This window comes from Protopterus annectens, chromosome 3.part1, assembly GCF_019279795.1.
Source record: "Protopterus annectens isolate FY-2018-M chromosome 3.part1, PAN1.0, whole genome shotgun sequence".
Lineage (NCBI taxonomy): Eukaryota > Metazoa > Chordata > Ceratodontiformes > Protopteridae > Protopterus > Protopterus annectens.
This window is the reverse complement of record NC_056732.1, coordinates 1,847,247,687-1,847,805,186: the sequence shown is the minus strand read 5'-3', so window position 1 is coordinate 1,847,805,186 and position 557,500 is coordinate 1,847,247,687. Positions and strand designations below refer to the sequence as shown.

Below are 557,500 nucleotides of genomic sequence, written 5' to 3'. Positions count from 1 at the left end.
AGAATTTTCTAGGAAAACTGGGAAAAAAAAAAGAGGCAGTGATTATGAATTCACACATACAAAAAAAGAACAGTGTGTTAACTGAGTGGGTTGTAGAGTAAGCTTGTGTTAAAATCCCTCTGTCAATGGAATAAAGAAGCCCAGAAATGATGTAAATAAATGCACCAGACAGCCACTAACCTTGTAGAGAGGAGGTTCATCCCTCTGTCAGTGGAATAAAGAAGCCCAGAAATGAGTAAATAAATGCACCAGACAGCCACTAACCTTGTAGAGAGGAGGTTCATCCCTCTGTCAGTGGAATAAAGAAGCCCAGAAATGAGTAAATAAATGCACCAGACAGCCACTAACCTTGTAGAGAGGAGGTTCATCTTGCAGAAGCAGCAGGAGACAAATTCCATTTAATCAAAGTTTTCCAGGTAAGCCGCAACATGAAATATTGTATTTGTTCATTAGGGCATCAGGAAGTTGGCCGTGTTTATTTGCAGTAATTAAACCAGTTTGTTTATTTTGTGTTTAAAAACACAGACATGAGTACCATACATGTGGCTTGATGTTGACTGTAGTATGTTGGAAGCATTAGTTAGCCAGTTAATTAGTTTCAGATTAGGGGAAGAGTAAGGTACATTTGTGTAAATATTAATAATTAAAACTTGAAAAAATCAAACAGCTTGTAGTTGATTGGAAAGCACATTATTTGTTTTGTTTTTGAGGGAGAAGCCATGTTACTAATATACTCCTGAGTAGAGAAGGGGGTTTTATGCAGACAGATATTGAGTAGAGAAGGGGGTTTTATGCAGACAGATATTACAAGCTATGATGAAGTTCCATGATCTTCATCCATTCTGTACAGCTACAACTGTACAAAACTGCACTAATATTTTGCAAAGACAAGGTACATAATGCAATGTATTCCTTTAACTTGACATGTTTAGTACAGTTTTAACTTGTGGTTAGAGGTAACAATACTTGGTGCAATACTGTATTGCAGTTAGATGTTTTAACATAGTTGTGCTGTGAAAGTCTGTTTGTCAGTTCTGGCATAGAATCATGCCTGACTTAAGGTACAATCACTCTGAATGATTTAGGACTTCACCGGGATGCATAACCAGTCAAACTTTAACAGACTGGGACTTGCAGATTTGCACAGTCCCTGGGAGATTTACAAGGATGGCAAGACTTTAATAAAGCTTCATAGCATATTAAAATAATGACCTTGCTAAAGCATTTGACACCATTCCCTATTCAGGTATTATTGATTAGCTCACCAGCCTGGGCATAAACCCTTACGTCACAAGATGGATCGCAAACTGGCTCTCAGACAGATCCCATAAAGTAAGAGTAGTGGGATCTATGTCCGAATCCAGACCAGTAACGAGTGGTGTGCCTCAGGGCTCTGTCCTGGGGCCCCTCCTGTTTGGCATATACTTCTCAGAAGTACAGGCAAGCACGGAACGGCTGTGGCTGACTAAGTTTGCGGACGACTGAAACTGGGTGCTATAATAGAGTCTCCGGCCGACATGGAGATCCTCCAGAAGGGCCTAAATGAGACTGATGCATGGTGTCAAAGCCATGATCTCAAGCTAAATGCAAAAAAATGCGTAGTAATCCCCTTTGGAAAAAACAGAGTACCCGTAAACTACAACATAGGAGGTAATCCCCTGAAATCTGAAGAAGAAATAAGGGATCTAGGGACCCAAGTAGATAGTCAGCTTTCCTTTGATAACCATGTTGCCAAAGTGGTTCGAAATTCCTTCTATGTGACCCATCTGATCACGAACAGGTAAGATCTAAGGATGTAATGGTGCCCCTCTACTCTTCCCTAATCAGACCCATTATTCAGTACAATGCACCAATTGGAATGTACCTGGCTAGACATCTCCAGCAGCTGGAGAGACCACAGAGGTACCTAACCAAGAGGATTACTGGCCTCAAGCAGTTGCCCTATGCAGCACGATTGAAAAAGCTAAGACTGTTCTCTGTTGCATACCGCTTTCTCAGAGGCGATCTCTGTCTAACGTACAGAGCCATGTCCAAACCAGAATTGTTGAACATGCTCCATCTTAGCAAAACCAAATCTACTCGCGCTACACGCTCTAGGGATATAAACCTCAACACAACAATGAGTAGAACATGCTGGAGGGATAGATTCCCTTTGCAGAGAATTCCCTTACTATGGAACAGGGTCCCGATCTACATAAGACAGAGCCCCTCACTATCGCTCTTCAAGAGGAACCTTGATGAGTGGATGGGTAACAGAAAGTTCACACCGGGGATCACACCAACAGCACTACTAGATAGGGGCCAAGGGTACTAGCTGCTAGTACAAGGGTCTAGGGAACTACTAAAGCCCCTTTGAATACCGCACAACGTGACTCGGCTAATATATGCCTTCGGGCAGATAGCCCAGTACCAACCTATGAACCTATATCTTGTTGGTATAGAGTTAATAGTAAAGGTCTGTTATAATTTCTAGTGAAACACTTTTTTCACAATATTCACAGAGGAATAGGAAAGTTAGGAACTACAGTAAGGGTGATAGAAAGAATATGTTTAGTATAAGCTACATTAATTCTGCAGTGATAAACTGCATTTTGTAAGACAGTGACACTGTTTTATAAGCAAAACACATTTTCCTTCACCCTTACCAGTAGTTCAAAGGTGCATTTTAACTTAATGCTTACAGTCTCAGTCACTCTGTTCGTAATCATGTTTGCAGTACTAATTATGTAGGCTGGTGTGAGCTGTCTTGTCACATTCAAACTAACAGTGCTTAAAAAGCAGACCACACATAATGCTTTTGCTACACTTCAGTTTAGTTGTGGTACCAAGTGTGTGTTATTCAGTTCAGTGATTAAACATATTAGATGTGAGAAACTCTTCTAATTTAATCAGTTGAAAATGCTTTTTCACATTTCATTTTTCTTTTTAGTTTCAGTTTTAAGTTGATCTCCAGCTTGTTGGCAACCAGGGATGTAAAATGTAATTGACTGCTGGTAGGCATTAATGAGTTAACAGGGTGGCCTAATGGTTAAGGTGTTTGCCTTACAAACACAAGGTACAGGGTTTGAATCTCACAGGGGAAAATTGGCTAGGCTTAAAATGTCTCGCAAGGGCAGTTAGTCTAGTACTAATCTATGAACCTATGAACAGAACTAGTGAAATATGATTGTGTGAAATTTGCTTTAAATTCCTGCCTCACATTTGGACTTTACAAATTCCATTCTTTTACTTCTTGCTGGCAGTAGCTGATAAGGGGTCTTGGAGTCAACATGTCATTTTTCCGTGTCACTCTTTCATGTTCAGTGGGTGAGAAGAACGTATGATAGGAATTATAGCAACGCACCACCAGAGTCCTTTCTGTAGCTCTAAACCATTTTTCTGTAACTGACAGGAGTCAGCATTTTCCAGGGTAAGGAGAGCTTTTAGGGAGTGCAGTTTCTTGTTAAGGCTCCTGGAATTGAGCAGTAACACCTTTAACTTGTGCTGGATAATTTTTCTTATGTTGGAAGGTTTATCTGTTGTGTAGTGCCTAAAATAGGCAAAATAGGGATGGATAATGTTTTGACCAATACCTCAAAGCTTAGAGGTGGCAATTGGAGAACATCCCTGGCAAAGCAGTGTGGTCTGTTGACTGTGTCCTCCCAGGCTGACAGATATTGGACCCCTTTGGAATGACACCAGTTGCTAAGCCAATTGTTGATCATTTTCTGTCTGTATTGTGGAATCATCTTTGGATATGGTAGATTACTGCTCAGTGTTGGCTCATACCTGCCTGTGACAAATATTCTGAGAGTTCAATCATGTCTCTCTTCATATACATGCAGAGATGGTGCAGCAGTAGCGTTGTCACCTCACAGGAAGAGATTCTCTGGTTCGGTTCTCGGCTGGGATGCCTTCTATGCGGATTCTACATGTCCTGCCTGAGTTTGTGTGGGTTTCCTCCGGGTGCTCGGTTTCCTCTCACGGTACAAAACATACATCTGAAGCCTTTCTTCCCTGGCCTCTGCTGAAAATTGGCTTTGTTCCAAGTTGACTTTCCCAGTTAACAAATGTTAAATAAAATAAATAAATAAATAAAAATAAATTTAGTCCAGGAGGTACATCTCCGGTCATGTATTCCCATATGGACTGTGACTAAGTCATACTGGTACTTAGGGTTGAGGGACTCAAGTGCTTGCGTGATCTGACTGATCCTGGCCCCTGACAGGCAACTAACTGTAACCTTCTCTTTATTCAGCTTATAAGGGGGACATCAGTGTGTCTCACAGTAGAATCACCTTTGACAAGAATGTTGGGTTGTGAAATGTTTTACCTTATGGGTTTGGTAGCTGAGACACATTGAGATGCGACTTTATTTTTCGTGCTAGTAAGTGTCTTGTTTGTGTGCATGCAGATGTTCTCAGGATTTAGCTTTGAGGCTTGAGAAGGTTACATGTTAGCACCGTACTATGTGTTTGTGGGTTGCAGGCAACATGTTGGTTACATTTTGTGCCTGTATGTCAGAGTTTGGCCTCCAGTTACAATGTATAAGTACATCCCTCACATGCTGTATTTTTCTGTTTGAAAATTAAGTGGTTGGCAGTGTACATGAGGCAACTGCCCTCACATTCTGTATTTGTCTGAGAATTAAGTGGTTATCAGTGTACATGAGGCAACTGCTACATTGCCTCAGGATGCCCATGTCCCCCAAGTTGGAAACAAGACATGGTAGGAAAGTGCCCTTTCATGATTACCAGTCTTAATGTACTTGCAAGGGATAGAAGTGGTGGGTGTTTATAACTGGAAAAGGTGTGTGCTTACTTGATGAATCTGCAGCTAACCTAGCCTATGATGCTGCCCAGTGTACTAACCAACTGCTGACTGAGCAATGATAGTCCTGGGTCCTAAGATAAGGTAATATAAACTAAAATATTCTTAACTGGTTGCAAACGTGCTACTCAACATGCTGACTTACTGCCTGCTGGGTTCCGCGGGACTGGGGTAAAATTCTGAGGTAGTTGTACAGGTAAATTTCAACTTTTGGTGTTTGTGTATGTACAAGGCACTGTAGGTCACCACTGCAGGAAGAGCGACTTTGTGCGAATGCGAGGCTTAAATATGCTTATAAAAAAACAAGTTTAACACTACCCAAGCTCACAGGCCAGACAGATAAGCACACAGTGAGCTTTGTACCAGTAACTCCCATCTCAGATGAGCGAAATCTCCTGCCACAAGAGTGCAGACTTAGACTGTCATAATGTAAACTAACTGGGTTGGAGCCCGATTGTTGGGAACAATAAAACAGATGCCAGGAACTAACTTAGCAATTTAACTACATACACTGTAATTACTTAGAACAGCAGGCCTCCAGCAATTAGAGAAACAGTTTGAATATTTCAAATAATGCTGAAAAACAGTTAAATAACACAGTAGACATTCACAGTGGATGAGAATCCACAGTGCAAGTGCAAAAACTATACGTAGATTCATTTTCTGAGCCTTGGATGGCTTCTGATGCTTGCAAAATCACTCAAGGTCTCTGGCATCATCAGCAAACAATGGGCAGCTGTGAATAAATGAGCTGGTTAAATTTGGCATTTGAAGAAGTCTGTGGTTTCAATCCTGGATTTATTTAGGTGATTAAAAGCTGCTTTTGAAGATTATGAGGTCTTTGTGGAGTTCCAAACAGCATTGCTTTATAGGTTCATAGGTTCATAGGTTCATACTAGGCTATCTGCCCTAGGGCATTTATAAGCCTAGCCAGAATGTGTTTGGCTTTCGCCACCCATTTTAAATTTATTTTGCTATGCCCTTTTTCGAGGTTAGTATACTGTGCCTCTGTCTAACAGTGACACAGAAGTGATACCCGAGGTAAACCTATGATCTCCCATCCACTCATCAAGATTCCTCTTGAAGAGAGTCAATGAGGGACTCTGCCTAACCTGGACTGGGATTTTATTCCAGAGTGAAGGGAGCCTCTGGGTTATGAATCTGTCCCTCCAGCATGTCCTATTTATTTCATTGCTGAGGTTCAAGTCTCTCGAGCACGTAGCTCGATGGGATTTGGATTTTCTGAGGTGCAGCATGTCCATTAATTCCGGGTTGGACATGGCTTTATACGTCAGGCACAGATCGCCTCTGAGCAGGCGGTATGCCACTGAGTAGAGCTGGAGTTTCTTTAACCGGGCAGTTTGAGCCCTTTGATCCTCTTGGTGAGGTACTTTTGGGGTCTTTCCAGTTGCTGCAGGTGTCTGGTAAGGTACATCCCAAAAGGGGCATTGTACTCAATTATGGGCCTGATGAGGGATGAGTAAAGAGGCACGATGGCGCCCCTGATCTAGATGTGAATCCCTTCATGATTAGGTGGGCTATATAAAATGTTTTTCTAACCACTTTGGCCACGTGGTTGTCAAATGAGAGATTGCTATCAACTTGGGTCCCCAGGTCCCTAATTACTTCTTCTGTACTTAATGGATTACCACCTATGTGGTAATTTGTGGGCACTTTGTTTTTGCCAAAGTGGATGACTATACACTTTTTGGCATTTAGCTTGAGGCCATGGCTCTGGCACCAGTTGTCTGTTTCTATGAGGCTCTTTTGGAGGATGCTTGTGTTGGCTGGAGAGTCGATTATGGCGCCCAGTTTGCAGTCATCTGCAAACTTGGTCAGCCACAGTCCTTCCGTGTTGGCCTGTACCTCCGAGAAATATATACCGAACAAGAGAGGTCCCAGGACTGAGCCTTGTGGGACACCACTTGTAACTGGTTTGGAGTCTGACATGGCTCCAGCAATTCTAACCATGTGGGTTCTGTCCTTGAGCCAGTTTGCAATCCATCTAGTGACATAGGGGTTTATATTTAAGCTGGTGAGCTTATCTATAATGCCAGTGGGGTATTGTATCGAAGGCTTTTGCGAGGTCCAGGTAGGCTGTGTGGACCACCTTCCCTTCGTCAATTGCCTTGGTGACTGTTTCAAAGAAATCAACCAGGTTTAAGAGGCAGGATCTGCCCTTAACAAAGCCGAACTGGGTAGGATCCAGTGTTTGTACGTCCCCAATATCTTTATTTATGAGGTCCATGATGATCCTTTCCATAGCTTTGCAGACCAAGCTAGTCAGGCTTATGGGGCGATAGTTTCCAGGATCCGTTGAGGCACCACCTTTATGGAGAGGGACCACTGTTACTGTACGCCACTCTTTGGGCACATATCCTGTAGTAAGGCTGAGATTGAACAGTACTTTTATGTTTGGGTTTAGCTCTTCTTGGAGTTCATGTAGGACGCAGCCAGGGACACCGTCTGGTCCCATTGATGCTGTGTTTTTTGCTTTGGAGAGGGCAGCTCTTACCTGAGCATCTGAGATGTCAGGGGGCAGCACTCTGCTGGGATAGATATTTGCCCTTTTGGTGGGGAGGGGAGAAGTTTGCGCTGAACCTGTCAGCTAGGATGTTGACAATGTCTGTGGGTTCGGTGTATTTTTTGTCATTTTGGACTAATTCTGAGCATATCTGGGAATTACCACCCAGGTTCCTAACATAACTAAAGAAAGCCTTGTGATTATCCTTAGTGTCCTGTGCAATTTTTCTCTCGAAGCTGGCCTTAGACAATTTTATGTGTGCCCGTAGTTTTTTGCTAATACTGATCAGTGATGCCTTCCCTTTTTGGGATTTTGCTCTGTCATTTAGTAGCTTCCTTCTTCTATATTGCATTTAGGGGGAATTTAGTTTTCATTGGGTTTAAAAGGAGGTTATGCAGGGTTATCCATTGTTAAAGTTGGTATAGATCTCCTTGAAACTGGGATTGAATTATACTGTAGGAGGGATTAGATCTGTATATGACCATGTCATTGGCATAGAGGAGAAGTGGGTGTTGGGGATGTCAGTGGGTAGTTTGTTTATGAAAATAGAGAACGGTAGAAGTGAGGGAATGGAGTCTTGCAGGACCCATTTAATTTTAAGGGATTAAAATTTGTTCCATCAGGGAGGTTAAACATTTGTGATACCCTCATAGAACTAAAATTATTCATTAGGAAAACGAGTTTAGCACTCATTTTTAATAAATCAGAAGACACACATGAACATAAAAATAAAGGAGGTCACAAGAAAATTCTTTTTAATCCCCCACTTCATCCTGTCTTGCAGGTATTTGTGTCTGAATGTATGACAGAATTATACAAGCTGTCTTTGAATAAAAAATCTTCATAAATCTTATCACTTAAATCTTGCTGAGGAAACCACCTTTGACGAATTGATTCATAATTCGAATATAAGAATTATGAAACCTGACAAGGGAGGAGGGGGTACAGTTAGATTACTTGACTGCTATGTTTCAAATATTACATGACACTAGTAAATATACATTGATCCGTAGGAATGAAATTAATATTGCCCATCTCAAAATTGACTTAATCTTGGAAGATTTGCATATAGGGGGAAGAATTACCACAAAGACCTATGATTTTCTAAAGGATGATAAGCCCAGGGTCCCTGCGATATTTGGGATCCCTAAGATCCATAAAAATATCTTAAGTCTACCATAGAGGTAAACTGTGGTAGCCAGTGGATCAAAAATACATTCCATAGTGGTATTTTTGGATCAATCTTTGAAATTTACTATGAACATTAAAACACACATGGTTTGGGACTCCTGTGACTTTTTGGGAAGATTGACCAATGATCTAATCACCGGGTTCTAACTACAGATATTGTTGACCTCTTTTCTTCCGTCCCTTTGAAAGAAGGTTTAGATTATTTTAGTGACAGTCTTGCTAGTTTTGATTTTATGAAAGGTCAAGATATGAACATTTACATGGAGCTCATGAGTGTCGTTTTAGAGAACAACTTTATATTTTTTGAGGGGGAAACATTTCGGCAGAAACAGAGCATTGCTATTGGGGCTGCCTGTGCCTCCTTGTACGTGAACTTGGTGTTGTTAAGTTGGAAAAGAAAACACATTTTTTCTTCGCGTTTTGGGCATATATATTCAGTTATATGTCAGATTCTTGGATGACATCTTTATTTTATGGGCTGGGCCAGAGGTGATGATTGGAGAATTTTTGAATTATCTCCATGACACCACCACATTTTTGAAATGTAAACAAAATTACAACAAGTTTAAAATTAATTATTTGGTTACTAACATAGAACTTTTTGACAAGTTTAGGCAAGTGTAGGACTAGAGTTGATAAAAAAACAACTTTCAGTAACTCATCCTTGACCTTTACAGTGCACATTCTTTCAAATAGAAACAAAGTTTAGTAAAGTGACAATGTGTAAGGGTAGCAAGAATGACTTCGCATCATGATGATTTTATGGAAGAGATCAGATTTATTTCAGTTTGTTTACTGAAAGAAGAAGCTACCTAAAGGAACTTGTGGCCAACATATGTCAAGAGGTTATTGCAGGATGGGGGAATAAATACAAGCCATTGGTCGGAGTGGTAGTCGATACTTTTAAATCTGAACCTACTCACTCAACAAAGCTGTAGTTGTTGAATTCAACCACATTGTGCCAAGTGTTAAGAACATTATTAGAAGAAACTGGAACATGCTAAGATTCAGCTCTGACCTAGTTGGATTTGTAGGAATGCAACCCAAATTTGTGTTTAAGACGGTTACAACTTAAAAAGTATATGTGAAGGAATCCCTTACAATAGGATTACCAAAAAGGTGGTGGCACTAAAAAGTGTAGGAATTGCAGTCTTTATCGTTTTATGTATGACAAAGATTATCTTGTATTAGAAACTGTAGCCCAAAGCAAAGTTTGGTTAAAGAAAGGAAACTGTTGCAGCAAAGGAATTATTTACTTAGCAACCTGTAAAACTTGTGAATGTTTTTACATTGGAAAGACTGAAAGAGCTTTGCAAAACTGAATTCATGAGCACAAATCTAGTATAAAAATGAAGAACCCTAATAATGCTTCATTTAAACATTCACTGTTATATAAGTTTTCCATGATGAGTTTTTTTATTTTGTATTTTGGAGCAGGCGGACAAGGATCCCAGGGGTGGAGACTAGTAGAACCATTTATATTATAAAGAATTGGTGTGGCAATTTAGGCTGAATGCCATTACTTCTCCAAGACTTAACAATTACATTTCTGTAAAGCCTGTTTAAAAAAAAAAAAGAACATCAAAATTATAGGGCTAACCTAAATAACTTTTTTCCAACTCCATATTTACTTTTATTTTTATTAAACAAATATATATTTTTGGTGGACTAGTGGAATCCCTCAAGTTTTTAAGGCTCTATTTCTTTTGAACAACATTTTAATTATGTTGATAACATTGCAGTTTTAAAGCTTGAACAAAAATGTTTTTCAGCGCTGGACTTTTAAACTTTTTGACATTGGTATATATTATAATTGTTTTTATTGTGATCATCTTTACTTTTATTTTTGATGTTTATGGTTTATTTGTTATGTAACGTACTGTCTTTTAAAAGGTTCTAATGAGATAAGTAGAGAGCAAGAATTGATGTTAATTGTAGGTTAGTATTTAAGTTTGTGATGAAAGAAATCTGACGAAGTCCTAGGAAAAAAGTATGAAAGCACTTAATGGGTCAATAAAATTGGATTATACTCTGTCTGCATTAATTCATTTTAGCACAACACTCTGCCTTGCCACCGTTTGTCTTGGTATACTGTAGAAGGGATTAGATCTGTATATGACCATGTCATTGGCATAGAGGAGAAGTGGGTGTTGGTGAGGTCAGTGGGTAATTTGTTTATAAAAATAGAGAAGAGTAGAAGTGAGAGAATGGAGCCTTTCACGACTCATTTAACCAGTTGGGCTGTATTCAAGAGATTCCTATTTATTTTGATTGCAATGTGCATATTTTATAGGTTCATAGGTGTGTACTAGGCTAACGGCCCTGGAGCCGAAGGTTTTTGTACCAGGGTAAAGAGTCTTTGCTGATTCCAGTTTCTATCAGAGAGTTAAGTAGAAGAGAATGATCTATTAGGTCAAAGCCTTTGGTTAGGTGTCTGAAAAGAGCCTCTGTGCTATTGCCCTTGTCAGTGTTGATTAGAATGTTCTCTGTGAATGACCAGATAGCAATCATGGTGCTTTTGTCAAGCCTGAAGCCATGTTGTTTGTAGGAAAGGAAGAGATACTGCTTGATATATTGGACAAGTTGATTGTAGATAATTTGTGGAGCATTTTACCTAAAATTGGGAGGATGGATATTGATCAGAAATGGGAACAGTAGGATAAGTTACTTTGTTTTGAGAGGGGGTTGGTGGATGTTTATGTTATAGAGGGTATTATTTTTGTGGTGATACAAAGGTTATAGGTGTGGGTCAGAGGCTGGGTGAAGTGTTCTCTGCAGCAGTATATGAACTACAGAAGATATTGTCTGAGCAAAGAGGGGTTTCTGTGTGCTCTTGAGGTGCTCTGTGTCATTTTGTTTGGTTTGAAGTTACAATGCAGTGGGAGGTGAAGGGTGGAAGAATGGGGTAAGGAGGTTGCAGGGTTGATAGGCTACTGAATTCTAGTAGGAAGTCTTTAGGGGAGAGATTGGCATTGCCACAGTGTGTGGTGGAAAACAACATGTTTGTGGGAGTAACATCCGATAATTAGGCTGACGTCCCTCCTGAATTGTTTTGGGGATCTAATGAGATGTGATTATTTTTTTTCCTGTTATGTGATATTATGGATATTATGGATTTTTTGGGTAGGTTTCTGAAGCTGGTGAATTTATTTTGATTGGTGGAAGGGTTATTTTTCCAGTTGCTCTAGGATTTATCTTATTTGTAGAAGATGTCTGAGCTCCTTGGATAGCCAGTGGTGTTTTCTTGAATTTAAAGATAATTTTTATTATGATGAAAAAGTGGTCTCGTAGATAGTGAGGGATTGTGGTTAATGTGTTTCCTTTTGAGATTGGGTCGTCTAGAGCTAGGTTGTTGGACTAGCAGAAAGGGGAGAGATGTGCTTTTAGTTTGATTATGTTGGCAATAGATTGAGCTTCAAACAGTTTAAGTACTGGGGGAGTTAATGGCTTTGTTTGTGTTGGAGCAACTAATTGGGCAATGGTCACTAAGAGACGGTGGAAGAATGAAGAAGCTGGTGATAGAGGAGAACATATTGGTGATTATGAGGTCAAGTGTTGGGCGACTTGAGGATTTCAGAATTGGTCTAGTGGATTGGGTGATGAGCCGAATAAGGCTTTATTTTGCTAAAGAGTGGGAGATGTCTGGTGCTAGGGTCCTAGGAAGTTAAGATTGACAGATAGCACAGACAAATAAAGCTCCGATTTGTTATTGAGCTGCTTCCTTTGGCAAGGGTGCAAGGTTTGAATCCTTCCACTTTGAACTAGACTGAATGACATAATGCTTAAGGTGGTTATCTTATAGATACAAGGCACAGGGTTTGATTCTTACCTTTGTGAAGGATGGCTATGTTTAAAGAGCCCCTCTGAGGTAGTTACCCAAGTAATCTATCCCCAGTATTGATGATAATCAGATTTTAGGAATGTGGGACAATATAGTTAAAACCAAGCTTGAGTATTTTATGAGTCAGGATGTGATGATAGGTAGGCAGAAGCACTGCAGAGGTATTTTTATGTTTTAATGGAAATTGTAGAAGGGTCCAATTAGGACTGGTGTGTGATGTGGAGTTTGCCTGGAAAATTAGCATGGAGTGAAGATTGCTTTTGTAAAGGATAAGAGTTCTCTCTCCATGGGTTGTGTTGGGAGTCCTGTATGAGATTGTAGGATGGTAGAAGGTGCTGAAAGTTTTAATTGGTGGACTTCAGCAAGGATATTGTTACCTGCTAGGATCTCTAGGTTGTGGGGATTGATAAAAGCATGGATTTGTTTGAGTTTTAGTGCTGTGTGTATTCAGAAGAGCACACAGCAGAGTGAACACGGTGCATGGATGAGGTGTTTGCAGACTGGAAGAGGACCTAGTCTGGGCTCAGTGTTTCTTATCTGAACTGGAAATGCTAAGAATGTGGATATTCTGAAGAGTGGCCTTTTGGTTTTGTGAGCTGTGGCAGGGGAATGTTTTTTTTTATATAAGATGAGTAAGAATGGAATGCAGTAGGGTGGATTGAAGAAGTCGCCAGGGTATCAGTGGGGAGATTTGGGTGTGAGTGTCGGAGAGTGTGGGGAGTGGTGGGTTTGGGAATAGCGGAGAGAAGAATGTGCGGCGTGAGTTTATATTGGGGAGGAGCTCGCAGTTCTGGTGCTTGGATATGGCAGAATTTTGTGCATCCGAATTTGGGGTTATAATAAAGATAATTGATCGGTAAGTGTGTTGCATCAAATAAGAAATGAATTGCTTGAATGCTGCACTGTCAGGTTATACTTGTTGCTAAAGCACAGATATATGCTTTGTTAGTGAGCGTATATTTTTTTAAGGGTTAGGGCTGGTTACTAATAGAGGAAATACATGTGAATAAATCTGGGGGTGGCTGGGAAATTTGGGATTGCAGGGGAATGAATCTCCTATGCATTATCTGTATTGTAGAAACTGTTGATCATCTCTCAGAGAACAGTTCCTCATCATATATGTGTTGTAGAGTTAGTTTCTACTTGAGATGTGCTGTATCCTCAAAGTGTCCCACCTCTTTCAGAACTATTTATCTTAGTCCTGTATGATTTTCTCCTCAATGAGGTAGCAGCTGTGGCTTCATTGTTTGGTGACTTTAAAAGGAAAAGAATACACTCAAACCCAGGTACAAAACTCCAGTGTTCTTAGTTATATAAAAGGTCCAGAAGATTCAAACCTAGGTACAAAAGTCCAGTGTTCTTAGTTATATAAATGGTCCTGAAGATTCAAACCCATGTACAAAACTCCAGTGTTCTTAGTTATATAAAAGTTCCTGAAGATTCAAACCCAGGTACAAAACTCCGGTGTTCTTAGTTATATAAAAGGTCCTGAAGATTCAAACCCAGGTACAAAACTCTGGTGTTCTTAGTTATATAAAAGGCCCTGAAGATTCAAACCCAGGTACAAAATTCCGGTGTTTTTAGTTATATAAAAGGTCCTGAAGATTCAAACCCAGGTACAAAATTCCAGTGTTCTTAGTTATATAAAAGGTCTTGAAGATTCAAACCCAGGTACAAAATTCCAGTGTTCTTAGTTATAAACAATAATGCTACAGGAGGAGCTCCAATGTAAAACACAAATGAGGTGTTTAATAAATAAACAGCACACACGACAATGCAGCACGACCGCTGTGAATCACAACAAATAAATAAAACAATAAATCCGGTGCAGTATTAAGTGCTTTTTGTCTGCAAAATGAACAGACTTCTTCAGATACTAACACACCATTCGCGCATAACTTTAAATGGATACTGAGGTCACATGTTTAAAGTTCCGCTTAAATTTAACACTTTGTAGGCTTAAATAAACCATCACTTTGTGTCAATGTTACATGTATGTCTGATAAATATTAAAAACATTCAACCACATTATGTAACATTGTAAAACCTTGTAAACATTAAAAGTTATCAATTGAAAGTTAAAAATTCTTACTAAATTGTGTGAACACTGTATAACATCGGTTTGCATAACCCATTCGGGTTGTACATAGTTTTCAATGGTAAACTCACAATATGTGTGTTTATACATGTATGTTACATCCAAACTGTCGATGTCTGTGCCACACTACTTTGACTTGCCGCACTACTTTGACGTGCTACTTATTACTGTGTACCTTTATGTAAAGAATACAAAAAGTAAAAGAATAAATTAAATTATAGGTACTCTTATTTTATAAATTCTTGTATAGTGTGTAATTATTAATAAAGACTATGTTGTACTCAGGATAACGCCAGCATGTACTGTAGTGCATAAGGTTAAAGACAGGGGGATGTATTTTGTTCTGTATTTCTACCTTATACTTGCTTCTGCCAATTATCTTAACCAGTTTTTTTAGCTTTAATATACAAGTTATTGAATATAATTCATTTAAACCTGGTGACCTACATGCATCAAGTCTCAATTGCCACAATAATTCTGTTTTCTCTAAGAGTAAAAGATTTTGGGCCTCCTCTTATAGTTTGGACCTTATTTTCCTGGTCCAATGTTTGTTCGATTACTTTGAACTTATAGAAAAGGTCCTGAAGATTCAAACCCAGGTACAAAACTCCAGTGTTCTTAGTTATATAAAAGGTCCTGAAAAGGTCCCTTTAACCTGTCTAGTCTTTATGACCCAGCCTTCAGACCCAAGAACTGTCCTCACTTGTTACGCAACATTAACATCTTTTGGCAAGCTTTTGCAGTTGTAATAGAAAACCAAATGCTAACGTATGAAGAGCCCTTTGCTGTATTCATATTTGTTAACTAGATAAATAAGGTCTTTCTTTGACCCTTTTCAAACAGAACTATGCCACAGGAGCAGGTGCAACATATATAAACATCTATTTCAGAGTCCATGATAGGATATTTAGTATTATAGTGTTAGAGTTTTAAACTCTAGCTACAGTCCCTTGACCCAGCGGTGGACAGAGCACTGGGACAACCTGGAAGAATGAAATAAGAGAGTAAAAAAGCTTGTGTGTGTTAGATGGGAAGAATGTACTTAAAGGATTAGGCCTGCTGCACATAGTGCTTGTAGGTCTTTATGGTAACAGTTAGTGGTATAGTCTAAGACAACAAAAACTATCCAAATAGAAGATTAAGAAGGCAAAGTGAATGGGGGGGGGGCTTTAGATATGGCAGTGAAAAGGAGGAGAACAAAAGCAAATGGAGATGGGGAAGTAGATCAAAGAGGAGAAAATTAGATGTATTCAAACAATTATTAAAAATGATTTAGAGAAGATAATGCAGTAAGAAAAATATGTGATCTCTTCAAGTAAACTGGTGAAAGACATGGCGTCTAGTAAGTGAACTGGTTATTTTAAGGGAAATGTCAATGTGAACATAAACTTGATAAAAGACAAAGATGAGGAAAGAAGCTTGCAGAGGCTATTGAGACAACAGGAATATATAGAAGTGTGCATACGAAGGACTCTAACATGACTGGTATTTATCAGTGATTTGTTTTATGACCTGGACCAAACATCTCCGAAATGGAAACTAGACTGACCTTGAAAAGCCTTGTTAGAAACAACACTGCAGGAAGTGATGGGTTTCCAGCAAAATTGTTTAAAATGTTGCACAATGGCACTGTTAGGGTATTGCTCGGCATTTACTAGAATTCTTGGAAAGTGCAGCAGTGGCCATTGGATTACAAAATGTCATTTTATTCCAGTCCCCCTAAAATGGCATTCAAAATCTGGATAATAAGAGAATTCAAAAGAATTCCAGGAAAAATCCTCCCAAAGCCTTTGACTATGTGGACCACAAAAAATGTTGTAAGTGCTAAGACATAAGGATACCAGGTCACCTTATTTGCCTCCTGAGGAATCTATACACAGTCCAGGAAGCAAGCAGTAGAACTAAACATGGAATAACTGATTGGTTTACATTTTTTTTGTTTGGGAAAAGAGTATGAATATGCTGTATTTTGTCACTTATGTTCAGCATACAGATTAAATACACTATATCATGTGAAATGTGAGGCTAGAAGAATCAAATGGTGCAATCAAAATTGTGAGAAATCCCAACAAACCTAGATAAGCAGATGATACTACCAACCAACTTAATGAATGAATACATGAAATGACTTAAAGCAGCTGGACAGTATGCAATAAAATGGGTAACCATTTGAAAGGTCGGAACCTGCTAAGATAACTCCTGAAAGTCAGAGAATAATGCCTGAATGAATGGACTTAATTTACTTAAGTCCAAGATGCATTTCTTAAAATATTCCCTTTTCTCCAAAGTATGGCGATATGGATATATACGTTTGGGGGTGCAGGATTTTTTGGGGTTTTTTTGGCTTTTCAGCACTTGGCATTTGAAGTGCCAACATTTCAATAGGGAGCCATTGAAATGTCATAGTTTTCCTCTGACACTTAGGGAAGAAGATTTTCATGAATTAATAAAAGCAGAGTAAAAGTCACAAAAATTTAAACAGTACTGGCAACACAATTAAACAACCCAGGAACAGGGCATCAGTTAAGCAGGCTTCTCCAGCTTGTATCAGGAATTATGGCCCAGGTTTTAACAACCAAATTTTAATATTAGTAAACTACTTTTTTCATTAATTTCTTCTGCATAGTAATTATACCCCTTGTAACTGCGGTGGTGGTGCTGTGGTAGCGTTGTCGCCTCACAGTAAGACGTTGTCCTGTTCGATTCTCTGCTAGATCGTCTTCAGTGTGGAGACATGCGTGAATGGGCATACCTTCATTGAAGGTTGTGCATCAGGGCCGGCAACTCGGCATGTAAAAATCTACTGCCAATCATTAGCGGACCGGAGTTCCGCTGTGGCGACCCCTAACCGGGAAAAGCCGAAAGACACAACATATCCAACTTTGGAAATTCCAAAATTGTTGCTATTAATGAATCGGTATTTGTTCTAAATGAACCTAACCAAAGGGTTCTCTCACATTTTGTATTCTTTATAGCACTGGCTTGATCATAGTATTATATTTTCTTGTTGTTTATCCAGTTTAATGAAGTCCGTAAGAGCCTGCCAGGTCATGTGTTATACCTGTAGAAATGCAGTTATGCATTCAGTCTGCAGACTAGCAGATTGAGTTTATCTTCTCAAATATTCTTTCTCCCATATTATAGATGGACCGACCACCAGATGGGTGTGTACCTTTCTGATGTTCTCCCACTTCCAAAATTGTATATGTAGGGCTATAAAATAACTGCTTATTGCATATCTTTTAAGCTATGATCTGTACTAAAAGAAATCAGAGAAATCATAATCAGTTTTCATTGCTTACAGTCTTGCCTGACACGATGTTACACTTTTTGATAAATTCATTGCAGTTCTATTATCCCTACTTTGAGTCCCTGGGATTAATGCACTTTATTACTATGCCATCCTCCGTTCTGTTGTAGTAAGCCCAGTCTGCATACAGTGGGTACTCACAGTGTCCTTCCATCCCGTTCCAGTCTTTAAAGGCATCTGAATACTCCTTTCAGCTTCAGGTAGTTAAATTCACTACTTCTTACTTGCCCACAGAAACCCAGCATTGGGCAGTTAGTTTAAATGGTGTAAGGGATTACTACCATTTGCTTTTATATAGTCCATATTACCTGATAGTTCCTGCATGATTTAGTACACACAGTTCTCTCTTTGGCTGCCAGCATATCCAAATAGTTAGGGGCTATGTACACCAGCCGGACATTAACTGTTAAACCAAATATGTTATTATTAAGATAGCTTAAAAAAAGTTTAGTTTATGCATCCCTTCCTTGCGAAAAAAAATAAAATTATATAAAATAAAAATAGTAATAAAATGATGACTATGCACATATTCTTACTTAAATAAGACCAATAAACATTGTGCTTAAGCCAGAGCAAAGGGATAAAAAAATTTGGAGATAAAATTTACTGCTTGTAGTAAGTACTCCTTCTTAAGGTCTGCTTCCAAAAAATAAAAGTTCAGATCCATACCACATGCTAATTGGATGTTAGTATATACAGGCTGTTCATGACAATTAGAAAGAGGTTTTCCACCTCACTGTGTGTATGCATGTTTTTAAATAAAAAGTCCCACACTGTTAATCCCTAATGCCTCCAGGCATTCCCACCTCACTGTGTGTATACAAGTTTTTAAATTAAAAGTCCCACACTGTTAAACGCTGATGCCTCCAGTTATTCCCACCTCACTGTGTGTATACATGTTTTTAAATAAAAAATCCCACACTGTTAAACCCTGATGCCTCCAGGCATTCACACCTCACTGTGTGTATACATGTTTTTAAATTAAAAGTCCCACACTGTTAATCCCTAATGCCTCCAGGCATTCCCACCTCACCGTGTGTATACGTTTTTAAATAAAAAGTACCACACTATTAAACCCTGATGCCTCCAGGCATTCCCACCTCACTGTGTGTATACATTTTTTTTAAATAAAAATTCCCACACTGTTAAACCCTGATGCCTCCAGGCATTCCCACCTCACTGTGTGTATACATGTTTTTAAATTAAAAGTCCCACACTGTTAAACCCTGATGCCTCCAGGCATTCCCACCTCACTGTGTGTATACATGTTTTTAAATTAAAAGTCCCACACTGTTAATCCCTAAAGCCTCCAGGCATTCCCACCTCACTGTGTGTATATGTTTTTAAATAAAAAGTCCCACACTGTTAATCCCTGATGCCTACAGGCATTCTCACCTCACTGTGTGTATACGTTTTTAAATAAAACGTCCCACACTATTAAACCCTGATGCCTCCAGGCATTCCCACCTCACTGTGTGTATACGTTTTTAAAGAAAAAGTCCCACACTGTTAATCCCTGATGCCTCCAGGCATTCCCACCTCACTGTGTGTATACATTTTTTTACAATAAAAAGTCCCACACTGTTAATCCCTGATGCCTCAAGGCATTCCCACCTCACTGTGTGTATACATTTTTTAAATAAAAAGTCTCACACTGTTAATCCCTGATGCCTCCAGGCATTCCCACCTCACTGTGTGTATACATTTTTTTACAATAAAAAGTCACACACTGTTAATCCCTGATGCCTCCAGGCATTCCCACCTCACTGCGTGTATACATGTTTTTAAATAAAAAGTCCCACACTGTTAATCCCTGATGCCTCCAGGCATTCCCACCTCACTGTGTGTATACATGTTTTTAAATAAAAAGTCCCACACTGTTAATCCCTGATGCCTCCAAGCATTCCCACCTCACTGTGTGTATACATTTTTTTAAATAAAAAGTCCCACACTGTTAATCCCTGATGCCTCCAGGCATTCCCACCTCACTGTGTGTATACATTTTTTTTAAATAAAAAATCCCACACTGTTAATCCCTGATGCCTACAGGCATTCCCACCTCACTGTGTGTATACCTTTTTAAATAAAAAGTTCCACACTATTAAACCCTGATGCCTCCAGGCATTCCCACCTCACTGTGTGTATACGTTTTTAAATAAAAAGTCCCACACTGTTAATTCCTGATGCCTACAGGCATTCCCACCTCACTGTGTGTATACATGTTTTTAAATAAAAAGTCCCACACTATTATTCCCTAATGCCTCCGGGCATTCCCACCTCACTGTGTGTATATATACATGTTTTTTAAATAAAAAGTCCCACACTGTTAATCCCTAATGCCTCCGGGCATTCCCACCTCACTGTGTGTATACATGTTTTTAAATAAAAAGTCCCACACTATTAAACCCTGATGCCTCCAGGCATTCCCACCTCACTGTGTGTATACATGTTTTTAAATAAAAACTCCCACACTGTTAATCCCTGATGCCTCCAGGCATTTTTGCAGGATCAGCATAGTGATGCCTCTAGGTGTCTGCTCATATTTACAGACTCTTGAAAGATCTAATCTTAAAATAAAGAAAGCGATATTAAATGTTCGTATAATCTTTATTTACATTGTCATAATTATTCACTTTTATGTGAATATCTCAACAACCAAGTGACACAGCCAAGTCTGTTTAGGCTGTTTAGGATTGCATGAAGTCTCACAGCTGGATGGATAAAATGCTGACAGCATTTGTAGCTTGATTGGTTACTGATATATTGTATATTTGGAAAATTTAAAAAAATGTTTACTGTATTTATTGCTGACTTATAAAATCCAGTTTAAGATCTATAATCTAATGTGACCACTGTAAAGAGCAATTGATGCTGGATAATTTTCCATTTGCATCCAATAACACTTACGGTTATAAAGATATGAACATTTATTTGAACTGTGAGGATGTAACTTGTGTCAGACAGATTCATCCATTGGAGGATGACTACAGTTTTCCTGGGCACCGTTACAGAGAGTGAGTTGGAGAGTGGGACCTAAGATGTAAACCAGTTGTATCAGTTATTTAAGGGCAACCATCCCAAGGCCTTCCGAATAATCACTTCTGGATATTACTGGTTTCCCAGAGGAGTTAATTAGATTATTTAGATATTTATGCACCTTTGGCAAACAATAAAAGTACAGTATCCTAGGATATTCTTGATATAATTTTCTCTGTATGTCATAGTCCTAAAAAGTAATGCACCATTTTCTAATGAATTATGTGACTCTTTAAAAATTAATTTTTCATAGTTATTGCTCTGAAAAATGGTCAAAACCCATCACAGTGCAGGCTTCAAAGTCATAGAATAGATATTTAAACCAAACAAGCGTCTAAGTACTTCTTGAAAGACTCTGAGTTCCATTTCCTTGCTTGTAATGGCAAGCTGTCCCATGATCTCATAATGCGGCAAGCTGTCCCATGATCTCATAATGCATAGCATGATAAACCCTGATCAAAAACTGGGTTTGTGTTCTATATTTGAAAGGTGCAATTTGCCCCATGAGAAGTTCGCCCTGATTACAACTTAGTATTTAGCAAGTGTTGTGTTTTTTTCATGAAGTGCATGGCATGCTAGACACAATTTGCCATGTAATCAATAACTGACAGAAAACAAGTTTAGTTAAGTGTACCTGATGTGTGATTGTCCTTCACTCTGTAATTCTTTCATACAATTTTGTTTGAACACTCTCCAGTATGGTGAAGTCACATTTTGTATATGTGCAAAATGTAATGAGTTGTATTCAGTTGTAGGTCTAATAGGCAATAGAATCAACCCCCTTTTTCCATCTTATACATGAGATTGGGGTGTCACAACAGTGACTAACCCATGTAGATCCAATGTTCGAGTTTCATTCAGTTATAGGTCAAACGTACATTGTACGTGGTTTCAGTAAGACTGCAACAGATCTGGTCGAAAAATTTCTCAGGAGGCGGCCAATAACATGCATAACTTTTGCATTAACAGTACATGCATTATTTTTAATTTTAAGTTAGAATGTATATATTCACCAAGGTCCCTGTGTTAAGTCACTTCCTGTATAATATGATTTCCCAAAACAAAAGGTTGTAAAGGTGTAAGATAACCAAAATAAATAACAACACTCTTAAACAAATTGATATTAAGACCCGTTGTATTTAGCCATTCAAATAGTTTAGATACATATGAATTGAAAACGAAACAATCTGATAATGATACACAAATCAACACTCCCCAAAGCAAATGTCACGCTGCTAATAAATGTAAATATAATAGCAACTAAGTATGAAGCAGCGAAGACAACCATGCAGCTCAGTTCAAATCTAATAAAACTCAATTGTAATGTCCAAAACAGCAGCTTTATTTCGTGCACACAGATGGTAGTGCTTTCACAGGTCAGCTTCCTCAGACCATTAAACATTGTGCTAATAGTTAATGGATCCTTAAATACTTTTACTAAAACAATTATGACATCATGCCACACTTTTAATTAATGACTCCCTATTAAAGGAACCAAGATAAAAACAGTCATACATACTACTTCCTATACAAAACAGAATGCAGACCGTCTAGGCATCAGTGTGTACTTGCATACAAACACCCATAGGGCAGAGAATATGCAATTAATGCAACAATAACTGTTATCAACACTAAAAAACTGTCAACAACACCAAATGACTATGCTGAGACTCATAAAATATATATAAAAGAAAATACAAACTTTAAAATAAACTACCTAACATGTGGTGTGAGGGTGCGATCGATTAGTCGAGGGAGGCAGAAGCCAAAAATCTCCTCCGAGAGACAGTCCAATCGCACCCTCAAGAAAATGTGGAACCAGGTCGGGACTGCCTGATTTGGAACATTTCCCAAAGAGTTTTGGATTCCTTTGAATGCTCAGTCCTTAATAAAGGGCTAAGTTTTATGCCTACTAGTTCTAGTGAACTCACTGATGTATTAATTGATTTAAAGACGTTCACTAGGAATTTTCTGCTAAAATTAGAATTTGGAGGGGATGCTTGCTCGGGTGAGATTAATTTTAAAAGATCGAGTACTTATGTACCTAATTGTCATCCATTGGTGTTAGCCTTTGACAAATTAGTTGAAGATGACTTACATAAAAGTTTCAGTAGTGTGCATCATGGTACACCTCAGAAAATATGGTCTAATTTAAATTTTAAAGAACGTGAAGCTCTGAAAAGGTTGCAATCTGACTTAGATATAGTCATCAGACCAGCTGACAAGGGCGGGCCTGTTGTAATAATGGATATATATATATATATAGATATCAGTCATCTATGAGGGAAATGCTTAATGATGATAGATTTTATAGCAATATTAATAACAGTGAGGTTACCATTAGATTAAATAGAATTAAAGCTATGTTGGATGACTTGGCAAAGAGTGAACTGATCACAGTAGATTTGTATAAATATCTAAATGTTAGTGACCCTTTAATACCTGTAATACAAGTCCTCCGCAAAATTCATAAGGATGGAGAAAATCCCCCATGAGACCTATAGTGTCTGGTAGGGGGTGGTGTACAGAACCTTTTTCGGTTTATGTAGAGAAATATCTTCGTCCTGTTGTTGATAAGAATCCTTTGATTCTGAGTGACACTAAGCATTTTTTAAAGGACTTGTATGCCTTTACCAGTAGCTTGAATTCAGACACTAACTTAATTCCTGTGACCCTGGATGTACAATCCGTTTTCACAGTTATACCTAATGTGGAAGTGGTTGATTATGTGAGACGTTATCTGCTTAAACATGGCACCTATGATGAGAGATTGGTTGATTTGACAGGTCTCTTTTTAGAGACCATTCTTGAAAATAATATATTTTTGTTTGAGGAAGTATCCTATTTACAGTGTGATGGCATGGCTAGGGGCACACCCTGTGCCAATAGCTACGCCAACATCTTTTTAGCATCTTGGGAAGAAGCGATACTGTTCCCCATGGAGTACTTTCATAGATTTGTTCCTTTTTATCGGCGTTTTGTGGATGACGTCTTTTTTATTTGGACAGGTAACATAGATCAGTTGCATACATGTGTAGAACAGATGAATGCTGCCACTACTTATTTGAAGTTTACTATGTTTTCCTCTCCTGTAAAGGTGGTATTCTTGGATATTTTTGTGGAAAGGTTGAATGATTGTTCCTTTAACACAGGAGTGTTTAGGAAAGAGTGTCATAGGAATACACTCTTACACAGGCAGAGCATGCATCCTAATTACGTTTTCCGTAATGTGGTGAAAGGACAAGGAATGCGTATTTCTATATTGAACAACACTGATATAGGCTACTCGTCAGAGTTGCTCAACATGAAGAATAGATTTTTACAATGAGGATATGGTCAACATGACTTGAATATAGGGTTGCATGATATCGATTCCCTTAGAGTAGATAGAGCTAAGCCCTATTTCTCTAATAATAGAGATGTTGAGAGGATTGTATACCCAACTCAAAACCCAGAGATTAGGATACCTATGTTCTATACCACAGAAAATAAAAAAAAATATGAGATTTTTAACAAACACTGGGATGTCCTTATGCCAGATCCAGATATTAGTAGTATTATTGATGAGAAACCTAAGTTTAGATACAAGAATAAACGTAATTTAAAAAGGATGCTCTGCTACCCATATGTTGATAATAGGCCACATCTAGATCAGTGACCAATCCATGTGGTGAATGTAATTTTTGCTGTTACATAGATAAGACTGGGAAATTTGTACACCCTGATACAGGGATAGAATATAGCTTTAATTGTTCAGCGAATTGTAATACCCAGCATGTGGTCTATCTTGCTGTCTGCATAACCTGTCAATCGTTTTAGATAGGGAAGACAGATAGATATTTCAAGAATAGAATTAGAGAGCATGTTTATAATATCAGAATAGGTTTGGCTACTAATGCTCTAGCTAAGCATGTTATTTTGACAGGACAGGAACATACTTTTAAATTTATGGTAGTTGAGGTCATTCAACCGAATTCCCGGTGGGGGGGGGCAATGTAAGGAATATTACTGAAGAAAAGGAAGTCAAGTGGATTATGCGCCTAAGAGCTGATATGGGCAAGGGACTAAATGAGAGGGCTTCTATTAGACCCTTTCTTAAGTCCAAGAGTATGCATGTTAGGTAGTTTATTTTAAAGTTTGTGTTTCCTTTTATGTATATTTTTATGAATCTCAGCATAATCATTTGGTGTTGATGACAGTTTTTTAGTGTTGATAGCAGTTATTGTTGCATTAATTGCATATTCTATGCCCTAGGGGTGTTTGTATGCAAGTACACACTGATGCCTAGACGGTCTGCATTCTGCTTTGTATAGGAAGTAGTATGTATGACTGTTTTTATCTTGGTTCCTTTAATAGGGAGTCATTAATTAAAAGTGTGGCATGATGTCATAATTGTTTTAGTAAAAGTATTTAAGGATCCATTAACTATTAGCACAATGTTTAATGGTCTGAGGAAGCTGATCTGTGAAAGCACTTACCATCTGTGTGCACGAAATAAAACTGCTGTTTTGGACATTACAACTGCGTTTTATTCGATTTGAACTGAGCTGCATGGTTGTCTTTGCTGCTTCATACATAGTTGCTATTATATTTAATTTGGTAATGATGTTAAATATTCTCTAGTCTTAATGTCCATATATTTAGATAGTCAACAAGTGTTAATATGCAAAAAATGAAACTCCACCATTGAAAGTATAGGGCCTAAAACAGACCCCTATGGAACCCCACCAATCTCAGACAATTTTTAAACCTGGCCCTGAAGTTTAATATGTTGACATCTGTATCTAAGCCAACACTGAACCCGTTCAATAATGTAAGGGTTTAACATGTGCTTTACCAATTAATTATTATTAATTATGATTGAGCGATACTGTCTAAAGTGTTTCATAGATTTCATTATGCAGCCCCACAGGAAGACCATTATCTATGGCTTCACTAACAGTTTCACAGAATTAGATTGGTAAAATTAGATCTTTTCCTCATGAAACCATACTGTTGAAGACCAATAAGTGCTTGTACATTCTCAGAGATGTTCAGAAGTGATTATAAACACTTGTCAAAGCACTTCCCAGGAGTGATGTCAGACTTAGATGACAGCTAGTGGTATCATCAAAAGCTCCACTGTTACATAATCAGTACAATATTGGTCAGCCTCTAGAGTCATGAACGGTGCTGGTCACTAATAATACATTAAGTGATGAGATTAAAGGCTTTATCAGTTGGCCAGAAAGGTTTTGAATTAAACAATCTTACTACTGCTCTTTTTAGCCGTTGTAATGGTGATTTCACCACAAAACAAAATGTCAGTGCTCCAATGTAGGTCATTAATTTCTTCAAAAAGTAACTGATCACTAATCCTTGATCATGCATAACTTGTTATAACTACTTTAGAAGTATTAAAATATGAATCTACAGTAAATTCTGAAGGACTGAAATTGTGTTTTGTGGTGAAATCTTCATTACATATGGCTAAAAAGAGTAGTAGTACTGACAGACTATATAAGATCATGCCTATTAAACTTGGTGAACTTCTTCGAAGCAGCCACTAAAGCCATGGACTAGGGGAAGACAGTGCACACCGCCTACCTTGACCTAGCCAAGGCTTTCGACACTATTCCCTACTCGGACATAATAGATAAACACTCCCAGCAAGGCATCAACCCATATGTAACCAGATGGGTAGCTAACTTTCTCACCGGTAGAACCCACTCAGTCAAAATAGGGGAAGCCACCTCTAGTAGTAGACCCGTAAAGATCAGTCTTGTGGCATCTACTCTTTGGGATATATTTTTCTGAGGTGCAATCCAAAACCACTGGTCTGTGGCTGACCCACGTTTGCAGATGACTGCAAGCTGGGTGCTGTCTTAAATTCTCCTAGTGATGTGAACATCCTCCAAGAGGTCCTTTACCCAAACTAATGACTTGATGCCAGAAGCATGGCCTCAAACTGAATGCCAAGAAATGCATCACCTTACAAGACACCTGCAACAGCTGGAAAGAATACAAAAGTACCTCACCAGGAGGATTACTGGCCTCAAATAGATGCCCTATGCAGCCTGACTCAAGAAACTCCAGCTGTACTCTGTTGCATACCACTTACTCAAAGGTGATCTCTGCCTGACATACAAGGTCATGTCCAACTCTGAATTGATGGACATGATCCACCTAAAAAAAAAAAAAAACAAATCCCGGAGAGCTACATGCTCTGGAGATATAAACCTCACCACAATGATAAATAGGACGTGCTAGAGGGATAGATTCCTGTCCCAGAAACTCCCCATGCTTTGGAACAGGATTCCAATATACATCAGGCAGAGCCCCTCACTAAAACTCTTCAAGAGAAACCTTGATGGGTAAATGGGAGACAGAAAATTTACCCCAGGGATCACTGCAGTGGCTCTGCTGGACAGAGGTGCAGGGAACTAATGGCTTTGCTGGACAGAGGCACAGGGAATTAATCTAAGGGGGTGGCGAAAGCCAACACATTCTGGCTAGGCTTATAAATGCCCTTGGGCAAATAGTCCAGTACTTACTGATGAACTATCCCCTTTGAAGAAAAAGGCATCCCCGCTAATTACTACATTAATAACAATGTACTAAGCATGCAATCACTTGGGCACCCAGATTGATAGCAACCTGACTTTTGGCCACCCCATTGCCTCCATTGTATGGAAGGCTCTCTATATGGCCCACCTCATAAGTGAAGGTATTTCATCCAGGAACAAAGAGGTCATAACATCCCTGTACTCTTCCCTTATCAGACCCATTATTGAGTACAGTGGACCCTTTGACATGTACCTTGCTAAGCACATGCAGCAGCTAGAGAGACCACAGGGGTTCCTGACCAGGAAAATCCAGGGTCACAAACACCTATCCTATAAAAGCCCTGTCCCTCTACTCAGTCTCTTACAGACTGCTCAGAGGTGACCTGTGTTTTGCATATAAGGCCATCTCAGACCCAGCTTTGATGGAATTGCTGCATCCTGATAGAGGTATCAGTACAGGAATTCATAAAAGAGAAACCTGGAGAAATCATTATCTGCATAGGGGGAGTATGCACCTGGGACATATTTTTGATAACATCTTTGGGAATCAGATCTTAAGAACCTCAAGATTATGTACTGAGAATGAAGACTTTGTAGCAGAACAGAGAAATATTGAGACACATTTAAGTAAAAGATCCTATAAAAGAAAGAATCTAAGCTTGAAGCATGATCCACAGGAATTAAGGAGAGGAAAGGGACGTCCCTACTTCTCTGAACCCACATCGAGTCATCATGAGAGCCTGGATCTTAAAACTCAATCACAGCAACTTAAATGTTTATTAACATACACTGCTGACAATAAGCAAGTATGTGAAGTTATTAGGAAGTTTTGGCCAGTATTGACAACTGATGACAAAATAAGAGACATTGTAGGTGAACAGCCTAGATTCCTATACAAGAATAAGAAGAATTTGAAACGTCTCATTTGCAACAAAGATGGATTTGAAAGAAATAGGCCCAATTCTAATAGAAAGAGCACTTTCAAGTACTTAAGATGCAAAGCTTGCAACTCCATTGACAGCTCCAATGTTTTTGTACATCCATACTCCAGGCAACAGTACAATTTTAATGTCTATGCTGATTGTACTAGTTCCCACATCATATACTTAGCGACTTGCTGCCAGTGTAGTGCTTTCTATGTTGGCAAAACAGATCAACGTCTTAAGGAACGTATCCTCAGACATTTGAGGGACATCAAACAGAAAGATCCCAATAATGCCTTAGCAGCCCACGTAGCACAGTATCCTTCTCATTACTTTGTATTTAAGGCCATAGAGGCAGTCTGTCAGACCACAAGAGGAGGTGATGTTCAAAATCGCACAGAGCTAAGGGAAACATGTTGGATAATTAACTTAAGAGCAAACAGATCACCAGGCTTGAATACTATTGTGCCATTAAATCCTGCACTTAAGAATAGAAGGAATATAATTAGCAAGTTTACTTGAATGTTGCTTCATTCATATAATGTATTCACATCCATATCTATTAGTTTTCTCATATACAATCCTATAGTAAAGAGGAGCACTGCCCCTTTAATTACAATGAAGGAAATTATAACTCTCTGCTAGCTGGCCTCCTTTTGGTTTGCAACAAGGGCATGTCGGAGAACTAAATGAGGAATGGCTGTGATGCCTTATAAATACAAAAGCTGAACAGTCCTTTTTATACGATCTGAGGAAGGCTTATTTGCCGAAAGCGCTTATCGGAAGACTGAGGACTGCTTATTTTATGTTATATTCTTTTTATTAAAGTTTTGATTTTACTATTAAGTTTTACTGCCGTGGTGGACATCAGGAGTTTTTAGTAGTGTTTGCCTTTTCTCTTCCTCATTGGTGTCCTTCACAGTGTAAGAAAGTTTTTTACCTAAAAAGGTTAATATGGTTGGTAGAGTGGCTATTGCTACAACACTTCCAATCAATGTTAAAATCACCTAGGATTATGGTTTCTTGAGGTAAATTTTGGGATAACCAACAAAGGATATTTTCTATGATGGCAATGTTATTACCAGGAGGAAGATAGATACAGATAATATAGATGGATTTGAATGTATTAAGTTGAAGATTTCACCGTTGGCGTCTTCAGGTGGTTTATAGTCATATGTAGTAATCTGTAACCCAGATTTAAATAGAATAGCTACACCACCACCCTTTTTGGTTGCATGGTCAAGTCGCAAAATATTATAACAGGGTGGGATGACTTCATTGTCTTTAGTTACAGGTTTTAACCAAGTTTCTGTTAAACAAAGAATGTCAAAGGAGTAAACATCCAAGAGAGCATGGAGTTGTGCAACTTTGTTATTAATGCTACGTATGTTGAGGTGAGCTAATAAGAGTGAGTTAGGTGGTTTGGTAAGGGAATGGATAGTAGAGGGGGTGGGGTTGAGGAGGTGACTGGTAGTAGCAGTTGCTGGGCCTGGGTTTGGGTGAATGTCTCCATCTTTTAAAGAGAAGAGTAGTGTTTGAAGTCTAGGATTTGGGAATTTACTACATAGAGGTAGAGATTTTCTGGGATTGGGAGAGTCATATCTAATGTGGGTTATCCTATGGTATTTTGCTAGTAGATAGCTGGGTGTAGAAGTTATGTTAACATGGTTAGTGAAAATAGGTAGAGAAGGAGAGGTGGATAGCTTATTGAGGTAGAGAAGGTGTGGATATAATGGGTGTTCATAGGAGGTTAGTAGGTAAGCTAAAGTTAGAGGTGGTAGAAGTGTAAGTATGAGTAACCTCTGTAAGAGGGCTGGACAACTGGACGGAAAACAGAAGATGCAACCCTGTTTAGTGCATATGCTCCAGAAGTTGGGTGTGCGATGGATGAGAAAGAAAAATTTTGGAGTGAGTTGGATGAAGTGGTGATGATTGTACCCAAGGGTGAGAGAGTGGTGATTGGAGCAGATTTCAGTAGGCATGTTGGTGAAGGGAACAGGGGGGATGAGGACGTGATGGGTAGGTATGGTGTTAAGCAAAGGAATGCAGAAGGTCAGATGGTAGTGGATCTTGCAAAAAAGATGGACATGGCTGTGGTGAATACGTATTTTAACAAGAGGGAGGAGCATAGGGTGACATACAAGAGTGGAGGAAGATGCACACAGGTGGATTATATCTTATGTAGAAGGGCCAGTCTGAAGGAGATTGGAGACTGTAAAGTGGTGGCAGGGGAAAGTGTAGTTAGGCAACATAGGATGTTGGTTTGTAGGATGACGTTGGTAATCAAGAAGAGGAGGAGGAGTGTGAGCACAGCACCAAGGATCAAATGGTGGAAATTGAAAAAGGGTAATTGTGAGGTGGAGTTCAGGGAAGAGTTAAAACAGGCACAGGGTGGCAGTGAAGAGTTACCAAATAGCTGGGTAACTACAGCAGAGCTAGTAAGGGAGATGGCTAGAAAGGTGCTTGGTGTGACATCTGGAAAGAGGAAAGAGTACAAGGAGACATGGTGGTGGAATGAGGAAGTACAGGAGAGTATACAGAGAAAGAGGTTGGCGAAGGAGAAGTGGGATTGTCAGAGACATGAAGAAAGTAGACAGGAGTATAAGGAGTTGTGGTGCATGGCAAAGAGAGAGGTGGCAAAGGCTAAGGATAAGGCGTATGAAGAGTTGTATGAAAGGCTGGACACTAAGGAGGGAGAATAGGACCTGTACCGATTGGCTAGACAGAGGGACCGAGCTAGTAACGATGTGCAGCAGGTAAGGGTGATAAAGGATAATGAGGGAAACGTACTCACAAGCGAGGAGAGTGTGTTGAGCAGATGGAAAGAGTACTTTGAGGGGCTGATGAATGAAGAGAATGAGAGGGAGAGAAGGTTGGATGAGCTGCAGATAGTGAATCATGCAGTGCAGTGGATAGCTATGAAGAGGATAAAGAATGGAAAGGCTGTTGGTCCAGATGACATACCTGTGGAAGCATGGAGATGTTTAGGTGAAATGGCAGTGGAGTTTTTAACTAGATTGTTTAATGAAATCTTGGAAAGTGAGAGGATGCCTGAGGAATGGAGAAAGTGTTTTGGTACCGATTTTAAGAATAAGGGTGATGTGCAGAGCTGTAGTAACTACAGAGGGATTAAATTGATCAGTCACAGCATGAAGTTATGGGAAAGAGTAGTGGAAGCTAGGTTAAGAAGGGAGGTGATGATTAGTGATCAGCAGTATGGTTTCATGCCAGGAAAGAGCACTACAGATGCGATGTTTGCTCTGAGAGTGTTGATGGAGAAGTACAGAGAAGGTCAGAAGGAGTTGCGTTGTGTCTTTGTGGACTTAGAGAAAGCATATGACAGGGTGCCTAGAGAGGAGTTGTGGTATTGTATGAGGAAGTCGGGAGTGTCAGAGAAGTATGTAAGAGTGGTACAGGATATGTACGAGGGTAGTTGACAGCGGTGAGGTCTGGGGTGGGAGTGACGGATGCGTTTAAGGTGGAGGTGGGATTACATCAAGGATCAGCTCTGAGCCCTTTCTTATTTGCAATGGTGATGGACAGGTTGACAGGCGAGATCAGACAGGAGTCCCCATGGACTATGATGTTTGCAGATGACATTGTGATCTGTAGTGAGAGTAGGGAACAGGTGGAGGAGACCCTGGAGAGATGGAGATATGCTCTATAGAGGAGAGGAATGAAGGTCAGCAGGACTAAGACAGAATATATGTGTGTGAATGAGAGGGAGGATAGAGGAATGGTGAGGATGCAGAGAGTAGAACTGGTGAAGGTGGATGAGTTTAATTACTTGGGATTAACAGTTCAGAGTAATGGTGAGTGTGGAAGAGAGGTGAAGAAGAGAGTACAGGCAGGATGGAGTGGGTGGAGAGGAGTGTCAGGAGTGATTTGTGACAGATGAGTACCAGTAAAAGTGAAAGGGAAGGTCTACAAGAGGGTAGTAAGACCAGCTATGTTATATGGGTTGGAGACAGTGGCATTGACAAAAAGGCAGGAGTCAGAGCGGGACGTGGCAGAGTTAAAGATGTTAAGATTTTCAGTAGGTGTGACGAGGAAGGACAGGATTAGGAATAAGTATATTAGAGGGTCAGCCCAGGTTGGGAGGTTAGGAGACAAAGCCAACGAGGCAAGATTACGTTGGTTTGGACATGTGCTGGAGAGGGATACAGAGAATATTGGGAAAAAGATGCTAAGGATGAAGCTGCCAGGTAACAGGAAAAGAGGAAGGCCGAAGAGAAGGTTTATGGATGTGGTGAGAGAGGGCATGCAGGTGGATGGTGTGACAGATCAAGATGCAGAGGACAGGAAGAAATGGAAACAGATGATCCACTGTGGCGACCCCTAACAGGAGCAGCCGAAAGAAGAAGAAGAATGCATGCAATATATTGTTGACTACTAAGAATAAATGCTTTACCTTTGTCTGGGGGCTTAATTATTAAGTCTGTATTCTGTCTCAAATTATGTAGAGTCTGCCACTGAATCTTATACTAAGTACTGTTGTCATTCATTTAATCTTTTTAACACTTCGGTTTCATAAGTAATTGTGAATAATTTATTCCATTTTTAAAAATGGGTATAAAGTGACTGTTATGAAAACGGTTTTATCAAACAGTAGTTCACTGTCAGGTACATATTCTTATTAATGAAAAAACATCATATTCTAAATTCAGTTCACAAAAGAAGTTGCATCTGTTCCAGTACTTCAAATATTAAAGTTTCTGATTAATTGAAAATATTTTATTTTCGTTTTGTGCGCATGATAAATTAGTTTGTATAACTTTTAAAGAAATTCTCAACACATCTAATTCTTTGTACATTAGCTGTATACCAGACATTTTAATAACCTTGTTTAATCAAAGTCTGTTTATAGTCGCTGCCCAAGAATAAAAAGTCCTTTAAAACAGGTATTTATCTCCTATGAGTTATTATATCTGTATAATCTATTGGAAATGCAACTCTTTAGGCAGTCTTCTTACAGAATGTAAATATCATGTTCAGAAAGTCCGTTACCATGATTTATGTCATGTACACAGTCACATTCTAAACTGAAGTTAGTGAGATTAGATAAAACATTATATCTCATTCATTACCATGATTTATGTCATGTAAGCAGTCGCATTCTAAACTGAAGTTAGTGAGATTAGATAAAACATTATATCTCGTTATGTCTTTTTCTTGGCCTTGTAACCATGACAATGGTGCAAGTATTAATAAAGGGTCTCTGTTTGCCCTGTCCCCCCAAAAAATTCCACTGTTCAGGGTCTTCATCCCTTTCTATTAAGTCACTTTGCCTCATCTCTGTTTTTCTGTGCGCCACTTTCCATCAGAAGATACCGATCATCCAGTATACTGAACCCTGAAGAAAATGGCGTCAGCATGTATGATCTCATATTACTTCTGTACACCATCTTGAGGTATCAGAGTTCTAGCATCATAGAGAAATCCTCCCTATATAAAATTGAAACATCATACTTTTCCATAGCCTCAGCAAGAAGAAGCTTCATAGGGATTAAGAGGATCAGAATAAAAGCCATACAAAGATTAAGTGCATTGCATTATATACAATGCACACTAGTACCACTTATAACAATCAGAATACTTTATGATTCAGCATTGTATGCATGGCTTTTCTGAAGCAGATTATTAGAACTTTGTAATAGTTGGAGATTATCACGCCTTCCCTCCACTGGAAGTGAGCCACAACCCAGTTGAACAACCTGGTAATCAAAAGATAAATAACTTCATCAGACACAGAACTATCAATTACAAAGATTTAAGTACTATTTCAAAAATTGCATGGTAGAAGGTCACTCAAGATTGGATCAAACCTGTTCATACTAAAGCTTTCAACTTCTTTGCTCAAGAATCAGGTCAAAGCTAAAAATAGCAGGAAGACAAGAGCAAGAATCCGGGATAATTTTTAAATTCTGCTGTACTTCACTGACAAAGTTAACAGAACGATAGGTTTTACATCAACGTGCATTTTCTAAAGAGTAAACAGTATAAAACTGTAATGTCTGGCATGATTTGCTGCAATCCTTAATGATTTACCAGAAAATTAAAGATTTGACAAGAGGCAAGACAAAAATCTGAGGCATAATTAAGTGTGCTCTGCAAAATCAGGGATAGATGAGTGCTGTAGTTTATACACATTGTACCATTAACTATGTTAAACTGTCTTAAAAAAACTTGAGAGAATAAAATGCTCATTTCAGTCTAAAATGTTACTGTTGTGAAAAGGTTTACATGTAGAAGTAATGTAACAAATTTTAGAATAATACAACTATCTGATGTTCGTGACTTTTAATATAACATTGATCTGGATTTTAAAATGATTTTCATATTTTAAGTATCATTCATTCCTGGATTTACACAGGCATTAAATGTCTTCTACCAGTATTAATTAAAAATGTAGCTTTATACCCTCCCAGACATTTCAAACATGAAATTTAGACTTTTTTAGCACATCTATTAAATTATCACGTAAGACATAGGCAAATGTATGTTTATATAACAGGAAACAAACTATACAACAAATATGTTCTTTTGTATTATATTCATCAGTCCAACATTACATAAATTGCTCAATTCCTGCTTTCCCCTAAACCTCACTCCTTCTCCAGAACATTATTCTGCATATATTGTTTCCACAATTTAATTTCCATTTATTTCTATGAAATTTGCTCCTTCTTTTCTCTAGAAATCCCTCTTCCAGTTCTTTTATCTCTATTACATTATTCAGTACTTCAGATACAGTTGGTTTAAACTTTGAATTCCATTTTTTAGTGATTTGCTTTTTTGGCAGCTACCAGAATGAAACTTAACAAGGACGTACTATGTCTAGACAATTCAGATCATGTGTCCCAGCTCAAAAGAATTCTTAGCTACACTGATTTGCTCACCCAGTATTTCTGACAGACTACTCTAAAATCTGCCAACTCATTATACTCCCAAACATTCGTTCCCCGTTATCTCTTGTTTTCCCCATCACACCTCTAACATTTGCCATCTAACTGAGAAAAGATTCTTTGGAGTCTGCTTGGGGTATAAAATAACTATGCAGACACTTCCCAGCAAAAATCCTAAACCTTCTAGACTTTGCTGCATACTTGGGAGCCATACGTTTGTCCTCCCAATGTTTCCTTGTGAATTGCTTATCCAATCTCTCTTCCCAAACTTTTTCTAACCTCCTCTGATTGATTCTTATAGTTATTTTGCAGTATTTTATATTCCCTAATAATTGTCCTTTTTTCAACAACATCTTCTGTTCTATATTCAGCTAAAATCTCTATTAGAGCAGGTTTTTAACTTAGGATTCCCTTATCCCTTTCTCTTTGCCTATACAGTGATATCAGTCCATGGTAGGGCAGTCCAAATGTCTTCTTGGCCTCATCTTATTCTATTATCTTTCCCTAGCTAGTTATTTGCTTCCAATACCTTGGTTCCTTTGCCAGTTTTGTCCAGTAAATTCCATCCCTCTCTTACCTATTCTCTGTACCCTGCTTGTAGTCATCCCTATCAGCAAAATCTCCTTTCTCCAGTCTCATGTTGGCTTAGTTCTCAGAATACATTGTGCTACTTTATGAATATAATATTCTATATGGCTATTGTTATTCTCCTTAAGAATCTGTATCAAAATTCCCACTGTATCCTTTTTTCTTCACTTCCCCTCCCAGTTTTATCATCATCCCTTTCTATGTTGAATGATAACTTTCTTCTTGTGTTATGTATATGAGCCTTAATGGTGTAGCTGTAAAATATCCCTTCAAATCAGGTAATCCTAAAACACCTTGTTCTATTGGAAGGATTCATTTTTGTACTTCACCCAAGCCCTCATCCATCACAGACAAATTCCTTCAATTCTTTATTACTGTCCACAGCTTCTCTTGCTGCTTTTAAAAATATGTGTGACCCCTATATAAAACTAAAGGAACTGAAAAAATGTTCACTGCTTGTATCTCACTAGCCATATCCATAATTTACAGGTACCAGTTTCTCAGTCTTTGCATTGTCTTTTTAGCCTCTTCCCACATATTCTTAGCTGTCATGACAGAATCCTTTTTAATCCATACTAATAAATACTTCATATTATTGTGTCACCATAAGTATTGGTATTGCTAAACCAATTCATGTGTGGGTACAACATTTATGACTATAGCCTTTGATCTGATGTTGTTAATCTTCATTCATTCCTTACTAATGGGTTATCGGTTCCATCCTCGGAACTGAGCCAACCAATATCTAGCTCGTGTCAACCAAAAGCTCTCAAGCCAAGGTCCTACCCAGAATGCTCTGCTCTCTGTTACTGCGGATCTCGTTTGCCACGTTGCTGTACAGCCGTGTCAAGCCACTCTCTCAGCTAAATGTCTAATTTTTTTGAAAGTTTTATACATTGCTCATACTTTAAATATTCTCAATAGTTTATACTAATATTTTCTTACCCAATCGTATACTTTAGACTCTCTCCCTTTAGTCTTTTCCCTTTATTACCCTCTTTTCTTACCTCGTGGTAATTCTTCATTACCATCATTGGTAAGCCTTCCTTTCTCTTCTTACCCTTTTTGGGTAGCCTTTCTTCTTCTTTTGGTACTGTTCTTCTCCACATCATTATGTCAGATAAGAAAAGTAGCATTGATTTCAAGCAGTGTAAGGATTGCGGCCATAAATTACAGCTTTCCGATGGCCATGACTTATGTGTCTACTGTCTGAATGTCTTCCACCTTACTGTGGATCCCACATGCAAAAATTTCTCTACCAGGACTCTCAACAAGAGGAAGAATAAGTTAATTTTGAAAGGTCTTCTCTGAGGCTATTTCTGGTCAGAGAGCTCACCTCCTCCTGTTAAAATCCCTAAGAGGTGCTCTTCCTCTTCTTCATCGAAGTCGCTCCCCTCTTCTCCCTCTGGAGATCGTAGGGAGTCGACTCATAAGAAAGTGAAATTGATTACTACTTCGCTGCCACCTGTGACCCTGTCGGCGCCAGACTGTGCACCATCCCAAATGATTCTGGCTCCAGCCATGTCTTCCTTATCGATACTGGCACCGGAGTTCCCGGTGCAGACAACTATGGTTCTGACAGTTCTGTCGCAACACTTATTGGCACCGTCCTTACAGGTTCAGTTCCCTTCGGCAACATTGGTACAATCACCTTCGGCTCTGAGTATGACTCTTCTGTACTCCACGGTGCAGACATTTTTGGCACCATGTGTTCGGTGCAGTCCTTCTTGGCACCATCCTTATTACCGGTGCAGACACTTTCCACGAAGGTACTGTACCCTTCAGGGCAGACTTTTGCCTTTACTGTGCAGACACCTTCAGCTACTATGGTGCTGATGTCGGTGCAGACTACTTCCACACCATTTTCTTCAGTGCAGACATCCTTGGTTCTGGGCTCTACACGTATTGAATTAGCAAGGATCAAATATTCTCCTTCACTGGATCCATTTGCTGGCAGTCAATGTAGTCCTTTTCTAGAAAGGCCAGAATCACCATCAGCTTTCTCCATGATGAGGTCAACCAAGAGTCTTTCTGAACAAGATGTGTTGTGGCTTGTTCATCAGTTGCTTGTGGCCAGAGGTCTCTCTCAACCGTCAAAGTCCACGTTCCCTCATTCAGGTGAATGTATATCTCCTCAAACCCCAACGTACACTCCTCTTTTGACTTCTACTCAAGTTTCGAAGCTTATTACTCTGACAGCAGCTTCCCTTCCTCCAACTCCAATAGTGGATCTCACTTTGGAACCAGTCATCCTTGTGGCCCTCAGTGCACTGGGCATCAGGCTCTTCCCAGGCCAGTGGCTGTGCCATGGGGGAAGGCATTCCTTGCTCCACACCGATTTTTTTCTATGGCACCCTCCAGGGATCTTCTCTCTCTCACGGTCCTCTTGAGACTCCTTGTCTGGGGGTGGGCTCCTCGGGGCAGGGTGTGACCCCAGTTCTGAGGTTGTCGGTTCTGGGCTCCCATCCCTCCTTGGGTGGCCCAGGCTTCCAAGCCATGGAGAGGGTGCTTGCCTCCACTGGCAAGTCCCACCTGTCAGAGTCCTCTTCACCCTCTGTGTCGCAACTGTCACAAGCCTCAACACCAAACACCGGGCACAAGAGCCTCAGGTTTCTCCTCCTCAGGAGAACCCTTCTTTGCAGTCTTCCCCAGAACCTCTCACTGAGGAAGTACCCTGCAAAGCATCGTGCAAGAGGAAGCACATGGACTCCACTGAGGAGTCATTGACTGAAGATACGGATTTTGATGATAGGGAAGGGTCCCCACAGTCACCCTCTGATGAGATGTCCTTTGGTGACATCCTCGAGATCCTTAGACAGAGGGGTGACCAGAAGTCCTCTAATCCTTCCTCCGAGGAATCCATATTCCTGCAGGCTTTTCGTGCCCATCTCCCTACCTCCTGGGTTACCCCGCCGGCCGATGAGCTCGTCCAGCTCATCATCCAGCGTGCATGGAAGGCTCCTGACACCCTGGAAGCGATACCAAGGAGACCGGATAAAATATTATCACCCCCAGCTGAGCACCCACATTGGTCACGAGGCCTTCCAGTAGATGCCATGGTGCTGGCAGCTACAACTAAGAAGGATTTGGCAGAAGAGAGCCAAACTGTTCATCCACCCAACAAGGAGTCCCGGGCAATTGACAGATTAGGGAAGTATGTGTTTGCTTCATCGACCTTCACCGTAAGTTCTTTGAACTATTTGGTCATTTTACCAGGCTTCAGGGGGATCTTATCAACCAGCTCTCTGAAACCTTGGCAGGAGCTGTTTCTGACGAGGTCCGTGACAACGTGGCTTCTCAGTTAGCCACCCTAGAGTCCATTTCCAACTCTTCCATGCATTTTATTTCTCACGCAAAGGAAGGGGTGGCTCGAGCAGCAGGCGTGGGTATAGTCACCAGACGACATGCCTGAATCCACCTTTGTAGCTTCCTTTAAGGCTTCCTTCATGAATGCCCCCATAGAGGCCACTTCTTTATTTGGCCCTAAAGTGAAAGATATGCTGGCAAGGTGTGAACAAGATGGCAAGACCCTGTCTGCCATTGGTGTCAGACACTCCACTCCTCAGCGATTCTACTCCAGAAATCAGAGGAGCAGGAAGATGTGGCACAGGAAATCACAGGGCTCTTTCCAGGACACACGTGCCGAGTTCTCCCCTAGGGGCAGAGGGGGAGACTCCAATGGAAGACTCCCCTTTCGGGGCAGAGGAGGTTCTTGAAACTGGGGTTCCAGAGATTCCTTCTCTGGCCAACCCTATCAGCACTCGTGAAGCATTGCCCGACTGTTCACCTCTGGAAGCAGTTAGGGGTCATTTTTCCTTGTACCCCACTGCCTGGCAAAATATAGCCACTGACTCTAGGGTACAGTGGATAATATCTAGAGGCTATCGCATCCCCTTCCATCTTTGTCCAGTCTCATCCAGAGTATTACCCGATGTTCCACCCAGTCAAAAGGAAGCAGCAGCACACGAAATCCAAAATTGGCTACAAAACAGAGTCATCCAGACAGACCCCCAGACCAGATACGATCCATTTTTTACTCAAGGTTCTTTTTAGTGCCAAAAAAGACAGGGGACTGGAGACCAATTCTGGATCTCAGTACACTGAACAAATTTGTAAAAACAGAAATTCCGGATGGTCACAGCTCAGTCTCTCCTTCCACTTCTGGAAGAAGATGATTGGATGTGCTCTGTAGATCTTCAGGATGCGTATTACCACATAAAAATGGACAAATGCTCAAGAAGATACCTCCGCTTCTGCATAGGAGCCTGTCACTACCAATTTCGAGCTCTACCCTTCGGTCTCTCTACAGCCCCCAGAGTGTTCACAAGATGCATGGCAGTGGTTATCGCTCACTTGCGACTTCAAGGATTCCAGGCGTTTTCATACCTAGTCGACTGGCTTCTCACCACCTCCACCAAGCGTCTACTGGAAGAAGCCCTGCAAGTGTACTCTCTTAACAGCTCAAAGCCTGGAAATCATTATAAACTGGGAGAAATCCAACACAACCCTAACTCAGTCTTTGGAATTTATAGGGTTACTGTTGGACATGAGAAATTGCACAGCATCCCTTCCAGAACACAGACTTCAGAGAATAAGGCAACAAGTTCAACCACTGCTCTGTCACCACAAATCTCCCGCTCGATGTATACTCCAGCTTTTGGGGTCAAGGGCAGTCTCGATTACCATTCTTCCTCTAGCCAGATCCCACTAGATGCTCTTCAATGGCTACTTCTCACTCAGTGGCACCCTCTACAACATCTTTTGTCCTTTCATATAAGTGTAACTCAAGCAAACTTTACTCTGGTGGACGTCTCAAAATCACCAACAATTGTCTCGCACCATCAGCCCTCATCAACCGATAGCCACGGTGACCACGAACACCTCCCTGATGGGGTTGGGGATGCTATGTCACGGAAACTCAGTTCAAGGCACCTGGTCGGAGACAGAGGCCCTTTTGCATATCAATGTCCTGGAACTGATGGAGGTGCTTCTAGCTTTGCAAGCATTTAATTCCATCCTTCCATCAGGCACTATTGCAGTCCAGTCAGACAACATGTCAGTGGTCTAGTACATCAACAAACAAGGGGCACCAGATCTTACCCATTATGCCGAGAGGCCTTGAGAATATGGCAATGGGCGATAGCTTACAACTGCTTTATAATTGCAACTCACATTCCCAGGAGCTCCAACATGATAGCAGACAAATTGAGCAGGTGCATTCTGCAACCTCACGAGTGGTCCCTCAATCCTTTTATAGCGGAAAAAATCTTCAACTGCTGGGACCAGCCTTGCTGCAACATATTTGCCCCCCCCCAACCAACTACAAGTGCAGCAACTATTTTGCCCTAATTCCCCCTCGCAGAAGGTCACTGAGTGATGCTCTAGTCCATGCTTGGCCCTCAGATCTACTTTATGCTTATCCTCCTCTTCCCCTTCAGCTCCCAATTTCTGAAGAAAGCACGACAGTTGAAGAGCAAAGTGACCCTCATTGCTCCATATTGGCCTCGACAGGTCTGATTTCCCTTCCTCTGGCCTCACCTGCTAGATCAACCGTGAATCCTCAATCCATCCCCACATTGATCTCCCATCCACAGAGTCTGATTTGCCCCAATCTAACAACCCTGAAACTGACAGTTTGATTTCTCCACTTCCAGTGATTGCCAGGCATGAAAACCTCTCGTCCCCTGCGCACGATATTCTTACTGCATCTCATAAATTGTCCACAAGACTAATGTATCTTAACAAATGGAAAAGGTTCTCTCTATGGGCAGCAAATAAAGAATTAGACACCTTGTTAGCCCCAGTTTCGGTGGTACTGGATTACTTATCACATATTTTCCACTTTGGGGTGTCTGCCTCTACTATTCATGTGCATTTAGCTGCCATCTCAAATTTCCATATTGGTTTTCAAGATTCTTCACTTATGTCACACAGACTCTGTAAGACTTTCTTGAAAGGGGTTATCCACCTAAAACCTCCTTTTAGAGAACCGGTACAACCTTGGGATTTGGCATTTTTTTCTGCAAGCTCTTAACAGCTCCCCCTTTGAACCTGCGTCTTCATGTGATGTAAAATATCTCTCTCTTGGAAAGCTTTGTTTTTGATTGCAATCACATCGGCCAAATGCTTGTCAGAACGTCAGGCCTTATGCATCAAGCCTCCCTGTCTTATCTTCCAAAAGGATAGGGCATCACTGAGAACTAATTCTACCTTTTTACCAAAAGTGGTGTCAGAGCAGTCTATCAACCAATCTGTTGACCTTCCAGTGTTCTTTCCTAGCCATTCTAACAAGAGAGAGTATTGCCTGCACTCCTTGGATGTTCATAGGCAAATACGATTTTATCTGGACAGAACAAAATCGACCCTTAAATCAGACCAACTGTTTCTGGCTTTTTCTGGACCTAGACAGGGTCATCCTGTATCAAAAGTTACATTGGCTTCATGGTTGAGAAATTGTATTACCTTTATCTACAACAAAAACGATCTCATCTTGCCTCATAGAGTGAAAGCACATTCTACAAGGTCTATGGAAACTTCAGCAGCTTTCCATGCTAGGCTTCACTCAATGATATTTGCTCAGCTGCAACTTGGGCCAAACCTCGTACCTTTATTCTTCATTACAAATTGGACTTGGTCTCCAGACGTAGAGCTTCCTTTGGCTCCATGGTGGTCAGGAATGTCGTTCTATGAGGGCCACCCAGGGAAACAGATAGCTGGGGACTCTGTCCCATCAGTAAGAAATGAACGAAGATTAACAACATCAGATAAAGAAGTTATGTCTTACCATAATGTTTCATCTGTGTTGTTGATCTTTGTTCATTCTTTACTTCCCACCCTCCATCCCCCATCCTGAGGTTCTTGGTTGATCTCATGTTCTCCTTTATTGTAGGTCTGTTATGACCAGAGGTAGCCTCTACTTTTATCTATCAACTTGCAAACTCGATCTGAGGTAACAGGGAGCAGAGCATTCTGGGTAGGATCTTGGCTTGAGAGTTTTTGGCTGACGCGAGCTTGATATTGGCCGACTCGGTTCCGAGGACAGAACCAATAACCCATCAGTAGTGAATGAACGAAGATCAACAACACAGATGGAACGTTATGGTAAGACATAACTTCTTTTTTTATCTTCATTAACTTTATAGCCCAAAAAGACTTGAAACTGTCTCCAAACATTACAAAATTCTGAGATGTCCTTTTATGGATTTATCAGGTACAAAATAATATCATCTGCAAATAAACCCAACTTTTTTTGATTCTTTACCAATTATATCCTTGGATTTCTGAGTCCCTTTTTTGCCAGTGGCTCTAAATATAAAGCAAGTAACTAACGGGAAACAGGATACTCCTCTCTGATTCCTCTGTCCATAAATATCTTATCAGAGAGGAGCCCTCCCACTTTAATTCTTGCCTCTGATCCCTCATATAATCTCTTAATTAACATTATTATTGTATCAGGGAATGCAAATGCTTCCATTGCCCTACCTCATAAGATCCCAACTTACCCTGTCAAATGCTTTCTCTGCATCAAGACCCACCAAAAACAGTGGCATTTTCTTACATTCTGCTTCCTTCTGGATCATCATTGTTGTCAAATGTTTGCCTGCCCTTCACAAAACCACAGTGATCCTTATCTATCAATTTGGCAACACATTTGCCATTATTTTATCTAGTATAGACATACACACGTTATAATCAGAGTTTAAAATTGAAATTGGTGTTTATGAAGTAGGGTCTGATGGGTCTTTACTGACTTTAGGTATTATATCTGCCATAGCTTTCTTCCAAGATATTGATGCTTCCCCTCCTTTTAAAATATGGTTAAAACCATCCAGATCTTTATCACTTTCTTCCCTCCTAACTTCCAAACTTCTACAGAAATTGCCATCTGTTCCTGGAAACTTTCTTGCAGATTAATTATACGTTACAATTTTTATCTTAACTGTTAATTGTTGAGCTTCGTGTACCTCTAACCTTGGCATACTAAAGTTTTCCATAAATATTTCCGTGTGTGCACCTTCTTGATTCCATATTTCTCTGCTTTATATAAATTTTCACAAAATTTCAGAAATATCACAGATACTGCTACAAGATCTCTGGTTATTTCTTCTTGTTATAGGCTCCAACATTTGGTAATAACTCTTTCTACTTTCTGTTGTATGAGTTATGCTAAAGGTCTTTGTGTCCTGGAGTTATCAAAAATTATTTCAAAGCTTATGCATATTATCCAGATAGTCCCTAATTTCTCTTTAGTACTCTGCAGTTGTGCCTCTTCTTGGTCTGTGAGATTTCCCTTATTCTGCAATACTTCAGCTTTTGTCAGTCCCTTTAAATAATTTCTATTAATTCATAACCATATCTCTTTTTATTTTATTTCTAGCCTATTTTTAAACTGTGTTTTCATTTTATCCAACTCACTAGCTTTAACTTCTGAAGAAATTTCTGTCTTTCCTAATAACTCTCAAATATTTTCCATTACCATTCATTACATTCCTCTCTTTTTAACAGGTAGGTGGGAAAACACCAGTGTCTCATTTTTACTTCATTACCCTGCATTTTTGTCTTAGTTTTTATTGGTGCATAATGCAAAAATATTTACTGGATGTATGTGTCGAAGCTTTCATTAAATGCACATGTGCACTTAATGAAAGCACATGTTCCCGTGAAATATAATTTCGATCTTGTCTAGCCCGATTATTTTACCTTGGGGAACAATATGTAAATGTTCTCTTAAGTTCCTTTTACTGAATTCTTGTCTTCCAAGCCAACTAATTTCATAACTGTCTTAAAAATCTACCCTCTTTTGTTATATTTTCCCTTCTGGGTTCCTCAGATAAATCCTCAATGTTGCACATCAAGTTCTAGTCCCCACCTGTAAGTAAGATAAAAGCTGAGTATTTCTCCCCAGATTTTCTTAATCTCCATAATAGCAGTTTTTGTGGAATATAAATAAATGGCAGTGTAATCTTCCTCCTTTCCCAGTAGCCTTGCACTGCCACAAATCTACCATTATTACCTTTTTTCCCTCTTCTATGATTATTGGAGCTTCTCTAGCAATTAGTAGAATGACTCCCCTTTTCCTTTGTTCCCGATATTCTGCTGAATATCCATCTTAAAAAAAGTCATTGTTCCACTGTATTTGGCATTCATCAGACCTATCATTAAGTACAATGCCCCCTATGGTATGTACCTAACCAGGCATATCTAACAACTGGATTGTCCACGGAGGTTCCTCAGTAAAAGAATACAGGGCGTAAGTAACATGTCATTACATACCACCTCAAAGCCCTATCCCTGTATTTTGTCTCCTACAGGCTGCTGAATGGAGATCTATGCCTGCCATATAAGGCATGTCAGACCCCATTCTGATGGACCTCCTGCATATCCACAAAACAAACAGCACCAAAATTACCCGCTGGAGATGCAGGTATGTATCCTGTAGACTACCCCATGTCTGGAACAGGCTCCCCATCCATGTGAAGCAGAGAGTTCCTCCCTAATCCAATTCAAGTGTAACTTGGAAAATTAGATGGGAAACAGGAAATTCATCCCTGGTTTGGCACCTATGTCTCTAATGGACACAGGCAGCCTGAAAATGGTTCATCTTTGAGGCCCCTGTTTGTAAGTGTTTCATCTCCCAAACCCCTGCTTATACTTGTTATGGTATCAGAACTTGTCAGAGATTTGGGTTGCATGGCAACGCTTAAAAGGTTCCTTGTGGCCATTAGTCTAGTAGATAGCTGTGAACCTATGAACCCGTGGAATCATTTCTTTATCAGATTCACATGCTCAATTCTTTTCAAATTTGTCTCCTGCAGCATTACTACTTGCACTGTACATTTTTTAATATAATTTAATACTTGCATGTTTTTGTCTATACCTGTAAGGCAGTTTACATTCCACAATAATATATATAAAGTAGCCATTATGATAAGAATTTATTGTTCCCACCAATTATCCATCCAAGCTTTTTTGAATGTATATTTCCAACTTCTGTGTTAGATGTACACTAATGTTTGGCAGGTTGATCTTTAATATAGCTGATTCTTGTTGTCTCCATTTAAACCTATGTCACATGTTCAAGACCTTTTTCTTTTTATGAAAACCCTCAAACAAAAATAATTAACATCTTCAAAAAATTAATTTAACCTGCTAATAGGAGCTATTGCCCCAAATCAACAGCTGCACCCACAGGCATTGCATAACTTAAAATTAAAGTTTATCCATACTAAAGTGCATGTTACAGCATGTGCTCCCACCTGTACTTATTGATGTCTGTTCTTTTCTTATCCCTAATATCCTCCCAGATGTGATAAACAATTTGAATGATTGAAGAAAACATTAACTTTTAGCGTCAAGAAAAACTGCACCTTAAATACCCTGACTACATACTACTCAAATCCACTTTTACTATACAACATGTAGTTTATATCATGAAATGTTTTATACAAATCCTATTAAGAACAAAAATTGTTTAACTTACAGTTACGTTTTTCCTTTTAGTGTACTTATAAACACTAATGGCATAAAGTGGAGTATATGCTTTACGACATTTGTCAAATACTTTTTCTTGCAAAGCCGTATTTCACAAATGTCATTGATGCTTTATAATCTCCCATTTATTTGCTAATTTCATTGTTGCTGGTCTTCCTGCTAATTTCCATCTCCCAACACCAGACTCTGGTTCAAGTCTAAGGTACTCCCAATTCATTTAGTCAGCTCCTATGGTCTTTCTGTATTTCAAGCATTTTCCTTTGAAACATTGGAAAAGGTTTCATTTGCAAAGTTACTCGATGTGCTTTATTACCAGAAGAAGAAGAAGAAGCAGAATATCTTTGTTTCATAGCTCACTTTTTTGTTGAACAAACTTTTGTATTTATTCCTTAACATGTTCTGCATCAAAAATAATTTTGACCCTCAAGGAAAGAGTATTCTGAAAATAGCTGGATACAGGAACTTGAATCTCATGCCTGCCTCTCAACATTTCCTGATTAGTGGAATAAATTTACTCCTATTTTGCCTGGTATACTGTGAATAATCATTTTCCACAAGCATTGTACTGTCTCCCACTTTTAGTACTTTGACCTTCTGCCACAGTTTTGTTACAATCAACTCTTTCTGCTGGTAGGATTACATCTTTACTGTTAAAGGTCTAGGTTGCTTTCTCATGGCCAGGTTTGGAGCATACACTAGATGTACCCTTTCAGTTAACAATTCCTGCTGTGGAATATCAGTCCAGTTCTTCTTCTTCTTCTTTCAGCTTTTCCAGGTTAGGGGGTCACCACAACGGATCATCTGTCCGCTCATGATTGGCAGTGGAGTTTTACGGTGTTGAGTTGCCAGCCCGGTGCCCAACCTTCCACAGAAGGTACACACATGCACACAATCACACCTAGGGCCAATATAGAGTGTCCAATCCACCTACTGCATGTCTTTGGGATATGGGAGGAAAACGGAGCACCCGGAGGAAACCCACGCGACCACAGGGAGGATATGCAGACTCTGCACAGGAGGCACCCCAGCCAAGAATTGAACCAGAGAACCTCTTGCTGTGAGGCGGCAACACTTAACCACTGCACCACCGTGGCCGCCACAGAATATCAGTCCAGTTGTGCTTTCATAAAATGAATGCAATCTGTTCCTTCCAGCTTCTTTGGTACAGCAGAAAATGTCAGGTGTTCCCTAGATACTCTGTCCTCTAATTATATTATTCTTTGAAAAATTTCTTTTGAGCATTTTCATAATCAGCAGCCTTTTCATTTTGACCTCTGATTTTTGCAGTTTTATTACCCCATCTGAATATCTGTTTAAAGCTTTTTTTAATAAACATATTTATTAAATTATCACATATGACATTGGCACTCTTATATTTATCTAAATGAAAAACAAAATGACACAACTTTAGTTGCAAACATTATACATCACAGATAGCATTGAAACAATTGTAGTTGCAAACATTATGGATAATTTATAATTATCCAGTCATTGTCAGTTAAGCATTATGTGCCTCATTCAAATCCTGCCTGTTAAACCTCATTCCTTCTCTGCATGTACCGTTCCCACAATTCCCATTTTTTCCTATGTGGTTTGCTCCTTCCCTTTTGTAAAGATCCCAATTCTAGTTGTTTTATCTTTATTATATTTACTACTTCTAGTAATTTTTTTTTGGCAGCTACTAGAATTAGACTCAGCAAGGTCTTTAATATGTCTAGGCCATTCCAAATCCATATCATAGCTCAAAAAATCATCTCCCCAGTCAATCCACTCACCCAGCATCTCTGACAGAGTCATAAAGTCTGCCAGCTCATTACACTCCCAAAAAATATGTTCCCAGCCACCTCTTTTTGCCCGTCACATCTCCAACATGTGCTATCCACCTGAGGAAAAATTCTTTGGAGTCTACTAGGGGTATAAAAATATCTATGTAAACACTTTCGAGAAAGATCTTAAATCTTCTAGACTTGTTGCATATTTGGGAGATATACACATACCACCCATTGTCTCTTTGTGAATTGCTTATCCAGTATCTCTTCCAAATCCTATCTAAGCTCCTCTGATTGATTCTTATAATTATCATACATCTGGAGCATTCCCTGGGCCTTCACTGAAAATTGGCTTAGTTCCAAGTCAGACTTTCCCCGTAAACAAATGTTAAATAAATAAAAAAAATGCAATATTTTATATGCTTTACTAATTATTGCCTTTTTAATGACAGCTTTTGTTCTAGATTCTATTAAAAACTCTACCAGTGCTGGTGTTTCATTTGGGACCCCCCCACACTATTTCTTTCTCTTTGCCTATACTCTGATATCAATCCATGATAGGAAAGGCAATCTCTAACCTGTAGTCTAAATAAATTCTTGGCTTCTTCCAATTCTATTACCTTGCCCTTTCTAGTTATTTTCTCCCAGTATGTTTGTTCCTTTGCCACTTTTCTCCAAAAAATTCAAGCCCCCTTTTGTCTATTATTTGTATCCCTAACTACAGTCATCGCTATTGGCAGATTTTCTCCATTCTCGTGCTGGTTTAGTTCTTAGAATACTCCCTGCTATTTTATTAATATAATAGTCTGTATGATTTTTGTTGTTCCCCTTAAGAGTCTGCATCCAAAATCCCAATGTCTCCTTATTTCTTGAGCTTCCTCCCTGCATCATCATTCGTTTGCACTTTGAATTATAGTTTTTTGCTTGTGCTATGTATAAGAGCCTTAATTGTGTTGCTTTAATATAACCCCTGAAATTGGGTAATCCTAGTCTGCCTTGTTCTGTTAGAAGTCTCAGCTTATCCCCCTTGACCCTTGCTGTCTTCCCTTCCCAGATAAAATCATTCAACTCTTTAATTGCTATCCACAGCTTCTCCTCTGGTTGATAAAAATATGCCTGACCTGTGTATAAGGCTAAAGGGATAAAAACATTTTAATTGCTTGTATCTTAGTATCCATATCCATATTACAAAGTTTCCAGTTTCTCAATTTTTGTATTATGTTCTGTTTAGTCTCTTCCCACATATCCTTAGCTGCCACAACAGAGTCATTTCTAATCCATACTCCTAAATAGTTCATTTTATCATATCCCCATAAATGTGGACATTGTTGGACCAATTTGTGTGTGGGTACATAATTTACTGCTATTGCCTTTGTTTTTGCTTCATTAATTTTGTGTCCCAAGAATATATGAAACTGTCTTAAAATGCTCCACAACACTGTATGTCCCTTTCTGGTATTGTCATGTATAAAATACTATCATCTGCAAATAGAGCCAGCTTTTCCTGACTACCATACCAATTATATCCTTAAATTTCTGAGTCCCTTATTTTCTTTGCCAATGGTTCTAAGTATAATGCAAACAACAAAGGGGAAAGTGGGCAACCCTGCCTGGTTCCTCTACTCAAGCAGAAATTATCAGAGAAGACTCCATCCACTTTAATTTTTGCCTCTGATACCTCATATATACTCCTAATCAACCTTATAATTGTATCTGGGAGAGCAAATGCTTCCATTGCCCTGCTCATGAAGCCCCAGTCTACTCTGTCAAATGCTTTCTCTACATCGAGACCCATCAATAAAAGTGGTATTTTCTTACACTCTGCTTCCGTCTGGATCATCAATGTTCTGTCAATATTGTCAAATGTTTGTCTCCCCTCCACAGAACCACACTGATACATATCTATTAATTTTGCTATCACTTTTGCCATTCTTTTAGCCATTATAGACATAAACATTTTATAATTATGGTTTAGTATTGAAATGGGTGCGTATGAAGCTGGATCAGATGGAGCTTTACCCTCTTTAGGTATTACCTTTATCACCGTCTTCTTTCAGGATGCTGGTACTTTCCTCCTCTTAAAATACTGTTAAACTAAACCTTATAGATCTTGCTCCATTTTTTCCTTCCTAACTTTCAAACTTCCACAGGAATACCATATATTCGTGGGGACCTTCCTGTAGATTGGCTATACATAGCCATTTTTATCTCATCTCTTCCTATCCTGTTAGTAATTGAGCCTCATCTACCTCTAACCTTGGCATTTTCAATTCTTCCAGAAACATTTCCATTTGTAACTTTTCTTGATTTCCATATTTCTCTGCTTTACACAAACTTTCATAAAATGTCCTACATATTTCTAATACTTCTACATGATCTCTTGTTATCTTCCTTGTTATAGGTTCCCTAAGCTTTGGTAACAGCCCCTTCCACTTTCTGTAGGCTGAGTCATTGTGCTAAACATTTTTGTGCTCTAGAATTATCCAAAAAAAACAGTTGCTTAACAGCAATCTTTCTAAACTTGTGCATATTATCAAGATAATCCCTTATTTTCTGTTTAGCTTTCTGCAGTTGCTCTGTATCCTGTTCTGAGAGATTTCCCCTATTTTGCAATACTTTATTTTTCATTCCCTCTAAATAATTCACGTTACTTCTTAACCGTATCTCCCTTTCCTTTATTTCAATCCTAGTTTTAAACTCCACTTTAATTTTATCCTACTCCCTATCTATATTTTCAGAAGAAAATTCTATTTTCTCTAATAACTCCTGAATTAATTCAAAACCCATTCCTTAAATTCCTCTCTTTTCAACTGATAGGTGGGAAAGCACCAGCGTCTCATTTTTATTTCATTACCTTGCGTTTTTATTTTAGTTATTATTGGCGCATGGTATGAAATAGTTATTGGGTGTGTTTCAAAACCTTCAATTAAATGCATATCTTTCTGTGAGATATAAAATCTGTCTAGCCTAGCCCAGTTTTTTGTATCTTGGCGAATAATATGTAACTTCACAACGAACTCCTAGTACTGAATTCACATCTTCCATGCCAGACATTTTCATAAATTTCTTCAAAAATCTACCCTCCTTTGTTATATTTTCCCTTATAGGCCCCGCAGACACATCTTCACTGTTGTAAACCAAATTCCAGTTGTGACAAAAGGGGGATACTGCCAGCCCAGCTGTCTGGAATTTTGTAAATAATCATATGTCATTTGTGAATATTAACATGATCTGTATAAGATGCTTGTGTTATAAATGCATTAGAACTGTATGCCAAGTGTATATCAAACTGGTGTGTACAGGCATTTGTGTTAAGTAAGGTATTTTGTAAAGTACTGAGGTTAAAAATGGAACCACAGTGTACCCTACTGGAAAAGAACAGATATGTACATACACTATTGTAGCTGTTGAAATGTATATATTTTAACAGTGGAAACTGGAACACAGGAGTTTAACTTCAGTTCAGCAAAATTTCAGAAAAATAGCTGAAATTAAATTACTTTATGGCTACGCAATAAAATATTATATTGTTCAGTTTCAATGCAGCAAGGAGACACAGTGTCTAAAACTAGGGAGCTTTCTGCATTGTCTTTAAAGTGAAATAATTACTAGTTTTGAAATGTCAAGGAAGGTAATTATGACTTCTTGCATTTGCCAAAGATCTGAGGTCTGTGTATTTTCACAGGTAGATGCTGAATACTGCTAGCATCCAGCAGTGGGGGTTTCACTTGAGATAGTCAGATGACAAGAAATGATGTAATTCTGCAAGCTATCCCAGCAGTAATATTTGAGATATTCATTTAAGAAGTCTTTTGGAGGGACACAGCATTCTGTATTCTGTTTTGGACCTGGAAAGAACAACTAGAAGATCCATTCACCACATTTGCCTTGCTTTTAAGTAAGTTAACTAGGGTATAGTAATTCTCTTAGATACAGTCAGGAGTATAGCAAAGCTTAGTTTAGATACATTTCTTTATTTATTTGAGACTGTCCTGCAATGTTGTTTTAAATATTTCCTGTGATTTTGAATTCTGATGTCACTGTAAATATGTATTTATTATTGTTTTTGATCTTTTATTATTTAATATATTTAAATATTTAATTGTGGCTGATCTGTGTATAGATATTTAAGTTCTTAGAGTACTTTCATATTTATTTGGTGACACTGTGTAGGCCACTCCTAATAGTCTTGCTGTTGTTCAAACTACCATTTGTATTAATAGTAACATTACACAGTAAGATTGGACACCCTTTGTTAAGGGCCTTAAAGTAGCTGATAAGGAGTTGGCTAGTGGCAGTGATAACTACCTTATAGTCTGGGAAAAAGGGGGCATAGCTAGTAAACCTGTGCCAGCCTTCCTGTGTGTGTGTGTGTGTGTGTGTGTGTGTGTGTGTGTGTGTGTGTGTGTGTGTGTGTGTGTGTGTGTGTGTGTATCAAACCTCAAAAAGTGTGTGTTTCAGCTACTTGCACAGGGACATGAAGCACTGGTTGGACAGAGAGGCTGCCGGAGGTCTTGGCTTGGGCTGTCAACTGAGATCTCAACTCTGTAGCTGTGCCGTTAGGGAGTCTTATTGGGGATCTAGAGAAAGAGGGAGAAACCAGCCCTGGACTGAATGTGGTCTCTGTGTGCTCTTAAGGGAAATTGCACTTGATGCAGAGAGCTGCATATGGAAATACGGTGTGTGTACTTGTCATTCTCCCAGTGTGTGTCCCCCACTGTTGCCAGTGGTGAGGATTGAGGCTCCTTGATTACTGGTCCAGTGGTGGGACATCACATTTATTGGTGGCAGTGGTGGCATATCCCCATATTGAGATTCAGTGGTGTGGATATTGAACTCCAGTAGCCTGTAAACAGTGGTTACCAAAGAAAGTGTTTGTACTCTGAAGCAGCCACACAGTGTCATATCACAATAGTTTTATTTATTTATTTTAGCTTAGTCAGGGAGAGCGGGCAAGGATGTCAGCACAGGATTATGGCAAGCTGACAAGGAGCCAGTTGGCTGGGATGTGCCATGCTAAAGGACTGGTGCATGCCAATCTGACTGGAGCAGAAATTATTGCAGCCTTAGTCATAGCTGAATCACAGAAGAACAGCCAGGAGGACAACTGGACTGGCCTTGGGGATGTACAACTCTCAGAAAATGAACAGTTCAACCTTGCCTTAGAGGACTTCAACATCCATCTGGAGTTAAAGAGACTTGAACTGGAGGCAAAACATTTGGAAATAGAATCAGCAGAGAAACTGGCATTTTGAGGCTGAAGAAAATGCGAAACAGAAAGAAATGTAATTAGAATCAGCTGAGAGACTGAGACGTCTGGAGGCCAAAGAAACTGGGAGGCACAGTCTACACGAAAAGGAGATGCTGACTCTTCGCCAGGGTCATGGATGTAACAGGGAGGGAAATAACTGAACCCCAGAAGCAACAAAGGTCAGTACATTTCTTCCACAATTTACAGAGGAGGATAATTTTGATAGTTTTATTCATACGTTTGAAAGGGTATGTCCCCATATTGAGATTCAGTTCACTGATTATACTGTAAACAGTATAATGCTGACCAAGGGCTCTGGGCACAGTTCCTGACCTCCTTACTCCATGGTAAAGCTGTAACTGCTATTTCTAAATTTTCTAATACTGATTGCTGAAATTATAATACTGTTAAAAATTGTTTATTAGAGTGTTTTAAGTTAACACCTGAAATTTATAGAAAAAAGTTTTGTGATCATAGACACAAGGCAGATGAAAGTGTGTGTGAATATACTGCTGAATTAAGCACTTATTTTCATAGCTGGGTGAGTAAGTGTCAGGTCACCACTTTTAAAGGGCTGGTAGACCTTTTGGTGATGGAACAAGCCCTTAGCATTTTGCCTGAGGACATGAGAATATGGTTAGCTGATAGAGAATGCAATACCGCCGATGATTTGGGGAAAAAGGATAACCTATACCTAGCAAGCAGGGCATCACTGCACAGGAAAGGGATACCCAGTGCTGCACATGGGTCTAAGGGAACCCATGTGCAGCCTAAACCACCCTAACAGAGATTGCCAGTAACATGGGAAGCCACTATTTGAGGTACACAACCAGGATCAAGGGTTAAATGTTTTAAATGTAACCAGTGGGGCCATGTAGCATATAGATATCCATAGAGGAAGGTGGGGAAGAAAAGGTGGGAGAGCCAATAAGTAGGAATGACAGAATGCCAGCAGTAAGTTGTCTGGAGACAGCAAGGGTACCAAACTACCACAAGAGGTTATATCCTATCGTAATAGATGGGAAATGGGCCACTGCTAAGAGAGACATAGCCTCTGACCTAACCCTTGTGAAGCCTGCAACATTAAAAGAGGAGCACTACATGCTTGGGCAGTCTACTTCATTCAGAGCTGTAGAAGGGACCCCATTCCATATATCTTTGGCGTGGGTTCACCTTGATTGGGGGTGGTGGAAAAGGAAATAAGCAAGTAGGTGAGTTTGAGGATATCCCTGCAGGTGTCCTCATAGGGAATGATTTTGATACTGCAGTACCTTGTGTGTATGCAGTTACATGCAGTCAGGCTTGGAGACAAGCATGTGGGTCTGGTAGCCTGGGGCAGAACCAGACAGACCACACACTTGAAGCCAGGACTGGTTTGGTGTCTACTTCATAGGTTCATAGGTTCATACTAGGCTATCTGCCCTAGGGCATTTATAAGCCTAGCCAGAATGTGTTTGGCTTTCGCCACCCATTTTAAATTAATTTTGCTATGCCCTTTTTTCGAGGTTAGTATACTGTGCCTCTGTCTAACAGTGACACAGAAGTGATACCCGGGTTAAACCTGCGATCTCCCATCCACTCATCAAGATTCCTCTTGAAGAGAGTCAATGAGGGACTCTGCCTAACCTGGACTGGGATTTTATTCCAGAGTGAAGGGAGCCTCTGGGTTATGAATCTGTCCCTCCAGCATGTCCTATTTATTTCAGTGCTGAGGTTCAAGTCTCTCAAGCCCGTAGCTCGATGGGATTTGGATTTTCTGAGGTGCAGCATGTACATTAATTCCGGGTTGGACATGGCTTTATACGTCAGGCACACATCGCCCCTGAACAGGCGGTATGCCACTGAGTAGAGCTGGAGTTTCTTTAACCGAGCAGCATATGGCATCTGTTTGAGCCCTTTGATCCTCTTGGTGAGGTACTTTTGGGGCCTTTCCAGTTGCTGCAGGTGTCTGGTAAGGTACATCCCAAAAGGGGCATTGTACTCAATTATGGGCCTGATGAGGGATGAGTAAAGAGGCACGATGACCTCCCGTGATCTAGATGTGAATCCCTTCATGATTAGGTGGGCTATATAAAATGTTTTTCTAACCACTTTGGCCACGTGGTTGTCAAATGAGAGACTGCTATCAACTTGGGTTCCCCAGGTCCCTAATTACTTCTTCTGTACTTAATGGATTACCACCTATGTGGTAATTTGTGGGCACTTTGTTTTTGCCAAAAGGGATGACTACACTTTTTGGCATTTAGCTTGAGGCCATGGCTCTGGCACCAGTTGTCTGTTTCTATGAGGCCCTTTTGGAGGATGCTTGTGTCGGCTGGAGAGTCGATTATGGTGCCCAGTTTGCAGTCATCTGCGAACTTGGTCTGCCACAGTCCTTCCATGTTGGCCTGTACCTCTGAGAAATATATACCGAACAAGAGAGGTCCCAGGACTGAGCCTTGTGGGACGCCACTTGTAAATGGTTTGGAGTCTGACATGGCTCCAGCAATTCTAACCATGTGGGTTCTGTCCTTGTGCCAGTTTGAAACCCATCTAGTGACATAGGGGTTTATATTTAAGCTGGTGAGCTTATCTATAATGCCCGAGTGGGGTATTGTATCGAAGGTTTTTGCGAGGTCCCGGTAGGCTGTGTGGACCACCTTCCCCTCATCAATGGCCTTGGTGACTGTTTCAAAGAAATCAACCAGGTTTAAGAGGCAGGATCTGCCCTTAACAAAGCCGAACTGGGTAGGATCCAGTGTCTGTAGGTCCCCAATATCTTTATTTATGAGGTCCATGATGATCCTTTCCATAGCTTTGCAGACCAAGCTAGTCAGGCTTATGGGGCGATAGTTTCCAGGATCCGTTGAAGCACCACCTTTGTGGAGAGGGACCACTGTTGCTGTACACCACTCCTTGGGTACATATCCTGTAGTAAGGCTGAGATTGAACAGTAGTTTTATGTTTGGGTTTAGCTCTTCTTGGAATTCATGTAGGACAGCCGGGACACCGTCTGGTCCCATTGATGCTGTATTTTTTGCTTTGGAGAGGGCGGCTCTTACCTGAGCATCTGAGATGTCGGGGGGGGCAGCACTCTGCTGGGATAGATATTTGCCCTTTTGGTGGGGGGGGGTTTGCACTGAACCTGTCAGCTAGGATGTTGGCAATGTCTGTGGGTTCGGTGTATTTTTTGTCATTTTGGACTAATTCTGAGCATATCTCGGAATTCCCACCCAGGTTCCTAACATAACTAAAGAAAGCCTTGTGATTATCCTTAGTGTCCTGTGCAATTGTTCTCTTGAAGCTGGCCTTAGACAATTTTATGAGTGCCCGTAGTTTTTTGCTAATACTGATCAGAGATGCCTTCCCTTTTTGGGATTTTGCTCTATCATTTAGTAGCTTCCTCCTTCTATTGTATAATTTGTTTATGGATTGGGGTCCACCAGACAGGACGTCTGCCTTTGGAGGATTGGGTCTTGGTTTTATTTGGGATTGCATGATCCATGCATTCCTGAAGGTGTTCATAGAATGCATTTATAAAGGATTCTGCGGTCTGGGACGTATTTTCCACAGGCCCGGGGGCTTTGAAGGATTCCACCTCGGTTTTGAGGATTGTGAAGTTTGCTTTAGAGAAGTTTTTCACTGTGGTTTTCTGGGCAGGAGGTGGGGTCGGGATGTGAATATCCAGTGAGGTTAGTTTATGGTCTGATCTTACCAGTGAGGGATACACTTCTGGATTGGAGCATAGAGTCCCCATGTTGGTGATGATCAGGTCCATTATGTTTTCCCCTCTTGTGGGAGTGGTAACAAGTTGTTCCATAGCATTTGAGTTTATAAATTCTAGGAACCTTTGGGCTAGGGTGTTGGAGCTAGAGTAATGCTCCCAGTCTATGTTTGGGTAGTTGAAGTCGCCCAATATAATGGTGTTTGGAGAGACCTTCATATTTTCCAGTGTTCTCAGGAAGGCCGAGTGGGGTTCCTGGGTTTAGGAGGGTGGTCTGTAGCAGGCTATAAACTGGAAGGCAGTTTTACCCACTGTTAGTTGCACATGGATAGTCTCTGATGCTTCGTGCAGTGCCACCAACCTGGAGGTGTGGGTATGTTTGACGACTATTGATACTCCCCCTCCTTTTGTGGTTTGGTCCAAGTTTTGGGGCCGAAAAGCATGGTATGAGGTATAACCTGGTAGTGCTGGGGTGCTGTTGGGAGCCTTGAACCAGGTTTCTGTTACTGCACAGATATCAATGTTCTCCATGCTAAGGAGAGTTTCGAGTGCATGCATCTTGAGGTTTAGACTTGTGGCATTGAGTAGCATTACTCTTAGTTTCTTATCCCTTGTGATAGCTATGGAGGTGGGTTTGTCTTTTGAGCCTTGCCTAAAAAAGGCACTATGGGGGTAGCAAGAGCCTTTGCCAATATCCGGAAGCCCAGGGTGACAGGTGCAAGCCATCCCTAGCGAAGCATCGTGGCTTGTTGAGCATGTCATCCCAGGCTGACAGGCATTGGATCCCCTTTGAATGACACCATTACTTAAGCCAATTGTTGAAATTGATCATCTTGTCTTCATATTGTGGCATCATTCTTGGTGAAGGTAAGATGCTACTCAAGGTCAGGGTCATACCGGCCTGGGCCACATGCTCAGAGAGCTCCTCTATGTCTCTTTTCATTTAGTCCAGGGAGGTACGTCTCAGGTCATTCACACCAGCATGGACAATGACTGAGTCATATTTGTACTTGCCTTGGAGTGACCTGAGTGCTTGTGTTATGTGGCGGATCCTAGCGCCCGACAGGCAGCTTACCATGACTTTGTTCAGCTTGGTGAGCGGAATGTCAGTGTGCCTGACGACAGAGTCACCTATTGCAAGTGTATCAGGTGTGTTGTTTAGCCTTAAGGACTGTGACTGTTCGGCACACTGGCTTTGTGAGCTATGTGTTGCACGTGTTTTGTTTTGGGGTAGCGGTTGCTTGAGTGTCTGCTTTGGAGGTCTCTGCTGCTTAGGCAGATTTTTATTTAGAGCCTCCGAGTATGCTTTTGTGTGTTTGTGTTTGGTTTGCTGTCGTGGTAGGTCTATGTGAGACTGGAATTGTAGTGAGTGTCAGGGAGGGAGCTACCCTGTAGCAGTGAGACTAAGGGCAAGGCACAGCTGCTTCTAGGTACTGATGTTCCCTTGGACAGAGTGACTGCAAGGGCAGAGGTGAGTAGTAGTACCCAGGCTTGACAGTGAGGCATCGATGTCAGAGGATACCAGACTTCCTGTGGAAGTGAGCTGGGAAGGGTTACAAAGAGACGGTTGAGACAGGCTCAGCTGTCAGACCCTACATTATAAAGCTTGATGGATGTAGCCAATGAGGCACCTAATTGTCAAGGAAAAGGGGAATCTGTATACTGGGACAGAGGGTTACTGTATAGAGAATGGACCCCTGAGGGAGGGCTAGAGTGTCAGAGAATGCAGCAGTTTGTAGTGCCCAGAGCCTACCGTCTGGCACTTCTAGCCATAGACCATGACATTCCCTTTACAGGTCATATGTGCATAAAGTGTACAAAGAGACATATTATGCAGAACTTTTATTGACATGGGATTTCCAGGGATGTAACAGGGTACTGCAGGACCTGTGAGCAGTGCCAAAAGGTAGGCAAGGCAGGAGACAAGGTGAAAGCTGCTCTGATGCCTTTGCCTGTGATTGAGGAGCTGTTTCAGAGGGTAGCTATGAGTATTGTGTGGCCTCTGAGTACCCCAGGTTCCACAGGAAAGACATATATCCTAGTGGTATGATGCTACCAGGTACCTTGAGGCGGTGGCTGAGTCCTCCATTGAGGTGGAAAAGGTGGCAAATGCTTTGTTAGAGATTTTCAGCAGGGCAGGTTTCCCAAAAGAAATACTGACTGACAGAGGTGCCAGTTTCACATCAGACCTGCTGGCTTGTCTGTGCAAGCACTGTGTTGTGAAGCAACTAAAGACCACCCCCTACCATCCCCAGACTAATGGTATTGTGGAGAGGTTAAACTCCTAATGACCAGGCTACTGGCATTTGCAGACCAGTTTGAGGGAATTGGACAAATAGTTTCCCCATCTGTTTGCCAGGTGCCCCAGGAATCAACAAGCATTTCACCCTTTGAGTTGCTGTATGGGCATAGGGTGAGGGGACCTCTAGATTTGATTTGTGATGAGTGGGAGGGTGAGTGTATCCCACAAGGAGTCTGTTGTGGCATATGTCCTAAACCTCAGGACAAGGTTACGGAGCTCATGGGCTTGGGCCAGGAGAACCTGGCAGAAGCCTAACAGCAGAAAAAGGTCTGGTATGACAGGAATGGTCAAGCTAGAGAGTAGGCTGTGGGGCAGCAAGTTATGCTTCTCATTCCTGTCGGACACAACAAGCTGCAGGAAACTTTTGGAGGGACCCTTCAAAGTGGTAAGGAAGGTCAGTGATGATAACCACATGGCAGAAATGCTCGTCAGTTAGCAGGGGCACAGAATGTACCATGTTAACATGATGAAACTTTACCATGATAGAGAGGCCCTTGTTCTGAGTATTTGCAGTGGATGACAGGAGGAGTTTGAGGGGGATCTGGTGACTGATATTGTCAGTGAGGCTCGGACTGACACCTCCGTGGAAGAGGTAGTTATCCCCTACCCAGGTTAGAGAAATGTGAGCAGTGTTGCAGGAGTTTGGGGATATGTTCACTGGGAAACCAAGGTGTAGCCACCTGGTGGACGACCATGTCGATATAGAACCCCAAAGGCCTATTAAGCAGGGCCCTTATAGGGTGCATGAGAGAGTCAGACTGAGGGAGGAGATACAGGAAATGTTGGAACTAGGGATAATCCAGGAGTCCAGCAGTCCCTGTACCTACCCAGTGGTGTTGGTACCAAAGAAGGATGGCAGCACCAGGTTTTGTGTGCACTACAGGAAATTAAATAGTCACACAGAGTCAGATGCTTACCCCATGCCTAGGACAGATGAAGCCCTATAGCAGCTGGGTGGGGCTAATTATCTTGCCACTATTGATCTTACCAAGGGCTACTGTCATGTGCCCTTGACTCCCAACACTAGAGGGAGAGGTCAGCCTTTGTGACTCTTTTCAGCTTGTATGCGTTCACAAAGATGCCCTTTGGGGTGAAAAATGTCCCATTGACTTTCCAGAGGCTGGTAGATTGTGTGAGCAGGTGATTTTTGCCCTTGCTTACCTGGATGAGATTGCCATCTACAGCCATTTCTGGCAAGAGCACCTTCAGCATGTCAGGAAGGTGCTGGGCAGACTACAGAGGGCAGGGTTGACCATTAAGCCCAGTAAGTGTCAGGTGGGTATGGCAGAGGTCTCCTACATGGGACATGGAGTGGGGAGTGGTAAAACCAGGCCAGAACATGCCAAAGTGTTAGCAATTGAGACATGGCCTTCCTCTATTACCAAAAACAGGTGAGGACATTCTTAGGGACAGCAGGGTACTATTAAATGTTTGTCCCCAATTATAGTACCGTAGCTACTCCCCTGACAGACCTGACAAGGTAGTGTGGACCCCAGCATGTGAGCAAGTATTCCAGAAGCTTAAAGGAGCTTTGGGAGGACCCCCCTGTGTTAGCCAGTCCAGATTACAACAAATAATTTTATTGTGCAGGTAGATGCTTCAAACTATGGGGTGGGGGCTGTACTCAGCCAGCTAGATTTCTCCAGAGGGAGAAGAGCACCCAGTGGTATATCTTAACTATAGGCTCCAACCCATGGAGGAATGCTATGCAGCTGTAGAAAAGGGATGTCTAGTCATAGTGTAAGCACTGCAGAAACTTTAGCCTTATCTGTATGGAAGGATTTCACTGTAGTTACAGACCACAATCCCTTAGCATGGCTACAGCGAGCCAGCTAGCAAAATGTCAAGTTACTAACCAGCAGTGCCAATGCAAATGGGCTCTCAAGACAAGGGTGTAGGGTAGTGTATTCCCAGATAGACGCATCCCTCTCAAGCAATGTTTCTAAAGGGTCACTTGAAAAACTAGCTTGAGTCTTCGAGGGGTGAAGAATTGTGATGAAAGGGAGATACTGCCAGCCCAGTTATCTGAAATTTTGTAAATAATTATATATCATTTGTGAATATCAACATGAGCTATATAAGATGCTTGTGTTACAAATGTATTAGAACAGTATGTCATGTGTATAACAAACTGGACTGTACAGACATGTGTTAAAAAGGTATTTTGTGAAGTACTAAGCTTAAAAATGTAACCACAGTGTGTCCCACTGGAAAAGAACGGAAATATGCATGCACTGTTGTAGCTCTTTAAATGTATATATTTTAACAGTGGAAACTGGAGCACAGGGGGTTAACTTCACTCCAGCAAAACTTCAGAAAAATAGCTGAAATGAAATTACTTTATTGCTACACAATAAAAAAGTGATATATTTCAGTTTCACTGCAGCAAGGAGACACAATGTCTTAAACTAGGGAGCTTTCTGCATTGTCCCTAGGGTGAAATAATTACTAGTTTTGAAATGTGAAGGAAGGTAATTGTTTTATGCTTTCCAACATTTGCCAAAGATCTGAGGTCTATGTATTTTCACAGATAGATGCTAAATACTGCTAGCTTCCAGCAAGAAATGATGTCATTCTGCAAGCTATCCTAACAGTAATATTTCAGATATTCATTTAAGAAGTCTCTTAGAGAGACACAGCATTCTGTATTCTGTCCTGGACCTGACAACAACAACTAGAAGATCCATTCCCCACAACTGCCTTGCTCTTAAATAAGTTAACTAAGGTATAGCAATTCTGTTAGATGTAGTCAGGAATATAGCAAAGCCTAGTATAGATATTTTTATTTTTTTATTTGAGACTGTCCTGCAATGTTGTTTTAAATATTTCCTGTGATTTTGAACTGTGATGTCACTGTAAATATATATTTAGTATTATCTTGTTATTTTATTAATTATTATTAAATATGTTTAATCCTTTCATTGTGTATGATCTGTGTGTAGAGATATTTAAGTTCCAACAGTACTTACATATTTATTTGGTGACACTATGTAGGCTGGTCCTAATAGCCTTGCTCTTGGTCCAACTACCATTTGTATTAATAGTAATATTACACAGTAAGATTGGATACCCTTTGTTAAGGGCTGTCAAGTAGCTAATAATGAGTTGGCTGGTGGCAGTGATAACTACCTTATAGTCTGGGAAAAAAGGGGGCGTAGATAGTAAACCTGTGCCAGCCTTTCTCAGGTGTGTGTGTGTGTGTGTGTGTGTGTGTGTGTATAAATCAAACCTCAAAAAGTGTGTCAGCTACTTGGGCAGGGACATGAAGCACTGGTTGGGCAGAGGGAGTGCTGGGAGTCTTGGCTTGGCCACTCGGCTGAGATCTCAACTCTGTAGCTGTCTTATTGGGGATCTGGAGAAAGAGGGAGAAACCAGCCCTGGACTGACTGTCTCTGTGTGCACTTTTGAGAAATAGCACTTGATACAGAGAGCAGCATCTGGAAATACTGTGCATGTGCACTTGTCATCCTCCCAGTGTACTTCCACCACTGTTGCCAGTGGTGAGGATTGAGGCTCCTTGATTACTGGTCCAGTGGTGGGTTGTCACAACAGTCTCCACTATAAGTGATATTCCTTGCTGAAAACTGATCATTTCTCCCAGATTTTTCTTAAGCTCCATTACAGCAGTTTTAGATAGAATGTAAATGCATGCCTGTGTAATCGTCCTCCCTAGCCAGTAGCCCCTTAGTTCTATGCATCTTCCATTAGTATATTTTTCCATATTCTATCACTGTTGGATCTACTCTTGCAATTAATACAAGTATCCTCTTTTCCTTTCCCCTGATATTCCGCTGAAAATACATCCTGTAAACCTTTCTTTATCAAATTCACATGTTCATTTTTTCCAGCTGTGTTCCTGTAGCATAACTATTTGCACTCTACATTTTTAATATAGTTCACTACTCTTTCTTTTTTATATTTATCTATAAGATCATTCAAATTGAAAGACATTACAGACCCGTTTAAAACTTCTTCCATTTTTCAGCCAATTATTATTTGAGTCAGTATATTCCTTCAGTATTTCATTTATTTTAATCAATATAAAAATGCTCAATAAAAATATTTCGAAAAGATGAACAGCTGCAGATTTCTTCCCAGTCAGTGTTTTGTCATGTTTTGTGATTGATTCTTTTTTTGGGTTCTCTGAATTTCTTTTTTGCTGGCATCCAGGCAGTGCAGTTACTAGCCCTTTACTTAAATTTACCCAAAATGACAAATGCATTGGCTGTCTTTTCTGAGTTTTGTTTTCACACAGGGAGAGCTGAAATTAAGCTGTTACTTAGTGTGCAGCCATTTTGGAAATGCTCAGCATCTTTGGCTTCGGTGCAAAAGGCCAAGTGTTCTGTTATCACAGCAGATGGCTGGATTGCTGATGCTGCACTTCAGCGCACACACAAGCACCTCCCAGCATTGCCTGTCTGCGTAACACCGTTAATGTTTGCATGTAACACGGTCTCACCCATTAAAAGTAATGGGTTAAAATGAACTTTTCACAGAATTAATTAATGTGGCTGGCTGTATTGCTTTTATGCGTTTAAGGAATTTTATGAATTGATTGGATGTGTAAAGCACTTACCCACATGTTGCCATGGAAGAAACATGTGACTAGTTATTATTTTCCTCTGCCCAGAATGCTTTATTTACATCTGTAGTAGGTGAGAGAAACAACACACATTTAAAGGCATACAGTATATATATATATATATATATATATATATATATATATATATATATATATATATATATATACTTAAAATGCACTTCTCATCCATCTTTATAAAAAATAATTTATCTATTAGGCGCATATAACTTAAGCCTAAGTTTATATTCAGTTCCTGCCACTTTTTAAGAAGTTTAGGATAGGTATTGCCATCAGACCTCCCAACCGTTCTGAATTATTCAGTTTTTACCGAGTTTTGGGGTCCAAATGAAGGGATTTCCGATTTTTAAAAAATTTTCACGCTATCGGAGTTGACGTCATCATGTGCGCAATGATGTCAGCTCCGTCAGGCTACCAGCCAGTCGGAATTGAGCTCAAGGAGCTCACATCATCGTTTCCAGCTGGCTGAATTAAATTGCAAGCTGGCGGGAATAGCAGAGGAACTTGTATGTGGCCAGGAAGCCGAAACAGCAGGAATGCGGGAATGGCAGAGGAAACGGCAGGAATGAGGAACACGGGAATGGCAGAGGAAATGGCAGTAATGAGAAACACGGGAATGGTAGAGGAACGGCAGGAATGAGGAACACGGGAATGACAGAGGAACTTGTGTGTGGCCAGGAAGCTGAAACGGCAGAGCAGGGAATGTGAACTACTCAGGGTAAGCTGAACTCGTTATTCAGTTAAGATACTCAGGGTAAGCTGAACTTGTTATTCAAGCTTAAGCTGAACTTCGTAATTCAGTCAAGATACTCACTCTCGCTATTCAGTTAAGCAAGCTGAACTCAGTACTACTAAGATACTCAGTTAACTCACTCAGTAGTTCAAGAACTCAGTTAAGCTCGAACCAGTTAAGATAAAGAGTACTCGGGCAAGCTGAAAGATTTAAGATACTAAAGGTAAACAGGCTAAGAACCGTTATTCATTCAAGATTGCTGAAAAGCTGAAAAGCTGGAAAGTTAAGATACTCTTAAGACTCAGGTAAGCTGATTCAGTTATTCATATAAGATACTTTGACTTGGTACTTTTAAGATACTTGGGGTAATTGGGAAGCTGAACTTATTATGTTCTTAAGATACTCAGGGTAAGCTGAACTCGTTATGAACTTATTATAGGGGCTGAACTCACTGAACTCATTGTGTGTGTGTGTGTGTGTGTTCAGTGTGTGTGTGTGTGTGTGTGTGTGTGTGTGTGTGTGTGTGTGTGTGTGTGTGTGTGTGTGTGTGTGTGTGTGTGTGTGAAAATGTTGAATATAGACTTAAAAAGGTTTAAAAAAAAACTTTCCCCAGATATTGAAGGGTTAAAAATAAACAAAACACTGGTTAAAACAACTTAATAATTATGTAAAACAAATTGATATAAACTGATATAAACTGTTCTATAACAGCACAGATAACAAGAACTCGAAACATTTAAAATAAGTAAAGATTTTTAAATGAACTGAAAAACATATAGGAAAGGAATTAAACATGTTCAGACACAGCTCTCTTGTTGAGAGGTCTGGGATTATTTCAAACCAGCAGAAGTTTAAAAGCAGAGCAAAAGTTTTATAAAAGCCCTCAGAACTCAAGTCAGCAGCCAGATATACTTCTAACCTTCCTTAAAGCAATAAGAACTCATGAACTAGTCTGCCTTTCATTCCTCTAACATTAAAGAAACCAGGGTTTAATTTCAACAGGTAAAAAGGAAAACAAAGCTACTATTTACTGAGGTGGCTGAATATAGGCTTAAAGAGCTTTAAAGCTTTATAATTATGTCGTAGGGTCAAAATCAACAAAATGCCAATTAAAATGGCTTAATAATTTAAAACACAGTTAAAACCGAAAAAAACACTGTTAAAACCCACTTAAAACAGATAAGAAAGGAAACAGACTAAACATATACGGATTATTAAAAAAATTTAAAACATCACAAAGAATTGAAAATTCTTCAGTCACTTAGCTCTTTTGTTGATTGAGCTGGAATCAACTCAAATCAGTAGCAGTTTAACAGTAAAGTCAGACTTTAAGAAAGCACTTAGAACTCACCAGCCAATAGTAAAATCACTTCTAATCTGCCTCAAAACAATTTCAATGTCTGAACTAGTCTGCCTCTCACCCTCTCTTAATAATGAAATCAGGGTTTAATACCAACAATTAGAACAAAAACATAGGAAAAATGCAGCTATTTACAAGAGTTACTAAATATAAAGTTTTAAACACTTTTGCAGATGTTGTGGTGTCAGAATTAGCACAATGATTACAGCATCTAAGTAAATATATAAAATAATGATATAAAACAACTAAACATATACTGACTGCCAACAATTAATTTAAACAGATAAAAGAAAACAACTAAAGCATATACAGGCTTCCCTAAAGCATATACAGGCTTCCCCATATAATACACTTGGTGGCTAGAGGTATTTAGGCTCAAACCCTGTACCTTTGGTACAGGGTAAAAAGAGCCTACTATCCCAAGCCACCACCATTTCTGAGTAAGTTGAGAGCTATGATGAGAAGTGAGAACATTTTTTTCTGCTAACAGTTGAAAGTTATGCTCTGAGCTTTGTCCAGATTTTTTTTTTGTACTAAGAGTTGAGAGAGCTATCATGAGAAGTAAGAACATTTTTTTTGTGCTAAGAGTTTAGAGCTATGATAAGAGGTGAGCACACAATTTGTATTCCCCATATTGTTTGTGTGCTAACAGTTCAGAGATATGGTGAGTGAGAGGTGAGAACTGAATTTGTATTCCCCCATTATTGGCTTTGTTGTTTGTCCATGTTTTTTGTGTTGAGGTTAAGAGCTCTGTTGAGAAGTGAGAAATTAATTCACTAAATGATGGCTATTAAGTTTCAGTCTTCCTATTTTTCAGGCAGCTGCTGATTTGGCATAGTGGTATGTTGTTCTAACTGTAGTGCATAGAGTCCTGGGTTCAAAACCTGCCAGTGAAATGCATGATGGTAACACAACATTGTATTCTAGCAACTTTACAAAATTATACAAGCAATGTTTAAAATGTGTCCCTGGTTTTTGACCTTTTGTCCCCCCCCCAAAAAATGAAATTGAAAATAAGTGCGAGACGCTGTGCAAGATGCCTGTGGCTTACACTACTGTCATTCTATTTATAGTGTGGGTGTGGAAGCAGACTTTTATGATGGAAATGTTCTGAATTGGGCAGTTTTGTCATTATTGGTTCATGTGTTTTGTTTCATTGCTTACAGTACAGATTACTGGTAAAATGTTCAAACAATAAATTTAAAATGTGCTCTAACATGTGTGTTGTATTATACAAGGAATATAATTTAATAACGTCAGGAAGGTGTATCAAAGAACACATGTATGTTTCTTGTTTTGTGTGCAAGGGGCCAGTGATTTGAAAACAGCCCAAAGGTAATCTTTATCCACCACTGGCCAGATGCATTTTCTTTTTATGTGGTGTGGGTTTCAATGCTGTTTCAATGAATGTGAGTTTCAAGGGCAAAGAAGTTTTAATGTCAAGCCTATTTTCATTGTGAGACAGTATTGCTTTGTTTAGCAGTTGATGCCTTTTAGTGTTTCTGCATTGTTGTGCTGTAAAATGTAAAAATAAAATCCAAATCATTGCAGAAGTAAAGCAGTATGCATACATTAGTGTTTATGGTAAATGGGGCGAAATAGCCAGGTAACGGGACATTGGAATGGCTGCAGGTGGTGCCATGTTTTGGTTGTCTGTTCTTCAGTTTGCATTCCAAAGTTGGTATCCCACAATTCCATTGAAGTGGGTGGGGTTACATAATTATGTATGCAAATTAGATGTTAATCAGCATACAGATTTGTACCTATTTTTCATGGGCCTTGTCCAGATTTTTGATGTTTCCAGATTGAGAGGTATGATTGCCATACGAGGGTATATTTAAAACACGTAACCCCTGTGGTACAATAGCCAAGTCCAGATACGCATGAAAACTAAAACGTTGCCACTGCACCCTCTTATAGTTCTTTACTTTGTGTTCTAGTACTTGAATCATAGCACAAAAGTCGCTTGAATACAATGACTACTACAGGAGTGAGTAATACGACCATAATGCACCTAATGAATGAGTTCTTCACTTCTAAAGAAAGTGAATTGTGTGTAGAAATTAATGCTCTGGAGAAGCAGGTTGCAAGTTCAGTAGCATTTAATGAGAATGCTTCCCTATTTGATGCTATGTTGGGGAGGCTAAATGACTATGACAAGCAACTGGAAAATACTAAAAGGAAAAAACTGCAACGAGATATAAATGATTTCAGTAGTAGTCATATTTTCTCCTGGCTGAAACATTCTGAAAATAGTGCTTCTTTTCCTACTAATTCACGAAACAAACGAGGCTCAATGTATGATTTGGACACATTTCAGCCGTTAACCAACCAACAACAGCCATTAGTAGGAAGTGAATCCTCAGTGGACCGTACATCATCCGCCAACCAACTGGATGGAGACAGAGATGATATGGAGATGCCCTCTACGTCAGCTCAACCTGGAGAGCTTTCAGAGAAGATAGCGACTGTATTGGACTCATGAGTATGTCCAATGAAAGAGAACACACAGAATAAAGGCGCAGTGAATAACTTGTGCTCTTCCTCTTCTTTTTTTAGAAGGGAATCAGTATGTGTCGATAAATCTACCCGAGCAGATAACAGCACAGGGTCGCAACTTGTCGAGGAAGCACTCCAAATCTCGAGGCAGGGCAAGGAATGGAATAATGAGGAGCAGAGTTACAAAACAGTAGTAAGTTCCATTAATACTAACTACCGCAGTAACTGTAATATGCCGGCGGAATAGTCTTTGGTTGTTAATTTATCGAAATATATACTTTCAAATGCCAAAATATCTTTATTATCTCATGGAATTAAGTTTGTACCAGCTGATACTGATGATATAGTGAATGCTGTAACAGACTTGGACTTGTTTTCACGTAACTTGAATCAAAAAAATATTTTTAAAGATATTAATGTTCCTTTGAGTAGTCAGCACAAAAGTACTAGTATGTTTATTCCTATAAGTGATCCTGTTGTTAGTGTATTTAATAACATTTGTGAAAAACAGATTTGTGAATTTTATGATGAGAGCATTTAGGAAATTCTATAATTTAACTGTTGATGAATTTGATGCACTTAAATCTTTGCAGAAGAATGAGACTATAATAATTAAAGAAGCAGATAAAGGGGGTGCCATTGTGTTGATGAACACGTGATTACCTGGAAACAATGAATGATTTGCTTTTAGATGTGCAAACTTTTAAGTTGATTAGTAGTAAGGAAGTAAATGAAATGATTAACAAAATGAATATATCTATCTGTGATCTACAGATAATGAATGACATAGATATTGGTACTTTTCATTTTTTGAGTGTACCATATGCCTGACTATCCCTGCTCTATATGGCCTCCCAAAAATACACAAATCTGTCCATAGACCACCAATGAGACCTATAGTCTCTGGGAGGGGGTGGGTAACAGAGACTTTATCGGTTTACTTACAGGACATATTAAAAGTTTTTTTAAGACATGTACCCAGTTATATTAAGGATACCTGTGACTTTCTAACCGAGCTACACAACTGATATACTAGCAGTACTCATACCTGTTTTCTATTAGTAACCCTGGACATAAAATCACTTTTCACAGTCATTCCAAATAGATATGGGATTGAAAGTGTAAGAGACATTTTGCAGGAATATGGTCAATACTCTGCCAGACAAACTGAAACTATTGTGAACTTTTGGAACTGGTATTGGAGAATAATATTTTTACTTTTAATAAACAGGTATACCATCAAGTATCAGGAACGGCTATGGGTACTAACACATATGCTAATTTGACTTTGAGTAAATGGGAAGAAATTAATGTACATGGTGAAATAAATGCGCCACTAGTATTTTATTCTATAAGCATTTTGTGGACAATATTTTTTAGTTTGGTGAAGAGTTGAATAACTTCTTTATCTATTTGAATAATACGGTTGAATTTTTGAAATTTGAAATGAATTTCTCTGATACTAAATAAAATTTCTTGGATGTTGGCTTACAGATGACAGCTTCTGGGTTAGAAACTTGTATATATAGAAAGGATGTACAAGTGAATAAATATTTACATAAGAACAGCATGCATGCAAAAAGAACTTTTAAAGGCATTGTTAAAAGTCAATACCCGAGAGCCAGTAGGTTAAATACTAGACTGGATACTTGTGAGTTACAAATGCAGGAAATGACAAATGACTTTTTTGGCAAGGGGCTATAATGCTAATGATTTGGAAGCAGTAAAAAATGAGACAATGCAAATGAGAGACTCAAATTCAATTCAACCTTTGAGGTATCTGATGACTTATAGTAGGGTTAGTAAACCAACTGAACAAATCATTAGAAATAATTGGGACATTCTGAAAGAAATACCTGGCCATGAAAAATGGCTCCCAAATAAGCCACTGTTCACATATCGAAAGTGTAATAATTTAAAGAAACGTCTATGCAATAATAAGGACTTTGCCTTTAATAATGGGCATGTTCCTGTTTATAACAAAAAGGGAACTTTCCCATGTTACAATTGCTCATGTTGTTCTAGTATCACTCAATTTACTGAGTTTGTACACCCTATTAGTGGTAAAATATTTATTCCATTGTACTGCCACTTGTAATACCCCTTTGATTATATATTTGGCTACTTGTCAACAATGTACAGGCTTTTATGTTGGGAAATCTAGGAGAAGTTTACGTGATAGAATGTTATAACACAAGTCAGATATACGTAGGGGAGTTCTTAGTAACTCTTTGGCCCAGCATCTCCAAGAAAATGATGATGGACATCAATTTTATTTTAGAGTTATACATGTAGTATATCCAAATGTTAGACGTCATGATCTAATAAATAGAGTGGACACGAAGGAGTATGAATGGATTGTCTTCTTACAAGCAGGTAAATATCCAGGCTTGAATAAACAAATTACATTAAAGCCGATTTTGAAAGCCAAACGACAGATAAAATAAGCCCAAAGGAGGTTAAAATATGTATATTATGCATGTATAATTTTCATTACACTTTTTAGATATCTGTGCTTTTAAAATGTGATTGTGGTTTAAATTGATTCTTTTTGATAGGCTGACTGTGTCATGTGATAATTTTTTTCCTATTTAAGATTGATGGTTTTAGTAATTTTCTTGTAAAACACTGAAGGATATTTTATCCGAAAGCTTTGTTCTTATTAAAGTGACTTAACGTTGTGGAGTTTTGCTTGTTTTCTTAGTAAGAACACAATACACAAACTACATACTTAAATCAGAAATAAATCACATATAAACCAATAAACATTCAGTGAATAAATATACGTAACAATGTAACATTACATCTTTTCCTGTAGTGAATAAAGTAAATATCCATGTATCAAAAAACAATAAAAAATAATAATAAAATAATGTTTTCATTTCCTTAAACTATGTCCTTATAAAACAAGTTTTAAAGAGGCTTTTTCATTCAAACTTTAACCATAATCTGCCCTCAGCCTGATAATCCATCTAACCTCCCTATTCTCTGTCATATTCCTTATGTCTCCCTGACGCATGACTGGTTTAACCATATCAATAACTAGGAACTTGAACACGTTGCTATTGATCAGTATTCAAAATGTGTTTAGAAAGAGCATTGTTGGTAGAACATGTACAAATGTTATATAAATGTTCCCTTATGCGGTCTTTTAGCATTCGATCGGTTTTACCAATGTAGATGGAATGACATTTCAAACAGTGTGTAAACATCCTTTTTACACTCTCTATGTAAAAGCCTAAGAAGTGCCTAAAGAGGATGTTGTGTTATCCAAAAGACTCCATTGATGAAAGACAACATGTGACAAAAAATGTTACGAAAGCATGTTCGAAATGTAATTTTTGTTGCCATATAGATAGCAGTGGCTCTTTTGAACATCCAGAGACTGGATACAAGTATACTTTTAACACTGATGCAAATTCTCTTTCACAATGTTATTTTATAATATTCCCATCAAATGAATTATTTTATTGTAATCAATCAAAGGTATTGTACTGCAGAAACCTCTGATTTCTACTATTACAACTCCCTAATTTCCTTTGGATAAAGTTCATGAAGTTTCACACCCACACACACATACATACACACTGATAAGAATGAAATCTCAATTACTTAGTTCAGTCCACCTAACTAATACATCCACCCCAGTGGAATCTTGTTTACTGAAAATAAATGGAAGTATTACTCATGCGTTCTAAATGAACCCCACTTTATTACTTAAAATATTGAGTTCACACGGTTATATAATTATCTGTAGGTATTCTTCCCTTGAAACCAACTGAAAAATATGTAAAACGATGCCTGAAGAAAGTAGACTACTGGAACGCAAACAATAAATAATACACCAAAATCACTTCCAAGTAGTCCACAGCAGATGAATAAAACAGTAATTTAATAACAAAATAAAATACAGATAAGCACTTTCACAGTAAGCTTCATCAGATCTAATGCTAAATTCATCATTATAAAGCACAAAGGCTATTCAAGATAGCCAATCAAAGTGCATCTAGGAACATTAATCACCATAGCAACTTAATAAAACAGTCTTAAAGTTACAAATAAAATATAAAAAACAATATAAAAGCACATCCTGTATATTAGATGTGAATGCCAAAAAATATACACTGTAACTTTTATAAATTTTATTTCTTTTTCAAGTGTCTGGCTTTCAAAGCCAGCTGTAATGATATGCGGTCATTCAGCTCAGGGTAGCAATGTGCTCTTAATAAAAAAAATCCATTTGAGCTCTGCCTGATATGTTCTGTTTGTAAGATCCCCCTTATTGATGTTCTCATAAATCGATTCCAACATCGGAAATCTAAAAGTATGTTCCATGTCTGTGTTAATCATATGTTTTGCTACTGCACTATAACTCATACCCCTACGTGCACAGTAGAGATGGTCACAGATGCGCTCATGTAGGCACCTGTTCGTCTTGTCTACATAAAATGAGCAGCATCCATTGCACAGTGCTAAGTATACTAAATCTTTTGAGTTACAATCAGCTCGTGGTAAGTGTGAAAACTTTCTATGTACAAGATGTGTAAAACATCCAGATGTATCAATATGGGTACAAAAGGAAAAACTATTGCATCTTTTCATCCCATAGTCAGATGTAGTTTTTCCTAGTTGATTAGCAGTCTTCGGATAACATAACTTTTGTTTCAGTGACTTTTTATTTTTGTAACCAAACAGTGGTCTATCACTAACAAGCCTATATACATCCTGGTCTGTACACAATATTGACCAGTGTTTGTAGGTAATATCTCTAATTTTTCTGTCATCACTGTTATTCACTTCCATATGGTTACCCATTACCATAGAAGAAAAATATGGTTTCCCAATAGTTGTCCTTCAAAGTTTGACACTATCATGGAAATTATCAGTCTCACTTGCTCTATAGCCCCTGGAGATAAAGTTGGACTTCATTGTCTGAATTCCTTTCTCAAAATCTTCATTCCTGCTATGTAAGCGACTAGTTCGCAAACCTTGACACTTTAGCGTATTTCTAAATACCTGGAGTGGGTGCATACTCAGTTGTCTGTGATAGTCATGGTATTACTGGCATAAACTCTTAAAAATAAGAGCAAATAGCACAGAGGACTAAATCTCTGAGCTGTTAATGAGCTGCTTCGTATAACCAGGGTACAGGGTTCGATTCCTTCCACCTTCATTTATGTACTGTATGACTCTGAACAATTCAGTTAACCAGACATAGCTCTGGGTACTCCTGAAAATCAACAGTTGTGTGCACTGGGCTTGTGTATTCAACAAATAGAAGAAAAGAAAATACAGAACTGAAAAATGGTAGTGGAAATATCCAGGTGTAACCTGATGGGCCTTGGTCTCCAGCAGTCTTTCTGAAAATGAAACTAGAAACAAGAGGGTAAGCATTCATATTCTAGTAAAGATTTCCTACTCAAACATTTGAACTATCACAAGTTACTTGCATGGCTGTAGTTTGTTCATCACAGAGATTGATACTCCAGTAGTATTCCTTATACATGGGGAATACATTTGGGGGAGAGGATAGAGCAAGCAATGCAAGATGATATTGGCAAAACTCGCAATACGTTTATACTGGATATTCAACTTGTAAGGTTTAGAAAAATGTGAACTGAGAAACCACATAGCTGCCGCACAAATTTATTGAGCTGACACATTCTTGATAAGTATAGCAGTCAGGATTGCTTTCGGTGTTTTGTTATTGAACTCAGAGCAATAATACAGATGGAAACCATTAAAGGATCTGCTTAGAGACTGGTGCACTGATTTTGCCTTATATAAAGCAGACGAAGAGTTGGTCTAACTGCCTGATGTCCTGTCTTCTAATAGTGCAACATACATGCTGCAGGTGGGCATCCAGAAATTGCTGGGTTCTTCCTTGCTTATTCTAGTGGCTAGAGAAGCTGGTCAGTCTCTGAATAGCCTTGCCCGGTGCCATCTCAGAAACTGCATTGAGTATGAAAGATGAATTGTTGTCATAATGCTGATCTTATCCTTATAGAGGAACATATAGAGCTATTTGTGTATGAGGGCCTGGCACTGTTTTGACACAAATCTTGTAAAAAAATATTTTTTTTCAGGATAAGATATTTAGTAGCACAGAACCAACTGGTCTCAAAAAGAATCTGTTGCTAGTCTTTGCATCACAAAATGCAAGTCCCAGGATGATGAGGTTGTTTTTTTTTTTCTTCCGTTTCAAATAAAGTTTTCCCTTTAAATCTGCTTCTCCAAACATTCAGCTTATAAGAGTGGTTCCAGAGAGAGAGACACATTGTAGTGAGAGGAATATGCACCTTGCTTAATGGGTAAGATAGACCCACTGAAAACAATTGCTAGATGTTAGATGGCTTGATGCTCAGAGCACTGTTTTGGGCATGTATCTCTCTACAAGTAAACTGGAAGAAAAACAACTTATATTTCCTCCAAGGTAGCACACTCAGCTTTGGTGCAGAAGGCTCTGGGTTCTATTCCCAGAGCAGTTGGATGCATTGCTGACAATGCAGTGAGCATAAAGGGGGTGCTACACTTCCTTGTGTGACCTCCTTTGTTTGGCAGCTATGTAAGGCTTTTATCACCTTAAGAATCCCCTCTACTCTTATGAAGTATCTGTATTTACCATGCTTAGACCAACATGCCTTAGACTTTTCTCTGGCCATCTAGAGTAATATAAGACCTCATAATGATTTCTGAAGTCCAGATTTAGTTCTTTCCAAACTGTGAGGAGAGCATCATCATTTGAGTATCTAAAAAATATTTTCAACCCATTGCTCCTTCAGCTTATAAATTAGGACTGTGTCTTACATTTCTCCCGTTGTCCAGTAAGGCTAGTCTGTACTACAATAATGCACTAATATATTTAGAAATTTTTAATTGAACCTTTGTAAAATGTGTCACATTATAGTGCCATATGCAAGTGAAATACTCTTTCTGAAGCACACATTCCTAAATTGTAGTTCCTTTGTTTTGCTCCACTCATATTTTTTTTTACCAAAAGCATTCTTCTAATATATATATCCCCTTGCATCCGACAGTGATAGCATATGAAAAATATATGCAGAAAGGGCATTAGATTGTCAGCAAAATACTACACTTTGTCAGTGGAAGATAAGTCAGTGTTAGTTAAAGTATCAGAAGATAGGAATATACACAGGATGACAGCTGACAAAGGGGGAAATATTGTCATTATGGACACAGCTGATTATATCAGAATTTTTAATATGCTTAATGATGATTTCTGTAAAAGGGGCATGAACAGGATGTTATATATAAATGGGAATAAGGAATATGTTTAGAATACTAAACATGCATAAGAGTTCTGATAATTCCCTTTGAGGTTGAGTGGTTTCAGGAAAAGGATCAGAATTGTGTGCCATTTCTAGGTTTGTTGATAGAGTGCTGTTAAATTTACTTCAGAGGAGAGCATTCAGTGTGAGAGATACTATTGATTTTTTTAGATAAAATTATAGATATGGAAATAAAGCAAACAGATTTGTTAGTGATGGTTAATGTAACATATTTAGACATGGTTATATCCCAATAATATTGGGTTAGAGTGGATGACAAGTTTAATATCTGAAGCATTATGTAGTAGAAGTTGCTTTCCTAAATTACTCTATGAACTATAGTTTGCCGATATTATTTTTACTTTTAATAAGGAATTTTTCAGCAATTGAAAAGAGCTGCTGTTGTGTCATTATGTCACTGAATTATGCACTTGGGATCATAGTCAAAATTCAAGGTGGTTGGAGTAATCCAGCTCACTTCAGAAGTTAGTGAGGTAGATGAGGTCTTGATCTTTTTGTCATAGTTTTGGGGTTACAGATTTTTCACTTACAATAGTAGCGCAAGCCACAAATTAAATAATATATAGTAGGGAGGGCACATATAAGTATATGCCCTGCATCTGTTTTCGGTATATACAACTATCCCGGCTCAAACTACCAAATCTACTTGCTTATAATCAACTCATCTTCACCGATCAAATACTAAATAAACCAGAAAAAATACCAGTACTTCAAAATCTACTAATACACTACTCCAATAACAGGATACTGTGTTCCAGTAACAAATCCTTCCTAAATATATCCAAACCTAACAATGCAGCTGGAGTTTCCATTTACTCCAACTGCATAGCCAAAACTTGGAATTTCCACCATTAAATATCAGAACAACTACTAACACTTCCAAATTTAAAAAAAAAAAAAAAAACTCATCAAATCACACCTATCAGAATCGTGGACCTACTCTTGCACTAACCCTGGTTAGGAAACAGATGTCTTAAGGCAGCTAAGTGAACACAACCTGTTATTTCTGTATTTGAATAGTATACCCCTAGTAAGGATATATGTACTTAACTTGATTATTTTCTACCTACAATCACGGTACTGCTATTCTTTGTATCCTCTCTAGACTATGTGATTGCATCAGTGAAATGTATAACATGTATTTTCATTTTGTACTTGTATCCGACCGCGGTGGTGCAGCAGTAGTGTTGTTGCCTCACAGCAAGAGGTTATCCCGTTCAATTCTCAGCTAGTGTGCGGGGAGTGCCTTCTGTGTGGAGTCTGCATGTCCTCCCCGCGGGTCGAGTGGTGTTACAAAAGACATGCGTGAATGGGCGTGCCTTCGTTGAAGGTTGGGCATCGAGCTGGCAGCTTGGCACCATGAAAATCTACTGCCAATCATTAGTGGACTGGAGTTCCGCTGTGGTGACCCCTAACTAGGAAAAGCCAACAACAACTTGTATCTGAACGTTGTGTATGTATATTATGGTTGTTTATAAATGTGGAGCTATTCTCCCCAGGCCTCCGTTGAAAAAGGACATTTTGTTCAGTTGGACTTTCCCAGTAAACAAATGTAAAATAAATAAATCTAGCAGAGGGTCCCTGTTTTCAATTATTTTTCTACACAGATAGCATGAAGAGCCTGGGATTATTTTAATTATATTTTGTCTATCCAGTAGTTTGCACAGCGTGTTAAAGTTTTTATATTGGTAAAACTAGTATGAGACTTGGATAGATTATATAATCTTTATTAGTCCATGAAAAATAAGACTGAAGTTTATGCATTATAGAAGTATGTTTTAGTGTGTGCATACTACAAGACGTTTGTTGTTTCTGCTTTGGAAACAGCAATGGTTTTATAGGGATGATGTAGAAAGAAAAGGATGCAATGGCAAATTAAGTACATTTCCTGGTTTAAATGGAATTGCTACATATAAGGCTGCTTTGTAAAAAGAAGGAAATTTAAGGAGTTAATATGCTGTGTAGCATGTTTAATTTATTGTGTTTTATGTTACTTATTTAATTCTGTTTTGAGAAAGTGTTATCTGTGTGACTGCATTTGAATATTAGGGAAAAGGTGTTAGTCTGATGTGTAAGACGAAAGTGCTCACCCTGATTTTATGTAAGTGTATTGTTTCTAATTTGCATTTTGAGCTGTGGTTCTATATTTTCCTCTACTTTATATCAAATTTTTATCAGTTTTGAAGAATATATTTCCAAACCATTTATTGTTTCGCTTGGATTTCCTATTTGCATTTAAATTACTTTGTCAGAGAAGTCTTTTTAATGACATCCAGAGACGTGTGGAATATGGTCATTAGCAGACAATTAGACTGAGCAATGAACCCTTTTCATGTTGCATCTCAGCAGAAATACATAAATCTGAAAAATTCTTAGCATTTTTTATAAAGTAAAACAATGGCTCTGTCCTCCAATTGCACTTTTTTTCAATGCACACTTGATGTTGTAGACATGAATAAAAAGTGAGACTAAGTAGAATTATACAGCACAGATTGTAAGAAACTTTTAGTTATGTACTTACCATAACTTTAGATGTATGGGATCCATCTCGCCTACATTCTCTACAGATGGGTTCGGAGCCGATCCTCGGCTCCGACTCGGCCGCTATACAATAGAACGCAGTCTCTTATTGGCTGAGTTACCTCATATCCCAGGATGCACCACTACCACTTCCCCAGATCTTGTTTGTCCGCACTCATGCTCACAGAAACATACTATTGTTATAACATTCTCAGGTCTTTCAAGAGAGGAAAGAAGTTCAATTTCGGATCGTCTGGTCTCTCCTGGTCTACAAGGCAGGGGGAAGGAGGGTGGGTTATTAGGAATGTAGGCGAGATGGATCCCATACATCTAAAGTTATGGTAAGTACATAACTAAAAGATGTAATGATCTATCTCGCCTACATTCTCTACAGATGGGACAGCGTCCCTAGCACCTAATTCCTGGGTGGCTCACTGGAAAACACTCCTGAGAACTGTGGAACCGAAGGAAGCTCGACCCCTGGATGCCACATCTAATTTGTAGTGAGAAATAAAGGTGTGCGAAGATGACCACGTAGCAGCCGCACAAATGTCACTAATAGAGAGCTTGGAATGAAAGGCTGCCGAAGTGGCCATAGCCCTAGTAGAATGAGCTTTCACTGGAACTATAAGTTCCTTATTTGAGATGAGATAAATATGATTGATACAGTCCCTGATCCACTTGGCAATAGTGACTTTTGTGACCGCTTTGCCTAATCTACTATCTGAAAAGAACACAAACAGTTGATCTGATTTTCGTGCTTTGTGTGTCCTATCCAAATAATAACGCAATTGTCTGTGTACATCCATAGGTTCATAGGTTCATAGGTTCATACTAGGCTATCTGCCCTGGGGCAATTATAAGCCTAGCCCGATTCTGTATGGCTTACGCCACCCCTTGATTTGACTATACTGTGCCCTTTTTAAGGTTTAGTTTACTGTGCCTCTGTCTAATAGTGACACAGGAGTAATCCCTGGGACAAACCTACGATCCCCCATCCACTTATCGAGATTCTTCTTGAAGAGATTCAGTGAGGTGCTCTGCCTCACATGAACTGGAATTCTATTCCAGAGCGAAGGGAGCCTCTGGGTTATGAACCTGTCCCTCCAGCAAGTTCTATTTATTTCTGTGCTGAGGTTCAAGTCCCTCGAGCGTGTGGCTCTAAGGGATTTAGATTTACTGAGGTGGAGCATGTCCATTAATTCTGGATTTGACATAGCTTTGTATGTCAGGCATAGATCGCCTCGAAGTAGGCGGTATGCAACTGAGTAGAGCTGGAGTTTTTTTAACCGAGCAGTATATGGCATCTGTTTGAGACCCTTGATCCTCTTGGTGAGATACTTTTGGGGTCTTTCTAATTGCTGCAGGTGTCGGATAAGGTACATCCCAAAAGGGGCATTGTATTCTATGATGGGCCTGATGAGGGATGAATAAGCAGGCACGATTACCTCTCTTGATCTAGATGTGAAACCCTTCGTGATGAGGTGGGCTATGTAGAAGGTCTTTCTAACCACTTTGGCAATGTGGTTTTCAAAGGAGAGATTGCTATCAACTTGGGTCCCCAGGTCTCTAATAACTTTCTCTGTACTTAATGGGTTTCCGCCTATGTGGTAATTTGTGGGCACATTGTTTTTGCCAAAGGGTATGACTATACATTTTTTGGCATTTAGCTTTAAACCATGGCGCTGGCACCAGTTATCTGTCTCTGTGAGACCTTTTGAAGGATGTTTGTGTCAGCTGGAGAGTTGATTATGGCACCCAGTTTGCAATCGTCTGCGAACTTGGTGAGCCATAGTCCTCCCACGTTTGCCTGTACCTCGGAAAAGTATATACCGAACAAGAGTGGTCCCAGGACAGAACCCTGTGGGACGCCACTTGTGACCGGTTTTGAGTCTGACATGGCTCCAGCAACTCTCACTCTGTGGGTTCTGTCTTTGAGCCAGTTTGCGACCCATCTTGTGACATAGGGGTTTATATTTAAGCTGGATAGCTTATCTATGATGCCCGAGTGGGGTATTGTGTCAAATGCCTTGCAAGGTCCAGATAGGCTGTGTGGACTACCTTTCCTTCATCTATGGCTTTGGTGACTGTTTCAAAGAAGTCAACCAGGTTCAAAAGGCAGGATCTGCCCTTGACAAAGCCGAACTGGGTAGGATCTAGTGTCTGTAGGTCCCCAATGTCTTTGTTTATGAGCTCCATGATGATCCTCTCCATAGCCTTGCAAACTAAGCTAGTCAGGCTTATGGGGCGATAGTTTCCAGGGTCCGTAGATGCTCCACCTTTGTGGAGTGGGACCACTGTTGCTGTACGCCATTCTGTGGGCACATATCCTGTAGTGAGGCTGAGATTGTATAGCTGTTTTATTTGGGGGATTAGTTCCTCTTGTAGTTCATGTAGGACGCAACCTGGGACGCCATCTGGTCCCATGGAAGCAGTGTTTTTTGCTTTGGAGAGGGCAGCCTTCACCTGAGCATCTGAGATGTTGAAAAGTATATTCAGCTCTATTCGAATATTTAGGGAAGAAGACCGGTAGTTCTAGTGATTGTTGTAAACAAAAGTTAGAACAAACCTTTGGTATAAAAGATGGGTTTGGTCTAAGAGATACTCTATCCTTGTGAAATACCAAGTATGGTGGTTTGACACATAGGGCTTGAAGTTCTGAAACTCGTCTGGCTGAAGTAATAGCAACTAGAAGGGCAGTCTTCCAAGAAAGGAATTTTAGATCACAGGTTGCTGCCGGCTCAAAGGGAGATGAGGTTAATGCACCTAATACCACGTTAAGGTCCCACGGAGGTGCAGGTTGAGATATAGGGGTCGAGAAGCCAAGCTCCTTTAATAAAGGCTTTGCACAACTTGTTGCTCATTAAAGGAGGTTCTACACTCTCATGAAAATTGGAAATAGCCGCCAATTGCACTTTGATGGTAGACACTGAGCAACCTTGGTTGAATAGGGAAGCTAAAAACTTCAGTACTTCTGACACCGAGGCTGTCATCGGGTCTAATCCTCGGAGTTGGGCCCAAATAGCAAACCTCTTCCATTTATTGCTATATATCTTTTTAGTAGAAGTCTTGTGGGCCGAAGACAAAATGTGCATGACTTCAGGGGCGAAAAAATGGCTCCTAACTATGGTTGGAAGAGGAGTAGCCAAGCTGCTAACTTCAATGAATGGAGGGACTGATGGAGCTGTCCTGACTGATGCGTCAAAAGGTCCAGAACTTGGTCCAGGAACCAAGGACCCTCCAATGCATATTTGTGAAGAAAGGGGAACCAGACTTGTCGAGGCCAGTTTGGGGCGATTAGTATCATTTTGCTTCCCAAGCGAATCGCCTTCTGAATCACCTTGGGGAGAAGGGGAACCGGTGGAAAGGCATATAGCAGACCGGGGGGCCAAACGTGGACTAGAGCGTCCTTGGGGATCTCCCCCGGAACTGGGGTGAGAGTGAAGAAGTGCTGGCATTTCGCGTTGAGGGGACTTGCGAAGAGATCGCAACAAGGAACTCCCCATCTCGTGAAAGTCGTTTAAGGACCACTCGTGAGGGGAGAGAATAGTTCTGCTCAGTCTGTCGGCTATCACGTTGGATTTCTCCGGAATGTGCGTTGCCACTAGGAAATGCTTGGTAGCAATCGCCCAATCCCATACTTTCATGGCTTCTCTGCAAAGGGGGTAGGACCTGGTCCCTCCTTGCTTGTTTAAGTACCAGACTACCGACATGTTGTCGGACTGAATGGCAATCGTACCCTGGGGGAGGTGATCGTGCAGTGCTTGCAACGCTAAAAGCACCGCCCTCATCTCCAGGATATTGATGTGGAGAAGACTCTCGGAGTGCCACGTGCCTTGGACCGACCTGTCCAGATAATGTCCCCCCCCACCCTGTCTGAGAGGCCCGTAGTCAACGTGGCAGAGGTGAGTGGGGGAACGAAGGGTCGCCCTAGATTCAGGTTGGAGGAGAGAAGCCACCAACGAAGATCCTGTTTGCACGTGTCTGTGATCAATATGTGGTGACTGAGGGGAAGGTCTTGATAAGACCACTGGACTGATAGGAGCCACTGGAGTATCCTCATGTGCAACCTTGCCAAGGGGACCAGAAGAATGGTGGCTGCCATGGAGCCCAACAGCTGTAGGACCATTCTCGCTGGAGCACGACGTCTGAGGAGCAATGCCTGAACCTGAAGCTGGAGCGTCGCTATCCTTTCCGCAGGGAGATAGACTCGCATCTGCCTTGAGTCTATTTCTGCACCAATAAACAGAATACGCTGAGATGGCAGCAACACAGATTTTGACCAATTGAAGGTGATTCCTAAGGAGTTGCCTAGTGTGATAGTGGCTGCTAGGTTTTCCAAGAGTAGATGCCTGGAGGTGGCAGTTAGGAGCCAGTCGTCTAGGTATGGAAACACCTGGAATCCTAGACTTCTCAGGTGAGCAGTCACCACCGCCAAACATTTGGTGAACACCCTGGGGGCTGTGGTGAGACCAAAGGGCAGTGCTCGGAACTGGAAATGACTGTCTCCTAGGCTGACGCGTAAGTGTCTCCTCGACGCCTGATCTATCAGAATGTGATAGTAGGCGTCTTTGAGATCTATGGAGCACATCCAAACACCTTTCTCCAAAAGCGGAAGAATGGATTGCAAAGTGACCATCCGGAATTTGGACTTTTTCACAAATCGGTTTAGTTTGCTGAGATCCAAAATGGGTCTCAAGTCCCCCGGTCTTCTTTGGTACCAAAAAGAATCTTGAGCAAGTTCCTGATCCGGCCTGGTCTGCGGGGACAGGTTGGATGACCCCTTTTTGAAGCAGCTTTGATATTTCGTTGGCTGCAAGATCCCGTTGACTGGGTGGCGGGTCCGGGATTCTTTGGACTGGTGGAGGGGGTTGAGAAAAGGGAATGGTGTAACCTCCGGCGATGATTCGAAGCACCCATTGGTCCCGAGTAATATTTTTCCAGGCCTTTAGGTGTCTCGAAACGACCCCGACTGGCTCGGAGCTGCACAGTCGGGTACTCCTTCAGGGATGCTGGAAGGAGGAGGAGCCACGAAAGGACTCGCGGTCTCCAGTGTTGCGGGGGCCTCCGCCGCCTCTGGGACGGCGTCTCCCTGAAAAATTTCCCCCTCCTCTGCCTCTAGAAGGGGAATCGCTCTGCTGCGGCGAGTAAGGCTTTTGAGACTTACGGAACCACATTTTCCCTCCTCTTGAGCCTTGGGATAAGGTCTGAAGGAGTGGAAAACCGGCTCCACGGCAGTTAAAGTCTTACCCTCCTGTTCGCGAGTCAATGTGTCCTTTACCTTGGGTCCAAACAGTGAGGACCCATCAAAGGGGGCGTCGGCAAAGGAAGACTTAAAGGCCTCTGCAAAGTGACACAGGCGTAGACAGGCTTGTCTCCGTAGAGCAACACCTGCTCCAGCCGCTCTGCTCGCTCCTTCGGCCGCATAAGAAATGAGCCTCATGGACGAGTTAGATAATGAAGACAGGGTAGCCAACTGGGAGTTAACCGTCTGGGCCAACTGCTCAGGTAAGTTACCAGAGAGGGTATCCGAAAGCTCCTTGATCAGATCCCTCTGTAGTCTGGTGAAATGTGTCAAGTAATTCAGAGACCTTAAAGTAAAGGCCGCTGAAGAAAGGGTACGCTTGCCGTACCGATCCATGCTCCTAGACTCTTTATTAGGAGGATGGACGGACGTCGAAGCCTCTGCCACATCTTGTTGGGTGGCAGATGCCACCACCATAGCATCTACAGCCACGCCTTTCGATAGAAAGTCCTTATCCGGGGGGGCCGAAAGGAATTTATTGGGACGAGCTGGCACCGGTTCAACAGAATCCGGGTGTTCCCACGCCCTTCGAGAGATCAAATCCAGAAGCTCATCGAAGGGCGGAGACACCCAGGAGGCGGAGGGCTGAGCCCCGAAGGCCTTGAGGAAAACCGACTCCTCAGCAGAAGGGGGTTTGGACTGCCAGTCGCCTCGTTGCTTGAGGATCTCCAAGATGTCCGCAAAGGAGACATCTTCCGAGGAAGACTTTGGGGACCCCTCCGCATCATCGAGGTCGGTATCCGAGGTGAGAGACTCATCAGGGGAGTCGATGTGTTTCCTCTTACACTGTTTCTTCCTGGGAGGTTCCTCCGAAAGCGTGTCGGAGGGACCTCCAGGAAGAAGGGAACCCCCAGTGGGGGTAACCTCAGGCCCAGGGGCCCTGCTGTCGTGAGACAGGGGGATTGCAAAGGCACCAGTCTCCATGCCCAAGGAAGGTGGTGGTGAAATGGTAGAAGTGGCCACAGAGGATTTGGCCAAGGCACTCCTCATGGCCTCGAAGGCTGGACCCCCAGAGTCCTGGGATGGTTCAACCCGAGGCCATTAACGGCAGTCGGATCCCCTGCAGCCGACGCCGAGAAGGAGGCTCGGAACCGAAGGATCGGGTCAAGCGCCCCGGGCCGACAGAGGAGGTCCGCGTGCGAACCCCGACCCAAGGGACGGGGTTGAGTTAGAGTCGGAACCGACCCGATAACCTCCACCGGTTCCACTAACACCGACTCCAACGGCGCCGGCTGTTGCAGGAGGAATCGATGTAGCAGGATGGGAGATCGGCTCCAGAGCCAACTGGGCTGGAGCCGAGATCAACTTGCAAAGACTGGAGACTGAAAAAGCCTTTGAAGCACCCTGTCTAAGTCCGAATCGGACATCCTCGACGATCGAGAAGAGACCGACTGGTCCGAGTCGACTTCTCCGCCGGCTCCGAAAGACTGGGGGACCGGCTGCGTAATGGTTCGAGAAGTATCAGCGCCGAGGGAGACTCCACTACAACTGCAATTTCCCTCGGAGCCGATGTGGGCTTCGGCACCGAAGGGGAAGAGTCTGAAAGGGCAACCCCATCGGTTCCGAAGGCAGTGGAGCCGATGGAGATGACTCGCCTCGACGCCCGAGCTCGACTCGAAACCAGAGGAGTCGGCTGGAGACATCGAGGCAGACCGTTCCGCCCTCGGCTCCGAAGTCCGTGGAGCCGACGGAGAAGCCTGCCGAGACTTTTTTGCTGCCGGATCCGACGGGCTGGTCGGAGCCAAAGACTTTTTCTTCCTCGAAGGTGAAGAAGAAGAAGATAGGGCTTCCTCAAAGGAAGGGGTAATAAGCCCTTTCAAGATCAACTTATTTTTCCTCTCTTGGAGGACGCGAGAGGAAAAGGCATGGCAAACGCTACAGGATTCCTGTAGATGCTTCGGGCCCAAACAGTAAACACATAAAGAATGGTCGTCCGTAATGGACATTTTATAGCTACATTTAGAACATTTTTTAAAACCTGAAGGTCTATGTTCTTTAGACATGGCTATATAAACAATAAACACTGATTACCAAAAACAAAGTTAGCACAAAGACAACCTAGACTCTAATTAAAACGCCTAGGATAGGGCTAGGCCCCTCTAACTCAAACGGGACCGTTAATTACCACAAAAAAACACAATTTACCACAAGAAAATATCAAAAACCAATCACACAACAACAAGTAGCTGTTAAAACAGCTTGAAAGTAAGTTTGACCAAAAATTCAGACAGAAAAATTTCTGACTAAAAGATACTTAGCTCAGCCAAGTCCGAGACCACGTCTATGCTTGAAAAGCGGCAAACGAGATCTGGGGAAGTGGTAGTGGTGCATCCTGGGATATGAGGTAACTCAGCCAATAAGAGACTGCGTTCTATTGTATAGAAGCCGGAGTCGGAGCCGAGGATCGGCTCCGAACCCATCTGTAGAGAATGTAGGCAAGATAGGATCACATTACATCTGTGATTCTCATCATAAAGTCCATTTTCTCATTTTTACATGGGGTGGGGATGTCAGAAAAGCATTACTCAAAGTCACCAAATCACCTTGAGCCGATGTTTACACTGGCAGGTGGCTAGGTATTTGAATAGTATACCCCTAGTAAGGATATATGTACTTAACTTGATTATTTTCTACCTACAGTCATGGTACTGCTATTCTTTGTATCCTGTCTAGACTATGTGATTGCATCAGTGAAATGTATAACGTGTATTTTCATTTTGTACTTGTATCCGACCGCGGTGGTGCAGCAGTAGCGTTGTTGCCTCACAGCAAGAGGTTCTCCCGTTCAATGCTCAGCTAGTGTGCGGGGAGTGCCTTCTGTGTGGAGTCTGCATGTCCTTCCCGCGGGTCGAGTGGTGTTCCAAAAGACATGCGTGAATGGGCGTGCCTTCGTTGAAGGTTGGGCATCGAGCTGGCAGCTTGGCACCATGAAAATCTAATGCCAGTCATTAGTGGATTGGAGTTCCGCTGTGGCGACCCCTAACTAGGAAAAGCCAACAACAACTTGTATCTGAACGTTGTGTATGTATATTATGGTTGTTTATAAATGTGGAGCTATTCTCCCCAGGCCTCCGTTGAAAAAGGACATTTTGTTCAGTTGGACTTTCCCAGTAAACAAATGTAAAATAAATAAATCTAGCAGAGGGTCCCTGTTTTCAATTATTTTTCTACACAGATAGCATGAAGAGCCTGGGATTATTTTAATTATATTTTGTCTATCCAGTAGTTTGCACAGCGTGTTAAAGTTTTTATATTGGTAAAACTTGTATGAGACTTGGATAGTCCATAAAAAATAAGACTGAAGTTTATGCATTATAGAAGTATGTTTTAGTGTGTGCATACTGCAAGACGTTTGTTGTTTCTGCTTTGGAAACAGCAATGGTTTTATAGGGATGATGTAGAAAAAAAAGGATGCAATGGCAAATTAAGTACATTTCCTGGTTTAAATGGAATTGCTACATATAAGGCTGCTTTGTAAAAAGAAGGAAATTTAAGGAGTTAATATGCTGTGTAGCATGTTTAATTTATTGTGTTTTATGTTACTTATTTAATTCTGTTTTGAGAAAGTGTTATCTATGTGACTGCATTTGAATATTAGGGAAAAGGTGTTAGTCTGATGTGTAAGACGAAAGTGCTCACCCTGATTTTATGTAAGTGTATTGTTTCTAATTTGCATTTTGAGCTGTGGTTCTATATTTTCCTCTACTTTATATCAAATTTTTATCAGTTTTGAAGAATATATTTCCAAACCATTTATTGTTTCGCTTGGATTTCCTATTTGCATTTAAATTACTTTGTCAGAGAAGTCTTCTTAATGACATCCAGAGACGTGTGGAATCTGGTCATTAGCAGACAATTAGACTGAGCAATGAACCCTTTTCATGTTGCATCTCAGCAGAAATGCATAAATCTGAAAAATTCTTAGCATTTTTTATAAAGTAAAATAATGGCTCTGTCCTCCAATTGCACTTTTTTTCAATGCACACTTGATGTTGTAGACATGGATAAAAAGTGAGACTAAGTAGAATTATACAGCACAGATTGTAAGAAACTGTGATTCTCATCATAAAGTCCATTTTCTCATTTTTACATGGGGGTGGGGATGTCAGAAAAGCATTACTGAAAGTCACCAAATCACCTTGAGCCGATGTTTACACTGGCAGGTGGCTAGCACTGACGCAGAATATTTCAAGAAGATGTTTACAAATTTGTTTGTTTCTTCCTCCTGCTCTCATTTCCCTCACTATGCTATATTTTTATTCCCTACTTGTCCAGCATAATAGTTTTAGCAAACATGCTAGTTACCGATAACAAAATTTGTGTGCATAGTGTTTGTATTTTGGCTCATCAGTTGCATTTAACACATTATTTACTGTTTTTGCAAGACTACTGAGGGCCTAATTATTAACTTTTCAAGAGAGGGTATACATTCTTACTTATTTATTTATTATTTACATTTGTTTATCGTGTAAATGTCCGACTGGGCAAAAGTGCCTGTTTTCAGTGGAGACCTGGGGAGAAAAGCTCCAACTTCACCCCCCTCTCACCCCCTAAATGGCCCATCTCAATACCAGAAGATTGACAAATTCTGGTAATAACGGCCACACTGGTAAAAAACGCACACTCCAAAGCTAAGAATACAGCATTCATGGGACCAGATGACATCCCTGGCTGTGTACTACATGAACTACAAAATGAACTGGCACCTCACCTAAGTGTCATGTTTAATCATACCCTCACCTCAGGCTTCATGCCCACTGAGTGGCGCACAGCTACAGTTATCTCACTCCACAAGGGGGGATCCACCTTGGATCCCGGGAACTACCGCCCCCATCAGTCTGACGAGCCTGATCTGTAAGGCCATGGAACAAATTATCATGAAACTTATAAACAAAGACATTGGCAACCTTCAAACACTGGACCCCACCCAATTTGGGTTCATGAAGGGCTGATCTTGTCTCCTGAACCTGATTGACTTCTTCAAATCAGTCTCCAGAGCCATGGGCGAGAGTAAGGCAGTCCACACAGCCTATATGGACCTTGCCAAGGCCTTTGACACCATCCCCCACTCTGGAATCATAGATAAACTTACTAAGCTGGGCATTAATCCCTACGTCACTCAATGCGTTGCCAACTGGCTTACTGACAGAACCCACACTGTAACAGTAGCTGACTCCAAATCCAGCTCCAGACAAGTGGAGTACCTCAGGGTTCAGTCCTGGGACCTCTCTTGTTTGGCATCTACTTCTCTGAAGTACAGGCCAACACTAAGGGATTCTGGCTAACAAAGTTCACAGATGACTGCAAACTGGGAGCCATTATTGAATCCCCACATTATGTGGATACTCTACAAAAGGGCCTTACAGAAACAGATGCTTGGTGCCAGAGCCATGGGCTCAAGCTCAATGCCAATAAATGTATAGTTATCCCCTTTGGGAGAAAACAAGTACCCGTGAATTACCACATAGGTGGCAGTACACTAAACACCGAAAGTGTGATAAGAGACTTAAGGACACAGGTGGACAGTGGTCTCAACTTCAATAACCACATCACCACAACAGTTAGGAAATCCTTCTGTGTGGCACACCTCATCACTAAGGGCTTTTCATCCAGAAAAAAGGAGGTCATTGTCCCACTGTACTCATCCCTCATTAGACCCATTATAGAATACAACACCCCATTTGGTATGTATCTCTCAAGACATCTGCAACAACTGGAAAGGCCGCAGAAATACCTCTCTAAAAGAATCACAGGCCTAAAGCAGATGCCGAATGCTGACCGCCTTAAAAAGCTCCAGCTATACTCTGTCGCATAATGTCTACTCCAAGGCAATCTATGCTTAACATACAAGGCCATGTTAAACCCAGAGCTGTTGGACATGCTACACTTAAAGAAATCCCAATTCCTCAGAGCCACACACTCCAGGGATCTAAACCTTGTCATCACAATAAACAAAACATGCTGGAGGGATAGGTTCCTGACCCAGAAACTCCCCAGACTCTGGAATAGACTGCCCATACATGTCAAGCAGAGCACCTCATTGACCCTCTTCAAAAGGAACCTTGATGATTGGATGGGAGAAAGGAAATTCACCCCGGGGATCACGTCAGTCGCCCTGCTAGACAGGGGTCCAGGGAATAAATAGCCAGGGAATAGTTATAGCTAGGCTTGTATAGGCCCTAAGGCTGATAGCCTAGTACAAACCTATGGACCTATATACAACATAGTTATACAGCATGAAAAGATGATATTAGTACAAAAACATCTTACTGTAGGTTCTAAGGAATAAATGTATCATAAAGTATTTCGGCTTTTCCCGGTTAGGGGTTTCCACAGCGGAACTCTGGTCTGCTCATGATTGGCAGTGGATTTTTACGGTGCTGAGTTGCCAGCCCGACGCCCAACCTTCAATGAAGGCACACCCATTCACACTCGCACCGACCTGCATGTCTTTAGCATTATTCGACCGTGGGGAGGACATGTAGACTCCACACAGAAGACGCTCCAGTCGAGAATTGAATGGGAGAACCTCTTGCTATGAGGCGACAATGCTAACCCCTGCACCACAGCAGCCCTGAATAAATGCATCATATGCACGCATCATACTTCAAATACAAAGCACTTTTGATCAATTAAATACACACTTTTTTTAGGATCAAATGACTAAGGAGGTATCAAATGAATATCAAATGAATAAAGAGGTATCAAATGACTAAGGAGGTATAAAGCAGACAAGCAGGAATATAGTGTAGAAAAAACAGGTTAGTCTGGGGGTGAACAGGAGCAAGTCCAGTGGGTTAAGAAATAGTGTTTTAGCGTATGCTTGAAATCATGTGTGTTATTAATGGCTAATATATGTTGGGGGAGAAAGTTCCAGTATTTAGAGATTATGCAACTGTATAAAGAGTCACCGTATGAGTTATGGGATTTGTTAACTTTGAGTAGTGCCTAGTCAGCTGACCTGAGAGATTTAAGGTTTGTATATGGTTGGACAAGAACTGGACAGTTATCTGGTTTATACATAACTGAGTGGGTGATTAATAGTTTATTAAGTATAAGTAAGTTTGGGAGTTCTACCCAGTTAACCTGATGGAGGGCAATACAGTGATGTGTTTTATGAGGGTGGTTAGATGTAAACCTGGCAATCTTATTGTAGCAGGATTCAAGGGTATTAATTTCTGTTTTGCGAAGGTTGGTAAATATCTGTGAAAGGTGGCATCATCTGCATATTGTATGACATTGGCTGAGCGGAGGTCATTAGTAAAAATAGTAAAGAGCAGAGGCCCAAGTATTAAGCCCGGGGGGGGACTCCTACTAATACAGGAAGTTGGGGAGAGAGTTTGTTATCCCAAAAGGTAGCCTGCTTATGATTTGAGAGGTAGCTATGAAACCAGCTTAGTGCTTCATGGCAGAGATTGTAAGAGGCCAGTTTATTTAATAAGATCTGATGAGATACGGTGTCAAAGGCTTTTGACATATCAAGGAAGGGTGCAGAAACAAGTTGGCTATTGTTTTTCAGTTGATGGATAGAGTTGGTAAAAGTTATGAGGGCTGTATTAGTACTGTGCTTGGGCCGAAAGCCATGTTGTGTACAGGACAAGAGGTCGTGCTTCAGGAAGTGGCCTTATATTTGTTTGTGGATACACTTCTCTAGTATCTTAGCTAGGGGTGAGAGAATGGCTCTTGGTCTGAAGTTAGAAATATCTTTGGAAGGTCCTCCTTTATGAAGTGGGATGATATAGGATATTTTCCAGAGGTGGGGTACAAATTGTTCGGATATAGAACGGTTGATTAAAATGGATATAGGGTAGGCAATGGAAAGGGCAGCTAGTTTCAAAAAGTCTTCAGGTAGCTGATCAGCGGTAAGAGTGCACGGGTTTAACCTTTGTAAGTAGGTTTTGTATGAAACTTGTTTGGATGGGCTCAAATACAAGATGGGGGGGGGTTGCTGGTTAGGTGAGGTGGGTATAGAAGGAGGAGAGCTAGTAGCATTGTTTAGAAGAGAGGTTACTGAGGTAATGAAGTGGTTATTGAACTGAGTGGTGATGCATTTTGTGTTACTAGTTGTTGAGACTGGGGTAGTGGGCTTTCCTGGTTTAAGAAGGTGGTTCACCGATTGCCAAAATTTAGTTGACAAGATTGAAAGTATTTTCTTTTATCTAGTTTGATTTGTCTCTTGGCCTGATTTCGGAGTTTTCGGAAAAATCTTAGAAATGCATTGCTTCTATTAGAGCGATAACATGACCATGCTCTGTCTCTTTCCTTGAGTAATTAAAGTGTTCCTTTTGCTAACCAGGGGAATAATTTGTTTTTTGTATGAATTTTCCTAAGTTCCTTACTTACTGGAATGGATGGAGCAAAGGGTGGGACTTTGGTCATTTTTTCTTTGCCTTTCACAGTAATGGCAGTCATAGATTCGAATACTGCGAAATCTAGGGCTCCAATATCACATTGGGGACATGCCAGATAACCAAAAATTTTATATATAAAAGACTTGTAATGACCTACACAGGGAAGACTGCATTTTGACTATTGTCAGTGGCAGACATGAGCCAGGATGCCCAACATTGCAAGAACTAAGGTAATATGGCACATGGTATTGTTTTATGACACTGTATCCCTATGTCCCTTCATCTGTGCCATTTATGAATTTTTATTTTTTTGCAGAGATTCACAGTGGTATGCTGCACTTTATTATATTATTGGTCACTTCACAATATCTAGGGCATTCCCATGTATACAAAGGCCCACGGTAGTAATCATGTTTTGCATTTTTTCCCTCGGTAGTATCTACGGACACTCTTGCATTTCAGCACTGGTAAAAATTTACATAGTTCTTAAGATGTTGATTTTACTTTTTGTCCATGTTCGCAAACTGACTCTGAGCAAGTCACTTCATTAGATACAACTCTTGTTTGGAGCCACTAAGCTTAACTACTTAATAGATGAATAAAAATAAGAAATATGACAGGCCTTCATCTTTTATTTGTACATAGTAGCACTATATTATGTAAACTGCCTTTACTACTCCCATCATGAACAATCTGTTGCATTTGTGCTGCAGCTAAATTAAAACATACAGTCTAATTTTGTAATGTCAAACCGCTCCAAAATGTGCCATCTGGAATGAGAAACTTTTTTCTTAGTGTGTTTGTTTTAGCTGCAGCCTGACAGAAGTTAAATATTTAAAGCCACAATGCTGGAAATCAGTGAAGCTAAAGCATGATAACTGTTGAAACGTAGGAAATACTATTTTCTCTTATTGTAATAGTAATAAACCTAGCAAGTTATTGCCTGGAAAAAAGTAATATATTTTACATTTCTAGGAACACCTAGATGAAACGGCTAGGCTTGAAATGACCTCTGGGTCGATAGCCTACTAATCTCCTATGATCCTATGAACACGAGTGATGCTATTACAAGAAACTTGGAGGTAGATATGAAGAATTCCTACATTGTATAAACAATATAGTGATGGCAAGTATATCATATATATTTTGCATATACAAAAAAATAAACAGCAGACCAATTAGCATTGTTAAGTGTAGTTAGAAGGAACAGTAATTGATGACAAGAAGGTAGGATAGGTTTTTTTTGTGCACTCACTAGTGAAATTTTACACACGTGTTCAGTGATTGCTGCAGTTATATTCTGCTCATTGTATTCTGACACTTTATTTTTTCTTTTAAGTCAACAGTAATACAGATTTCCTTGAGATCCAGAGTCTGCAGTCTACAAACAGGAAACACCATGAATCTGAAAATGGCAAAGATCTCAGAGATATGCCGTCCATCAGATGGCAACACCTGGTACAGACTAAAACCAGACACCTGAACTGTTTGAAAAGTAATGAGGACTTAATCAAGAAAATTAAACCAGGAGTGCGTGCAGAAGAACGGAAGTGCAAGCCATTTAATGACAGCAACGTGCCATTTCCTGATAGCAGCGATTTAACTGCTGATGTAAGTCATGGTGGAAAAAGAGAAAAGGATACCTTAGCAACACATAAGCACACACCTGGCAGAGATAAACTATATAAGTGTACTACATGTGACAAGAGTTTTACAAGTGAAAAAGGTTTAGCAGTACATAAAAATATTCACACTCGTGACAGATGTTCTGTACAAAAGTCAAGCATGAATCACCATAAACTAGCCCACAGTGGAAAATCATATAAATGTGACACCTGTGATGCAGAATTTGGAGATAAGAGAAGTCTGGTGGAGCATCAGAGTGTTCACACGGGACAAAAACCCTATAAATGCACCATGTGTGATAAGAGATTTATACAGAAGGGTAACATGATGACCCATATGAGTATCCACACTGGGCAGAAACCTTTTAAATGCAATATGTGTGATAAAAGTTTTAGACTGAAGGGAAATATGTTAAGTCATCAGAAGACTCACAGTGGGCAGAAGCCCTATAAATGTACCGCATGTGACAAAGGTTTTGCTGATAAGAGAAAATTGGCGGTGCATGAGAGTGTTCACACTGGGCAAAAACCCTATAAATGTAACCTGTGTGATAAGACGTTTAGACTGAAGGGTAATATGGCACGTCATCAGAAGGTCCACATTGGGCAAGAACCCTATAAATGTACCATATGTAATAAGACTTTTAGACACAAAAATTCAATGATTAGACATCAGAGTGTCCACACCGGGCAGAAACCGTATATGTGTAGCACATGTAATAAGGGTTTTGTTGATAAGTCAAGTCTAGTGGTTCATCAGAGTGTGCACACGGGGCAGAAACCATATAAATGCACCATCTGTGATAAAACTTTTAGACTGAAAGGTAGCTTGGTAAACCATCAGAGTGTACACACTGGGCACAAACCCTATAAATGTACTGTATGTGACAAGACTTTTGTAGATAAGAGATGTCTGACAGCACACCAGAGTGTCCACACGGGGCATAAACTCTATAAATGTGTCACATGCGAAAAAGGTTTTACAAGTAAGAGAAGTCTAGCAGTTCACCAGATTGTTCACACAGGGCAAAAGCCGTATAAATGCACAATGTGTGATAAGAGCTTCATCCAGAAGGTTAACATGCTGAGCCATCAAAGGATTCACAGTGCGCATAAACCTTTTAAATGCATGATGTGTGATAAGAGCTTTAGGTACAAAAGCAATATGGTAACACATCAGTATATTCACACTGAGCATAAACCTTACAAATGCACAATGTGCGATAAAAGTTTTAAATTCAAAAGCAGTATAGTAACACATCAGTATATTCACACTGGGCAAAAACCGTATAAATGCACGATGTGTGATAAGAGTTTCAGACTGAAGAGTAATATGAAAAGTCACCAAAGAGTTCATACTGGGCAGAAGCCGTATAAATGTACCACATGTGATAAGCGTTTTAGATATAGGAGTGGTTTAAATAGGCATCAGAGAATCCACACCGTGCAGAAAGCTGATGTTTGGCAAACATCAGTGATTAAAGCAAAACTGATTTCATGAACTTTAATTACAACTTGACTTATAAATGAACTCTGTTACTGTCACATTATTAAGAAGAGCAATTAAAGGCAATGCACAGACCTTGTAAGTGTAGAAAGCTCCTAAATGGAAAACTCCAAGCCCAGATGCAGTACCTAACTTCTGTGTAAAAGTATTAACATTGTTGCATGAAGGCTTAACCATAAGAACTACTTATCTTCGCATGCCTAACAGCAGGAAAAACAATATTCATCCTTAAGAGTGAACCTGCAAGCAGTCTAAAAACTATATACCAATAACTCACCTTCCAATCATGTATAAACCATTTACTGGAATTGATGCTGACAGAGTTAATAGGCATTTAGAAGAGAGCTCAGTCATGGCAACAGAACAAAAGATAAAAGAAAGTCATATGGAACAAAGGATAATTTGTTGTTAAATAAAGTCATAATGGTGAATTGCAAAAAGGGAAGAATCTAAGTATGGCGTGGATAGATTGCAAAAAAGTATTTGACAGCATTCCATATTCATGGATAAAAGAGTGCTTACAAATGTATAAGATGCACCCTACACTGATTGATTGCATTACAGTGACCATGAAACAGCGGCAAAATACTTTGCAGCTAAGCCATGATAAAGGACAAAGTATTATCCCAGGGATAAAAATGCAAAGGGGAATATTCCAGGGTGATTGTTTGTTACAGCTGCTCTTTCATCTTGCCCGTAACCCATTAAGCTGTCTACTTAACAGATTAGATCATGGTTACAATTTGACTCACAGACAACAACAAAATGCAAGGATTTCTCATTTTCTTGTGGATGATTTAAAACACTATAGCTCATCAGATAGCTGAAAGCACAACTGGAAGTCATCAAAACTCTCTCAGGTGAAACTAGAATGTCATTTGGTCTTGATAAATGTGCAAAAACAACATTTAAAGCAGGAAAGCTGCAGCACCAAGAACATATCAGTCCGGGACAGGAATGTGATGTCAAGGAAATTGAGCAGGAGGGAGTGTTTAAATATTTAGGAATTGATTAAGCATCAACAGTAAAACAAGAGTAAGTGAGAACAAACTCAGTAAGGAATATTTTAAAAGGCATAAATTAATACTAAAACAGCCCTGACTGCTATAAATAAAGTCCAGGCTATAAACCAATTTGCACTTCCTGTTCTAAATTACAGTTTTGGAGTGATTAGTCCCAAAAGGTATTGGATTAGTTGGACAGGAAAACAAGAAAAATGCTTCATGCTTCTCAAATGATGTATAAAAATCAGAATTTACCAAGATTGTATATTCCTTGTTCTGTTAGCCGCGGTGGTGCAGTGGTAGCATTGTTGCCTCACAGCAAAAGGTTTTCCCATTTGATTCTCAGCTGGAGCGCCTTCTGTGTGGAGTCTGCATGTCCTCCTCGCAGTCGAGTGGCATTTGAAAGACATGCGTAAAATGGGCATGACACCTCGGCACCCGTAAAAAAAAATCTACTGCCAATCATTAGCGGACTGGAGTTTTGCTGTGGCGACCCCTAACCGGGAAAAGGCGAAAGAACAACAACGTATATTTCTTGTTCTGAAGGTGGTATGGGCCTCCTTGAAATTGATTACGTGTAGATGTTTGCAGTCGTAGGACTGCATACATATCTGCTGGCCTCACCAGATCCAAACATACTGAAAGTTTTGAAACATGAAGAAAACAAATTTAAGATGACTTCCTTGCTTAGTTTAGCAAAGGCATATTGATGTCAAGCAGGAATGGTAACCAAAACAGAAGTAGACAAAAGTCAGGCAGAGGCCGAATGTGCCAAAAAATGAAAGAATATAAATAGGTTCCATGATTAATACTAGGCTAGCTGCTGTTGTGGGCCATTTTAAGCCTAGCAAATTAACGCATATAAGAATCAAACCCTACACATTGTTTCTGTAGGGCAAATATCTTAACCATCATGCCAACCTCCCTCTGGAAGGAAACGGATCTGATGGGAAAGGAAGAAATGTGGAAAAGGCATAAATATAACTGCAAGTACGGAAAACTCTGGGAACAACCTCATGTTGATCAGGATCTGATGCAGGAATGGTTAAGGAGAGGTGAATTTAAACCAAAAGATGAAAGGTTAATATTAGCAGCCCAGGATAGTGGACAATGTACATGTTGGGTTAGAAAAGGCTTTGAACATGTGGGAGAAATGAATAAATGCAGGTTCTATAAAAAAGAACTGGAAACAGTCGCATATTTTCTTGCTAAACATCATACACTAATGGCAAAGGGCGTGTACACTAAAAGGCTTAATAATGTGGCAAGACTGTTGCATTGGGGATTGTGCAAACTTCATAATACTGAAGTAGCTGAAAAACACTGGAAGCATGAGCCACAAAGCATTATAGAGAATGAAGTTTGTATCTCATGGGGTCACCCTTAAGCAACAGTTAAAAAAATGCATGTGAGAAAAACAGATATAGTAGTTCATGAAAAGAAGACAAAAGTAGCATTGATCATTGAAATTGTTACACCCAGTGATTACACTGTCTTACGTACAATGAGGCACAAAGCCATAATAAAATACGAGGATCTTCAGGCAGAATTAAGGGCAATGTAGAAGAAAGATACCCAGACAGTTCCAACAGTAGTAGGAGCAATAGGTCTCATAAAAAAGAATTTACAGTCTTATTTAGATATGCTACCAATACATTGAACTCCATATGAATTGCAGAAGGAGTCACTTCTGGGCACACTGCAGGTGTTGCAAAGAGCACTTTTGGCTAACATCAAAGACTGAAACAATACTAATTTCACAAACATTATTCATACTTTGACTTAGGAATGGGGTCCATTCCCATCCTGCTGTTAGAAACCAAAAAGACTTGGAGAAATTCAACCCTACAGAAAGAAGACATCTGGGAAACATCAGTGAATTAAAGCAGTGCGGATATTGTGAACTTTAATTATGGCTTGACTTATGAATGGAGTCCATTCCTGTCATGGTATTAAGAAATGATAACTGCAAGACATTAAAGAAAGTGGCCTTGTAAACGTACTGCATGTGACAAATGTTTTATAGACAAGAGAAGTCTTAAGTGTCCATAGTGGGCTGATTTCCTGAACCTTAATTGTAACCTGACATTTCTAACAAATTAAATGTCTTATAGAGCAATGCTTGTGAGACTGAACACATAATTCTGACATAACTATAAAAACATCATGACTGTTCTAAGCCATAAACAAAACAAGACCAGGATGACATATTTATTCAGGTTAGCAGAAGTTTTTAGGAAGCATGTATGCATGTCCAGTAATAGACCAAAAATAAGTAAAAAATAACAGAAAGTGTAAGAAATCAAGAAGAATGAGAGCAAAAAGAAAAAAGAAAGTCCGCAGTTTCAGGGAAAGTAGAAATAACTGCTGAAACAATCGTATCATGATCAGTAGATATGCAGTGTCTTAGGCAGGGCTATGTTAAATATTCAAACACTTAAATGTCCAAATCACTAAAGATCGACCTTTAGTGATCAAACATTTAAATGTTCGAATATTTAAAAAAAATAAAAAAAAAAATAAAGGGTGTAAGCAGGGGGGCTACCCCCACACCCCCCGCTACTGAAATATGCCAACTCCAAGATCGCGCTACAGTGTAGGAAATGAGAAATTTTCCATTTCCGCACTGTAGTACACTGAAGTGCGATCTCAGAGTTAGTATATTTAAGTAGCGGGGGGTGTGAGGGGCACAGCCCCCCCCCCACGTGGGAGGTGCAGGGGGTTGCCCTCCTGCTTACACCCTCTACATTTTCTTTTTTTTTTTTTTGTAAATATTATTTTTTTATATGTTTGAACATGTAATTGTTCGATCACTAATGGTCGATCATTAGTGGTTCGAACAATTAAGCGTTCGAACATATAACATAGACCCTGTTAGGCAAGGTGAATCTACATCACAAGAAAAAGTAATGGCAGCTCAAGACAGTGGATTATATATGCTGTGGTTGGCAAAATATATAGAAAAGGTAGGAAATACAGGAAAATGCAGTTTTTGCAGGAAGGTACCAGTAACACCTGTGCACAGCTTGTTGCAGGCTGTAATACAATTTTATTTATTTAGTTAATTATTTAACATTTCTTTACCAGGAAAGTCTGACTTGGACTGAGACAATTTTCAGAGGAGGCCCGTGGAGAAATGCTCCAGAAGCATGTCTTTGTAACATGGGATGAAACCAGAGAACCCACAGGAAACCCACATAAACACAGGGAGGACAAGCAGACTCCACACAAAAGGCACCCCAACAGAAAATCGAACAGGAGAACTGTGAGGTGACAATGCAAACTGCTGCACCACTGTGATGTCCTACTGCTGGGAGTTTGCATACTGAAAGGCACAAAACTGTGGCAATGTTATACTGGAGACTGTGTAAATACTATAACATACAGGTAGGTGAGAGTCATTGGAAATAAGCACCATAAAGGATTACCAAAACTAAAGGAGTAATGATCACTTTTGATCATCCGGTATCAATAGATATGAAGGTAGAAACAAGAAAGCCAGATACTGTATTCAAAGAGAAATGGGTAAGAATAGTATTGATTGTTGAAATTGCTACAGCCAGTAGCTGTAATGTCTTACATACTGAAACAAAAAAGTTATAAATATCAAGATAAGCAAGCAGAAACTAGAGCAATGTAGAATAAGGCACTCGGATGGCGCCAATGTTCCTAGGAGTAATGGAACTAATAAATATTTCCAAACATATTCAGAAATGCTAAAAACACAGATGCCTTCATATGAACTATAGAAAAAGGCAGTTCTGGGTGCACTGCAGGTGTTAAGAAGAGCACTCTTGGCAAACACCAAAGGTGATTTTTGTAAACTTTAAGTATGGGGTGATCTAATAAGGTTGGTACTTGCCCCATTTTGAATGGGGCAGTCATGGAAGGACTTATTCCACTCCGCTGCTAGCATTAACTATAAGCACAGAAGGAAACGTCCCAGTTTGTCCCAGTTTACCAGTAAACGTTTCCTTTCCTGCTCACAGTTTGTGCAGGAAAAAAAAATAAGGTTTACTTTACTTTCCCTTTTTTTTTTTTTTTTTTTTTTTTTTTTTTTTTTTAAAAGAGACAGCCTCCTAACTCTTGATGATGGATATGGTGGGGACCTAATACAGTTTCAGCGAACAGGTATTGGTCTGTTATTTGCTTCACTGCTCTCCATTAGGTCCATTTATGAAATTCACTGTAGTGATTGACTGAATTTCATTTAGAGAAGGACAAGAATTGGGAGAATCATTATATAAGTTGCTGGTGTGGCAACTTAGTTTAAGTCCTTCTGAATGTTTCTGTTATCTCTTTGTGAGAAATATTTTTAGAAACACTTTTTAACTGACATGCTCTTCTGAATGTGTTATTGTCTGAATTGGTTGACTGGGTCTGCTGCTACAGTGCATTCAACTTCACAAAAGATCTGAGATGTTTCCAGCTCTTCTTGATGGTTGCTATGCTGTGGGGGCTGGAATAGAGTGACTGAGTGCCTGACTGTAGAGGGCCGACAGCCCAGTGACAATCCAGGTATCTGAGAGGGTCAGGAAATGTAGGAGGATGTAGGAATACTGGGCAATTTATGTATTTGTATTAACTTCTAAAAAATGCACATGCATATTGCTGCATCATAATAATTGGATTTGCAATTTGGAAATGAAAGAAAGGGACAGAGAGTGACACAAGGATAGAAAGAGAAAGACTAAAAGAGTTATTACAACAAATGGTTTTGCATCAACATTCAATATCCATTTTCTGAACAATAACAAGATAACAAGTATGAAACTCTCTAACGTCTGGCATTATAGACTGGTTGTAATCCTCAGTAATTTATCAGAAAATCAAAAAAAAAAAAATAGGAGGTAAAATCATGGGTGGTCTGCAAAGTGAAGGATTGGATGTGTGAGAAATAACAATAGAATGACACAAGTTTGGTGATGTAATAGTCTGCTGGAGAGAAAAGTTAGAATGAATTTTGCTTCAGAGTTATTAAACTTGGCATTATTGATTGACTGTCATCCTCAGTGAAAAAAAAATCAAAATTCAGGTGAGATGTTATGCAAAATCAGTCAGAGGCAGTTGATAGCAGTGATTACAGAAGCAGACCAAGAAGCTTCCTAATCCCTTAGCAGTTGTAATGTTCTGCTACAGAGGACTAGAGCTCAGTAGCAAGATGCTAGGCAACGTAACCTAATGATCCACAGGAAAATACTATGAGTAAGTGTTTGATTTTATGGTATCTTGAAACATAGATGTCAAGAAATTAATCTTTTAGATGAAGTGAAACTCAGTGCCATTCCTTTGTGAATCAAAAAGTGCTTGTGGTCAGATTGCAACTCTTGTGGCTACTGAATGTCATACTGAGCAGAGTAATGGGAAACTTTGTTGGGCGTCCTAAGACTGTCAGGCAGAATGTGTCACATACTCCATCTGAAGGTCATATTATGTAATCTAATCTAACATTCTGCTCTGTATAGAGGATTATTATTAGGTGTATGTCTGACCATAAGCAGTGCAGTTCATGTTTCTGATTTGGCTGTCAAGACCTTCAGCTTACAGAGAAAGTTTGAGAAGTGAATCTTCCTTTCAACACCTGGACAAAATTTTTGCAGTACTAGAAATGTTTTGTATATGTAAGACATTGTGTTGGTGATGGTTGGGGTTTGAATGATTTCTGTATACAGGTGAACTGTTATAGTCAGGGGGAGTTTAGTTAGCTGTATAATTTCATATAATGTAAGTAAATACGATTTGTTAATATATTTATATATCCCTTTGTGTGTTTTCTGTTCATTGTTGATATGCTTGGTTTACTCATTGCTGTTCATTAAGGGTTTACATCTTTAGGGATGACCTGCATTTCTCAGACATGTACTAACGTTCTACTGCTGGGAATGCTATAAGATAAAAGGAAGTTACTAGGCTGTTGGCCCTGATGCCCTTACAGCCTAGCCAATAATTTATCCCATGTTCCAACAAGTCAGCACCCTATGCCACTGTCCAGCAGTGACACAGGTGGAAGCCTAGGGGTATATTTTCTGTTCCCCATCCAGTTATCCAGGTTGCACTTAAAAAGGGTTAGTGCGTCACTCTGTTTGATGTGGAGAGGGAGTCTACTCCACAAAAGGGGGAGTCTCTGGGAAACAAATCTGTCCCATCAACAAGTCCTATTGATGTCACAGACCAGGTTAAGGACACATATGTGGTTTACTCGAGTGGAGCTTGACTTGCAGTCTCATCAGGGCGGGGTCTGAGATTACTTTATATAACAGAGGTCACCTCTGAGGAGTCTGTAGGAGACTGAGTAGAGGGACAGGGCATTTAGCCTATCTGTGTATGGTAGATGTATCAGGCCCTGGATTCTCCTGGTGAGGAACCTCTATGGTCTCTCCAGTTGCTGCATGTGCTTTGTGAGATACATGCCAAAAGGGGTACTGTACTCAATAATGGGTCTTATAAGGGGAGAATGCAGGGATGTTATGACCACCTTGTCCCTGGACGAGATACCCTTAATAATGAGGTGGACCAAGTAGAAAGCTTTCTGTACAACGGAGGCAATATGGTGGTCAAAAGTCAGTTTGCTGTGAACCTGGGTGCCCAAGTCCCTCACGATTTATTGCTTGGTTAGGACCATATTATTAATGTGATAATTTGTGAGGATGCCACTCTCCCCAAAGAGGATGATGATGCATTCAGTTTGAGGCCATGTTTCTGGCACCAGTCATTTGTTTGGGTGAGACCCTCTTGGAGGATTCCCACATCACTAGGGGAATTGATGATGGCACCCAGCTTGTAGTCATCTGCACACTTGGTCAGCCATATCCCACTGGTTTTGGCCTGCACCTCAGAAAAGTGTATCACAAATAGCAGAGGTCACAAGACCAATCCCTGAGGTACATCACTTGTTACAGATCTACTGCTTGAGGTGGCTTCCCCTATTTTGATAAGGTGGTTTCTGTCAGTAAGCCGGTTTGCTACCCATCTGGTAATCTGGTAACATATGGATTGATGTCTAGTTGAGAGAGTTTATCTATTATACCTGAGTGGGGAATAATATGGAAGGCTTTGGCTAGGTAAAGGCAGGCGGTGTGCACATTCTTCCCCTCGTCCATGGCCTTGGTGACTGTCTCAAAGTCGTCGATCAAATTTAACAGGCATGACCTCCCCTTGACGAAACCAAATTGTGTGGGATCGAGTGTCTGGAGGTTGCCGATGTCCATAATAATCTGCTCCATGGCCTTGTAGATCAGGCTAGTTAGGCTGATAGGTCTATAATTTCCTGATCAGTGGACATGCCATCTTTGTGCAAAGGGATGACAGTGGGTGTCCTCCACTCAGCTGGGATGAAGATGGTACTCAGGCTTTGGTTGAATAGGGTGCCTAACGGTGCTGCAAGTTCCTGTTTAAGTTCATGTAGGATGCAGCCTGAGATGTTATTGGGTCCCGTGGAGGCTGTATTTTTTGCCTTTGAAAGGGCAGTTATAACTTGCTCTCTAGAGATAAGGGGAGTGGAGGCATGTACTGGAGATGTCTTGTTTTACTGATGAGGACAGAGGGGTGATGTTTTCACTGAACCTGTTTGCCAGTAGGTTGGCTATATCTACAGCATTTGTGTATGTGGTGTCCTTGACCACCATTTCTGAGCAGATCTGGGTGCTTCCCTTGAAGTTATAGACATATGTGAAGAAGGCCTTATGATTGTCTTTAGTACATGTGCCCAGTTTGGACTCGAAGTTTGCTTTGGAGGGTTTCACTAGAGCTCTTATTTGCTTGGCTAATGAGAGATAGCGTCCAGTTAGGCACCAGCTCCATGCTCTTGGACACCAATTATTCCTTTTATTATGGAGTTTATTTATTGCAGATGTCCACCAGACAGATTTACTCTTCCTTGAGGAGAATGATTTTGTCCTGTCAGGTATTTCTGATTCCATGCAGCTATATAAATGCTGATATAGTACTTTGGTGTTGGTTTGGACATATGTGCCAGTTCCTGTGTTGAGAGAGGGGGCTGTGAAGCTGTTTATACCTTCCCTCAGGAGGTTGTAATCAGTTTTGGAGAAGTTTTTTTTGTTTGACCCTCACTTGTGGGGGGGGGGGTCAGGGAAGATGTTGACTTCACAAGTGACCGCTTTGTGGATGGATCATAATGGGAATGATGACACTGTAGGGATGCTGCACTGGTTACTCATGTTGGTTAATACCAAGTCCAGGATATTTTCACCTCTTGTGGAGGTGTCGACCAACTAGTCCAAGGCATGTGTACTGACAAAATCAAGGGCATTTGTGTTTTGGCATAAGTATTTCTTCCATTCTATGGTTGGATAGTTAAAGTCACCCAGGATCAGGGTAAAGGGTTAAATCTTGATGGATCCGAAGAGGTCCAGATAGGTGGAGTGGGCATCTTGAGTCAAAGCTGGCAGCCTATAGCTGTGATTTGAATAGGGGTCTTGTCAATTAACTGCACTTGGGAGTGTTTCCTGTGCATCATACTGTTTGACCAGCCAGGAGGTGTGTATGTCTTTTATATATACTGCAGTTCCACCTCGTTTTGCTTTGCTGCCCATGGTTTGGGGTCTGAACGTATGATAGGATGAGTAACCTGTTATGGCTGTGGTGCTCTCCACAGCTTTGAACCAGGTTTCTGTGACTACACAAATGTCATCATCTTCCAGGGTTAAAAATGCTTGCAATTAGTGCAGTTTCATGTTTAGACTCCTAGCGTTTAACAGCATGACCTTTAATTTATGTTTTGATGAAATTTTCATGGTGGTAGTTTTGACCTCATGGCATTGCCTAAAAAAGGCACAATAGGGGAGGCAAGAGCCTTTTCCAGGAGCCTGAAGCCCAAGGGAAACAGATTTAGGCCATCTCTTGCAAAGCATTGTGGTTTGTCATTCATGCCATCCCAGGCTGTCAGGTACTGGATCCCCATAGAATGACACCAGAAACTAAGCCAGTTGTTAAAGTTAATCATTTTCTGTGTGTATTGAGGCATCATTCTAGGTGAGGATAGAATGCTGCTTAAGGCTAGGAACATACCTGCCTGTGGCACATATTCATTGAGCTCGATCATGTCTCTCTTCATATAGTCCAGGGAGGTGCATCTCAAGTCATTCACGCCATCATGGACTATGACAGTGTCCTAACAGTACCTGCTGAGAGACTTGAGTGCATGAGTGATATGGTGGATTCTGGCACCGGGCAAACAACTAACTGTGACTTTCTCTTTTTCCAGCCTGGTGAGGGTCACATCTGTGTGTCTCACAATGGAGTCACCAATGACTAATATGTTGGGTTTATATTTAGGCCTTAGTGGCTGTGAGACACAGTTATATGGTGTGGTGGGTAGTGGAGTTTGTGTTTTTGCCTTGGAGGTCTTTTTTGTTTAGGTATATTTGTGTTGAGGACCTCTGCATATGTTTGGGTGTGTTGTGTAGGTGTGGGTAGTGTTTGAGGTGGGGTGTTTGTGTTGACAACCTTCTCACTGCCAGATGTGCTGGCTTGTGGGGGTGAGAGCAGTGACACTAGGTGCTTGATGTAATTGCAGCTGTCACAAATTGTGTTCCTAGGTGGTAGGAGTAGAGGGTTGTCCTTCTACATGAGGCAGTTGCTACAGTGTCTCAGGGTGCCCATATCAACCAGACTGGCAGGAGAAAATATAGGAAATTGTCCATCCATATTTGTCAGAAACTGAGGAGAGAACCAGAGAGAGCTAAGAGGGTAAAGGGAAGAAGGTATAAGAGTAGTACTATTAGGTGATCACACAAGTGCTACTAAGGAAAAATTTGTAGCTGGAATACCTCAAAACGAGTTAAAACCCATGCAGCTGATGCTCTGGATGCAACAAACCTGTATCTAGACTATGCTACCAATTTAAGGCTACGAACACAGTAAAAAAACTCACAAAGAAGCACAAATTAACCACTTACAGTCAGAAGAACAGAATTCACAGTGTAAAAAGATACAGTTAAACAGTAATGAATTGCAGTAGATAGCAATGAAATATAGTTAATCGGTAGATTGCTTTAAAACAGTAGCTCACAGTCACAACAGTAAAAGCTCAAATAAAACAGCAATTCAGTAGAATACTGTCATCAATTTTAATAAGGCTGCTGACTAGCAGTAATAAATATGGCAAAATAAATGCAGTTGAACTCCTAAGCACAAGCAGTAAAATGAAGTTGAAGTAGGAAGAGGCACAATTTTTTTTGAGAAAGTGAGGAGACAGAAGATAATTTAAGGTTGATCAGCGCTAAAGGGGTGGGCGTTAACTTATCTCACTGTACACAGTAGAATGAGGTGATGTAATGGGACTGGGGGAGTGTCCAATATCAAATTTATGGTAGAAGTGGGCAACTCAAAGCCACCAACCTTTAATACCACAATAACAACTGGCCAGGTGGGTGGGATACACAAGTTCAGAACACAGGTAAGGACTGAATTCACTAAGTCTAAAAAGTTGCACAGTTTAAGCAGATATACAGCAAGTGATTTTAGTAAAACAGAAGTGCAGAAAACAGTTGAAAATAAGCACTTATCTTTTTTTCCAAACACAGCAATGGCAGAAGGCCTATCTCACTGCAGCTTTTAGCAAACAAATACAAACTGGGTTAAACACTGGCTATTTAAGGCAGAGAAACAGAAAGTGGCCAAATTATCCAATCAAAAAACACAGACTTGCAGTAATGTTGCTAGCCAGATCAGACTAGTCTGAGCAGCTAGGCCTCTCTAGACAAAAGATTTCACTACAAGCTCCAAAGGTTACAAACAGTAATAGATATTCAGTTCTATGCTAGTGCTTTTCAAGTACTGCAACAAGTAAAAAGAACAAACAAAAAAGGAGAAAGTTCAGAACACAGGTAAGGATTGAATTTACTAAGTCTAAAAAACAGTTGCACAGTTTAAGCATATATCCAGCAAGTGATTTTAGTAAAACAAGTACAGAAAACAGTTGAAAATAAGCACTTATCTTTTTCCAAACTCACAGCAGAGCAATGGCAGAAGGCCTATTTCACTGCAGCTTTTAGCAAACAAGTCAGCTCTTCCGTTGTATTGTTATGGTATACATTGCAGATGGCACAACTCTGTACTAACATGTTCTGTTTGTGGTGACAATGACATCACTGGCCCCCACATAGCTATTGCACTTTGCACTCTATCGATCCAGCTATATCATCCTGTAAGTATTTATCATCTCATTTTGCTGAGAATTATTGCTGTCTTGAATATTAAACCATGTCGCATTTTATTTCTTCATTGATATATATTTTTTCCTTAATCAGGATTTTTGTTAAGGTAATTGTAAAATGAAAATTTCAGGGAAAGAAAGGTCTAAAATGCAGTACAGAGCATCTAGAATCCAATGCTTTGTGGGACCTAGTAGCACCAGCCCCTTGCTAAATGCATTTGTTTTTTTTCTGACAATTATTTATAGTACAGTTTGCCACACCCACTGTGACGTTTTATGTTTGACCACACTACTTGTGTTCCACTTTGTAGATGTGAAAAGATGCCAACCTGTTTAGGAATGGTGTCCGTCCTGCCACTATATTAAAATAACAAATCACTTAGAAAACTAAAGAAAAGCAGAAACTATATAAGTGGGATAAGAATTTTGAACATAAAAGTTCCGTAAATAGATATAAAAGTATCCACACTGGAAAGATTGAAGCAAAACTGTTTTTGTAGTCTTTAATTATGTCTTGACTTAGGAATGGAGTCCATTCCTGTCAGTGTGCTAAAAAATAAACAGAGAAATTAAATGATAAATACAGTAATTAGGACTTTTAAGAGAAATTAATGTGATATAACAGAAGTAAACAGGATATGCTATTGTGCGGCTAAACTAATAATGAATAAAGTGTTACTACAAAAATGTAGTGTAATTAAGGAAAAGATAAGAAGAATGTGTCCATGAAAACATCGAATAGAGAAAAATGTAAAGCAACTTAAAATGAGAAGTATAGCTGTTGTATAGCTCATCGGATATAACTGCAAGTGGTTAAAACTTTCTCAGGTGTTACAAGAATGAGATTTGGTTTTGATAAATGAGCAAAAGCAACATTTAAAGCAGGAAAGTTGCAGCACCAATAAAATATAAATCGAGGACAGGAATATGATATAGGGAAACGTGAGCAGGAAGAGCTGTATAAATATTTGGAATTGATTACGTGTAAATCTGTGATAGTGGGACTGCATACATATCTGCTGATCTCATCAGATCCAAACGTAGTGAAAGTTTTACAACACGAGGAGAGGAAGTCTAAGATGACCTCTCTGCTTAGTTTAGCAGAAGCATTCAGGTGGCAAGTGGTAATGGAACCCAAACTAGAAGCAGACAAAAATCAGACAGCAATTGAATGTGCCAAAAAACAAAAGAAAGAATATAAGGTGAAGGATCAGATGAGAAGGAGAGAAATATAGAAAAGTAATAAATACAGTGGCAAACCCGCGGTGGTGGTGCTGCGGTAGCGTTGTCGCCTCACAGTAAGATGCTGTCCGGTTCAATTCTCAGCTAGAGCGTCATCTGCGTGGAGACATGCGTGAATGGGCGTACCTTTGTTGAAGGTTGTGCATCAGGGCTGGTAACTCTGCACGTAAAAATCAACTACCAATCATTAGCGGACCGGAGTTCCGCTGTGGCGACCCCTAACTGGGAAAAGCCATAAGACACAAACAAATAAATACAGTGGCAAGTACAGAGATCTCCTGGAACTGCCTCATGTTGTTAAGGATTTGATGCAGGAATGGTTAAGGAGAAACGGGGTGAAACCAAGGAATGAAAGGTTAATAATGACAGCAAAGGATAGTGGACTACACACATGTTGCTTTATAAATTCCATTGAACATGGAGAAACAGATGCATCTTGTTGCTTGGCGTGATATACTCATGGCAGCAGGCCTTTATATAATGTAGCAAGACTGTTGCATTGGGGATTATGCAATAATATAAAAGTAGCTGAGAAGCATTGGAAACATGAACCACAAAGCACTCTATAGAATGATGATGTTTACATCACATGAGACCACCCATTACCAACAATTCAAAAAAAAAAAAAAATAGATGTGAGAATACCGGATACAGTAGTCCATGAAAAAAAAGACAAAAGTAGCATTGATCATTATAATTTCTACACCTTGCTTGTACATTGTCTCACGTATAGAGAGAGAGAGACACACAAAGTGATAAAGCATCAAGATTTTCAGGCAGATACAAGAACAATGTGGAAGAAAGATACCCAGGCAGTTCCAATAGCAGTAGGAGCAATAGGTCTCATAAAAAAATAATTCACAGTCGTATATAGATATGCTACCACTACAAGTAAATCCATATGAAATACAGAAGGAGTCAATTCTGGGCACATTGTAAGTGCTACGAAGAGCACTTTTGGCTAACATCAATGTTTGAAACAATACTAATTTCATGAATTTTAATCATACTCTGACTTCAGAATGGGGTCCATTCCTGCCATGGTATTATGAACACATAACACTCGGAGTAATTAAATTGAAAGCCTGAAGCAAAACTATTTTTGTAATCTTTAATTATGCCTTCAGTTAGGAATGGAATCAATTCCTGTCAGTGTGTTAAAAATTAAACACAAATCAGAACTTTAAAGAGAAATTTCATGTGCTATAACAGAAATAAATAAGACATATTATTGTGCAGCTAAGCTAGTAATGGATACAGTGTTACCACAAAAATGTAGTATAATAAGGAAAAGTCATGAAACAAGCAGCATGTAACCATGGAAGCACTGAATGGAGAAAACTATAAAGCAACTAAAAAAGAAGTATTACTGTTGGAAAATACAGTAACTGAAACAAATCATCAAGAATCTAGAAAAATAGTCATGTTTAAACAGCTTCCAACATCAACACAAACCAGAAGGTATGCAGATAAATAGAAATGTACAAACTACACAATTCATTGATGACACAAAAAAGTTTTATAGAGAACTGGGATATTAAGCAAAAAGAATAGAAACACCACAGAAAAAAGAAATATTTTGTTGAAGTATTTATGAAGACTCTGTTGAACGTAATATAGATGCTAAATGGATATAAGAAAAAATAAACAGTAAGAAGCTCCATGTTGATGTGAAATTAAATGAAATGAAATTTATAAAATAAGGTGAAACAGACAAATGTAGGTGCTGTTAAAAACTGTAAATGGTTGCACATCTCATTGGCAGGTGTGATGCACTCCAGGCTCAGGCTCTATACACTGAAAGACACAATAATGTGGCAAGGCTGTTTCACTGGGAATTGTACAAAACACTTAAAGTAGCTGAAAAGCATTGGAATCATGAAGCACAAAGTGTTATAAAGAATGATGAAGTTTGCTTCACTTGAGATCACCTATTACAAACAGTTCAAAAAAGATGCAAGTAAACCAGATATAGTAGTTCAAAGAAAAACAAAAGTAACATTGATCATTGAAATTGTTTTACCCAGCAATTACAGTGAGACACAATGTCATAAAATAGCAGGATTTATAAACAGAAATAGTTGTGGAGAAAAGATAAGCGAACAGCTCAAGTTGTAGCGAGGGGTGACAGGAGTGATAAAGATAACAGAATCGACTATATTATCAATACGTTACCCCAAATGAAATGCAGAAGGGGGCAATTCGAGGTTCATTGTGAGTGCTGACAACACTTTCTTGGCTAACATCAAAGACTGAAACAGTACTGATTTCATAAACGTTAATAATGCCCTGACTTAGGAATGGGGTCTATTCCTATCAAAGTATGTAAAAATAAGAATTTGGAGAAATTAAACCAAGAAAAATTGTACCAGAACTTTTTCTGTGATCTTTAATTAGGCATTGGCTTAGGAATGGAGTTCATTCCTGTCAAGCTGTTTAAAAAATCTAAACACTTAGAGAAATGAGACAAGACCAAAACCTTATAAAGACACCATGTCTGGGAAGACCTTTTAGGCACAAAAGCAAAGCATCTGGCAATCCACCCTGGGTAGAATCCCTTTAAGTACACCATGTATGATATGAGTTTTAGACAGAAAAGTATTATGAATAGGTACTTTTTAAACAATGAATATTGAAGCAGAATTGATTTCATCATCATTAACTATGCCCTGACATAGGAGTGGAGTCCATTTAAGTCACAATATTAAAAAAAATAATAATAACTAAACACTTGGAAAATTAAAAAGGTAGAAACCATATACATGCATCAGTTGGCAATGGTTTGACAGATAAAATGTGAAAGCTTCTGATGCTTTAATCCAAACTACTGCATCAGATGGATTCAGCAGCTTCTGCGTTTCCAGTGTTTTCCAAGGTTTATTCTGCATTTCATGTTGCTCATAAAGTCTCCCCTATACAATTGTGCTGAGGCTCTTTGGAAATGACTGGACTACTCCCTTGTCATTCCTTTTTCACTGAATTCTGTTTCAGTTCTAGCTACGCTATCTGTCACTCTTTGTGAGCTAGCCTTCATTTTCTTTTCTCTCTGCAATGGTTTGTCAACTGTTCTGTCTGCTTGAGGTTTGGCTCCTCTCTCCATCTCTGTGTCTGAGTTAGCCAGCCAGCCCCTTATCCCTGACATCTTTGATGTGGTAGTCTTTTGTTTCCATTCTATTCACTGTGATCTAATGTAATGAGTTACTCTTTTAGTGCTCTTCTACACTGCTCCTTCTTACTCATCTTCATGTTCTTCTGATAGGATTATAGGATCATAGGAGTTACAAGGCAACTGAACAGCGAGGCCATTTCCACATTGCCAATATCTCCATCAAGTCTTGCCTTCCTTTTAAATGAGGTACAGGCCAGTCATACCAGGGCTGTTATATTTTACTCATGTACAATAGCCTATCAGCTATGTCTCACATTGACTTCCAGTTCTAATTTCCATCACTGAGGTAGCCTGTTAGCTGCTATTCTTACCTCACTTTGTGTTTTTGAAATAACCTGTCAGCTACTGTCTTTCATCAGTGCCAGAGTCACTGTCCTTCAGTAGCATGTCAGAGGTAGCCTGTTAGTTACCTTCTGGTCACTTCTTTCATATTCTCTTTTAATTCCCGTCTGCACATCAGTTCTGGTTCCAGTTTCCATTATCTCAGAGACAGTCTGTTTATATGAGTTCCAATTTCCATCAGTGTGTCAGAGAATGCTATTTAACTTAACACTCACACATGCGTGCTCTCTTTCTATTTATCCACCTACCACTGGCTTAATTCACTGCCTTGGCAGGATTTTTAAATGGGACACTGGTCCAGCCTTTGTCTCCCAGTCACTTTGCCACATACCATCCACTATTTCATGAGCTCCTATGAATTACAAGGCAAAGGGAGTCCAGAGGTAATTTCCACCTTACCAATACCCTTTCACATGTGGTACCTTATGCTTCCAGGAGGGCAAAACAGGTTAGTCCAGGAGTGAATTTGAGTGCTCATCCAATTGTCAAGGTTCATATTAAGGGAGGCAAGGGTGTCATTCTGTTTTGTATACAAACAGTTTATTCAACAGATGAGGTAAATATTGGATAATAGATCTATCTATTTAAAGAGGTAAATTGAAATCCTTGAGTATATGTGGAACTTTTTTGTCTCTGTGGAGGTGTAAGATTTCAACAATCACTGGATCCTTAATAGTATGAAATTTTAGAAATAGAGCACAAAGAAAATATAGAGATAAAGCTTCAAGTAGCTAAGTGACTCTAGACTTGTAGTCTTTTTAGTTAAGAACCTCTGGGATCTTTCTAACTATGCTGAGACTGGATAGATGCATACCAAAAGAGGCATTGTACTCTATAGTTGGTCCAATCAGAACAGCGTATTGAGGGGTTAATTTACTTTGACCTATGTGAGATAACTTTAGGTATTAGTTTGGCTAAATGGAGGAGTTCACTGACCACATTTGCTATGTGGTGGTCAGAGAAGAGGTGATTATCAATGAAGATGCTAGCATCCCTGGAGTGGAGTACTGTCTGTTCTGTAAGTTATAGATGAGAGTTGTTCTCCAAATGTAACTACTATATTTGTTTGCATTTGGTTTTAGCCCTTTCACAATACACTAATGGTTTGAAATGTTTAGTCTTTATAGTGATTTAATGTCATGGCAGATTGGATGACAACACCCAGCTTACAGTCATCAACAAATTTCATCATCTGTGGGTCCAGGTTTGTGGTCATAGAAGTGCAATGATAAAAAAGTGGAAGTCTAATCATAAACCATGAGGTTCCCAAGCTATCCCACTAATCACCTTTTTGTATTCTGATGTGGCATTGGCAACTTTAACTAGGTGGTAGTTCTAGTCTTCATCTATGTTGATATCCACCTTACAACATAAGGGTCTACATTTTTACATCTTTTGGGATATTTACAATACCTGCATGGAGATAGTAGTGAAGGCCTTGGACAAATTTAGGTAGGTTGCTTGAACAGAATGGCCATTATCCGCAGCTTCAGTTACATTTTCAAAGAAGTTTACTAAATAAAGTTAACATGGGCTATCTTTATCAAAACCTGATTAGTCACAGTCTAGAATAAGATGTCTTTATGTCAAAGTTTATTAGGTCAGGTATAATATGTTCTGTGACCTTGCAAATTAGGCTTGTTAGGCTGATGGGGCTGTATTTGCTTAGGTCTGAATTTTGAGACATGGTACTGCAATGCAGCTTCTCAAAGGTGTTCTACCCTAATTCAGACTTTGCAGTTAAAGCCCCATCAGCCTAACAAGCTTTATTTGCAGCATTTTTTTTTAAATCTTTGAATCTTATGTGTTCACTGTTGGGGTGTTAGATGTTTTAAAAGAGAAAATATCTGATTTGTAATCAGATTTAACCAGAAACTATACTATACTGGTGGTACAGATGGGGATCAGTGTTGGTCAGGACAAAGTTATAACCTTAGTAGGCGAGTTTATATATTTTTGAAGGTAATTGTTAATGTCAAGGAATCTTAAGGTATACCAAGCTTTTGGGGCATCCAGTTAATGGATATATAATAGAAATTCTGTAGCAGAATGATTTTAATGGATATACAATTGAAGTCATCCAATATAAAAGAATTTTTTTAGGGGAAATTCAGTCAATGCAGTTAGACATTTTTTCATAGTCATCTGAGGACATGAAGGACATCATATAACAAACTATAAATTAATAAGTTGCTTTGTTTAGGCTAATTTGGAGATTTGGTTTGTTGTCATAGTGAGTTTCTCAAGAGATGATAGTGTCTCTGCCAAATGTTGATATTCCCCTGCAGGGAGTGTTGTCTTTACAATGAAACAAAGCTTCTGTTGCAACACAAATATGAATGTGTTCAAGTTGCAGAAGAACCTCAGGGTCCAGCAATTTAAGACACGAGCCATTCATCTGAGGTCTAAATTGAAAATTTCTGTAGCTATGTCTGTCCAGTTTTGCCTGAAAATTCTGTATAGAAGTAGCAAAGTTTTTCACCAGTATGCACAACTTATGGAGCAAAAGATTTAGGCATCATTTGCAAATCAAGTTTGGCTGTTGACCATCTTGTCCCAAGCTGATATATAGGTTCATAGATTCTTACTAAGCTTATGGTCATCTAGGACATTGAGAAATTCTGCCACATCACTGAATACTAGTGGAAGACTAACTATGTCTCCCATTAAAGTAGAATTTCTCCACATATCCCAGTGAAAATCTGTGATCACCCATCCAGTTATCAGGACTGGTTTCAAATGTTGCTGAGAAAGTACTGTGCTTTATAGGTAAGGTCAGCATGTCACAGGAAGGGGGAATACGTTGGGTTAGGTGTTTGCTTTCTACTGGCTATATACAAGTGAAGAAGTTAAAAAAGTGCTAGGTCATTAATTATACAGAAGGCTAAGCAGAGATTACCTCCCAGAAATCTGTGTGATACTGAATAGAGGAACAGGATTTTTAGTCTGAATTTATCTAAGGGTATAGAGGACAGAGATATTTTTGGTGAGGAAACACTGAAGCCACTCAAACTATTTTTTGGAGCTTAGTGAGGTGCATTATATTCTGTGATGAGCCTAATAAGGGCTGAGTAACGTGACATTCTAGCATCGAGAAGGACTTTCTAACACCACCAAGATGCAGTGATCAAAGGACAGTCTGTTACCAACATTTGTATCCAAATTCCTGACTGTATCAAATTTAAGTAGAATGTTATCTAGGTGGTAAGCAGTAGACTACACCCCACTCCTCCTCAGACTAACACCACTTAGATGTCAGTTCTTTTTTTTCTGTATTTGGGCATCATTCTTTGTGAAGGTAAGACTCCATTCAGGACCAAAATCTTGCCTTCATTTAACACACGTATAGCAAGATCCAATGTGTCCCTTTGAGTTGAGTGCCTCAGATCATTCACACCTTCATGAGGCACTGCTAGGTCATATTCATGTTTATGTGGTGCAAGAGACTCAAGAAATCTTGTAACGTAGCAGATCCTGGCGCTAAAGATAGAGCTCTTAACCTATCGTTGTCTGGCCTGATGAGTATGTATGATGGTGGAGTCCTGTATTACTAGAATAGTTCTGTTAGTACACAAAAACTATCTTAAGCTTTACAGTCTGTTACTGAGTGACTCCTTAATATATGTGAGAGCCTTAATGGTTTACTGCTGAGGCCTTTTCGTTCTGATTAGAGATGGTTTGGTAATGATTTCTTAACAGCATCAGCATATTTTTAGGCAGAGGCGTGGATTTATATTTTGGTGCCTACCACCTTTTAGGTGAGAGTGTACCCTCAAGGTGTGATAGATACTTGCACTTCTTACAAGTCATATTATGTGGGTCTACTAGTACCACATTGTCGGTAAGCATTAGGCAGTTCCCACACTGCCTAGGAATACTGAGTGCTGTGAGGCTGCCAGCAAAAGGTATAAAGGTACACTGAGCTTCTGTGTTGGCTATTAAATACACCAGGACTGATAATTTAATGCAGATTAATGCATTGTTAATGAATATGGCTAGCACAAGCAGAACAGTACACAATTTCAGCATAGATCAGACATATAGTTAGCAAGATGCTCAGTAGCTAGAGAAAGTGTGACAAAAGGTTGGCTCAATGCCCCCGAGCTACTTAGTAAAACTAGGTCAAATGACAGGTAGTGCTATCTAACACTGGAACATGTAAGAAGGCTTAGAGTTCAGCCCTGTGCAGGCAAGCACAAGGGGTATTAACTATTTCAAGGTCTGGAAGTTAGCTAAGAGGATTAAGGAGCTATTTCCTGTGGTCCAGTTGTGCAAGGTTTGATTCCATCAGCCTCTATTGCTTGTGTCACTCTGACCAAATCATTTAACCAGACATTACTTCTTGGCTGGGTCTGAAAATGGTACATGGACATCAGTGCTCTACCCTAGAAAACAAAAATAAGTAAAGAATAACTATGACTACTGATATTTAAATCACTTGTTTCTGCAGGGTACTCTTCTCCAAAATCTGATGCACTATGTAAATGTTCTTGAGGCCTGTTTAGGCATTTAGGCCCCATAATGGAGTCATATGTACAGTAGTTGCAGTGGTATGCAAGTTATAGTAGCCCAGCAGAGTAGGAAACCAACCTGTACAATGTTTCACATTTTAAAACAAGTGCCAGCCTCTGGTTATTAAAAACACATTATTACAATACACAGAACCGAAAAAAGAGCAATAAGCTGTATTCTCTCTTTTCACAAGAGAAATTATTTGCAAATTCAAAAAAATGAAAGACACACATGAACTTAACACAGCACAGCAATAATTTTAACGAGACAACCATGACATTAATGCAGCACAGTAATAATTTTAATGAAAGACACCCATGACATTAGTACAGCACAGTTTGTCTTTCGGCTTTTCCCGGTTAGGGGTCGCCACAGCAGAACTCCGGTCCGCTAATGATTGGCGGTAGATTTTCACGAACACCAAGGTGCCAGCTCAACGTCCATCCTTCAACGAAGGCAAGCCCATTTATGCATGTCTTTTGAACGCCACCAAACCGCGGGGAGGACATGCAGACTCCACACAGAAGGCACTCCCCGCACTCCAGCCGAGAATCAAATGGGAGAACCTCTTGCTGTGAGGTAACAACGCTACCGCTGCACCACCGTGGCATCTAGTACAGCACAGTAATAATTGTAATGAAGGACACCAATGACATTAATGCAGCACAGTAATAGTTTTAATGAAAGACACCTATGACATTAGTACAACACAGTAATAATTTTAATGAAAGCCACCCATGACATTAATACAGCACAGTAATAATTATAATGAAAGACACCCATGACATTAATGCAGCACAGTAATAATTTTACTGAGATACCCATGACATTAATGCAGCACAGTAATAATTTTACTGAGACACCCATGACATTAATACAGCACAGTAATAATTTTAATGACAGACGCCCATGACATTAATACAGCACAGTAATAATTGTAATGAAAGACACCTATGACATTAATACAGCACAGTAATAATTTTAAGACCAACAAAGAAATGCAAAAATCACTTGCTTTGATATCCTTTATGAGTATCAACACTCCTCCTCCTTTAGTGTTTCGGTCGAGGTTAGGTGGCTGAAAGGTGCGGTAAGAATTGTAGCCTGGTAATGCAGGGGTGCTCTCTGGAGCCTTAAACCAGGTCTCTGTCACTGCACAGATGTCGATGTTCTCCATCTTAAGGAGTGCCTCGAGTAAGTGCATTTTGAGGTTTAGACTTCTAGCATTGAGTAGCATTACCCTTCGATTTCGCTTGTTTGTATCTACTATGGTGGTGTGTTTGATGTTTGAGCCTTTCCTAAAAAAAGCACTATAGGGGTGGCAAGAGCCTTAGCCAGTATCCAGAATCTCAGAGGCACCAGGTGCAGGTCATCTCTGGCAAAGCATCGTGGCCTGTCGATCATGTTGTCCCAGGCAGACAGATACTGGATCTCCTTAGAATGACACCAGAAGCTTAGCCAATTGTTGAAGTCAGTCATTTTGTCTTTGTACTGTGGTATCATTCTGGGTGATGGCAGGATGCTACTCAGGGCTAGTGTCATACTTGCCTGGGCCACATGGTCAGAGAGCTCCTCCATGTCTCTTTTCATGTAGTCCAGGGAGGTACATCTCAGGTCATTCACTCCTACATGGATAATGATGGAGTCATATTTGTATTTGTTGTGGAGTGACCTGAGTGTGTGCGTTATATGGCAGATCCAGGCAGCTGACAGTAACTTTCTCCTTGTTTAGCCTGGTGAGAGGGACATCAGTGTGCCTGACTATAGCGTCGCCTATGACTAGTGGGTACGTTGTTTTGCCTTATAGGCTGAGGTTGAGTGGCACACTGATTTTGTGGGCTATGTGTCATTCAGGTAGTGTTGGGGGTGGTGGTTGCTTATGTTTCTGCTTTGGAGGTCTCTGTTGTTTGGGCAGGTTTTTGACAGCCTTCGCAAATGTAGGTGTGTATTTTGTGTTACTATGTGTGGGTTTGGGTGGTGAAGGTTTTGATGGACTATGTGTTGAATGTGGTATGCTGTTTACCTTCTCCTCTTAACTGTGTAGTTCAGTCTTGGCTGGAGAGAGCTTGGCTTCCATTTTGGCTATATAAGTGCATCTCTCACAGGTTGTTGGGTGGTAGGAGGAGAGGGTTGTCAGTGTACATGAGGCAATTGCTACATTGCCCCAAGATGCCCAGATTCATCAGGTGGACAGGAGAAAACACCAGAAGCTGACCCTTAGACATGCCTGGTTAGTGCTTATTAATTTAAGTACTAAAAACTGTTTTCCTCTTGATAAGTGAGGAAAGTTGAGTGCTGCAGTAATTTGTAGATTATTTAGTGCTTGCAATGAGTTTTGGACAAGTGCTGAGCACAAAGAAACAGTTTTGAGTGCTAAAACTGGACAGCTGGCTAGTTCTAAGGGAAAATCTGAAGAGCAGACTTTCTGGCACTGGGAATAGTTTAACCATAGTTAAATGGCACTGCACGGTGCTCAAAACTGCACAAACAAAGATGAAAGGGGTAGAAATAGCCCCAAATGGCCAATAAAACTACAGATTCTGAACTGGAACCACTCCTCCAGTGACAGATAGGCTGCTCAAAGCTCACCACTTTCACTGATGAACAGAGAAGCTTCCCTCTATCTTAGTAAAGTCTGGGCAGCACAGAAACTACAAAACAGCCCAGAATTCAGCAAAATCTGAAAACCGGACTCGATTGGTTAAAGAAAGGTGGGAAACGAGTAGAGAGATAGGATTTTTCTGATAGCCTTCAGGACGAGGTAGTTTTTGCTCCTGCAAGTCCTTTCTTATTATCTTTAAAGGAAACAAAAAGCTGGTCAGACTTTCTGTATTCTTTTTTTCTGTGCAAGTAGAAGCGCAGCTGTCTATGGACATCAAGCTCATGGAGCATGTATTCTGCCTTATTGCCATATTTGGGAAAAAAACACTGGCAGATCTATAGACTGGTTTAGATTGAACTCTGAACATACTTTTGGGAGAAAGGAAGGATTTGTGCACAGAGAAACTCTGTTATCATAAAATATCATGTATGCGTGTTTGAATGACAAAGCCTGCAACTCTGAAACTCTTCTGGCTGATGTAATTGCTACTAGAATGCAGTTTTCTACGATAGAAATTTTAGGTCACAAGATACTGATGGTTCGAATGGAGGAAGAATTATACGTGACAAAACAAAATTGATTCCATGGTGGAAGGGGTAATTTTATGGGTGGTCTTAAGTTCATGCCTCTCAAAAAGGCCTTTGATAGTTTATGAGACATATTTAGGCCCTCATCGCCAATGTGGAAATTAGAGTGTTCTGCTAATTGGACTCTAATAGTCGCTGCAGCTGTCCCTTATAAGTTAAATAGCTTAGCCAAGAACTCTAAAATAGATGAAAGTGGTGCTGGGTAAGGGTCAATTTGATTCTGTGAAACCCAAATTGAGAACTTTTCCATTTACTAATATACAGTTTTCTCGTAGACATCTTATGGGAATAAATCAGGATATTTCAGACTTCTGGGGTAAAACTGTGTAGTCTGGCTATATTTGGAACTGGAACAGCAATGCTGTCAATTTCAGGGAGTAGAGAGATGGATGGAGAGCCCCCGACAAATGGGTCAGAAGGTCTGGCATGATGTCCAGAATCCAAGGCTCTTCCTGGAGATGAGGCTTCAAAAAGGGGAACCAGATTTAACAAGGCCAGTAAGGGGCTATCAGAATTAGGTTCCTTCCCAGAGCATTGGCTTTCTGAAGAATCTTGGGTATTAGGAGAAAGGGAGGACAGGTGTAGGAGTTCTGGAGGCCAATAATGTACGAGTGCATCCCTTGGGGACTCCCCCACTGGGAGAATTAGGGCAAAATAGCTGCTGCATTTTGTGTTCATGGCCATGGTGAAGAGGTCGCAGCAGGGCTGGCACCATTTGTGAAAAATAATTTCTGCTACTTCTTTCTTTAGGGACCACTCATGTGGCATCAGTATTGATCTGCTTAGCTTGTCCGTTATAATGTTGGATTTCCCCAGGATATGTGTTGCTACTAGAAAGTGCTGGGAGGATGTCGCCCACTGTCACACTCTTTGGGCCTCTTGACAAAGGGGGTAAGATCTGATTCCTCCTTATTTGTTTATGTACCACACGACAATTGTTCCTATTGGGAGAGAGTACTGGAGTGCTTGCAATGCCATTAACACCACTCTCATCTTTAGTACATTGATATGGAAATGAGCCTCATAGTCCTGCCAAGTGCCTTGGACTGTTCTTTCCTGATAATGCCCCTCTACCCTTTCTGGGAAGTGTCCATGGTCACTGCGGCTACCGGCTTGGGGGGAAAAAGATTAAGCTTCCATTACCTGGTCAGAGTGAGTCCACCAGTGGAGCTCTTTTCTGCAGTATTCCGTCAGTGTTATGTAGTGGGACATGGTGAGTTCCTCTATGAACCATTGTGTGAATAGGAGCTAATGGAAGATTCTCAAGTGTAGTCTTGCCAGAGGAATTACATTTATTGCTTCTGCCATTGTCCTCAATACCTTTAGAACTATCTTCACTTGAACTTTGGTTTTGAAGAGAAAAACTGAAACTTGAAGTCGAAGAGTTTGCATCCTGTCTGACAGAAGTCTGACTATCATTGTTCTGGTATCTAATTCTGCACCTATAAAAGTGATATGTTGAGATGACAATAAGGCAGACTTTTTGTAATTTACTTAAGTCCCTAGCAGAGCACAGAGTTCTGGAGTAGTGTCTCTTGCCTGAATGAGTAGATGCTTGGTGGTGTTGGTGGTGGTTAGGAGCCAGTCGTCCAGATATAGAAACACCCAGAATCCTAAACGCCTCAGGTGAGCCATGACTACTGCCATGCATTTGGTGAACAATCTGGGGGCTGTACTGAGACCAAAGGGCAGAGCCTGAAACTGGAAGTGACTGGCTCCCAGCTGAAAGCACAGGTGACTCTCCTGGATGGCCTGTCCATTTTTTATGTTGTAGTATGCATCCTGGAGGTCTATAGAGTATATCCAATTGTCTTTCCCTAAAAAGGGAAGTATTGACTGTAATGTGACAATCTGGAATTTTCTCTTTTTTACTGATTTGTTTAGTTGGCTGAGATCCAGAATGGGTCTCCAGTCCCCTATTTTCTTTGGAATTTAAAAGAGCCTTGAGTAAGTTCCGGATCCTTTCTGGTCTGTGGGGACTGGTTGGATGATTCTTTTTTGTAGCAACTTTTGAATTTCTAAGGTTGCTTGTTCCCTGTGACTGGGTGGAATGTCTGGGATTCTTTTCAATATTAGTGGTGGTACTAAAAAGTGGAGCGAACAGCCTCTGGATATTATGCTTTGTACCCACTTGGCTTTTGTTATTTTTAGCTAGGTTTGAGGGTGCAAAGATAAGCGACCCCCCGGACTGCCTTTAGAGGGGGACATTCAGGTCTCCTTTCAGGAGTGCTGAAAGGGTTTACCAAGCAAAGATTCATAGTCACCCTGATGGGACCCCCTCTGCCCCGTTGTTGGTGTCTTCCATCAGTACCTCCTCCTCTGCTCCTGGAGAAAGGTTCACCCTGTGTGTCTTGAAAGGCCCTCTAGGATTTTCAGAACCACATTTTTCCTCCCTTTTGACCCTTGGGATAGGGTCTAGAAGGTGTGGAAAATGAACTCTGGTGGCAGAAAGAGTCTTTCCTTGTTCACACCTGGTTAGAGTTTCTTTAACTTTAGGCTCAAACAAGGATGAGCCATGAAAGGGGGTATTGATAAAGGATGACTTGAAATGTTCCACAAAACTATATAAGCACATCCAGGAATGTTGCCTAAGGGCAGTTCTGGAACCCACTGACCTGCTCACTCCATCAGCTGCATAGAAAACTAGCCTCATGGATGAGTTAACTACTGAATTGAGGCTGGCAAGCTGTGAAGATACCTTATCTGCTAACCCAGCAGCTGCAGTACCCTGTAGAGTATCTCAAAGCTCTTTTAGATCTCTCTGTAACCTCATAAAATGTGTAAGGTAATTCAGCGACCTAAGAGTGAAGGCCACTGAAGAGAACATGTGCTTTCCATACCAGTCCATTGTATGTGACTCTTTGTTCGGGGGGATGGACTGATGTGGAAGTCTGTGATAGTTCCTTTTTGGTGGCTGCCACCACCACCACCATAGCATCCACAGGAACTCCCTGTGTTACGAAGGTTTTGTCATCTGGTGAGGTAATGAATTTGTTAGGCCTCCTCAGGACAGGTCAGGTTCCACTGTGTCTGGAGACTCCCATGGCTTTCAATAAACTAACTGCATAAGTTCGTTGAAAGGTAGAGACACCCAGGTGGATGAAGGTCGAGACCCAAAAGCCTTCAGGTACACAGACTCCTCATCAGAAGGGGTGATGGTCTTCAAGCTGCCTCTCTGTTTAAGGATTTCCAAGATGTCTGCAAAAGACATCCTCAGAGGGTGAAGGTGGGGAACCTTCTGATTCCTTGAGGTCCGTATCTGAAGTGAATGACTCCTCTGGGGAGTCTAGATGTTTCCTCTTACACAGTCCCTTTTGAGGGACCTCTTCAGAAGGGTACTCCTGTGAGGTTTTGGAATAGTGGGGCTTGCCCAATGGGGCATCCTGAGATTTAGGGTCTCTACGCTTTTGTGGAATCATCTGTTCAGAGATGGATACCGGTACTTTGGGGGAAGGAATGGTTGGATCCAACAGTGGGGACAGAGCCCTCCTCATAGCTGTGAAAGCCCCATACCCATGGCCTGAAGAGGATCCCTGTTCCAAGGAATTGGCAGGTCTCCCCGGTGCCATAAGAGATGGCTCCAAAGCCGAGGTAGGGGTCGAGCTCACCTGAGCCGAAGCTCTGAGAGCAAGTTCAGAACCGAAAGGGTTTCAGCCCAACTGTCCTTCCTGGACCAGACCAGTGAATGTCGGCTCCTAGATACCCCAGATGGCACCGAGATAGTCAGAGCAGTCAGAACCGATAAGCCTGATACAGGTCTCTGCTCCGATGGTTCCACCACTATGATTTCTATGCATTCTGCTCCAAAACCACCAGTGGGGTCGGAGGAGGAATTGAAGACAAGAGAATGTGCCCTTCTGGGTCAGTTCCAACAGAAGTTTGGGCAGCGCCGGTGTTTTAAGCAGTCTCTACACCACACAATCCGCATCATAATTGGAAAAACTTCTGGAGGATGGAGCAGATGCTACGGATTGTAATAGAGGTGACTTAAGGTTCAGAGAGACAGGTTCCAAAATTGAATTGCCATCGGATCAAACACAGATGGAGCCGAGGCAGATCATCTGTCATAATCAGATTCTTTTGTCACTGTCGGGGACATCCTAGGAACTTTGGAGGATGGCTCCGACTTCTCAGAAGAGGTTGATGAGGTTCTTTTGGAGGTTTTGTTATAGGCTGGTGATCTAGAGGAACTTTGATCCTTTTCTAGTGCCTATGAAAAGGAAGATGTTATCAAGCCTTTCAATATTAGTTTATTTTTCCTCTCATGGAGGACCCTGGAACTAAATCATATGGCACAGGATTCTTGTAAGTGAACTGCCCCCAGACAGTATGCGCGCTCTGTATGTCCATCAGTAAAGGACATTTTTTGAAACCAGAAGGTTTTACATCTTTTTGTTGCTTAGACATCTTCAGACAACACTCACACAACACTTACCCTCTAACTTAAATGTGTGTGGCTCTCTAACTTAAATGAGCCCTATATTTACTTTAATTAGAGAAAAAGGGATAGCGCAAGCGAGCGTGCACACACACACACACACACACTTTAGAATGTTAAGTTGAGGTGAAGGATACTGCTACGGTAATTCCACAACACAGAAAAATGTTTTTCTTAAAAAATAAGAAATGAACACAGCAATTCTTTATAAATAGAAAATGAAAACAGTGAACCAGTAAATCCACAGAAAAGCTCACACCAGGTGTAATGCAGCAGATGAAAATATAATCCAAATACAAACGTAATGCAGCAAACAGCAGTAATGCAACAAGGAGATATAAATCCAACTTTGAACTCAAAGTTTAATCTAAATTCAAAATGTAAGCACTTTTGTCCCTTAACACATTAATACAGGAACTTCATCAGACAAAGTACTTTACATTCAGCCTCCTTTTAAAAGATAAAACTAGTGACCTCACTTCCTATCTTCCATTCACATACAAAAATGTTTTTTGTTCTTAAAGGGCCCACTGTTTTTTAAAAATGCAAGTACACTACAGTAAAAGACTATGGCAAGGATTCAGGAAGCCTCCGTGTAAGAGTTATAACTCTTACACGGAGGCTGCAGTTAAACGGAGTGATGTCAGCATGCTTTGCATATTCATGAGAGCATGCTGAATCACACCTAAGTCTAACACGGTCCGTGTAAGACAGTAGGGGGCGTGTCCGTAGGCCGAGCCCTGCAAGCGGACACGCCCCCAGAAGTGTAAAAGTGCCCAAAGTAAACACCCACAACAGAGTCCACGGAAATGTGAATAAACACAACACAACACATGCCCCACAGACTATGAACATAAAATATATAAATGAACATGTTATATTTTTTTTTTTAAATTGTAAAGATGTTTAACCATGAGTGCTGTCGTTTGCTGGCGTGCCGTAAGCGCAGCTACAGTTAGCAGTCAGTGGGAAAGCATATAAGAACTAAATATGCAAAATAAGCCAGGAAGCAATAGCGTAGCGGTAGAGATGTTGGCTGAAGAGCAGGCAGTCATGGTTCGAGCCCCACAACACCAATTTTTTTTTTTGCAAAATAAGCAGGAAACAAGTCCCTGACAAATATGTACACATAAAACCACAATTTATGTAAAATGTAATGAAATAGCCCATTTATATTGAAGAAATGTGAGGTAACAAAAGAATAAAAAATGCCAGATGTGCTCATAGCTGAGCTACAGTTTAACAGAGTGCATCTGCCCGTAGATGAGCAGTGTTTTAACTGGTGCAAAATGACTGCCCATAGCTGAGCAGTGGTCTAACCCGCTAAATCTATGTGCCCCTAACTGAGCTTAGCGTAATATGCATGCCGATAGCCAAATGAGGCTTAAACCAGCATACCCCATTTGCGCGGAGCTGCGCACCGCGCAAACAAGCTAACCGACGGGCAACGTTGAGCAAGCCGTATCAAAACTGCCTTTACACAGACACACCCATCAGCATGTCTAGACAGTCATGAAAAATAAAAAGCAGTGGCCAGGTTCGAACCCAGGATGCTATACACCATAGTCAAGGTACAGAACCACTAAGCCATGACAGCAGTACCTTTAAATGCAATAATAGCTAATATATAGGAATGAATACAAACTAGAGCATGACAATGCAGGTTTACTGAAGTTGATACAATTCCAAAATGGCCAATCACAGATATGTGCGGGAAAAACGGACTATATAAACCCCATAGGCGGGAATACACAACATAAACGATTGTAGAACTGACCTGCAGGCAGAATGACAGGAGTAGGAGAGGGTAGTTGCTTTCAAGCACAGAGGTGGGGTGTTGAGGAGTCCAGGTACATGGTCTGGCTCCTAGTCCATAATCATGAGGCCCAACTCATGCAGGGCCAGGTCCTCTGGGGAGCATACAGGGCCGAGGCGTGGGACTGGTTGGCTCATGATCTCACCAGTGCCACAGGGATTCCAAGGACTGGTGAGCAGGTCCGTCACCACCATGCGGATCTGAAGAGACACAAGCAGGACCAACTGAACCTTTGGCTCCAGGAGGCCCGGCAAACACCCAACGCCCCACTACTGAGTAAGTAACATTTAATTATGTATGTAAGAAATTAAACTAGCTGATATTATGGAGATGTGCATTCCAATATTACTTCATTTATATTACAGCTGCAGGTGTCCGTTCTGCGAACCGCAGAGCCTATGGCGATAGGCTGGTGCGGTTGCGCCACCAGGCAGGTCAGTAATCCACTACCAGTAACTGTAAAGAAATATAAAAGTATGACAGTCAGCAAGAGTGCAGTGTAGTCAGTAAGGAATAAAATGTGCAAGTAACAGTGTGAAAGTGTCTGCAAGTATTGCTTGATTACAAAAGTGTGTTTCAGCCTGTAAGTTAAACCGAAAAATGAAACTGTCTGACATATATTCTGAAATAAAAATGCCCTACCTGTAAGAAAATAGTACACAACCTGCAGCAGGCTGAAAAGTATAGTTGCAGAAGATGATGAAATCACATGTGTGAAATATATCCCTGTGGAAATACTGAAACATGACAGAAGTGAGACTGCTGGAAAGGATTGTAATAACTACAGGTAAAACATGTCAATAAAGCCTAGAAGTAAGTACCATCCTGAATAGTAAAATGAAAGCAAGTGAGAGAGTGTGAGAAAGTGTCATGAATCCAGCAATACAGTAGTAATAACCCCTGAATAAAGTATACTGCAGTCAAGACAGAATGAAATGCATGTGAGATTCAAAACCAAACAGCGAAATCTGTTCAAAGTGTTGCTGCATCTGGAATGTGTATCCCAAAATCTGGATATGTTGCTCTCAGTCTGCAATATGCAGATAGGATGATTGTCTGATATACCAAACATCCACACTTGTCTACTGCTATATAAAGCAAATGTAGCAGGATGATGTAGCTGAACAAAGCTAGATATGAATGTGTATGAAGAAGAATAAAATGTATATTGATGTTGCAGTAACAGTCCTATCACCAAGTTGAAATAGTTATCATATAGGAAACTGTAGTTAGAACAGTAGTGTGTATATAACTGTAGCTATTAGAAATGTACAGCATATGTATTGTTATTCGAAGGTGTTAATATTGCTTTCTTTACCCCACCCTATAACCACATATAACCCATTCCACGTGAAAATGGTATGTGCAATCACAATTAACACCCCTGGACGTTTGTCCTGTTGGGTCATATATATTTGCATGTCCGTTGATGCATCTGCCCTGTTCATACATCCACACCTGATGGCCTGTTGCCATCAATTAACCCTGCATGTTGTTGGACTGTGTATTTCTGTTCAAATTATGCATGTGTTATGCACGCTGTTCAATGGTGTGAATATCTGGGTGTTTGGTTAATGGGAATACTAATGCATGCTGTTACAACTAATTGTGAATGGTATTATATGTCACTAACCCAAACTGTCATGACATAATGCAAAACGTAGGATGACAGGGAAGGCGGGTTCCAGCGGACCCACCTCTCCCACCTCAGCTGGCGAGTGCACCTGGCACTAGTGCCGAGTCCGGACCCTCCTCCGGTGGCCCTGTGCCACCTGCAGGTGGAAGTACTGCAGGGGATGGGGCTCGCCCCCCCTCTGCAAGTGTGGCTGGAGGAGAACCACCACTCACCCTCCGTAGCATCCGGACTGTGGTGCGTAGGGAGATTCAGGACTCTGTTCTCGAGCCCCTCGCCAGCTCGAGGCACGGTGGCGCAACTAACGGGCATGCCTGTTGCCCGCCTACACAGCCCCAGCAGCACAGCCCGTCCTGGGCAGTGAAGGAACAGTGACAACTGCCTATGGGTGGGGATATCAGTTCCACTGTTGCCATCTGTGGGCTCATGGGCTCTGAATATCCAAACCTCCGTCCCGTCAATTGTGTAACCCCCACACGTGTCATACACCGCCCTGTATGCGTCTTGTTTGTCTTGTCTGTTTACCTACCCAACCTACCTCCCCAGCTGTACTGACTTCCTTCACCTGACATACCACTCTCACCTGAAAAAAAAAAAGGGCACTCTGTACCCACAAAAAAATTACGCCCCATACATAGCTTCCCATTCCGCACACATGTCCGCTGGACATGGAACCTATCAATTACAATTGGCTGTACAACAAGTATTATTGTTGTCCTGACACCTCTCTCAGGGGTGGAAGGTTTCAAATGTCACACCAAATTACATACATATGCACAGCTGTTGCTGATGAAGAAATGGGCAGCTATGGGCCTTACCTACATCCCTCCTGCACATCCCAAGCTTGTTTCCCTACTGTCTTACCCTCTTTGTGACCCCTTTTTCACCACTTTCCTGTCTCCCCATTTTCATTTCTTTCAAAGAAAATAGCGCGGGTGTGCGCAAGAGTAAGCACGTTTAAGCGGTTGTAAGCGGGTGTGCGCTTGTGTGCGCGGAGCTAAACGCCAGTGCGCATGCGTGAGCTCCGCGCAAACCAGCGCTAACCCGGTTACAACTGCTTAAAAGTGCCTTAGTCACTTTGATTGACAGGTCTTGTAGTCAGTTCAGAAGCAAAATAAAATCCCACTGGCAGTCCCGAACCCAGGACCTTGGAAACAGTAGTCTGCATGACTTACCACTAAGCCATGACTCTTATACAAGAACATTGTGCTAAAATAAATATATCATGTAATAGTAGGAATGAATGTAAAGGGAATATAGATGTGTAGTACACAAAGCATGCCATTTAGAATTACTATCAAAACTAGTGGATTTCCATAATAGTAGTGTGTGAACAGAAACAGCCATGCTAGTTGGTAGCTAGTAGGTAATAATGTCACTATAGCACCTTACAAGCCACACACATACTCACAGCAGGATAATCACTGCCCATACCCCACAACCTCTTACAGGAACACATCTGGACCGAGTAATAAAATATGTGGAGCAAAGGCCCAAAACCAGTTACAACAAACGCAGACAGTTCAGAGAGTAACAGGGTCTGCATTCTGTGGGATGTTTGGAAGGGTATGAAGTCTGAAACTTGAATGTGTGTCACCATATTCTGACTTGAGCCCAGAGTGATTTGCCAGAAAAAGGTGTGCATGAGATATTGACCAAAATATGAGGCAGCAATGTGGACAACCTGCAAATATCTGTACACATGATGGGTCTGACACCACCATATTTGAATAGTTAAGAGCCTAGACATAGCAACAGTGAATGACTTACAGGGATTCCCCACAGACTCCATGTGAAATGTACAAACAGTAGGCAGAAAGGTGTAACACATGCAATGGTAACTATGGAGTCCTGAAAGTATTCACCACTTGCATGGCAGAAAAAGTGTAGTAATACATATGCTCATGCTAACCCACAGTCACAACTGCAGCATACCAGACATTTTAATGGGTGTACCCCACTGATATGTACCATTCCATGAGGCAGATAACAGATGAACCTGAAAGTCTCTGGGGCCTGCTCAGAAGCATACTCAAATACCCTAATAGATGTCAAGGCCCACACCATGGCCAGACCACACTGCATGCTGTAACACCCTAGCAGATATAGCAAGCATTCCAAGGTGTGAATGTACATGGAAAATAGGAAAGGTACAGCAGCACACTACAGGCAGGACACCTAGCAGGCATACAAATAGTGACTGTAAAGGGCAAATATTGAAGCCTTAGCAACAAAGTGCAAGCAAAAGTGAAAGGAAAGCACACACACACACACACACACACACACACACACACACACACACACATTAACAGTAGTAGTAGTTGTAGGTGTCCGTGTACATACACAGTTAGTACAGGAAACTGGAGAAATGAATGGAGGAATGTTAATCTACAACACAGCTGGAAATATGAGAGAGATACCAACCTTTACACTCACAGAACATTGTCCACAGCATAACAGCATGATCCCTGCCCTTAAAATCTGAAAGGGCTACACCTATCTCACATACCTTTTTATAGCACTGTTCTGAAATCACAGTGAGAACTGCAATCAGTACACAACTGGCTGCATGCAATTAGCAAATGCTGGCTAACAATTGGTGCAGAGGCCATCACATGGGCATATGCAGATACCTACAAAAGTATGCTGTACTCCCAGTCCACACATGCAATACTTTCATTGCACCCTGAGAAGGACGTGAGAGACAGACAGACAGACAGAGAGAGAGACAGAGAAAATTGCAATTAAGCAGACACAAACAAATTGTTCAGCAACAGCCACCTGAAAGCTGACAACTGGGAAGTGGAGCAGCAGGACAGAGAACCAGATGGCAACACAAGCAGCTGTGACAAACACAGGTAATGTAAAGTAATACTATAAACGTCTACATACTGTGAACCCTCCATATGTGTCATTGGTCTGTATCCATATGTATATGAAGATGTGTAAAGGGCAGGGGACATACAGCAACTATCAGTGAAGGCTGTACATATATTTGTATGTGAGAGCATCTATGTGCACATATCAATGTTGGTTGATTGTAGGTTGTAGTGCCATGTACAAAGTAGGTTTCACAGTTATGTATGTTTAGCAGTATGTTAGTGTGTGTATACAGTATGGTAGACAAACATGTTGATATACCTTCTATCATATGGATACGTATGTATGTCAACATATGTATGTGTATATATATATATATATATATATATATATATATATATATATATATATATATATGATATGCATATATGTATACATACATAGAGAGAGAGATGTAGGAATACATAGACAGATGTAGATAGAATATTGTACAAACATATATATGTAATGCACACATACAGATATAGATATATGTAGATACATATACATAGACAGACTGATCTGACTATCTACAGGTATGACTGTATATGACGACCTTCAACACACCCTGTCCCACCCCCTCTGTCACTCTCACCCCCTCTGTGTCCACCTCTCCACATCTATAGCAATATATGTACATCAATATATATATGTGTATATGTATACAGACATATATATATATATATATATATATATATATATATACATATAGATATATCTATATACATATATATATATATATATATATATATATAGAGAGAGAGAGAGATGTATATAAATTCTGAGTGAGGCACATGTGTACAGATGTATTGCGACAGGTGCCTGGTGACAAAGGCATGGAGTGAACACCAGTGTCAAAACCAGAGTACCATACCACATTTCAAATCACCTACACCAGTAACCACCAGATATGTGATTGGCTACCCACCACTGCATGTGTCAGGGGTGAACAGGGTCATAAATGTGTACAATAGTGGCCCCAATGATATTCACAGTGGCACACTATCCCTGGAATACCTGCACATGGTATTTGTCAGCGAACATGGTGTGTCAGCTATGGACATGTAGGTCGGTGTACCCCTCCACACCACATAATGGATGCCATGGTATGGACCTCACATGACAGCTACAGATATGGAGAAGGACACAGTGACATGTACAACACTGTGACAATGCACTCAAACACATTACCAATGCACAGTGACTGACAACACCACAGAGTACACATATACTACCCACATAGAGGTTACCACTCCCGGATTTACATATGTAAGTCACACCCATGACAGATGTCCAACAACCATAGTAACACCTCACACCATCCACAACCTAAATGACTGCTGTGTGTCGTCCGTGCCACTGCAATAGAGTGCACATGTGGAGGTACAAGTTCCTACCTACAGATAAGACATACCCTGCAATAAACCACACAGTGTTAAGAAGCAAGACTCCCCATGAGTACATGTCACACATACCCCTGCTGAATGTTAGTCAGATAGGTAATATGCCATATGAGTCACCCTGTGTAACTGTGTGACAGCAGCAGGTACCATCACACCACATGTGTCACAATGATCAGGGTAGCAGAACAGTACGCTGCTGTAGTCCCAGGGGCAATAGCATATTGTATAGTATTGTATTGTAATGTAATGTATTGTGTTATATTGTATTGGTATGTTGAGGTGCCTCCTTCGTGGAGTGGAACCACTGCTGCTGTGCCAGTGTACAGGTACATATCCTGTAGTCAGGCTAGTGTTACATAGCACTTCTATATGTGTGTTTAGCTCCTGTCAGAGTTTATGTAGCATGCAACTGGGGATACCATCAGGTCCCATTCATGTTGTGTATTCTGCTGTCCTGAGGGTGGCTCTCACCTGGACATCTGTGATGACAGGGAGGTTACAGTCAGCTGGGATAACTATGTCTTATTTTGGGGAGAAGGCGGGGTGACACCTGCACTGAACCTGTCTGCCACAATGTTGTCAATATCTGTGGTGTCAGTGAAATATTTGTTGTTGTGTACTAACTATGGGCATAGAGGATGGATCCTGACCAGGTTGCTAACATAACTGAAGAAGGCCTTCTGGTTATCTGTAGTGTCCCTCTTGATTTCCCTCTCAAAGTTGCCCATGGATGTTTGTATGATGGAAAATAGATCCTTACTAGTGCTGCTCAGACATGCCCTCCCTTTATGGAATTATGCTCTGTCTTGCAGTAGCTTCCATCTTCTGTAATACAATCTGTCTATGGCTGGGGTCCACCAGACAGGATGTCCCTTTGTGGAGAGTGTCTTGGTCATATATGGGATTGCATGATCCATGCATTCTCGGAGATGTCTGTAGAAAGCAATTGTGTAGGGGTCAGCATTGTGGGTTGTATCTGCCACTGGCCCAGTGGGCTGAAAGGATACCATGTCACTGTTACAAAGTGTAAAGTTTGCATCTGTAATGTTATTCACTATAGTCGTTTGTGCTGGTGGTGGAGGTGGGATATGTATATCCAGGGCAATCAGTGTGTGGTCAGCTCACAGTAGTTGATGATGTAGGCCATACAGTACCTAGATACAAACCCCAGAGTGAGGAGGTGCTCTTGACCTGAATCAGTGTTCTGACTGCTGGGGTTTGGTAGTATGTCATATGGAGTGTGCCAGGTACTGTTGCACAGTTGCTGGCTGAGCACTGATACCTGGCCATTTACATGTGTATCCACCAATAGACAGACAGATGCTATATATGTGAGATATGTTGTATCATAACAGTCGAATAGCATGTGTAGTATGTGTGCCAAATTCTGCTGACATATATTGCTGATATCAGGTTATTTTCTTTCTCAGGTACATGGCCCACCAGCGGAATCCCACTTACTCCACAGCTGAGGATGAGGAGATACACCAGAGCCTGGTGCGGGATTATGCAATACTCTTTTCCCGCACCAGCCAGAATCAGCAGGAGAGGGCTGCACTGTGGCAAGACCTTGTCCGTCGGGTAAATGACATAGGCACGCATAATAGGACATATGAGCAGGTATGACATCACTGCAGTGATTTAATCAGACATGTCCGTCAGCGTCGTCGGATATCCACAGGCAACAGGTCGCCACAGGTGGTGGGGTGGCTACACATCCCCACTCACCAGACTGGAGGGACTACTCATGAGTGTAGTGGCTCCAGTCCGCCAGCAACAACAACAGCAGCAGACATGCATTATGATGGAGGCTGGAGCCACGCAGCAGCAAGACAGTGAACGTGCAGGTAATATGCCATATCTATAGTTGACTGTTGTGTACACTGGTAGTTAATGCATGTGTGAGGTGTGTCCTTGGTTTGTAGCTGTCACCATAGTATTTAATGTGCAAGTGTGATATCCTCAATATTAGCAGCTGACCTGTGAAAGGCGACTGTTGTACTACTGACCTGTATCATACTCAGTAACAATGGCACAGTTGTGCCCACTGACATTAGTTTCTTCACGTCTGCAGGTCCCTCTGGTATAACAGCAATGCAGCCTAGCCATGCTGGTGAGTGTGTATTAACAATTCCTGTAATAGTGTTGATAGTAATAGTACTATTTGGCTCACTTAGTAGTGCTCTTTGTATGCATGTAGGTGTGTCTGTGTCTGTGTGTTGATATCATGCATACTGAGTACTGTACAATTGTGTGAAACTGTGTGCATGTGTGCACCTGTGCATGTGTGCACGTGTGCATGTGTGCATGTGTGCACCTGTGCATGTGTGCATGTGTGCACCTGTGCATGTGTGCATGTGCGCACCTGTGCATGTGTACATGTGTGCACCTGTGCATGTGTGCATGTGTGCACCTGTGCATGTGTGCATGTGTGCATGTGTGCATCACTGGTAATGTGTAGACATTGTAAACTGTGTTTCCTGTTTCCCTCCCACAGGTTCTGGTGCTGCTCTGGTGTCATGTAGCAGGGAACCTGAATCAGGTGCGGTGGGTACTGATAATGATGACATCTGTGTAATGGCACAGGAAGGTATGCCAGGGTCCGCCATTGGTCAGCCGATTGACAGTACACAGCTGTCGACCCCATCAATGTGCACAGTTATCCTGCCAATACACCCTTTGTCACCAATGTCCCTAGGTGATGGACAGCATACAGTGGGCATTGACCAGGGTAATGTGGTATCTGTGGCACATGCCTCCCCACACAGCAGCCATGGGCATGGCCCAGAGATGGTACCACACAGACAGATGTCCAGGGGTTCTCGTGGGAGCATCCGTGGGCGTACTGCCCCTGTCAGGCGTGCCCACAGAGGTCTTACAACCTCAGCTATGTTTCAGGCTGTCATGCAGGCACAGTCACGTATGGAGCGGTACACCAGACAGGGTCTGAGGGAGCTGACAGCATGTCGCACAGCCATGACTGACAGTATGCGTGACATTGCGGCTGCCATCCGTGATTTCACCGATGTCATAGACAGACGTTGTGGGGACATATTAGACCGGTTCCACAACTACATGTCCATGAGCCAGGGCGATGGTGGGCGGTTGAGGCATCGTCGTGGCCGTATGCCAGCAACAGCAGCAGCTGGCAGTCGTCGCGGACGACAACAGGGCCGCGGCCGCTCCCGTAGTGCCAGCAGCAGCCCCAGCAATGCTGGGTCTGTGCTGTCATCAGACCGCCCCAGGAGACCACGTGCACGTGGCTCTGGCCAGGCCCGACAGGGATCTGTGTCCAGTCAGCGAACACCTGCTTCTGATGACAGTACCCAGTCTGGGTTTGTACGGATACGGTCCGTAGCACCCTGCAAGGCACAGGTACCGTGTCCGTGGCCAGAGACACTGATCTGTATGACCTGGCAGGTACAGTCTGTGGCTGTCCACAAACACCAGTATATGGCAGCCATGAGGTGGAACTGTGTGCATCCATACACACATGCAAATTGACAACACCTAGGGCTACATACACGCACACACTGCATCAACATTGCCCCACCTTCTACTGCTGTCCCTCACCAACACACATACACATACATGTCAATCGGTGGTATCGGTGGCTGACTCAGGCATACCAAGTTCACACCCTGTGCATATGATGAAACTGTGCCACCTCCTGCAATCTGTAACAACTGTGCAGGTACAGGTTAACATGTTGCTGATACACAGGGTGACCACATAGATGTGTAGTAATAGTATCATGTTGTTAACAGTACTGTGTGCTGAATTAATTGTGGGTATATCACAGCATGCCTGATGCAGTAAGTGTGTGATTGTCATGTACTGTTGTCTACACCCATGGTAAGTACCATAGTGTATCATCTGCACATGTTGGCATACTGGTGGTAATGATGTCAACAGAAGGCTACATACATAGGTAGCACAGGGGATAAGGTAATGAATGTAGTAATACCAGATGATGGACATGTAAATTGCAAGTGGCATGTTGCCCACACTGGACTCTGCAATGCAGATGTTTGAGGATGTTGATATGTGTGCAGTACTACACGACTGGTACAGGACACACAGGAGCACCCTAGCACTGCATGCTCACATCTCATACCATGCTAGACAGCCCCAACACACAAAACTAACTGTCACAGGAGGGAGAGTCCCCATATATGTCAGGGATACTGTGGTGGCAGGCCAGGTAGCATACATCCTACTAAGTATGGAATCACTGAGTGAAGGCTCAGTGTCTGTTATTGACATGTGTATTACTGCAGGTATGAGCACATGGGTTTCCATCCAGTTATTGTACATCCTGACAGTACATGGTCTGTACACTTGTGTGCGCTGAGACTGGACCCTAGCCATCTGACCCGTGTATTTCCATGTACATGTGCATAGTGCCTGCATATTTGCAGTGTTACCTACTGGAAGTGGTACAGCTTGTTTGTTGTACAATGGACTACATGCAGCCCTGTTTACTGTAGCTTTGTTTGCATGCATGTTTGCTTGCAATTACCCTGGAATACTGATCACACCTGCAATGCATAGTTATAGAGCTTCTGTGGACTCCTAGTGCCATCTGCATAGCTTACTATATGTATGTCCATGTCCCACTTGACAGGATGTCACTGTTTGTCCTGTTCACATGTACATTGCCTGTGACACAGTGCATATGACTTACCTGGCATGTGTCCATGTGAGCAGTCATATATGCTACTGCTAACTAATCACAGGCACTACACCTTCACATATTCATCTTCTGTTGAACTACCTGCTTCGCTAGGGACGGCCTGCACCTGTCCCCCTGGGCTTTCAGATATTGGCAAAGGCTCTTGCTACCCCCATAGTGCCTATGTTAGGCAAGGCTCAAATGACAAACCCACCTTCATAGGTATCACAAGGGATAAGAAACTAAGAGTAATGCTACCCAACGCCAGAAGTCTAAACCTCCAGATGCATGCACCCGAAACTCTCCTTGGCATGAAGAACATCGATATCTGTGCAGTAACAGATGCCTGGTTCAGGGCTACTGAGAGCACACCAGCACTACCAGGTTTAACCTGGTTGATTTCTTTGAAACAGTCACCAAGGCCATTGACAAGGGGAAGGTGGTTCACACAGCCTACCTGGACCTCGCAAATGCCTTCACAACAATACCCCACTTGGGCATTCTAGAGAAGCACACCAGCTTAAATATAAGCCCCTATGTCACTAGATGGATTGCACACTGGCTCAAGGACAGAACCCACATGGTTAGAATTGCTGGAGCCATGCCAGACTCCAAACCAGTTACGAGTTGTGTCCCACAAGGCTCAGTCCTGGGACCTCTCTTGTTTGGTATATATTTATTGGAGGTACAGGCCAACACGGACGGACTGTGGCTGACCAAATATGCAGATGACTGCGAACTGGCCACCATAATCGACTCTCCAGCCGACACAAGCATCTTCCAAAGGGGCATCATAGAAACAGACAACTTGTGCCAGAGCCATGGCCTTCAGCTGAACAGTGTTTAGAAAGGGAAATGTGCATCCTGTAGTCTGTTCACCTAGTTGCCAAAGGGACATTTCCTCACACACACTAACCCCCCTCAGCCAAAAACACACACTTGCCATTTGCAGGATTCAAACCCCTATCTGACTATGTTATGACACCAGAGACGGACGCATTAGCAGAGTGTGCTATTCGCATTACTGGGAGGTTTCCCTTCTCTTGCTTTACTTATAGGGTGCTGACATCATCAGTGTTTAGAAAGGGAAATGTGCATCCTGTAGTCTGTTCTCCTAGTTGCCAAAAGGGACATTTCCTTCACACACAATTGCACACACACACTTGCCATTTGCAGGATTCAAACCCCTACCTAACTATGTTATGACACTTGAGATGGACACATTAGCAGAGTGCGCTATTCACATTACTGGGAGGTTTCTCTTCTCCTGCTATACTTATAGAGTGCTGACATCATCAGTGTTTAGAAAGGGGAATGTGCATCCTGTAGTCTGTTCACCTAGTTGCCAAAAGGGACATTTTCCTCACACACACTAACCCCCCTCAGCCAAAAACACACATTTGCAGGATTCAAACCCTATCTGACTATGTTATGACACTCGAGATGGACGCATTAGCAGAGTGTGCTATTCGCATTACTGGGAGGTTTCCCTTCTCTTGCTGTACTTATAGGGTGCTGACATCATCAGTGTTTAGAAAGGGAAATGTGCATCCTGTAGTCTGTTCTCCTAGTTGCCAAAAGGGACATTTTCCTCACACACACTAACCCCCCTCAGCCAAAAACACACACTTGCCATTTGCAGGATTCAAACCCCTATCTGACTATGTTATGACACTTGAGACGGACGCATTAGCAGAGTGTGCTATTCGCATTACTGGGAGGTTTCCCTTCTTTTGCTGTACTTATAGGGTGCTGACATCATCAGTGTTTAGAAAGGGAAATGTGCATCCTGTAGTCTGTTCTCCTAGTTGCCAAAAGGGACATTTCCTTCACACACAATTGCACACACACTAACCCCCTTCAGCCAAACACACACACTTGCCATTTGCAGGATTCAAACCCCTACCTAACTATGTTATGACACTTGAGACGGACGCATTAGCAGAGTGCACTATTCGCATTACTGGGAGGTTTCCCTTCTCTTGCTATACTTATAGAGTGCTGACATCATCTGTGTTTAGAAAGGGGAATGTGCATCCTGTAGTGTGTTTTCCCAGTTGCCAAAAGGGACATTTTTCTCCCACAGACTTACACACACACCAACCCCACTCACACACACACACACTGAGCATTTGCAGGATTCAAACCCCTACCTAACTATGTTATGACACTTGAGACGGACGCATTAGCAGAACGCGCTATTCGCATTACTGGGAGGTTTCTTTTCTCCTGCTGTACTTATAGGGTGCTGACATCATCGGTGTTTAGAAAGGGAATGTGCATCCTGTGGGGAGGCAGACACCAAGCACACTCTGGCTAAGCTGTCATTCCCTAGGGCAAACAGCCTAGTGTTGACCTCTACACCCATATGTTTAATTGTCAAATGCACATTATTTGTTGCTGATAGACTGTTTGCACATCTTTATTGCCATAGCATTCCCTGTTTGTATGACCAACTTGTGCATCTGTGGAAGATGTTTGCATATGGGAGGGATCCACTATATCATATGTCTCTGTAGTCATTTAACTGTGTGCACTGGGCAGACTGCTGTAATGTGGTTGGTTCCTGGAATAACACGTAAAAATACCAGATATGTGTGTCCAACTGCTAAACTGAGATTTGGCCTAAGTGTGTGAGCATGCCCAGTTCAGCCTTCCCATGGCATGTTGTCTGACATATGTCTCATTTATCAAAGTGTGTGAGCATGCCTAGTGTGAGCATTCCATATGTTGAACTCTGCAGCCCACCACATTTGTGGATGAGTGTGAACTTCAACAAATATCACCCGTTTATGGTTGTGTGTCATGTTGTGTAGTTACTGTACAACTGCTTTGTGTGTGAACACAATAGGATTATACTGTGCCTGCAGTGTTTGCATGGGATAATTTGCATACAGTTGTCAACATCCTTTCACACTGACCTAACACTGTAGTACTGTATAGTGTACTGGTAGTACTTTGACTGTGGTGGACAGTATCCTGGGCTTTAGTGCTATCACTGCTTTACATTTCGATAGTGAGCACAACAGCCTGGTTAGGGGCCAGTTGTGTACATCTGACCATGTTGCATTCTGTTCAGATATGAACTACTTAAACCAGGCTTGTCCAACATTGGTAGTGTATTCCACAACATAGGTGTACATTTGCAAACACTAGCGATGTGCCCTAGTCCATGTCTAATGCTAGTTGGAGAGTGTGTTTGTCCTTCAACACACATTGTAAGTGGAGTTTGCCATGACATATGTCATGGTTAGTATACTGTGCCTCTGTCTACCTGTGACATGACAGTGATACCCAGGATAAAGCTACCATCTCCCATCCACTCATCAAGATTCCTATTGAGGAAAATTGATAAGTGACTCTATGGGTAGCCTGTACTGGGAGTTCACTCATGGGTGGGGGTGGCTTCTGTGTTATGGATCATGCAGTACAGCTTGTCCTATGTAAGTCAGTGCTGGGGTTTAGGTCTCTCATGTGCATAGCTCACTGCCATTCAGATTGTACAAGGTGCAGCATGTTTATTGATACCAGCAACACAGGCAACACATGGCATCTGTGCAAGCTCTTTGATACTCCTGGTGAGGTACTGTTGGGGACTTTACGGTTGATGGAGGTGTCTGCTCAGGTACATCCCACAGGGGCTATTGTAGTCAATTGTACCGCTGATGAAGGATGACTGCAGAGCCACAATGACCTCCCCTTATCTAGATCTGACAACCTTCATGATTAGGTGGGTATATGGTATGTTTCTGTAAACACTATAGCACATGTTTGTCCAATGCAGGATATCTATCACCTTGTGTCCCCAGGTCTCTCATTACATGTTAACTACGTAATGGGTTAACACCTATGTGGTAATTGGTGGGCACTTACTGTATATCCACGGGGGTTGACTATACACTTTTCTTCAATTAGCTTGCTGACATGGCTATGGCACCAGTTGTCTGTTTCTATGTGGCCCTTTTGTGGGATGCTTGTGTCAGCTGGTGGGTCATATATGGTGAGCAGTTTGTAGTCCTCTGCAAACATGTTCAGACACAGTCCTTCCATGTTTGCCTGTACCTATGGGACATATATACCAGACGAGGGAATGATCCCAGGACCAAGCCTTGTGGGATGCCAGTTATATCTGGTTTGTAGTCTGACATGGCTGCAGCATGTCTGACCATGTCTGTTCTGTCCTTGGTCTGGTTTGCAACCCCTCTACTGACATAAGGGTTTATATTTAAGCTGGTGAGCTTATCTATAATGAACACGTAGGGTATTGTATAGAAGCCTTTGCAAGGTCCAGCTACGCTGTGTGGACCACATTGCCCTCATCAATGACCTTAGTGACTGTTTCAATTGAGTCAAACATGTTTAGGGGCAGGATCTGCACTTAAGAAAGCCACACTGGGTAGGGTCCGGTGTCAGTAGGTCCCCAATATCTTTATGTCTGTGGTACATGCTGATCCTTTCCATAGCTGTGCAGACCGAGCTTCTCAGGATTCTGGGGTAGTAGTTTTCAGTATCCATTCAGGCAACACCTTTGTTGAGAAGGACCACTGTTGTTGTACACTGCTCTTTGGGTACATATTCTGTGGTAAGGCTGACATTGAGCAGTAGTGTGATTTGGCATTCCATTCATCTTGGAGTCCATGTTGCACTCAGCCCAGGACACCATCTCATACCATTGCTGCTGTGTGTTTTGCTTTGTAGATGCTGGCTGTTACCTCAGCATCTGCAATGTCAGGGGCCAGCAGTCTGCTGGGATAGTTATTCTGCATTCTGGGGGTTGCACTGCACCTGTCAGGATGTATGTTGGCAATATGTGTGTGTGTTTGTGATATTTGTGTGATTCAGAGCATATCTGTGAATTCCCAACACGGTTCCTACCATCAGTTGTGAAAGCCTTGGGATTATCCTTAGTGTCCTGTACAATTTGTATCTTCATAGGTTCATAGGTTCATACTAGGCTATCCACCCTAGGGCATTTGTTAGCCTAGCAAGAGTGTGTGTGGCTTTTGCCACGCCTTGCTATGTGAATATTATGGCCATTTATGATTTGCTTTGCTGTGCCTCTGTCTGGACATGACACAGTGAAGACCCCCAGTGTAACTCTACAATCATCCATCCACTTGGCAAGATTCCTGTTGAAGAGTGTCAGTGAGGGGCTCTGCCTAACATGGAGTGGGATTCTGGTCCAGGGTGTGGGGAGCCTCTGGATTATGTATCTGTCCCACCAGCACATCCTATTTCATTATTTCTTGAGGCTGACATCTCTCACTCTCACATCTCCAATGGCTTTGAGTTTTCTGGGGTGGAGCATGTCCATTACTCCTGTGTTGGGCATGGCCTTCTACAACAGGCATGCAATGCCTCTGTGTAGGCAGTATGTGACTGCATTCAGCTGGGGTGTCTACAGCCAGGCAGCATATGACATATATTTGAGACCCTTTATCCTCTTGGTGAGGTACCATTGAGGTCTTTCTAACTGCTGCAGGTGTCAGGTAAGGTACATCCCATATGAGGCATTGTACTAGATTATGGGTGTGATAAGAGAACAGTATAGGGGCACAATGACCTCTGTTGATGTAGATGTGAATCCTTTCCTGATACGGTGTCAAATGTAGACAGTCTTCCTAGCCACATTGGCAATGTGAGTGTCACATAACAGGTTACTGTCCACTTGTGTCCCTAGGTCCCTGATTACTCCTTCCATACATAATGGTTTACCACCTATGTGGTAATTTGTGGTACCTTGTTTGGTATTTGGTGGGACATTCATACTGTCCAGTGTCTTCAGGACGGCTGGGTGGGGTTCCTGTGTGTGAGAGTGTGGTCTGTAGCATGCTACAGGCTGTACAGCAGTCTTGCCTACAGTTAGTTGCACATGGGTGGACTCCAATGCCTTGTGCATTGTCAGTTACCTGGACGTATGGGTGTCTGTGCTGAATATGGATACTCACCCTCCTTTTATGTTTTGTTCCAGGTTTTGGGGCCATGACACATGATATGTGGTATAACCTGGTAGTGCTGGTGTGCTGTCAGGAGGCTTGCAGCAGGTTTCTGTCACTGCACAGACATCGATGTTCTCCATACTGGGGATGGCCTTGGGAGCATGCATATTGGGGTTTACACATCTGGCATTGGTCAGCATTACCCTTATGTTTCTTTCCACTTATGTTTTCTAGGGTGGTGGGTTAGTCTTTTCAGCCTTGCCTACAAAAGGCTCTATGGAGGTGGCAAAGGCCTTATCCAATATCCAGATGCCCAGGGTGCAAGCCATCCCAAGAACAGCTGCGTGGCTTTTCAAGCATGACATCCCAAGCAGACAGACATTGGATCCCCTTGGAATGACACCAGTAAGTGTGCCACTTGCTATGACTGATCATTCCGTGTTTGTACTGTGGCATTATTCTTGGTAAGGGTAGGATGCTGCAAACGGTGAGTGTCATACCGGCCTGGACTACATAATCAGAGAGCTCATCTATGTCTCTTTTCATGTAGTCTAGGGAGGTACATCTCAGGTCATTCACACCAGCATGGACTATAACTGCATCATATTTCTACTTGCTTTGGAGTGACCTGCATACTTCTGTTATGTGGTATTGTGGCAGCCTACAGGCAGCTTACTGTACCCTTTCCCTTGTTCAGTCTGGTGTGTGGGACAGCAGTGTATCTGACTATGGAGTCACCTATTACAACTGTATCAGGCATGTTGTTTCTCCTTCTGGCCTGTGACTGTTTGGCACACCAGCTTTGTGTACTATGTGTTGCATGTGCTATGTTTGGAGGTTGTTTGATTGGGTGTCTGCTTTAGAGGCCTCTGTTGGTGTGCTGTGTTTGTAATTTGTGCCTCCGGGAATGTTTTTCTGTGTTTATGTGTTTGGTTTGCAGTTGTGATAGGTCTATGTGGGACTGTGTTTGTGGTGTGTGTGGTTACCTTCTCCTCCTGACTAGTTTTGGGAGTACTGAGTTGAGGGAGCTCAGCCTCCAGTTTGGATAGATGGTTGCATCTCTCACATATATTTGTATTTCTTGGGTGGAGTTGGGGTTGTCTGTGTACTTGGGGCAGGTGTAACATTGCCTCAGGATTCACAGATTCAACTTGTTGTGGCTGGCCTTAGTGGATTGTATGTGTGGACAGATTTTATTGCCATACTACTGATCAGTGCTTACTTCATTGTTTATGTTTGCTCTATCATGTAGTAGCTTCCTCATTCTCTTGCATGGTTTGGTTATGGCTGGTGTCCACCATGCCAGATGCCTGCGTGTATGGCATTGTGTCTTGTTTTAATTTAGGATTGCATAATCCAAGCATTCCTGGCAGTGTTCATGGAATGGCTGTATTACAGGTTCTGAGGTGTGGCCCATATTTTGCACCTGCACAGGACCTTTAATGGATTCCACATCAGTTTGGAGGAGTGCAAATATTGCTTTACACATGTTTTCCACTGTGGTTTTCTGGCCAGGGACTGTGGTCAGGATTTGTATATCCAGTGTGATTACTCTATGGTCTGGTTTTACCAGTGAGCAATATACTTCTCGTCTTGCCATCCAGTACCCATGTTGCTGATTATCACATCCAGTATGCTTACCCCTCTTGTGGGAGTGGTACGTTGTTCCTGGGCCTTTTGGTTTATGGATTCTATGAACTTTTGTCCTACACTGTTGGAGCTAGTATAATGCTCCCAGTCTATGTCTGGGTATTTTCAGTCACCCAATATAATGTGGTTTGGAAGACTTGATATATTCATGTATTCCAGCATAGGCCAGGTGCAGTTCCTGGTGTTGGGACAGTAGTCTGTAGCAGGCTATAAACTGGGGGGCAGTTTTAGCCACTGTTATTTGACCATGGCTAGTCCATGCTGCTTCTTGTTGTGGTACCAACATGGGGGTGTGGTTATCCTTGACAATTCTTGCTAGTCACCCTCCTTTTGTAGCTTGTTCCATGTTTTGAGGCTGTACAGCACAGTATGAGGTGTAACCTGGTAGTGTTAGGGTGCTGTTGTGAGCCTTGACTCAGTTTTCTGTTACAGCACAGATATCAACATTCTCCATACTGGGTGAGTTTAGACTGCATGCATCTTGCTGTTTCGACTTACCCCTTATCTTATTCTTATACCTTCTGATACCTATGGAGATAGGTTTGTGTTTCGAGCCTTACCTATTCAGGGCACACTGTGGGTAACAACAGCCTTTGCTAGTATCCATACGGCCTGCACTGATAGGTGCACGCCAGTCCTAGCAGGTGGAGCATCATGTCATGCTCAGCATGTCATCCCAGACTGGCACATATTGGATCCCCTTTGACTAACTGCGATACTTCAGTCAATTATTGCACTTGATCATCTCATTGTCATATTGTGGCATGATGCTTGGTGAGGGTAGGATGTTAGTCAGGGTCCTCAGGTGTGCATATAGTACATGGTGTTACATTACTTAACACATGGCATTCATGCCTCAGATGGTGCTGCAGGGCTGCCTCTGTCGGATGCGCATATTACACTTCCCTGTACATGTTTGTGAGCAGGTCATGTCATTGTAGGCATCCATGTTATTATTTGAGTGAGTCAGAGGGGTATCATTCCCAGGGTTCCTACTGAGCCAGTGTATGTGCTATGCGTTGCCTCTTTGCCAAGGCCAGGGCATACTGGGCACGCCTCCTTCTGCCTACTGGGGCAGGCTCAGGTTGTTCCTCCTCCGAGTCACGCTCTGCCTGTGATGGCCTTGGCAATGGTGGGGGGCTGTTTGGCCCGGCCCTATGCTGGTCCTGCTGCAGCTGTTTTCGCAAGATCATATTATGTAGCATAGCACATACCATGACAATTTGGGTACATGTAGTTGGGGTGTACTGCAAGGCTCCACCAGATGTGTCCAGACACCGGAACCGTGACTTGAGCAGCCCAAACACATGCTCTATTACATTACGTGTTTGTGCGTGTGCCTCATTATGGCGTTCCTGTTCAGGTGTGTGTGCATTTCTGATGGGTGTCATCAGCCACGGCTCCAGTGCATAACCTGCATCCCCCACTAGGTGTCCTTGCGGGATGTCCCCATTGGCAAATGTCTGGTACAGCTGGTCAAATGCCAGATGTGGGAATCATGGTAGCTCCCAGGACAGCCAGCACACACATTCATTATTATGCCCTGGGCATCACACACGACCTGGCAGTTGATGGAGGGGAAGCCCTTGCGGTTGATGTATGCCCTACCCGCTCACTGGCTGGTGCTTTGATGCGTATGTGCGTGCAGTCTATTGCACCCACTACCTCAGGGTATTCCGCTATTTGCTGGAAGAGACGCATATTGCTGGCCAATACCTCACGGGCATTGGGGAAATATACATGATCACCGACATGTGCTGACATGGCATCCAGGAACTGGTGCAGTACCCTGGAGGCTGATGCCTGTGATATCCCCATCATATCACCAGTTGGTCTCTGGAAGGTACCTGTTGCTAGTATTCTTAGGCCAACGCATACCTTGGTTTCCACTGGGATGGGTTCCCCTCTGTTGGTTCTGTGTGTGAGGCGTGGCCTGCACAGCTCCACTATTTGCTGCAGGAGGCCTCTGTCCACTCTATAGCGCTCTACTATCTCCAGCTCATGTAACCTGTGGTAGGTGACCCTGGGCCTGTACACTCTTCTCCGTCTCCTCACTGTGGGTTGTCTGGCACCATCTGCATTGTCACCACCCTCAGCAAGTCGCCTATGTCTCATTATGACAGCTATGGCAGCCCCTAACATTTCTGCTCTGAGTTCAGCTTTTTCAGTTTTCACTTCTAATAACTTACTCCTGTCTTGCAATGTCTCTTGAGAGAAACATCCTGCACTGCTGTTTGCAGAGTTTTAAGTGCTGGGCTGGGCTACTATTCTGCCTGTGTAATTGCCTGCTTCTAATTGTTTTCACCTGCTAGCTCCAGCAGTATTCCCTGCTAGCTTCCTACTAAATCTGTTGCTTCCTTTTTCCTCTCTGTTTCCTCAGGGAGGAGCCGTGTGCAAACCAGCAGAAACACGCTCACAGTGGCTTACATGCGCGCACACATGCTTACATGGTTTAGAATCTGCTTATTTGGATTAAAACGCGTGCACACCCGCGCAAACAGTGTTAAACATCTCCCAACATGCTCCCCCATGCTCAATCTGCCTTACACGTGCACACACTGCCTTACTCGCGCTTCATGGCGCGCACACGTGCGCATGCACGCCCATCAAGAAACTTTGGTGTAGGCAACAGTGTACACCTTCCATTTCTTGACTTTCTCATGCTTATCTAGTGGCACACCTGTTTCCATGATATCTGTCTGACATCTGTCATGTAACTCTGACCTCCAATGAACTGCATTTCTTTCTACCATTCCCCCCTGTGATGTCACCTATCTCCTACTCTGTTCCTCCCCTTCTGTAACTCTTACACTACTCAGACTGTGCTCATTTGCTATGTGACAGTGGAATTCAGTATCCTAACACTCATTTGCATCAGATTGCCTACTAATGCTTAGTTACATCTCTTAGACTCAGCTTCCCCCCTTAGCAACCACTACACGGTGGCCATGTTGGTTTTGGTCTGCTGGTCCCTGCATTGACATTCCATGTATTGCATAAAACCCACATTTGTGGGTTTATAACCTTCGTTTTTATGTTTTATACAGCGCAGCCCGTTTGCGCGGGGCTGCGCTGGGTTTAAACATCGCCGAAAAAAAAAATTATATTTTTAATATATTTGCATCAAGTTACCTTGCCAATGGCCACATATTTGGCCATTGGCATGCTGCCTGACACATATGCACCCTTTATTTGGAGCTGACATGGCTCCGTTGTGGTTTTTGCAGAAACGTACTCAGTTGTCAACTGAGTACATTTCTGCAGCTAAAACGGCTCTTACACAGGCTGTTTTGGGCTTCTTGGATCGCTAATCATCCTCATTTGCATGCTATTCGGCTGCAAGTGAGGTGATTAGCTTATCCACGCCCACTCCGTGTAAGAGACGTTTTAGCTGGTTTCTTACACGGACTTTGGGCTGTTCCTGGATCGCGAAGGCTGCATGGAGTCTTACACTACTCTTAGACTCCATGCAAGCCTTCGTGAATCCTGCCCTACATGTATAAAGTCACGTAAATAATGCCATGCAATGCAGGTACAACACAGTAAAAGACTACATATGTAAAATCACATAAATTATACCATAGTTTGCCATGTAAACATAAAAAAACAGTTATTCTAAAATCTTAAAGTGCACGAAGAGTATGAAAACAATCAAACTCTAACCTGCTGAACACGTTAATAAATAATTTGGATGTTAAATACAGAACATTTAATATTTACTCTATCTTTTCAAAGCTTTAATAAACTGGAAATTGACTGGCTATCATTCAAGCCTGGCCAATGAATGCAGTCTAGTCTGATTTTCCAACTTCGGCTTTCTCCAGTAAATAAGGCCATGCTCCACCTCTGGCTGAGGGAGATATTGATTCTAATATAACAAACTTAAATTTGTGTTCATTGTATTGCCCTGTATGTTTAGCAAGTGTGTTGAGTGGACATTGATCCCTGATATTCCTAAGGTGTTCACTTATTCTATTTTTGAGTTTGCGCTCTGTTTTTCCAATGTAAAAGCACAGACATAGTTCACAAAAGGCACAATAAACCACTCTTTCAGTGCTACAAGAAAATCTGTTCCTAATTTTTCTTTTTATTCCATTAATGTTTACTTCATTAACCTCTAAGATATAGGAACAACATTTACAGGACCTCTTTATCAATGGTCTCATCACTTTAGAAGAACATTGATTTTTAACCACGGACTTTCCAATTACACCTACTATTTTTGGGGTTCCAAAGATACATAAGGACATACACCAACCCCCTTTCTGCCCTATTGTCGATGCTAGAGGTTCTATAACACATTCACTGCCAAAATTCTTAGATTTGCAGTTATTGTATTTACATAATTTTATACATGTAGTCTTTAACTGTACTTGCATTTTTAAAAAAACAGTGGTCCCTTTAAGAGCAAAAAACTTTTTTGTATGTGAATGGAAGAGAGGAAGTTAGGTCACTAGTGAATGGAAGAGAGGAAGTGTGGTCACTAGTTTTATCTTTTACAAGGAGGCTGAATGTAAAGTACTTTGATGAAGTTCCTGTATTAATGTGTTAAGGGACTAAAGCACTTACGTTTTGAATTTGGATTAAACTTGGAGTTCAAAGTTGGATTTATCTCTGCTTGCTGTATTACTGCTGTTTGCTGCATTATATTTGTATTTGGATTATATTTTCGGCTGCTGCCTTACACCTGGTGTGAGCTTTTCTGTGAATTCTTTATAAATGTACAACTACTAGTAAGCACACAATAAATGTAACAATATCTAAATTCTACAATACTATAGAAAAACACACTGCAAACAGGATAGGGACTTGGTTTAAATTCTATAATACTATAATGAAAAAAGCCTAACAAACAATGGCAAAAACAAGTATGGTCTCACAAAAAAAAAAAAAAAGAAAGAGTGAACTAGAGGAATATACATCTACCTATCTAAATATCCTAAACTAAGAATAAGAGTTAACTTCAAAATTTAACTATCAAAACTGTAATAAAATGTAAAGAAGAGATTAACACTTAGCCAGAGTTGTGGTATGACCTGATCTGTTTCAGCGGCAAACAAGATCTGAGGAAAGCACTAGAGCATCATGGGATAGGGTTGGAGCAACGAGCTGGTCAGAGACCTCAAGCTTTAGTAAGAGTACAAGTTGGAACCGAGGATCGGTTCTGAACCCATCAGTATAGAATGAAGACAAGATAGGAGAACTTCACATCATGCATTTAAACTTACTGGAAACACTCACCATCCAGTGCAATGCCAGATTTATGGGCAACTTTAATTACTCCATTATTAACTGGGAATTGTATACAACACCAAATGTACAGGCACAGAGATTTCTGGATTTTGTAAACACAAACTCCCTGGACCAGACTGTCAATATACCACCAAAGGGTGCAACCATACTGGTCTGGTCCTCACTAATATGAGAGAGTGCTGCCACCCCCCCCCCCTCTGTGTAATGACTTCCCTGGTAAGGTCAGACCACAAAATGGTATTCTTTGAAGTAAAAATAAAACCTGGAACCCCAGCTAACCCTGGAACATTCAGGAACTACTATAAAGCTAACTTCCTACTAAGTGATAACGTGGCAAAATTTCAAGCTCCCATAAACCTTGAGAAAGTTAGTTGTGTAAAATCTTACCATACCAGTAGATGTCCTTTCCTTCACTGTTGCAGTATTCTTTACACCTGGGATTCCCCGCCTTGGGTAGCCCAACATTTGGCCAGTATACCAAAGCCTACTGTTGCTTTAAGGTACATCAAACATCACACATGTTCTTTGCATACTGCAGGGCATAAACGTGACATCTGATGTACCATCCTCAGAACTGATTGCCTCAGTAGGAACACCAGTCCAAGGAAACCCAAGAGGTTTATAGTACATCCAGGAAGAAAATGGACTGGGGGAAAGGAGGGAAGGAAGTGAATACTGCAACAGTGGAGGAAAGGATATCTACTGTTATGCTAAGATTTTCACAACTGTACTATATCCCTCCATTCACTGGTTGCAGTATTCTTTATACTTCGGAGAGTGCCAAACCTCAAGAAGAAACTTGGAAGGAAGAAGGACCAGTAGAGCCCTCTAGGAAGCTATGAAGAATGGCCATAGCAAATCCAGCTCTACCTCTAGAGACTCCATCCAACTTGAAGTGCTTGGTGAAAGTATGCACTATGAAAAAAGCACCAGAAGAAGCTGCAGTTCTAGTAGAATAAGCCTTTACAGAACAAAGAAGGCTCTTAGCATGAAAGGTACAACAAAAAGAAATAGTCTGGCTACACCAAATCCTAGGGACCTAGGATGAAAAGAAACAAACATCTGATCAGATTTTCTAATAGATTTAGTCTTATCCAACTAAAATCTGAGTTGTTTATGCACATCCAAAGTATGCAGAACCCTCTCACTGGCAGATTGCGGACAGGGGAAAAAGTAGGCAAATGAATAGACTGATTAAGTGACAACTCATTAACCACCTTAGGTATAAAAGAAGGATTAGTACTCAAGGACACGAAATAGTAAAAAATAAATAAATAAAAAAGAGGAAAAGTCATAAGGAACTGAAGCTCAGACATCCATCTGGCAGATGTAAGGGCTAACAAAGGAACAGTCCACCAAGAACAATATTGTAAGGAAACTTCTCCAAAACAAAATTAAGATCCCAGGGAGGAGGAACAGATTTCTTTGGAGGTCTAATATGAAGGATTCCTTTATGGAATTGTTTAGTCTCAAATCTAGAAGCTAAAAGAGGAGTTAAAGGCAGACTAAAAGAGATAGCTGATGAGTAGGCCTTAACAGAAGAATAGGCCAACCCAGCATTGAGAAACTCACACAAATAAGACAGAACCAAAGGAACATCCACAGTAAGTCGGTCCAGGTTACAAGAGACACCAAACAGAAAACCTCTTCCATCTGGATAAGTAGGATTTCCTATCCTCCTGCAGGACCCTTAGCACGTCCTCAGAAAAAAGGTGTCTATGTGGAATCAAAATCCTATCACCCATAGTGCAAGTTGAAGAGTGGACAGGTAGGGATAGATGAGAGATCCCTTGTCTTGTGTGAGTAGATCCACCCTGTGAGGTAACGTATGATTGCCCTTGGTTAAATGTAGAAGAAGAGGGAACCAATGCTGTCACAACCAAAAGAGAGTCACCAATATTTTGGGAGCATCCTGCTGAAGATTGAACAGGACTTTTGGAATGAGAAGAAGGGGAGGAAATGTATAAATAAACATACTCTTCCAAGAAAAAGAGAGGGCATCCACCTTCCACACCAGAGGACCTGGGACTCTGGCACAAAATAGAGGATGTTATCTGGTCAGTGGGGAGGCAAATAGATGGATAATGTCCAGAAACACATATCTGTGAAGCATCCATTCATGAGATTGAGTGAAGGACCTGCTCAGAGTATCTACCAGAATGTTTTAAGCTATAGGGATGTAAAATTCCTGGAGTCACTTGATATTGGACAGTAAGATCCCATACCAGGAATGGCAATTGGCAAAGAAGACACTGTGGTATTGTTTGTGAATACCATGACAGGCCATGGAGCAAAAGGAATATGAAAAGCCTGAACAGCCAGCATAAGAGCTCTCAGTCTCTCTGACACTGATGTGCTCCTTCTGCTGAAGAGGTGAACACACACCCCTGTACCTTTAGGGAACCAAAAGCAGCTCCCCATCCCATGTCTGAAGCATCTGTGAACAGTTCCTGAGGGGGTAGAGGTTGGTGAAAAGGGAACCCTGGATTTAGGGACTACTGGATCCACTAGTGAAGTTCCTTCTTGAGACAAGGAATAAGATGATGTGTATGTAGAAGCCACTGAAACTTTCTCATGTGGTGGTTGGCCAAAGGAAGCATAGGAGTGGTGGATTCTGTGAAATCCAGGGCTCTCAGAAACTGCCTGGCTGTAGTGGAAGCTAGAGGAAAAAGAGTTTAAAAGAAGGAAATGAGATTTAAGGCCTTTGGAGAAGGCAAGGATGGCAGCATAGGCACTGTCTGAATCTTGCAACCCATTAAGACCTGATCCTTAGAAGGAGAGAGAAGACTTTTTGAAGTTTATTGTGAAACTCAGGCTCTAAAGAAGTAAAATAGCACATGAAAATTTTACAAAAGAATCTCTGCAGTGGATGTCTGAATCAGCAGGTCATCTAAGTAAGAAAATATTTAGATTCCCTGAAGCCTGCAAATGGCAATTGTAGGAGTGAGGTATTTGGTGAATACCCTTGGGGCAATAGAAAAGCCAAAGGGCAAAGCAGAAAACTGAAAATGCCAGGAATCAACAGAGAAAAGCAAAAGTTTCCTGAAAAGGGGATGGATCAGAATATGGAGATAAGCATCCTTGAGATCCAGAGACACCACATAGGCCTGAGGGAGTAAAAGAAGGAACAGCATCTGAAGGGACAACATTCAAAAGGTGGGCACATTCAGAAAAGTGTTTAGATGAGACAGATCTAGAATTGGTCTTCAAGTACCCTCTTTTCTGAGCACTAGAAGCATTCTGGAATACCCCCCCTTCCTTGGGACAAAAGTATCTCTTGAATAGTACCCTGAGTCAAAAGTTCTCAAAGAACCTCTGGGGAAAAAAGGGAGTTGTTCCCAAAGATGTTAAAGAATGCCCATAAAAGGGGGGATTGGATTTCCACACCATGAAATACACATACACCTGGCAAATAATGGCTAGAACCCAAGAATAATGAGTAATCTGAAGCCAAACAGGAAGACAAATATGAATATGGCTGGGAAGAGATGGGCAGTTGCACTGGTGCTTTTCTGCTGTGAGAAACATTTCTGCAGTTTGTTTCCCACCCTTCCTCCCTATTGGTATGCTGTTCTTATAGTTGGTGGCTCTGCAGTTGCCCACCCCTACTGTAAATTTGATCTGGGACACTCCTCCCAGTCTAGTGTCATTACCTCATTCTACCTAATACAGGGAAAACATTTGAAAAGGCCAATCAGCTTAGTTTCTGCTCCTCCTTTCTCTCTTTCCACTTAAAAAAAAAATAAAAAAATCTAAGCTTGTTTCCTGCCTTTCTTGTGGGTAGTCTAGTCTGGATACAGATTTGCTGTGTCCAGGACTATTTGTGGGCTTCTAAGCCCCCAAGCCTTTCTGTGTTGGAGGGAAGGCTTCTAGCTTAATTTTGTTTCTTAGAACTAGCCAGTTTTTTTGTTTCAGCACTCGTCTGTTTCTTTGAGCTCAGCACTTGTTCAGAACTTATTGTAAGTACTAAATAAGCTACAAATTACTACAGCACTCAACTTTCCTCACTGTCTAGAGGAAAACAGTTTCTAGTACTTAACAAATAAGCACCTATCCAGGCATGTCTAAGGGTCAGCTCCCAGTGTTTTCTCCTGTTTACCTGATGAATCTGGGCATTTTGAGGCAATGCAGCATTTGCCTCATGTACACAGACAACCCTCTCCTCCTACCACCCAACACTACAACCTGTGAGAGATGCACTTATATAGCCAAACTGGAAGCAAAGCTCTCTTAACCCAAGACTGGACTAGACAGTCAAGAGGAGAAGGTAAACACTTGCACCATACCACACTCAGCACATAGTCCCACAAAACCTACACCACTAAAACACACACACAGAAACACAAAACACACATCTACATTCGCAGAGGCTCTCAGTAAAAACCTGTCCAAGTAACAGGGACCTCCAAAGCAGAAACACAAGCAACCTCCACCCCCAATACAACCCAAATGACACATAGCCCACAAACTCAGTGTGCCACTCAACCACAGCCCATAAGGCATAACAACGTACCCAACACTTTAGTCATAGGTGACTCTATAGTCAGGCACACTGATGTTCCACTCACCAGGCTAAACAAGGTGAAAGTTACTGTCAGCTGCCTTTCGGGTGCCAGGATCCGCCACATAACGCATACACTCAGGTCACTCCACAAGTAGTACAAATATGACTCAGGTCATTCACACCAACATGGACAATGACAGAGACATTCCTCCCTGGACTACATAAAAAGGGACATGGAGGAGATATCCGATCTTGTAGCTCAGGCAGGTATGACCCTAGTCCTGAGTAGCATCCTGCCATCACCCAGAATTATACCACAGTACAAGGACAAAATGATTGACTTCAACAATTGGCTAAGCTTCTGGTGTCATTCTAAGGGGATACAGTATCTGTCTGCCTGGGATGACATGATCGACAAACCAAGATGCTTTGCCAGAGACAGCCTGCACCTGTCGCCCCTGAGATTCTGGATACTGGTTAAGGCTCTAGCCACCACTATAGTGCCTTTTTTAGGCAGGGTTCAAATGACAAATTCACCACCATAACAGGTACAGGCAAGAAGAATCTGAGGGTATTGCTACTCAATGCTAGAAGTCTAAACCTCAAAATTCACTCACTCGAGGCACTCCTTAAAATGGAGAACATAGACATCGGTGCAGTGACAGAGACCTGGTCAAGGCTCCAGAGAGTACCCCTGCATTACCAGGCTATAATTCATACCACACCTTTCGGCCACCTAACCTGGACCGAAACACTAAAGACGGAGGCGTGTCCATATTCATTAAGGATATCCACACCTCCAGGCGAGTTGCTCAGCATAATGCATCCGAGATTATCCAAGTGCAACTAACTCTAGGCAAGACCACAATCCAAATTGTAGCTTGCTACAGATCCCCCACCATGCCCCAGGATTCCTACTCCTCATTTCTTGATACACTGGAAAATATTAGGGTACAACCTAACACCCTAATAATGGGTGATTTCAACTACCCTACCATTAACTGGGAAAACTACTCATGTACCAACTCCTGTGGCTCATTGTTTTCTGGAATTCATAAATACCAATGCCTTGGATCAACTTATCCACACCCCCACCAGGGGCAGCAATATCCTAGACCTGGTTATTACCAACATGGGTGACCGGTGCTCCACACCAGAGGTCAATTCCTTGTTGGTCAGATCCGACTACAAGCTAGTCACCCTAGACATCCACATCCCTCCCCCAACCCCCATTAGGGAAACCACAGTAAAAAATTTCTCCAAAGCCAACTTCATGTTTCTTAAGACAGAAGTGGCAAACTTCACGAAACCCATGTTGACGGACAATAGAGGTATGACTGCTGAATCCTACACAAATGCACTTTATAAGCACTTACATGAGTGCATGGATCGTGCAATCCCTAACAGAACCAAGATGCTATCCTCCAAAAAAAGGAAGCCAATCTGGTGGCCCCTGCCATAAACAAACTCTACAACAGAAGAAAGAAACTGTTGCAAAAAAAGAATAAAATCCCATGATTGGAGAAACTCCCTGGTCAGCCTCAGTAAGAACTGAGATCCCACATAAAATCCTCCAAAGCTAGTTATGAAAAAAAATCGCCACTGACTCTAAAGACAACCACAAAACATTCTATAGCTATGTCAAGAATCTCAATGGCAACACTCAGATCTGCTCTGAGTTACAGCCCAATGGCACTAAATATACAGAACCAACTGATATTACCAACATCCTAGCAGATAGGTTCAGTGCTAACTTTACCCCCCTGTCATCCCCTAAAGGGCCCATCTCTATACCAGAAGAATGCAAAGTTCCTGTAATCATGGCTGCACAGGTAAAAAAAAAAAAAACTCGCTATCCAAAGCAAAGAACACAGCATCCATGGGACCTGGCAACATCCCAGGCTGTGTTCTACATGAACTACAGAATGAACTGGCACCTCACCTAAGTACCATGTTCACTCATAGCCTCACCTCAGGCTATGTACCCACTGAATGGTGCACAGTGACGGTTATCCCACTCCACAAAGGGGGAGCCACTACAGACCCTGGAAACTACCACCACATTAGCCTAACGAGCCTGGTCTGCAAGGCTATGGAACTTATAAACAACGACATTGGTAATCTCCAAACTCAGGACCCCACCCAGTTCGGGTTTGTAAAAGGCAGATCATGTCTTTTAAACCTGATAGACTTCTTTGAAGCAGTCACCAAAGCTGTAGATGAGGGTAAGTTGGTTCACACAGCCTATCTAGATCTCGCCACAGCTTTCAACACCATCCCCCAATCTGGAATTATAGTTAAACTCACTAAACTAGGTATAAATCCCTATGTCACAAGATGGGTTGCCAACTGGCTCACTGACAGAACTCACACTGTGAAAGTAGCAGACTCCAAATCCAACTTCAGACCAGTGACAAGTGGAGTACCACAGGGTTCAGTCCTGGATCCTTTCCTGTTTGGTATCTACTTCTCTGATGTACAGGCTAACACAGAAGGTCTTTGGTTAACGAAGTTCACAGATGACTGCAAACTAGGAGCCATAATCAAAACTCCAAAAGATTTAGACATCCTACAAAATGGCCTTGCTGAGACAGATGCCTGGTGCCAAAGCCATGGCCTCAAGCTCAGTGTCAAAAAGTGCATTGTCATCCCTTTTGGTAAAAACTCTGTACCCATGAATTACCACATAGGCAGTATTCTACTTAACACCAAAAGTGTGATAAGAGACCTTGAGACACAGGTGGACAGTAGTCTCTCCTTTGATAATCACATTGCCACAGTAGTCAGGAAATCCTTCTATGTGGCACACCTCACCACAAAAGGTTTCTCATCCAGGAAAAAAAAGAGGTCATTGTTCCCCTCTACCCATCACTCATTAGACCCATTATAGAGTACAATGCCCCATTTGGTATGTGCCTCACAAGACATATACAACAACTGGAAAGGCCACAGAAAATACCTCACAAAGAGGATTACCGGCCTCAAACAGATGCCCTACGCAGACTGTCTCAAAAAACTGCAGCTTTACTCTGTCGCATATCGCCTACTCAGAGGCGATCTCTGCCTGACACACAAAGCTATGTCAAACCCAAAGCTTTTAGACATGCTCCACTTAAAGAAATCCCAATCCCTACAATAAACATAACATGCTGGAGGGATAGATTCTTGTCCCAGAGACTTCCCATACTCTGGAACAAACTACCTATCTATATCAAACAAAGCTCCTCATTAGCACTCTTCAAAAAAAATCTTGATGATTGGATGGGAGATAGGAAATTCACCCCGGGGATCACTTCTGTGGCTCGGCTTGACAGTGGCACAAGAAAATAATTTCCTTGGGTGGCGAAAGCCAGGGTACCTTTTGGCTAGGCTCATGTAGGCCCTAGGGCCAATAGCCTAGTACCTACCTATCAACCCGGTTTATCAGGAAATGTAGCCTTAGCAGGAGGAGCCCACTTGCCACTCTTTTTGCCCTTAGTAGGAGGACAAGATTACCTGTCTTATTACGGTAGTTTCGCTGAAATTTAGAAACAGGAGAGACAAACGCATCTGAGTTCCTGTAAGACCTTATCCTGAAGGGACTTAAATAACCCAGCAGCTGCTTCCCCAAACAAATTTTATTATCAGGAGGAGCACCTGTCAACTTAGCCTTGATATCATCAGGTAAAGGTTAAAACCTAAGCTAAGACAATCTCCTCATCACTGAACAAAAAACAGCAGCTCTAGAAGAGGCATCCACTGCATAACTACATTTGACAGAATGACAAACTACTTGAGAGGAAATCCCTAACAAGGTTTACCCTCAGAGTCTGGAAGATCAGAAATAAGCTGACAATCCTGAGAAAGTAGAGCCAACACATACCTGGATATATGGGTTTGACATTTAATAGCTCTTAAAAGCCAAGGTAGCTGAGGTGTAAACCTTCTTAACTAGCCTTTCCATGGTTCTGCTGTCTTTATCAGAAGGCAGTAACTTAGGTGAAGGAAGCAGTTGATAGGGCTTGTCAGTGGATACAGACACCACTGAGGGGTCAGCAGCAGGGCATTTGTATAAAAAGTTACAATCCTCAGGCACCCTATAAAACCTATCAATCTTCTTGGGAGCAGGTGGCAGAAAATCTTTATAGGCACTGGGAAAAGCATCCTACAAACAAGCCAAACCAGGAGGAAAAGCAGAAGTTTTTGGAGATTACACCTGCAGCAAATCATAGAACCTCATGAATTTCAGAGACCTGAGCACAATCCCATTTAAAAAAATCCTTCATCTGGCAAATTTTGTCCTCAAAGGAATTTTTTTCAGGGGGAGTATCGGGATTATTAGATTCTTCTTCCTCTGACCCATAGTCCAAAGGAGAAGGAATTTGGGGAGAGTAAGCTCATCAGAATATGACTCCTCCACCATGGGTCTTTTAAGTGGAGTAGAAGACCAAAGATGAGCTAGAACAAACCCCCCCTGAGAAGGTTTTAATACTATTAAGGAATGTTTAGTTGTTGGTTCTTCTTTAATATTCACCCTGTAAAACTTGGAAGGGTCTGACCCAGGGCAGCATTCAGTAACTGTAATAGGAACTACTTCCCTAACTAAAATCTGCGGAACACTCCTAGGCCCCTCAGAAATAATCAACCATGGTTCCCCTTGAATGTCTAAAACAGACACGTGCAAACCCTCATTGGACATCCTGCAAACCAGATCTTTGGAGGCCTCCAACTTGGTCACAACAGAGGAATCTGACAACAAAGCTGGGCAAGCCTCCAGGTTCTCACTGACCTCAGGAGAAATATCTGGCTGAGGCTGGACAGCAGAAGATTCTGGTTTTAATTTTTTAACCACTTTCTTCCCTAATGACTGACCCTTGGGGTGGGAAGTTCCTTCCATGGTATTCTTAACGAGAAGCTTAAGAAGATGATTCCTAAGATACAAAGCAAGTGAAAAAGGTTTACTACCCAGGGTCTTGGGTATAAAAGCCTGACAAACAGAACAGGTCATATGGTCATGAGAGACTCCTAGGCAAAATAAATGCTTGTGGCAGTCTTTATGTTAAATTTGTCTCCCACACTGGCATTTTCCATTCCTGGATGACATTAACCCCCCAGAAGCAACAAAAAAGCCAAGAAAAAACAAAACTCCAACTAGGTACATATCTGCAATGGCTCTGAAGCAGCAAAGAAGACACAGGCATTCAAACCAGAGAATGAAAAAGCATTCAAACTGGCGGTAATGGATTAAGGCATTCAGATCAACGATCGAAGGATGCATTCAGAATGGCAGCAAAGAAGTTCAGATGATGGTAAGCCGAATGACACATTTATGCCCTACGCTATGTGAGAAGCATACATGTAACATTTGGTGAACCTTAATGGACAGTAGGCTTTGGTATACTGGCCAGACATTGGGCTACCCAAGGCAGGGAATCCCAATTGTAAAGAATACTGCAACAAGAGAATGGAAGGACATCACTTCTGCCTACACAGAACTGTTCACACAAACTCTACACACGCATGCTAACACCTGCATAGAGGCAGCTGTACCCACCAGAAAGAAGTACAGAACTAGCTCAAAAAACAAGCTACAATGGTGGAATCAAAACATCAGTAAGCTGTAACAGAAGGAAGAAAATCATGGCAAAAATTAGGAGGTGCAGCACCCACTAGGATAAAAGCACTCTCATCAAACTAAATAAACAACTCAAAGCATAAATAGTCTACCAAAGCCAACGTTTAGGTAAATTTGGCCTCCCAGGACACAGGCAGCCACAAGGAATTCTTTAGTTATATAAAGAACAAAAATGGCTTCAAGGATAAGGCTGAGTACTATAAAAGAAAATCTGGTATATACAAAGAGAACTCAGCTTCCACAACCAGATAACTCTTTGATAAAGTAGATTAAAAATGGTAAGCGCTTTCGCGACCTCAAGCTGTCGCTTCATCAGACAAAGAACATTGAGCAAAGACCATATTTTATACAAGTCACTAATTAAACAATCATCTGATGTCATCAATTAAGCATTGTTTAAACATTTTTTTAAAGAAACAGAGAGTAAAAACCAATGTAAAAATTAGTCCCTCTTAACTGTTAAATATAAATATATAAATATAAAGTAAAAAACATATTATGACTCACATTAAAAATGTATGGATAAAAACATGTTAGTAAAACATTTAAAAAGCAAGTAACTAATGTTTAAGGCGTCTCAGTTTTAAACAGGGTTTAACAGAAAAGGTGCCATTTAGACCTGGTGGTTTTTCAGCATTTAATAAAATAATCCAGTTTTGTTCTGCTGCTTCTGTAATGCTGTCAATGTCTCCTCCTCATAAATTGGCCTCTATGACCTGTATAACAAAGAACTTAAAAGTATGTGTAGGGTCTGTTGAAATGACATGACTAGCCAATGCATTATTGGCCTTCTGGTTTCTGATGTCCCTAATGTGTTCCAGAATCCGGTCTTTTAGTAGCCTATTGGTTTTGCCTATATAATATGCATGTTATTTCGTACAAAATGCAAAATACACTAAATTAGTAGTACGACAGTTAGCATAATACTTAATCTTGATTGTAAATTTATTAGTAGGATGTGTATAGACTGTATTTGAACAAATATATTGACAAGCAGAACAATGTCTGCAGGTAAAAGTGCCTATTCTCTTTGATTCACAATGTCTAATGACGGTATTCTTATAGCAAAGATGGTGCCTCAGGGACTTATTATTTCTAAAAGAAAAGGCTGGTGTATCCTGAATAATATCTTTAAGTTCTGGAATCTCTTTCAAAATGTTCCAATTCTTTTTTTACTATCTCACAATAGTTATTGATATCACTAGAGTACTGAAAGATAATTCTAAACCTATCAATAGTGGTGTTTGGTATTCTATTCTCCAATTCTTCATCACTGATGTCTCTCAAATAAGGTCTGCATTTGTCTCTTCTGTGTGTCCATGCTTGTTCTATCACCTTATCTATTTCTTGTACAGAATATCCTCTTTCTAAGAATTCCTGTTTGCATGTCAGAAGTACTTTATGTGCTTCAGTGTCATTATTGTGTAACCTAAGGATTCTGTATACTTGTCCTTTCAGCATATTCCGAGGAATATGTCTAGGGTGCATACTGTTTTTGTGAAGTAATGCATTCTTCCTAGTTGGTTTCTTGTATATACTACTGCATATTTCATCAAGTTCTGATATTTTCAAAGTTACATCCAAGAACTCTATTTCATCAACAGAAAATTTGTAACTGAACTTCAAAAAATCAGTAGTACTATGCATAAATTCCACAAATTGATGGAGTTCTTGGGTGTTACCTCCCCATAACAAAAAGATGTCATCCACAAAATGGACATACCAAAGCACTTTTTCACACAAAGCATTAGTAGTAGATAGGAAAGTAGATTGTTCCCAGTGTGATAGTGTTAAATTGGCGTAGCTGTTGGCACAAGCTGTGCCCATTGCTACGCCAGTTTTCTGAAGATAAAAGTCATTTTCAAAAATAAAGACATTGTTTTCCAATATTATTTCTAGTAAAGCACAAATAAGCATGACTTGGTCATTTTCAAAACATCTATTCATAGTGAGAAATGATCTAATTATTTCAATACCCCAATCATTAGAAATAGAAGTGAAGAGAGATTCTATGTCTAAAGTGACAAACATGAATTTACTATTCAAGGTAAGAGGTCTGTTGTGCAACCTTTGTAAAAAAGTTTGTGTATCTTTCAAAATAGTATGACAATTGTCTAAGAGTATATGCAAAGTATTTTCAACATAAATGGACTGTGCCTCAGTGCACCATCCTCCATCCGATACAATAGGTCTCATGGGTGGAACAGACCTATTTTTATGTATTTTGTGTAGGCCATATACTTTAGGAATCATAGGATTATTTATATTAAAAAATTAAACAGATTTTCATCAATTAGGCCAGTCATAAGTAGGTCAAAGACTAAAAAGGAAACTCAATTATGCCATTGACAGTTGTTCTAGAAATACACTGATAAGTATTAACATCTTGTAAAAGCACTTGCATTTGTGATAAGTATAGTTCCTTATCAAGAACAACAATCCCACCACCCTTGTCTGCAGGTTTGATATCTATAGAATGCATATTCTTAAGTTCTTGTAGGGCATCAGAATCTTGTGTCATGTTACAAAAATTAACTCGAGTGCCACCAACAAATAGAGTTCTAAAATCTGACTCACAGACATTAATAAAGGTTTGAACAATGGGATGTATAATTGGAACAAAGGTACTGGGTTTCTTAAAAACAGATGCTTCATTATTGTTGTTATTAAACAAACACTTTAATGTCAAGTTCCTGCCTAATAGCCTTAGGTCTTTCAACATCTCGGTGTGGTCTGCTCATTTAGCAGGTATAAACGAGAGACCCTTATTAAGTAGTTCAGTTTGTTATTTTGTTAATTTAAAGGAAGATATATTAAAGACCAAACCTGATGTTAAAAACGGTGCCTTTTCATGTTCTTGAAGTTCCGTTCGGTGCTGTTGTCTCGTAGCTTGCCTTTCCTTATTAAGCTCCGAGATCTGCTCCTTATTGGGAAAGGATTGTTCAAAGTAAATCCGGTTTCTAAAAAAACACTGCCAACTTTATTATTTGTACCTGCATGTATTATACCAGCCACTGAGGTTGTTTTAGGGCGAACAGACATACTAGAACTATCAGTGAGAGTGGCTGATCAGGCTAAAAGGGCGATAGTTCCTGGGATCAGTGGTGGCTCCCCCTTTGTGGAGTGGGATAACTGTTGCTGTGCGCCATTCAGTGGGCACAAAGCCTGATGTAAGGCTATGATTGAACATGGTGGTTAGGTGGGGAGCCAGTTCATTCTGAAGTTCATGTAATACACAGCCTGGGATGTTGTCCAGTCCCATGGATGCTGTGTTTTTGGCTTTAGAGTGTGCAGCTTTTACCTGCATAGCTGTGATTACAGGGACTCTGCATTCTTCCTGTATAGATATTGGCCCCTTAGTGGGTGAGAGGGGAGTAAAGTTAGCACTGAATCTATCTGCCAGGATGTTGGCAATATCAGTTGGTTCTGTAATTTTTGTGCTGTAACTCAGAACAGATCTGGGTGTTGCCATTGAGATTCTTGATATAGCTATAGAATGCTTTGTGGTTGACCCTAGAATCAGTGGCGATTTTGTTTTGGTAGCTAGCTTTGGAGGATCTTATAAGGGATCTCAGCTTCTTACTGAGGCTGACCTGGGAGCTCCTCCACTCATGGGATTTTACTCTTTTCCAGCAGTTTCTTCCTTCTGTTGTAGAGTTTGTTTATGGCAGGGGACCACCAGATTGGCTTCCTTTTTTTGGAGGATAGCAGCTTGGTTCTGTTTGGGATAGTATGATCCATGCACTCGTGTAAGTGCTTATAGAGTGCATTTATGTAGAATTCAGCAGTCGTAATTGTATTGTCCATCTGCATGGGTGTCATGAAGTTCGCCACTTCTGTCTTAAGAAACATTTAGTTGGCTTTGGAGAAACGTTTTACCCTGGTTTCCTTAATGGGGGGTGGGTGCAGGATATGGATATCTAGGGTGATTAGCTTATGGTCGGGTCTGACCGAGGAGTTGACTTCAGGTGTCGAACACCAGTCACTCATGTTGGTAATGACTAGGTCTAGGATATTGTTGCCACTGGTGGGAGTGTGGATAAGTTGATCCAGGGCATTGGAATTCATGAATTCCAGAAAGCTTTGAGTGAAGAAGTTGGTACATGAGTAGTTTTCCCAGTTAATGGCGGGGTAGTTGAAATTGCCCATTATTAGGGTGTTTGGTTGAACCCTAATATTTTCCAGTATATCACGAAAAGAGGAGTGGGAATCATGGGGCATGGTGGGGGACCTGTAGCAAGCTACAATTTGGATTGCAGTTTAGTCAGAGTTAGTTGCACTTGGATAACCTCGGATACAGTATGCTGAGAAACTAGCCTGGAGGTGTGGATATCCTTAATGAATATGGAAACACCTCTGTCTTTGGTGTTCAGGTCCAGGTAAGATGGGTGAAAAGTGTGGTATGAGTTATAGCTTGGTAATGCAGGGGTGCACTCTGGAGCCTTGAACCAGGTCTCAGTCACTGCACAGATATCGATGTTCTCCATTTTAAGGAGTGCCTCGAGGGAGTGCATTTTGAGATTTAGCATTCTAGCACTGAGTAGCATTACCCTCAGTTTTTGTTTCCCTGTTCCTATTATTGTGGTGAATTTGTCATTTGAACCCTGCCTAAAAAAGGCACTATAGGGGCCGCAAGAGCCTTAGCCAGTATCCGGAATCCCATGGGTGACAAGTGCAGGCCATCTCTTACAAAGCATCATGGTCTGTTGACCATGTTGTCCTAGGCAGACAGACTGGATCCCCTTATGATGACACCAGAAGCTTAGCCAATTGTTGAAGTCAATCATTTTATCCTTGTACTGCGGTATCATTCTGGGCGATGGCAGGATGCTACTCAGGGCTAGGGTCATACCTGCCTAGGCTACAAGATCAGAGAGCTCTTCCATGTCTCTTTTCATGTAGTCCAGTGAGGTATGTCTCAGGTCATTTGCTCCAACATGGACAATGACAGAGTCATATTTGTACTTGTTGTGGCATGACCTAAGTGCATGGGTTATGTGGTAGATCCTGGCACCCTAGTGTGTTGGGTACATTGTTTTGCCTTATGGGCTGTGGTTGAGTGGCACACTGAGTCTGTGGGCTATGTGTCATTTGGGTTGTGTTGGGGGACCCAGGAAGTTTGAATTGGGGTGTCTACCTCTATAAAGAGGCCAGTCACAAGTGGAGTCCCTCATGGATTGATCCTGGGACCATTCCTTTTTGGCATTTACTTCTTTGAAGTCAAGGCCAATGTCAATGGCCTCTGGCTGACTAAATTTGCAGATGATTGCAAATTTGAAGCTGTCATTGTATTGCCCACTGATACAAATGTTCTCCAGAAAGACCCATCACAAACAGCTGGTGCCAGAGCCATGGACTAAAACTAAATGCCAAGAAATGCATACTAGTGTCCTTTAGGACGCTAGAAGCCATCCACCCCTGGAAACTATCATATTGACAACACACCACTATGAGTTCATCCAGTAGTCAGGAACTTGGGAACACACAGTAATCTAGCCTTTGACCATCACATGTCTACAGTAGTGAGGAAATCATTCTATGTTGTGCAACTTATAAACAAAGGTATGGCATCCTAGGTCCATAGAAAGTATTGTTCCACTGTATTCAGTATTCATCAGACCTATCATAGAGTGCAATGCCCTATTTGGTATGTACCTAACCAGGCATATCCAACAACTGGAATGTCCACAGATGTTGCTCACTAAAAGAACACAGGACATAAGTAACATGTCCTGTACAGACCGCCTCAAGCCCCTATCCCTGTATTCTGTTTTCTACAGACTGTTGAGGGGAGATCTATGCCTGGCACACAAGGCATCATCAGACCCCACTCTGATGGACCTCCTGCATATCCACAAAACAAACAGCACCAGAATTACCCATTATAAAGACTTAAACCTTGTTGTGATATAAATAGGACTTGCTAGACAAACAGCTATCTGTCCCAGAGACTACCCCTTTTTTGGAACAGACTCCTCATCCATGTGAAGCTGAGCTCTTCCCTAACTCAATTCAAGTGTAACTTGGACAATTGGATGGGGAAAAGGAAATCCATCCCTAGTTTGGCACTTATGTCTCTAATGGACACAGTCAGACTGTAAATGGTTCATCTCTCAGGCTCCCTGCTTGTAAATGTTTCACTTCCCAAGCCTCTGCTTACACTTATGAAGGGTACCAGAACTTGTCAGAGATTTGGGATGCATGGCTAGGCTTAAAAAGGCCCTTGTGACTGTTAGCCTAGTACACACCTATGAAACTATCAGCTGATATTGTCATTGGAAATAAAAAAATTTCACATTTTCTCAATTACATTTTCCTTATTAAAGAGAATGAAGTTTAATATTTGTTTAAATTCTGCCTATTACCAAATATTAAGATGATCCATACAGTGTGTTTGAATTAGAAGTGTTATTTCACAGACTGCATCTTGTTCCTTGAGATGATGATGGTCTGACCTCCAATAACAATTAACACTGTTATGAGAGCAAAATCTATTTTGAGTTTAGTCCTGAACATTATTAATGACTGAATTTGGGAACAGACTCAGAAACAAGAAAGAAATCTATACTTGAATATAATCTTTGTGATGCTGAAAAGAAGGTAAATGCAGCTGCATGACTCAATACAGGCTAAAAAACATAAGCACTCAAACATGACATGCTGTAGTAGGGTATCATTTTTGTTGTGTACTGCTGGTACCATTTTTATCCAGGGATAAACCCAGAGTCTACAGTAACAAATAAGTTCTCCATGGCTTGCCTTGCCTACATCACTTGAAGAAAATTCCTTTTTTATTAGTACTGTCACCTGAATTAAATGAGACAAAAATGTGTGGAACCCATTTTTCCTGATAAAATCAAATTGTAAAGTATACATGTAGGCAGGTCACCTTGACAAAACAAACATTAGTGTTCATATTGTAAAACAGGTGTCAGCATAGTTTTCTCTTGGTAGTTATCTGTAGATTATGCACATTCCAAAAGGAAATTGTTAATTATGTTTTCTTGTTTGGGTGATACAGGCAAATTATACTTAGTTTTGTTCTTCTTTCGGCTTTTCCCGATTAGGGGTTGCCACAACAGAACACCGGTCCGCTAATGATTGGCAGTAGATTTTTATGGTACCAGCTCGATGCCCAACCTTCAACGAAGGCATGCCCATTTACGCATGTCTTTTGAATGCCACTTGACCACGGGGAGGACATGCAAACTCCACACAGAAGGCGCTCCAGCCGAGAATCGAACGGGAGAACCTCTTGCTGTGAGGTGACAATGCTACTGCTGCACAACAACCACCTGACACCTGAATAAAGAGCACAGATTTTTATTTTTCAAATGTAACTCAACAACCCAATTCTGCTTGCATTTTTTTTACCAACATAAGTTAATCCAATACCCACAAAAGCTTTCAAATTGTTTCCAGCAGAACAATGAAACTGAGAAACCCACAAACTTGTAGCCTCCCACCCCCTATGACTTAATCTTACATCTGCTTAATGCAGTTAGCTGATAACTACCTAATTTAAAGGAACCGTTATATAACCCTGGTAAAAACACAAAATAGTTACAGCAGTACAAGTACTGTTAGGATTCGTAAAAAAATTACAATTACTGCTATGCACTACTGAACTGGCTTGCAACAAACATGTGACATACACAGAAACCATCACAATTTCAGAACTGTCATACAGATTTGTGGTTCGAGTGTTATAACAGATGCAACATAAAAGATAGTGGCCATCATAGACAATAATGACATTAACACACTAGTGATATTCATGTCCAATCTGTTGTTAATGCAATCATACTGAAAAGTCATTAATAGTCGCCATGGGTGAGACTACCAGGTATGCTAGTTCAGCAGAAAGAGCCATGATCAGCATCCATATCCAGGTGAAGTACGCTACAATAAACTTCCAGAGTTTTGTAAATGAATGAAATATTGTAGCCCACGCCTGAAAAGAGGCATGACAGTATTTACAGGAAGACTCCACATAAATTTTGAACTGATTGCAAATAACTGACTCAACAATATAATGACAAACTAAGCTTGCTAAAGCTTCAGTTGTTATTGTATTAGGTACATACATCTTTATGGAGGATCACACACAAATGAGAAATGTATTCAAATGCACCAATGGTGACACACACACAAAGAACAGCCAACTATAAGAACTGCTCCCTTGTTAAAAATGTTGCACTCCAATATTAAATTCAGTGCCATGTGAAAGTGTAATGATATCATGAAGAGAGGAAGAAAAAGATAAAACCATGAATATTATAAATGGACAGGAACAGCAACAACATGATTACTAAAAACATCAATCATGTTTATCCTTCAATCGAAGATTGTTAATGAGCTCTCCCAGAGAATGGGCACAGCAAGGTAACATGTAAATGCTGGATACTCAGACTAATGTGTATAGTACTGCCTTTGTCACAGTGGTTAAGATAGCCAGTCAACTAAAGCTGCATTTGTAACTAAATTTAATCAGAACTAAATACATATGGCTGCATTGTTGACTGAATAATGACAACTGCTATACATTGAAAAGTCTTGCCTACTATGTAAGCACATTTATTTTCCCCTTCTCTCAGTCCAACCTATTAATTATAATTCTCTCCAACACTACTCTCGATTATTCCATACATTAATAATACTTTACTTGTGGATGATCGACATCCAAATTACTTAAGAGTATTATGTACTGGTAAGGAGTGAGTAACTTAATGATGCTAACACTTACTACTCAGTTAAGCATTAATCTGAATTAGGAATTTTAAAATTTTACAACACAATTTGAAAGTACACTAATAGTGGCACTGATGCCATTGTATTAAGATATTTTATGACTGGCCTTATGTACTGTATTACTAATTTAGTTGCCAACGTCTTGTTAAACTGTATCAGCAATGACATTCAGTCATTGTAGCACAACCGAATCAACACAGGCTACACAGTGTACAACTAATCCTTTTACATTAATCCTCCTGAAGTGGACATTAAAGCTTAAAACAGATGAAGATAACCAGCAAAGTGACACACATCGCCAAAATCACCCTCTTACAAGCTCATTTTTTAAACAAACCTTTGTAAATTTCACTAACTTCAAAACTGGCCTATCAAGAGACAGCTTGCAGATAAAAGTAAATTTCAAATGCAACACTCTGCCAGTCTGTTTTTAAAGAGCTGCTTCCCTACACTTTGCTAACACGTAAGACATCTGTGAGCATCTAACACTGAAATCTAGCATATGCATTTTAATAGGGGACACCACAACGGTACTTGTGTAACAAAGGGCTTCTAAAGAAACACATCTGCATAGTTAGTTCCTATGCCAAAGGTATCTTAAAGCAGCAAAGTACAATTAGAAAGACAATGCCATACTGAAAACGTAGCATTTTATTAAAAATATATATATACTTTTTCAATAATTTGTGAAAGTTGCTCATTGGGATTAGCTTTATAGTCAAAACCATTCTAAGAGAAGGATACTCTTGCTAGCTAGGACATCTTAAATCTGATGCCTTGTTGTATACAGAGTTAAATGCCTGATACCATACGGAATCTTTTCATTCTCACTTCTTTAGCTAGGTCAATAGTTATTTTAATAGTAAAACACTTCTAGGACATTACAAAAGATAAACACACTTTAACCAGACACCAGTGTTAAAGCTTTGATATTTTGTTCAAACAAAAAATACTGAACGTCATCAGAATACAGACTCCAACTATAAGCATACATAAATATAAATCAAGTGCTTATGTGACAAAATTGTCCACTACCAAAGCAGCACAAATAATTCTTCTCAGGTACTGCAAAGTTTTCAACTTTGAAACACAAGGCAAGTATATGCCATCATTCAAACCTGGACAAGGCAACACATTAAAAAGTTGTCACAAAAGTTCATGTCTTTCCAGCACTGTATCCATATCAGACGCAATGACTCCTTAGCATTTTGTAAACAAAATGGTAAAATCCTCTTAAAAGTAATACATTGCAGATCATAAAATATCCACTTATGCTGTGCTGATAACCACCCATAACATGGGTGAAACATGATTGTCTACAATTAGTGGGGTTTGGCTTCACTGACCTAAATGTAACCATAAAGAAAGAAAAAGTAAAAAAAGTCATGGACTTTGAGTTGCCATGTAGATGAAACACTTGATGTCCTTAAGGGGTCATTTGCACATATCCCATGGGCCTCCATTACAGGAAGTTTAATGTAACACGCAGTAAAATCTCTAACTTGGCTAGGTTTTTCTTGCAGTTTTACTGAATGGTTTGTGGACATTTTTACCCTTTTGTTTGGATGTTGAGATATGTTTCAGGCACCTTTATCTTAATGGGCATCAGCTGGGTTTAAAGACCCTGTGTCTGTGTTTTTTAACTATAGACAAACTATTCACTTATGCTGTGTTTATGAGGCCAATAAAAATGCCAAAACATGCATGTCCACAGCTAGTCAGGTTTGGCTTTATTTTCCTGAATGTAACCGTAAAGAAGATTCTAATTTTACTGAGTTTTTCTTGTTGACTTATTGAATAGTTTTGTCTGTGTGACCTTTTTACCCTTAGGTTTAACCAAAAGTTGGTAAAACTTCTGGGATTTTCCAGTTAAATGCCTTGCTTAACTTTATCTGTATTTCAGTCACAGTTACTTCATATAAATCCACTCCTCTGCATTAGAATTTGTATGTTTTATCCTCTGAACTTTAATTGGGTACTCGTAGATATTTCTTCAGAATTTATCGATTTTCCTCTATTCTTGGTGGTGTCTTGATTGTTGCTGTTTCCTTCCTAGCTTCTAGTAGAACTTCTGTTGGTCATCCATAAAGTACTTATGTTGTATTTGTTCTATGTCAGTGTATCTCATAAGTTTTTCTGCATGTGTAACAAGCTTTTCTTAGAAATGGTATCATTTAAATCTTGACCTCTTTTGATCTGCTTTTATTGTAACACATGCACTTTTCTAATAGTTTTAGATCTATTTTTCTTTACCTTTATTCTTTTAATAATGATGCTTTTTTCTTAACTGTTTCACATTTGTTTTTATTCAGCCTTTCCATAGTGGTCATCTATATGATCTTTATTTTTCTTTACTAATTTATGCTTTCTTGGTAAAACTTTATAAGTTTTGCTGCAGAATAATGTATTGATTACTCTACGTTAATTTTATTTAATTTTTTTAGCAGTCCATGTCTTGTTCACTTTTAGTAGCCATTCCTCTCATGTGTTGTTCTATTTATCCACATCTACCAAATCCAGCAAGCCCTCCCTTAATGCGTCTATGTTTAGACAGAACAAACCATTAATCAAACAACGAACACTTAACATCAAATGTATGTTTTGTTGCATTGGCATATCATTGTACATACTGAATTTTAACAGCTGGCCAACAGCAAGGAAATAACACATATGTGTATATGTCTTAGCAAACGTGCTATTATTATTAATATACATTTGCCAAGATAGCTTAATTATAAATAGTGTATTAAAATATTATGTTAAACCAGTAGATGTAATGTTTTTTCTTGAAGACAAGGTATAGTATACATTTTGAACTTATATAAATAATGTATAGTCTTAGTTTGATTCTCCCATATAGAAACATGGTACATAACTATTCTAAGTGTAACTTTAGATTGTACTTAAGGCAGTCCATAATCTACTGATACTCAGTATTTCATAATCAAACATCTGAGAAAACTCCTGGTGTATTAGGGATGTTGTACAGTACTGTAAAATCTCAGAGAAAGGATATGTTACAGATGGTTACTTGTACAATCTTGAAAGAATAATCAAACTAAGAAAGTATTGGTGCTGACATCAAACGTTTATTGAAAAGTGTAAGGGAAGAGCTGTAACAAAAAGTGTTTGGGACAAAGTCAGTTATGCATCACCATGCATCTGATTTAACTGAAGTAGAAAAGTATGTAACGTAGAAATTTAAAGGAAAAAGCTGTATCATTTAGAGATACACCTTAATTACTTGTAGATTATGTAATTGCTAGTGCATTGTTAGAGACCCCCTAGAAGGTGTATGCTTCAGCAAGTTAATCATCTTCGATGAAAAAAGATGATTTCAGACAGTAAAACCTTGGAAGAAAAGTAGTACTTTTACTCAGAAACATGTGACAGATATTCATAGCAATTTGCATGTGTTAGTCTTTTCTACAAAGGAGAATTTAACTGACCTATGCAGTTCAGCAATACTGTATATGAACTGAAGTTTTTTAACTAAGGGAGGTTTTTGGATTTATTATAGCATGCATGCATTACTGACATATGGAGGTATAATAAGAAGTTATGTACTCACCATAACGTTCCATGTTGGTAGTCCACATCACCGGTTCGGAGCCAATCCTTGGCTCCGACTCGGCCGATTTACAAGCTGGAAGACTTCTGGTTGGCTCGTGGCTAAGCAGGTATCCCATGGTGCACCAGTACAATCCCCAGATCTTGTTTGCTGCTCACTAGAATAACAACCATAAAAACAACCAATACTAAAGGGTCTCCAAATAAGGGCAACCAAATTATTACTTCCAGATCTTCCAGGATGGGGGCAGGAGGGCGGGTTGGTAAAAATGAAGGGTGAGATGGACTACCAACATGGAACATTATGGTGAGTACATAACTTCTTAATGTTAGGTAGTCCGATCTCACTTTCATTTTTACATATGGGACAGCATCCCTAGTGCCTTATTCTTGGGTGGCTCATTGGAAAATACTCTTGAGCACCGTGGAGCCAAAGGATGCTCTACCCCTGGATGCCAAATCCAATTTGTAATGTGTAATAAAAGTGTGAGGGGTAGCCCACATAACTGCTGCACAAATATTATCAAGTGGTACCCTGGCTTGAAAGGCTGCAGAGGAAGACAGCGACCTGGCAGAATGAACCGTGATCCTGTAGGGTAAAGGTTTGCCCTCCGAGCTATAGATAAAGGCTATACAACTGGAAATCCAATTAGATAGTGTCACTTTAGAAACTGGTAAGCCCAATCTAGAGTCAGAAAAGGAAATTAATTATTGATCTGATTTCCTGAAAACCTTAGTCCGCTGTAGATAAAAACGTAGTTGTCTATGAACGTCTAGCTGATGAAAATAGTACTCAGCTGCATTACAGTGGTTAGGGAAGAAAACTGGGAGTTCTATTGATTGGTTTCTGGTAGCATTAGAACAATCTTTGGGGACAAAGGAGGGATTAGTACGTAATGACACCCTGTCTTTGTGAAAAATCAAATACGGTGGCTTAATAGACAAGGCCTGTAGTTCCGATACCTGTCTAGCTGATGTGATAATGTGATAGCTACCAAAAACAAGGTCTTCCAAGACAAAAATTTTAGAGAAGATGAGTGGGAAGGTTCAAAGGGGGGAGAAGTCAATTTGGACAACACAAAATTTAAATCCCAAGAAGCCACTGGTTCTTGCAGAGGTGGTCTCAATAGAGTGGCCCCTTTCAAAAAGGTCTTGCATAGCTTATGAGACATTAAATTGGTATCTGGAAAACCTAAGTGAAAATGAGAAATCACCGCCAATTGGACTCTGATAGTGGCAGCAGCAGATCCTTGCTGAAAAAGCTCAGAAAGAAAATCCAGAATCACAAGGATAGAAGCAGTGTATGGATCTACATTCATTCTTGTGTCCAAATAGAAAATCTTTTCCATTTACTGCCATACAGCCTCCTAGTTGAAGGTTTATGGGAGGACATAAGAATATGTGACACTGAGGATGATACATCATGAGGGATGGAACTGAAGCAGCCATGCTGTCAATTTGAGGGTGTGGATGGATGGGTGTAGCGAACCTGACATGTGAGTCAAGAGATCTGGAGCTGGGTCCAGAATCCAAGGATTATCCAGGAGGAGAGGCTCGAGGAAGAGGAACCAGACCTGACGAGGTTAGTAAGGAGCAATGAGGATCAACTTGCTTCCCAGCCAACTGGCTTTCTGAATCACTTTGGATATGAGAGGGATTGGAGGAAAGGTATACAGAAGTCCCATGGGCCAGTCGTGAGCCAGAGCATCTCTGGGAGTCTCCCCCGGAAGGGGAAATGAACGAAAAATAGCTGCTGCATTTGGTATTGACTGGGCTGACAAAAAGGTCGCAGCAAGGCTGTCCCCATTTCCAGAAAATCTGATCCACTGTTTCCCGTTTCAGAGACCACTCATGAGGCATTAGGATTGCCCGGCTGAGCTTGTCGGCTATCACGTTGGTCATCCCTGGAATGTGCATTGCAACCAGAAAGCACTGGGAAGAAATCGCCCATTCCCAAACTCGCATGGCCTCTCGACAGAATGGGTAAGATCTGGTACCGCCCTGTTTGTTGATATACCAAACCACCGACGTTGTCTGATTGTATCACAATTGTCCCTAGAGGAAGAAGGTCTTGAAGTGCATGCAACGCCAGAAGCACCACCCTCATCGCCAGAACATTGATATGCAGATGAGCCTCATGTTCTTGCCATGTGCCTAGGACAGTCCTGCCAAGATAATGCCCCCCCACCCGATCTGAGAGGCATCCGTGGTCACAGTGGCAATGGGTTGGGCCGGAACAAAGGGGGCACCCATAATCAGTTGATTGGGAGCTATCCACCAAAGAAGGTCCTTCTTGCATGATTCTGTCAGCAGGATAGGATGACTCAGTGGGAGATATTGGATGGACCATTGGGAAGCCACTGGAGAATTCTCATGTGCAACCTGGCTAATGGTACCAATAGAATTGTGGAAGCCATAGTCCTGAGGAGCTGAAGAACCCACTTCACTTTGACTTTTTGCAATAGGAGAAAACATTGAACTTGGGAGATTAAGTTCTGTGCCCTTTCGGTGGGGAGACGAGCTGTCATGTTCACTGTGTATATAAAAATCACAGATTGAGAGGGCAATAATGCAGATGTTTTCCAATTTATGGAGATCCCTAACTGAGCACAAAGCTGAATCATGGCTTCCCTGTTTTGGAGGAGTAGATGCCTGGTGGGGGTGGTCAGGAGCCAGTTGTCCAAATACGGAAACACCTGGAATCCCTGACATCTCAGGTGAGCTGTCACTACTGCCATGCATTTGGTGAACACCCTGGGGGGCTGTGGTGAGACCAAAGGGCAGAGCGCAAAACTGATAGTGACTGGCTCCCAGCTGAAAGTGTAGATGGCTTCTGGACGCCTTGTCCATTTTTATGTGGTAGTAGGCGTCCTGAAGATCCAGAGAGCACATCCAAAAGTCTTTCCCTAACAATGGGAGTATAGACTGCAGTGTTACCATCCAAAACCTGTCCTTCTTCACTGATTCGTTCAATCTGCTGAGGTCCACTATTGGCCTCCAGTCTCCGGTTAGTTTTGGAACTAAAAAGAACCTGGAGTAAGTTCCAGATCCTATCTGGTCTGCTGGGACGGGCTGGATGACTCTTTTTAGGAGCAACTTGTTGATCTCCACAGTTGCCTGATCCTTGAGATTGGGTGGTACATCTGGGATCCTTTTGGGAACAAATGGGGATAGGGAAAAGGGTATGATATAGCCTCTGGTAATAACTCTTTGTACCCACTTGTCTTGGGTGATATTTAGCCAGGCTTCTTGGTACAAAGAAATGCGACCCCCGACTGGCCCCAGAGAAGCGTAGTCAGGCTCCACATCAGGAGCGCTGATAAGGCCATCCTCAAAAGAAATCACGGCCTTATTGGTATTGCGGACCACCCCTGCCTCTAGGGCGAAGTCTGCCATTTCCTCCTCCTCTGCCTCTGAAGGAGGATTCACCCTGTGTGTCAGGAAAGACCCTCTGGGACTTCTTGAACCACATTTTACTGCCCCTTTGACCCTTGGGGTATGGTCTGGAAGGGACAGTAAAACACACTCCCACGGCAGAAAGTGTCTTTCCTTCTTGCTCACACCGAGTGAGTGTATCCTTCACCTTGGAACCAAACAATGAGGAAGCATCAAACGGGGCGTTGGTGAAATTAGACTTGAATGGTTCTGCAAAACTACATAAGTGCATCCAGGAGTGGCACCTCAAGGCAACTCCGGAACCTGCTACTCTACTCACTCCATCCACAGCATAAGAGATAAGTCGCATGGAGGAGTTAACCACAGAATTTAAGGTGGACAACTGAGTAGAAATCTTGTCAGGAACTCCCTCAGTACATGCACCTTGTATGGAATCTCCTAACTCCTTGAGGAGATCCCTCTACAACCTCTTGAAGTGCGTGAGATAGTTCAGCGATCGAAGAGTAAAGGCCGCTGAACTAAAAATACGCTTCCCAAATCTGTCAAGACTCCTTGTTTGGCAGATAAACAGATGAAGAAGCCTCCGCCAACACCACCGGCATCTACGGGAATGCCCTTGGACAAGAACTCTTTACCAGGAGGGGCAGAAAAGAACTTATTTGGTCTCCTGGGGACTGGCTCCACGGTATCAGGAGTATCCCACACCTTACAACTAACTAGATTCATCAGTTCGCCAAAAGGTGGAGACACCCAAGAGGCAGAAGGTTGAGACCCGAAAGCCTTCAGGTACACACGACTCCTCATCAGAAAGGTTAACAGTGGGCCAGTCACACCTCTGCATAAGGATCTCTAAAATGTCCACAAAGGAGACATCATCAGAGGGTGACTTGGGAGAACCTTCTGACTCCTCAAGGACAGTGTCCGATGTCAAAGACTCATCCTGGGAGTCAAAATGTTTCCTCTTACATAACCTCTTCCGGAGTAGCTCCTCAGAAGGATATTCCAGGGAAGCCCTGGAAGAGTGGGGGCCACCAGCCAATGTCTCCTAAGGCTGCGGGTCTCTGCTGTCTCCAGAGAGAGTAGGGGCTGAGACTGGTGCTCTTGGGGGAAGAGTACTGGTGCCACTGGTAGGGGCTGGAGAATGAGACAGCACGCTCCTCATAATCTCAAACACCGACCTCTCCAGCTCCGAAGACCTCCCCCACTCCGAAGAGACGGGGGTCAGTGCCGGAGCCAGAGCTGTTAGCTCCGAGATAGATGCAGTGTCCGAGCTCACCCTGGCCAAAGCACCAAGAGGAAGGCTTGGAACCGAAGATCGATTCTAGCCCTCCCTGTCAGTGCCAACAGGAGAGCTTCGGTCCCTGGACACGACGGATGGCACTGAGCGTGTCAGAGCCGAACCCGGCTCCAAGGCAGCAACAAAGTGAGTTGGAGCCGGCATTTCCTCCATTGGCACCAAGCACTCCGGCTCCAAAAGGCCAGTATGGCTCGGAGGAGGAATAGCAGACAAGGGCAAAGCTGGGCCAAGTGGCTCCAGAGCTGACTGGGTCAGATCCAACAATAATTTTGGTAAGGCAGACAACTTCAGGAGTCTCAGCCCTACCCTCTCTACATCTTCTTCTGAAAGGCTCCTGGAAGACATAGTAGGGGATCTTGACCTGGGGGGCACTGGAGACTTAATTGTTATGGAAACCAGTAGGGAGCTTACAGACCAGATCCGAGTAGCAGAATCAACTGCTGTATCAATAGTTTCAGAGATCGGTTCCGAAACACCTGCAACCGACTCTGACACCACCATGATGCTCTTCTTCGCCTCCAAAGGCTGAGGAGTCGAGGAGGCAGATTTGGATTGTTTCGACTGTTTAGGAGGTGGCTCCGAGACACCAGCCAGTGCCGGAGAAGGCCTTTTTGAGGATTTTGATTTCCCAGACTTAGAGGAAGCCAAAGAACTGGATAGTGCTTCCTCAAAGCATGGTTTCAATAGACCCTTGAGTATGAGTTTGTTCTTTCTCTCCTGTAACACTCTAAGAGAGAAAGCATGGCAGAATAAGCACTATTCCTGTAAGTGGATGGCCCCTAGGCAGTAGACAGAGCTACTGTGGCCATCCATTAAAGACATCTTTTGGGAGCATTTCATGCACTTTTTGAACCCCGAGGGTTTATGCTCCTTACTTTCCTTAGACATATTACACACACAAAACCCAGAGAGATTGAAAGAGAGAAAAAGAAGGAGGACTAGGTCCTCTAACTAAAACAGGCCTAGCTCTAAGGAGGAGTTACACGAGGACTAGGTCCTCTAACTTAAACGGGCCTAGTTCAGTGTAGAGAAAACTAGGTCTTCTAATTTAAACAGACCAGAAAGGAAAGCCCATTCACACAAGAGAAACCGTAAATGACACAATAAATTTCTATATTCCTAATAACAGATAGTATACTAGGGGAGGCTGCAATCCTAGTAAATTCACAAATGGATCCGCACCAAAACAAACAATGTCAATATAGCAGAAACTAACTGCCAATGGAGGCCAAAAAAAAAGGTCAGAATAACAGCAGACAAGACAACAGGAGCCCCTGTTGACTAAAAGTGGAAAACCGCCAAAAACTCCACCTAATAATCAAAAAATGCGCCTAAAACTAACTGGCACACAGGATACCAATAACCACTAGTAAACTAAGTTGCACTCAAAAAGGGCAAGCAATACAACTGCCTGATATATTAGCAACACTAAATATATAATAAAGGTTCTAGTAAAGCATTGAAATACGATAGAGTATAAAAAATTTGAAAAACTTAGCCAGAGCCAAGAGAAGCACAACCGAACTCGTCAACGCGGCAGACAAGATCTGGGGATTGTACTGGTGCACCATGGGATATCTGTTTAGCCACGAGCCAACCAGAAGTCTTCCAGCTTGTAAATCGGCTGAGTGCTCCAAACCCATATGTAAAAATGAAGGTGAGATCGGACTACCTAACATCAAAGTGTTTACCTTTTGTCTACAGTTTGATGAGTAAAACATCGTACAAAGCTTACAACCTACGTGGGAGTGCATTTTGCATTTAATTTCAGAATGCGAGTCAAATGCAAGTGTAAAGCATGTATTGTGCGACTTTGAAATGGCTGCTATTAAAAGTATTAAACATAACATTAATGACGCAGACTGCAAATGTTGTTTGTTTCACTTTGCTCAGAACATATGGCGAAAAGTGCAAGTACTAGGATTATCAGCTCTGCATGGTTGCTATTAAAACTGTTGTAGCTCTATTATTTTAAAGGAAGATGAGGAAGATTCCTGCATTTCCTGATCTATGCAAGGTGTTTCCAATTGAAAGTAAAAACATCCTCACATACTTTACAGACATGTATTTGCTAAGTCATCCACGTAGAGTAAATACTCATAGTTCTATTTGTGCTTGATTTCCTCCTATGTTTCCCGTTAAGTTTTGTAATATTTCCTGCTTAAATGAGTTGTGCTTGCCTCGGACTCAAAACTATGTTGAAGGATGGCACAGTCTGTTGCTTACTAGGTAGGAGAATTTCTAACATCCCTGCTGTTATATCTGTATTAGTGAGGGAGCAAAACAGAGTTGAGTTATGCCTGCAGTTGTTGGCTGGTTGCCCCCTTCTCCAAAGAAACAGAAAACTATTGAAATGCTTCAATGTTTACAAATAGTCACTGAAAACAGAGACAATTACGATGTCCAATTAATTATTACAGCTGTAGCTCTTTTGTTAAACATGTAGCCTTGTTCACAGATATCGCCTTCTGCACCTGGTACATTATTTTTCTTTCTGCAGAGGAATGCATTGGGATACATGGAAATGTACAAATTGACATCACTGTTTATAAGGGGATAATATTATTTATTCACATATCAAAGGTGTTGTTTAATTTCTGTTATACGGTGTGCACTTCAGAAGGTGTAATTATGAACGTTATTTTTGTTTAGTTTTGCTTCACAGCATCATCAGATGTTCATGATGTTGGGAAATTATGAATATTTGATGATTTTATTTAAGAAGACGATTGTTAGATAAAATGGACTTTTGATGTTTAGTGTGCATTTAGTAGCCATTCAATGAACATAGACTCCCCTTAACTCACTCAAGCCTAAAACACCTTTCATATGTACTTCCAGTTCACACCCATGCTACCTTATGGCATTCAGAACACCTTTGGGTCTGGTTTCTATAACTAAGTGACTTACCAGCTAATAATAATGTATTGCCTTTTCTAATACCACTTATTAACAAAATGACACTAAGACTGGTAGTCTAGGATGTCCTGCAGTGGAGAAATTGATCTTTATTTGCCACTTACTATTCCTATTTTCAAATTTATGTTCACATTTTCATAAATGAGAAACCTATATGTTATTGAGGTATATGGTGTGAAACGCCAATGTGGGAGACAGGACAATTCACTGTCAATGCTGGCTTACTGTATATCACACTATACTAGAAATATTGTGAGTTGTTCGCTAGTAATTATGAAAATGAGCAATACTCTCACATGTACTTAATACTTCAAAAACTGACTTGATTTACAAACTGCTGCATGACATTAAATGAAACCTTAGATGTTGAAGAAAACTGTAAGTTGCATATCTTGAGAGATAACCAGTATTACTTGTTTTACTAATTATACAATTAAGCAGGTTTTCAAATTTTTGCAAATATCTCAACAAACATGCACTTATAGAGGGATTGTATGTTATGTAAAAGCTTATGTTTGGTTAACAAAAATGTTCTAACAATACATGTCTAGCCTGTAGAGTTTTCGAGATATGAAAATTTCTTTGTTAAAGTTTACAAAAATATAATTTGAGGTTTGTAAGCATTACAATATATTACAGTATTTAAAGACAGACTATGAATGCAATGACTATCATCACTGTAAGGAATACTTCTGATAACACTGCTGTTTGTACAGTTTTAATATCTTGTATTGTTCACAAAATATCTACATTTATCTTATTCTTTTTACGTTTATTTTTCAGAAAATGCTCTGAAATGCAAGATGTATATAGGTTGCTGGAGGTGTGACATTCCACACATCATAGGTGTTGAGTTAAAATATTCTTTGTGGTTGAGTTTCTTCTAAGGTTCATTTTCCCTACCTCTCAATAGTCACATATTGCTTTTTTGAATGACTTTTCAAGCAAATTTCATTTCATGAAACATCCTCATTACTTTCAACAGTTAGTTAAATTACTGAATCTTTTTTTTTTTTGATCAATACACTGTTCTATTTCCTGTCACTTCTTCAGTCTGTACTTGCTTTAGTGAACAATTATATACTTTTTCAAATTCACTCAATTATTTACATACAGTTTTGTTTATATTCTCAATTAGCAATTTTAAGTTAGAGTCTGTAGTGTTTGACTTTTTTCCATTTCATTGACTTTTCTATTTTCTTCCTTAGTGTTGAAGGGTAGCACCTTTGGGAAATAAACTCTGGTTTACAGCACATAAAAAATAAAATATTATTTTTTGAACTCGTGTACATCACACCGTTCCAGAGCCTTTTGCCTGGTTTACCATTTTTTTTTACTTTTTGTAGACTATCATGTTTTTATTTTCACTGTGCAGTCTCTTAGATCAGGACTTAACATTGTCAAGATTTATTCCATTCTTACAGGACTTTACACTAGTTTTGTTGTCTTGTTTAATTTCTCCAAATCCGAAGGTTTCTTACATACCTTGATGGGAATGGACCTCATTCCTAAATCAGGGCATAACTGAAGTTCATTAAAACAGTTTTACTTCAACTTTGACATTTTTTACGAGTGCTCTTTTCAGCAAACACAATGTACCTTGTCTTTTCACAGTTCATAAGAAGTTCATTTTATCAGTATCATATCTAAATATGTATGAATGTCAATTTTATTAGCCCAATTGTGCCTACTACAGCTGGAGCAACCTGCATTTCCTTATTCCACATTTCTCTAGTTCTGCTCTCAAGTATTGACATTTTAGAAATGTATGTCTTTCAGTTTGTAAGGCAACATAGTCAATGGGGGTAGCAATTTCAAGAACCAATGCTGTTTCTTTTTTTCTTGACATACAATATCTGGTCTGTTTGCTTTTACCTTCTGTGGTGCTGGTATGGGATGATCCCACATGATCAGTACTTTGTTATTTTTGATAATTCTTTCTGGTTCATGTTTCCAAGGTCTCTTAGCCACCTCTGCATTATAATGCTTATACAGTCTCCAGTGTAACAACATTACCATTGTGTCTTTCAGCATACAAACCTGCAAAAACATGTATAAATGTTTCTTATTCTGTACTGCAAAATCTACACTCACCTATATATTCTACCTTTGCTACAGATTTTGTAAACTATCTAGCATGTAGTCCACTATCTTGGACTGTCAATACTAACCTTTCATCTTCTGGTTTAAATTCACTTTGTCTGAGGCACTTGTGAGTCAACTCTTTAGCAACATGCGGTTGTTCCAGTAGATCTTTCTGTACTTCTTGCTAAAAATTGTGGGCTTTCCATTTATTTTATTTTTTGCACTTTCTGTTGCCACCTTTTTTTCTATTCACTTCTGGTTGGAGTTCCATGCTTTCTTGCTTCTGAATAGCTTCTGCTAAATGAAATAAAGAGGTAATCTTGGGTTTATGTTCAGGTTTTAAAACTTTCGTTATGTTTAGATCTTATGTCAATAAATGTGTGTTCAATCCCACATTGTTGGACCTGTGTGTGTAGTCATTTTCAAGAAGACCCATTCCTCCTTCCCAAGGGACATACAATCCTGGCAAACACTAGTTCTTTTATATCATTTGATTAGCACAAACCAATTTTCTTTTGTTTTCCTATCAAACTTATCCAGCTTTTGTGTGGTGCAGTCTGTGATGATAGGTGAAGGCTAGTGGAGATAGGTGAAGGCTGCCAGCCTAGCCAGATAAAATTTTATAGATAATTCTGTCATTTGTAAATATTAATGTAAACAACAGGCTTGTGTCTTAAATGGTAAAAATAGTGTTACATGTGGAACTGAAAAAAATGTAACAACAGTGCACTCTGCTGTAAGGAAGCCAAGTCAAGCATTTTATGACTGTCTTTGATCTTTAAAGTTGGCTCCGGCCAGTCTAGATGACGGAATTCTTGCTATTGTTTTAAGGCCAGAGTTTACATGCATAAATGCCCTTTATTGCTCTGTTTTCTGCCCAGAGGTGATGAATGTAAATGTAGTTTCTGATAGCCTGGGAACCAAGGGAAGTGTGTAGAATGATGTAATGTGAACCCATGGAAGTGTGAAGAATGATGTAATGGGAACTTGGAATGTGATTTTAAAAACAGAGAGAATCAGAGAGCATTAAGCATTTTTGTTTTTACCATCCATCTCAGCACTGTCTTTGCTCTATAAGTAAGTTTATCTTAGACTTGTGTTTTCTCTTAGAAATAGCTAGAAACTAGAAAGATTAGACTGTGTGTTTGTGTGATGTCAGAACAGTACTACTGAATTATTTTAAGTATTTCTCTGTGATCTCTGAACTCTTGACTAGCACTGTGTAGTAAGAAGTACTGTCTTGTGTTTTTATTTATTATTAAATATTTTAAAACCTTTCAACTGTGGCTGCTTTGTGTAGAGATAAGTTAAGCTCTAAGAGTACATTGCATGTATATAGTGATCCTGTACCAAGTCATTCTAAGAAGCCTTGACTGTTTAGTTATACAACCAATTGGGTAATAATATTGCACAGTAATAACTGGACACCCTTTTAAGGGCCTTTGAGTAGCTGATAAATATTAGTGGGTGGTGGCAGCTGATACTACCGTATAGTCTGGGAAAAAGGGGCACAGCTGGAGAACTTGTGCCAGCCTTCCCCAGGAGTGTCTGTGTGGTTGTATAAACTCTTCTCAAAGTGTGTGTGTGTCAGCTACTTAGGTTCATAGGTTCACAGGTTAGTACTAAGTAAATCCAAGAAAAACGTAAATGACTTGTAAAACATACAAGATGAACCAAATACACTTGTAGAACTCAGGTTTATTGCTTGAAAATCGACCAAGTACTAAGCGCTTTCTCCCAAACAGTGGGCATCATCAGAGTACAATGTCACTCATAAAATTCTCAGTTTAAATAGGTGCATCAATAAATAATTATTCAATTAGTTAATTAATTAAGCACTTCTATTTGATGCTGAGACACCTAATATGTAAAATCATGATAAAAATACTAACTAAAAATTACAAAATACTACATACAAGTATACAATTAAAAATACAACCTGATTTAAATACTTTAGTTAGTTCAATAATTTGTTAATACTTAATATAATAATTAATAATTTACACAAAATAAAATAAAATGAAATAAAATGAAATGAAATGAAATAAAACACACAATGCATAAATAATAAAAACCTGAAAAGGTGTAAAATGAAAAATGTGTATAATAAGCTGTATAACTCTAAAACCTATAAGAATAGCGATTTGTATTTAAGTACACTGGCTATGGAAATACAGTCATTAATACCAGGGTATGTGTTAGCATTAAATCTAAGCTGCCACAAACATTCCTTAACCTCTAATAGTGTTTTTTCATCACCACCCTTATTGTTGTTAAAAGGTATTCTATCAATAACAAAAAATAGAAACCTTTTAAAATTATCGCATCTTGTGCTGTGTAAATACAATGCACTGGTATCCTTCTTATTTTTAATGTCCCTAACATGTTCACCTATTCGGTCTTTTAGCATCCTAATGGTTTTCCCAACATAATATGCCGGACATGTAGAGCAGGTAGCAAGGTATATTACCATTTTTGTTTTGCAATTACAATGTCCCGGACATCTAATGGTTTTACCATAGTTAGGAACTACTACATATGGACCATCATTAATGAATCTACAGAAATGACAAAACCCACATTTACCCATCTTAGACCTAACATATGTATTCATACTCTGTGTTGATTCAAAATACTCTTTCAGATTCAGATTCATGCCTCTACTGTATGTAATTTTTGGCAAAAAACCCAGAATATCAGTGTATTCACCCTGGTTCATGAATACACTAGACCAACAATCCCTTACAGCATTTTCTATCTTCATGGATGTATCATTAGAAGGGATGACTAGAATGTCATTACCAAATGGGTGGTCTGTTTGTACTAGTGGTATTAGGAAGACCAAATTTAATAATAGGTTGGTAAACATGATTTCTTTTGATCCGTATCTCGTTACTGATATTGTTAATCAGTTCACTAGGATATCCCCTATCAGAAAACATGCTGGACAAGAATTTCATTTCATCAAGGAAAACTTTATCGTCACTGATAATTCTAGATAATCTTACCATCTGTCCTTTGACCAAATTCTTCCTTTGATGGTAAGGGTGACAACTATATACATGTAAATAAGAATTGGAGTGTGTTTTTCCCTATAAATATTAGTATCTAGCGTGTCATTGTTTTTATACAATAAAATATCAAGATATTCACAATAATTGTCAACCATCTTACTGGTAAAACTCAGGAAGGTTGTTGTAGTATTCAGGAATGATTCAAACTCAGTAAATCTTTCTTTAGTACCCTTCCAAAAAATCAAAATGTCGTCCAAAAACCTCAAGTATAAAGCCACATCATCCCAGAAACATGAGGAAAAAATCGTTTGTGTCTCCCAAAATGCTAACACCATATTGGCATATATCGGGGCACACCATGCCCCCATTGCTACAGCCGTTTTTTGTCTGAAATATTCCCCGTTCAGGAACATGAAATTATTTTCAAGGACTAGTTCCATTAGTTCCTTAATGAATCTACATTTATCACTACTAAATGTACCAAACTTGAGTAGGCTCGCTTCAAACATCTCCAAACCTTGCTTGTGTGGTATAGCAGTGAAAAGACTCACAATATCAATAGTCACCATAAAAAAACCCTGGTTTATTCCACCAAGCCTAGTTCTAATTTTGTCCAGACAGTGCCATGAATCCTTAACAATATGATCCAGATTACGTAAAACATCCTTACAGTGAAAATCAATAAATGAAGCCATAACCTCAGTTTTGGATCCTCTGGCTGAAACAATGGGTCTAAATGGTGGGTCAAGAATGCTTTTATGTATTTTTGGAATACCAAAGATGGATGGAGTAATAGGATGTTCCACATTGAGAAAATTGTATTCATCCCTAGTAATAACTCCATCCATTAAGTATTCATACATGATCCAGTCCAATTTGGTGTATGCTCTATTCATTTCATGTCTTGACACCTTTTCATATGTATTATTGTCGTTTAACATAGTTGTAATTTTGTTAAAATAGTCCTCCTTGTTCATTACAACTACACCCCCACCCTTGTCGGGTTTCATAACCCTATATTTGTCTGTTGTTGTAAGTTCTTTTAAACAAAATTTCTCAGCCATAGTAAGGTTATATGCTGTAATTCTTTCTTTTTGAACAATTCTCTGAATTTGAGTGTCACATAACCTCTCAAATACATGGATAATAGGATTCTGTGGGGGTATAAATGTACTCTGCCTCTTTAGTGTTAAATACTCATTAACAATCTGCATGTTCCTATTCTTAAAAAACATCCTTAGATTCAATTTCCTTGTGAAAAGTTTTAAATTAATCAAAATTTTACCAATGTCTGATCTAAACTTTGGAACAAATTTAAAACCCTTTTTAAAAAGGTTTACATAGCTTACATCAACCATCAACTCAGTAAAATTGTATACACAGAAACCTCCATCAACAATAATGGAACATACACTCTCATTGACATAGTTCTGTGTCACACTAACATCATCATCACAACCAGAAAATTCATCAAAAATCTGTATATAATCATGATTGTTAATGACATGATTGTTTTGAACATCATCACTATCTATTGGTAAACAACCATGTATATCATTGTTAACATCCTGTGTGTGGTCAAAAACCTCATCTACTAGCGGTGCCATGAACTGGTCCTGCGATTTTTGTTCAAATAATATGACTTCTGGTTTTGCCCCCCATACCTGTCCCTTAACCGTTCCGACCTCCTCAGAGTTGGTTCTTCTAAAAAAACATCCTCACCAATATCATAAATAGCCTGATTATGTACATCAATGTGTGGTGTGTTAGAACCATTGTTAAAACTTCGCTCATTCCAACCAACACCATCCACTTTCTCTAGTTCATCAATATTACATGCACGCTTCATATTTTTGAACTCCTTAAAATGAGAATAAACCCTCTTATACCTATAATCATTGGAGTCTCTGACAAGTTTATGATTTTTAATTTCTAACCCATTCGAAATAAACTTATCATTATCTTTTAATATTTTATCAAACTTAAATTTGTTGAACTCAAACAAAAGGTCATTACGAATACTGTTGTCAAGTTTAGTTAATTGATCATTTAAAACAGATAATCTAATATTGTTATTACGAATAATAAGATGCATAAGTTCAATACCTGTTCTGTCGAACAGATGGGTAAGTTCAGTAAAAAGTTCTGTGCCTTCAGAGAACCCAAAAGGCAGTTTGAACATCCGCAGACCTTTTGGAACTTGTCCCAGTTCAATTGACCTTTCCATAAAAACGTTATCCATTTGTATGGATTTAAATTTTCTAAGTGCCTTCTCGAATGACAAGAACTGCACATTCAAACTGCCAAAGTCATTGCTGATAGTGTTCGAAGTAGAACAAAATGAAGGTGCCACCAAAATGTCTTTAAGTTGCTTAATCGATCCATTTCCTTGTGCAGCCCCTCTGCTGGTCGCGTCTCTAGCGTTCGGTAATGGATTGAAAGTTGTTGCTCCACGCTGAGCTACTCCTGTAAGTCCTCCTCCTGTAACATGTACTGAACCATTACTAGCCGACGGCCTGACTGGACTGCTTCCTGGTGTCGAGTGCAACGTATAAAGCATTTCCTGTGTTTCGGTAACCATAACCTGAGAAGCAGCTGGGCTGATATGACCTCTATCATGTAGAGCTTGTAATAATCTTTGCGAAATGTCTAGGTGCTGTTTTAATAATTCCTCCATGGAACCAAAGACCCAGTAGACACAAAATGAAAAGCAATGTAGTAAAAGTTCCAGAACAGTTTTCACAACCCACGATCCTTGTAGTGAACTGAAATAACCACCAGAATATAAGTACAGCACAAACCCGATATTCTGCTAGCGACTTGGAATGCCTCAAAAACAATACACAAGTAAATCCAAGAAAAACGTAAATGACTTGTAAAACATACAAGACAAACCAAATACACTTGTAGAACTCAGGTTTATTGCTTGAAAATCGACCAAGTACTAAGCGCTTTCTCCCAAACAGTGGGCATCATCAGAGTACAATGTCACTCATAAAATTCTCAGTTTAAACAGGTGCATCAATAAATAATTATTCAATTAGTTAATTAATTAAGCACTTCTATTTGATGCTGAGACACCTAATATGTAAAATCATGATAAAAATACTAACTAAAAATTACAAAATACTACATACTAGTATACAATTAAAAATACAACCTGAAAGATTAGACTGTGTGTTTGTGTGATATCAGAACAGTACTACTGAATTATTTTAAGTATTTCTCTGTGATCTCTGAACTCTTGACTAGCACTGTGTAGTAAGAAGTACTGTCTTGTGTTTTTATTTATTATTAAATATTTTAAAACCTTTCAACTGTGGCTGTTTTGTGTAGAGATAAGTTAAGCACTAAGAGTACATTGCATGTATATAGTGATCCTGTACCAAGTCACTCTAAGAAGCCTTGACTGTTTAGTTATACTACCAATTGGGTAATAATATTGCACAGTAATAACTGGACACCCTTTTAAGGGCCTTTGAGTAGCTGATAAATATTAGTGGGTGGTGGCAGCTGATACTACCGTATAGTCTGGGAAAAAGGGGCACAGCTGGAGAACTTGTGCCAGCCTTTCCCAGGAGTGTCTGTGTGGTTGTATAAACTCTTCTCAAAGTGTGTGTGTGTCAGCTACTTAGGTTCATAGATTCACAGGTTAGTACTAGGCTAACTGCCCTTTTGAGCCATTTTAAGCCTGGCCAATTACCCCCATGTGAGAATCAAACCCTGACCCTTGTGTTTGTAAGGTAAACACCTTAACCATTATGCCCCCCTCCCACCCTACTGGGCAGGGACATGAAGCACTGGTTGGACAGAGAGGGTGCTAGAGTATTTAGTTTGCCCATTAGGCTGAGATCTGGACCCTATAGCTGTGCCAGTGGACAGTCTTATTGGGGACCTGGAGAGCAAGGGAGCGACCAGCCCCGGACTGACTGTGATCTCTGTGTGCTCTTAAGGGAAATTGCACTTTACTGTGTGTAATTGTTATCCTTTACTCCTATATGAGACGCCCCTCACTGGTATTAGTGGTGAGGATTGAGGCTCCTTGATTGCTGGCCCAGGGCACGGGTGTCACGCAGTCACCCACCCCAAAGCTAGAAGTTAAAACAAGAAGTGCAAGTTGATTTATAACTTGAACATTATTCATAGATGTCAATGCAGTTTTCAGTATTAGTTTTAGTCTTCTAAAATATTCCTTAATGAGCTCTGTTTTCATTTGCTCATGCTGCAATGTGTCCCTTCATCTATTCCAGGATATTTGCATATTCCCTCTTGTTCCAAATATTTTATTTCACATTACTCTCCAAGTTTTTCTGCCCGGTGTGGATCCACAGATGCCTATTCAAACCATTTACTTGTTTGAAAGCCTTGTCACACATAGTACATTTATAGGGTTTCTGGCCAGTATGGGTTCTCTGGTGAGTTACCAGACTGCATTTCCATTTAAAACTCTTGTCACATATGGAGCATGTGTAGGACTTTTCCTCAGAGTGGATACGCTGATGAGAAGTCATACTATATTTGTGGCTAAAACTTTTATCACACATGCTACATTTATAGGGTTTCTCCCCACTGTGGATAAGTTGGTGGCTAACCATGTTAGATTTCTTTGTAAAACTCTTGTCACACATGCTGCATTTGTAGGGTTTCTGCCCAGTATGTATACGTTGATGAAGTACCAAGGTATTCTTCCGAGTAAACCTCTTGTCACAAACACTGCAGGTGAAGGGCTTTTGCCCACTGTGGATCCTCTGATGATATACCATATAACCTTTCCGTGTAAAACTCTTGTCACACATGGGACATTTATAGGGCTTCTGTCCCGTGTGAATATACTCATGAAGTACCATGGCACCCTTCTGCCTAAACCTCTTGTCACACACACTGCATTTGTAGGGCCTCTGACCACTGTGGATCCTCTGATGAGCTATGATGTAACTCTGTGTAAAACTCTTGTTACAGATGGTACATTTATAGAGATTTTGTCCAGTATGAATATTCATATGTACTGCTAAAGTCTTTCCAGTAGTAAAACTCTTGCCACATGTGACGCATTTATAAAGCTTTTCTCGCCTAAATATTTGCTCGTGTGTTGTTGAGGTGCCATTTCGTTTTCTCCTATTGTGATTTAATTGATCAGTTGTGTCGGTATTATGAAATGGTACACTGTCGCTGTGATTAAGACAGATACATGGCCTTTCACCTGTCTGAGTTTGCAGAAGCATTTCGAGTTCATTTTTTCTGATGAAATCCACATTACTTTCATTGCAGTTATCATGTTTGGTTTTAGACTGCACTGTGGCTTGCATTGTGACTGCCATCTTATCTGGGAGAACTTTGTTAGATTCAGCATTGCAGGGTTTCTCATGAAATGACTGCAGACCCTGGATCACAGTGAAATCTGCATTCCTGTTGACTTAAAAGAAAAATAGGAGTATGTCAGAACATAAGCTACAGAACACTTGTTTTCATTGTAACTGTACATATATTGTGCCTTTGCACAAAGTCTTTTTTTTAATTTCTGGTTGTAGTAAACAATGACCATTACAAATAATTTCAGTAATAAACATGCACAAAAAACTGCCCTATTGTTATGCCTTAATGTTCTTTCTAACAACATTTACAAAAGCTATTTGCCGAAATGTATACTTTATTTCTGTAAGGTATTTACCTTGCAGACACAAGGTACAGGATTTGATTCTTACATGGGGTTACTGGCTAGGCTTAAAATGGCCCACAAGGGCAGATAGTTTATTACTACACTATGAAACTATGAACTAGGATACATACTGACACAGAAACTGGTTATAAGAGACTGGTAGAAAGTATCTGAAGAATGATAAAGTGGGGAGGTCAAAAAGAAACTGAAATATAAAGTATGGATTAAAATAGGAAAGTAAATTAGGAAGATTGGTTGAATGGTTTGCTGTGTATAAGGAGACAGAGGCAAACCATTCAAACTTTTTTAGGTAAGGTTCAAATGACAAATTCAGCACCGTAACAGGTACAGGCAAGCAAAATTTGAGGGTAATGCTACTCAATGCTAGAAGTCTAAACCTCAAAATGCACTCATTTGAGGCACTCCTTAAAATGGAGAACATTGACATCTGTGCAGTGACAGAGACCTGGTTCAAGGCTCCAGAGAGCACCCCTGCATTACCAGGCTATAATTCATACCACACCTTTCGGCCACACAGCCTGGACTGAAACACTAAAGGCAGAGGCATCTCCATATTCATTAAGGATATCCACACCTCCAGGCTAGTTGCTCAGCATGAGAAAAAAATATGCCAAAACTACCAAACAAAAATACACGGAACCCAGACTCTCCACAAGTTGCTTAATTCACGACTCGTGGAAACGTATAAAAACATAAAAAAATTCAAAAACTTTTAATTTAAGTGCATTAAAATAGCGATACACTTTTCGTCAAGACCAATGTCTTAACTTCTTCAGAAACTTTGACAATACCAAAGGACTGTTATTTAAAGCATAGCATTGACAAGCACATATTAATCCAATAAGTCCTTAAAGTTGTATGCTAAAATTTTGACATAAACAAATGATTTTGCGCCACTACTATTATATATATGTTTTCATTATGCCCTACTTTAGTGCTTTGCCCACCAAGGCTGGCATAATTTTTAAACCTTTATTCACGTCTAAGAAACTTATATAACACTTATAAAATGATGCGAGCCTTAAACATCACTTTACAGTTAGCAATACATTAAACTAAGTTTAATAAAGAAAACAAACATAAAATATATAAATATGAATAGAATCAAATAAAATGAAATAAAATAAATCAATTAAATAGAATGAAACATTAACCTATAATGTATAAATGTACCATGAATGCACCTCTCAAAAATTCCATAGAACCCAGATTTAATTATCCAAGCTTCCACTAGAGGAATATTTATTTCATAACCTCAAATAACTTGATCTATTAAACCACCTAATTTTCCATAAACCTTAATTAATTAGGGGATATCATACAAGTTTGATATTAATATGATGGTTTATTAAAACACTATTTTAGCATTATCTAGCTAAATTTTTCAACCTTAAAATACACATGATAGAGCTCATTTCGTTAATGCCTGGATATTGGCAGGCATTCACCCCGAGTTGCCATAAAAGTTCTTTCATTTCCAATTTTAGGGACTCTGGACCACCCCTTCCATCATTCCTCAATTGGTCGATAACCCTAAATTTAAATTCATGACCCTCAAATTCACTGGTATGCCTAGCTAGTGCATTTTCCAATTTATTTCTACCGATACAATAAATATGTTCGTAAATTCTTTCGCTAAGCTTTCTATCGGTTTTCCCGATATAGAAAGCTGGGCAAAGTATGCATTTAGCTAGGTAAACCACCTGTTTGCTGCTACAATTAAATCTCCCATCAGATGTGTATTTCTCATTTCCTATTTTAAAGTTACATCCTACATCGATGTATTTACAGAACCTGCACATGTTACACTTGTACATGTCCTCTTTGTTAGTGTATGGTCGGCAATGGGCTTCCAAAATTTCTTTTAAGTTGTTACCACACCTATATATAATTTTAGGCCTTTCTGGAAATATTTCTCTAAAATGTTTATCACCCATCAAGAAGTCCCAGTTCTTCATAATAATGTTTGTTATTTTATGAGAGTCCATGTTAAATGTGCAAATAAAGCCACATATATTTAACAATTCCTTATTAGTCCTTAACACTACACTCTCTCCATTAACCTTACCAAGTATTGGGACAAAAACTCCTGCTGTCCTTTTGTACTGGACTTCTTTGGTGATCTCATGGAGAAAGTGCAACGGGTAACCTCTCTATGTAAAAAAGGTTAACATTAAGTTACACTCTTCCTCAAACTCCTCATCCCTTGTGGTCATCCTGGAAGCCCTGACCAGCTGTCCCTTAACCACATATCTCTTCTGGTATAAAGGATGACAGCTAGTAAAATGTAAATACATATTGAAAAAAGTGTCTTTCCGAAAGATTTTAGAAACGTACATTTCTTCATCATAATCCTTCCTTAGGTCCACGTCTAAATATACTATTCTATCCTTACTATAACTAGACGTGAATCTCAAGAAATCAGTACTGTTGTTAAACATTTCCAACAATCGCTTTAATTCGACATCTGTTCCTTGAAATAAAATAAATATGTCGTCTAAAAAGTGGGTGTAAAACAAAATTTGGTCCCCAAACTCTGAGTTTTTTAACACAAAATTTCTTTCCCAGTATGCCATAACCAGGTTCACCAGGCCTGCACCACAAGGGAGCCCATTGCCACTCCAACTTTTTGATGGAAAATTTCATTATTGAATAATACATAATTATACGAAAGGACTGTGTCTATTAGTTCTTCTACTAGTTTGGTCTCACTAGTTGGTGCATCCAAAATTCTTAACATGTGTGAAACCCATTCAATCCCAACTCCATGTGGGATGGATGAGTATAGGTCCTTTACATCTACTGTTACAAAAAAGCAGCTAGCACTAAACTCTAGATTGTTAATAGCTTGTAAAAACGACCATGAATCTTTTGAAATTTGTTCCTCACATTTAATGTATTTCTGTAAAATTTTATCTAAAACTTTAGCACACATATATGTAATACTATCTCTTCCATCCACCAATGGTCTCATAGGTGGATTGTTCACACATTTATGTACCTTTGGAATCCCAAAAAGAAGGGGAATCCTAGGTGCCGGTTGAACCAAATAATTATATAAGCTTTTATTTATTCTGGCTTCAACATAAAGTTCTTCTATGAAAGCTGATACCTTTCTGTATGCCCCATACATTTCATTCCTAGAGGCTCTTGCATAAGTATGACTATCTAAAATAGCTAACATTCTTGTATTATAATCATTAATAGTCATTATAGCAAGGCCCCCACCTTTATCCGGTTTCATAATACAGATCGGGGCCTGACGTAAAAATTTTAAGATTTCTCTCTCCTCTTTATTAATATTTTGTTTATAACCATTCAAATAACTTGGAAATGACCCGAGCTTCCTTAAATTCCGTAAATCTACTTCATTCACCTTTTTGAAAAGTGCTAGAAGTGGGTGCAAAGGGGGATTGTAAACACTAGAAACATAGTAGTCAGAATTGTTATTCAAATTCTCCCCCATTAAAGCTAATAAGTTAAGTTTTCTAGTGAATAACTTCAAATCAACCAAAGTACTTGCCACATCAAACTGAACGGTAGGAACAAATGTACAACCCTTTGCAAACATATCAATTGTTTCCGGACAAATAAAAATGTCTGTGTAGTTAAAAATCTTGAAATCAAAACTAGAATTGTGCAACACATTACATTTAACTTCATTAGTTAAAAAATCACCATAGTCCATATTAACTACCATTTTTTCTTTTTGTTCTTCATTGATCTGGTATTCTGAGCCCCTGGTCTCGAGGCCCGTGCACGAAAATTTCTTTCGTTATAGTTGCCTGTGGATTTATTCTGCCCCAAAGTGCTTGAATTAGCAGAATTATTGTTATTTTTTGCTAATCTTTCACTTTGACTGGTAATTCCTGAATCAGCCTGGTAGTTGTTCTCTATTTGTGGGCTATTAATATTAGAAGACGTTGTTCATGTCTCAGTCTCTACATTTTGAATATTATCCCTGGTATTTGAAGTATTATTAACACCAGTAAGTGTTCCCCTTTGGACAGTAGGTGGTTTCGGATAAGCAACACCTGCTTCGTAGTCCTTATGATCTCGTTTAATTTTCTTTATTTTAGTCAAATTCAATTTTGTTAGATGCTGATCGATACTAACAAAAATCTGGTCATACTCGAACCGGTATCTAAAAAAACTCGTGTCATTCTTTATTGAGGAATCCAACTCCTCTATTTCAGCCAAAAGGCCGTCAATTAATAATTGATAATGTGTACAAAACAAATCCAACAACTCTGAACCCTGTTTATCAAACAAAGAGATTAAGGGTTTATGGAATGCAGATCCTTCAACAAGCCCCGTGGGGAACTGCCACTGTCTAAGCCCTTTAGGAATGATCTTTAACTTAATGCATTCACGGAAGTACGCTATTTCTAATTGGACCTTCCGTACCTTACACAACTTCTCATCAAATAGGTTCAGTATTGTAGATAAATCCATGCTTACCTCCTGGTTGGTTTCAGGCGCATTAATCATACAAGTGTTGTTAAATAGAAACGCTCTGTGTACCCAAGAGTTCAAGTTCTGTTCTGTACGTGGTGTATTGTTATCCATCTGGAAACCTCCTCTATACATGTGTCCCGGGCTAGTTGCGTCAGCAATTATGCTTCTACGAACTCCCGTCCCAGTCGACGTTGTAGGTTCTTCACCAAAAAGGAGCGTCCATATTGAGGCACTAAGTTTGTGTTTAAAGGTACAGGAACTGTATTGCTAGCTGTATTAGGACCCTTAAAGTCCTGTTGTAAGTTATTGGTCCTGTCAAGTCTCTGTGTCAAACTGTCCACTTTTTGGGACAACAATTCTATAAGAGCTGTCAAGTTTCCGTCTCCTCCGCTGTAACTTGGAGTAGGAGTCGAGCTAGGCGGTATGTCCGGATCCATGATGCAAAAACGATAACAAACTGAGAAAAAAATATGCCAAAACTACCAAACAAAAATACACAGAACCTGGACTCTCAGCAAGTTGATTAAATCATGACTCGTGGAAACGTATAAAAACGTAAAAAAATTCAAAAACTTTTAATTTAAGTGTGTTAAAATAGCGATACACTTTTCGCCAAGACCAATGTCTTAACTTCTTCAGAAACTTTAACAATACCAAAGGACTGTTATTTAAAGCATAGTATTAACAAGCACATATTAATCCAATAAGTCCTTAAAGTTGTATGCTAAAATTTTGACATAAACAAATGATTTTGCGCCACTACTATTATATATATGTTTTCATTATGCCCTACTTTAGTGCTTTGCCCACCAAGGCTGACATAATTTTTAAACCTTTATTCACGTCTAAGAAACTTATATAACACTTATAAAATGATGCAAGCCTTAAACGTCACTTTACAGTTAGCAATACATTAAACTAAGTTTAATAAAGAAAACATAAACATAAAATATATAAATATGAATAGAATCAAATAAAATGAAATAAAATAAAATAAATCAATTAAATAGAATGAAACATTAACCTATAATGTATAAATGTACCATGAATGCACCTCTCAAAAATTCCATAGAACCCAGATTTAATTATCCAAGCTTCCACTAGAGGAATATTTATTTCATATTTTAAGGCTCGCATGTCCAGGCTGTGCTTGAATAGGGTTAGGGAGGAATTCTGCTTCACATGGATGGGGAGCCTGTTTTAGAGACAAAGTAATCTCTGGGATACATACCTGTCTCTCCAGCAGGTCCTATTTATATTACAGGCAAGGTTTAAGTCTTCAGAACAGGTAATTCAGGTGCTTTTTATTTTGCGGATATGCAGGAGGTCCATCAGAGTGGGGTCTGACAATGCCCTGGATGTCAGGCATAGATCTCTCCTCAAAAGCCTGTAGGACACAGAATACAGGGATAGAGTCTTACGGCAGTCTGCATAGAATGCTTTACTTAAGCCCTGTATTTTTTTAGCATTGAACCTCTGTGGACATTCCAATTATTGGATATGCCTGGTTAGATACACACCGAAGGGGACATTGTACTCAATGATGGGTTTGATGAATGACGAGTACAGTGGAACAATTACTTCCTTGGACTTAGATGCCATACCTTTGTTCATAAGTTGTGCAACATAGAATTATTTCCTTGTTACTGTAGACACATGATGGTCAAAGACTAGATTACTATCTAAGCCTTAAGTCCTTGACTACTGGGTTAGCTCAAAGGGGTGTGTTGTCAATATGATAGTTACCAGGGGTGGATGACTTCCTGAAGGATACTATTATGCATTTCTTGGCATTTACTTTTAGTCTATGGCTCTGACACTAGCTGTTTGTCTGTGTCAGACTTCCTGGTGAACACTTTTGTCAGTGTGGGATTCAATGACAGGTCCTAATTTGCAATCATCTACAAATGACAGCCAGAGACCACTGACATTGGTCTTGACTTCAGAGAAGTAAATGCCAAAAAGGAACGGTCCAAAGACTGATCCCTGAGGGACTCCACTTGTGACTGGCCTCTTTGTAGATGTGGACTTCCCAAGTCTAACTTCCTGGGTCTTGTCTGTGAGCCAGCTGGCTATCCACCGGGTGACATATGAGTTTGTACCAAACTTTTTGAGTTTGTCAACAATCCCCAAGTGGGGTATTGTGTCAAATGCCTTTGTCAGGTCAAGGTAGGTAGTGTGAATCATTTTGTCCTTATCCATTGCTTTGGTGACCTTCTCAAAAAAGTCCACCAAGTTGAGTAGGCACGATCTGCCCTTGACGAAACCAAACCGGGTTGGGTCCAGTGTCTGCAGGTTTACGATATCACTATTGATTATTTCCATGATAATTAATTCCATGGTGTTACATATAAGACTAGTGAGACTTATGGGTCTGTAGTTTCCAGAGTCTGTAGATGGCCCACCTTTGTGCAGAGGGGTGACCGTTGCTGTTCTTCATTCATGCGACATGAACCCTGTTTGGAGGCTATAGTTAAATAGCAATTCAAGAGGCCCTGATAGGTCATATTTCATGCTATTTAGAAGGCATCCTGGAATACTGTTTGGGAGCAGTGCAGTGTTGGATGCAGTGTTCTTGGTCTTAGAGACAGCATTAAGGACCTGTTCTCTAGTGATAGCAGGGGGAGTTATATTACATGGTATTTCCTGTGGGAAGCTTGAGGGGGAGAGAGGGGTAAAGTTGGAGCTGAATTTATTGGCCAGTAGGTTTTCTATATCTTCTGGCTCAGTATAGGTGGCTCCATTTACAATGAGCTCTGCACACAACTGTGTATTGCCTTTGAGGTTGTGGACACAGCTAAAGAATGCCTTGTGGTTGTAACTTTGGTAGACCTTATTTGTCCTCTGAGATGTTTGTTTAGTTTGATGAGAGGCAAAAACGGAGTAGGAGAATCAACTAATATATGTCCAAATACTAATAATTTCTCAATAAAGATGTTGCAAAGGATATTTATTACAAAAAATGGTCGGATCCACACAAATTAAACCAACCTTTTGTCCCTGCTCAATCAAGGACTTCTTCAGAATAAATTAATTACATAAACCATCAGGTTTAAATAGCAAGCAGTCATATAAAACATGCCCCCCTCCCCTTACATATCCAATTAAAACATCATTTAACATACAATACCAAAAAACTTAATAAAATAATGAATAGAACAAGAAGTAAATAAGAAGAAAAATACATAAAATTAAAACCTCATGTATAAAAATACTTTATAATTCATCTGTCTAATGCTTTTAATTTTAAAAAGCATGCAAGTGAAAAACAATCATTTAGCCCTGGCCATTGTAGGGCATTCATTTTCAGTTGTCATAAGGCTTCATGCGTTTCTAAAATGAGTGCCCATGGACCACCCCTTGCATCCAACATAATTACTTCCAATATTATAAATTTAAACATATGATCAGAATATTCCATGTTGTGTCTGGCTAAAGCATTGTTCTATTTTATGTCCCTTATATGTTCATAAATGCTGCTCTTCAATTTTCTCTCGATTTTACCTACGTAAAAACAGGGACATTTCATGCAGACTGCACATTACGCAACTTTCTCTGTGTTACATGAACATTTATTGTTCATTTTCACTGTAATATTATTGATGTTAAAGGAACAACCTTCCTGAATATAAGCACAATAATTGCATTAACCGCATTTTTTCATATACCCATTTTGTGGGCCAGGATATGTATGTTCCAGAATATTTTTTATAGTTCTACCTTTTTATACACGATAACAGGGGATTCTCCTACTATTTGTCTAATATCTTTATTCTTAGCTAGTACAGCCCAGTTCTTGAATAAAATATCAGCAATATTTTTACTACTGTAATTAAATGTTGTGACAAATGCACTACAAAAATTCTTCTCATTAGATACCTGTGTACTCAAATCATTTTCATTAGCATGAGAGTATGAATGATGTTCAGTGGGATTAACAGTAACCCTATCATTTAGATTTATATACTCTTGTTGCCCTTGATACAGCAGAGGTTTAAAGTGACTCCTCTCCCATTTATTCACTACTTCTACCATTACCTCATTAATCAAAGAACTAGGGTACTCCCTCTTTTGAAACAAATCTTTGAGGTTATCACACTCATCTAAAAATCTTTTGAAAATCGAAACCATCGTGTGGCCCTAACAAATTGGCCCTTAACCACAGCTTTCTTTTGTTTAAAAGGATGGGAGCTACTAAAATGTAAAAAACTGTTTGAATGTGTTGGTTTCCAAAAGATCTCTGATTTAAACACCCTAGATACTTTATCTTTGATGAGTCTTACATCAAGGTATGAAATCTCATCAGCATCAACACTACGTGTACATTTTAAAAAAGGAGTAGAGTCATTTAAATATTCAATAAATTCAGGTATAATATCACCAGGACCCTCCCAAAAATAAAAATATCGTCCAAAAATCTCATATAGCATGTACAATGGGAAAAGTATGGTGATTAAATAAAAATGTTTTCTTTTACTGTAACATGACTATATTAGCGTATCTTCCCCCACAAGCTGAACCCATTGAGAATCCTTCAGTTTGCAAAAAATATTATTTATCAAACAGAATAAAATTATTATGTAATACAATACGTAGTATGTGTTCAAAAGTGTTTATAGTCACCTGCGGCATACCCTTTTCTAAGAGATATTCACAAAAGCATTCCAAACCTGTATTATGTGGTATGACAGTATAAAGATCTTTTACATCAATGGTAATAAAATAGCCACTTTCACTATAATTTAATACATTTATTCTCATTAGAAAATCCCACGAGTCCTTGCACAAACAATTTTCTTCTGAAACAAACCTCTTAAGTTTGATATCTAAGAACTTTGCTATAGGTTGTATAACTGAACCATGGGCATCTACAATGGGTCTCATGGAGGGGTTTTGTAAATCTTTATATAATTTAGGTAACCCAAACACTACAAGCAAACTTAGGGTGGGATACTGTCATATAGTTTAGTTCTTCTATAGAAGTACTACCTTCTATGAAAAGGTCATTTATTTCATTTTTTATTTTCCTCAGTGCACCATTAAATTCGTTTTTTTATATGAATTACTTTCCAGTATGTTTTTCATTTTCATATTGTAAAGTTCCAGACTCATAATGGCGATCCCTCCCCCCTTCTCTGGTTTCATAATCCTAATTGCCCTATTACATTGAACTGTTCTAAGCACCTCATTTTCTTCACTAGATAAATTATAGGATTTATGCGTAGAAATATTCTTTTCTAAATTTCAAAAATCAATCTTACAGAGATTTTCAAGCAACTGTAAGGAGAGGTATGTAGGTGGATTATAGGTACTAGACACAAATAAAGTTTTTTTTGTGCATTCCACATTATGAAACAAGATATTTATGTTCAACTTTCTGACATATAATTTCAGGTCCACTATTGTCTTGCTCACATTCAATTTTTGTTCAGGTACAAACAAAAGACCCTTAGAAAAAATGTCACATAAATGCTGACCAACAAATACATCAGAATAGTTGAACACTTTAAAGTCTTTAGTGGAATTTTCATGAATCAGGGTAAGGCCTAGAATTTATTTCCAGGCCTAACTCTTCCCTCTGTAATTCCCTCTCATATTCCCTTTCTGGTAGTTGTAGTTGCCTCTCCCTCCCCAATTCGATTGAGGGACTTCCTGTTGGATTGAGTCCTGGTTGTTCCTGGCTCTTAGGCAGTCTGAATGCCTCAAGGGTGGAAACTCTTCCTGTTGGTCTACAAAATCATTCTCACAGTCATTTTATATAGGTGCAGGATTATTCCTATACCTACTGCCACATACTTACGATCTTGGGGGTTCTGGATAAGAAAAATTATTAGCATAATCCACTCTGTCTCTATCAATCTTTTTTATTTTTTGGTTTTTAATACTTTCCAGCTGGTTTTCAATACTCCTAAAAATGCGATTATATTCATATAAATTGTCTGTATGTAATCCATCACTAGAAAAAATCTTATCGAGATCTTCTGCTTCTGACTTAAAGTTGTTATATCAGCTTGATTACGCTTAATCACCAGCTCCATGTACTCGAAGCCTTGGCAATCAAACATAGTTAACAGTTCTCTATGGAAAGAAGAGTTACAGACTAGGCCTGTAGGGAACCAACACATGCGAAGCCCCTTGAGCACTATTTTTAATCGCAAGCATTCCCTGAAATACATATTGCACATTTGGAGCTTCTTAACTTTCAAAAGCAAGTTGTCTAGCTTTTGTAAATGATTAAAGTAGTCGTCACTTACAGTTCTGTTTTCATTGTAGCATGAGAGACTGGGAATCACATCCAGCCATTCATTAATGTTAACAGCTTCACGTCTTAATCCAAAACCACTTGCTCTCTCAGAATTACGGTCACTAGTGTTGTTACTAATGTCCCAATGTTCAGATATAGCTGGTGGGCTAGAATTCTCATTGTTTAAACAGTTTTGATGCCCACAAATGAGCCGTTGTGTTCTGCTACATACCTGGACTCCGGGGGTGTGTACTTCCTGTTCAGCCGACGAAGTAGAGTAAATGTTGTACAAGCCAAGAATAAAGATATTACACAAATAGTAAGATAATCCCCTATTATTATGTATAAAAAGGTAGAACTATATAGCAATAACCCACGCCTGGGTGTGGGTAATGCTGGATTTACCCACGGTTGGCGTGGTTTGGTCCCGAGGGACCAAACAAAGACAACCGTGGGTAAATACAGCATTACCCTCACCCAGAAGTGGTTATTGTTATTATAATGCCATTATTTAAGAAAAGAAATAATCACTTTTCTTAAATAATGGCATTGTATGATGCCTCTTAGCTGCCCTTCCGCACCTGTCTGGTGTTCCATGTAGTTCTGATGTACTGCATGCCCACGCAGTACATCAGAGTTGTAAAAGCAACGGAGAACGCAAGTTCTCCGTTGCTTTTAATCTCGCTATGTTAAATGGGTTTAACATGGCGAGACCTTTAAAATAAGCAACGGAGATCTCCGCTGCTTATTTTAAAGCTGTCTCGCCATGTTAAACTCATTTAACACAGCGAGACAAGTTTAAAGCAACGGAGATCGCAAGATCTCGTTGCTTTACATTGTGTCGCTATGTTAAAGGAGTTTAACATAGCGAGACATTAAAAAGCAACGGAGATCTCCTGCTTTTTATCTGTGTCGCTATGTTAAACTCTTTTAACATAGCGAGATAGTTTATATTAACGAAAAAGGTCCGGCGACGGACCTTTTTCCGTTAGTATATTGAGGGATTTACAACGGGCACGCTGGTTGGGCTGGCCAATCAGCGTGCACGTTTTTAGGGTAGGCATTGTATAATAAAAAATATTCTGGAACATACATATCCTGGCCCACAAAATGGGTATATGAAGAAATGCGGTTCATGCAATTATTGTGCTTATATTCAGGAAGGTTGTTCCTTTAACATCAATAATATTACAGTGAAAATGAACAATAAATGTTCTTGAGAATAACTTCATCTATTTTAATGGAGAAGTATTCCGGCAAAAGAAAGGTGTAGCGATGGGTGCTCCATGTGCCTCAACATACGCAAACATAGTATTATACTATTGGGTAAATAAATACATCTTTTCATCTGGTTGGGCTGAGCATATTACTTACTACAAACGTTACCTGGATGACATCTGCATATTATGGGATGGTGACATGGATAGTTTTTCAAATTTCATCACGTACATTAATTCCACTACAGATTTTTTGGCTTTCACACATAATGTGAGCAAAAATTCTTTACATTATTTGGATGTTTTTTTATTCAAAGATTATGTCAACAACTTTTTCCAATCCCAAATATATAGAAAGACGACTTTTTCCAACACATTCTTACATTTTGATAGTGGGCACCGTTTTTATCAGAAAAAGGGTATAATAAAAGGTCAACTCATTCGTGCATCCAGGATGTCAAGTACTCAAGATTTATTTCTTAAAGAAGTTGACTTTTAAAAAACTCTTTTGAGAGAGGCTATCCAGTCCATCTTGTGGATAATTTAGCTAAAGAGGTTCTTGATAACAGGGAATCTAAGTATCCACCATTACTTGGGAAAGGTAAGCTTTTAGAGCACACTCAAGAGGCTGACCGACAATTGTCATATAATAACTTTGTGTATACATACACTAGGGACTCCCAACAGGTAGAAAAGACTATTTTGACATATTGGCCAGTTTTGACATTACAGGAGGACATTAACAAAATTGTACCCGCCAAGCCTGGATTCACAAGAAAGAGAGATATTAATCTAAAGGGCCTATTTGAGAATAAAAATAACAGAAAAACACATTCACATTTTTCTAACAAGGTAGGTACCTACAAATGTGGTGCATGCAAACACATATACAATAATAATAGTTTACACATTCCCTCTAGGAACTTTAAGATTAGTACAACAAAATATTTTAGCTGCGCATCAAAAGGGGTGGTTTACCTCGGTGTTTGTATGGAGTGTCACAGTTTTTATGTTGGCAAGACCGAGCGGCCACTAAGAAAAAGGATTTATGAGCATCTATACGAAATTAGTAAGAAGAAAGATACTAATGCTTTTTTTAAACATTCAATGCAATGTATTAACATGCATCTAAAATTCCTTGTCCTAGACCAGGTCACCCAGGATCATAGAGGAGGGGACTGGGAGACTCGTCTAGAGCATAAAGAACTTTTGTGGCAATTGAAATTAAATGCAACAAGACCCCCAGGTCTAAATGATAGCATCAGTATAGCAAGTGCACTAAAGCTTAGCAGGGAGAAATTATGAGTAAACAAAAAACTGTTTTGAAAATGCCAGGTAATCAACAGGCAGTTAATGATGAATTTTTATTTTATGTTATTAACTTTCAACCAGAAGTACATGTTTTTACTATAAGGATTTATATTTAGAACATTTTAAGTGCATATTTGTATATATATATATATATATATATATATATATATTTTAATATTTGTTCTTAGTATTTGCACTTTAAAAAAATTGTTATTTAACATACTGCATGAATTATTAGTGGTTTGCATTAACTACTTATATGTATTTATTTCTACAAGATTTTTTGACACACAAGGTCTCTAGATAGTTTTTAAAACAACGTGTTATTGCAGTATTATTGACTTGCAGGGAGTACAAATATTTTAACACCTTAAAAAATACTTCAAAGACACCTTAAAAAATGTTTAAACTTTTAACTAATTATCATAATTAACACCAGGAGTGGTCGATTAAGTGATCACCTGATGTATGTATAATGATATAAAATGGTTTTACTTTTCACTGAGCAGTATCTTGATAAAGCCTGGTAGGAACCAGGCGAAAGCGCTTGATTAATTCTTCTGTTTTTATTCATTAAAGTTATTTAACTTCAGTTTATTTCTGGTTGTATCACATTTGTGATTCCTGGACTGAGTGTTTCTACCCGTGGAGCTGCTTTTTACTTGGTTTTTGTACTCGTTTTTACGTCAGTTGGCTTAATCACCAGCTCCATGTACTCGAAGCCATGGCAATCAAACATAGTTAACAGTTCTCTATGGAAAGAAGAGTTACAGACTAGGCCTGTAGGGAACCAACACATGCGAAGCCCCTTGAGCACTATTTTTAATCGCAAGCATTCCCTGAAATACATATTGCACATTTGGAGCTTCTTAACTTTCAAAAGCAAGTTGTCTAGCTTTTGTAAATTATTAAAGTAGTCGTCACTTACAGTTCTGTTACAGTTCTGTTTTCATTGTAGCATGAGAGACTGGGAATCACATCCAGCCATTCATTAATGTTAACAGCTTCACGTCTTAATCCAAAACCACTTGCTCTCTCAGAATTACGGTCACTAGTGTTGTTACTAATGTCCCAATGTTCAGATATAGCTGGTAGGCTAGAATTCTCATTGTTTAAACAGTTTTGATGCCCACAAATGAGCCGTTGTGTTCTGCTACATACCTGGACTCCGGGGGTGTGTACTTCCTGTTCAGCCGACGAAGTAGAGTAAATGTTGTACAAGCCAAGAATAAAGATATTACACAAATAGTAAGATAATCCCCTATTATTATGTATAAAAAAGGTAGAACTATAAAAAATATTCTGGAACATACATATCCTGGCCCACAAAATGGGTATATGAAGAAATGCGGTTCATGCAATTACTGTGCTTATATTCAGGAAGGTTGTTCCTTTAACATCAATAATATTACAGTGAAAATGAACAATAAATGTTCATGTAACACAGAGAAAGTTGTGTATTGTGCAGTCTGCACAAAATGTCCCTGTTTTGTCGTAGGTAAAACCGAGAGAAAATTGAAGAGCAGAATTTATGAACATGTAAGGGACATAAAAAATAGAAAACAGACCAATGCTTTAGCCAGACACAACATGGAATATTCTGATCATATGTTTAAATTTATAATATTGGAAGTAATTATGTTAGATGCAAGGGGTGGTCCATGGGCACTCATTTTAGAAAAGCATGAAGCCTTATAGCAACTGAAAATGAATGCCCTACAATGGCCAGGGCTAAATGATTTGTTTTTCACTTACATGCTTTTTAAAATTAAAAGCATTAGATAGATGAATTATAAAGTATTTTTATACATGAGGTTTTAATTTTATGTATTTTTCTTCTTATTTACTTCTTGTTCTATTCATTATTTTATTAAGTTTTTTGGTATTGTATGTTAAATGATGTTTTAATTGGATATGTAAGGGGAGGGGGGTGTTTTATATGACTGCTTGCTATTTAAACCTGATGGTTTATGTAATGAATTTATTCTGAAGAAGTCCTTGATTGAGCAGGGACGAAAGCTTGGTTTAATTTGTGTGGATCCGACCATTTTCCGTAATAAATATCCTTTGCAACATCTTTATTGTGGAGTTATGAGTATTTGGACATATATCAGTTGATTCTCCTGCTCCGTTCATGATGTTCATTTTTTTGTTTACTGGTGTCTATTTCCTTAGTTTGATGAGAAGGCTATTATCCTGCTGGGTTCTGCACCTCCTAATTTTTGCCATGATTTTCTTTATTCTGTTATACAGCCTAGTGATTTTGTGATACCACCAGGGTGGCTTTTTAGAGTTAGTACAGTTCTTAGTCCTGGTGGGTACAGCTGCCTATATGCAGCTATTAACATGCTTGTACAGGGTTTCTGTAAAAAGTTCTGCATAGGCAGCAGTGTTCTCAGGGTTTATGAGGGCTTTACATTTTACCAGGTTATCACTTAATAGAAGGAGGTTAGCCTTAGATTAGTTCCTGAATATTCCAGGTTTAGCTGGGGTCCAGGTTTTAATTTTACTTCAAAGGAGACCATTTTGTGGTCTGACTTTACCAGGGAAGACATTACATTAGGGGTGTGTGCAGCACTCTCCCATATTAGTGAAGACCAGATCCAGTACAGCTGCACCCCTGATTGAGGTATTGACTATCTGGTTCAAGGAGTTTGTGTTTACAAAATCCAGGAATCTCTGTGCTGTATATTTGGTGTCATATAGGATTCCCAGTTAATAGTGGGGGTAATTAAAGTTGACCATGAGTATGGTATTCGGTTGGATGGTTAGTGTTTCTAATGAGTTTAAATACACGGTATGGGTTTTCTTGGTCATAAAAGGGGGACCTATAGCTTGCAAGGAAGTGATATTGGATTTTGCCTATGGTGATTTGAACATGGAGCACCTCAAGTGCATTGTCCTGTTTGACTAGTCTTGGGGTATATTTATTTTTGATGTAAAGACAACTCCACCTTTAGTCCCTGTATGTGTAGTAGCTGGTCTAAATACGTGGAAGGCATTATAATGTTGCACTGTTGGTGTGCTCTCTTTTAAACCATGCCTCAGTGACCGCACAGAGATCAGACTTCTTTATGAGGAGGAGAGTATCTAGGGAGTAGAATTTTTTTTGTTTAGACTACTAGCATTGAGCAGTAATACGTTTAGATTTTCTTGGTTTTGATTTGCTGTGTCAGAAGTACTTTCAGTTTGACATTGCCTAAAATAGGCACTATGGGGAAAGAGAATGTTTTAGTTAATATTCAGGGGAGAGGTGCAGACCATCCCTGACAAAGCAGCATGGTCTGTTGGCCATCTCCTTCTAAGATGACAAATATTGCACCCCCTTAGAATGACATCAGAAACTAAGCTAATTATTAAAGTCAATCTTTTGTTCGTATTGTGGCATCATCCTTGGAGAAGGTAAAAATGCTGCTCAGTGCTAGACTCATACCAGCCTGACACATATATTCTGAAAGCTCTATGATGTCCCTCTTCATATAGTCTAGGGAGGTATGCTTCAGGTCATTTACTCCCACATGGGCTATGACTGAGTCATACTGGTACTTGTGGTCCAATTACCTGAGTGCGTGCATAATATGCTGGATCCTAGCCCCTAATAAGCAACTGACCGTGACTTTCTCCTTACTCAGCCTTATGAGAGGGACATCAGTGTGTCTCATGATGGAGTCACTAATGGCAAGAATGTTGGATTGTGTGCTGGCTTGCCTTAGGAGCTTAGAGATGGAGGCTCCATGAGTTGTGGCTCTAAGTGTTGATGTGGGTGTTGCTTTGACAGAGTGCTTTTGGGGCTGCTGAGGGTATTTGTTACTTGTACTTTGACTAGGAGGTCTTTGTGGTTTAGGAAGGTTACATTTAGGTGCCTTAGTAAATGTGGTTCTGTATGTCTGCTTTGAATTGTGTGATGGGTTCAGCATGTGTACTACTGACAACTTTACTGACATTAAGAGAACTCTCATGTGAGAGCTTTGCCTCCAGTGACATTGTGTAAATACATCTCTCACATACCATACCAGTTTGTTTGAGAATTAACTGGTTGTCAGTAAACATGAGGCAATTTCTACATTGCCTTAGGATACCTATATCCACCAAGCTGGTAACAGAGATAGTGGAAAAGTTCATATCCATGGCAACAGGCCCTTTTTATTGATTATTGCAGTGAGAATATAAAGCAATGTCAAGATATTCAGTTTACAACTCTAGGGACAGTGCTTGTCACTGCAAACTAGTTGTCCTATGTGGAACTCGGCATTGAAGAAATGTCAATAGTGCTTTTGCAGGAAAAATGTCACTCAAGGTGTCGGAGTCTGTACAGGGCATGGCCAAACACTTGAGGGAAAGCTAATAATATAGACTTACTGAAAACAAAGAGTTAGCTTGTCAAGAATGATGAAAAAGGGGGAGTTGCATGAATGGCTACTGCTTGGCTACTACTAGTGCTGGTCTCACCACAGCTTCACTTTGCTGAAATACAATGCTTCTTTCCTTCTTCTCTAACCAGAAGTAAAACATTGCACAAATCCAAGAAGAGAAGCAGGCCACAGCTTGTTCGGTGATCCACTGCATTGCCCCAGATGATGCAAGTGTCTGTAGGCAAGTTGTAGCCTTTTCCTGGTAGATGCCTTTAATAGCAACCAGACCAATCAGGACCATTAAGTACAGGACACTCACTGTCCAACCAAAAACAGTCAGCAATCAATGCACTCTGCTCCTTCTCTCACCAGGAGCAGAATATAAGCATAAATTCCACGCTGTTATCTATGAAGCAACTATTAGGCTTTCTGGCTATCAGCAGTCTCCAGGAAATAATGTCCCTGTACTCTGTCTCTCACCAGGAGAAAACAGAATCACTAATTCCAAGATGACCACTGAGAGGTAGAATGTGGGGTCTCCAGTAACTGATGGTCTTGCAGTAGATGTTTAAAGGTAAGGTGAAAAAATTGGTTAATATTATAAACACTGCAGTGTGCACTAAGCAGTTGGATATGAAAAAGGGGTAGCTAAAGTTTCAGCTGCCTAAATGGAGAGCCACTAATTTTAAAAGAGCAAAATAGATTGAAAAGAGGTGAGCACTTTTGCTTTCTGGCTCTATGGAATACAGTGGAATGGCCAATAAATTTAAACAGTTGAAGGGGAGTGTTCTCTCAAAATGATAATTTTGTGCTTACTCAACAGCCAGTGAAAGGCGACAGGGAAGGAGATATGTGGTAAAATTAACATTTGGGGCAGGCACTGAGAAAGACAGTGGTGTTTAAGAACACAACAACAACAGGGTAGGAGGGTGGGAAAAATTGTGTGTGACTCACAAGAGACACATATGTGGTCTCTTTATACATTTTAATATGCAATTGAAAGCAGAATACAAGTAAAACACAATGTAAGGAAAACAAACCACAGTATAAAAAATAGAAGAAGGCAATAAAGTAATACAAAATACAAGAAATCAAAAGCAAACTAGCCTTTCCCTCACAGCAAGTTGTGGCAGAGTCTGCGTGAGCTTTTCCAGTATAGCTTTAAAATGTTTTATTTTACCCCCTTAAATAGAAAGTTTAGTTCCTAGCTGCACCTCCTCAGTTCACAGATGATTAACCTTAACTGACCTGTTCTGACCTATGTGTGACTCCTTAATCAACTTGTTCTAATTTCTTTCTGACTCACAAGAGATGTAGCTGTGGTCTATTTCCAAGTTTCAATATACAATTAAAAGCAGAATCCAAGTAAAACACAGTGTAAAGAAAATAAATTACACTATACAAAATAGAAATAGGCAATAAAGTAATATAAAGTACAAGAAATCAAAAGTAAACTAACCTTTCCCTCACATTATTTCCTGGAGACTGCTGTGGCAGAGTATTGGTGAGCTTTTCTAGTAAAGGTTACTGTGAACTGGAATGCCCAAAAGGTTTGATTATGGTTTCAATTAAGTTGCTGGATGACATTTCAAAATATTATGTTTCATTTGGTATTACTTGTGAAGAAGATAAGTTTTGTTTTTGAGAAATTTAAAAATAGATTTGCATCTTTTAGTCAAATTTGAACACAGTAAAGGAATTTATGGGGCTACACATATAAGGGCCGAGTTATCAGCATATTGAACTATACTAACAAGATGGGTGGCAGTATGTTGTTTGTTTATAAAAATGGCACCTAATATTGATAAGTGTAGGACGCAGACATTGACTGGTAGGAAGGAGGAGGATTTAGCTTCCATTTGACTGTGTGCTGCCTGTCAGTCAGATAACTATGGAACCATGACAGAGAGGGCTGAGTAAGGCTGAGGTAAGAAAGTTCAGTAATAAGATATTGATGGGATATGGTGCTAAACGCTTTAGATAAATCTAAGAATCATGAAGATACTAGGTTGTCATCATTCCTATGTTCATTTATCACACTGGTGAAGTTGAGGACAGCAGTGGTAGTACAATGGTGAGGTCTAAAACCATGTTGGGTTTTGGAGAAAAAGGTTATTCGAGTTAATGTACTGCACACGTTGACTGGATGCATTTTCTAGTACTTTTGATCAAGGGAATAGGATGGCAATAGGTCTATACTTAAAACCTTGATAATATGCCACTTTTGTGGAGTGGTAGTATTTTTTTTTTTACAGCTGGATGGAACATTTTGTTTGTTTGTGTCTTTCGGCTTTTCCCGGTTAGGGGTCGCCACAGCGGAACTCCAGTCCGCTAATGATTGGCAGTTGATTTTTACGTACCGGCTTGCCAGGCCTGACGCACAACCTTCAACGAAGGTACGCCCATTCACGCATGTCTCCACGCAAAAGACGCTCTAGCAGAGAATCGAACCGGACAGCATCTTACTGTGAGGCGACAACAGCTGGATGGAACATATCTTTCTGATATGGCTCAGTTTATCAGCATGGATAAAGGGAAAGCCAAAGAGTCAACTGCTATTGGTCAGCATCCAAAGATGCTAGCTTTACTTTCAGTAGAAGTTGTGTTATAGTAGATATGGAGACTGGGAGAAAACAGAATGGACATGACTGGTTAGAACAGCCTTGTGGGGGAGAGAGAAAGAGGTGAACTTATTATTAATCAGAGATTGCACTGCTTGTATAAACCAAGATTTGAACTGAGATGGTATTAAATCTGTGGTGTTAGATGTAGAAGGTGGGGGTGTAAGGGTTTGTCCTGGATATATTCAGTTTACTGAGGTCGGTACCATTGGTTAGTTTATCCATTTTAATGCAGTCCTTAGTGAGATTTCTGAGTTCCCTAAACATATGAGATACATTTTTGTTCTGCTTTTATGTCAGTCTTACCATGCTTTGTTTCCTTGAAGCAGGAGTTATATTTTTTAGTTTCTTCAGTTGGAGAAGATGCAGGGCTTGACTTGACAATTTTTACTTGTACAAGGTCGAAGCTGTTAAGAATGTTTATAAATGTTTCATTCAAGTCTGAGACAGTGGCATCAAGTGGCATGGATATTAATATGTTCAAGGTATATTAAGTGGGAGCATTGTTAAAGCTGTCTTTGTTACTTTATGAACAAATATGTAATACAATAAAATTTACGTTTATAGATTGGGTACTGTAGTTTCTGACTGCATAGGTGGGAAGGTGGTCACTTACTGCATCTGGCAGAGAGGAAAATGTTTAACATTTTTTTTAAGGATCCAATCTAAAGACTGCCAGACTTTTTATTGATTCTAGTAGTGGAGGTGAGTACCTGTGTCAGACCATATAAGTTAGTTTATTCTGAGTGAGTGTCACTGTTGATCAGTTGCTAGTCAATGCCAAGGTTACCTAAATTTAGTAAGAGCTTGAAGGAGGAAAAGGGTTACTGGACAGACTATATATTGCTGAGATACATAAAGACTTTCTGTTGTTACTTTTGGCACATGAAACAAGGGGTTCCACACAGTAAAATCTTGGAATCTGTTGAGAACAGGTTATTTCACAAATTTTGTGGGTAATGGAAACACCACCAGCAGATTTGTTTTTCCTGTTGAGCCTGAATTTAAGTGCAAGGAAGATTGCTTCATTATCTACTATATCTTTCTTTAGCCAGATTTCAGTAGTAACTAGTGTATCAGTGGAGTGAATAGCTAGATATACAGGAGTGTCTTGGATTTTGTTACATATACTTCTAAAATTCATGCATAGGAACAGAAGCTGCCATCTCATTCTTCTTACAAAATAAATTCTTCATATATCGCCCAGCTTTATGTAGGGGTTTGTAATAAAAGAAGAAATACAATGAATCACACAGCAGAAATTGTATAAAACACCAAATACCAACGGGTAATAATAAGCAAATGACAATTTAATGAAGGTAAGTGCTTTTGCATTAAACACAACAATGCTTCATCAGACCAAATAACAATACAACAAAAAACTTCAATATAAAGCCATAAGACCCCACCCATCAATAAAGTAATAATCTTCACAATAATCTAAAGAAATTAATTAAAATCAATTACCTGTGTATGTAACACACAAACATCCCTCTCTGCTGAATCTCTCAGCCAGCTTGTCACACTTTGATGACATCATCACCATGAGACCACACACACACACACACACACACACACACACACACACACACATATATATATATATATATATATATATATATATATATATATATATATATATCATAATCCGCATTGTTGCCTCACAGCAAGAGGTTCTCCCGTTCGATTCTCGGCTGGAGTGCGGGGAGTGCCTTCTATGTGGAGTCTGCATGTTCTCCCCGCAGTTGTGTGAGCGTTCGAAAGACATGCATAAATGGGCGTGCCTTCGTTGAAGGCTGAACGTCGAGCTGGCACCTCGGCGTTCGTAAAAATCTACTGCCAATCATTAGTGGACCGGAGTTCCGCTTTGGCGACCCCTAACCGGGAAAAGCCGAAAAGACCAACAACATATATAAATTTATATATATATGAGGGTATACAAATCACAAAATCACATGCCTATAAAAATATATCATTTAGCCCTCTTGTATAAATAAAAACAAAACAAAATTAAAAAATAATTAAAGAAAATAAACGAATGAAATAAAGATCATGCTTTTAGAGCTGGTTTAAGGGAAAGAATTTCATTTAGCCCAGGAGATCTATAAGACTGTAACTCTAAGATCCAGCTTTGTTCTCTAGCCTCAGTTTTGTTTCTCAAATCTCCGCCTCTCATACATAACTGAATAACCTCTAAAAGAAAAAACTTAAAACTATGTTCTTGTCCCAAGGTGGAGACATGGGTAGCTAGATCATTGTTGGTCTTATTATGTCTGATGTCTGAGATGCTCTGAAATCCTAGCCTTCAAGCAACGGTTCATTATGTCAATGTAAAAGGCATGACAGCATTCACAGAAAGTGTAATATATCACATTCGCAGTCTTACAGTCTGCGGAAAAAGAGAATTCAATCTCATGGTGTAGAGTAAGATGTCTAAAGGCATATTTAGAATAAATAAATTGCTGTATGAAATACAGTGACTCGCACAGCAGAAATTGTATAAAACACCAAATACCAACGGGTAATAAGCAGACAATTTAATGAAGGAAAGCACTTTCACATTAAAAACAACAATGCTTCATCAGACCAAATAACAATACTACAAAAACTTCAATATAAAGCCATAAGGTTCCTCCCATCAATAAAGTAATAATCGCCTTCATACAGAAGAAGATTCCTTAGAACAGGCTCTGAAGGAATTAAAGGATGAATTCCTGAAACAAGGTTACACAGTCAGAGAGATTGACTCCTGCATATCTAAGGTGAGGTTTGAAAGAGCTAGTAAAGCTAGACCCTTTTTCTCTGGTGAGTTAGATCTTGTGACCAGAGAACATGCAGAAGGTAGCTCAGTTAAGTGTGTTTTTAATCTGGTTTGTGACATAATGAGGAGAAACTGGGGTATTCTCCGAAGTGGTCCTGAACTGATTAATTTGATAGATAATAAACCTGAGTTTTGTTTCAGGAATAATCTGTCTCTTAAGAGGCATGTTGTAAATGTAACGCACTACCTATCCTCTGTATGTTGTGGTACATTTCCATGCTAAGAGCCGTAAGGCTTGCAGACTTATTTATTCTAAATATGCCTTTAGGCATCCCACTCTACAACACGAGATTGAATTCACTTTTTACGCAGACTGTAAGACTGCAAATGTGATATATTATGCTTTCTGTGAATGCTGTCATGCCTTTTACATCGACAACATGAACCATTGTTTGAAGGATAGGATTTTAGAACATGTCAAAGACAATAAGACCAGCAATGCTCTAGCTACACGTCTCTGTAAGACTAGCAATGCTCTAGCTACACGTCTCTGCCTTGGGACAACAACATACTTTTTAAGTTTTTTGTTTTAGAGGTTATTCAGAAGTATAAGACGTGAAAATTTGCAAAATAAAACTGAGGCTAGAGAAAAAAGCTGGATCTTAGAGTTAGAGTCTTATAGATCTCCTGGGCTAAATTAAATGCTTTCCCTTAAACCAGCTCTAAAGGTGCAATATTTAATTCATTATTTTATTTTTATTTTGTTTTTAATTATATAAGAGCGATAAATTATATGTTTTTATAGGCATGTGATTTTGTGTTTTGTATACCCTTATTTATACATACACGTGGTCTCATGATGATAATGTCATCAGCATGTGACAAGCTGGCTGAGAGATTCAGCAGAGAGGGATGTTTGTGAGTTACATACACAGGTAATTGATTTTAATTAATTTCTTTAGAGTATTGTGAAGATTATTACTTTATTGATGGGAGGGGTCTTATGGCTTTATATTGATGTTTTTGTAGTATTGTTATTTGGTCTGATGAAGCATTGTTGTTTTTAATGCAAAATCACTTACCTTCATTAAATTGGTGTCTGGTTATTACTACCCGTTGGTATTTGGTGTTTTATACAATTTCTTAGGTTCATAGGTAGGTTCATATGTAGGTACTAGGCTAGTGGCCCTAGGCCTATATAAGCCTAGTCAAAAAGGTACCCTGGCTTTCACCACCCAAGAAAATTATTTTCCTGTGCCCCTGTCGAGCAGAGCCACAAACGTGATCCCCAGGGTGAATTTCCTATTTCCCATCTAATCATCAAGATTTTTCTTGAAGAGTGCTAATGAGGAGCTTTGATATAGATAGGTAGTTTGTTCCAGAGTATAGGAAGTCTCTGGGACAGGAATCTATCCCTCCAGCACGTTCTGTTTATTGTGGTGACAAGGTTTAGGTCCCTAGAGCGTGTAGCTCAGAGGAACTGGGATTTCTTTAAGTGGAGCAGATCCAACAGCTCTGGGTTTGACATAGTTTTGTATGTTAAGCAGAGATTGTCTCTGTGCGAGTCACTGTATTTCTTTTTTTATTACAAGTATATTCTGGTTTATGAATTCCGATGACACCACCTGACACTTTGCTTGGTTTTGTGCTTACGTAGGGGTTTCACTGGTGTGAAGCTCTACCCAGGGTCAGGCTAAGTATACCTACAACAACAGAAAATAATTTTACATTTCAAAAGTAATTGTATTTAGTTCTATTGTTTTTGAATAGGGTGGCTTTAAACATTAAAAGCTCTCCATAATACTGGTGTCAAAACTCAACTATGACTAAAATCTCATTCCACTGCATATTCTGTCACTAGTAGGTATTAATTAACTGGACTGCATGCCTTAATTTAGCTGCAGCACAGAGTGTTTACTTAATTATGATGCCACTAAGAACAGCCAAAGAAGAAAAGATTAAACTCAAGAATTTTATTTTCATTAATCTGCAACAAAGTAAGCTCATTAGTATAACTTGATATTTTGAAAGAAACCACTGATAAATACCTAGCTAAGGTACTTAAAGTTTCACAGTCTGAAAATGGACACAGAGAGAACTAAACCCAGGACTAAAGGTTAAAAATGTGTTAGTATCTCATAGCTTTAGTCCTTTCTGCCAGCCCGCGAGACAGACAGAAAGGCTAACATGTTTCTACCACTGCATCTGTAGGTACAAAGTAGAAGCCATAAAATGTGGTGAGAGACATGGAACTCAGTAAACATAAAATGCCCGGAATATTGGAAGTGATCCTTGACATGATTATGTGCAATGTACATGCGTGACTTTATATGACTACGTGCAATGTATATCCCTGACTGTATGATATGATTACATGCAATGAATATTCTCGATTGTATATGATTATGTGCATTGTTTATCCACGACTGTATGATATGATTATGTGCCATGTACATCTATGACTGTATGATATGATTATGTGCAATGTATATCCCTGACTGTATGATATGATTATGTGCAATGTATATCCACGACTGTATGATATGATTACATGCAATGAATATCCTCGATTGTATATGATTATGTGCACTGTATATCCACGACTGTATGATATGATTATGTGCAATGTATATCCATGACTGTATGTGACATGATTCCAACAGATCCCTAAAAATAATACATCATGATGCACTTTTAAAAAAACAATACTGTGGACATCCTGTCCTTATCTTCTTGCAGCTTGGTATATCTCTTGCCTGGACAGCTCTGATGGGACAAATGAATACAATTATCCAGGCCAGTCACTGAAATCCACTTTCAACACCACAGTTGTCAGTTTAGGCTGCTCCTTCTATTAGAATATTACAGCTCTAGATTTAGGCATGTAACAAATTTCATTTTCTAACAAGGTGGTCACCCCTGTAGCTTGTGTGGTATGAAAAAGTAATCACTGCTCCTTTTCTTCCTGATCACCATTTCTGTATTTGCTAGCTGAAACAGTTTACTGTGCAAAACAGGTTCATAGACTAGTATTAGGCTAACTACCCTTATTGGCCATTTTAAGCCAAGCCAATTACCCCATGTGAGAATCAATCTCTGCACCTTGAGTCTTTACGGTAAACACCTTAACCATTAGGCCAACCTCCTACCTTAAATAAATGAAAACTAGTGATTTTCTGACATTCTCCTCCTGATCATAAAATTTCTATTTTTATAGAAGAAAAGTAAAACATTTGTGATCTACTGTTCCTTACCCTCCTGATAAGCCCACTTGCCTTTACTCTATAAAAAAAGTTGTGGTGACTTAGTGTGTGTTCTCCCTCCTAAACAAGAAGTGTTAGTGTTAGAATTAAATCCCTAGTGATCTGTTCCACCCTTCCTGATTGCTTTCATTGTTTTTATTGCAAGAAATGTAATCCCTGGTGATCTGCTACCCTGTACCTAAAGCTTTTGTTGCACGAAATACTGTTTCTTGATGACCCCTCACTTTCTTTACTATACAAGACATGGTGAACTACTGCATCACCTTCTCCCGATTACCCGTCTGTTTCTCTTAGGTTGAGAGACCATCACTTCTGTAGATTATGGAAAAACTCTGTTCATGGACCAAGCACCCATTCCTGCTAAGCATGTCATACTGACCAACAAGATATGGAATATGCTGAAGTTCTTCATAAGCTCCCCAAAGTCATACAGTTTGTGGATAAATATGAATGTTAGCCAACATCTACACCTGCACAAAACAGCTATAATTATCATTTGCATTTTTTTGTTTGTTTTCAGACAGGTTATTCCAGGAAAATGAAATGTACTGAGGGTTTGTCATAATCTGCAGGGGTAATTTATTGGTAACCATAGCCAGATTATTTGACACAGAAGGATAGAATCCTGTCTACAACCCAGGTGACCCAAGCCCAACTACTGACTTGGATGCCTGCTGTAGCTGGCAAGGGATAGGACAGAGGATAGATGAGGGTTAAACCTGTTCACCTCTCCATTGGGGAGGGGAGGGGGCATATTCTGTGTGGTAGAATTCTCTGGTGAAGACTGGGAATCACATGAAGGTGATGTCTGCAAGGGTATAGCGCCACAATCACACTGCACATGTAAGAACAACAATTAATTACAAGGTCCACTGTACACCACCTCTTGGACACTACATGCATGCACAGGAGATTACAAAAACACTAATGAATTCCTGAATAATGATTCAAACAACTCAGTGGGTGGTAGGGGACCTATGAACATATCAAGTTGCTCCTTAAGTTTAATACCAGAGACTATTAACATAGGTGTGAAACTAACAATGTTCTCCATTAAGTAGACTGGTCAGCAGACAGCAGGTGGAAAAAAAGTACTGACAAAGGAAAAAAAAGATAAATGGATATGAATGGTGTATTAGACTTAAATGGATAACTTTACAGAGTCCCATATTGAGATTTTAAAAATCAGAAGAAAAGAAATGAACTGCCACAGAAAAAGTGGTATTATTTTCTTTGGCGGGTAAGTGAATTGAGCCACAGGGGACTCCTTCCAGGCATGACTAGTTAAACAGTACATAACATAAAATATATTGAAAAGAAAAATTAATATGATAACAAGTAAAAATGATATAATGTACAATCTACAGGAGAGCCAGTAATAAGACAAAACATGACCTGAATATGTACAGAGGAAATATTACAAAATCCACAACCAATGCATTTATTTATAAATGAAAGAGTAAGATTTAAGATAACTAAGATACAAATACCACGTACCAATGTTCAACATTGTTCTACAGATACAATTTCGGTTGTTTGGTGAAAGAGGAAAATGTATAAAACTGATGAAGGGTGTTTATTTTTAACATATGTATTAATTGGTAAACCCACTGGACAGAAAAAAGAAGTTATGTACTCACCATAACTTTCCATCTGTGTTGTCTATCTTCATTCTTTCCTCACAAAGGGGTTCGGATCTGATCTGTCAGATCCAACTTGGCCGATGCTACAGCTTGCAGCCACCAGATCTCTCGAGCTTCTCCCTTACCCATAATGCACCATGCCAACTACCTCAGGTCTTGTTTGCTGCTATATGGCGTAGAAGGATAGGGACAAATACTGGAAGCCATATCCAGAGTTATATTAACATGTAAATGTAGCTATTCAGAGATCATCTAACTGCTCGTTCATCCAGAAGTCATGGACAGGGTAGGTGGGAGAGGAGGTGAGGAAAGAATGAAGATAGACAGCACAGACAGAATGTTATGCTGAATATATAACTTCTTTATCTGATGTTGTCAGTCTTCATTCTATCCCCCCAAATAGGACAGTGTCCCTAGCTACTTGAATCCAGGGTGGACTCAAGGAAGGATATTCCTGATCACCATAGAACCAAATGATGCTTTACCTCTGGAGACCAGATCCAATTTGTAATGAGTAATAAAGGTATGAGGAGTAGCCCAAGTTGCTGCTACACAAATATCATCCATAGACATCCTAGACTGGAAAACTGTGGAAGTAGCCACAAATCTAGTAGAGTGTGCTTTCAAAGGATCTGTAAAGTGAAATGCCCAATTTAGCAAAGACAAAGGAGATGCAATTTAACTACTTTGATAGAGAAATTTTAGAAACAGATTTTCCCAATTTTGGTGTTGAGAAGGAAACAATAGTTGGTCTGCTTTACTGATTTTTTCTGTTCTATGCAGTTAAAAACACAACTGTCTATGAACATCCAATACATATAAGATATAGTCTCCTTTGTTGGCAAATTTAGGAAAAAATACTGGAAAATTGATAGTACTATTTATGTTGAATTCTAGCACAACCTTCATAAGAAAGGACAGGTTGGTACATAAGGCCACTCTATCTTTGTCAAAAACCAAGTAAGGAGGTTTAAAAGATAGTGCCTGGATCTCAGAAATTCTTCTTGAAGAAGTGATGGTAACCAAGAAGATGGTCTTCCATGAGAAAAATTTAAGGTCACGTGCAGCTGCTGGTTCAAAGGGAGGTTGTGTGTGAGACTGCAGCATTAAATTTAGGTCCATGGAGGTGTAGGTTCTTTAAAAGGAGGCTTTAAAATGAGTGTCCCTTTTAAGCAGGCCTTGTTCAACTTATGAGAAGCTATGGGTGCTCCATTCAATCCTGTATGGTAATTTGAAATTGCTGCTAACTGTATCCTAATGGCTGAGGTAGTAACAGTTCTGAAAAAGGTGATCAAGGAAATCTAAGATGTGACAAATAGAGGCTGAAAAGGGGTCAAGTTTATGCTGTTGAGCCCAAAAGACAAACCTTTTCCATTTACTAGAATACGTTTTCCTTGTAGAGGGTTTACGGGAAGACAGAATTATATGTCTGACAGGTGATGACAGCACAGACTGTCTGGCTACTTAGGAGACTGGAAAAACCTAATGCTGAGAATCTCCTAATGCTGACTGAATTTGTATACTTATTCTGTTATTAACCATGTGTAACTATTTTATCCTGTACATATAGGTCTTGTTATGTCTTCTGCTGTATACTGTATTTTAACATATTGTTTGAAAATTCTCTGTATACTGTATTTTAACATATTGTGTAAAATTTTACTTACTGTGGAGCTTTTCTCCCCGGGCCTCCTCTGAAAATGGACATGTGTCCATTCGGACCATCCCAGTTAACAAATGTAAAATAAAATAAAATAATAAATAAAATAAACCAAGCAGTCAGCTTGAGGTTTGTTATATCCGGGAGTGACATGTCCGTCAGGTGAGAAAGGAGGTCTGGAATCAGATCCAGGTTCCATGGTGGTTGAACCAGGTGAAGCCATAGGAAGGGAAACCAAATTTGTTGAAGAAAATAGGAGGCAATGAGGATCACTGTACTCTTCAACCGGGCAGAGTTCTGCAGAAATTTTAGAATCGACGGGGTTGGTGGGAATGCATAAAGGAGGCCAACTGTGAAGTACAACATCCCTCAGTTACTGTCCTCGTGGGGGAATCACGGCAACGTAGTTGCACCTGTGGTTTAGGGGAGAGGCAAAAAGATTGCAGCATACCTTGCTCCAGCGATGGAAAATCTCATCCACCAGCTTCTCATTGAGGGACCACTCATGTGGACATAGTATGCACCTGCTCAGATTGTCCGCAATCACACTGGATATCCCTAGAATATGCATCGCTAAAAGAAAGCAGACTGAAGAGATTGCCCACTGCCAGACCCTGAGCGCTTCTTGACACAATGGGTAAGATCTGGTTCCCCCCTATTTGTTGATGCACCAGAAGACTGATATGTTGTCAGTTTGAATCACAATTGTCCCAAAGGGAAGAACATCTTGAAATGCTCACAACACCAAGAGCACTGCTTTCATCTCTAGAAAATGTATATGCAAATTGGCCTCTTCGGGGGACCAAGTACCTTGGACTGTCTTCCCGAGATAATGTCCCCCCCACCCTATCTGAGAAGCATCCGTGGTCACTATGGCCTTGAGCTGTTAGGGAATGAATGGAATTCCATTGAGCAGTTGATTGGAATGTATTTACTAATAAAGATCTCTTCTGCAAGTGTTGGTAATTTTTATCTGAAACAACAGTGACTGATGGAAGACTGACCACTGGGTAGCCAGTATCTACTGTAGGATGCAGATGTAAAATCTAGCCAATGAAACTAAGGTTATCAAAGCAGCCATGAGGCCCAGAGTTTGGAGGACTGTGCAGGCTGAGACTGATGTAGCATCTATAACCTTTTTGACCTGTGACCTTATAATTAGAACTCAGTGAGGTGGAAGGAAAGCAATGACCGTGTTTGCATTCAGCAGTGCTCCAATAAATTCCAATGTCTGAGTTGGTTGCAGTTGTGATTTGTTGTAGTTTATGGTTATTCCTATGAGAACACAGGTGTGGAGAACCTGATCTCTTGACTGTATGAGCTGATGCCTAGTCAAGCCATAATCAGCCAGTCGTCCAGGTAGGGAAACACCCAGAATCCCTGCAGTCTGAGAAATACTGCTACTATTGCCATGCATTTGGTAAACACCCTGAGGGCTGTGGTGAGTCCAAAGGGCAATACTCTGAATTTATAATGACTAGATACCAGCAGGAAGTGTAGGTACTTCCTGGACCACCTTCATCTTTATGTGATAGTAGGCATCTTGGAGATCTATCAAGTATATACAGTCATCCTTGCTCAGAAAATGGAGAATGGAGTGAACCGTGACCATCTGGAACTTGGATCGTTGAACAGATTTGTTTAGATTTGTGAGAGCCAAAATTCGTCTCCAATCCCCTGTCGTTTTTGGCACTAAAAAGAACCTTGAGTCAGTTCCAGATCTTATCTGGTTTGGTGGGACACCTCTTGGATGACTCTTTTTTTCTAGCAGCTTTAGAATTTGAATTGCTGCTTAATCCCCCAGAGTGGGTAGAGCATCGGGGATTTTCCTGGGAATTGGGGGTGGAAGGGAAAATGGTACTATATAACCTCTGGATATAATCCTGTGCACCCAAGTGTCTGTTAATTCTAGCCAGGCTCTCTGGTGCAGCGACAATCTTCCCCAGACTGTCTCCAGATGTGGACAGTTGGGCCTCCATTCAGGAGTGCTGATAGGGTTTATCAAAGAAAGATTCTTGTGAACCTTGGTTTTGTGGGCCACCTCTGCCATGAGGGTGACAACATCCATTGCAGCTCCTCCCTCTTGTCTCTCACATGTCATGGAATGGACCTTGGGATTTTTTGAACCACATTTTCAAGCCACTCCATTGATTCCTGGAGAAGGATCTCTGGGTGGGGGGGACATATGCCCACTGCAGACAACGTCTTACCATCTTTCTCACACCTGGAAAGCATTTCTTTCACTTTAAGACTTAAAAGGGTTGCTCTGTCAAAAGAAGCATTGATGAAATTGGACTCAAATGGTACCAGAAAGTTGTAAGTTGCTGGAGGGATCGATTTCTGTCCCAGAGACTTCCCATACTCTGGAACAGGCTACCCATCTATGTCAAGCAAAGTTCTTCATTAGCACTCTTCAAGAAAAATCTTGATGAGTGGATGGGAAATATGAAATACACCCCGAGGATCACTTCTGTGTCTCTGCTCGACAGTGGCATAGGAAAATAACTTTCTTGGGTGGCATAAGCCAGGGAACCTTGTTGGCTAGGCTTACATAGACCCTTGGGCCGTTAGCCTAGTACCTACCTATGAACCTATAAATGTCGCTAAAGCAAAGACACGCTTCACCATTATGTCCATCACCCATGACTCCCTGTTAGGGGTATGGACAGTGAAACTCTTGCCAGCTAATTCCTTCTTTGTGGCCACTACAACAACCATGGCATCAACTGTAACCCCTTTCCCCCAAAATTATCTGTTTGTACGTGGAGCCATTATCCTGTCTGGTCTTCAAGGTATTGGCTCTATGGAGTCAGGCTCCTTCCATGCCTGCCTAGAGATCGTGTCCACAAGCTCATTGGTGGGCAAAGTCATTCAGGAAGTAGAGGGTCCTGTACTGAAAGCCTCTAGCAAAATGGATTCCTCCAGTGTAAGGTTGTAGGACATCCAGCCACCTGTCTACTTCAGGATTTCTGTATGTCTCCAAAGGGAAAATCCTCAGGAGATGACCAAGGAGATCCTTCACCTTTTTTGAAATCCATGTCTTCAGTGATGAACTCCTATATGAAGTCTAGGTGCTTCCACTTGCACGTCCTTTTCCTGGGTACTTCCTCAGTGGGATGTTCTGGGGGAAGTCTCGGAAGAGGAAATCACAATTCTTTGAGAAGAAACCTGAGGTTTTGGTAAAGGATGTCCCTGTGAATAAAGCAGTTGAGGTTCCAGACTTTGGGGCATGATGGTGAAATAGGAAGGATCCAAGGGGGAAGGCTCCATCAGGGCTGCTGAGTCAGTGAACACTCTCTCTGATGCCTCAAAGGCAGAGCGTGAAGGAGTCAGAGAGAGAGACTCTGATCTGAGAAACTGGGTTTCTGAATTGTCCCCTCTCTCTGATCCATTGGCACAACCCCAAGGAGGAAGCCAGAGCCAAACTGTCCAGTGCAGAGGTGTTGAGGAACAGGAATGGCTCTGAAAACTTCAGAGTTGAATACTGCATCCCGAACCTGGTAGACAGAGATTGGCTCCAAGAGCTGTTCTGATCCAAAAAGACAGGAGGTCTCAGAGAAGATGTTTGATCTGAAGATATGGAGATCCTCAGATCCAGGATTGATGGATCCGGATGACTGGGATCCTGAAAATCTAAGACAGCAGATGGTGTCAGAAAAGGAACTTTCAGGGGTGACCCAAAGGGGTATGTGCCAAAGGAAGGCAAATCTGTCCCTGAGCAGAGAGAATCTTCATCATCACTGTCTCCACATCTTCTTCTGTGAGACTCCTAGAAGAATAAGCAGAGTAAATAGAGAGGGATTCTGGTCTCTGCAAAAAAAGGTTTTGGAAGCTTGTATGGTGCTGGGTCAACCAATGGAGAATATCTAGTACGAGGACAATACAGAATCTCAGAAGGCTGTGTCTGATCTGACTTGGATTGTGCTGGAACCATAATATTCATTTTAGAAGTTGTAGGATCCAAAGGAGCAGTCAAATCTAAAAGTTTCATCTTTTTCTGATCCAGGGTTAAGACCAGATATTTAGCACTCCATTTCCATTTTGACAAGGTGGAAGGATTCGACTTTAGAGAATGGGATATGGCTTCTCCAAAAGAGGAGGTAAGGAGACCTTTTTATATCAATTTATTTTTACATTTAGTTAAGGCTCACAAATTAAATCCATGATAAATTGAGCAATCTTCCTGTAAGTGTAATGGACCCAGGCAGTACACATAAAGAGAGTGTGCATCCAAGACAGGCAACTTATTCACATTTGGAACATTTCTTAAAAGCTGCAGGTTTGTCACTCATCGTGTAAAACATATTTCCACAATAACTCTACTTATCCTTCAACGTTCAATAGATAAGAAAGTGAAAATAGTCACTTTGTTTGAGCAGGCTGAGGGACTTATCCTTCAACGTTCAATAGATAAGAAAGTGAAAATAGTCACTTTGTTTGAGCAGGCTGAGGGACTTATCCTTCAACATTCGATAGATAAGAAAGTGAAAATAGTCACTTTGTTTGAGCAGGCTGAGGGACTTATCCTTCAACGTTCAATAGATAAGAAAGTGAAAATAGTCACTTTGTTTGAGCAGGCTGAGGGACTTATCCTTCAACGTTCAGTAGATAAGAAAATGAAAATAGTCACTTTGTTTGAGCAGGCTGAGGGACTTATCCTTCAACGTTCAATAGATAAGAAAGTGAAAATAGTCACTTTGTTTGAGCAGGCTGAGGGACTTATCCTTCAACGTTCAATAGATAAGAAAGTGAAAATAGTCACTTTGTTTGAGCAGGCTGAGGGACTTATCCTTCAACGTTCAATAGATAAGAAAGTGAAAATAGTCACTTTGTTTGAGCAGGCTGAGGGACTTATCCTTCAACATTCAATAGATAAGAAAGTGAAAATAGTCACTTTGTTTGAACAGGCTGAGGGGAGGAAGAGAAAGTTCACCTCCAATGGTAAGAAGAATGACAACAGAGTCATACGTAGCAGGGAGATCCTATTGATAGCATCTAACAGTACCAAGTACGAAAGGAGACTGAAGAACAGCAGACAAAAAGCTTACAACCCTCAAGTACAGTAGAGGGGAAGAGGAGGCAAGGAAATACCAACAATGGTATGTCAGAAATGGGATGAAGTCGTAAGGGCATGGGAGAACACAGAGATGAAAAAAGATTGTGAACCACAAACAGCAATGGCTAAAATGTTACAAGGTAATATAAGGAGAAAAATGTTTAATAAGCGAAAACACAAAGAAAAAACGTTACTTACCTAATACAGCTCGATAGAGAGTGGTAGACCACGTCTGTTAGCTAGAAATGACAAACGAGATCTGAAGTAGTTGGCAAGGTGCATTGTGGATAAGGGAGAAGCTCAAGAGATCTGGTGGCTGCAAGCTGTAGCATTGGCCAAGTCAACTACAAAGGATCAGATCCGAAACCATTTGTGAGGATAGAATGAAGATTGACAACATCAGATTTTTCATTTCCAGGTGTGACCCAGGAGCAATGTCTGGTCAATTGATCTACTAAGAGTCACACAGTATGCAGAGGCAAAAGGAATCCAATCATGTGCCTGTGAGTACAGGATGCAGCTCATTAACAGCTCAGAGCTTTTACCCTTTGTGCTAGCTCCCAAACAAATGGACATCCTGTCACTATAACATTTCATACATGAGGAAGTTCCTTGTAGGGGCACAAAGGTCATAGGAAGCTCTGTCAATAGAGACAAACGTGAAAAGTGGTGTTTTAAGAATGAAAGAGGAAGTAGAAAGATTCATGCAAACTAGAATACGGTTTCACAGTAAATAAGGCCACGAAGAGATGCTTATAAAATGAATGGCAACAAGATAAGCAAATCAAAGGTGAATTGGTAGCCAGCATGCCATTTGACCGAAAGACAATGCTGGTGGTTCCTGCTGGCTTTAGCAGCAGAGAGGCATATGCAGTTTTTAAGTCCTTAGTGATTTTGTAGGTTTTTCAAAAAACTGCAGCTGATAAGTAAGGCAAACAAAGGTGTGTGCAGCAGTACATCCCTGCCACGTGTCAGCCTGTACTGCTTAGTTAGACAATTACACACACAAAATATAAATGTAACTTGACTTACAACTTTCTGATTGTGCATGGAGAAGGAAAGAGATGTATTAAGCCAGAACACATATATTTTATACATTATACCAGTTTCAGAGAGCCACAATTAGGGCCACTAAGCTCCCAGTTGTCACTCCGCATGCTGTGACACTTCCTATTTCAAAGGCCATTTAATAATTTCTTTCAGAAATTGACTTCAAACCTCCTGACGGCACACTCAGGACACAGCTGGGCTAGAGCAGAACCAACAGAGATGAAGATAATCCTGGAGAGATGAAAGACTTCTAGATGACAATGTCATCTGTACAAAGGTGGATATTGATACTACCAGTATTTTGGAACAGAAGGGAAGTTGATATAGAACATATAAAAAGTAAGTCTGAGGAGGAAAGCATTAAGACACAACTGACCAAAGAGAGTAGACAGCATTGGGTCAACCAGTTCTGAAAAAAAATGACCATGCTGAAAGGTAGAGAACCACTTTGATGAAGTGGAGCTAATGTCATACAATAACAGTTCTTTCCAATTAAATGTGAGCTGTTGGATTTCCACACTAAGACCACTGACCCATGTTTTAGTAATATCATATCACCTGATGGCTTGATGGCTGCCTGAGGTACAGGGATGTAGCATGTTAGGATTAAGGGTAGAATGATGCTGATTCATAGTAGAAGGTATGGATTCCATCCACAGATGCATTTATATTTATGACCGCAGATCCACTTACAGACTGCATGCCTCACAAAACAAACATTTTACAGAATGGTTATGCAAATTTCAACAAGTCTGACTTGCTTCACAATTTTTAAAATACCATTCACTGAATCAAGAAAATCCACAGTCATTCCCTCTGATTTGTACCAGTCCTTGCACTTGTTTCACAGTAAATGGAGCCTGCAGCTTTTCTTTGTTTCAGAGGTTTGCTTAGGTAACCTAATTTGCACAAAAAAATCTAACTTTACTATATGTTAGTCTGGTAGTTAGTGCACAGGACTAAAGCTGTGACTTGCAATGAAGTGTTTCACATGCCGAGGGTACAGGGTTTGAATCTCTCCATCTTCATTTGCCTACTGTAGGATCATGAACAACTCACTTAACCACACAGTATTTTGGGGCAATTGGGAACTTGGGTTGCACTCCTTCACGGTCTCCTGGAATGCATACCTAGTAAATTCCTATGAACCTTTTTGGCTTTGCATCACATCTGTAGTTTTTAAGGTCTGAAATACCTCACATCTCTTTAATGTTCCTTGTCAACTTCCTATGCCTATATACCACTCATTCTGCCTGTTAGCATCCTAACCATGAAACTACAGCATATACTAATCTAGATGTATTACTGAAGTATGAATCCATAAGTACTATCTTTTGGTCCCAAATCCCACAATAACTCAGCCCTAACTTGGTCTAGCACTCTCTCTCTTTCTCTCCTCAGTCAATGTTTCTCCTCGCAATTTGTTCACACCTTTCCTTCACTCCCCCATAACATCATCTTGTACCTGACAATCTCCTCAATTCTCTCTCTCCATCTTGTCCCACTTGTCTACTGAATCTCTCTCCTGACAACCTCCCAAGTCTTTCCAGTTGCACAGTAACACCATCCATTAAATTGTCCTTTCTTAGAGTAACTTGTTGGAAATCAAAGTTTCTCCAGAAGGCCACTTAAATGAAATATCACAGCTAGACAAGATCACAATATGATCTGATCAAGTCAGTGGTCCAGTCTGATAGTTATTCTCCATGTCTGCACACTCATCATTAATAAAGATGTTGCCAATAATGGACCTGACCTGATGCTTATGTGAAAAAAGAAATCCACAAAAATTGCCAAAAGGGCCAAACAGTCAGCAGTAAACGAAAAAATGGACCCCAGAAGGTGCACAATAAAGCTTTCAGACAGTCCGGTTTTACACAATTTATTCCGAGTATTCATTGCACAATAACATAGATAACGCTCAATCTAACAGATATGTTTTCATTTTAAAACTTCATCAGATGTGGGCTGGTCTTAATACAATTACCCCAGGATAGCCATCTTACGAGATTTTGGCTGCGGCATCATTCACCACTACATCAAACTCTAGTCCACAATTGTATTAAGACCAGCCCACATCTGATGACGTTTTAAAATGAAAACGTATCTGTTAGATTGAGTGTCATCTGTGTTACTGTGGAGTGAATACCCTGAATAAATTGTGTAAAACCGGACTGTCTGAAAGCTTTATTGTGCACCTTCTGGGGTCCATGTTTTCATTTATTTTTTCGTTTACTATGTGAAAAAAGCACATAAGAATGCCCTTATCTCTGATTATCTCCAACCCAATATACATCAATCAATACAATGATTCTACACTTCTTCTTTCGGCTTTTTCCCAGTTAGGGGTCGCCACAGTGGATCACCTGTCCGCTCATGATTAGCAGTGGAGTTTTATGGTGTCGAGTTGCCAGCACGGCGCCAACCTTCCATGGAAAACAGTGATTCTACACTATTTAAAACAATTTCCCATACCTGGCAACAGCTGAAGCTTTTTAGGTCCTCTGTCCACATCCACTGCTCTAACACCACATTAAAATTTCTTTTCATAAGTGTTAAACCCTCTGTAAGCTCAATTAATTGGGCCAGTGTGTTCCTTAACTCAGCACATTCTACCTATGGTGGGGCGCATATTAACTCACCACAGTAACCTGTTGATCTTCCCGTATACTTTTAACATAGCAAAAACCTATTTTGGTCACTCAAGGTTTCCATTATCCATATATGACATTTTTGAGATACCAAAAGTACTACATTTCACCTACCACCCCTGATAAGATGCACTTACCTTCTCTCAACTGATATTCTCTATTTGCTAGTTTTTTTTTCATGTTTTTATGTTCCTGCTTTGTCACAAATGTTTTCTGGAGGCTAACTATATGGGATGTTCATTTTTAATATGCAAAATAAATCTGTCTTTAAAGGATCAAATAAACTACTTAAAGTCCAGTAATTCTGATACTAAGAGTGCTATCAGGATGCCTGTGGGAATGAGTCTTAAATACAGTTATTACAAAAACAACAGAGGACTTAGGATGCATATCGTTCCATACACAGCAACCACTGCTAATGCCTTCCCTTATTTTTGACAGTTCATTCATTCTTCTAGAAGATAACAACATATCAGGAAGAATTAGTTTTCTGGTTCAAACATTGGAATGTTTTTGTTATGACTGCCAGACAAGTCTGAAATCCAACACTGAAAATGAACTCACCTGAAACAAATACTCAAAAAACAGGATAAAATGTCACACTGTCCCAAAATGCTCTGAATGTCAAAGTGAAGAAATTCAACGAAGAGCGATTAAACGATGGGAGTAACTATGACTCTCTTAAGGTAGCCAAATGCCTTGTCATCTAATTAGTGACGTGCATGAATGGATGTAATGAGATTCCCACTGTCCCTACCTACTATCTAGCAAAACCACAGCCAAGGGTACGGGCTTTGCAGAATCAGCAGGAAAAGAAAACCCTGTTGAGATTGACTGTAGTCTGGCACTGTGAAGAGACATGAGAGGTGTAGAATAAGTGGGAGGCCTCAGCCTCCAGTGAAATATGACTACTCATCATTTTTTCACATACCCAGTGAGGCAGGGGGATGAGCCCCTCCAGAGCTCTCACTTCTGCTCCAAGTGCCCGGGCATCCGGGTGTGACCCGCTCTGAGGACAGTGTCAAGTGGGGAGTTTGACTGGGGCAGTACACCTGTCAAAGAGTAATGCAGATGTTCTAAGGTGAGCTCAAGGAGGGCAGAAACCTCCTGTGGAGCAAAAGTGTGGCTGATCACATGAGCTCTTAGGCTCTTTTTTATTAGTTTGTTTACCAGGGTTTATACACTGATAACATACCATTTGCAGACAAAGCCTAGGTTATATTTCCATGGGAGAGTTTTCTGCAGCCTTTCTCAAGTTGAAGCATAGCTGAATTTCAACTAACAATAATACACAGTTGGTCAGTTCCATAGCCTTAATATCTTATAATAAAATAAAATAAATGACTAACATTGAATGCACTACAGTTCCACAGTGAAGCCACAACCACTGCTTCAATATTTCTTTAAACTAAACTCCCAAATCCAATCTCATAGCCACCATGATTAGTTCAGCTTGCCCTCATAATACAGTGAAACAGCTTAATAATGGAAATGGCTCAAGTTGCAGATGCCATTTTAGAGTTGACACTTACTATATAACAGCTGAAGAAGGTTTCTGACACCCCGATCACTCCAATTGAGTCACAGTACCCTCCAAATTTCCACAATCTTCCCTGGACCACCAGTAGGGGCTTCCTCAACATCAGTATAGATGTGCATTCCTGTTGAGAAAATCACTTTCATGACTGATGGGTACTGTAGTTTGAAGTTAACAGCCTTCTTCCTACAGATGCTCATTGCCTGAAGAAACTGTGCATACATCGTTCTCACTGCACTGTGTACTCATGGTCCAAAAGTTGTGTACAACATTAGACCTGCAGTTACCAGTTGGAAGCCTTTCTAATCTTTATTTAGATCTCATTAGTAATTACTTCATTCCAATCAATATCAACTATTTTAGAATTTCTTATGGTTTCTTTTACATCTTTTATCCATTCAGCTTCCCTGTTGTTCAATTTGGTCCCCACAGACACGTCTCAAGAATGTACTAATTTCCAGTATTCTTGGTGGCGTATTGGTTATTGCTGTTTCCCTTCCTAGCTTGGTGTACAACTTTTGAGGTCATCTCAAAACTGCTTGTTCTATGTTATATCATCTCCCATGTTTTTCTGCCTGTGGAAAGAGCTTTAATTTACTGTGTGAAATTGTAGATCTGAAATTTTGATCTGTTCTGATGTTGCTCTTTTATTTTAGCAAATTCACTTTTATAACAGTTCTGTATTCTTCCAGTAATGATATTTCATTTCTTAACTGCTAACATCTGTTTCTAATAATGGTTTCCAGGGTAGTGAACTGTTTATTACTTTATTTTCCGTTTCAAGTTTACGCTTCCCTGGTACTACCTAGTCTGTTATTAGTTCGCTGCAGTAATGTATTCTGCTAATTTCTGTTACATGACATGGTGCTCTTTTTAAGGTTTCAATTACTCATTAATTTGGTTAATTAACAGTCTGTGTCTTATTCACTTCTGGTAGCCTGTCTTTCTAGTTATATTTATAAATTTCTATCAAACCAGCAGGTCTTCTCTTATTCTGTTCATGGTTGAGTTTCTTCTAGTTTGTGTTTCCTGTTCTTTCAGCTTCTACACAGTCATATCCTGTTTTTGAATGATTCTCAAAGCAGACTTCCCGTGTTTGTTTTGTGAAACATCTTCATTAGTTTCAGCTTTTAAGTAAATTAACAGATCATTGTCATTACTAATACACTGCTGTACTTCCTGTGTCGTATCTTTAGCCTCATTGTCATTACTAATACACTGCTGTACTTCCTGTGTCGTATCTTTAGCCTCATTGTCATTACTAATACACTGCTGTACTTCCTGTGTCATATCTTTAGCCTCATTGTCATTACTAATACACTGCTGTACTTCCTGTGTCATATCTTTAGCCTGCAGCTGTTTAACTGTATTATCATTCTGAAGCTGCGTTTGCGTTTGAGTTTCCCAATCCGATCGTTTAATTCTCACCCACCTATCATTTAATTTTCAATTTGCTCCTTTTTTATTAAACAGCAGGTTATTTTTCAGTACATATGAATTCTCCATTGCTGTTCCCTTTTTTTTTTTGTAATATTTGCTATGCCAAAGTGTCTTTGCCTAATGTATTTTCAAACATTTTCCCTCTCCTTTAGGAATATTAATGAAATCCACCCCCTCCCTCTCTCTCTCTTTTTTTCAGGTTGCAAATACCTGTGGTCTTTTTTGTCTCTTAATACTTACTTTCTTTATAACGATTTTTAATTCACTCAGTTCTTATAATGTTTTGCTTTTACTTGCAGTTGTTTGTAGGTTGGTGTCTCTTATTCTTGCAGTGTAACCGTTTTTGGGAAACTCTGGGTCTATTGTATATAGACAGTAAAAGATGATTTCTTTTTTATCTTGCTTCTAAGCTTCTTGCATGGCTCACCTTTTTTCTTTTACTTTTTTTTTTGAAGTTACCATTTTCTGTTGTCACAGTTGGCTCTCTTAGATCAGTGCCTAACACTGTGTTAAGATTTCTCTCATCCTTAGAGGACTTTACACTAATTTTTCTGCCTTTGTTTAACTTCTCCAAATGCTTAGGTCTTTAACATATATTGACGGGAATGGACCCCGTTCCTAAAACAATCAGTTTTGCTAGTCTTGAATGCTATTTTCGCCAATGGCGATGTACCTAGAATTGCCTGTTTTTGCAGTTCATAAAGGTTTACATACAACGGTAGGATATCTAAATACGTTTGAAGATTATTTTATATTAGACCAGTTTTTCCCACAACTGGAACTATCTTTATTCCACATTGTCCAAGTTTTTGATTGCATGTCTTGATATTTTACATAGTTATGTCTTAATTGATAAGACTCTGTAGTCAGTGGATACAGCAATATCAATAATCAATACTATTTCTGTATTTTTGTCTTACACTACAACATCTGTTTGCTTTTCCGTTATTGCTATTGGTACGGTCATCCAGCACTGCTTATTAAAAGCACTTGCCTGTGTGAAGGCCTTGTCACACATGGCACATTTATAGCATGCCTAGCGTGGTTTAATTTCTCCAAAGGCTTAAGTTTTTACATGCTTTGATGGGAATGGTCCACATTCCTAAGTCATGGCAGAATTAAAATTCATGAAATCAGTTTGGTTCATTCTTTTGACATTTGATATGAGTGCTCTTCTCAGCATCTGCATTGTCTCCAGAACTGCCTCTTTTTGCAATACATAGAGAGTTACTTTTATCGGTTGCATATTTCGATACATTTGAATATTCATTTTTATTAGTTCAGTTGCTCCTACTACAACTGGAGTCATATGTGTATCTTTATTCCACATTGCTCTAGTTTCTGCTTGCAAGTTCTGATATTTTACAAATTTATGTCTTTCAGTTTGTAAGACACTATACGTATTTGGTGTAGCAATTTCAATAATCAAAGCTATCAAAGCTACTTCTGCGTTTTTCTACTGAACTACAATATCTGGTCTGTTTGCTTCTACCTTCTCAGCTGCTCGTATGTGATCCATGCAATCAATACTTCATCGTTTTCAGTAATCCTTTGTCGTTCATGCTTCCGGTGTCTCTCAGTTGCCTTTATATTATAATTTTTACAAACTCTGCAGTGTGACAGCCTGCCACATTGTTATACAAATTTTCAGCCATCAGTGTACAGCAGCCTGCAACAAGCTGTGTAACTCTCTCTAGTTAAACACCGCAGAACCTACATTTGCCTGCATCTCCTACCATTTCTGTGGATTTTCTGAACCAACTAGTACATAAACCACAACCTTGGGCTGCCAATATAAACCTTTTACCTTTTGCTGTAAATTCACCTTGCTTGAACCATTTGCAGAACAGTTCCTTGTCCACATGTGGCTGTTCCAGCAGACCTCAATATTGAACCATTTGCACAGCAGCTCCTTGTCCACATGTGGCTGTTCCAGCAGACCTCAATATTGAACCATTTGCACAGCAGCTCCTTGTCCACATGTGGCTGTTCCAGCAGACCTCAATATTGAACCATTTGCACAGCAGCTCCTTGTCCACATGTAGCTGTTCCAGCAGACCTCAATATTGAACCATTTGCACAGCAACTCCTTGTCCACATGTGGCTGCTCCCAGTAGACCTCAATATTGAACCATTTGAACAGCAGCTCCTTGTCCACATGTGGCTGTTCCAGCAGACCTCAATATTGAACCATTTGCACAGCAGCTCCTTGTCCACATGTGGCTGTTCCAGCAGACCTCAATATTAAACCATTTGCACAGCAGCTTCTTGTCCACATGTAGCTGTTCCAGCAGACCTCAATATTGAACCATTTGCACAGCAGCTCCTTGTCCACATGTGGCTGTTCCAGTAGACCTTAATATTGAACCATTTGCACAGCAGCTCCTTGTCCACATGTGGCTGCTCCCAGCAGACCTCAATATTGAACCATTTGCACAGCAGCTCCTTGTCCACACGTGGCTGTTCCAACATACCTCAATATTGAACCATTTGCACAGCAGCTCCTTGTCCACATGTGGCTGCTCCCAGTAGACCTCAATATTGAACCATTTGCACAGCAGCTCCTTGTCCACATGTGGCTGTTCCAGCAGACCTCAGTATTGAACCATTTGCACAGCAGCTCCTTGTCCACATGTGGCTGTTCCAGCAGACCTCAATATTGAACCATTTGCACAGCAGCTCCTTGTCCACATGTAGCTGTTCCAGCAGACCTCAATATTGAACCATTTGCACAGCAGCTCCTTGTCCACATGTGGCTGTTCCAGTAGACCTCAATATTGAACCATTTGCACAGCAGCTCCTTGTCCACATGTGGCTGCTCCCAGCAGACCTCAATATTGAACCATTTGCACAGCAGCTCCTTGTCCACATGTGGCTGTTCCAACAGACCTCAATATTGAACCATTTGCACGGCAGCTCCTTGTCCACATGTGGCTGCTCCCAGTAGACCTCAATATTGAACCATTTGCACAGCAGCTCCTTGTCCACATGTGGCTGTTCCAGCAGACCTCAATATTGAACCATTTGCACAGCAGCTCCTTGTCCACATGTGGCTGCTCCCAGTAGACCTCAATATTGAACCATTTGCACAGCAGCTCCTTGTCCACATGTGGCTGTTCCCAGCGGACCTCAGTACTTCTAACTATAATTGTCATCTTTCCATTGATCTTTTCTTTTTCTGATCCTCTTCTTTATATTGTTTTTTGCTTTTTTTGCACTTTCTGTTGCCACCTGTTTTTAATCCAAGTTTGGTTGGAGTTCCATGCCCACTTTTCTCCTAAAGGCTTCAACTAAACTAAGCAAAGATGTCATCTTAGACTTATTCTGTTTCTGTTTTAAAACATTCAATATTTTTGGATCTGATAATGTCAATAAATATGTATGCAATCCAACAATCACTGACTTATATGCATAGTCGATCTTAAGGAGACCCATGCCTCCCTCAGACTGAGGGATAAAAATCTTGGCAAATCAATTGTTGGGCATGGAGAAATTTTCTTGTTTTCCTGTCAAGCATATCCAACTCTTTTTGTGGCCACTCAATCACCTCAAAGATACAAGTTAAAACAGGAAGTGCATGTTGACTGATAGCTTGAATTTTATTCCTAGATGCTAAAGCAGTTTTTAGTATTAATTTTAGTCTTCTAAAACAATCCTCACTGAGCGATGTTCTTATTTTTTCAAGCTGTATTTCTGCCTCTTCATCTATTCCAATGTATTTGTACACAGCGTGTTCCAAATCTTTTATACCACATTCCTCCACAAGTTTTATATTTTCTCATATCATCAGTTTAAGGTCTCCATTATGACTTTGTTTAACAAAAGATGATCCTTTGTTGCACATGAATCTCTTTTATTCTCCTTCTTCTCTATGGCCACCATTGAATTTCTCTCTAAATATCAGTACACTCTATCTGCATCAATGCCTGTATATAACTTGCATGTTTTGCGAGACAGGTTATTAGTTGATACTTCTTAGGGCGATCTGTGGGTTCACTTTTAAGTATGAGTATTTTTCCCATTGTTAGCCAGTCCAGTGTCATTTCAGGGTGTACACATAGAACTCAGTGCAAAAGTGACAATGACTTTTAACCAAAAGTTAGGTACAGCATCTGAAGCTGGCTTTTTCCAGTTGGGAGCCTTTCATAACTTTCTCTCTATCTCAGTAGGAGTTACTTTATTCCAGTCCATATCTTTTATGTCATACTCTCATAACTGTTTTTTTTTATCCACTCATCCTCTTTATTCCACTCAGGTGGGCCTCATGGCTATTCCTCCAGAATACATTCATTTCTGCTATTCTTGGTATTATCTCAACGACCGAGGTTCTCTTTCTGAGTTCTCTGTAGAATTTCTTTTGTTTATCATTAAGCTATATGTTTCGTAGCCTTTTTTATATTTCTCAGTGTATCTCCTTAGTTTTTCAGTTTGTGCAGAGATTAATTTACTGTTAAGAGATAGTACCACTCAAACCCTGATCTGTTTTGATGTTATATTTTTCTTTTAGCTCATTCACTTTTCTACATTTTTAGACTGATTTCCTTTTTTGTATTCTTAACTGTTTCACATATGAGATCTATTCACCCCTTTATTTTCCTTTACTAATTTATGCTTTTTGGTAATACCTTGTCTCTTATTACTTTTGCAGCACAATAATGTATTCTGTTAATTTCTGTTATATTGTATGGATGTCTTCATTTCCACTTACTTTATTAATTTGGCTTATTAAGTTTTTGACAATCCATGTTTTATTTACTTTTGTGAGCCTCTGTTTCATACATTTTATTACATTTATCTATTTCTATCAAATCCTTCAGGTATTCTCAAATTATTTTCTTTCTGATTAACAGTTTCTTCTATGGTTTATACTTCCTGCTCTTTCTGCCATTGTGTGTATATATCTTGGCTTTGATACGACTGTGACATTTCATTTTGTGAAATGCCTACTGTTAACATTTACCTGAATTAACAAGTGATTTTCTCTACTGCTGCACTGCTCTGAGTCCTCTGTCACTTCTTTAAGCTGTAGTGTAGGAGGGTGGTGTAATGGTTAAGGTGCTTACCTTAGAAACACAAGGTGCAGGGTTTGATTCTCACAGGGGGTAATTGGCTAGGCTCAAAATGGTCCATGAGAGCAGTTATAGTAATAATCTATGACTCTGTTTTAACAAACCACTATTCTGAAGTGGTCTTTATATCTGGGATTCCCATTCAAATCCTTTAATTTATAGCTGATCTATCACTTCATTTTCAGTTTCCTCTATTTCTGTATCAAACTGCTTACTTACCACTACATTAGACTTCTGTTATACTATTCCTGTTATACTGTTCCCTTTTTTGTAACAGTTACCGTATGTGGATGCCTTTGCCTATGTGTATTTTGAAATATTTTTGACTTTACTTTATGATTATTAGTCAGCATTCATTTTTTCTGTGTGTAAACTGCACCACATTATGTCTTGCTGCTTTTTCTGATCCATTTCTCTCTCTTTTTAATGTTGCAAATACCTGTGGACTTTTTCTTTCAATCAATACTTCAATTTTTGCTACCTTTTCCAAATCACTCAATGTTTTCTTGTCTATATATATTGCTTTGTTTATATATGGTCAATAAATGATCTTAAATTGTCATCTGTAATGTTTGCCATTTTTTCTACTTCAATTATTTTTCCTCTCTTGTGTATTTTTCCCTTGCTCTTGCAGTACAAACCATTTCTGAGAACTGTGGGTTAGTGGCACAGAAGAAACAAAACACATTATTTTTGTCTGCAAGTGTCCATGCATCTGTTTCCAGGCATCCTGGCTGTCTGGACATGGATTTTTTTTTTGTTTTGCCTCAGGGGCGGGGGCTCTTAGATCTTAGATTATCTGTTGAATTATGGCCTAACACAGCAGCAAGATCTATTTGATTCTTGGAAGAATTTGTCTTTCTACCAGCCTAGGCCCTTGTGCCTTTGCCAGACCTCTTTTATCCTGGGATGAGTGCATCCAACTATACCTTTTTTCCTTATTTTTTCCATGATATACATATATATATCAGTTTCACTTGGTGGGGTTTAATAAACAACGGGCCACCATGTGAAGGTACCCACCAAGGCTTGAGGATGATTTCAGTTCAAACTACAACTTCCCTTTTCCTTTTCTTTTCTGCTTTTATTTCATCTCTGGTGTGGGTTCTCTGATGATTCACCACACTGCTTTTCCATTTAAAACTCTTGTCACACATGGAGCACTTGTAGGACTTTTCCTCAGAGTGGATACGCTGATGAGACTTCATACTATATTTGTGGTTAAAACTTTTATCACACATGCTACATTTATAGGGTTTCTCCCCAGTGTGGATAAGTTGGTGGTTTACCATGTTAGCTTTCTGTGTAAAACTTTTCTCACACATTGTGCACTTGTACGGTTTCTGCCCAGTGTGGATTTGGTGATGAAGTACCAAGGTATTCTTCCGAGTAAACCTCTTGTCACAAACACTGCAGGTGTAGGGCTTTTGCCCACTGTGGATCCTTTGATGATATACCATGAAACTCTTCTGTGTAAAACTCTTGTCACACATGTTGCATTTATAGGGTTTCTGTCCCGTGTGAATATACTCATGAAGTACCATGGCACCCTTCTGCCTAAACCTCTTGTCACACACACTGCATTTGTACGGCCTCTGACCACTGTGGATCCTTTGATGAGCTATGATGTAACTCCTTTGTGTAAAACTCTTGTCACACATGGGACATCTATAGAGTTTTTGTCTGGTATGAATATTCATATGTACTGCTAAAGTCTTTCTTGTTGTAAAGCCTTTGCCACATGTGACACATTTATAAAGCTTTTCTCTGCTGAATATTTGTTCATGTCTTTGAAAGGTGTCCTTTTTTTGCCCACTGCAATGTAACTGATCAGATAAGTTGTTGCTATGAAATGTTACACTGCTACTGTGATCAGGCCAGCTGCATGGCATTTCACCTGTTTGAGTTTGCAGATTCATTTCTAGCTCAGGTTTTTTGATAAACCTGTCAGTACTTTCCTTACAGTTATGTCTGGTTTCAGACTGTACTGAATCTTGCCTTGTAACTGACATCTTATCTGGGAGAACGATAGTAGATTCAACTTCAAGGGGTTTCTTGTGGGGTAACTGCAGATTTTGGATCACAGTGAAATCTGCATTCCTGTTGGCTTAAAAAACATAGAGTGTCAGAATATAATGTACAAGTGATTTATTTTTTTTCCAAGAGGTTTACATTGTACACTGGATATTGTGTCCTTTTATAAAGACACAGTACACAGTATCTTTGTATAAAGCTTTTTTTTAATTTCAAACTGCAGCACACAATGAATTGTTGTGACAACGAATTATAATGACAAATGTCACAAAAATGCTATGGGGTCTGCTACATATTTACTTATTTCTGTAAAAGAGTTTCCAACAGTACATGTCGATTTCAAATTGTAGCACACAATGAACTGTTGTGACAATGAATTTCAATAATACAGAGCTAATCGAAAGAAGGGCACTGAGCAAAACTCTCATCTGTGATATATAAGTATCCTAAAACAGAGGTGGCTAACTTCACGGCACCCATGCAAATGGAGATCAGTTGCATGACTGCTGAATCATACACCAATGCACTGTATGAACATGTACACAAATGCATGGATCTTGCCATACCCAACAGAACCAACACGCTCTCCTTCAAAAAAGGAAGCCAATCTGGTGGTCCCCTGTCATAAACAAACTCTACAACAGAAGGAGGAAACTGATGCGGAATAAGGTGAAGTCCCAAGACTGGAAAAACTCCCTTATCAGCCCCAACAAAAAGTTGAGATCCCTCATCAAATCCTCTAAAGCTAGCTATGAAAACAGAATTGCAGCAGATAGTAAAGAAAACCACAAGGCCTTCTATAGCTATGTAAAGAATCTCCACGGCAATACCCAGATATTCTCTGAGCTACTGCACGATGGTTCCTCCTATACCGAGCCAACATATATTGCCAATATCCTGACTGGCAGATTCAGTAACAACTTTACCCCCCCCCCCCCAAGGGACCAGTCACACTAGCAGTAGATTGCCAGGCACCCAGTAGTACTGCTGCACAGGTAAAAACAGCACTGTCCAAGGCCAAGAATACAGCTTCTATGGGACCTGACAATATCCCTGGCTGTGTTCTACATGAACTACAGAGTGAACTGGCACCTCACCTGTGTGCCCTGTTCAATCACAGCCTCACCTTAGGCTTTGTCCCTACCAAATGGGGCACTGCCACAGTCATCCCTCTCCACAAAGGAGGGGCGACTACAGACTCTGGGAACTATCGCCCCATTAGCCTGACGAGTCTGATATGTAAAGCTATGGAATGCATCATCATGGACCTAATAAACAAGGATATATTTTATTTTATTTTATTGTCATTTGTTAACCGGGCTGGTCCAGCTGAGCCAAAGGCCCGTTTTCAGTGGAGACCCGAGGAGAAAAGCTCCAGTTACAATTGCAGTCATTCAATAAAAACATTTTTATCAGATATGGCATATAGCAAGAGAATTATACAGTATATAGTAAAATAATCAAATTAACGGTTTTGTACAGGATTCAGTCTGCAATATACAGTACCAGTGAGTCAGTATGGATGTAAGGTTGTATTTAGAGGAAGTGGGGTGCTGGTGAGTTGTAGTATGAGCAATATGGAGGGGAGCTGGAAATGAGGAAAGAGATTGGTATGTGAGAAGAGAGTAGAGTTTGTATGAAATTGAGGATAGAGAAAGATGTGAGAGAAGAGAGTAGACTTAGGAAGGGGGTAGCTAGAATCAAGATTTAGGGAATGTCTAAACTCTGGATCCCACACAGTTTGGTTTTGTGACGTGTAGATCATGCCTGCTCAACTTGGTCAACTTCTTTGAGTCAGTCACCAGAGCTGTGGATGAAGGCAAGGTGGTTCATACAGCCTACCTTGATCTGGCCAATGCCTTAGATACCATTCCCCACTCAGGAATCAGAAAAAACTCACTAAGCTAGGCATCAACCCCTATATCACTAGATGGGCTGCAAACTGGCTCACAGCTAGAAAACACAGTGCTGACTCCAAGTCAGACTGCTGACCAGTCACAAGTGGAGTCCCACAGGGTTCAGTCCTTGGTCCTCTCCTGTTTGATATCTACTTCTCTGAAGTCCAGGCCAACACGAAAGTACTCTGTCTGACAAAGTTCGCAGACAATTGCAAGTTGGGAGCTATTATTAACTCCCCGAGTGATGCTGACATCCTACAGAAAGGCCTCACTGAGACCAACGACTGGTGTCAGAACCATGGCCTTAAAGCTTAATGCCAAAAAATGTGTCGTCATCCTCTTTGGGAAAATCCCAGTTCCCATGAATTACCACATCGATGGTAGTCCACTGAACACAGAAGGCATTATAAAAGATCTGGGAACACAGGTTGACAGCAACCTCTCTTTTGACCACCACATTGCCACTGTGGTCAGAAAGTCCTTCTTTGTGGCACACCTCATTACTAAGGATTTTCCATCCAGGAAGAAAGAGGTCATTGTCTCCCTCTACTCTTCCCTCATTAGGCCAGTCATTGAGTACAATGCCCCATTTGGCATGTACCTCACTAAACACCTGCAACAACTGCAGAGGCCGCAAAAGTACCTCACAAAGAAGATCCTAGGCCTTAAACAATTGTCCTATATGGACAGACTAAAAAAACTCCAACTATTCTTGGTCTCATATCACCTACTTAGAGGCAATCTCTGCTTGACTTACAAAGCCATGTCTGACCCAGCTCTGTTAGAAATACTACATCTAAAGAAATCCCAATCCCTCTGTATGACATGCTCCAGAAACCTCACCCTCATTACCACAATCAACAGAACATGCTGGAGGGACAGGTTCATAACCCAGAGACTGTCCATGCTATGGAATAGACTTCCCATACATGTCAAGCAAAGCACCCACTGGCCCTCTTCAAGACAAATCTTGATGAGTGGATGGGAAATACAAGATTCACCCTAGGGATCACTCCAGTGGCTTTACTCGACAGAGGCACTGGAAACTAAGGTCGGGTGGGATGATGCCAGGGTAATTCCATGGGCTAGGCTTGTAAAAGCCCCAGGGCCATTAGCCTAGTACACACCTACGAAAATGTTATGGGTTTGCTACATATTTTCTTATTTTTGTAAAAGAGTTTCCAACAGTCTATGTCTGATGTACTTGTAACAGCATTCTTTCTTACAAAACAAATTCCCCAAAGCATGCTTCAGCTTCATGTAGGAGCTTTAAAGGTATGCTTAGACATTCAACACACTACTGGAACCAAGGGATAAATTAAACTGAACAAAACGAAACCCTTAGGGTGCAACAGCTGTGTGGCTACACACTCACTTTCTGTGAGTACCTGATGGAGTGCAACTCATTTGAGTGCCCCTATCTTTAAAAGATAGTGAAATCTTCGGCAGGTGGTAACTGTAATACTGAAAAAGTTGTATACAGAGCCATGTTTAATGACGGTCTTGCATTTTATGTGGGTAAGACTATGAATAAACGGAAAAGGAGGATTTCAGACCATCTTTCTGATATCAGACATAAATGCCAGATGAATGCCTTATCCAAACACTTATTAGAACACCCTAGACCTTCTGGCTTTAAATTTATCATTCTGGACTGTGTGGAGATGGATGAACTTGAAGGGGAAGTCAGTGGTTGTTGTTCTTCTTTCGGCTTTTCCCGGTTAGGCGTCGCCACAGTGGAACTCTGGTTCGCTAATGATTGTCAGTCAATTTTTAGGGTGCCGAATGCCATCCCGATGCCCAACCTTCAACGAAGGCACGCCCATTCATGCATGTCTTTTGAACGCCACTTGACCACTGGGAGGACATGCAGACTCCACACAGAAGGTGCTCCAGCCGAGAACTGAAAGGGAGAGCCTTTGCTGTGAGGCGACAACGGTACCGCTGCACCATTGCAGCTTAACAGTGTTTTAGAAAAAAAGCCCTATGTTGGCAGTTAAAATTAAATGTATTCAGAAAACCAGGACCTAACTACTATTACCCTAATAAGAATGTGTTTTACTTACATATGCTGCCACACAATCTTTAAAGTTTTTTAGGAAATATTTTTATGTACTAAAGGTACCAAACATACTAAATATATTATATTATATGCTTGTCTTTTCGGCTTTTCCCGGTTAGGGGTCGCCACAGCGGAACGGAGTCTGCTAATGATTGGCAGTCGATTTTTATGGTGCCGAGTTGCCAGCCCGATGCCCAACCTTCAGCGAAGGCACGCCCATTCACGCATGTCTTTCAGAGGCCACTCGACCGCGGGGAGGACATGCAAACTCCACACAGAAGGTACTCCAGCCGAGAATCGAACAGGAGAACCTCTTGCTGTGAGGCAACAACACTACCGCTGTACCACCGCGGCTTGTAAATATATTATATTATATATATATATATATATATACTAAATATATACACATATCTATATATACACACTAGTAATAGGTGACTCTATAGTCAGGCACACTGACGTCCCACTCACTAGGCAGGACAAGCAGAAGGTTACTGTTAGCTGTCTGTCAGGAGCCAGAATCCGCCACATAACACAAGCACTCAGGTCACTCCAAAACAAGTACAAATATGACTCTGTCATTGTTCATGTTGGTGTGAATGACCTGAGATGTACCTCCCTGGACTACATGAAAAGAGACATGGAAGAGATCTCTGATCATGTAGCCCAGGCTGGTGTGACCCTGATCCTGAGTAGCATCTTGCCCTCACCAAGAATGATACCTCAGTGTAAAGACAAAATGATCAATTTCAACAATTGGCTAAGCTTCTGGTGTCATTCAAAGGGGCTCCAGTGTCTGTCAGCCTGGGACGACATGCTCGACAAGCCGCGTTGCTTCGCAAGAGACGGCTGGAACCTGTCACCGTTAGGCTTTTAAATACTGGCCAAGGCTCTTGCTGCCCCCATAGTGCCTTTTCTAGGCAAGGCTCAAAAGTCAAACCCACCTCCGTAAACAGCAAAATTAACAAAAAACTGAGGATTATGCTACTTCAATGCCAGGAGTTTAAATCTCAAAATGCACGCGCTCAAAGCCCTCCTCAGTATGGAGAACGTCAACATCTGTGCAATAACTGAAACCTGGTTCAAGGCTCCAGAGAGCACCCCAGCCCTACTGGGCTACAACTCTTACCACATGTTTCGGTCACAGAACACGGACCGAAACACAAAAGGAGGAGGTGTATCCTTATTCATCAAGGATATCTACACCTCCAGGTTAGTGGCGCAGCATGATACCTCTGAGATCATCCATGTGCAACTAACATCGGGCAACTCTGCAATGCAAATTGTGGCCTGCTACAGATCACCCTCCATGACCCAGGACCACCACTCCACCTTTCTGGAGACACTGGAAAACATGAAGGTCCTACTGAACACCCTGATATTGGGCGATTTCAATTGCCCTATCATTAACTGGGAAAACTACTCGAGTACAAACTCCCAGGCCCAGCGCTTCCTGGAAGTCATCAACTCAAACTCCCTGGATCAGCTGGTAAACTCCCCTACCAGAGGTGAAAACATATTGGACCTGATCATGACAAAACATGGGCAACAGGTGTTCCACAACAGAGGTCAACCCGTCACTGGTTAGATCAGACCATAAACTAATCACTCTGGATGTCCACACCCCACCACCACCCCCAACTAAGGAAACCACAGTAAAAAACTTTTTTAAAGCAAACTTCACCTTACTTAAGACAGAGGTGGTAAGTTTCACAGCCCCCACGCTAAAGGATAATGCTGCCCAAGATGCAGAAACCTTTACAAATGCACTCTATGAGCACCTACAAGGATGCATGGATCATGCCATCCCTAACAAAACCAAGACTCACTTTTCTAAGAGAAGGATACCAGCCTAGTGGACTCCTGCCATAAACAGGCTATACAACAGAAGGAGGAAACTAGTTCAGAAAAAAAGCAAATCCCAAGTAGGAAAGACATCCTTGATCAGTATCAGTAAGAAACTAAGGTCCCTCATAAAATCATCCAAGGCTAACTTCGAAAGAAAAATAGCCAAGGATTCAAAAGATAACCACAAAGACTTCTTTAGCTATGTTAAGAATCTAAGTGGCAACTCGCAGATATGCACTGAACTAGTGCAAAATAGCACAAAATATACTGAACCTACTGATATTGCCAACATCCTGGCAGATAGATTCAGTGCAAACTTCACCCCCCTCTCACCCCCAAAAGGGCCCACAACAACTCCGGAAAAGTGTAGTGTCCCGGAAATCACACGCAGGTGAAAATAGCCCTTTCAAAAGCCAAAAACACAGCGTCAATGGGGCCATATGGTGTCCCAGGCTGTGTCTTGCACGAACTACAGAATGAACTAACCCCCCACCTAAAGACGCTGTTCAACCTCTGCCTCTCCACAGGCTACATGTCCACAGAATGGCGCACAGCAATGGTTATTCCACTCCACAAAGGAGGGCCACAACTGACCCTGGTAACTATCACCCCATAAGCTTGACTAGCCTGGTCTGCAAGGCTATGGAGCGCATCATCATGGAACTCATTAACAAAGACATTGGGAACCTCCAAACACTTGACCCGACCCAGTTCAGCTTTGTTAAGGGCAGATCATGCCTACTAAACCTGGTTGACTTCGAGACAGTCACCAAGGCCATAGACGAGGGAAAGGTTGTTCACACAGCCTACCTTGACCTCACCAAGGCTTTCGACACCATTCCCACTCAGGTATTACAGAAAACTCACCAGCCTGAACATAAACCCCTACATCATGAGATGGGTTACCAACTGGCTTACAGATAGAACTCACATGGTAAGAATAGCGGGCTCCAGGTCCGACTCTAAACCAGTCACAAGTGGTGTCCCGCAAGGCTTGGTCCTGGGACCCCTACTGTTCGGCATATGCTTCTCAAAAGTACAGGCAAACACAGGAGGACTATGGCTAACCAAGTTTGCCGATGACTGCAAACTGGGAGCCATAATTGACTCTCCGGCTGACACGGACATCCTCCAAAATGGCCTTACTGAGATACACCTGGTGTCAAAGTCATGGCCTCAAGCTAAATGCCAAAAAATGCATAGTCATCCAGTTTGGGAAAAACAAAACACCCACGAATTACCACATAGGTGGCAGCCCCCTTAATACAAAAGAGGTAATAAGAGATCTGGGGACCCAGGTAGATAGTAATCTCTCCTTCGATAATCATATTGCCAAAGTAATTAGGAAATCCTTCTATGTGGCCCATCTAATTACTAAAGGGTTCACATCTAGATATAAAGAGGTTACAGTGCCCCTCTACTCGTCACTCATCAGACCCATCATAGAGTACAATGCCCCATTTGGGATGTACCTCACAAGACACTTCCAACACCTGGAGAGACCTCAAAAGTACCTCACCAAGAGGATTACTGGCCTCAAACATATGTCCTACGCAGCCTGACTGAAAAAACTGCAGCTGTACTCAGTGGCATATTGTTTACTCAGCGGTGGTCTCTGCCTGACTTACAAAGCCATGTCCAACTCAAAATTGATGGACATGCTCCACCTACAGAAATCCAAGGCACTGCGAGCCACGCGCTCTAGTGAGCTAAACCTTGCCAGAAAAATAAATAGAACATGCTAGAGGGATAGATTCCTGTCACAGAGACTCCCCATGCTTTGGAAATAAATTCCAAACTACATTAGGCAGAGCCCCTCACTAACACTCTTCAAGAGAAACCTTGACAAGTGGATGGGTAACAGAAAATACACTCCTGGGATCACTTCATTGGCTCTGCTTGACAGAAGAACAGTTAATTAATCAATGGGGTGGCGAAAGCCGACACACTCTGGCTCGGCTTATAAAGGCCCTCGGGCAGATAGTCTAGTACCTACCTATGAACCTATATAAATAAACTAAATATAATACAAAAATGATGTGTACAATGTGTATGCATGTATGTATGTATTTACACACACACACTTATATATATATATATATATATATATATATATATATATATATAGATATATAGATATATAGATGTGTGTGTGTGTGTATGTATGTATGTATGTGTATATAGATATATATATATATATATATATATATATATATATATATATATATATATATATATATATATATATATATATATATATATATGTGCATGGGTCTATTACACATGATCTAAATTTCATATGACTGAAATTCATTTGACTGAGAACAGAACATCAAAAGTTCAAAACACTGAAAACTCATTTGACTACTCTCATAACACTGACACATTAAATTAAAAGGTATATGCCCTTTCCTCACTGTAGTGCAGTCCTGGAGTTAGTATATATAGTTGGGGGGGGCACAGCCCCCAATTGTGGGGTATGGGGGTCATGCCCCCCACATAAGTTATACATTTTAAAACATACAGATGGATACTTATAACTGCAATGAATAACTCTTTGCAGAAGACAATATACACCTAAACTATGAGGGGGGCTACGCCCACCACACCACCATACCCTCCCTAACTATATATACTAACTCCAGGATCGCACTACAGTGGGGAAAAGGCCATATACCTTTTACTTTAATGTGTCAGTGTTATAAGTTTCAGTCAAATGAGTTTTCAGTGTTTTTAACTTTTTATGTTCTGGTCTCAGTCAAATGAATTTCAGTCATACGAAATTTCGATCATGTGTAGTAGATCCCCCCCCCACACACACACACACATATAATATATATATATATATATATATATATATATATATATATATATATATATATATATATATATATATATGTTTAGTTACTTTAACCTCAATTCTGATTTGATTAGATTTAATACACTCTTGCATAACACCAGAGGTTTAAATGGTAGATTCAAAGCACACATTTTTTCATGCCGCTATTACCATAAAGTTTTAGTATAATTCCCCCATTTAGCATACTGCTCATGCACAAACCTGCACACTTTTCTACAACACTTGACATTAGTTTACTTCATCCACTGTTTTCTGTACTTTTTGTGGGTTTTCTACTGGTTTTCATTGTACAAACATTTTTTTTTGGGGGGGGGGCTGTAAGCATGAAAACTGTTATGAAGGATGTTTTTTTTCTCTCAGCTGCAAAGCACTGACATTTTTTCTGAGCTGTACATATGGCTGGATGCTTATTAGATATTATTACACAGATATATATTTATATTTACAGTGTTCTAAAGATCACCTGTTAGTCCCTCTAACCTCTTGAATACTTATTCTTACCTATCATATAACCTGTCCTATTGGGTTCACAAAAAAAACAATGCTGAAATGGATTCTTATGTGTATGCAGAAATGTAAAATATATTCTTATATGGCTATTTGTATGTCTATTTGTATGTCTTAATGGTATGCTTCTGTATTTCATGATATGTATTTATACACTCATTCAACTCTTCTGTACCCGTCGCTACTACCAATTGGATGGTTTAGTGAGGTCCTTGGATTGGCCCCGCTGGAGTCGGTCACGTCCCCGGCGGTGCGCCGAGAAGACAAGCAAACTTGACTATCTAGAGGAAGTAAAAGTCGTAACAAGGTTTCTGTAGGTGAACCTGCGGAAGGATCATTAACGCAGATGGTCCCGGGATGGCGTCATCCCTGGTACCAGGGCCTCTCATGCTCCGCCGCCCGACCCTCCGCGCCTCTCTCTCTGCGCCTCTCTCGGACTCTCGTCTCTCCGCGCTCCCTGAGCCCGTGGCTCCCTTGGGGGGATGGAGGCAGAGGGGAGGGAGCACGAGAGCAAGGGGTGGCGTCTGTCCCCCCCTTGCTTCCCGGCGGTGGGAGGGAGGGGGAGTCCATCCACGCAGCGGGAGGCACGGGCGCCCCTCCGCCGCCATGAGAGGATGGCTGCGGGGGGTGCGCCCGGCCCAGTGGTGCAGTCCGCCACACGCCCCGGAGGTGGTTGGCTACCCGCGTTGCAGGGGGGAGGGAGAGGGCGCCATCCCTGCAGAGGGGGCAGCGGCCTATCCTCCAGCCAGATGGGGCCACCCCAGGGGGTGGCACAACAGAGTCCTCTCCCCTCGATGTCGGTCGCGGGTACCTGCAGAGGACACCCCGCGCGGGGCGTCGGTTCAAAGACCCGGAAGGTCAGCAGTGTGGCCCTATGTCGGCCGTTGCGGGACTCCCAGCTGTCCCACGGCACGGGGCCAGTAACCCCGGTCCGGGCACTCGTGACGACGCCCGTGAAACCTGGGTTGGGAGGGTGGCTTAATGGTTAAGGTGTTTGCCTTACAAACACAAGGTGCAGGGTTTGAGTCTCACAAGGGATAATTGGCTAGGCTTAAAATGGCTTGCAAGGGCAGTTAGCTTAGTACTAACCTATGCACCTATTGTGTTAAATTGGAGCTTTTCTCCCCGAGCCTCCGCTGAAAATGGACATGTGTCCAGTCGGACTTTCTTGGTTATGAAATGTAAAATAAAAATATTAGATAATGTTTATGGTTAGATACATATTTTTTATTTTATCTATCTAGTTAGCTCTTTTTACCTATTTACCTATGTATATGATTTTAGTTCTTGTCACAGACCCGACGAAGGCTTTATTCCATTGGTTAGCCGAAAGAAATTTTAATTAAAAATCAGTCTTTTTATAGGTATGTTATGCTTTTCTTAATATCTGATTTTGGAATGTGGGTTGCAGATAGATAGGTAGTGTTTTCCTTAACTAGGATTTAGTTTGATCTAATCAGTAGTAGTGTGTGGGGGTGGGTACTTGCTGTTTTAAAATGCACTTTTACAGCCCTGTTTACATGGTTTGCCTGGAACAGGCTGGTTTAAAATTAAACAATACATATATTTTCCATACCTACTTCTAAGTGTATAAAGGCTGATATGTTTAACATTGTAAACTATTTCTGATTTTTTTTTTTTTTTTTTTGTTACTGAGGATCACTTGTCTGTGGTGAATAAAGGCTTTTTGCTTAGGAACACTACCTGGGTTTCATGACTTTTGGAAATTATTGTGACTGAGCTCATTAATGAAGTTTGAAGACTACTAGTTTTTCTGTTTCTATTTTGTTAGTTTTTTTATTTTGATTATATACAATGTATTGCCATAACTGTGGTGTAATATACAGATCCCTAAAGATGATGCATTGTGATACACTGTTATAAAACAGTACTGTCCGCTCCTGTCCATATATTTTTGCAACCTGGTGTATCTTTGCAAGGACAGACCACTCACAGGGCACAAAAATACAAGCAATTACCCATATCAATCACATAAATTCACTTTTAGACTAGTGTGCCACTCCTATTAGGATATTACAGCTGCAGATATTTTCTTGAAACATATTTCATTTTCTAACACTATAGTCATTCATGCAGCTTCTGTTGTATGAAAAAGTAATTACTGCTGATGTACTACCCCTTCTTTTTCTGATTACTATTCTTGCAGCTACTGTCTTAAAAAGTAATCCCTGGTAATCTATTACCATTTCTTTGTATTGTCTCCATAGCTTTACTATGCAAAATAAATTCCACTGAGCCCCATTCCTGAGCATCCCATTTCTGATTGTACGGAAAATAAGTAAATCATTAGTAATCTACTGTCACCCATCCTCCTGAAACCCCCCACCACTGGTAATCTACTGTCCCCCATCCTCCTGAAACCCCCCACCACTGGTAATCTACTGTGCCCCATCCTCCTGAAAACCCCCACCACTGGTATTCTACTGTGCCCCATCCTCCTGAAAACCCCAACATATTTAATTGTATGAAACAAGTTGGGGTGACATAATGTCCTTCTCCCTCTTGAGCAAGCCAGCTTGCAGTGTTAGGAATGAATCCCTGGAGATCTGATGTCCCACATTTCCCAGATTACTTTCACCAGTTCTACTGCATGAAGCAAGTAATCCCTGGTGATCTGCTACTCTCTGCCTAATGCTTCTGTTGCAAGACAAAGAGAGCTACCGCTTTACCTTCCCTTGATTACCTATCTGTTTCTCTTAGGTTCATGGACCATCATAGGTTCATAGGAGATTGCTAAGCTAATGACTCTGGGGGGACTTTTTCAGCTTAGCCATGTGTCCCAAATGCATCTGGCAAGTTTTGAGACTCTCGGCTTAATTTTAAGGGGTAAATGTAGGCTTGGCCATGGGTGATCAAGCATTAACAAGCTTACCTCTGTCTTATAAAGATACAGGAGACAGAATGGAAAATTTCCAATTCCCCCATCCACTGGTTCAAGTTATGCTTGAAGTGGGTTAGGGAATAACTCTGCTTCACAAGGATGGAAGGCCTGTTCCAAAGAAGGGGTAGTTTCCATACCTCTCAACCTCTTAATGCTAGCAATCTCGACAAAGCCGGACATAATGGGGTGACAAAGGCCCAAAAATAGAGACAGATTTTAAATATTGCTCTTATAAACTTAGAAAGTTGCTAAGAATAACAGGGTTTGTGTTTACATGCATTTTTTTCATTTGAAGTCAGAAACTCAAACATATGTCATTATTTAGTGACTTCAATTTTCAGATCATCCCAGTCATTTCCCAGAAAATCACAAATTTTTATGAGGAACAGACCAAAAATATGAGGCAAAAAGCTGTACAGTTATAGGTATGGACTACTTACTGAGACACGCACATGTCCTTCCAACATGGCCTATTTATACTGCAGATGAGGTTTAGGTGCCTAGATGCTATTTGTTTTGCAGATAACCAACAGGTCCATAAGAGTGGGATTGGACAATGCTTTGTAGGCCAGGCACAGAACACCTGTCCGCAGTCTGTAGGAGATTGATTAAAGGGATAGGGCTTTGAAGTGGTCAGAGTAGGAGATGTCATTTACTCCCTGTCCACAGGCATGGATGCTGAGGTGTCTGACAATCATGCTGTCATGAAGGCACAAGCCAATCTCATGTCAAACCCAAATAAGTATTATAAAATGACCGATACTCCTGCCAAGCTGGAGTCTTTATGCCTCCTTTGAAAACGTAGGGAACATATTTTCAATTTAGCTATGCAAAACCTCATAGAAGTAAACATCCTACTTTTCCTTGTGATTTTAAACATATCCTAAGAGAAAAGATACACAAAGGATAACAAAATCATATCATCCATTCAGCCAATCTAAGTGTTTTCAAGCTTGCAATATACACCAAGAGAGAATGTTGTCTTAGCCAAACAAAATGTGCAGTCACTGGTATTTCTGGCCTCTCATCCTTTACTTTTTAGCTTTGGAAGAAGAGGACCAAAGGGTTAAACATAAGGAAACACACTTGACCCACTGAAGGAGAAGGCATCCACTGCCCAAGCCTTCTTAGCCTGTGTTCTGAGCTGTATTTATTCAGTTATCAGTTCCTCTAAGAAGCAAAAAGGCCTTTTTTAGTGCTCGAGCATGTGCGTGCAGTTTATCATTAAAATTATGAGTGAAGGTTTGGCGACCCCGGGATGTTGAATTCCAGTTGGCGGAATTCCATGTTGTCGAACCTTTAAGTGTGCAAGTCCCAGTCAGCGAATGCACTGTGCATTCACACACATATGTGGTCGACGTAATTAATAGAGATTGTGGTACAGTGCGGATCAGGAACTTTACCCTTTTCTTCAATGTAGTGCAATCTTGGAGTTGGAATATATAATTTGCAGGGGGTGAGGGATGCAAGGGGGCTTGTCCCCCTGCAAAAAGGTAAAGTTTAATGTTATGCACTACGTTCGTACTGCTGACAACCAGAACTGAAGTTCCTGTTCTGACAGCTGCAGGAGAAATGGTATATTGAATAATGCTGAATCGAATAATCAGCATGTGATACGAATGTAGTGAGTTGTTCAGTATTCCATGTTGTTTTTCATTGTATTGAACAGTTTTGGTTTTGTGGGTTGCAATTTTGATAGTAAATGGTGTGCATGCGCAGACACACACACACACACACACACACATCTGTTGGCCAAATCCATCTTCTCATGAACCTATGGTTCTGCCTAGTAAAGCCACTGAGTTCTGTTAACATGGTCTACAAAAGACCCTTGTATGCATGCCTGATTTAAGGACTACAGCAACACATTTCCCTTTCTGGATACTGGCAAATCTCCCTCACGTTTGATCTCTCTAGCTAATCAGGTTAAGTTCCTGAAAAAATTAATGCTGTGGATCTGATAATTCAAAGCCCTGAAGGCTAGAGTTGTTGCAATGTAGCCTTCTTCCCAAATAAGCCCAACAGCCTAATTTTTCAGGTATTGGGAAGTATGCTGGAGCACGGAACTAACCTAAACCTTTCTGGATCATCCAGGGACACAGTCACTGGATCAGTTCTGCACTTTCTGTATGAGTGTTTGACAGGTGCCTGAATACTCTAGAACCAGCTTGGCTTCTTACGAGCAGGGGCTTGACAGTCAGGTTCCATGGATGCCACCTAGACTACACTGGAGGTGTAATTGATGGCTTATGGAAGTCCGAGCCCAGAAGGTCTATGTATCTTTTCTGGGCAAAGGCGTTATTCTTGGATCTAAATTTGAAGTTGCACTTCATAAAGAATAAGGTATCTCCAAATGAAATGCTGTCTTGGAGGGAATCACAAAAATGGTGTCCTTCTCAGTGCTGTATCCCAAGAATGCCATCTTCTTTTGACTCTGTGGAGTTAGATTCCTCAGTGGACTCTTATCTTTATCTTCTGCAAGGGATGCCTGACGTTGATGGCTGGCTGAGTCTGTCTTGCAGGCTTTGCTTAATGTTAAGGAAATCCTGGGAAGATTAATTCAATTGTGGGGAGAAAGGAAAGAGGAGGGCTTGTGCTTACATGAGTAACGCATAATAATGAATCTGAAACTGTGTCTGTCAGTAATCTGTATATCTGAGTCCTTGCTTTGCAGTAGCTGACCACCTTTGAAGTCAGTCTGTGTGGGTGTAAATCTCAAGACCTCCACCTGATGATTATGGGCATCCTCATACACCAAAAACATTAGGGCACGACTGGTCCCTAAGTCTGGGTGTGGCATCTGACCAGTAATTGAAAACATAGACTCTTGGGTCCTAGAATACATGCCAGGGTCTGAAGGCATGGTAGCCTCCACAGAGGCATCACTAGAGTACTTGATAATCTTGATAATCAAAATAAAATAAAAAGTAAATAAATCAGTAATAATAGATGTCGAAATTGGGGGGGGGGGTGCATGATTTAGGAGACCCACCAGACTCAACCTCAGACCTAAGGGGATCTGCTGGGACAAAGGAAATGTCTCTGTCTTTCCTTCTCTTGAGGACATTTATCAAGTCTCTTCTTTGGGATGGATACCCAATATAGGTGACTGACTGCAGGATGTAATGATCAGCCAAGAGAGGGTCGCCATTCTTTTCTTATGTATGTAGACCTGGAGTATTAATTCTCTTCACTTCAAAGTTCTCAATAAAACTGGAACAAATGCAACAGGAGGAAAAATCATGACAGACTCCCAAACAGAAGGCATAATGTGTATGAAAGTTTCTATTGAAAATTTGCCTGTCACATGTGAACTTTGAGATAGTTTTCTAGGATGGACAAAAACCAATAATGTAAATCCTGACTGACCCTAACTCGCACAATACGATGCAATGCAATGCAAAACCAAGTACAGAAAGGCAAGAAAAAGGTACCCAATGAGATACTTACCTTCCACTTCTGCAGAATATAGGTTGAACCACCAGACTGACAATGCTAGTACAGTTTTATGTAACCTGCACTATGGCAAGAAAAAAACTAAAGATGGCAGAGGTGGATGACATCTTTATACTAGAAGCATGTTAGCATCCCTGGGAAGTTAGTGTTGGCCTAGCCAGGGGAAGTGTTCAAAGTTCTAGTGGAAGTTAGGTTGGATAAAGACTTATACTCTTCCAAAGGTAGCACTCCTGAATGTGACCACAAAGACTTTAATAGTAATATAAAATAAAAAACATACATAAGCACTTAACTAGCTCACCGTGTTTTTCATCTCGAGATGACCCCACATTACAGTTAGTATTTCTATAAGGGAGTACTAGTGGGCACTGCAATAGCAATCTTACCAACACGCGTACTGTTACGTTAACTTCTTGTATAGCTGTCCTATGTTCTTCATACGGATCACTGCACTGGAATCCCTGACTTGTGGAAAAGCCTCCCATAGTTCTATCACAAATATTTATTTTTTATTTTTATTTTACTTACCCTTAATTGATTGGGTTAGTCCCATTAGGCTAGCAGCCTCTTGTCAGAGGACACCCGAGGTGGTATTTTGTTCTACTAGGGAAAGTTTGGCTAGGGCACTGGGGAACTTTTCTTACTACTTTTGAGAGGTGCCATGAGATCTCTTACATCCACTTGAACTACCAGCACCTCAGGCAGATTGGGCCTTGGCTTAATGTCTCATCCAAAGGACACTCAAGAGTGCATCCCCCTCCTTAAGCTGCAATGCAGTGTCAGTAAACCATCTTCCTGGTGAGGGAACAGAACCCACAACCTTCCACACCAAAGGCGAGTGTGTAATCTTTTGTGCCACTGACAAATAATGAGAAAGATCAAAGAGGTCAAATGACTTGGAGAGTTTATATATAGGAGATCCTACAATTTAGCCACTACAAATCCAGCTATGTCTGTGAATAGCCCTTGCACACTTGTAAAGTATCTAAAGTTATGGACTAATGACCAGATGGCCACTTCAGAAATGTTCTGGGCAGAAAAATGCTTAAAGAAGGCCACTGAAGTGGAAGCTGCTGTAGCAGAGTGTGCCGTAACATGCAACTGCAGAAAATGTCCTTATAGCAAGACACGATACAGCCAGCCAACACTTGCAGGAATGACATGATTAGATATCACACAAAGGTCATGAATAAGTGGTCAGTCCACCTTATGCAGGATTGGTTCCGAAACCATCCCTGTGAAAGACTAACTGGCTATTTACATATTATGGCTATAATTCCAAAATACTTATGGTTGGTATTACCACAAAAGTGGTTTTCTGTGCTAGAGATCAGAGTGGCACAATGAAGTTGCTAGCTTGAACAGTTTCTATGTCAACTGCTAAAGAATGAAACAGAGGTCCTCCCAAGTTGAAGTGACCTGAACCTTGCCACCACAATAAACTGAACATGCTGGAGGGATAGATTACCCATTCTCGTCAAGCAGAGCCCCTCATTAGCCCTCTTTAAGAGGAATCTGGACAATTGGAGGGGAAATAGAAAATTCACCCCGGGGATCAACTCTGTGGATGGAAAATAGGAAATTCACCCCAGAGATCACCTCTGTGGCTCTGCTTGACAGAGGCACAGGAAAATAACTTTCTTGGGTGGCGAAAGCCAGGGAACTTTTTGGCTAGGCTTATATAGGTTCTAGGGCCAATAGCCTAGTACCTACCTATGAACCTATGAACCATCCTCCTTGCCAGCTGCAGGTGAAGGACTCCCCTGAAGAACTGCATGACCATTATGCTGCCCACTTGCAGTACTTATATTTATTTATTTATTTATTGACATTTGTTAACCGGGTTTGTCCAACTGGGCTTGTGGCCCATTTTCAGTGGAGACCTGAGGAGAAAAGCTCCAGTAATACATTTTAAAACAAGTACAATTTTAAACAATATTGATATAATAGCAGTTATAACAAAACGATTCACATATGTTGGGATACATGCATAAAGTTAAAGTTGCATTAAAAAGAAGATAAGTAACAATTTTACATTGATATAGTTCAATAGGTCAACAATTAACATTTTTTGTTTGTATAAAATTGTGCAAATCATAGTAGACACATTGGAGAGAGAGGTGTAATGAGGTACTAAGTATGGTCCTTTTGAGGGTACATAAAGGGAAGGAAGACTAGGTAGGGTCATGGCAAGGGCAGGTCCTGGAATTGAGAAAATAAGCTTTTAGTTCATTTTTAAAGTGGGAGGTGTGGGAGATTGAACGTAAGTCAAGGGGAAGTTTGTTCCAAGCATGGGCAAGGGAGTGTTTGTAGAGTAGTTTGCCTACTGACCTTTTTGGGTGGTAGATATCAAGTAATTGTTGGTTAGAAGTACGGAGGGTCCGGGATGGGATGTAGATGGAGACTAAGGAAGATAGAGATGGACAGAAGGAGGGTTTATAAAGAACAGAGTATAGCATAAGAAATTGATAAGGTAGCAGAAAATGGGGAAGTTCAAGCCATTGAAGAGAGTTTAAAGAAATGCAGTGGTGTGAGTCGTATGGGGAGTTATTAATGAATCTGGCTATTTTATGGTAAGTCAGTTGCAGTTTGTTTAGAGTGGAGGCCTGGATATTGGTAAGAAATGGGGCAGCGTATAAGAGGGAGGGGAGGAGGAGTGCCTGGCCCAGGGTAAGTCTAGATTCAGGGGTTAGGAATTTTTTGTTCCGATATAGCAGACCTAGTTTCTGATTTGTTTTTTTATACATTGGAGTATGTGTAGGTTGAACTTGAGTTCGTCATCGATAATGACCCCCTAGGAGTTTTGTGTGGCTGTCAGGTTGGATAGTTGTATTGTTAGAAGATGTAATAAAAAAGGAGGTTTTGTAATGAGAAAGAGAACGGGGAAGGAAAAGTAGGAGTTTGGTCTTTTTGGGATTTAGGATCAATAGGTTGTGAGAGAGCCATTGTTCAGTGGATAGTAGGGCCTGTTGGGTTAGGGAGTGTAGTTCAGGAATGTTATTTGAGATGGATATAAGTGTGGAGTCGTCAGCATATTGAATAAGGGAGGATTCTTTGCATGAGGTGTAAAGATCATTGGTGAAGATGTTAAACAAAGGGGGTCCCAAGATGGAGCCTTGGGGAACACCAGTGGAGATGGGAAGGAAAGGTGAGGAGGATGAGAGCCATTTGACAGATTGTTCCCTGCCAGATAGGTAACTATTAAACCAGGCAAGTGCGGAGGGGGATAGGTGGAGATTTGCGAGTTTGGATAGTAGTAGAGGATGAGAGACAGTATCAAAGGCTTTGGAGAGATCTAGGAAGAGACAGGCAATGAGTTTATTGTTGTCTAGGGCCTCTGCAATGATATGAGTGAAGGAGAGGAGGGCAGTGGTGGTGCTGTGGTGAGGATGAAATCCATGTTGGGTAGGGGTAAGTAAGTGGTGTGTGAGGAGGTGATTGAGAAGCTGTGAGTGAATACATTTTTCTAATATCTTGGAGAGGGGGGACAGAATGGCAATGGATCGGTAGTTTGAGGGATCAGTGGAGTTTCCCCTTTTATGAAGAGGGATAGTGAAGAAAGATTTCCAAAGGGTGGGGACAGTTGATTCCAGAATAGATCGATTAATTAGTATAGATACAGGATGGGCAATTGAGTCAGCAGCAAGTTTGAGGAATGTAGGAGATAGATTGTCAGTGGAAGGAGAGCAAGGTTTTAGCTTGAGTACTAGAGATTTGATGTACGTAATGGGAACTGGCTCAAAAGAAAACAAAGTTGTGTTAGTGGGACTTGGAGAGCTGGGTGTCAAAGTAGAGTTTGGCTTAGAGGTTACCAGATTTTGGATGGAAGAGATAAAGTGTTTATTTAGGAGGGTAGCTGTTTCCTGAGAGGAAGAGTTAGGGTATGGGGAGGGATTAGAGGGCTTTCCAGGACAGAGGATGTTGTTGAGAGTTGACCAAAATTTTTGAGGATTGGATTTGTTGTTAAGCTGAGCAGAGCTATAGTATAACTTTTTGTCATTAGTTGTATGTTTTTTTGCAAGGTTCCTCAGTTGCCTGTATTTTTGAAGAAAAGGTGGTTGTTTAGTTTTAGTCCAGGTTTTCCAAGCATGATCTCTTTGTTTCATAAGGGACCTAGTCTCTTTGAAGAGCCAGGGAGCATGGTTTGATTTTACTCTGATCTTCCTAGAGGGAGCTAAGGAGTTTAGAGTATTCATGAAGATGCTACTGAAAGTGCTTACAGCATCGTTTAGGGGGAGGTGTTTTAGAATGGACCAATCTATGTTGTGGATAATGGAGTTAAAGTGGGATGAATTGAAAGTCGATCGTTTTCGACAGTCTTTGATAAGGTGGGATTTAGGAATTGCTGAAGAATAAAAATAAAGTGCAACAACATTCATGAGAGGACTAGTAAAGTCTTGTTCATAAGATATCTAAAAAGTATCAAAGAGCGAGAGGTACCCCTGCTTCTAATGGGTCCTGTTCCTTATTTTGCAAAAAATGGGAAAAAAAATCTTGCATTTTGCCAGGTATGACTTCCTTCATTTGGGTTTGTTGGCCTCACATAACTACCACTTCCTGAGGAAGAGAGGCACCAGACAGGAATAAAAGTCAGATCTTCCAAACTAACCTGGAGTGGACCAGGTTTCTGGACTTTTACGTGTGTAGGTCTAGCATTAAGGGTGGAAGAAAAGGTAGGTCCTTGGCCACTTGTACCATCATGGTAAACTAGTCCAGGTAAGTGCAGCATTAAGAGTATCATACTATGTGCTTCCATGTAGACCTTGTTCACCATCCTTGGACTCAGTGGTGTTGGGGGGAGGGCAGACATAAAGAAATCAGTTCTAACACTGAAATGAAAAGGTATCCACTCCCAAAGTCCTTTTGTACTGCCTTGTGCAATAACTGCACAGTTGGTGGTTATCTGGGGAAGCAGATTTAACAATGTTCAGAAATCCCCTGGCACTAGGTTGTCCACTGTTGGAATGTTTCCATGTTTAATTTCCACGTGTGGCCTCCCATAAGTGTTTTACTCAGATTGTCCATTACACAGTTACACTGTGAAGTTATACACACTGCTTTTGGGTTCCAGGTTGGCTTGAACTGCTAGCTCTCACCCTGCATCTGTAGTTTGCTCAGAAGGTGTTTATGCATCACATCACTGGGGCATTAGCCAGGATGAACAAGTAGCCACCATTCCCACCGGGTTATGAATTTCTCAGGAACCATAAGGATTGCTAGCATCTCCTTCCAATTAACATTATCAGTTCTACTAGCCACACCTGCAAAGTCATACAGTATATTACAATGGACCTCAAACTGATATCAAGGATCTTTTTAGACTTGACTCCACAACAGTTTGTAAGGTATATGGCCACATATGTGACGAATAATCTAAACTACAGCACAGATACAAGCAGACAGCTGTTCCCAGCGTTAAAGTACAGGATTGACTTCACCTCCTTATTATTTGTTAAAAATGAAAAGTAAAACCATTTAAACTTTGCAATATTAAGTAACCGTAATGAACAGTCCAACACCTCAGATGTTAATTCCTCTTCCATGGAGGTAATGTAGATACCGGCCCTTCTTTTGTTTTCAAAAAGGTATGAACATTAGGCCATATTTAGAAGGGGCGTTTAAAATAAGGGCAGTACGGACAGGCTTGGTACCTTTAAATGTGGGTGTTCCTGAGCTGCAGAGATTTTTTTACCTGCCCCAGTACGGGTAAGAAATACATCAGTAAGGTGGCTGGGAACTGTAACAGTGAAAAGACGTTTTACAGAGCTTAGTGTTCCAAGTGTCAAGGTTTTCATGCAGGGAAGATTATTTCTAAGTTTAAAAGGACAACAGCCCAACATGTGTCTGAAATTAGAAACGGACTAAGAAATAATCCTCTTGCAAAGCACAGCACTGAATCACCAGGTCATTCCTTTTTCACTTTTCACATTTTGGACATGAACAGGATAGGTTCACTCAAGGGGAACTGTAATGCCACTCTTGAAAAGAAAGACCAGGAATGGCACATTCACCTTAACACCTACAACCCACCTGCACTTAATTTTACTTGTTCAACTAAATTGCTTTCTTCAGCTTAGGAAACTGGGCCATAAATTATTTTATTAATGGTTCTGACATGACATGTTTGCTTTTTTCTTTACTTTTCGTGGAGATTTTTTATGCCTGTACTTTTGATAGTTTCTGCTTGTTTATTGTTCTGCTACAATATGTACATGTACATATACATATAAATATACATAGTAATTCGCATTTTTCCACACATTTTATCGATTGTTTTTTTCCTTATTTTTAGTGTATAACTGAGTGATATGATGAAGCCTTATGGATGGAAGGATTTTTTTTTTGTTTGTCTTTAATACACTTACGATTATTTTTTTTTTTATTTTGACTGCATTATCTGTGACATTTCTTTATATCTTAAATACATCAGAAAAAAAAAAAAAAAAACAACAGCCCGAGCAACAGGAATTGCACTTTATCCCAACAATACACAAAAAGAATAATCTGGTACCTGAGCCATTCACCTTCAATGGCTACAACCAATCAGAAATGTACTAATTTTAAACAAAATGAACCCTCATCAATTGATCCATAAGTAACATAAATTAGAATCCTTAAAGTCCACAGTGCCATAGTGAAAAATATTTCAACATATTAAATACATTTCAAAAACTTTGTAGATGCAACTAAACAATTGAAAATAAATTATTTATTCATTAATTAGAATTAATAATTCAATATACTTAAACTTCCAAATTGAGACCCCTGGGGTACAGTGTCCCAAAATCCCAAATAATTTTACTTTCCAGCTCATTCAACTTTAAGTCACCACCCCTATACATAGTTGGCTGTGCTAAAACACTAAAAAATAAACTGTCGTCTGAGCCAGCATGTACCGCGTGAAAACGATCAGCCACAGGACTCCTCATATTATTATTATTCCATATGTCCCTCAAATGCTCAAAAATCTGCAACTTCACCAGCCTTTTTGTTTGCCCCAAATACCACTTGATGTTGCTGCAACCACAAGCTATGATATAAACTACACCACAAGAGCTGCAAGAGAACCAACCCCTAGAAATGAACTTTCTCCTATTAATAAATGTCCCAGACAAACGTCTGATCCTACAGCAGATCTTGCAGTGACCACAAGTAAAAGATCCTACAGGGTCCTGTAACATAACTGTTCTAGAAAATGATGCATTGAACAACTCCTTAAGATTCAAAAACCTAACAAAAAAAAACGTAACATGCCTAGAGAATAAGTGCTCCACAATCTCATCCAGATAAACTGAATGCCATAAACCCAAAACTGCATACTTTAATGTACTGGGAAAAAGGGGAATATTTGTTCACAAAATATATTTCCTTACCATCACCAAACTGTTGAAATATTTTTCACTATGGTACTGTACACTTTATAGGTTCATAGGTAGATACTAGCCTATCTGCCCTAGGGATTTATAAGCCTAGCCAGAGTGTAGTTGGCTTCCGCCTCCCTATTAGATTAGCCTACTGTGCCTCTGTAAAGTAGATCACAGAAGGTACCCTTTTAAGATTAGTTTACTGTGCCTCTGTCTAGCAGGGACACAGAAGAGATCCCAGGGGTGAATTTGCGATTTCCCATCCACGCGTCCAGATTTCGCTTGAAGAGGGTTAGCGAGGGGCTATGTCTAACATGATTTGGGATTCTATTCCAGACTGAGGGGAGCCTCTGGGAAATGAATCTGTCCCTCCAGCATGTCCTATTTATTTTTGTGTTGAGGTTTAGGTCCCTGGAGCGTGTAGCTCTAAGGGACTTGGATTTTTTCAGGTGGAGCATGTCCATTAATTCTGGGTTTGACATGGCTTTGTACGTCAGGCATAGATCGCCTCTGAGTAGGTGGTAAGCAACTGAGTAGAGCTGGAGTTTCTTTAGTTGAGCTGCATAGGACATCTGTTTGTAGCCCATGATCCTCTTGGTGAGGTACTTTTGGGGTCTCTCCAGTTGCTTCAGGTGTCGGGTAAGGTACATCCCAAAAGGGGCATTGTATTCAATTATGGGCCTGATGAGTGACGAGTAGAGGGGCACAATGACCTCTCTTGATCTAGATGCGAACCCTTTCGTGATAAGGTGGGCTATACAGAAGGTCTTTCTAACCACTTTGGCAACGTGATTATCAAAGGAGAGATTACTATCTACGTTGGTCCCCAAATCTCTAATTACTTCTTCCGTACTTAATGGATTACCACCTATGTGGTAATTTGTGGGCACCTTGTTTTTCCCAAAGGGGATGACCATGCACTTTTTAGCATTTAGCTTGAGGCCGTGGCTCTGGCACCAAGCACCCGTCTCTGTGAGACCCATTTGGAGGATGCTTGTGTCAGCTAGAGATTCGATTATGGCCCCCAGTTTGCAGTCATCTGCGAACTTTGTCAGCCATAATCCCCCCGTGTTAGCCTGAACCTCAGAGAAGTATATACTGAACAAGAGAGGTCCCAGAACTGAGCCCTGTGGGACGCCACTTGTAACTGGTTTGGAATCGGACATGGCACCTGCGATTCTGACCATGTGGGTTCTATCTCTGAGCCAGTTTTCAACCCATCTTGTGATATAGGGGTTGATATTTAAGCTGGTAAGCTTATTTATGATGCCCGAGTGGGGTATTGTGTCGAAGGCTTTTGCAAGGTCCAGGTAGGCTGTGTGGACTACCTTGCCCTCATCTATGGCTAGTAACTGTTTCAAAGAAATCAACTAGGTTTAAGAGGCAAGATCTGCCCTTAACAAAGCCGAATTGGGTAGGGTCCAGTGTCTGGAAGCTCCCAATGTCTTTGTTTATGAGTTCCATGATAATACGCTCCATACCTTTACAGACCAGACTAGTCAGGCTTATGGGGCGATAGTTTCCGGGGTCCGTTGTGGCACCACCTTTGTGGAGTGGGGCCACTGTAGCTGTACGCCATTCTTTGGGTACATATCCTGTAGTAAGGCTAAGTTTGAACAGTGACTTAATGTGAGGGTTCAGTTCTTCTTGGAGCTCGTGTAAGACACAGCCTGGGACACCGTCCGGTCCTATAGATGCTGTGTTTTTTGATTTGGAGAGGGCAGCTTTCACCTGTGCATCTGTGATGTCAGGGAGGTTACATTCAGCTGGGATAGGCATTTGCTCCTTTGGGGGGGAAGGGGGGAGAAGTTTGCACTGAATCTGTCTGCCAGGATGTTGGCTATGTCTGTAGGTTCGGTATATTTTGTACCGTTATGCAACAATTCAGAGCATATCTGGGAGTTTCCGCCCATGTTCCTGACATAACTAAAGAAGGCCTTGTGATTATCTTTAGTGTCTAGGGCAATTTTTCTTTCGAAACTGGCCTTTGATGATTTTATGAGGGATCGAAGTTTCTTGCTAATACTGATCAGAGATGCCTTCCCTTTTTGGGATTTTGCTCTGTCATGTAGTAGCTTCCTCCTTCTAAGGATTCTAATTGATGTTAATTATGGATCAATTGATGCTGGGTTGTTTTGTATAAAATGAGTAAATTTCTGATTGGTTGTATCCACTGAAGGTGAATGGCCGAGTTATCATAACGTGCTTTTTGTGCATCATTGGAATAAAGTGTGAATTCTGCATCCCAGGTTGGTTATACTTCTTTAAATCTCACCTTTTCGTTACTATAGTGGGCACTATTTTTCTGACTGGTGTGCGTGTGCGCACACACACACTTCTTTATTTAAGCTCTTTTTTTTTTTATTTTATCTTTCATTTTGGAAGGATCTTGTTGTTACCTTGGTGATAAATAGCCTTTAGCGAAGGGAGTTTTATGATACCTTGTCCCTGTCTGGAGACAGACTAGGAGTTAATTACAAGTTCTGCCCTTCACTTTATTTGGACTATGTTTTATTAGTTCTCTTTCCGTTTCTTATTTTAGTTTGAAATGTAAAAAAAAAGACTTGTCTTGCATCAGGCTAGCTTTAGTTGTAGGTTTCGGCCATTACTATGTAAGAGGTTGTCATCCATGATTTATGGTCCTTTGTGCTTTTTATGGATATATTAGTTTTCCACTGGTTAAAGCTTTTATTGAAAAGTTGATCTGATGAAGTCCAGTTGGTGGATGAAAAACACATCGTAAATTAAAGCTGAGTAAATCCAGAGACTAACTCTGTTTTGAGTTTGTTTCTTCCGTCCCTTCACAGGAGACGAATTAACATGTGAAGTTTTGGACTGTTTATTCCTGTTGCTTAATACTATAACTTTTAAGTGTTTTTACTTTTCATTTTTCACGAATAACAAGGAAGTGAAGTCGGTCCTCTACCTTACTGCTGGAGACAACTAACTCCTCCCATCTCTGCTGTGGTTTTTGTATTTATTAATCCTGTGACTCACTTTTTGTGATACACAGGTTTCCTGCATGTGAGGCGAATTTACCAGAGCCATTGGTGATCTTTGTCATTTGATATATATATAACCCAAGCAACATATACTGTAAACTATTCAATTCCTGCCTTCTCTTAAAACTTCATTCCTCCAGCGAAACATTTTTCTGCATGCGCTGTTGCAAGAATTTCCATTTTTTTTCTATGTAATTTACTCCTGCCTTTTTCTACAGATACCACCTCCCGTTTTTTAACTGTGATACTATATTCACCACTTCAGGTATAGCTGATTTTTTGGCAATCACCAGAATTAAACTTAACAAGGCCTTACTATGTCTAGGTAATTCAGATCCTGTATCCCAACTAAAAAAAATAATAATTTTCTTAGTTATACTCATTTGCTCACCCAGTATTCCTGAGAGATTACTCTGTAGAGAATTTTTAAAGTCTACCAACACATTAAACTCCCAAAACATATGTTCCAGTTACCTCTTTCTTCACCATCATACCTCCAACATTTGACATTTGTCTGAGGAAAAATCATTTGGAGTCTGCATGGGGTATAAAAGTATCTATTGCAAAAACTTCTAGGCAAAAATCTTAAATCGTCTAGACTTTGTTGCATATTTGGGAGCCATACATATGTCCTCCCCAATGATGTGAGTAATATTTTACAATATGTAACATATTACTTTAATTGATTAAAATTTCGAGTAACTAGTAATATAACCCAACCAGTGCATGTCTTTCATTTGGGAATCCCCCATCCCTTTCTCTTTGTCTATATTTATCACTCCCTGACAGGGAAGAAATCACTGTAGTCCAAATGTCTTACTGGCCTCTTCCCATTCTATCACCTTTCTTTCTCTAATTATTTGTTCCCAATACCTTTGTTTCCTTGCTAGTTTCCTCCAGTAAATTCCTGGCCCCTCTTTTCTACACTCGGTACCCATAATTGCAGTCATCCCTGTCAGCAGAATCTCTTTTCTCCATTTTTGTGTTGGCTTAGTTCTTAGTATACTTTATGTATATAATATTCTGTATGACTGTTATTTTCCTTAAGGATCTGCATCCAAAATCCCATTCTTTCCTTATTTCTTGAATTACCTCCATGCTTCACCATCATATCTTTCTACTCTGAATTGTAGCTTTCTGCTTGTGTTATATATAAGAGCATCAACTGTGTAGCTCTGAAATATCTTTTCAAATCAGGTAATCCTAAACATTCTTGTTCTGTTCAGAGGATCAACTTTTCCCACTTGACTCTTGCCTTCTTCCCCTCACAAAAAAAATCCTTCAACTCTTTATTAGTTACTGTCCACACAATTTCCCAGACTGTAGAAGTAGCCGACTCCATATCCAGCTCCAGACAAGTGACAGGTGGAGTACCTCAGGGTTCAGTCCTGGGACCGCTCTTGTTTGGCATCTACTTCTCTGAAGTACAGGCCGACACTAAGGGACTGTGGCTAACAAAGTTCGCAGATGACTGCAAACTGCGAGCCATTATGGAATCCCCAAATGATGTGGATATTCTACAAAAGGGCCTTACAGAAACAGATGCTTGGTTCCAGAGCCATGGGCTCAACCTTAAAGCCAAGAAATGTATAGTTATCCCCTTTGGGGGAAAAACATGTACCCATGAATTACCACACAGATGGCAGTACACTAAACACCGAAAGTGTAATGAGAGACTTAGGGACACAGGTGGACAGTGGTCTCACCTTCGATAATCACATTGCCACAACAGTCATGAAATCCTTCTATGCGGCACACCTCATCACTAAGGGCTTTTCATCCAGAAAAAAGGAGGTCATTGTCCCACTGTACTCATCTCTCATTAGACCCATTATAGAGTACAACACCCCGTTTGGTATGTACCTCACAAGACATCTGCAACAGCTGGAAAGGCCGCAGAAAAATCACAGGCCTAAAGCAGATGCCCTATGCTGACCATCTAAAAAAACCTCCAGCTATACTCTGTGACATATCGTCTACTCAGAGGCGATCTCTGCCTAACATACAAGGCCATGTCAAACCCTAAGCTGTTGGACATGCTACACTTAACAAAATCCCAATCCCTAAGAGCCACACGCTCCAGGGATCTAAACTTTGTCATTACAATGAACAAAACATGCTGGAGGGATAGGTTCCTGACCAAGAGACTCCCCATACTCTGGAATACACTGCCCATACATGTCAAACAGAGCGCCTCCTTGGCCCTCTTCAAAAGGAACCTTGACGATTGGATGGGAGATAGGAAATTCACCCCAGGGATCATGTCAGTTGCCCTGCTAAACAGGGCTCCAGGGAAGTAAATATTATGGGAAGAATTACCCGGGGAATTGTTTGGCTAGGCTTGTATAGGCCCTAGGGCTGACAAGCTATTACCAAGCTATGAACCTATATGCCTGACCAACTCTTTATTAATTACTGCCCACAACTTCTCCACTGGTTAATAAAAAATATGCCTGATCTGTGTACACAACTGAAGCAACTAAAACATTTTTTAATGATTGCCTCTTGCTATCCATATCCACAGGCAAGAACTACCAGTTGCTCAGTTTTTGTATTATCTTTTTAGTCTCTTCCCACATATCCTAGGCTGCCATAACCAAATCCTTTTTTAATCAATACTCATAAATATTTCATGTTATCATGTTCACATAAATTTGGGTATTGCTGGAACAGTTCATGTTTGGGTACGTAGTTTACAGCTGTAGCCTTTGTTTTATCTTCATTAAGTTTATATCCCCAAAAAACACAGAACTGTCTCAGAATATTCCACAACACTGAGATGTCCTTTTCTGGTTCCATCAGATACAATATAATATCATCTGCAAATAGTGCCAACTTTTCTTGAATTCTGTACCAATTATATCCTTGGGTTCCTTATTCTTAGTCCATTTGTAGAATTAGTGCAGGTAAAAGGACCCAATGACTCAAGTACGAACAGTGTTCGGCCTCACAGAGGGGTTCCCAGTGGGAGTGAGTGTACACCAGGGTTCAGCTCTGAGCCCACTGCTGTTCATACTGGTGATGGACTCCATTAGCAAACTGGTTGGAGGGGACAGATCAACAAAGCTGCTGTATGCAGATGATGTGGCAGTACAGGCAGACTCTGAGCTAGAACTTCAGCAAATGATAGGAGAATGGAATGCAAATCTGAAGGCACATGGGATGAAATTAAGCACATGTGAGATGGTGGTAATGGCAGTAAATTGGGGAAATCAGAAGATGAGAACAGAGACAGAAGAGAAGATAGTGGGATAGGTAAACAGCTTCAAGTATCTGGGAGGGGTAGTTGAGGAGAAGGGTAGTCTGACTGAAGTGGTCAAAGCTAAAATCAGAGGGGCTGCAGCCAACTGGCATAGAGTCTCAGGTGTAGTTTATGACAGGAGAATGCCAAAGAAATTGAAAAGTAAGGTGTACAAGACAGTGGTGTGACCAGTACTACTGCATGGTACAGAAACCTGGGCAGTAAAGGCAGAACAGATGAAGAAGCTAGAGGTGATGGAAATGAAGTCCCTGAGTAGGGTTGTAGGATGCACACTGTAGGACAGATGGAGAAATGAGGACATAAGAGCAGAAGCTAAAGTAGCTCCAATTGCAGAAAAGATCAAAGTGAACAGAATATGATGGTTTGGGCACATGTGTAGAAAAACAGAAGACAATCCGGTGAGGAGGATTTGGGACAGACAGGATGAAGGTAAGAGGAAGTGAGGACGTCCAGCAAAGAGGCCGATGGACTGTGTGAAAGATCTGTGACAGTCAGGCATGAGTGTTGAAGAAGGCAGGAGTGTGGCACTGAAGAGAGTTGGTGACAGTTAAGACGACACCCCGACCCCATGTAGAAAAATGGGAAAAAGGGGGCTGATGATGATGAGTCCTTATTCCTTAGTCCCTTATTTTCTTTGCTAGTGGTTCTAAATATAACGCAAATAACAAAGGGGAAAGAGGGCACGCCTGCCTGATTCCTCTGTTAAGACAAAATGTATCAGAGAAAAACCCTCCCACTGATTTTTGCCTTTGATCCCTCATATATCCTTCTAACTAACTTTATTATTGCATTAGGAAACACAAATGCTTACATTGCCCTACTCATAAAATTCCAGCTTACTCTGTAGAACACCATGTCAACTTAATCTTGTAAATTTATTTGAAAGGGATATGAAGGCTATAAACACTGGCCATGCAGTGCATATGGCATATCTTGACCTGGCTGAGGCCTCTGAAATGCTTTAAAAAAAAAACTGACCTACATGTGATAAGATGGATACTAAACTGACTGAAAGAACTCATACTGTGTCAGCTGCACGTGCCTCATCAGAAATTATGAGAGTGAACTGTGGTGTCCCTCAGGGCATGGTCCTAGGTTCTCTCCATTTTAGCATTTACTTCTCAGATCTCTAAACAGACAGCCAAGAGCTCTTGCTAACAAAGTCTGCAGATGACTGCTCACTGGGCTGTTGTTAAGTCACCCTATGATACCCAAACCCTCCTGAATGAACTCTCCTCAGTAAATTCTTGGTGCACTAAAAATGAGCTCAAACTAAATGCTAAAATGTGCATCATCATCACTTTTAGTACGCAATCCCACCCCTCGTTACTCTGTACAGACATAACATCTCTAAAAACTGAAAACGTAGTTAGGGAGCCAGATACTTGGGTTTAGATCCCTCTTTTTTACCCATCATGTAACAATGATTGTTAGGAAATCCTTTAACTTAACACAGCTAATTGCCAAATGACTATCATCAATATCTAAGAAGGTAATTACTCACTTATACTCCATATGGATCAGCCCATTTACAAAGTACAGTGTCCCCTTTGGGATGCATCAAACTAAACATATCAAACAATTTGAAAGAGCCTAAAGATTCACAGCCTAAAATATCACAAACATCAATGGACTACCAAGAGAGGCTGGAAGCTCTGTCTCTTTCTTCAACATCTTATAGATTTTTGAGGGAAGCCGTTTGTCTCTCATACCACATCATTAGAGGCCCAATTGCCCTGGACCTCCTGCTTTACCCAAAGCCAAATGTCTTCACCAAAACAACAACCAGGGAACTAAATCTTCACCAACAGATTAATAAAACATGGTGGAGGGACAGGTTCATAACCCAGCCTCTCCCAAACCACTGAAACAAACTTCCCCTACATGTTAAGCAGTGTGGCTCACTATCTTCCTTTAAACACAAACTACATGACCAGATGGGTACTCACAAATTTATGGCCCTCCTGTTGAAAGAAGGTGCTGCCTGAGGGAGGTCTTGACAAGCCAAAAATGGTCATTAGGCTCAAATGGCTTTGGAATAAGTTCATAGGTCAATTCTAGGCTCTTGATCCAATGGACCATTAGTAGTCTGGCCACAATAACCCAAATCATGAGTACCCATTGACATGACTAATTTATAGCTAGTTTTGACCCCTTTCAATGAGGGCCCAAGATGCCAGACCCAGGGTGTATTGATGATTACCCATCCATTCATTCATGCTACGCTTAAAAAGGGTCAGGGGCCCACTCTGCTTTACATCCAAAGGAAGTCTAGTCCACAGAAGTCTGGTCCACTGGGATATATATATATATATATAGGTATATATATATATATATATATATATATATATATATATATATATATATATATATATATTTATATTTATATGGCCCTAGGATGTTTGATCGAAAAATCAAACATCCGAATCCATTAAGGGCGAGCATACTTATGCGAAAGTGCTTTTCACCAAAGAAGCACTTTCGTGCAAGTATGCCTGTTGCCGAGGCCGTACTATGGTCCGGATAAGGGAAAATTCCCTTTTCCCCACTGTAGTGTGGTCTCGGAGGGAGAATATTAAAGTGGGGAGGTGTGGGAGTACGTTAATGTGGTGTTTTTTTTTTTTTTTTTTTTTTTTTATTAACACGCTTTAACGAAAGTGCTTTTTTGGTAAAAGCCGTTTCGTTAAAGTGTGTTCGGTGGATATGGATTCGGTCGTTTGATCTCTCGATCAAACGTCCTAGATCCATATATATATATATATATATATATATATATATATATATATATATATATATATTGAATGTACCGCGGTGGTGGTGCTGTGGTAGTGTTGTCGCCTCACAGTAAGACGCTGTCCGGTTCGATTTTCAGCTAGAGCGTCTTCTGCGTGGAGACATGCGTGAATGGGCGTACCTTCATTGAAGGTTGTGCGTCAGGCCTGGCAAGCCGGTACGTAAATATCAACTGCCAATCATTAGCAAACGGGAGTTCCGCTGTGGCGACCCCTAACCGGGAAAAAGCCGAAAGACATATTGAATGTATCCAAATCATGGATATATATTACGGAATGACATAAGAAAACATGCCTCCCATAAAGGAGTAATGCTTATATAAAAAAATCCTATTCAAAAATGTTGATGGCATAACATCAAGAAACCTCCAACTATTAACGGGAAGAAGAATGTGATGCAAACATAAAGTACTTTAAAACCAAGAATAAGCAAGTTTAAACAGACTACGGATAAAAATGAAGTAGCCAATCAAGCAGCGATAAATAGCGTCTCCCAGGACAGAAACTGCACAACTGATACAATGTATATATATATATATATATATATATATATATATGTGTGTGTGTGTGTGTGTGTGTGTGTGTGTGTGTGTGTGGGTGGGTTCATTTCGCCAAATGTTATTTCAGCAAGACCAAATCACTGAAAACTCATTTCGCCGAAAATAGTAGTGGCAGTGTATATGCCCTTTTCCCCACTGTAGTGCGATCCTGGAGTTAGAATATATAGTTGGGGGGTGTGGCATTAGGGTGTGTGTGGGGTATAGCCCCGCACCTAGCTTGTTTTATACCATGCAGTTTTTGTTAAGAGGTAAGTACTTTTTAATCAGACTAGGTGGGGGTCTACACCCCCCCACACCCCCAACTATATTGTCTAACTCCAGGATCACACTACAGTGGGAAAAAGGCCATATACACTGCCACTACTATTTTCGGTGAAATGAAATTCGGCAAAATGTGCTTTTGGCGAAATGAACCAGACCTGTAGATATATATATATATATATATATATATATATATATATATATATATATATATATATATATATATATATAATATGTGGTGTGTGTGTGTGTAAATATTATATATATATATATATATATATATATATATATATATATATATTTTTTTTTTTTTTTATGTGCATCTCCCAACCGCTAAAGAGTGTATGTGTGTAATTTATATAAATATATAACCTAAATATTACATGTAAAATTATCAGATGTAACGTAACTAGAGCATCAGTTTATTAGTTGAAGAACTAATAATCATGTCCAGAATGAGGGTATAATGTCCAAATGTGGCATATAGTATGATGAACCAAATGTCAAAGACTCAGCATGATGGGACTATATAAATGTGAAACAAAACAAATCAAATTAATTCAGATAGGGACACTGTTTGTTACCATCTCTTAAAAGGAACATTATTATTTAATACTATATTTTTTGATGGCTCTTTTGGTTTTTAAATAGAGTAGACTTTATCTTTGAGATGAGATCTGAAGAAGGACATGGACTTCGCTGGAAAGCATTTATCTTTTATCAGCATTTATCAGGGTTGGGAGGGTGGCCTAATGGTTAAGGTGTTTGCCTTACAAACACAAGGTGCAGGGTTTGAGTCTCACAAAGGATAATTGGCTAGGCTTAAAATGGCTCACAAGGGCAGGTAGCTTAGTACTAATCTATGAATCTTGCATGTATTTTTATGCCTTTTATCAAAAACCAACTTTTATGATGCGCTCTGTGGTGGTTTTCATACTGGTCATTTTTTGTTGGATTTATACGCTTTGGTACTTGCCTTTGGTGACCTACCTCCCAGTCTGTGCCTATATATATATATATATATATATATATACATATACATGTGGCCTTATTTAGGTTTTTGTGGAAGTTAAGATCTCTTGAGCAGGTGTTGAGGGTGTAATTGGTTTTTCAGATGGGATGGGCCGGAAGTCATATAGGACTGGATCCTTCGAAGTTTGGTAAGCTAGACAGAGGTCAACACTCAAGTCTGTAAAAACCCAGACGAGAGGGAAGGCACATTAAAGCTGTTTGGATAGCTGAAGGAAAGCCTGCCTTTGATCACCTTAGTGAGGACATGTTGCAGTCCCCCAGGCTGGGCCATATGCTTAGACAAAAACATACCAAAAGAGACATACTTTACTATGGGCCTGATGAGGAAGGCATAGTGAGGGAAGTTAACCATCTACTGCTGCGATTGGTATGACAAGATAAAAGGACTTCTAACAATACTGGATACATGGTGATCAAGTTGTCTGTCAAATTGCCAAATTGCTTAGGTCCCTAATGGCTGAGTCACCTATGTAGTAGGTCCATTGGTGCCCAGTTTTGCTTAAGGACATAATATGTTGCATTTCTTGGCATTTAGTTTTAGGCCATGGTCCAGGCACCACTTATTGCTAAGTTCCTCTAGAGCTATTTAGAGATCAGATGGTGAGTTACTGACATCTTCAAGTCTGCAGACATCTTCAAATTTGGTTAACCACAGGCCCTTGATGTCAACCTTGACATCAAATAAGTACATACTAAACAGATGTGGTCTTAGGACTGATTCCTGGGGTGGGGTGAGGTCACACTGGTAATTACTCTTTTTCAAGACAGCGTGCCTCCCACACTAATAGACTGGATTTTGTTAGATAGCCAATTTACTATCCAGCAGATAACACAGGAGTTTACATTTAGTTTGATTAGCTTGTTGATAATATCAGAACATGAAATATATCAAAGGCCGTAGCCAGGTCCAGACAGGCGGTGTGAACCAATTTGCCAGAGTATGATGAACAAGTGACTTATTTAAGGAAAAACAGAAAAATACAAAAAAAAAAAGCAATGGAAAAAAAACACAACAGGAAGCACAAAACTTAAAACTCAGCAGAATTTTATTCATTTACAACACCAAAGGAAAAAAACAAACACCAGGAAGCAAGTAAATAAAATATTCAAAGAAGCCCACCAGGTTCATGAGGCGGATCTGCTCTTAATAGACCCAAATTGCTTGGGTCCAGGGCCTGCACATGGCTTATGTTCTTTTTAATAAGTTCCATAATGATGTATTCCATTGCTTTGTGGGCAAGGCAGTGAGGCTTATAGGTCTGTAGTTTACTGGCTCAGTAATGGATCACCCCCTTTTGCAGTAGAATGACTAACACAGTTCTCCACTCTGGAACAAATCCAAAGGAGAGACTGGGGATGAAGAGATTTAGTAGTAAGTCTCACAGATTGTGTTTAGGGCTGACATGAAGAGAGCATGGTATGTGGGAGGCTGATATAATGTTTAAGGTGTTTAACTTACAGATACAAGGTGCAGGGTTTGATTCTCACATGGGGTATTTGGCTAGGCTTAAAATGGCCCCCAAGGTCAATTGCCTAGTACTAACCTATGAACCTATTATCAGGACACACAGTGGAAGTGTTTTGGCTCTGGTAAGAGCATTCTGGACCTGCTCTGACGTGATTAGAGGGGTGGTGTAGGTGTACTAATAAAGTTGGGTGAAGTTAGGGGGAGATACTGGAGTAAAGTGAGAGTGGAATTTTTCTGCTAATATGTTAGCTTGGTCCTCATTAGCTCTGAGCATTGTTGGGCATTACTTCTAAAGTTTCTGACACACCTGAAGAAAGCTTTGTGGTTGTCTTTAACAAAGGTAGCAATTCTTGTTTTGTACTTACTTTTGGAAGATTTGATTTTGTTTCTGAGTTATTTGATGATGCTTCTGAAGATGGGGTATTAAGTTTACTTTTACAGTCCATGAAAATTTCTTCCTCTAACTGTATAGTTTAATACCAGGGTACCACTACAGGATTTTATTCCTGAATTTGGCACTACACTTGTGCCTTATGGGGACAGATGTCACGATGCATACTTTGAGGTGGGCATAGAAATTATCCACAAATGTGGCAGCATGCAAGACAGGATCATTGAAGTGAGAAGGGCAATTAAATTTCACCACGTCAATGGTTAGCTAAATTTGGTTTGACTTAACATAGTCTCTAAAGATAGACGAGTTTTGTGGTATGTCAGGTTTTATCCTCAAAGTGAGTGTTACTGAATGGTGTTCAGATTTGAACAGTGACATGGTATCTGCAGGTGTTGAGCGTAGGGTGTTAATATTAGTGAGAACCAGGTCCAATATTTTTGAACCTTTTGTTGGGACTTGAACGAGATGGTTTGGGGAGCTAGCATTAATGAAGCCCGGGAATTTTAAGCATATTTATCTGAAGTGGTGTAGGTTTCCTAGTTAATGGAGGGACAGTTGAAGTCTCCCAAGAAAAAAATTAGGCTTGCATATGGAGGAATGACAGCTAGTTCAGATTTATTGCATGGACACAAGTAACAGGGAGGAATTATGGCAGCTGGTTATGATACGGTATGGAGTTCTATTTATTGTGAAAAGAATATGGAGAAGTTCAAAGCCATTGTCCTGGCTTAAGAATCTGGAGGTGAGATGATTTCTCAGGAACATCTATGAATCTATGAAAGTGCAAGTTTCTTTGAGAATGACACCATGCTTCCTGAAGCAAGCATGACTCTGGATGAGTACCCTAGGCAAAATCAGAGGCATCAGTCATTAGGGACTGAATTTGTTAAGATTGGGAAAAAGCTCTGCCCTTTTCCCTGCAAAAATATTGCACTCACTGTGAAAACTCCTTCTAAACATATTACAATGAAGGGAGAACTTTGTCCAAGTGTTATGAATGCTGGTTCCAAAACATCAGGAGCCGCTGGATTTCTTTCATATAAAATCTGGCTGGGAGAACCAGGAAAATCACCACAGCATGACTTTCATAGAGGTCCTGTCAGCCTTGTTTCCAGAAACAAGGACTTATCTTTCAGGAGGTAAACCCAGGACTCTCCTGTGTTCAGAGCTGAACCCAGGAATACCTCAGTCCTGTCTATGTTAAGGCTCAATGATGATAGGCTGAGTGAGATCATGTGATACCTAAAGCAATTAAAGATGCTTCTAAGTATGCTTTAACCTTACAACTGTGGCATGGCCTGAAGAAGGCAATCATCCAAATATGAGTAAATGTATGTACATTTCATTCACAGAAATGCTGCAACTGGTACTAAGAACTTTGAAAACACTCTGGGTGGAGTAGAGAGATGAGACTAAAGGACAAGAAGTAAAATTATATTGAAGAAGCTCAAGTCTCAATCTCAGAAATTTTTGAACTTTGTGAACACACATGCAAATGTAATGCATCATTCAGCCCAAGGCAAAAATAAATGTCAGCAATGACGGGAGGGCAAGCATGTTCAATTTGGTACTTTTGTATGATGATCATATCCCTTCCTACCTGCTAGGTCAGCACAGCAGGTTTTGTGATTTGTAACTTCAGGACCCATGCTGACATTCCATGTAGAAATGCCCTCTTTGGTTTAGGACTTCTCTGTATGATGATCATATCCCTTCCTAACTCATAGGTCAGCAGAGCAGGTTTGGTGATTTGTAACTTTAGGACCCATGCTGATATTCGCACGTACAAATGCTCTCATCGGTTTAGGACTTCTCTATGATGGTCATATCCCGTCCTACCTTCTAGGTCAGCAGAGCAGGTTTTGTGATTTGCAACTTCAGGACTCCTGCTGATATTCCACGTGCAAATGCTCTCCTTGGTTTAGGAATTCTCAAGGATGATCATATCCCTTCCTAACTTCTGGGCCAGCAGAGCAGGTTTTGTGATTTGTAACTTCATAATCCTTACTGATATTCCACGTACAAATGCTATCTTTGGTTACGGACTTCTCTATGATGATCATATCCCTGCCTAACTTCTAGGTCAGCAGAGCAGGTTTTGTGCATTGTCACTTCAGGACCCATGCTGATATTCCATCTACAAATGCTCTCTTTGGTTTAGGACTTCTCTATGATGATCATATCCCTTCCAACCTTCTGGGTAAGCAGAGCAGGTTTTGTGATTTGTAACTCCAGGACCCATGCCAATATTCCACGTACAAATGCTATCTTGGTTTAGGACTTCTCTGTGATGATCATATCCTTTCCTAACTTCTAGGTCAGCAGAGCAGGATTTGTGATTTGTAATGTCAGGACCCATGCTGATATTCCATGTACAAATGCTGTCTTTGGTTTAGGACTTCTCTGTGATGATCAAATCCCTTCCTACCTTCAAGGTCAGCAGAGCAGGTTTTGTGATTTGTCACTTCAGGACCCATGCTGATATTCCACATACAAATGCTCTCTGGTTTACGACTTCTCTATGATGATCATATCCCTTCCTACCTTCTAGGTCAGCAAAACTGGTTTTGCAATAACGTCAGGACCCATGGTGATATTCCACATAGAAATGTTCTCTTTGGTTTAGGACGTCCATGATGATCATATCCCTTCCTACCTTCTAGGTCAGCAGAGCATGTTTTGTGATTTGTAACTTCAGGACCCATACTGATATTCCACATACAAATTCTCTCTTTGTTTTAGGACTTCGCTGTGATCATCATATCCCTTCCTAACTGCGGGTCAGCACAGCTGGTTTTGTGATTTGTAACGTCAGGACCCATGATGCTATTCCATGTACAAATGCTCTCTGGTTTAAGACTTCTCTATGATGATCATATCCCCTCCTACCTTCTGTGTCAGCAGAGCAGGTTTTGTGATTTGTAACATCAGGACCCATGCTGATATTCCATGTACAAATGCTCTCTTTAGTTTAGGGCTTCTCTGTGATGATCATATTCCTTCCTACCTTCTAGGTCAGCAGAGCAGGTTTTGTGATGTGTAACGTCAGGTCCCATGCTGATATTCCACATACAAATGTTCTCTTTAGTTTAGGGCTTCTCTATGATGATCATATTCCCTCCTACCTTCTGTGTCAGCAGAGCAGGTTTTGTGATTTGTATTGTCAGGACCCATGCTGATATTCCACGTACAAATGTTCTCTTTAGTTTAGGGCTTCTCTGTGATGATCATATTCCTTCCTACCTTCTAGGTCAGCAGAGCAGGTTTTGTGATGTGTAACGTCAGGTCCCATGCTGATATTCCACATACAAATGTTCTCTTTAGTTTAGGGCTTCTCTATGATGATCATATCCCTTTCTACCTTCTGGGTCAGCAGAGCAGGTTTTGTGATTTGTAACTTCAGGACCAATGCTGATATTCCATGTACAAATGCTCTCTTTGGTTTAGGACTTCTCTATGATGATCATATCCCTTCCTAACTGCTGGGTCAGCAGAGCAGATTTTGAGATTTGTAATGTCAGGACCCATGCTAACATTCTTCGTACAAATGTTCTCTTTGGTTCAGGACTTCTTTAGGATAAACATATCCCTTCCTACCTTCTGGGTCAGCAGAGCAGGTTTTGTGATTTGTAACTTCATAACCCTTACTGATATTAAACGTACACATGCTGTCTTTGATTATGGACTTCTCTATGATGATCAGATCCCTAAATAACTTCTAGATCAGCAGAGCAGGTTTTGTGCATTGTCACTTCAGGACCCATGTTGATATTCCATCTACAAATGCTCTCTTTAGTTTAGGACTTCTCTATGATGATCATATCCCTTCCTACCTTCTAGGTAAGCAGAGCAGGTTTTGTGATTTGTAACTCCAGGACCCATGCCAATATTCCACATATAAATGCTGTCTTGGTTTAGGACTTCTCTGTGATGATCATATCCCTTCCTAACTTCTAGGTCAGCAGAGCAGGATTTGTGATTTGTAATGTCAGGACCTATGCTGATATTCCATGTACAAATGTTGTCTTTGGTTTAGGACTTCTCTGTGATGATCAAATCCCTTCCTACCTTCTAGGTCAGCAGAGCAGGTTTTGTGATTTGTCACTTCAGGACCCATGCTGATAGTCCACGTACAAATGCTCTCTGGTTTATGACTTCTCTATGATGATCATATCCGTTTCTACCTCCTAGGTCAGCAGAGCAGGTTTTGTGATAACGTCAGGACCCATGGTGATATTCCACATAGAAATGTTCTCTTTGGTTTAGGACTTGTCCATGATGATCATATCCCTTCCTACCTTCTAGGTCAGCAGAGCATGTTTTGTGATTTGTAACTTCAGGACCCATGCTGATATTCAACATACAAATGCTCTCTTTGGTTTAGGACTTCTCTATGATGATCATATCCCCTCCTACCTTCTGTGTTAGCAGAGCAGGTTTTGTGATTTGTAGCATCAGGACCCATGCTGATATTCCATGTACAAATGTTCTCTTTAGTTTAGAGCTTCTCTATGATGATCATATCCCTTTCACCGTATGGGTCAACAAAGCAGGTTTTGTGATTTGTAACTTCAGGACCCATGCTGATATTCCATGTAGAAATGCTCTCTTTGGTTTAGGACTTCTCTATTATGATCATATCCTTCCTACCTTCTAGGTCAGCAGAGCAGGTTTTGTGATGTGTAGCGTCAGGACCCATTGCTGACATTCCACGTACAAATTCTCTCTTTGGTTTAGGACTTCTCTATGATGATCATATCCCTTCCTACCTTCTAGGTCAGCAGAGCAGGTTTTGTGATGTGTAACGTCAGGACCCATGCTGATATTCCACATACAAATGTTCTCTTTAGTTTAGGGCTTCTCTATGATGATCATATCCCTTTCTACCTTCTGGGTCAACAGAGCAGGTTTTGTGATTTGTAACTTCAGGACCCATGCTGATATTCCATGTACAAATGCTCTCTTTGGTTTAGGACTTCACTATGATGGTCATATCCCTTCCTAACTGCTGAATCAGCAGACCTGGTTTTGTGATTTGTAACTTCAGGACCAATGCTGATATTCCATGTACAAATGCTGTCTTTGGTTTAGGACTTCTCTATGATGATCATATCCCTTCCTACCTTCTAGGTCAGCAGAGCAGGTTTTGTGATTTGTCACTTCAGGACCCATGCTGATAGTCCACGTACAAATGCTCTCTGGTTTATGACTTCTCTATGATGATCATATCCGTTTCTACCTCCTAGGTCAGCAGAGCAGGTTTTGTGATAACGTCAGGACCCATGGTGATATTCCACATAGAAATGTTCTCTTTGGTTTAGGACTTGTCCATGATGATCATATCCCTTCCTACCTTCTAGGTCAGCAGAGCATGTTTTGTGATTTGTAACTTCAGGACCCATGCTGATATTCAACATACAAATGCTCTCTTTGGTTTAGGACTTCTCTATGATGATCATATCCCCTCCTACCTTCTGTGTTAGCAGAGCAGGTTTTGTGATTTGTAGCATCAGGACCCATGCTGATATTCCATGTACAAATGTTCTCTTTAGTTTAGAGCTTCTCTATGATGATCATATCCCTTTCTACCGTATGGGTCAACAAAGCAGGTTTTGTGATTTGTAACTTCAGGACCCATGCTGATATTCCATGTAGAAATGCTCTCTTTGGTTTAGGACTTCTCTATTATGATCATATCCCTTCCTACCTTCTAGGTCAGCAGAGCAGGTTTTGTGATGTGTAACGTCAGGACCCATTGCTGACATTCCACGTACAAATTCTCTCTTTGGTTTAGGACTTCTCTATGATGATCATATCCCTTCCTACCTTCTAGGTCAGCAGAGCAGGTTTTGTGATGTGTAACGTCAGGACCCATGCTGATATTCCACATACAAATGTTCTCTTTAGTTTAGGGCTTCTCTATGATGATCATATCCCTTTCTACCTTCTGGGTCAACAGAGCAGGTTTTGTGATTTGTAACTTCAGGACCCATGCTGATATTCCATGTACAAATGCTCTCTTTGGTTTAGGACTTCACTATGATGGTCATATCCCTTCCTAACTGCTGAATCAGCAGACCTGGTTTTGTGATTTGTAACTTCAGGACCCATGCTGATATTCCATGTACAAATGCTCTCTTTAGTTTAGGACTTCTCTATGATGATCATATCCCTTCCTACCTGCTGGGTCATCAGAGCAGATTTTGAGATTTGTAATGTCAGGACCCATGCTGACATTCTTCGTACAAATGTTCTCTTTGTTTTAAGACTTCTCTATGATGATCATATCCCTTCCTACCTTCTAGGTCAGCAGAGCAGGTTTTGTGATTTGTCACTTAAGGACCCTAACTGACATTCCATGTACAAATGCTCTCTTTGGTTTAGGGCTTCTCTATGATGGTCATATCCCCTCCTACCTTCTGGGTCAGCAGAGCAGGTTTTGTGATTTGTAATGTCAGGACCCATGCTGATATTCCATGTATAAATGCTCTCTTTGGTTTAGGACCTCACTACGATGATCATATCCCTTCCTAACTTCTAGGACAGCAGGTTTTTTGATTTGTAGCATCAGGATCCATGCTGATATTCCATGTACAAATGCTCTCTTTGGTTTAGGACTTCTCTATGATGATCATATCCCTTCCTACCTTCTGGGTCAGCAGAGCAGGTTTTGTGATTTGTAGCATCAAGAGCCGTTGTGACATTCCATGTACAAATGTTCTCTTTAGTTTAGGACATCTCTGTGATGATCATATCGCTTCCTACATTCTAGGACAGCAGAACAGGTTTTATGATTTGTAACTTCAGGACCCATGCTGCTATTCCATGTACAAATGCTCTCTTTGGTTTAGGCCTTTTCTATGATACTTGATTGTGTACATCCTGCAGTTAACAGCCTTGAGTGTCAAGGTGGTGACATACACTTTCTTTTCAAATCTTTTCAGAACTCTACTCTCATAGGTTCATAGGTAGGTACTAGGCTATCGGCCCAAGGGCCTACGCAAGCCTAGCCAACAAGGTTCCCTGGCTTACGCCACCCAAGAAAGTTATTTTCCTGTGCCACTGTTGAGCAGAGACACAGAAGTGATCCCCGGGGTGTATTTCCTATTTCCCATCCACTCATCAATATTTTTCTTGAAGAGTGCTAATGAAGAACTTTGCTTGACATAGATGGGTAGCCTGTTCAGAGTATGGGAAGTCTCTGGGACAGGAACCTATCCCTCCAGCATGTCCCGTTTATTGTGGTGACAATGTTTAGGTCTGTACAGCATGTAGCTTGGGGGGATTGGGATTTCTTTAGGTGTAGCATGTCCAACAGCTCTGGGTTTGACATAGCTTTATATGTTAGGCAGAGATCACCTCTGAGTAGGCGATATGCTTTGGAGTAAAGCTGGAGTTTTTTGAGGCGGTCAGTGTAGGGCATTTGTTTGAGTCCAGTAATCCTCCTTGTGAGGTACCTCTGTGGCCCCTCCAGCTGCTGCAGATGTCTTGTGAGGTACATTCCAAAAGGGGCGTTGTACTCTATAGTGGGTCTAATGAGAGTCGAGTAGAGGGGAACAATGACCTCTTTTTTCCTGGATGAGAACCCTTTTATGATAAGGTGTGCCACGTAGAAGGACTTCCTGACTACTGTGGCGATGTGACTATCAAAGGAGAGACTACTGTCCACCTGGGTCCCAAGGTCTCTTATCACGCATTCGGTGTTAATTAGATTGCTGCCTATGTGGTAGTTCATGGGTACAGAGCTTTTACCAAAGGGGATGACACTGCACTTTTTGGCATTGAGCTTGAGGCCATGGCTCTGACACCAGGCATCTGTCTCAGAGAGGCCCTTCTGTAGGATGTTCACATAATTTGGGGACTTGACTATGGCTCCTAGTTTGCAGTCATTTGCGAACTTCATCAGCCAGAGGCCTTCCGTGTTAGCCTGTACTTCAGAGAAGTACATACCAAACAGGAGCGGTCCAAGGACGGAACCCTGTGGTACTCCACTTGTCACTGGTTTGAGGTCAGATTTGGAGTCTGCAACTTTTACAGTGTGGGTTCTGTCAGTGAGCCAGTTGGCAACCCATCTTGTGATGTAGGGATTTATGCCTAGTTTATTGAGTTTAGCTATAATTCCATAATGGGGGATGGTGTCGAATGCCTTGGCGAGGTCAAGATAGGCTGTGTGAACCACCTTACCCTCATCTACGGCTTTGGTGACTGCCTCAAAGAAGTCGATCAGGTTCAGGAGGCATGATCTGCCTTTCACAAACCCGAACTGGGTGGGATCCAGAGTTTGGAGGTTACCAATGTCTTTGTTTATGAGTTCTATGATGATACGTTCCATGGCTTTGCAGACCAGGCTCGTCAGGCTAATAGGTCTATAGTTCCCGGGATCAGTGGTGGCTCCCCCTTTGTGGAGTGGGATAACTGTTGCTGTGCGCAAAGCCTGATGCAAGGCTATTATTGAACATGGTGCTTAAGTGGGGAGCCAGTTCATTCTGAAGTTCGTGTAAAACGCAGCCTGGGATGTTGTCCAGTCCCATGGATGCTGTGTTTTTGGCTTTAGAGAGTGCAGCTTTCACCTGCGTAGTTGTGATTACAGGAACTCTGCATTCTTCCTGTATAGATATGGGCCCTCTAGGGGGGTGAGGGGGGGTAAAGTTAGCACTGAACCTATCTGCCAGGATGTTGGCAATATCAGTTGGTTCTGTAATTTTCGTGCCTTTGTGCTGTAACTCAGAGCAGATCTGGGTGTTGCCATTGAGATTCTTGACATAGCTATAGAATGCTTTGTGGTTGTCCTTGGAATTAGTGGCGATTTTATTTTCGTAGCTAGCTATGGAGGATCTTATAAGGGATCTCAGCTTCTTACTGAGGCTGACCAGGGAGCTTCTCCACTCATGGGATTTTACTCTCTTTTGCAACAGTTTCTTCCTTCTGTTGTACAGTTTGTTTATGGCAGGGGACCACCAGATTGGCTTCTTTTTTTGGAGGATAGCGTCTTGGTTCTGTTTGGGATAGCACGATCCATGCACTCATGCAAGTGCTTATAGAGTGCATTTGTGTAGGATTCAACAGTTGTAACTGTATTGTCCATCTGCATGGGTGTCATGAAGTTCACCACTTCTGTCTTAAGAAGCATGAAGTTGGCTTTGGAGAAATTTTTTATTGTGGTTTCCTTAATGGGGGGTGGGGGTGGGATGTGGATATCAAGGGTGATTAGCTTACGGTCGGATTGGACCAACGAGGAGTTGACTTCAGGTGTGGAACACCGGTCACTCATGTTGGTAATGACTAGGTCTAGGATATTGTTGCCCCTGGTGGGGGTGTGGATAAGCTGATCTAGGGTACTGAAGTTTATGAATTCCAGAAAGCGTTGCGTAAAGGAGTTGGTACATGAGTAGTTTTCCCAGTTAATGGTGGGGTAGTTGAAGTCGCCCATTATTAGTGTGTTTGGTTGACTCCTAATATTTTCCAGTACATCAAGAAAAGAGGAGTGGGAATCCTGGGCATGGTGGGGGATCTGTAGCAAGCTACAATTTGGATTGCAGTTTTGCCAAGAGTTAGTTGCACTTGGATAACCTCGGATGCCATTATGCTGAGCAACTAGCCTGGAGGTGTGGATATCCTTAATGAATATGGACACACCCCCACCTTTGGTGTTCCGGTTCAAGTTACATGGCCGAAAAGTGTGGTATGAGTTATAGCCTGGTAGTGCAGGGGTGCTCTCTGGAGCCTTGAACCAGGTCTCAGTCACTGCACAGATATCGATGTTCTCCATTTTAAGGAGTGCCTCGAGTGCGTGCATTTTGAAATTTAGACTTCTAGCATTGAATAGCATTACCCTCAGTTTTTGCTTGCCTGTTCCTGTTATGGTGGTGAATTTGTTACTTGAACCCTGCCTAAAAAAGGCACTATAGGGGCAGCAAGAGCCTTAGCCAGTATCCGGAATCCCAGGGGCGACAGGTGCAGGCCATCTGTGGCAAAGCATCGTGGTCTGTCGACCATGTCATCCCAAGCAGACAGATACTGGATCCCATTAGAAAGACACCAGAAGCTTAGCCAATTGTTGAAGTCAATCATTTTGTCCTTGTACTGCGGTATCATTCTGGGCGATGCCAGAATGCTACTCAGGGCTAGGGTCATACCTGACTGGGCTACAAGATCGCAGAGCTCTTCCATGTCTCTTTTCATGTAGTCCAGGGAGGTACATCTCAGGTCATTCACACCAACATGGACAATGACAGAGTCATATTTGTACTTGTTGTGGAGTGACCTGAGTGCGTGGGTTATGTGGCGGATCCTGGCACCCGACAGGCAGCTGACAGTAACCTTCCCCTTGTTTAGCCTGGTGAGTGGGACATCAGTGTGCCTGACTATAGAGTCACCTATGACTAGTGTGTTAGGTATGTTGTTTTGCCTTATATGCTGTGTTTGAGTGGCACACTGAGTCTGTGGGCTATGTGTTATTTGGGTTGTGTTGGGGAATGGAGGTTGCTTGTGTTTCTGCTTTGGAGGTCTCTGTTGCTTAGGCAGATTATTATTGAGAGTCTCCGCAAATGTTTTTGAGTTTCTATGTGTGGATTTTGGTGGTGTAGACGTAGTGAGACTATGTGATGAGTGTGGTGTGGTGTAAATGTTTACCTTCTCCTCATGACTGTCAGGTTCAGTCTTGGTTGGAGAGAGCTTTACCTCCAGTTTGGCTAGATAAGTGCATCTCTCACAGGTTGTAGTGTTGGGTGGTAGGAGGAGAGGGCTGTCTGTGTACGAGGCAATTTCTACATTGCCTCAAGATGCCCAGATTCATCAGATAGACAGGGGAGTACACTGGGAGCTGACCCTTGGACATGCCTGAATAAAAAAATATTTTCCTCTAGATAAGTGAGAAAAGTAAGTACAAAAACTGTTTTCCTCTAGGTAATGAGGAAGACTGAGTGCTATAGTAATTAGTAGCTTATTTAGTGCCTACAAGTTCTGAACAAGTGCTGAGTATGAATAAGCAAATTTAAGTGCTAAAACTAAGAATCTGTTTCTGCACTAGACGAGTTACAGAAACAAGTGCAAATGCAGGCTTTCAAATCAGAAAGTTGAGAGAGATGGAAGATTGCCTAAATGGCCAATAACTACAAATTCTGGGCCAGAACCACTCCTTATGTGGTAGACAGGTTACCTAATGCTTACCACTCCCACTGATAAGCTAGAAGGCTTCCCTCCAACACAGAAAGGCTTGGGGGGCTCAGAAGCTTACAAACAGTGCTGGATACAGCAAATCTGTATCTGGAACACTACTTACAGGAAAGATAGGAAACAGGCTTACAGTTTTTTTTTTTTTTTTTTACAGAAAAGTAGCAAAAACAGTAGTAAAAACAATTCACATGCAGTGCAAGCTAGCACACGAGTATGTAGCAATATTAGACCACACACAGTTTGAAAAATGCAATTAAATTAAAAAGGACTAAAAGCAAGTGCAGAAAGGGTTTATTACGTAGAATCCGGTAAAGAGATGAGACTGGGGTGCATGTTGGGTCCTAGGACCTATTTAAATCCTTTAGAGTCATCTAGGGAGATCACTGCCATAAAGTTTACTAAAGCTACTGGTAAATCTCCTGAATCCAGTAGAAATGGTTGGTTTCTTATGAGCAGGAAGCACAAAGTCTGGTTCCACAGATATTACTAAAAAGTTGTCCTTGAACACTTAAAAGCACTGGGAAGACCACTGTTGGGGTTTGGGATTAGGTTTTGGCTCCTCCAGACCCATGAGATACAAATGTCTTTTCCTAGTATCAAATGTCTTTCTCATCTCAAACTTAGAATATTTTCTCAGCCTTTTTTGGGTTTTGCCAAGTAATCATCAAGCAGCAAGCCTAGGAATGCCACCTCATCACTGGAACTGTACCCATGTGGGGATGCTACCCAAAGTGTGTAATTTAAGTCCTCCTCGTACTCTTCATCCCCCAAGGAAGAATCCAACCCTGTGGCCCAAGCAGAGCCCATCTTACACTTCACCTGTTTTAAAGTGTCAGCAGTGGAAGTCACTGCAGGAAAATCTCTGCTGCAAACCTTTTACACATTTAAATGAACTGGACTGTGTGCCCGATTCCTTGGATAAAACTACAACACGAGGTGTGGACTGATTCATAGACAGATGCCTATGTGGGGTAGAAAACTCCCCTAACTAAACTTTGCCTAGGGGAGTCCATAAACTCCATTGATCTACGTGGCCTAGGGTCATGTGATCCTAAAAATAGAAGGCTAATTTCATGAGGTGCACCTTCCTTAAAGTACTCATCCTGGGAAGACAAACCAGAATCTGCCTGTGTGTCCACCTCCAAAGGGGTTGGACAACTGCTGGCAGAGATATCGTATGACACCTGGATAACTGCTTCACCAGCTACAGAATTCTTACGGCCCTTGGGATACTACAAAGGGGTTGGACACCTGCTGGCAGAGGTATCGTATGACACCTGGATAACTGCTTCACCAGCTACAGAATTCTTACGGCCCTTGCGATACTACAACGGGGTTGGACACCTGCTGGCAGAGGTATCGTATGACACCTGGATAACTGCTTCACCAGCTACGGAATTCTTACGGCCCTTGCGATACTACAAAGGGGTTGGACACCTGCTGGCAGAGGTATCGTATGACACCTGGATAACTGCTTCACCAGCTACAGAATTCTTACGGCCCTTGCGATACTACAAAGGGGTTGGACACCTGCTGGCAGAGGTATCGTATGACACCTGGATAACTGCTTCACCAGCTACGGAATTCTTACGGCCCTTGCGATACTACAAAGGGGTTGGACAACTGCTGGCAGAGGTATCGTATGACACCTGGATAACTGCTTCACCAGCTACGGAATTCTTACGGCCCTTGCGATACTACAAAGGGGTTGGACACCTGCTGGCAGAGGTATCGTATGACACCTGGATAACTGCTTCACCAGCTACAGAATTCTTACGGCCCTTGCGATACTACAAAGGGGTTGGACACCTGCTGGCAGAGGTATCGTATGACACCTGGATAACTGCTTCACCAGCTACGAATTCTTACGGCCCTTGCGATACTACAAAGGGGTTGGACACCTGCTGGCAGAGGTATCGTATGACACCTGGATAACTGCTTCACCAGCTATGGAATTCTTACGGCCCTTGCGATACTACAAAGGGGTTGGACAACTGCTGGCAGAGGTATCGTATGACACCTGGATAACTGCTTCACCAGCTACAGAATTCTTACGGCCCTTGCGATACTACAAAGGGGTTGGACAACTGCTGGCAGAGGTATCGTATGACACCTGGATAACTGCTTCACCAGCTACAAAATTCTTACGGCCCTTGCGATACTACAAAGGGGTTGGACACCTGCTGGCAGAGGTATCGTATGACACCTGGATAACTGCTTCACCAGCTACAGAATTCTTACGGCCCTTGCGATACTACAAAGGGGTTGGACAACTGCTGGCAGAGGTATCGTATGACACCTGGATAACTGCTTCACCAGCTACAGAATTCTTACGGCCCTTGCGATACTACAAAGGGGTTGGACAACTGCTGGCAGAGGTATCGTATGACACCTGGATAACTGCTTCACCAGCTACAGAATTCTTGGTTTGCGATACTACAAAGGGGTTGGACACCTGCTGGCAGAGGTATCGTATGACACCTGGATAACTGCTTCACCAGCTACAGAATTCTTACGGCCCTTGCGATACTACTACTGCTGTTCTCTTTTTCTCCCTTCTTCCCGTTTTGTGGGCTCGGTCTCCCTTAATTTTTTTTACAACAGTGCTTCTTTTTGTGCACTTTCTTATAAAGGAGGCCTTCCCCCTGACGGTTAAAGAACCGCTCACACAAGCAAGACAATTGTTAACTTTTTCTGACATCGGTTAGAGCAAGAAAAAAGGATCCCCAATGGGGTACTTAGCTTTAGAAGACTTCAGGATAATTCATTTCGGAAATGAAAACTCAGGTAGAGGCCGACCGGCACTCGTGTGAACTGCTTCTGCTTCGGGCTCCGCTCCTCGGCAAGAAAGACTGATGTAATGGCGTCGGCTGCCTGTTTTTATATCCCTGATGACCTGAAGTCAGTCCTGGAGCAACAGCAACTGATGCAGAAATACTAAGTGTCTGGTATTCGGACCGACTGAGGGTTACCTGCAGGCAGATAACCCAAGTGTGATGACTGCAACATTGAAACACGAAGAACATCTGCTCATACTCGTGTATAATGTACTTCTAATTTCCTGTACATCCACCATTGTGAAGGCATGACCTCCCTGCCTCTTCAGTAAACCAAAAGATGTGATTCACCTAAACTAGAAAGGTACTTAATCTTTGTATGGGATTAGTAGACTACACTCACACAGGCTCTTCAGGCCCACATGAGGCATGCTTAGAGAACCAGAAATGGTTTTCCAATCAAAATTGCACATGCAAAGTCACAAATCTGAACAACCCAAACCCAAAAGATCACTTAACATTTCAAAGAACCCGTGTAACAGGAGCTCTGGGCCAAAGGCTGAAAATGGGCAACCACTTACTTCTTCACTTAACAGAATACTCTCCTGCAGCAAAAAACTGAAAATGGAGCAGGCTTACAAACTCTTATTGTAAATGCGCTTTGCAGCTTCACCTGCGGAAGAGCATGGCCCATGACCCTGTATGTGAAGACTTCAACAGTCAGGCTCAATGGGCAGAATGTCAGCCTGTGGCCGAGTCTCATATTTAGGAATTCTATTGCAACAGCAGTCTATATGAAAAACATCTTACAAGTCTAATGTTTACCATTAGAGAAGAGAGCACCATAAAATGCTAGGTCAAAAGACTTAAGAAAAGTCAACCACCACACTGTTAGAAGGCAGAGGTTGAGTTGTGCAAATTCAGATTTTACATGGGAATTATTTTATTTATATATTTTTACAGTTTTAAAGGTTAACAATATGTTGAAACAAACGGAACAGAATCTGAATAAGAAACAGTCATCTACCATGTGATTTACTCACAAAACTAAACTATAACTATTACAGCAAATGTAACTATTTCTTAGGGATATTAACACATGACCACACAGCTTGCTACTAAACAAATTATCTGTCAACTACTTATATGTTTTTGTTTCTGTATGCATAATTGGACTATTCTTTTTTATGAAACATTTCTCCACGAAACTGCTGAAATTGGGCTCCAAACAGTCAAAGCTTCCCAGTTATTAAACATAAGTGAATAAACTATCAAAGCATTTATCAGTTTCACAAATAAGACTGATGCAGAGTTTACAAAGGTGATGAGCGAGTCAGAAAATAATTGCCCATTCAAAAAGTGGGGTCTATATTATATGTTCAAAATGTCAGTTCAGTGAAAGGCATTTTACATCAAAATGCCATTCAGCGAACTGTTTATAGTGAGATTGTGATACAGTGAAGATCAGAAAATTTGCCCTTTCCTCACTGTAGTGTGATTTCGGAGTTGGTATAAATGCCGTTCACTAAATTGACTTTTCGAGGATATGATATAGACCCCAAAGAGTGGCCTGCAGAGCAGAACAAGTGGCATCTGTCCCAAGGTAAACTAGCCAGTAAGGAGCTCCAAAGGACTGCTGTGCTAAACTCCTTTTAAGGTCTAAGTATCAGAGGGACTGAAAGAAAAAGGTTAATCTGGAGGCAGCAGAAAGACTTTCAGCCACGATGATACATGCCTTGCAGTGGAAAAGGCATCAACTGATAGGTTAAATAAACAGTTAAATTTCCAGCAGCTTAGATAACATTAAAAAAGGTAGCAAAATGCAACCTGAAGGAAAAAAAAACTTCAAGTAATAGAAAATAGAAAGTACAGTTGTGTACACTTACCATAAATGTAGATGTCCGAGTGTATTCACTGTTGCAGTCATTACATTTGGGTAATCTGCTGGCGGGTTGCCCTCAGTTGGCCTGATTAACAAAGTCTTGGGTCCAGCGTCGGTTGCTGTCCCTTCTTCCATGACGTCAGGTCGTCAGGGGTATAAAATATGTAGCCGATGCCATTACATCAGTTTTTCTTGCCCCAGATGTCAGGTGCCCCCCTAATGAGGAGCAAATAAACATAAAAAACACAAAGGTATACCCCCAACAAAAAGCAAATACACCAAAAAGGCTTTTAAGCATAGTAAAAGAAGGTAGAGGTATAGCCAGAAGAAGTTAGGGGGCTGGAGGGAGGGTTACCAGGACTGCAACAGTGAATACACTCGAACATCTACATTTATGGTAAGTGTACACAACTGTACTATGTTCTTTGTGTTTCACTGTTGCAGTCCTTACATTTGGGTAGATTCCCAAAGCTATGGTTGGGAGGAGGAGTTTATACAGCATTAGGGCCAGCTATAAGGCCCTGCAGGACAGCAGTGGCAAAGCCAGCTCTGGATTTAGAGAAAATTGGTAAATAATAATGCTTGGTGAAAGTATGTACAGAGCTCCAGGTAGCAGCTTCTAGGATGTCCCTGGCAGGAACACCTCTGAGAAAGGCTGCAGAGGTAGATGCAGCCCCGGTGGAATGAGATCTGATCCCCTGGGGGATAGGTTTTCCATGGTGCTTATAGCAGAAATGAATGCAATGGCTTATCCATTTAGAAATGGTTTGCTTAGAAATAGCCTTCCCCTCTGCCCCTGCAGCAAATGCTACCAGCAGTTGTTCAGATTTTCTTCGAGATTTAGTCCTGTCCAAGTAGAATCGAAGTTGTCTGTGCACATCCAAGGAATGCAGAATCTGTTCCCCTTTGTTCTGCGGATTGGAAAGAAGGTTGGCAAATGAATGGACTGATTAAGAGCCACACTGGAAACCACCTTGGGCATGAAGGATGGATTGGTCCTGAGAGATACCCTGTCCGCATGAAAGATGATGAAAGGCTCCACTGCCATAAGGGCCTGTAATTCAGAAATCCTTCTAGCTGAAGTGAATGCTAAACGGAAGGCTGTTTTCCAAGAAATAAATTTTAAGTCTGCAGTAGCAGCTGGCTCGAAAGGAGGTAGAGTGAGTTTCTCCAAAATAAAGTTAAGGTCCCAGGCAGGGGTTGGAGCTCTCCTGGGTGGTCTCAAGTTTTTTTACCCTCTGAGATACTGCTTGAGCAGAGGATGAGAGAAGAGGGGAGGTTCTGTGTTATAATGGGCTGAAATAGCTGAGGCGTGGATTTTAATGGAGGAAAAAGACAGGCCCTTGTGAAGCATCTCAGTTAAGTATTGCAAAATCTGAGGTAAATTGGGCGCTTCTGTGCTCATCCCTAGAGATTGGTTCCAGGCACAGAATCTTTTCCATTTGTCAGCATAAGATTTCTAGTACTAAGTCTCCTTGCCTCCAAGATGACATCCATCACAGGTTTGCTGAGGGATGATAAGGGTGAATTTAAGTGATTAGCGAGGCTGCAAGGTTCAATGTTGGAAGCTGAGGGTGCAGAATTTGGTTCTCCTGCTGAGACAGCAGGGAAGGGGTCTGAGGCAGGTGCCATGGAGATAACTGCGACACACTGCGCAGGAGGGGGTACCAGTGCTAGCGCGGCTAGTCTGGAGCAATCAAGATCATCCTTGGTTTGTCCTGTTTGACTTATAGTAGAACTTTGGAGAGCAGAGGCAGTGGGGGAAAGGCATAGACTGATAGGTTTTTCCAGCTGAAGGACAGAGCATCCACTTTCCAGGCTTGTTGGTGGGGAGTCCTTGTGCAAAACTTGTCCAACTGGTAGTTCTGGGGGTAGGCAAATAGATCTATGTCTGGGCTCCCCCATTCACTTGCCAACATGTTGAAAATCCTTGGTTCCAGTTTCCACTCGTGTGGGTCCGTGAGGTTTCTGCTTAGTCCGTCTGCCAGTGTATTCAATTTTCCTGGCAGGAATTGAGTTTGTAGGTGCACTTGGTAGCTCAAGGCTGTGTTCCACAATGCCATGGCTATTCTGCAGAGGGGGTAGGAATGTGTACCCCCCTGCTTGTTTATGTACCACATAACCATGGTGTTGTCCGTCTTTATCAGTAGTTGTCCTGGAAGAATGTACTCCTTGAAGGCTGTCAGAGCATTCTGTACATCTAACATTTCTTTTTGATTGATATGTAGCTGCATTTGGTTTGGGTTCCATTTGCCCTGAATGCACTTCCCTGCCAGGTGAGCCCCCCATGTATAGTCTGATGCATCTGTAGTCAGGGTTTGGGTGGCAGGGGGTAGTGTGAATGGTAGTCCCTTGTTTTGGTGGCAGGCCTCTGCCCACCATAGGAACTCCAGGCATAGGCAAGGTATGATAGGAATCATTGTTTCCAGGCTGTGAGTTTGTTGACTCCGTAGACCTTTTAGATACCACTGTAGTTTCCTCATATGCAGTTTTGCATATGGAATTAGAAGAATGCAGGAGGCCATGAACCCCAAGGCTTGCAGTATTTGTCTTGCAGATATAGCAGGGTTTTTGTGGCCACTTGTCTGAAGCAAGTTACCAAATGAATTTGCTTTTCTGGCGTGAGGAAAGCCATCTGGGCAGTTGTATTCAAGCTTGCACCCAGGAATGTAATTTGTTGACAGGGTACCAGTTGTGATTTCTTTTCGTTTATGGTGTACCCCAGACAAGTTAGAATCCTTTTTTACAAATTCCAGATGATTTAAAAGTATGCCCTGGTTTTCTGCCTGAATTAGACAATTGTCCAGGTATGGATATATTTGAATATTTCTTTGCCTGCAAAATGCAATAACTGGAGCCAGGCACTTTGTGAATACCCTGGGCACAGTAGACAAGCCAAAGGGCAGTGCAGAGAATTGATAATGTGAGTAGCCTGCTTTGAAGTGTAGGTATCTTCTGCAAGATTCCCTGATTGGGATGTGCAGGTATGCTTCTTTTAAATCTAGAGTTGCCAACCAGGCATCTTTGCCTAGCATAGGAAGTAAATGGTGAAGAGTCAGCATCTTGAATTTTGGAATCTCCAGAAAGGTGTTTAGAGTAGACAGGTCCAGGATTGGACACCATGATTTGTCTTTTCTGGGTACCAGAAAAAGCCTGGAGTAGAATCCTTGTCCCTTTTCCTCTTCTGGTACCAGTTGAATAGCCCCCATGCTTAAGAGGGAAAGTACTTGTTTTTGAGCCTCTGCCCACTGATTTGGGGGCAGGTCTGGCCACCCATTTGGTGTTGGCAACGTGTGGAAATTAAATCTGTATCCCTGGGACACTATATTTAAAACCCATTTGTCCTGGGTTATGAGTTCCAAGTTCTTTGCATGAAGTGCAGTCTTTCCCCCCAAAGGGGCAGTCAAAAGATAAGTGCTTGGTAATTTTAAAAGTAAGTCACTGAGACTGTTTCCCATAAGGGGGTGTCTTGTTACTTCCAGATTTGGAAGTGGAGGCCCCCACTGCTTAGTTCTGAGAGTCCCCTGGGAATGAAACCTGGGGTTTTTGCTGTGTCTGGGTTTGGCTTGAGAGGACCTGGAAGGGACTGGAAAGCGCCAATTCTTAGTAGGCCAGTGCCTACTAAACCTTGGAGGTGGCACTTGTAAAAAATCTTTAACAGTTTGCATAGATTTAGCTTTATCTTCCATCTTTTTAAGAACTTCTTCAGCCTTGTTGCCAAACAGGCAGTCCTGATTTAAAGGAGCATCCAACAATTTAGCTTTAACATGATCAGGCAAAAATTTCTCCTTAAGCCAAGCATGCCCTCTAAGCACTGACCCAGTAACAGCAGCCCTGCAAGAGGCCTCTAAAGAATCAAAACCACATTGCAAAGTATGTTTTCCAACTTGTTCAACAGAATGCATTAAATCCTGTAAATCTTTATTTTCCACACAGGCAGGAATCAACATCATTTTCTGTTTAAGCAGTCCAATAATATGCTGTTGATATTTTAACATATGAAATTGGCAGTTTAAAGCTCTGATTTCCAAGGTTGCAGAAGTATAAGCCTTTTTACCCCATCTATCCAGCGCCCTGGAGTCTCTATCGGAAGGGGTAGGATTTTTTGCAGTAGAAACCTTAATGCCCTTGGGTCCCTGAGAAATAATCTCGGGATCTACAACAGGATTTTTGAAAAGGAACTTGTGGGACTCACAACTCTGTAGTATCTGTCAGGTTTACTAGGAGCCGGAGGCAGGGAATCAGGAGCCATACTGGATTCTGAAAACACATCATCAACAATGTCTAGTACATGAGGTATAGCCAAAGGCCTATGCTGAGGTAGAAGAAGGAAATCCCTAAGCCTCTTTTTTGAATCACAAAATTCCTGGCTTTCCCAGTGGAAAATCTCCCTTAAAGTATGTAAAGTTTCCCCAAAAGAAAAATCCTCAGGAGGGGAAGCAGAGGGAATGGAATCCTCTGCATCAGAATCCTCATAAGTAGGCATGGACAAATCCAGGTCATAGGAAGAATTAGAAGAAACAGAGTCCTGATCAGAAGATTCATAATCAAGCTCAGCCCTAGGCCTCTTAGAGGGGGGGGGGGGTTTGACTACCCCTGATTAGAGTAATTAGATCTTCAGCCATTTTTATCATTTGTTTTTTGGGCATAGGGGCCTGAGCATGTGGCCTGGGCGTTGGTTTTTTAGACATGGATCGCAATTTAGGCCTTAATAATGAAGGCACGGTCGATGTAATATGCAAGTCTGTAGGCCGGAATACACCCTCAGAAGCCACTGCCTGCACAGCGGCTCTGGACCCATCCAAGGTAGAGACATCCGTGGGTTCCATAGTTGAAGTATCTCGCGGCATACTGGACTCCGAATGAGTCTCAGTAGAGGCCTGCGAATCAGAAGTAGTGGGTATCAGGGGCTGCAAAAGCGCCTCACTGAGTACCGGTGAACTAGCGACTGGCTTAGGAGAAGTGTCGTCGGCAGTTTTGGACCTCGGCAGCCTGTCTCTGTCTTTATCTTTACTTTTTTTGGAATCCCGGTAATCGGATGGCTAACCGACGACATTTCTGGATAATTAAACTGAGAACCAAAAAATTTAGAGGCAAAAATATACCGACGACGGATAGTGCGCTGATTAAATAAAGCACAAAACTGACAGCAAGGTACATCGTGGTCAGGGCCTAGGCAAGGAATACAGTATGAATGAAAATCTTTATGAGGTATTTGCTTTCCACAAGTAATGCGATTATTAACTTTTACTGACATCGGTAAGGAGCAAGAAAAAGTTTCCCCAACGGGGTACTTAGCTTTAAGTTGAAGACTTCAAGTTCTGAAACTCGAAAACGAAAATTTCAGGAGTTGGCCGACCAGCACTTGCGAACTGCTTCTGCTTCGGGCACTGCACGGCAAGAAAGACTGATGTAATGATGTTGGCTGCATGTTTTATACCCCTGATGACCTGATGTCATGGAAGAAGGGACAGCAAGCGATGCAGGACCCAAGACTTTGTTAATCAGGCCGACTGAGGGCAACCTGCCAGCAGATTACCCAAATGTAATGACTGCAACAGTGAAACACGAAGAACATCTGTGTCATGTACTTAAAAATGTGGTACTTGACAGACAGCAGAGTAATGTCAATGCAAGAAAGCAAGGAAGTATTCGAAAGGATATTTTGGAATATACAGAGAGAATTTTTACTAACAGAAAGTAGGAAATAGTGCAAAACTATTTTGGTTACAGTACACAGTTCTTTATGGCCAAGCTCTACAAAGGCACACAAGATTGAGGATGAGGCTGCTCAAAAGGCACTCAAGATAATGCACAGACAGTTAAGGTCACAGACAGAAATGAAAGAACGTGAATTTGCTACCTTTAGTGAAAGCGCAATAACTCAATAGTTAAATATTTTTCCACCTCATTCCAAGGTTTAAGGTTTATTCCTGATCTTCAGTTACTATTTTGTGGAAAAGTTTTCATTGTGTCTGGGTAGGTTTTGTTGGGTATTCTGACTGCCTCTCCCCCACTCCCAAAACTATGCTGGTTGATGGGCTAAACCATACACATCCCACATTCTGCCTTGCTCATGTGGCTAACATCATGGTTGTAAAGATTGTGTGGAGGGCCAATTTATTTCACATGTTAATAAATCAACAGGGCTAATAACAAAAAAAACCCCACCAAGCTTTAGAGTACCCAAAGTCATATAAAATGTTACAAAAATTAAAAACCTGACAGACTATGCACGGCTGAAAGTTGCAATTGTGTTAATGTACCAAAACTGCACAATTTCCAGTAGGTTTCACTGTCGCAGTTTTCATATTTTGGTACAAACTGTAATGCAGGTAGCCTGCAGCCAGACAGTTTTCTAAACCTCTTTGCTTCCCTACAGCTTTGGCCAACACTCACCTTCCAGCACCAGGGTATCTGTAGTATAAATGGTGATCAGCCATCCCAATCTATCCATCCAGCCGCAATCCTTTTTTCCCATTTTTGTACATGGGGTAGGGATGTCACTTCAACAGTGACAATCATCTTCAGCCAAGGTTTACACTGCCAGGTGGATAGCCCTGCCAGTCTTTGGATCTTTTCTATTTTGTCCCAAGGTGTCTAAATTGGGCACTCCAGAGAGGGAGGCTCAGAAAAAAGGGGTGCCCACTTGGCTCCAAGAGGAAAATAAAGGAGGAAAAATATAAACCAACTGTATTACTCGAATATCTACAGTTATGGTACGTGCCCAACACAACTGTACTACTCGAACATCTACAGTTATGGTACGTGCCCAACACAACTGTACTACTCGAACATCTATAGTTATGGTACGCGCCCAACACGACTGTATTACTCGAACATCAACAGTTATAGTACGTAACCGACATGACTGTATTACTCGAACATCTACAGTTATGGTACGTGCCCAACACAACTGTACTACTCGAACATCTACAGTTATGGTACATGCCCAACACAACTGTACTACTCGAACATCTACAGTTATGGTACGTGCCCAACACAACTGTACTACTTGAACATCTACAGTTATGTTACATGCCCAACACAACTGTATTACTCGAATATCTACAGTTATGGTACATGCCCAACACAACTGTACTACTCGAACATCTACAGTTATGGTACATGCCCAACACAGCTATACTACTCGAACATCTACAGTTATGGTACATGCCCAACACAACTGTATTACTCGAACATCTACAGTTATGGTACATGCCCAACAAAACTGTATTACTCGAACATCTACAGTTATGGTACATGCCCAACAAAACTGTATTACTCGAACATCTACAGTTATGATACATGCCCAACACAACTGTACTACTCGAACATCTATAGTTATGGTATGCACCCAACACGATTGTACTAATGACCAATCTGTACTACTCGAACATCTACAGTTATGCTATGCGCCAAACACAAGTATACTACTCGAACATCTACAGTTATGGTATATGCCCAACACGACTGTACTACTTGAACATCTACAGTTATGGTACGTGCCCAACACAAGTATACTACTCGAACATCTACACTTATGGTATATGCCCAACACAACTGTATTACACGAACATCAACAGTTATAGTACGTAACCAACATGACTGTATTACTCGAACATCTACAGTTATGGTACGTGTCCCCAACACGACTGTACTACTCGAGAATCTACAGTTATGGTATGTGCCCAACACGACTGTACTACTCGAACATCTACAGTTATGGTACGTGCCCAACACAAGTATACTACTTGAACATCTACAGTTACCCTTAGAAACAAAGCATGGGCTTTATGGCATTCTTCTAAAGACCCTCAAGATCACATTAATTACAGGCAATCCAGGAACGAAACCAAAAAATCAATTTTACAAGACAAAAAACAATACTACTGTAATTTACAGACAGTAAATCAAAATAACCCTCAGAAGTTTTGGGCAGGTTTAAATAATCTACTACATCCTGGACAAACTTCAACCCCAATCCCTGCTACTACTATTGATAAAACCCCTGAAGATGTTTCTGATAGTTTTAACCAATTCTTTACTGAGACAATTCAAGCACTAGCTAGCCAACTACCTCCTAGCTCCCCTGGTCCTGAAAGTAGCACCCCTAGAAACCTACTTGCGTTCAGCTTCCAACTAGTCGCCACTTCACTTATCCATACCTTGATCAAAAAATTAAAACCCACTACACTTTCTGCAGATCAACTCCCTGCCGAGTACCTACAAAAATCAGCTGATGCTATTGCTTACCCCATCTCAATACTAATCAATCGAACCATAGTAGAAGCTAAAATTCCCACCATCTGGAAAATATCCTATGTAATCCCGCTTCACAGGAGGCAGCTCTACTGAATTCTCCAATTATAGGCCAATAGCTATACTCTCTCCACTTGCAAAGATTATGGAAAAATGTATTCATAGACAACTCATAGGTTCATAGGTTCATACTAGGCTATCTGCCCTAGGGCATTTATAAGCCTAGCCAGAGTGTGTTTGGCTTTCGCCACCCATTTTAAATTAATTTTGCTATGCCCTTTTTCGAGGTTAGTATACTGTGCCTCTGTCTAACAGTGACACAGAAGTGATACCCAGGGTAAACCTATGATCCCCCATCCACTCATCAAGATTCCTCTTGAAGAGAGTCAATGAGGGACTCTGCCTAACCTGGACTGGGATTTTATTCCAGAGTGAAGGGAGCCTCTGGGTTATGAATCTGTCCCTCCAGCATGTCCTATTTATTTCAGTGCTGAGGTTCAAGTCTCTTGAGCGTAGCTCGATGGGATTTGGATTTTCGGAGGTGCAGCATGTCCATTAATTCCGGGTTGGACATGGCTTTATACGTCAGGCACAGATCGCCTCTGAGCAGGCGGTATGCCACTGAGTAGAGCTGGAGTTTCTTTAACCGGGCAGCATATGGCATCTGTTTGAGCCCTTTGATCCTCTTGGTGAGGTACTTTTGGGGTCTTTCCAGTTGCTGCAGGTGTCTGGTAAGGTACATCCCAAAGGGGCATTGTACTCAATTATGGGCCTGATGAGGGATGAGTAAAGAGGCACGATGACCTCCCCTGATCTAGATGTGAATCCCTTCATGATTAGGTGGGTTATACAAAATGTTTTTCTAACCACTTTGGCCATGTGGTTGTCAAATGAGAGATTGCTATCAACTTGGGTCCCTAGGTCCCTAATTACTTCTTCTGTACTTAATGGATTACCACCTATGTGGTAATTTGTGGGCACTTTGTTTTTGTCAAAGGGGATGACTATACACTTTTTGGCGTTTAGCTTGAGGCCATGGCTCTGGCACCAGTTGTCTGTTTCTATGAGGCCCTTTTGGAGGATGCTTGTGTCGGCTGGAGAGTCAATTATAGCACCCAGTTTGCAATCATCTGCGAACTTGGTCAGCCACAGTCCTTCCGTGTTGGCCTGTACCTCCGAGAAATATATACTGAACAGGAGAGGTCCCAGGACTGAGCCTTGCGGGATGCCACTTGTAACTGGTTTGGAGTCTGACATGGCTCCAGCAATTCTAACCATGTGGGTTCTGCCCTTGAGCCAGTTTGCAACCCATCTAGTGACATAGGGGTTTATATTTAAGCTGGTGAGCTTATCTATAATGCCCGAGTGGGGTATTGTATCGAAGGCTTTTGCGAGGTCCAGGTAGGCTGTATGGACCACCTTCCCCTCGTCAATGGCCTTGGTGACCGTTTCAAAGAAATCAACCAGGTTTAAGAGGCAGGATCTGCCCTTAACAAAGCCGAACTGGGTAGGATCCAGTGTCTGTAGGTCCCCAATATCTTTTTTTATGAGGTCCATGATGATCCTTTCCATAGCTTTGGAGACCAAGTTAGTCAGGCTTATGGGGCGATAGTTTCCAGGATCCGTTGAGGCACCACCTTTGTGGAGAGGGACCACTGTTGCTGTACGCCACTCTTTGGGTACATATCCTGTGGTAAGGCTGAGATTGAACAGTAGTTTTATGTTTGGGTTTAGCTCTTCTTGGAGTTCATGTAGGACGCAGCCGGGACACTGTCTGGTCCCATTGATGCTGTGTTTTTGCTTTGGAGAGGCGGCTCTTTCCTGAGCATCTGAGATGTCAGGGGGACAGCACTCTGCTGGGATAGATATTTGCCCTTTTGGTGGGGGGGAGAAGTTTGCGCTGAACCTGTCAGCTAGGATGTTGGCAATGTCTGTGGGTTTGGTGTATTTTTTGTCATTTTGGACTAATTCTGAGCATATCTGGGAATTCCCACCCAGGTTCCTAACATAACTAAAGAAAGCCTTGTGATTATCCTTAGTGTCCTGTGCAATTTTTCTCTCGAAGCTGGCCTTAGACGATTTTATGAGTGCCCATAGTTTTTTGCTAACACTGATCAGAGATGCCTTCCCGTTTTGGGATTTTGCTCCATCATGTAGTAGCTTCCTCCTTCTATTGTATAGTTTGTTTATGGCTGGGGTCCACCAGACAGGACGTCTGCCTTTGGAGGATTGGGTCTTGGTTTTATTTGGGATTGCATGATCCATGCATTCCTGAAGGTGTTCATAAAATGCGTTTATAAAGGATTCTGCGGTCTGGGCCGTATTTTCCACAGGCCCGGGGGCTTTGAAGGATTCCACCTCGGTTTTGAGGAGTGTGAAATTTGCTTTAGAAGTTTTTCACTGTGGTTTTCTGGGCAGGGGGTGGGGTCGGGATGTGAATATCCAGTGAGATTAGTTTATGGTCTGATATTACCAGTGAGGGATACACTTCTGGTCTGGAGCATAGAGTCCCCATGTTGGTGATGATCAGGTCCAGTATGTTTTCCCTTCTTGTGGGAGTGGTAACAAGTTGTTCCATAGCATTTGAGTTTATAAATTCTAGGAACCTTTGAGCTAGGGTGTTGGAGCTAGAGTAATGCTCCCAGTCTATGTTTGGGTAGTTGAAGTCGCCCAATATAATGGTGTTTGGAGAGACCTGCACCACCTAATCCAAAATCGCCTTATGATGGACACTCAGCATGGCTTCCGTCCTCATCACAGCACTACTTCAGCCCTCCTAGCCTTTACTAACACCATAAACCATAATCGCAACAATAATTATATATCCTCAGCCCTCTTTTTGGATCTTTCCAAGGCATTCGATATGGTTGATCACCAACTTTTAATCCACACCCTGCAAACATTCTGTCTAGATACTGGAGCCCTCCAATGGTTTCAATCCTACCTGAATGGTCGACAGCAGGCTGTCCTCTGGCAGAACAAACTCTCTAACCTTCTACCTAACACCCTCGGAGTACCACAAGGCTCTATACTAGGGCCCTTGCTGTTCCCCATCTTCATTAATGACCTTTATACTGTCATCCCAAAAGTCAGCTGTATCCAATATGCTGATGACTCTACTCTGATTTGCTCAGCCACATCTCCAGTAGAGTTATGGTCAGCTACCCAGACCACCTTTAATACAATAGAAAACTGGCTTTCTGAACATCGTCTGATCCTAAATCCCAAAAACTAAAATGCTGTTATTTTCACCAACACGTGGGTCTACCACTTTCACCTTTACCATAAAATCAAATGATGGCACAATAATCTCCCTGACCCATCTACAAAACTATTAGGTGTCATCATAGACAATAATCTAAAATTTGACCTACATGTTAACCAAGCTATCAAAACCAACAATAAAAACTAGGGTCACTTTACAGAATATAAGCCTTCCTAACCCCTCCAGCTAAAATTGCCATAGCTCGCTCTCACCTTCTTTCAACCCTTCTGTATGCATCCCTCTACTCTCGAATTTGAACAAGACTGTCCTTAACAAACTCTCAATTTGCTACAACCACATTGCCAGGTTTGCCACTGGGCTGCCTTTTAGGACACATCATTGCATCAATCTAAATCAGCTTGGTTGGCTTGAACTACCCAGCCTAATCCAGTATAACCAACTGATTATGGCCTATAAAATCCTCTATAATCCGGACAATACTCCTGCACTTAAAAATATTATCACCCCTATAACAATCCTAGACCGCTTGATCCTCTAACAAACTACTAATTCAGACTAGCAAAATTAATAACACAGCCAGTGATTCTCTCTTTGCAAACTCTGTAAGTAGATCCTGGAACTCTCTTCCAGCTGATATTACCTTACTTCCACCTTAGGTCAATTTAAAACTAGACTCAAACAACATTTGTCACTTAACTGGCTATGTCAATGTATCAAGCCTGGCTAACTCTCTCTAGAATGTGTAAAAATCTGTTAACCAGTTTACTGTGTAATTTAATTTAATCCTGACTTGTGCTCAGGATTAACTGTAACCTGTGGAACTTGTTTAACTTGCTTACTTATGTAATCTCTGTAAAGAGTCTGTTTGTAATATGTAATGCTGGTATTATGTAATGCTGTATCTGCTTACCCTTGGAGCTTTTCTCCCCGGGCCTCCACTGAAAATGGACATGCATCCAGTCGGACTATCCTGATCAACAAATGTAAAATAAATAAATAAATAAATAAAATAAATAAATTATGGTATATGCCCAACACAACTGTATTCCTCGAACATCTACAGTTATGGTATGCGCCCAAAATGACTGTAGTACTCAACCATCTATAGTTATGGTAAGTGCTCAACACAGCTGTACTACTCGAATATCTACAGTTATGGTACATGCCCGACACAGCTGTACTACTCGAACATCTACAGTTATGGTACATGCCCAACAAAACTGTACTATATTCACGGTAGTATTCAATGTTGCAGTCTTCACTTTGTGGGAAAAGTACAGTTTTGTACCTACCATAAATGTAGATGTTCGAGTGCTAATACAGCTGCAGTCATAACAGATGGGTTCTCCTGCCGTCAGGCAGGTCCTCGGTCAGCCGAATTCCAAAGTCTAGGTCCGGCGTCGGTTGTCGTCGCTTCTTCCCTGACGTCAGTGCGACAGGGGTATAAAAGAACCAGCCGACGCCATTTTCTTCAGTTTTTCTTGCCCCAGATGTCAGGTGCCCCCAAAAGGAAGGCAATACATAAATTTGTGTAATAATGCAGTGCAATATAATCAAAATACAGTAGTTGCAAGCAAATACACCATAAATGAATACCCCAATCAGGATGTATGAGGAGGTGTTTGCCAATAGGCCTGTCCCAAGAGGGGAAGGAGGGAGGGAAACCTGGACTGCAGCTGTATTAGCACTCGAACATCTACATTTATGGTAGGTACAAAACTGTACTATGTTCATCATGCATACAGCTGCAGTCATAACAGATGGGTAGAATCCCAAAGCTAAGAAAGGGGTGGTAGGCACTAGGTGGAACTAGGAGGAGCCAGGATGCCCTGCAAGACTGCAGTGGCAAAGCCTGCTCTAGTTTTGGAGTATAATGGTAGGTGGTAGTGCTTGGAGAAGGTATGCACAGAACTCCAAGTGGCTGCTTCCAAAATATCTTTGGTAGGAACTCCTCTGAGGAAAGCTGCAGAGGTAGCTGTGGCCCTTGTGGAGTGAGATCTGATGCCTGTAGGTACAGTTTTGCCATGAAAAGAATAGCAAAAGCGTATGCAGTGGGCTATCCATTTTGAGATTGTCTGTTTGGAAATTGGCTTTCCTTGAGCTCCTACAGCATAGGACACAGAGCTGTTCTGATTTTCTGAAAGGCTTTGTTCTGTCCAAATAATAATGCAGTTGTCTGTGTATGTCCAAGGAATGTAGTAATCTCTCCCCTTTGTTTTGAGGATTAGGATAAAAGGTAGGTAAGTGTATGGCCTGATTCAAAGCTACCCTGGATACCACTTTAGGCATAAAGGACGGGTTGGTTCGTAAGGAAACTCTGTCCTGATGGAAGATGATAAAAGGCTGCACAGCCATGAGAGCTTGTAGTTCTGAAACTCTACGAGCTGAGGTAATAGCCAGAAGGAAAGCTGTTTTCCAGGATAAATATTGCAAATCTGATGAGGCAGCTGGCTCAAAGGGAGGCAAGGTCAGTTTTTCCAGAATGAAATTGAGATCCCAAGCAGGTATTGGTTGTTTCCTTGGGGGTCTTAGATTCTTAGCCCCTCTGAGGAACGGTCTTAAGAGGGGGTGAGAGAATAAAGGTGGATCAGTGTTGTATTCTGCAGAAATGGCTGAGGCATGGATTTTGATGGAAGAGAATGAAAGTCCACTGCTTAGCAGCTCAGCTAAATACTGTAATATTTGAGGTAAATTCAGTATTCCAGGGTTCTGGCCCTTTTTCTCATTCCAGACACAAAACCGTTTCCATTTTGTGGAGTAAGCTTTTCTAGTTGATGGCCTTCTAGCCTCCAAAATGACATCCTGCACCTCCTTGGAGAGTAGAGTCTGTTGTGATGCTAAGGAATCTTCCATGCGGCTAGATTGAGTGTTTTTAGCTGGCTGTGAAGAGTTTTGAAGCTGTGCTGAGTCAGGAGAAGAGGCATTAGAGGCAGGGTCCATGGTGGGGAATGCGTCAGGCTCCTCAGGAGTGGGTACCAGTGTTGTTTTGGCCAGTCTGGAGCAATGAGAATCATCTTTGGTCTGTCTGCTCTGGTTTTCAATAGAACTTTGGGCAGCAGAGGAAGAGGTGGGAAGGCATAAACTGTCATTGATGTCCAACTGAAAGAGCGTCCACTCTCCAGGCCTTTGGATGGAAAATCCTTGAGCAGAATTTTGTCAATTGGTGATTTTTGTGGGAGGCAAAGAGATCTATGTCTGGCCTTCCCCATGCTTGGATTATTTCTGTAAAACTTTTGGATGCAACTTCCATTCGTGTGGGTCTGTCATATTTCTGCTTAGGTTGTCTGCCAGCGTGTTTTCCTTGCCTGGCAAGTACTGTGCTTGTAGTTCGATTTGTAAGTCCATGGCCATGTTCCAAAGGGACATGGCCAGTCTATAGGGGGTAAGAATGTGTTCCTCCCTGTTTGTTTATGTACCACATAACTGTGGTGTTGTCCGTTCTTATCAATAGTTGACCTGGTTGCAGAAGGTCTTTGAAAGCTATAATAGCATTTATTACTGCTAGCATTTCCTTTTGATTGATGTGAAGGTGCTTTTCTTTTTGGGACCATTTGCCCTGAATGCACCGATCTGCCATGTGCGCCCCCCAGGCGTAGTCCGAGGCGTCTCTTGTGATGACTTGATTTGCTTGAGGCTTGCTGAATGGAAGACCTGTGTTTGTTTGGCATGCTTCAGCCCACCACAGAAATTCCTTTTGTAGACATGGAATTAGTGGTATTATTGTTTTCAAACTGTGGCTGTGTTGAGACCATAGGTTTTTCAGGTACCATTGACATTTCTTCATATGCAGCTTTGCACATGGGATTAGTAAGATGCAAGATGCCATGAATCCCAGAGCCTGCAGGATTTTCCTTGCAGTCAGCCTGGTGCAATTTGCTAGTGTTCTGAAGTATTGAGTTAGTTCCCCTGCTTCTCTGGTGTGAGGTAGGCCATCTGGGTGTTTGTGTCCAAGTTGGCACCCAGGAAAATTATCTTTTGAGAGGGTATTAGCCTTGATTTCTTTTTGTTGACTGTGTATCCCAGAGAGTTCAACAACATTATTACATAAGCCAGATGTTTCAGAAGAATGTGCTTGCTGTCCGCTTGGATCAGGCAGTCGTCCAAATAGGGGTATATTTGTAACCCTTGAAGTCTGCAGTAGGCAATTACTGATGCCAGGCATTTCGTGAATACCCTGGGCGCAGTAGATAAGCCAAAGGGCAATGCAGAGAATTGATAATGGGTTGAACCTGCAAGAAATCTGAGGTATCTTCTGCAATTTTGTCTGATTGGGACATGCAGGTATGCCTCCTTGAGGTCCAATGTTACCAGCCAAGACTCCTTGCCCAGCATGGGAAGAAGCTGCTGTAGAGTGAGCATCTTGAATTTTTGTACAAGTAGAAATGTGTTTAGGATGGATAGGTCCAAAATAGGTCTCCAATCTTTTCCCTTCCTTGGTACCAGGAATAGTCTGGAATAAAAACCTTGACCTTGACGTACCTCTTGAATAGCTTTCATGTCTATGAGATCTGTAATTTGCCTTTGTGCCTCTGCCCTTTGATTGTGTGGCAGGTTTGGCATGCCTCTCATTTTTGGAAGGGTGTGAAAATGGAATCTGTAGCCTCTGTTTATAATGTCCAGGATCCATTCGTCTTTGGTGACAATATGCCAATTTTTTGAAAATAATGCCAGTTTTCCTCCTAAGGGTGCTGCCATTTGAGTCTTGCTTGGCATGCAAAGGGGAAAGTCATTGGGCTTGCTTTCTGAATGTTTGCAAGTTATCGTCACCACCTCTTTGTGTAGGAGCTTGCCACTGTCTGCCTCTAAACGATCCTTGGGATTGTCCTCTGCCCTTCGGGCACCTGTATCTACCTCTTTGGGGTCTGTCCGTGGCTGGAAAGGACCAATTTTTGGAAGGCCAATTACTACTGAAACGTGGGGGTTGTACCTGTAGAAAATCTTTCACAGTTTGCATTGATTTAGCCTTTTCCTCCATTTTCTTTAATACCTCCTCAGCATTAGCACCAAATAATACATCCTTTTGTAGAGGGGCATCTAGTAATTTAGCTTTGACATGATCAGGCAAGGTTTGTTCCTTGAGCCAGGCATGTCTACGTATGACTGATCCTGTAACAGCAGCTCTACATGAGGCCTCTAGAGCATCAAAACCACATTGTAAGGTATGCTTACCCACTTGTTCTGCACTATGCATCAAATCCTGCAACTCTTTCAAGTCTGGTTGTTCAGGTTGTGACATTTTACTTTTCAATTGTGATAACAAAAACTGTTGGTATTTTAGCATATGGAACTGACAGTTTAAGGCCCTCATGGTTAAGGTAGCCGAGGTATATACCTTTTTCCCCACCTTTCTAAGGATCTGGAATCTCTCGGAAGGTAATGGATTTTTAGCAGTGGAGGCCTTAATTCCCTTGGGGCCCTGTGAGATGGTTTCTAGGTCAGCAGCATGGCTTTTGTATAGAAATTGGTGTGAGTCAGGAACCCTGTAGTACCTGTCAGGCTTGACTGGGGCTGGAGGCAGAGAATCCGGGTTAAGGCAGGCCTCCGAGTAAACATCATCTAGGATGTCCAAGACAGGAGGTATAGCCAGAGGCCTGTGCTGAGGTAGCAAGAGAAATTCCCTAAGCCTTTTCTTGGAATCTGAATAATCTTGGCCTTCCCAGTGGAAATGTTCCCTTAAGGTATGCAAAGTTTCCCCAAATGAATAATCCTCTGGGGGGGGGGGGATACAGAAGGAATGGACTCCTCTGCATCAGAGTCTTCAAAAGGGGAGTAAGAATGTTCCTGATCATCAGAGTGCTCTGAAATAATGGAGCCCTGATCAGAGGAGGGGGATTCTTCCTCCACTCTGGGCCTTTTGTCCAGTGGGGGTTGAGAAACCTGATAAGAATAATTAAATCCTCAGCCATTTTAAGCATCTGTTTTTTAGGCATGGGGCCTGGAGATGGGCCCTGTGTAGCTTGTCTCTTAGAATGCATGGCTGCTTTAGACTTAGTGAAAGCCTTAATGGAAAAAGATGAGGAAGGTCTGAAGACACCTTGAGTGGAGGTAGACCTGTCCACATTTAGAGGTTCAACGCCAGGAGTGACTTCGGTATCTGTAGTCGGGGTGTGGGCCGAGGATCCTGCAACCTCGGGCACAGGAGACACCGCCAATGAAGTGTCGTCGGTAGTCAGGGGCTGCGTAGGCGCCTCGCTGAGACGTGTAGTCGGCTTTGGCGTGGTGTCAGTAGAGGCCGCGGACCTCATGTGTGGTCCTTATCTTTGCGTTTTTTAGACAAAACTGGAGTCGGAGTATCCGACGACATAATATAGTTAAATGTTTTTCCAAAATAATGCTGGGCGAACTCCGCCCGACGCTTAATGGTGCGTTTGTTGAATGTAGCACAAAAGCGACAGACCGAGACGTCGTGATCTGGGCCTAAACAAGGTATACAGAGGGAATGGAAATCCTTATGCGGTATTTGCTTCCCACATGAAATACAATTATTAACTTTGTCTGACATCGGTCTGAGGCAAGAAAAGTTTCCCCAACGGGGTACTTAGCTTTCAAGAACACTTCGGTTTCCAAATTTTCGTAATTTCAGGAGTTGGCCGACCGGCACTTGCGAAATGCTTCTGCTTCGGGCACTGCGCGGCAAGAAAGACTGAAGAAAATGGCGTCGGCTGGTTCTTTTATACCCCTGTCGCACTGACGTCAGGGAAGAAGCGACGACAACCGACGCCGGACCTAGACTTTGGAATTCGGCAGACCGAGGACCCGCCTGACGGCAGGAGAACCCATCTGTTATGACTGCAGCTGTATGCACGATGAACATCATGACTGTACTACTCAACCACCTAAAGTTATGGTAAGTGCCCAACACAGCTGTACTACTCGAACATCTACAGTTATGGTACATGCCCAACACAGCTGTACTACTCGACCATCTACAGTTATGGTACATGCCCAACAAAACTGTACTATATTCACGGTAGTATTCAATGTTGCCGTCTTCACTTTGTGGGAAAATTCACAAAGCAGTGAATGAAAAAAGGGGCAAAGGCAAGTTTATTCCAAGATTAAACCTTGCAGGATAACAGATGCAAATGCTGTTCTGGCTCTGGATGTTACCTCTAAGTTATATTTCTTTGAGAGGGTGTGGACAGAAGATCAAGTAACTGCTTCCAAAATCTTTCTGTTTTTTTTGACAGGTGATGTGGGATCTTTTACATCCACCTGAGCTATCACCAACTCAGGCAGATGGGAGCTCGGTTTAATGTCTCATTTGACGGATGGCACACTTAGGAGAGCAGCACTGCTTAATGCTGCACTGCAGTGTCAGTAATCCACTCACCTAAAGTGAGAATAGAATCCACAGTGTAATGGTTTTCCAACACCAATTAAAAAAGTGTGCTATCTGTTGCTCCACTGAGACTGTTTTGTCTGTGGTGTAACAGGCAGCGCTACATATTAATGCCCGTAGTTCTGAAACCAGCCTAGAAGAAGTGATTGCCATCAGAATCAGTGCTTTCCATGAAAGGTACTTAATGGGGCATGAAGATGCTATCTTAAAAGAAGACCAAGTGAGTTTCTATAGTATATAATTGAAATCTCATGACACAGCTATTTGATTCTCAGGGGTCAGAGGTAAATAATACCCCTCAAGAACTTTTTAACAGAAGGTCTAGAACAAAAAGGGGGATCTACTAGTAAGCAAGCTGAAACTGCTGATATATGAACTTTTGTGGAAGTGTAAGCTAAGCCTAATATGTAGAGATCTGATAGATATTCCATGACCAATGTCACTTCAGTCCTTCTGGGGTCAAGGCTCATTAATTGTTAGCAGAAGGAGACTCTCTTTCCTTTCACTAGGTATGATTTTCTTTTTCTTGTTTTTATTTATTTATGGTCCCCCTGGGGCTCATTTGTACCAGCCTGGACACCAGTACCCCATGTCCATGCTGGGTCTACCAACCATCCTCCTACCCCATCAGACTTGCTCTGGTGTGGGTGGAGAACTGTCATGAATCTTAAGGGTACTCTGGGAGCTCATCTGTCAGTTTCCATCTTGTTTTTTTTAATGCCCTACCCACTTTACCTTTTGCCACTCCCACACTCAGTTATGTTCAAGGGCAGCTCTCCTCTTTGGACCCCTCCTCCCCTTAGGGAGCATCACCAATGAGCAACCACCCCCCACGACTGGCTCACCCATCCCTCCCTGCTGCTCCATCAGTCTCCTGACCCACTAATCGAACCTGATTTGGTTGGGCTGTAGTCAGGGCTTTATCCCTCTATGCCACACGAGCGGCCTAGCTATGAATTTCTTGTATTATATTTTCTAGCCTCCTTCATGATGTTTATGACATCCTCAAACAATTTGTGTCCACCTGGAATTATGGGGTGATCATCCAGGCTGCCAGCTTCAGTGAGTCCAGACAGGGGTGAAGCAAGGAACTCTTGTCTGTATTAGGTCCACTCTCTGTGGCAGTTCACAGGTTCATATATTAGTACTAGAAAGTCTATGGAATATGCTGTATTTGAACCCTGGACCATGAGTATAGCAGTCTTACATTTACAGCGTTGCCACAAGAACCCCCCCCAGACATCTCAAAAAGGAGAGGCAACCAGTGCTCCCTTGGCCAGAAAGGGAATATGGGGATTATTCTGCATCTCGTGTTTCAAGTTTTTTGACTACCTTGTGGATCAAGAATACTACAGGGAAAGTGCAAAGAAACAGCCCTGTCAAATCAAGGGAGAAGGCCTCTTATTATCCAGGCTTTTGGAGTTACTATCCTTAAAGAGAACTGTCAGTTGCATGATCAGAAAAGCAAACACAAATACCCTTGGCAAGCCTTACTAGTTTGTAAGACCCCATTTCCCTGGCTTTCACTGCTGGTTTGAGCAGCCCTCCCTACTCATTTATGTACTAAATCACTGTGTTGTTGTCTGCTTGAATTTGGAGTACTCGCATTGGCACGGTAGGAACAAATGCATTCACATCTAGGATAATGGACATCATCTCCTAGATGTTGATGTATTTTCCCCTCATATTCAGTGAACCCAGAGACCTTCCATACTGCCTCCCCAGGCTACATCTGATGATCTGTCATTAGAGGCACTGCATGCCTCCTTTCCCTAAAGGGCATACTCTTGTTCAAGAAGCACATTAGCTCCATCATGAGATGATTTATTTTCTAATATGCATGGCAATATGGGTTAAAGTAGCCATCATCTCCAGACTCTGGAAACTTTTAGTTATGTACTTACCATAACGATAGATGTATGTGATCCATCTTGCCTACATTCATAACTGATGGGCTCGGAGCCGAGAATCGGCTCCAACTTGGCCGATACACTAGCACAAAGTCTCTCATTGGCTGGGCCAACCCCCTTATCCCAGGATGCACCACGCCCAAACCCCCAGATCTTGTTTGCCCCACAACAACTCACTCACATGAGCCACTCCAACTTTACAATAGTGTTTCCTCCAGATCCAACAGGTAGGGGGAAGGAGGGTATGTATAGAATGTGGCGAGATGGATCACATACATCTATCGTTATGGTAAGTACATAACTAAAAGATGTAATGCGATCCTATCTCGCCTACATTCATAACTGATGGGACAGCGTCCCTAGCACCTAGATCCTGAGAGGCTCAGTGGAAGACACACCTGAGCACTGTGGAACCAAAGGACGCCCGACCTCTAGAGCCCACGTCCAGTTTGTAATGAGAAATAAAAGTATGTGGAGAAGCCCAAGTAGCCACTGCACATATCTCATCCACCGACAGTCTGGCGTGGAAAGCCACTGAAGTAGCCATAGCCCTAGTAGAATGCACTCTAACTGGAAATGGAAGGTCCCTTCCTGTTGATGCATAAATAAATGAAACACAATCCCTAATCCACCTAGCAATAGTGGTCTTAGTTACTGCTTTGCCAATCCTGTTATCTGCAAAGGCCACAAACAACTGGTCTGATTTCCTCTGCTGCTGTGTTCTATCCAAGTAAAACCTCAGTTGTCTATGCACATCCAACTGATGAAGTCTGTATTCTGCCTTGTTGGAAAATTTTGGAAAGAAAACTGGTAGCTCTATAGATTGCTGCAGACAAAGAGCAGAAGAAACTTTCGGAATAAATGATGGGTTTAGTCTTAGAGATACTCTATCCTTGTGAAAGATCAGATAAGGGGGCTTAACAGAGAGGGCTTGAAGCTCCGAAACTCTTCTGGCTGAAGTAATAGCTACCAAGAAGCCAGTCTTCCAAGATAAGAACTTTTGCTCACAAGTGGCCGCTCAAGGGATGAGACGTCAAGGCTCCTAAAACTACATTCAAATCCCATGGCAAAACAGGTTGCGACACCAGGGGGCAAAGCAACCAAGCTCCCTTAAGAAAGGCCTTACACAACTTATGACTCATGAGTGAAGGCTCAAAGGCAACATGACAATTAGAAATCGCTGCCAATTGGACTTTAAGCGTGGAGACAGCGGAACCCTGTCTAAAAAGAGTTGCCAAAACATCTAATACTGCGAACACCGGGGCTGTCAGAGGGTCAAGGTTGTGCTGCTGGGCCCAAATGGCAAACTTTTTCCATTTATTAGAATATATCTCCTTAGTGGAAGCTCTGTGAGAAGAAGACAGAATCCGGACCACCTCAGGAGAAAGGATATGCTGTCTGACTAAGCTCGGAAGTGGGGCAGCCAAGCCGTTAGCTTGAGAGTTCGCAGTGATGGATGGGCCTGACCTGACTGAAGAGTCAGGAGGTCTGGAACTGGGTCCAGAATCCAAGGATCCTTCACTGCATACTTCCGAAGGAAGGGAAACCAAACTTGGCGGGGCCAGTGTGGTGCGATCAAAAGCATGTTGCTTCCCAAGCAGATCACCTTCTGAATCACCTTTGGCAGTAGTGGGGCCAGAGGGAAGGCGTAGAGCAGACCGGAGGGCCAATTGTGGACTAGAGCGTCCCTGGGAGACTCCCCCCCCCGGGGGGGAATCAGGGAGAAGAAATTGCTGCACTTCGCGTTCCAGAGGCTGGCGAAAAGGTCGCAACAGGGAAACCCCCACTTGGAGAAGATCCGAGCCGCTACTCAGTCGTTCAGGGACCACTCGTGAGGCATCAGAATAACTCTGCTCAGCCTGTCTGCTATCACGTTGGACTTCCCCGGAATGTGCGTTGCCACTAGAAATCTCTGGGAAGCGATCGCCCAGTTCCAAACTCTCATGGCTTCTCTGCAAAGGGGATAAGACCTGGTTCATCCCTGCTTGTTCAGGTACCATACTACCACCATATTGTCTGAGAAGATTGCGATGGTACCCTTGGGAAGAGAGCTGTGAAGTGCCTGCAACGCTAGAAGCACTGCCCTCATCTCCAGGACATTGATGTGTAAGTGGGTTTCGTGATCCTGCCACGTGCCTTGAACCGTCCTGTCCAGATAATGCCCCCCCACCCTATCTGGGAGGCGTCCATGGTCACTGTGGCAATGGGGGAGGGGGGGCAGAAGAGTCGCCCCTGGTTCAGGTTGGAGGACAGGAGCCACCAACGAAGATCTCGCCGGCAGGTATCCGTAATGAGAATCGGGTAGGACAAGGGCAGATCTTGGTACGACCACTGGGTCGACAGGAGCCATTGGAGAATTTGCATGTGCAATCTTGCCAGAGGGACCAGAAGAATGGCGGCTGCCATCGACCCCAAAAGCTGAAGGACCATCCTGGCTGGGGCTTTGCTTCAGGGTATTAAGGCTAGGACTTGGTTCTGTAGTATCTTTATCCTCTCTGTTGGAAGGAATGCTCACATCTCGACAGAGTCTAGCTCTGCGCCTATAAAGGCAACACGCTGTGATGGCAGCAATACAGACTTTTCCCAGTTGAATGTATATAGATGTCCCAGTTCGATGGTAGCACTCATGGCTTGAATAAGAAGATGCCTGGTGGGGGCGGTGAGGAGCCAGTCGTCTAGATACGGAAACACCTGGAATCCCAGATGTCTCAGATGAGCCGTCACCACTGCCAGACATTTGGTAAACACCCTGGGGTCTGTGGTGAGACCAAAGGGCAGGGCTCGGAACTGGAAGTGACTGGCTCTTAGGCGGAAGCGTAAATGTATCCTGGACGCCCTGTTTATCTTGATGTGATAATAGGCATCCTTGAGATCGATGGAGCACATCCATACTCCTTTTTCCAGCAATGGGAAAATGGATTGCAACGTGACCATCCGGAACTTGGACTTCTTTACAAAGCGGTTTAGGTGGCTGAGGTCCAGAATGGGTCTCAAGTCCCCTGTTCTTTTCGGCACCAAAAATAACTTTGAGTAAGTTCCTAATCCGGTCTGGTCTGCGGGGATTGGCTGGATGACTCCCTTTCCGAGCAGATTTGCGACCTCTATGGCTGCTTGATCCCGTTGACTGGGTGGCACGTCCGGGATTTTCCTTGATGGTGGAGAGGGATGGATAAAGGGAATGAAGTAACCTCCGTCGATGATACGAAGCACCCACTGATCCTGAGTGATGGAACCCCAGGCCCTTGGATGCTCCGAAAATCGACCCCCGACTGGCTCCGGAGACGCACAGTCGGGCAGTCCCTCAGGGATGCTGGAGGGAGGAACCACGAAAGGATTCGCGGTCTCCTGTGTTGCAGGGGCCTCCGCCGCCTCTAGGGCGACGTCTTACAGAATAATTCCCCCCTCCTCTGCCTCTGGAAGGGGGGTCACTCTGATGGGCAGGGAAAGACTTTTGGGACTTTCTGAACCACATCTTTCCTCCCCTCTGCGCCTTGGGATAAGGTCTCAAAGGGAGCGAAAAACAAGCCCCAACGGCAGAAAAAGTCTTACCCTCCTGCGCGCATCTAGTGAGTGTGTCTTTCACCTTGGGTCCAAAGAGAGAGGACTCGTCGAATGGAGCGTCTGTGAAAGAAGACTTGAAAGCCTCCGCAAAGTGACACAAGCGCATCCAGGCTTGCCTCCTAAGGGCTACGCCCGAACTCGCTGCCCTACTCGCCCCTTCGGCTGCATACGATATGAGCCTCATGGACGAGTTAACAATCGATGAAAGGGTAGACAGCTGGTCGTTGACAGACTGCGTCAACGCCTCGGGCACATTACCCGACAGGGTATCTCCCAACTCCTTTATGAGATCCCTTTGGAGCCTCGTAAAATGACACAAATAATTCAGCGACCGCAGGGTAAAGGTCGCTGAAGTCAGGGTACGCTTCCCATACCTATCCATGCTCCTGGACTCCTTGTTAGGAGGATGGATAGATGTACATGCCTCTGCCACATCCTTCTGGGTGGCAGACGCCACCACCATAGCATCCACTGGGACTCCACTGGGACTCCCTTGGTTAGAAACTCCTTGCCAGGGGGTGCGGATAAAAAATTGTTGGGGCGAGAAGGAACTGGCTCCACAGAATCAGGGTGCTCCCACACCCTTCGACAAATAAGGTCCAGTAATTCATCGAAGGGTGGAGACACCCAGGAGGTGGAGGGTTGGGCTCCGAAGGCCTTGAGGAAGACCGACTCCTCCACAGAAGGGGTTTTGGACGGCCAGTCACCCCTCTGTCTCAAGATCTCCAGGACATCGGAGAACGATACATCATCAGAGGACGACTTCTGGGAGCCTTCCGCATCATCAAGGTCAGTGTCCGAGGTGACAGACTCATCTGGGGAGTCTATGTGCTTCCTCTTGCACAACTTTTTCCTGGGGGGCTCTTCAGGCAAAGACTCTGAAGGCTCCTCGGAAAAAGGGGGACCACACATGGAGGAATCCTCAGGCCTCGGAGCCGTGCTGTCCAAAGACAGGGGGGCACCAGAAGCTCTAGTCGCCGTGTCTAGGGAAGGAGTTGCAGATTCCGGTGAAGTCACTAGAGATTTGTCTACCGCACTCCTCATAGCCTCGAAGGCGGGTCCACCAGAATCTGAAGAAAGGCCCGCCTGCGAGACCATGACCGGTGTCGGGGTCCCCCTAGCCGAGGTGCCAAGGGGGAGACTCGGGGCCGAAACCAGAAGCCCCGACAAATCCCCCTCGGGCTCGGCCGAGGACACCCGAGAACCGAAACCCCTGGAAGGAAAAGAAAAGGTTGGAGCTGAAGACGGTGCCGACAGACTAGCAGTAGGTCTCGGAACCGACTCAGGAACCTCACCTGACTCTGCGAACCCTGTCTCCGACGACACCAGGGTTGTTGGAGGAGGAAGAAACGGAATCAAAATGGTTGGCTCCGGCCACTGGGCTGGAGCTGAAAATAATTTAGATAAGACAGGTGACTGGAGGAGCCTCTGGACCACCCTATCTAAATCCGAATCTGAAAGCCTGGAGGACCTGGAGGAAACAGACGAGGGCGAGAAACTCTTTCTACCGTCTCCGAGGCAATGCTGGAATGTCGACTCCTAATCGGCTCCAGAAGGATCGGAGCCAAGGAAGACTCGATTAGAACCGAGACCCTCTTCGGCACCGACGGTTCAGGAGCTGACGAAACCGACCCTGGAGCTGAAACACTCACCTGTGGCTCCGAGACCAATGGAGCCGAGGAAAACCCAGATTGGAATTCTCTATCCTGCGGCTCCGAGACCAATGGAGCCGAGGAAGGAGATCGAGACTTAGATCTTCTCTCCTGCGGCTCCCAGACCAATGGAGCCGAGGAAGAAGACCCAGACATAGATCCTCTATCCTGCGGCTCCAAGATCAGTGGAGCCAAGGAAGAGGACAAAGATTTAGTTCTTTTTTCAGGTGGCTCCGACGGACTTGTCGGAGCCAAAGACTTCTTTTTCTTTGATTTCGAAGAGGGAGAAGAAGATATAGCTTCCTCAAAGGCTGGTTTTATTAAACCTTTCAAGATCAACTTATTTTTTCTCTCCTGTAGTACACGAGAGGAGAAGGCATGGCAAACACTGCAAGATTCTTGCAAGTGTTTAGCCCCTAAGCAATAAACACAGATGGCATGGCCATCTGTTAACGACATTTTATAGCCACATTTCGAACATTTTTTAAAGCCCGACGACTTATGCTCTTTTTCTTTGCAAGACATGACCCACAAAGCACTCGAAACACAAGGAGGGAAGGGAGGGAAGAGCTCTAACTGAAACGCTCGACAAGAAATAGGGCAAAGGCCCTCTAACTCAAACAGGCCTATCCCGCCAAACAGAAGGAATTACACAACAACCAAAAACAAACACAGCCAATCACAGGGTAGTACAGATGAAGATAGCTATTAAAATAGCTGTTTGGTTATAAAATGCTTAAGCTAAGAGCAAAAACAACCCAAAAAGGCCAAAAAAGGAAGGGTACTTAGCCACAGCCAAGTCGAGACCACGTCGTTACTTCAGAAGCGGCAAACGAGATCTGGGGGTTTGGGCGTGGTGCATCCTGGGATAAGGGGGTTGGCCCAGCCAATGAGAGACTTCGTGCTAGTGTATCGGCCGAGTCGGAGCCGATTCTCGGCTCCGAGCCCATCAATTATGAATGTAGGTGAGATAGGATCGCATTACATCAGTCTATTCCAGAGATACCTCTGAAGTTCTTTTAAAGGCAGACATACACAGGGCCACCATCAGTATGCACACTGACATGTTTCCAAACATTCAAAGGAATTCCCTTGCAGTTATCATTTCTTTTTCTGAAGTTAGGCTGAGCAATTCTGACCGCTCAAGTTTTGTTTTTGTCCAAGGGGAGTATGAACCTGCATTAAACTGCATCCAGGGCTGCTCTCAAAAGGTCACCACCTGGAAAGGAATGAATGGGATTTTTTCCTGTTCATTGCAAGTTCTGGCTGAGAAAAACCTTTTTAGAGTGAAGCTCAAGCCCTTCAAAGCACCCTGGTATGATTTTGCTAAGATCAGATAATCATCTAGGTAGAGAGGAATCTGAAAAACCATTTGTCCTGCAAAAGGCTATCACTGAAGCCAGACATTTTGTGAATATTCTGATGCACTGGACAAGCCAAATGGTCAAGCCACTGTACTGACAGTGTTGCCTCCTGATGTGAATCTTAGAATTTTTCTGTGGTTTTCACTTATTGATATGTGCTGCACGTATGCATGCTCAAGGTCTAGGGCTGCCAGAAATAGCTCTGGAGGTACAGGGGTGACCATCAATAGAAGGTGTGCATTTTGAACTTTACCACCTTCAGAAATTGCTATAGATGGAAGAGCTGGGTTTCAAAGCACCCTTTTTCTTGGTACCAAGAATAGGATGGCATAGAATCCTGCGCCTTCCTGCCCTTTCTATGACCCCCAAGTCTAGCATGTCTAAGTACTGCAGGAATGAACTGACTTTGATCCATTTCATCAAGGGGAATACCTCTTAAATGTGGTTCCTCCCAGCTGATTACATAAGTGGACAGACTTCCTTCAAGTCTTGGGAAAGTGAAGGGGAAGGGGTGTCTTAAGGTTGGGGGTGGGGGCAACCAAAGTGAGTCATGGTTGATCCCCATGTGGTTTCATCCCTGGGGGCTTCCTGGCTTCTCCTCCTTAGGTTCTCAGAGGTGAACATTAGGCTAACTGTACTGAAGGGCCATTTAAGCCTATCCAATAAACAAAGATTAAAATCAAACCTTGAACCTTGTGCCTATGAAGTGAAGACGTTAACCATTATGCCAAACTCGCCTCCTTCTCTCTGCTAACCACTCCTTCTTGAACTTGCCTTTCTCCCCTTTTCCAAGGCTGGTGGGCTCTTGCCTAGGTTGGAGGGCCATGAATAGGTATGCAAGTTCCTGCTGTACCTAAGCACAAAGGTTTGAAAAATCTGCATTACACACTGGGCAGTCCCACCCTTCTCCAGTTTTTTGTACACATTCTGTGCAGGGGGTCCGAAGAGGAAATCCATACATAAGAAGGCATTAACAATCCTCGACTTTACATTGTCTGAAGGAGGGGAAGTCCTTGACTAGGTATGTCTTCTGATAGCTGACCCTGTAGCCACTGCCTAGCATAATGCATCAACAGCCTCATAGCTGCACTTTCTTGAATGCCTAGCCACTTGAAGTGAAAGGTCACAAAGGTCAGGAATTCTTGTTTTAAGTCTTTAAAGAGAGGAGCTCTCTGACCATGTAGCCCAGGCTGGTATGTCCCTGACCTTGAGTAGCATCTTGCCCTCACTAAGAATGATGCCACAGTATAAAGACAAAATGATCAGTTTCAACAATTGGCTAAAGTATTGGTGTCATTCAAAGGGGATCCAGTGTCTGTCAGCCTGGGATGACATGCTCGACAAGCCACGTTGCTTCGCTAGGGACGGCTTGCACCTGTCACCCTTAGGCTTTCGTATACTGGCCAAGGTTCTTGCCACCCCCATAGTGCCTTTTTTAGGCAAGGCTCAAAGGACAAACCCACCTCCACAGACAACCCAAAGATAAAAACTAAAGGTAATGCTACTCAATGCCAGAAGTCTAAACCTCAAGATGCACGCACTCGAGACTCTCCTCAGTATGGAGAAAATCGATGTCTGTGCAGTAACAGAAACTTGGTTCAAGGCTCCTGAGAGCACCCCAGCACTACCAGGTTATAACTCATACCATGCGTTGCCCCAAAACTCGGATCAAGCACAAAAGGAGGGGAGTATCTATATTCATCAAAGATACCTACACCTCCAGGTTAGTGGCACTGCACAAAGCATCGGAAACCATCCATGTGCAACTAACAGCGGGCAAAACTGCCTTTCAGTTTGTAGTCTGCTACAGAACACCCTCCCTATTACAGGAACCCCACTTGGCATTCCTGAGAACACCGGAGAATATGAAGGTCTCTCCAAACACTATGTTATTGGGTGACTTCAACTACCCAAACATTGACTGGAAAAACTACTCAAGCCCAAACACCCTCGCCCAACGGTTCCTTGAATTTATAAACTCTAACGCAATGGAACAACTGGTCACCACTCCCACAAGAGGGAACAACATATTGGAACTGGTCATCACCAACATGGGGACTCTATGTTCCACACCAGAGGTAAACCCCTCATTGGTAAGATCAGACCATAAACAAATTTCCCTGGCCATCTATATCCCGTCCCCACCCCCAGCCAAGGAAATCGCTGTAAAGAATTTCTCCAAAGCCAACTTTGCACTTCTCAAGACTGAGGTGGAATCCTTCAAAGCCCCTGGGCCAGAGGATAATACAGCCCAATCCCAGAATCCTTTACAAATGCATTCTATGAGCACCTGCAGGAATGCATGGATCGTGCTATCCCAAATAAAACCAAGACTCACTCCTCCAAAAACAGGAGACCGGTCTGGTGGACCCCGGCCATAAATAAGCTATACAACAGAAGGAGGAAGCTACTACATGACAGAGCAAAATCCCAAAAAGGGAAGGCATCTCTGATCAGTATTAGCAAGAAACTTTGATCCCTCATAAAATCATCAAAGGCCAGTTTCGAAAGAAAAATTGCCCTAGACACTAAAGATAATCACAAGGCCTTCTTTAGTTATGCAGAAACATGGGCGGAAACTCCCAGATATGCTCTGAATTGTTGCATAACGGTACAAAATATACCGAACCTACAGACATAGCCAACATCCTGGCAGACAGTTTCAGCGCAAACTTCTCCCCCCCTTCCCCCCCAAAGGAGCAAATGCCTATCCCAACTGAATGTAACCTCCCTGACATCACAGATGCACAGGTGAAAGCTGCCCTCTCCAAAGCAAAAAACACAGCATCTATGGGACCGACGGTGTCCCAGGCTGTGTCTTACACGAGCTCCAAGAAGAACTGAACCCTCACATTAAGTCACTGTTCAAACTTAGCCTTACTACAGGATATGTACCCAAAGAATAGCGTACTGCTACAGTAGTCCCACTCCACAAAGGTGGTGCCACAACGGACCCCGGAAACTATCGCCCATAAGCCTGACTAGTCTGGTCTGTAAAGCTATGGAGCATATTATCATGGAACTCATAAACAAAGACATTGGGAGCCTCCAGACACTGGACCCTACCCAATTCGGCTTTGTTAAGGGCAGATCTTGCCTCTTAAACCTAGTTGATTTCTTTGAAACAGTTACCAAAGCCATAGATGAGGGCAAGGTAGTCCACACAGCCTACCTGGACCTCGCAAAAGCCTTCGACACAATACCCCACTGGCATCATAAATAAGCTTACCAGCTTAAATATCAACCCCTATATCACAAGATGGGTTGCAAACTGGCTCAGAGATAGAACCCACATGGTCAGAATCGCAGGTGCCATGTCCGAATTCAAACCAGTTACAAGTGGCATCCCACAGGGCTCAGTTCTGGGACCTCTCTTGTTCAGTATATACTTCTCTGAGGTTCAGGCTAATACGGGGGGATTATGGCTGACAAAGTTCGCAGATGACTGCAAACTGGGGGTCATAATCGAATCTCCAGCTGACACAAGTATCCTCCAAAAGGGTCTCACAGAGACGGATGCTTGGTGCTAGAGCCACGGCCTCAAGCTAAATGCTAAAAAGTGCATAGTCATCCCCTTTGGGAAAAACAAGGTGCCCACAAATTACCACATAGGTGGTAATCCATTAAGTACGGAAGAAGTAATTAGAGATTTGGGGACCAACGTAGATAGTAATCTCTCCTTTGATAATCACGTTCCCAAAGTGGTTAGAAAGACCTTCTATATAGCCCACCTCATCACGAAAGGGTTCGCATCTAGATCAAGAGAGGTCATTGTGCCCCTCTACTCGTCACTCATCAGGCCCATAATTGAATACAATGCCCCTTTTGGGATGTACCTTACCCGACACCTGCAGCAACTGGAGAGACCCCAAAAGTACCTCACCAAGAGTGTCATGGGCTACAAACAGATGTCCTATGCAGCTCGACTAAAGAAACTCCAGCTCTACTCAGTTGCTTACCGCCTACTCAGAGGCGATCTATGCCTGACGTACAAAACCATGTCAAACCCAGAATTAATGGACATGCTCCACCTCAAAAAATCCAAGTCCCTTAGAGCTACACGCTCCAGGGACCTAAACCTCAGCACAAAAATAAATAGGACATGCTGGAGGGACAGATTCATTTCCCAGAGGCTCCCCTCACTCTGGAATAGAATCCCAATTCATGTTAGACATAGCCCCTCGCTGACCCTCTTCAAGCGAAATTTGGACGCGTGGATGGGAAATCGCAAATTCACCCCTGGGATCTCTCCTGTGTCCCTGCTAGACAGAGGCACAGTAAACTAATCTTAAAAGGGTACCCTCTGTGACCTACTTTACAGAAGCACAGTAGGCTAATCTAATAGAGAGGCGGAAGCCAAATACACTCTGGCTAGGCTTATAAATGCCCTAGGGCAGATAGCCTAGTATCTACCTATGAACCCTAGATCCTCTCCATTACAGTCATCTTTTATCACCAGACTTTGCAAGAGCATAGCATGTGGGGCTAGCTATCCAGCACTCTTAATAAATTGGGATGTGATTCCTGATTGGAGAAGACACAATCCCCTTGCAGGGATCCAGACACATCACATCTGGATCCAACAAAGTGTTTTGATATAGATTTCTGTGGGAATCCTTGGCCTGTAAAAAGGGCCCAGTATCCCAAAAGCAAGGAGTAGTAAAGCCAGGCTCTAAAGAAACACTTTCAGATACCTCCTTACAGGACCTCTAGCACTAGAGGAAGACCCAAGGGCCTAGGTTCAGGGAGCCCCTTGAATGCCCTACATCTTTGCTGTCTCTCAGAGTACTGAGTACTCCTTGGCATCCCACTGAAAAGTTTCTTTCATTGGCAAATAATGAGAAAAAGGACTAACTGTTTTCATTTCTCACAAGTAGTGGGTGGGGTGGAATGGCTGCTAGTGTGTTTAACAGCCAAAGCTATCAAAGAATCTTGATGCATTCCAGTAACCATTTACTTATCTACAAAAAAGTTTAACTTACCATACATACCTTTCAACCTCTTAGAGCAAGAAATCTCGACAAAGCCACAAATAAAAGTGGGACAAAGGCCCAAAAATAGGGACAGTTTTTAAATATTGCTCTTAAAAACTTAGAATGTTGATAGAATAACAAGGTTTTGCATTAACATGAATTTTCTGAAGGGTATGAAGTCTGAAACTCAAATGTCTGTCATTATTTTCTAACTTCAGTCTTTAATGATTTGCCACTAATTTGCCAGAAAAACACAATTTTATGAAAAACAGACCAAAATATGAGGCAAAAATCTGGACATTGTGTGAAAATCTGTCCAGTTAAGGGGTGTGTCATCATATACATGCAGCTGCTCCCTTCCCTTTAACCACCTGCATTTTCCAGCGTCTGGTAGCCCCCTTAATTACTACTGTACAGCCGGATTTTATTTTTTTTAAATAACAACTTACAGGAGCCTGTAATATAATTTAATTTACCATACAGGTGTGTGTGTTGAGGGGTTACTATACAGCCATAAAATTTATTATTTTTTTAATAACAGCTTACAAGAACTGTAATTTAATTTAGCATATAGGGGGACTGCATCTCCCCTGTCAATCCTTCGTCTTTTCCATTACTTAAATATTCTGAAATATGTACGTGTCCCCTCACTTACATAACACTGTACTATACTGTATACAACACTGTCATTGTGTAAACAAGAGTGATATTAATCAAGGAGAACGGACAGAGGCTGACACGATGCATCCTGTTTGTTGAGGTGCACTGCCTTTCTTTACAGGATCACAGGATTATAGGGATTATAAGGCAGCTGAGGCCCAAGGCCACGTCCACCTTCCCAGTACCTTCCTTAGGCTGGCCTCTCTTTTCAAGAATAGCCAGGCCAATCATACTGGGGTGAATGTATGAACACACATCCAGCTGTACTAGTTGCCTGCCTCTTATGTTAATTTGACCATACATCTCATTTCCTCTCTGTTTTTACTGGCTTGTGTGAGTAAGCACAAAATTATCATTTTGTGAAATCACTCCCCTTCAACCATTTAAATTTATTGGCCATCCTACTGTATTCCATAGTACCATAATACAAAAGTGACCACCCCCTTTCAATCTATCTTGCTGTTTTAAAAATAGTGACTCTCCACTAAAGCTTAACTTTTTAGACAGGTAAAACTTAAGTTACCTACTTTCATATCTAACTCCTCTAGTGCACACTGCAGTGTTTAGGATAAACCATTTTTTTCATCTTACCTTTAAGCATCCCTGTGACCAGCACTTGCTTTAAAACCTGCTGGAAAGCACTAGGAAGTCTTAAACTGATACAAGCACTCAACTCTCCTTGTTAATAAGGAGAAATTAATTGTAGGCACTAAACAGCCTATAACTGCAAAGTACCTTGCTAAGGTATGGGAAAACAGCTCTTGTACTTTACAAAAAAAAAAGCACCAAACCAGTCATGTCCAAGGGACAGCTTCTGGTGATGTCTCCTGTCCACCAGGTGAATCTGGGCATACTGGGGCAATGCAGCAATTGCCTCATGTACACAGACAACCCTCTCCTCCTACCACCCAACACTACAACCTGTGAGAGATGCACTTACATAGCCAAACTGGAAGCAAAGCTCTCTCCACCCAAGATTGTGCTAGACAGTCAAAAGGAGAAGGTTAACACCCGCACTACACCTCAAGCAACACATAGCCCTTCTAAACCCACACATAGCAACACTAAACCCACATATGTGGAGGCCCTTAACATTAACCTGCCCATGCAAGAAGGACCTCCAAAGCTGAAAAGCAAACAAACACCAATCACAACTGAAGTGTCACATAGCTCACAACACCAGTGTGCCACCCAACAACAGCCCCTAAGGCAAGACAACGTACCCAACACTTTAGTCATAGGTGACTCTATAGTCAGACACACTGATGTCCCACTCACCAGGCTGAACAAGAAGAAAATTACAGTCAGCTGCCTGTCGGGTGCCAGGATCTGCCACATAATGCATGCACTTCAACAATTGGCTAAGCTTCTGGTATCATTCAAAGGGGATCCAGTATCTGTCTGCCTGGGACGACATGATCGACATACCATGATGCTTTGCCAGAGATGGTCTGCACCTGTCGCCCCTGGGATTCTGGTTACTGGCTAAGGCTCTTGCCACCCCTATAGTGCCTTTTTTAGGCAAAGTTCAAAGGACAAAACCACCAACATAACAGGTACAAGCATGCAAAATCTGAAGGTAATGCTACTCAAGGCTAGAAGTCTAAACCTTAAAATGCACTTTCTCGAGGCACTCCTAAAAATGGAGAACATCGATATCTGTGCAGTAACTAAGACCTGGTTCAAGGCTCCAAAGAGCACCCCTGCAATTCCAGGCTACAACTCTTACCACACTTTTTGGCCACCAAACCAGGACAGAAACACTAAAGATGGAGGAGTGTCCATATTCACTAAAGATATTCACAATGCCAGGCTAGCTGCCCAACACAATGCATCTGAAATTCTCCAGGTGCAACTAACACTAGGTAAGACTGCAATCCAAATTGTAGCTTGCTACAGATCCTCCACCATGTCCCAAGACTCTCACTACACCTTTCTAAACATACTGGAAAATATTAAGATACAACCAAACACCCTAATACTAGGTGATTTCAACTACCCTGCCATTAACTGGGAAAACTACTCGTGTACCAACACCTTTGCCCAGTGGTTCTTGGAATTCATACATTCCAACGCCCTGGATCAACTAATCCTTAGTCCCATCAGGGGCTCCAATATCCTAGACTTGGTCATTACCAACATCAGAAATCAATGCTCCACACTTATGGTCACCCCCTCATTGGTCAGGTCTGACCATAAGCTAATCACCCTTGATATCCACATCCCACCCCCACCCCCCAGTAAGGAAACCTCTGTAAAAAACTTCTCCAAAGCCAACTTTATGCTACTCAAGTCAGAAGTGACAAACTTCATGACACCCATGCAGATGGAAACTGAAAGTTCGACCGCTGAATCCTACACTAAGGCACTGTACGAGCACATCCACTTGTGCATGAATCATGCCATCCCCAATAGAACCAAGACGCTCTCCTCCAAAAAAAGGAAGCCAATCTGGTGGTCCCTTGCCATAAACAAACTTTACAATAAAAGGAAGAAATTGTTGCAGAAAAGAGGAAGATCCCAGGATGCAAAAACCCCCTTACCAGCCTCAGTAAGAAGCTGAGATCCCGCATAAAATCCTCCAAAGCTAGTTATGAAAATAAAATTGCCAAAGATTCCAAAGACAACCACAAGGCATTCTATAGCTATGTCAAGAATCTAAATGGCAATGCTCAGATCTGCTCTGAGCTACAACAGAATGGCATTAAATATACTGATCCCAAGGATATTGCCAATATTGTGCAAACTGGATCCAAACAAAGCGCAGGGAGGAGAGGAATAAGTAACAATGACCTGGGAACACTTAAGCAAGAACTTACACTGCCATTATATCTATTATTCACTAGGTCATATAAATATGGGGAGATTCCTCAATATTGGATAATGACTGCAAACTGGGAGCCATTATTGAATCCCCAAATTATGTGGCTATTTTACAAAAGGGCCTTACAGAAACAGATGCTTGGTTCCAGAGCCATGGGCTCAAGCTCAATGCCAAGAAATGTACAGTTATCCCCGGAAAAAACATGTACCCATGAATTATCACATAGGTAGCAGTACACTAAACACCAAAAGTGTGATAAGAGACTTAGGGACACAGGTGGACAGTGTTCTCACCTTCGATAACCACATCACCACAACAGTCAGGAAATCCTATATGACACACCTCATCACTAAGGGCTTTTTATCCAGAAAAAAGGAGGTCATTGTCCCACTGTACTCATCCCTCATTAGACCCATTACAGAATACAAAGGTTGGTATGTACCTCTCAAGACATCTGCAACAACTGGAAAGGCCGCAGAAACACCTCACTAAAAGAATCAGAGGCCTAAAGAAGATGCCTTATGCTGACTGTATAAAAAAACTCCACCTATACTCTGTCGCATATTGTCTACTCAGAAGCGATCTCTGTTTAACATACAAGGCTGTGTCAAACCCAGAGCTGTTGGACATGCTACACTTAAAGAAATCCCAATCCCTCAGTGACACACCCTCCAGGGATCTAAACCTTGCCATCACAATGAACAAAACATGCTGGAGGGATAGGTTCCTGACCCAGAGACTCCTCAGACTCTGGAATAAACTGCCCATACATGTCAAGCAGAGCGCCTCTTTGGCCCTCTTCAAAAGGAACCTTGATGATTGGATGGGAGATAGGAAATTCACCCCGGGGATCATGTCAGTTGCCCTGCTAGACAGGGGTCCAGGAAAGTAAATATTGTGGGAAGAAATCGCCAGGGAATTATGGATAGGCTTGTATAGGCCCTAGGGCCGCTAGCCTAGTACCAACCTATGTACAGGTCCTTTTTAAAGGCAGACAGTGTGTTGCACTGCTTAACTTGTACAGAAAGTTGTTTCAAGGAATGTGTAGCATTGTGTGACAAATTTATCCCTCCTCTTTGTCTAATATGTTGGAGTAGATTCAGATCTCTTTCCATAGTGTTAGTTGCACTGTTTAATTTATTACAGTATAAGAGTTGTTGTACTACTGGATCCCTTATAACCACTTTAGCAACATATAGGCCCACTCCTAAGGAGTCTATATGAAACTGAGTCTAGGAATAAAGCCTCCAAGTCATTCCTTGTAGTTCGGATCTTCTAGGCCCCTAAACTTTTCAGTTACAAATCTCTGGGGTCTTTCTAATTGCCTGACATATTCCTAACATTCACCCTTTCATTTTTTGAAGGTTTATCACCAAAACTGAAGTCTTCTGGTGGAGACGTGGTAACAGGGTGTCTGCAATGTCTGCTTCAAGAACTTCAGTTGATGGGAATCTGCTTACATATGCCAGCTCATCAGCAGGGCCATGGGAAAATTGCACTGGCAACCTTTCTTCAGTTTCCACAATTTTTATGTTGCTCTCCGCACACAAAATTGCAATATTTAACATAATTTATGACTGTAATTTGACTAGAAATGCTGCAATTATTTGTACATTCACATAAATCTAAGAAAGGACAACAAAAGTTCAGCAAATGTTGCAGTATATGGTAAGGAAAGTCAGGGTCAATAATTTTCCAGCAATTTATTTGTTGCCTGGATTCATCATTCAGGTTATGTGTTAGAACTTGATCACATCACCCCAGAGTTAAAACAAGAAGGTAGAATTTTTTTCAGTAACAAAGAACATTAACCAGTAGGTGTGAAGAGAAGTTAATATGTACCACACTCACAAGGATAAGGCAGTGACTACAATGTTTTTGTCTGCATCCTTGTGTTTCCTGCTATCTTAAATATTAAGTTAAATATATAACAGCTTTAAATGACTTTTTTTAATGCTGAACAAACTACTGGTTTAAATCACATAAAGAATAGTTGTGTAAAATCTTACCATAACCATAGATGTCCTTCTATTCTATATGTTGCGGTATTCATAACATGGGGGAGTCCGCCACCGACTGACTCGTATGTCCAGCCAGCATAAAAGTCTAATGCTACTGCAGGGTATGTGCGATCGCACATAGAACGGGTCCTACATCAGTCATAAAATGACAGGTATAATTCGGACATCAGCACATACCAATCCTCAAAACTGAATGTTGCAAGCAGAGCACCTGCCTGAACCAAGGTGAGGAAACACACCATCAGCATACAGGCAAGCATCAGGGGAAAGGTGTGTGTGTGTGTGGGGGGGTACTGCAACATATAAAAGAGAAGGACATCTACGGTTAAGATTTTACATAACTATTCTATGTCCTTCTATTCACATGTTGCAGTATTCATAACATGAGGGAGAACACCAAAGCTCATGAAGAAGAAGAGTTGAGTGGAGGACAAGTAGCACTCCCTACTAACCCCATGCAGAATAGCCCTTGCAAAACCAGCTCTGGACCTGGAAATGCCATCTAACTTATAGTATTTTGTGAAGCTGTGTGCAGAAAACCAGGCAGTTACTTCTAAAACAGAGCAGGTGTCTAGACCCTTGAAAAAGACACCAGAGAAAGACACAGCTCTGGTGAAATGTGCCCTAACAGGTGAAGCAAGAGTCTTCCCATGGGACACAACAAAAAGAAATGGTTTTGGAAGTCCAAGTGGAGATAGTCTGTTTGGAAACAGGCCTGCCTGGGACCCTCGGGAGATAGGAGACAAAAAGGTGGTCAGATTTCCTAACTGGTTTGGTTTTATCCAAACAAAATCTGAGTTGCCTATGCACATCTAAGGTGTGTACGATCCTCTCACTAGAGAACTGTAGACAAGGGAAGAAGGTGGAAAGATTAATAGACTGATTGAGTGACAACTCATTTACCACCTTGGGCATAAAGATACCCTATCCTTGTGGAAAACAGTGAAGAGAGAAGATGACATCAGTACCTGAAGTTCAGAAACCCTGTTAGCAGAGGTAATGGTCACAAGAAGAACTGTTTTCCAGGTGCAGTGCTGCAGAGAAGAACTCGCTGGCTCAAAAGGAGCCAGGGTAAGTTTTTCTAGGACAAAATTATGATCCCAAGGAGGAGGAGGTGGTTTTCTTGGTGGTCTAATATGAAAGAAAGATGCCTTTCAAGAAAAGTTAAACCTTTAGCCTGGAGACCAAGGAGGGGGTCATATGCAGACATGCTGAGATAGAAAGATGAGCTTTTACTGAAGAGTATGACAGTCTACTCTTCAATAATTCACACAGATAGGACAGAACCACTGGAACATCCACCAGCAGTGGTTGCAGATCTTTTGAAAGACACCAGATGGAAAACCTTTTCCATTTGGAAATATAGGATTTCCTAGTATTGGATTTTCTGGCCCCCTGCAGCACTTGTATTACATCCTCAAAGTAAAGGTGTCTGAAAGGAATCAAAACTGTATCACCCACAGGGTCACAGTTATAGGACTGACATCTGTGGGTGCATTAGAGATCGATTGTCCTGTGTGACTAGGTTCACATTGTGGGGTAACTTGTGAAGATTGCCCTTGGCTAAATGCAGAAGAAGGGGGAAACAGTGCTGTCTTGGCCAAAGCAGAGTCACCAACAAGATTTCTGGTTGCTTCTGTTGAATCTTCAAACAGGACCATTTGCAAAAGTGGGAAGGGGAAATGCATATACAAACATCCCCTTCCAAGAGAGGGACAGGGCATTCACCTTCCATGCCAGAGGATTGGGGACTCTGGCACAAAACTTGGGAAGTTGTCTGTTCATGGGGGAGGTGAAAAGATCAACCTGAGGTTACCCCACTGATGCACCATGTCCAGAAACACATCCCTGTGTAACATCCATTCGTGGGACTGAGTCATAGACCTGCTCAATGTGTCTGCCACAACATTTAAAGTGGAAGGAATTTGAACCACCTGGGGGGTGAGTTTACTCTGGGAAGCTAACTCCCAGGCTTGGAGAGCCAGTCTGCATAGGAGATAAGACTTGGTCCCTCCCTCCTTGTTGACATACCAGAGGACTGTAGTATTGTCTGTAAACCACTTTAGGGCACCTGGAAGGAAAAGGGCTTGAAAATTTGTAGAGCAAAAATCAGAGCTCTCATCTCCTTTCTATTTATGTGTTCCCTCTTCTGAGAGGGGGACCACACATCGCTTACCTTCCATGAGGCCAGGGCTGCTCCTCATCTCAGGTCTGAAGTGTCTGTGTACAGCTCCTGAGTGGGAAGAGGTGGCTGTAAGGCTAAGCCTGGATTCCTGGTAACCTGTTGAATCCACCACTGGCAGGGGAGGAGGGGTATCACAAACTCCAGTGGATGGGAGTGCTGTTCCCAAAATGACCTGAGGTACCACTGGAATTTCCTCATATGCAACTTGGCTAGTAGTAGCATGGGAATGGTGGATGCCCATGAAGCCCAACAGATGAAGTAACTCCCTGGCAGTCAGGGATTGAAGAGGCAAGAAGGTCTACAAGTGGGTGGTGAGAGACGGGGCCTTTTCTTGTGGTAAGGAAGCCAACATCCTGTCAGTCTGGATCCTGCATCCTAGAACAACGTGGTCTTGAGAAGGAAACAGGGTAGATTTTTGGTAGATGACAGAGAATCCTAGACCCCCTCCAGCAGTGACACCATGAAGAGAAGTTTCTCCTGAAGGGTGTCTGGAGCTTAAGCCTGGAGGAGAAGATTGTCTGGGTATGGGAAAATTTGAATGCCCTGTAGCCTGTAAAAGCCTATGACAGGAGCTAAGCATTTTGTGAAGACCCTTGGGGCAGTAGATAATCCAAAAGGCAAGGCAAGGAATTGAAAATGTGAGTTAGCAATAGCAAAGTGAAGATACTTCTTGAACCGAGGATGAATGGGCATATGAAGATAGGCGTCCTTGATGTCCAGGGACACCATATAAGGCTGAGGAAGGATGAGGGGAAGAAGAGTAGGCAAGGTTAACATAACCTTCAGGACAGAGTTTAAGTGGGATAAAGCGAGGGTGGGTCTCCAAGGACCATCCTTCCTGGGGACCAGGAATATCCTGGAGTAGAACCCTTTCCCTACTTGAGAGGGTGGCACCTCCTGAATGGTGCCCTGAGAGAGAATATTGGAAATGACTTGGGGGAAAGAGTTCCAGCGGTTTCTTTGGGGGTTATGGAATACCTCAGAAGGAAGGCAGAGCTTTCCACACTATAAAGTATCCTTGAAGGATAATGGAGAGGACCCAAGAATCCTGGGTGATCTGTTTCCTAGCAAAGAGAGAAAGTGAAAGGCGAAGGGAAAGAGGAATCTGTCTGCAAAGGGGCAGGTAGTCACAAACTACCTGGCTTTGCCTGAAAGGGCTGCTTCTGAGCAGCAGGAGTTGATGTGGAAGATTTGAAAGAGAATTGCTTCTTAGCATCCCTTTTACCCTTTGAAGACTGGGGTTTGGAAGGCTTCCTAACAAAGGGGTCTTAGAAGGGTAGTTCCTCTGAAATCTTGGGATTAGGGATACAAAAATGTGCTTAAGATCTTGCAGCTCTTTGCCTTTTTTCTCTAATGACTTGAAGAGTTCTGCAGCAGAGGTACCAAATAATGCCATGTTGTCTGTGGGGGTGGGGGCATCCATGAATTTTGCCTTAATGTCATCAGGCAAAGGTTGAAGTCTGAGCAAGAAGTATCTCCTGAAAACTGACCTAAATGCAGCCGACTCTGACTGATGCCTCCACAGCATCGTAGCTACACTTAATGGAATGACGTGCAACTTGAGCAGAGGAGTTCAGAATGGAAGATAACTTAGCCTTAGCAGGAGAGTCTGAAAGCTCTGAAAGTAACTTATCAGCATCCAAGAGGAGGGCCAAAGAGTATTTAGCCACATGGGTCACATAATTTATGGCTCTAAATGCCAGAGTTGCTAAGGTATAAACTTTTTCCTCAATCTCTCCATAACTTTACTCTCCTTGTCTGAAGGGAGAAGGGAAGTAGAGAGCAGCATCTTGGAGGCCTTGTCAACAGGCACTGAAATTAGTGCAGGGTCTGCAGAGGGACATTTAAACCAGAATCTGGAATCCTCTGGCACCTTATAGAACCTGTCTAGCCTTTTAGAGGCCAGAGGTTGAGAGTCAGGGCACCTGGAAGCTAGGTGCAGAGAATGCATCTAAGAAGGCTGGCAAAACAGAGGTTATGGCAGAAGGGGAGTAAATCTGCAGAAGGTCATAATACCTTTTTTGGATGTCTGACATCGGAGAACAATCCCATTTGAAGAACTCCCTCTTTTTAAGAATAGTTTCCCAAAAGAAATATCCTCTCCATGGGAATCTGTCCTATTTGAGTCCTCTTTTGGGGAAGCATATCCTAAAGGAGATGAAATTTGGACAGAATAAGCCAAAGGCTCATCCCCAAAAGAATCCTCTTCATCTGATGAAAGTTCCACAGAAATCCTGTTTTGTAGAGCAGAGGGGGAAAAGGGAAGGAGAAAGGAGGGAGAGACCTGAAGATTGTCTCTGGGCCACAAAGACATTGAAAAGCCCTTGGGGAAAAAGCTTGCCAATCGGCAGGCTGTTCCTTGGGGGCAGGGGAAGCATGTTTAGTTTTCAGTTTTTTCTTTTGAGGAACTTCCATGCAGTGGAAGGATGAGGGCCCAATGTCAGCCTACACTCAACAACATTAGAAGGAACATCTTCTCGGACAATGATCTGTGGAATACCACGTGGGCCTTCAATTACCGTGAGCCTGGGTTCCACCCTATGTCTGGAATGGATGCTTGCTTATCCCCAGAGGATGTGCTAATAGGATCCTTCATGGCCTCCAGACCAGTACCTGTGGAAGGAGCGCCTACAGGTTACGCCAACATCAGCCTCAGGAGAGACGTCTAGAATTGGAGGAACAGCGGGTAAGTCAGGCCTAGATTTCTTGGCCTTCTTAGATAGCAGCTCACCTGAAGGGTCTGACATACCTTCCATAACACGTGCTAGGCACTTAAAGCACTGGTTTTCTAGATACAAATTAAGAGAAGCTAAACGGCTACGCAGGGTTTTGGGGACAAAGGCCTTGCAAATAGAATAAAAATTATGGTCGCGGTCAGGGCCTAGGCAAAAGAGACAAAGGTCATGGGAGTCTTTATATGGAATTTGTCTTCCACACTGAGCCTTCCCTTCCTAGCTGACAGTAAAGCAATAAGAAGAAACCCCAACGGGGCACTTATCTGATCGGAATCCGCAACTTCTCTGATGAGCAATGACTGGAGAAGATGATCCAACTGATGGCAGAAAAGTTTTGAGGATTGATACGTGCTTTCATCTGATGTCATTTTATGACCAACATAGGACCCATTTTAAATGTGTTACATTGCACGTACCCTACAGTAGCATTAGACTTTTGTATACTGAGAATGAAAATGTATCCAGGAATAGTCAACCACATAAAAAGTACCAAGCCAGTCAATTCCTGCTACACCATGAACCTGTAGAATAGAACTGAAGAACAGTATTTTGATGAATTCTGGAAATTACACTGTATCTTCCCTCAATGAGGTAAATATAGGGTATCACAAGATAGATTTGTACCTTGAAGACCTACTATTGGAAGATAGAATAGATAGGGATTTATATAACTTCTTAAGAGTGGAACACCCTATAATCAGCACTATAGTGGGGATCCCTAAGGTCCATAAGGACTCTTTTGATCCCCCTTTCAGGCCAATAATATCTGGCAGTGCATCCAAGACGTTTCCCTTTGGTAAAGTAATAGACAAGTGGATAAAACCTATTTACAAGAAAATAGGGCATATAGCTAAAGACTCTTGGGATTTCTTGGGGAGACTGCAGTCAGAACTAGCTTTAGAAGGGGAGTGGTTAGTAACAATTGATGTGGTTGACCTATTTTCAAGTATACCCCAAGAGGAAGGTAGAACTAGATTTTACCAAAGTATTAAGAAATTTGGTAATTTATCATGGGATAGAATTACCCTGGTGCTCGATTTTATGGATATGGTCTTATCACACAATTACATTATGTACGAAGGTGAATATTATAAACAAAAGAAAGGGGTAGCTATGGGGGCAGCTTGTGCCCCCATATATGCTAATATGGTCTTATTGGACTGGGAAAATGAATTTATATTCAATACAGACTGGGTTAGCAATATTATTTGCTATCTCCGATTTTTGGATGATATATTTGTAATTTGGAAGGGTGACTTATGCAAGTTAGAAGATTTAAAAAAATATTTAAATCTGTGTAGTCAGAGTTTAAAATTTACATTTAATGTTGGGAAGGAATCTATTTCCTATTTGGATACCAAAATAACAATGAGGAATGGGAAATTTAAATCCAATATTTTTAGGAAGGACACTTTCAGCAATTCTTATTTGGAATACACAAGTTGTCACCCGTTAGGACAGAAAAGAAACATCATTAAAGGGCAATGTATTCGAGCAGCCCGAATGACCTCAGACTATTTAGAGTTAAAAGGTGAATTAGACACAATTGGGGGGTTTTTCAGGAGTAGGGGGTACCCCGACTCAATGGTGACTGATGTCACCAACTACGTTTTAAGTGAGTGGGGGAAAAAATATAAACCCCTTTTAGGGGTGTGCCCATCCAGTGGTGAGGGAACAACGATGAACAACAACAATTCGGAAGATTCATGTTTTAAAAGGGCATGTGTTATACAATATGCACCATACAGTATGGAAATCAAGAATATAATATATAAAAATTGGAACATTATGAAATTTGATAGCAATGTATATAGGGTAGTGGGGGACAAGCCCCATTTCGTCTTTAGGAATGGTATAAACTTGAAAAAAGAACTAGAAAAGAAAAATAGTTACAAGAACAATGAGGTAGGACGGAATGGTACACATAAATGTGGCACTTGCAATCAGTGTAGGTACATAATCAATTCCCCCTCCTTTATATTAGAGAATATTAATAAGATGACTGTTAAATTTCAGAAGGGCAACTGTAGGTCTAAGCATCTGGTTTATCTAGCAAAGTGTACTGAGTGTCCCAGTTTTTATGTAGGGAAAACCGACAGATGCTTGAGGAATAGAATTTATGACCACATTTATAGTATTAGGAAACAGGATGGGAATAATGCTTTGTGGAAACATCTGAATGGTAGTGCCACATGCTCAATGTTTCAATTTGGAATATTAGAGTTAGTAAAACACAACCCTAGGGGTGGTAACATAAAGAAAGTTCTGGGTGAAAAAGAGACAAGGTGGCAGATTCGCTTGAATGCTTCTGTATCCCCAGGAATTAACGAGTATATATCCATCAAACCTATACTGGAGAATTGTAGTTAGTAGTTTGGTACAGATTCATACAATTATATACAACAAAAAGTACTTTTCATTTGTATATAAATAAATGTTCATATTTCATCAAATATATTTTTTAATATATAATGGTAATTTTTTATATACATTTTTTTATATATTTTTTATATACATTGATTATTTTTTAACAATTATAATATTGTATATTTTTAACTTTAGATGAATTATATGATATGTAATAGCATTTAAGGTAGTAGGGAGTATGAGATGTTATAATTAACACTAGCATTTTATAATTAACACTAGCACTTTAAAGACAAATTTTTGGAGCCAAAAGTATGAATTGTGATTGGTTAGCAGTGGTATTTAAGGACAATGTTGTTTTATGGGAAGTGTTCTGATGAAGTCTCTGTTAGTAGATGAAAGCGCTCAACTTGTTTGTTTTTAATAATAAAAAAGATTATAGTGACTTTGCGTTCCAATCATTTGTACTTTTGTATACTGGTCGGACGTATGAGTCGGCTAGCAGCAGACTCCCCATGTTATGAATACTGCAACATATGAATAAAAGGACATCTGCATTTATTAGACAAGGGGGAACAGACATCAGCACTTTTACTAGCTACCATTTTGATGAAGGTGACGTTCTTCTTAGAGTTTCAATTTATGTTACTTCCATTTAATGAATTTTAGAATTAAATATTACTGCTTAATTACTGTGGGGGAAGGGGCATCATTTCACTACCTGATCTGTAAGTTAATTTTAAGCAAAATAGGCACAGGTAGTTAGGTTGCTTCTGAAGATGAAGTGCTAAAATGAATGCCTAAATGTATCGCCTGCACTGCATGTGATGCTTAGAGACCTTGAAGAAATAAAGTCTGCAGTGTTTTAAGAAAAACAAAGAATGCAAGTACCTGCACATGGAAGCTCAGCTGTCTATTAACCTATGTGTTTAATACAAGCTGCAGCATGTAACCAAACTATTAGAGGGTAGTGGGATTGGGTACAAAGGCATGTGATTTCTCCAAAATAATTAGATACCGTTTGATGAATTTTCACAATTTTTTAGTGACCCTACTCATCAGCCTCTGAATCTGAGGTGTTATTATCCATTTCAAGGGGATCTACCCTTCTCTGTTTGGAAAGGGTTCCCAACAACAATGGCACTTCTGGTTCTGGCTTGAAAGCAAGACATTAAGGTTCCATCCAAATGAACCATGGTGTCTGAGGTAGAAGCCCAGGTAAAGAACTGGAACAAGAACTACCCAGACTTTGCCTGGGCAAGCTGGGCAGCACATGTTTATAAACTTCGGTCACTTGTGACTACTGTACTCTTGCGGTGCAGCCTTTGACATTTAAGGTCTTAGGTGGGAGACCAAAACTTCATCCCCAAAAGCTCCTTGCTAACAAATATTCTAGGGATCCCATCTTTCCCTTCGGTGATCAAATAGAGGGCATCAGTGGCTGCAGAATCCACAGATGCCAAAGGAATGTCCAAGGATTCAGTCCAGGAGGACATGCCAAGATACCGATGGGTTTGGTACCTGTTGAGTGGTTATGGCAGAGGCCATGGACGTAACACTCTGTATTCAAGTGAGGGCTGTGGCAGCAGCTCAGTGGTCACACCAGAGATCTCAGACATAAGATTCTGTAGGCGAGCAAGGGTTGTGGCAGCAGCTCAGTGATCACACCACAGGCCTCGGACATAAGACTGTAGTCATGTGAGGGCTGTGACAGCAGCTCAGTGGTCACACCAAGGCCTCGGACATAAGACTCTGTAGTCATGTAAGGGCTGTGGCAGCAGCTCAGTGGTCACACCACAGGCCTCAGACATAAGACTCTGTAGTCATGTGAGGGTTGTGGCAGCAGCTCAGTGGTCACACCAGACTTTGGACACAAGACTCTATAGTTGGTGAGGGCTGTGGCAGCAGCTCAGTGGTCACAGCAGAGGCCTCTGACATAAGACTCTGTAGTTGTGTGAGGGGTGTGGTGTCAGGTCAGTGATCACACCACAGGCTTCGGACATAAGACTCTGTAGTCGGATGAGGGCTGAGGCAGCAGCCATTCTAGTATAGAATTTCTGGGCCTTGGAAACCCTGAGAAGTCTGTGACATCCTCCATTTTATCTCCTTCTCCCTTGTCCTGGCGTGCTTCTTCCTAGCAGAGAGGCTTCTTGAGGCCTTAACGGGTGCCATTGTTCCTGTAATTCATTATCTTAAAATGGTCAGCCTAATACCAGAACAACTGGACACACAGCTCTGTCAGTAATTTTCTCTACAGAAAATGGTGGCAAACAACACAAGCAAGAAAAAAACAATCAGTTACTCCTTTATTCAGTATCACCTTTTCTTATTTTAGCATTTTCATTAAGAGCATAATATGCCTTTTTGTTATGACGCAGATGCTAAACATATTATGAAGAACTATGTACTAAATAGTAAGTGCTTGAAGATGTTTTATGATCTGAAAAGAAAAAGCAATAATTATGTCACAATTAAGAAAAGTGCACTCATTCATAACCTCAACTACCTCATTCTCTGTTTCTCTTCATGTTTGTCTAATTCAACATGCTTGACTGGAGGCATACTTATAATAAACTAACGATTTAACAAAATAAACATAAATGCAGGAGACACAGTGGTATTCAATGGTGATGATCAGGGAAACGCAATACAGAGAAACATATAGGATGCCCACTCTAGTGGACAAATAGCACAGTATGCATTGCAAGTCTGTCCGTCCATCCATCCAAAACCTCTTTTTTCCCATTTTTGCACATGGGGTCTGGGTGTCACTTCAACAGTGACAATCACCTGCAGCCAAGGTTTACTCTGCTGGGTGGCTAGCCCTGCAATGGTAGTTCTTCCACAGCACACACACACACACACACACACACACACACACACACACACACACACACACACACACACACACACACACACACATGGACACTCACACCTATGGCCAATTTAGAGCATCCAATCAACTTACTGCATGTCTTGGAATGTGGGAGGAAACTGGATCACCCAGAAAAAACCCATGCAAACACAGGAAGGACATACAAACTACATACAGAAGGCATCCCAACAAAGAATCAATCCAGGGAACCTCTTGCTGTGTGGTGACAACACTATCTGCTGTGCCACTGTGCTGTCCATGCAATGTAAGTATTAAAGCCAAATTTAATTAAATCTTGAGTTAGCTGTCAGGTGGAGACTGGCCTGTATTCTAATACACATCCATTATTATGCTGCTCACATAATGATCATCCTGTTGTCTCTGTTGCACGCACTGACCTCAAGCCTCAAGATCTACCTTAAATGTGAAATGTGATATTAACAGACAGCCCGTGGACTATTTTGCCTGTGATGATCACACCTGATCAAATATACTCAGATCCGGTCAGGTGCAATGAAAGTCAGCAGAAGTTGACGTCTAACTGCTACAATATCCCAAAGGAATCAAAGGTCACGCTCTGATGCACATGACATTACTGCTTGATCGTCTGCATCAATACACTAGCAAACAGTATTCCTGTTCCAAGATTAAGAATTTCCAGTAACCCAGTCCCCTCTACTTTGGTCATCTGTGATACTGTATGTCCATACCGCTCAACTTCTTAGAGCAGGAAATCTGGACAAAGTTTTAACATAATGGGGATACAGACCCAAAGATAGGGACAGGTTTTAAATATTGTTCTTATAAACGTAGAAAGCTGCTAGAATAATAGGATTTAACAGGATTTGTGTTACCATGCATTTTCTGAGGGATATAGTCTGAAATTCAAATCTATGTGGTGACAACACTATCCGCTGTGTCACTGTGCTGTCCATGCAATAAGTATTAAACCCAAATTTAATTAAATCTTGAGTTAACTGTCAGGTGGAGACTGGCCTGTATTCTAATACACATAAATTATTATGATGCTCACATAATGATCATCCTGTTGTCTATGAACCTATGTCATTATTTTGTGACTTCAAACCTCAATGATTTGCCAGAAAACTAAAACTTTTATGAGGAACAGACTAAAAACTTCAGGCAAAAATCTGGACATTCTGTGAAAATCTGGACAGTTAAGAGGTATGTGTAAGTCACGCTAGCATTAACAGAAATCAGTTGCAGCTGATGAACTTGTATTCTAAAACCATTTGTCCAAAAATCAGGATCATAGAGTTCCCTACTACCAATCATCTAAACAAAAAATTAGCCCACATCTCCTGCTTCCTAAAATCCTTTAGAGTAATTGTACTTTTTTTTCTCAAATTTTTTTTTAATTTTTCAAATACATTTGAATGAATTCTATAATATTTATACATAACATCTTAAATAACTATGTACACTATTTACATTAGCCTGGCACTATAACAGATCTTAATGTATACAGTTACTTTATAAGTATGTCCAATCCATTATCAGAGTGTCTGATCAATTATTGTATAGTGTCAATCAACAACAAGACTTTCCCCCAAGAGTTGTGATAAATTTTCATTTATTTTTTAATTTAATTTTTAAAATTAAGTTAGAAACTAATTTTACCTCTTTTTCACCCGGCAAATGACTTGGGGGTAATTTTAAAAGGGGGGCCCCCCAATTTTAAATTTTAAATTTTTGGGGGGAATTTTTTAAAAGTTTTAAATTTTTTTTTATTTTTTTTTACATCCCAAATTTTTTCCCAAAATTTATTTGGCCAAAAAAAATTTTTAAGAACCCTTTTCTAAAATTTTTTTGGGGGGGTTTTTTTTCCCCAAAAATTTGGGGGGGTTTTTTGGTGATTTTTTTAAAAATTTTTTTTAAATTTTTGGGAAAAAAAAAAAAATTTTTTTTCCATTTTTTTTTTTGTTTTTTTTTAAACGTTTTTTCCCCAAATTTTTTTTTAAAAATTTTTTTGGTTTTTAAAAAAAATTGGAAATTTTTCCCTTTTTTCGAAAAGAAAAAGAAAACAATTTTTATTTTTTTTTTATTTTGCTTTTTTGTTTTTTTTTTGGGGGAAAAAAAAAGGGAAAACTAAAAAAGGAAATTTTTTGGGCTTTAAAAAACTTTTAAAAAGAAAATTTTTAAAACCCTTTTTTTTTTCCTAAAATTTTTTTTTATTTATTTTAAAAAATTTTAGTTTTAAAAAAAATTTTTCCCCCTAAATTTTTAAAAAAACCCCAAAAAATTTTTTTTTTGGTTTTTCCCCTTTGGGGAAAATTTTTTTTTAAATTTGAAAATTTTTTTTTTTATTAAAAAAAAAAACCCCCCTTTTTTTTAAAAATTTTTTTTTTTTTTTGAAACCCTAAAAATTTTGGGGTTTTTTTAAAAAAATTCTTTTAACACAAAAAAAACCCCCCCAAAAATTTTAAATTAAACTTTTTAAATTAAAAAATTTTTAATTCCAAAATTTAATTTTTGGGGGTTTTTTTGGGGGGGGCCCTTTTAAAACCCCCCAAAAAAGAAAACCCAAAATTTTTGGGCCCTTTTTCAATTTTTTCATTATTTTTAAAAATTTTTTTTTTAATTTTTTTTTTTGGTTTTTTTAAAATTTTTTTTTATCCCTTTTTCTTTTTTTTTTTCCCCCACTTCCTTTAAAACCCAAAAAAAATTTTTTTTCAAATTTTTTTAAAAAATTTTTTTTCTTTTGGGGAAAAAAAAATCGGGTTTCTGAAAAAAGGAAAAAAAAGCCCTTTCCCCGTTATCTTGACCTTTTTTTCCAAAAATTTTTTTTTCCCAAAAAAAAATTTAAACCCTTTTTTTTGGTTTGGGGGGTTTTGTTTTAAACTTTTTTTAAAGGGAAAAGGGAAAAACCAAAAAAACCCCCAAAAGGGGGTTTTTTGTTTTTTTAAATTTTGAAATTTTTAATTTTCAAATTTTTTTTCCCCATTTTTAAAATTTTTTCAAATTAAATTTTTAATTTTGTTTGGGGATTTTATTTTTTTAAAAAAATTTTTTTTTTTGGAACATTTGCTTTTTTTTTAAATTTTAAAATTATTTTTTTAAAAAAAAAAAATTTTTTTCCCCTTTTTAATTTTTTTAAAAAGTTTGGAAAAATTTTAGGGGACCCTTTTTTTGGGGAAATTTTGTTTAAAATGGGTTTTTTTTGGAACCCCTTTTTCATTGACTTAATTTATTAAATTTTCCCAAAACCCAAAATTTATTTTCCCCAACCTTCCCAAAATTTTTCCCCCCCCCCCTTTAAAACCCCAGGAAATTTTTTTTAAAAATTTTTAAAAATTTTTTTTTTTTTAATAAATTTTTAAACCCTGACCTCAAGCCTCAAGATCTACCTTAAATGTGAAATGTGATATTAACAGACAGCCCGTGGACTATTTTGCCTGTGATGATCACACCTGATCAAATATACTCAGATCCAGTCAGGTGCAATGAAAGTCAGCAGAAGTTGACGTCTGACTGCTACAATATCCCAAAGGAATCAAAGGTCACGCTCTGATGCACATGACATTACTGCTTGATCGTCTGCATCAATACACTAGCAAACAGTATTCCTGTTCCAAGATTAAGAGTTTCCAGTAACCCGGTCCGCTCTACTTTGGTCATCTGTGATACTGTATGTCCATACCGCTCAACTTCTTAGAGCAGGAAATCTGGACAAAGTCTTAACATAATGGGGATACAGACCCAAAGATAGGGACAGGTTTTAAATATTGTTCTTATAAACTTAGAAAGCTGCTAGAATAATAGGATTTAACAGGATTTGTGTTACCATGCATTTTCTGAGGGATATAGTCTGAAATTCAAATCTATGTGGTGACAACACTATCCGCTGTGCCACTGTGCTGTCCATGCAATAAGTATTAAACCCAAATTTAATTAAATCTTGAGTTAGCTGTCAGGTGGAGACTGGCCTGTATTCTAATACACATAAATTATTGATGCTCACATAATGATCATCCTGTTGTCTATGAACCTATGTCATTATTTTGTGACTTCAAACCTCAATGATTTGCCAGAAAACCAAAACTTTTATGAGGAACAGACTAAAAACTTCAGGCAAAAATCTGGACATTTTGTGAAAATCTGGACAGTTAAGAGGTATGTGTAAGTCACGCTAGCATTAACAGAAATCAGTTGCAGCTGATGAACTTGTATTCTAAAACCATTTGTCCAAAAATCAGGATCATAGAGTTCCCTACTTCCAATCATCTAAACAAAAAATTAGCCCACATCTCCTGCTTCCTAAAATCCTTTAGAGTAATTGTACTTTTTTTTCTCAAATTTTTTTTTAATTTTTCAAATACATTTGAATGAATTCTATAATATTTATACATAACATCTTAAATAACTATGTACACTATTTACATTAGCCTGGCACTATAACAGATCTTAATGTATACAGTTACTTTATAAGTATGTCCAATCCATTATCAGAGTGTCTGATCAATTATTGTATAGTGTCAATCAACAACAAGACTTTCCCCCAAGAGTTGTTGATAAATGGCTTTGGATAAATTCTTAGTTCTTTCACTTTAATTTCCAATAATGTTGTGGTCATCAGTAGGTTGTAGAAGTCTTTCAAAGTTGGTATTGTGTTTGTATTCCATCTTCTTTTTATACACTTCCTTGAAACTGCAAGCATAGTCCATACTGGAAACATGTCTGACCTATTCAAATGAGGACCTTCGTTCACATTTAATAATACAAGAGCTTTAGTTAAATAAAATTATTCATTAAATAAAGCTTGTAGAAAGTTATCAATACCATTCCAAAATGGCTTAATTTTAACACAATCAAAGAAAATGTGGTTCCAATCTGCACTGTGTATTTGCTCACATCTCCAACATATATATTCCTTTTATGGAAGAACTAATTTTACTAATTCTATCTGAGGTTAAGAATGCTCTGTGCAAGCATTTCCAATTAAAAACTTTCCAGTATTGTGTAAAGGATGTATATTTTATCGATAAGATATTTGTTTTAATATCTTCAGTTAACTGTATTGAGTGTCCTTTTGTTATGTATTTCCAATATGAGATTTTGGGTGTTGTTTTATAGTTTATCAATATTTTGTAAACTTCTGAAATACTGTTTCCCATATCAAAGTCATTATATCTGATTTCATGTATGTATTTTGTAAATTTAGATATTTCTTTAAATGAAGAATTGTTAATTATTCTACTTAAATCTTGAAAATATGACAGACTACTCTGTAAAGTTAGCCAGTCCTGTTGTGGAATTTTGTATGTTGTTTTTATTACTTGCATATCTAAAACTTTTAGTTCTTTGATACATTGGAGCCAACAAACAAATCCTTTCTTTTCCCAGGAATTAATACTTTCTCTATATATTTTATGTGAAAAGTTCTTTGTGACTATAAATGGCATTAAAAGATGAAACCAGATTTTTAAATCTATATTTGCATTAATAATTTTCCTAAAAGAGTCAATGTAATAATTAATCATATGAGTTTTAGTGGGTTTAGTTATGTTATATTGCATACTAATACATATGTGCCACTGCAAATCATCTGTTATTTGAAATTTTTTTGGTAAATCAAATTCTTTTATTGATATTACAGTTAGTAATTACTTCCAATTTGCAGAGTAATTTGGACTTCTCCAATCTGAAATTGTTTTAGATATTGATGTTTTTATATCAGGAAAGTTTAATCCTCCCTGTTTCCATGGTCTGATGTGATATATTAAAGCTATTATGTTTCTTTTGGGAAACCATAAAAATGTTATTAGGCATGGATTTATTTCTTTAAGTATATTCCTTTCTGGTAACAGTTGTATTGCCAAGGCTATATATAGGATCTTGGGCAGTAAAACCATTTTTATTAACTGTAATCTATCTTCAAATGTTAATATTATTTTGTTCCATTTTTTCCACAGAGATTTTAATTGTATTGATGATATTATTGTAGTTTTTAGAGACTAATTCATTATTATCCTTGCAGAACTCAATTCCTAGATATTTTAAGGCAGATTCTTGTTTCCCTATGATGTGATTCCCCCTTAGTCTGCATTTCTTTTTTTTATTTAAAAATAAAAATGTTGATTTTGATTTATTGAAATGGAGTCCTGAAATCATGAAATTTATGACTATATCTAATTCTTCTGTCTCTTTTGTATTAGATAATGTTAGTAATATATCATCAGAAAATAGCATTACTTTAGAATTGTATTGTTCATAAACATCTATTCTTTTGACTTTTATATTGTTATGAACTGAATCTGCCAATATTTCAATAGCCAGAGCAAATAGAATCGGTGACATGAGACATACTTGTTTAGTGCATTTTGTTATATGTATAGATTCAGAGGTAAAATGACCTAACTTGACATACGCTAAATTATTTGTATACATATATATATATATATATATATATATTCTTTAGGAGATGAACAAAGGATGCAGGAAATTGAAATAGCATTAGGATTTTGAATAAATAATCCAAATTTAGGGAATAAAAGGCTTTCTCTATATCTAAGCCAGTTATGAGTGTTTCTTTATTTTCTTTATTAACATAATCTATAAGAGAAATTATCCTTTTAATATTGTCATGTGTGTGTCTATGATATAGAAATCCACTTTGATCATTATTTATTGTTTTGGATAGTGGTATTTTCATTCTGTTAGTTAATATTGTCATAAATATCTTATAGTCATTATTTAATAATGTTATAGGTCTATATGACGTACAGAGGTTTGGGGATTTGTTTTCCTTTAGGATTGGTGTGATGAAGGAATATCTCTAAGAGGGAGGTATTAAAGTATGCGACTGAATTTCTAATGGAGTTTTATGGAAGAGGGATAGTATCTTTGAAGGAAAATGTTTATATATTTCCATAATTATGCCATCTATACCCAGAGCTTTAATATTTTTACCCTCTTTTATTGTATCTGTAGTTTCTTTGTAGGGTATGGGTGCTTGCAGATCTAGTTTCAATTTTTCTGGTATTTTTTTATATTAGAACATTTTTCATCTAGATTTAATTGATCAATATGTATATTTTCTTTTTGGAAATGTTCCCTATAGTGATTTCTATAGACATCAAGAATGTCACCTATATCCGAGACATTTTTTCCCTTTCTTTTCATGGAAGATACTTTTAATGTTATTCGCTTTTGATTGTGTTTTGATTCTTGTGGATAAATGATGTAGATATTTGGGAGAAGTGGCCAAGGTATTCATTTATAGTTTTTCTAACGCTAAACTAATTTTGTGTGTTTGTTGTTTAATACTTCTACGTTCCTTTTCATCTCCAAATGATTTTGATTTTTCAGCTTCTACTGACAAAATTTGGATTGTAGATCTAATGATTCAGAATCACATTCTCTGAATTTTTATACCAATTTAAGCTTTTAATGAGTCCCATATCATTATTTTATTTATTTCTGTGGTGTAATTAATATCCAAGAACTGTAATTCAGATAATAACCAGGCTTTGAACTCTTTAATTTTAGTTATATATGCTGTAATTCTGGGGTTAAAGATTAATGGTTTGTACCCATTTTGAAGTTTTAGTATCAATGAATTGGGGTCTGAAAAGGGGCAGGCAGTGATTGAGAAGTTAATAATTTTAGAGTGGAAGTCTTGGGCAGCAAATATTTTATCTATTCTAGTTTGGGTACCAAATCTGTGATCTTGATGGGAAAACAACAAAGATTTATCTTCTTTAAATTTGAAAGTATCTACAAGATGAAATGATTCTACCCACTTGTTTAAGGCTTTTGATACAGCAGATATATGCAGCCATCTTTTATTTGTAGTTTCAGAAATATCAAATATTCACTTAAAATCTTCTCCTAATATTAAATTGCCTTTATAATTATTGGAAATGAAATCCAAGTTTTTTTTAACAGTTCCTGTTCCAATGCCTGGGAACCAGTAAAGATTGGCTAGGGTCCATATGTGTCCATATTCTGTTATTATACTTAACTATTACTAATGCCATATGTCCTTCTTTATTTTCATACTTATAAATGATTTCTGGGTTAATCACATTTGTTTTCCATAAAATTGGTATCCATTTTGTCTTTGTCTTATAAGTGGATTGCGCCAATATAATACATTCATTAGGATTCCATTTGTAATTGTCATTTGTTTTGAAATTAGTTTCTTGAAGGATGACAATTGTGCTTTGCTCAGTTTTAAATATTTCAGTAGATTTGATCTTTGCTAGGATTGATTAAGCCATTGGCATTTAAAGATAATAACGTTAAATCAATCTTAGGTTATTTAGACTATGTATTTTTTGTTTTATTGTGACTATTACGCATTTTCCTCTGATAACTATAAAGTATATGTTTGAGCTTTTAAAGGAAATTATCAGTTTTATACTTTGAATGTTTAACAATAAAGTAATGAGTAATTGTACTTTTTGCTAATCATGCACTCAGTAGTGCAGGAAACAATAAGCACTGTGTTATAAGGATTCATGTTTTCATTGAAACAGCCTGCCACTACCTCCTCCACTTCTTAGCTCTTTAATCCATGGTATTTGTTTTTAAACAAGAAACATTTTTATTGAATTATCAAATATGACACAGGCAAACATAGATTTTATATAACTGAAAACAAACAATACTGACATTTTCAGCTGCAAACATTATACATTACATGTAATCTTGTACGCTCATTGTCAGTTAAATATTACAAAGCTCATTCAATTCATGCCTTCTTTTAAACATCATTCCTCCTCCAAAACATTACTCAGTTGCATGCATTGTTCCCACAATTCCCATTTTTTCATATGTGATTTTTTTCTACCGTTTCTAAAGATTCCACTTCTAGTTCTTTTATCTCAGTTACTATATTCACTACTTCTAGTATGGCTGTTTAGTCTTAGATTTCCATTTTCCAGTGATTGCTTTTTGGGCAGCCAACTGAATTATACTTAGCAAGGCATTACTATAGCTAGGCAATTCCAATTCTGTAACACAACCCAAAAAAAAAATTTCTTTAGTTACACCAATTTGCTTACCCAGTATTTCTGACAGAGCAGTCTGCAGGGAATTTTTAAAGTCTGCCAACTCATTACACTCCCACAAAATGTGTTTCCAATTACATCTTTCTTCCCCTACATCCAGTATTTGCAATCTACCTGAGGAAAGTTATTTGAAGTCTGCCTGGAGTACATAAATACCTATATATAAATATCTATTCAAATACTTCCAAGCAAAGATCCTAAACTTTGTTGCATACTTGGGAGCCATGCACTTATCCTCCCATTGTTTCTTTGTGACTTGATTATTCAGTCTCTCTTCCCAGTCCTTTCTAATCTCCTCTGATTGATTCCTATAGTTATCATGCAATATTTTACATGCCACACTATCTTCTCTTTTTTAACAGCAGTTTCCATTTTACATTCTATGAAAAACTCTATCAGTCTACCCAGGCAACCCAAGATACCTTCAGAAATTTCCTTTTTACCCACTGCAAAGTAATACACTAGCAAAACTCAAATCCCCAGAAAACCCAGTTAACTCCACAGACTATGCAGAAAGCTACACCACTAGAATTTTTCAGCATGTAAAGAGCTGCACAGATGAATCTGTACCCTGTACTAATAAGTGCAGGGCAAACCCCAAAAACATACATACGTGGTGGAATAATATCAACAAGCTTTATAATAAAAGGAAAAGTTTGACCAAAAAGTAATTCCAAGAATGTTAGTGACTGCAATACTGTGTCCCACCACCACATATCCTGTTGTCACTTTCCCTATATGTCCGTATACTCTAGCATCACTTTTCCTCAGATTCTTTGCTTCCTGTAATGCAGTCTCCCACAAAATTATGCCTTTTTTTAAATCAGGCTAAAATGGGGCTTGTAGCTCATATGTTATGCTGATGAGGTGATTTAGTGGAGTTGTCTCTGAAGTGCTTCAAGAAGGCAATGTAATATCTATCATCCCTATACCACAATACAGGGCCAGATCTGGGTCTTGCACAAGTAATGAGATCACATATAGATACATACAGTATGTGCAACTGTGGAGCCCAGTCTCACTACTGCAGAAGTGCATTACTCTAATGACCATGGTCATTATACAACCCAGCTGTCCATCGTGGCTGTGCCCTAAAATGGAGGTCGCATAGGGTTGGCACAGCTTTGGAGCCTGGTCCCACTAATACTGCCTGTCCCTGTGCTACTAACCACATGTTACTCTACAACAGACAATAGATGGGTGTCACTATTGTGCTGCTTCTAATGTGCATCATATGTTCTCTACAATATGTGGCCAAGCACCCTGGCTCATTCCTGAGCTTGACGTGGCCCCAGCAGGATCAGACTCTGGCAGAGTTCTCACATGGTGTAGCAGGGAGTGCAACACCATGTTATACCCACTGACATGGCCTCAGCAGAATCAGACTCTGGTAGAGCTCTCATGTGGTGTACCAGGTAGTGCAAGATCATGTTATACCTGCTGCATCAGGAACACCTGCTAGATGATTATAAAGGTCCAGTATACAAAGTAGATGTCTAGCATATGCCTGCCAGGGCACTGGCATCCCCCCGGCAGGTAGTGAACTGTACCTTCCCTGCCAGAGATAAGAAAGTGTGACATTATAGTAGACAATCTTACTTTGCCCGGTTACTATACAGTAGGACTGTAAAGTATAGGTATACAGGTGTTCTACTGCCACAGGTATTGTTGGGCTCATTAAATGTTTTTTTCTGTTTCACAGTGGAGCAAGAAGCTTCAGACAAAACTATTGCCTGCCAATGACGGCAGGCCAGTCTCTCATGGTGGTGGGTTAAGTGTACTGTACTGTTGGCATTATATTTCATTGTTACCAGTTTACTGGATTTCTACATTCAGTTTTTCCTCCATTTACTGTGTTACTATCCTAAACTGATGCAGTTATTGCTGCACTTACTTGTACTGTATAACACTTACTAGTACTGTATAACACTTACTAGTACTTATAACTGCTTAACCAGTTAAACACAGCACGGAGACTTTGTTAGGGTTTCACCACTGTTTAGCTGTTCCTTGACTTTGTAGATTGGCTTTTAGCCTGTTACTGTGCTATTGGCCCAGGCTCTCCCAGTTATACTTGCCTGGTTCCCCCATGTTAACATGTATTGCATATCAGGTTGTGCCCCGACATTCTTTTACATTGAAATACTGACCGTTATTTCTCCTCCCAGATCCTGCATCAATAAACTGCACATCACATTGATGATTGTATCAGTGTTCTCATTTTTTCTCTTTCTTTTTCAGTTATGTTGCTTTGCTTTTCTCAGTTTATTTTCTTTTTTTCCTGCAGAATCAGCCAAGGAGCAGGTTGAGGTCAGGTAGCAGCCATCATGGTCTGCATCAGACACCATACAAAGCACACTTGGTTCCCAGCAGTCCTCAGGTCTGCCTCTGGAGAAAGTGATGAAGGACATCATGGGGAAGGTTATCTGGAGGGCTTGTTTTTGGTCTCTGTTGCTGTCTCTGATGGATGACACAGAATCCACCTGGATCTAAATACATGAGGTTTGGTGATTGAGGAGTACTAAGACTGACTGTACTGGTATCCTGGAGTACCTCTTCATGCAACTGATAAAGCCAGCCCTCAGGCTGCCAGAGGTGGAGCCCATCCATAATATCACCCATGGAGGTGACAGTTTAGTTTGTAGGGTGGGGGGACCCTCTGAGCCACCTTAGCAGACTATCCACATCTCACCCTATGGCCTGATATGGTGTTCCCTTCCTTGTGCGACACTCCCTAACCCATTTGTGGTCCAGTCTTTTCCATCAGCAGTTGTCCACCTTCTGCCAGTCTATGTATCTTCATTGTTGGTCCCCCCTTTTGTCTCACTATCTCATCATCGTGCTTTGCCTTTTATATTTGTGTGCCTACCCCCTGCTGCTATCCCTGGATCCTCTTTCCTATCCATACTATCCTCATGGTACCTTCTCTTCTACTCTTTTTATAGAAAGAAAGAAAAAGGGAACCTGCTTCAGATACACACAAGAAACACTCCTCATTCCCCCAGCCAATACCACTCTTCCCTTTCCACTACCCTTTTGTGTGTCCCTCTGTTTTTGCTTCCTGTTTTTGTCAAATAATTCCCTTTTCTTTACATCTATAAAATAAAAACAGTTATCACTTTGCTGAAGAGCCCTTGGATGGGCTAGCAGAGTGCCCCTGCATCAGTTATATGGTGCTTCAATACACATCTGAAATTGTACACTATCAGGCATGCTGCTGGCATACTGTTGTCTCCAGATCACGTACAGCACACTTAACTCAGTTGTGTGGCATTTGTCATTTTTCCAACTACATGGCTTAATTATGAGGCACTCTCCTCGTCATACCTAACCCCCCTGGACTACTCTGTTCTGTCTTGGCCGTACTGTTTAGTGTAGTGTGGATGCATTATGTTTCTTTCTGATTACTCCTACCATCAACCAGATTTTACATTTAAGATCACATTGTTAGAGGAATTTTCACACAAAACGTAAAATGTACTTTCTATAAAAATAAATAAATAAATCCACTCATATCTCATCTCAGTAACTCTCTCCTTCCTTTACTCAGTTTACTACTTAGGTTCATAGGTAGGTACTAGGCTATCTGCCTGAGGGCATTTATAAGCCTAGCCAGAGTGTCAGCTTTCGCTGCCCCATTGATTAATTAACTGAGCCTCTGTCAAGAAGAGCCAATAAAGTGATCCCAGGGGTGTATTTTCTGTTACCCATCCACTCGTCAAGGTTTCTCTTGAAGAGTGTTAGTGAGGGGCTCTGCCTAATGTATTCAGGAATTTTGTTCCAAAGCATAGGGAGTCTCTGTGACAGGAACGTATCCCTCCAGCATGTTCTATTTATTGTTGTGGCGAGGTTTAGCTCACTAGAGCGAGTGGCTCGCAGTGACTTGGATTTCTTTAGGTGGAGCATGTCCATCAATTCTGAGTTGGACATGGCTTTGTAAGTCAGGCAGAGATCACCTCTGAGTAAGCGATATGCGACTGAGTACAGCTGGAGTTTTTCCAATTGGGCTGCATAGGACATATGTTTGAGGCCAATAATCCTCTTGGTGAGGTACTTTTGTGGTCTTTCCAGCTGTTGGAAGTGTCTTGTGAGGTACATCCCAAATGGGGCATTGTACTCTATGATAGGTCTGATGAGTGACGAGTAGAGGGGCACTATAACCTCTTAATTTCTAGATGCGAACCCTTTAGTAATTAGATGGGCTACATAAAAGGATTTCCTAACTACTTTGGCAATATGATTGTCAAAGGAGAGATTACTATCTACCTGGGTCTCCAGATCTCTTATTACCTCTTCTGTATTAAGGGGGCTGCCAACTATGTGGTAATTCATGGGTGTTTTGTATTTCCCAAACGAGATGACTTATGCATTTTTTGGCATTTAGCCTGAGACCATGACTTTGACACCAGGTGTCCATCTCAGTAAGGCCCTTTTGGAGAATGTCCGTGTCAGCCAGAGAGTCAATTATGGCTCCCAGTTTGCAGTCATTGGCGAACTTGGTTAGCCATAGTCCTCCTGTGTTTGCCTGTGCTTCTGAGAAGTAGGGGTCCCAGGACCGAGCCTTGTGGGACACCACTTGTGACTGGTTTAGAGTTGAACCTGGAGCCTGCTATTCTTACTGCGTGAGTTCTGTCTGTAAGCCAGTTGGCAACCCATCTCATGATGTAGGGGTTTATGTTCAGGCTGGTTAGTTTTTCTATAATTCATGAGTGGGGAATGGTGTCAAAAGCCTTGGCGAGGTCAAGGTAGGCTGTGTGGACTACCTTCCCCTCATCTATGGCCTTGGTGAGTGTCTTGAAGAAGTCAACCAGGTTTAGTAGGCATGATCTGCCCTTAGCAAAGCCGAACTGGGTTGGGTCAAGTGTTTGGAGGTTCCCAATGTCTTTGTTAATGAGTTCCATGATGATGCGCTCCATAGCCTTGCAGACCAGGCTAGTCAGGCTTATGGGGCGATAGTTACCAGGGTCAGTTGTGGCCCCTCCTTTGTGGAGTGGACTAACCATTGCTGTGCGCCATTCTACGGGCACGTAGCCTGTGAAGAGGCTGAGGTTGAACAGTGTGTTTAGGTGGGGGGTTAGTTTGTTCTGTAGTTCGTGCAAGACGCAGCCTGGGACACCATCTGGCCCCATTCACGCTGTGCTTTTGGCTTTTGAAAGGGCTGTTTTCACCTGTGCGTCTGTGATTTCTGGGACACTACACTTTTCCGGTATTGTTGTGGGCCCTTTTGGGAGTGAGAGGGGGGTGAAGTTTGCACTGAATCTATCTGCCAAGATGTTGGCAATATCAGTGGGTTCAGTATATCTTGTGCTATTTTGCACTAGCTCAGTGCATATCTGCGAGTTGCCACTTAGACTCTTGACATAGCTAAAGAAGGCTTTGTGGTTATCTTTTGAATCCTTGGCTATTTTTATTCTGAAGTTAGCCTTGGAGGATTTTATGAGGGACCTTAGTTTCTTACCGATACTGATCAGGGATGTCTTTCCTTGTTGGGATTTGCTTTTTTTTCTGAACTAGTTTCCTCCTTCTATTGTATAGCCTGTTTATGGCAGTGGTCCACCAGACTGGTTTCCTTCTCTTAGGGGAGTGAGTCTTGGTTTTGCTAGGGATGGCACAATGCAAGCATCCTTGTAGGTGCTCATAGAGTGCATTTGTAAAGGTTCCTGCATCTTGGACACTGTTATCATTTAGCGTGGGGACTGTGAAACTTACCACCTCTGTCTTAAGTAAAGTGAAGTTTGCTATAGAAAAGTTTTTCACTGTGGTTTCCTTGGTTGGAGGTGGTGGTGTGGAGTGGACATCCAGAGTGATTACTTTATGGTCTGATCTAACCAGTGACGGGTTGACCTCCGGTGTGGAATACCTGTTGCCCATGTTGGTGATGACCAGGTTCAATATGTTTTCACCTCTGGTAGGGGAGTTCACCAACTGATCCAGGGCATTTGAGTGGATAAATTCCAGGAAGCGCTGGATCTGGGAGTTTGTACTTGAATAGTTTTCCCAGTTAACAGTAAGGTAATTGAAATCCCCCAATATTACGGTGTTCGGTGGGACCGTCATGTTTTCCAGAGTCTCCAGAAAGGTGGAGTGGTGGTCCTGGGTCATGGAGGGCAATCTGTAGCAGGCCACAATTTGCATTGCAGTTGTCTTATGTTAGCTGCACATGGATGATCTCAGAGGTATCATGCTGCACCACTAACCTGGAGGTGTAGGTATCCTTGATGAATATGGATACACCACCTCCTTTTGCGTTTCGGTCCATGTTCTGTGGCCGAAATGTGTGGTATGAGTTGTAGCCTGGTAGTGCTGGGGTGCTCTGTGGAGCCTTGAACCAGGTTTCAGTTACTGCACAGATGTCGACGTTCTCCATACTGAGGAGTGCTTTGAGCACGTGCATTTTGAGATTTAAACTCCTGTCATTCACAGGTTCATACTAAGCTATCTGCCCTGGGGCATTTATAAGCCTAGCCAGAGTGTGTTTGGCTTTCGCCACCCATTTTAAATGAATTTTGCTATGTCCTTTTTCGAGGTTAGTTTTTCTATTAGGGCAACAATACAGTTTACAAAATAAAGAATAAATGCATAGCAGATAATCCATTTACAAATTAGTTATTTTTTTTAATTTTGTAAATTGAAAAATGAATAATCAACATGAAACAGAGTCACAACTGTATCTGCCTTATTTTCTGAAAAAAAACATAAAAACAAACAAAAAAAATACTTATCATCTCGGCTTTCTAAGCTAGTATATTCCAGTTTTCAGGTTAGTGCTGAATTCAGGGCTGTGTTACAAGTTTCTGTGTTTGCCCATACCTTACTTGGATAGAAGGAAGTTTCTCTGTTCACTGTGAGAGAGGGAGCTTTGAGCAGCCTATCTGTCCCTGGAGGAGTGGTTTCAGCCCAGAAATTAGTAGTTTATTGGCCATTTTGGGCTAATTTCTATCTCTTTCATTTCCCTGCTATAAAACCTGCATTTGCAAGGTTTTTGCGCTAGTATACAGCTCAGCAAGCTCCTGCCTGGTGCTCTACAGAGTTCTACAGCAGCAGAGAGACAAAAGAGAGACTTTGGAGTGATTAAGTATCATTTTTCTGCATTTTCTTGCTGCCTTTAGCTAATTCCACCTAAACGCCAATTTTCTAGAGTTTCTGTGATTTAAAACCAGTTTTCAGGTTAGTGCTGAATTCAGGGCTGTTACAAGTTTCTGTGTTTGCCCATACCTTACTTGGATAGAAGGAAGTTTCTCTGTTCACTGTGAGAGAAGGAGCTCTGAGCAACCTATCTGTCCCTGGAGGAGTGGTTTCAGCCGAGAAATTAGTAGTTTATTGGCCGTTTTGGGCTAATTTCTATTTCTTTCATTTTAAAACCCACATTTGCGCGGTTTTGCGCACCAGGCATCATTGGTTAGCTAGGGTATAGCTATTCCCGGTTCCACAAAGTCTACTCTTCAATTTTTCCCTTGGAACTAGACAAACTTTCAACTTAAGCACTCAAGCCATTTACTTCTCATCCCGGCACTTGCTCAAAATTCATAGCAAGCACTAATAAACCTTAGCACTAGACCCCCCCTATACTGTAGAGAATGACAAGGCTCTCTATTCGACCTTACCAGCCAATCAGTAAAACAGCTCACTGTACCTAACCAGGCATGTCGAAAGGGCAGTTTCAGGTGTACTCTCTGGTCCAACTGGTGAATCTGGGCATTTTTAGGCAATGTTACAATTGCCTCATGTACACAGGCAACCCTCTCCTCCTTCCACAAAACACTAATACATGTGAGAGATGCAATTATACAGCCAAACTGGAGGCTAAGCTCTCTCAACCCAAGACAGGACCAAGCAGTCAAGAGGAGAAGGGAATTACTTGCATCACACCACCAGTCTCACATAAACCTATGAAACCAGCACCAGCAAAAAACACACAAAAATACACAAAAACATACTCGGAGGCTCTAAATAAAAATCTGCAAAAGCAACAGAGACCTCCAAAGCAGACATCCAAGCAACCTCCACCCCCCCAACACAAACCATGAAACACATACTTCACAAAACCAGTATGCCATGCAATCACAGCCCTTAAGGCAAAATAACATACCCAACTCACTAGTAATAGATGACTCTATAGTCAGGCACACTGACGTCCCACTCACTAGGCTGAACAAGGAGAAGGTTACTGCTAGCTGCCTGTCGGGTGCCATGATCTGCCACATAACACAAGCACTCCAGAACAAGTACAAATATGACTCTGTCATTGTCCATGTTGGTGTGAATGACCTGAGCCATACCTCCCTGGACTACATGAAAAGAGACATGGAGGATCTCTCTGATCACGCAGCCCAGGCCGGTATGACCCTGACCCTGAGCAGCATCCTGCCCTCACCATGAATTATACCACGGTATAGAGAAAAAATGATCAATTTCAACAACAGACTAAGCTTCTGGTGTCATTCAATGGGGATCCAGTATCTGTCAGCCTGGGATGACATGCTCGACAAGCCACGCTGCTTCGCTAGAGACGGCTTGCACTGTCACCCTTAGGCTTTCAAATACTGGCCAAGCCTCTTGCCACCCCCATAGTGCCTTTTTTAGGCAAGGCTAGTCAGGCACACTGACGTCCCACTCACTAGGCTAAACAAGGAGAAGGTTACTGTCAGCTGCCTGTCGGGTGCCAGGATCCACCACATAACCCATGCACTCAGGTCACACTACAAGTAGAAATATGACTCTGTCATTGTCTATGTTGGTGTGAAAGACCTGAGATGTACCTCCCTGGACTACATGAAAAGAGACATGGAAGAGCTCTCTGATCTTGTAACTCAGGCAGGGATGACCCCAGCCCTGAGGAGCATCCTGCCATCACCCAGAATGATATCGCAGTACAAGGACAAAATGACTAACTTCAACTATTGGCTAAGCTTCTGAAGTCATTCTAAGGGAATCCAGTATCTGTCTGCCAGGGACGACATGGTCGACAGACCATGATGCTTTGCCAGAGATGGCCTGCACATGTCACCCCTGGGATTCCAGATACTGGCTAAGGCTGCCCCTATAGTGCCTTTTTTAGGCAAGGTTCAAATGACAAATTCACCACTGTAACAGGAACAGGCAAGCAAAAACTGAGGGTAATGCTACTCAATGCTAGAAGTCAAAATCTCAAAATGCACTCCCTCGATGCACTCCTTAAAATGGAGAACATCGATATCTGTGCAGTGACTGAGACCTGGTTCAAGGCTGCAGAGGGCACCCCTGCATTACCAGGCTATAACTCATACCACACTTTTTGGCCATCTAACCGGGACCAGAACACCAAAGGCGGAGGTGTGTCCATATTGATTAAGAATATCCACAAGTCCAGGCTAGTTGCTCAGCATAATGCATCCGAGGTTATCCATAGGTTCATAGATTCACAGGTTCATAGTCCAAGTGCAACTAACTCTGGGCAAAACTGCAATCCAAATTGTAGCTTGCTACAGATCCCCCACCATGCCCCAGGATTCCCACTTCTCTTTTCTTGATATGCTGGAAAATATTATGGTTCAACCAAACACCCTAATAATGGGCGATTTTAACTACCCCATCATTAACTGGGAAAACTACTCATACCAACTCCTTCGCTCAACGCTTTCTGGAATTCATAAATTCCAATGCCCTGGATCAGCTTATCCACACCTCCACCAGGGGCAACAATATCCTAGACCTAGTCTTTACCAACATGAGTGACCGGTGTTCCACATCTAAAGTCAACTCCTCGTTGGTCAAATCCGACCATAAGCTAATCACCCTAGATATCCACATCCCTCCCCCATCCCCCATTAAGGAAACCATGGTAAAAAATTTCTCCAAAGCCAACTTCATGCTTCTTAAGACAGAAGTGGTGAACTTCATGACACCCATGCAGATGGACATTACAGTTTCGACTGCTGAATCCTACACAAATGCACTCTATAAGCACTTACACGAGTGCATGGATCATGCTATCCCAAACAGAACAAAGACGCTATCCTCCAAAAAAGGAAGCCAATCTGGTGGTCCCCCTGCCATAAACAAACTCTACAACAGAAGGAAGAAACTGTTGCAAAAGAGAGTAAAATCCCATGAGTGGAGGAGCTCCCAGGTCAGCCTCAGTAAGAAGCTGAGATCCCTTATAAGATCCTTCAAAGCTAGCTATGAAAACAATATTGTCACTGATTCTAGGGACAACCACAAAGCATTCTATAGCTATGTCAAGAATCTCAATAGCAACGCCCAGATGTGCTCTGAGTTACAGCACAAAGGCACGAAAATTACAGAACCAACTGATATTGCCAACATCCTGGCAGATAGATTCAGTGCTAACTTTACCCCCCTCTCACCCCCTAAAAAGCCCATATCTATACAGGAAGAATGCAGAGTCCCTGTAATCACAACTACGCAGGTAAAAGCTGCATTCTCTAGAGCCAAAAGCACAGCATCCATGGGACTGGACAACATCCCAGGCTGCATTCTACATGAACTTCAGAACAAACCGGCTCCCCACCTAAGCACCATGTTCAATCATAGCCTCATGTCTTGCTTTGTGCCCACTGAATGGTGCACAGCAACAGTTATCCCAGTCCATAAAGGGGGAGACACCACTGATCCCAGGAACTATCACCCTATTAGCCTGACGAGCCTGGTCTGTAAGACCATGGAACGTATCATCACGGAATTCATAAACAAAGACATTGGTAACCTCCAAATTCTGGACCCCACCCAGTTCAGGTTTGAGAAAGGCAGATCATGCCTCCTGAACCTGATCGACTTCTTTGAGGCAGTCACCAAAGCCGTAGACGAGGGTGAGGTGGTTCACACAGCCTATCTTGACCTCGCCAAGGCTTTCGACACCATCCCCCATTCTGGAATTGAAGCAAAACTCACTAAACTAGGTATAAATCCCTATGTCACAAGATGGGTTGCAAACTGGCTCACTGACAGAACCCACACTGTAAAATTTGCAGACTCCAAATCTGACTTCAAACCAGTGACAAGTGGAGTACCAAAGGGTTCAGTCCTGGGACCTCTCCTGTTTGGTATCTGCTTCTCTGAAGTACAGGCTAACACAGAAGGCCTTTGGCTAAAGAAGTTTGCAGATGACTGCAAACTAAGAGCCATAGTCGAGAACCCAAATGATGTGGACATCCTACAGAAGGGCCTCACTGAGAAGGACAGCTGGTGTCAGAGCCATGGCCTCAAGCTCAATGCCAAAAAGTGCATCGTCATCCCCTTTGGTAAAAACTCTGTACCCATGAACTACCACATAGGCGGCAGTCTACTTAACGCCAAATGTGTGATGAGACCTTGGGACCCAGATGGACAGTACACTCTCCTTTGATAATGACATCGCTACAGCAGTCAGGAAATCCTTCTATGTAGCACACCTTATCACAAAAAGGTTCTCATCCAGGAAAAAAGAGGTCATTGTTCCCCCTCTACTCGACACTCATTAGACCCATTATAGAGTACAACATTCCTTTTGGAATTTACCTCACAAGACATCTGCAGCAGCTGGAAAGGCCACAGAAGTACCTCACAAAAAGGATTACTGGCCTCAAACAGATGCCTACACGGACCATCTCAAAAAACTCCAGCTTTACTCCGTAGCATATCACCTACTCCGAGGTGATCTCTGCCTAACATATAAAGCAATGTCAAACCCAGAGCTGTTGGACATGCTACACCTAAAGAAATCCCAATCCCTCCAAGCTACACGCTCTAGGGACCTAAACCTTGTCACCACAATAAACAGGACATGCTGGAAGGATAGATTCCTGTACCAGAGACTTCCAATACTCTGGAACAAGCTACCCATCTATGTCAAGCAAAGTTCCTCATTAGCACTCTTCAAGAAAAATCTTGATGAGTGGATGAGAAATAGTAAATACACCCCGGGGATAATTTCTGTGGCTCTGCTCGACAGGGGTACAGGAAAATAACTTTCTTGGGTGGCGTAAGCCAGGGAACCCTGTTGGCTAGGTTTACTTAGTCCCTTGGGCTGTTAGCTTAGTGCCTACCTATGAACTTATGAACCTATGTTCTGTAGTACTGCTGACCCTAGCCTTCAGTACCTTACCATGCTCTGTAGTACTGATCACCCCAGCCTTCAGTACCACAACATGTTCTGTAGTACTGCTCACCCCAGCCTTCAGTACCACACCATGTTCTGCAGTACTGCTCACAACCAGCCTTCAATACCACATCATGTTCTGTTCTACTGCTCACCCCCAGCCTTCAGTACCACACCATGTTCTGCAGTACTGCTCACCACAGCTTCATTACCACACCATGTTCTGTAGTACTGCTCACCCCCAGCCTTCAGTATCACATCATGTTCTGTAGTACTGCACACCCACAGCATCAGTACCACATCATGTTCTGCAGGTCTGCACACCCCCAGCATCAGTACCACACCATGTTCAGCAGAACTGCACACCCCCCGCCTTCAGGACCACACCATGTTCTGTAGTACTGCACACACCCCACCTTCACTACTACAACATATTCTGTAGTACTGCTCACCCCCAGCCTTCAGTACCAGACCATGTTTTGCAGTACTGCTTGCCCCCAGTCTTCACTACCACATCATATTCTGTAGTACTGCACACACCCCACCTTCAATTCCACACCATATTCTGTAGAACTGCTCACCCCCAGACTTCACTACCACATCATATTCTGTAGTACTGTACACCCACGCCTTCAGTTCTACACCATGTTCTGTAGTACTGCTCATCCCCAGCCTTCAGAACCACACCACGTTCTGTAGTACTGCTCATCCCCAGCCTTCAGAACCACAGCATGTTCTGTAGTACTACTCACCCCACCCTTCAGCACCACAACACCTTCTGCAATACTGCTCACCCCCAGCCTTCAGTACCACACTATGTTCAGCAGTACTGCTCACCCCCAGCATGCAGTACTGCTCACTCCCAGCATTCAGTACCACACCATGTTTTGTAGTACTGCTTACACCCACCCTTCAGTACCACATGTTCAGCAGTACTGCTCACCCCCAGCCTTCAGTACCACACAATGTTCTGTAGTACTGCACACCCCCAGCCTTCAGTACCACACCATGTTCTGTAGTACTGCTCACCCACAGCCTTCAGTACCACAACACGTTCTGCAATACTGCTTGACCCTAGCCTTCAGTACCACACCATGTTCTGTAGTGCTGCTCACACCCACCCTTCAGTACCACAACACGTTCTGCAATACTGCTCGACCCTGGCCTTCAGTACAACACTATGTTCTGCGGCACTGCTCACCCCAGCCTTCAGTACCATACCATGTTCTATCATATTGCTCAATCCCAGCCTTCAGTACCATATCATGTTTTGCAGTACTGCTCAACCCAGCCTTCAGTACCTCTCCATGTTCTGTAATACTGCTCACCCTCAGCATTCTGTACCCCATCATGTTCTGCACTACTGCTCATCCCCAGCCTTCTGTACCACACCATGTTTTGCAGTACTGCTCACCTCAGCCTTCAGTACTCCACCATGTTCTGCAGTACTGCTCACCCCCAGCCTTCAGAAGTACACCATGTTCTGCAGTACTGGTCACCCCCAGCCTTCAGTAGTACACCATATTCTGCAGTACTGCACAACCCCAGCATCAATACCATACCATGTTCTACAGGTCTGCACACCCCCAGCATCAGTTCCACACCATGTTCTGTAGTACTGCTCATCCCCAGCCTTCAGTACCACACCATGTTCTGCAGTACTGCTCACCCCCAGCCTTCAGTACCACACCATGTTCTGTGGTGCTGCTCACACCCACCCTTCAGGAGCACAACTCGTTCTGCAATACTGCTCATCCCTAGCCTTCAGTACCACACTATATTCGGTAGCACTGCTCACCCCCAACCTACAATACCATACCATATTCTGTAGTACAGCTCACCCCCAGCCTTCAGTTCCACACCATGTTCAGCAGTACTGCTCACCCCCAGCCTTCACTACCACACCATGTTCTGTATTACTGCTTACACCCAGCCTTCAGTATCACACCATGTTTTGCACTTCTGCTCACCCCCAGCCTTTAGTAGCACACCATTTTCTGCAGTACTATTCATCCCCTGCCTTTAGTACCACATCATGTTCTGTAGTACTGCACACCCCCAGCATCAGTACCACACCATGTTTTGCAGGTCTGCACACCCCCAGCCTCAGTACCACACCATATTCTGCAGACTGCACCCCCCCGCCTTCAGTACCACACCATGTTCTGCTGTACTACCCAGCACCCGGCCTTCAATATCACACCATATGTTTTAGTACTGGTCACCCCCAAGCTTTATTACTACACCATGTTCTGCAGTACTGCTTGAAGATCACAGTGCCTATTGTACCTTTAAGAAGCATTCCAGTCAGTGGCCATGTGCAAGCAAAAGTGCCATTTTGAGTGAGCAGTCAGTCACTTTGTTAGTTATTTTAAGTGTAATGTTCCAATCCTCCATCCTAATGTGTTTGTGTTTAATAAACCTCTAAAAGGAACACCCAAGCTTCTTCGTCTTATTGAGATGTACAAGACCAGTGACATGCTGTCAGAATGATATCCAGAGTCAAGACCATGAGGCATGCAGTTAGAAATGGAGGTATATACAGGAGTGGATCATCTCTACTGCTTAAATGACTCACAAAAAGGTCAGAAATGAAAATCCAGGTACAGAAACTCGCTTAACTGATTTTTTATTTGAAGAATTTAAAATGAAGTATTCAAAAACCTCAAAACAAATTAATTAAATGAAATATTCAAAAGTATATTTGATAAAAATATTTGAAATACATATGAAAATGCACAAAATAACTTCAGAATTGCATAAAAAGGGAAAATTACCACATTTTCACTAAGAGCTACTTTTTCATATTAACTAAAGCTATATGAAATATCCACAGTGTGCAAAGGGTTTGCAGTATGTGCTTTATTACAGTATAGTTATTTTGCAAAGTACAGTCATTTCAAAGAGATTATTGTGCAACTGAGCATAATTATGAGTACTTGGTGTGTGCTTGAAACTTATTGGGCATGGCAGAGGCATTTCGCAGACCCTCACACTTGTGTTTCATAAGTACATTACAGAAAATTGGACAGTGTGTGAGCAAGAATATGATATTTTCATACAGGCTGCTTTTTCTGACAAAGATGTATGTACAAAGGTATTTATTCTGCTTAATTTAGCTGCTTCTGAAGCCACTGAAAGAGAGCGTTCATTTGTATATGCACCAGCTGTCTATCCAGGGGAGGAGGATGATCACCATATTGTGATACAAGCTGAAACGAGGGAAGACCCCCGAGTGCTTAAAATGTAAATTTAGAGAAATGTGTAACCCCCAATCGAATGTTACATTGGAAAGACACTTATTTTACACAAGAGATCAAAAACCAGGAGAAACATTTGCAGCATATATAACTGACTTGAGAAATAAGGCTAAAATGTGCAGATCTGGTGATTTGAGAGACGAATGGATAAAGGACAGGCTTGTGTGTGGTGTTAATAATGATGCAGTGAGAAAGATTTTGCTTTGAGACAGTGATCTAACTTTGAGCAAAGCCATAGAGATTTGTCAGATATATGAGCTTATAGAAAAGCATACGAATATGCTTACAAATGACAAAAGCATACTTATCAGTGTCTTCCAGTGCAAACGTGGATAGTATGCAAAAAGAGGTTAACATATACAGGCCTAAGGGCATGGCAGGCACAACTGGAGTTAAGGCAAAACCCAGAGCAAATTCAGTAAGGTCAAAGGCACATGCAGTTAAGCAAAGGGGTGACTCAGCAAAACCCGAAGCAAACCTCGTAGTCAACTGTCATAATGGTGGATGAAGCCATGGATCTAAATGAGAAAAGTGCTTAGCTTTTGGTCAATAATGCCACAGATGTAAAACGTGGAACCACTTTAAAAAGCTCTGTAAATACGGGGCACATTCTTTTATTACGAAAGGCCATCCAAAAAAGCAAGTTGATCAAGTAGAAAGCTGCAACCCTACTTTTTATGTTGATGGTATGTCTGTGCTTAAAGGTCAGTGCAGTAGATTTGTTGGCAAAGAGAGAATTGTTTTGCACTGTTCTGATTAAAGGAAGACTCATAGAGCTCAAAGTAGATACTGGTTCAAAGTGCAATGTTATGTCAGCAGAAACATTTGCTAGAGTAAAAGCTAGAGAACAACTTAATTTGGCAAACTGCGAAGTTTGCTGCTTATGGAGGTGAAGAGATTCAAACCGAAGGCTCAGTAGTGCTTTCACGTTACTCTGCTGAGAGCAGCTATGGCTTGCAGTTTTACGTAGTCAAGAGACATGTGCAGTCATAATTAGGCCTCAAAGACAGTTTGAAAATGGGAGTGCTTTCATTTAATAAAGAAGTACACCATGTAAGCACATGTAACAAATTTCACTGAGACTATTTTTTCTGACTATGCTGATATTTTCGAAGACAAGTTTGGCAAAGTCCCAGTTGTGTTCTCCATGAAGTTAGACCACGAAGTAAGTCCAGTTGTCAGACTAGCACGGAAAGTTCCAGTAGCTATGCAAAAGAGAGTCAAAGCTCAGCTAGACAGAGTGGTGCATTTAGGAGCAATTTGTCCAGTAAAAGAACGAACTGAATGGGTATCCTCCATGGTGGTAGCTCACAAGAAAAGCACAGATAATACTAGAATATGTATTGATCCAACAGACTTGCAATATTGCTCATTCCCAGCCTTTAGTACCACACCATGTTCAGCAAGACTGCTCACCCCAGCCTTCAGTGCCAAAACATGATCTGTAGTACTACTAACCCCCAGCCTTTGGTATCACACTATGTCCGGTAGTACTACTAACCCCCAGCCTTCGGTATCACACTATGTCCGGTAGTACTACTAACCCCCAGCCTTTGGTATCACACTATGTCCGGTAGTACTACTAACCCCCAGCCTTCGGTATCACACTATGTCCGAAGTGCTATTCACATCTTTCCTTAATTACCACAGTACTCTAAAGTTGGTAAATATTTCAGAAATGCAGTCACAAGGTGCAACCAATAACCTTGGCATGACAACTGACTTTCGTCTGACTAGGTACACTCTACAATGAGTTCATCGATCCTGGAGGCTCCCTCCTCTACCTTCTCTAGACTCTTAATTTACAATTAACTGAAACTTTTAAGAAACTGAACATATTTTATGCACTTACTGCTAATTCTGTTACCAGGAAGCTGCTTCTGCTGCACAGGTGGTCCTACGTCACTGTCACCAGATGGAAGCATCTTATCTTTCAAAATAAATGACAAAAGGTGTTTCACTGGGATATCATAACCTACAGATTAAAATGAGAAGAAATTTAAAGTTAAATTTTATCCTTCTAGGAAAGTTTACATTTCCAAAGGGTTATCATTACATCATAGTTGAAACAAAATGAGAAAAAATACAAAGATGCATTTAATTAAAAACCTTGCATACATACTAATCACCTCTGGAGGTTAGAAGGCTACTTTCTATATTTTTAAGTAACATTACTTATATACTTTCTCTTGACAAGCATATTGCCACATCATTTTTCTAAAGAAAGAAAGTTCCACGTTTCTGAACTCTGGTGTGTGTGTGTGTGTGTGTGTGTGTGTGTGTGTGTGTGTGTGTGTGTGTGTGTGTGTGTGTGTGTGTGTGTGTGTGTGTGTGTATACATGTGAACATTTCTACACAAGTTAGTTTCCACTGCACTGAATTCAGAAACAATTGGCTCCATCAATAATCATTATTTAGTAATTGCATTTGTTAATTGGGTAAATGTAGAAATGTAAACAAACTCTGCAGTCTGAATCTGAGCTAGATACAGCAAGAAAACAAGTTATGTGCCTTACACTAAAGAAATACAGTAAAAAAACATAAGAACAGAAAATCTCAATCTAGAGACAGCAGTATCTTCCTTACGCTATCCTAGGTAAACAAGTGGATTCAGAACTAAAACATTTCTACACTGTAGTAATATTCAGGCAATAATATTTCTGTTTTGATTTAATGCTTTAAAGTCAATGAACATGCCATCTGCCATTAATCATAAAGGCACAACTATTTCAGACTGGGGCCAGAGGTCCTTAATTTGCTCTAGTTTTAGCATCTACCCTTCCCTGGAATGTCTGCTGCATGAAATTTGACATGAAAAGAAATGACATCTGGGAAAATCCTGACATTTACGGGAAGTGTACTCCGGACAATCATTCAGGAGTGAAGACAGCCCCATAAAAAAGATTAGTTCAAACTCAAAGAACAGCAAGGAAAAAGGAGATTTATGTTTTACATACAGAAGGAGGACACAAGAAAGTCCTCTCTAGATGAATCCTGTGCCCAAGGGATCAGCTTGCATCACATATTACCAGTCTGTAAAACAGAAAGCAAGAGGGTCTGGTCTGTCTGTTTACTCCTCAACAGGTGCTCAGCCAACCTTACATAGAAAATAATTTGTGTGCTCACTTCAGGGAGCTAACAGAATGCAGTTAAACATTTCTGTTCATAAAGACAAAATCCTATGCAGTTTATCAAAATAGGCACTAACCGTTAGGAGAAAAGTATATAAAACTAGACAATGCCCAGTGGTTTCTCCAGTCTCAAGGTCCAAGCCTTGTTAACCACCAACTCAGCTAGAATTTGAATTAAACATCTAGAAATGCATAGAAACTGACAATTTTAAGACATATGCCTCTTAGGGAAGAAACACTGTAGGTAAAATGGGTAAAATGAACTATATTAATCCCTTTACTGACCATTTTAAAAAATCCTGTCCGCAAAGAACTAACTGGCTGTTTTTGGCTATTTTTGCTGTTTGTACAAAAAAGCCTTTATCTCAGAAATTGTACAAGTTTTCCTGTTTTTTTTAAACTTATTTGCACTTTTCTTAACAGGCTTAGAACCACTAGACCTATGGTCTCTTTTCAAGGAAGACTTCAGGCTGCATTCAGACTGACTAGGGAAAAATTCACCCAGCAACAAGGAAAATTCTCCTAATCTTTACGATAAGCACCATGGGATCTTTTACATCGACCTGAGCTACCACCAACTCAGGCAGATGGCACTGCCATTTAACATCTCACCTGAAGGCAGGACTTTCAGGGAATGCTACTTTCATACTTCTCTACAATACACCTTTACAATGGGCTCCTACCTCAAAAGACGAGAGAAGAGGTGAATCTTCAGTTTTAATGAAAAAAAAACCACAGCAGATAGTGTTGTCACCTCACAGCAAGAGGTTCTCTTGTTTGATTCTCAGCTGGAGTGCCTTCTGTGTGAAGGCTGCATGTCCTCCCTGTTTTTGTGCAGGTTTCCTCCGGGTGCTCAGGTTTCCACCCACATTCCAAAGACATGCAGTAGGTAGAATGGACACTATAAATCAGTCATATGTGCGAGTGTGCATGTCACTATATGGTATGGAAAAACAACTGTGGCAGCCTGGCAGGGCTAGCCACCCAGCGGTGTGAAACTTAGCTGTAGACAGTTGTCACTGTTGGAAATGCCACTCTGACCCCACATGCAAAAAAGCAGGGAAAAAACGGGTTCTCAATGGATGGCTATAAAAAGCAGATTTCTTTCATACACAGGTATGAAATCAAAGTAATATGTCTACTGTTAGTGTAGAGGACTAAAGCTCTACATTGTTAGCAAGCTGATTTCTTTGTCAAGGATATAGGGTTTGACTTCTTTCCTACCTCTGTAAGAGACTTCCACTGCAAATAAGCAATGTGACATATTACCTTCCTTCAAATAGGAACTGGATGATTAGTAAGTTCACAAATTCACCCCTAGAATGACTTGTCCAGCCCTCCTTAAAAAAGGAGGTATAGTCAAAGGAAAGGTACACAAGCTGTAAATAGTCATAAGAATCAGTTGCCTTGTATTTTCTAGATTTGTATGAAAATTATACAGTTAGATTTTTAACTTTTGTTTATTTCACTTTGAAGGACAATGAAAGATAATGCTTCTTTTTTTAACTAATTGTTTTACAGATCCAGCATTTCTAAAATTTCAAAACGCTATTCTGACCTAAACTTCACTGTAAATTCAAATGAGAATCTCTCTACTGCTTCAAGTAAAAACTACTCATGTACCAACTCTTGTGCTCAACGTTTTCTGGAATTCATAAATTCCAATGCCATGGATCAACTTATCCACACCCCCATCAGGGGCAGCAATATCCTACACCTGGTTATTACCAACATGGGCAACCGGTGCTCCACACCAGAGGTCAATTCCTCGTTGGTCAGATCCGACCATAAGCTAATCACCCTAGACATCCACATCCCTCCCCCACCCCCTATTAGGGAAACCACAGTAAAAGATTTCTCCAAAGCCAACTTCACGCTTCTTAAGACAGAAGTGGCAAACTTCACGACACCCATGCTGACGGACAATAGAGGTATGACTGCTGAATCCTACACAAATGCACTTTATAAGCACTTACATGAGTGCATGGATCAGTAATCCCTAACAGAACCAAGATGCTATCCTCTAAAAAGGAAGCCAATCTGGTGGTCCCCTGCCATAAACAAACTCTACAACAGAAGAAAGAAACTGTTGCAAAAAAGAGTAAAATCCCATGATTGGAGAAACTCCCTGGTCAGCTGAGATCTCTCATAAAATCCTCCAAAGCTAGTTATGAAAACAAAATCGTCACTGACTCTAAAGACAACCACAAAGCATTCTATAGCTATGTCAAGAATCTTAATGGCAACACTCAGATCTGCTCTGAGTTACAGCACAATGGCACTAAATATACAGAACCAACGGATATTGCCAACATCCTAGCAGATAGGTTCAGTGCTAACTTTACCCCTCTGTCATCCCCTAAAGGGCCCATCTCTATACCAGAAGAATGCAAAGTTCCTGTAATCACGGCTGCACAGGTAAAAAACACACTATCCAAAGCCAAGAACACAGCATCCATGGGACCTGACGACATCCCAGGCTGTGTTCTACATGAACTACAAAACGAAAAGGCACCTCACCTAAGTACCATGTTCAATCATAGCCTCACCTCAGGCTATGTGCCCACTGAATGGCGCACAGTGACAGTTATCCCACTCCACAAAGGGGGAGCCACCACAGACCCCGGAAACTACTGCCCCATTAGCCTAACGAGCCTGGTCTGCAAGGCTATGGAGCGTATCATCATGGAACTTATAAACAAAGACATTGGTAATCTCCAAACTCAGGACCCCACCCAGTTCGGGTTTGTAAAAGGCAGATCATGTCTCCTAAACCTGATAGACTTCTTTGAAGCAGTCACCAAAGCTGTAGATGAGGGTAAGGTGGTTCACACAGCCTATCTAGATCTCGCCAAGGCTTTTAACACCATCCCCCACTCTGGAATTATAGATAAACTCACTAAACTGGGTATAAATCCCTATGGCACAAGATGGGTTGCCAACTGGCTCACTGACAGAACCGATAGTGAACACACAGTAATGAAGAAATAATGATTATTTATTTATAATTCCTCCAAATCCAGACCAGTTTCGGCTATTCAGCCTTTATCAATGAATACAATAAAGTTTTTTTGAATGTGATGTAGCAGCCTACATTTATACTAGTCCTTAATTACCTAGAAGCAGTGGTACAGCACCACCTAGTGAATGGAGTATCAAAATGCATACTCTGGAACAAACTACCTATCTATATCAAACAAAGCTCCACATTAGCACTGTTCAAGAAAAATCTTGATGATTGGGTGGGAGATAGGAAATTCACCCCAGGGATCACTTCTCTGGCTCTGCTCGACAGTGGCACAGGAAAATAATTTTCTTGGGTGGCGAAAGCCAGGGTACCTTTGGCTAGGTTTATATAGGCCCTAGGGCCAATAGCCTAGTACCTACCTATGAACCTATAAGATATGTGCATCAATTTTTTGGACAACAACCCTGGAGGGTTTCACTTTTATTCCATTTTGCCAAAACTAACAGCATTTAAGAAAAACAGACAAAAGAATCTCAACTATGTACATGCATGTCAGAACAAGTAGGAAAAGTGTTTTCTGCTTTAACATATAGAATGACATAAAATACCATTCTTTTATAAGAAGACAAGTATTTTTTTATTTTGCAAAAACACACTAGTGATGTGATTTAGATGCATAGTGATATTTTCAGCTTGCAAAAATGTAAAATAAGAAGTTATGTACCTACCATAACGTTCCATGTTAGTTGTCTTCTCTCGCCTTCTTTCTTGCTTGATGGGTTCGAGCCGATCCTCGGCCCGACTCGGCACTTGCTAAGCTCGAGAGTCACTTTTACCAGCTCGAGGCAGCCCCATATCCCATGATGCAAGGCGGTAAGTACCCAGATCTCGTTTGATGACAAAGGGCAATAGCACCAAGCATAAGATACTTCCCAAAGGAAGAAAGAAAACTTACAGATGGAAGAAGGACCAGGTCTGAATGGTCTTCAGCATAATAATTTCTTATAACAAGGTCTGTCCAGGCCAGGGGAAGGAGGGAGGGTCGAAGAAAGAAGGCGAGAGAAGACAACTAACATGGAACGTTATGGTAGGTACATAACTTCTTAATGTTAAGTTGTCAATCTCGCCTTCATTCTTGCTTGATGGGACCGCGTCCTAGCACCTCTATCCTGGGTGGCTCAATGGAACAGACTCTTGAGGACTGTAGAGCCAAAACTGGCTCTGTCCCTGGAGGCCAAGTCCAATTTGTAATGGGAAACAAAAGTGTGAGGAGTGACCCAAGTGGCCGCTGCACAAATAGTGTCTAAAGGAAGTCTAGCTTGAAAGGCTGTAGAAGTAGCTAAGCTCCTAGTTGAATGTGCTTTAGGTTTTGAGCACAGCTGTTTTCCCCTGAGCAGATAAATTTCAGAGATGACCAAGAAAGCCATCTGGACAAGGTCACTTTAGAAACAGGAAGGCCTTTTTTATTATCCGCATAGGAAACAAAAAGTTGATCAGATTTTCTAAATTTTTGTTCTGTCCAAATAATATCTAAGTTGACGGTGGACATCAAGATAATGTAGTTTTGTTCAGCTCTGTCTGAATAGTTTGGGAAAAATACAGGAGATCAATGGATTGATTCAAATTGGTCTTTGAAGCGACCTTAGGCAAAAAGGTCGGATTAGTTCTCAAAGATACTCTGTCTTTGTGAAAAAACAAATAGGGGGGTCGAACCGATAGAGCATGAAGTTCAGACACCCTCCTGGCCGATGTAATAGCCACTAGGAATAAAGTTTTCCAAGAAAGAAATTTCAGGGAACAAGAAACAGCTGGCTCGAAGGGGGGAAGAATCAAGGATGTCAGCAGTAAATTTAGATCCCACTGAGGAGGAGGATTCCTGACTGGAGGCTTTAGTAGGAAAATTCCTTTCAAGAAGGCCCTGCAGAGCCTATGGGACATAATATTATGATCTGCTACCCCGACATGAAAGTTGGAGATAGCAGCCAATTGAACTCTGACTGTGGAAGAAGAGGAGCCTGCATGAAAAATCTCTGCTAAGAAGTCCAGGACTGCCTGAATAGGGCAGTGAAAGGATCAATATTTTGGCCTTAGCCCAATAAGAGAACGTTTCCATTTGCTTGTATAAATCCTCCTGGTAGAGGATTTTAACGGCTACTATGATGTCTCTAACAGGATTAGAGATCAAGGGAAGCCTGGCTAAGGAAGGAAGTGGAGCAACCATGCTGTGAGGTTGAGAGAAGGGATAGACCTGTGCAGCTGACCCGACTGGTGAATCAGAAGATCTGGCACTGGGTCCAGATGCCACGGCTGCACCAAAAGATGATGATGGAGGAACAGGAACCAAACTTGTCGAGGCCAGTAAGGGGCAATGAGAATCAATTTGGCTCTCAAAACGGTAGCTTTCTGGATAACTTGAGGGATCAGAGGAAATGGAGGAAGGCATAAAGAAGTCCCTGGGGCCAATCCTGGGTCAGAGCGTCTCTGGGGGATGGCCTGGTAGAGGAAGAGACAGAAGAAGTCTGGACATTTGCTGTTTTGGGGAGTAGCAAAAAGATCGCAACATGGACGACCCCATTCCAGAAATATCTCTTCCGCTATAGATTGCTTGAGAGACCACTCGTGAGGCATGAGAATAGCTCTGCTCAATCTGTCCGCTACAATGTTGGTTTTCCCAGGGATATGCGTTGCTACCAGAAACCGATGAGAGGAGATCGCCCATTGCCATAGTCTGAGCGCTTCTCGGCTACAAGGGGTAGGATTTGGTTCCGCCCTGTTTGTTGATATACCAAACTACAGACATGTTGTCTGTGTGGACTGCAATTGTCCCTACGGGAAGAAAGTCGCTGAGGGCTTGCAACGTTAAATGCACTGCTCTCATCCCCAGGACATTTATGTGCAGATGGTACCGAACGGCTGCCACGTCCCATGAACCATCCTGCCCTGATAATGACCCCCACCCGATCAGGGAGGCATCCGTGGTGACAGTGGCTATCGGGGATGGGGTACAAAGTACCTGCCTTGGTGAACCTGAGGAGATGTGATCCACCAAGCAAGATGATCTTTGCAAGTTTGTGTCACCAGAATCTGGTGACGAGGAAGTTGTTGGTACGACCACTGTGTGAACAGCATCCACTGAAGAAGGCGATGTAGAATCGAGCCAGGGAAGAAGAGTAATGGCCGCAGCCATGAGGCCTAATACCTTTAGAACCATTCTGGCCTGTACTTTCTTGTTGGCCAGAATGATCCTGACATGACTCTGAATGTCTGAAACTCTTTGATCTGTAAGGGTAGCTGACATCCGAACAGTGTTTAAGTTTGCGCCTATGAAGGTAATAGACTGGCAGGGCGATAAGGATGACTTTTCGGAGTTGATCGAGATGCCCAAATGAGAACAAAGATTTATTGTGTAATCCCTGGCTTGTATAAGCTGATGCCTGGTGGTGGCTGACAGGAGCCAGTCGTCGAGATACGGAAACACCTGGAATCCTTGACGTCTCAGGTGAGCCGTGACCACTGCCATGCATTTGGTGAACACTCTGGGGGCTGTAGTGAGACCAAAGGGCAGGGCTCTGAACTGGAAATGACTGGACCCCAGCCGAAAGCGGAGAAATCTCCTGGAGCATCTGTGAATTTTGATGTGATAGTACGCATCCTGAAGATCTATTGAGCACATCCAGTTGTCCTTCTGCAAGAAGGGCAGAATTGACTGAAGAGTGACCATTCGGAATCTTGTCTTCCTCACAGACTTGTTGAGTCTGCTGAGATCCAATATTGGTCTCCAGTCTTCCGTCTTTTTGGGGACCAAAAAGAACCTTGAGTAGATTACGGGCTCTGAATGGTCTGTTGTAACTGGCTGAATGGCTCTTTTTTGCAGTAGTTTTGAGACTTCTAACTCTGCAATTTCATTTAGACCGGGTGGTACATCTGGAAGGGAATTTGAAGGGAAAGGATTTTCCTCGAAAGGAATTATGTAACCCTTGGATATGATCGACTGTACCCATCTGTCTTGAGTGAGGGAATGCCAGGCTTCTGGGTACAGTGATAATCTTCCCCCAACTGCCTCCAAGGAGGGACAGCCGGGCAACATCTCAGGGATGCTGAAAGGGCTTGTCAGAGAGAGGCTCTCTGTTTCCCTGGTTTTGGACCCTCTGCCTCTAGAGCGGCGTCTGTTGTTGTTACCCCCTCTGCCTCTAAGGGTAAACTGACCACGTGAATCTGGCGTGACCCCTTGGGATTTGCGGAACCACATTTTGCCACCTTTCTGTCCTTTAGGGTAAGGTCTAGAAGGGGTGGAAAAACGGACTCCTACAGCAGAAAGAGTCTTGCCGTCCTGCTCGCACCTAGTCAAAGTTTCCTTCACCTGAGGGCCAAACAAAGCTGACCCATCAAAGGGAGAATTTGTGAAGGACGCCTTAAAGGGATCTGCAAAGTCACATAGCCGCACCCAGGCTTGGCGTCTAAGAGCCACACCTGTACCAGCGGCTCTACTCGCTCCATCAGCAGCATATGATATTAGCCGCATGGAGGAGTTTGCAATGGAATTAAGGGTTCCTAGCTGCGAAGCAATTTTTTCTTGAGCTCCTGCAGCTGTAGGATCCTGTACTACTTCACCCAGCTCCTTAAGGATATCCCTCTGGAGTCTGGTGAAGTGACATAGGTAATTCAGCGAACGCATAGCAAAGGTCGCTGAGGAAAACATCCGCCACCGCACCTATCCATGGTCCTAGAATCCTTAATAGGAGGATGGACGGCACGGAAGGATCTGCAAGTTCCTTTTGGTGGCAGCAGCCACCACCATGGCATCAGCGGGACACCCTTAGTGAGGAATTGCTTGTCACCTGGGGCAGTGATAAATTTTGAAGGCCTCCTAGGGACTGGCTCTACAGAGTCAGGAGCTGCCCACGCCTTCGGGCAATAACCTGCATAAGGGGGTCGAAGGCGGAGACACCCAGGAGGTGGAGGGCCGAGATCCAAACGCCTCTAGGTATACTGACTCATCCTCAGAGGGATTGTTGGTGGGCCAGTTTCCCTCTGTTTAAGGAGTTCTAGGATGTCTGAGAAGGAGACATCCTCAGAGGGGATCTAGGGGATCCCTCTGACTCATCAAAGTCAGTATCTGAAGTGATAGACTCGGGAGTCTACATGTTTCCTCTTACAAGTCCTCTTTCTAGGAGGATCTCCAAACATCAGGAGAATCCTCGGAAGAGGGGAAATTCCCAATGGGGAAACCTGAGGCGGAGGATCTCTGGGTCCTGTAGCAAGAGAAGTGGCAGAGATGTCAACAGGCACTATAGAGGGAGGAGCTAAGGGAATAGACTGCTGACTGATACCAGTGGCCAGCACACTCTTCATCACCTCGAATGCTCCCCTCACAGGCAGGTCCGAGAGAACCCGCTCAAGAACTAGGAACTCCAGGGACCACCGAAAGGGAAGTCTCCGAGGCAGATGTCGGAGCCGAGCTCACCAAGGCCGAGGCTCCAAGGGGAAGAGCGGGTTTGGACAAGGGTCCGATGCCACTCACCCCCTCGGAGGAGACCATGGAAGCCCGACCACCGAATCTCTCTAAGGAAGGTCTCGAAGAGGAGATAAGAGTAGAGGCTGAGGGAACAGAAGGGGGTATCTGTCCTCCAGCCGTAGCAGTAACCATTCCCGAAGACTCCAACTCCAAGCTCTGGGGTAGAGTTGAAGGAGGAACTGTAACGGGGTGTGGACCAATAGTCGTCTGTTGAGACGGACTATGTAACATTTGGGCCAGTGCCTGTGACTTAAGTAATCTACTGACCACTCTCTCTAAGTCATGGTCAGAAAGCCTGGATGACCTTGAAGATCGGCTCCGATGGCTCCGCCCGAAGGAGAGGTGAAGCCGAGCCGAAGTATCGGCACCAAGGAAGGAGACCTCGACCTCTTCCTGGAAGGAGCCATCGGAACCGATGAAACTATAGACCCTGTCGAGCCGACAACTTATCGGAGCCGACAGGTAGCCTCGATGCATCGGCTCCAGCCGGAGCCGATACAGCCACAAAAGTAACGGTGTCGGAGCCGATCGGAGCCGACACCGATGCCTGTGCCACATGGTGGTCAGAACCGATCGGAGCCGACACCGAAGTGGTCGATGCAGAATCGGCACCGATAGCCATCGGTGCGAAGGCTGTTAAGCCAGAATCGGCTCCAGCCGGAGCCGATCTCGACTCAGAACGAGTCGGAGCCGAGGCAGCAGGCTTTGACACAGAAGCCTGGGCCTTGGAAGATTTGCCAGTCTTAGGTGGAGCCGACTTAGCTGGAGAGCCCTCCGGCTTAAGAAGGCCCCTGAGTATTAACTTGTTTCTTCTTTCCTGCAGGACTCTTTGGCTGAAAGAATGACATATAGCACAGGAGTCCTGCAGGTGAAGAGGCCCCAGGCAATAAAGGCAAGAAGTGTGACCGTCTGTCAGAGACATCTTCTGACAGCACGAGTCACACTTCTTAAAGCCTGAGACCCTCTCCTTTGACATGGTGTTTCACAACACACACACACACCAGTCAAAGAATTAAATTAAATAAAATACCAAAAAGGTATTACTAGAAAAACACACACACACACACCCTAACAGGGGGGGGATGGGATGGGTAAAGTTTAACTAAAAAAAATTAGTTGAGACAGGGAATTTTCTGTCAGAAAATCTTTATAATTAACTTAAAACTAAAAATTAAAGGGTTTTAGCAAAAGGGGCTAAAATATCAAAGTAGTGAATCACTTACCAGGAGCTGGTAAAAGGAGGACCTCATAAGCGAAGCGGCAAACGAGATTTGGGTACTTACCGCCTTGCATCATGGGATATGGGGCTGCCTCGAGCTGGTAAAAGTGACTCTCGAGCTTAGCAAGTGCCGAGTCGGAGCCGAGGGATCGGCTCCGAACCCATCAAGCAAGAATGAAGGCGAGATTGACAACTTAACATCATATGGTTTGCTGATAACCAAATGGAAAAAAAGAACACTCAACCACATAAGACTCTGGTGGCACCTAGAAATATAAGACTAAATAAAATATTACACACTTCTCAGAGCAGCATGTCATTAGCATCGGCTACACATTTTACTTAGCTGGTGATTTCAGGTATAAAGACACATATGCATCTGTATCTTCACATAATGTACACTACTGCATAAAAGTGTACATTTTGTGTGTGGAAGGTATTCAGGATTCTAGCGCCAAGTGCAAAAAAAAAATAAATAAATAATCTTTAGTACTCTGGAAAATAATTACAGTCTTTACTTCTGATATAAAGGTAACTCAATAAAAACATACTAGGCCAGTACTGTTGTGTTCTACCTACTGAGCAGAAATTCAACATATTAGACTGTGGTAGTGAATGATTCTGAACCAAGAGATAAGGTTACCATATGAGTGTACATTATAAATCTTTCAGGCAGCAAAAATGTGGTATTTGGCTATAAAATGCCTATTGTTCCTATTACATCCCTAGGCATTTCATTGCAACATAACACTTAATTTCACAGCAAGCTGCAGGTACCCAAAACTATGGCAAATTAGTCATTGCATTTTGCAAATGAAATAGTTACCCCAAACTATGGCAAATTAGTCATTGCATCCTGCAAATGTAATAATACATAATTTGTTCTTAATAAATATAAAATGTTTTAATTCTGATGCAATAATAAAACAGTAAAAAGTATTCTAAACCATTACTGCACTCTGTATAACACAACACATCCAATGGAAGCCAAATATAATGCAAAATGTCCGACTGACAGTAAAAGACTTTGAACCAATAGATCTGGTGCAAACTTTACTTTTGACAGTTCATTATGAACCTTTCTGGTAGTAACAATGTTATTTCAGGTACAAAAAAACAAATATTCAATGTCATTTTCTGCATTATACTTTCTATTCCAGGGATTCCTACGTGCTTGAATTTGTCCCCCACTCCTTTAACTGCTCAAAACTAAAGCAAGCTGTTATGTCTCACCTGAGAAATACAATTTTATTCTTGTGAAATATACATTATTTTTTAGTTCTGATGAAACTTCAAGTTGATAAAGACTTGTTCTAGGTCATTACTACAGAGCAGGGGTTCATCCCAACAGAGTATAATGCAGAATGTCAGACTATGGCACTGAAGAATTTTCAACTAATGGATGTAATGCCTATGCATGACGTACCATATTTCACTTCCTTTTTAAGATTTCATTACAAAACATTTGGGTAATAAATGCAAGGGGTTCAGCTACAAAAGTCTCATATGTTTCCTAGTCTACCCATAGGATTCTCAGTTCACCATAAAGATGAATTTGGCCACAATTGTTTTGCTGATCAAAACCACAGCACACTTATTTTGCAAACTTAAAAAACAAATTTGGGTGAAATATACATTTTTTTTTATTTCTGATCTAATGACACAAATAAATCATACATATGTATAACACAAAATATCACGAGGTAGAAGAGAATGCATTCGAACTAATGTATCTCACATATATGTAGGAAATCTCAGTCCCCTTTCAGATTTCCTTATAAAACATTCAGGCAGCAACATCAAGGCAGTCAACAGGAAGATGCACTCCTATGTTGCCCTCATGAATTTCAGTACAGCTCAGTGCTGTATGAGCCCACCACTGTGACCATGGTACTACTAAAAATATTTTTGGTCTAATACAAAAGATGTTTACTTTTGATGTAATGATACCTCATTAAAAAACTATTCTAGACCACTCGGCTATTCTTCATACTAGGTAGACATTTAACACAACATACACAATGGAACTGAGAATAATGCAAAATTACCTGCTGTAAACCAGTGCATGTTATACCTACATATAAGATGAACTAATTCAGGAATGATAGCATGCTTCAGCTACAAAGTGCACATAAAGCTGTGCAGCGCAATGCCAAATTTAACCTCATCACCTTAGGTGCTACAAGGCATGACATTAACTATGGCATGCCACAAAATGAAAAAAATCTGACAAGATACCCAGTTTTTTACTTCTAAAATAATGGCAACTCAATGAAGAAGTAATCTAGGCCAATATACTGTAATCTGAATACTAAGCATAACCTGAACATCACAACACCAACAACAGAAGGAATGTAATATAATATGTCAGACTGTGAAAGTGAAGGCATATGGACACCTAAATCAGGAACCTATATTTAAAAGGCCAGATCTCAATCCACTATCCTCAGAGATTTCCATGCAGCAAGGCACTACATTTGACTCCACAACTTTAGCTAAAATGCCATAGATTTAATTAGCTAAAGAATGTTTACTCATGATACAATTTCATTATCACAACACAGGGTCTACGCTACCTCCCTGCAGTGTGTTCAACTTTCATCCTTTCACTGCAGAGACTACTCTTACTGCCTTGACATAATCACACACTTAGTTTCATAGGTGTGTACTATGCTAATGACCCAGAAGGGCCTTTTTAAGCCTAGCCATGCATCACTAACCTCTGACAAGTTCTGGTACCCTTGATAAATGTAAGCAGGAGCCTGGGAGATGAACCATTTACAGGCTGCCTGTGTCCATTAGAGAGACAGGTGCAAAACCATGAATGAATTTCCTGTTCCCCATCCAACTATCCAAGTTAAACTTGTATTGGGTTAAAGATGAACTCTGCTTCACATAGACAGGGAGCCTGTTCCAGAGAATGGGTAGTTTCTGGAATACACATCTCTCCAGCAAGTCTTGTTTATATCACAGGTAAGGTCTAAGTATTTAGAATGGGTAATTCTGGTGCCATTTGTTTTGCAGATACACAGGCAGTCCATCAGGGTGGGTGGGGGTCTAACAATGCCTTGTATGCCAGACATAAATGTCCTCTCAACAGTCTGACAGAATACAGGGATAAGGCCATGAGGAGGTCTGCACAGGACATGTTACTTATGCCCTGTATTCTTTTAGTGAGGAACCTCTGTGGCTGTTCCAATTATTGGATGTGCCTGGTGTGATACATAATAGTAAATCATAGGTTTGATGAATGTGTAATGTGGAATGCAGTGGAACAAAGACCTATTTTCATCAAGATGCCATACCTTTGTTTATATGTTGCACAACACAGAATGATTTCCTCAAACTGATGCGGAATAAGGTGAAGTCTCCAAGACTGGAAAAACTCCCTTATCAGCTTCAACAAAAAGTTGAGATCCCTCATTAAATCCTCTAAAGCTAGCTATGAAAACAGAATTGCAGCAGATAGTAAAGACAACCACAAGGCCTTCTATAGTTATGTAAATAATCTAGATGGCAATACCCAGATTTGCTCTGAGCTACTGCACAATGGTACCTCCTATCCAGAGCCAACAGATATTGCCAATATACTGGCCGACAGATTCAGTGCCAACTTTACCCATCTCTCCCCTCCAAAGGATCAATCACAATACCAGTAGATTGCCAGGCACCCAGTATTACTGCTGCACAGGTTAAAACAACACTGTCCAAGGCCAAGAATACAGCTTCTATGGGACCTAACAATATCCATGGCTGTGTTCTACATGAACTATAGAGGGAATTGGCACCTCACCTCTGTGTCCTGTTCAATCACAGTCTCACCTCAGGCTTTGTCCCTACCAAATGGCGCACTTCAACAGTCATCCCTCTCCACAAAGGAGGAGTAACTACAGACCCTGGGAACTATCGCCCCATTAGCCTGACGAGTCTGATATGCAAATCTATGGAACGCATCATTATGGACCTAATAAACAAGGATATAGAGAATCTCAAAACTCTGGATCCCACACAGTTTAGTTTTGTGAAGGGTAGCTCATGCCTACTCAATCTGGTTGACTTCTTTGAGTCAGTCACCACAGCTGTGGATGAAGGCAAGGTGGTTCATACAGCCTACCTCGATCTGGCCAAGGCCTTGGAAACCATTCCCCACTCAAGAATCATAGAAAAACTCACTAAGCTAGGCATCAATCTCTATATCACTAGGTGGGTTGCAAACTGGCTCAAAGATAGAACCCACAGTGTGAAAGTAGCTGACTCCAAGTCAGACTGCCGACCAGTCATGAGTGGAGTCCCACAGGGTTCAGTCCTGGGTCCTCTCCTGCTTGGTATCTACTTCTTCAAAGCCCAGGCCAACACGAAGGGACTCTGGCTGACAAAGTTTGCAGATGATTGCAAGTTGGGAGCTATTATTAACTTCCCATGTGATGAGGACATTCTGCAGAAAGGCCTCATTGAGACCAACGACTGGTGTCAGAACCATGGCCTTAAGCTCAATGCCAAAAAATGTGTCATCATCCCCTTTGGGAAAAACCCGGTTCCCATGAATTACCACACTGATGGTAGTTCACTGAACACAGAAGGTGTTATAAGAGATCTGGGAACACAGGTTGATAGCAACCTCTCTTTTGACCACCACATTGCCACTGTGGTTAGAAAGTCCTTCTATGTGGCACACCTCATTACTAAGGGTTTTGCATCCAGGAAGAAAGAGGTCATTGTCTCCTTCTCCTCTTCCATCATTAGCCCAATCATCAAGTGCAATGCCCCATTTGGCATGTACCTCACTAGACACCTGCAACAACTGGAGAGGCCGCAAAAGTACCTCACAAAGAGGATCCTAGGCCTTAAACACTTGTCCTATATGGACAGACTCATAAATCTCCAACTATTCTCGGTCTCATATCACCTACTTAGAGGAGATCTCTGCTTGACTTACAAAGCCATGTCTGACCCACAAAGCCATGTCTGTTAGAAATGCTACATCTAAAGAAATCCCAATCCCACCACACCACATGCTCCAGAGACCTCAACCTCATTACCACAATCAATCAACAGAACATGCTGGAGGGGCAGGTTCATAACCCAGAGACTACCCATGTTATGCAATAGACTTTCCATACATGTCAAACAGAGCACGTCACTGGCCCTCTTCAAGAGAAATCTTGATGAGTGGATGGGAAACAGAAAATTCACCCCGGGGATCACTCAAGTGGCTCTACTCGACAGAGGCACTGGGAACTAAGGTTGGGTGGCACGATGCCAGTGTAATCCCATGGACTAGGCTTGTAAAGGCTCCAGGGCCATTAGCCTAGTACACACCTATGAACCTATTACTGTAAACATGATGGTCAAAGGCTAGACTACTGTCTATTTGGGTCCCCAAGTCCCCTGACTACTGGGTCAGCTCTTAGGGGTTTGTTGTCAATACGATAGTTACCAGGGGTGGATGACTTCCTGAAGGATACTATTATGAATTTCTTGGCATTTAGTTTTAGTCCATGGCTCTGACACAAGTTATTTGTTTGTGCCAGACATTCCTGGAGAACATCTGTGTCAGTGGGGGATTCTAAAACTGCTCTTAATTTGAAATTATCTGCATTTTAGTCAGCCAGAGGCCCTTGAGATTGGCCCTTGACTTCAGAGAAATGAATGCCAAAAATAAATAGTCCCAGTGAGTGGCCTCTTTGTAGATGTGAACTCCTCAGTTCTAACTTCCTGGGTCCTGTCTGTGATCCAGTTGGCTGTCTACTAGGTAAAATAAGGGTCTATGCCTTAACCTCTTGAGTTTGTCAACAATGCCCGAGTAGGGTATTGTGCCAAATGACTTGGCTAGTCCAGGTACGCAGTGTGAACTATTCTGCCTTCATCTATTGCTTTGGTGACCTTCTCAAAGAAGTCCACATGGTTGAGTAGGTGTGACCTAACCTTGACAAAACCAAATTGGGTTGGGTCCAGTATCTGGAGATTTCCTATGTCATCAGTGATCATTTCCATGATAATTCTTTATATGGGGTTTGCATACGAGACTTGTGGGTCTGTAGATGGCCCACCTTTGTACAGAGGGATGTCTTTTGCTGTTTTCTATTCACTGGAGGATGCAGTTAAACAGCAATTTAAGATGGCCTGATAGGTCATGTTTCATGCTATATAGAAGATAAGCCAGCAAGCAAAGGAGAGTAGTACAGCTGAAATTGAATTCCTCCTCAAGTCTTGGTGAGTACATTCACGAGGTGTACCCTGTTTTTCACAAAATCTCACCAAGACGACACTGATATATGGACTGTATTTTATATAGCATATATCATGGACAGAAGTAGGTCCACATATTACCGATCGTTCACATAAAACCAAAAGTAGGAATTAAGGAAAGTCAACAACCCAGGAATGTCGACTACCAAAAATACCTCCACTTCCAGTTATGTACTACAAACATTTTTCAGGGGGGGCAAGCCCCCTGCCCCCCACATCCCCTGCTACTTTTACATACAAACTCTGAGATCGCACTACAGTGAAGGAAATGGTAAATTCCTTGATCCCCACTACACTGTGATCTCCATTCAAAATGACAAATCCCCAAGAGCAAATGTACACTACCATTCACTCTTGTGGATTCATCATTTTGAAAATCAATATTACGACAACTCGGAACATTGCCTTTTGCCTTTCCAGGTCACGTAACTGACATGCAACATTTTGATGGTATACGTACAAAAAGATTAAAAGAGAAATTAGAGGAAAGAAAAATACTTCCACAAGAAAAACTGTCAGAAGCTTCAAATAAAAATGTGTGTTCACTAATACAACAGACTGGTGAAAAACATTTTATACACCAAGAAACTTTGAGCTGTTTGGAAAAAGAAGCATCTGAGGAAATGCAAAAATATAAACAACAAAACCTGTAGATTTTTGAAAAGTATAAAAAAAGAAAAATGGACATGCTTAATATGGTGCAATATTTATGTAAAGTCGAAAGCTAAATTAATCAATACAAAAAAGGCAGCCCCAAAAATATTTGAAGAGAAACACAGGCAAAGGCATCCAGATATGGACAATTTCACAATAAAAAATAATTTCACAAAGAGGGAATGTAGAAAAGAAGATAAGTAAAGTAGAAGTTAAAAAATAGAAGTTGAAGTTATGGAGTGCCTGCAAAGTTAAATATTTGGTGTAGAAGGTCTAACACAGGCTACATCAAAGCATGATGGAGCGAGTCCACAAAGTAAGGAGTAACAGGAAGATAGGAGACATCTGAAGAAGAAATAGGGCCATGGGAAAGAAAGACATTTAATATGGTGTAATATTTACGCAAAGGAGAAAGTAGAACTAATCAATACAAAAAGAGCAGCACCAAAGATATTTGAAGAGAAGTACAAGCAAAGGAATCCTGACATGGAAAACTTTACAATACAAAAAATTAAGAAGACAAAGAGGAAAAGTAGAAAAGCAGATCAGTAATGGAGAAGTTAAAGAAACAGAAACTGAGGTTATGGAGTACATGCAAAGTAAAGGATTTGGTGCAGTAAATCTAACTCAGAAAGCACCACCACAGCAGGATACAGCAATGGACATCCAACTTAAGACAAGACCAGTGGAATGGGAAGCAACTAGTCAGTTGCCATATGAAGATACTTTGGAGCCTTCCACAGGAAACCAGTGTAAACGTTCACTTGAAGCTGGATAGCAAGGGGAAGAACAGGAAACTGTGGCAACTCTGATGCAGTCAATGTTTTGGAGTGATAAAACTATAAGTTCCCATATGACACAGCAACGGAGGACTCAGGATGAAATTGAAGAGAATGTGCCACAGGAAGATGATATAGAACTTTCTACAGAATGCCCGCAGGAAATGGAGAACAAAAAAATGTGCCCTCGGTTTTGAAGAAAATGAGCTAAGAGAAGAGTTGCTTGTTTTAATAGAGATAGATAGACAGATATATTAAAATCAATGAAAGAAACAGAATGCAGAAGGTCAATAAAACCCAAAAGTCAGAAGCTTGATAAAACAAATGAACACAGTAATTAGGACTTTTCATAGATATCCATGTGATATAACAGAAGTAAACAAAATATATTACTGTGCAGCTAAATCAATAGCAGATGAAATTCTACCACAAGAACACAGGGTAGTAAGGGAAAGAAGGAGAGAAATCAGATACCATCATGGATGTATCAAATAGAGAAAACTGTAATGCAATTAAGACAAGAAGTGTCCCTGTTAGAAGAGTACAGAAGAGGAAACAGAACAACAAAAATACTTAGAAAGATAGACGTGATAAAAACAACGTGCGGTATTATAACAGATCAGGATTTATCATGCAATATTGCAAATAATAAACTAAAAATATCGGCAGAGGCAGAAAAACTTAGAAGATACACAGATAAATATAAAGGAAAAGTACCCCAAAATGTTTTATAGAAAATTGGGAAACAAGGTAAAAGGAATCGAAAGACCAACAAAAAAAGAAGAAATAGATACATTTTGGAGAAATATCTATGAAGATCCAGTGGAACATAAAATGCTAAATGCACAGAAGTAAAAGAAAGAATAAGAAGTTTAAATGTACAGGATATGCACTGGGATGAAGTAATGGCTAGAGAGATTGAAACAAAGTTAGGAAAAGCTTCTAATTGGAAAACCCCAGGCCCAGAAGCAGTACCTAACTCTGGTTAAAAGTATTAACATCTTTGCATGAACATTTAGCTATGAGTAAGAATTATTTATATGCGCACCCTGAACAGACACCAACCTGGCTAACAGGAAAAGCAGTACTACTTAAGAGTGAGCCTGCAAGCTACCCTAAAAATTATAGACCAATAACTTGCCTTCCAAAGACGTATAAACTATACAGTGGAATTGATGCCGACAGAGTTTACAGTCATTTAGAAGAAAACTCAATTATGGCAGTAGAACAAAAGGGCAATAAAAGAAAGTCATATGGAACAAAGGATCATTTTCCTTAAATAACATCATAATGGAGAACTGTAAAAAGGGGAAGAATCTAAGTATGGCATGGACTGACTACAAAAAAGGATTTGACTGCATCCAACATTTATGGATAAAAAAAGTGCTTAAGATACACCCTACACTGATCGATTACAGAGACCATGAAACAGTGGCAAACCACTCTGCAGTTAAGCCATGATAAAGGGCAAATTATTATTCCAGGGATAAAAATCCAAAGGGGGCTACTCCAGGGTGACTCTCTGTCACCATTGCTCTTTTGCCTTTCCCTTAACCCATTAAGTTGTCTGCTTAACATATTAGGTCATGGCTATAATTTGGCTCCCAGATTGCGACTGTAAAAGATTTCTCATCTTTTCTTTGTCGACGATTTAAAACTCTACAGCTTATCAGATGCTTCCTCAAGTAGTCAAAACTTTTTCAGTTGATATAAGAATGTCATTTGGTCTTGATAAATGTGCAAAGGCAACCTTTAAAGCAGGAAAACTGCAGCACCAAGAAAACATCAGTTTGGGACAAGAATGTGATACAAAAGAACTTGAACAAGAAGAAGTGTATAAATATTTGGGAACTGACGAAGGATCAGCATTAAAACATGAACAAATACAAATAAAACGTAGTAAAGAATATTTCAGAAGACTTAAATTAATCCTGAAAACAGCGTTGACATCTAGGAACAAAATTCAAGCTATAAAGCATTTGCTCTTCCTGTCGTAACTTACAATTTTGGAGTGATTGACTGGCCCCAAAATGTGTTGGATAGATTAGGAAAACAAGAAAGATGCTTCATGCTCATCAAATGATTTATAAAAATTAGTGCATACCAAGATTATATACTCCCCGTATGGGCCTCCTTGAAATTGATTACATGTATAGATCTGCATAGGATCATAGGAGGTTACTAGGCTAATGGCCCTGGGGCTCTTACAAGCCTAAAACAAGCAAAGACAAATGGCAGAGTTACGTCCAAAGGATTTATTATAAAAAACAGTAACACGTAGTCAAAAACACAAAGCTTTCAGATTACTCCTTCCTCAGTGTGATACAAATAACATCAAACACATTACTATTTAAATTATAATTAATATCACATGATAAACAGCCAACTGAACATCATTATCAATTAAAAAATCTCATTAGTAAAAAAATTTTTAAAGGAATAAATACTCTTATAAAAAGGCTATAAATAAATCCTATTTCTATTTTTTAAGGCATAATTGCATACTTTTTAAAATGTGTTTAATTGATACTGTAGAATTATTTTTATCACCCCCTCTCTTACTAGTCAGGATACTTCTTTTCATGTCTGACCTGTGTTCAATAATACGCTCACGTAATGTATCCTGACAAATGCTACTGCAAAGTATAATGTAGAATTTGGTAGTGCACACACTTTTTCACTTAGGGTTATAGACATTTGTTATACTAGCAAGAGAGGGGGTGATAAAAATAATGACCTAGAGACTTCTTCTTCTTTCGGCTTTTTCCTGGTTAGGGGTCGCCACAGCGGATCATCTGTCTGCTCATGATTGGTAGTGGAGTTTTTACAGTGTTGAGTTGACAGCCTGGTGCCCAACCTTCCACAGAAGGCATACAGACGCACACACTCACACCTAGGGCCAATTTAGAGAGTGTCCAATCCACCTACTGCATGTCTTTGGGATGTGGGAGGAAACCGGAGCACTCAGAGGAAACCCACGCGATCACAGGGAGGACATGCAGACTTCGCACAGAAGGCACCCCAGCCGAGAATCGAACCGGAGAAGCTTTGGCTGTGAGGCAGCAACGCTAACCACTGCAACACCGTGGCCGCTCAAAAATAATGACCTAGAGACTAAAGAATACAATTGGATTGGTAGACTACAAGCAGATAATACTCCAGGCATTAATTCTACCCCGTGGGTTATGAGTATTAAAGATGCCATCTTATGGCAATAAATATCCTGACCTCCTGAAAAGCTGGCAGGAATTAAACATCAAATTAGGTCTGGACTATATGGCCTTAATGAACTGCTTCTTTATCCCCACTGAGAAAAATATGCAGGAAGAAACTGAACGTTTGGAAGGGGAATTTATGTGCCCTACGTACTTTTAACATTAATATTGTAGCTTATAACAATATGCTATAGAGATTGGCAGCTCTGAGTAAAAAACTAGAGCAGCAGAAAAAGAATAAGCTTAATCAGGACATCAATGACTCCCATTTCGGTAATATCCTTTCCTGGTCTAAGGATATTACAAGGAAAGAGACTGTGAACCATACTAATCGTACATTATAAGGCTCTATGTACGAACTTGATCAGTTACCTGTTTTAGCAACTGATAAAGCTATTACTGATTCTACAAATGCAAATAATGGTGAACTTAACTTGGCCACTGAACAAACTATAAGTAATAATTCAGATGACTCAACGCATCATAATGTTATTGATATTAATGTAGGATCCGGATCATCCAATCAATGGCAAGATTTTTGGCGAACCTCCATGGTAATCCAATTGAAACTGCCAGAAGCAATACCCAATTGGAAGCAAGATACAACCAGGGGGAGGTCTCTTTCCAGGAAAAGAACCAGAGAAGTGAGCACTGGCCCACAAGTACGGAACAAAATACGGAGGTAATGAACATTGATTGCCCAGTTTTTAACTTATCAAATGTTAAATTACCTGAAGCAGATATTAAAGTGGGATTGCATCAAGGATCAGCTCTGAGCCCTTTCTTATTTGCAATGGTGATGGACAGGTTGACAGAAGAGATCAGACAAGAGTCCCTGTGGACTATGATGTTTCCAGATGACATTGTGATCTGTAGTGAGAGTAGGGAACAGGTGGAGGAGACCCTGGAGAGGTGGAGATATGCTCTAGAGAGAAGAGGAATGAAGGTCAGCAGGACTAAGACAGAATATATGTGTGTGAATGAGAGGGAGGATAGAGGAATGGTGAGGATGCAGGGAGTAGAGGTGGTGAAGGTGGATGAGTTTAAATACTTGGGATCAACAGTTAAGACTAATGGTGAGTGTGGAAGAGAGGTGAAGAAGAGAGTACAGGCAGGATGGAGTGGGTGGAGAAGAGTGTCAGGAGTGATTTGTGACAGACAAGTACCAGTAAGAGTGAAAGAGAAGGTCTACAAGAGGGTAGTGAGACCAGCTATGTTATACGGGTTGGAGACAGTGGCACTGACAAAAAGGCAGGAGTCAGAGCTTGACATGGCAGAGTTGAAGATGTTAAGATTTGCATTAGGTGTGACGAGGATGGACAGTATTAGGAATAAGTATATTAGAGGGTCAGCCCAGGTTGGAAGGTTTGGAGACAACGCCAGAGAGGCAAGATTACGTTGATTTGGACATGTGCTGAGGAGGGATGCAGAGTATATTGGGGAAAAGATGCTGAGGATGAAGCTGCCAGGTAACAGGAAAAGAGGAAGGCCTAAGATAAGGTTTATGGATGTGGTGAGAGAGGACATGCAGGTGGTTGGTGTGACAGAGCAAGATGCAGAGGACAGGAAGAAATGGAAACAGTTGATCTGCTGTGGCGACCCCTAATGGGAGGAGGAGGAAGAAGAAGAAGAAGATATTAAATGTAAAATAAAATAAATAAATAAATAAATATATTAAACTGAGCAAAGGCATGACATTCATACCTGCTTAACTGCTTAAATGCATTAACTGACCTGAAGTTATTCACAAGAAATCTTAACTTGAAACTGCTTTACAAAGACTCTCATATGTCTGTGCCATCAAAATGTAAAAAAGTAGTACATTCATTCCATTCAGCAACCCTGTTGTTACAGCTTTTCAAAATATTTGTGAGCAACAGCTGTATAATTTATATGCTGAGGATAAATTTAAAAGATATTATAATTTATCTATAGCTAAACTAGAAGCATTGAAAAAGTTGGAAAATAATAATATCATTAGAAAGGAAGCTGATAAGGGAGGGGGGGTTGTTTTAATGAATGTTACTGATTATAACAACTCTATGTGCAAACTTCTCTCTGACCCTATTGCATTTAAACAAATTTCTTACAGTGATGTAGCGCAATGTATTAGTAGAGTTAATACATTTTTATTCGAGCAGCAAACAAATAAATCCAAACCAGCCCAGAAGTTAAAAATGTTGGGCACCTGTGTTTCAACATTTTTATTCGAACTGCAAATTAATGATATTTCTGTTGATTTGCTAAACTATTTTTCTATACCTTGACCTAAAACACCCATTATGTATGGTCTACCTAAGGTACATAAATCTCTTACCAACCCTCCCATGAGACTTATCGTCTCTGGTAGAGGTTGGTTAGCAGAGCCTATTTCACTTTATCTGCAAACTATGTTAAGCCCCTTTTTAGTCTATGTGAAGAGTTTTATCAAGGATACAGGTGTTTTTTTTAAGTAAACTTTATATTTGGCATCGAGAAATGAATATAAATCAATGTATTTTTGTAACTTTAGTTATAAAATCACTCTTCACTGTTATTCCTAATGATTATGGTATTAATGCTATCAGGGATATTCTATGCAGATATAATAAATATAAGGGCAGAGAAATAGAAACGTTGTGTGAACTGCTTGATACAGTGCTAAGTAACAATATATTTATTTTCAATGATTTTTTTTATTATCAGATTACTGGTATTGCAATGGGGACATCTGTTGCAAATACATACACTAATTTGACTTTAAATGAATCGGAAGAAAAATATGTATACAATTGTCCTATTGCATTTAAACCTTATGTTTTGTTTTACAAGTGTTTTGTGGATCATGTGTTCTTTGCTTGGGGGAGTACTCCAGAACTGTTAAATGATTTTTTAATTGTGTAAATATTACTACTACTTTCTTAAAATTTGATATGACTAATTCAACAAATGAAATACATTTCTTGGATGTACACTTAAGTGTTATAGATAATACTTTATCTACACAAATTTATAAAAAACCATCCCACAAAAATAAATATTTGCATAGCAAGAGTATGCATCCTAACCACACATTTAAAGATATAATAAAGAGTCAGTATAGTAGAGCCAGTAGATTGAATACTAGAGATGATATATGTATGGAGCAGTTGCATGACATGAAATATGAATTTCAGCAGAGAGGTTATGACCCCAAATTATTATTAGAAGAAGGGAAAAATGTTCTTGATCAGACAAAGAGTGATTTAAGCCTGTCTGTGTAGGATAGGTATTGGAGGCCACGGATTCTCTTTGTGAGGTATTTCTTTGGCCTTTCCAGTTGGTGCAGGTGTTTGGAGAGGTACATACCAAATGGGACATTATACTCAATTATAGGTCTAATAAGGGAGGAATACAGAGAGGTAATAATCACCTTTTTTCTGGATGCAATCCCTTTACTTATAAGATAAACCAAGTAAAAGGCTTTTCTAACTACTACCGCCACATGATGGTTGAATATGAGATTGTTGTCAACCTGAGTACCCAGGTCTCTCAGAACATGTGTGCTTACAGGGTTGACCTTGATGTGGTAATCAGTAGGGGCCGTGTTTTTACCAAATTGTACGATAATAAAATTTATTGCATTTAACTTAAGGCCATGACTTTAACACCAGTTATTTCTAGCTGTGAGACCCTCTTGCAGTATGTTAACATCAACTGGAGAGTCAATGACAGCACCCATCTTACAGTCATCCGCAAACTTGGTCAGCCACAGGCCCTTTGTCTTTGCCTGGATCTCTGAGAAGTATATGTCAAACAGTAGGGGTCCTATGACAGATCCCTGGGGAACACCACTAGTGACAGGCCTGCTGTCGGAGGTGGCAGTACCTGGATGAACTATTCCTGCACTAATGCACTCAACCAATGATTCCTTGACTTCATTAGTTCTAATACACTAGATCAGCTGGTCATGTCTGACCTGGTGGGTTCTATCTGTGAGCCAGTTGGCCACCCATCTGACTAGAGAGGGATTAACACCAAGTTGTGTTAGCTTTTCGATGATGCCCGAGTGGGGGATTGTGTCAAAGGCCTTGACCAGGTCAAGGTAAGCTGTATGTACTGACTTTCCCTCATCCAGGGCCTTGGTGACAGTCTCAAAGAAGTCAACTAAGTTCAATGGGCAAGATCTGCCCCTGAAAAATCCAAACTGGGTGGGGTCGAGTGCTTGGAGATTGCCTATGTCCTTGTTTATGAGCTTAATAATAATATGCTCCATGACTTTGCAGATCAGACTTGTCAAGATGATGGAGCAATAGTTTCCTGGGTCACTAGTGGCACCACCTTTGTGCAAAGAGATGACAATGGCAGTTCTCCACTCTGCTGGAATGAAGCATGTAATTAGGCTGTGGTTGAAAAGGGTGCTCAATGGCGAAGCTAGTTCTTGCTGGAGATGGTGCAGAATACAGCCTGGGTTACTATCAGGTATCACTGAAGCTGAATTCTTTGCCTTGGATAGGGCCTTTAACACTTGATCTACAGAGATGTAAGGTGTGGGACAAATATCGGGGATGTTGACTGGGCCTCTGGGGGGCGATAAAGGGGTGAAGTTTGCACTGATCCTATCAGCCAGCAGGTTGGCTAAGCCAGCAGGATCAGTGTAAGTGGTACCATAAAGTACTAGTTCGGAACAAACTTGGGCTTTGCCATGGAGGTTTCTAACATAGCTGAAGAAGGACTTGTGGTTTTCCCTTTGTTTTGGAGGCTAGTTTCAACTCATAACTGGCTTTGCAGGTTTTCACTAGTGATCTACTTTGCTTGTTGAGGCGGAGGAGGTAGTATTTCCGATTTGGAATTTGTTCCTTTTTATCCTTGGACAACAGTTTCTTCCTTTAGTTGTAAAGCCTGTTGATACAGGATGTCCACCAGACAGGTTTGTGTTTCCTTGAGGAGCAAATTTTAGTTCTACTGGGTATGGCTGAGTCCATGCAGTTGTACAGGTGCTTGTAACTGCACTGGCGTACTGTTCAGCTTGGCTTTCTGCATCATCTGAGGGGGGCGTGGTGGTGTGAAGCTGCTGATACCCTCCCTTAGGAGGTTGTAGTCAGCTTTTGAGAAGTGTTTTAGCCTGGTTACGGCTGGGGAGGGGTTGGGTGAGATAGAAACTTCGAATGAGACAGACCGATGATCTGAGCTCACCAGGAAAGAACATACTATGGGAGTGGTACAGTGGTCACCCATGTTAGTGAGAATCAAGTCCAGTATGTTATCTGCCCTTGTGGGGGATAAGACCAGCTGATCAAGTGCATTAGAATTAATGAAGTCAAGGAATCGTTGGTGGAGTGCATTAGTGCAAGAATAGTTCACCCAGTCTATGGTAGTGTAGTTGAAATCACCAAGGATCAGGGTGTTAGGGGGTACCTTGATGGAGTCAAGTAGGTCCAGGTAGGAGGTATGGGTGTCCTGAGACATGGGGGGGGGGTCTACAGCTGGCTATAACTTGGATGGTTGTCTTGCTGACTGTCAGTTACATCTAGATTAATTCCAGTGTGTCATGTTGGTAAACCAGTTTATTGTGGGACTGCATGAATATCGGCAGAACTCACAAGACCCAAACATAGTGAAAGTTTAGAAACATGAGGAGAATAAATCTAAGATGACTTCTCTTATTAGCCCAGCAGAAGCATATCGGCATCAAGCAGGAATGGAAATCAAACCAGAAGTAGATAAAAGCAGGCAGCAACTGAATGTGCCAAAAAAACAAAACAAAAGAAAATAGAAGGTGAAGGATCAGATGACAAGGCAAGAATGTGGAAAATGCATAAATATAGTTGCAATAAATATAGTTGCAAGTATAGAAAACCCCTGGAAGAGCCTCATGTTGATCAGGACTGAACGCAGGAATGGTCAAGGAAAGGCAAACTCAAACCAAAAGATGAAAGGTTAATACTGGCGGCCCAAGATAGTGAGCTACATGCATGTTGGTTTACTAAGTCCATTGAACATATGGGACAGATGTAGGTTTTGTAAAACAAAATTGGAAACAGTCGCATACCCTGTTGCTGGTTGTGATATACTAATGGCAGAAGGACTAAATACTGAAAGGCATAATAATGTGGCAAGACTGTTGCATTGGGGATTGTGCAAACATTATAATATTGAAGTAGATGAAAAACACTGGAAACATGAGCCACAAAGCATCATAGAAAATGATGAAGTCTACATCACAGAGAATTACCCATTACCAATAGTTCAAAAGATAAATGCGAGAAAACCAGATACAGTGGTCCATGAAAAGAAGACAAAAGTAGCACTGATCATTGAAATCGCTACACCCAGTGACTACAGTATCTTGTGTACAGAGAGACACAAAGTCATAAAAACATCTGGATTTGCAGTCAGAAATGAGAGCAATGTGGAAGAAAGATACCCAGACAGTTCCAATAGTAGTAGGAGCAACGGGTTTTATAAAAAAATAATCTACAATCACATAAAGATATGTTACCAATACATGCAACTCAATACGAATTTCAGGAGGAGTCATTACTTGGTACACTGCGGGTGCTGCGAGGGTTTGGTTGTCAGACAATGACTTAACCACAACTACTGCAACCACTAATTTGTAGTCAACTGCAAACTTTGAAAATTTGAGAAGTAAACATTGAAAAGGACAGCTACCAGCACTGAGCCCTGGTCACTTTCATGTCTTCTGATGAGACACCTAGTTTGCTGTCCATATTACCACATACGGGTCATTTCTGAATGATAACCAGCATTGTGAATGGTGTTGAAAACCTTGGGTAGGTGAAGATATGTATGTGTACAGCATCAGCCACCTTCTACAGCCTCCTTAAAGAATTTTCCTACATTTAATAAACAGAATCTACCATTAACAAAGCTTGTAACAGGTCAAGTCTAAGACAGAGTACTGATATCTTAGTTTATGAGGTCACTTATAATACATGCATCAGCTTTGCAGGTAAAGCTTGGAAGGCTTCTTCTTCTTCTTCTTTTGGCTTTTCCCGGTTAGGGGTCGTCACAGCGGATCACCTGTCTGCTCATGATTGGCAGTGGAGGTTTTTACGGTGTCGAGTTGCCAGCCCGGCGCGCAACCTTTCACAGAAGGTATATACACACACACACACACACACACACACACACACACACACACACACACACACACACACACACACACACACACACACACACACACACACGCACTCACTCACTCACGCCTAGGCCAATTTGGAGTGTCCAATCCACCTACAGCATGTCTTTGGGATGTGGGAGGAAACCAGAGCACCTGGAGGAAACCCACGCAACCACAAGGAGGACATGCAGACTCCGCACAGAAGGCACCCCAGCCGAGGATCGAACCAGAGAACCTCTTGCAGTGAGGTGGAAATGCTAACTGCTGCACCACCGCGGCTGCCCAGGTAAAGCTTGGAAGGCTGATAGGTCCATAATTATCTAGTTGGATGTAAGGCCATCCTTGTGAAGGAACATCACCACTGCAGTACACCCTGCATCACAAACAAAACCAGTAGCTAAATTTAAGTTATGCAGTTTAAGGAGTGTGTCTGCAACAGCATGTCTAACACTGTTAATTAAGAATCCAAGTACACTGTCTGGTCCCACTGAGACAAGTGTTTTTGGTCATGGCTAGCACTTTTCAGTAAATGATCTTTAGGGATAATTGGGGAAGTAAGGAATCCAAATCTGTCAGGGCAGCTTAAATCTGTAGACTTCTTAACAGGACCCAGTAGTATTCTTCAGGCTTTTGCAATGCTTTAGATAGTCTAGTTAAGAACGGGTGGGGGGTTGAATCTACTAAATAATTTATGAAGTGTCTTTCTTTTACTGGAAGGTTTATTTATAGCAGTGGGGCACCATGGTGGTTTGATTATGCATTTCTCATGCAACTGGGCTGGGTTGGGACTTTTTGTTCCGATCATTTTCTAAATGGGTGCAGAATTCATTAGTGAAGCAGACAACTGCAGCAAAGTCTAGAAAGGTCTGGGTAGAAGTAAATTTTGACATTTCGCCAGACTAGGTTGAGGTTAGCATATCTGCAGTCCTTATATTCAGTGCTGTAAGAGCTTTTGGGATTTTAAGGGAGATGATCCTAATTTTGTGGTCAGACTGGGAAAGAAGATGCCAAAGAAGTAGCATGAGAGGCAGCCATACTTGACATGTCAAGAATGCTGTATCCTCCAGTAGCTTTACTTACTAACTGCTTACGGGAACTTTTCACTATATCCTACATCGGAGGTATAGGTGTTCCAATTCACTTGTGTAGTTAAAAGTCACCCAAAATAACAGAATTTTTGCTAATAAGGGGTTAAATTAGAACATTAAAGAATCTTGTGTGGTTATTAGGAGACAAAGAAGTTGCTCTCCAACAAGGTGTTAGTTGATAATTAATCCTATTTACAGTGACCTGTAGTTCAGTAAGTGTAGTTTGCAAGTCTCTAGGGATATACTTTGACGCAATATATTCCTTGAGAAACATGAAGACTGCACCATAGTTGTCACTGGTTCTGAAGGCATGTAACCTGCAAAACCCTGGTACAGCGTGAGAGTGGTCTCTTTACACTTAAGCCAAGTCTCAGTAATTACAAAGACACAGCTGTTTTCCAAATGCAGGAGTGCCTCAAGACCATGCAATTTATTTGTTTAGACTTCTGGCACTGATGAGAGCTACCTTAAACCGATTCAGTTTTGGGACGGATACTTTAGTTACACTGGACACTGTCTGAAAACTGCAGTAGGGTCAGCAAAGGCTCTAGCCAGTATGGGGAAGCCTTGGAACAAGAGGTGAGGGCCACCCTTAGTAATGCAAGCTGGACTGCTGAGCATTTCACCCCATTCTGACTCAGAAAGAAATATTCCACTTAGGACTAGTGTCTTACCTGCATTTGTAACATGCATGAAAAGTCCAGACATCTCTCTCTCTCTCACTCTGCATGCACAAAGTCATTCATTCCCACCATGTTGTAGTTGTATTTATCAGGAGTTAGGGTCCTTTGGCCCCTGTACAGTCAGAGGTCCTGGCAGTGGAAAGACAACTGCAACATCACTCATAAGGCAGGACAAGGGGAGAGAGAGTCAGTCTGCCTGATAATAGAATCGGTTTCATTAAAATATTCCTATTGCTATAGATCTGGAGAGGTTTTTTTCCTCACTTTGCCTCCTTATGGTGGGTATGCATGAGACGGAGGAAAATGGCCTGATGTTTGCTGAGACTTCATCTTATTTCTAAATGGCTTTACGACTCCTTTATAGCATCTGCATAAGATATGTTGGTATGCTTAGAGAAGAACTGTGATGGAGGTGTACAAAACTCACAGGACAAGTTTTTATGTGACAGGAAAGTCTCCAGATTTGCACCTCTGAGAGATGGAATTATTAGTGTAGAGTACAAATTCATTATCTGTGAGCTTAAGGCAGTTGGTAGACTGTCTTATGAGCCCTAGTGCAAAAAGGCTGTTAAGAGAGGTAAAAAGAGGCTGACCTTCCATCTTGCCCAGTGCTTAGGTTTTTACATAAGTAAAGTAACTGCAGAGGGTGTATGTAATTACGCTGGAATACAAAATATACAGAAAAGAAGGATCACCAGTGATTTGTAACCTAGTCCCAGACTGTGCATTACACAGGTAGGATGATATGAAAGAGAGGGGTTCAAGCTTTAACAGTCAAAGGGGAGGAACTTCACAAATAAATCCTCCAGTGCTCGCTATCATGAGCAGACAAGATGTAACCAATGGGAGCTTCCAAAGATACATTTATAGTGTGGAAAGAAGTTATCAACAGCTTAAAGGTAGTGACTTTACAAACATACTTTGTGCTCACTGACAACAGCCAATAAAAGTGGAGAGAGAGCAGATTCGGAGGTCAGATTATAGGTTCATAGGTATACGCTAGGCTAACAACCACCAGTGCCTTCATAAGCTTACATGCACAACCTAACCAAATTGTGTCCCTGTGTATCACAGGCATTTAGTAGGACTGGCTATGTTAGTTCACAGGTTCATAGGTGTGTAATAGGCTAATGGCCTTGGGGCCTTTACAAGCCTAGCCCCTAAAAATGCCCTGACATTGTGCCCCCCCCGCACCGGTAGTTCCCAGTGCCTCTATCAATTAGAGCTACTGGAGTGATCCCCAGGGTGAACTTTCTATTTCCCATCCACTCATCAAGATTTCTCTTGAAGAGGGCTAGTGAGGTGCTCTGCTTGACATGTATGGGAAGTCTATTCCAGAGCATGGACAGTCTTTGGGTTATGAACCTGTCCCTCCAGCATGTTCTGTTGATTGTGGTAATGACGTTGAGGTCTCTAGAGCGTGTGGTGCAGAGGGATTGGGATTTCTTTAGATGCAGCATTTCTAACAGATCCGGGTCAGACATGGCTTTGTAAGTCAAGCAGAGATTACCTCTAAGTAGACGATATGAGACAGAGAATAGCTGGAGATTTTTGGGTCTGTCCATGTATGACATGTTTAAGGCCTAGGATCCTCTTCGTAAGATACTTTTGAGGTCTCTCTATTGCAGTTGTCTAGTGAGGTACATGCCAAAAGGGGCATTATACTGTATGATTGGTCTAATGAGGAAAGAGTATTGAGAAATGATGACCTCTTTCTTCCTGGATACAAAACCATTGGTAATGAGATGTGCCACATAGAAGGACTTTCTGACCACAGTGGCAATGTGGTGGTCGAAGGAGAGGTTGCTGTCAACCTGTGTCCCCAGATCTCTTATAACGCCTTCAGTGTTCAGTGGGCTCCCATCGATGTGGTAATTAGTGGGAACTGAGTTTTTCCCAAAGGGGATGACAATACATTTTTTGGCATTAAGCTTAAGGCCATAGTTTTGACACCAGTCATTCGTCTCAGTGAGGCCTTTCTGTAGGATGTCCACATCACTTGGGGTGTTAATAATGGTTCCCAGCTTGCAGTCATCTGAGAATTTCATCAGCCAGAGTCCCTCTGTGTTGGCCTGGACTTCTGAAAAGTAGATGCCAAACAGGAGAGGACCCAGGACTGATCCCTGTGGGACTCCACTCATGACTGGTTGGCAGTCTGACTTTGAGTCCGCTACTTTCACACTGTGTGTTCTATATGTGAGCCAATTTGTAACCTACCTACCGATATAGGGGTTGATGGCTAGTTTGGTGAGTTTTATCAATAATTCCTGAGTGAGAAATGGTATCAAAGGCCTTGGTCAGATCGAGGTAGGCTGTATGAATGGCCTTACCTTCATTCGCCGCTCTGGTGACTGACTGAAAGGATTCAACTAGGTTGAGCAGGCATGATATACCTTTCACAAAACCAAACTGCGTGGGATCTAGAGTTTGGAGATTCCCTATATTCTTGTTAATTAGGGTCCCAATCACGTAATCGAACTTCCAGAAATTCGAACGCCAGAAGGTCGAACTTGGAATGTCAAAAGTTGAAAATGTCGAAGCCGCAGAAATCTGAATTCTTTCCCAGGGAAAGAATTTGGTTGGCCGTTTCTGCGGCTTCGACATTTTCTCCACTGTGGTGCCATAGTGAAGGACCTTAGGGTTAGGGTTAGGGTTTGGGTTAAGGTTAGTGCATAGATAGTGGTGTATCTAAGGTTTAGTGTAGGTTTATAAGGTTTTTGGTGTGCTTGTGTTTTGTGTGTGTGTTTTTCGGAACAGCAATTTTTTTTCCCTGGGAAAAAATTCGCTGTTCTGAAGTTTCAATGTTATCACATTTTGATCTTCCAAGTTCAAACTTATGGTGTTCGAAATTGTGGAAGTTCGCTTATATGATATAGACCCATTAATTAGGTCCATGACGATGCAATCCATAGCCTTACATATAAGATTTGTCAGGCTAATAGGGCAATAATTTTCAGGGTCTGTAGTCAATCCTCCTTTATGGAGAGGGATGAATGTGGTAGTGTGTCATTCGGTAGGGACAAAGCCTGAGGTGAGGCTGCGAGTGAACAGAGCACACAGATGTGGTGCCAGTTCATAGGTAGGTACTAGGCTATCGGCCCAAGGGCCTAAGTAAGCCTAGGCAACAAGGTTTCCTGGCTTACGCCACCCAAGAAAGTTAATTTCCTGTGCCCCTGTTGAGCAGAGCCACAGAAGTGATCCCCGAGGTGTATTTCCTATTTCCCATCCACTCAAAGATTTTTCTTGAAGAGTGCTAATGAGGAACTTTGCTTAACATAGATGGATAGCTTGTTCCAGAGTATAAGAAGTCTCTGGGACAGGACTCTATCCCTCCAATATGTCCTGTTTATTGTGGTGACAAGATTTAGGTGCCTAGAACATGTAGCTCGGAGGGATTGGAATTCACATAGAACACAGCCAGGGATACTGTCGGGTCCATGGAAGCTGTATTCTTGGCCTTAGACAATGCAGCTTTAACCTGTACTGCAGTGATGCAGGGTGCCTGGCATTCTTCCGGTCTTTTAGGGAGGGAGAGAGGGTTAAAGTTAGGACTGAATCTGTCAGTCAGTATATTGACAATATCTGTTGGCTCAGTATAGGAGGTACCATTGTGCAGTAACTCAGAGCAAATCTGGGTATTGCCATGGAGATTCTTGATATAGCTACAGAAGGCTTTGTGGTTGTTAAGAAGCTTCTAAAGGTTATGGGGGTATGTTAGTTTGAGCATAGCTATTGTCTGCCTCTGTTTATCAGAGATGTTATCTTAAATTGCGAACACAAGGAGATGCACAATAGTAACAGCATGAGACTTTGGTAAAGTTCTTAGATACCTAGCTCTGTTGTTGAATGTCCTGGGAACTGCCTGCAGTGCAGATACTTACCAGAATTTAACTAGGTCTTCAATTTCCATTTGTGCCAGTCTCTAGTCATCCAGCAAGAGAGCCAAGTGGCTGAAATTCAAAAAGCGATCCAAGAGGTTGAACATTTATTATTTCTTTTCATATGTTTTAAGTTCATTTTAAAGCCTGTATCTTCTTTAGCCATTTTTCATTCCTGGTTCCTGCTTTAAGTTAATAATTTGCATCTGTTTTAGTGGTTTTAAATCATTACATTACTTTCCATCAGATTTTTTGTTGTTTCTGACCCTGTTTTAGTGGTTTTAAATCATTACATTACTTTCCATCAGATTTTTTGTTGTTTCTGACCCTAAAGTATCTAGATAAAGTTGAGAATGGTTTTAAGCCGTTTTTCAGTAACTCTACTAAATAGATGCACTGTTTTTTGCCTTTTATGTAGTTCTTTTAGGATTATACTGTTTCCTTTTTGTGAGAGAATATGAGAACCAGGATGAGTTGCATGAATTCTGATTGTTTCCAGACATGTGTATGGTTGTATTTGAAAACTGATAATACCCATTTATTATCCAAGTAGGCCCACTGAACACAATCTGGGTAAAATGTTTGGTAAAGCGATTTACTCAAGGTCAGACAGTAGGCAAATGAGGGCTGAGGGAATCAAACCCTGCACCACAGGAACTACAGCTCACAGCCTCAACCCTCTGCACCAACTACCAGATTACAGTTAATTGATACTGCTGCCAGAAGAACTAGAGCCTCTATTTGTGGCAGTCTGAAACTGTCCAACAAGTGCGCTAAATGGCTGATAAATTATTATTCTCCCACCCTGTTCCTTATTATAACACAGTATCTCGCATTGTCTGTCCTTTAGGTTAATTTGGGCACAAAACTCACTCCCTCTCCTCCTTTATTTGTTGTCATTAAGTACAAAACATATTTTGCAAAGTCGTTCCCTTTTCGGTGTTTAAATACTTTCCCTTCCCCCTGTTTTCCATAGATCCCTAATGCAGGGTGTCCACCAAACCAGCCAGTGTAAGCCTTGGCTCTTTACCTGTCTTTACTGCACCTCGTCTTTGGAAGCTCATCCCACTCTCGTCTTACCGACGCATACTAAATTGCACTACAAGGACAAACTGGAAGCTCCTGTCAGACTGCTAAAGCTTGAGTTACCCTCTCCTTCATATCTTCCTGCCTACTCAGTGCAGAGTCCATTTCCAAGATGGAAGGTCAGCCTGCTTGTTTTCCTTCTGTTGTCAGCCTCATGGCACTTGGTTCCCCATAGACAGTGTAGTAACTGCCTTATTCTTACAAATAATGAACTCTTTCTTAAAACAAGAATGCATGTTTGTAGGAGAAGAGTTGCAAATATTTAACAAATATGGAAGCCTCACTCTCACCGAAAAAAATAAATAAATAAATAAATAAAACACATGAACTATGAGTAACAAAACTACTGCCACACTATACACCAACCGACACTAAAATGTTTTATGCAATGTCTGTAAAGAAATTACCAAAGCTTCCTAGACTCACAGACTAAGTGTGCAGAAAAAAAGCACCACATCACTAATAGACACACTTTCAGCAGAGAATCACCAGAAGGTAAATTATCTCGGAATAGTGTACAGCAGCCCACTCTGCAAAGAGAACTGTTCCACAGTCAGGTGCACTGATTCTCCTCTCCGTAGGCTGGATAGGACATATAACAATGAGTCGCCCTTCGGGTTCCAGCCAGAATCTTGGATATCTAATGTGCCCTTAAGAGCGTTTCACCTAACAACAATGACTATGACGTGGCCCATCGACTTGAGATGCAAAAAACCCTGAGAAATATGCAGAGAGAGAGATGTCACAACTTACCATGCATGCTACAAATACAGGCAAAATTCTGGTCCTGAGGGGAATCTTTCCTTTTCCAAGAATGATGCCTATGAGCACAGAACAGATAACTGTCTTCAACTTTGGCTAAATTATTGTCATCATTTCAGGGTGATCCACTGAGTGTCAGCATGGGATGATATGCTCAACAATCATACTTTCTTTGCAGAGAACAACCTGCACCTGTCATTCCAAAGCTCCCACAAACTGGGTAAAGTCTTTGCTGCCCCACAGTGCTTTTTTTAAGCATGGACATCCCAATGTAACTAATGTATCAAATCCATAACAGGATCACATTAAGGTGGCTTTGCTTAGTGCCAGAAGATGCAACCAAAAACTGCCTGACCACGAGGCTCTCCTGCATTTAGAACATATCCATAATCTTTCTAATTTCAGAAACTTAGTTTAAATATTCATAAAGCACTCCCTCCATACATGGGTTTTGCACCAACCTTTCCTTCAGATCTGAAGGATACTGTGGTGGCATCTCCATATTTATTAGGGACATATTATCCCTGAACATATTCCCAAATAATCAGAAATGGATCTTACTGAGCATCAAATCACATAAACCATGACTAGCTAACAGTTTATTGCATGTTACAGGACCTGGAAATCATGCCAGGTTCAAGAACTCCACTATTTTGGGAGACTAACTACCTCTCAATAAGCTAGTTTGCCAACATCCACAATCTAGGATAAACTTAATGAAGAAAAATTCCTGGACCAAGAGTGTCAATTAATCTACTACAGGACATAATATTCTTGGTCTAGTCCTTATGAATATAGATTCTTTATGTACTATTTCCCTAGAAGCTATTTCTCCAGTTAAGTCAGATCATAAACTAGTTACCCTCACCTTCAAATCTCCAAACCACTGAAACCAAAATCCCAAATTCAAGGATGTAAAATGTAGTAATCTCATTAAATTCTACCTGCGACAAGGGTGGCCCCACAACTGACCCCAGTTACAACAGCAGCATCACACACCTGTTGCCATATCAGGTAGCTTCACAAAGGAATTCTACACCCACTTAGATAAATGTATAGAACTGTCAGTCCGAACTACACTTAAATATAATGGGACATTTAAAAACAAACCACCCTGCTGATCCAGCAGGATAAATAAACTCTACAATAAAAGAAATAAAAAACTCATTAAAGTATACAACATTGCAAAACACCCTATCATCAAGGATAACATAAAAAAAGTGACTAAAAATTAAAAAAAAAATACTATTTTGTCTGTTAAAGCATTCCATGAACTTAGGTCAACATCTGAAGCAAAGGACAATTACAAATCCATCGTTAGCTACATTAGAAAACTAAGAAATAATATTCAACAAAGTTCTGAACTAATAATGGCATGACCAACTCTGATCAAACAGACATTATCAATATGCTGGCAAACAAATTCAAAGTGAATTTTACTCCAGAGGCAACTATTCAAAGCCCACTTATCTCCAAATCTCTCAGATCCCCTATCACTAATAAAGACCATGTACTAAAAGTGCTCGTCAAGACTAAAAATACTTCCTCCATGGGACATCTCAATAAACTTGGCTATTTAATAAATGGCACTAAAGAAGCTATGGCAAAGCCACTCAAACAAGTGGTTAGCTTCACGTAATGAAACTGCGATGTTCCAGGTGTTTGATAATATTCCGTTTTGAGAAAGTGGTCTCGTTGTTCTGAATTCCGAGTAACTGGTTTTATGATTATATAAATAAAAAAAAAATATATATATATATATATATATATATATATATATATATATATATATATATATATATATATATATATATATATATATATATATATATATATATATATATATATATATATATATATACACACACACACACACACACACACACACACACACACATATATATATATATATATATATATATATATATATATATATATATATATATATATATACATACACACACACACATACACACAATGTGTACATGAATTTATATGTCTACAGATTTATATAAATAAATTATATATATATATATATATAGGTTTACTATTATACTGTGGAAATTCCTTTGTCCGAATTGCATTACATCACAGGTATGGTTTCAAAGTGTATAAAAAGCAAAAGTAAACTTTCCAAACCTGGAATCCCGGACAGTCAAATGGCAAATGCAGCTCAATGGTCACATTTTTCAAACAGAGAATATCAAACTCTCAGTATTACCATTGTTCAAAATTGGATAGGAAAATCATTTTGAAATTCAGCATTAAATTTTGCCAATATGAATAAACGAACAAAGACATTTCCACATTTATTTATTTTACATTTGTTAACCGGGTAGAGCCCAGCTGGGCAAGTAGCTCGTTTTCAGCAGAGACCCGAGGAGTTAAGCTCCATAACAATAGTACAAAAAGATTACAAAAATTTGTAAAAGATTTACAAACAATATACAAAAAGTTTGACAGTTGCCAACAATCATAATTTACAAAAAGGTGAATGTAAAACAGAAAACATTGCATTTCTTAAGCCTTATTACAGACAGTAATATGAAACTCATTAGATACATAACTAAAAAACACTGTGGTATTTTCATTTGGTAGATGTAAGACAAGAAGATAGCAGAATAGAAAACATTTGATCAAAGGCATGAGAAACTAGCCAGGAGTATTACAGGAGCATAGCCATTGTTGAGTAAGGTATTCCTTCAGGAGTTTTTTTGAAGCTATGACGATCTGTGTTTTATAAGATATTCTGGGGTAATAGATTCCACTGTTTGGCTACTTTGAAGGAGAAGACAGAGTCACCAAAGTAATTATGGGACTTTGTAACCTTGAGTATAAAAGTTTATCGGATGATGTAAGGGTCCTGGGGTTGATATTTAGTTGCACTAGGTTGGAGAGTGCAGGGCAGATTTCAGGTTTGTGGATAATAGAGTGGGCAGTGGCGAGCTGATTGGCCAATAACAGACTGGGAATTTCAAGCCAGTGTAAGTTTTGAAGAGCAAGGCAATGATGGGCCCTGTTGGGTATATTAGCAGCAAAGTTTGCTATTTTGTTATAGAAGGAATCAAGTAGATGCAAATCAGACGTGCATGTTAGTGAAATGTTGAGTACGATAGAGGAGAGTACATAGGAGGTGGCATCTGGCTGTGGCTGGTCTGGCATTTTGAGTGAGGAAAGGTTTGGCCCTATATAGAGCACAAAGTATGAAGTGAACTTTCTTTATTGTGAGTGATACGTGTTTATTGAATGTTAGGTTGTTGTTTATTGTAACACCAAGTAGTTTTGTTTGGTTAACTGGTTCTATTATAGTGCCATTAGTGGAGTAGATGGAGAGAGGAGGCGGATTTGCTTTGGATTTCCTGTTGGAAAAGATCATTCATTTTAAGGAACAGTTCTACAAACTAAATAACAACTGGAGATACGGATATCCAAAATATTTTAGCACCCATTCTTAAGTTAAGACACATCTTGGGTTAACTTAGTAACCTTCGCTGTGTTTTTTATCAGGATTAATTTGCTTTCTTTTGTTTTCCTTGTTTGTCTTAACATATGCCAAACAGGTTTTAGAGCTTTTTGATGGTGTTTTTTATATTTTGTTTTTTGTACGCATTTCTTTCATCATTTATTATTTATTTTTCATTTATTTATTATTTTTCATTAGTTTTTATATGACATTTATAATGTGTATATGTGGCTTCTTTTTTATGGGATGGTATTATTTTTAAGAACTCATTTGGGGTGTTTTTGCCTTTAACAATGTTGTTAAGTAATTGGCTGCAGGTGTTTATTTTAATTGATGTAACTGAAAGTGTATTTAAGTGGTTTTTAGATCTTGTTCATTGTTCTGAAGAAGTCTATATCATTGCAGACGAAACCTGGGTTAACAGAGTGTTTGGTCTTTCAGTGTCTATGCCTGTGTTTTTCTGCTATTAAATATTTTGGATATCCGTATCTCCAGTTGTTATTAAGATCGTTAATTTCGTTTTCTTTGGGTTTAGGATGAGTTGAAGTTCATTTAGGTAATTTTCAATATCTAGAAATGACCTTTGCAGTTTATCTTGGAGTTCTTGGGGTGTGGGAGCAGAGCAAATAAGAGTAGCGTTGTCAGCATATTGAATAACAGAAGCAGATTTAGTGGCAGTGTTTAGACTATTTGTGAATATAATAAAAAGGAGAGGGCCAAGAATGGAACCATGAGGAACCCCAAAAGAGACTGGGAGGAGTGTGGAGAGTTTATTATCCCATTTAGTTGCCTGTTGTCGATTAGTAAGGTAGCTAAAGAACCAGTTGAGAGCTGTAGAGTTGAAGTTGAAGGAGGCTAAAGTGTTGAGTAGTAGTTGGTGGGATACTGTATCAACAGCTTTGGACATATCAAGGAATATAGCAGAGACTAGTTGTCCATTGTTTCTGAGGAGGTTGATGTAGTTAGTGAAACTTATGAGGGCTGTGGAGGCACTGTGTTTTGGATGGAAGCTTTGCTGTGAACTAGATAAGAGGTTATTTGTAGTGAGGTGGTCTAGGAGCTGCAATAGTAAACCATATATCAAACCTCTGAAAAAGTTGTGAAGTTGTGTTATAAGACAAAAGCATGTTTAGTGGGGAGTGTTTATTTTCCATCCTGTCTTTGTTTTATTTCCTTTTATAGTTTCAGCTCATATGATGAAACCATTCTCAATGGTTATGTGCACCCCCTCAGAAAAATATGCACCTGTAAGAATTCTGCATTGTCTATTAAGTGTTGTAAACTGGTTCACTGCCTTATCAAGTTATTAAACAAATCATTGGCAAAGTTTACAGTCTTATCACTGTGCTATCATGTGTTCATTTATTACTTACTTCTGACCTAAAGCTGTGCTACAAAGAAATCTAAGGATCTGAATGCTGTAATGCAATGAGATTTGAATCACAGTATAAATAAATACGGGTGCACCTCTGAGATTTTCTTACCTACAGTAACCATGTGATCGAAGTTCTGCACCATCACTTCCCAGTATAACTTCTTCTCCTCCTCACTCAGCATCTTCAACTCCTCTCTTGAAAACTCAACAGCAACATCTTCAAAACTTTGTGGAATCTGAAAATAAAAAGATTTTGTTTGCTTGACATTTCACTGCACATACAGATCATTTTAAAGGGTTTGAGGAGAATGTAACCAGCTATGACAAAAATTGCTTCATATGTACTCTGGTTGCCAATTTGAGGAAATTAATGAATTATTTTTCTGTTCAGTGACAGTTTTGTGAAAACTCAACAAATTCAGGAGTGGGTCTGCAATCAGGATGATCAGTTAAAGCTTGTTCAATCCCAATATTATATACATTGCAAGAAGAAAAAAGCAGTTCAAGACATAGTGATATTAACATTTATATAGAAATATCTATCTATATATATAGCTTTATAAATTAGACAAGAACTAGAGACTGACAAATTACTTATTCATCTATTAATTCTGTTGTACCACTTAGGCGAAAATTAGTACAGGTAACCTAGACGGAATACATGCATATGACCGAGCGACCGATAGTCGAAACCCGGTTTCCCTGAACCTATATGTCGAAGCTTCAGGTGTTGAACGCTCGAAATGTCATAAAAAATTCGGAATTTGACATTTCTGACCACTCTACCACCTAAACAAGTGCTACCATGGGGTCAAAAAGGGGGGATATTTTGCATTTTGACTACATTGTGTTCACAATTCTGCGCATTCACAGAACTGCTGTCAACTGTTTTCCGATCGGCCATCTGCCGTTCACTCAAATCCATGTACACCAACCTAGACACCACATTCAATCACAGATGCTTTCTCCCTCACAAGCCTTAAAAAAACAGGAATCATTCCAGTTGCCCTACTGGATAAGGGCACTTTGAACTAACATCGAGTAGCATGGTGCATAGGCAATTTTTTGGGCTAGGCTTGTAAAGGCTCCAATGCCATTAGCCTAGTACACACCTATGAACACACATACACACGCAGATATTTTATATAGATATATATATATATATATATATATATATATATATATATATATACATACATACACACACACACACACACACACACACACACACACACACACACACACACACACACACACACACACACACACACACACACTACTGATATAATGACTAAGCCAGGGAACTACACTGATGAATGCAGAAGAGGCTGTGTGTCAGAATCTGAAGTCAGACCATCTGCATAGCAATCAACAGGCAAAAGCTGCCTCTAAAATTATATCAGGACAAATGTGCAGAATTCCAAGTAAAAGAAGGCGGGATCAAGAAGAGGCAGAGAAAGTACGTACAGCAGAGAGTTTTGAAGTGGAAGAAAAGTCCATGCTGGGTGTAAAAGTTTTGAAGTAAAACATTTCCCCTGTATGTAGCTTGGATTTGTTCTAGTACAGAGACACACAGGAAGGAAAAGGATTATGGGCCCAAATGGACTACTATGTATGATACCCTTTGATTTAACAACTGGTTTATCCCTAAACTTAAAAACAAAAATGGGCTGGTGGATTAGATTGGGCAGAAGAATCAGCTTTTTTATAACGGACATTCTAAACCAGGAAGGAAGGCTACCTCTTAAAGTTATGGTTAACCTGTACTACCTGCGCAACAAGCATATTATAAGTGCTGAACTGATAAAACTGTGGAAGCGTTAAATCCTTGTACCCATAAAGGAATGTATTTGCTTTGGCTGAACAAATCCTTATGGCGGTAAAATGGGTTGCTGTGAGGAAATGCTAAAACCTTTCTACCCCTGCAGGAGTTTATTCTGGGAAAAGAATCCTCATAGAAGTTGAGGAGGATTGTCTTGAAAGAAAAAATGTTATCTGTAACTGCTCCTTCTGTTGGTGAAATGTTTCTGAGAATCATAGCTGATGTATTTCCTATGATAGGCTTTGGTAAATTCTTCATGTACTGTACTATAGCCCTTCAGGACAAATGTGTAGATACTGCAATACCAGCTCATCGTCCAGCAACAAACATTCACCATTAACCAACACCAGCTTAGACTTCGAGAACAGGAAGTGTAGATACTGCAATACCAGCTCATCGTCCATCAACAAACACTCGCCATTAACCAACACCAGCTTAGACTTCGAGAACAGGAAGTGTAAATACTGCAATACCAGCTCATCATCCAGCAACAAACACTCGCCATTAACCAACACCAGCTTAGACTTCGAGAACAGGAAGTGTAGATACTGCAATATCAGCTCATCGTCCAGCAACAAACATTCTCCATTATCCAACACCAGCTTAGACTTCGAGAACAGGAAGTGTAGATACTGCAATACCAGCTCATCGTCCAGCAACAAACATTCGCCATTAACCAACACCAGCTTAGACTTCGAGAACAGGAAGTGTAGATACTACAATACCAGCTCATCGTCCAGCAACAAACATTCGCCATTAACCAACACCAGCTTAGACTTCGAGAACAGGAAGTGTAAATACTGCAATACCAGCTCATCCTCCAGCAACAAACATTCGCCATTAACCAACACCAGCTTAGACTTCGAGAACAGGAAGTGTAGATACTGCAATATCAGCTCATCCTCCAGCAACAAACATTCGCCATTAACCAACACCAGCTTAGACTTCGAGAACAGGAAGTGTAGATACTACAATACCAGCTCATCCTCTAGCAACAAACATTCACCATTAACCAACACCAGCTTAGACTTTGAGAACAAGAAGTGTAGATACTGCAATACCAGATCATCATCCAGCAACAAACATTCACCATTAACCAACATCAGCTTAGACTTCGAGAACAGGAAGTGTAGATACTGCAATACCAACTCATCGTCCAGCAACAAACATTCGCCATTAACCAACACCAGCTTAGACTTCGAGAACAGAAAGTGTAGATACTGCAATATCAGCTCATCCTCCAGCAACAAACATTCGCCATTAACCAACACCAGCTTAGACTTCGAGAACAGGAAGTGTAGATACTACAATACCAGCTCATCCTCCAGCAACAAACATTCACCATTAACCAACACCAGCTTAGACTTCAAGAACAGGAAGTGTAAATACTGCAATACCAGCTCATCGTCCAGCAACAAACATTCGCCATTAACCAACACCAGCTTAGACTTCGAGAACAGGAAGTGTAGATACTGCAATACCAGCTCATCCTCCAGCAACAAACATTCGCCATTAACCAACACCAGCTTAGACTTCGAGAACAGGAAGTGTAGATACTGCAATATCAGCTCATCCTCCAGCAACAAACATTCGCCATTAACCAACACCAGCTTAGACTTCGAGAACAGGAAGTGTAGATACTACAATACCAGCTCATCCTCCAGCAACAAACATTCACCATTAACCAACACCAGCTTAGACTTCAAGAACAGGAAGTGTAAATACTGCAATACCAGCTCATCGTCCAGCAACAAACATTCGCCATTAACCAACACCAGCTTAGACTTCGAGAACAGGCTTCATCTATGAGGACTCAACCATCCACCTCATTGGGAAAATCCAGTACACACAAGTTCACAACTAGTTATAAGGCACGAAGTCCAGGAGATCTTAGGTAGTCTAGCCCAAATTCCCAATAGCTGCAAGCACTCTCTGGTTAAGTAGCTTGCTCAATGCCTTACTGCAGGAAAATTATATTAGAGGGACTCAAACCCTGAATCACATAAGTAGCTCATTAACAGCTCATAGCCTTAATCCTCTGCACTAAACACCCTTGAAGAAATTTATAAAGGAGGCTGACAGAGGCCCCATGCTCCTACACAAGTTCTGAAACTCAGCTGGCACTCTAGTTGCCAGCCCCTTATGTTAATTTGACCACATCTTTTCTTCCCTCTCTTCTTTAATTGGCTGTTGGCAGTAAGAGTAAAATTATCATTTTGCAAAATCACTCCCCTTCAGCTATTTAAATTTACTGACCATCCCACTGTACTTCACACAGCCAGAATACTAAGGGCCCACTCCCTTCCAGTCTATCTTTCTCTTTTAAAATGAGTGGCTTTCCCCTCACATTGCTAAACATCGAGTTACCCCATCTTTCATATCTAACTGTTTACTGCACACTGCAGCTCTTAGGGTTTTAACGCATGTTTTGCACCTACCTTTAACTCATTCTCTTCAGTGGCGCTCTGGAAGTTTGCAGTGTAACGTCAGTGGGCGGGGCCTAAGCTTTTTAATAGAATCAAGACTGTCTTCACATTTCAAACAAATGTTATATCTCTGGAACTATAGGGGATACTAAAGAAGCATAAATGATAAACTCGTCAGCGCAAGCTATTTTTACAGTGGTAGTATTCTTTAGGTTTTAAGTCTTAAACTGGATTTTACGTCATAAAACACACAGTAACTATTAAATTTATAATATTTTGTAAACAACAGAAACCACTTAAGTTACACAGATATTACTGGCAACAATTTGTTCATCTACCTGACCTGAGAGCTTTCATATGAGGTTATGCAGTTCTGTCTGTGCTGCTTGGTTACTGAGATACTTAGAAAAACATAACATTAATGAAACTATAAATATTACATAAACAACAATTACTATCTCTACCTGCATTAGACAGAGGTCAACTATAAATACAGCTGTGTTTGCCATTTTGCAAGCTTTAACATGAAATCTTTTAATACTTTGTAGCATGGTTTTGGAATTACTGATGCAAATATGAACAAGCAGTATTTCATGCCTACAGGTGTCCGTAGGGTGAAATGAGTTAAAATCTGCAACATCTACTCCATGACTACCAATTAATTATTGAAGAACCCACATTCTGCCTCTCAGAAGTCATCTTGGGATTAGTGCTTCTATTTTACTTCGGTGAGAGAAGAAAAGGGACATTACTTCCTGATGAATGCTGGTCACTCGAAAACCGGATAACTGTTTCATAGGTGCCAGCTTGGAATTTGTGTTTTTAATTTTGCTTCTTGTGATAGAAGGAGCAGATGGCACCGATTCCTGACTGGTCTGGTCGCTGTTCAAGCCATCTACCAGGGAAAAGCTACAACAAGCCATCAGGCTCCTGCATCATGTGAGGCAAGACTGCTGATCACCAAAGAGCCTGTAGCCTGTTTTTCATCTTGGGGTTGGTGCTACTGTTCTGTTTTCGGTGACAGAAGAAGCAAAGGAGCACTGTATCCCAGCAGTGTGAAGCTGTGGTAAGACCACCACTAGTAAAAGCCAGGCAGTATCTAATCAGGAAAATCCTCTCTTTTCATCATTCCTGACAAAGCTAATTCTTTATTTTCAGTAAGTACTGCTTTGTTAGCTGCTGTTTAACCAGACTTCAGAATATCTCCCTAATTACTTCATCCACAAAGCATCACAGTCTGCTTTAATAGCTTCCCCTCAGGTGGTTAGCAGTGGCTGTACAGACGCAGGCATCTTGAGATGACATTTTTCCTTTCAACACACAGGACAACTAGTTTGTAGTGACAACTGCTGTCCCCAGAGTTGCAAACCAGCTACTCCTAGCATTGCTTTATATTGTCACTTCAACTGTCTAATCAATAAACAGGGTCTGTTGCCATGGAAATGAACTTTCCTGCTATCTCCTTTACCAGCTTGCTGGATATGGGCATCCAGAGGCAATGTAGAAAGTGCCTCATGTTTACTGACAACCAGTTAATTCTCAAACAAACTATGTGAGAGATGTATTTACACGGGTTCCTATTATATAATCGAAGACTCAATCCTGCAAATGCGTCTTGATCGAGCTTGAAAGCACGAAACAGCAAAATAGTGAAACGGCATTTAAGCAATTTATTTCCCTGAGAAAGAAACTGCTTGGCCACCTCTGTTACTCTGCCGTTTTCGTCACTGTAGTACGATCTCGGAGTTGGTATATTTAAGTAGGAGGTGTGTGGGGGACACAGCCCCCTACATTGGGAGGTGTGGGGGGCAAAGCCCCCCACTTTATGTAATGTTTTGAAGCTTTTGTTTATTTTTTTTTTGTGGCACAGAGATTTTTTCCCCTGGGGAAAAAAAAAATAGCGGTTACGAGTGTTCGGCATTATAAGTTTTCGCTTTAAATGTGGTCAATAAATCAGAGTTTGCTTTTTTAAACATTCACTGATTTAATATAGACCCTCTTTACTCAATGTCACTGGAGGCAAAGCTCTCACGTAAAAGTACTCCTAATGTTAATAAGGTTGTCAGCAGTTCACACGCTGCACCCATCACACACAATTCAAAGCAGATATGTAGACCCACATATGCTGAGCACTTAAATGTAACCTTCCTAAATCCCAAAGACCTCCTAGATGAAGTACAAATTTCAAACACCCTCAGCAGCCCCAAAATCACTCTTTCAAAACAACACCCACATCAGCTCACACAGCCACATCTCAAGAAGCCTCTACTTCTCAGGCCATAAGACAAGCCACCACACAATCCCACATTCTCGTCATTGGGGACTCCATTGTGAGACACACTGATGTCCGTCTCACCAAGCTGAGTAAGGAGAAAGACAGGGTCAGTTGCTTATCAGGGGCTACGATCCACCACATTATGAATTCACTCAGGTCATTTTACTACAAGTACCAGTAAGACTCAGTCATAGTCCATGTGGGAGTAAATGACCTGAGATGTACCTCCTTACACTATATGAAGAGAAACATCATGGAGCTCTCAGAATATGCGTCCCAAACTGGCATGAGCAGCATTTTACCTTCTCCAAGGATGATGCCACAGTACAAAGAAAAGCTGAATGACTTTAATAATTGGCTTAGTTTCTGGTGTCATTCTGAGGGGGTACAATAGTTGTCAGCATGGAAGGAGATAGTGAAAAGACTAAGCTGTTTTCCAGGGATGGTCTGCACATCTTTCCTCTTGGTTTTTGAATATTAGCTACAGCACTGCCTTCCCCCATAGTGCCTTATTTAGGCAATGCCACACTGAAAGTACTTCCGACATAGTAAAACCAAAACCAAGAAAATCTAAAGTATTACTGCTCAATGCTAGGAGTCTAAACAAAAAACTCCACTCCCTAGAAGCTCTCTTCACCCTAGAGAATGCTGATGTCTGTGTGGCCACTGACATGTGGTTTAAAGAGGAGGAGAGCACACCAACAGTGCAAGGTTATAATGCCTTCCACACATTTAGACCAGCTACTACACAGACAGGGACTAAAGGTGAAAGTGTCTCTATTTACATCAAAAATAAATATACCTCAGGGTTGGTCAAACAGGACAATGCACTTGAGCTGCTCCATGTTCAAATCACCATAGGCAAAATTTAATACCACTTTCTTGCAAGCTATAGGTTCCCCTCTATTTTATTTATTTGACATTTATTGACTGGGAAACCTGACTGGGTCAGGAACCCATTATCAGTGCAGGCCCGAAGAGAAGAGCTCCACAAAGTAAAAACATTTGATAAAATAAAATAAAGTACAGTTATCATTACACTTCCATTAGGGAGTGTAGCTTACACAGTTACAAGGTAGCTCTATCGGCATACAGGCAGTTGAAAAACATTTACAGCAGTAATTGCAGTCAAGAAATTCAGAAATGTATGTCAATACAGTAGTTTATCTAAAATCCTTTTTGGTAGGTTAATTGTACACATTAAATTTGTACAGTTTGAAAGAATGTCTACAAGAGTTTTTAGATAGACTCCAGGATTAAGAGAAAGTGAAGGTTAGCTGATATATATTACTAAGACTAGCATCTAATACGGAGACAGAAATGGGAGAGCTTAAAATTTGTGGTCAAGACTCTAATCAGGCAGCTGTGTCTTTTTTAGGGGGAAGAGGGGAAGAAAGGATGGTAGGTTAAAGTAGGACAAAAGAAAAAAGGGGGAAGGAGGAAGTACAGAAGAGCTAATGGAGTGCTAGAAAAGGGGGTAGATAGGTTGAATGGACAGGACAGAGATTGTTAGGCTGTTTTGTAAAAGGGGCTCTATGACCCAGGAAACCCATACCATGTACTTAAACGTACTGGACACATTCACCATCCAACCCAATACTATATTCATGGGTGACTAATTACCACACTATTACCTCCATAGGTATCACAAGGGATAAGAAACTAAGAGTAATGCTACTCAATGCCAGAAGTCTAAACCTCAAGATGCACGCACTCAAAACTCTCCTTAGCATGGAGAACATCGATATCTGTGCAGTAACAGAAACCTGGATAAAGGCTCCCGAGAGCACCCCAGCACTACCAGGTTATACCTCATACCATGCTTTTCGGCCCCAAAACTTGGACCGAACCACGAAAGGAGGGGGGAGTATCAATATTCGTCAAAGATACCCACACCTCCAGGTTGGTGACACAGCACAAAGCATCAGAGACTATCCATGTGCAACTAACAGTGGGTAAAACTGCCTTCCAGTTTATAGCCTGCTACAGACCACCCTCCCAAACCCAGGAACCTCACTCGGCCTTCCTGAGAACACTGGAAAATATGAAGGTCTCTCCAAACACCATTATATTGGGCGACTTCAACTACCCAAACATAGACTGGGAGCATTACTCTAGCTCCAACACCCTAGCCCAAAGGTTCCTAGAATTTATAAACTCAAATACTATGGAACAACTTGTTACCACTCCCACAAGAGGGAAAAACATACTGGACCTGATCATCACCAACATAGGGACTCTATGCTCCAGACCAGAAGTGTATCCCTCACTGGTAAGATCAGACCATAAACTAATCTCACTGGATATTCACATCCCGACTCCACCCCCTGCCCAGAAAACCACAGTGAAAAACTTCTCTAAAGCAAATTTCACACTCCTCAAAACCGAGGTGGAATCCTTCAAAGCCCCCGGGCCTGTGGAAAATACAGCCCAGACTGCAGAATCCTTTATAAACACATTCTATGAACACCTTCAGGAATGCATGGATCTTGCAATCCCAAATAAAACCAAGACCCAATCCTCCAAAGGCAGACGTCCTGTCTGGTGGACCCCAGCCATAAACAAACTATACAATAGAAGGAGGAAGCTACTATATGATAGAGCAAAATCCCAAAAAGGGAAGGCATCTCTGATCAGTATTAGCAAAAAACTACGGGCACTCATAAAAATCGTCTAAGGCCAGCTTCGAGAGAAAAATTGAACAGGACACTAAGGATAATCACAAGGCTTTCTTTAGTTATGTTAGGAACCTGGGTGGGAATTCCCAGATATGCTCAGAATTAGTCCAAAATGACAAAAATACACGAACCCACAGACATTGTCAACATCCTAGCTGACAGGTTCAGTGCAAACTTCTCCCCCTCCCCATCAAAAGGGCAAATATCTATCCCAGCAGAGTGCTGCCCCCCTGACATCTCAGATGCTCAGGTAAGAGCCGCCCTCTCCAAAGCAAAAAACACAGCATCAAATGGACCAGACGGTGTCCCGGGCTGCATCCTACATGAACTCCAAGAAGAGCTAAACCCAAACATAAAACTACTGTTCAATCTCAGCCTTACTACAGGATATGTACCCAAAGAGTGGCGTACAGCAACAGTGGTCCCTCTCCACAAAGGTGGTGCCTCAATGGATCCTGGAAACTATCGCCCCATAAGCCTGACTAGCTTGGTCTGCAAATCAATGGAAAGGATCATCATGGACCTCATAAATAAAGATATTGGGGACCTACAGACACTGGATCCTACCCAGTTCAGCTTTGTTAAGGGCAGATCCTGCCTCTTAAACCTGGTCGATTTCTTTGAAACAGTCACCAAGGCCATACCTGGACCTCGCAAAGCCTCATTATAGATAAGCTCACCAGCTTAAATATAAACCCCTATGTCACTAGATGGGTTGCAAACTGGCTCAAGGACAGAACCCACATGGTTAGAATTGCAGGAGCCATGTCAGACTCCAAACCAGTTACAAGTGGCGTCCCACAAGGCTCAGTCCTGGGACCTCTTGTTCGGTATATATTTCTCGGAGGTACAGGCCAACACGGAAGGACTGCGGCTGACCAAGTTCACTGATGACTGCAAACTGGGCGCCATAATCGACTCTCCAGCCGACACAAGCATCCTCCAAAAGGGCCTCATAGAAACAGACAACTGGTGCCAGAGCCATGGCCTCAAGCTAAACGCCAAAAAGTGTATAGTCATCCCTTTGGCAAAACAAAGTGCCACAAATTACCACATAGGTGGTAATCCATTAAGTATAGAAGAAGTAATTAGGGACCTGGGGACCCAAGTTGATAGCAATCTCTCATTTGACAACCACGTGGCCAAAGTGGTTAGAAGAACATTTTATATAGCTCACCTAATCATGAAGGGATTCACATCTAGATCAGAGGAGGTCATCGTGCCTCTTTACTCATCCCTCATCAGGCCCATAATTGAGTACAATGCCCCTTTTGGGATGTACCTTACCAAACACCTGCAGCAACTGGAAAGTCCCCAAAAGTACCTCACCAAGAGGATCAAAGGGCTCAAACAGATGCCATATCCTGCCCAGTTAAAGAAACTCCAGCTCTACTCAGTGGCATACCGCCTGCTCAGAGGCGATCTGTGCCGGACGTATAAAGCCATGTCCAACCCGGAATTAATGGGCATGCTGCACCTCATAAAATCCAAATCCCATCGAGCTACGCACTCGAGAGACTTGAACCTCAACACTGAAATAAATAGGACATGCTGGAGGGACAGATTCATAACCCAGAAGCTCCCTTCACTCTGGAATAAAATCCCAGTCCATGTTAAGCAGAGTCCCTCATTGACTCTCTTCAAGAGGAATCTTGATGAGTGGATGGGAGATCGTAGGTTTACCCCGGGTATCACTTCTGTGTCACTGTTAGACAGAGCCACAGTATACTAACCTCGAAAAAGGGCATAGCAAAATTAATTTATAATGGGTGGTGAAAGCCAAATACAATCTGGCTAGGCTTATAAATACCCTAGGGCAGATAGCCTAGTATGAACCTATGAACCTATTAACTGGGAATCCTACATGACACCAAATGTACAGGCACAGAGATTTCTGGGTTTTGTAAACACAAATTCCCTGGACCAGATAGTCAGTACACCAACCAGGGGTGCAACCATACTAGATCTGGTTCTCACTAATATGGGAGAACGCTGCACATCCCCTAGTGTAATGTCTTCCCCTGTAAGGTCAGACCACAAAAGGTTCTCCTTTGAAGTAAAGTAAAACCTGGATCCCCAGCGAAACCTGGAATATTCAGGAACTCCTCTAAGGCTAACCTTCTGCTATTAAGTGATATCTTGGCAAAATTTCAAGCACCCATAAACCCTGAAAACACTGCTGCCTATGCAGAACTGTTCACAGAAACCCAGTAAAAGCATGTTAATATCTGTACAGAGGCAGCTGTACCCACCAGTAAGTATAGAAATAACTCCTAAAACAAGCTACCCTGGTGGAATCACAACATCAACAGACTGTATAACAGAAGGAAGAAAATCATGGCAAAATTAGCTGTAGAAGGATAAAAAACACTTTCAAACTCAAACAACTCAGAGGATAAATAAAGTTTACCAAAGCCAAATTTGAGGTAAATTTGGCCTCCCGCACCGTGGACAACCACAAGACATTCTTTAGCTATGTCCACAACCTGAAAGGCGATACACAATTGTGTGAAGAGCTTATTGAAAATGGAGCCACCTATACTGAGTCAGAAGATATAGCAGACCTACTGGTTGATAAATTCAGCTCTAACTTTACTCCTCTCTCACATCAACCTTCCCTCAGGAAATATCATCAAATATAACTCCCCCTACAATCACCAGGGAACAGCTCCTTAATGCTCTCTCTAAAGCCAAGAACATTGCATCAGTGGGCCCAGGCAATATTTATTTATTTTATTTTACACTTGTTGAGAATTTTGGTAGTTAAAATATGTAAGCTACATGCATGTATATAGTCCAGGATGCTTTCTAAACAGCATGAAATGCTGGAACAGACTACCTATCTATGTCAAACAGATCTCCTCATTAGCACTCTTCAAGAAAAATCTTGATGATTGGATGGGAAATGGGAAATTCACCCCGGGGATCACTTCTGTGGCTCTGCTCGACAGGGGCACAGGAAAATAATTTTCTTGGGTGGTGAAAGCCAGGGTACATTTTTTGGCTAGGCTTGTATGGGCCCTAGGGCCGATAGCCTAGTACCTACCCATGAACCTATGAAGCTATGAAACATGACCTATCAGGACCTCTGTAACTGCCATTTAACTGTAGCCTCTAAAAGGTATTCGTGCATACCTCCCAACTGTACCAAATTACTCGGTTTTTACCAAGTTTTGTGTCCAGATAATGGGGTGCCACGATTCTCGAGTGGCACCCCTTCATTTCTGATTTTTTTCACTTTTTTAAAATTTTTTTCTTTTGTGCTTTTTGAGCTGACGTCATCACGTGGCGATGACATCAGCTCCATCAGCCTGTCAGAATTGAGCTCAAGGGCTCACATGCATGCATATCGGGCTGGCTGTTTGGATCTGCGAGCACAGAAATGCTTGGCTGTTTTCTTGTGAACGGAGTTTGAAATGTTTTTTCTGTTTTGCTGCACGGAGTATTTCAATGGTGGCGGTATCTGCACGGAGTTGCTGGAGTGCCTAATATCCGATGGTGGAGTTATCTTTACAGAGTTGTGGATTGCCTAGGGTATAGGTATGTAGTTTATTCAGTTCAGGAAACTGGTGGAGTAATCTGCACGGAGTGCCTAATATCTGATGGAGTTATCTGCACGGAGTTGGTGAAGACGGTGCCCAAGATATGCAGTTTATTCAGTTTGGTTAATAATGGTAGTATTTACGGTACTTAGAAATGATGGCGGAGTTGCTTAACGTATTCCCTCTAGTGGAGTTGCTTAAATTATTCCCTGAGCCAGCATGTAATAACCAGCTTTGCAGTAAACTGATTCTGGCAGTATTAGAGCAAAGTTTCTTTATGAAACAGCAAGCAAAGTACTATACAGAAATATTAGCATAGTGGTATTGCTAGATCGCAACACAGCATAACGAGTGAATGAATGAGGGCTTTTGGTATATTGATATACAGCATCGCTAATGTAGAAAAATTTAAGAAAAGAGTATTGAGGAGACCTTTGTGGAGCTTTTCATTAAAGGTCATTTCCCATCCACTCTGTAATTGATACTTTTTAATTTAGTGTGCAATAGTGGTTGATTTATATAGTTTTTAGTCGTTACTTTGGTGCTCATAACTATGTGAAGTTGAATAATTTTGATTAATCAGTGTTTAATGCACAACTTTTAAATAATACTTTAAAAACTTAGCATTTTTCTTAATTCTGAACTGCCCAATATTTCTATTATACTACATTTAAGATTCTCCTCTTTCCCAGTAATCCGTATAATTCTGTTCTCTGCAGTGTGTAAGATTTTACATTTCATATAGATATGCAATATAATAAGGAAATTCAAATAAAACTAGATGTGGCTATATCAACAAATAGATCACTTGTTCTACTACAGAAAAAAATCGTAGTACTAGTAATGTCATAAAAATGATATTTAAAAGATTAAAACTTTTCAGATTAATGCATATTGGACCACTGTCTAACTGAGATGGACACAGAGCAGTTCAAATAAGTTAGTCTTAAAGGAATTCTGGACAATACATCAGTTGGTGAAAATTATACAACAGCAATACTGTCTCACAATGAAAATAGACTCAGCATTAAAACTTCTAGTGTTTGTGCATTGTGCTATAAAATGTAAAAATAAAATCCAAATAATCACTGTAGAAGTAAAGCAGTATGCACACAGTGTTTATGGTAAATGGGGCAAAATAGACAGGTAATGGGACACTGGAATGGTTGCAGGGGGACTCTGGTGCCATATTTTGGTTGTCTGTTCTTCAGGTTGCATTTGAAAGTCAGTATCCCACAATCCCACCGGGGTGGGTGAGGTTATGCAAAATGCATGCACATTTTATGTTAATCAGTGTACAGATCTGTACCTATTTTTCATAGGCCTTGTCCAGACTTTTGGTGTTTCCAAGTTGAGAGGTACGTCTTCTTGCCTCATGAATGGAGAACAGCAACACTCATCCCTCTGCACAAAGATGGGCCATCAACAGAACCTGGAAACTACAGACTCATAAGTCTCACTAGTCTCTTATCCAAAGTCATGGAAATGATCAATAATGACATAGGAAACCTCCAAACACTGGGCCCAACCCAATTTGGTTTCAAGGACTGGTCATGCCTGTTCAACCAGGTGGACTTCTTTGAGAAATTCATTAAAGCAATGGATAAGGGAAAAACTGTTCACAAACACTGGGCCCAACCCAATTTGATTTCAAGGACTGGTCATGCCTGTTCAACCAGGTGGACTTCTTTGAGAAAGTCATTAAAGCAATGGATAAGGGAAAAACTGTTCACACCGCCTATCATGACCTGGCCAAGGTATATGACACAATACGCCACATGGCATTGTTGATAAACTCAGGAGTTTAGGTATAAACCCTTATGTCACCTGGTGGATAGACAGCTGGCTCACAGACAGGACTCAGGAAGTTATAAATGGGGAGTCCATATCTACAAAGAGGACAGTCACAAATGGAGTCCCTCAGGGATCAGTCCTGGGACCACTCCTTTTTGACATTTACTTCTCTGAATTCAAGGACAATGTGAAGGGCCTCTGACTGACCAGATCTGCAAATTATTGTAAATTAAGTGCAGTCATAGAATCTCCCAGCCATACAAATGTTCTCCAGGAAGGCCTGACACAGACACATAAACTTGTTTCAGAGCTATGGACTAAATCTAAATGCCAACAAATGCATAATAGTATCCTTTGGGAAGTCATCCACTCCTGGTAAATACATATTAACAACACACCCCTAAGAGTTGGCCCAGTGGTAATGGAATTGGGGGGACACAGACAGTAATCTAGCCTTTGACCATAACATGTCTACAGTACAATTTATAAACAAAGGTATGACATCTGGGTCCAAGAAGGTCACTGTTCCACTGTATTCAGCATTCATCAGACCTATAACTGACTACAATGCCCTCTTTGGTACACACCTAACCAGGCACATCCAACAACTGTAACAGCCAAAGAAGTTCCATACCAAAAGAATAAATAGCACAAGTGCAGACTGCCTAAAAATCCTATCCCTGTTTTTTTGTCTCCTGCAGGCTGTTGAGATGAGATCTATGCCTAGCATACAAGGCATTGTCAGACCCACCTTGATGGACCTTCTGCATATCCGCAAAACATACAGCACCAGAATTACCTATTCTAAAGCCTGAAACCTTGTCTCTGATATAAATAGGACCTGCTGGAGAGGCAGGTATGTATCTCAGACACTACTCATTGCCTGGAACAGGCTCCACATCCATGTGAAGCAGAATTCCTCCCTAACCCAATTCAAGTGCAACTTGGACAATTGGAAGGGGAACAGGAAAATTATCCCAGATTTAGTACCTAAGTTTCTAACGGGCTCAGGCAGCCTGTAAATTGTTCATCTCCCAGACACTGCTTGTTAATGGTTCATCTCCCAAGCCCTTGCTTATCTTTATCAAAGGTACCAGAGATTTAGGATGCATAGCTAGGCTTAAAAAGGGCCTTGTGATCATTAATCTATTACACACCTATGAAACTATGGAGGCATTTGAGAGCATGACATTACAGAAAACCGGACCTAAATGGAGTTGGCCAAAGTAGTGTCCTCTCATTAAACCAGGGTTTCAATGAAGCCATACATGGACCTTGATGCCGATATACATAACCATCAGATATTGAAACAAATTTTGGCTACGGCTGGAGCTTCACCTGAGGTTTATTCCTTTATGTTTCATAGGTTTGTAGGAGATTGCTAGACTAATAGCTCAAGAGCCCATACAACCACAGCCAGTTTTACACAGATTTTACTCAATTCTTTTATCCCCAGAGAAGAAACAAGGGTCAGCAATCAGGGTTTTGATAACTTTCACTGATTGCCTCTGTCCATAAGGGACACGGGCACCACACCACGGGTAACTTTGTGATTTCCCCATCCATTGGTCCAAACTGGACTTGAAAATGGTCAGGGAAAGACTCTGCTTTACGTGAACAGAAAGTATATTCCAACAGAGGGGTGATCTCTGGGACATCTCTCTCTCTCTCTCTCTCTCTCAAGCATGATCTACTCATGTCACAGATCAGGTTTAGATCCTTGGAGTGGGTAATGATCATGCAGTTAGTTTTGTAAATATGCAACATTTTCATCAGGATTGAGTCAGAGACTGCCTTGTAGCTCAGGCACAGATCACCCCTCAGTAATCGGTAGGAAACTGAATAAAGTAATAGGGCTTTTAATCAGTTCATATATTACACATTGGTTATAACCTGTAATTTTTGGTGAAAAACCTCTGAGGATGCTCCAACTCTTGCGGATGCCTGGTGAGGTATATACCAAAGGGTGTCTTGTACTCGACTATTGGTCTGATGAGGGCCAAGTACAGTGGTACTATGACATCCTCAGATCTGGATACCATGCGCTTATTTATAAGCTGAGTGACATGGAAGGATTTCCTTACCGCAGTGGATATATAGCAGTCAAAGTTCAGATCGCTATCTATCTGAGTACCCAGATCTCTCACCACTAGGTCCACTCTTGGGGATGCTATTGATATAATTTGCAGGAGTACTTGATTCCCAAAGGGTATTATTATCCACTTCTTTGCATTTAGTTTGAGGCCATAGCTCCTACATCAATCAGTCTGCATCAGTCCTTTCTGCAGGTTATCAGCATTATTTGGGGAGTCAATATTTGCTCCCAACTTGTAGTCATCAGCAAACTAGATCAGCAAAAGGCTACCTACATTTGCCTTGAGCACTGAGCTCTGTGGTACTCCACCGTTGACTGGCCTCTTGCTATACATTGATTCTCCCACTCTAACAACAGGCATCCTATCCATACGCCATTTGGCTATATGCTCACTTTTGTGAGTTTATCTATAAAACCAAGCTGGGTATTGGGTCAAATACCTTGGCCAGGTCAAGGTAGGCAGTATGCACTGACCTACCCTCATCCATGGCCTTGGTGACCTTCTCAAAGAAGTCCAGCAGAATGAGTAGGAAGAGCCTGCCCTTGATAAAGCCAAACTAATTTGGGTGTAGAGCCTGTAGATTTCTTATATCATTGTTAATCAGGTCGATGACTATCATTTCCATAGCCTTACATATGAGGCTAGTCAGACTTATGGGTCAGTAGTTTCCTGTGTCCGTTGATGGTCTCTCCTTGTGCAGAGGGATGACTATTGCTGTCCTCCACTCCACTCCACTGGGGCAAAGGCTGCCTGGAGACTGTGGTTAAATAGAGACCCATGTTGGTCTGCTAGGTTATGTTTCAAGCTATTAAAAAGGCATCTTAGGATTCCATCAGGGCCCATTGATACAATGTTTTTAGCCTTAGACAATGCATTGACAACCTGTTATTTTGTGATAACAGGCAAAGAAATGGCAGGGGGTATTTCATGTGGAGGGACAGGAGGTGATGATGGAGTGAAATATGAGGTGAATTTATTGGGCAGTAGGTTTGCAGTTTCTTCTGGCTAAGTACAGGTACAGCCATCTCAGCACATTGTTGAGTGTTTCCTTTAAGATTTCAAACATAACTAACATTTCTTTGTGGTTATCCTTTGCTTGGGGAAGCTATTTTAGTCTTGTATTTAGATTTTGAAGTATTGACTAGTTCCCTGATTTGCCTGTTGAGACTAATGGGGTAATTTTTCTCTGTTGTAAACCCTCTCTCTTACTACATATTAGACAGGAAGACAGGAATTTCTTCCTTCTGCTCTATAGTCTGTTTATGCCAGGTGTCCACCAAGGTGACTTGTTTTTCTGGCCACACTTGGGTTTAGTTTATTGAGATACTATCATTTCTATGCAGTTGTTTAAGTGGTTGTATAGGGCATTCATGTATACTTCTGCATTGACCTCCATGTTTCATGGTTAAGGGAGCTTTAAAATTATCTAAGCTATCACCTTGTAGAAGGTAATTTTCCTTAGAAAAATTCTTTAGTATAAAATGGTCTACTCCAAAAATATTATTAGTTAGGTAAATGATTTGTATTAGTAATTAACTACACCCTTTTTACAGGGATTCTATACACAAAAAACTGTAATGCAAAACTAACCTGGCGAGTTTTGATCCCCCCATCCATTTCACTTCCAAGATCCATCATCACCCTGGCAACAGGCACTTAAATACAGATCGAGCGTCTTAGACTTACAGCCCATCTAGCAAGGCTGGAACCAGTGATTCTGCCCTAAGTCAGGGAAGCATACTGCTGAGTGCAGAAAGAGGTGTCATAATCTGAAGCAGGTAACCCTCGGAATACCAATTAATGGGCAACAGCTGCCCTTAGAACCATACTGTAGCCACTGCCTTGAAGAAACAGATTTCATGTCTCCTACATTGAGGGGATTGTCTGGAGAAGTTTTGTAGAGAAAAAGGGCAGAATTAAAAAGAGGCAGAGACACTTGTTAGGGCAGGGAATTGTAAAGCGGAAGAGAAGTCCCTGCTGTGCATCAGAGTTCTCACTGAATGGATACAGCAGTGCAAACATATGGACAAGCTGCTGCGATTTGTTACAGTGCAAAGACACAGGGCCCAAATACACTTGTGAACTAACTGCTGAATAATGTACTGTTTGATTTAACATTATCCTTGGGCTAAATACTTGTTTTAATTCCGCAGTTCCTCATGACTGTGTTTTATTTTCAAATGGCATCTTGCCTTGACTGAATGAAGCATGTTTTAGTTTGTTTTGTAAGAACAAAAATGAAATTGTGTGCGCAAATGCAACCTGAAACCTAAGTCTTTATCTCAAAGACTAGATTTCTATGGTAATTCTGCCTGAAATATACATGTGTACATCTGCACACATTTTTACATTTATGCTGACTAAATGCACATTAGTAAACCAAGAAAAACAAAACAAAAAAAACATAAATAAAAAATGATCAACAGATTTATTCAAAAATCAGGGTGGTGCTTTTATTCATAAACTACAGTAAAGGATTTCAGGCATTCATTAAACCACATGTCCTTTCTTAAATAGAAATTCACTGAAAACAATCACATGATAAAAAACTGACTACAAAATACATAATCATGATCATTTACCATCTTCCACCATTAACTCTGATTTAATGCTTAGGATTTCATTAAGGTCATGGATACACTCATCAGCTATATTTGTCAATACAATTCATTTATATCTAAACTCAATTTCAGATTCCCCCTTCTCAGAATGTGTCATTTGTTCCCAGTAAGTAAAATATATATATATTTAATCCTTACAGCTTAATAATTACCTATAGAGGGCAATATACTCATCTTTTCTTTGAAAGTAAAGTGGGGCATTTACATTACCAAACAAAAAGACTGGGGATACACATGCCTTAATGTTACACTCCAGGCCTTGGTACTGGGGCCTTTCCTGTTTGGCGTTTACTGGTCTGTCATCAAAGCTGACATTAAAGGCCATAGGAGGAGTAATTTTGCTGATGACTGTAAACAGAGAGCCATTATCAACTCCCTGAGTAATTGAGAGATTCTGCAAAAAGGACTGACATACACAAAAAAAGGTGCTAAAACCATGGTCTCAAGCTAAATGCTGCAATATCTTTAGCAAACAGAAGCACCTTCATAATTACCTCACTAATGGAAGCACTATAAAACTGACCTGGACACACATACACAGCCAAGTTCTCCTTTGGCCAATATGTAACTCACAGTTGTTAGGCAATCCTACTATCTATCCCAGATTATTATTACGGGTATTTCCTTCAGGCCCAAGGATGTTATTATACCCGTCTTCTGCTCCATTTGTAGGCCATTAATTGAATAAAATGTTCCCTTTGGCATGTGCAGACATATGATCTGATTTGAAAGGTCCAAACATTTTTCATAACAAGATTCTGACTGGCAGGGAGTGTTAACCTATTCAGTAAGTGAACAGTTTATCAAGTGCTAGGCTACATTTTTTCACATTTAATTTGAGGCTATTGTCCTTGCACCAGGACTTAACACAATCTAACCCATGTTGGAGCAATTGTGAATCAGCAGAAGTTTCAGTAACATGACCCAATTTACAGTCATCTGAAACTTAAGACAACTATAGGCCAGGAATGTTGGCCAGAAGGTCTGATAAATAGCTGCCAATAGAAGAGGGCTCAACCATGAGCTTTGTGGTACATTGCTGGTAACATTTTTGCTTTCAGAAGTAGAACTTTCACCTCTAACCACATGGGTTGTGTCATACAACCAGTTAGCTGCCCACTGCACAAAATAAAGGCAAACATTTAGATTTACAAGTCTATCAATAACATCTGCAAGGTGAATAGTGTCAAAGTGTAATTGCTACTGACACTACACAAAAACTATGGCATTTGTAACTACACACATCTTCTAAAGTGGAGCCTATCGCCTCCAAGTCCTGACCGATGCTGGACCACAAATGTAACGTGTCAAAACTAGCAACTCTTTGGTGTGACTGTCAAGCAAGGCTTAAATTATACAACCTTTAATGAAGGCATTCCAAGTTTTACAGTGCTACCTTCAAATCATTATGAGTTTTACAGTAGTACTTTCGAATCATCCAGAGTTTTACAGTGGCACCTTTGAATGCCATATAACAAAGACAAATCAATAATTTGGAAAACTCTTCAATGTAAAATACTACCTATCCCATACATCTAAGATTACGTTAGCAACCACGCTGCTACTTCCCAAACTCCTCTTTGGCTATACTTAAAAATGTCATGTTCTTTGCACAAATTAGAATGTTCAAACCATAAAACTACTATCATGGCTTAAATACACCTTTCCAGAGACACCACTGTACAGTAATAGATGTTGTAATAGCCTTCACTTAGTACTACAATCCAGCTGACCCAACTCTGCATACCTTTTACAGAACACTGTAAAGATAGCTGCCCTGCTCTACTGCCCTGTAGTTTCAAGGTGTGCGGGGGGGGGTTACATTTATAGGTCTCTAAGATGCTCACCCTCACTTACTGTACAAGTCTCAGAATTACCCACTGTCGATTCTACCTTCTCACGTATTGCTATGCGGATTCTACATTCTCACTTACTATTACTTAACAGAAGAAAAAACTTACAACTCAACACTGAAAATAATTCCGCCAGGTCAGTACTTAACAGCCTTAACAGTCCTTTAAAGTCAAAAAGCATTAGCCTGTGTTACTATGTGATTTTGTATCACTTCCTCACAGCATGTGTCAATCTGCTTCTTATTCAGCTGGATAACACTTTCACATGTGACAAATAATTCTAATCTGTAACCTCTACCCAAATAACTCCTACATAATGCTTCTGTAAATACCCGTCCATCGGTTTGGCTTTTAATCACCTCTGATTCACTTCTTCCTGTTAATTGTTTGGCCTTCCTTAGTACTTATTTCCTCTCTACAATCATGCTTCTCTAATTCTTTTCTTACGACCTCTCTCTTTCTCAGCCACTCTCACCCTAATCACCACCACTGTTTTCCAAACGTTTAGCCTTGCACCCACATCAGCCACTCTCACCCTAATCACCACCACTGTTTTCCAAACGTTTAGCCTTGCACCCACGTCAGCCACTCTCACCCTAATCACCATCACTGTTTTCCAAACATTTAGCCTTGCACCCACGTCAGCCACTCTCACCCTAATCACCATCACTGTTTTCCAAACGTTTAGCCTTGCACCCACGTCAGCCACTCTCACCCTAATCACCACCACTGTTTTCTAAATGTTTAGCCTTGCACCCACGTCAGCCACTCTCACCCTAATCACCATCACTGTTTTCCAAACGTTTAGCCTTGCACCCACGTCAGCCAATCTCACCCTAATCGCCACCACTGTTTTCCAAACGTTTAGCCTTGCACCCACGTCAGCCACTCTCACCCTAATCACCACCACTGTTTTCTAAATGTTTAGCCTTGCACCCACGGCTGCACTATTCTTTCAGCTCTTTCCATTTTTACTTTATTTTGTACTCTCATTCATATTCTCTAGATCCTACCAAGAGTCGACATCATCCCTTATAGTAATACTTTCTGTACGTTTCTACCCCCTTAGTTCCTCTAACTCAGCATCCCTGCCTGCAATATACTGGACTCCTCATCTGTCTACTAATTTTCATATATCAAACCTTTCTTTACTTCATATACAGCTCACTAATTTCCTACACATATTATATCCTGTCTGGTAAAGGGAGGCTGGTCAAAGGCTTGGAAAAAGCATCCTTATTGGTCCTTTTCAATCTTTTTCTAGAGTTTTTTCAGGTTTTTAGCTTCTAGTATTTAGGCCCTACATTTGAGCAGGTTTTTGCTTGTTTGGGTATTGTGCACCACCGCACACTGCAGTGCAATTGCACATCAAAGCTGGACAGTTAAATTCAAAAAAATGTCCCTAAAACCAGGTAGAAATATCCATCTACTCAACTCTTCCGTGAAGGATTTTGAAAAGCCACCCTTAGTGACAAAAGTCTTCAACCTAGCATTATAGACAGTTAGACTACCCTTGTTTCTCCTGCCAACTTTGTTGACTTGGGTCTCTTGAGGCAGTGTAGCAAATGCCACATGTACACAGACAACCCACTACTAATAACATATTCTAGCACAGAGTGCGAGAGATGTATTTACACAAATAATCTAGAATCTATGCTCTCTGTCACTCAAAACAGTAAGATGGAGAAGGTTGTCAACTTACCCACCACTACATGCGCACATAGCATCACTACTCATACAAATACCACTACTCATGCACATAATTACGCATCAAACATAAATCCACATATGCAAAGGTTCTCTTGAAAAACGTACTGAAACACCAGAGACCTCCAAAACACAAGACTGCTACAGTTAACACAGTCTCCACAGCTCCCATGACACATAGCAACACCAGTGTCTCACCCACCAAGCCTGTAAGGTGCAACACTCAAAAAACAAGTTTTTCTATCATTGGAGACTCAATAATGAGACATGGGTGTCCCACTCACCAGGCTGGACAAAGAGAAGTCACGTTCAGCTGCCTGTCCTGTGCCAGGATTTGTCAAGGCCCCAATGCACTCAGGTCTCTCAGCATCAAGTACCATTTTGACTCTGTCATAGTTCATGTTGGTGTGGGGCGGCCATGGTGGTGCAGTGGTTAGCATTGCTGCCTCACAGCAAGAGGTTCCCCAGTTCGATCCTTGGCTGGGGTGCCTTCTGTGCGGAGTCTGCATGTCCTCCCTGTGGTTGCTTGGGTTTCCTCTGGGTGCTCCGGTTTCCTCCCACATCCCAAAGACATGCTGTAGGTGGATTGGACACTCTAAATTGGCCCTAGGCATGAGTGCATGCATGTGTGTGCTTTCCGTTTAAGGTTGGGTGCTGGGCTGGCAACTCGACACCGTAAAACTCCACTGCCAATCATGAGCGGACAAGGTGATCCGATGTGGCGACCCCTAACCAGGAAAAAGCTGAAAGAAGAAGAAGATAGTTCATGCTGGTGTGGATGACCAGAGATGTATCTCACTGGACTATATGAAGAGAGACATGGTTGAGCTCTCTAAGTATGTGTCCCTGGCAGGTATGTCCCTAGCCTTGAGCAGCATACTACCCTCACCTAGAATGATGCCACAGTATAAATAAAAAAATGATCGATTTCAATAATTGGCTCAGTTTTTAGTGTCATTCAAAGGGGATCCAGTTCCTGTCAGCCTGGGAAGCCACGGTCAACAAACCTCGCTGTTTTGCCCGAGATGGTTTGCACCTGGCACCTCTAGTTTTTTGGCTGCTGGCAAAGCTTTTGCTTCTTCCACAGTGGTATTTTAGGCAAGGTCTCGCAAACAACTTTATCAACATGAAATTAACCAATAAGAACAAAATAAGGGTCATGCTGCTAAATGCTAGGAGCTTAAACCAAAAGCTGCATGCCCTGGAAGCACTTCTACCACTAAATGATGTAGATGTAGATGTCTGTGCAGTCAAAGAAACCTTGTTCAAGGCCTCAGAGAATAACCCAGCCTTGCAAGGCTACAATGCCCTCCACACCTTTAGACCACAAAATGAATGTGTGAAAACCAAAGGAGATGGTGTTTCAATCTATACTGGAGATAAATTCAGCTCCCGTCTAGTTAGACTGGACAACTCCATGGAGTTACTCCAGGTCCAGGTTACTGTGGGTAAGACCCCCATTCAACTCATAGCCAGTTATAGATCCCTCTTAATGGGTTACAATGCCCATGAAGCCTACTTGTCCTGGAGACAATCCAAAGCCCTGACTCACTGTTGCAAAAGTTCCTTGACTTTGTTAATTCAAATGCCCTGGAACAAATTGTTCATACCCAGACAACAGGAACAAACATTCTAGATCTGGTCCACACCTGCATGTCAAACAGGTGCACGGCTGCAACTGTTGGACCCTCATTAGTTAAAAATGACCACAAATCAGTCACCTTTGAACTGGTGCTAACACCAGAACTCACAAAGGGTGAAATCATACTAAAAAACTTCACCAAAGCAAACTATACCCTGCTAGGTGAAGGTATAAATGCATTCCAAGCCCCACCCCAAACTGGAAGTGGTAACTGCACCAAAGCTTACACTAAAGCCCTGTACAATCATTTGCATAAATGTATAAACTTGGCCATACCAGAAATAATCAAAGCTAGAGTCCCAAGTAAAAACAAGCTGCCATGGTGGTTATCCAGTATCAGCAAACTTTACAATAAACTCAAAACATTACTGTTCAAGAAAACAAAGGCAAGGCCAAAACAATGGAAAAATGCCCTACTCAGCCTCAACAGGCAAATAAGACAACTTGTCAAATCCTGCAAGGCTCCACTGAATGAAACTTAGCAAGTACAGCCAAAGATAATCATAAGGCCTTTTACAGCTACGTATGTAACCTAAAGTGTAGGACCAAAGTATGTGCAGAACTGGTGGCCAATAGTATCACACACACTGACCCCACAGAGATAGCAAACCTGTTAGCGGATAGGTTTGGTGAAAATTTCACTTCCTTATCCCCTCCTAACTTACGTCAAACCTTCCCCCAAACTTCCACCCACCCTACACATGGAAGAAAAAATAACAAATAAGGCCCAAAAACACACAAATCCAGTGCTGGAAGCAAACCAACATGAAAGGAAACATCTGAAGAGCAGGTCCTCAAAGCCCTGTCCAAGGCAAAAAACAGAGCCTCTATAGGACCAGACGACATGCAGGCTGTCTTCTAAACAGGCTAAAACATGAACTAGCATCACCACTACGTATCCTTTTCAATAATAGCCTAACCACAGTTTGTTCTTGCGGAATGGAGAGCAGCTACAGTTATTCCCTTCCACAAAGGTGGCCTAGCCACGGAATTACAGACCCATAAGCCTGACCAGCCTCATCTGTAAGGCCATGGATCATATAATTATGGACCTTATAAATAAAAACATACGTGGCCTCCAATCCGTGGATCCTACCCAATTCAGCTTCATGAAGGGCAGTTCTTGCCTGTTAAATCTGGTGGATTTCCTTGAAAGTGTGACCAAGGCCATTGTTTAGGGCAAATCTGTGCACACAGCATACCTTGACTTGGCAAAGGGTTTCAACACAATCCCATATTCAGGCATTACCGATAAACTTAGCAAACTGAATGTAAACACCTTCATTGTAAGATGGGTTGCCAACTGACTCACAAACCTGACACAAACTATCAAAGTGGGTGACTCCACATCAACCAGCAGATCTGCTACCAGTAGAATGCCACAGGGGTCAGTGCTGGGCCCCCTACTGTTTGGTATATACTTCTCAAAAGTTCAGGTCAAAAGTAAAGGGTTGTGGCTGACCAAGTTTGCAGACAACTGCAAACTAGGTGCAATCACTGAATCCCCAAATGATGTCAGTATACTCCAGGAGGATGTCACACAGACCAGCGACTGGTGTATTAGTCATGGTCTCAAACTGAATGCAAAGAAATGCATCATCATTCCCTTCGGCACAAACAATGTCCCTTCACACTATCAAATCAACAACAATACCCTAAGTACCCATGAAGTAGTAAGGGACCTGGGATCACAAGTTAACTGCAACCTTAACTTCAACCACCATGTGTCTACTGTACTAAGGAAGCTTTCTAATTAGCATACTTGATTAGTAAAGGCATCGCCTCCATACCAAAAGAAGTTATAAACCCCCCCATACTTAGCACTCATCTGGCCCATAATTGAATATAATGCCCATCTGGCATATACTATACTAGGCACCTGCAGTAATGACAGACCTTAAGAGGTTTCTAACAAAGAAGGTCAGGGGGCTCCAGCATGTGTCTTACACAGACTGACTAAAGTCCCTGCCACTATACTCCATATCTTATAGACTTCTTAGGGAAGACTTATGCCTGACCTACAGAGCAATCCAAGACCCAAAAACTAATGAATTTGCAGCATATCTGTAAATGTAATGGGACTAGAACTACCCATTTCAGGGACCTAAATATGGCCTGCGACTTAAATAGGATATGCTGGAGGGACAGATTTACCTCCCAGCAACTGCTGCTTCTTAGGAATAGGCTACCAATTCATGTGAAACAGAGCACCTCTATGACACTGTTCAAGAGGAACCTGGATGAGTGGATGGGGCACCATAAATTCTTAGCAGGAATAGAACCCACAAGCCTCCTGGGCATGGGCAGTCATCACTAAATGCAATCTCGGGTACTGACTAACATTTCTATGGTATTATATTGGGATGAAACAGCTAGGCTTAAAATGACCTTCGGGTCAATAGCCTAGTAGTCTCCTATGATCCTATATCAGTCCTAAGCATAAAGTACACATATAGGTATGTATAAAATCCACTTTCCTTTCAGACTGTATCACGGCCTCAGCTTTCTATAATAAATTAACTTACCTGTATCACCCTCAGGATACATTTATCATTGCCCCAAAATTCTACAGGAAACTCCTGTCCATACCGCCTTTAAGTCTCATGTCACTGCCCCAAGTTTCTATGACAAATGCCCCTACACATACTCCCCTTTGGATGTACCTTACTGACCCATCAGTGCCCTATAATTGCCAGAGTTTACTGTAATAAATGCCTCTACACATACTCCCCTTTGGATGCAACTTATTGACAGATTGGTGCCCTATGCTTCTTAAACAATTCTCTAACCCACATCTCCTTTAGTGTAGTCTGACACACACACAGACACGCACACGCACACGCACACGCACACGCACACACACACACACACACACACACACACACACACACACACAGACACAGACACACACACACACACACACACACAGACACACACACACACACAGACACACACACACACAGACACACACACAGACACAGACACACACACAGACACAGACACACACACAGACACACACACAGACACAGACACACACACACACACACACACACACACAGACACACACACAGACACAGACACACACACAGACACACACACACACACACACAGACACAGACACGATCTGTTTATTTCACCAGCCCAGAGTTGGACTATAACCTCATCTCCTCAGATGAGGATGTGAGTGTGTTACTACCCCAGGTTTTCAGAATAACCCTCTACACATATTCATCTTCAGCACACATGTATCACTTCCAGGGTTCACTACAACCCCATCTTCATAACCAACAGAGTCCCTGTGTGTTATTACTCCAGGTTTCTACTCTCCTCCGGCTATATGTTTAATTGTCCCAGATTTCTAAATTACTGTCCCTACCTGTACTTGTTTTTAGTTTGCACCATTATACTAGGATCCTCTAAGCAGTCTCAGACCTACACTCAATGTTCATCTGTATGTATCAACACTCCAGGATAACAAAAACAAAAAAAGCTGCTGTTTCTGCTTCGCTTTGGTATGGCCATGACAATGACTCTGGTTTATGTAAAAAAAAGAAAAAAAAACTATAGATATCTCCCCATCCATGTTGTATGTGTTAATGTTCCAGATTTATACAATAATCCCCTAAGATCCCAAGAAGTACGGCCATGCCAATTTCTCACAGTTTTATAATAACCCTCCTTTCTATATTTCCCATCAGGCTGTATGCTTCACTGCCTCTAGTTTACAAAATAGTACACTACTTATGCAGTCTAGTTAGGTACTGCATCCCAATGTGTCTCAGATTTCTAAAATAACAGCTCCAAATCCCATTAACTCAGGTTTCTAAAATAACTGCCACACATCCCACTGCCTCAGCTTTCTGACATAACGGTCCCAGGCCATAATATTTCCCATTAGCTTGTGTATCATTGCTCCAGGTTTCAATAATGGCCCCCTTATACTTACTCCCCATATTTCCACAACAGCACCCTGTCAATGTTCCAAATTACACTGTGTGTCTGTACCCCAGATTTTACAATAACTTTTCTATCCATACTTCCTATAATGTGCAGCTGCCCTAGGTTCCCACCAGATGTACCAATTTAGTATGCAGATGTTACTATCCCAGGTTTTACAATAACTTTTCTATCCATACTTCCTATAATGTGTGTGCGACTGCCCTAGGTTCCCACCAGAAAGCTGTACCAATTTAGTATGTAGATTAGTATCCCAGGTTTCTACAAAACTTCCCCATCCAGACTCCATTTAGCCTGTGTGCATTACTGTGTCCCTGTGACTCTACAACAAAATACCAACCCATGCTCTCTTTTAGGCTGCAGAAGTTACTGACCTACATCTCCTTTAAGCTATGCATACCACTACCCCAGGCTTCAACAGTAACTGCCTACACTCTCCCTTCAGTCTGTGCATGGTGGTATCCCATGATTTTACACACTCCTCTTTAGTCTGTGCATTGCAGAACCCCTGTATTTTAGACACTCCCTTTTAGTCTGTGCAATGCGATACCCAGCGATACTGAATACTTCCTTTTAATATGTGAATGGTGATGCCCCTGGATTTTACATACTCCCCTTTAGTCTGTGCATTGTTGTATCCCAGGTTTTTACAAAAAGCCAATTATTCATACTTGCATTTCATCTGTGTGCATTATTTCTATGGAATTCTAAAAAAAAAAATCCCATCCCAAGATCCTGCCAGTCTGTGGGAATCACTGTTTCAGGCATCAACAAAAACTCTCTAAATACTGTGCATATCATTGCCCAAGACATACTTCCCTTCATTCTGAGTAAATCACTGATTCAGGTTCCTACAATAACCTTTTGACTGAAATTCTCCCTTCATCAACATATGCATGCATGTGTGTGCATGTAGGGAATGTTTATATATGTCACCAGGTTTCTAAACCAAACACCCTACCCATAGTCCCCTTTAGTTTGTGAGTCATTAACCAACATTCTTACAATAATCCCTTTCCTCCTTTGTTTATAAGCTTGCATAAATGTATGCGATCATCCCTGTTTTTTTTTTAAATAACTCCCTGTCTGTACTCCCCTTTAAAACGACTATAAAATCACCCAAGGTTTTTATAATACCCCAGTATGAATGCTCAGCTTGACTCTTTGGAATTCAGTGCCCCCAGGCACATTCCTATCCATATTCCACTTCACATGTGGCTGTGCGTGTAAGTTTATGGCTATTCCAGATTTATAAAACAGCTCTCCCTCCATACATCCATTTTTTTAGGTCTGTGTCAGTGCTCAAATTTTCTACAATAATCTGCTACGTATACCTACCTATAGCTTGAGGGCACACTGAGTGCCAGAATGGGTTCCTACACCCACCAGACCTCCCAATTGTTGTAAGTGGGTATTGGAGAGTAAATGAAACAATTTATATACTTATTATATGTACTATGTACTACAACATAATATCCAGATATCTTGAAAACACTACCATACCCAACAATGCCCTCCTGAAGTAGATACAAATGCAAACCAGTCCCTTTCTCAAAACTTAAAAATCGCAATTTCTTTTCCATCTTTACTGATTTGTTTTTTTTTTACTTTTCTTTTGATGTCTTTTTACAAAACATGTCAGTACCATATATTATTCATTAGGTATTAAGGACAGTGACAACACTTTAGTGTAATCAAGTAATGTAGGTGATCAGGGTGCTTCAATCTCAAGGTTGTTAATGTTTCCAATCAAAAGCTTGAAGTTCCAGATGGTCACATATTATGTATGCTGTGACTCCGTAATATTACACAATATTTTATAATGTCTGCTTTCAGCTAGACAGCCTGTATCCTAATCGGTGTATAGCATTCGGTACATGCCACAAAGATGTCACATTTTGTGGTTGACTTTAGACGGTCATAAAAATATGGAATGTGGCCAGTTCCATTAATTTATTTATTTATTTGCTATATCTTATAACACTACAAAAGTATACATCCACATGTAAATTGTTAAAACAATTACCAGTATTTAATACCTAAGATTACAGAATAAAAAAAACATATGTTGTACTATAAGGGACACTCTGCTCTGCGTTGGTCTTGTTATAGGTTGCATGCTACTTGAAACCAAATATATTATTATTCACAGAAAAACAGTTTCCAGTAAAGCTTTTAGTGTACTGCACATCCTTTAGTTTCAGCTTTAACAGCCTGGTTCTGTTCCCACCAACACCAACTGGTGACATCAGAAACAAGAGTGTGTTGTTCTTTACAAGACAGGATCAGCAGCAAGGCAAAACAGATCTTTATGTTTTTTTTAAGTTCCCTCTTCAGCTTACTGCAGAAGAAAAGACCTTAACTGAAGTTTCAGACTGCCCTGTTCTTACCTCTCCCTCTTAACAAGGAAGGCACACTACACCATTTATAAACAAAAGACCAACTGCATTCAGATTTAAAAAAAAGACAGCTGTAAGAGAAAACGTTCTCTCATTATGTCAGTTCTTACCTCCAAATTCATGATGCCAATACACTATCCAGGAAGACAAACAACTGCTCTTTCTAAGAGATGAAAAACACAGATTAACAAGAAACAGTTTCAGAAATCATTTTTTTCTCACAGGAAGCAAAACTATGTTACTCAGTTTTTCATAGGTACACACTTCCTTCCTGTGTACCTGTCAAATCTATCCCACCACAGATCTGGGAACTTGATTAATATTCATGATGTACAGCTGTGAGGAGAGTGTGGGGGAGGGGTTGTATAACTAATGAGGTTGGCTGGTTGCATTCACTTCACACTCTCGTTGTTCTGCAGAACAAACTTACTGTATGAATTTGTGTTGAGTTCAGAGAAAAGCAGCTGTCATGTATTTGCATTTTTATGCAATGTGTTGCAGTGTGCCTTTATTGGTGCTGCTTTCTCAAATGAGATTCAGTCAGATTAAGGGACTAAAATGCATAGTATGCGTCCAGAATGTATGTATCGCCGCAACCTGTTTAAACTGCATACTGCAGAGGGGAAAAGACGAGCACTGCTCCTATAAGACAGATGATTTGCAGTTGTTTTTTTTTAGCTACTACTAATCATAGAAACACGGTTTCTGATGACAGATGAGGACTGCTTGGCTGATCTAGTTTGCTAATTTCCCTACATTCTGGATGAGAACAATATCCTGCTTAAACTCTAGTTTATTTCTATTTTCTTCCACCAGTATATGAATTGTTTTCTTTTGGCTATTGCATTCTTCAGTTCTACCTTTGCTTTTAATACACTCACCTCTTCAAGAAGGCATTTCTAATCAAATACTATATTATCTGAGAAAAACACACCTTTAACTTATATATCCTTTTACTCACTATATGTGTGTGTGAATGAGAGGGAGGATAGAGGAATGGTGAGGATGCAGGGAGTAGAGTTGGCGAAGGTGGATGAGTTTAAGTACTTGGGATCCACAGTTCAGAGTAATGCTGAGTGTGGAAGAGAGGTGAAGAAGAAGAGAGTACAGGCAGGGTGGAATGGGTGGAGAAGAGTGTCAGGAGTGATTTGTGACAGACGAGTACCAGTAAGAGTGAAAGGGAAGGTCTATAAGAGGGTAGTGAGACCAGCTATGTTGTATGGGTTGGAGACAGTGGCATTGACAAATAGGCAGGAGTCAGAGCTGGAAGTGGCAGAGTTCATAGGTTCATACTAGGCTATCTGCCCTAGGGCATTTATAAGCATAGCCAGAGTGTGTTTGGCTTTCGTCACCCATTTTAAATGAATTTTGCTATGCCCTTTTTCGAGGTTAGTATACTGTGCCTCTGTCTAACAGTGACACAGAAGTGATACCCGGGGTAAACCTACGATCCCCCATCCACTCATCAAGATTCCTCTTGAAGAGAGTCAATGAGGGACTCTGCCTAACCTGGACTGGGATTTTATTCCAGAGTGAATGGAGCCTCTGGGTTATGAATCTGTCCCTCCAGCATGTCCTATTTATTTCAGTGCTGAGGTTCAAGTCTCTCGAGTGCGTAGCTCGATGGGATTTAGATTTTCTGAGGTGCAGCATGTCCATTAATTCCGGGTTGGACATGGCTTTATACGTCAGGCACAGATCGCCTCTGAGCAGGCGGTATGCCACTGAGTAGAGCTGGAGTTTCTTTAACTGGCAGCATATGGCATCTGTTTGAGCCCTTTGATCCTCTTGGTGAGGTACTTTTGGGGTCTTTCCAGTTGCTGCAGGTGTCTGGTAAGGTACATCCCAAAAGGGGCATTGTACTCAATTATGGGCCTGATGAGGGATGAGTAAAGAGGCACGATGACCTCCCCTGATCTAGATGTGAATCCCTTCATGATTAGGTGGGCTATATAAAATGTTTTTCTAACCACTTTGGCCACGTGGTTGTCAAATGAGAGATTGCCATCAACTTGGGTCCCCAGGTCCCTAATTACTTCTTCCGTACTTAATGGATTACCACCTATGTGGTAATTTGTGGGCACTTTGTTTTTGCCAAAGGGGATGACTATACACTTTTTGGCGTTTAGCTTGAGGCCATGGCTCTGGCACCAGTTGTCTGTTTCTATGAGGTCCTTTTGTAGTATGCTTGTGTCGGCTGGAGAGTCAATTATGGCGCCTAGTTTGCAGTCATCTGCGAACTTGGTCAGCCACAGTCCTTCCGTGTTGGCCTGTACTTCAGAGAAATATATACCGAACAAGAGAGGTCCCAGAACTGAGCCTTGAGGGATGCCACTTGTAACTGGTTTGGAGTCTGACATGGCTTCAGCAATTCTAACCATGTGGGTTCTGTCCTTGAGCCAGTTTGCAACCCATCTAGTGACATAGGGGTTTATATTTAAGCTGGTGAGCTTATCTATAATGCCCGAGTGGGGTATTGTATCGAAGGCTTTTGCGAGGTCCAGGTAGGCTGTGTGGACCACCTTCCCCTCGTCAATGGCCTTGGTGACTATTTCAAAGAAATCGACCAGGTTTAAGAGGCAGGATCTGCCCTTAACAAAGCCGAACTGGGTAGGATCCAGTGTCTGTAGGTCCCCAATATCTTTATTTATGAGGTCCATGATGATCCTTTCCATAGCTTTGCAGACCAAGCTAGTCAGGCTTATGGGGCGATAGTTTCCAGGATCCATTGAGGCACCACCTTTGTGGAGAGGGACCACTGTTGCTGTACGCCACTCTTTGGGTACATATCCTGTAGTAAGGCTGAGATTGAAAAGTAGTTTTATATTTGGGTTTAGCTCTTCTTGGAGTTCATGTAAGATGCAGCCTGGGACACCGTCTGGTCCCATTGATGCTGTGTTTTTTGCTTTGGAGAGGGCGGCTCTTACCTGAGCAACTGAGATGTCAGGGGGGAAGCACTCTGCTGGGATAGATATTTGCCCTTTTGGTGGGGAGGAGGGGGAAGTTTGCGCTGAACCTGTCAGCTAGGATGTTGGCAATGTCTGTCGGTTTGGTGTATTTTTTGTCATTTTGGACTAATTCTGAGCATATCTGGGAATTCCCACCCAGGTTCCTAACATAACTAAAGAAAGCCTTGTGATTATCCTTAGTGTCCTGTGCAATTTTTCTCTCGAAGCTGGCCTTAGACGATTTTATGAGTGCCCGTAGTTTTTTGCTAATACTGATCAGAGATGCCTTCCCTTTTAGGGATTTTGCTCTATCATGTAGTAGCTTCCTCTTTCTATTGTATAGTTTGTTTATGGCTGGGGTCCACCAGACAGGACACCTGCCTTTGGAGGATTGGGTCTTGGTTTTATTTGGGATTGCATGATCCATGCATTCCTGAAGGTGTTCATAGAATGTGTTTATAAAGGATTCTGCGGTCTGGGCCATATTTTCCACAGGCCCGGGGGCTTTGAAGGATTCCACCTCGGTTTTGAGGAGTATGAAATTTGCTTTAGAGAAGTTTTTCACTGTGGTTTTCTGGGCAGGGGGTGGGGTTGGGATGTGAATATCCAGTGAGATTAGTTTATGGTCTAATCTTACCAGTGAGGGATACACTTCTGGTCTGGAGCATAGAGCCCCCATGTTGGTGATGATCAGGTCCAGTATGTTTTCCCCTCTATTGGGAGTGGTAACAAGTTGTTCCATAGCATTTGAGTTTATAAATTCTAGGAACCTTTAGGCTATGGTGTTGGAGTTGAGTAATGCTCCCAGTCTATGTTTGGGTAATTGAAGTCACCCAATATAATGGTGTTTGAAGAGACCTTCATATTTTCCAGTGTTCTCAGGAAGGCCGAGTGGGGTTCCTGGGTTTGGGAGGGTGGTCTGTAGCAGGCTATAAACTGGAAGGCAGTTTTACCCACTGTTAGTTGCACATGGATAGTCTCTGATGCTTGATGTATAACCTGGTAGTGCTGTTTCTGTTGAACCAGCAGAGATCAGGTTTCTGTTACTGTACAGATGTCGATGTTCTCCATGTGTTAAGGAGCATGCATGCATGCATCACTTGGTTGGTAGCATAGTATTTAGTTTTAGTTTTTTATAGTTTTTATCCTGTGGATAGTGGGTTTGTGGGTTTGTCTTTTAAGCCACTATGGGAAGGTGGGGTGGCCTTTTGGCTTTGCGAAAGCCCGGAGGGGGCCAGGGTGACATGCAAGCCCCAGCCTAGCGAAGCATCGTGGCTTGTCGAGCATGTCATCCCAGGCTGACAGGCATTGGATCCCCTTTGAATGACACCAATACTTAAGCCAATTGTTGAAATTGATCATCTTGTCTTCATATTGTGGCATCATTCTTGGTGAGGGTAAGATGCTACTCAAGGTTAGGGTCATACCGGCCTGGGCTACATGCTCAGACAGCTCCTCTATGTCTCTTTTCATGTAGTCCAGGGCGGTACGTCTCAGGTCATTCACACCAGCATGGACAATGACTGAGTCATATTTGTACTTGCCTTGGAGTGACCTGAGTGCTTGTGTTATGTGGCGGATCCTAGCGCCCAACAAGCAGCTCACCGTGACCTTCTCCTTGTTCAGCCTGGTGAGTGGGACGTCAGTGTGCCTGACGATAGAGTCACCTATTACAAGTGTATCAGGTGTGTTGTTTAACCTTAAGGGCTGTGACTGTTCGGCATACTGGCTTTGTGAGCTATGTGTTGCACGTGTTTTGTTTTGGGGTAGCGGTTGCTTGGGTGTCTGCTTTGGAGGTCTCTGCTGCTTAGGCAGATTTTTATTTAGAGCCTCCGAGTATGTTTTTATGTGTCTATGTGTTTGGTTTGCTGTCGTGGTAGGTCTATGTGAGACTGGAATTGTAGTGAGTGTGGTTTCCTTCTCCTCCTGACTGGTTATGCCAGTACTGAGTTGAGAGAGCTTAGCCTCCAGTTTGGCTATATGGTTGCATCTCTCACATGTGTTGGAATTTGTTGGGAGGAGGAGAGGGTTGTCCGTGTACATGAGGCAGTTGTAATATTGCCTCAAGATTCCCAGATTCACCAGCTGGACCAGAGAGGAGATTGACAACTGACCTTTGGACATGCTAGAATAGTATTGGGAATTCCTTTATAATTGAAAAAAGGGCCAATGGGGAACAAGGTACTCAAGGGGGGTTTGTGAGGGTGTAGTGCTTTTAATTTTTTAGTGCTGACTTATATAATTGCTTTAGTGAGCAAGTGCCAGGCTTTAGAGTAGGAATAGGGTGTTTATTATGAGAACTATATCAGTTCTAAGGGAAAAAGTGAAGAGCAGACTTTGTGGAGCCGAGAATGGTTTAAACCCAATTAAGCGGAGCTGCCAGATGCTGCGCTATGCACAAAATCGCGCAAAGCCTCGCCAAAGCGGGTTTTATACAGGGGGACTTGAAAGAGCTAGAAATTGGCCCAAAACGGCCAATAGACTACCAGATTCCTGTGCTGGGAACACTCCTCCATGGATAGATAGGCTGTTCTAAGCTCCCCACTGCCACTGGTGAACAAAGAAGCCTCCCTTTATCCAAGAAAGGAAATGGGCAACACAGGAACTTTCCAAAAGTCCAGAATACAGCAAAGCCTGTATCTGGACTACTCTAGGTCAGGAAAGACGGGAAACAAGGATAATTTTTTTGTTTTTTTTCTTTTTTGCAACAAACAGCAGGAAGATGCAATAAATATGTAACACAGGCTAGCGCACTTGAGTGTGTAGCCTCAACAGGTAAATGCAACAAACAGGACAAACTTTAAAAGTGCAGGTGCAAAAACAACTTTAAACAGTTTAAAGTAGTTCAAGAAGCAGAAATACTTGCAGTTTAGCTAGATCAGACAGTTGCCCAGGTAGTAGCAGGGAAAAAAAACACTTTTATCAGGTTATCAGTCGCTCTTTTAGCCTCTCTACTGCTAGCACCACTCTGCAGGACCACGAGGAGCTTGGCTGAGTAGTTAAAGATGTTAAGATTTGCACTGGGTGTGACAAGGATGGACAGGATTAGGAATCAGTATATTAGAGGGTCAGCTCAGGTTGGACACTTTGGAGACAAAGTCAGAGAGGCGAGATTGGGCTGGTTTGGACATGTGCTGAGGAGGGATGATGGGTATATTGGGAAAAGGATGCTAAGGATGGAGCTGCCACTTAACAGGAAAAGAGGAAGGCCTAAGATAAGGTTTATGGACGTGGTGAGAGAGGACATGCAGGTGGTTGGTGTGACAGAGCAATATGCAGAGGACAGGAAGAAATGGAAACAGATGATCCGCTCTGGCAACCCCTAATAGGAACAGCCGAAAGAGAAGAAGAAGATCCTTTTACTCACTCGTCCTTTCCACATGTGAGTAATTAAAATCTTTATAAATCCTTTTCATTTTCTCTTTCTGTCTACTACCCACAATTTCAAATTAGAAATTTCAACTATAACTTGTACTACATGACATCCCAAAATAAAAACGTCTCTACAACATAAAATGCTACCCCTGTATACTACAATACTAATAATTATTTCCATAACTGCTCACTTAACTGCTTATGCTCACCTGATCATATCTCCACCCAGCCATGAAAGGACATCCCTTTACTCACATCAAAAAATACTTGTAAACTTTGAAATATCCCCAGCAATTTTCAATACCACATTCTGTGGCCAACTCGTCTATACATATCCCCACTTGAGTTTCCATTTCATATCTCCCTTAGGTTTCATTAAACCATAACCAAATACCCCTAACATTATTGTAAACATAGCATCTCAACTTATAACAAGTGGTGACATCCACCCAAACCCAGGCCCCAAAACTACCCCACTATTACACAGCAGCACATCGCCTCAGATTCAGAATATATTACATCTGCCTTGGAAAGGATCAGACCTATTACTATAAAGATAAACATTACAAGTCTTGTTAACAAGGTTCAGGAACTCCATGCCACCCTCACACTCTACTCACCAGATACAGTTATTCTAACAGAAACCAGGCCGAAGCCACACATAGATGACAATGAGATTATCCCCTCTGGTTATAAATATACTCAGGTTAGACAGGGTAGCCATTCTATTTAAAAATAAGCTTACATTGCAACCTCTAAACCATGACACCCCATCTTTTAATAATACTGAGATTTTATTCACCAAACTAAAAATAAACCCCAATAAAAAACTTAATCATAGTAGGAACTGATATTCCACCTGGTAATAACCTAGCTACCACAGAATCCTCCACTAGACGTGAAAAATTATTTCTCAAGAAACAATTATAACGGGAGATTTTAATACAGACTGCATTACCTGTAACTCACAGAACCCCAACAAATATATTAATCTTCATAGCTTTACACAAATCATCCAAAACCCTACCAGAATAGACAAAAAAAAAATCAAACAGACAATCAGTCCTTGACTGGACCCTTACCAATAAACCCTCACACTCTCAACCCTCTGGCTGTCTCCCTGACATCCTCGGTGATCATTTATCAACTTTTTTACTTAGGCAACCAACTAACCCCTTTAAAGAAACCATATACTGTCAAATCCTTAACAAGAAAAACTTCAGCTCCCATATATTGTTATCCACCTTAAACCCATGTAATTGGACTCCAATAAAGGTCTTGCCTCTAGATTCTGTCATTGAATATTTCAATGACACATTCCTCAATATTCTTAACAAAGTAGCACCTACAAGGACAGTTCAAGCAAAGGCATTCTATACCCCATGGCTAAGTAAGGAGACAAGGCCTGGGAACTATGGCATGCAAATAAATCCCAACTAAATCATCTAGCATATCAAGAACTTAGAAACAAAGCCAAAAATAAAATAAAACAAGATAAAACAATTATTATACCACTATACATCTGAAACATCAAAGAAACCTACAAAAATTCTGGTCCGCAATCAAAACACTCCTACATCCAGGTGAGGCATCAGCCCCACTCCCTCAACACCAAATGATTTAGGTACCACTGCAGAGCAATTTAACAAATAGTTCACTGAAAGCATCCTATCACTAACGAAAAATAACTTCCCCCTCCAACAACTGTACCCTCAACAAAAAAAAAAAAGACAACACCTCCTTCTACCGTGTCCCTACAAATATCATAAAAAAATACTTAAAAACTAAACCAACAACAATAGCAACAGAGAACGCACTGCCAGAATATCTCAAAGTAGCAGCTGATGCTATTTCCTATCCTGTTTCAATTTTCATTAATCCCACACATCTGGAAAATCTCTCACATAATCCCCTACACAAGGGTAGTAAGTCTACTGAGCTCTCAAATTACAGACTTATTGCCATTCTATCACCTCTTTCCAAGTTTCTTGAAAAATGCCTCCAGTCTCAACTACTGCACTACCTCTCAACCGATTGCCTTTTAGCCAGTTCTCAGCACGGATTTAGACCTAACCATAGGACAACTACTGCCCTCAAGTTGCACCAATATCACCACTCCATATAGGAATAAAGTTAAACTAGCCTCATCTGTCTTTCTTGATATGTCCAAAGCCTTTGACACAGTCTCCTACCACAAGCTTCTTTCTATACTTTTCAACCTAACTCTTAGTTCCTCTGCTGTTACTTGGTTCCAAAGCTATCTAACAGGTCACCAGCAAGCAGTAAAATGGGTGTAGGATCTGTTCCCCCTATTTCCTGTCACATTAGGGGTCTGACAAGGATCCATTCATGGTCCCCTTCTGTTTAATATCTTTACAAATAATCATAACACAGCTACATCTCTAGCTTCATTAATCCAATATGCAGATGATTCTACACTTTTATGTGCTGCCCATACTGTACAACTGCAAGACTTAAAACACAAGGCCTTCTCTGCAATTGAAACATGGCTCTCAGACACACTGCTCACACTCAATCCTAATAAAACCAAACTTATGATCTTCTACTCCTCCAGATCCGTACTCCATCCTCCCAGCTTCTCCATTACTGCCTCTGGTAATACACTTATTACACCGGTAACCCAGACAAAACTCCTAGGCATTGTTATTGATAATAACATGTGATTTGATCTCCACATATCAAAAACAATTAAGATGGTACACAAGAAACTAGGAAGCCTGTATAAAAATAAACAATTGCTAACCAATCGTACTAAGATAGCCATTGCAAGAAAACATCTCTCCAAATTCCTCTACGCCAAACCCATACTCACTAATCTCAAGCAAACAGCCTTAGGAAAATTGGAAGCCTGCTATAATAATATAACATTTGCCACAGATTCTACCTACAAATCACATCACTGTCAAGCACTAAAACAACTCTCCTGGTTAGAATTTCCACCCCCCCATCCTATAATCAACTGACAATGGCTCATAAACTTTTTAACCATCCAGAAAAAACACCAGTTCTCCAAAACATACTAGAACCATATTCTATTCACCAAGTTTTACGGTCCAGTAATAAAAATCACACCATCTTGTGTTGGTTGGGCCTACCTGCACTTAGTGGGAGTAAGTGAACTGGTTGTAACTGGTCTAGCATAGGGTGTTAAGAGCTCAGGGACAAGGATTGATTGGTCAATTCCAGTGTTTCTATTTTACTTTTGTTTTGTGGTACTTGCTTGTTTTAGTCGAGCTACAAGGTGGTAAGTATTGTGCATTCGAACTACAAGGTGGTAAGCATTGTGCATCTACCCTGTGCTGATTTCAAAGCTGCTGAGAGAATCTACAAAACTAAGTGCCATTTTTCAATTTATTCTAACTTATATTGCACTTCTATTTGATTAACTGTTCTGTTTTATTAACTTGCATTACATCTGCACTGTTTTTTTTGGGTCTATGTCATATAATCAAACTACCAAAATTTCGAACACCATATGTTAGAACTAGGAAGTTCGAAATATGACAACATCAAAACCTCAGAACAGCGAATTTTTTCCCAGGGAAAAAAAAATTTGCTGCTCCAAAAAACACACACACAACACAGGCACACCAAAATCCTAATAAACCTACAATACACCTTACATACACAACTATCTGTGCACTAACCTTAACCCAAACCCTAACCCTAAGGTCCATCACTATCGCACATTTACCTTACCCGCGGCCTAACCATAAAGTCCATCACTATCGCACACTTACCTTACCCGCACCCTAACCCTAAAGTCCATCACTATTGCACACTTACCTTACCCGTGCCCTAACCCTAAAGTCCGTCACTATCGCACACTTACCTCACCTGTGCCCTAACCCTAAAGTCCGTCACTATCACGCACTTACCTTATCCGCGCCCTAACCCCAACATCCGTCATACTCGCACACTTACCTTAACCTGATTCGTAATTTTCGCACCACAATACAGAAAATGTCGAAGCCGCAGAAACAGCCAACCGAATTCTTTCCCTGGGAAAGAATTCGACTTTCCGCAGCTTCGACATTTATATTTTTCAAACTTCCCCGTTCGAACTTCCAGTATTCGACATTCTACATGGTCGATTAAATAACAGGTACCCTTTTTTTTTCACTGTTTTACTGTTAAACTGTTTAATTAACTGAGTGTGAACAGTTCTTCTGTTATATTTAAGTGTATATCTGTTCTCCTGTGTTAATTTGACCTAAACAAAATTTAAATATCTTTAACATAGTCTGGTTACAGGTTTTTTTGCTGTATCCAGATCTGTTTGTGTGATTCCTGTGTTTCCTGTTATGCCATCTTGTGTTAGCTGGGGCCTACCTGCACTTAGTGGGAGTAAGTAAACTGGTTGGAACTGGTTTGAAATAGGGTGTTTAGCTAAGAGCTCAGGGACAAGGGTTGATTGGTCAATTCCAGTGTTTCTATTTTACTTTTATTTTTGTGGTACTTAAACCTCATGTTTACAAGGGTTTGCACTTGTTTGCACATCATAGATCACCGCTGAGCTGTTTTAACCCTTTGTGAATTATCTCAGCTGTATTTTTACTCTTACTAGCACCCATGTGTAAGTGAGACTCTCCCTTGCAGCTACTGTATTGATTTTACCCAGCCCTACTCACACCTATAGGTGCTCTCCTCAGATAATACCCACTCTACTATCCATGACCTCTCTTCCACAGATTCTGACAACCATGGATGCACAATTTCCTATGGTTTCTCCTGCTAGTCCGGTTGATATGGGCATCCTGAGACAGTGTAGCAACTGCCTCATGTATACATGCAACTCTCTACTAACTACTACCGACAAGAATACAACATGTGAGAGATGCAATTACATTAATAACTGAGAATCCTTGCTGTCTCAATCACAAGCCAGTACATCTGGCACTGAGAAGGTTGTCTGCTCAAACACCACAAACACCACACCTGTAACCCCACCCATACCTGTACCACACACTCCCATGTCTACAGAGATTCTTAACAAAAACATACCTAAACAAAAGAGACCTCCGAAGCAAAAACACACACGCACATCAGAACCCACAGCACCAGACACCACACATAGTACACATGCCTATGTCTCACAGCCTCTAAGGCCCAACTACAAACCTAACATACTAGTCATAGGAGACTCCATCATGAGGCACACAGATATGCACCTCACCAGGGGAAAGTCACCGTAAGTTGCTTGTCAGGTGCTAGAATGTGCCATATCAAGCATGCAGTCAAGTCTGTTAACAACAGGTACTGTTATGACTGTGTCATAGTGCATGTTGGTGAGAATGACTTGAGATGTACCTCTCTGGACTATATGAAGAAAGACGTGATTGAACTCACTAAATATGTGTCCCAGGCAGGTATGTCCCGAGCCTTAAACAGCATCCTACTGTCACCCAGAATGATGCATCAGTACAAACAGAAAATTATTGACTTTAGCAATTGGCTTAGTTTCTGGTGTCATTCAAAGGTGAGCCAGTACCTGACAGCCTGGGAGGACATGATTGACATACCACGATGCTTTGCCAGAGATGGCCTTCATCTGTCTCCCCTGGTCTTCAGGCTACTGGTAAAGGCTCTTGTCTCCCCTATAGTGCCTTTTTTAGGCAAAGTTTTGAGGACAAAATTAGCAATGTGAAAAATTCTTCTAAACAAAATTTAAAGGTCATGCTGCTAAACGCTAGGAGTCTTAACATGAAACTGCATTTATTGCAAGCATTCCTCGCCCTGGAAGATGCTGACATTTGTGCAGTCACTGAAACCTGGTTCAGAGCCGTAGAGAGCACCCAAGCCTTACCAGGTTACTCATTCTATCATACTTTTAGACCCCAAATGGAGGGCTACAAAGCCATAGGAGGTGGAAATTCAGTATTTATCAAAGACATACACACCTCAGGCTGGTCAAAGAGTCTGACTCACAGGAGACACTTCAGGTGCAGTTAACTGTTGACAAAACACTTACTCAAATCATAGCTTGCTACAGACCCCCAACTATGACTCAGGATGCCCAGTCCACCTATCTGGGCTTACTTAAATCCATCAAGATTCAACCCTATACCCTGATCCTGGGTGACTTTAACTACCCAACCATACAGTGGAAGAACTATTCTAGCCCAAAAATGAACACCCAGAGATTCCTCAACTTTGTCAATGCCAAATTGCCCATGCATTGGATCGGCTGGTTGACACCCCCACGAGAAGTGAAAATATCCTGGACCTGGTACTAACCAACATGAGTAGCTACTGCAGCACCCTTATAGTGTCATCGTCTTTGGTAAGATCCAACCAAAAATTGATCACTTTTGAAGTCGCCATCTCCCCTATTCCCCCCCTCTTGCTAGGGTCAAACTGAAAAACTTTTCCAAATCTGACTACAACCTCTTGAGAGCAGGTATAAGCAGCTTCACAGCCACCATTCCTTCAGTTGAAACTAGCACTAATGTCCAAGCCTACACCAAAAAACTATATGAGTACCTACATTGCTGCATGGATTCAGCAATACCTGACAGAACCAAATCATCTTCCTCACGGAAGTGTAAACTTGTCTGACGGACCGCAGAAATAAACAAACTCTATAATAAAAGGAAAAAAAAAATTGCTGCCCAGGACCAAGAAGGGCAGGTGCCAAGTTGGAAGCATTCTCTCCTTTGTCTGAACAAGCAAATAAGGTCACTGGTGAAATCCTCTAAGGCTAACTTCGAGTCTAAATTCCCCACATCCACTAAGGACAGTCACAAGGCCTTCTGAACATACAACCACAATCTCAAAGGTAACACCTAAATATGCTCTGAACTGGTGGTCAAGAATACCACATACACAAATGTAGATATAATCAACCTGCTGGCAGACAGGTTCAGTGAAAATTTCACCCCCCTGTTCCTCCATCAGTAAACCAGTACATCCTCATCACCTGCCCACCTCCCCTCATTACCAGGCAGCAGGTCTTTAATGCCCTCTCAAAGGCAGAAAATACAGTCTCAGTGGGACCTGACAACATCCCTGGCTGCATCCTACATGAACTTAGGCAAGAGCTCTAAGTACCATTAGGCACCCTATTCAACCAATGCTTGAGCACCGGCTTTGTCCTATCTGAATGGAGGACAGCCACTGTCATCCTTCTACACAAAGATGGAGCGTCCACAGACCCAGGCAATTATAGCCCATCAGCCTAACCAGCCTGATCTGCAAGGCCATGGAACGAATTATCATGGACCTTATAAATAAGGACATTGGCAACCTCCAAATACTTGAACCCACATAGTTTGGTTTTGTCAAAGGGAGATCATGCCTGCTAGACTTAGTCGACTTCTTCGGTCACCAAAGCCATGGAGGAGGAGAAGACATTGCACACCATCTACTTTGAGCTAGCCAAAGTCTTCAACACTATTCCTTACTTGGCCATAATAGATAAAGTCTCCCAGCTAGGCATCAACCAGTATGTTACCAGATGGGTAGCTAACTGGCTCACTAATAGAACCCACTCAGTCAAAATAGAGGAAGCCATCTCTAGTAGTACACCCATAATGAGTGGCACACCCCAAGGATTGGTCTTGGGGCCTCTACTGTTTGGGATATACTTTTCTGACGTGCAATCCAACACCAGTGGTCTGTGGCTGACCAAGTTTGTAGATGACTGCAGATTGGATGCTGACTTAAATTCCCCTAGTGATGTGAGCATCCTCCAAGAGTGCCTTACTCAGACTAATGACTGGTGCCACAAGCATGACCTCAAACTGAATGCCAAGAAATTCATCATGATCTCCTTTGAAGAAAATGGTGTCCCCACTAATTATCACATTAAGCCCTAACTTTGAGAGGATTTCTGTCTATACACACTAAGCAGAGTGGAGGAGGGGCATTGACTACAACTCTGATCTGAGATATATAACAATAAGTATACTTTTGTTTGGAAATTTTATACTGGTTATTGCTTCTAGCAATTTATATATATCACTTTTTATTGCCTGCTGCATACTCTTTACTGTATTTTATTGCTATTAACTTATCTGCACAGGTAACGGATTTGTTTGCAGTTAAAACATTCTGTAGAGTCTCCTTGCTTCTTTATCTGTTTAAAAACTTTCATTTTGTGGCTCACTGCTGTGATAAAGATTTCTGTAGTGTTTACTGTCTAAAAGAGTGTGGGCTAATAGCTTTAGTATTGTCCCAGTTCAGGTTTGCTGTCTTTGGGCCAGTTTGTTTTTTGCAGTGATTGTTCTGACCACATGACCAGGCTATCTTGAATTAGCAGAAGCCTTTCTTTACCTTCATTGCAGGATTGTGTTGATTGGCTGCTAGCTAGTGGGAGATGGTTCTTGAGAGTTTTTTTTTCAGAATGTTGGCTAAGGTTGTATCTTCTGGTATTTAAGCCCTAACTTTGAGAGGATTTCTGTCTATACACACTGAGCAGAGTGGAAGAAGGGCATTGACTACAACTCTGATCTGAGATATATAACAATAAATATCCTGTTTTTTGGCTTATTTGTACTGGTTATTGCTTCTAGCAATTTATATATAGCACTTTTTATTGCCTACTGCATACTTTGTACTGTATTTTATTGCTATTAACTAATCTGCAAGGGTAACTGATTTGTTTGCAGTTAAAAGTATTCTGTCGAGTCTACTTGCTCCTTTTTCTGTTTAAAAACTTTCATTTTGTGGCTCACTGCTGTGATAAAGATTTCTGTAGTGGTTACTGTCTAAAAGAGTGTAGGCTAATAACTTTAGTATTGTCCCAGTTCAGATTTGCTGTCTCTGGGCCTGTTTGTTTTTTGCACTGATTGTTTTGACCACATGACCAGGCCATCTTGAGTTAGCAGAAGCCTTTCTTTACCTTTGTGGCAGGATTTTGTTGATTGGCTGTTGGCTAGTGGGGGTTGGTTCTTGTGAGCTTTTTTTTAAAAAACGTTGTCTAAGGTTATATCTTCTGGTATTTAAGCCCTAACTTTGAGAGGATTTCTGTCTACACACACTGAGCAGAGTGGAGGATGGACATTGACTACAATGCTGATCTGAGATATATAACAATAAGTTTCCTTTTTTGGCTTATTTGTACTGGTTATTGCTTCTAACATTTTATATATAACGCTTTTATTGCCTGCTGCATACTTTTTACTGTATTTTATTGCTATTAACTAATCTGTAGGGATAACTGATTTTTTTGCATTTAAAAGCATTCTTTAGAGTCTCCTTGCTCCTTTATCTGTTTAAAAAATTTCATTTTGTTGCTCATTGCTGTGATAAAAATTTCAGTAGTGTTTACTGTCTAAAAGAGTGTAGGCTAATAGCTTTAGTATTGTCCCAGTTCAGATTTGCTGTCTTTGGGCCAGTTTGTTTTTGCAGTGATTGTTCTGAGCACATAACCAGGCCATCTTGAATTAGCAGAAGCCTTTCTTTACCTTCATGGCAGGATTGTGTTGATTGGCTGCTGGCTAGTGGGGGTTGGTTCTTGTGAACTTTTTTTTCTAAAAAGTTGTTTAAGGTTGTATATTCTGGTATTTAAGCCCTAACTTTGAGAGGATTTCTGTCCATACACACTGACCAGAGTGGAGGATGGACATTGACTACAACGCTGGTCTGAGATATATAACAATAAATATCCTTTTTTTGGCTTATTTATACTGGTTATTGCTTCTAACATTCTATATATAACACTTTTATTGCCTGCTGCATACTTTTTACTGTATTTTATTGCTATTAACTAATCTGCATGGGTAACTGATTTTTTTGCAGTTAAAAGCATTCTTTAGAGTCTCCTTGCTCCTTTATCTGTTTTAAAAAAATTATTTTGTGGCTCACTGCTGCAATAAAAATTTCTGTAGTGTTTACTGTCTAAAAGAGTGTAAGCTAATAGCTTTAGTATTGTCCCAGTTCAGATTTGCTGTCTCTGGGCCTGTTTGTTTTTTGCAGGGATTGTTCTGAGCACATGACCAGGCCATCTTGAATTAGCAGAAGCCTTTTTTTACCTTTGTGGCAGAATTGTGTTGATTGGCTGCCGGCTAGGGGGTTAATTCTTGTCAGCTTTTTTTATTAAAAAGTTGTCTAAGGTAGTATCTTCTGGAATTTAAGCCCTAACTTTGAGAGGATTTCTGTCCATACACACTGAACAGAGTGGAGGAGGGGCATTGACTACAACTCTGATCTGAGATATATAACAATAAATATCCTGTTAATTTGGCTTATGTATACTGGTTATTGCTTCTAACAATTTATATATAGCACTTTTTATTGCCTGCTGCATACTTTTTACTGTATTTTATTGCTATTAACTAATCTTCACGGGTAACTGATTTTTTTGCAGTTAAAAGCATTCTGTAGAGTCTCCTTGCTCCTTTATCTGTTCAAAAACTTTCGATTTGTGGCTCACTGCTGTGATAAAAATTTCTGTAGTGTTTACTGTCAAAAAGCGTGTAGGCTAATAGCTTTAGTATTGTCCCAGTTCAGATTTGCTGTCTCTCAGCCTGTTTGTTTTTTGCAGAGACTAATCTGAGCATATGACCAGGCCATCTTGAATTAGCAGAAGCCTTTCTTTACTTTCGTGGCAGGATTGTGTTGTTTGGCTGCTGGCTAGTGGGGGTTGGTTCTTGTGTACTTTTTTTCGAAAAAAGTTATCTAAGGTTGTATCTTCGGGTATTTAAGCCCTAACTTTGAGAGGATTTCTGTCTATACACACTGAGCAGAGTGGAGGAGGGGCATTGATTACAACTCTGATCTGAGATATATAACAATAAGTATCATTTTTGTTGGCTTATTTATACTGGTTATTGCTTCTAGCAATTTATATATAACACTTTTTATAGCCTGCTGCATACTTTTTACTGTATTTTATAGCTATTAACTAATCTCCATGGGTAACTGATTTGTTTGCAGTTAAAAGCATTCTGTAGAGTCTCCTTGTTCCTTTATCTGTTTAAAAACTTTCATTTTATGGCTTACTGCTGTGATAAAGATTTCTGGAGTGTTAAATGTCTAAAAGAGTGTAAGCTAATAGCTTTAGTATTGTCCCAGTTCAGATTTGCTGTCTTTGGGCCAGTTTGTTTTTTGCAGTGATTGTTCTGAGCACATGACCAGGCCATCTTGAATTAGCAGAAGCCTTTCTTTACCTTTGTGGCAGGATTGTGTTGATTGGCTGCTGGCTAGTGGGGGTTGGTTCTTCTGAGCTTTCTTTTTAAAAAAGTTGTCTAAAGTTGTATCTTCTGGTATTTAAGCCCTAACTTTGAGATGATTTCTGTCTATACACACTGAGCAGAGTGGAGGAGGGGCATTGACTACAACTCTGATCTCAGATATATAACAATAAGTATCATTTTTTGTTGGCTTATTTATACTGGTTATTGCTTCTAGCAATTTATATATATAACTTTTTGTTGCCTGCTGCACACTTTTTACTGTATTTTATAGCTATTAACTAATCTCCATGGGTAACTGATTTGTTTGCAGTTAAAAGCATTCTGTAGAGTCTCCTTGCTCCTTTATATGTTTAAAAACTTTTGTTTTGTGGCTCACTGATATGATAAAAATTTCTGTAGTGTTTACTGTCAAAAAGCATGTAGGCTAATAGCTTTTGTATTGTCCCAGTTCAGATTTGCTGTCTCTGGGCCTGTTTGTTTTTTGCAAGGATTGTTCTGAGCACATGACCAGGCCATCTTGAATTAGCAGAAGCCTTTTTTTACCTTTGTGGCAGAATTGTGTTGATTGGCTGCTGGCTAGTAGGGGTTGGTTCTTTTGAGCTTTTTTTAAAAAAGTTGTCTAAGGTTGTATCTTCTGGTATTTAAGCCCTAACTTTGAGAGGATTTCTGTCTATACACACTGAGCAGAGTGGAGGAGGGGCATTGACTACAACTCTGATCTGAGATATATAACAATAAGTATCCTGTTTTTTGGCTTATTTATACTGGTTATTGCTTCTAGCAATTTATATATAGCACTTTTTATTGCCTGCTGCATACTTTTACTGTATTTTATTGCTATTAACTAATCTGCATGGGTAACTGATTTGTTTGCAGTTAAAAGCATTCTGTAGAGTCTCCTTGCTCCTTTATCTGTTTAAAAACTTTCATTTTGTGGCTCACTGCTGTGATAAAGATTTCTGTAGTGTTTACTGTGTAGAAGAGTGTAGGCTAATAGATTTCATATTGTCCCAGTTCAGGTTTTCTGTCACTGGGCCTGTTTGTATTTTGCACTGATTGTTTGGAGCACATGACCACTCCATCTTGAGTTAGCAGAAGCCTTTCTTTACCTTTGTGGCAGAATTGCGTTGATTGGCTGCTGGCTAGTGGGGGATGGTTCTTTTGAGCTTTTTTAAAAAAAAGTTGTCTAAGGTTGTATCTTCTGGTATTTAAGCCATAACATTCAGAGGATTTCTGTCTATACACACTGAGCAGCGTGGAGGAGGGGCACTGACTACAACTCTGCTCTCAGATATATAACAATAAGTATCCTTTCTTTTGGCTCCTTTGTACTGGTTATTGCTTTTAGCAATTTATATATAGCATTTTTTATTGCCTGCTTCGTTTTTATTACTGTATTTTATTGATATTAACTAATCTGCATGTGTAACTGATTTATTTGCTGTTAAAAGCATTCTGTAGAGTCTCCTTGCTCCTTTATCTGTTTAAAAACTTTCATTTTGTGGCTCACTGCTGTGATAAAGATTTCTGTAGTGTTTACTGTCTAAAAGAGTGTAGGCTAAAAGCTTTAGTATTGTCCCAGTTCAGGTTTGCTGTCTCTGGGCCTGTTTGTTTTTGCAGTGATTGTTCTGAGCACATGACCAGGCCATCTTGAATTAGCAGAAGCCTTTCTTTACCTTTGTGGCAGGATTGTGTTGATTGGCTGCTGGCTAGTGGGGTTGGTTCTTTTGAGCTTTTTTTAAAAAGTTGTCTAAGGTTGTATCTTCTGGTATTTAAGCCCTAACTTTGAGAGGATTTCTGTCTATACACACTGAGCAGAGTGGAGGAGGGCATTGACTACAACTCTGATCTGAGATATATAACAATAAGTATAATGTTTTGGCTTATTTATACTGGTTATTGCTTCTAGCAATTTATATATAGCACTTTTTATTGCCTGCTGCATACTTTTTACTGTATTTTATTGCTATTAACTAATCTGCACAGGTAACTGATTTTTTTGCAGTTAAAAGCATTCTGCAGAATCTCCTTGCTCCTTTATCTGTTTAAAAACTTTCATTTTGTGGCTCACTGCTGTGATAAAAATTTCTGTAGTGTTTACTGTCTAAAAGCGTGTAGGCTAATAGCTTTAGTATTGTCCCAGTTCAGATTTGCTGTCTCTCAGCCTGTTTGTTTTTTGCAGAGACTAATCTGAGCACATAACCAGGTCATCTTGAATTAGCAGAAGCCTTTCTTTACCTTCATGGCAGGATTGTGTTGTTTGGCTGCCGGCTAGTGGGGTTTGGTACTTTTGAGCTATTTTTTTAAAAAAAAGTTTTCTAAGGTTGTAGCTTCTGGTATTTAAGCCGTAACTTTGAGAGGACTTCTGTCTATACACACTGAGCAGAGGGGAGGAGGGGCATTGATTACAACTCTGATCTGAGATTTATAACAATAAGTATTTTTTTTGGCTTATTTATACTGGTTATTGCTTCTAGCAATTTATATATAACACTTTTTATAGCCTGCTGCATACTTTTTACTGTATTTTATAGCTATTAACTAATCTCCATGGGTAACTGATTTGTTTGCAGTTAAAAGCATTCTGTAGTCTCCTTGTTCCTTTATCTGTTTAAAAACTTTCATTTTATGGCTTACTGCTGTGATAAAGATTTCTGGAGTGTTAAATGTCTAAAAGAGTGTAAGCTAATAGCTTTAGTATTGTCCCAGTTCAGATTTGCTGTCTTTGGGCCAGTTTGTTTTTGCAGTGATTGTTCTGAGCACATGACCAAGCCATCTTGAATTAGCAGAAGCCTTTCTTTACCTTTGTGGCAGGATTGTGTTGATTGGCTGCTGGCTAGTGGGGGTTGGTTCTTCTGAGTTTTCTTTTTAAAAAAGTTGTCTAAAGTTGTATCTTCTGGTATTTAAGCCCTAACTTTGAGATGATTTCTGTCTATACACACTGAGCAGAGTGGAGGAGGGGCATTGACTACAAGTCTGATCTCAGATATATAACAATAAGTATCATTTTTTGTTGGCTTATTTATACTGGTTATTGCTTCTAGCAATTTATATATATAACTTTTTGTTGCCTGCTGCACACTTTTTACTGTATTTTATAGCTATTAACTAATCTCCATGGGTAACTGATTTGTTTGCAGTTAAAAGCATTCTGTAGAGTCTCCTTGCTCCTTTATCTGTTTAAAAACTTTTGTTTTGTGGCTCACTGATATGATAAAAATTTCTGTAGTGTTTACTGTCAAAAAGCATGTAGGCTAATAGCTTTTGTACTGTCCCAGTTCAGATTTCTGTTTCTCGGCCTGTTTGTTTTTTGCAGAGACTAATCTGAACACATGACCAGGCCATCTTGAATTAGCAGAAGCCTTTCTTTACTTTCGTGGCAGGATTGTGTTGTTTGGCTGCTGGCTAGTGGGGGTTGGTTCTTGTGTGCTTTTTTTCAAAAAAAGTTATCAAAGGTTGTATCTTCTGGTATTTAAGCCCTAACTTTGAGAGGATTTCTGTCTATACACACTGAGCAGAGTGGAGGAGTGGCATTGACTACAACTCTGATCTGAGATATATAACAATATGTATCCTGTTTTTTGGCTTATTTATACTGGTTATTGCTTCTAGCAATTTATATATAGCACTTTTTATTGCCTGCTGAATACCTTTTACTGTACTTTATTGCTATTAACTAATCTGCATGGGTAACTTATTTGTTTGCAGTTAAAAGCATTCTGTAGGATAAACTGTGGTGGTGGTGCTGCGGTAGCGTTGTCGCCTCATAGCAAGATGTTGTCCCGTTCGATTCTCAGCTAGAGCGTCTTCTATGTGGAGGCATACGTGAATGGGGCATTCCTTCGTTGAAGGTTGTGCGTCAGGGCTGGTAACCCGGTACGTAAAAATCCACTACCAATCATTAGCAGACCGGAGTTCCGTTGTGGCGACCCCTAACTGGGAAAAGCCGAAAGACACAAACAAACAAAGAGTCACCTTCCTCCTTTATCTGTTTAAAAATTTTCATTTTGTGGCTCACTGCTGTGATAAAGATTTCTGTAGTGTTTACTGTCTAAAAGAGTGTAGGCTAATAGCTTTAGTATTGTCCCAATTCAGATTTGCTGTCTTTGGGCCTGTTAGTTTTTTGCACTGATTGTTTGGAGCACATGACCAGGCCATCTTGAGTTAGCAGAAGCCTTTCTTTACCTTTGTGGCAGGATTGTGTTGATTGGCTGCTGGCTAGTGGGGGTTGGTTCGTGTGAGCTTTCTTTTTAAAAAAGTTGACTAAGGTTGTATCTTCTGGTATTTAAGCCCTAACTTTGAGAGGATTTCTGTCTATACACACTGAGCAGAGTGGAGGAGGGGCATTGACTACAACTCTAATCTCAGATATATAACAATAAGTATCCTTTTTTGTTGGCTTATGTATACTGGTTATTGCTTCTAGCAATTTATATATATGACTTTTTATTGCCTGCTGCATACTTTTTACTGTATTTTATAGCTATTAACTAATCTCCATGGGTAACTGATTTGTTTGCAGTTAAAAGCATTCTGTAGAGTCTCCTTGTTCCTTTATTTGTTTAAAAACTTTCATTTTGTAGCTTACTGCTGTGATAAAGATTTCTGTAGTGTTTACTGTCTAAAAGAGTGTAGGCTAATAGCTTTAGTATTGTCCCAGTTCAGATTTGCTGTCTGTCGGCCTGTTTGTTTTTTGCAGAGACTAATCTGAGCACATGACCAGGCCATCTTGAATTAGCAGAAGCCTTTCTTTACTTTTGTGGCAGGATTGTGTTGTTTGGCTGCTGGCTAGTGGGGGTTGGTTCTTGTGTGCTTTTTTTTCAAAAAAAGTTATCAAAGGTTGTATCTTCTGGTATTTAAGCCCTAACTTTGAGAGGATTTCTCTCTATACACACTGAGCAGAGTGGAGGAGGGGCATTGACTACATCTCTGATCTGAAATATATAACAATATGTATCCTGTTGTTTGGCTTATTTATACTGGTTATTGCTTCTAGCAATTTATATATAGCACTTTTTATTGTCTGCTGCATACTTTTTACTGTATTTTATTGCTATTAACTAATCTTCACGGGTAACTGATTTTTTTGCAGTTAAAAGCATTCTGTAGAGTCTCCTTGCTCCTTTATCTGTTCGAAAACTTTCGATTTGTGGCTCACTGCTGTGATAAAGATTTCTGTAGTGTTTACTGCCTAAAAGAGTGTAGGCTAATAGCTTTAGTATTGTCCCAGATCAGATTTGCTGTCTCTGGGCCTATTTGTGTTTTGCAGTGATTGTTCTGAGCACATGACCAGGCCATATTGAATTAGCAGAAGCCTTTCTTTACCTTCATGGCAGGATTGTGTTGCTTAGCTGCTGGCTAGTGGGGGTTGGTTCTTGTGAGTTTTTTTTTTTTAAAGTTGTGAAAAATTATGTAGATGCTTACTGCTGCTTGCTGTGGGATGGATTTGAAGTATTCTTAAGACACTCAGTCTTGCTGGCTGGATTCTGCTAAAATTCAAAGTCTGGTTATATTTGCATTCACAGTCTGTTGCATACAGAAACTTGCAGAATATACACTGATGAGAGAATATACTTTGCAGCATCAACTTTAGAGAGCAGTAACAAATAACTTTTTATAATAAACCAAAAGGAACAATGTTGCAGCTTAAAGTACTGTTCCAACTTTACTTCTCATATAGTACAGATGATGTGAGAGATATAACATTTACCTCAGGACAAATGAGTCCCTACCATACCTCTAACATAACTGGATTTATATAGCTCTTTATATACACTTTTAGTCATGCATAAACATATACATTTCCTCTTGATATTCTATTTTGAAGAATTGCTCATCCTGTAGAAACAATACTAAGCTTCCTTGTTTAACAATGTCTTGTAAGAGACCAGCTTTTCTGACAGTGTGAACATCCTGTATTCTATTTGGATCTTTGTATAAGAACATCTGTTCTTTTGCCAATGCTGATAACAGTGTCCTGTTGTCCATGCAGAAAAACATGTTTTTGAGGAAACACATTGCCACAGTGTCATTGTCCATTCTTTAAAAGCAGATTTTGCATTTTTGCTCTTGCATACATCCTGTTTTTAAGTCTGTAAGGGAAAAATGTCCATTCAGCAGGTTCCTTATTTTCCAAGCCATGGTCATTTATTATGATTGCTGATCACATATTACTAAACTCTGTTTCTGCATTTAAGCAAGCTTCTTCTTTCAGCATATTTACAACAGAATTAATTTCAGCCTTATATTCATAATATCTAACAATTCCCTCTGTTTTTAAACATACTCAAAACATTTTATATAGAAAACACATTAAGAAACAAACCTATAGTCTTCTTTTGATACAAGTCAAAATGCAATTTTACATAGTTAATACAATGATATTAAGTATTACTACAAAACTGAATGTATTTAAAACTTTTTTTTGCAGACCATTCTGTGAAAATATTTTTCAATTATGAGCTGTGTCTGCTTTAATGTTATTTTTTTTTAACTTGATCAGCTTATTCTTTTGCAATCACAGAATTTAATTTATGACTTAGAACTGTTCCATTAACTCTTTGCAACTGTTGAATTAACTATAAGAGACAATAACTATGTGCTACTGCAAGCATTTATACACTGCTGAAAATATACAGTTTTAATGTAATTTTAACCATGACATTGCGTTCATGTCTCTGAACTGCTCAATAACATCTTGGTAAAATACTGAACTGGGCTTAGATAATAAATATTTGAAAGCAATTATTTTACTGGGGTAAAACCAGTGATATTACAACTTGACAAATTACTTTTGAACTTATTACGATGTATCCTGTACAGTATGTATTTACACAGACTATTTGCTGTTCATGCATTTCAATCTAGTAGGTATCCTGGACCCATTTTTAATTTTTTTTTTAAACATGTTTTTTTACACATATTCATTACTAGACATTAATTTAATTTGTACTGAATTCTTCTGCATTTGTACATACAAAGACTATAATTTGTACTGAAATTTTCTACATTTGTACATACAAAGACTGTAAAGTACATTTAGTCTAATCTTACAGATTTATTAACATTAATATTAAGCAAAATCTTGGAAAATGTTTATGTCTCTTAAGTGTCCTGTTATTTTAAACTACATACTCAGCAATTAAAAATATTCATGCTTTTTTATACCAACATTTTTTTGCCAAAAACATATTAAAATAGTGACCAATCTTGTTCAGTTTTTTACATGTCTTTACTATCTCTTGTATAGCTGTAATCAATTTTAAGCCTTATCTTTTTTTTTAAACCATCTCTTGTATAGCTTTACAGTTTAACAGGTTGTAAATACAATTTAATACTAAACAATACAATAATAACCATTATGATAGCTATTAAAAACTTGTAAAATATCTTATTCTGTCAGGTTTAATCCAGTTTACCAGTATTTTTAATACACTAATACATGTTTTTCCCCCCCTAAAAGAGTATTGTCAAGAAGGAATGAGATATTTCTTCTGCAGCTTTATTTTAGACCCTTGTTGCTTATTTTTTTCTGTAGCTTTATTTCAGACCCTTGTTGTTTATTTTTTTCTATAGCTTTATTTCAGACCCTTGTTGTTTATTTTTTTCTGTAACTTTATTTCAGACCCTTGTTGTTTATTTTTTATGTAGCTTTATTTCAGACCCTTGTTGTTTATTTTTTCTGTAGCTTTATTTCAGACCCTTGTTGTTTATTTTTTCTATAGCTTTATTTCAGACCCTTGTGCAGTACTGCTTATACAGTCAGTGTAAAACTGAGAAAGTACCCCTCCCCCTGTAGTACTGCACTATTATCTGCTTTATGCTGTGAGAATAGAATGTATGTCAGCCCAACACTTTGGTTATACATTTATTTTATTAGGTTACCAAACTATAGACCTTTGTCTGATTTGATCATTTTTTATAAAGCTTTTGCTGTTTATTACCACTAGTAGGCATTTACACCCTCCTGCACAATTGATTTGAACTGTATGTATACTATAGCCCATTTGCTGGCTGTACTTGATGCAACTGAGTTTTTTCTTCTCTTTTAACATTTACTTGCAAACAGATTATCAGTGACATCTATGCACAATTGTGACTTTATTATAATTAGCAAATAGTGTTGCCTGTAAACATTTTAACAATTATGTTTTAATAACAATGATGCTTTAGAAAAACTCAAGCTACTTGTCTGGCAATCAGTCTTGTTTATCTTATCTTTTCAGCATTTCCTGTAACTATTCATTCAGTCTAGGAAGGTCTGAGCTCACATTTTATATTCTATAAACTATAGTTAATTTTTTTTGGCATTTTTCCTTTAATGTGATTGTGATTTGCATAACTATGCATTTATACTACATTACAATTAGCTTACATGGATTTCAGTATTTTTTATTATTTATTTATTTAACTATTTAACTGTCCTGCCATTAATTTTACAAAAACTGTTTGACAAATACCATCTGTGATTTTATTTTTAAATTTTAGAACTTTAACTGTTTGGTGTTACAATACAATTATAAAGAAATTGTAAAAAAAACAAAATAGATATTAGCTTAATTAACACATGTTTATATTTACATTATTTATATTTGCTGTTGTCTGCCTTTTGCTTTTGTGCATTGTAAACAAATGTACTCTAGATGAAAAGAACATACATGCATGTCTGTCTTGTATCTGTACATCTTTATACAAGCATGTCAGTCTTGTGACTTTAAATTTGTATTCTTATTAACTATTTTTATTTAATTTTATATACTAGAACTGTTTTGTGTAACTATTTTTATTTAATTTTTATACGCTAAAACTGTTGTGTACCTTTTGACTATGCTATGAGAATAGCAGTTATATGGTCTATTTTACTGTACTATTGATAAATGTCTTGCTTTAACTGAATGAAAGTAAAACATTTAAACATGATTTGTCTCTACCATGTATATTTAACCATTTTCAAAACATAAACATATTATAAAATATATTTCTTTTGCACAGATTAACTGTGTATGCAGGAAGTTCCCAGTCTCTGTCAGTTCAGCTAATTTTTCTTTATCCTGCAACTGCTGTTGAATTTCCTGTAATGTTGCATGGTCTTTCTGACATTCTTTAGTAAGCTGTTCTGCTGAATTTGAAACTCCTATGTCCTTTTTGAAAAGATGTATGTATAACTTGTCTAAGCTCCCTGAACTCATTGTGTCTGTCTTTTAGAAGTTTACTACATTCCTTTGTAACAAAATGTGCTAGGGGTTCTATCAGTAACTGATTTGACTCACATGTGGTGACAGGACATAACTCTTCAACATCAGAATGTAATGGAAACACTTTACCCTTAGTTAATTCTTTATCATGAACAGATCTATCTTTACAGTCTATTTTTTTAGCAATATGATGCAATATTATTTTATGGCATAATACACAAAATGCAGTTTTTGTTGAAGCACACAATAAACATTTGTCATATTCCACATGGTTTTCTTTGAGATACCAGTCAAATATTGTAATACATTTGCATAATGCCTTACTATCAACCTGCCCTAATAAGGTTTTACATTTACTAATGTGCTGTGTATACCAACATAGCAATTTACTAAAGTTTGGTTTACTCCTGCATGAATTATAAATAATATCCATACTGTCTAATATACAAACTGTCTAAGAATATACAAACTATCTAAGAATATACAAACTATGTAAGAATATACAAATTGTTTAACATCATCCGCACTAAATATGTGACACAGAAAAAAGTCTTACCAGTTAGCAAGAAAAGAGGTGATCAGGCTGTTGTTGCTGATGGCTAGAAATTTTTCAGAGTCACTTGAGAAGCTGGTGAAGCACAACAGGCAGCGGACTACTGTGCTAGTGGACATTCACCTTTTCTTGAAGAATTTATGGCACTGCGAATTTCTTGAACTAGTCTCACTCCGGATTGTAGACATCTAAAAAACTTTACTACTGCAAGCTGCATAAACTGGAATACTTCTGTTTAGGATTTACACATACGTACAAATGTTAGTTACTGCAATTTGACTGAAGTGACCCTCTGCAGGGCTTACCATCACTCCCCCTGTGTTTGAATTGCAGATTGTAGGTTCAAATGCAGGCTAGCTTGCCATTGAAAAATTATATGGTGCTTACTGCTTGCTTGCTGCTTGCTGTGGGATTTGAAGTCTTCTTAAAACACTCAGTCTTGCTGGCTGGATTCTGCTAAAATTCAAAGTCTGGTTATATTTGCATTCACAGTCTGTTGCATACAGAAACTTGCAGAATATACACTGATGAGAGAATATACTTTGCAGCATCAACTTTAGAGAGCAGTAACAAATAACTTTTTATAATAAACCAAACGGAACAACGTTGCAGCTTAAAGTATTGTTCCAACTTTACTTCTCATATAGTACAGATGATGTGAGAGATATAACATTTACCTCAGGACAAATGAGTCCCTACCATACCTCTAACATAACTGGATTTATATAGCTCTTTATATATACTTTAAGTCATGCATAAACATATACATTTCCTCTTGATATTCTATTTTGGAGAATTGCTCATCCTATAGAAACAATACTAAGCTTCCTTGTTTAACAATGTCTTGTAAGAGACCAGCTTTTCTGACAGTGTGAACATCCTGTATTCTATTTGGATCTTTGTATAAGAACATCTGTTCTTTTGCCAATGCTGATAACAGTGTCCTGTTGTCCATGCAGAAAAACATGTTTTTGAGGAAACACATTGTTCTGACAGTGTGAACATCCTGTATTCTATTTGGATCTTTGTATAAGAACATCTGTTCTTGTGCCAATGCTGATAAGTGCCAATGCTGATAACATGTCCTGTTTTCCATGCAGAAAACATATTTTTGAGGAAACACATTGCCACAGTGTCATTGTCCATTCTTTAAAAGCAGATTTTGCATTTTTGCTCTTGCATACATCCTGTTTTTAAGTCTGTAAGGGAAAAATGTCCATTCAGCAGGTTCCTTATTTTCCAAGCCATGGTCATTTAGTATGATTGCTGATCACATATTACTAAACTCTGTTTCTGCATTTAAGCAAGCTTCTTCTTTCAGCATATTTACAACATAATTAATTTCAGCCTTATATTCATAATATCTAACAAGTTGTCTAAGGTTGCATCTTCTGGTATTTAAGCCCTAACTTTGAGAGGATTTCTGTCTATACGCACTGAGCAGAGTGGAGGAGAGGCATGAACTACAACTCTGATCTGAGATATATAACAAAAAACATCCTTTTTTTGGCTTCTTTATACTGGTTATTGCTGCTAGCAATTTATATATAGCACTTTTAGTGCCTGCTGCATACTTTTTACTGTATTTTATTGTTACTAACTAAACTGCATTGGGTTACTGATTTGTTTGCAGTTAAAAGCATTCTGTAGAGTCTTCTTCCTCCTTTATCTGTTTAAAAACTTTCATTTTGTGGCTCACTACTGTGATAAAATTTTCTGTAGTGTTTACTGTCTAAAAGAGTATAGGCTAATAGTTTTAGTATTGTCCCAGTTGAGATTTGCTGTCTCTGGGCCTGTTTATGTTTTGCAGTAATTGTTCTGAGCACATGACCAGGCCATCTTGAATTAGCAGAAGCCTTTCTTTACCTTTGTGGCAGGATCATGTTGATTGGCTGCCGGCTAGTGGGGGTTAATTCTTGTGAGCTTTTTTTATTAAAAAGTTGTCTAAGATTGTATCTTTTTGTATTTAACCCTAACTTTGAGAGGATTTCTATTTATACACACTGAGCAGAGTGGGGAAGAGCATTGACTACAACTCTGATCTGAGATATATAACAATAGCTATCCTCTTTGGCTTATTTATACTGGTTATTGCTTCAAGCTATTTATATATAGCATGTTTTATTGCCTGCTGCATACATTTTACCATATTTTATTGCTATTAACTAATCTACATGGGTAACTGATTTGTTTGCAGTTAAAGTCATTCTGTCAAGTCTCCTTGCTCCTTTATCTGTTTAAAAACATTCATTTTGTAGCTCACTGCTGTGATAAAGATTTATGTAGTGCTTACTGTCTAAATGAGTGCAGGCTAATAGCTTTAGTATTGTCCCAGTTCAGATTTGCTGTCTCTGGGCCTGTTTGTTTTTTGCAGTGATTGGTTTAAGCACATGACCAGGCTACCTTGAATTAGCAGAAGCCTTTCTTTACCTTTGTGGCAGGATTGTGTTGATTGGCTTCTGGCTAGTGGGGGTCAGTTCTTGTGAGCTTTTTTTTTTAAAAAGTTGTCTAAGGTTGTATCTTCTGGTATTTAAGCCCTAACTTTGAGAGGATTTCTGTCTATACACACTGAGCAGAGTGGATGACGGCATTGACTACAATGCTGATCTGAGATGCATAACAATAAGTATCCTTTTTTGGCTTATTTATACTGGTTATTGCTTCTAACATTTTATATATAACACTTTTATTGCCTGCTGCATACTTTTTACAGTATTTTATTGCTATTAACTAACCTGCATGGTTAACTGATTTTTTTCCAGTTAAAAGCATTCTTTAGAGTCTCCTTGCTCCTTTATCTGGTTAAAAAAAATCATTTTGTGGCTCACTGCTGTGATAAAAATTTCTGTAGTGTTTACTGTCAAAAAGAGTGTAGGCTAATAGCTTTAGTATTGTCCCAATTCAGATTTGCTGTCTCTAGGCCTGTTAGTTTTTTGCACTGATTGTTTGGAGCACATGACCAGGCCATCTTGAATTAGCAGAAGCCTTTCTTTACCTTTGTGGCAGGATTGTGTTGATTGGCTGCTGGCTAGTGGGGGATGGTTCTTGTGAGCTTTCTTTTTAAAAAAGTTGACTAAGGTTGTATCTTCTGGTATTTAAGCCCTAACCTTGAGAGGATTTCTGTCTATACACACTGAGCAGAGTGGAGGAGGGGCGTTGACTACAACTCTGATCTCAGATATATAACAATAAGTTTCTTTTTTTGTTGGCTTACTTATACTGGTTATTGCTTCTAGCAATTTATATATATATATATATATATATATATATATATATATATATATATATATGACTTTTTATTGCCTGCTGCATACTTTTTACTGTATTTTATAGCTATTAACTAATCTCCATGGGTAACTGATTTGTTTGCAGTTAAAAGCATTCTGTAGAGTCTCCTTGTTCCTTTATCTGTTTAAAAACTTTCATTTTATGGCTTACTGCTGTGATAAAGTTTTCTGGAGTGTTAACTGTCTAAAAGAGTGTAAGCTAATAGCTTTAGTATTATCCCAGTTCAGATTTGCTGTCTTTGGGCCAGTTTGTTTTTTGCAGTGATTGTTCTGAGCACATGACCAGGCCATCTTGAATTAGCAGAAGCCTATCTTTACCTTTGTGGCAGGATTGTGTTGATTGGCTGCTGGCTAGTGGGGGTTGGTTCTTCTGAGCTTTCTTTTTAAAAAAGTTGTCTAAAGTTGTATCTTCTGGTATTTAAGCCCTAACTTTGAGATGATTTCTGTCTATACACACTGAGCAGAGTGGAGGAGGGGCATTGACTACAACTCTGATCTCAGATATATAACAATAAGTATCATTTTTTGTTGGCTTATTTATACTGGTTATTGCTTCTAGCAATTTATATATATAACTTTTTGTTGCCTGCTGCACACTTTTTACTGTATTTTATAGCTATTAACTAATCTCCATGGGTAACTGATTTATTTGCAGTTAAAAGCATTCTGTAGAGTCTCCTTGCTCCTTTATCTGTTTAAAAACTTTTGTTTTGTGGCTCACTGATATGATAAAAATTTCTGTAGTGTTTACTGTCAAAAAGCATGTAGGCTAATAGCTTTTGTATTGTCCCAGTTCAGATTTGCTGTCTCTCGGCCTGTTTGTTTTTTGCAGAGACTAATCTGAGCACATGACCAGGCCATCTTGAATTAACAGAAGCCTTTCTTTACCTTTGTGGCAGGATTGTGTTGATTGTATGCTGGCTAGTGGGGGTTGGTTCTTGTGAGCTTTTTTTCAAAAAAAGTTGTCTAAGGTTGTATCTTCTGGTATTTAAGCCCTAACTTTGAGAGGATTTCTGTCTATACACACTGAGCTGAGTGGAGAGGGGGCATTGACTACAACTCTGATCTCAGATATATAACAGTAAGTATACTTGTTGGCTTATTTATACTAGTTATTGCTTCTAGCAATTTATATATATGACTTTTTATTGCATGCTGCATACTTTTTACTGTATTTTATAGCTATTAACTAATCTCCATGGGTAACTGATATGTTTGCAGTTAAAAGCATTCTGTAGAGTCTCCTTGCTCCTTTATCTGTTTAAAAACTTTCATTTTGTGGCTTACTGCTGTGATAAAGATTTTTGTGGTGTTTACTGTCTAAAAGAGTGTAGGCTAATAGCTTTAGTATTGCCCCAGTTTAGATTTGCTCTCTTTGGGCCAGTTTGTTTTTTTTGCAGTGATTGTTCTGAGCACATGATTAGGCCATCTTGAATTAGCAGAAGCCTTTCTTTACCTTCATAGCAGGATTGTGTTGATTGGCTGCTGGCTAGTGGGAGTTGGTTCTTGTTAGCTTTTTTTTAAAAAAAGTTGTCTAAGGTTGTATCTTCTGGTATTTAAACCCTAACTTTGAGAGGATTTCTGTCTATACACACTGAGCAGAGTATAGGATGGCATTGACTACAATGCTGATCTGAGATATATAACAATAAGTATCCTTTTTTGTCTTATTTGTACTGGTTATTGCTTCTAACATTTTATATATAACACTTTTAATGCCTGCTGCATACTTTTTGCAGTATTTTATTGCTATTAACTAATCTGCATGGTTAACTGATTTTTTGCAGTTAAAAGCATTCTTTAGAGTCTCCTTGCTCCTTTATCTGGTTAAAAACGTTCATTTTGTGGCTCACTGCTCTGATAAAAATTTCTGTGGTGTTTACTGTCTAAAAGAGTGTAGGCTAATAACGTTAGTATTGTCCCAGTTCAGATTTGCTGTCTCTGGGCCTGTTTGTTTTTTGCAGGCATGGTTCTGAGCACATGGCCAGGCCATCTTGAATTAGCAGAAGTCTTTATTTACCTTTTTTGGCAGAATTGTGTTGATTGGCTGCCGGCTAGTGGGGGTTAATTCTTGTCAGCTTTTTTTATTAAAAAGTTGTCTAAGTTTGTATCTTCTGTTATTTAAGCCCTAACTTTAAGAGGATTTCTGTCTATACACACTGAACAGAGTGGAGGAGGGGCATTGACTACAACTCTGATCTGAGATATATAACAATAAATATCCTGCTAATTTGGCTTATGTATACTGGTTATTGCTTCTAACAATTTATATATATATGACTTTTTATTGCCTGCTGCATACTTTTTACTGTATTTTATTGCTATTAACTAATCTTCACGGGTAACTGATTTTTTTGCAGTTAAAAGCATTCTGTAGAGTCTCCTTGCTCCTTTATCTGTTTAAAAACTTTTGTTTTGTGGCTCAATGCTGTGATAAAAATTTCTGTAGTGTTTACTGTCAAAAAGCGTGTAGGCTAGTAGCTTTAGTAATGTCTCAGTTCAGATTTGCTGTCTCTGGGCCTGTTTGTTTTTTGCAGAGACTAATCTGAGCACATGAGCAGGCCATCTTTAATTAGCAGAAGCCTTTCTTTACTTCCGTAGCAGGATTGTGTTGTTTGGCTGCTGGCTAGTGGGGGTTGGTTCTTGTGTGCTTTTTTTTCAAAAAAGTTATCTAAGGTTGTATCTCCTGGTATTTAAGCCCTAACTTTGAGAGGATTTCTGTCTATACACACTGAGCAGAGTGGAAGAGGGGCATTGACTACAACTCTGATCTGAGATATATAACAATATGTATCCTGTTTTTTGGCTTATTTATGCTGGTTATTGCTTCTAGCAATTTATATATAGCACTTTTTATTGTCTGATGCATACCTTTTACTGTACTTTATTGCTATTAACTAATCTGCACTGGTAACTGATTTGTTTGCAGTTAAAATCATTCTGTAGAGTCTCCTTCCTCCTTTATCTGTTTAAAAACATTTGTTTTGTGGCTCACTGCTGTGATAAAGATTTCTGTTGTGTTTACTGTCTAAAAGACTGTAGGCTAATAGCTTTAGTATTGTCCCAGTTCAGATTTGCTGTCTCTGGGCCTGTTAGTTTTTTGCACTGATTGTTTGGAGCACATGACCAGGCCATCTTGAATTAGCAGAAGCCTTTCTTTACCTTTGTGGCAGGATTGTGTTGATTGGCTGCTGGCTAGTGGGGGTTGCTTCTTGTGAGCTTTCTTTTTAAGGAAGTTGTCTAAGGTTGTATCTTCTGGTATTTAAGCCCTAACTTTGAGAGGATTTCTATCTATACACACTGAGCAGAGTGGAGGAGGGGCATTGACTACAACTCTGATCTCAGATATATAACAATAAGTATCTTTTTTGCTGGCGTATTTATACTGGTTATTGCTTCTAGCAATTTATATATATGATTTTTTTGTTGCCTTCTGTATACTTTTTACTGTATTTTATAGCTATTAACTAATCTCCATGGGTAACTGATTTGTTTGCAGTTAAAAGCATTCTGTAGAGTCTCCTTGCTACTTTATCTGTTTAAAAACTTTCATTTAGTGGCTTACTGCTGTGATAAAGATTTCTGTAGTGTTTACTGTCTAAAAAGAGTGTAGGTTAATAGCGTTAGTATTGTCCCAGTTCAGATTTGCTGACTTTGGGCCAGTTTGTTTTTTGCAGTGATTGTTCTGAGCACATGACCAGGCCATCTTGAATTAGCAGAAGCCTTTCTTTACCTTTGTGGCAGGATTGTGTTGATTGGCTGCTGGCTAGTGGGGGTTGTTCTTGTGATCTTATTTTTAAAAAGCTGTCTAAGGTTGTATCTTTTGGTATTTAAGCTCTATCTTTAAGAGGAGTTTTGTCTATACACACTGAGCTGAGTGGAGGAGGGGCATTGACTACAACTCTGATCTGAGATATGTAACAATAAGTATCCTGTTTTTTTGGAATATTTATACTGGTTATTGCTTCTAGCAGATTATATATAGCACTGTTTAGCCTGCTGCATACTTTTTACTGTATTTTATTGCTATTAACTAATCTGCACAGGTAACTGATTTGTTTGCAGTTAAAACATTATGTAGAGTCCCCTTGCTCCTTTATCTGTTTAAAAACTTTCATTTTGTGGCTCACGTCTGTGATAAAGATTTCTGTAGTGTTTACTGTCTAAAAGAGTGTAGCTAACAGCTTTAGTATTGTCCCAGTTCAGATTTTCCTACATTCTTCTGGTATGGGCCCTTTAGGGGATGAGAGGGGGTTGAAGTTTGCACTAAACCTGTCTGCCAGATGTTGGCAATATCAGTTGGCTCAGTGTATTTTGTGCCATTCTGCAGTAACTCAGAGCAGATCTGACAGTTTCCACTTAGGTTCTTGACATAGCTAAAGAATGCTTTGGGGTTATCTTTGGAGTCATTGGCAATTTTTCTTTCGAAACTAGCTTTGGATGATTTAATGAGGGATTGTAGTTTCTTGCTGATACTGATCAGGGATGTCTTTCCTTCTTAGGGTTTTACTCTTTTCTGTACTAGTTTCCTCCTTCTGTTGTATAGCTTGTTTATTGCAGGGGTCCAACAGACTGGTTTCCTTTTCTTGGAGGAGTGAGTCTTGGTTTTACTTGGGATAGCATGATCCATGCATTCCTGCAGAAGCTCATAGAGTGCCTTTGTAAAGGTTTCAGCAGCTTGGACAGCATTGTCCTTTAGCATGGGGGCTGTAAATCTTTCCACCTCGGTCTTAAGTAATGTGAAGTTTGCTTTTGAAAAGTTTTTCATGGTGGTTTCCTTGATTGGGGGTGGGGGACGGAATGTGGATATCCGGAGTGATTAGTCTATGGTCTGATTTAACCAGCGAGGGGTTGACCTCTGGTGAGGAACACCAGTCGCCCATGTTGGTGATGACCAGGTCTAATGTTGTTCCCTCTGGTGGGGGTGTTGATCAGTTGATCCAGGGCATTTGAGTTTATAAATTCTAGGAAGCGTTGGGCAAGGGGAGTTAGTACTTGAGTAGATCTCCCAGTTTATGTTTGAGTAATTGAAATCACCCAGTATTAGGGTGTTTGGTAGGACCTTCATATCTTCCAGTGTCTCCAGAAATGTGGAATGGGGGTCCTGGGCCATGGTGGGTGATCTGTAGCAAGCTACAATTTGGATTTCAGTTTTGCCCATTGTTAGTTGCACATGGATGATCTCTGATGCATTGTTAGTTGCACATGGATGATCTCTGATGCATTGTTAGTTGCACATGGATGATCTCTGATGCATTGTGCTGCACCACTAACCTGGAGGTGAGGGTATCCTTGATGAATATGGATACACCCCCGTCTTTTGTGTTTTGGTTCTGGTTCTGTGGCCGAAAGGTATGGTATGAGTTATAGCTTAGGAGTGCTGGGGTGCTCTCAGGAGCCTTAAACCAGGTTTCTGTTACTGCACAGATGTCGATTTTCTCCATACTGAGGAGTGCCTTGAATGTGTGCATTTTGAGGTTTAGACTTCTGGCGTTGAGTAGCATTACCCTCGGTTTTTGGTTACTTGTGCTATTTATGGGGGTGGGTTTGTCTTTTGAGCCTTGCCAAAAAAGGCACTATGAGGGTGGCAAGAGCCTTGGCCAGTATTTGAAAGCCTAAAGGTGACAGGTGCAAGCCATGTCTTGTGAAGCAACGTGGCTTTTGGAGCATGTCACCCCAGGCGGACAGATACTGGATCCACTTTGAATGACACCAGAAACTTAGCCAATTGTTGAAATTGATAATTTTTTCTTTATACTGTGGCATCATTCTTGGTGAGGGCAGGATGCTACTCAGGGTCATGGTCATACCGGCCTGGGCTACATGATCAGAGAGCTCTTCCATGTCTCTTTTCATGTAGTCCAGGGAGGTACACCTCAGGTCATTCACACCAACATGGACAATGACAGAGTTGTATTTATACTTGTTCTGGAGTGACCTGAGTGCTTGTGTTATGTGGTGGATCCTGGCACCCGACAGGCAGCTAACTGTAACCTTCTCCTTGTCCAGCCTAGTTAGTGGGACATCAGTGTGCCTGACTATAGAGTTGCCTATTACTAGTTTGTTGGGTATGTTATTTTGCGTTAGCGGCTGTGATTGCGTGGCACACTGATTATGTGAAGTATGTGTTTCATGGTTGGTGATGGGGTGTAGATGTTGCTCGGATGTCTGCTTTGGAGGTCTCTGTTGTTTTTGCAGATTTTTATTTAGAGCCTCTGAGTATGTTTTCATGTATTCATGTGTGTTATTTGCTGGTGTTGATTTATTAGGTCTATGTGAGACTGGTGGTGTGTTGCAAGTATTACCCTTCTTCTCTTGACTGTCAGTTCCAGTCTTGGGTTGAGAGAGCTTTGCCTCCAGTTTGACTGTATAATTGCATTTCTTGCATATATTAGTGTTTGGTGGTAGGAGGAGAGGGTTGTCTGTGTGCATGAGGCAGTTGTAACATTGCCTCAAAATGCCCAGATTCACCAGTTGGTCTGGAGAGTACACTGGAAACTGCCCTTTGGACATGCCTGAATAGGTAGAGTAAGCTGTTTTTCTGATTGGCCGTTGGGGACAAATAGAGAGCCTTGTCCTTCTGGACAGTATAGGGGGGTCTAGTGCTAGGGTTAATTAGTGTTTGCTATGCGTTTTAAGCAAGTGCTTGACTGTGAAATGAATGGTTTGAGTGCTAAAGTTGAAGGTTTGTCTAGTTCCAAGGGAAAAATTGAAGAGTAGACTTTGTGGAGCCGAGAATAGTTTAACTCTAGCTAAATGGCGCTGCCTGATGCACAAAACCGCACAAATGCAGTTTTTATAGCAGGGAAGTGAAAGAGATAGAAATTAGCCCAAAATGGCCAATAAACTACTAACATCTGGGCTGAAACCACTCCTCCAGGGACAGATAGGCTGCTCAAAGCTCCCCTCTCTCACAGGTGAACAGAAAAACTTCCTTCTATCCAAGTAAGGTATGGGCAACACAGAAACTTGTAACATAGTCCTGGATTCAGCAATAACCTGAAAACTGGACTATACTAGTTCAGAAAGGCGTGAAAATGTATTCTTTTTTTTTTTTTTTTTTTTTTTTTCAGAAAATAGAGCAGATACAATCAAAATTAGCCCAAAATGGCCAATAAACTACTAACTTCTGGGCTGAAACCACTCCTCCAGGGACAGATAGGCTGCTCAAAGCTCCCCTCTCTCACAGGTGAACAGAGAAACTTCCTTCTATCCAAGTAAGGTATGGGCAACACAGAAACTTGTAACACAGCCCTGGATTTAGCAATAACCTGAAAACTGGACTTCAGAAAGGCGTGAACACGTATATATATATATATATATATATATATATATATATATATATATATATATATTTTTTTTTTTTTAATTTTGTTTTTTTTTTCAGAAAATAGAGCAGATACAATCAAAATTAGCCCAAAATGACCAATAAACTACTAACTTCTGGGCTGAAACCACTCCTCCAGGGACCGATAGGCTGCTCAAAGCTCCCCTCTCTCACAGGTGAACAGAAAAACTTCCTTCTATCCAAGTAAGGTATGGGCAACACAGAAACTTGTAACACAGCCCTGGATTTAGTAATAACCTGAAAACTGGACTATACTAGATCAGAAAGGTGGGTAACAAGTATATATATATATATATATTTTTTTTTTTTCAGAAAATAGAGTAGATACAATCAAAACAGCACTTTAAATGCACAGAAAAGGCTTTCACACTTTAGTGTGTAGCCTACAACAGTTAACAGATTATTTAACCACAAAAATGACTTAATTCAAGTGCAGGCAGCAAATAAGTATAATATGTAGCAATAACAAAGTTTTTAAATCACACATTCGCTAAAAAAACTGGCGTTTTAGGTGGAATTAGTTAAGACAGCAAGAAAAGCAGAAAAATTATACTTAATCACTCCAAAGTCACTCTTTTATCTCTCTGCTGCTGTAGACTCTGCACAACAACTAGAAAGCACTTGCTGAGCGGAATACAAGTGCAAAAACTGCGCAAATGCGGTTTTTATAGCAGGGAAGTGAAAGGGATAGAAATTAGCCCAAAATGGCCAATAAACTACTAACTTCTGGGCTGAAACCACTCCTCCAGGGACAGATAGGCTGCTCAGAGCTCCCCTCTCTCACAGTTGAACAGAGAAACTTCCTTCTATCCAAGTAAGGTATGGGCAACACAGAAACTTGTAACACAGCCCTGGATTCAGCAATAATCTGAAAACTGGACTATACTAGTTCAGAGAGGTGTGAAAAGGTATATATTTTTGTTTTTTTTCAGAAAATAGAGCAGATACAATCAAAATTAGCCCAAAATGGCCAATAAACTACTAACTTCTGGGCTGAAACCTCTCCTCCAGGGACCGATAGGCAACTCAAAGCTCCCCTCTCTCACAGGTGAACAGAGAAACTTCCTTCTATCTAAGTAAGGGATGGGCAGCACAGAAATTTGTAACACAGCCCTGGATTCAGCAATAACCTGAAAACTGGACTATACTAGTTCAGAAAGGTGTGAAAAGGTATATATATATATTTTTTTTTTTCAGAAAATAGAGCAGATACAATCAAATTTAACCCAAAATGGCCAATAAACTGCTAACTTCTGGGCTGAAACCACTCTGCCAGGGACCGATAGGCTGCTCAAAGCTCCTCTCTCTCACGGGTGAACAGAAAAACTTCCTTCTATCCAAGTAAGGTATGGGCAACCCAGAAACTTGTAACATAGCCCTGGATTCAGCAATAACCTGAAAACTGGACTATACTAGTTCAGAAAGGCGTGAAAAGGTATATATATTTTTTTCAGAAAATAGAGCAAATACAATCAAAATTAGCCCAAAATGGCCAATAAACTACTAACTTCTGGGCTGAAACCACTCCTCCAGGGACCGATAACTCTAGCTAAATGGCGCTGCCCGATGCACAAAACCGCACAAATGCGGTTTTTATAGCAGGGAAGTGAAAGAGATAGAAATTAGCCCAAAATGGCCAATAAACTACTAACATCTGGGCTGAAACCACTCCTCCAGGGACCGATAGGCTGCTCAAAGCTCCCCTCTCTCACAGGTGAACAGAGAAACTTCCTTCTATCCAAGTAAGGTATGGGCAACACAGAAACTTGTAACATAGCCCCGGATTCAGAAATAACCTGAAAACTGGACTATACTAGTTCAGAAAGGCGTGAAAAGGTATATATATATTTTTTTGTTTTTGTTTTTTTTTCAGAAAATAGAGCAGATACAATCAAAATTAGCCCAAAATGGCCAATAAACTACTAACTTCTGGGCTGAAACCACTCCTCCAGGGACTGATAGGCTGCTCAAAGCTCCCCTCTCTCACAGGTGAACAGAGAAACTTCCTTCTATCCAAGTAAGGTATGGGCAACACAGAAACTTGTAATACAGCCCTGGATTCAGCAATAACCTGAAAACAGAAAGGTGGGTATATATATATATATATATATATATATATATATATATATATATATATATATATATATATTTTTTTTTTTTTTTTTCAGAAAATAGAGTAGATACAATCAAAACAACACTTTAAATGCACAGAAAGGCTATCGCACTTTAGTGTGTAGCCTACAACAGTTAACAGATTATTTAACCACAAAAATGACTTAATTAAAGTGCAGGCAACAAATAAGTATAATATGCAGCAATAACAAACTTTTTAAATCACAAATTCGCTAAAAAAACTGGAATTTTAGGTGGAATTAGTTAAGACAGCAAGAAAAGCAGAAAAATGATAATCACTCCAAAGTCACTCTTTTGTCTCTCTGCTGCTGTAGATTCTGCAGAACACCTAGAAGGCACTTGCTGAGTGGAATACAAGCGCAAAAACTGTGCAAATGTGGTTTTTATAGCAGGGAAGTGAAAGAGATAGAAGTTAGCCCCAAATGGCCAATAAACTACTAACTTCTAGTCTGAAACCACTCCTCCAGGGACAGATAGGCTGCTCAAAGCTCCCCTCTCTCACAGGTGAACAGAGGAACTTCCTTCTATCCAAGTAAGGTATGGGCAACACAGAAACTTGTAACACAGCCCTGGATTCAGCAATAACCTGGAAACTGGACTATACTAGTTCAGAAAGGTGGGTAACAAGTATATTTTTTTTTTCAGAAAATAGAGTAGATACAATCAAAACAACACTTTAAATGCACAGAAAAGGCTATCGCACTTTAGTGTGTAGCCTACAACAATTAAACAGATGATTTAACCACAAAAATGACTTAATTCAAGTGCAGGCAGCAAATAAGTACAATATGTAGCAATAACAACCTTTCTAAATCACAAATTCGCTAAAAACTGGCATTTTTAGGTGGAATTAGTTAAGACAGCAAGAAAAACAGAAAAATGATACTTAATCACTCCAAAGTCTCTCTTTTGTCTCTCTGCTGCTGTAGACTCTGCAGAACACCTGGAAGGCACTTGCTGAGTGGAATACCAGCGCAAAAACTGCGCAAATACGTTTTTTATAGCAGGAAAGTGAAAGAGATAGAAATTAGCCCAAAATGGCCGATAAACTACTAACTTCTGGGCTGAAACCACTCCTCCAGGGACAGATAGGCTGCTCAAAGCTCCCCTCTCTCACAGGTGAACAGAGAAACTTCCTTCTATCCAAGTAAGGTATGGGCAACACAGAAACTTGTAACACAGCCCTGTATTCAGCAATAACCTGAAAACTGGACTATACTAGTTCAACTATATTATAATGTGTTCATCTATGTTATAATGTGTTATATGTTGTATACATAGTGTTATATATACATAGTGTTATATGTTATATACATAGTTCATCTATGTTATAATGTGTTATTATGTGGAACTCTTCATCCAGCCCTCTGCTGAAAATGGGTATCTGCCCAGTCGGACTTTCCAAGTAAACAAATATAAAATAAATAAATAAAATAAATAAAAAAACACTTCTTATTTGTCCTTTAAGTCTTTAATTTCATTGGCCATTACAACAAGGATATGGATCCAGAGGACCATTAGTAGTCTGGCCACAATATCCCCAAAAGATGGTAACCTTACCTCTCAACATCTAAACACAAGAAATCTAGGCAAAGCAAAAATAAGTATAGTATTTGTAGACTTAAATATAGACTGGCAACTCATAAATTCCACTACCCCAACTGAATCCATACATTTATATAGCTTCACACAATTAATAACCACACTTAGTAGAACCAATAACACTTCAGGGAGATACTCAACATTAGATTGGATTCTTACAAACAAACCAGACAAACTGACAAAAGTAGGCTGTCTGTCAGATAACATACATGACCACATACCAACATATGATATTAGAACTTACCATAAACTAGATAAACAAATTATCTACAATCAAATATGAAATACAACCAATTTTGGCAAATATATTTTCAATGTAACACTAAAACAATATAACAGGAATATACTTAGTACAATGTCACTAGATACTGCTGTAGAACACTTTAATAACATATTCCTACAGACCTTAAATAATCTAGCACCAGTACTTAATAAAGGAGTCCAACACCATACCATGGATGATAAAAGAAATAAAAAAAATCATGTAAAAAGGGATAAAGCCTGGGAAAATTATAACAATAGAACTCAAAATGCCTTCCAGCAATTTAGACATCTTAGAAACCTTGCAGCACTTCATGTCAAACAGGATAAGCAAACATACTATACCAACCTAAAAAAACAAACATAAAAGTAACCCAAAACATTTTTGGTCATCACTAAATAAACTACTCCACCCCGCAGTAGTGGTGCTGCGGTAGCATTGTCACCTCACAGCAAGAAGTTGTCCCGTTCGATTCTCAGCTAGAGCATCTTCTGTGTGGAGGTATGCGTGAATGGGCGTGCCTTCATTGAAGGTTGTGCGTCGGGGCTGGTAACTCAGCATGTAAAAATCCACTACCAAACATTAGCGGACCGGAGATCCGCTGTGGCAACCCCTTGGGATAAGCCAAAAGACACAACAACAACAACTAAATAAACTACTCCACCCTGGAAATACCACCCCTCCCTTTCCAAAAACAGACAATATAACAGACTCTATCCCCACGCAGTTTAATTACTACTTTATACAATCAATATTATCTTTCTCTTAGACACTAATACATCTTCCCCCCTCTCTACCCCTGTCCAATCAAAGCCATCCACAGCTCTTCAATTTTAGTTCAGACCAGTGCCTACCTCACTCATAAGGAAGTTGATCCCTAAACTAAAAACTTCTTCTATAGCTGTAGATCGCATACCATCAGATAACCTAAAAATAACTGCAGAAGTCATAGCCTTCCCTGTGTCCATACTAATTAATAGGTCCATAGCAGAAAGAAATCCTACATCTTACATCATACCACTGCACAAAGGTGGCACATCCACAGAGTGTAATAGCTACAGATCAATAGTGATTCTCTACCCCCACTCCAAAATATTAGAGAAATGCATCCATATGCAGCTAAATAACCTGCTGTCAGAAAGACAACATGGCTTTAGGCCCCAGCACAGCACCACTACTGCTCTACTATATTTTACCAGTATAATAAACTAACATAGACACAATGGTTTGCTCATGTCCACCATGTTCTTAGACTTGTCAAAGGCATTTGATATTGTCTTACACCAGCAACTGCTCATTTGAATCTCCTCAATAGGACTTTTACAATACTTCTTGTCATGGTTTCTTAATTGCCTATCTGGAAGGCAACAAGTCGGTAAATGGCAACAAATCTACTCGTAATTTCAACCAGTTACTACAGGTGTTCCTTAGGGTTCTATTCTGGGTCCTCTTCTATTTAATATATTTATTAATGATCTTCATACCTCCACTCACCATGCTAGTTTAGTTCAGTATGCAGATGACTCAGCATTAATATGTGCGGCCTCAAAAATAAATAAGTTCCAAGATATTACCCCCAAATTTTCTCCTCTGTGGAAACTTGGCTCAATGAATCAAACTTCCTACTCAACCCCAAGAAAACTAAGTTAATGCCTTTCACCTCAAAAAGTTGCCAAAATCAAAAGCAATCTTTTACCATAAAGTCAGCAAATAATACTGTCGTTGAAAGTGTAACTCGCAGTAAACTTCTAGGCATTATAATAGATGACAGTCTCAGATATGACCAGCATATACTGCACACCATTAAATCTACACACCAGAAACTAGGCTTCCTTTATAACATCAATGGATTCCTTACAGACACTGCAATAAAAACTCTAGCCACCACCTTCTTACTGCCAGCTCTCTTATATGCTGTTCCTATCAAAATAAACTTAAATAATAATCAGGAAAGAAGCTTGCCTCCTGCTACAACAAAATAGCTACATTTGCACCAATTTCCCTCATAGGCCCCACCATTCTCATGGTTTCAAACAATTAAACTGGCTTCAGCTACACAACTACCTACCATATTCACAACTAACTACAGCACATAAAGTCAATAGTCATGCAGAAAAATGCCCTGCATTACAAAACTTATTACTGCCTTACTGTCCAGCAAGGGACCTCCATTCTACTAACAAGTTCTTACTATTTACAAATAAGTCAAATAATTTTGCAAGAGACTCATTCTACTCCTAATATGTTAGTAACTCTGGAATAGTATCCCCACACAAATAAAACTCTCTGTGAAACTCAGTAGTTTTAAACCATTGCTTAAACAACATCTAAACCAATCCTGGTCCTGCATATGCTAATCACAAGGTTAAGACTGTGCTCACCATACGATACTCTCCAGATATTCTCCTTAAAGAGAATACTCTCAACCTCTTACTGAAATGACAAAACACCTTTTATACATAACTGCTGCCTGTACAATCCACTATGTTGTATATGGGCTTTCTCATTGTAACTTTCACATCTGTAAAGTCTTAGAATGTATAACTGTAACTACTGTTTGTACATAAATGTAACTAGAAATGTAAGTGCTCTGTTTAACTGGAACTTAGAATAATGCAATGTAAGCAAATGGAGCTTTTGTAACTGGGCCTCGACTGAAAATGGGTATTAACCAGTCAGAGTTTCCTGGTAAACAAAGATAAATAAATAAAAATAAATAAAACTGGGGTTAAAGGGCTCAAAATCAGGGACAATTTCTAAATGTTGCTCTTAGCAACTTATAAAGTTGCTAGAGTAACAGGTATTGAATTAGCATACATTTTCTGAAAAATATGCCCCAGGATTCACGAAGCCTCCGTGTAAGAGTTATAACTCTTACACGGAGGCTGCAGTTAAACTGAGTGATGTCAGCATGCTCTGCATATTCATGAGAGCATGCTGAATCACACCCAAGTCGAACACGGCCGTGTAAGACAGTAGGGGGCGTGTCCGTAGGCTGATCCCTGCAAGCGGACACGCCCCAGAAGTGTAAAAGTGTCCAAAGTACACACCCACAACAGAGTCCACGCAAATGTGAATAAACACAACACAACACATGCCCCTACAGACTATTAAACATAAAAGAAATATAAATGTACATGTCATTTTTTTAAACTGTAAAGATGTTTAACCGTGAGTGCGCTTTGCTGGTGTGCCCGTAGCAGCTACAGTTAGCAGTCAGTGGGAAAGCATATAAGAACTACATATGCAAAATAAGCCAGGAAGCAATAGCGGCGGTAGAGATGCTGGCTGCAAAGCAGGCATTCATGGTTCGAGCCCCACAACACAATTTTTTTTTTTCAAAATAAGCAGGAAACAAGTCCCTGACACATATATGTACACATAAAACCAGAATATATGTAAAATGCAATGTAATAGCCTATTTATATTGAATAAATGTGAGCTAAGAAATGAATATAAACTGCCAGATATGCCCATAGCTGAGCTACAGTTCAACAGAGTGAGGTTATGTGCCCGTAGATAAGCATAGGTTTAACTGGTGCAAAATGAGTGCCTGTAGCTGAGCAGCGGTTTACCACGCTAAATATATGTGCCCCTAATTGCGCTAAGCGGCATATGCGCAATAGCCAAATGAGTGTTAAACCGGCACCCGTTATGCTGAGCTGCGCACCGCAAACGAAGCTAACCGACGGGCAACGGTGAGCAAGCCGTATCCAAAATGCCTTTACACAGACACACCCTCAACATGTCTAGACAGTCCTGAAAAATAAAAAGCAGTGGCCAGGTTCAACCCAGGATACTAGACACGAAAGTCAAGGTACGGAACCACTAAGCGGTGACAGCAGTACATAGAAATGCAAAATGAGCTCATATATAGGAATGAATACAAACCACAGCATGACAATGCAGGTTTACTGAAGTTGATACAATTCCAAACTGGCCAATCACAGATATGTGCGGAAAACGGACTATATAAGCCCCATAGGCGGAATACACAGCATAAACGATTGTAGAACAGACCTGCAGTTAGAATGTCAGGTGTAGGTGAGGGTAGTCGCCTGAGCGCAGAGGTGGGGTGTTGAGGAGTCCAGGTACATGGCCTGGCTCCTAGTCCATAACCATGAGGCCCAACTCATGCAGGGCCAGGTCCTTTGGGGAGCGCATAAGGCTGAGGCGTGGGACCAGTTGGCTCATGAACTCACCAGTGCCACAGGAATTCCTAGGACAGGTGAGCAGGTCCGTCACCACCATGCGGACCTGAAGAGACGAAGCAGGACCAACTGAACCGTTGGATCCAGGAGGCCCGCAATCACCCAACGCCCCACCACTGAGTAAGTATAAATTAATTATGTTTGTAGAAAGTTAAACTACCTGAAATCATGGAGATGTGTATTCCAATATTACTTCATTTATATTACAGCTGCAGGTGTCCGTTCTGCGAACCGCAGAGCCTATGCTGATAGGCTGGTGCGGTTGCCACCAGGCAGGTCAGTAATCCACAACTAGTAACTGTAAATATGTATAAATGTATGACAGTTAGCATAAGAGTGCAGTGTAGCCAGGAAGGAATTAAATCTGCAACTCACAGAGTGTGAAAGTTTATGCAAGTATTGCCTGATTACAACAGTTCCCAGCCTGTAAGATGAAACTAATCATGAGACTGTCCAACACATATTTGTAAATAAAACTGCCCTGCCTGTAAGAAAATAGTACACAAACAGCAGCAGCAGGTAGAGTATAGCTGCAGAAGAGGATGAATCCACCTGTGTGAGATGAATACATGTGGAAATTCTGAAACATGACAGAAGTGAGAGTGCTGGAAATAACTGCAATAATTCTGTTAAAACATGTCAATAAAGCCTAGAAGTACCAGTCTGAATAGTAAAATGAAAGCAAGTGAGAGAGTGTGAGAAAGTGTCAGGAATACAGCACTACAGTAGTAATAACCCCTGAATAAAGTATACTGCAGTCAGGACATAATTAAATGCATGTGAGACCCAAAACCAAACAGAAACATCTGTTCAAAGTGTTGCTGCATGTGGAATGTGTACACCAAAATCTGGATATGCTGCTCCCAGTCTGAAATATGCAGATAGGATGACTGTCTGATATCCCAAACATCCACACCTGTCTACAGTTATAGAAAGAACAGTCAACAGGAGATGTATCTGCACAAATTTCGATATGACTTGTGTATGAACAGCAATAAAATGTAGACTTATGTTGCAGTAACAGTCCCATCTGCAAGGTTAAGTAGTTAACATATAGGACACTGTAGTCAGAACAGTAGTGTGTATATAACTGTAGCTATTAGAAATGTACAGCATATGTGGTTGTATTTGAAGGTGTTAATAATATGTCTGATTTACCCCACCCTCTAACCATCTATAACCCATTCCACGTGAAAATGGTATGTGCAATCACAATTACCACTCCTGGACATCTGTCCTGTTGGGTCATATATATTTGCATGTCTGTTGATGCATCCGCCTGCTCATACATCCACACCTGATGGCCTGTTGCCATCAACCAACCCTGCATGTTGTTGGACTGTGTATTACTGTTGAAATTATGCATGTGCTATGCACGCTGTTCAATGGTGTGAATAACTGGGTGTGTGGTTAATGGGAATACTAATGCATGCTGTTAAAACTAACTGTGAATGGTTTTTATATGTCACTAACCCAAACTGTAATGACATAATGCAAAACATAGAACGACAGGGAAGGCGGATTCCGGCGGACCCACCTCTCCCACCTCAGCTGGCGAGTGCACCTGGCACTAGTGCCGAGTCCGGACCCTCCTCCGGTGGCCCTGTGCCACCTGCGGGTGGAAGCGCTGCAGGGGACGGGGCTCGCCCCCCCCCTGCAAGTGTGGCCGGAGGAGATCCACCACTCACCCTCCGTAGCGTCCGGACTGTGGTGCGTAGGGAGATTCGGGACTCTGTCCTCGAGCCCCTACGCCAGCTCGAGGCACGGGTGGTGCAACTAATGGGCTTGCCCATTGCCCCGCCTACACAGCCCCCAGCACCGCCCCGTCCTGGGCAGTGAAGGAACAGTGGCAGCTGCCTATGGGTGGGGATATCAGTTCCACTGTTGCCATCTGTGGGCTCATGGGCTCTGGACATCCCAACCTCCGTCCCCGTCATTTGTGTAACCCCCCCACACGTGTCATACACCGCCCCTGTATGCGTCTTGTTTGTCTTGTCTGTTAACCTACCCAACCTACCTCCCCAGCTGTACCGACTACCTTCACCTGACATACCACTCTCACCTGAAAAAAAAAAAAAAAAGGGCACTCTGTACCCACAAAAAAATTACGCCCCATACATAGCTGCCCATTCCGCACACATGTCTACTGGACATGGAACCCATCAATTCCAATTGGCTGTGCAACAGGTATTATTGTTGTCCTGACACCTCTCTCAGGGGTGGAAGGTTTCAAATGTCACACCAAATTACATACATATGCACAGCTGTTGCTGCTGAAGAAATGGGCAGCTATGGGCCTTACCTACATCCCTCCTGCACATCCCAAGCTTGTTTCCCTACTGTCTTACCCTCTTTGTGACCCCCTTTCACCACTTTCCTGTCTCCCCGCTTTTCTTTCAAAGAAAATAGCTGGTGTCGCAAGAGTAAGCACGTTTAAGTGGTTGTAAGCGGGTGTGCGCTTGTGTGCGCGGAGCTAACCACCAGTGCGCATGCGTGAGCTCCGCGCAAACCAGCGCTAACCCGGTTACAACTGCTTAAAAGTGCCTTAGTCACTTTGATTGACAGGTCCTGTACTCAGTTCAAAAGAAAAATAAAATCCCACTGTGAGTCCCGAACCCCGGACCTTGGCAACTATAGTCTGCATGACTTACCACTAAGCCATGACTCTTACATAGAAACACTGTGCTAAAGTAAATATATCATTTAACAGTAGGAATTAATGTCAAGGGAATATAGATGTGTAGTACACAAAGCATGACATTTAGAATCACAAACAAAACTGGTGGATTTCCATAATAGTAGTGTGTGAACAGAAACAGGCATGCTAGTTGGAAGCTAGTAGGTAATAATGTCACCATAGCACCTTGCAAGACACACACATACTCACAGCAGGATAAGCACTGCCCATACCCCACAACCCCTTACAGGAACACATCCGGACCAAGTAATAAAATATGTGGAGCAAAGGCCCAAAACCAGGGACACATTACAAATGAAGTTACAACAAATGCAGACAGTTCAGAAAGTAACAGGGTCTACACCTTGTGGGATGTTTGGAAGGGTATGCAGTCTGGAACTTGAATGTTTGTCACCATATCCCGACTTGAGGCCAGAATGACCTGCCAGATAAAGGTGTGCATGAGATGATGACCAAATTATGAGGCAGACATGTGGACAGCCTGCTAATATCTGTACACATGACGGGTACAACACCACCATATTTGAATAGTTAAGACCCTAGACATAGCAACAGTGAATGTCTTACAGGGATGCCCCACAGACCACATGTGAAATGTACAAACAGTAGGCAGAAAGGTGTAACACATGCAATGGCAACTATGGGTTCCAGAAAGTATTCACCACTGCATGGCAGAAAAGGTGTAGTAATACCTATGCTCATGCTAACCCACAGTCACACCTGCAGCATACCAGACATATTAATGGGTGCACCCCACTGATATGTACCATTCCATGAGGCACATAACTGGTGAACCTGAAAGCCTCTGGGGCCTGCTCAGCAGCATACCCACATATGCTAATAGATGTCAAGGCCCACACCATGGCCAGACCACACTGCATGCTGTAACACCCTAGCAGATATAGCAAGCATTCCAGGGTGTGAATGTACATGGGAAATAGGAAAGCTACAGCAGCACACAACAGTCAAGACACCTAGCAGGCACACCAGTACTGACAGTGAAGGGCAACTATCAAGACGTAGCAACAGAGTGCAAGCAAAGGTGAAAGGAAAGCACACACACACACACACACATCAACAATAGTAGTAGTTGTTAGTGTACATACACAGTCAGTACAGGAAACTGGAGAAATGAATGGAGGAATGTTAACCCACAACCCACAGAGTAAAATTAGAGATACCAACCTTTACACTCACAGAATGTTGTCCACAGCATAACAGCATGGTCCCTGCCATTAACATCTGAAAGGGCTACACCTATTCCACACACCCTTTTATAGCACAGTTCTGCAATCACAGTGAGAACTGCAATCAGTACACAACAGGCTGCATGCAATTAGCAAATGCTGGCTAACAATTGGTGCAGAGGCCATCACATGGGCATATGCAGATACCTACAAAAGTATGCTGTAGTCCATGTCCACGCATGCAATAATTACATTGCACCTGGAGAGAGACAGAGAGACAGAGAGACAGAGAGACAGAGAGACAGAGAGACAGAGAGAGAGAGAGAGAGAGAGAGAGAGGGAGAAAGGGAGAACCACACCCAGAACTATACTGCAACTAAGCAGACAGACAGCAATCCCCAGCAACAGCTACCTGGAAGCTGCAACAGTGAACCGGAGCAGCAGGACAGAGAGACAGACATTCGCAGACACAGCTGTGACAAACACAGGTACTGTAAAGTAATACTATCAAGGTGTACATACTGTGAACCCTCCATATGTGTTATTGGGCTGTATCCATATGTATATGAAGATGTGTAATGGGCAGGGGATATACAGCACCTATCACTGAAGGCTGTACATACAGTTGTATGTGTCAGCATCTATGTGCACATATATATGTCGTCTGATTGTAGGTTGTACTGCCATGTACTAATTACATTACAGAGCTATGTATGCTTAGCAGTATGTTAGTGTGTGTATACAGTAAGGTAGACATATATGCTGACATACCTGTCCAACATATGGCTATGTAGTCATGTCAACATATGTATGTGTAGATATCTTATATGTATATGTGTACATATGATGTCCATATATGTATACATACATAGAGAGAGAGATGTAGGACCACATAGACAGATGCTGATAGAATATTGTAGCGACATATCTATGTAATGCACACATGCAGAGATAGAAATATGTAGATACATATACATAGACAGACTGATCTGACCACCTACAGGTATGATTGTATATGCTGACCTGCAACACAGCCTGGCCCCTGTCGCCCACCCCCTCTGTGCCCCCCCCACATCTACAGCAGAATATGTACATCAATATATATATATGTGCAAATGCATACACACATATGTACATGTATATAGAAATAGACATATAGACATATCTTAATACATAGATATATGTATAGAGAGAGAGAGAGATGTATACAGAGCTGGAGTGAGGCACATGTGTACAGATGTATTGCAACTGGTGCCTGGGGACAAAGGCACGGAGTGAACACCAGTGTCACATCCGGAGTATCATACCACAGTCCAGATCACCTACACAGGTAACCACCATATAAATGAGTGTCCGCCCACCACTGCATGTGTCAGGGGTGGTCAGGGTCAGACATGTGTACAATAGTGGCCCCAATGATAGTCACAGTGGCACACTATCCCTGGAACAGCTGCACATGGTATGTGTCCGCACACATGGTCAGTCAGGCATGGACATGTAGGTCGGTGTACCCCCCACAGCACGTAATGTATGCCATGGTATGGACCTCACACGACAGCAACAGATATGTAGAAGGACACAGTGACATGTACAACACGGTGACAATGCACCCAAACACAGTACCATTGCACAGTGACTGTCAACACCATAGAGTACACGATGTGCCACGCACAGGTTACCACCCCAGATGCACATATGGAGGTCACACCCATGACAGATGTCCAACAGGCATTGTACCACCGGCCACCATACACAACCTACCTGTCTGCTGTGTGTCGTCTGTGCCACTGCAATTTAGTGCACATGTGTAGGTACGGGTTCAGACTCACAGACAGGACACACCCTGCAACAAACCACACAGTGTTACGATGCGAGACTCCCCATGTGTACATGTCACACATACCCCTGCTGCATGTCACTGAGATAGGTAATATGCCATATGTGTCACCCTGTGTAACTGTGTGATGGCAGCAGGTACCATCACACCACATGTGTCACAATTGTCAGGTTAGCAGAACAGTACGCTGCTGTAGACACGGGGGCATTAGCATATTGCACAGTATTGTATTACAATGTCATGTATTGTGTTGTATTGTATTGGTATGGTGAGGTGCCTCCTGCATGGAGTGGAACCACTGGTGCTGTGCTCCAGTGTACAGGTACATACCCTGTAGTCCAGGTAGTGTAACATAGCACCTCTATATGTGTGTTTAGCGCCTGTCAGAGGGTATGTAGCATGCAACTGGGGATACCAGCAGGTCCCGGCCCATGTCGTGGTAGTCTGCTCACCTGTGGGTGTCTCTCACCTGGATAACTGTGATGACCTTGAGGTTAGGGTCAGCAGGGATACCCATGCCTTAATACAGGGGGAGGGTGGGGTGACACCTGCACTGACCCTGTCCGCCACAATGTGGTCTAGCTGTGGTGTAGGTGAAATATGTGTAGTGTACTACCCATGGGCATAGAGGATGGTTCCTGACCAGGTCGCTAAATAGGTCAGGTAGGCCTCCTGGTCATCTGCAGTATCACGCTTGATGTCCCACTCAACATTGCCCATGTGGTCAGTGTGATGGGAAATAGATCCTTACCAGTGCTGCTCAGACATACCCTCCCTTCAGAGACTGATGCTCTGTCTCGTAGTAGCTTACATCAAGTGTGATACAATCAGTATATGGCTGGGGTTCGACGGACAGGATGCTGTCCCTTTGTGGACAGTGTCCTGGACATATATGGGAATGCATGAGCCATGTGGTCTTGGAGATGTCTGTAGAAAGCAATTGTGTAGGGGTCAGCATTGTGTGATGTCTCTGACACTGGCCCAGTGGGCTGTAAGGATACCATATCAGTGTTACAAAGTGTAACGCCTGTATCTGTAATGTTGTGCACTGTAGCCATCTGTGCTGGTGGTGGAGGTGGGATATGTATATCCAGGGCAAGCAGGGTGTTGTCAGCCCACAGTAGTCGCCGATGTACGCCATACAGTACCTAGACACAAACACACAGAGTGAGGAGGTGCACCTCACCTAAATTGGTGTTCTGACTGCTGGTGTCCAGTAGTATGTCGTACGTAGCCTGGCAGGTACTGTACAACAGTTGCTGGCCGAGCACTGCTACCTGGCCATCTACATGTGTATCCACCAATAGACAGACAGCTGCCACATATGTGTGATATGTGTTATTATGACAGTCAAGTAGCATGTGTATTATGTGTGCCAAGGTCTGCCAACATAGATTGCTGATACCATGTTATCTTTATTCCCAGGTACATGGCCCACCGAGACATGCAACCTACTCCGGCTGAGGATGAGGAGATACACCAGAGCCTGGTGTGGGACTATGCAACACTCTTTTCCGCACCAGCCAGAATCAGCAGGTGAGGGCTGCACTGTGGCAGGACCTTGTCCGCGGGTAAATGATATAGGCATGCATAATAGGACATATGAGCAGGTACGACATCACTGCAGTGATTTGATTAGACATGTCCGTCAGCGTGCATCAGATATCCACAGGCAACAGGTCGCCACAGGTGGTGGGGTGGCTACACATCCCCCACTCACCAGACTGGAGGGACTGCTCCTGAGTGTAGTGGCTCCAGTCCACCTGCAACAACAACAGCAGCAGACATGTGTCATGATGGAGGCTGGAGCCGCACAGCAGCAGGCAGGTAATATGTCACATGTGTAGTTGACTGTTGTGTACACTGGTAGTTAATGCATGTGTGTGGTGTGTCCTTTGTTTGTAGCTGCAACCATAGTATATAATGTGCAAGTGTGATATCCGCAATATTAGCTGCAGACCTTTGAAAGGCGACTGTGGTACACCTGACCTGTATCATACTCCGTAATATTGGCACAGTTGTGCCCACTAACATTAGTTTCCTCCTGTCTGCAGGACCCTCCGGTATCACTGCAGTGCAGCCTATCCATGCTGGTGAGTGTCTATTTACTTTACCTGTTAAGATGTTGGTAGTAATAGTACCTTTGGCACACTTAGTGGTGCCCTTGTATGCATGTAGGTGTGTCTGTGTCTGTGTGTCAATATCACGCATACTGAGTACTGTTCAATTGTGTGAAACTGTGTGCACGCAGTGCAAGTGTGCAAGTGTGCAAGTGTGCATGTGTGCATGTGTGCATGTGTGCATGTGTGCATGTGTGCACCTGTGCATGTGTGCATGTGTGCATGTGTGCATGTGTGCATGTGTGCACCTGTGCACCTGTGCACCTGTGCATGTGTGCATGTGTGCATGTGTGCATGTGTGCACCTGTGCATGTGTGCATGTGTGCATGTGTGCATGTGTGCACCTGTGCATGTGTGCATGTGTGCATGTGTGCATCGCTGGCAGTGTGAAGACATTGTAAACTGTGTTTCCTGTTTACTTCCCACAGGTTCTGTTGCTGCTCTGGTGTTATCTAGCAGGAAAACTGAGTCAGGTGCCGTGGGTACTGCTACTGATGACATTGTTGTAGTGGCACAGGACGGTATGCCAGGGTCCGCCATTGGTCAGCCAATTGACAGTACACAGCTGTCAACACCATCCATGCGCACAGTTATCCTGCCATTACACCCCTTGTCACCACTGTCCCTAGGTGATGGACAGCATACAGTGGGCATCGACCAGGGTAGTGTGGTACCTGCGGCACATGCTTCCCACACAGCAGCCATGGGCATGGCCCACACATGGTACCACACAGACAGTTGTCCAGGGGTTCTCGTGGGAGCATCCATGGGCACTGCCCCTGGCAGACGTGCCCACAGAGGACTTACAACCTCAGCTATGTTCGGACTGTCATGCAGGCACAGTCACGTATGGAACGGTACACCAGACAGGGTCTGAGGGAGCTGACAGCATGTCGCACAGCCATGACCGACGGTATGCGTGACATTGCGGGCGCCATCCGTGATTTCACCGGCGTCAGACAGACGTTGTGGGGACATATTAGACCGTCTCAACAACTACATGTCCATGAGCCAGGGTGATGGTGGGCGGTTGCGTCGTCGACGTGGCGTATGCCAGCAACAGCAGCAGCTGGCAGTCGGCGTGGGCGACAACAGGGCCGCTGCCCGTAGTGCCAGCAGCAGCCCCAGCAATGCTGGTTCTGTGCTGTCATCAGACCGCCCCAGGAGACCACGTGCACGTGGCTCTGGCCAGGGCCGACAGGGCTCTGTGTCCAGTCAGCGAACACCTGCTTCCGATGACAGTACCCAGTCTGGGTTGGTCCCGGATACGGTCCGTAGCACGCCTGCAAGGCACAGGTACCGTGTCCGTGCCAGAGACACTGATCTGTATGGCCTGGCAGGTACAGTCTGTGGCTGTCCACAAACACCAGTAAATGGCAGCCATGAGGTGGAACTGTGTGCATCCATACACACATGCAATATAACAACACCTAGGGCTACCGCATACACGCACACACTGCAGCAACACTGCCCCACCTTCTACTGCTGTCCCTCACCAACACACATACACATACATGTCAATTGGTGGTATGGGTGGCTGACCCAGGCATACCAAGTTCACACCCTGTGCATATGATGAAACTGTGCCACCTCCTGCAGTCTGTAACAACTGTGCAGGTACAGGTTAACATGTTACTGATGCACAGGGTGACCACATAGATGTGTAGTAATAGTATCATGTGTTGAACAGTACTGTGTGCTGATTTAATTGTGGGTATATCACAGCATGCCTGATGCAGTATTTGTGTGATTGTCATGTCCTGTTGTCTACACCCATGGTAAGTAACATAGTGTATCATCTGCACATGTTGGCATACTAGTGGTAATGATGTCAACAGCAGCCTACATACATAGGTAGCACAGGGGATGGGTAATGAATGTAGTAACACACAATGATGGACATGTAAATTGCAAGTGGCATGTTGGCCACACTAGACTCTGCAATGCAGATGTGTGAGGACGTTGATATGTGTGCATAACTACACAAGTGGTACAGGACACATAGGTGCACACTAGCACTGCATGCACACACCTCCTACCATACTAGACAGCCCCAACACACATAACAAACTGTCACGGAGGGAGAGTCCCCATACATGTCAGGGATACTGTGGTGGCAAGCCAGGAGCATACATCCTACTAAGTATGGCACCACTGTGAGAAGGATCGGTGTCTGTTATTTGACATGTGTATTACTGCAGGTATGGGCACATGGGTTTATATCCAGTTATTGTACATCCTGACAGTACATGCATGTTCCGTACACTTGTGTGCACTGAGACTGGACCCTGGCCATCTGACCAGTGTGTTTCCATGTACATGTGCATAGCGCCTGCATATGTGCAGTGTTACCTTATGGAACTGGTACAGCTTGTTTGTTGTACAATGGACTACATGGAGCACTGTTCACTGTACCTTTGTTTGCATGCATGTTTGCTTGCAATTACCCTGGAATACCGATCACACCTGCAATGCATAGTTATAGGGCTTCTGTGGACTCCTAGTGCCATCTGTGTAGCCTACTGTATGTATGGCCGTGTCCCACTTGAGAGGTTGCCACTGTTTGACCTGTTCACATGTACATTGACTGTGACACAGTGCATATGACCTGCCTGACATGTGTCCACGTGAGCAGTCATGTATGCTACTGCTAGGTAGTCACAGGCACTACACCTTCACACATCCATCTCCTGTTGAACTACCTGCTTTGCTAGGGACAGCCTGCACCTGTCACCCCTGGCCTATCGGATATTGGCAAAGCCTCTTGCTAGGCCCATAGTGCCTATGTTAGGCAGGGCTCACATGACAAACCCACCTTCATAGGTATCACAAGGGATAAGACACTAAGAGCAATGCTACACAACGCCAGATGTCTAATCCTCCACATGCATGCACCCAAAACACTCCTTTGCAGGGGAAACATCGATATGTGTGCAGTAACAGATGCCTGGTTCAGGGCTACTGGGAGCACACCAGCACTACCGGGTGTAATCCGGTTGATTCCTTTGCTACAGTCACCAAGGCCATTGCCGAGGGGAAGGTGGTTCACACAGCCTACCTGGGCCTTGCAAACGCCTTGGCAACAATACCCCACTTGGGCATTCTAGGCAAGCTCACCAGCCTGAATATGAGCCCCTATGTCACTAGATGGATTGCACAGTGGCTCAAGAACAGAACCCACATGTTTAGCATTGCTGGAGCCATGCCACACCCCATAACAGTTCCAGGATGTGTCCCAGAAGGCTCAGTCCTGGGACCCTCTTGTTAGGTACATATTTATTGGAGGTACAGGCCAACACGGATGAACTGTGGCTGTCCAAATATGCAGATGACTGCAAACTGGACAACATAATCGACTACCCAGCTGACACAGGCATCTTCCAAAGGGGCATCATAGCAACAGACAACTTGTGCCAGGCCCATGGCCGTCTGCTGAACAGTGTGTAGAAGGGAATGTGCATCCTGTAGTCTGTTCACCTAGTTACCAAAAGGGACATTGTCCCCACACACACTAACCTCCTCAGCCAGAAACACACACTTGCCAATTGCAGGATTCAAACCCCTATCTGACTGTTATGACACGTGAGACAGGCGCATTAGCTGAGCACGCTATTTGCATTACTGGGGTTTCTCTTCCCCTGCTATACTTATAGAGTGCTGACATCATCAGTATTTAGAAAGGGTATGGGCATCCTGTAGTGTCCTATCCTATTTGCCAAAAGGGACACGCCCTCGCACACTAACCCCTCACACAAACACACACACTTGCCATTCACAGGAATCAAACCCTACCTAGTTATGTTATGACACTTGAGACGGACGATTAGCAGAGCGCTATTCGCATTACTGAGAGCTTTCCTTTCTCATGCTCTACTTATAGGGTGCTGACATCAGCAGTGTGTAGCAAGGGAGGGCATCCTGTAGTCTGTTCACCCAGTTTCCAAAGGGACTTTTCCCTCACACACTAACCCCCTCAGACAAACACACACACTTGCTATTCACAGGAATCAAACCCCTACCTAGTTATGTTATGACACTTGAGACGGACGCATTAGCAGAGCGCTATTCGCATTACTGGGAGCTTTTCTTTCTCATGCTCTACTTATAGGGTGCTGACATCAGCAGTGTGTAGCAAAGGGGAGGGGCATCCTGTAGTCTGTTCACCCAGTTTCCAAAGGGACTTTTCCCTCACACACTAACCCCCCTCACACAAACACACACACTTGCCATTCACAGGATTCAAACCCCTACCTAGTTATGTTATGACACTTGAGACGGACGCATTAGCAGAGCGCTATTCGCATTACTGGGAGTTTTCCTTTCTCATGCTCTACTTATAGGGTGCTGACATCAGCAGTGTGTAGCAAAGGGAGGGCATCCTGTAGTCTGTTCACCCAGTTTCCAAAGGGACTTTTCCCTCACACACTAACCCCCCTCACACAAACTTGCCATTCACAGGAATCAAACCCCTACCTAGTTATGTTATGGCACTTGAAACGGACGCATTAGCAGAGTGCGCTATTCGAATTACTGGGAGTTTTCCTTTCTCATGCTCTACTTATAGGGTGCTGACATCAGCAGTTTGTAGCAAAGGGAGGGGCATCCTGTAGTCTGTTCACCCAGTTTCCAAAAGGGACTTTTCCTCACACACTAACCCCCTCACACAAACACACACTTGCCATTCACAGGAATCAAACCCTACCTAGTTATGTTATGACACTTGAGACGGACGCATTAGCAGAGCGCTATTCGCATTACTGAGAGTTTTCCTTTCATGCTCTACTTATAGGGTGCTGACATCAGCAGTGTGTAGCAAAGGGGAGGGCATCCTGTAGTCTGTTCACCCAGTTTCCAAAAGGGACTTTTCCTCACACACTAACCCCCTCACACAAACACACACTTGCCATTCACAGGAATCAAACCCCTACCTAGTTATGTTATGACACTTGAGACGGACGATTAGCAGAGCGCTATTCGCATTACTGGGAGTTTTCCTTTCTCATGCTCTACTTATAGGGTGCTGACATCAGCAGTGTGTAGCAAAGGGAGGGCATCCTGTAGTCTGTTCACCCAGTTTCCAAAAGGGACTTTTCCCTCACACACTAACCCCCCTCACACAAACACACACACTTGCCATTCACAGGAATCAAACCCCTACCTAGTTATGTTATGACACTTGAGACGGACGCATTAACAGAGCGCTATTCGCATTACTGGGAGTTTTCCTTTCTCATGCTCTACTTATAGGGTGCTGACATCAGCAGTGTGTAGCAAAGGGGAGGGGCATCCTGTAGTCTGTTCACCCAGTTTCCAAAAGGGACTTTTTCTTCACACACTAACCCCCCTCACACAAACACACACACTTGCCATTCACAGGAATCAAACCCCTACCTAGTTATGTTATGACACTTGAGACGGACGCATTAGCAGAGCGCGCTATTCGCATTACTGGGAGTTTTTCTTTCTCATGCTTTACTTATACGGTGCTGACATCAGCAGTGTTTAGAAAGGGAATGTGCATCCTGAGTGTCGTTTCCTGTTTGCCAAAAGGGACATTTCCCTCACACAAACGCCAACCTCACACACAGACAGACGCACACGCACACACACACACTGAGCACTTGCAGGATTTGAACCCCTATCTAACTATGTCATGACACTTGAGACGGACGATTAGCGGAGCGCTATTCGGATTACTGGGGAGTTTCATTTCTCCTGCTGTACTTCTAGGGTGCTGACATCATCTGTGTTTGGAAAGGGAATGTGCATCCTGTGGGAAGCAGACACCAAGCACACTATGGCTAAGCTGTCATTCCCTAGGGCAAACAGCCTATTGTTGACCTCTACACCATTATGTTTAATTGTCAAATGCACATTATTTGTTGCTAATAGACTGTTTGCATATCTTTATTGCCATAGCATTCCCTGTTGGTATGGACAACCTCTGCATCTGTGGAAACTGTTTGCATATGGGAGGGATCCACTATATCACGTATGTCTCTGTAGTCATTTAACTGTGTGCACTGGGCAGACTGCTGTAATGTGGTTGGACCCTGGCATAACACATAACAATACCAGATAATGTGTCCCACTGCTAAACCAAGATTTGGACTAAGTGTGTGAGCATGCCCAGTTCAGCCTTCCCATGGCATGTTGTCAAAGTGTGTGAGCATGCCCAGTGTGATTATTCCATATGTTGGACTCTGCAGCCCACCACATTTGTGGATGTGTGTGAACTTCACAAACTATCACCCGTTCATGGTTGTGGGTTGTGTGTCATGTTGTGTAGTTACTGTACAACTGCTTTGTGTGTCAACACAACAGGATTATACTGTGCCTGCAGTGTTTGCATGGGATACTTTGCATGCAGTCGTCAACATCCTTTCACACTGACCTAACACTGTAGTACTGTATAGTGTACTGGCAGTACTTTGACTGTGGTGGACAGTAACCTGGGCTTTACTGCTATCACTGCTTTACATTCTGATCATGGGCACAACAGCCTGGTTGGGGCCAGTTGTGTACATCTGACCATGTTGCATTCTGTTCAGATATGCACTACTTACACCAGACTTGCCCAACATTGTTAGTGTATCCCACAACATAGGTGTACAATTGCATACACTAGCGTTGTGCCCTAGTCCATGGCTAATGCAAGTTGGAGAGTGTGTTTGTCCTTCCACACACATTGTAAGTGGAGTTTGCCATGACCAATGTAATGGTTGGTATACTGTGCCTCTGTCTACCTGTGACATGACAGTGATATCCTGGATGAACCTACCATCTCCGTCCCACACATCAGGATGCCTATAGAGGAAGATAGATAAGTGACTCTATGGGTAGCCAGTGCTGAGGATTCACTCATGGTTGGGGTGGCTTCTGTGTTATGGATCACACAGTACAGCCTGTCCCATGTAAGTCAGTGCTGGGGTTCAGGTCTGTCATGTGCATAGCTCACTGCCATTCAGATTGTACTATGTGCAGCATTTTTATTGATGCCAGCAACACATGCAGAACATGGCATGTGTGTAGGCTGATTGATACTCCTGATGTGGTACTGTTGGGGACTTTACAGTTGATGGAGGTGTCTGCTGAGGTACATCCCACAGGGGCTATTGTAGTCGATTGACCCACTGATGCAGGAGGACTGCAGAGCCACAATGACCTCACCTTGTGTAGATCTGACATCCTTCATGATTAGGTGGGTATATGGTATGTTTCTGTAAACACTACAGCACATGTTTGTCCAGTGCAGGATATCTATCACCCTGTGTCCCCAGGTCTCTCATTACATGTTAACTACATAATGGGTTAACACCTATGTGGTAATTGGTGGACACTTACTGTATATCCACGGGGTTGACTATACACATTTCTGCACTTAGCTTGCTGACATAGCTATGGCACCAGTTGTCTGTTTGTATGTGGCCCTTTGTGGGATGCATGTGTCAGCTGGTGGATCATATGTGGTGAGCGGTTTGTAGTCCTCTCATAACATGTTAGGACACAGTCCTTCCATGTTTGCCTGTACCTATGGGACATATATACCAGACGAGGGGGATACCAGGTCCAAGCCTTGTGGGATGCCAGTTATATCTGGTTTGTAGTCTGACATGGCTGAAGCATGTCTGACCATGTCTGTTCTGTCCTTGGTCTGGTTTGCAACCCCTCTACTGACATGTGGGTTTATATTTACACTGGTGAGCCTATCTATACTGAACATGTAGGGTATTGTATAGACGCCTTTGCAAGGTCCAGATCCACTGTGTGGAGCACATTGCCCTCATCAATGACCTGAATGACTGTTTCAATTGGGTCCAACATGGTTAGGGGCAGGATCTGCACTTGAGAGGGCCACACTGTGTTGGGTCCGGTGTCAGTAGGTACCCGACATCCATATTTCTGTGGTACATGCTGCTCCTTTCCATAGCTGTGCAATCTGGGCTTCTCAGGATTCTGGGGTAGTACTGTTCAGTATCCACTCAGGCAACACCTTTGTTGAGAAGGACCACTGTTGCTGTACACTGCTCTTTGGGTACATATTCTGTGGTACGGCTGGCATTGAGCAGTAGTGTGGTGTGGCATTCCATTCATCTTAGACTCCATGTTGCACATCGCCCAGGTCACCATCTCATACCATTGCTGCTGTGTGTTTTGCTTTGGAGATGTTGTCTGTTACCTCAGCATCTGCTATGTCAGGGGGCCAGCTGTCTGCTGGGATACATATTCTGCATACATGGCGGTGTGGGGGTTTGCACTGCACCTGTCGGGATGTATGTTGGCAATATGTGTGTGTGTTTGTGGTGTTTGTGTGATTCAGTCCATATCTGTGAATTCACAAGATGGCTCCTACCATCAGTTGTGTAAGCCTTAGGATTATCCTTCATGTCCTGTGCAATTTGTATCTACATAGGTTCATAGGTTCATACTAGGCTATCCACCCTGGGCATTTGTTAGGCTAGCCAGAGTGTGTGTGGCTTTTGAGACCCCTTGCTATCTGGATATTATGGCCATGTATTGTTTGCTTAGCTGTGCCTCTGTCTGGACATCACACAGTGAAGACCCCCACTGTAACTCTACAATCATCCATCCACTTGGCAAGATTCCTGTTGAACAATGTCAGTGAGGGGCTCTGCCTAACATGGGGTGGGAGTCTGGTCCAGGGTGTGAGGAGCCTCTGGATTATGTATCTGTCCCACCAGCACATCCTATTTCATTATGTGTTGGGGTTGACATCTCTCACTCTCGCAGCTCCAATGGATATGTGTTGTCTGGGGTGGAGCAGGTCCATCACTCCTGTGTTAGGCATGGCCTCCTACAACAGGCATGCAATGCCTCTGTGTGGGCAGTCTGCGACTGTAGTCAGCTGGGGTGTCTACAGCCTAGCAGCATATGACATATATGTATGACACTTTATCCTCTTGGTAAGGTACCTTTGCAGTCTTCCTAACTGCTGCAGGTGTCAGGTAAGGTAGATCCCACATGAGTCATTGTACTGGATTATGGGTGTGATTGGGATAAAGTATAGGGGCACAGTGGCCTCTGTTGCCATAGATGTGACTCCTTTCCTAATACAGTGTCACATGTACACAGTCTTCCTAGCCACATTGGCAATGTGGGTGTCACATAACAGGTTACTGTTCACTTGTGTCCCTTGGTCCCTGGTTACTCCTTCCATACATAATGGTTTACCACCTTTGTGGTATTTCGTGGTACCTTGTCTGGTATTTGGTGGGACATTCATACTGTCCAGTGTCTTCCGGACGGTTGGGGGGGGGGTTATTGTGTGTGAGAGTGCGGTCTGTAGCATACTACAGACTGCACAGCAGTCTTGCCTACAGTTAGTTGCACGTGGGTGAACTCCACTGCCTTGTACATTGTCAGTTACCTGGGCGCCTGGGTGTCTGTGCTGCCTATGGTTACTCACCTCCTTTTATGTAGTGTTCCAGGTTTTGGGGCCATGACACATGGTACATGGTATAACCTGGTAGTGCTGGTGTGCTGTCAGGAGCCTTGCAGCAGGTTTCTGTCACTGCACAGACATCGATGTTCTCTATTCTGGGGATGGCCTAGGGGGCATGCATATTGGGGTGTACACATCTGGCATCGGTCATCATTTCCCTTATGTTTCTTCCCACTTATGTTTTCTCGGGTGGCGGGTCAGTCTGTTCAGCCTTGCCTACAAAAGGCTGTGTGGAGGTGGCCAAGGCCTTATCCACTATTCAGACGCCCAGGGGTAACGGGTGCAGGCCATCCCAAGGGCAGCTGCATGGATTGTCAGGCATGACATCCCAACCTGACAGACATTGGATCCCCTTGGACTGACACCAGTAAATGTGCTACTTGCTATGACTGATCATTCCATGTTTCTACTGTGGCATTATTCTTGGTAAGGGTAGGTTGCTGCAAACGGTGAGTGTCATACCAGCCTGGACTACATAATCAGATAGCTCATCTGTGTCTCTTTACATGTAGGCTAGGGCAGTACACCTCGGGTCATTCACACCAGCATGGACTATAACTGCATCATATTTCTGTTTGCTTTGGAGTGACCTTCATATTTCTGTTATGTGGCATGTTGTGGCGGCCTACAGGCAGCTTACTGTACCCTTTCCTTTGTTCAGTCTGCTGTGCGGGACAGCAGTGTGTCTGACTATGGAGTCACCTATTACAACTGTATCAGGCATGTTGTTTCTCCTTCTGGCCTGTGACTGTTTGGCACACCAGCTTTGTGTGCTATGTTTTGCATGTGCTATGTTTGGAGGATGTTTCATTGGGTGTCTGCTTTATTGGCCTCTGTTGGTGTGCTGTGTGTGTGATTTCTGCCTCCGGGAATGTCTTTCTGTGTTTATGTGTTTGGTTTGCAGTTGTGGTAGGTCTATGTGGGTATGTATTTGTGGTGTGTGTGGTTACCTTCTCCTACTGACTTGTTGTGGGTGTACTGAGTTGGGGGAGCTCTGCCTCCGGTTTGGATGGATGGTTGCATCTCTCACATATATTTGTATTTCTTGGGTGGAGTTGGTGGTTGTCTGTGTACTTGGGGCAGGTGTAACATTGGCTCAGGGTTCACAGATTCCACTTGTTGAGCCTGGCCTTACTGGATTGCATGTGTGGACAGATTATATTGCCATACTACTGATCAGTAATTATGTCATTGTTCATGCTTGCTCTATCATGTAGTAGCTTCCTCTTTCTCTTGCATGTTTTGGTTATGGCTGGTGTCCACCATGCCAGATTTAGGCACTGTGTCTTGTTTTAATTTGGGACTGCATAATCCAAGCATTCCTGGCGGTGTTCATGGAGTGGCTGTCTTGCAGGTTCTGAGGCGTGGGCCATATTTTGCACCTGCGCGGGAACTTTCATGGCTTCAACATCATTTTGGAGGTGTGCACATAATGCTTAGCACGTTTTCCACTGTGTTTCCCGGACAGGGACTGTGGTCAGGGTTTGTATATCCAGTGTGATTACTATATGGTCTGGTGTTACCAGTGTGCAATACACTTCTCATCTTAACATCCCGTACCCATGTTGCTGATTATCACATCCAGTATGCTTGCCCCTCTTGTGGGTGTGCTACGTTGTTCCTGGGCCTTTTGGTTTGTGGTTTAATGCCCTTTTGTCCTACACTGTTGCAGCTGGTATAATGCTCCCAGTCTATGTGTCTGGGTATTTGCAGTCACCAAATATAATGTGGTTTGGAGGACTTGACATATTCATGTATTCCAGCATGGGTGCAATGCAGTTCCTGGTGTTGGGCCAGTACTCTGTGGCAGGCTATACACTGGTGGGCGGTTTTAGCCACTGTTACTTGTGCATGGCTAGTCCATGCTGCTTTTCTGGTGGTACCAACATGGGGTGTGGTTATCCTTGTCATTGTTGATGGTCGCCTCCTTTTGTAGCTTGTTCCAAGTGTTGAGGATGTACAGCACAGTCTGAGGTGTGACCTGGTGGTGTTAGGGTGCTGTTGTGAGCCTTGCCTCAGTATTCTGTTACAGCACAGTTATCAACATCCTCCATACTGGGTGGGCTTAGTCTGCATGCATCTTGCTGTTTGACCTTATCCCTTATCTGATTCTTATCCCTTCTGGTACCTATGGAGATAGGTTTGTGTTTTGCGCCTTCCTATTCAGGGCACACTGTGCATGACAACAGCCTTTGCCAGTATCCATACGGCCTGCACTGATAGGTGCATGCCAGTCCTGGCAGGTGGTGCATCATGTCATGCTCAGCATGTCATCCCAGACTGGCACAGAGTTCGTCCCCTTTGCCTACCTGCATTACTCCGGTAATTGTTGCACTTCATCATCTCGTTGTCCTGTTGTGGCATGCTGCTTGTTGAGGGTAGGATGTTAGACGGGGTCCTCAGGTGTGCATATGGTACTTGGTGTTACATTACTTGACACACAGCATTCATGCCTCAGGTGGTGCTGCAGGGCTGCCTCTGTCGGATGCACATATTACACTTACCTGTACATGTTTGTGAACAGGTTGTGTCACATTAGGCATCCCTGTTACTATATGGTGAGTCGGAGAGGGGTATCATTCCCAAGGTTCCTACTGAGCCAATGTATGTGCTATGCGTTGCCTCTTTGCCAGAGCCAGGGCATACTGGGCACGCCTCCTTCTGCCTACTGGGGCAGGCTCAGGTTGTTCCTCCTCTGAGTCACGCTGTGCCTGTGGTGCCCTTGGCGATGGTGGGGGGCTGTTTGGCCCAGCCCTATGGTGATCCTGCTGCAGCTGTTTTCGCATGATCATATTATGTAGCATAGCACATACCATGACAATTTGGGTACATGTAGTTGGTGTGTACTGCAAGGCTCCACCAGATGTGTCCAGACACCGGAACCGTGACTTGAGCAGCCCGAACACACGCTCTATTACATTCCGTGTTTGTGCGTGTGCCTCATTATGGCGTTCCTGTTCAGGTGTGTGTGCATTTCTGATGGGTGTCATCAGCCACGGCTCCAGTGCATATCCAGCATCCCCCACTAGGTGTCCGTGTGGGATGTCCCCATTGGCAAATGTCTGGTACAGCTGCGTCAGATGCCAGATGTGGGAATCATGGTAGCTCCCAGGACAGCCGGCACACACATTCATTATTATGCCCTGGGCATCACACACGACCTGGCAGTTGATGGAGGGAAGCCCTTGCGGTTTATGTAGGCCCTACCCGCTCTCCTGCTGGTGCTTTGATGCGTGTGCGTGCAGTCTATGGCACCCAGTACCTCAGGGTATTCCGCTATTTGCTGGAAGAGACGCATGTTGCTGGCCAATACCTCACGGGCATTGGGGAAGTATACATGATCACCGACATGTGCTGACATGGCATCCAGGAACTGGTGCAGTACCCTGGAAGCTGATGCCTGTGATATCCCCATCATATCGCCAGTTGGTCTCTGGAAGGTACCTGTTGCTAGTATTCTTAGGCCAACACATACCTTGGTTTCCACTGGGATGGGTTCCCCTCTGTTGGTTCTGTGTGTGAGGCGTGGCCTGCACAGCTCCACTATTTGCTGCAGGAGGTCTCTGTCCACTCTATAGCTCTACTATCTCCAGCTCATGTAACCCGTGGTAGGTGACCCTGGGCCTGTACACTCTTCTCCGTCTCCTCACTGCGGGTTGTCTGGCACCATCTGCATTGTCACCACCCTCAGCAAGTCGCCTATGTCTCATTATGGCAGCTATGGCAGCCCCTAACATTTCTGCTCTGAGTTCAGCTTTTCAGTTTTCACTTCTGATAACTGAACTCCTGTCTTGCAGTGTCTCTTGAGAGAAACATTCTGCACTGCTGTTTGCAGAGTTTTAAGTGCTGGGCTGGCCTAGTATTCTGCCTGTGTAATTGCCTGCATCTAATTGTTTTCACCTGCTAGCTCCAGCAGTATTCCCTGCTAACTTCCTAGTACATCTGTTGTTTCCTTTTTCCTTGCTGTTTCCTCAGGGTGGGGCCGTGTGCAAACCAGCAGAAACAGGCTCACAGTGGCTTACACGCGCACACATACTTACACAGTTCAGAATCTGCTTATTCGGTTTAAACGCGTGCGCCAGCAAATGGTGTTACACAGCTCCCAACACGCTCCCACATGCTTAGTCTGCCTTACACGCCACAAGACACTGCCTTACACGCCAAGACACTGCCTTACACGCGCGCAGTATCACCGTTCACGGCGCCAAGACACGCAAGATACACGTCCAGCAAGAAACTTTGGTGTAGGCAACAGTGTACACCTTCCATTTCTTGGCTTTCTCATGTTTACTTGGGGCACACCTCCTCCCTTGATGTCTCTCTGACATCTGTCATGTAACTCTACCTTCCAATGACTTCTATCCTTTCTACCATTCCCCTGTGATGTCACCTATCTCCTACTCTGTTCCTCCCCCTTCTGTAACTCTTACACTACTCAGACTGTGCTCATTTGCTATGTGACAGTGGTATTCAGTATCCTTACCCTCATTTGCATCAGATTGCCTACTAATGCTTAGTTACATCTCTTACACTTGGCTTCCCCTTGGCAACCACTACACGGTGGCCATGTTGGTTTTCCTATGCTGGTCCCTCCATTGACATTCCATATAATGCATAAAACCTACATTTGTAGGTTTAAAACCTTCGTTTTCATGTTTTATGCAGCGCAGCCCGTTTGCGTGGGCCTGCGCGGGGTTTACACAACGGCAATTGCCGAAAAAGAAAAAAATTATTTTTAAATTGTTTGCATGGGTTGCATTGCCAATGGCCACATATTTGGCCATTGGCATGCTGCCTGACACATATGCACCCTTTATTTGGAGCTGACATGGCTCCATTGCCGTGTTTGCAGAAACGTGCTCAGTTGTCAACTGAGTACATTTCTGCAGCTAACACGGCTCTTACACGGGCTGTTCTGGGCTTCCTGGATCGCTAATCAGCCTCATTTGCATGCTATTCGGCTGCAAGTGGGCTGATTAGCTTAGCCACGCCCACTCCGTGTAAGAGCCGTGTTAGACTAACTCTTACACGGACTTTGGGCTGTTCCTGGATCACGAAGGCTACATGGAGTCTTACACTACTCTTAGACTCCGTGTAAGCCTTCGTGAATCCGGCCCATGGTCTAAAACTCACATGTATGCCTTTATTTAATGACTTCAATCCTCAATGATTTGCTAGAAATCTATAATTTTTTTTGGAACAGACTCAAATATGAAGCAAAAATGTGGACATTCTGCAAAAATCTGGATAGTTGAGAGGGATGCAGGTAACCACTGACATGACTAATTTATACCTAGGTTTGACCCATTTCAATGAGGATTTGAGGGGCAGACTTGGGTTGTATTTGCAATTGCACATCTGTTTGTCTAGGTTCCACTTAAAGAGGGCCAGAGAGCCCCTTTGCATTATATCCAAAGGAACTCTAGTCCATAAAAGAGGGATTGTCAGGGGTATACATCTATCTCACTAGCAGATCCTATTTTTGTTTTAGCGGGAGTTATGATCTCTTAAGCAGGTGTTTCAGGTCTTATTAGTTTTGCAAATGTACTGAAGGTCACATAGGATTGTATCCTTCAAGGCTGTGTAGGCTAGGCAGAAGTAATCTCTCAGTAGTCTGTAGGAAACAGAAATAAGAGAGAGAACAATTTAAGGTAGTCTGGTAGGTCAGGAAAGCCATACCCATGATTATCTTAATGAGGAATTGTTGCAGTCCCTCAAACTGGGTTACAAGCTTTTACAAGTAAATACCAAGGAGGATGTTATAGTCTATTATTAACCTGAGATAAAATAATTTTATCTTCAAATCTTGGACTCTCGATATTGTATGCACTCTGCAGGTTCAGTTGTGGTATTGAAATATTCCTATCTAATTTCCTTTCTGCCTCATTTCTTCAACCCTGTACATGTTAAACCATTTTGTTCTTTTTTTATGTGGCTTATGGTGAGGACTGTCCACCACTTTAACCTCTCTGGTGGTAGACAGAGAAAAAGTCCTGACTATGGCCCAGCCAACTCAGGTTCAGTTAGTGGCTTGGGCAACTGATGGAGGTAAGCAGGGAGGGATGGACATGCCTGTTCTGGGGGGGACATTCGCTGATGATGTTGCCTAAGGGGAGGCATGATCCAAAGAGGGGAGTTGCCATTGGACTTAGTCAACAAGTATGGGAGGTTTAAAGATTCACCAGATAAAACCAACCACTTTATTGACCACACGCTGCAAAGTTTTTTCATGTATTTAGCATTGTTAAACTGTGTTTTTAAATGTGAATCGATAGTTAATTGATCAATTGGGGATTGTTGGATTTGTATAAAAGGGGTTGTAGAAGTTGGTATGCTCATCTGAAGAAGTTACATTGATGAAACCCAGTGATTTAGTTAAAGCGTTCTGGATGTGTTTTATTTAAACTTTACAGCGTGTGGTTAATAACGTGGTTGATTTTATCTGGTGAACCTTCCAAGTGCCTTATTTGTGGTTATTAGTACGTTTTTTGGCACTTCTTCCACATTTTTCATTTATAAGTGTGGGGGATTAGGAAAGTGGGTAGGACATACAAAATAAAAAAAAAACAAATCCCACAGATGACAGAAACACAGATGGCCAAGCCCTAGTATACCCTTAAGGTCCATGACCAATCCCAGCAACACCAAACTAAGTCCAGGAAGGATAGGAGGATGTCTGGTAGGCTTGCATGGACATTGGGCATTGGGTGTCAGGCCAGTAGAAATGAGGTCTGAGGAGACCAAAAACAATTAAAAAAAAAGACACAACTCTTGTTGCCCTTGTCTGTACCACGAGTCTGTAGGCTCATTGATCTATAATATACTTGTGGCCTGAAGTTTAGTCATGTCCATTCAAAATGATATGAATTTCTTAATTACCCCTACTAAGAAGCTTGATCCCCACAGCTCTCTGTGTGTAGTCACAGTCTGATATCCATTTTCCTAATCTGTTGTGGAAGGTTATTCTTGACACATAAGGGAAATTTATTTCAGAGCACCTTTACCTTTTCTGTTTTCAAGTGAAAGTAAGCTTTTTAGAGCAGTACACAATCTTCCATCTGGAGCTTAACCAGCTGTTTATATAGACCGATAACAGATTATTTACTACTGCTGACGCCATGTCCCAGGCGTATCACTACACTAACTGCCCTTTTACTGCTTTGTATTATTGCATACTTGTCTTTACATCAGCCATCATGAAAACCCCAAGTCCCTTTTTCCCATCACTAGTATGTTTTTCTCCCCAGCTGTGTAGTTTTGCAGGTTGCTGACTTGCAGAAATGCCATTTTGCATCCCTGTACTGATTTGAATCTGTCTTGTTTTATAATATGCTTGTAGTCATTCCAAGACTTCTTTTCCATCTTTGTTAATCATATGTTAATGTCATGAGCAGAAAGGCATTATTTTCCTTCTAGGCCTTCTACTGTGTCATGTTTATGGATGTTAGAAAAGGTCCACTTCTGATTGTTTTGGTAATTTACTGATAACCATCCTTTCATATGACTGGGTTTTATCTACTGTGATCCTCAGTGACCTTTTCTCTCGTGAATGTCACATTTATGTTACTAACCCTGCAAACTTCTCAAAAGGATCTCTAACTGGAATTCCATGCCTTAGCAAACTTGTGCAAGTACAGACAATGTCCAGCACATCTGATAGGTTTGTAGACAGGCAGAAGTTTTTGGTCATTGGATCATAATGACCGACATGAACATTGTAATGTAAAATGGTATTTAGTGCTGGACTAGCAGATGAATGTTAGATAATTTTATAGGTGGTATGAAGCTGTGTATATGTTAGTTGATGAGGTGGTTCTAACTAATTTAGGCTTGTTAGTGCTATACAGTGGTGGGTTCTGAAAGGGGTATTTGCTGCAAATTTAGTGACTTTGTTATTAGCATTGTTCAAGTTTTGATTGAATATCTCAGTTTTCTTTGACCAGCGTGTATCTTCTGCAATTGGGAAAGCATTCTACCTCACCCAGGGGATTATAAACAGCATCTTTTCTAAGTCTGAAGAGGTCATTATTCCTCTCTATACTGAAATATAATGCACCCTTTAGGATGTATCTGTCCAAACTCATAATAGAGCCTGATAAACCCCAGCAATCCCTACAAAAAAATAAATCTTACACGGGGGCTGGGTGGCTGCTGCAGGGGGTGGAGCTTAATCGATTACCGTGCCATGGGCCCCATTTGACCACGATTCAGCTCTGACTACAACACATATTGGATGCTTTGTTGTGACAGATCTCTTTCTCCAAAAGAAAAGAGCAAACTCCTACTTGCTGTAAAGCAATACATTAGCCACATTTCTTCAAATATAACTTAGGTGAATTGATAGGAAATTTTAACTTTATCCCATGTCTGTCCTCCTTAAGCTTTACAGACAGGGTGAGTAACTAGATGATTATACCACTGGTAATGCACCAACTGGGTTTCAAAGGCTACTAGCAAACTATGAACCTAAGACATGGACCTAGTTAAGTTAGACGTTCCAAACATCATTTCCATTTCTCTTTCTACATTTTGAATTTTTGACACTTATGGTACCTTTCATTGTCTACATATATGTACAAACTTCATTCCCTAATTCTACTGAAAAACAAAAAAAAAATGTTTAAACAAATCAGTAACCTACTTGAAAATGTGCCCACAACCCACTCCCCTTGTCTCAGATCACATTTTTCCATGCTTTATCTACCACTGTATGTAGTTTCTAACCCAGCCTCTCCATCACATCTTTGACCTTTGCCTAACACAAAATATAATGCCAAACATCTGGAAAACAGCACTCATTACCCCCCACCCCCACCAAACACTTTAAACCTCAAAATGCCTCACACATTTGTCCTATTTCCATCCTTCATACTCTTGGCAAGATGCTAGAAAAATCATTTTTATCCAGCTGTCAACCTGCATTCAGCAATACAATCTTTTTACTTTAAAACAGCATGGAATCTGGACAGGTCAAACTACAATGACAGTACTTTGGTGACCAATTGACAACATTCTCCTCAGCATGGACAAAGGTAACTTGGCAGGAACAATATTCAATGGCCTGACAAAAGCCTTCGAACCAATCAGCCACCAGCTTCTCCTTCTCTTTCTTTCTTCAGAACATTGGCGTTAGTAACACATCCATCATCTGGTTTGAGGACAGATTCTTCAAACATAAATGAGGTTCTTCCTTCTTTGAGCCAACACCTCTTTCAGTATGAGTATTCCAAGGTTCTATCCTAGCTTATCTGTTCTTTTCTGCTTTCATTAACAAACTACCTCGTGATGGTCTTACTGCACAATTCATGCACTACACTGATGACATTGTATTCTTTAGGTCCAGTCACAACCACTCTAAAATTGAAACACAGCTGCAAAAAGACATTAACTCCACCAATTCCTGGCTCATTTATCACAAATTAATATTGAAACTCAGAAAAACAAAAAGCACTCATAACTGTTTTGTATGCCTTATTTCTCAGTTTCTTTCACATTTTTCTGTCACACACTATCCCTGAGAGACTATGAAAGGTGGTTGTAGACCCTCTGACTGTAGCTTTCATATCCTTATTCAGACTTCCTTTCTCCTCAAACACCCCCTCCTGGATACTCGAAGCTGTTAACCTCTTCCACTATTCTCCCTTTTATCGAAATTCTTGGCTTGTTCTGATTTCCCTTATTTGCCACCATCACATCTCTCGTAGCTGTACTTAATTTCATCCCACTTTCTTTCATAAAAAAAGAAAACAGCAACACCAAGTGAGGTTTGTCAGAAGAGTGGTACTGGTGGGTAAACGTTTTTTCATAAGGTAATGTACAGGGTTAGGGTCAGGTCAGGGGCAGGGGCATGGGGCATAGCTAAAGTTATATTTAGCAAACATGAGGAAAGTGGTGCCTGGAGGCATGGGCTATTACATGAGTTAGTATGGTTTCTCATGTGGTGTCTGGCATACCTCTCAACCTAAACAAACAAAGCAAAATGGCCAAGTTACGTCCAAACAGTTTATTTTAAAACAGATAAAAACGATAGATAGCAGCAAAGTTACAAACCACAAAGCTTTCAGATTACTCCTTCCTCAGTGTGATACAAGTTTGCTAAACACATCCTTATTTAATTAAAGTACAACATGCATAATAAATGAAGCAGCCATCCGGATAACTAGAATATAATTCAATTAAGAACACAATTTACTTAAAGGACTAAAGCAAAAAGTGCATTTTCTAACCTCATGTCTCTATATATACATTATTTCTTCAAGCACAACTGTTTGCGCTTTAAGATAGGCTTAATAGATATTATAGAATTTATGCCAGGATATTTATCAGCTTGCAGTTTAACTATCCAACTACATTCCTTCTGTTCTAAGTCGTTATTTTTATCACCGCCCCTTATATTAGTAAAACATATATCTATAACTCTGAATACACAATTATGTGTATTTGACTCCATGACATGTTTTGCTATTGCATTTGTTAAAATACATCTTATATTATCAGATTTATGTTCTATGATGCGTTCACGTAGTTTTCGGATTGATTTACCGACATAGAAACTAGGGCATTGTTCACAAGTAGCCAAATAGACTATGTTACTAGTATGGCAGATAGCTGTGCAGGTAAAAGAAAAAGATTTATGTGTAATAGGATGTATAGACGTATTTTTCTTACAAATAACACTACATATTGAGCAATTTAGACATTGGTAAGTGCCCTTTCTTTTTAACTCAGATTTATTCCGTGATTTCTGACTGAAATCTTTATAACATAATTTACTTTTTAGATTGGATGAGTTCTTGTAGGCAAATTTGGGGTTTGGTGTAATCAAATTAGTTAGTTCTGGTAGGGCCATCAAAATCCTCCAATTGTTAGAAATAATTTTCTTAACATCAGCTGTGCATCGACTGTGAGTGGTTGTATAGCGTAGGATATTTGTTCTATTCTCATTCCCAGCTCTATGTACAATATCAACATTACTAGATGCTGGAAAATAAGGTTTAGCTGTAGTTTGTCGTTGTTCCAGAACTAGTCTTTCTTCTTTAGCTAATAGTTTAACATCATTACCCCATGCCTCTAAACCTCTTCGAGCAAGAAATCTGGACAAAGCCATAAATAATGGGTGGACAAAGGGCCAAAAATAGGGACACTTTTTAAATATTGCTCTTACATTCTTAGAAAATTGATAGAATAACATGTTTTATATTAGCATGAATTTTCTGAAGAGTATGACGTCTGAAACTCAAATATCTGTCATTATTTTCTGACTTGAACCCTCAATCACTTGCCAGTGATTTACCAGAAAACCACAATTTTATGAGAAGCAGACCAAAATATGAGACAAAAATCTGGACATTCTGTAAAAATCTGTACAGTTGAGAGGTATGGGTCTGGGTGTATGGACTATTATTACATGAGCTGTTATGATTTCTCATGTGGTCAGTGGAAGCATGGACTATTATATGAGTTACTATGGTTTCTAATGTGATGCCTGGAGGCATGGACTATTACATGAGCTGTTATGATGTCTCATGTGGTGTCTGGAAGCATGGACTATTACATGAGTTTCTACGGTTTCTCATGTGGTTCCTGCAAGCATGGACTAATACATGAGTTGGTATGATTTCTCATATAATGCATGTTACTAGTTTGACTGTTTACTAGCAGAGTGAAATTCTAATAGAATAAAAGGACTTTCAGAAAGACTGAATCTTTGCATACTTTGATGACCAGATTCAGAAAGAAGTGAAAATTGCATTTCAAAATACAAAAACCTTCTTAGCTTGAAGAAAACAACTTCCTGATCACTCAAAAGATGGTGTGAAATTGGTGCTACAGGTAGGCTGACTTTGAAACTGGAGTAACTTCTCAGAATTCAGTCTGAATCTAAGTTATTGGTTCCAGCAAGTAATAATATTTCTGTACTGAAAAAACAACGATTGCAAAAAGGGGATTTGAATGCACAAAGTGGACTACAATGGATGGCTTTGGAAAAAAATTGAGAGCCCTTAGACTTTTCTGATGTGAGATAAACAAACTAGTGGACAGGGGTCACAGTTGTCCAATCTCTTTCTGGTGTACATAGAAGAGCAGAGCTCAATTCTGTTGAGCATATCCAATTATTTATAAATAGTTTATGTAACTAAGATGAAAACCTTTATGATTCTTCTGACATCTGCCATACCTCTCAACGGTCCAGATTTTTGCAGAATGTCCAACTTTTTTGGCTCATATTTTTGGTCTGTTCCTCATAAAATTTGTGGTTTTCTGGCAAATCACTAAGATGATCTGAGGACTGCCTTTACTAAACGGTGTCATACACTTGAGTTTCAGACTTCAAATCCTTCAGAAAATGTATGGTAAAACAAACTCTCTTACCCTATCAATATTCTAAGTTTATGAGCAATGTATAAAATGTGCTCCTGTTTTGGGAGCTTTGTCCCCCATTTTGTTGGACTTTGTCCAGATTTCTTGCACTAAGAGGTTGAGAGATCTGGACATCTCTCCCTAAGTCATGGCAGTATGCTAAACAATTGTCCAAAAAAAAGTCACAGGCCAACACCAAAGACAAAGTAATATGGCAGCCAACAACACTGTGAGAAGTAAACATTAAAGTAATTTAGCAAAATAATGCTTCCAAGACCACCACAGCAGTGAAATATCACCAGCAAGCAATGTAACAGCCCCTAATCCATAAACAAAATATGTAGAAAAAAATTATGTCTGTTTTATAAAGAATGTGCAGCAGAATATTTACATATGTGTGTTTAAAAATAAACAGCACCATATAGTTGCAGTTGAATTACGTTTTATCTAACATACTTTTCATGTAATAACAAATTATCCAGAAATTTCATCTAAAACACATTTAATCCACAACACAGTTAGTAGAACCACATTGCATATAAAATTTCATTTATTTATTTATTTATTTATTACAGTTTGATGACCGGGATAGTCTGCTGGGCCTGGAAGAGCCCGTTTTCAGTGGAGGCCTGGGGAGAAAAGCTCCACAGGATATAGACAATTTCACAATAGTTATACAAAAGTAAATAAAGTAGTAGAACAGTGAAAAATACAGAGATAATATACAATTTGTTAAAAAAAGAAATAACATTTCTAATCCTAGGTAATGATTTACAAAAGTGAGATTCATGTAGTCTAAACATATTAAAAGTACAGGCATTTCAGAGGAAAACAACATGTAAGTAAAACATTTATGCACAGATAAAAAAACAAGCTTTTTTGGAAGTTAGAAATATGAGGAGAGGACAGAGAAGACAGTGAGGTGGGAGAGGTAAAAGTTAATAGAGCACAGTGATAGAAGGTTGAGGTATATAGTGCATGGGAGATGGTGTTAGAGTTTATGTGGTAGGGCTACCGGAACATATAGGAGGTGAGATTGGAGAAGAGTTTTGAAGTTTGAGTGGCTCTGAGTATTTTGAGGGGTGGTAGGGAGAGAACTCCAGAGTTTAGCTAGAGAGCAGGATAATAATAGATGGCCAAAGGGTCGACTAGGCTTATATATGTTTAGAAGATTGTGGTTTTCTGATCTTAGAGAGCAGTTGGAAATGTAGGGGGTTAAAGAGGTGGACAGAGAAGGACAACTAGAAGGTTTGAATATGAGTTTGTGAGCAGTAGTAAGTCTAAGGAGTCTGAGGTAGTTAGGAAGTTCAAGACATTTCAGGGAGTGGAGAGAGAGAGAGACAGTGATGTGATGAGTTTCTGGAGTTGGTGACAAATTTGGAGATTTTATTGTAACAGGCTTCCAACTTGGCCTGTAAGCCTAGCTGAAGATTAGTGAATAGGGCATGCCTTACATACGAGAGGGAAGAAGGTAAGTAGAGGTGAGGATGTGTCTGGTGGAGGGGGTAAGGTAATGAATGCGTCTATACAGGAGACCTAGTTTTGGGGGAGTTTTTTTGATATTAGTTTGGATATGGATGTCACATTTTAGATTTTCATCAATTATGACACCGAGCAGTTTGGCATGTGATACTATTTCTATGGGGCTGTTATTCTGAGCTGTCACTGTAAAATAGTTTTTGCGGGTTCAGGCATCTAGCCAGTGTGACATTTCCCTGTGGTACATTTGGTTGGGGTCACATGGCTGAAGTGACATTTAGTTGCAGAGAAACATGGCTTTTTGTGAATTCCCTGTGCACAAAGAGAAGTACACACTGCCTTGCCCACAGCTTTAATAACCATGTGCATGGGGGCAGAAGAACTAATGAGTGTTGTGCTCAGTGTACAGTACATGATCATGTAACTATAGCATGTAGAAGTGTGCTACAACATGGAGAATGTCCTGCATGCTAGTGTAGTCATGGTTAGGCTCCAGTATGCATTTTAGGTAATGTTCTGTAGATACTGTGAAAGGGGTAGTAGTTCACACAGACAGCTTATAAAGGTGCTGCCAATTGTGCTCTGCCCATTGGCCAGCCTACTGTTGATGCCTGACATACTTCCTGCTGTGTTATGTTGCCTTGTGGGCCACTGACATTATTTCCCCCTGTGCACTTGGTTATTGAAGTTGTGGGCATGACAATGCATTCTGCTGTTTGCCCATAGGGAATTCACAAAAGCAAAATTTCTCTGCAGCTGAATGTCATTTCAGCCATATGTCCCCAACCAAATGTACCACAGGGAAATGTCACTCTGGCTAGGTGCCTGAACCCAGTTTTTGCCTATATTGGTGTTTTTGGATGGGGAGAAGATCATTAACTTTGTTTTAGTGGCATTTAAGGTGAGGTGATTACTATGCATCAATGATTCAGTATTAGAGAAGGCTAAATGAGTTTTGAGAAGTATGTCAGAGGGGGGGTATCTGCTGTACAAATAATGGTCAAATCGTCAGCATATTCAATTAGTGTGGCATCAGAGAGAGACTGGTGGAAGTTATTAATGAAGATGTTAAAGAGGAGGGGACCTAGGATGGAACCCTGGGGAACTCCAGTAGGGGTGTGTAAAAAGGAAGAGAGTGAGTTTTTCCATTTGACGGCTTATTGCCTTTCAGAGAGGTAGCTGGTGAACCAGGTGATCGTAGGGGGGGGGAGAGGTTGAGAGAGGAGAGTTGAGATAATAGTAAGGGGTGAGAAATGCCATCAAAGGCTTTGGAGAGTTCAAGGAGCAGAGTAGAAACTATTTTGCCAGAGTCATGAGCAAGGTTTATGGAGTCTAGAAAGGAGAGGAGGGTAGTGATGGTACTATGTCCGGGACGGGAACCATGTTGTGTGGGGGTTAGTAGGTTATTTTGGGTCAAATAGGACATCATTTGGGATTTAATACATTTCTCTATGATTTTTGATAGGGGTGATAGGATGGCTATAGGCCGAAAATTAGAAGTGTCAGTGTTTTTGCCTCCTTTATGAAGTGGAATGATAAAACCGTGTCTCCATAGTGAGGGGACGTATGATTCTAGTATGGATCGGTTTAGTAAGATAGAGATGGGATGGGCAATGCTGTCTGCAGACAATTTGAGGAAAGGTGTGGGTAGATTATCTGGGGCAGGAGAGCATGGTTTGAGTTATTTTGCTTATAGAGAAAGCAGAGAAGCTAAAAGTAGGAGTAGGGGTAGTCAGATAGTGTGGAGATATAGAGGGGCTGGTTTGGGGAGGAGGATGAGAGTGGTGAGAGAAACTGGTGGTGAGTTTAGTTATGGATTCTATGAAGAAGGTATTGACATTAGAGGCATTTTCTAGATGAGTAAGGTTTAGGTTAGGGGATGGATTATCCTTATTGCCTGGGTGGAGAAGGGAGGAGATAGAGTCCCAGAATTTTCTTAGGTTGGATACGTTTTCTGATTGAAGTTTACTGGATTATGATTTTTGATGCCTGATTATTAGCTTTTTTGCAGTGTTATACAGTTACTTGACTTCTGTTAGGACATGGGGTAATTTGTTTTCATGGTAAAGTTTCCACTTTTTGTCTCTTAGGTGCATGATTTCTTTAGTTTCTTTGGTTAACCAAGGGGAGGATGGAGTTTTAACTCTTATAGTTTTTACTGGAGCAAGGTTATTAAGAAGATTCAGGAAGGTTTTATTAATGTAATCAATGGCATTGTCAAGAGGCAAGGTTTTTAAGGGTGACCACACTAATTGCTTAGGCAGTCTATGAATATTTGTGGGTTGAAACTGGGGAGGGTCTGATATTGTACATAGTGGTGTAGCTTTTGAGGAGGAGAGGAGTGATGGTCAGCAAATGCAGGCAGGTGGTCACTGAGAGAGTCAGGAAAGGTGCCAGTATCTGAGATAAGGTTAGGATGAGACACTAAGACCCAGTCAATAATGGTACCAGTGGTTCCACCTTTGTTTGGCCTGGTAGGAGAGTTTATTAATTGAGTGTAGTTGTAGAGGTTAATATTTAGGGAGGGGGATTCAGAGTTTATCATGGCCCAGTTTATGTTTACATCACCTAAATTAACTGTTTCATTTTTGATGTTAGTTGAAAACCAGGAGAGTATGTCTTCAGGTATAGGGATGTTGTTGCCTGGAGGAATATATTGAGCAGCAATGCACATGGATTTGTGTTTGCTGAGTTTAAGGAGGGCAATATAGAGTTCAGAATTGGCAAATTTAGGAAAGAGATTGGTGTAGGGAGTAACCATGTAGGAAGAAGAGTAGAGTATAGCTACTCAGCCACCTTTTTTGTTGGGTCTGTCAGAGCTTAACATTTGGTAGCTTGGTAGGGGAATTTCATTATTTTTTATATTAGAATTAAGCCAGGTCTCTGTGATGGCAACAATGCCAGGCTGGTTATGTGACAGCCAAGCGTGGAAGATGCACATTTTATTTCTACGGCTTTGGACATTGATTGTGATGAAACTAAAATTCTTGGGGGTGGGGGATTGTGGGAGATGGAGATGAGAGTTGGGTGTGGCATTGATAGGGCCAGGGTTGGGGTGGCATACAGGAAATACCCCTCCAAAACTTCTTTTTTTGGGGTGGGCAAAGCGTCTTCTACACCCTTATTAATTAAACATACTAACTCTATAGTCACTCAGCCACAGAGAAACGAGAAAACACCATACAAAGTGAATCACTGCTAATGCACAGACTTGTGACAACATACAAAGTGAATCACTGCTAACACACAGACTTGTGACACAATGGGAGATCGTAAGTTTACCCCAGGGGCCACATCTGTGTCACTGCTAGACAGGGGCACAGTAAACTAATTCTATTATACAAGGGGACCTTCATTGTGTCACTACTAGACAGAGGCACAGTATTCTAGATTTATTCTGTACATTTTTGTACCATTTCATGGGGTGGCAAAAGCCACATCACTATGGCTAGGCTTACAAATGCCCCAGGGCAGATAGCCTAGTACTATACTATGAAACTATGAAACTATGAAACAAGGTGAATCACTGCTAATTTACAGACTTGTGACAACAAAGTGAACCACTGCTAATAGCATTTCAATGTGGCGTGCGCTCTAGCTGGCTACTACCTCATACTTTTTTAAACCCCCATTCACATCCTTTGCACTGTATAGCAGGTGCATTTCCTTAAAATGCCACTAGATGTCAGTATAAGGCCATAAAATCATTACCATTTCTCCATTTACTTTGCCCAACAGTTCTCCAGCTCTTAGTTACTTTTATTTTCACCTAATCTCCTGGCGACTAGTCTCTTCAGAGTCTGCTAACTTCAGAGAGCTCTACCTTCCATGAGCTCCAGACCTTTGGTCAACTATAAACGCACACTCGCCTGTAAGTTTCCAGTTGCTCAGACACAAAGTAAGGGATTTGTGTTAGTGATTGGGTTTGGTTGCTCCTCCTGATTTTCCCTTTCCTGGTTCTACCCGCTCTGTTCGCCCTGCGGGCTCACTCCGATCACCTACACTACCCCCAATTCTCACCCACCCCCAGTGGCCCTAGACTTATTCTTCTTAAACCACTCCCTTTATCCAAACCAACAAATTAGATAGTTCTCCTACCTAAGCTTTTACACCACACCCTTCCTCCATATAACCAATCACTAGCTCCCATTACTTAGGGTAATATAACCTGCTCTCATATCTTTACTTTGACTTTCACCAGTCTTACCTATGTTATAGCACCCTTAATCAAACTCAGCATCATGCCTATAATAACTAACTCGCATTTTACCAAAATACTTCTCATTGCCACACGTATTTCCATTCTAACCTCAGCCTATCTCCTAACATCCTTCAAACATCTTAATTATTCTCAATTTCACTATCCCTACAAACAAACAACCATACAATCTCTCACTACCTCTCTCAAGCATATAAATATAACATCCACACCAAGCTATCTTCTATCAAAGTACCACAGACTGGCCCACATTACATACAATATCATAATAACCAGGAAAGTTCAGTATCATATCAGTTACACACATAATCCTTTGCTTAGACTAAAAAAGACAATCCTTAGAAGATGGAGACATCCATCCTAATCCAGGTCCAGCCAATGTCCTAGCCACTACATCTCATACTCTCAATCCCTTTATCCCACTCTCCCCTACCAAACTCCCCAACTCACTCCTGATAACACATCTCAATATCCGTAACTTAAATAACAAAGTGGCCCACCTCCATGCTCTCTTGGATGTTTACTCCTTTGACATCCTATGTTTGACAGAAACATGGTTAAAACCTGGCACTCAAGATAATGAAATTACACCTCCAGGCTACAATATATTGAGATGTGATCACAACAAAAGAAAGGGTGTGGGTGTAGCAATTCTATTCAAAGATGGCCTAATAGTTACCTCTTCATCCTACAACCCCCCTATGAACAATAATGATGAACTACTCATCTCCAAAGTACAGCTCAACTCTAATAAATCTATATATATCATCTGTATCTATTTATTTATCTCCTGGGAACAACATCAGTGCACTAGAAAATATACTTAGCTGGGTTGCATCAATCTTCCCACAAGAAACTATAATCCTAGGTGACTTTAATATTAATTGGATGAGCATGAATACTGAACATCCAACTTCCCATATTAACCTTCATGGCTTCTCTCAAACCTTACTTCCCCTACTAGAATTAACAAACCAAATAAAAAAGAGACTACCTTAGACTGGATTCTTATTAATAACTTTCACCAAACGTATAAGGTAGGGACCTTCCCTGATGATGTAAGTGATCACTCATTGACCTACATAATCAGGGAAAAGATTAATATTTCTCACCCCACAACATATAGGACTATTCGGAACAACAAGCACTTTAACCTAGGGCTACTCCAAAGTGAACTTAGTGCTTGTAATTGGTCTCCCCTAAAAACCCTCCCACTTGAAGAGGCTGTAAAATACTTTAACTCTAGATTCTTAACTATCCTTGACCAGCATGTACCTAAGTGTACCATCAGAATTAAGTCAAAACCAGTACCTTGGCTCTCTAAAGAAACCAGGCAAAATATCCTACTCAGAAAGAAATCCTGGGCTAGGTGGCAAAGTACTAAAAATCCAGCAGATCAACAAGTATTTAGACAGCTGAGAAATATGACAAAAAAAGTAATAGTTTCAGATAAAAAAGACTTCTACTGTAAAATGCAGCAAATACACCAAAATAATCCACAGAGATTCTGGGCAAGTATCAATAGACTCCTACACCCTGGTCACTCTAGTACACCAACCCCAACAGACGCTAACCATGAGAACCCCATCGAAACTGCTAATGCCTTCAATACCTTCTTTACTGAGGCCATACAATCTCTGGTCAGCCAGCTATCCCCTGATAACACTAGTTCTCATATCCCCAATACGAGCCCTCCTCCTACACTGCAATTACAACCCATCTCTACTAATTTTATTTACAAACTCATCCAAAAATTAAAGCCTTGTACTCCATCTGCTGACCAGATCCCAGCTGAGTATCTGGAAATATCAGCTACATCTGTAGCCTATCCTATATCTATACTTATAAACAGAACCATTAATGAAGGAACCCTCCCAGCCATGTGGAAACTTTCTGACATCATCACCCTACATAAAGGTGGGAACTCAAATGAATACTCTAACTATCGACCTATAGCCCTACTATCCCCTTTAGCTAAAATCATGGAAAGATGCATTCATCATCAGCTACTTAACCATTTAATTCAGCACTGCATACTAGCTAGTACCCAGCATGGTTTTAGGCCATTCCATAGTACCACTACTGCCCTCTTATCCTTCACTGATTCCATTAACAGATACCATGATAATAATATTCTCTCTTCAGCTCTCTTTATTGATATTTCAAAAGCTTTTGACACGGTAAACCACCCTTTGCTTATAAACATTCTCAAATCACTTTCTTTTGATACTCAAGTTATACAATGGTTCACTTCCTACCTCAGAAATAGACAGCAAGCAGTGCTGTGGGAGAATAATCTATCATCTCACCTGCCAGTCACCCTGGGTGTTCCCCAGGGCTCAATTCTAGATCCTCTACTATTCTCAATTTTTATCAATGATCTGCATTTAGCTATTCCTCAGGCTACCTGTATACAATATGCAGATGATTCTACACTTATCTGCACAGCCAATTCTTCCTATGAACTGCAATCCCTAACTCAAAAGGTGTTTAACACAGTAGAGACATGTTTTTTAAAATGTTGTCTCCTCTTAAATCCCAAAAAAACAAAACTCCTGCTCTTTACTCCTACCCGTAAGTCCACCCCAATAGACTTCTCAGATATCTCTAAAAATGGTACCCTCATTTCTCCTGACTCTACCACCAAACTCCTAGGAATTACAATAGATAACAACCTTAACTTCAACACTCATATTAACAACACTATAAAAACAGTTAACAGAAAAAAGGGCTCCCTATATAGGATCAAACCCTTCCTTACTTCTACAGCTAGAACTACTATTGCCCACTCTCATCTAATCTCTACACTGCTCTATGCCTCACCAGTCTACACAAACCTAACAAAAAACCTGCACAAGCTAGCTAGCGCCTATAATAACATTGCCCGATTTGCCGCTGGAAATCCCTTCAGAACCCATCACTCTCAGAACCTAAAACAACTAGGATGGCTTGAACTACAGAATCAGCTTCAATTTAACCAACTTACAATTGCCCATAAGGTCCTTAATCAACCTAACAAAACTCCAATACTCTCAAACCTCATAACCCGCTATAAAAATCTTAATACCTTACGCTCATCAAATAAACTACTAGTTAGCATAAGTAAGTCCAACAACATGGCAGGTGACTCTCTGTTTTCAAACACAGCTGGCAAAAACTGGAACCTTCTACCTAGTGAACTTACTTCACTTCCTTCTCTACCCCTCTTCAAACAAAACCTCAAATTATTCCTTAGAACGCACTGGTTATGACCTTGCAGTAACTCTGACTAAAATTCCACTCCTGCACTAATACTTGCTACTTTCTACTTTCTTACTACTCAATGTTGTTTAGCATAAATGAAGGCAGGAACTGTAAAAATACTGTAACATCTTAATTATTTACGTCTTCTGAACATTACGTCCTAAATTCTGTACACAGTCATTGGTTATGTACAATACAAAGTAGTTTGAAATATCTGCTATTACTATTCCATTGTAACCTACTACCTGGTTATTAACTGTTTGTGTTTATTTTATTATAACCTTTAACCTTTGTTAATACTGTTGTATTCATTGGAGCTTTTCTCCCCGGGCCTCTTCTGAAAATGGACATATATCCAGTTAGACTAACCTGGTTAACAAATGTAAAATAAAATCAATAAATAAATAAATAATGAACAGACTTGTGACAACATACAAAACGAATCACTGCTAATGGACAGACATGTGACAATACACAAAGTGAATCATTGCTAATGCACAGATGTGGCAACACACAAAGTGAATTACTGCTAACACACAGACTTGTGGCAACACACAAAATGAATCACTGCTAATGCACAGACTTGTGACAACACACAAAATGAATCACTGCTAATGCACAGACTTGTGGCAACACACAAAGTGAATTATGTGCTAATGCACAGACTTGCGATAACACACAAAGTGAATCACTGCTAATGCACAGACTTGTGACAACACACAAAGTGAATCACTGCTAACACACAGACTTGTGACAACACACAAAGTGAATCACTGCTAATGGACAGACTTGTGGCACACACAAAGTGAATCACTGCTAATATACAGAATTGTGACAACACACAAAGTGAATCACTTCTAATGCACAGACTTGTGGCACCACACAAAGCACATCACTGCTAATGCATAGACTTGTGGCAACACACAAAGTGAATCACTGCTAACACACTTAGACTTGTGACAACACACTAAGAGAATCACTGCTAATGCACAGAGTTGTGGCAACACACAAGGTGAATCACTGCTAACACAAAGTGAATGACTGATAATGCACAGACTTGTGATACCACATAAAGTGAATGACTGCAATTGCATAAACTTGTGACAACACACAAAGTGAATCACTGCTAACACACAGACTTGTGACAACACACAAAGTGAACCACTGCTAATGGACAGAGTTGTTGCACACACAAAGTGAATCACTGCTAATATACAGAATTGGGACAACACACAAAGTGAATCACTTCTAATGCACAGACTTGTGACAACACACAAAGTTTATCACTGCTAACACACACAGTTGTGGCACCACACAAAGTAAATCACTGCTAACATGCAGAGTTGTGGCAACAGACAAAGTGAATCACTGCTAATGTGTAGACTTGTGGAAACACACAAAGCAAATCACTGCTAACACATAGACTTGTGACAACACACAAAGTGAATCACTGCTAATGCACAGACTTGTGACACCACACAAAGTGAATCACTGCTAACACACAGACTTGTGACAACATACAAAGTGAATAACTCCTAATGGACAGACTTTTGGCAACACACAAAGTGAATCACTGCTAATACACAGATTTGTGACAACACAGAAAGTGAATCACTGCTAATGCACAGACTTGTGACAACACAGAAAGTGAATGACTGCTAATGCACGGACTTGTGACACCACATAAAGTGAATGACTGCTAATGGACAAACTTGTGACAACACAGAAAGTGAATCACTGCTAATGCACAGACTTGTGACAACACAGAAAGTGAATGACTGCTAATGCATGGACTTGTGACACCACATAAAGTGAATGACTGCTAATGCACAAACTTGTGACAACACACAAAGTTTATAACTGCTAATGCACAGACTTGGGGTAAAACACAAAGTGAATCACTGCTAACATGCAGACTTGTTGCAACAAACAAAGTGAACTACTGCTTTAGCACAGACTTGTGGCAACGCACAAAGTGAATCTCTGCTAATGCACAGACTTCTGGCAACACACAAATTGAATCACTGCTAGCACACATACTTGAGACAACATAGAAAGTGAACCACTGCTAATGGACAGACTTGTAACAACACACAAAGTTTATCACTGCAAATGCACAGCGTTGTGGTAATACACAAAGTGAATCACTGCTAGCACACAGACTTGTGACAACACACAAAGTGAATCACTTCTAATGCACAGACTTGTGGCACCACGCAAAGCTCATCACTGCTAATGCATAGAGTTGTGACAGCACACAAAGTGAATCACTGCTAACACGCTTAGACTTGTGACAACACACAAAGTGAATCACTGTTAATGCACAGACGTGACAACACACAAAGAAAATCACTGCTAACACACAGGCTTGTGGCAACACGCAAGGTGAATCACTGCTAACACACATACTTGCAGCAACACAGAAAGTGAACCATTGCTAATGGACAGACTTGTACCAACACAGAAAGTGAATGACTGCTAAAGCACAGACTTGTGACAACACATAAAGTGAATGACTGCTAATGCACAAACTTGTGACAACACACAAAGTGAATAACTGCTAATGCACAGACTTGTGACAACACGCAAAGTTTATCATTGCTAACACACAGAGTTGTGGCACCACACAAAGTGAATCACTGCTAATGTGCAGAGTTGTGGCAACAAAGTGAATCACTGCTAACGTGCAGACTTGTGGCAGCACACAAAGTGAATCACTGCTAACACACAGACTTGTGACAACACACAAAGTGAATCACTGCTAATGCACAGACTTTTGGCAGCACACAAAGTGAATCACTGCTAATACACAGATGTGTGACAACACAGAAAGTGAATCACTGCTAATGCACAGACTTGTGACACCACATAAAGTGAATGACTGCTAATGCACAAACTTGTGACAGCACACAAAGTGAATCACTGCTTATGCACAGACGTGTGACAACACACAAAGTTTATAACTACTAATGCATAGACTTGGGTAAAACACAAAGTGAATCACTGCTAACATGCAGACTGGTTGCAACAAACAAAGTGACCCACTGCTATAGCACAGACATGTGGCAACACACTAAGTGAATCTCTGCTAATGCACAGACTTCTCGCAACACACAAATTGAATCACTGCTAGCACACATACTTGTGACAACATAGAAAGTGAACCACTGCTAATGGACAGACTTGTGACAACACACAAAATTTATCACTGCAAATGCACAGAGTTATGGTAATACACAAAGTGAATCACTGCTAACACACAGACTTGTGACAACACACAAAGTGAACCACTGCTAATGGACAGAGTTGTGGCACACACAAAGTGAATCACTGCTAATATACAGAATTGGGACAACACACAAAGTGAATCACTTCTAATGCACAGACTTGTGACAACAAACAAAGTTTATCACTGCTAATACACAGAGTTGTGGCACCTCACAAAGTAAATCACTGCTAACGTGCAGAGTTGTGGCAACAGACAAAGTGAATCACTGCTAATGTGTAGACTTGTGGCAACACACAAAGCAAATCACTGCTAACACATAGACTTGTGACAACACACAAAGTGAATCACTGCTAATGCACAGACTTGTGACAGCACACAAAGTGAATCACTGCTAACACACAGACTTGTAACAACATACAAAGTGAATAACTTCTAATGGACAGACTTGGGACAACACACAAAGTGAACCACTGCTATTGGACAGACTTGTGACAACACACAAAGTGAATCACTGCTAATGCACAGTTTTGGCAACACACAAAGTGAATCACTGCTAATGCACAGATTTGTGACAACACAGAAAGTGAATGACTGCTAACGCACAGACTTGTGACACCACATAAAGTGAATGACTGCTAATGCACAAACTTGTGACAACACAAAAAGTGAATCACTGCTTATGCACAGACTTGTGACAACACACAAAGTTTATAACTGCTAATGCACAGACTTGGGGTAAAACACAAAGTGAATCACTGCTAACATGCAGACTTGTTGCAACAAACAAAGTGAACCACTGCTATAGCACAGACTTGTGGCAACACACAAAGTGAATCTGCTAATGCACAGACTTCTGGCAACACACAAATTGAATCACTGCTAGCACACATACTTGCGACAACATAGAAAGTGAACCACTGCTAATGGACAGACTTGTGACAACACACAAAGTTTATCACTGCAAATGCAGAGTTGTGGTAATACACAAAGTGAATCACTGCTAACACACAGACTTGTGACAACACACAAAGTGAACCACTGCTAATGGACAGACTTGTGGCACACACAAAGTGAATCACTGCTAATATACAGAATTGTGACAACACACAAAGTGAATCACTTCTAATGCACAGACTTGTGGCATCACACAAAGCTCATCACTGCTAATGCATAGACTTGTGACAGCACACAAAGTGAATCACTGCTAACACACTTAGACTTGTGACAACACACAAAGTGAATCACTGCTAATGCACATACTTGTGACAATGCACAAAGAAAATCACTGCTAACACACAGACTTGCAGCGACACAGAAAGTGAACCATTGCTAATGGACAGACTTGTGACAACACAGAAAGTAAATGACTGCTAAAGCACAGACTTGTAGCAACACCTAAAGTGAATGACTGCTAATGCACAAACTTGTGACAACACACAAAGTGAATAACTGCTAATGCACAGACTTGTGACAACAGACAAAGTTTATCACTGCTAACACCCAGAGTTGTGGCACCACACAAAGTAAATCACTGCTAATGGACAGACTTGTGGCAACAAACAAAGTGAATCACTGCTAATGTGCAGACTTGTGGCAACACACAAAGTGAATCACTGCTAACACACAGACTTGGGACAACACACAAAGTGAATCACTGCTAATGCACAGACTTGTTACACCACACAAAGTGAATCACTGCTAACACACAGACTTGTGACAACACACAAAGTGAATCATTGCTAATGGACAGACTTGGGACAACACACAAAGTGAACCACTGCTAATGGACAGACTTGTCACAACACACAAAGTGAATCACTGCTAATGCAGACTTTTGGCAACACACAAAGTGAATCACTGCTAATGCACAGATTTGTGACAACACAGAAAGTGAATCACTGCTAATGCACAGACTTGTGACAACACACAAAGTGAATGACTGCTAATGCACAGACTTGTGACACCACATAAAGTGAATGACTGCTAATGCACAAACTTGTGACAACACACAAAGTGAATCACTGCTAATGCACAGACTTGTGACAACACACAAAGTTTATCACTGCTAATGCACAGAGTTGTGGTAACACACAAAGTGAATCACTGCTAACATGCAGACTTGTTGCAACAAACAAAGTGAACCACTGCTAATGCACAGACTTGTGGCAACACACAAAGTGAATCACTGCTAATGCACAGACTTGTGACAACACACAAAGTGAATCTCTGCTAATACACAGACTTTTGGCACCACACAATGTGAATCACATGATAATGCACAGACTTTTGGCAACACACAAATTGAATCACTTCTAGCACACATACTTGTGACAACACACAAAGTGAATCACTGCTAATGGACAGACTTGTGACAACACACAAAGTGAACCACTGCTAATGGACAGACTTGTGACAACACACAAAGTGAACCACTGCTAATGAACAGGCTTGTGACAGCACACAACGTGAATGACATCTAATGTGCATACTTGTGGCAACATGCAAAATGAATCACTGCTAGTGCAGACGTGGCAACACACAAAGTGAATCACTGCTAATGCACAGACGTATCAACACACAAAGTTTGTCACTGCTAATGCACAGAGTTATGGAAACACACAAAGTGAATCACTGCTAACGTGCAGATTTGTTGCAACAAAGTTAATTACTGCTAATGCACAGACTTGTGGCAACACACAAAGTAAATCACTGCTAATGCACAGACTTGTGACAACATACAAAGTGAATCACTGCTAATGCACAAACTTTTGGCAGCACACAATGTGAGTCACATGCTAATGCACAGACTTCTAGCAATACACAAATTGAATCACTGCTAAAACACCGACTGCTAATGCACAGAGTTGTGGAAACACACAAAGGAAATCACTGCTAACTTGCAGACTTGTTACAACAAAGTGAATCACTGCTAATGCACAGACTTGTGGTAACACACAAAGTGAATCACTGCTAATGCACAGACTTGTGACAACACACAAAGTGAATCACTGCTAATGCACAGACTTGTGGCAACACACAAAGTGAATCACTGCTAACACACAGACTTGTGACAACACACAAAGTGAACCACTGCTAATGGACAGACTTCTGACAACACACAATGTGAACCACTGCTAATGGACAGACTTGTGACAACACAAAGTGAACCACTGATAATGCACAGACATGTGGGAACACATAAAGTGAATCACTGCTAATGCACAGACATGTGGCAACACACAAAGTGAATCACTGCTAATGCACAGACTTGTGGCACCACACAAAGTGAATCACTGCTAATGCACAGACTTGTGGCAACACACAAAGTGAATCACTGCTAATGCACAGACTTGTGACAACATACAAAGTGAATCACTGCTAATGCACAAACTTTTGGCAGCACACAATGTGAGTCACATGCTAATGCACAGACTTCTAGTAACACACAAATTGAATCACTGCTAAAACACAGACTGCTAATGCACAGAGTTGTGGAAACACACAAAGGGAATCACTGCTAACTTGCAGACTTGTTACAACAAAGTGAATCACTGCTAATGCACAGACTTGTGGCAACACACAAAGTGAATCACTGCTAATGCACAGACTTGTGACAACACACAAAGTGAATCACTGCTAATGCACAGACTTGTGACAACACACAAAGTGAATTACTGCTAATGGAGAGACTTGTGACAACACACAATATGAACCACTGCTAATAGACTTGTGACAGCACACAAAGTGAATCACTGCTAATGCACATACTTGTGGCAACATGCATAATGAATCACTGCTAGTGCACAGACATGTGGCAACACACAAAGTGAATCACTGCTAATGCACAGACTTGTGGCAACACATAAAGTGAATCACTGCTAAAGCACAGACCTGTGACAACATACAAAGTGAATCACTGCTAATGTGCAGACTTGTGACACCACACAAAGTGAATCACTGCTAACACACAGACTTGTGACAACACACAAAGTGAATCACTGCTAATGCACAGACTTGTGACAACACACAAAGTGAATCACTGCTAATGCACAGACTTGTGACAACACACAAAGTGAAAATCATTGCTAATGCACAGACATGAGACAATATACAATTGAATCAGACCTCCCAACCGTTCCGAATTACTCGGTTTTTACAGAGTTTTGGGGTCCAAATGAAGGGGTGCCACGATTCCCGAGTGGCACCCCTTCATTTCTGATTTTTTCTTAGATTTTTTAAAATTTTCACGCTGTCGGAGCTGACGTCATCACGTGCGCAATGACGTCAGCTCCGTCAGGCTACCAGCCAGTTGGAATTGAGCTGAAGGAGCTCATATCATCATTTCTGGCTGGCTGACTTAAATTTTAAAACAGCGGGAATTGCAAGTGGCAGGCTGCGCTTGTGCAGGATTACTGAACAGAACAGGGAAGCTAAACACTTCTGCAGAGCAGTTCGTTCGCCGAGGAGCCAGGATTGGTTGTGCAGAGCAGTTCAGGGGATATGGTATGGCAGACGCTTGTGCAGAGCAGTTCGACAGAAGCAGGGATATGGCAGCAACAACAACAGGGATTAATGGCAGCAAAGAGCAGTTCACCGACGGGAAGCTGAAGCACAGAGCAGTGGATTAATGGCGGCAGCAACTGAACAGAAGCTGAAACAGGTAAGGAACGAGTGTGTGTGTGTGTGTGTGTGTGTGTGTGTGTGTGTGTGTGTGTGTGTGTGTGTGTGTGTGTGTGTGTGTGTGTTGTGTTATTTTCCTGTTCCTTAGGGCACATACCAACAAACCTATCTCCTACAGCTAAATTTTATGTATGTTTATTGTCATTTATTTGTCAAGCTAGTTAGCACCTACCTAACTCCTCCAACCAAATTTTATCTGCGTGTTTTGTCATACTGAACTCCTACAGCCACATTTTATGTATGTGTTTTGTCGCACACAACTCCTACAGCCACATTTTATGTATGTGTTTTGTCGCACACAACTCCTACAGCACATTTTATGTATGTGTTTTGTCGCACACAACTCCTACAGCACATTTTACGTATGTGTTTTGTCGCACACAACTCCTACAGCACATTTTACGTATGTGTTTTGTCGCACACAACTCCTACAGCACATTTTATGTATGTGTTTTGTCGCACACAACTCCTACAGCACATTTTATGTATGTGTTTTGTCGCACACAACTCCTACAGCACATTTTATGTATGTGTTTTGTCGCACACAACTCCTAAAGCAAAATAAGAGCTGAAGTTCTCAGATATATTTCAAATTATTCTGCAACTGTAAAGCTTACAGAGGCTTATCAAAAACCTTTTTCTCTCCAGAACAAACCTATCAAGAAACTGTTAGGCTCATCCTTAGTTCTCATGTTAGAACCTAGCACTGTATCTTATCACAAAATTATCCAGCCATCCTTCAGTAATAAACTAGACCTTAGCATCCTAAATAGCGTCCATAAATATCTGCATCCCAGTTCAGGGCAGCCAACCGTTACATCAGTTGAAACCTCACCCTAACACTGCTGTCACCTAACAAAGTACTACACATTTTGAAGATTTGTACAGAAATGCCCTCTTCAGATTTTATGTAGGCAACTTTAGGAGTAAGCTTTCACAATTACTGACTTAATAAACTACACATCCTTTAAAAATAAACTTATACTGCACTTTGAAAAACAAACCATATGCAGAGCCTTAACCAAAATACTGATAATCATAAATGATATTTACCCAATATGTCTTAGTTTATTTTCTGACAAACAGTTCCAACTTGTTTTAATTGTATGTCTGCAACGTGCCACTTATGATTTCAGGTGACATCATTACCTCTTGCCTTCTCTTCAGATGTTCTATTCTCATATGAAGCACAGAGTTTAACTCCTGTATTCTCTTAGCCCAAACTTTAAATCCTAATATCATACGCTTCACAATATTCTTTGCAACTTCTAACACTATCCCCTACTGAACAGAAGCTGAAACAGGTAAGGAACGAGTACATGTGTGTGTGTGTGTGTGTGTGTGTGTAAATGCCCCCATATAATGGGCTTGGTGGCTAGAGGTATTCAGGCTCAAACCCTGTACCTTTAGTACAGGGTAAAAAGAGCCTACTATCCCTAGCTACCACCATTTCTGAGTGAGTTGAGAGCTATGATAAGTGAGAACATGTTTTTATTTGTGCTAAGAGTTTAGAGCTATGATAAGAAGTGAGCACACAATTTGTATTCCCCTATTATTGTTTTTGTGCTAACAGTTCAGAGATATGGTGAGTGAGAAGTGAGAACTGAATTTGTATTCCCCCATTATTGGCTTTGTTGTTTGTCCATGTTTTTTGTGTTGAGGTTAAGAGTTATGTTGAGAAGTGAGAAATGAATTCACTAAATGATGGCTATTAAGTTTTAGTCTTCCTATTTTTCAGGCGGCTGCTGATTTGGGATAGTGGTATGTTGTTCTGAATGTAGTGCCTAGAGTCCTGTGTTCAAAACCTGCCAGTGAAATGCATGATGGTAGCACAACATTTTATTCTAGCAACTTTACAAAATTATACAAGCAATGTTTAAAATGTGTCCCTGGTTGACCCTTTGTCCCCCCCCCCCCAAAAAAATGAAATTGAAAATTAAGTGTGATACGCTGTGCAAGATGCCTATGGCTTACACTACTGTCATTCTATGTATAGTGTGGGTGTGGAAGCAGACTTTTATGATGGAAAAGTACTGAATTGTGCAGTTTTGTCATTATTAGTTCATGTGTTTTGTTTCATTGCCTACAGTACAGATTACTGGTGATGTTCAAACAATAAATTTAAAATGCTCTCTAACATGTGTGTGTTATACAAGGAATATAATTTAATAAAGTCAGGAAGGTGTATAAAGAAAAGAACACATGTATGTTTGTTTTGTGTGCAAGGGGCCAATGATTTGAAAACAGCCCAAAGGTAATCTTTATCCACCACTGACCAGATGCATTTTCTTTGGATGTGGTGTGGGTTTCAATGCTGTTTCAATGAATGTGAGTTTCAAGGGCAAAGTTTAATGTCAAGCCTATTTTCATTGTGAGACAGTATTGCTTTGTTTACCAGATGATGTCTTTTAGTGTTTCTGCATTGTTGTGCTGTAAAATATAAAAAATAAAAATTCAAATCATTGTAGAAGTAAAGCAGTAATGCATACATTAGTGTTTATGGTAAATGGGGCAAAATAGCCAGGTAACAGGACACTGCAATGATTGCAGAGGGACTCTGGTGCCATGGTTTGGTTGTCTGTTCTTCAATTTGCGTTTGAAAGTTGGTATCCCACAATTACATTGGAGTGGGTGGGGTTACATAATTATGTATGCAAATTAGATGTCAATCAGCATACAGATTTGTACCTATTTTTCATGGGCCTTGTCCAGATTTTTGATGTTTCCAGGTTGAGAGGTATGAATTGAATTACTGCTAACACACAAACTTGAGGCAATACACAAAGTAAATCACTGCTAACGCTCAGACTTGTGACAACATGCAAAGTGAATGAATGCCAAAGCACAGCCTTGTGAAAATATACAAAGTGAATCAAACTTGTGGTAGTGCATCAACAAGGTACAAATGGTGCATTAGACTAATCTGTCTTGTAATTTTTGCCACTCTAAAACCCTAAACTACCCCAGTATTAATTCTCATTAGCCTTTTACAGTTTTCTGTAAGATGAGTTCAGATCAAACGTGTTATAGACTAACTGTGGCTTACATCAAATTTTAGGATAGTTACAGTTTAGAAGAAATTAAAAAAATGTGTATATATATATATATGGGTCTACTTGACATTACTGAAATATTAGTAAACCAACTTTTAAATAACCAAGACAACAATGCTGAAAATCCACATAGCAGACTGTCAAAAAACCAGCCCAATAATGTGCACTGTACCTCTCACGTAATGTACAAACAAATGCAGCAACTCATCCCAGCTAAGCCCTGCCCTGTTAAAATAAATGTACTGAACAACTACCTAACAGTTCCGCAAAGCCCACCCACAAACCAATAGTCACATACAAATAACAAATCCCACTGAATATTCATGCGGGTGTCCCACAAAAATATTTAATGGAAATTTGTTAAACCAACAATCACAATCACCTTAACGTTAAATTTTACATTTTTGCAGGGGGGTTGTGCATGCCCCCAACCCCACCCACAAATTAAATGTACCAACTCCAAGATAGCACTACACTGCAGAAATTAGTGGATTTCTTGTTCCGCTCAGCTTGGAGTTGGCATTTTCGAAGTTCAGTCATTTGAATGTCAGCATACTGAAGTTTCAGTTATATGAAACTTTGCTCTTTGATTTATGTATTTATTTTATTTATTTGACATTTGTTAACCAGGTTAGTCCACTGGGCTGCTGAGCCTTTTTTCAGTGGAGACCAAGGAGAAAAGCTCCACAGATAAACAAATACAAAAACAAAACATCATACAATATTAACATACAAGTGTATATACACAGGAGAAACATAATACAACTTATAAATTAACATGTTAGAATGCAAGCATAATACTGAGAGTATAAATAGCCATGGTACATATGAAGTATATAAAATATAATATAAAAAGATAGATTCTATCTAACAACTACCATCAGAGAAAAATTCAACGATGGTTGAATATCATAAAGACCTCACATGAGTAGTTGTGGTAAAATGTGACAGCTGAGAGGGAAAGGGGGAAAGGAGAGGGTGTAGTTTAGATGGGAGTGGGACAAGGACAGTTCCAGGAATTAGTAAATAAGTCCTTTAGACGTTTTTGAAGTTAAGGAAGCTGACATTTGTTCTTAAGAAAGGTGAAGTTTGTTCCAGTCATTGACAACAGAGTGGCTGTATAAAAGTTTTTCAGTATTTTTAATGGTTTTGTAGATGTCTAAGAGGTGTAGGTCTATGCTACATAGGTTACGCTTAGGAGAGCATGGAGTGATGCGGTCCATAAGGGCAGGACAGTGGGAGGATTGATTTAAGATAGTGTGTGTGAGGTGCAATTGAGGAAGAATTTGGTTATGAAGCTCAAGCCATTGTAGTTTTTTTAAAGCTATGCAGTGGTGAGAGTGACAGGGAAAGTTGGCAGTGAATCTATTTTATTGTAGGTGGTTTCAAGTTTAGCTAATACATTGGATTGAATATTGGTGAGAATAGGGGCTGCATAAAGTAAGGTTGGGAGAAGAAAAGTCTGTGCTAGAGGACGTTTGGCGTTAATAGTGAGTGTCTGTATGAGACCAAGTTTTTGGTGGGTTGTTTTGATGGCTTGCTGAATATGTATGTCAAAAATTAGTTGGTCATGTATGATTACACCCAGAAGTTTAGTATGTGACTCAACAGAGAGAAGTGTATTATTAAGAGAAGATACTGTGAAAGTATTTTTATGTTGCTGTAGTGATTTGGGGAGGAAGAGTAGAAGTTCTGTTTTTGTAGGATTGAGAAGTAGTTGATTATTGGTCAGCCATTTTTCAACTGAAAGGGGATGGCATGTTGAGTTAGAGAAAGGGGGGGGAGGTTATCAGAGCACGAGGTAATAGTGGAGTCATCTGCGGATTGTATTAGTGAGGAGTTTGGACAGGAGGTGTGTAGGTTATGTGTAAAGATATTAAAAAGGAGAGGTCCAAGGATTGACCCATGGGAGACACCTGTTTGGACTGGGGTGAAGGGGGAGGAGGAAGAAAGCCATTTGATGGATTGGAAACTGTTGGAGAGGTAATTGGAGAACCATAGTATAGTAGAAGAGGAGAGGAGAGATTAAAGGGACACTATCTCATTCCTCATTCTGCCTGCCTGCCTCGGACTGAAGCTCAAACAGTAACACCCACTTACCAAATGACCGCCCTTGTTTGTGACATCACTATTGACGTCCAAAGAGTCTCACCCACGGCATTCCGTGTCTTTAAAAATGTTGCAAACTTATATCCCGGTCCTGTTTTACTTCCCTCAGGAATAAGACTCTCAACTCTTCGGTTCTCAGCTTCACAGAGTGCGCTCTACTTCATTCTGCATGTTTTGTCACGTAAATTTACGGCAGTTATATAAAGTTCAATCATGTCTCTAAAACACGATCATGAAATGCAACAGTGTGCAATGGTAGGCATCTTCTCAAAATGACAGTATCTGACACTTTAGCGCATTCTGTTTGTTTATAGCAAGATATATAATCACAGTTGCTTCTAAGTTTTTCCAGTGCAAATGTCATATATTTACACTGTTCAGTCTCTGTCTGATCTTTGCTTTGATCCTCTGTTGTTTTACTGTTTTTTTTTCTGTTAAAGTTATACTGGGTTTCTTAAATAAATAAATACATATCAGGAGTTTTGAAGCAGTAATCGTCTGTGCAAAGAACTGCTGTAACTCCGTTTCTGTAAACTATTGCTATAGCAGTTCCTGCCGATGAAACCATGGCAGCCTAGGGTTACCACCTGCCCCTCTTTGTAAGGGACAGTCCCACTTTGGGCAGTTTTGCCCTGCCAAACAAAATCTAAAAAATGGCAAATGTCCAGAGATTTTAAGACAAAAAATTACTCCGCTTTCTTTAATAGTTGCATGAAACAGTTATTTTGTATCTGAAACGTCTAAATATGTTATGAAATAGCATAAACAACTCATATGCTACAAGAATAAGCTTTTATTTGGACAAAAATAGTGAAGTTCTGTCCTTTGCACTGGTCATGGGTATGTCTGTCCTGCAAAATGGCATGTTTGTGCAGAAAATGTCCCACTCTGGGCATTTGAAAAGGTGGCAACCCTACGGCAGCCAGGAGCTGCATGTGCTGTCTAAGCAGAACTGATGTAGGCAAATGTCAGACTTCATTCACCTTCAAGCTTTGCTGTAATGCAAAAATATGTTTTACTTTCAGACTCATGGCCATATTCTATCTTCCTCATTCAGTTTATATACATATTATAGATGTTTTTATTTAGCTCATCTGTTACGTAGCTACCGCATAGAATTTAGGCTGTCAGCTGTTAGCTCCTGTCTATGTTTACTGGTTTTTACCCAGGCTAAGAGTTCTTGCACAAGGAATTTCTTTAGTTGTTTTTTTTCTTACAATTTACAGTGCTGGTTTTTATCATTATTATTATCTGACATTTGAATGCGGGTCGGATTTCTGCCATTTAATCTACTTGTAGAACGCTATCACTTTGGTGCTGCAGGTCCTACTACCTTTGATGACTGGTTCTAAAACAATTGCAGAAACTTATGTATTTCAGTACATTCCCATTGTATGTTTCTTTGCACTTTTATACAGAAGTCTCAAAAGTCTGCAGGACTGCACTGTCTGCATGTTGATGAATGCCGTTACCGCAACCGTTACCGTTTTTGCACTCGGGTCGGGGCTGAAAAATTCTGAAGTGTGTGGTTCAGTGGCTCAGAGGTGATTTTTTTTTTCCTTTAACTTTTTGAAGGGGAACTATACAGAGCGCTAAAAATCAAAGTAAACATAATTGTGTGAGGTATTATTTCCCACTGATGAATTGCCAAAACCATGGGCTTTATCGGGTACTGTAATTTTTCTGTTTAGGTTTGATTTCCCTCATATCATACTGACAACTATTACGACCTGCTGAAATGTGTGTTCTTGTGTATGAATAAGGAATTTGTTTACCTTTTTACTCTCTGGTTGAAGGGTTACACCATAAATTCTGTTGAATTACTTCTTTTACAATCAGAGTTTATTGTTATTGAGTATTGCTTTCTGTTTGTATATTTTTTAGGTTCTGGGTCCGGACCATTTATTTGTATCCTCATATAAAAGAGATGTAGGGAGCTGGCTCCAGACTACTTATTTGCAACATGCCCACATTTAAAGGGATATTGTGAAAGTGTTCTTGGAAACATTGCAATCTTGATATAATGTTCAGTGGGTATCTCTCACTTTCTTCACCATGTTTGCCTCCCATCCTGACACCTAGTTTACACAATTCATTGTAAAGATGATGCTGTTCTGTCTGCATTTGCACAAAGGGTGTTCATATTTAAATAAAGGCACAGTAGGTTTGGGGATGCATTATGCACAACAGTACAGGGCAGGTAAAATGCAAGAGATGTCCTGAATACAAGCTATTAGGGAATATGATCATCTCTGTTATTGATGTGCTGATTCCCCCAGCAAGTGGTATCAATAATCAATTAAGCAGTGGTGACTGCAGATAATAGCTGATTGCATGGCAGTTACTGAAGAGCTTGCATAGGTCATTGCTACAGTTTTACAGTTTCACTAAGAGGCTACCAGGATCCCACATTTTGTCAGTCAGCATTTGTAAGTTACAAAAGCTAAAAGGCTAGTGTAGGTCTCTGTCATAGTTTAGCAGAACAGTTAAAGTAAATGACAATTATAGGCATAATTTTCATCAGTTTACCTAGGATATATATATATTTTTTATTATTTTTGATTCACTCAGTTCTACCAGGAGCTATTATAACTATTTGCTACACTTCTTTTACAGGTGTGATGAAAAAACTTTCTGAAACTAATGGGTGTACATAAATGGCCCCATGCTTACCTAAAGACCCTTTTTTACTTTTCCCTTTTCAACACATACAGTGTTTTCCATCAACTTTAAAGCAGGGTGGTTGCCAAAACTGTATGTTTACAAGGATGACATGTTAGGTGGTGGCATTGGTTTATTTCCCTAAACAAGTGAAAGTATGAAAGTAACTCAAGAAGAAAATGTCATATCTCAGCATGGTGAGACACTGATATTGAGTGTTATTTGAATAATGGACAGTTAGTTGGAGAACACAGAGGTTTAATGTGCAGGTGGTCACCAAAATTGATGGATTCCTACGTATTCTGCTGCAAGCTGCCACTTATCACAGAAGATGGCAGCAGTAATTAAAAGTGTAAGGGAGGATTTAGACAGATGCCCAGATCAAGGGTTGTAAATGAGGTAAAAAAGCCCACAACATAACTGAGTAACAAAACAGGCACATTACAAGCAAAAGTTGACAGTATTGATATGCAATGCAATGCAATGGCTCTTTTTAATAACATGGTGGACACATGCTGTGATGCAGAAGAAGAAGGAGGAGGAGGACACTGTTGCTTTAACAAAAGCATATAAGTGGCAATAGGGGTGGACATGGGAGTGCATGTCTGGCGATAAGTTGTTTAGGAAGGACAGAGTAAGTAGGGTAAAGGTACAGTAACAATGCACATTAATGAATGCATCAGACATGGAGTCTGAGAGGAGGAGAAATACTATCTCAGTAACAGAGCATGAAAGAGCCTAGTGTAACAACATATATTTATTGCACTGGCTGATAAGTTACAGGCATGTGGTGATGCTGTGACATTGAGTCATTGTAGTCTCTGCACATGTGTCAAATGAAGAATAAGAAAAACAGGAAGAGGCAGTCAAAGAGTGTTTTAGAAGGAAGAGGGTTATGGTCATTGGAGATTGGAACCATATAAGAAGATTCATGGAGTTTCAAATTTGAAGTATATTGAGAAATGTGGATCCTACTGAAGTCATCCACAGTGACAGATTCAGGCAATGGCAACTACAGCCAGCGCATAACACAAAAATCATATTTCAAAACGGTGTCCTTGCCAAAGTGCTAGGGTGACGAAGGTTCTGGTGGCATTATCCCACTGTGATCATGCCACTTTATTTGTTTAGATAAAATAAAATGGCTCAAATAAAACCCAAGATAGGTTATTGAATCAACACTCAGTGAGCACTTTCATCTCTTCTTGAGACTTCTTAAGACTGAATGCTGCAAAGAACAAATTACATTTATACAGTTAAATTAACAGCCATTAACGCTTAATTTTCTTCCTTCTCAGAAAGACTTTAAAATTCTCTCTATCATTCAGGCCTGGAGGGTAACAGGCATCCATACTGACTTGCCATACATATTCCCTCCAGTCCAGTTCTTCTTCAGCATTAAAAAGTGTATCAGGATTCAGAATTTGATATGAAACAAGAACTTTAAAATCCATTCTGCACTTGCCCTTGTTATAATTTTTGCTTGCCCCTGCCAAAAAAAAAAAAGTTGTGGAGAAGTATTGGCTATATATGACCTTTTAGATAACATATGATTTTACCATGTGTTTTAGACTAAATGGGTATTACGTGAATTATTTGATATTTTGTGATTAGATGACAAGTGTCATGGATAAAAAAATAATATAATACAATATAATATTAATATAATATAATATAATATATAATATAATATAATATAATATATATATAATATAAATAATATAATATAATATAATATATATAATATAATATAATATAATATATATATAATATAATAAATAATATATAATATAGTATAATATATATAATATAATATAATGTATATAATATAATATAATGTAATATAATATATGTATATAATATAATATAGTATAATATAATATATATAATATAATAATATAATATATATAATATAATATAATATAATATATATAATATAATATAATATATATATATAAAATATAATATATATATATATATATATATATATATATATATATATATATATATATATATATATACACACACACACACGCGCATATGCTTATTGGTCACTAAGTTGAACTGCAATTTGTTTGACTGTGTTTTGGTGTGTAAATAGTTTTAATGGTTTTAATGCATTCTTTAGATAAGTTTTATGTTGGCTTGCAGAAGCTTGAATATGTGTGATTTTGGTAAGGGGGTTGGGGTAAGAGTATGTTGTAGTGTTAGGATCGAGGTAAGGGGTAAGTAAGGGGTACTTTTAGTAGTGAGTGTGTCTGTGTATACATGTGTGTCCATGTAATAGGAAACAATTGTGTATGTTTGTGTATGTGTGTGTTTGCAGGTTAGGATTAGAATCAGGGCTTTTTATGGGGATAGATTTTGTGGCATGTTTGTGTGTGAGATTATTTTGGAGTGTGTGAGTGGATTTGTTGAAGGCAGTTTGTTCCACACATTGAGGATTAATGCGTGTGTGTGTGTGTGTGTGTGTGTGTGTGTGTGTGTGTGTGTGTGTGTGTGTGTGTGTGTGTGTGTGTGTGTGTGTGTGTGTGTGTGTGTGTGTGTGTGTGTGTGTGTGTGTTTGCTAGTTAGGTTAAGAGTAAGGTTAGGGGATAGATGTAGTTATTGTGTATGTTTATGGTGCATATGTTTGTGTCTTAGTGTTACAACTAGGGAAAGAGATTTTTTGTAGTGAGTGTATTGAGTGTGGGCTATAAGCACAGTTACAGATTATGAATGATGACTTTACAAAACCTCTCTCTGTCCCTAGTCAACACAAGAGATTGTTATTTCCTCAGTATATTTTACTGGACGCGTATTTTTGAATTTATAAAAAAGGATGTCTGTTAATGATATTTTGCTCTACAAACATGAGAAAATCATGTAATGCTTGTTTAGTATGAATGCACATTGTAAACTCTATACATATATTCAAACAAACTTTTTCTTTCAGCATATTTACAACATAATTAATTTCAGTCTTATATTCATAATATCTAACATTAGGCACAGGGACAGTGTCGGTGTTACAGTGAGCATGCATGAATAAAGTGAAATGAAGGACAGAGCCAACCCCCAACCACCTAAACTGTGTGTGCTAACTCTACATTAACTTATCAAACCCTTTTCCTATCAGCATCAATAATAATGACAGATTTGGTCTTAGGATATTGTTAGGATGTGGCTTTAGCAACTGACAAAGGAAACTGTATTTCAATCACTTGTTTTTTTTTTTTAGTTTTATTTATTTATTTTTATTTTACATTTGTTTACTGGGATAGTTCAACTGGGTGGAAGCCCATTTTCAGCGGAGGTCCGGGGAGAAAAGCTCCACAACAAGGTACAGTCTACATTTTTATAAGGCATTTAGAAAAGCTTTTAAGACAAGTAAAAGAAGCCACAAAAGGTTACAGTGTATATTTTACAAGGCATTTACAAAAGTATTTATGACAAGTGTAAGAATTCTACATCAGAGTATGTGATAAGAAGTTTACAGAGGTAAAAAGACTGTTATTTGGAATTGCAATTTTACAGTATATCTATATATTTGTATGTGTGTGTGTATATAAATATATATATATATATATGTATGTATGTACACAATGTATTGTATAATTTTGTGTGAGTGTGTGTGTGTGTGTGTGTGTGTGTGTGTGTGTGTGTGTGTATATATATATATATATATATATATATATATATATATATGAACGTTTGCACTTCATAAACGCGATTTACTGAAATCTTGAAATTCAGTAACCCGATAACCATGAAGCTGAAAACCAGAATGCCGAAAGTGCATAAGAGCGAATTTGAATATCTCAAATCTGCGCTTATGCATTTCTGGTACGTTACGTGAAGTGTTTTTTTATGTGATATGCGACCTTCAGTCCAGGCAAATTGGGACCCAGTCTGAAATGGGAAAGATACGTTATGTCTCAGATGTCTTTATTAAAGCAATTGGGGTCTACCCATGTCCACCTGACATGCATCCGTCCTTTTGGGCTGCATTGCCTTTGTAAATTAATTATGCAGTGCCAGTTATTCATTTGTTTCCCCCCTTTTATCTTCTCTTTCATTTCCCCTCTGTCTTTTTAACATTACTTTGCACCATGCACTTCTCTTACCAGAGCCTTTCTTCCTCCTCAGGCTGGCCTTATTATCTATTTTTCTACTCTCCCTTAGCAACTGTTTTGCCTAATTTGTGTCTTAAGGAAACAATACACAATTGATCAGACTTTCTGATTTACTTGGTCTTCTGAAGACAGAGCATAACTTGGCAATGAACATTTGGCAAATGTAAAATGTATCACCCCTTGCTTGACTATTTGGGGGGGAGAAACTGGCAGATTTATTGACTGATTTAAATTAGTCTCACATGCTACCTTATGAAGGAGTGATGCATTACTGCATAAAAGAAAAATGGTCTTTCTGGAATACCTGACATTGAGGTTTGCAGGAAAGTGTCTCTGAACTAAATTGGGCTCGTGTCAGGTCAGTAGTAAAACTGTTTTCCAAGAGAGGAACTTCAAATCAACTGATGCTGCAGGCTAAAAAGAGGGGTGACTTAATTCCTGTAGCATGGTTGCAATATTCCTGTTAGGTACTGGATCTCTCATAGATGGTTGTAAAAATCTCCGCTGCCCAGAGTTCTGTCTAGAAGATTGCTGAAGGTTGTGTGTGGGCCTGACAATTGCATTCCTTATGCCTTTAATTGTCATCACAATCAAAGCTTAGAGGTACACAGAAGAGATCATTATAGCTGCTCTTGATGACAGGGTCATTGTTTTACTCTTCTAAGCCACCTCAGACTTGTACAATAAATTCTGTATTGCCTGTACAGGTATAGTCTGTTGTATTTTCGCAACCCTGTGCAATTTATTGTGGTATTCAATTCCTTTACCATTTCTGTCACAATCGTACACCAAGCACATGTACTGGTGATTGCCTATGTGTGGGAAGAAGTGAAGACATGCTGTGTATATATGTGACAGCAGTCACTTAAAATACATGACCATGGCCATCTTAACTTCTTCTTTCATCACACTCAAACATCACAGGGATGCACTGCCAGTCACTGTATTTTGTCTTTGAGGGGTCGGTAGGTTGACAGCATTCACAGACAGAATTTGTGTGTCCTTTTAACATTTGTATTGTTACTTTGTGAGGTACTGTTGTCTTAGGTTCATAGGATGGTACTAGGCTATCGGCCCTAGGGCCTATACAAGCCTAGCCATAACCATTCCCTGGCTAATTCATTCCCACAGTATTTACTTCCCTGGACCCCTGTCTGATCCCCGGGGTGAATTTCCTATCTCCCATCCAATCATCAATGTTCCTTTTGATGAAGGCCAAAGAGGTGCTCTGCTTGACATGTATGGGCAGTGTATTCCAGAGTACTGGTAGTCTCTGGGTCAGGAACCTATCCCTCCAGCATGTTTTGTTCATTGTGATGACAAAGTTTAGATACCTGGAGCGTGTGTCTCTGAGGGATTTGGATTTCTTTAAGTGTAGCATGTCCAGCAGCTCTGGGTTTGACATAGCCTTGTATATTAAGCAGAGATCACCTCTGAGTAGACTATATGTGACAGAGAATAGGTGGAGTTGTTTTAGGGGGGGTCAGCATATGGCATCTGCTTTAGGCCTGTGATTCATTTACTGAGATATTTCTGTGCTCTTTCCAGTTGTTGCAGCTGTCTTGAGAGGTACATACCAAACGGGGCATTGTATTCTATAATGGGTCAAATGAGGGATGAGTACAGTGGGACAATGACCTCCTTTTTTCTGGATGAAAAGCCCTTAGTGATGAGGTATGCCACATAGAAGGATTTCCTGACTGTTGTGATGATGTGGTTATCGAAGGTGAGACTACTGTCCACCTGTGTCCCAAAGTTTCTTATCACACTTTTGGCGTTTAGTGTACTGCCACCTATGTGGTAATTCACAGGTACAGATTTTTTTCCCAGAGGGGGCAACTATACATTTCTTGGCATTGAGCTTGAGCCCATGGCTCTGGTACCAAGCATCTGTTTCTGTAAGGCCCTTTTGTACAATATCCACATCATTTTGGGATTCAATAATGGCTCCCAGTTTGCAGTCATCTGCAAACATTGCTAGCTAGAGTCCCTTAGTGTTGGCCTGTACTTTAGAGAAGTATATGCCAAACAAGAGCAGTTCCAGGACTGAACCCTAAGGTACTCCACTTGTCAGTTGTTTGGAGCTGGATTTGGAGTCGGCTATTTTTACAGTGTGGTTTATGTCAGTAAGCCAGTTGGCAACCCATCAAGTGATGTAGGGATTAATGCCCAGCTTAGTAAGTTTATCTATGATTCCAGAGTTGGGGATGGTGTTGAAGGCCTTGGCAAGGTCCAGATAGGCTGTGTGGACCACCTTACCCTTGTCCACGACTCTGGAGACTGATTAGAAGAAGTCAATCTGGTTCAGGAGGCAAGATCGGCCCTTCATGAACCCAAACTGTGTGGGGTCCAGTGTTTGAAGGTTGCCAATGTCTTTGTTTATAAGTTCCATGATAATATGCTCCATGGCATTGCAGATCAGGCTCTTCAGACTAATGGGGCAATAGTTCCCGGGATCCAAGGCGTATCCTCCTTGTGTAGTGGGATAACTGTAGCTGTGTGCCACTCAGTGTGCACAAAGCCTGAGGTGAGGCTATGATTAAACATGATACTTAGGTGAGGTGCCAGTTCATTTTGCAGTTCATGTAATACACAGCCTTGGATGTTGTCTCATCCCATGGATACTGTATTCTTAGCTTTGGAGGGTGCGTTTTTTACCTGTGTTGCCATTATTACCGGAATTTGGCAATCTTTTGGTATTGAGATGGGCCCTATAGGGGGTGAGAGGGGGGTGAAGTTTGCACTGAATCAATCTGCCAGAATATTGGCAATATCCTTGGGATCAGTATATTTAATCTCATTCTGTTGTAGCTCAGAGCAGATCTGAGCATTGCCATTTAGATTTTTGACATAGCTAAAGAATGCGTTGTGGTTGTCTTAGCTTTGAACATTAACCCTTTGTCTCAACTTACATCTTTATTGAAAGAAAATATCTATGACTGACATTCTTTTTGGGCTGCAGATTTTTTAGCCAACCATTGGATTCATACTTTGGCAACATGTTAAAAAAAGCATGGCATACCTTCTGTTACCCTTTGGTTTCTGGTCTCCTTTGCTTAATTCAGTTATTTAATAAACAGTTACCACTGTGCTGTCTTGGTAAGTAACAATGTTTTGAAAGGATTCAAGGAAAAGTAATGTTCAGCAGTAACACTTCATTTATTTCCTAATTCCTAGTTTTCCATTCAAGCTATCCCTGCAGGAAAGAGTTGTACAAACAGAAAAAACATCCATGTCAAACCACATAGAAAATCATTGGTTCTACAGAAGGTGTAGAGTAATTTAAACTTTGAGACAGGGAAGATAAAAAATAATTTGCATAATGTGTTGATACTGGGGGTGAGCATGAGTACTGTGATGGGGTTGTGGAAGGCAATGCTTAGGTTAGTAATTCACCTAGGTCTAGCATCGTAAATAGTGTTGCTGAAATGAATCATTGCTACAACTACATGCCATTGGCTGTGTATGTGCTTCTTTCACATGTTACAACATGGTGAGGTACACAGGCCTCTCACAATACAAACACAAATGTCACTACAGTTCCTTAGGTGTATACTTCCTGTAAAATAGTACAGCATGAACTAAAAGGTTAGGCGGCCTGGTAGTAACAGGATGACACTTAGACTGGAAGTGTCCCAGGGGACCCAACTTGACATTTGTTGGGTACCCCACAGTGCTACCACTGGTCTTGCACTACCTGTAATTATTATTGTGTGTGTGTGTGTGTGTGTGTGTGTGTGTGTGTGTGTGTGTGTGTGTGTGTGTGTGTGTGTGTGTGTGTGTGTGTGTGTGTGTGTGTGTGTGTGTGCGCGTGTGTGCACATGTGTGTGTGTGCATGTGTGTGTCTCTGTTTGACTGAACATAGCCCCTATGACTTTCTATCCCTGGAATAATCAATTGTCCTTTGTCATGACTAATTTGCCAAGTGGTCTGCCTCTGTTTCATGATCCCTGTAATGTAGTTGATCAGTGTCGTGTTTCTCTTATACATTTATAAGCAATCTTTTACCCATGCTGGTGGTATACTTTTCATTGCTTTTTGTAGGGTCACTCCTTGCCATACATACATTCTTACCCTTTTTACAGTTATCCACCATGACTTTATTTACCAACAAATTATCCTTTTGTCCTTATGCAGTTCTTTCATTGCCCGTTTGTTCCATTTCAGTTGAGTATTCTTGTGCATGAACATAAACTTTATCAACAAGAATTATTCTGCAGAGTTTATACCTCAGCAGAAGGCAATTTATCGGATGACAGTGATTATTACACCATGCAGGTTAACTATTTAGTAAGAGCATTGCAGGTTAACTCTTAAGTAAGAGCATAGCTTTTTTTGTTGCTCACCACGTTCTTGCCGGTTCAGGGTTTGCATGTGAACAGATTTTATTCATAGCTACCTGTGCAAAAATGCAAAAATGTTAATATCTGTTAACCAGAAGTCAAACTACTGCATCAGTGTCTGTGTTTTCCTAATTATACCCTTCTATTAATTGTGCTTAAATATGTCCAGCAGTTATTGCATCCCATTTCATATCCTGTGTCACTAAAATGTCTTATTCTTTCTTTTACTCTTTGTATCCATTTAGCATATTTGTTAAGTTCCACAGGATCCACATAATCTCCAATATGTCTCTTTCTCCTTTTCTTGGTGGTCGTTCAGTTCCATTCACCTTGTGTCATAATTCACTAAAAAAAATGTGTGGTTTGTCAATACATTACTTATTGTTATTATTTTCCTTTTGGTGACACAATTGTCTTAATTGCTTTACAGTTTTCTATATTCCATACATGATGGCATGTGATAGCTCCCCTTCCTTTCCATCACTAACGTGTTTCTGTGTTAGAACTTGTTCAGTTATTTATTTCGGTGATGGGTAATATATCTCGTTTTCTTCCGTTACATGGCATGGATCTCTATGAACAGTTCTAAGTACTGCATTCATTTTTGGTTATCAAACTTATGACTTTCTGTGTTATAGTGACCATCACCAGTCTGTTTCTTTCAGTTACATTTCTTTTAAACTGAGGGCATATTTACTGTTTTCCATTTCCTGGGTGCATTGTGTAGCATCTTCTTGTGGCGCATTCTTTTCCATTTCATCCTGTGCCTTCTGTTTCTCTATCACATGGGAACTCACTGGACTTTCCCTCCTAAACATTCACTACGTTAGTTTCCACAGTTTCCCATTCCATCTTCATGTCCAGCTTCACGTGAATGTTTACATTGGTTTCCTGTTGAAAGACTCCAAAATCTCTACAAATGCCACCTGAACAATTGCTCCGCATTTGACTGGTTTCCCCAATATATTTGCAGATCCATTGTCTACAGTGTCTGCACTTGATACTTCATTCCAAAGTACTGCATAATCTCAATTTCTACTTCTTCATAAGATCATAAGATCATAGGAGGTTAGTAGGCTATTCGTCCTGAGGCCCTTATAATCCCAGCTGAGAGTTTAGCCCATGTTTAGATAATTCAGCACCCAGTGCCCCAGTCATGCAGAGACATGCGGGGAATCCCATGGGTATATTTTTTCCCTTCCAGTTATCCATGTTGCACGTAAAAAGGGGTAAAGAGGTACTGTGCTTGATGTGAAGAGGGAGTCTATTCCAAACATGGGGGAGTCTGTGGTACACTGACCATTCCTCTGCCTGTATTTCTCTTCACATATCTTTGGTGCTGCTTTTCTTGCATTGGTTACTTTGCCTTTCTCCTTTGCATAAATATTACACCATATTAAATCTCTTTTTCTTTTCCATGTCCATATGTCTTCTTTAGATGATTCCTGATCCTCCTGTTTCTCCCTACTTTGGGGACTTACTCCATCCTACTGTGATGTAACCTGTGTTACGCCTTCTACACCTAATCCTTCCCTTCGTAGTTACCCATAACTTCAACTTCTACTTTTTAACTTCTACATTGCTAATCTTCTTTTCTGCATTCCATCCTTGTGATATTATTTTGATACTGTGAAATTTTCCATATCAGATCAGGATGCTTTAGCTTGTTTTTCTCTTCCAATATCTTTAGAAATGCCTTCTTTAAATTGATTAATTTGGCTTTCTCATTTGCATACATATTGCACCAGTTCTAATCTCTTTCTTTCCCATGTTACTATTTCTTTTTTATACTTTTCAAATATCTCTTGGTTTTGTTGTTTATATTTTTGCACTTCCTCAGATGCCTCTTTTTTCAAAAAGGTCAGTCTTTCTTTGTTTTTTACAAATATGGCTGCATCAATGAACACAAACTTTCATTTGAAGCTTCTGACAGTTTTTCTTGCGGACGTATTTTTCTTTCATCTAATTCCTTGCTCAGTCGTTTTATTTATTTATTTCTAGAGTGATTACCGATGAAGTCCACAGGGCACACAGAGCCCATATTCAGTTGAGCACCTGGTGGAAAAGCTCCATTACACTGCTTACAGTAAAGATAGCAGTCCAATAAAAATAAAAGTACAAGTACAAATGCATATCACTTAATACAAACTGTGAGCAATATTGCCCATACTGGAAAAATATAATACAGATACATTTTAACAAATTCACACAGTTAAAGTCAAAGTCAAAAGCTATTTGCAATATTTACAGAGTGCGAGAAATCGTATGGGAATTAGCTATAGAAGGTTATAGCCAGCTATAAGGTGCTTAGGAACTCAGGAGGATACCCTCCTAGGGGCTTTGGTTACAGACTTCAAGGTAGGGAGAATGCAGTTACATATTCCATTTGGAAAGGTAGGTGTAAAGCTGAGTTTTGAAGTTGTTTGTGTGTGACATTGTCCTTAGTGTGGAAGGGAGAGAGTTCCATTTCTTACCTAAGGAGAAGGAGAGGAGAAGTTGTCCAGCAGGACGTTTAGGTTTGTGGACATTAAGTTTTGTTGTTCAGATCTGAGAGTTCTCTTTGGGGTCTATGGGGGAAGGAAGTTAGTTAGAGCGGGGCATTTCTTTGTATTAAATATTAGTCTATGTGCTGTACTGAGCTGGAGGAAGTCCATGTAATTTGTGATTCCTAAACAGTTGAGAGATTGCAGGGTAACACACTCATCAATCTGTTTGGGCAGTTAAAATCAACTTGGATCAGCGTAAAGGGTTTGATCTTGATAGATTCGAAAAGGTCCAAATATGCAGATTGGGCATCTTCATTCACATTTGGGCACCAGTAGCCAGCTACGATTTGAATAGGGGTGTTGTCAGTTGTTAACTGCACCTGCAGTGTCTCCTGTTCTTGCTGTTTACCATCCTGGCGGTGTGTGTGTCTTTAATGTATATTTCAACTCATCCTCCTTTGGCTTTACAGCCCACGGTTTGGGGTCTCAATGTATGATGGCATGAGTAATCAGGAAAGGCTGGGGTTCTCTCCACACCTTAGAACCAGTTTTCTGTGACTGCACAGATGTCAGCATTTTCCAGGGATAGGACTGCTTGCAATCAGTCCAGTTTCATGTTTACACTCCAAGCATTCAGCGGCATGACATTTAATTTTTTTTATGTTGAAATTTTTATTGTGGTAGTTTTAACCTGCTCAGTTTTCATTAAATAGGCACTATATGCATGAAGCAGGAACCTTTGGCAGAAGCATGAAGCCCAGGTAAGGCAGATGCAGGCCATCTCTGACAATTCACAGACTGTCAGGTACTAAATCCCCCTGCAGCCACAAAAGTCGATCCTGTTCTGTTTGTATTGCATCATCACTCTGGGTGACGGTAGAATGCTGCTTAAGGCTAGGTACATACCTCCCTGGGATACATAATCAGCGAGCTCATTCAGGTTTTTCTTTGTATAGTCCTAAGAGATACCTCTCAAGAGTTCATTCCAGCATGGACTATGACTGACATAACATTACCCATTGTTGAGAGACTTCAGTGCATGTGTGATATGGTGGATTCTGCCACCGGACATACTACTAACCGTCACTTTCTCACTTCTAACTTTCACTTTTCAAATATACGGAAAGAGCAAACAATGATAAGATCTGAACATGACTACTGTGGTGAATAATGTGGCCACATCAGTCAGTATTCCATGTTGCACCACTGAACTGACCCTGCAAAGCAATTTTCTTTATTTGGCTTTGAAATGTTGGACCACTCAAGCATGTCTTTTCAGAAAGGATAAGTGTGACATGTTGTGCATAGAAATGCACACAGATCACAGTGTATGTCACACATAACTTGCGTCCCATGAGTTTTGACTTGAAAGGTTTTCTTTTTTCATGTTAAATGGCCTCTCCTCTTTTTTCACAGCAGCCACTGTCAGTAGCTCCAAGCATTACTTATGAGAAGGTGGTTGGCACCATTGTGACTTTGCGCATCTTTGTCTTCAGGATACATGGCTTACTTGATTTGGTCTACTCTACTCACAGCATTTAGCTTTGTTTCCGTTTGCTTTGTGGACTTGCTAATACTGGTACTTGTTTAATCTGAATCCTGTCTCCTACTATGCAGTCATTTTTTTTACTACGTGGCTGTTAAGCATACCACACTGTTGACTGTTCAGCTGCCAAAGAGATTTATTTGCACTCCACAGGACTTGCTCTCCTACATTACAGCTGTGCATAGCAATTCCATGGCCATATGCCAACCTTACTGGTCACGTCTCTCCACCATGTGAATGAGTAGGTATCAGGTATTTTTTTTCTCTTATAATGCAGTATCATAAACAATATTCATTTCCTTGGATAATCTAAGCACATACACTACATCTTTTTCAATTCCAGGTAATAAAATGTCAGTACCTGGACTTGGCAATTTACACCATATCTAAACAAGTCCAGTACATAAACATGGACCTACCTTTGGCTGCTTTCACTGGCAAAAGGTAGATGCACAAGTTATCATATCATTATCATCACGTACTTATTGATTTATTTATTTAAATTTGTTGACCGGGAGTGCCCGACTGGACGTAGGCCCATTTTCAGCGGAGGCCCGGGGAGAAAAGCTCCACAGTTAAAATAAACAGACAGTAGTTACATTGGATTACATAGTGATTAACAATTTAACATAGCAATTGCTTACAACATATTTACAGATGAAGAACATAGTACATCAGTAGACAACTAGAATCTTTATCTGTGAAGTACATAACAGACATTAACAAATGTTACAATGAGAAGTTCCTGCTGTATAATAAGTACTAGGCTTATGAGCATCTGAGCTTGCTATAATCAAGGTAGTTAGTGGAGAGGAAAGAAAGGTAGTGGTTGGATGGGGTGGGTGATATTAGAGTGGGAGTTGCAAGGGCATAGCCAGCATGTTTTTAGGTGCGCTTTTAGTAAAGTTTTGAAGTGGGTAAATGATGGTACCGAGGTAATTGTGGGTGGAAGGGAGTTCCATAATTTGGCTATGGTGCAAGAGAATAGTGCTTCACCAGCAGAGTTATTGGCTTTAGTGATCTGCAAGTGATTTTTGTTGCTGGATCTTAGTGGTCTGGTGGTGCGATAGGGTTGGAGTAGATTCTGGAGGGATGGGACATTTAGTGGATGGTTTACTAGTTTGTGGGCGAGTGAGAGTTGATACCACTGAAGGAGGTGAGGGAGTTCAAGCCAGCCCAGTTCAGCAAATGAGAGACAGTGGTGACTATGGTAGGATGCCCCTGTAAGAATTTGGCGATTTTGTTGTAGCAGGTCTCTAGCTTGTTTAGATCGCATTGCCTTAGGTTGGTATATATTGGAGAGGCATAAAGTAGGGTGGAGATAAGGTGGGAATTTGCTATTGAAATCTTTGCTGCTTTGGTGAGAAATTGCTTATTTCTGTATAACGCTCCTAATTTTTTGTGGACTTTTTTTATGGTCATGGATATGTGAATGTCAAATTTTAGTTTATTGTCTATTTCCACTCCTAGCAATTTGGTGTGTTCAGTTGGGTATATAGTGGTGTTGTATTTTGCTGAGATGTTAAAGTGAGAGTTGTTTTGAGTATGTTTGGTGGGTTGGAAGATGAGTTGTTTAGTTTTGTTTGGGTTGAGTATTAATTGGGCATCGGATAACCAAGTTTCAACAGAGGAAAAGGCTTCCTGTGTGACTTTTTGCAGTTTTGGTAGGGACTGGGCTGAGCAAATGATGGTTGAGTCATCTGCGTACTGTATGAGTGTGCCATGTTTGGTGGCAGAGGCTAGATTATTGGTGTAAACAGAAAAGAGTAGGGGTCCAAGGATGGATCCCTGGGGAACCCCTATGGAGACAGGTAGTTGGGGAGATATGTCATTTTGCCATACAACGGATTGTTGGCGGTCAGACAGGTAACTCTGAAACCAGTTGGTGACTGATTGTGAGAAGGATAGGTTATTGAGGACAGAGATAAGTTGTTTGTGTGGGATCATGTCAAATGCTTTAGATAGGTCTAGGAAAGTAGCAGAGGAGAGATAGCCATTGTTTTATGCTGAAGGATAGTGTTAGTAAAGGAAAGTAAGGCAGTGGTGGTGCTATGGTTTGGTCGGAAACCATGCTGAGTACTGGAAAGGAGGTTGTTAGTAAGGAGGTAGTCTGAGACCTGAGAGTGTATGCATCTCTAGTATTTTGGAGAGTGGAGAGAGAATAGCTATGGGGTGGTAATTGGTTAGTTCTGTGGAGGGTCCACGTTTGTGGAGGGGAATTATATGTGATACTTTCTACAGTGTGGGAACGTAACTTTCTGACAGAGATCGGTTAATCAAGATGGATACTGGGTAGGCCAGAGCATCAGCTGCGATTTGTAGGTATTCACTTGGGAGGTTATCTGCTGCTAATTTGGTGGGTTTAAGTTTAGTTAAGAGTTTTTTTATGTTGGAGGTAGGTACAGGAGAAAAAGAGAAAGCAGTGGGGAGATTACTAGTTGAATGTGTGGGTTGGAGGGGAGGGGGGTTGTGTTGTTTAGCTAGTGATAGTATGGTTTGGGTGAAGTGTGCGTTGAATGAGGTAGCAATATTTTCTGAGGAGTGAGGGACGTTAGGAGGAGGGGTACTGACTTTACCTGGGTGGAGGATGGAGTTTATGGAGAACCAGAATTGTTTGGGGCTGTGTTGTGAGGAGTCTAGGGCAGACTGGTAGTATTGGAATTTGTCCTGTTTTATTAGCTTTTTGACTCTATTGCATAGTTCTAGGAATTTCTGTCTAGTTGAGAGGGTTTTAGTTTTGCGCCAGTGCTCCCAGGCTTTATCCCTGCTTTTCATTTCTGACTTAGTGGTTTTCTGTAGCCATGGGGAGGGTTGTGCTTTGGTTCTGGAAAGTCTTATGGGGCATGGTAATTAAGGATGCTCAGGAAGGTAGTATTAAAAAATTCAACTGCATCATTAAGACTGAGGTACTTTAGAGGATGCCAGTTACATTCTTTGAGGGATGAGATGAATGTGAGTGGGTTAAAGTTTAGTTTTTTACGTATTTGATGGTAGATGACAGGTTTAGCTTGGTATAGGTATTTTTTGAGTAGGAATGTTGGGGAGTGATCACTGAGGCTATCTGATAAGCAGCCTGTTATATATGACTGGGGCTCTTACTGACTAGTATCCAGTCCAGGGTAGTGTGCTTGCTGGAGTTTTTATTTATCCTGGTTGGTGACTGGACTAGTTGGGTGAAGCCATGAAGGTTTACATGATGGGTTGGATGGTTGCCAGAACAGGATTGCCAGTCAATATTGAAATCACCTAAAATGATAGTTTCTTGGGGGAGATGGTGGGTAGACCAGCTGAGGAGGTTTTCTAGTGGAGGGATGTTTTGGCCAGGTGGGAAGTAGCATCCAATTATGTTGATGGTTTTGTTTTGGTTTATTTTGAGACTGGTATATATTATTTCTTTATTGCCTATTTGTGGAGCTGATGATTTTAAGATCTGGATGTTTAGATGCTGTTTAAATATTATAGCTACACCACCTCCTTTTTTGTTTAGCCGGTCTACTCTTAGTATGCCGTAACCTGTAGGGAGTATTTGCTCACTGGTAATGTGAAGTTTTAGCCAGGTTTCTGTCAGGATGACTATATCTGGGGAGTACAAGTCTATGGTGGCATGGAGTTCATGGACTTTGTTGGATATACTTCTAATATTTAGGCTTAGTAGAAGGAAGTCACTTGGCTTTCTATTGGCTGTAATATGGGAGAAGTTGTGGTTTCTAGTCTGATTATGAGGATTGGGGTTGCAGATGGTAGGGCCAGGGTTGGGTGGATGTCTCCACTTAGGGCTAGTTTTGATATGCATGAGGTTATTAGTTTTTTCAGTTTTTGAATGTGTTTGTTTATAAGGGAAACTTTATGATTGTGCTCTGTGGGTAATAGGTATGGTGGGAGGGTTACTATGTTAAGTTGTAGGGATGCTTTATGTTTAAGTAATATAGTTGGCAGAATATGTGGGGGGTGTATAGGGATGGTTCTTGAGCTGGTGGGAGGGGAGCTGAGTGTGGGTGAGACATAAGTGGTGGTGTGAGTATTACTACAGTGGTAGTGGTTGAGTGGGGGAATGATGGAGCTTTGATAGGATGTAAGATATGCAAGGAGAGTGCATGCAGTGAGCATAGGTAAGGTATGCTTGTATATGTTAGTTGAGGAGGTGTGACAGTAGTGGGAAGATGGAGGAGGTAGTGTTGGGTTAGCGCTGTGGTTGGCTACTGGAAAGATGGGAGGGTTTGTGAGTGCAATAAAGTTGAGACCACTGGGGCGGAGGGCATACGGGGAAGGGTGGGGAGCAAAGCGGGTAGAGACCCTGTTAGTTGCTCATATGAGGGGGCTGGAAACAATCAGTTAACAGAGTTAACTGATAAATGAACATATGATAGTGACAAGGGTGGTTGTAGTTTTAAAAATGGTGCCTGCCACAGGTAATATTTATTAACTTTGGGATTGTCTTAAGGTAATAAACAGGGAAGGGGGAGGGGAAAACAAGGGTGTGAGCAGGCAGTTCTTTGTACTGCTGCTAATGAGCCAAAGCAAAGACAAGTTTGTGTTTAAGAAACAATCACAATTGACCAAGGACTGCTCTGAAACTATAAGTCATATTTTAACCATTTCTCAGGTGGAAAAACAGGATAACCTTGTATCAGTAGGCTACTGTGGTCTCAGTTTAAATTAACAAACACACAGTATTGATCAGTTATGGATACTATTTGCTAACAGAAGGGAATAAGAGAGAAAGTGGAAGATGTGTGTGTGTGTGTGTGTGTGTGTGTGTGTGTGTGTGTGTGTGTGTGTGTGTGTGTGTGTGTGTGTGTGTGTGTGTGTGTGTGTGTGTGTGTGACTGTGTGTCTGTGTGTGTGTGTGTGTGTGTGTGTGTGTGTGTGTGTGTGTGTGTGTGTGTGTGTTTGTGTGTGTGTGTGTGTGTGTGTGTGTGTGTGTGTGTGTGCGTGTGTGTGTGTCTGTGTGTGTGTGTGTGTGTGTGTGTGTGTCTGTGTGTGTCTGTGTGTGTGTCTGTGTGTGTCTGTGGCTGCTTACAACCAAAGCAAAGTGCTGTCCAGGGGAAAATGAATATTGGCTCAAACAGGTAGACACATACTCAAAGTTAACTGTAGCTGTTTGAAGACAGTTCAGACCCAGACTGGGCTTTTCTTACAAGAATGATAAAGGTGGTACCGCAGTTGAATACTTAAGAGTGGTGTTAGGTTCAAAGTTAACTGTAGCTGTTTGCAGATAGTTCAGACCCGGACTGCGCTTTTCTTACAAGAATGTTAAAGGTGGTACCACAGTTGAATACTTAAGAGTGGTGTTAGGTTCAAAGTTAACTGTAGCTGTTTGCAGACAGTTCAGACCCGGACTGTGCTTTTCTTATAAGAATGATAAAGGTGGTACCACAGTTGAATACTTAAGAGTGGTGTTAGGTTCAAAGTTAACTGTAACTGTTTGCAGACAGTTCAGACCCGGACTGTGCTTTTCTTATAAGAATGTTAAAGGTGGTACCGCAGTTGAATACTTAAGAGTGGTGTTAGGTTCAAAGTTAACTGTAGCTGTTTGCAGACAGTTCAGACCCAGACTGGCGCTTTTACAAGAATGTTAAAGGTGGTACCGCAGTTGAATACTTAAGAGTGGTGTTAGGTTCAAAGTTAACTTTAGCTGTTTTCAGACAGTTCAGACCCGGACTGCGCTTTTCTTACAAGAATGTTAAAGGTGGTACCACAGTTGAATACTTAAGAGTGGTGTTAGGTTCAAAGTTAACTGTAGCTGTTTGCAGACAGTTCAGACCCGGACTGCGCTTTTCTTATAAGAATGTTAAAGGTGGTACCACAGTTGAATACTTAAGAGTGGTGTTAGGTTCAAAGTTAACTGTAGCTGTTTGCAGACAGTTCAGACCTGGACTGTGCTTTTCTTATAAGAATGATAAAGGTGGTACCACAGTTGAATACTTAAGAGTGGTGTTAGGTTCAAAGTTAACTGTAGCTGTTTGCAGACAGTTCAGACCCGGACTGCACTTTTCTTATAAGAATGATAAAGGTGGTACCGCAGTTGAATACTTAAGAGTGGTGTTAGGTTCAAAGTTAAGTGTAGCTGTTTGCAGACAGTTCAGACCCGGACTGTGCTTTTCTTATAAGAATGTTAAAGGTGGTACCGCAGTTGAATACTTAAGAGTGGTGTTAGGTTCAAAGTTAACTGTAGCTGTTTGAAGACAGTTCAGAGCCGGACTGCGCTTTTCTTATAAGAATGTTAAAGGTGGTACCACAGTTGAATACTTAAGAGTGGTGTTAGGTTCAAAGTTAACTGTAGCTATTTGCAGACAGTTCAGACCCGGACTGTGCTTTTCTTGTAAGAATGATAAAGGCGGTACCGCAGTTGAATACTTAAGAGGGGTGTTAGGTTCAAAGTTAACTGTAGTTATTTGCAGACAGTTCAGACCTGGACTGCGCTTTTCTTATAAGAATGATAAAGATGGTACCGCAGTTGAATACTTAAGAGTGGTGTTGGGTTCAAAGTTAACTGTAGCTGTTTGCAGACAGTTCAGACCCAGACTGCACTTTTCTTATAAGAATGTTAAAGGTGGTACCGCAGTTGAATACTTAAGAGGGGTGTTCGGTCTAGAAAAGAAGAGTACAGAGAGGAGTAAGCACTTTTGAGATGGTAAATATATATTATAAAGATTATAAAAGACACACTGAGCAAATAGCTACCGCATGCAGGAAAATGTCTTGAACCAACTACTTAGTATATGCAGATACTGAGCCAATTGGAAGAAGATCTGTTAGAAAAAAAACTCAGACAGTTATGCAGTCACAGATAAAAATATAGCGAGCAGCACTCTGTTGTGGTTCTCTAATGTGATTCTATCCACCAGTAACAGCACAATTATATAGAAATAATTAGACACCAGTATGAGCTGTCTACACACAACACAAATACATGAATAACATTAGTGAACAAGGTGCAATGTACTTACTAGTTATTCACGTACAACTCTGTCACATCTCATTATGTATGTGGCTGACTAGGGGTACAGCAAAGTAACGTACATCCTGCCATCACAAACCCAATGTGCCTGCTTTATGCCTTTGCTTAGCAACTTCAGCTGCACTTCCCATTACTTTTGAGCATTATTCCTATGAATATATACACAATGTAGGGCACACAGTACTGACGGATTATTGTAAGTTCACACATACATAACTTCAGTGCGGTGAGACATATGAGACAGTCAACACTGATCTGCTAAGATGTGAGTGCAGTTAGCAGCTGAATAACATAGTGCTCAATATACAGTTGAGGAGATGAATTTCACCATGCCATTAGAATTGGCATACTGGTCATCAGGGAGTGTATCTCGGTCACAGCACAACTACTTTCAATGCACAGTGCAGTACATGTAATTGTGTGAGTTTGTGAAAATGTTCACTTTTCATTCCTCTGCTGTATAGCTGACTTATAAAATCAGCTGTCCCATGTATTAAGGGTCATTTCATGGTAATGACGTATGTCATGTTTGTCAGCTACTGTTTACCACACCTGGCCACTGCCTAATCTTGGTCTCTGACCAGTTGCCTTTTGTTTAGGTGCTCTGCTGCTAGCATGATTGGATCTTTGCTGTTTCAGCATCATCACTTACGATACACTTACATTGATGCATAATGTACTATTCCTCTACAGTTTGTATAACTGGTAGGTACACCATGTCAACTTTGTCCAACAATGGCGGCACGACCAATGGGATCAAAAAGTCAGTAACACTCTCGGCTCAGAAACGCCTGAAGAGAGCGCTGGATGCTAAACGTGGATGCACACGGATTGCCATTGTTAGTGAATTTGATCGCTGGATGGATCTCAAGCAGCATATACAAGTAAAATCGCATGAGGAAGTGGCACATTTCCTGTTTAACATGTAAGTCTGTTGGTCTGCTTAACCATCTTCATTTATCTTATTATATGCATCATAGTGTTGTTGTTAGAATACTCCTTAGTGTATTTGTATTCATAGTTATCACACATATTGGTTCCCAGGACAATCACTGATTATAATAGGGCTGTAATGGGTGTTAAAAACATGCATACCACAAGGCATGCTGCATGAGTTGTTTAGTCCACATCGCCTTAGTCTGTGTAACCACTTAGCATATTATGTATGTGTAACCAGATACACTGAGCAGTAAAGTTTGGCTTTTAAACGGCATCATCCTAGTTATCTACACAGCTCC

General features: G+C 40.9%; 3 protein-coding genes across 4 annotated transcripts in view; 2 read left to right on the top strand and 1 right to left on the bottom strand.

The window, feature by feature from the left end:
• Positions 1-2,946, top strand: part of LOC122797917 (zinc finger protein 302-like) — a 116,271-nt gene extending 113,325 nt beyond the window's left edge. The window contains exon 4 of the mRNA XM_044066436.1: positions 2,930-2,946. Within this exon, the coding sequence (XP_043922371.1) occupies positions 2,930-2,946 (17 nt within the window). The remainder of the gene's footprint in view (positions 1-2,929) is intronic.
• Positions 2,947-93,309: 90,363 nt separating this feature from the next.
• Positions 93,310-95,486, top strand: LOC122798755 (gastrula zinc finger protein XlCGF57.1-like). The gene has a single exon (XM_044067859.1). It carries the CDS (start codon positions 93,396-93,398, stop codon positions 95,088-95,090), a length of 1,695 nt encoding a protein of 564 aa, XP_043923794.1. The 5' UTR covers positions 93,310-93,395; the 3' UTR covers positions 95,091-95,486.
• A 93,042-nt stretch (positions 95,487-188,528) lies between these two features.
• Positions 188,529-436,653, bottom strand: LOC122798754 (zinc finger protein 501-like). Of its 2 annotated transcripts, none has more exons than XM_044067856.1 (4): positions 436,513-436,653; positions 405,700-405,826; positions 364,273-364,395; positions 188,529-189,959 (listed from the first exon to the last, which is right to left on the bottom strand). In XM_044067856.1, the coding sequence occupies exons 1-4, from the start codon at positions 436,522-436,524 to the stop codon at positions 188,830-188,832; spliced, it is 1,392 nt and encodes a 463-aa protein (XP_043923791.1). In that variant the 5' UTR covers positions 436,525-436,653; the 3' UTR covers positions 188,529-188,829. The 2 variants fall into 2 exon arrangements, with proteins under 2 accessions (XP_043923791.1, XP_043923792.1); XM_044067857.1 differs by lacking the exon at positions 188,529-189,959 and adding an exon at positions 233,636-238,663.
• Between the last annotated feature and the right edge of the window lie 120,847 nt (positions 436,654-557,500).

What these genes read in the sequence shown, in the direction of transcription:
- LOC122798755 (XM_044067859.1), top strand. Translation starts at nt 93,396, where the DNA reads ATGCCGTCCATCAGATGGCAACACCTGGTACAGACTAAAACCAGACAC.
- LOC122798754 (XM_044067856.1), bottom strand. An exon ending in CGATCACATGGTTACTGTAG is followed by an intron (nt 364,396 to 405,699) that starts GTAAGAAAATCT and finishes TTTAATCTGTAG; the next exon opens with GTTATGATATCCCAGTGAAA. An exon ending in TCCTGGTAACAGAATTAGCA is followed by an intron (nt 189,960 to 364,272) that starts GTAAGTGCATAA and finishes TTTTCTTTTAAG; the next exon opens with TCAACAGGAATGCAGATTTC.